Source organism: Lithobates pipiens, unplaced genomic scaffold (genome assembly GCF_037356315.1).
Source record: "Lithobates pipiens isolate NorthernLeopardFrog02 unplaced genomic scaffold, aLitPip1_a1.2 Scaffold_13, whole genome shotgun sequence".
Taxonomy (NCBI): domain Eukaryota; kingdom Metazoa; phylum Chordata; class Amphibia; order Anura; family Ranidae; genus Lithobates; species Lithobates pipiens.
Genome location: NW_027507718.1, coordinates 272,883,349 through 273,381,773, shown reverse-complemented (window position 1 = coordinate 273,381,773; position 498,425 = coordinate 272,883,349). Strand labels below are relative to the sequence as shown.

The 498,425-nt window shown below is 42.2% G+C and overlaps 1 protein-coding gene across 1 annotated transcript; it reads right to left on the bottom strand.

Moving 5' to 3' along the window:
* Positions 1-22,679: 22,679 nt before the first annotated feature.
* BANK1 (B cell scaffold protein with ankyrin repeats 1) lies at positions 22,680-484,653 on the bottom strand. Its single transcript, XM_077476629.1, has 20 exons — positions 484,471-484,653; positions 391,033-391,431; positions 361,410-361,543; positions 344,864-345,005; positions 338,415-338,557; positions 316,277-316,388; positions 261,330-261,526; positions 169,400-169,490; positions 163,323-163,574; positions 100,565-100,816; positions 93,974-94,195; positions 86,986-87,240; positions 83,362-83,607; positions 53,688-53,741; positions 43,001-43,182; positions 42,678-42,729; positions 42,063-42,092; positions 34,319-34,392; positions 31,836-31,903; positions 22,680-29,838 (listed from the first exon to the last, which is right to left on the bottom strand). Exons 1-19 carry the CDS (start codon positions 484,475-484,477, stop codon positions 31,838-31,840), a joined length of 2,910 nt encoding a protein of 969 aa, XP_077332755.1. The 5' UTR covers positions 484,478-484,653; the 3' UTR covers positions 22,680-29,838; positions 31,836-31,837.
* Positions 484,654-498,425: the final 13,772 nt, after the last annotated feature.

Genomic DNA, 498,425 nt, shown 5'->3' with positions numbered 1-498,425 from the left:
TAACATTCAGTTGGGTCGAGACTCCAAGCAAAGTGGTGGGGATTGTATTAAAAAGAAAAAGAATAAAATCAGTCTGGGCCCATCACCAATATTGACATCAAACCCCTCAGCTCTTTTATGGATTTTAAGGGGGATCCCATGCAAAAAAATAAATAAATCACATAAGTGAAAAAAGAAATCATAAATCACATAAGTTCATTTAATCAACCCACACATGTGACCAGGATGACACTCATAATGTTCTGTGTATATCCCCTTGTGTGTTCCTGCACCAAAGAGTATATCTGCAGCTTACCAAAAGAATAGACCCCCACACTGTATGAGGTCTCATGAACTCAGTAGAAGCCTAGCCACCTTTATAATGATTATGAAAGCAGCCATGAACCCCCAGAGTAACCAGTAGGATCCAGGTATTACCAGCTTCTACACAGACCACCATCACATATAAAATAGATACAGAAGCTCCATCATGTAAAGCCACCAGCACATTTTATTTCATAAAATACTCACATTTAAACAGTAAAATTGAGACACATCAGAAAAACCCCATAGCAGGTGTAATGACATCAGCATGAGGCTCCACCCTGATGTGTTTTATCATAGAAAATGTTCTCAAGAGTCGGTTGATAGTGCTGACTGCTGTATTAGCTTATATACAACCCATGGATGACACCAATAATAATAATGAAACCATAAACTATTGCTATATTTGTATTTCAAAATGCTCACATAAATCAATAATCAGTAAACAGAACATGTTCACTAAAAAAAATTATAAATGTTAAATAATACTCAATCCAATTTATCTTTAATTATTAATAAAAGGTAACTCACAAGTATCTTTAGTGGACAGAAAAACAAATCATGTCTCAACATCCAAAAATATTATCACAGGAGTAGCATTGCAATAAACATTAAAATCTGTTAGACTTCATTGAATATATAAAAAAATTGTGTATTAAACCGAAATTCACATTTTAGCTATAATTAATAAAACAATTAAAGTCCCTCTCGACATTTAATCTGAAAAGAACATAAGACTTAAGTTCAAACATCCATTAGGTTTTCAGGCGAGAGATTTCTCTTATCATATTACATCCACAACAATGTGATACCAACCTATTTATACTGATCATTTTTAAACTTGAGGGATCCTTAGCATGGTGAATAGCATAATGCCTTGAAAGGCTATGTCCTCAAAAGCCTACTTAATACTGACCACATGCTCGTTAACCCCTACCTGCAGTGCTCACGTGGTTCTACTGACAAGGAACTGCAGGAAATAAACCCCATGAGTGGTTGAGGAAGTAATACATTGTGAAATATTAGATACTCTTTTTGTTGTTTCAGAAGAAAGGGTCTTAGTCCTAACAATGTTGCGTGCCCCGCACTTACACACAACATTTTCTGCAAGGAAAAAAACTATTTAAGCCTCTGAACTTACTAACCCATTGAGGTTGCTCAACTGCATTTGGGGCAATTCTATTTTTGAGGCTAGGAACCTTCCTAAAGATAATAGATTGACTCTAGGTAATTTGGAAGCCAGAACATGTCACTTTGTAAAATATTGGCATATAAAAAAAGAGGATTTTTGCTCTCAGCTCAAAAAAAGGAAAGAGCTAATATGAACTGGACTCTCAAATACAAAAAAAGTGCACTGTCCTTTTAAATTTATAAATAAACAAATACGTATAATGAAACAAATGAATGCTAAAAATAACTTATTAATGAAATCATAAAATAATTGCAAAATAAGCAATATGTAAATAAAGTTCAAAATGTGCAAATAAATGCAATAGTGCAAAATAAGCGATAAGTGAATAAAGTCCAAAATATGCAAATACTGTAAATACAATACAGTAACTGTAGTCTTTAAATAATAAAAGAACCACCATAAAAAGATGCTTGTTACAATGCAGAGTCCTTGTGCAGTTGATGGTGATTAAAGGGCTCAGTGCTATGAAGATTCCTTTTAACGGTGCTTGTGTACTCAAAAGTGCTCCTTCAAAAGAAAAAGGATGGCCGCCTACCAAACAGTATTGATCCCAGATTACAGGGATCAAGATTGCATAAACTCTATCTCCATGCAAGTAGCTCCCGTAGACAACCTAACCACGATAATATGTTTTCTCAGTAGACTGAAATGGACTATGAAAACTGGCCCTTATGGTATCAGTAAATCAATCTCTGCAAAAGCCTTCATGCTGCCTCAGTCCAGCCGTCCATTGAGGAGAAGCGTTATTTTTATTCCACGCTGTATGTGGATATCAGAACTGTCTCATACTCTAACCTGTTCAATATCCTTAAGTACCATGTTTTGGAAGACTGCCAAAGAAGAGGATAGACTCCCCAGGGGTTGAAGAGAGAAGCATTGTATAAATTCACATGTATCATCATTTGCTTTTCTTTAACCACACTCCATTTCCATTGACATGATTACCCAAATAATGTTTTTTAATTTGCAACTTTTGAACAGATTTCTTTACATCCATAAATGTTCCGAACTTACTAAGTTTCCATGAGGGAGCGTATTTAAGACCTTTATTCAAAAAGACATTTCAGACAGATGCCACCTAAAGTGGTTGTAAAGTTAGAATAATCAATAACTGCCATCCCCTATGTTTTATCAAGATATAAAGTACTGTGTGTCTGTTTTTTTTTTAATTCTAATCCTAAATACAGTGGTGTGAAAAAGTGTTTGCCCCCTTCCTCATTTCCTGTTCCTTTGCATGTTTGTCACACTTAAGTGTTTCGGAACATCAAACCAATTTAAACAATAGTCAAGGACAACACAAGTAAACACAAAATGCAATTTGTAAATGAAGGTGTTTATTATTAAAGGTGAAAAAAAATCCAAACCATCATGGCCCTGTGTGAAAAAGTGATTGCCCCCTAAACCTAATAACTGGTTGGGCCACCCTTAGCAGCAACAACTGCAACCAAGCGTTTGCGATAACGTGCAATGAGGCTTTTACAGCGTCCTGGAGGAATTTTGGCCCACTCATCTTTGCAGAATTGTCCTAATTCAGTTACATTAGAGGGTTTTCGAGCATGAACGGCCTTTTTAAGGTCATACCACAACATCTCAATAGGATTCAGGTCAGGACTTTGGCTAGGCCACTCCAAAGTCTTCATTTTGTTTTTCTTCAGCCATTCGGTGGTGGACTTGCTGGTGTGTTTAGGATCATTGTCCTGCTGCAGAACCCAAGTTCGTTTCAGCTTGAGTACACGAACAGATGGTCGGACATTCTCCTTCAGGATCTCTTGGTAGACAGCAGAATTCATAGTTCCTTTTATCACGGCAAGTCTTCCAGGTCCTGAAGCAGCAAAACAGCCCCAGACCATCACACTACCACCACCATATTTTACTGTTGGTATAATGTTCTTTTTATGAAATGCAGTGTTCCTTCTACGCCAGATATACTTGGACACACACCTTCCAAAGAGTTCCACTTTTGTCTCATCGGTCCACAGAATGTTGTCCCAAAAGTCTTGGGGATCATCAAGATGTGTTGTGGAGAAATTGAGACGAGCTTTGATGTTCTTTTTGCTCAGCAGTGGTTTTCTCCTTGGAACTCTGCCATGCAGGCCATTTTTGCCCAGTCTTTTCCTGATGGTGGAGGCATGAACGCTGACCTTAACTGAGGCAAGTGAGGCCTGCAGTTCCTTGGACGTTGTTGTGGGGTCTTTTGTGACCTCTTGGATGAGTCGTCGCTGCGCTCTTGGGGTAATTTTGGGCGGCCGGCCACTCCTGGGAAGGTTCACCACTGTTCCATGTCTTCGCCATTTGTGGATAATGGCTCTCACTGTGGTTCGCTGGATTCCCAAAGCTTTGGAAATGGCTTTATAACCCTTTCCAGACTGATAGATCTCAATTACTTTCTTTCTCAATTGTTCCTGAATTTCTTTGGGTCTCGGCATGATGTGTAGCTTTTAAGGATCTTCTGGTGGACCTTACTGTGTCAAGCAGCTCCTATTTAAGTGATGCCTTGATTGTGAACAGGTGTGGCAATAATCAGGCCTGGGTGTGGCTAGAGAAATTGAACTCAGGTGTGGACAACCACAGTTATAGTATGTTTTAACAAGGGGGGCAATCACTTTTTCACACAGGGCCATGATGGTTTGGATTTTTTTTTCACCTTTAATAATAAACACCTTCATTTACAAATTGCATTTTGTGTTTACTTGTGTTGTCCTTGACTATTGTTTAAATTGGTTTGATGTTCCGAAACACTTAAGTGTGACAAACATGCAAAGGAACAGAAAATGAGGAAGGGGGCAAACACTTTTTCACACCACTGTACCTTCTCTCACAGCAGCTCTGTGCTGTCATTTGTCCTCCTCCACTCTCAGGATAAGAGTTGGGTGTGTCTTTTTAGGGGAATCCACATGCCATTTTTTTTTGCCCATCTGTGTCCCATTTACCTTCACCTAATATCCTCTTCTCTACTTTGTCCAAAACAAAAAAAAAAAACAAAAAAAAAAGTTATGCCTAAGGTTACACGTCAAAGCTTGGTTAAAATCGCTGCTACTCACCAAACTGAAATATTAAGAAATAATTTTTGCTTGGGTAGATGCTCCCCAGTGCAATGACCAACTCCCATACCATTTGTTGGACACTCCCTTGCCTATTGGCCTAAAAAAATGACCATTAGTATTTTTTTTAACATTCAGCTCCCATTGACTTCAATGAAGCCGAACCCAAGTATGTTTGGCTCATTTATACTTTTTACGTAGAAGATGTATTAATTTTGTTTCTGGGTTAGTGCAATTTATTTAATTTAGGGGCACATTTATAAAACAATGAATGTGACTTTCACCAAACATTCAGTGGTAATGAATCGATCACTGTCATTTAAAACATATGCACTGGGAAGATTCACCTTCAGTAAATATTTGGTGAATGAGCAGTTTCACTGCTTTATAAATACACCTCTAGTGTTATTTGCATTAGTGTTTTTTTTCTTTTTTGTATTATTTGATCATTGCGAGTGTACTGTTGCTTTATTTTTTCCTTTTACCTTTGTCACTATCCATTTCTTTCTTTCTGTAAAAACTCCAAAAAACGATTAATCCTAATACTACAAGAATATGTCTAGGATTCTAGTTTTTGTTGGGCGGATGTTTTTTTCATCATATGCAACTGAGAACTTATTAATATTTATCTATAGACTGTTATATATGTTGGCCACTGGTGGCAGTAGTGGCACGTTAATATATTTATGACACTGGAGACTTGTTTTGACATGATCCCCATGGTGTTTTTTAATTTTTAGATATATTTTTCTGTTCTGTTTTACCTAGTATTAAATTGGGTGGGGTTAAGATATAAGGTTAATTCCTAGTCATTTAGGCCTTACTTGGTCTTTCACTTAAGCCGTAGTTTTCCCTTTTCCAATATGGAGATTTTAGGTTTACCCACCTGAGGTTCAAACTGAGGCATGGTTCTAATTGTATTTATTATTTAAACGGTGAGTCAGCCCCAGGACGACGTCATATTGTGATGAAACGTATCGGGAGGAGGGATGTGCTGATGTCCCCGCGTTGCCGCAAACGGAATGGGCGTTTGCTATAGCTGGCTGGCTTGTTTTCTTCATGCTGTTTTTTTAAGCTCCTTGAGTAAGTGCATTATTTTGTTACAATAAATTGTTCCATTGGTTTTATGCTATGGTGAGTCTGTTTTCTCTTTGGGTCACTCTGATTACCATCCTTCACTGAGATTGATCCACTTGGGATTCGCCTTCAAATTCAACACCGTCTTTCCAGCTCCATCATAGGTGGTCCCCTGGTTGAGAGTTGCTGTTCAATTCTACTAGAAAATAAAGGCCCAGGCTGGGTTATTAGCTGCAAGAGATACACAGCTTACTGTCTGGTAAACTTGAATTTTAGATGGTGTAGGGATTGTTGTGTTGTGAGTCACTGTCACATTGAGAAGATTGTATAAAGCGATATATTTACTTTGAAGAGCGATTTACACAACTGTGTTATTGACACTTTGCAATGACTCTGAAAAGTTATTCACACACTTTGAAGAGCGATTCACACAAATATTTTCATTTGTATTTAATTGTGATGTTTTCATTGGAAAAGACTCAGAGGAGTGGTTCAAACACTTAGTATAGTGATTCACATATTTGTTTTTTTCTTTATCATTTTTATTCATTTTCATTCATTCACATTATCCTTGAATAGTGGTTTACTTAACTGCACATATTTATTCACCATGCATTCATTGTCCAATTGAGGATACTGAAAAGTGATCCACACACTTAGAAGAGTGATTCACAGATTTTCATTTTTGCAAATTTGGTGTTTTACTATTAGAGCAGCTTATATACACTCCTATAGGTCTAGGATAGTTGGAACGGACCTCTGTAATACTCAGAACCAGTATAAAGCTAATTATAAACCTAAAAGCCACTTTAATTTTGGCTTTCCTATTCACTTTAATGCATTTCACCAAAATAAAGTAAATTTACTCATCCTTAATTTAAAAAAATAAAAGGGTCACTGCTAAAGAAAAGGAATAGGCAGCTTGCAGCAGGTATATATACAGTACTGAAATTATATAACAAAAAAATCCAAATCCAAATATTACAAACATGTGCCCACTAATACAATAATCATGTATTGATAAACATGCGCTCACATTCAATACAATAATCACAGTGTGCAAAAAACATTTGCAACAGCAAAAATAATATTACAAAAATATATAAATAACGAAAATGTCAGTGTAAATAAAAGTCCACTAGAAAGAAAGTCCAAATGTGTGATAAATATGACCACAGAAGAGTGTCTTGCACCAGCTACTGGAAATCCTTTCCACTAGGGATGAGCCGAACACCCCCCGGTTCGGTTCGCACCAGAACTTTTGAACGGACCGAAAATGAATGCGAACTTTAGAACCCCATTGAAGTCTATGGGACTCGAACGTTCTAAATAAAAAGTGCTAATATGCAAGATATTGTCCTAAAAAGGTTTTGGGGACCTGGCTCCTGCCCCAGGGGAAATGGGTCAATGCCAAAATAGTTTTTAAAAATGGCCGTTTTTTCGGGAGCATTGATTTTAATGATGATTAAAGTGAAAAAAAGTGAAATATTCCTTTAAATATCATGCCTGGGGGGTGTCTATAGTATGCATGTGAAGTGGCACATGTTTCCCGTGTTTAGAACAGTCCATGCACAAATTGACATTTAACGGAAAAAAAGTCATTTAAAACTGCTTGCGGTTTTAATGTAATATCTGGTTTCAGCAATATGGATGAAAATCATTGAGAAAAATGTCATGGGTAGCCCCCCCTGCCCATTACCAGCCCCTTTGGATCTTGTACGGATATTAAGGGGAACCCCTTACCCAAATAAAAAAAAGGAAAGGCATGGGGCTCCCAGGCCCTATATACTCAGAACAGCAGTATACAAGCGGTGCAAACAAGACAGGGACTGTGCAGGTTTGTTGTGTTAAGTAGAATCTGTTTGAAATTTTGAACTGGTACATTTTTAAAGTGTAGCTCCAGTCAAAAAATCTATTTTTAAGATTTTTGGAAAACATAGGGAAGGGTTATCACCCCTGTATAACTTTTTTTGCCATCCGTCTTTCTTCATCTCACTTCCTGTTGTCTCCTTCCATTTGCAAGTAGGAGACGTTTGTAAGTTGGATGTTTGAAAGTAGGGGCCTGCCCTATATGCTCTGCAGAAATGGGGGCCTAAAGTGTTGGTGTTGCCACAACACTGTAAGCCCTCAAAGTGACTCTTGGTGGGCGCTGGAGCACTCTGATGTGAACAATTATATCAAGAATTGTAATTACATGCCATTATTGAACAGTGGTATAAAAATTGGGCCTTTGGTGGTTGTGGCGGTGGTGCTGGTGCCACAACACTATAAGTCCTCCCAGTTACTCTAGGTGGGCACAGGAACGGGCACTGCTGTGAAATATTATATCAAGAATTGTAATTACATGCCCCTGTTAAACAAGGGCTGAAAAATTGGGCCTTAGGCACTGATGCTGGTGCCACGACACTGCAAACTCTCCCATATACTCTATTTGGAGTGCAGGAATTAGCCCTGATGCAAAGCATTGCATCAAAAATTGGAATTACACGCCCCTGTTAAACAGGGGCTGGAAAAGTGGGCTGGAGGCACTGATGCTGGTGCCACAACACTGCAACCTCTTCCATATACTCTATTTGGAGTGCAGGGATGAGCCCTGCTGCAAAGCATTGCATAAAAAATTGTAATTACATGCCCCTGTTAAACAGGGGCTGAAAAATTGGGCTGGTGGCAGTGGTGCTGGTGGCACTGGTGCTGGTGCCACGACACTGCAACCTCTCCAATATACTCTATTTGGAGTGAAGGAATGACCCCTGCTGCAAAGCATTGCATCAAAAAGTGTAATTACATGCCCCTGTTAAACAGGGGCTGAAAAATTGGGCTTGTGGCATCATCCAGAACCAAAAATGTTCTTCCAAGATATCAGCGGGATCATTGAGGAGGAAGAGGATAGTCAGTCAACATAACAGGACAGTCACTCAGCATCAGCATAGGCAGTCTTGAAGGTATATGACATTTCAAAAAAAATTATTCGGTTACATCAGCTTCAGGTGCTTGGTAGCTGGTGGTGATCCAAGACTAATTCATCTTTATGAAGGTGGAAAGGTGCACCCTGTGATCGGTTACAAAGCCACCAGCAGCACTGAAGGTGCATTCTGAAAGAACGCTGGATGCAGGACAGGCCAGTAGCTCAATTGCATACTGTGCAAGCTCTGGCCAGTGATTCATCCTCAAGACCCAGTAAGCCAGACGATTTTCGGTGGGAAAGGTGTCCATGTCTGACCTTGCCCCTAGGTATTCCTGCACCATGTAAATCAGACGCTGGCGATGGTTGCTGGAACCGATCATACCTTGGGGCTGCGGACTAAAAAATTGTCTGAACGCAACGGTCAGATGGGCACCTTCTCCACCGCTCCTTTTGTGACTGACCAAAGCCTCAGAAACACGTTGTCCAGGACCAGGAGTTTTTAACATCCCAGTCTCTGGGAACGCGTTGCACAGACCTTTCTGCAAGGCCTCCCGGAGATGTCTCATCCTCTGCTCCCTCTGCGACTGCAAGATAAGGTCCGCAACCTTACCCTTGTACCATGGATCAAGGAGAGTGGCCAGCCAGTAATGGTTCCTCTCCTTGAGCCGAAGAATACGAGGATCCTTCCGCAGGCTTTGCAGGATCAGGGAGGCCATGCAGAGTAGGTTAGCTGAGGCATTCGGTCCGGAGTCCTCTGGGTCACTAAGGACAACATGATCCACAGCCACCTCTTCCCAGCCACGTAGAAGTCCACGGGTTTCTTGGGACTGTAAATCATCCCTAGAAGACTGCTGCTGATGCTGAGTGCCAGGCTCCACCTCTATGCTGACACAATCCTCCTCCTCCTCCTCGTCCTCTTCCTGTGTGATGGGTGGGACAGCAGGAACACTATCTAGATAAAAGGGGCCTTGAGAGGCATGGAAGTCCTCCTCTTCCTGCCTCTGTTCTGCCTCAAGTGCCCTGTCCATTATTCCACGCAGCGTATGCTCCAAGAGGTGGACAAGAGGTACAGTGTCACTGATACATGCACTGTCACTGCTCACCATCCTTGAGGGCTCCTCAAATGGTGACAGGACAGTGCATGCATCCCTGATCATGCCCCACTGGTGTGGTGAGAAAAAACCGAGTTCCCCTGACCCTGTCCTGGTGCCGTATTCGCACAGGTACTCATTGATGGCCCTCTGCTGCATGTGCAGCCGCTGCAGCATGGCCAACGTTGAGTTCCACCTGGTGGGCATGTCACATATAAGGCGGTTCTTGGGCAGGTTCAACGCCTTTTGGAGCTCAGCCAGCCAAGCACTGGCATTAAATGATCGTCGGAAATGCACACAGACTTTCCTGGCCTGCTTCAGGACATCCTGTAAGCCCGGGTACCTGCCCAAGAACTGCTGCACCACCAGGTTAAGGACGTGAGCCACACAGGGCACATGGGTCAGTTGTCCCTGTCGGAGGGCGGAGAGGAGGTTGGTGCCATTGTCGCAAAATACCATTCCTGGCTTAAGCTGGTGTGGCATCAACCACCTCTCGGCCTGCCCCTGCAGAGCTGACAGAATATCTGCCCCAGTGTGGCTCCTGTCCCCCAAACAAACTGGCGCAAGCATGGCATCATTTTGCCTGCGTACTTGCGTAGCCCCTTGAACGCCTACGGAGCACCGCTGGTTCCGAGGAGGAGGTGGAGGAGAGAGCTGTGTCACAACCAGTAGTAGCATTTTGGAGGCATGGTGGTGGAACCTTCAACACTACAGCACCTTGTCCTGCATCCTTCTCAGCTGCCAGAAGAGTGACTAAATGGGCCGTGAAAGATCGGTAACGTCCCTGTCCATGCCTGCTGGACCATGAGTCAGCGGTAATATGCACCTTACCGCTGACCGCCCTGTCCAGTGAGGCAAGGACATTGCCTTCCACATGCCGGTAGAGAGCCGGAATCGCCTTCCATGAGAAAAAGTGGCATTTGGGGACCTGCCACTGAGGAACCACACATTGCACAAACTCACGGAAGGGGGCCGAGTCTACCAACTAAAAAAGGCAGCAGTTGAAGTGTTAGCAATTTAGCCAAGCTAGCATTCAACCGCTGGGCATGTGGATGGCTGGGAGTGAACTCTGCTGCCCGTAAGCTGGCCCCCGGATGGCATCCTGCCTCGTTGGAGATGTGCCTCCTCCTCCTTCTCCTCTATCCTATCAGGCACCCACGTGGAGTCAGTGACCTCATCATCCCCTCCCTCTTATCACCGGAGCAAACCTGGCAGTATGCTGCAGCTGGTGGAACATGACTGCCAGATTGCTGTCCTTCTTGAGCATCCCCTCTCTCTGCGCTCACGCTACTGCCTTTCTCTAGCTGAGCATCATCATCAGAGCTTTCAAAACACTGGGCATTCTCATGGAGCATGTACCCAACACTGTGCTCAAACAATTCGGGGGACTCCTCAGGAGGACATGGTGGGTCTAGGGAAGGAGTGACTGATGATGACATTGAGACGAGGGAAGAGGATGCGTTGGCAGCTGCTTTGCTAGTACCCTGAGCCTGGGGTGAGAGAGGATGAGGAGGATGAAGAGGGCTTGGTCATCCACTCTACCAAGTCTACGGCATGATATGGCTCAACACGTCCAGCTACCAAAAATAAGGACAAGCGTGTCCCATGGCCACATGCTGATGACGATGCACCGTGTCCACGACCAGCACTTTTGTCTCTAGACACAGAGCCTGTTTGCCCTCTTGTATTGGCTTGTGACTGTCTGCCTCTCCTTGTTGGCCTTCCAGACATAGTAATGGCCTGCAGGGAGATGGGAAAACCAGCAATTGGGTAGTGTATACTGTGCTGCAGGCACACAACACCCACTAACTACTGCAGATGCCTGTATGAGAGAACACCAGCAATAAAGGGTAGATACAGGTGTATACTGTGCTGTGCTGGAGGCACACAACACCCACTAATAGTGATGGACGAACTTCCGACGGGACGTTTCGCGAACACGATCCGCGAACGTGCCCAAATGCGGTTTGCGGCAGACCCCATTCCCTTTAATGGCAGGCAAACCTTAAAAACCTCCAGGTCATATTTTCAGCCACAAAATACTTACTATCTGTGCACACATAGTCCCACAACATGGACACTGACATAACAGAAGTATTAAGTGAATCTGGGATCGACAACGACAAGCATTCTTTTTTTATCTGTGAAATTTTGACAATTCAGGAGCACATGGAGGCCATGGAGGAGAGGCAAGGTCAGGCCAGGCTATGAAGGGGGTGCAGGAGATGATCAGTGCCACAGTCAGTGCAGCACAGTCCTGTGCCAGTGTCCCAGTGTGCCAACCTGTGCTTGAGCCCCTGACCCCTCCCTCTGCCCAGCCCTTACCCCCACCTATGCAGGGCTCCACTGCGGTGGTCCGGAGGTGCCAGTCCAGTGCTGATCCTCAGCCATGGTGCTGGCACTGCCTGCTGATTGGCTTCTCCTGCACCTTAATAGAGAGCACTGACACCAGCACCAAGATAGAGAGCACTGACACCACACCGGCACCACGATAGAGAGCACTGACACCATACCAGCACCGTGATAGATAGCACTGACACCAGCACCGTGATAGAGAGCACTGACACCAGTACCGAGATAGAGAGCACTGACACCATACCAGGTCCGTGTGCTAGATTATATAAATCGTTTATAGAGTTATGCATATACATGGTCTACTGGTCACATGTGTTGAACTCCTCCGAGATCCATGCCTCATTAATTTATAAATGTGAGGTGTGAGCTAGGCGAGTATGCTCATCAGTCACAATCCCCCCTGCTGCGCTGAACGTCCTTTCAGACAGGACACTGGACGAGGGGCAAGCCAACAGTTCCATTGCAAATTGGGCAAGCTCTGGCCAGAGGTCAAGCCAACCCACCCAGTAGTTCAGGGGTTCATCATTTCTCAGAGCGTCCACATCGGCCGTTAACTCGATGTAGTCAGACACCTGTCGGTCTGGTTGTTCCCTGATGCTGGATCCGGATGAGACCTGTCGATGGGTTGGCTGAAAGAATGATCTCATATCAGAAGTGACCAGCACATCTTCAAACCGCCCTCTTCTTGCAGGCGCTGTTGGATTGGTACCCGTAACTCTTTTTCTGTGAGTGGGAATTTCTCTGCCAGCGCATGCAAAAGCAGAATACAGCATTTCTCTAAACAAGGCCTGTAAGTGCTCCATTCTGACAGCCCTCTGCGATGGTGGTAACATTTCTGGCATTTTGTGTTTGTACTGGGGGTCTAAGTACGTTGCCACCCAGTACTGGTCCTTGACCTTTATGCTTTTTATACCGTTGTCCCTGTTAAAACACTGGAGCATGAAGGCCCCCATTTGCACTAAAGTGGAAGCGGTGTGGTGGCCTGGCTCCTGCTCATCATCCAGGATAATGTCGTCCTCCTCGTTCTCCTCTCCCCATCCATGGACAACAACAGGGATCCCAGAAAGGTTTAAAGCATGCTCTTCTTGCTCCTCCTCATCCGCCCCGGCACCATCCTCCTCTGACTCCTCTTCGGACTCCTGTTGTTGACTTGTCTCAGATAGAGTAGCCCCCCTGGGAATTCATCCAGCATTGCGACTTCCTCATCTTCCTGCTCCTCCATGGCTTAATCAATGACACGACGCAATGCACGCTCCATAAAGAATGGCTGCCACCAGTTTGAGGATCTCATCAAATGGCCGCAGAAGTCTGTATGCGTCGCGCATGAGTAGCCACTGGCGCGGTGAAAAAAAAACAAGCTCCCAGAACCTGTTCTGCTGCAGAGTTCGTACAGGTAGTCGTTAACTGCACATTTCTGCTGGAGCAGCCTATCAAACATATAGAAGGTTGAGTTCCATCACGTCGAGCAATCGCAAATAAGATGTCTGACCGGCAGATTGTGTCGCTGCTGAATGTCAGCATGGCGAGCCATGGCCGTGTAAGATCTTCTGAAATGGGCCAAGATTTTCCTTACCTGCCGCAAGATGTCCTGGACCCCAGGGTATTTGACAACGAATCGCTGCACGACCAAGTTTAAAACGTGTGTCATGCATGGCACGTGTGTAATTTTGCCCTGTTTCAATGCGCTAAGCAGATTGGTACCGTTGTCACACACCACTTTACCAACTGTCAAATTGAGTGGTGTTAGCCACTGATCTGCCTGTGAACGCAAAGCTGAAAGGAGTGTGGCTCTTGGCTTCCAGGCACAACAGACGCAGCACAGCATGGCAACGTCTCACCTGGCATGTCGAGTAGGTTCTGGGGATCTTGGGTGGCACAGCGGAAGAGACGGTAACAGCAGAAAATGAGGAGTCAGCCTAGGAGGAGGAGAAGAGCCAGGCCTGCATGCAATCTGTGGCGGTAAAACCAGATCTACACGGGTGCCACGGGTTACATGTTTGATGGCCGTCAGAAGGTTCACCCAGTGGGCAGTAAAAGTTATATACCTTCCCTGCCTGTGTTTGCTAGACCACATGTCTGTGGTCAGCTGTATCTTGGCACCGACACTGTGTGCCAGAGATACATTCACTTGCCGTTGAACATGGCCATATAGCTCTGGGATGCCCTTCTGTGAGAAATACTTCCTTCCTGGGACCTTCCATTGTGGTGTTTCAATGGCCACAAATTTTCAAAAGGCCTCCGAGTCCACCAGTTTATATGGCAGTAGTTGGCGAGCTATCAGTTCTGACAAGCCAGCGGTCAACCGTTGGGCAAGAGGGTTATCCGGTGTCATGATTTTTTTACGCTCGAACATTTGGCCCACGGAATCCTGCCTTTTTTCAGACAAATGTGAGGACGGCATAATGGAAGGTGGAGTGGAGGACAATTGTGAGGAGAGAGAAGAAGGAGAAGTTGGACCGTGAGAGCGTGGAGTGTGGCTTTGTGGGTTCCATTGCTCCCACTGGGCTCGGTGATGGCAGCTCATGTGCCTTTTTAAGGCGGTCGTCCCTAGGTAAGTGTTGGGCTTACCGCGACTTATGCATTGACTGCAAAGATTGCAGATGGCAACACTATTGTCAGTAGCGGACACGTTAAAAAAAGCCCACATTGCAGAGCCAGGTGTCGGCATCCTGGGAGCGCCAGATGTGACCGTACATGGTTGATGCCTCGCTCCTGATACATTAGCAGTCAGCTTTGTCCCTCCTATGCAATCTAAGTTCTGCCTGCTTCTCCTCCCTATCTGCTGGTCCATATCTCCCTCTGAACTCCCCTCCTCTTTCTCTCTTGTGGGCACCCACGTGACATCACTAGACATGTCATCATCGACGTCACCTTCCCCACCGCTATAATTAGAGATCTCGGAGTAGGCAGCAACACCGGGGACCAACCTCCTTTGGCTGATCTGGGTACTCGTTTGACTGCGTAGTGGCGGTTGTTGCTACCTCCTCTACCTGATCCAATGCCAAGAATGGCTGTGCATCGGAAATGTCTTGTGATGGATCGGAAAATAATTCCTGTGACTCAAGCGGAAGGTATATGGTGGTGGTGGTTTTGGTGGTAGTGTCTTTGGGGGTACACACAGCAGAGAGTGAAGAGGGTGCAGATCGAGAGGATGAGGAGGGTGCAGAAGAGTAAGGCTGAATGAGCCACTCAACCAAGTCTGGTGCGTCCTTTGGCGTAATCGCACGCACCTTCTGCAATTTGCTACTTTGGCTCAAGTCTGTTGCTCTTGCCCTACCCCTACCACCCCTGCGGAAGGGCCTGCCTCTTTCTCTGCCTGTCATTTTTTAAATGACACTGTGACAAAAGTCGCTAGAGAAGTGCAGTATGTATGTGGAAGAAGGTATATAACACCCCGCTTCACTCTGTCGTTTTTGGGGGTCACTGGTCTATCACACCAGTTATAATACTTTTTTTTAAATTGCGTTTGTCACTCTTTGTAGTATCCCTGCAGAACCGCTCAGCAGTCACAATGCTGCACAGTGAAAATGCACTATACTATGCTTTCTATATGTGCAAGTATTTTATACGTGTATTACACCCCTATATACTGCACACCAAATAGTACACCTATACCAGTCCTTAAAAGGACCTTTGGGGACCTAGTAGCTAGTGATTTGCAGACTGTCCCTCAGTCCCTACACTGATAAAAGACAGCTGCAGAATCGGTCAGCAGTCAAGTATAATAGGCTTTCTATATTTGAAAGAAAGTATATTATACGTGTTCAATCCTATATACTGTACACCTATACCAGTCCTTAAAAGGACCTTTGTGGACCTAATAGTAATAGCTAGTGATTAAACTGACTGTCCCTGCTCCACACAGTGTCCTGTCCCTACACTGACAAAAGACAGCTGTAAAATCGGTCAGCAGTGCACTCAGCAATCAGCAGCACAGCAGTCAGCAGCAGTGCACCAGAACCCTATATACTGTACACCTATACCAGTCCTTAAAAGGACTTTTGTGGACCTAATAGCTAGTGATATGTGTCACTACAGTCTGTCCCTTCTCCACAGAGCAACCTCTCCCTACACTGACAAAAGACTGTAAAATGGCCGCCAGATCAGGTCTATTTATAAGGTAGGGGGAATGTCCAATTGTTCATGTGCTGAAATGTTTCAATTGGCTGTCCTGTACCCCATGATGGATGTGTCATCATGGGTCAAAGTTCTTTCACAATGTAAATGCATATGTCTGCCGCGCGAACAGCGCCAGAAGTCCACCGGTTTGGCGAATCGCGAACACGCAAAATTTGCTGCGAACTGACCTCTGGGCGAACCGCAAGGCCATCCCTATTTAATGCATTGATTTCATCTCTAAAAATACTTTGATGCATTAATAAATCTAGACCTCCACTGATGTGTGTCTTAAGCCTCATACACACGGTCGGACTTTTGTACAAAGGGCCTGGTCCACAAGTTTGTATTGCATACACACGGTCGGACTTTTTGACAACAAACACGAACGTGGTGACGTCACAACGTACGGACGCCACTTCAAAAGAGGACGTTCAATGACTCCAGCACCACCTTTGGTCAACTTCTGTATTGTAGTCTGATCGTTTGCATAGGTTCTGAGCATGCGTGTTTGTACCTTGTACAAAAGTCCGATGCTTTTTCGTACACACGGTCGGACTTTGCTCCATCGGACTTTTGTTGCCAGAAAGTTTGTCTGTTCGCACAGCCAACAAAAGTCCGATGAAAACAGAAAAAGTTTGTCCGATGGAGCGTACACACAGTCGGATGTTGCTCCAAAACAGCTAATTTGCATGTTTGTTGTCAAAAAGTCCAACCGTGTGTACAGGCCTTTATATACCGATCTATCCACATTTTAGCTTTTCAAAATATTTAGTTTTTTTTATTATATTTAAATATTTTTAAGCTGCAGACAGCCAATCTAAGCAGAGATATAACCAAGAAAAGAGATCTAGTGATAGTTTCTATATACTAAGGCTTTCTGCTGATATGCTATTTTTCAGTTGCTGGTACATAATTAATTAGGTTGATTTATGCTCTAGCACCATTACTCTATGCTCCCTTTTATTGAATCATGCATAATTTATTTTTAAAGCATCTTTGTCAGCCATTTTAAGACCTTATTTTATAGCTTTAGCCACACATTAGTGATTAGTGGTGGTCTATCAAGCATGTCTGTATAGTTGTTTACAACAATTGCTTATTAGGGAAACAGTAATTTTATCACTGGGTTTAGATTAATATACTATATTATAGGGAGTACTGTTTCGTACTATCATTTGTTTTTAAATTACTTAAACTTGAACTTTTTTGACTAATTAAAATACCCTTAAAGCTGAACTCCTTTTTTGTGACTGGTCCCTCAAAGTTGCAAGTCACAACTCCCTGATATCATACCAAACATTTTAGCATTCTTACATTTTATATAAGGGTGCAGAGGTTAACCCATAATGTGGGATTGTCAGACAGCAGGGGAAAGCACAGACTGCAGAGGGAGTAAGTTATGATGTCACTTTATTTATCATCACCAAGGCAAAATGAACAGTTAACCATTGCAGAGCAGGGGTAAAGATTTTTTTTCTTTATTTAAGATTTTCAGAGTATACAATAGGGGAGAAAACAAAGCATTATAAAAAAAATCAACACATAGGGGGTTATTTACTAATGCAAAATCCATCCAATGCACTTGGAAGTAAAGTCACTGTAGATCCGAGGGGGGCATGCAAGGAAAATAAAAAATAACATTTTAGCTTGCACATGATTGGATGATAAAATCAGCAGAGCTTCCACTTATTTCAGATCTACCCCATAGATTGAGAGCAACTGCACTTTCAAGTGCACTTGCAGTGCAAAGTGGATTTGCCTTTCATAAATAACCCCCATAGTGTGTGCCACATATGTAAACAGGAGCAAATATGCAAAGAGAACAAAAAAAACACCTCAAAAGTGACACATTAGGAAGAATAGTGTCTAGTCAACTCTAATGGCTCAACTAGGCCACTAGCTAAAGGGGTGTAGCCAAAATACAAATCGAATAAAACATGTGTTGCAGCTGTCACCACACGCGTTTGGACAAAGAGCACAGGGCAGCCTGTCATGTCCATGGGATGGCAGAGCTGGTAAAAAAAAAAAGATAAGGGGGGGGGGGGGCACAGAGAAGTGAAAAAAATCAGGGGATTAAGGTTCACGGTGTGATAGTCTGCCAGGGGTGTTCCCAGGATTGGGAACAAGAAAATGCTCATCGAGCCAGATCAGCTGAGTAGCTCACAGAAAAGGTATAGTTGAACCAATAATACCATATTTGCATAATTTGTTTTCCCTGTGGTTGGTAGACACAAAGAGCTCTTCCATTGTACAAATATCACAAATTTTGTACAACCAGGTCCCCATAGGGGGTGGGATTGTCTGTTGCCAGAACAGTGAAATACATGCCTTAGCTAAATTTATTCAGAGAGCATTTATATTGCTTGGATGACATGAGCACCAGATGTAGCAGGTAAGACACTGGATTGTCTCCCAGTTGTAGTCTGTAGATTATATCTCTAACTTGTGACCAGAATTGTGACAGAACTGAGCAGGTTCACAAGATATGGAGGTCCTGGTTAAGGCATCTCCAACATTGGGGAGAAATTTGAGGAGACATTTTGTGCAGAGTCGAAGTTTTGTACCAACAAGTCAATAATTTAAAAACTGTTTCCTGTATTACATTGAAGACACAGACCATGTGTGTGTGTGAAGCAGATGATACATTTTTCTTGTTTTTCCAAAAAGTCAACTCCCAGGTCCGATTCCCATCTGGAGATGTAAGATGGATCCTGAGAAGTGGAGGAAGTGGCCAGAATCTTGTGGGGCAATTTTTCAAAGTTTGTTAAAGGAGGTTGGGGGAAGTGGCAAAACTGTTTTTCACATGCTTGAGAGAAAGTGTCATAATTGCACTGCACTCCAGAAGGGAAGGGGAGTATCAGTCACATACTGCTGCAAGGGTTTATAACTCGTTGTGGATTTTGCATGTTGCAATTGAGAGATGGCAGGGCTCATCAGTTAGGCCGGTGGTGAAATTAGGATAGCCTACCATTGATGTTAGATGGGAGGGATAAACATTGTTAATCATCCCTCTCCACTAGGAGAATCTTGACCGTATATACCACCAGATTGTAATAAAGGTTATTCTTCCAAGAGTTATGATTGAATTCGCTCTTTTCACTGTCATTATCTAATTATTACAGGCTATTCAGTAGCCAGTGCCAGTAGTTTGAATAATTTAAATGGTGCTGACAAAATATATAAATTATAATTCAGTCTACTCTAAATCTATAATTTGTAATACATGGGGCCTGTAGTGGTTGCGTATATATTAGGGACATAAAGTTGTATCATAGTCTAATTAGCACATCATTTAACTATTTTCAATGACCATGAGACCTTAAGTTAACACATCCCATTATTATATTTAACATTATTATTATTCACTCCAGTACCATCAGTTGTCAACCCCTTGTGTACCAGGTCACTATTTACAATTCAGTAGTTATTGTCTAAATTGGCCTTACTATGTGTATGAATGTGATTTAGGGACCTTAGATTGTAAGCTGCTTGAGGGCAGGGACTGATGTGAATGTACAATATATATGTAAAGCACTGCATAAAATTCACAGTGTTACATAATTACATTTTTTATGTGTTTGTTACTTTCCAGAAGAATACTACAAAAGAAAAATAAAAAATAAAAATCCTTATGTATGAAAGAGAAAAAGAAAATTCCAGCTTCTTCTTTCCTGTTTTTGTTTATGTATCCATCAATAGTATCATAAGGAAAACATCTGTGTGCACAAGTTTATTAAAAGTGGCTGATAAGGTGTTCCATTGCATATGTAATTTTAGCTATGATACACAAAAACTAGCTATCCTTCTTCCAAAACTTAAAAAAACAGCTCCTATAATCGACCTTCTGGACATACTGAAACCCAGCAGCATAGTTAAAGCATATGTGAAGTCAAATTATTTTTCTTAAAGTGGACCTGAACTAAAAAAGTGAAAATTTGCTAAATTTAAGCAGTATCTTAAAGAGCTTTCTGTCTGGAATTCATCCTGAGAATTGCAGTGCTCCTCCTGGTATGTTAGAGTGCTTAGGTACTTCTGTACCTTTAGCTTCATATCTGTATGTCAGTCATGTAAGAGCTGAAGCATTGCTGCATATGACTGGTAATCCCAGGAGATGTTATGTGAGATTCTGTAATGTCTCTACTGTGTTGCTCGCTATTCCCCATAGAGTTTCTGAGCTGAGTGAGTAAAGCACTAGTTCTTCCAAGATGGGCATCTCCACAAGTAGGGATGAGCGAACAGTTCGACCCGAGCATAAGTTAGGGCCGAACTTTGGTTTTTTGGGTGTTCTGCAGAACACCGGACAATATGCGGTGTTCGGGGCAAATTCGAACGGAATACCGTTAAAGTCAATGGGACATTAACATGAAAAATCAAAACTGTTCATTTTAAAGGCTTATATGCAAGTTATTGTCATAAAAAGTGTTTGGGAACCTGGGTCCTGCCCCAGGGGACATGTATAAATGCAAAAAAAGTTTTAAAAACGGACCTTTGTTCGGGAGCAGTGATTTTAATAATGCTTAAAGTGAAACAATAAAAGTGAAATATTCCTTTAAATTTCGTACCTGGGGGATAACTATAGTATGCCTGTAAAGTGGCGCATTTTTCCAGTGTTTAGAACAGTCCCTGCACAAAATGACTAAAGGAAAAAAAGTTATTTAAAAGTACTCTATAATGAATTGTTGGTCCCGGCAATACAGATAAAAGTCATTGAAAAAAATGGCATGGGATTCCCCAGTCCATTACCAGGCCCTTTGGGTCTAGTATGAATATTAAGGGGAGCACCAAACCAAAATGTAAAAAAAAAATGGTGTGGGGATCTCCCTCAAAATTCATACCAGATCCTTCAGGTCTGGTATGGATTTTACAGGGAACCCCGTGCCAAAATAAAAAAAAGGCATGGCCCTGCTCCCCCTTGATGCCCCAGGAAAGCCCTGGGGAAGTCCCCGTGCATCAGAGGGGGACAGGAACCTTGCCGCATAGCCCTGTCCTCAGTTATAAAAGAACTGTTACTTGAGAGCGTGCGTCATATGGTGGGTGCCTCCCATGTAGGCAGGTCAGTCGCCGCTTTTTTTTTCTTTTTTTTTCCATTGGCGGAGCGAGAGAAGATGAATGGACTTCGTTGGACATTTTTATTTTTTTTATTTTTTAATAAAGGACTTGTCCCAAGTTGTGTCTTGTCTTTTGTACCATTTTGACACTTTTTTTTGTGAAATGGTTGGGGTACATTTGTACCTCATTACCATTTAACACAGGGGGGGAGGCTGGGATCTGGGGGTCTCCTTGTGAAAGGGGGCTTCCAGATTCCGATATGCCCCCGCCCACAGACCTCCACAACCACCAGGCAAGGGTTGTGGGGTGAGGCTTGTGTCCCCATCAACATGGGGACAAGGTGCTTTGGCGGGCTACCCCAAAGCACCCTCCCCATGTTGAGGGCATGTGGCCTGGTATGGTTCAGGAGGGGGGGGGGGCGCTCTCTCACCCCCCTCTTTTCCTGTGGCCTGCCAGGTTGCGTGCTCAGATAAGGGTCTGGTATGGATTTTTGGGGGGGCCCCACCATTTTTTTCTTAATTTTGGCGTGGGGTTCCCCTTAATATCCATACCAGACCTAAAGGGCCTGGTAATGGACTGGGGGAATCCCATGCCGTGTTTTTCAATGACTTTTATCTGTATTGCCAGGACTGACAATTCATTAGAGCCGTGAGTACTTTTAAATGACTTTTTTTCCTTTAGAATTGTCATTTTGTGCAGGGACTGTTCTAAACACGGGAATGCGCCACTCTACAGGTATACTATAGACACCCCCAGGTACGAAATTTAAAGGAATATTGTACTTTTACTTTAAGCATTATTAAAATCACTGCTCCCGATTAAAACTTTTTTGCATTGATACATGTCCTCTGGGGCATGTCCCAGGTCCCCAAATGACAAAAGCATGCATAAAAGCCTTTAAAATTAGCACTTTTTCATTATTCATGTTCGTGTCCCATAGACCTCAACGGTGTTTGTGTGTTCTACCGAATTTCTTGCCTGTTCGGTAAGTTCTGGTGCAAACCGAACTGGGTGGTGTTCAGCCCATCCCTATCTACAAGCAACAAAGTGCAGGACAAGTTATGGTAGGTCAGTAGTAAGTAAGAACATATCACTTATGTTCCTGATTTGGTGAAAACTCAGATTTTTTAATTGTTCTTTTACTTTCATTTCCAATGATAGTGGTCAACAGAACAAATAGAGAGAGTGCATTTAGCTATGGGAGACACAGATGACAATTACAATCTGACAGAGGTTCTAATATCTTATCATTCTATCCAAAGCTTTAAAATGCTTTGTCTTTGCACACATCAAAACCACTGTATTTTCCACCTTTTGTAATGATATGGCTATCTCACATAATATTTGCAGGCCATTTTGGACATGGTTATATAGACATCAGAATGATAGGATCAATTCTCAAAGAATGTTTGGGTATGTCAGAGAATATGACATATTACTCTGTCATTTTTATGTCTTTCCTAACAGCTGATGTTTACCTGTCAAAAAATAAAATGAATAATGAAATTTATAAACCTATTTTTATTTTACACATACACTGTAGCTTTACAACAGATAAGCATCTCATGTATACAGTGGAAATATGTTAATATAAAATAAACAGAATATTCATATATTTATTCAGATTTTATTTTTAAATATACATATTTTTCATATTTTTTTAATTCCTAATTACATAATATTGCAATTTTTAGAACTTTTTTAGGAAAAATTGTATCAGAAAGGAAAAAATCAGGCCAATAAACAACATCAAGTTACATCAACAGTTCTCGTAATGTTTATTAAGAACAACATAAACCTATAAATATTGCTTACTATATGTTACAGACAATCTAAAAAAATCTAATGAGGAAAATGAGCAAACATAGTCAATTATATATATATTGATTTATATTATATTATACACTTTCCATGGCACTTTTTGCACCCTGAAATATATTTCATTGGAAGAATTTGCTAAAACTGAAAAAATGAGCAAAATCTGGGGCAGTTACTATATACAGCTGCACCAGATTCTGAATGCTCCAGTATTATTGAATCTCCCCTCTTGTGTAGCCATATATGTGTGAGCATATCATATAGTTTGCTTCTCATGTCCATGAATCTACAGCTCAATTCAGCAAAATTTGTGAAAACACAATGAACAGATGTTGTGAAGAGATGTTGTGAAGAGATGTTGTGAAGAGATGTTGTGAAGAGATTCTCATTGTAGGTACCTAGGAGCATTTAACTGATTCAAACCCCAAAACGAATTTAGTTTGCCAGAGAGGGGAAATGGTAAGTAGACAAACATTCCCAGTAAGTATTCACACTACCTATTGCAATCAGTTATTAGTTCTGGAGCATTATCAACACTAGATAGGGATAAATAATACTTTTATATTTTCTCTTTGTATATAGAGCACAGAAAACTAGGCTGCATAAGATTTTTGTTCATAAATCTGTAAAATAAATGCTTTTAATTTTGCTGCGCTTTCAGTTTGTTTGATCTATTTAGCTAAATTCTTCTCCAATTTATACATTTTGTAAATGATAAGTAATGATGCTAAAGTGAAATGGGAATAGATAGTGAGAAAGAAGCAGACTGTTATAAAAACTAGAGGGATAATTGTTCTCAGCTATTTTCTCTCTATTACTACTAATGGATTATGCCTGGTGTAAGGTCGCAAAAATTATTGGCAGCATTTTGAATAAATTGGTGAGTTCTTTATAACCTGCCGATTAACCTGTCTGCAAGAAGAAATCATTGCATTATTTCTTGTGAAAAAATGGGAAACTGAAATTTGCTTTGAGAGTTTAGAAAGTTCAAGGGTATTTCCTAACTAGTAATATATTAGACATTTTAGGAAAATTTTGTAATGTATTAGCAATTTGGAAATTATTTCCTAATTTTAAATTGAGGTTTTCCAGAATAAAATAATAAAAATCACACAACTTTAAAAACCTAAAAATTAGGATCAGTACAAGCTAAAGTAAAAAAAGTTATACAATTTCCTTAGTTTAAGTATTACAGAGACATGTACAGAGGACGTTGAGTTACCTTTGAGAAAGAGTTAAACTGATTATGGGTGACAAGGGTAAATTGGAACTATATTTTAAACTGTATGACAGGACATCTGGTCTAAGAACGCTGTTTAAACTGGGCCTTGCAGATATTTTATCTAATTCTTGTAAATACATTTTAGCATTTGATCTGGAATTTTTGCTTACAAAATTTACAATCATGTCATAAATACATAGAACATCACATACAAAAAAAAAAAAGTGGTCCATCAAGCCTGTCACTTTAAAAAAAATTGTCCAGTATAGATTTACAGGTTTCTATTGGCTTTTTTCACCAATAGGACACATTGCTCGCTCACATTGCAATTCTGTGAAATAAGCACTTCAAATATTTTTACTTTGTAGTTATGGCCAAAACTGTACCCCCAATATAATACTCTATCAGATGATTTTTTTCCTAAGTGCTTTCTTTTGTTTAAAAAGATTGACGTACAGTGCTTTCACCAGTCTTTCAGCAATACTAAATAATGTCCCATGCTGCATTTACTTCCAGGAATATTAACCCTATTGCACACCTTTGTGTCATCAGCAAAAAGACCTACCTAACAAACCTTTACTTGCATCAGTTACAAACAGATTACATAGAACAGGACCTAGTACAGAGCTTTTTGGTACACCACTTATGACTGGTCTCTGTTCTGAATGACCCCATTTTCAGCCATACTCTGATATCTATAATTTAGTTAGCTTTATATCCACTGAACCACCCAAGGGATAAGTCCTAACTTATGCAACTTTTTATGAGCTCATTATGTGAAGCCATACCAAATGCTTTGCTGAAATTGAGGTTGGCTATGTCCACTGTATTGTCCTCTTAAAAACATTAAAATACCCAGTTTTAATTTGTGTGATCCCATCTTTCTGTCTGTCGCTGATTTACCTAAAAAAGATTTTGGATTTTGTCTCCTTCACAGATTTAGCCTTTTGCTCCACTGGCTCTGCTATTTTGTGGTCCACACATTTTGCTTGGTTTAACACTGTAATGAACCCTTTACGCTCCAGAAGAAGCGTTATTTATCAATCATTATACTGCGGCAGGTCGTCAAGATCCTGCAAGCTGGCGTAGCTGTACGTCGGCTCCTGTAAGCAGGATAGCAGGTGCTGGAGGCACACACGCCCACTGCACTCTGGGGGGGGGGCGATGCTCATGGTCTCAATGACCGCCGGCCATGCACGATCGTGAGGACAAGAAGCAGGACAGGGATGTGTGTGTGTGTAAACACACAAATCCCAATTCTGTGAGGAGAGGAGAGGCAGATTGTGAGTTCCTAATAGCTAGAAACTACAATCTGTCATCTCCTATAGTCAGTTCCCTCCCCCTACAGTTAGAAAACGCACTAGGAAACACAGTTAACCCCTTAATCACTCCTAGTGTTAACCCCTTCCCTGCCAGTGACATTTACACAGTAATCAGTGCATTTTTATTGCACTGATCGCTGTATAATTGCCAATGGTTTCAAAAATGTGTCAGAAGTATCCAATGTGTCCGCCATAATGTTGCAGTCCCATCAAAAATTGCAGATCGCCACCATTACTAGTAAAAAAAAAAAAGTCAAAATTCAATACCCTATTTTGTAGACGCTATAACTTTTGCGCAAACCAATAATATATGCTTATTGTGATTTTTATTACCAAAAATATGTAGAAGAGTACATATTGGCCCAAACAGAGGAAATGGGCTAAAAAAAAAAAAAAAAAAGGGATATTTATTATAGCAAAAAGTACAAAATATTGTGTTTTTTTTTCAAAATGATATTTTTTTGTTTATAGCACAAAAAATAAAAACCACAGAGATGATCAAATACCACTAAAAGAAAGCTCTACTTGTGGGGAAACAAAAGCACATCAATTTTGTTAGGGTACAGTGTCAAACGGCCACACAATTGTCAGTTAAAGCGACGCAGTGCCGAATCGCAAAAAATGGCCTGGTCATTGAGCAGCCAAATCTTCCGGTGCTGAAGGAGTTAATTTGTTTTTTATCAATTTCCTAATAAAAGACAATATTTACATATACATAGGATTTTGTGTGTTCGATACGGTGCCTAAAAAGTAAAATTTTCTGTGGTCTCTATTTTGTTCTGTATTATTTAGGGATGAGGCATAGTGTATCACTTTTTACTGTATGTCCATGATAGCCATGTCATGGTGACATAATTTATTAGTTGTACATGCACAATTTTCCTTTACTAATCAATTTACCTATGTAACACCCTTAATTGCCCACTGATTACTGACTTCCATGTCCCTTTAAAATGTATAACTTTTGCTTTTATGCATGCTTTCTTAATTTTTGTTCTAATATCAAACCAAAGAAATTGGTGATCACTAGAACCCAATTCAACATCAGGTGCTCAAATCCCTATTGGTCAGTGCCAGTTCTAAAACTGGATACCCTCTGGTTTGGCTTTTTATTAACTGTTTTAGAGAAAGCCTTTCAATGCCTCCAACTAATCTTTGCTCCTGCTTATGAGCACTCTTTGAAAACTCCAGTTAATGTCCTTCATATGGAAGTGACAAATAATTATAAATTTTTTCTTTATTGTTTGGGTTATCTTGTCAGTCATCAGGATATTATAATCCCCAGACTGTCCTGTGGACATTTATCTTTAAAAACACAAAAAAAAAACAATTAAAATAACCATACTCACACACATACACATTCACATAGTCTGACAAATGATGAATGTGCAAGTTTCACCATTTAACTTGCCACCTAATCTCAAGCTCAGCAACCAACCAAATTATAACTTTATACACAAGTACCATTTAAGCAGAACTTTTTGTATATATATATATTTTTTTTACATATCTTTATTATCAGACATGGTCCTGACTTTTTAACCATGCATTTGAGCTAATTCTATTTCCATGACTGCCCTGAGAGCCTATATACAGTACTACACCAGTTCAATGGAAATACTTCTTTGCTTTATAGGCAGACCCAGAGGGTTTCAAGTAGGTCATTTGTTTTCTGACTTAATCTTGGTTTTTTTAAAATGGGGAAGAAACTGCACTACAGTATAAATTAAAACAATCTGCAGAGGGATTGGTAATGAATAAAAGCTGCAGTTCTATCTTGTACCAAAAAATACAGCATGTATATGAATTTATAAAAATTAGAGAACCGCGCTAATTCACAATAAAGTGATATATTACCCACCAATTGGGGCCACCCTCCCCTTAACCAGCCATGCAAACCCCAGTGCTAATTGGTCGGGCCAATAAGAGATGAAAATTACTCACCAGTATATTGACTAAAAAATTAGTGGCTTAAACACAATAATAAAACTCAATATAAAATGTGTATAGATACTCCAAATGAAAAAAACTAAATATGTGACTGATAATAATCAAATCAACATCAAAAGTAAACAACACTAGTGACATAAACATGACTAATAAACTTATGAATTATAGAAATGATTAAATACAAAAAAAGTCCATCCAGAAATCTTCTGCTGTGAACCGTGTAGAATCCACCACCACCTATGTATAAAATGGCTTCTTACCAGAACCCTCAGACCCCAAAGGGTCAACAGTCGCTCATCAAAAATGTGTCGGCTTCTCCAACCTTCACCATCCACAGCTGTCTAGAATGATCTCCACTGTGTACACCAGCTGCAATCGGGTCCCAAAATAGCTCTCCCGTGAACACTGGCTCATAGGTAGGCATCCATACATGGAAACAAAAATGGCTCCAAATAGTGTAAAACCCAATTTTATTGTGACAAAAAATATATAAATGCACACTTACAAGCTGGAAAGAGACAGTAGGCCTTAAATGGGGTGCGCCAGCTGGACGCACACCAACACAAACCCGTCCTCCTAGATCGCACAACACAAACCACGAGGTGACGTCAGCGCGTTGAGTCAATATACTGGTGAGTAATTTTCATCTCTTATTGGCCCGACCAATTAGCACTGGGGTTTGCATGGCTGGTTAAGGGGAGGGTGGCCCCGATTGGTGGGTAATATATCACTTTATTGTGAGTTAGCGCGGTTCTCTAATTTTATAAAATCTTGGTTTTATGCTATTCTGTTAGCTTTACGCTATTATGTTTTTCATTTTATGCAGATATAATTAATAGTTGAATGTGCTTTCTTTAGTTCCAACTGATAAATGGATATTTGAAATCATAAATGAGAGAAAATGTTTTAAATATTAGATGGAATGTTGTGAAATAAGAAATCTAATAGTATTTTAGTTAATCAATCAAAATTTGTTCATCTTAAAATAAAAAATACATTTGCAAATTGTTTTAAGGGATTGCTTATATTTACTGTATATATCGAAATAGATGTGTACATGGAATAGCCATCTTTGATCCCCATATATGTGCTTTCTGTTCAATATCATGGTACAATTCTTGCCTTTTACTTTCTCAATGTCATTGACAGTCTAGATACAACTCGAATTAAAAATTTATTGGCACTGCCCCTGGGCAAAACCTTTCTGTGTCAGGTTACATGGTTTGGAATAGCACATATGCACTAAGTGGCTTATCTTGCAATATTTGATTTACAGCAATTGTTCAACAAGAATTCCATTGCTATCTGTTTAATATACTGTATATTCACACAAAAACCACAAAACATCAACTATTTTCAATTAGCACAAAATTAATATTAATAATATTCACATTTATCCTTAAAACATTAAAAAAACAATTTAAATAATCTTACTCGCACACATAGATATTCACATCAGTCTGCCAAATGATGAATGTGTAAGTTTTTCCATTTAACTTGCCACTTAATGTTATGATCAGCAACAAACCCAATGATAATTTTATACACAAAACCATTTAGGCAAAACTCCAGTTTATTTTACTTATCTTGACTTTTTAACCCATGCATTATAGCTCATTCTTCTGTATGTAGGGCAACTTTGTTTCTATGGCTTCATACGAGCAACATCTAGCTGCACAATATCTAGGTTCCTGTGACTGGATGTCATGTTGTTCTCAGTACTACCAGGGTGGTGTAATGATGATGGATTTACTTGTATCCACAACAACACTCAAACATCTAAGCCTAAACCGATTTTGAGTGTTGCTGCTCCCTTATAACTGCCAGACCACAAGGAGGAGTGGGAATAGAGCAATAGCAAGACTGGAACTTTATATTGGTTAAAAAAGTAACTATAGAGAAATTTAAGATAAACAAAATTAACATCTGTTGAACAAGGACGGGGTGGGGTGGTGGGGGAAATGGGGTGCTTGAGCCAGGGGTAATAAATTATTTGTAAACTGGAGTTATGCTTTAATATGAATTCCTTATATGTTATTGTACACACATGCAAATATCTACAATTTATGAAGCTTTCAAGTTCTTTTTGCACTCTTTAATGTATTCTCGACTCCAATGCATATTCATATTTAAATAGTACATTTCTTGGGCTTTTATAACTGAAATACTTCTATTAAGAATATAATAAATTAAGGTCATACAAAGTGCTGAGAAGACCAAGCAAGCTCTGCGACCCATGGTCCAGATCGCTTTCTGTTGTCTCTCTTTTCTGCCAAATACAAGCATAGTGCAATTAGGCTGAAGAAGGTAGCCCATGTCAAAGCTGTAAGTAAGTAATGGTTGGTCCACTTTTGTATATCAGCTTCTCCCCTAAGTCTGTCTTTCTGACAAAGCCTGTAAAGCAAAAAAAAAAGCAAAAAAAATTACTTTTACACAGTACTAGAAAAAAAACTTGATATGGTATGTGGCTTATAAATCAGATTAAAAAAAAAAATACACTGTTGCATGTCAAAGGGATAACCAAGAAAATAAAAAAAACCTTATTTGTAATGTGTTTGTAATAACATGAACACACTTCTCACAGCACTCTAGTAAAACCCTGTCTGGTCATTTTCAATATGACCTATAAAAATATGGGCATTACCTAATTCAGGGTTACTGAATTAAAAATCAGTAAACTTCTCCTCCAGCCGAGGACTGAATTACATATTTGAGCAATACTTCACACCACAGCCCCACAGCGCTGTCCTCTGGCCCCTTCACATCACTCCCCCCACAGTGGTGTCCTCTGGCCCTCTTTCACATCACACCAGCCCAGAGTGCTGAAACCTAACCCTGTTGAAGTTAGCTGGAGCCCAATCTTAGATATTAGTAATGGCGATTTTCTAGGCTAAATGATCAAGGGATTGTCAAACAAATGGCATGGGGGCAGGCACTTCTCTGGGGAACATATACCAAAGAAATGATAAGCTGATTGTTCAGTCTGAATTTCAGACTGATTCACTGTTTGGAGGTTCCTCTGAATGCTAGGGGTGTTCCGTGTGGATAAGCATGACAGCTTCTTCCTGTCAATGTGTCTGCACCTGCTGCATCCTTACCAACCACTGATTTTACCTGGGCCCTTTACACAGCCAGGAATAGCATAGAGTTAAGGTTGTCAGCTTTTTTCTTTCTGCATGCCCCAGGCATAATGTGGATGAACATCATGAAATGTATTTCTTGTTAATAAAAGACTGTTAATAAAAGACAGGTCAAAAACTGTATTTGTGCAATGATTTTCTTTTCACTTTTTTTGTGAATGATTAAGGGTACTATGTCTCCCTTATTCATTAACATGGGGGCTGGTATAAGCTAATGGTCTTTTGTGTTCCCGCTGCTTTTCCCCGCACCAGTGTGCTACATTTCAATCCCTCCAGACTTCTCTCAATTCCTTGGCCCCTGTGAGTGTCCACTGGAATTCTACACTGATGCCCATCTTACACTTTCCCTCCTCCCTTGTCTCTGTCTGCATTTAGTCTTTTTCTGTGTCCACTGTGTGCCCACTGCTCTCTCACCCCATTGTGTCTTCCAATTCCCCAGGCTCTCTGTGTTCTCTGATTTGCCCCCCCCCCCCCCCACTATTGTAGCACTGCACCCACCCACCTGCTACGTTCCTTGCTGGTCACTCCAAAATACTGATTGTGGAGGAAGAAAGCTATCAAATATAGTAGTTGTAGAAAAAAAACACTAATACGATATGACTATTAGCACCAAACTGTGAGCTCACCCCCTGGTAATAAACATAAGAAATATCTACTATACAATCTAATTATTTAGCCAATATTTTTATGTTTAAGCTGCAGTACCAAATAACACCAGCAGATGGTTATATTAGGGAAAACATCTGCAAAATTACAAAATCATGAAAACTTTGAAATTGTGTGAGGGACAGACATGTAACACAGGGTTGATTTACTAAACCTTGGGAGTGCAAATTCTGGTGCAGATCTGGCTTCCAGTTTTTAATTCTTTTTGTCAAAGCTTTATCGAACAAGCTGAAGTTAAAGGCAGATTGGCTACCATGCGCAGCTGCACCAGATTTTGCACTCTCCAGTTTTAGTAAATTAAACTCTATGTGTTACTGTAGGACTTATTTCAAGTTTTAATTCCCCAAAAATTAGATGTGTATGAATGTGAGGCGTTTACTATGACCCATATACAAAAATTGTTTGGAGGTATTAGCAGAAGTAAAAAGGAATGGACAAGGTAATTTAAGATTTCCCTGGACTCAGAATCCATTGCTGAACAATGACAGAGACACAGTAATGTGAGTATTTGGGCTGGCATAAACTGTTACATTTTTCAATTTCTAAAGTGAAAAACCTGCATTTCTAAAAATACAGCACACTCACCTTCACTTGTTATATGGCAATTTCCCATATGTTCCATATTCTTTTTTGGGATTATTGGGAGGTGGTTGCTTTAAAAAGAGAAAAAAAAAATATGTAATCAAAAATGAATCTCTGTAAATTAAAACAAGTGAATCGAACCTCCAAACGGATTGGACTAACTGAAGATTTAAATAATGGTCATTCACTTACTATGGAAAGACTAGGCTAATCATCTGCTGGAGAATGTAAAAAAAAACTAAAATATTTTGCCATTGCACATAAAGCCACATGAACAATTATTTTTACTAAGTGCACAATCTGGACTAATTTAGTCAATCAAGCCCAGAGAATGATGTGTGTTAATAGCAGTGTGAAAAATACAGTAAACCCAAACCTTTCAATCAGATATCAATAATCTGACTTCCATAGTCTTTATGTCATTGGTTGCTCTGGGTTACTGTACTGTTCATAGCATCACTGTTCTAAAAATTGTTTCATTCAATAATCCTAAATGTTTATTCATTTTTGCAAAAAACGTGTTTAGGGCTTGATATGTTTAGTATTTCAAGAAAACAAAACCAGTTGTTGAAAGACTGCAAGGCTTCCTGTGTTCTAAGTTAATAAACAGCATTTTTGTTGCTTGCGTTAATACAGTATTTAATTGTCTAAAATACTTAATATTATTACTGTAATAAAAATATAAATATATTCAAATATTATTAAAGTGGTAGTAAACTCTACCCCACTACTTTATCACATTTAACATTGGATTGAAAAGATGCTTGACTAAGACACGACTGCACATGTGTAAGAGTTTAAAAAAAAAGAGTAAGTAATATGTGATTGGGGCTGAATTGCAATGGCTACAGTCTGATAATAACTTAATATAATGGACTAGATGAAAAGAAGCATCAAAGTGGGAGAGTTTACTACCACTTTATTTAAAATGTTAATAGTATCTTTAAAAAAAACACACAAACACATTGATACTTTTTTTACTGTCATTATACAAGGTCTTTGCTAGGGTCCTGAAAGAACCCGAGACATTCTGACTAGAGTTACAGAGCAATGTTACAATATATGTAGTAGAATTTTCTGCCTCTCAGCAGTACTGAATAATGTTCCTATGCTAGTTCTATGGGTCCCATTATCTCTTGATTGACAGCAGGTAATATTCAAATAGAAATTGAAGACAGTACTATTGTACATGTTCCAACATAAGAACAGTATATAATATTGGAATTTTGCTGTGAAAATATTAATATTATTTTAATGATAGACCTAGACGAATTCAGGAATAATAAATTAGAGGAGATTCACCAGAGTATTTTTTTTTGGGGGGGGGGGGAGTTGAGTGTTTTCCAATAAATTAATAAATGCATGTCTTGTAATGGGCTAGGGTTCTTGAGGGATTTTTGAATATACCATTTATCTTTCATCAGTCTTCTTTAATTTCTTTTCTTCATTTCTAGCTGATTTTTCATCTTTCATGTCCAATATGTCATAAACTCCGAGATCTGTTATATTGAACATGTCTTGTTTATTTGTATGATGGTGTATTGCATAACATGGGTGCTTAAGATGATACCACCCAGGAGTAGTGGATCACCAGAGAAGTTTTGTATAGGTGCTTGGAGCTGCACTTTAAGAGGTGAAGAAGGGATCACAATAATAAACATATGTTACATTGCTTGGGCAAATACCAAATGTATGTTCGTTTAAGATCCTTTACTTTAATTAAAAGTATATCCTCCACAAGAAGCCACTTTTCGAACACCATATGGGGACACTGATAAGTTCAAGATAGAGAGGGAAATATGGCAAGATTGCAATGTTTCCCACTTCTTTTTACACCTGTATGAGGAAATGATCACGTGAAAGATAAATATTGAAGAATCAAATATTGATAATAGTAAAGGCTGGAGGAAGGAACATCAATAATTTTTGATACACTGATGACATAACCCTCCTCCCAGAAAATGAATATGGCTTGAAGCATGTGATCAACAGGATCAAAGAAGAAAGTGAAAAGTTTGGCCTCCTCTTGAACACGGAAAAAGGTCAAAATCATAAACACTGCAAGAAATGGTTATTTCAAAATTCGACGGTGAGGAGATTGAATGCAGGATTTCACTTTCTTGAGATCGTAGATTAATCAAAGATTGTAGTTAAGAATTAAAGCATCGTATTGCACTGGGTAACACAGCCATGATGAGCTTGAACCAAATATGGCAAGGAAGGATTTTAGCCAGGCAACCAATTGCAGATTAGACTGCTCAATTTTGTCTCCCATAGCTAGGTATGGCTGTGAAAGTTGGACCACAAAAAAAAATGTAATTTAAAGAGTTGATTAAAGATTAAGATTATATTAAAGAAAGATTTTAAATTAGACATATTTTCATTACATTATACTGTTTAAGAAATACAGTTTACTAACATGTATTAGCTATGATGTGAAAACAGAACTTAGATATAAAATAATAATATAAGAAGGGTACACTTACTATTGCTGGACGTGCCTTCTGATAAATGCTGTTATCGAACATTCCATAAGTTGCTATCTGCTTTGCAGAGATTGCTGAAGTAAATATAAATACATATAAATAAAATATATTATATTACTTAATTACAGGCATAATTAATATGTTGATTTAATTCTGTAGAAGACAGTCACAGTGCCACATTGGCTTCTAAATATATATTAACATTTATAACTAACTCTAAACAGTTCTCCTACCATAATATTAGGTCAACCACATTACTGAGTAGCATGTTTAGCTACAGAAAAAAAACATTGATCAACATATTGTATATGAGCACAGATAGAACATTTCAAATATTTTTTTAGAAGAAGTCAGTTTTAGCCTATTTTATTATGGGAAGGGGCTGACGAGACAGTGACAGCAATGTCCTTCAGTAAAAATTGCTGGACAGGAAAAGAGCTGAATGCTGAAAAGTATTCTCCATACATTATTAGATGAGAATTATATAAGAGATCTCAATTTCTAACTCATGTACACATTTTTTTTCTATACTCTCAATAATTAATTAAAAATAATTCCATGTTTTAGTAAACTTAGACATTTAAGGGGACTGTAAAGTGATTGACATATTATTTGGAAGAATAAAAAATGCTGCATTTTAATATTTATTATTTTCAGGCAATATGTGAGGCAATGTGCACCCTTCATTTGCTTGACTAGTCATACCTGCATTGTGAGCAAAAGCCTGCTGATTGCAGAGCTCAATAACTCAAGCTCCAATTCACAAACACAATTGAATCACATTGACATGACATTTTGCCCCTTCCTCTTGCTGTATATAGAAGGTTTAATCAGGGGAAGAAATTCTGAAAGCAAACAGTCTATAGTCTGCTTTTGTTTACAATATTTATTTAAAAAAAAAGATTTTAAATAAATCAAAAATATATAAAACAGCCATTGCTATACTTATAAACTTAAACCATAACCAAAAGCCTATGTAGTTTTCCTTTACGTTATAAGGGAACATTTATAAATTCTGGCTATTTCAGTGGTGTCACTGTCATTAACATTTTCACAGACCTTTCAGGCTCACAAGAAATGCTGCATGTAAAAAACCTTTGTGTTTTTTAACACCATGATTGAATATGGAGATGCAAGTAAATTGATCTTTTGCCATATGTGATTCAGTGACAGCAATCTCCAAAGAATAAAATTCTTCAATCCTCATGATTTATTAGGTTTTATATTGAAATGCATAGAATATATATATATTGTAAGCCTTCTTAATCTTTCTGGAGGCCTAAGACCCCCCCCCCCCCCCCCCCAGAGATAACATAGAGGCTTCTGATCAATCAAAGTAAATAGAGATATGAAAACAAACTGGTCTGCTGTTGATATTATTTATTAAACCACATACCTAACACTGTAATTAACTAATACATCTTTCGAAGTTGTGTCAGAAAATCCATAACACAATATTTCCAAATAGTAATACAGAATACACAGATACACAGATACACAGAATACAAATGACTTTATTAATCCCAAACGGAAATTGGTAAATTTTTGTGACACAGCCACACTCAACAAAGATATCACAAAATCACAACAATGAACAAAACAATGAATAAAACAAGATACAAAAACACAACAAAATTGCCATTAGCTTCAAATAAAACAAATTAAAACTACACTACAAATAAAGTTCAACATAGAATACATAACACAGATTAAAATAAGAGAAATCAAACTATCCAATGCAAATAATACACCACTTTCTCTAACATTACTCCAAATAATAATTTACATAATACCAACATACTATAAAAACAACACAAAATCCTGATCAAAAACCAGAATTAAATCTTCACCTCCAGCCCTCACAGAGAACTCTGTGGTGCATTGTGTTTGTAACAATCTGTCACCAATGGTATTCCGCAGACTGACCAGCATATTGTGGAGTGGGTGGGAGGAGTTGTCCAAGATTGACTGTACCTTGAACAACATTTTCCTCTCCAACACTGTTCCTAAACACTCCAATTCCAATCCAACAACATCACCGGCCTTGCGAATCCGTTTGCTGAGTCTGTTTGCGTTGGATACCCTAAGCCTGCCACTGCATATAGAAGAGCACTGGCCAGCACAGACTCAAAAAACATCTTCAGCATCGTCCGGTAGATGTTAAAACCTTGCCAACCAGCACACGACGATGTATGTCGACACAATGGCACAGCTGGGCAAATGGGCGTACCTGTACGTCCCCTTTTAGATGCGGCTCACCCCGACAGGATATCGTAAGCAGAAGTAATTAGCCTCCGAGAACAAGTCAGGGAACACTCCCTATTCCAATCTAAGAACTGGCTATTGAGGGCGCGTAGATCCTTTTACGAATATGGTGACAAGTGCAGCAGAACGTTATCTAACGCCATACGAACCCAACACAACTTATCTTATATTCCAGCCTTGTCCACACCCGCAGGGACCATAATCTATGATTCCGCAGACATGGCAGAGTCCTTCAGTGGCCCCAAGATGGACTGGACGCAATAGAGACCTACCTCATGGTGGCACACCTGCCTTCTCTTAACCTAGAGGAAGTAGACTTATTCTCGCAACCTATAACTGCAGATGAATTCACGAATGCCCTAGCGGGGTCTCCGAAATGGAAAGCGCCCGGCCCCAATGGCTTCACAATTTCTTATTACAAAACATTCCAAGCCAAGCTAGCAACCCATTTTGTCTCCACTTTTAACACATTACTAGACTAAGGATGAGCCGAACACCCCCAGTTCGGTTCGCACCAGAACCTGTGAACAGAACTAAATTTCGTGTGAACTTTAGAACCCTATTAAAGTCTATGGGACTCGAACGTTCAAAATCAAAAGTGCTAATTTTAAAGGCTAATATGCAAGTTATTGTCCTAAAAAGTGTCTGGGGACCTGGGTCCTGCCCCAGGGGACATGTATCAATGCAAAAAAAAGTTTTAAAAATTGCATTTTTTTCAGGAGCAGTGATTTTAATAGCTTAAAGTGAAACAACAAAAGTGTAATATTCCTTTAAAATTCGTTCCTGGGGTGTGTGTATAGTATGTTTCCCGTGCTTAGAACTATCCCTGCATAAAGTGTCATTTCTGCAGAAAAAGTCATTTAAAAGCACTCGCGGCTATAATGAATTGTCGGCTCCCCGTAATACAGAGAACAGTCATTGAAAATCATTGATAAAAAAAAAAAGCGTGGGGTTCCCCCAAATTCAATTACCAGGCACTTCAGGTCTGGTATGGATATTAAGGGGAACCCCGCGTTACATTTAAAAAATATCTGGATTTTAAGGGGAACTCCACTGCAATTTTTTTTTTAAATGCCGTGGAGTTCCCCCAAAAAATCCATACCAGACCCTTTATCCAAGCACGCAACCTGGCAGGTCGCAGGAAAAGGAGGGGCGAGAGAGGGAAACCTGTGTTACATTAGAGGGGGCTGGGTCACCCGTACGTCCCTGGGAAGCCCAGCTTCCCCCTTGCGTCAGAGGGTCAGGTGACGGGTGGCCCCATCCTCCTCAGCTAAGAAGTGTCAGGCTGCCGGGATTCCCGCAGTGTCTCTGGTGGAGACAGGATGGATGCGCTGTGCTGGACCTTCGGGAGAGATCACCCATTGCTGGACCCCAGAGAAATGATCATCCAGTGCTGGATTACTGCCGCTGGAATCTTTATTTTATTTTTTTTATTTTTAATAAAGGACTTTTCCCAACGGTGTGTGTGTGTGTTTTTTTACTTTTTTACACTTTCTTTGTGAATTGGTAGGGGTACTTTTGTACTCCCTTACCATTTCAAACCGGGGGGGGGCTGGATCTGGGGGTCCCCTTGTTAAAGGGGCTTCCAGATTCTGATAAGCCCCCTGCCCGCAGACCCCCACAACCACCAGCCAGGGTTGTGGGGATGAGGCCCTTGTCCCCATCAACATGGGGACATGGTGCTTTGAGGGGTCACAGACCCCCAAAGCATCCTCCCAATGTTGAGGGAATGTGGCCTTGTACAGTTCAGGAGGGGGGGGCGCTCGCTCGTCCCTCCCTTTTTTCCTGCGGCCTACCAGGCACCCTCGGATAAAGGGTCTGTTGTGGATTTTTGGGGGGAACTTCACGCCATTTTTTTTTTCAATTTGCCGTGGCGTTCCCCTTAAAATCCATACCAGACCTGAAGGGCCTGGTATGGATATTTAGGGGGAACCCCACGTAATTTCTAAAAAAATATTGATGCGGGGTTCCCCTTAATATCCATACCAGACCTGAAGGGCCTGGTAATTGAATTTGGGGGAACCCCACAGTTTTTTTTTCCTCAATGACTTTCAATGACTGTTATCTGTATTACGGGGAGCCGACAATTCATTTTCGGCTATTTTTGGCTGCACCCAGTCGTTCTCGGCGGATTCTGGCTATTTTCGGCTGCACTCAGCTGTTCTCAGTGACTCTGAGAGTGGCCGAAAGCTGCCAAGAACACCCGGGTCTGGCCCGAAAATAGCTGAAAATAGGTGAAAACTGTGGAGAACAGCAGAAAAGCTGAGAAACGGCGAGGGATTGGCGTATAACACTCACCCACATTTTCCCCCTGATTTTAAGGGGAAAAAAGTGCGTGTTATATGCCGATAAATATGGTATATATATATATATATATATATATATATATATATATATATATTGTAATAAGGATTTTTTAGTTTTGTTCACCATCATATTGTTTTTAGGATTTTATTGATTGCTTTTTTTTCTCACCATATGGATGCTTCTTTATCATATCCTGCACGAAAGCACTTTATTTGGAATATTGTTTGTAACTTAGCACGTTATCACTTTATTGCTGTTGACATATAGCACATCTTTACATTTTTTCATTTCACTATTTGGATTTTATGTTTGAAAGCGCAGCGTAATTTAATATATTGGATGTGCAACGCTAGCCGCTGATTAAAAATAAGAGTGAAATTTGAGAGACCCGATTTAGGCTTTTAGTATAGAGGTGGCTCTCAGGACATTACATTGTTGATTTATTAAATGTGTTGTGGATAAACACTGTGGAAAGTTATTTTCACTTTGCAAAAGAATACTCAGTTACAATCAAGGAAAAAAAATAACAGGTTTTTTTTCTTGCACGTTATTGGATGGTGAAAGTCAACAGAGCTTTGCCTCATTCACTAAGCTATATGTAAATTTCCTTGCAAAGTGAACATCCCAAGTGATTCTATTAAGCTAACCCCTATATCTAATGTTCTGCCTAGCAGCTTATACAGACTAGCTAACAGTTACAGCTCTTAACTACGTACCTATTCTATGGATAGGATGCCAGGAACGAATCATATAATCACAGTAGGAAGAAGCTCCCACTTCAAATTAGTTCAACAAGTGTACTGAAATAGTATTTCTCAACTTTCAAAAAACTGAATTAGATAATGATCTGCAATATCATCCTTATAATCCTTGCAATTTTTTTTAAACTACACTTCATGAGAAATGTATATAATATTATGGTAAAATCCCTTTCTATGCAGACACGTAGTGGACTGTTTTAAGACATTTAGGCCTCATGCACACTAGACGTTAAAATAATGTTATAAAAATGTCAGTAGCATGTAGTGAGTTTTTCAACTTTTTCAAAATAGTGTTTTTTAGCATTTTTCCATGTTAACGTTTTAGTGTTTTGTTTTATTGTGAAGAAAAAAAATTATTATTATTTTTTTTTCAATGGATCAAAAATATAAAAAAACGCTGGTGAGTGATGTTTTTGAGCATTAGAGCATTTTTACAGCTGAAAAAGGTCTCTCAGAACCCACTAGTTTTTTTTTTTTTTTTTACTGCTCAAAAACGCCACTGCCCAAAACTGCTGATAACAGCCTATGTGTGCATGGATAACACGATGGAGTGTTTAAATGACTGTAGAAAAAAATGTCTACAGCCAAAAACAGCTGCTGTAAAAACATCAAAAGTTGTCCAGTGTGCATGGGGTCTTAGTATGCTTATTTGGGTAAATATATTTGATTTTATAAGAATGGGGGTATAAGAAGGTGTTTTAACCCCTTGCCGACCGGCTCATGCTGATATACATCAGCAGAAGGGCACGTACAGGCATGTTAACGTACCTGTACGTTGCCCTTTTGCTCCATGAGTGTGATCGAGGGTCCTGTGGACTCGATGTCCACGGGGATACCCACGATCGTCTCATGGAGAGGAAAAATGGGAAATGCTGATGTAAACAAGCATCTCCCCATCCTGCCTAATGACAGGACACTGATCACAGCTCCCTGTGATCGGGAGCGGTGATCAGTGTCGTGTCACACGCAGCCCATCCCCCCACAGTTAGAATCACTCCCTAGGACACATTTAACCCCTGCAGAGCCCCCTACTGGTTAACCCCTTCAGTGGCAGTCACATTTACACAGTAATCAGTGCATTTTTATAGCACAGATCTCTGTATAAATGTGAATGGTCCCAAAATAGTGCCAAAAGTGTCTGATCTGTCTGCGATAATGTCGCAGTCACAATAAAAATTGCAGATAGCCGCCATTACTAATAAAAAAAAATGATTCATAAAAATGCCATAAAACTAGCCCCTATTTTGTAGACGCTATAACTTTTGAGCAAATCAATAAATAAATAACCAATCAATAAATGCTTATTGGGATTTTTTTAAACCAAAAATATTTAGAAGAATACTTATTGGCTTAAAACTGAGGAAAAAATATATTTTTTTATATATTTTTTTGGGATATTTATTATAGCAAAAAGTAAAAAATATTGTTTTTTTCAAAATTGTCGCTTTTTTGTTTATAGCGCAAAAAGTAAAAATCGCAGAGGTGATCAAATACCACCAAAAGAAAAAAAGAAAGCTCTATTTATGGTGAAAAAGGACATCAATTTTGTTTGGGAGCCACGTCGCACGACCGCACAATTGTCAGTTAAAGCGATGCAGTGCCGAATTGCAAAAAACGCTTCAGTCTTTGACCAGCCAAATGGTCCGGACTGAAGTGGTTAATTTACAGCATGATTAAACTCACTGGCTGCAGTAGACAAAGCATGATGGACAAACTCACTGGGAGAGATTTACTAAAACTGGTGCACATAGAATCAGGTGCAGCTGTGCACAGCAACCAATCAGCTTCTAACTTAAACTTTTTGTAATTAGGCTTTGGCAATAAGGCATCATGCACACTCGTTTTTGGACGTTTTTACAGCAGCTGTTTTTGGCTGTTATCAGCAGTTTTGGGCAGTGGCGCTTTTGAGCAGAAAAAAACAAAACAAAAAAACTTGTGGGTTCTGAGAGAGGTTTTTCAGCTGTAAAAACGCTCTAATGCTGATAAATGCTGATAAACACTCAAAAAGGTCACTCACTCACTGATCCATTGTAAAAAAAACGCTAAAAAACACTAAGGCAGAAAAATACTAAAAAACACTACTAAAACAAAAGCTATTGAAAAAACATTGAAAAAAGCTGAAAAAGTTGAAAAAAGTTGAAAAACTCACTGCAAAGCTACTGGCGTTTTTATAACGTTATTTTAATGCTCAGTGTGCATGAGGCCTAAAACCTAAACCCTGCATACTGTCAGTTCAGCATTTACTGAATAGTTCTACTGCATGTATGCAACTGGAACTGGTATGCCTTTCAAAATGTATATATTAAAGCAAGATCCTTACAAATATATTTCAAGTTATATTTTTAGTAGCAAACTGTAATATTATCAGTTATTGAATGGATTGTTTTTTTATTATTGTTTCAGAGACTTACGACTTGGCTGATGAACAATGGTCAGTTTATCTGTTAAAAGGGGAAAATAAGAAACAAAAATAACCATGGGGGGAAAAAATACAAAAAACATTCATTTATTCATGTAGAATATATTTAAAAGCTGAATTACAGTCAAACAGCTAACTACATAACTAAAATACGGTACAAATATAGAAGCTGTTCTACCTGAAAGTTGGTGGCCTGACTGTTATGTACTGCAGTAAAGCAATACAGTTGGGTCACCTTCTTGCCCCAGCCTGTCATTGGACAGTGAAGGAGTAGCATCATATTGATTTTCTATCAGCACACATCAATGCAGCACAAGAGATTGGCACCCGGGGCTGCCCCTCAATTTCTCATTTTGAGATCTTCTTATCAGATTTTAAGAAAAGGTTTATACTAAATCAAATTCAGGAATTTACATTTAAATAGTTACGTTTAAAATAGATGAAAATGATTCTCATTGAATACATAACTTCCCTTTTTTTAGCTGTTTGAAGTTCAAATGTAATACATACAGTATGATAATAATAATAATAATATTATATATATATATATATATATATATATATATATATATTTTTTTTTTTTTTTTTTTTTTTTTTTCAGGCTTACCATCATCTGGTTTATCTCCAATAATATTGTCACGGAGTTGCTGCAACTTTTTCTAATAAGACAGAAATAGAACACGGATGATATATGTGTACAATGGTCTCATTATATTTTATACTGATGCCTAAGAAAGTATTTCTATTTGTAAACTAGTTCTTAAAATGGTGCATAATTGTGGCATTATACATTTATTAATGGAGAAAAAGATTTGTAAAAGCAATATGTAGTATATGCAATTCTGCATTTTATTTTGAATAAATATTCTCTCTGTGTTGTACCACTTACTTCCCCTTCTCACATCACGCAATAAATCCCATCTTTTTTACCTGTTGAAGGAGATCCAGACCACTCTTTTCAGTCTGCCACTGCTGGAATTTTTGAATTGCTTCGTCCATGGTGATAATTCCCATCTTCACTTTTTCTTGTAACAATATCAGCTCATCTTGCCCGCTAGGCAGGTAAGGTTGCTGTGTAACATGAACATCGTTCTTTGTTATTTGTACTCTGCCTGCAGTAAATATAATGAATACAATAAGGATAAGGATTAAGAAGCAATAGACATGTCACGCACTATACAAATTTTACTTTTCCAAGAAAACTCATTAGGTTAAATATTTGCGCTGCACTACCCTAATATTTGTTAGTTACTTTTTTACATCTTTCATCACTGTGGAGAAATAAAATGTTACCCAAGCTCTACTGCCAATATGAAAGTCCACGAGCTGTGCTCTAGCCAGGACGTTCAGGCCCCAAATATAATACTTGAATCAAAAAGCGCTGGCAACTCGGATGCTCTAGAATAAAAGTCCTTTATTGGTTACATGAGTACAGGCTATACGCTGACATGTTTAGGCTAAGAAGCCTTTATCAAAGCATTGCTTTGATGAAGGCTTCTTAGCCAAAACTTGTCAGAGCATGCGAGTTGCCAGCCCTTTTTGATTCAAAAACTTTCATCACTGTGTGTCACAGTCTGGAGTCAGGCTCAGAGGCCAGTATCTATAGCAGCAGAGCAGGTATCCACACAGGTCACCCTTGCTGATGACATGGGTTCACCTGAGGTGTGGGGTCTAAGCACTAACCGGTATTCACCAGAGCTCCTGATGGTGGAGATGGGCTTTGCTGCGTGTTAGTGCCAGGTCGCGACCAGGAGGTGAGCAAGCCGGTGTCCGATATTAGATATAGCAGGTAGGGATAAAGCAGAAGCGTAGTTGAGAAACAAGCCAAAAGTTGGTAACAAATAGTTGCAGGTTGGGATTCAGCAGAAGCGTAGTCGAGGAACAAGCCAAATGTCGGTAACGAATGGTAGTGAAGATACGGTCGGCAGCAGGAGAGACAGGAGCAAGATATTGGCTGGTGAAGGCACAATATTCTGGCAACCAGGAAGTGCAGAGACATGGATTAAATCAGGAAGTTCATGGGAGGAGCAAAGGGTTCAAGGTTCAAGGCAAACAAAATTCAAGACAAGATCATTCAAGGAATTGTCCAAGGAGCTGTCCAGCATTCCAGGTGGCTTAGTAAGCGGAGTCACTTCCAGACACACCAGAGGTCCCAGGTTCAAGCCCAGGTCCTAACACTGTGGTTTTTAAAAAAAGGAGGACAAGTAATGGACAATGCTTTTATTTTGGAAGCTTTGGAGTTCATTTTGTATGACAGCATTAGTTTGGGTGGTCCCATTACCTCTATGTGTAGGAAGTGGCAATGTAAATGTGTTGTAACCTGTCCTATGCTAACCTGTACCGGGGGGGGGGGGGGGGGGGGAGCACCATAGCTTTTCAGTGGATGTTTTGTCAGTGTATCTATAATTGTGGCACAGATACATTGATTATCAAGTAAGTATCAAAGAAAAAAACTACAACTAAATAACTGCTGCAAAGAACTGCATACCATAACCACAAGGCAAATTAAGAATGAATCATAGTGCTGCGCTTTTGGAGTGATAATATACTATGAATAATATGTGGTAAATTGCCTAATATATCCACATGTACAATAGGTAGTGACTTCTAATAAATCAATATGTGCCACACATATACCATATATAGATGAATGAATATTTAGTATTTTTAAGCAATTAGTAAACAATGAAAAAATAAAATAAAAATAATGACAAAGTCCTCTCAAAAGCGATTCACAGTCCTATTTAATAAAAATGGTAGATACAGGTACTCACATTCACAAAGTAAATTATAGTCATCAAACCAAGAGCATCGAGCTTGCCTGCATCACTTCCAGTGCCTCAGTGACACAAACAAGCTTGGCGTTCGTGGTTTGATGACTGTAATTTACTTTGTGAATGTGAGTACCTGTATCCACCATTTTTATTAAATAAATCAAGTTGTTTCAAAACATACTACACTATCCTGGGATCCGTCTCTTCTTCCATTTGCCATCTTCCATTTACCTGTATTGCGGGAGTTACACATTTATGTGTAAAATGATAAGTGGCACTAGATTGAAAAGGAGCACACTGCCGTTCTAATATTGGAAATATACAAGCCGAGGAGTTTTGACCACTACCAAGAACCATCTGTGATTAAAACACACATGCTCTTGTCCCATAGCCTTAAGGTAAGAGGCCATCCATCATCAAAGTGCACAGCACGGAAGGGTGTCACCGGTACATTGCACTTTATATGGTGTTTGCATAGAAGAAAGGAATTCACTTTATCCTTTATTTTTTGTTTACCTTATGGAGCACTTTATTATCTAGTACTTTTTTTGGAAGATTGTGAATCACTCTTCAGAGGACCGTGAATCCTTTTACAGAGGACTTTCTCATTATTTTTATCGTTTTTTTGACGACAGCCATGCAGACCAATTTGATGCAGTGTGCGGTGTATGGTCTGAGCACTGACAGGCTGACCCTCTACCCCTTCAACCTCTGCAGCAATTCTGGCAGCACGCACATGTCTATTTCCTAAAGACAACCTCTGGATATGATGCTGAGCATGGGCACTCCACTTCTTTGGTCGATTATGGCAAGGCATGTTCTGAGTGGAACCTGTCCTGTTAAACCGCTGTATGGGCTTGGCCACCATGCTGCAGCTCAGTTTCAGGTCTTGGCAATCTTTTTATAACCTAGGCCATCTTTATGTAGAGCAACACTTCTTTTTTCAGATCCTCAGAGAGTTCTTTGCCATGAGGTGCCATGTTGAACTTCAAGTGATCAGTATGAGAGAATGAGAGCGATAACACCAAATTTAACACACCTGGGACCTTGTAACACTAACGAGTCACATTACACTGGGGAGGGAAAATGGCTAATTGGGCCCAATCTGGACATCTTTACTTAGGTCTCCACCAGCTCCGTGATGTCGTCATGGAGGAGTGGAAAAGTACTCCAGTGGCAACCTGTGAAGCTCTGATGAACTCCGTGCCCGTGAGGGTTAAGGCAGTGCTGGAAATGAATGCCGGCCACACAAAATATTGACACTTTAGGCCCAATTTGGACATTTTCACTTAAGGGTGTACTCACTTTTGTTGCCAGCGGTTTAGACATTAATGGCTGTGTGTTGAGTTATTTTGAGGGGACAGCAATTTACACTGTTGTACAAGCTGTACACTCACTACTTTACATTGTAGCAAAGTGTCATTTCTTCAGTGTTGTCACATGAAAAGATATACCCTGTTTCCCCTAAAATAAGACCTAGCGTGATTGTCGGTGTTGGCTGCAATATAAGCCCTACCACCCAAATAAGCCCTACTCTGTTTCCTCAAAAATAAGCCATACCCTGAAAAGAAGACCTACAAGGACTTTAACTAGGGCTTATTTGGGTTGTAGGGCTTTTATTGCAGCTATCACCGACAATCACACTAGGTCTTATTTTAGGGGAAACAGGGTAATAAAATATTTACAAAGGTTTTCAATTTTGTGGGATACTGTATATAGTACCTGGACACTAATTTATATGATAAAAAAGTGTAACTCTCCACTTTCTATGGTGATAAAATAAAAATGGGAATATATATGCACCAGCAAAAATGAAAAATGAAAAGATATAATAAAATATTTACAAAAATGTGAGGGGTGTACTCATTTTTGTGAGATACTGTATATATGGTATATGTGCAGCACATACTGATTTATTATTAGTCATTGCTCATTGTACATGTGGATATATTAAGTAATTTACCACATATTATTCACAGTATATTATCACTCCAAAAGCGCAACACTATGTTTCACATTTTTTATCTAGTAATTTTTTGGAAGATTGCAATCACTCTTCAGAGCACTGTGAACTGCTTTTCAGAGGACTTTGTCATTATTATTTTTTTCATTTTTTCATTGTTTACTAATTGTTTACAAGCACAGAATATTAACTAATTATTAATTCATCTGTATATGGTATATGTGTGGCACATATTGATTTATTAGTAGTCATTGTCCATTGTACATGTGGATATTTTAGGTAATTTACCACATATTATTCACAGTATATTATCACTCCAACAGTGCAGCACTATGTTTCATTGTTAACAGATACATTGATGATGTTTTCATTGTTTGGGATAGCACCAGACCCTAAAATGAGGACTTTTTAAATGTTGGAACTTGAAAGCCACTTAAGCTTTACTATGACCTGCAACCAGCAAAGGATCGTATTTTTGAATTTGTAAATAAATGTAAAATCAAAGGACATGCTGGCTAATGGCTGCTACCAAAAAAGTACCATGGGGAAAGCTATGTATATTGCACGCCACTTAACCAGCATTTTCCTCACCATTAGCTTATTTCTTTTCTTACAATCAATATTTAAGACTGAGGCAAAACTGCACTGAGGATCAAGGTTTTCTATTATAAGCTGAAAAATAAACTTTTGGCTAGGGGCTACACCAAGATCAATTTGAAAAGAGTCAATAATAGAGCTCTATCCAAACCATGGAAATCAATGTTGTTTAATAATTAAAACAAAAAAAAACAGTATTGACCTTAAGATTATCATGTGGTATTTAAGACAACATCATCAATTGAAACAATACTTCTTAAATAATGGTATCTGCTATTAATGGATCCCAAAGTGGATTAATTTGTAATTTGTATCCATTCATGTATAAGAGAGCATTTTTTCATAAAGATAAGCTTGTACAGAGTCACTATAGAGGGAACAAACAGGATGATTCATGCAAAATGAAGGAGACATTCCCTTGCTGGGTCTGCCCCTATTGTCCTAAGTGTATACACCGAATGCATACATATATATACTGCCCTAAATGTAAATACTGATTTTTTATTTGAAATATATTTTATTAAGATCAAAGCTAAAACAACTAAAAAAAAAAAAAAAAATGCATTTTGAAAACAATAATTTGAAGTTAGGTAAATATTAAATGTTGCACATAATTACTTTGTATTATTATTTTATTATTTGTCTACAGTTGAAACTCTAGGCTCCTTTTCAAAAGTTTAACTGTATTTTCTTAGTTGCTGTAATGAGCGTGTTTGTTAAATTCAATAGTTGAAGATTAATACCAAACATGGTCGGATTTTCAGACGGAAAACGTGCAATGGGAGCTTTTTGTCGGAAATTCTGACCATGTGTAGGCTCCATCGGACATTTTCCATTGGAATTTACGACACACCAAATTTTAGATCTGAATCTCAAATTTTCCGACAACAAAATCCGTTGTCGGAAATTCCGATCGCGTTTACACAATTCTGATGCACAAAGTTCTACGCATGCTCAGAATCAAGCTGGCTATTGAACTTCAATTGTCGTACGTCACCGTGTTCTTGACGTTTGGAATTTCCAACAACATTGTGTGACCGTGTGTATTCAAGACAAGTTTGAGCCAACATCCGTCGGAAAAAATCCCATGGATTCTGTTGTTGGAATGTCCAATCGTGTGTACGTGGTATAAGAGTTACACTCTCAACTGCAACCCCCACCCCCATTGGCTTACTGCTAAGATACAATGCTATTACTGTATTTATCAGCATATAACATGCACAGGTGTATAACACGCACCTTCATTTTAGGAGTGAAGTTTCAGAAAAAAAAAAACAATTTTAAATAAAGAACTTTGAAGCAAAATAAGGGTCAGTGCCCATCAATGCAGCCTCACCATTGCCCATCTGCAGCCTGATCAATGCCCATCTACAGCTTCACAATTGCCCATCAATGTAGCTTTATCAATGCCCATCTGCAGCCTCACAATTGCCCATAAATTTAGCTTTATCAATGCCCATCTGCAGCCTCACAATTGCCCATCATTGCAGCTTGATCAATGTCCATCTGCAGCCTAATCAATGCCCATCTGAAGCCCCACCATTACCATCAATGCAGCCTGATCAATGCCCATATGCAGCCTCACCATTGCGATGAATGCAGCCTGATCAGTGCCCATCTGCAGCCTCACCTCAGATTACTGCTGCCTCCGAGGTCACAGGGAGGGGGGTGGGACAAGCGGCATCAGATTACATACAGTGAGAATCTCCTGTTTACTCAGCGACCTCTTTAATACAAAGTCCCGCCTCCTGGACCGGCTTCTATGATAGACAGAACAGTGGTCCAATGCCGACCCAGGAGATGAGACTTCCTATTACAGAGGCTGCTGAGTAAACAGAAGCTTCTTGCTGTATGTAATCTGATGACTCTCTAGTCCCGTCCCCCTCCCCGTCTCCTCCTAGACAGCCCAAATTTCAGTATCGGCATATGTCACACACACACACTATTTCCCCCCGATTTTTCAGGGTAAAAAAGGTGCGTGTTATACGCCAATAAATAGAGTATATCTGGATATTTAGGTAATCATACCAGCTTATACCTTTTAGTGTCCCTCTATATGAAACTCAAAATAAATGTTTGTTCTAGTGAAGGTAATATGCTGGGGGAAGGGTGGCAGCTAACAATATTTCAAAGAAAGCAGGAAATGCAGGAAAATCATTATCAAAATAACCCATTGACATAAATTATGTATTATCAGTTCTAAAACGGAAATGCTAATTGTCTGTTCTTAAAAGCACCTGGTTGTGTTCTCTGTTTTATTCATTTAGTTTGATGCTAGTAGCAAAGAAGGTAATGAAACTACAAGATGACTAAGGGTAGAAATTATTTGCATAGTTAGAAATGATTATTTTACTTGTAAGCCTTCATACAGTACATGCTATATAACTTCCAACATATGTGTTTGTCTAAAAGGTTATTCTTTATGAACTAAGTCTACCAGTATAAAAGTGGCACCATGCATATCTTTTAGTTAAAAAATGAGTTAAATTGTTAAATCCTCAATTATTTAATCTAACATGACAAAATCTGGAAGCAGCATATAAACTGCCAGCCCAGTGTAGACACTCACTGACAACGAGTTTGATGTTACCAACCATTTGAATATTTTTCAAGTTTAGCATTTGCTGTCTTTTTGAAACCTTGTGAAATTGCTCATTTCAGATTTCAAGTGACATCTTTTATCGCTGAAAATCTATTATATTGGAGGCAGTCAAACAATTGTGGTCAGGATTTAAACATATTTGACAAAGAAAGGATCTTAGTAACTATGCAGATGTCACAGTGCCCAAGCTCAAGGAGCACTATTCTGACTATCATGAAAATGTATTTTCAAAAAACTGGCTACTCATGGGCCCTAATTTACAAAAGAAAATGAACAAGTGCATGGATAAATTGTATGGTACACTTAAAACACAGGCTTGTATGAACACACAAGTTTAGGGGAGAATGATATGTGAAATGCATACAGTGCAGTCCTAGTTTGCAAAAAAAGGATCTGATCTAGCATTGGAAACTTCTCAGATGCAGCAGTGTATTAAATTGTATATCTGCATTTAGCATGATCACACTGGGCATATCTTTTCATGCATACTGTCATTTACCCAAAAGGAATTGTACAACTAGTAAAAGTCAATTAGAGCAGGTGCCAAATTGAAGTTCTGACCTGCCCCTGTCATAGGCATTGCGACCACCTCAAAAGCCGCCTTAAAGCGGAGGACCACCCTAAAGTGGACCTTCCGCTCATCGGAACCCTCCCCCCCTCCGGCGCCACAATTGGCACCTTTCAGGGGGGAGGGGGGTGCAGGTACCTGTACAGTACAGGTATCTGCACCCACTTCCGAGATAGCTCTCTGCGGAAAGAGGAGTAGATTACGCCCCTTTCCGAAAGTCCCCCGCTGCCTGCTGGGAAACACACAGATCCCAGAGGCAGTGGGGACCGTCCTTATTGCACAGTGCGACTCGCGCATGCGCAGTAGGGAACCGGGAAATGAAGCCGAAAGGCTCCACTTCCTGATTCCCATACCCAAGATGGCGGCGGCAGCACCCGAGAGATGATCGAGAAATCGGCTTCGGGTGCCGACATCGCGGGCGTGCTGGACAGGTAAGTGTCACTATTTTAAAAGTCAGCAGCTGCAGTATTTGTAGCTGCTGGCTTTTAAAGAAAAAGAAAAACGCGGAGTCCCGGCGGACTCCCGCTTTAACAGTCAAGAGCTGCTTTGTTCTGATAGAAGCAGAGGATTCTAGAATTCTGACCTAGAGCTGTATTAAGGGCAGTAGGCAGAGTATACCAAGGTTACGGGCTCCCTAGCTACACAGAAGAAGCATTTCTAAGACTGGTAGATATGTACAGTCATATTGTTGTGCATATACTTATGAGCTTGTGCACTTTTGATTAGATGACAGCGTCACTTCGGGTAAAAATAGTACTTTGCTAGTTTGTAGCACCAGATCTAACACACACTTAAAGCACTATTTCTTCACTTAATCACAGACAACTGATAAATGACAGTTCTGTGCCAAAAAATAGCATTAGCATCCTGGCACAAAGATGCTTGTAATGCCGCGTACACACATAGCCGACTATCCGGCGGACTTCCCGCCATTCTGTCCGCCGGACTTTCCGAACGGGCTACTTGCCCACACACGGCACTTTTTCAGCAGACTAATACAGCGTACTAAGTCCGCCGGACTATCCGCCGTACTTTTGAAATGAACGGACTCGCCCACACACGCGGAGGAAAGTCCGCTCATTTTGAGCGCGTCTCCAGGTAGACAGGGCCAGCGAAGGAGGCATCGCTGGCCCCGTCACCTGGTATGGACCCAGCATCCTCTGGGTCTGGGACTGTGACATCATAATAGGCGGGGACATCATCCGGTGATGTCCCTATATAAGTCGCCGTGTGTCGCGTCCGTGCCATTGTGAGCGGAGGATGCGACGAGGCAACATCTGAAGAGAAGAACAGAAGACGGCGAAAGCGGCGACAGCGGTGACAGAAGACCTGTAAAAGAGGTAGAAGAAGGCGCGGTGGCCCGGCAAGAAGAACTGAAGAGGGGGACAAGACCCCCGAAGTCGGAAGAAGAGGGCGGCGGCGAAGAAGAAAGCCGGGCTCCTCCACTAGCAAAAGAGCTAGCAGAAGATAGCGGAGGAGTCCGGCGAGAAGACCCCCGAAGACGGAAGACCCCTGGAGCTGTGCAATAAACTATTTTAACCCTTGTGTGTTGTGTTTTTTTTACTTTTACTTTTTTTTACAGGTGAATGGGTAGGGGTACATTGTACCCCATACTCATTCACATAGGGTGGGGGGCTGGTATCCGGGGCCCCCTTATTAAAGGGGGCCCCCGGATTCCGATAAGCCCCCTGCCCGCAGACCCAGACAACCAACGGCCAGGGTTGTCGGGAAGAGGCCCTTGTCCTCATCAACATGGGGACAAGGCACCCCCCCGTGTTGAGGGCACGCGGCCTGGTACAGCTCTGGAGGAGGGGGGCGCTCGCTCGTCAGCCGGGTAGCGTGCTCGGACAAGGGTCGACCCCCACGCCGATTTTTTGGGCGTTGGGGTTCCCCTTTAAGTCCATACTAGGTGACGGGGCCAGCGGCGCCTCCTTCGCTGGCCCCGGCTACCTGGAGACGCGCTCAAAATGAGCGGAATTTTCTCCGGGTGGGAAAAGTCCGTTCATTTCAAAAGTATGGCCAGACTGGCACTCACACGGCCGGATTGTCCACCGAAATGCGAGTCCGGCGGGAAGATTGGAGTGAAAAAATACTTTCTAAGTCTGCCGTACTTTTGGGTAAAAAAAGTCAGCCGGAGGCAAAACACGGGCGGATTGTACGGCGGACTTGAGTTTGCCGGACTTTTCCACCGGATTGTTTGATCGTGTGTACGCAGCATAACGTAGACAAGATACAGCACTGCTCCTCTTCTTCCGTGATGCAGAAAGCTCTCACTCCCTTGTCGTTCTGGCACCTCTGAACCCACTATCTTAAAGGGAAAGGACCCTCTGACCTTCCCTTCTGGGTTGGGGTTTGCAGGGGCACCAGAGCGACACACAAGTTTGATTTTGCTGCATCATCAGTAGATTAGCAGCCCTATACAACTGATCTAAAGGCACAGAAAAAAGGACATACATGTATCTAAATATGTTGATGCAGAGTGTATTTAATTTCTCATGGTGACATACAGCATTGAGTTAGCAAGTTTGTAAATAAATCCCCCTAAACACTAATTGCACCCTTGATTTGTTATTTTTATATAGAGTCAGGGTGCTAAAAAAAAGTATGTTTTCAAAAGAAAAATGTTGCTAGTGCTTCAAGCTAATTCCTAATCTCCCTTGCAGCACATTGAAGATCAGGACCACTACTACTATGTTAGTCTGACCCCAGCAGCCTGCAGGTCTATACATAATCACAGCTACTGGGCTACAATAAACAAGACTCATGCTCTCAGGTCTTTAGAAAAAGTGGGAAAGGGCTGGCGCCCTTTTTTATTGCTATGCCATTGTAGGGGAGAATTCCTTTATTTAGATCTGGATCTAAATGTCTGTCATCTTTATTTGATCTCTGGGATCCCAATGGAGAGATGTCCACTAATTTCCTCTCCAGTTGACAGGTGTCAGATTAGAAATAAAGAGTCATACAAGTCATTCTTTTCTGCAGACTACACCACGTCTGCACTTTCTCTTTCTTTTATTATTTCTTATTGTTTAATAATAATAGTATTATTGTTATTACTATTATTATTTCTATTATGTGCTGGTAGGTCTATAAAAAGAAACAAAAAAACTTACTTTGATAGAGGCCAGTGCTGTATATTTTTTTCTCTTCTTCCTTCTGGCGAAACACTGTAGAAAGAAATACTGATGTTGAAAATAATCTTGATATTACATATTTATTTGATAACAAATAAAGGCAGAAAAAGGACTAGAAAATTTAAATTCTGTTTTGTGGCAGGCTACTTATATAAGCAGACCATTGTGAAAGTGATGTCTAGGGATCACCCATGATATAACAGTTCTTTGTTTGATTAGCATATAAGAAACCCTTATGAGTCCCAAGGATTGTTGAGCAGTATGTAGATTAATGTTTCTTTCAGCAATAACTTCCATGGTTATTCCTTTTTCAAAGTATTCGGTGAAGGGCAATGGTGTAAAAAGCATCCAAAGTTGAGATCTGCCGGCAAACAGAGAAAAATCTGTACCGAAAGCGTATTAATATAAAAGGCAAGCTATGATGATGACTTTAACAGTTGAAACGTGTTAGCATCTTAGTCGTGTATGGATTCACTTGCCTTTTAAAATAATAGGCTTTTGATATAGATCTTTAGCTGTGTGCTGGCAGTTCTCAACTATGTATTATTTCCTGCATGGCTTGAAGGAGCCTTTCCGCTGCATCTGCATTTTGCAAAAAAAGGGTGAGGAGGGTGAGCACTTTTATTGCTTGATTACATGGTCTAAAAAAAAAAAATCAAATATATATATATTTAAAATGTTTTTCTCAGCTATTCAAACCCTCATTAGAGTGACTTGCTCACTTAAAAAAAATAAAATAAAAAAAATGCCCACAATGAAAGCAGCCTCTGAATACTTACATTTCGGGTAGTGAGCTCACACTCTCCCAAGTTCAAGAACTACAGCCTTTAGCAGAATTTTCAGTATTTAATAGGTTCAGAAAGGTCAGATATCTATGTCCCCTGCCTTGTATTGCAGGTCCATTTGCTTTCCCTACATCACTACATAGCACAGTAGTATTTCAGGGGCCAGATTGAATAAGGATTGATCACAGATGTGTGTCAAATGTGAAGGTTCTGTTGGAGAGTTTATCTCTGATGGATAAAAGAGTTCAGATTCTACACCCACCAGAGAGGAAAGTATTCTGAGTCATCTACTGCAGAAGACTTTTTTTGGATTTTGTTTTTGGAAACAAGTCGCTTTAAGAATAAGGTATGAAAACAGTAATTGTACATTTATGTTTCTTAAACCTTTAGCATAGCCCTTTCAGTCAGCTGCAGCCAACAGCAATGATCTGACATAAGAGCTATAGACAGTTAGGTTGACATAAAACCATTACTTTAGTCAGAAAATGAAGTCCTGCTAGATCACTTCAGGCTGGCTTCTTTTGCAGGTATAGTTATGTAAAATATTACCATTCTCTGCACATGCTCAGTTGCTCTCCAGCCTCCAGCAAGAAGAAACAGGAACAATGCTGGAGGCAATTTACAGCACACACTTATTTAGGTAGCATAATATGTTGGAATGTATGTTCCTTGCTAAAGAATATTATTTTTTATCAAGTTGTTATGGGTAAAGTTAACTTAAAGCCACTTCAATGCCTTGTACACAGGGAGGTTGATTTGCTAAAGGCAAATACAGTGTGCACTTCAAGTACACTGCAAGAACTGCACACTAGATCTGAGGGGAAGCTCTGAAATGAGGGAAAGCTCTGCTGATTTCTATCATTATTTTTATTATTATACAGGATTTATATACCGCCAACAGTTTGCGCAGCATTTTACAACATGAGGGCAGACAGTACCGCTACAATACAATTCAATCCAGAGCAATCAGAGGGCCCTTCTCTTCCAATCACGGGTAGCACCCTCTAGTTAGTGTGCTAGTGAAAATAGGTTAGTTGTTAGTGTAGGCAAAGTGGCTTGGCTGAGAGCCAGCCTTGGGTTGAATCTGGGTCAGGGTTTAGTGACTCAGGGAGGCTGGATGTCTCATTCAGACATTTCTTCTGGTGCCTCCCCCTACTTTCTGGAACCTTGGAGAAGGTTCTAGATGTAGTGGGTGGAAGCTAGAAGGGGCTATTTGGCATATTTATAGGTCCTCGACCAACCCCCAGCAAAAAAGGTCTGGAAGGGGGCCGCCACCTCATAAATAGACATGAGTCATTCCAGCAGGGGCAGTCGGGTGGAGATGACGTGCTGAGGAGGTTGTCGGTGGCCCTTCAGGGTGCCCCCTAGTCTGGGAAGTGGGGGTGACCTTGGGCCTGGGACTCAGGTGCTGGGAGAATTCCCCTACAACACATGGAGGAAACCCTTCCTGGAGGCATGGGAGCAAGTGAGAAAACAGCAGGAGCAGGTCAGCACATCTGGGAGATCTCCTGAGAGTCAGCTGGGTGAGCTGGTGAGTATCAGTCTGGAGGACTGTAGAGAGATTGTAAGTCTGGAGGACTGACAATCTCTCCACAGAGAGACCTTAGCCTGGAGGGCTAGTAAAAGGGGAAACTGCTGCAGCCAGGTGGGCTGGCAGTGCTTGAAGAGGTGGTGCTGGGATCAGTAGCCACAGGAGGAATGTAAGTTGGACACTGAACTTTCCTACACAACTAAGGGGCCTCGGGTTGCTGCCTATAACAGGCTGTTGCTCTAATCTGACTGAATGAATTGTCAGATTTTTCACAAGTGTCTCAGCTGGGTTACTGCAAGCAAGTGGGTGCTGGATGAAGAAGTGGAGTGTACATAGAGACTGTATAGAGCGCTGTATATAGGAAAGTTGTTTCTGAAGTCAAGTGGGCATCCCATAATCTTCAATCCCCATCCAAGTTATATCCCTCAATAAAACAAACAAAAAAAAAACAAAGCCGCATACTGTTCTGTGTGCCTGGCTTGACAGACTGGCGGATCCCTATTCATCAGCGGCTCCTATGGGGTGCGCTACACACGTGCAAACAAAAATGCAATTTTTTTATTTTCCTTGCACATTCCCCTCAGATCTAAAACAACTGCACTTTTAGTGCACTTGTGGGTGCAATTGGGAGTGCACCTGCAGTGCACAGACTAATTGCCTTTAGTAAACCAACCCCATATGATTCAGCTTTTATAAGAGCAATGTGTACAGCAACTTTTAGAAAGCATTTGCAACCTTTAAAGTGGCTCTTTCCTAACAAAAATATGGAGACTGCCGTTGCGTGACCTCTTTTGAAAATGCTAATTTTTTTGGTTGTGTCTGGTTTTGATGATTTGAATCACACACCCAGAACAACCATCTTTAATTGAGTGCCAGAAAAGTGTCAGAGTTCTCAATTCCTATACTTGTTGCAAGTCAGAGACCAGCATTAGCATGACAGACAAGGAACAAACATTCTCAAAAGTGTTGTCAACAGCAATGGCAGACCCTTTCGTTTTCCTTGGAACAGAGTTCCTTTAAGCAAGTTTTGGATAGCTTTGTTCTTCATGCTTGTAACTTAGTGCTCATCGCTAAAGTTGGCAAAATAATTGAGACATCTCAGGCAACAGGAGTTCCAAAAGGTCATCTGGCTTAAAGGACACTTAAACTATTCAGGTGGTCATAATTAAAGCAGACCCACTTAGGCCTCATTTAGACTTGCGGTGGGGGGGGGGGGGGGGCAGTTGTTTAAGCGCTGCAACTACGATGCTAAGATGACCTGAAATGTAGCGAATAGTGGGCGAAGTGCTGCAAATGCCCCACAACCACGTGCCATGCATGCAGTTGCGATGCGGTTGTTGGCAACAACGGGGTTGAAACAGGTGGTGAGGAGGCATTGCATCACTTCCTCATTGCCTGTCAGTAGCCTCTGGAGTGCTATCCAGAAGAGGATCAGGCTTCAGAGGCAAGGGAGATTTAGAAATCTTCCCATAGTAGTGAGTTTAAGAAAGTGCACATCAATATCTTCAGAACACAAAAAGGCAAAAATACAGAAATACTCGACTACAAATTATACAGTATATCTGGATCCCCTGCACTACATTTTTCTGATTGATGGAGGTACAGAGAAAATAAGGCTCCCATTGCTTGGGGGAAGTTGACATTTTTGGCATTGTTAAGTATTTCTGCACATGTATATTGAAGTGAGACCAAAATGTGCAGCAAGTAAGAATTTATTTTGGCAGGAATATCTTATGTTTTCTAAAATATAATATAAATGGAGTTATGTGGCAGTTTTAGATGCAAATAGTATTTAACTAAGCAATGCACATGACACTCACACAAAGTAATTCCTTAAAGTATATCTAAACCCAAGAAAATAATTTAAAGGATCGCTGCTTACCAATCTTTAGATGTGGTGGCTGCATTCATTTTCGTTTCCTTTGTGATTTTATTTCCCTTTTTTCCAATTGGTGATCCTGCCAGCAACATACTTCCTGTCACAGGGTGATTTAGCCAACAGAACACTTTCCTTATCACTATAGCATGGTGAAAAGTGTTCTGTAGTTCACAAAAGTGAACTAGTTAAAGCTGAGAACTCTACTTAAGCTTTCAGTGCAGCAGAGGCAACCTGTACAGAAAGTTACAAGCCCACAGGATTTCCTGCACGTTCAATCGGTATTTATTTAGCATTTATCAAACAGATATCAAGAATATTTTATTGTATATTTAACAGACTTAAAGGGAGCATATAAAATATGTTTATTGATAGGATTTACATACCCTTTAACGCAAGCCAAAAGGGTACTGCGTTCTGTGTTCCCAATGTGAAGATTATTATTTTGTCCTGTTGTCTCAGGAAATGTTAGGAATTTGGTCCAGTGGGGACAAAGACTGCAAAAAGAATTTCACTAAAAAGGGCCATGAACCTCTGCCTGGTTATTAATATGGTCTGTTTCTTTCTGCCTGGGTTACAGTGGCTCCCCTGATTTCTTGTCCTGCTTGTTCTGGATGACATACCCTTTGGTTTTGCAGGTAGAATAGATCTCATGAAAAACCACTGTTACCAAACAGCATATTAAAATGTAACCCCTTTTTTCATCGCTAGAGGCCAACCGAAATATCTCTGAAATATATATTTGTTCCCTTTGTAAATATTTTATATGCTTCCCTCACCTCCTAGGTATTTTTGACGAAAATTCCATATTTCAATGACAATGAAAATCTTTCGAAAATAAGTCATAAAAAATGTATTTGTGAGTTAGAAAATAACTCATAAAATTATTTATTTGTGAGCTGCATCCTACCTAAAGTCTATTGGCGTGCATATTATTTCTTGTGAATATGTATATGCTGAATTTTTGACACTGTAGCTACAAGTGTGTCAACTGTGGAAATTAGAAACATAAAGCAAAGAATTGTTGTGTTAGCGTAGATACAATTTACCTCCTAGGTCAAGAAAACCTGAAGGTTGTAGCTGAACTGGCAATATGAATACAAATCGCTCTCTGGCCACATACTTGCTAAAGATCTGTTTTAGTGGCTTTACGTCTCCCTGAGAGGAATACTAAATAATACATTTTTTTCAACATGAAGTGAAGTGATTTTACCTATAAATTATACATTGTTTTTTAACATTTAAGGTAATGCATATATTTTCTCCTAGTAAAAAAATATTTTTTACTCTGCACCATAAATTGTCAATATATGGTTTTAATGGTGGTGACATAAAACTGGTATGCTGTTTTAAAGGTGTATGTTATGTTATAATCAGGTGTAGAAAAGATATGTGCATTTTTATTTGAACTGAAATACTGGTATTCCTAAAAGCTGTCTCATATGTTTATTTTTAATTTGCAGTAATGTTAAATTTTAAGTAAAAATTGGCTAATTTACTTATAGGTGCCATGTATGCTAAACCCTTCATGAACTTCTGTGCTATACAAGGTTGCATTAAGTATATTGGTTCTTTTGGGCCTGGCACCAAAATAAATGGGGCAGCTTGGGCTGTGATGTTTATAGGTCTCGACCAGTGGTCTACAAACTGTGGCCCAGGGGCCGGATGTGGCCCATTTCTTGCTTTTATCTGGCCCTCTGGGTACTATTTCTTCAATTGACACCAATGATGGGGCTTCATTCCCCCTATTCACATCATCAATAGGGCACTATTCTTCCATTGACACCAGCAATGGGGCACTAGTTCTCCCATTAAAACTAATGATTGGGAACTGATGTTGGGGCATTTTCTACTCCCACTGGCCTCCTTAAATCCTGAAGGACAGTAAACTGGCCCTTTGCTTAGAAACATCAGAGACCCCTGCTCTAGACTGTCGATTTTTCAGCTGTTACATGTATGCTTTCGATACTTTGACAAGTTATTTCCTGTTTCAGTTATAATATCTATGGATTCCTAATTTAAATGATCAAAACACTTTAACTTTTTTACATAACAAACCACAGGGTACTACATGATTGGTGACAAGAATGCCTGTGAGTTTGGTGCTCTAACAGATTTAATGCTAACTGACCAACTAGTAGGAAAAACAAACTCAGTCCACATTAGAGAATGATTTACTCTACAAAAGCTATTACAGTTACAATCCAAAGTGAAACTACTGTTGCCTAGGCAAAACCCCCAGTCAGGGAACTACTGGCAACATAGAGGCCGTGAATTCAGAATCTACCTCTTTTAAGCGGTATATAAAGGCCACAATTTCAAGGTAAAACAAGAGATTTGTCTAAACTATAATGTGGAGCTACACATACTAGGCAAAGCACTCCAAACAAAGTGCTAGTGCCAAACCAAAAATTAAGCAAAATGTGATCTCCACCATAACCACACCACTGGTTGACCACCTAGGCCTACACATAGGATAGTCAAAAAGCGCTTGTAACCACTGGTCTATTTTGCAAATTCCACCATTCACAAGTACTCTAGGCCCAAGCATTATGCTTTAATAAAATTACTCAAATCCACATACAAGTATTACACACACAAGCTCTGGTGCCCCCCTGCCAGTTGAGTGACCCGCTGACTTTATTTCCTAGGAGTGCTGCTGCTCTAATCAGAACTGGAACCAGCATTCGTTCCAACTGGTGAAAGTTGTGTCAAGGAACGGCCCGCCCCTATGCATTTGTCACTTCCTCGATGTCATCAGGAGTAGCCTGATTGCATTTTTAATTCACCTATGCATACTTTAGGGGTGCTGTGACTAAAAGTGGTGGCAAAGGCTTTTTTTAATCTATACCCACAAATAAGCCTATAATAAGGTTTACCTGTAGGTACAGTAAATATCTCCTAAACATGCACTGGCGCATGCGCACTGCGCCCTCAGTGGATGGCGTGCTGTCCAAAGAGAGAACTGTGCCAGGGCACATGTGCTTCAGTGATATCATCTCAGCTTGGCTGCCTGGGAAACATAAGGATAACCGGGCGAAGATGAAAGCCCTGTTAGCGGTGACAACATGCCCCTGGAGGGCTTTATTTTCAGGTAAAAGTTTCAAAATGTGCTAGTATGCGATTACATTAATTTGCAGGGAGAAGATTTTTTTTTTTGCAGGTTTATTACCACTTGAAGAAGACTTGGGAAATGCTCTCTAAGGCAAATGTACTACTCACTGCTCCTACTCTGAAATTGGTAGGTTATCTTAGAGACTGTGCTATTCCTGTGCTTAGTTGCCTTCCAGTTACATCTTTAGGTCAGAGGCAATATTTATTTTTCCAGAACCCATAGGGACATGATGGATGGTGCTATTAACTTCACACATTAACCACTAAAGGACCGCCTCCTTCACATTTACGTCGGCAGAATGGCACAGCTGGGCACAAGCATGTACAGGTACATAGCTCTTTAAGTGCCCAGCCGTGGGTCACGTGCGCGCCACCGCCAGCACGCTTGCGACCCGGTCCTGAGCTCCATGACCGTGGCCGCATGACCTGATTGGGTCACAGAGCTGAAGAACGAGGAGAGGTCTGTGTAAACAAACCTCTCCCCGTGCTTCCTAGTGTGGCTGTCACCGATCGTTTGTTCCCTGTGTGGCAGCACGCAGGTAAAATCACCTGGTTGTATCCAGGATGGGAAATATGTGTGCCCTAGATTCAGGCTTTATGCAGACTTGTACAACTAGAAGGGAAGAGTTAATGAGCCCAGCTGAAGTAAGTGGGCTCATTAAGACCTCTACAAAAAACCCCAGCATGCTTAGGGAGATGCTCCATCCTGGAACCAGTTTTGTGTTGTATAGACTGGGGAGTGTGAAATCTGTTCTGTGCGGTGAGTTAATGCCTGTGTGGCAAACCTCTACAACAGGGACTGGTGCAGCACAAGGCCGCACTCAGTTGTTAGACAGGGAATCTAAGTGTGTAGTTAGAGGTCAAGCTGACCAGGATTTATTTTCATGTTTTATTTTTGTTTGGCTGTTATATGTATCACTGCATGTAGCATAAATAAACCGCATCTTTTGTTTTTTTGCACCTACAACGCTGTCTGCTGTGCCTGATTTTGTGTTGTGAACCCATCCAGGGGGTCACACACACCCGCTGCCGAGCTAACCCCTCACACCTGTTATAGGGAAAGACAATCAGTAACGTCACATGCCAAGCCACGCCCCCCTACAGTGAAAAAAACACACAAAGTTACACATAAACCTTCCTCGCCCTGTAGTGGTTAACTCCTTCACTGCCAGCGTCATTTACACAGGAATCAGTGCATTTAAATAGCACTGATTGCTGTATAAATGACAATGGTCCCAAAGATGTGTCAAAAATGTCCAATGTGTCCGCCATAATGTCGCAGTCACAATAAAAATCACTGATCGCTGCCATTACTAGTAAAAAAAAAATATATTAATAAAAATGCTATAAAACTATCCCCTATTTTGTAAATGCTATAACTTTTGCGCAAACCAATCAATAATCGATAATTGCGACTTTTTACCAAAAATATGTAGAAGAATACGTATCGGCCTAAACTGAAGACAAAAAAATGTTTTTTTATATATTTTTGGGGGATATTTATTATAGCACAAAGTAAAAAATATTGTTTTTTTTTTCAAAATTGTCGCTCTATTTTTGTTTATAACGCAAAAAATAAAAACCGCAGAGGTGATCAAATACCACCAAAAGAAAGCTCTATTTGTGGTCAAAAAAGGAAACCAATTTTGTTTGGGAGCCACGTCGCATGACCGCGCAATTGTCAGTAAAATCGACACAGTGCTGAATCGCAAAAGGGGCCTGGTCCTTTGGCTGCAAATTGGTCCAGGGCTTAAGTGGTTAAACCTGTTTTAAAATAACTGCCAAGTACAGTGTGTGTATGTCCAACAATTTTTATGAGTAATAGAGTGGGGGAAGGGTTAAAACTCTTATTGGCTTTCCTGCTATCCTTGACTCCATTAAAGAAAGTGTCCCTGTTTCAGAATTTCCCTCATTTCCTATCTAAAAATGTCAGCAAAAAGTTGTTAGCAGAACAGGAAGTGAGAGAAGAAAAAAACTCTCTAATGGAATCCAGAAAGCAGTAAAACCCAACAGGAGTTTTACCCCTTCCCTTAACTATCAAAATCAAAAGAATAAAGTTTTGGCTGGGCATATATAGTAACCCCTTCATTCCCAGCGTATAGTCAAATGATGTCCGCAGACGGGATCTCATTTTTGAGGGAACACATTTAACCCCTTAATTCCCCCCTAGTGTTAACCCCTTCCCTGCCAGTGACGTTTATACAGTAACAGTGGCTATTTATAGCACTAATCGCTGTATAAACGTCAATGATTTAAAAAATGTGTCAAAAGTGTCCGATCTGTCTGCTGCAATGTCGCAGTCCTGATAAAAAGATCACCACCATTACCTGTTAAAGAAAAAAAATAATAAAAATGCCATAAATCAATAACATATTTTGTAGGCATTATAACTTTTGTGCAAACCAATCAATATATGCTTATTGCGATTATTTTACCAAAAATATGTAGAAGAATACATATCAGCCTCATTTTTTTTTTTTTTTTTTAATGTGGGATATTTATTATAGCAAAAAGTTAAAAATATTGTGTTTGTTTGAAAATTGTCGCCCTGTTTTTGTTTATAGCACAAAAAATAAAAACCGCAGAGCAAATATCACCACGTGTAATTGTCAGTTAAAGCGACACAGTGCCATATTGCAAAAAATGGCCCGGTCAGGAAGGGTGTAAATGTGCCGGGGGCTAAAGTGGTTAAGTACAAATATAAGCGAAGAGAACAATACTAACACAGCTAGAATCAGCGCTGCCCTACTGGAGGGCCAGTGCTACGAGAGGAGCAACATTTTGTGGTGTACAACACTACCATAGAAAACACTTAACAAAGTTGCCATGCAACTTTACAGTACACAGTGTTACTGATATATCATATGATATAGGTGCTGTAAGGACATATATTGTGCTATTGATACCAGGTGGAATATATACATTTGTCACCTGGTATTAATATCACATAATATACTTTGTACCATGTTATTACACCACACCCCATACAATTTAATTCTTATGAGAATTACAGAAATTCCTTGTTCATGCTTATAAGCCTTTGTATATGTACAAAGTTGATAAAGGGAGATTTGCCTTGGTTATAGTGGAAATCTGTACAATTGAAGAATTTATTAACTGTTTCCTGAGGCTTTGATCTCGCTGCTCCAGCTTATAATGTTGTCATCCTTCTCTTTATTTAAGTCACAAGGATTAAAAAGGCCAGATATCAGGAAATTGGTCATGAAATGTATTTGTGTGGAATCTGAACCCTAGGGGTTTGAGAATCAACAACCATACCAACCTCAAAGAAGATATAAACTCTTTGGACTGGTTTTAGTCAGGAAAAATTCTTTACAGTTCACAGACTGATGCTACAGAAATCACCCTCTTTTCATAGGAAAAACTTCTTCTCACAGCCCTGTGACTACTCATCATCATTAGACTTCCCAAACCAGCAATAAAACTGGAAACAAAAATAACAATAAAAATATAACTAAAAATAATATTCCCACATCATCCAATTAGCTATGTAAGACTTCTCTAGACATTGGTAGAAAAAATACTGCCCACAGTGAATACAATAGTCACTATCCTTGCAGGGCCGTCTTTAATATTGGTTGGACCCTGGGGAAAAATTTTCTTGGGCTCATCCCCATGTAATTTCACTCTCCACCTGCTCTGAGACATACAATAAATAGCAGCTATACTTAAAATCTGTTTACTGTATCAAATCAGGCAGAAATTGTGATTGATTGCCAGAGGTTACAGAATATCAGTACTGCTTACTGACTGGTTGCTAGAGGTTACTGCACACATTACGGCTCACTGAATAGTTGCTAGAGGTTACAGCACATCATCTCCTCACTGCAGGGGAGCATGATATACATATGAATGCAGGCCTTTATTTACATATCTATGCTGCCAGCCACAATTATTTACATATGATTTCTGGTTATTTACATGTAAACACAGGGTACAATAGGGCAAAGCTGGGCAGCATTAGTAGCAGCAATTCACACTGAGATATTGGAACACAGCACAGGACTAAAACTTCAAGGGACAAGGGAATTTAAACTGGGATAGTTGGCAAGTATGAGGCAGCTGCTATGGGCCTCACAACAATGACAGGGCCCAGGGCAACGACTCCTTTTCCCCTGCCTTAAAGACGGTCCTGTATCCTCCTATACCCTATATGTAGCACCCTCTAGCTAGTGTGCTAGATGTAAATAGGTTTGTTAGTGTAGGAAAATTTGGTTTGGCTGAGAGCCAGGCCTAGGCTTAATCTGGGTCAGGGTTCAGTGGCTCAGGGAGGCTGGAAGATTCAGAAAGCAGCCCCTATGGTGCCTCCTCCTGTTTTTTGGAACCTTCGAGAAGCTTCCAGATGTGGGCGGAAGCTAGAAGGAGCTGCTTGGCATATTTATGAGTGCCGTCCCCAGCCAATCCCTAGCAAAGGGTCTGGAAGGGGGTAGGCACCTCCTAAAAAGGCATGAGTCATGCCAGCAGAGGCAGTCGGATGGAGATGGAGTACCAAGGAGGTTGTCGGTGGCCCTTGGGAGGAGACCTTGGGCCTGGGGCTCGGGTGCTGGAAGGATCTCCCACAACATATGGAGGAACCCCTTCCTGGAGACACAGGAGCAAGGAGAGGACAGGGGAAGCAGGTCAGCATGTCTAGGAGATCAGTCTGGGAGGACTGTGGAGAGAGGGACAGTCTGGAAAGACTATGGAGAAAGTTAGCCAGGAAAGCTAGAGCCAGGCGGGCTGACAGTGCCTGAAGAGGTGGTGCTTGGGTCAGTGACCATGGGAGGAAGTGCTGGAAATGTTTTAGCTCTGTCACTCCAACGTTCTTCAAGTATAGGGGCTGTGAGAATCTGCCTGTAATGGGCCATTGCTACAAATCCTTTCTAGAGTGACACAGCTGTGAACCAAGCAAGGGTGTGCTGGAGGAAGAAGTTGGAACTGTATATAGACTGTATATATAGAAGAAGTGTCAAATGGGCATCCCATAATTCCCAAACCCCACCCAGGTTCTAATCCTTCCAATAAATAACAAAAAAACAAAGTCACAGACTTGGAGTGATTGTGAAGATTCGCTGCACCTGGCTATGCAGGGTGGGGGATCTCAGTTCACCTTAAGGGGGTGCGCTACATATACAGTAGATCTTTCAAATTATCATAAACTACCTCATGTACATAGAGCTACAGATAAAAACATCTTACAGATAATAATTCAGAACTTGGCTTCTAAGAATATCATTCATACTGCATAATTAGGGGTAACTCCAAATACAAATGTACCACCCAGGAGGGCCCTCAGATATTAGAAAACTTGACTACTATCCAGTACCCAGAGGTGAGAGAGGGAGGATTTCCCTATCTAAACAGATAATGACCCGTGTAACAATTTTTTGAGTGCTTTAACTTCCCAGTATCAAATTCTTTTTACCTGTGCAGGTACCAGTAGCTGTCAAGCCTAAAACTTGTCAGGCAGGTTATAAAGGGGGGGTCACAAGATATTAAACTATTCAAGAAAATACATATTTAACCTGCATCTCTCATGAGTTGGGTACAATATTTTCTACATTTCATTTTTTTCTTTCCTTTTTTAGATCTTGATTCTACAAAATCAACCTTTCTTTTGGAGTGCAAAACAACAATTACTGGCACTCAGAATCTCCCCCGGTATTTCTTTATTGAAGGTAATTCCTGAGCACACCGTACAACAGATTATGCATTTCTGCCTACACTGCCTTAGTCATAGCTAGTTGCGGAAAATTGCAACATTTTTAAAATAGCTTTCCACAGAGACAGGCCAGTAATCAGGGCTAATATACATTCATGATACAGGTACAAACAGTGAAGGAAGCAACAAAGAGGGAATATCAAAGAAAAAAATAAAATAAAAATCAATACAATAATTAAAAAAATAAAAATCAATTAAAATTAAAAATCAATTAAATTTAATTTATTATTTAAGGTAAAAGCTGACATCCCATCTATGATTCGGGCCCTGTGAAATCCCAGAGTGAAGCCTAAAGATTTTATATTATAATGTAATCTGGAATTGGTGGGATTCCTTGGAAGGACAAAATGCAGACAGGTTCCTGTTCTCAAAAAAGTGTTCCTCGATTTAAGTTCTAAGGTGCCCTGTGGTGAATCCCACATATTGTGGCTTGCACTCAGATCAAACAACAGTGTAAACTGTGTTCTTAGTGCCATAACTTACTGTATATACTGTTTAATAGGATATATATTCACAGACACACTCATTTTATATGCACTCCACTATGCCTGCATAGGGATACACCACACCTATAAGACCCCTGCATGGTAAGCCAGATTTTGTTTTGTGAATGTACAGCTCACAAACCTACAAACCTGTTTTAAGGCTTCATATTGCATTTTATATGGGCATCAGTGTAAAGCACAGGAAGACTCTATTTTATAATACCCACAATTCTATTGCATTCACTGAAATACGTGGTGTCAAAGGTTATGAAATTAATATAACTTTGTTAATATTTTTTATCTTGCAAACATTCAACTCTAGATCTCATAAATGCCTGCTGTTTCCCCCTATCTATAAGCCATATAGGATAGCCTTTAGCACACAAACAAGCCAAATCATTATCAACTTCATTCTCAAATAGCTCTTTAGTGGATTAGTTGTGAAAAGCTCTCACAAACTCCCATGTGAGCAAAGCCTTAGTTGTTAGATTTGGTTGGAAATTAGTTTTACCTAAGTGGTACTGCCCACTACGGGTTTCTGGAAAGTAGTGGTCACAGCTGAACCAGTTAACAGATCCCCCTTAGAATTCAGATATTAAAAAAATAATGGAAACCAAGTCCCAATTAACAGAGAAAGGAAGATTTAAATAATGGTCATTTACATAAGCCAAAAAGGTTTTAAAATAATCCGAATATGCTTTCTAGATAACCAAAAGATCATCAATATAGTGACTAAACCATATTGTGTTCTGCAGAAAAAGTTTACTACTTGCAAAGATGTAGAGCTTCCCCCACCAATCCATATAGAGGTTGGTAAGTGGGGTGACCGTGCCCCCGCAGGTAGTAGGTGCCATCAAATAATTGTGCGTAAGCAAGAATCCTGCTGCTACCAATAGGAAAGGTTGTAATTCCTTCTTGTAGTGGCTGTACATTTCTAAATGATATTGCACAGCCCCCATAGTTAGATGGTGGGGTATAAATAATTAAAGACCCCTTATGTCCAAAGTTACCCAAAGGTAATCCTTGTTCCAGCAAGATTCAGCTAAGGCACCTAAGACAGACTTAGAATATTTAATGTAACCTGGTGATCAATGTACTAATGACAGGAGGTATGGATCCATCCACTGTTCAAAATGATCCAAGAAGGACCCAATGCCCACTATAAAAGGATGACTCTCAGGGAACACATCAGGTTTATTTACTTTGCGGAAATAATAGAAAACCAGGATGAGGGGAAGATGGCAAATACTTTTCTGCCCTTTTTAGTAGCTACTGTGTTCTCTCCATGAGACACAAGATCTTGTAGCAATTTCTTTAAAGTTACAATGAAATCACAATCCAAAATGCAGTATGTGCCATATTTGTCACAATGCTTCAGCTTTAAAATTAGCGGTGTTCATAAACACCACTAAACCCGCCCGCGTTTGCATTTCGGTCACTTTCTAGTAAGGAGATGTAGCTCGTCCATTAGGGGTGCAGGGGCGTCACCTCCCTAATCCATGCACCTGGCTCCTAATCTGCATGCAGGGCGCCAGATGCATGGATTCATATAGGGTTTTTTTTTTTAGAAGCATGTGATTTGAGCCAGAGGCTCTAATTTGATTAAAAAAAGGGTGCACCCTGAGTCCACCCAGTTGTGTGACAATAGCAAATTAATATTCACTGTTGTCTTCCTAATTCTCCTCCTGGCCAATCAGGAAGCAGGTCCTGAGACCCAATTGGCTGAGAGGAGAAGCGATCATATTGGCCGTCGCGCCGAGGGAAGGAGGAGGGAAGCCATTGAGGAGGAAGCAGCCGTGAGGCCCGAGGTGCAGAGGAGGAGTTGCAGACAGGAGCCAAAGCTGGATAGGTAAGTATGGAGCCGATTGACCAACTGAGGGGTATGGCGGCGGGATGTCTTGTTTTCCACCCCCTCACAAAAATATACAGCACCAGCCAACACTGCTAGTAAGTCCCATTAGGACGCACCGCGTCAAGATGATATGGTCCATGACATGAACATGTTATTGGGAGAAATTTTGGTAAAGCCGTCGGATGAACCTAATGACTGCAGCAATTTCTATAAGACCAGGTGGTGGAGTGAATCCACAGGTGCCAATAAATAAGGTATTGCAAGTTCTGTTTATGTACCATTTAGAGGTCAATAAACTTTATTTTATATGGAGCTCATTAAATGGTCCTCTTAGGACTTTTAGAGGAATTGCTGTGTGTGGTGAAAGCTGCATTATCAAACAAGGAGGTTTCCCTAACAGGAGGATTTTGTGCATCTGCTGACATTCCACGTGGAGAGTGCAAAAGAGGGCTTGGCTATAATATCTATACATAGCAAGCATTTATTGACTTTTTACATATATAGGGGTCAAATCCTGGTGGCGTGTGCATGCTTTGCACATGTGTGATGATCAAAGGGTCATACTGAATGAAGAGTACTTTGGATAAACATTTATAAATGCTTAGATTTTTGTGGACACTGTAATTAACTTTTAAGACTTTATAATAATCACATATTATTGGAGAGCATACATTTTTAACACTTTTGGGTGGAGAGACATTTAAAGTGGTTTTTTTTTTTTAACCAAGTTAGGATCATGAATGCTATCGTAATTAATTTAATGTGATTGATTTTAGTTGAAAGATTTATTAGCATTTTTGCTGGTGCATATATATTCCCATTTTTATATCATCATCATAGAAAGTGGAGAGTTACACTTTTTTATCATATAAATTAGTGTATCTCACAAAAGTGAGTACACCCTTCACACCTTTGTAAATATTTTATTATATCTTTTCATGTGACAACACTGAAGAAATTACACTTTGCTACAATGTAAAGTAGGGAGTGCACAGCTTGTAAAACAGTGTAAATTTGCTGTCTCTTCAAAATGATTCAACCCAAAGCCATTAATGTCTTAACTGCTGGAAACAAAAGCGAGTATACCCTTAAGTGAAAATGTCCAAATTGGGCCAAAAGTGTCAATATTTTATGTGGCCACCATTATTTTCCAGCATTGCCTTAACCCTCTTGGGCATTAAGTTCACCAGAGATTTACAGGTTGCCACTGGAGTCCTCTTCCACTCCTCCATGATGACATCATGGAGCTGGTGGATGTTAGAGACCTTGCGCTCCTCCACCATTTGTTTGAAGTTGCCCCACAGATGCTCAATAGGGGCACTGAGACATTCTTTAAAGGGATCCCATTCTAAACAATATTTTTTTGAGTGTAATTGCACCCATTATGTTAAAAACAACCGTTTTTCCATCATCATCTTTTTTTTCATCATTTTCAAATATCTATTGAACCTTCAAATGTGGAAAGCCTACTTGTGGCACATGTAATTATATTGTATACGGAAACATTGGTTCACCAATACTAAATGTAGAGTTCAATTCCTCATTTATTCTTCCCCTTATGTTATCTATTGCCTGACATACTCTTGCAGACTTTTTTATAGGCTGCACATTTTGCACAATTGGGACCAGAATTGCCGATTATAAAAGAAAGAATATCAATAGAAAAGAAGACCATATTATCCCACACCATTGGAACACCACAATGAAGATTGCAGCCAGATATCTGTTGAGATAGAAACCATAAGTACACATTTACCAGAGGGTGAACATGTTAGGCTTTTGTGTGCATGTAAAACATTTTGGATTTCGCATATAATAGTTTGTCTCCCCGTAATCTCCATGCAGACCCTGAATCCTACAGTCCTCCCTTTTCTTTTTTCTGTATTTTTTTTTTTTTTGCACACGTTTTATGATGCATCTCATAGTTTCACTATGTACCATTTATTTATGTTTATTTACAGTTATTTTGTTTCTTTTGTAGTCAATATGAAGCTTATTATTGATATCTGTTAACGCCTAGGGGTCTAAAATGGCAGTTTAAATTCTTTGAGTCAGTTTTGCTTATTGTATTTTATTATCTTTTTTCATGCAATTCGTCTTTGTTATTTATGTGATTTTATTGCTGTAGGTACATTTTGTATGCACGAAAATTCTTTTATTGATTCAAAGGCCTTCACATCATATTTTGTTCCATATACATTTGTACAGTTTTGTAGATGCTTTTATCTATTTTTATTTCCCCCTCAAAAGTATTTAATTATCTTTTTATGTTTCCCATCTTGCAATTTGTTTTGTTCTTGCTGAATAGGTGCTTGTGTTAATAGAGAGTCCTTTCTCTCTCTCCTTCACACAGTGCCCCTGCCACAGCTTGTAGCGATATAAATAGTGGGACCCTGCTTTCAATCCCCAATGACCTCAGCTTGTTTATCTGCCTGATGCACACAAGCTCAGGTATTCTAAATCCAAAGAGCTCATTGAAACCCCTGTATCAACCCTCCACAGCCCATTGAAATGTCTTACAATACCTCACCCTCCACCCTGGTGAAGGGGCATGGACCCATAGCATGTCAGTGGAGGTCTCCATCTATGCTGACATCTCTTCTGCCAGATGCCTAGCGATGGTGCTTCCAGTAACTGTCGAATTGTCAGTGTGACTTGTTGTTCCACTGGAGGTGTTATTTTTCTGATGATATGTCCAGATAAAAATCACTATTGTAAGTGCAATTTTAGCATTATTATCATTGAAAGGTTTCTCTTAAATTTTGGTAGTAGTCAAATGTATGTATGACTTAAATGCTGGATTTGCATTTTAGTGATTTAAAATGCTGAATTTTAATGTGTTTATTAATAAATATTTTTACTATGTTTTGGTGTGTTAAAAACACACAAAAAAACAACAAATAATATGCAAAAACACAGTAAAATACTGCAAACACCCATTAAAAGGCAGCATATTTAAAGTATTTTAGTATTAACCCAGCCAGAAGGAATGTGGTATACAGAAACCAACTAAATGCAGCTAGAGTTCCAGCCAGTACTTTTTCAGCCAGGCTGGAAATTCCATGCTAATTTGACAAGCTAGTACATAAAAATGTCAGTATTTTAATTTTACGTGTTCTTTCAGTCAATCAGATATCAGTCTTTCTGTTCTCTGATTAGCTATCCCAACTGCTTATCTAACAGCACAAACCAATCTTGATGCATATAAGTGCCACTTGCGTTAAGGTCAGCCTCCTCCTCTTCCCTGTTAGACTCATGCCGCGTACACACGATCGGACTATCCGGCAGATTTAATCCGGCGGACAAACCGCCAGACTTTGCGAACGAGCAGACCTGCCCACACACAACCAAACTTTTCCAGCAGGCTAGGTCTGGCAGACAACGGACTTGCCCTCCCATGGAGAAAAGTCGGTTCATTTTGAACGTGGCACAAGGTAGCCGGGACTAGCAAAGGAAGTGAACGTCGCTGCCTCCATCGGCGAGATTGACACCTCGATAGCCCCGTCGCCTGGTATAGATTTAAAGGGGAAACCCTATGCTGAAAAAAAGCACCTTGTCCCCATGTTGATGAGGACAAGGCCCTCTTCCCGACAACCCTGGCTGTTGGTTATCCGGGACCTTATCCTCATTAACATGGGGACAAGGTGCTTTGGGGTGGTGGGGCCGCAGGGCCCCCGTTTCTCCAAAGCACCCCCACATGTTGAGGGCACGTGGCCTGGTACGGCTCAGGAGGGGGGGTGCTCGCTTGTCCTCACCCCCTTTCCTGGCTGGCCAGGCTGTTTGCTTGGATAAGGGTCTGCTATGGACTTTGGGTGACCCCCACATCGTTTTTTCGGCATAGAGCTTCCCCTTTAAATCCATACCAGGTGATGGGGCTAGCGAGGTGTCAATCTCACCGATGGAGGCGGCGACATTCACTTCCTTTGCTAGTCCCATCTACCTGGAGCCATGTTCAAAATGAACAGACCTTTCTCCGTGTGGGCAAGTCCCTTCATTTCAAAAGTCTGGTGGACTAGCACACAGACGGGCAGATTGTCCGCCGGAGTGCCGAGTCCGGCAGACAATTTTGAGTCAAAACTTCTTTCTAAGTCCACCGGACTTTTGGAAAGAAAAAGTCAGCCGGGGCCCACACAAGGGCGGATTGTTGGACCAAGTCCGCTGAATAGTCTGATCGTGTGTACATGGCATCAGAATGTGGCAGCATGGCCTGACCTGGGAAAGACGACCAGTGCCAACCACAAGCAGCAGCTTGCAAAAGTGAGTAGCAGTGTGCATACATGATGTTGGCAGGTCTTGTACGTATTATGCCCCCTGAGACTTTGTTGTTCCTGGAAAATTTCTGAGTTTATTATTTCCAAGCAGCTTGCAAATCTTTGGATCCCTTTCTGAGTTACCTAAGCTATCATAAACAAATTGCCATATTTCATTATGCAAAGGACAATACCCTGTTTTAAGTTCCACTTGCCTCGCCTTTTAATATTGCCCATTATTTCAAACAACCTCTTCTCTTTTACACACCTGAATTTCAGAAAAAAAATGTCCAAACCTTAGTAATGCAAAGTTTTAGAAGAACATTTTATAATGAAGTGACCTATGAACAGATACTGCATATTTTCTACCAAGGTCCCTAGAAGAATATTGTTCAGTGTTACGGCTCCGTCCTTTTTAGCTCCATGTGCATGTACAGATATATCCAGGCTAAAAATACTGAGCTTGCGGTACAAGTGCATTGAAAAAACTATTGATATTCATTACTTGTGTATGAATTATCAAGTCAATATTCTAATAATAGTAATTTACATGCCTCAGGATGACAGCTGGCATATCAATGTCCTCCTCATCTAGGAATACAGTCCCAGAACTCAGGGAATTACCTGCAAGTTTATACTGACCAATCTAGATTTGGATTTTGAGTTTAGTAAATAATATTTTTCTCCAGTCTTCTACTTCTAGAATACTAGGCCTTGGGTGATGCTTGTAACCTTAGGTAATGTTTGTAAACTGTGCAATGTCACACTGACCTGATGTTAAAGCAGAGGTTCACCCGAAATGGGAAGTCCTGTTTGTTTGCCCCCCCCGTGCTGGCACGTACCTTTCGCGGGGGGGGGGGTTGTTTTTGCACCTGATTTTGACAGGTAACCGCTCACACTTTTGCCTCATCTCACAGCTCCAAAGTCACTCAGAAGTTTGCCCCCCCTCCTCCTTCCCCCATCACCAGGCCATTTAAAAAGCACAGCGTGCTTCACGCAAGCGCAGTAGGGAACCAGCTGTAAAACCACAAGGCTTCACTGGAGGTTTGCTTTAGAAGAAGTTGCGGCAGCAGCGCTCAAGAGCTGATCGAAAAATTGGCTGGGGTGAAGACACAGCTGGATTCATGGACAGGTAAGTGTTCTAACATTAAAATATAAATAGTATTTGTAGCTGTTTACTTTAATTTTTTTCCTAAGGACCCTGGAGCTCATTTTAAATCACTTTGAGCTTTAGTATGTTCCATGTAACCCCCAAATGTGTTGCTGTATGATGGTTAGGCTGAGCCCTAGACATGTCCCAACCAGATGATGTTAATTAATAATTCTAGTTTCATCCACCAGGAAACACAGTGCTAGGAAGAGTAATCATTTTTTTGATATTTAAAAAGACTGGAAAAACATCTTCTGCACTATGCAACAGCTTAAACATAGGGACATAACAATGTAATCAATTATTTAATAAATATGTTAAAGGAGAAGTGCAGTCAAAGCTTGTTTGGCTGTACTTCTCCTATGGATCACAGGAGTGCAGCTCATTCTGCACTCCTGTGACCTGTCACAGTGTCGGCCCAGGCTCTACGTAATCACGACCATGGAGTTGGGATCTGCCTAGATCCCTGGACCGACACCCAGTTCAGCCTCTCAGCAAACCGCTGAGAGCCTCAGACGGCTGTTCCCGCCCCCTTCACAGCCCAGCACTGCAGTGAGTGAGGAGGAGTCATACAGAGAGCTGTGACTGACAGTCACAAGCTCTCTGCTCAGTGTAGGGTTGCCACCTCATCCCTTTAATCCATGACACATATTAATTACCCAGGTCCTGAGGCTGATTTAATGCAGATAAGGCACCAAGTGAGTTTAATTACCACCTTAATTGGCCCCAGGACCTGTGTAATTAATGTGTGTCCTGGATAAAAGGGATGATATGGCAAGCCCAGCTCGGGGACCTGTGAGAACTGAGCGATTGGCGGTGTTTGATAGCTCGGTTTTCAGTGCGCTACAGTACGATACAATGTAATACTGAACATATAATCACACATAGATTGGACATGATGGACTTCTGTCTTTTTTCAACCTCTCCTACTATGTAACTATGTAACTTATCAGCACCATGGTAGTTCATTGAGAACTACAAGCTGACAGCCACAACAGATGTCAGTACTTGTAGTTTATTAATTCACAGAATGTGAATGAATGGCGCGGCTGTGCAGGGCTCCTCCCATACAGCCATGTTCCATTTAAAATGTGATAGCTGGTATGGGGAACTTCTCCCCTACTGTTGTCACACACAGGGCTCGGATTGCCAAGCCACTGCAAGAGTGGGAACATGTTACTTGCTGCACCCTAAAAAGTCATGAATGAAAGTTAAAAGAGAAGTAAAGGAAAACATTTTTTTTTCCTGATTAATAATTAATACTTACCTAGGTGGATGCAGCATTGGTCCAATGCTGCATCTATCTCCTGGTGCCTCTACACTGAGAACCGAGCAATCGAACATCATCGCTCGGTTTTCACAGATCTATGAGCAGAGAGCTGCAGACTGTCAGTCACAGCTCTCTGCTCTTCTCCCTTTTCGCTCATTGGGGCACAGAGCTGTGAAGGGGCAGAGCGGCCGTCTCAGGCTCTCAGCGGCTCGCTGAGAGGCTGAGCCGTGTGTCAGTCCAGGCACCTGGCAGATCCAGACTCCCATTGTCGGGATGACACGGTGCCTGGGCTGACATTGGTGATGTCAGCAGAGAATGGACTTCAGTCCGCTCTATGCTGAAAACGGGTCACAGGAGTGCAAAACAAATTGCACTCCTGCAATCCACATGTGAAGTACAGCCAAACAAGCTTTGGCTATAATTTTCCTTTAAAATATTTATACAAGATATTCAAAATGTAATCATGTGAAGTAGTTTCTTTTTTAACCACTTCAATACCAGCCACTTTCGCCCACTTTACGTCAAGGCCAATTTTTAGATTTCAGCACGTTCACACGGTGAATGACAATTGTGCGGTCATGCAGCACTGTACCCAAATTACATTTTTATCATTTTTTGGAGAAAGATAGAGCTTGCTTTTGATGGTATTTAGTCACCAGTGTTTTTTTTTTTTTTTTGCTAAACAAATGAAAAAAGACTGGACAGTTTGAAAAGAAAACCTTCTTTCTTAGTTCTGTTATGAAATGTTGCAAATAATAAGTAAGAAGTGTCTTCTTCACTGATGTGCGCTGATGAGGCTGCACTGATGGGCATTGATGAGGCTGCACTGATTGTATACACAATTTAATCCCTACATAATATACAGAATATACTGTAAAACAGCATTTATTCACAAACCTGTGACATAAATCCACACACTACAAAAATACATAAACCACAAAAAATATAAGTCCTATAAAATGTGGCTTTTCATGTGTATACAGTAGGTCCAATAAAGTTGTAGCTGTCTATGTATATATTGTGCTGTTTTCCTTGCATACACCCAATTCAGAAAACAAACATTAACACCCGGATAGTGGGAACAACTTACCAGAGTTAATTGGCCTTTCAATTACAGATGGTCAGAAAAGTGCAGAATCTTAATATTTATATTTGACAATTTTTCTACCTTTAGGCCCCTTTCACACCGAGGCGGTTTTCAGGCTCCACAGCGCTAAAAATAGCGCCTGTGTACCGCCTGAAAAAACCGGCCCCTTTCACACTGGAGCGGTGCGCTGGCAGGGCAGTGAAAAAAGTTCTGCTAGCCGCACCTTTGGAGCGGTGAAGGAGCGGCGTATACCGCCAGCAAAGCGCCGCCCCAGTGTGAAAGGGGCCTTAGACTCTCCAGGATCACATCATATACTGTAGTCCCTCTATTTTTTTGAACTAACAAATATAGATGTACCCACTGCAATGAAAACAAGCAAACCCAATAATTTACAAGAAGGTCGCCACTGGTGTAGGCATGTGACAAAATTGGTAGGGAGGAACTACACAGTAGACATCTCTTTTCATACTGCTTATCCCCACACTTGATCTGGTCTGGTTGATCTGGTCGACTAGTAAGAGGTTGGATTGAGTGCACTGCTAACAGCCAGTCCAAGGGCTGGTCTCTGTAGATATTGCTAGGGATATAGCAACATATGCGATACATGGTGCAGTTGCCATAAGTGAGTGGATCTGCTTGTTTTTTTATTCATTTGAATAAATAGAGTTAGGCTATGTTTTTTTCCTGCCTGCTTATGTTTATTATGACTAGTTAAAGTATGTGATCTTGGAGACAAAGTTTGAAGGTAAAAAAAAAATGCCACGATGCATCTGGATCTCAAATATAATGGTTTTGTGCTTTTTTGACCTTCTGTGCCCAAAAGGTCAATTAACAATTATGAGTTTAAACAAAGTTGCATCTTTGTTTTCTGCACTTGGTCTATGAACAAAAAACTACTCTATGAACACATGAAACAATTTGTTGCAGATTATGCTTTTAAGATCACATTGAACACTTGAAAAGCCACTATTTTATTGGACTTATTGGATATATGTTACAGGTTTGTGAATAAGTGCATTTTTATATTTTGAAAGTTAATTCAAAAATGAATGTTCGTTCAGTATAAGATCTAATCTTTTTACTGTCTGGTACATTTTTTGACATGTTAATAGAAAACCTAAATTCCGTGTTCATTTTGAATCTATTGTTTCAAGATACTGTAGTATTGTGTAACACAGTAGAGCTTTCTTAGAACAGAATCTATTCATGCATCTTCTTTCTTCATATATAGATAATAATATAAGAAGATTATAACTCATTTTGGGACAGTGAGCAAAGCCATGCACATCCAGAAATGCCAGTATATAGTGCAAATATAGCCTAATATTGGTGTGGAATTGTGATTGCCATCAATATTAGTTCAGTTGGTCACTTTGAAACTTTACTAGCAAGATTTCACTGATATCATTTCTGGTTTTTCCTATCATCCTTTTGTGAAGTGTTGCCAACGTCATGCAGCATTTTTTTTATTGACAAAACATGTGCAATTTACTGACACATTTTTTACTGATAACCTGAAAAATGACAAAACACCTATTAAAAACGAAGACAATTGTTATTTAACCACTTGCCGATCAGCCGCCAGCATTATACTGCGGCAGGTCGGCTTGTTCCCTCAAATCGCCGTAGGTGTACGTTGGCTCCATTAAGAGCCATAGCAGGCACGTGCACAGTAGGGGGACCTGATGCATGTAGCCGGCGGCCGTGATGTCCGCTGGCCAGCCACGCTCATGGGAACGAGAGCCAGATTGGGGATCATCTGCCAATGTAATTAAACAGATCCCCATTCTGGCAGGGGAGGAGAGAGAGATCTGCTGTTCCTAGTCATTAGGAAAAGCAATCTCTCTCCTCTTCCAGTAAATCCCCTCCCCCCACAGTTAGAAACACCTCCCAGGGAACACATTTAACCCCTTGATCGCCCCCTGGTGTTAACCCCTTTCCTGCCAGTGACATTTACACAGTAATCAGTGCATTTTTATCACTGTATAAATGTCAATGGACCCAAAAAGGTGTCAAAAGTGTCCGATCTGTCCGCCCCAACATCGCAGTCCCAATAAACAAAATCGCAGATCTCCATCATTACTAGTAAAGAAAAAAAAATGGCCATAAATCTATCCCCTATTTTGTAGACACTATAACTTTTGCGCAAACCAATCAATTTACGCTTATTGCAATTTTTTTTCCAAAAATATGTACAAGTATACATATTGGCCTAAACTGATGAAGGGGATGTTTATTATACGAAAAAATCTAAAATGTTGTTTTTCTTTTAAATTGACACTCTTTTTATGTTTATAGAGCAAAAATAAAATAAAATACCACCAAAAGAAAGCTCAAATACCACCAAAAGAAAGCTCAAATACCACCAAAAGAAAGCTCTATTTGTGGGAAAAAAAGGACATCATTTTTGTTTGGGTACAGCATCGCACGACCGTGCAATTGTCAGTTAAAACAGTGCCGTATCACAAAAAATGGCCTGGTCATTAAGGGGGGAAATCTTCTGTTCTCTAAGTATTTAAATAATATAAACAAAACATGGAAACACTGACAATACCCATAACAACTAATTTGCCTGGTTTACATTTAAAAAGTCAACACAGCCTGACAAATTATCAGCCCCTGGATATTTACAAACAGTTGCAAAAATCATTGATTTTTACAAACTGTCCATAAATTTACTGACGGTTAGCAACCCTGCATTTGTGTTTCAGCTCTTCCTATTATATTCTCCATATTATTAATTAAAAAGAAAACAAAAATAGGCAGAGTAGGACAACCTAGCATGTTCACAGCTGAAGTACAGACTCAGGAACTTAAGAGCAGATACCACATTAATGAAGCCTCCAAAAGATATAAGTGGCTCAACTCTCTAGTACCTATGAAAAATGTAAACTATGTTAAAATAAATAAAGTTGTTTAACTTTTTCAAACTCTGCATTCCCTATTCCCCTGAAAGCACAGTATCAGTAAATGTTGATATATCCACATGGGTAGGGGCTCCTACGTCCAGACAGATGGAAAAGGTAAGATCCCTCATGAAGGAAAATAGACCCTCGCTGACGAAGTCCTGTTGGGACGTAATGCTGCGTACGGGGGGAGGAGCTTGTTGTACGGACGTCACCTGCTGCCATCTCTAGGTGCTATGCACTTGATCCACGGATCGTGCTGTTGAACATTGTTAATATTGTTTGTGCTTTTGAGCACCAACTTTTTATGCTTTTTCTTTCCCAATAAACTTTACGGGGTACACTTAGAGCGTGTCCTTCTATCTTTTTATACTCATCTGGGATGGCTGTATTACCACACCAGTTATCATTGCCAGTCTTGAGGTATATTTGCTGAACCTCACTGTTGTATTGGAGTCCTATAATGCCGGATCAAGGATTTTTCAAGTCACGCTGGATTTTACCATCATCCCTGGGGGGATAAATGTGTTTATGACCTTCTGTAAAAGGGAGGCCCACCTTATCTGGTAAGTGGATTTTGGCTCATGTGGTGGAGGATATTGTCACTCATTTATTAGTGGAAGAATACACTTTATTTTCCTTTACAATGGATCTTACCTTTTCCATCTGTCTGGACTTAGAAGCCCCTACCCATGTGGATTGGACCTTTTTCCTTTTTTATTATTGCGCTGCACTAACCATTGTTTTATAGATTTATTATAGGCTTGTGTGATTACCTATAGTGTTCATCTTGCATTTTTCTGTCCTCTTATATCTGTTTGTTCCCCGTTTTTATATAATGTTGATATATCATTTTGCCCAAATTTGGCCTGTTAACTTAACATGCTGAATTTGACAATGCTGGATTTTCGCAAAAAACATTTCAGATTTCAGAAATGAAAAAAAAAAAAAGCAAATGCATTTTATCCCAGTATCTGTATAAAAAGATAATACAATCTTTAAAAATGTTTTGAAAATGTCAAATCACTGGTCTTCCAAATCAAAGTACATGAGATTTGTCTTCCTTTCTAAATACAAAGGGAATATCTTGGTTTTCATTTCTGCTTATTTAGTACAACCAGGACAAAAATCCTTGCCCATGTGCACTAAATATACTTACTGGTCTTTCAGCTGCAGACTCTCTCATTTCAAACTTGATTTGACAACTGTTTGATTCATATTTTGTATCTGAAAAGAATATTTTTACATCTCAGGAAATTTTGAATCTGTGACATACTTTTTGTTCTTTTTTTTTGTAAGCTCCCTGGAGTGTGAGGAGACAGATGCTGGTGAGACAGCTTAGTGTTCTGCTCCTGAACTGTACTCCTTAATTAGCTGCTGAGATTTTATGTATCAACCTATATGTCCACAAGAGAATGCTTGAAAGGTTTTATCTTGTATCATGAGGGAAAATAGTACATTGCTATGAAAATCCTCATGAGTGAACCTCCTAAACCTGCTCCCTCTTCTCCATCGATCTGCCATTGATACTCTGGTCACCTTTGAATCAACAGTACTAAAAACTAAATAAAGCTGTACTATGATAGATGTAATAAAGAATACATTTTACGGTGCTTGTTTCTTTAGCACAGCAAAGATTAAAAAACAACTTTCCTTTTAGTTTTCCTTGAAATATTCACCTCACCCCACACAGTGTAGCCTACTTACATTTATCCCCACTTCCCAGTTCTTTATTGTGCAGCATTGCTTAGTGCATGGATGTGGGCTACATTGGGTGGAATCAGGACCAGGAATGAAAAGGGGCACAGTATATGTGCATACTGCATGGTGCTAGGCAGGGCCACACAGTAAAGAACTTTAGATTGTGGAAAGGTAATTTTTTTTGCATATGGGGTGGGTGTATAATATATAACTTCACCGAAACTGAAATTGTACTTTGAACAAACAGTACCTGAAACTTTCATGATGATATACTGCCAAACACAGGCAAATGTTTGTTGTAGATCAGGCCATTTTAAAACAAAAAAATGTATATAGGCAAAAAGGGCTTCAGAAGGATATTGTTGGGATGGAAGATTGTATTTTGACCACATATGTCTATGTGGGTGCTATTTTCTCATTGGCATCTATTTTTTAGGTTCTGTTTCACAAATATCACATATAGATATCAGTGGGTATTGTGAAACCTACAAAAGTTAATCTAAGGTCAGGTTGAAGTCCCTTCTTTGCTGTTACCAATTTTGTGTTCAACTTTATGCCAATCCGAAACACTTTTGTTTGCTGCAATCATTCAGTTAAAGTGGCAGTGAACTACCATGCTTATCTTGTACCTACAGGTAAGCCTATAATAAAGCTCCTCTCCTAAACGTACAGAATTTAGGTAATATTTACATGTGTAGCAGCCTGTGATGGCCCTGGCATAGTATGCTCTCAATGGATTGCCATGACTCCCATGAGCATGAGTGATGCCATCGCAATGCGGCCATTCAAACAGCTGAAGCCAGCGAACATGGCAGAAGATTGGGTGAAGATGTATTCCCTGTCAGCCGTGACAGCATGCTGCTGGAGGGACACACTTTTTAAGTGATTTGAGATGCATACTAGCACATTATAAAATGAGCCTGTGGGGTGATCAGTTTTTCTTTTTTAATGCGGTTTACTACTGTCTTAAAGGTGAGTAAGAAGTGTCTTATTTTAAACCCAGCAAACAGGTCTACTGATCAATGCACCATCACATCATTCTATTTTGGAATGTTGATAATAATAATTAAAAAAAAATATTGTCTTAGCTTCAACAACAGTAATATATAAAAATATTGTTTTGCAAAACAAAATATGAACCAAGCAATCAAGCTTAAAATGCGACAAGTATGATTAAAATAGTGTTGTGACAATAATATTAAAATAGCAGAAAAACTGCAATACTAATAGACTAGTTTACTTTTCATGCCCTTCCATATGAATGCCAAACCTGTTTACAATGCCTATGCTATCAAGCCAAAGAACTATGAGGTCATAAATTACTTCTTTTAAGGACTATTGGTATCAGCAACCTTGTGTCTCATCCACACCATCATAGCAGCAGCCATGCTGATTTCTTGATGGTATATGTGAAATAACCTCATAGTCCATAAGGTATTTCTGCTTCTAAACTCTCAACACAAAAGCAACTTTGCTTTTCTTTAGCTGCTCATCCACTAACATGGAGGACATAGGACACTCCCCTTTAATATGTCCAGCTATGTTAGCCCTTGTACACACGGTCGGACATTCCGACGGAAAATGTCCGATCGGACTGTGTTGTCGGATAATCCGACTGTGTGTGGGCTCCATCAGACTGTTTCCATCGGAATATCCGACGGACAAAGTTTTAGAGCTGGGCTATAAAACTTTCCGACAACATGATCCGATTGGACTTTGTCCGATTGTGTGTAGAGAATTCCGATCGGACAAAGTGCCACGCATGCTCGGATCAAATTCCTAGACCAAAGCTATTGGCTACTAGCCTGAACGTAGTCCCGTCGTAACAAAATAACGAAATAACGTCATCACGTTCAGAACGATCCGAATGTCCGACCCTGTGTACAAGGGCTTAGAGCCGTATACAGTGGTGATCCATTCTTACCTTTAGAAATGTAGGAGTCTTCTGGTTCGGGAATGGCAGCTGCCTGTGGCCTGGGTGCTGGAAGGGGAGCTCTGTGCACAATAAAAGACTTTTTTGTTCTTTGGTTCACTTCGTCAGCAGGTTCAAAAGGTAGCTCCATATATTCATTTTCATGGGAGGTAAGACTGTATGGATCTTCTTCGATGCTTTCATCCATAGTTTCATCCCAAATATAATGCTCACTAAAGCTGTCAGGATTCCTCATTTCTGCAACAAATAGATACAGTTATATTAGAAAAGGATGTATTAAGGATATACTTGCATAGGGGGGTCGATGAAACCTAAGGTGGAAAATGGAAGATCTGCACTTAAAATGACTGCATATGTAAAGAAAGTCAATGAGCTATCAATAATATTTTGGAGAAGCACCAACCAGTCATGCAGACCAATTTGATGCAGTGTGCCATGTATGGTCTGGGCACTGACAGGCTGACTCCCCACCCCTTCAACCTCTGCAGCAATGTTGGCAGCACTCATACATCAGGGTAAAGTTTAGCACAGGTGCTTGGAACTGCTGACTTCAATAAAAGTCTCTCTCTGTACATAATCCAGGGAATAGCCACTCACAACTGGATTCTTTAACTGTTGGATAAATGCTTGAGTTTAGGTTTAGCAGCCAACAGGTAATTATAGCTTTGCAAAGTCTCTCACACAGACTTGGTTGAAAAATGTAGTTGTAACCGGAAGGATAGAAGTAGGAACTTTTCTTACTGTACCAGAATCTTTCAGCCGGTCTGGCAATACCGTAAGAATTGTGGATTCAATCAATGTCTATGGCAGCTCAGCTTCCAGGCTCTTACTGGGAAGCCAGCCTTGTGCGTGGCTCTCTTACTGAAGAGTCCTCCCCTGGTCGCGTGTAGAGTTGCTGGGCCTCTCCAAACCCGAGACGGCACCGGAACACCTTAGAATCCTCCTTCCAGTTACTGCGCCTTGGACTAGCCAGTTCCGAGGCTCAGAAACGGATGGATCCTCACCCCAGGCCATGAGGGCCCCTGGGGGCTGGTCAGGAGGACCAGGACCACGGAGTCAGCAACAACTTCTGGACCGGAACCCCAAACTACGTGACTTCAGCACCTTAAGTACCCTCTCCCAGAATACACAGCGAGACAAACTCCCACTGATTGGCTCCAAGAAAGAGATTGGTACATAATGCGTCCAACCAGACTGCATTCTAAGGCCTCTCACAGGTGCGAACCCCACCTATGATCAGGCAGAACCTTGATACAGCCCAGCCAAACTGATGCCAAAGCACAATTTAGCACAATTAACCCCAAAACGTAACGATAGTTTTGGGCAAAAACTAAATTTACGAACATAGCACGTACTCATTAGGAGTACCGGCGCTACATACACATTGCACATTTCAATTGTAAGCTCTAACAAACAGGGCCCTCTGATTCCTCTTGTACCAAATTGTAATGTAACTGTAATGTCTACCCTCATGTTGTAAAGTGCTGCACAAACTGTTGGCACTATATAAAATCTGTATAATAATTGCAGCACTTGGGACTGGCCATTGGTCTGTTAGGTACCTAACACTGGACAGTGGGGAGGCAGAGGGAGTGTCACATGCTCTCCTATATTTAAAAACTACCAGTTATCTATTCAGGTTGTTGTGGCTGCAAAAATGATGGGGGTGCACTTGGCCTGTAAAGTGGACTTATTATTGTGCCCAGTATGGGTACCAGGTCATCTGAGTGGTGGACACCTGTGTTTCCCTGCCACATGCTTGTAATACATAAAGGATGATCTTCCAGGTCTGCCTCATGTTCATATTGAATTTTGCTTGTTTGGAGGTTTGTCAAATGGCCAAACTAAATGGGTTTTGACTAAACCAAACCTCTGTGTCTGATCTGGGATCAGGTAGCTGCCAGCATCCTAGAAACCAGCAATTTATCTCTGCACAGCTTGTGAGTCCCCCAAAAACAAAGCAAAACAAAAAAAAGGCAAGGGAGATCCTCAAATTCTTAACCAGACCCTTATCTGAGCATGCATTCTAGTAGGTCAGGAAAGGGGGCATGATTGTTCCACCCCCCTCCTGAATCATACAAGGCTACATGCCCTCAAAATGGGGAGGGTAACTTGAGAGAGGCACCCACCAAGTAAACTACCGTATTAATGAGGAAAGGTCTTTTTGACACTACCCCTGCCCAGGGGTTGTAGAAGTCTGTAGATGGGCTTGTTGGAATCTGGAAGCCCCCATTAAAAAATATCAGGCCCCCCTAGTACCACCCTCTCTATGTGAATAAGCAAGGGGTAAATAGTACTCATTCTCAAAAAAAAAAACATTGTAAATAAAGACTCAGACCTTTTGACAAGTCCATTAATAAAAAATACAAATTCTCCAAAGCAGATCCTTATCAATCACAGAGAATGATGACTGTTTACCTGCAGAAATAAAAAAATATCCAATCCAATTTAAAACTTCTCATATAGAGTACTCACACATCCAAGTTGCTTGTATTGCACCACATTATATCCAGCAGATCTGTATATAATCCAGTTTCAACCGTATGTCTGTTTGTTTGCCCGTGGTAGCTTGTCCAGGGAAGCTGGCACTGCCTACACCATCCAGTCCCCTCCCCAATGAGTGTCGACACAGGGATCACATGTCTTCCTCAGAGGGATTATATACAGATCTACTGGATATAGTGTGGTGCGCTACAAGCACCTTGGATGTGTGAGTACCCTGTATGAGAAGTTTTAAATAAACATGTTTTTAACGTTAAAGCACTATGAAGATTGTCTCTTTATATATGTACTAAGGATATACCAGCAGAACGACTCAGGAATCTGCAGTCTTTATATCACAGAATCCAGGGGTGGTTCAACAACGTTACTGACTAAACTTAATTGTGTGGACACATGTCCGGAGGTGAGGATAACCATTCTGTGGGGGAGGGGGGGTTGAGCACAGTGAGCAGTGACACCCTATGGCGTTTGGAGCACTTTTTCACAAAGATCCACTTCAATTGAATGATATAAGGACATTGTTGGCACAAACGTAATTGTGCGGTCACATGCACGGATGTGAGAGTAACCACTCTGGGGGGAACGGGGGAGCACGGGAGTGGTGGACACCTTTTGGAGCTTGGAGCACTTTTTCACAAAGATCTACTTCAGTTGCATAATATAAGGATGTTGTTGTCACACTTTTGGTCACCTTAGTGCATTTTATGAACTGCACGTATTTATTTAATATTATTAATATAAATTGTATTTCAAATTTTAGTATACAATTATACTGTTTATAAGGCATAGATATTTGTACACTTGATGAGTAATAATGCACATTTTTAGTTGTTTTTTTTTTGATGATACACAATACTGTTTGATTAAATGGAATAAGAATTCTCAGAATTGAATGTGAATAACTAATTGCTGACACAGGCTCTCAAATGATGAACCATTAATTACAATTTTACTGGATTTGGTTTCTCTAAACATAATGCAGCATATTAAAGACACAGATTTTGTCAGTGAAAACTGCTTTTCCTCATCTGTTGTCCTGAAAAGGGAGATGGATAAAATCAATCTTAACAAAGATGGGTTTGAATAGGGTTGGTCATGACAAATCAGGATTACCTTGGATATTATATGATGCAACACTTTGTATTGTGCGGTTAGATGTGATCGCTGAAGCTGCTGGATTGTGTGAAACAGAAGAGTTTTGTCTTTGTTGTGTCTCAGTAGTGCCCGTTTCAAATACAATGTACACATCGTCCTCCATAGAAGCGACTAGCAGTGGCTCTTCATTATATTCATTATCATCTGCTTCTTCAGTATGTTCATCTGCTACAGCAGATGTGACATCACCATTGTCGCTGCCCTTTATTTCCTCTGTCATAGCAGAAATGTAAGTTATGTTATTATTGTAAATTGCATTCATTATAAACTAGTATAGAGGCATGGAATTTGTTTCTGTCAATACAGAAAAGCAGTTATGATTTTAAAACAAATGTTGAATACTAAATTCATATAGTGGTTTTAAAGTGTCACAATTAAACTTAATAGTATGATAAGTATGAAAATAATCTGTCCACGGGGAGGGTAAAAAGAGAAGCAAAAAATATCTAGATAGTCTTGGATTTTCTTAATTCATGCCCAGCCACAGACTGATGACTGGGTCTAAATACCTTATTTGCAATGTGTTTATGTGGCACTTCTGGTCCAGCTGCCTAGGCAATGTCATCATAAGGCGATTACCCTGGACTCCTGGGATAGTTGCGTTATCTATCCAAGGAGTTCATGGGAATCTCCAAATACTGAAATCTGAATCAGAAATGACATGGTCGGGAGCAGTTAGGTGCCATTTTTGAAGAAGAGAATCTGCCTCTCTGCTTGGGACTGCGCCAGTACAGATTGACATGTTGCTATAATAATGGGGCAGCCTGGCAACCTGTCATAAAGAAACATTGCTGTGCAGTGGCTTTACTGCGCAGGCGCAAGATTGGGAGGTGCAAGCTGGGTAGCCAACACCGAATCCCAGAAATAAAAACAAGCGTGCTTTAGATGCCCACAACCACGATGGACCTTGCCTGCTTCCGAGATCAGGTTTGATTTTAATGAAAACAAAGAAACAAGAAGGAACACATTAGTGACATTATTAAAATGTTACAGTAGAAATGTTAACAATGACAGGGGAGCATTTAGCCACCTCACGCCCGCCTTATTGTAAATTGTTGGGCAGGTGGTGGCTCTCGCTTTCTGGGACGATGGCATATGATGCTTGTGCACCCACAGGGGTGTGCAGCACAGTGATTGGTGGTGAGCTCTGCCCCTGGGACACGGCACATCACCAATCTCAGTAAAGAACCACTGTCAAGACTCTTTACCCATGTGATCAGCTGTATCCAATCACAGCTGATCACATGTAAACAAGGAATTGCTGGCTCCTTATTATCAGTATCCTGATTATCAGTACAGCCATAACAGTGCCCAGTGGTGATGCCAAACAGTGCCCAGTAATGATGCCAGTCAGTGCTGCCTTTCAGTGCCCATCAGCGGCTGCTCATCAGTGCCTATCCGTGCCACCTATCGGTGCCCATCAGTACCACCTATTAGTGTCCATCAGTGCCACCTATCAGTGCTCACCAGTGCTGCATATCAATGCCCACCAGTGCAGCATATTAGTGCCTTTTCATTAGTGCCACCTCATCAGTACCATTTAGTGCAGCCTATCAGTGTCCATCTGTGCAGCCTCATCAGCGCACATCAGTAAAGGAGAAAAATTGCTTAATTTTATAACAGAAACCTTTCAAAATTGTCAGCCTTTTTTTGTTTTTTTAGCAAGAAAAAAACCCAGTGATGATTAAATACCATCCAAAGAAATCGCAATTGTCATTCAAAGTGCAACAGCGCTAAAAGCTGAAAATTGGCCTGGGCAGGAAGGGGGTAAACGTGACCAGTAGGCAAGCTATTAGAAAAAAATGTAATTTGGGGAGTGGAACTCCGCTTTAAGGTTAATTGAGTATTTAGCCCCCCCTTTCAATCTTGTTGTAAACCAGTCTGCAACTTTGAAGCTCTGTTCAGCCGAGAGAAAAAAAGAGATGAGATTAAAACACGTTTAACTGCTTTACTATAATTTATTTAATATGCTGGTTTTTGGACATTCTGTTGAGGCCATGATGATACAATTCTGAGAAGATGGCTCTTGGTTCTTTCTAGAAGTGATACGTACTGTATATATAATATTGAATACAGTAGATGAGTAATATTGCTGAGAAACAGAGAGCTAAATAAGGAATGTTCCTTCTGTTTGTTGAGTTCAAGAAAAAATTTAAGCACCACCTCCTGTACATTAATAAGGTGCAACAACCTGTCATGTCTGAGTTTTAAGCGATGGTCTCTTTGGCTACAGAGAGGAGAATAGGGGAGAAGAGGAATGATGTATTAGATGCTAGGGTTGCAGTTTGTGTGTGGCATTGTGTAGATGGCAGAATAAATTGTACCTATTTCTCTTCCTTACTATTCAAGTGTTCCTTATTTACGTTTTTAAATGAAACTGAAAATGTACATAGAAGTGTGTGTAGCAGATAAACAATATTTAATCTGTTGAATTTTGGAGAGGTTCCCACATTCATTCAACTTCATCTTGACAGCTAATCTAAATAATACTCTTTTGACAACTGGCAGTAGTTTTAGAGAACTGCAAAAAACTGAGTGTATTTGTATGTATACAAGCTTAGATTCCTTCAGGATGGGTATTGAATCAAATCTGATGCTAAAGTGTTATTGTCATTTTTGAATTACAGACCTAGAAAGAGTTTATTTATTGCCAATATGCAAGGAGAATCCAAGTTAATTCTTTTACCTGTAAATGTGAATAATGACAAATGCGATATCATACAATAAGACTTAAGACGTTCAATCACTATTTTTATTTAATTAACTTTATTTGGAGAATGGTTTTAATGCAGCACAGAAAAAAGTATAAGGATGGGGTGTTGTTTAAGATGAGAAGCTGTGACAAAAATCCCCCTGAAAACGTCCTTTAGGACAAAACACATAAGGGCAGGCTGTTTGGTGCTGACATCTCACCGCTGAGCGATTCCGGATCGCCATGGGCTTTTTATGTAAGTCACTATTTTGTGTTTCTATTGTCTGTTATACCTTTGGAACAATAAACCTACTGCACTATGAAATTTCCATATGGGCTCCTGGCGAGCTTTATTTATTCTCAGTGGGATCTCACGCTGAGTCGCTAGAGGAAGCTTATCGCTGTCATCTAGCCAGGGATTTTTTCCATTTATGCTGAAAGGTGTGCATTCCGCTATGATGGAAGCTATTGGTTCTGATGAGTTTGCAATTCCCTTGACGGTGGTGGTCAGCTATTTGGACATTGTCTGAGTGACAGCTTTATATTCACTGGAGTGGCTGTATCTGATCTATTTCTTTTATGTTTTTTATACAGACTTTTTGGACTATAATTTTCACCGATTACTGTCACATTATTCCTTGACTCATTATTCATTGGAACTCATTTTCATGCTGCACTTTCTTATACATAAGATGAGAAGCTGATACAGCTGTCAAGGAGACTGTATTCTTTTCAGGAGAGTTATTTTTTACATTCAGTCAAAGACTTAACTTTTTGAATATGTACGGGTTAGTGTGTGTGGAAGTGTTTTCTGGGATGGATAACAGCTCCCCCCCTCAACATCACACTTTATGAAAATACATTGGCTAACATTTTGCAAGCTACATAATTGAAATGGGCCGATTCACTGACTTTTGCACTTAATTTCATTAGCCACACACCTACAAAGCCCTTGAATAATTCACCTTTTTAATTACTGTTTGGTTAAGCACAAAGACTGATCTCTGGTTTCTTCATGACTTAAATTTTTCTCTTCTTGTGGAGCATTTGACTGAACTTGTAATGTGTTTACATCATACACTCTGTTCTGTGCTCCCAAAGGTTTTATCCATTGCCAGACCCTGAGCTAAGGTCACTACCTCAGTACCAGAGACTGGAGAGTGATTACGCATTATTTTGTCAAGTCTCTGCAGGCCTTTTCATGTATTACTAACAACTTTGACAACCATAAAGCTTAAGGGTAAACCCACCTGAATCAATGCCTTCCATTGGAAAAAGGTTTTTAATGCCTCCCCTCTGTAATGTCAGCACTCTAGATGGTTTCTGTAATTGGGGTACCAGCCACGGAGGAGTCACTGTTTAAAAAGCTACCACTCCCTAAGCTGCATGAAGTATTTTAATACAAAGGTGTTTGGCGTTTCCTGCTGTTTATATGCTGCATTTTAGTGGTGTTGCTTAAGCTTAGCAGTCTTTAATGGGCTTAAAAAAGCAGCCGTGACTTTTGAAAGTTTTTTACATGCAATTTTGTGTTCTGTTGGACCATGGACCAGGTGTGTTTTGGTTTGTGGCCTCCTTTTTAAACACACCTTTACAAAGCTTTATTCCTTAGGACTACAGCTTCACCTATATCATATATAACAGGGCACATGGCAGACATCCTGCACATGTAGTGATGAACCATGCTACCCTGGATTAGGTTCAGCAACGGTTCACAAGATGTCAAAGATGTTAAAATGCTGAACCCGAACCCCAATGTCAAATTTCTGTGCTAGTAGGCAAGAGCGTGTAAAAAAAAAAAAAGAAGAAAGTGCATAAAAATAAATAGCGAGCTGGCTGCACACCCCTCAATATTCTAGAGAGAATGAAAAGATAAGTTCCCCTTGGGGTTTTCAGGCAGCAACAAGAAGCAGAAATAAATTTGTAAAAATATATTTATTTTATTGGTTCAAGGGCATAATCGCCATCATAAATTTAAAATACGGACTCTGGTATATGTTATTACAGCATATCAATGGATAAAAGATATATGCAACACTTGGTACAGAGATAAATTATGTAGCCGGGAGCAGTGATTGATATCAAATTTTTCAAAGGAAATAAATCTCCCTCTCAATCAACCTTAATTGATATGTTATGTACTGTGAGGGAACATTGGAGGGGGTTGTGTGCTGTGTATTTTTAAAGAACGTAACAGTTAAAAATGGTGGAAAGTCTTCTTTGTTGGCAATTTAAACTGTAATATTTTGTTTTGCTGTAGCAAAAGAATAAACAACAAGACTGATCCTTTGAGTCTGGTATGGATTTTAAGAGGGGTACCTAACACACAAAAAAAATTAAAAGTGTGAGGTCCCCCTGAAAATTCATACAAGATCCTTAATCTGAACATGCAGCCTGGCTTGCCAGGAAAGGGGGGAGGGCTCTCCCCCCCTTGATCCACACCAAGCCACATGCTCTCAACTTGTAGGTTCCTCAACCCCATAACCATTGTCTGGTGGTTGTGGGAGTCTGCGGGCAGATGGGGCAAATGGGGCTTATCAGAAAATGGAAGTCCCCTTTAATAATAAGGGGTCTCTCAGGTACCACACCACCCCCTCACGTGAATGGGTATGGAGTACTCCTACTCATTCACAAAAAAAAAAATGTAACCTAATGTAGCACACCCCCTTAGAGGCTGCAGATGAACTGGGATCCCCTACCATGCACAGCCAGGCACACCACATTTTCACAGGCACTCCAGAGTCAGAGAACAGTTCTTGACTTTGTTTTTGTTATTTATTGAAGGATAATAACTTGGGTAGGGATAGGAGATTATAGGATGTCAACATGACTCCAGAACAAACTTCATTGACAACTCTTCCCATATACAGTCTCTATATACCGATACCTCCTTCCTCCAACACTCACTTGCTTGCAGAACCCAGCTGGTACACTGTGTATGTCTGGCAATCACTCAGTCAAGATTAAAGCAATAGCCCATTACAGGCAGGAACACGAAGCCCCTTGATTGTGTATCGAAGTTCAGTATCCAGCTTACATTCCTCCTGTGGCTACTAATCCCAGCACTACCTCTTCAGGCACTACCAACCCACCTGGCTGCAGCTGCCCCTTTCACTAGCCCTCCAGGCTAACTTCTCCCCACAGTCCTTCAGACTGACACTCACCAGCCTACCTGGCTGACTCTCACGGTATCCACCAAATGCTCTGATCTGCTCCCGCTGTCTTCTCTCCTGGCCCCCATGCCTCCAGGAAGGGTTTCCTCTGGGTGTTTTAAGACGAATCTTCCAGCACCCGAACTACATGCCCGAAGTCACCACGCAAGACTAGGGGACACCCTCAAGGGCTACCGACAGCCTCCTCAGCACTCCATCTTCCACCCGACTGCCCTGCTGGCATGGCTCATGTCTATTTATGAGGTAAGCTCTGCCCCTGCCAAAGCTGGGGATTGGTCTCAAAAATATGCATTGCAGCCTCTCCTTACTCCCACCCTCCAGCTCTGGAAGTTTCTACCAGCTTCCAGACCAGGGGAAAGTGCCACAGAGACCTGCCAGGTGAGTCATCCAGCCCCTGAGTCACTAAACCCTGACCCAAATTCACAGCTCAGGCTTAGCCCTGAGCCAAAAATAAATGTCCATACTCTAACAACTAACCGATTTACACCTAGCACACTAGTGGGTACTACACTAACAATAAAGACACCTAACTGTTTCACAAGGACTTTATTTAAAAATAAAAATACCCAAAAATGTTCCTCATTGTCTATCACAATGCCCTCGCAGCTGAATTGGCAATAAAAAGAAACTTGATGATCCTGAATGGTAACACTAGCCAAATGACAGCTCCCTGAGTGTTAGTAGTGACATGGTTGTCCAAATCAGGCCATATGGCCATATTTAGGCAATGATGTAAGACATCATTCCCTGCCCATGTTTTACATGATCAGGAATACCCAGCCATGTAAGTGAATGGGCTGGTGACATCAGTGCATGATAAGGTTCCTTAGCAACCATTGACAGCCAGAAGCTGTCACATTCGTTCATGTCGAACACCATAAATGTTCAATGTTCAAACACCCAAACAGACAGAGTTTGGTCCATGTTCGAACCGAACACTAAACTCATCCCTATTCCTGTGTACAGTCCCTAATGCTTGTGGTCCAATGGTCTAATAAGCTGATGTATTTCAAAATATATTATATATGCACAGAACAACAAGGGCAAATACTGTTATTAAATATAATAAGACATTTTGACTTACCATGAATGCTGTAAGTGGTTTTCTTTGGAACAGTTGCATTATGCATATTGAAGGACTGTTGTCCTCTTTGTATATCTTTAGTGTTGGTTTCAAATACAATGTACACATCATCCTCAGTGCAGGTAATTACCAATGGTTCCTCATTACACTCATTGCCTTGTTCTTCATCCACATGTTCAGTCAGTCCTTGGTATGCCATACTTTCATTATCAGCCTCTTCCTCTGTCATACAAAAATGTCAAAAAATTTTACTACTGATTATCCTTTTTGTAACCGACATAAATTACAAATGTTGCAGGTATAAATTGTGTTTCATGTCTACATTTTTTCCAGCATGAAAATATATCATTTCTAAAAAATATGTGTACGTCATACAATTTTTGTATATATTGCAATTTATTAAAATTAGATGAAATCCATTAAGTTGTGAAATCCAATGTAGCAATGACCCCAAAAGGAGCTGCTGGATTTTTAACAAGTTCTCTTCCTATCCCTACTGGTGACCTGGCCTGCACCCAAACACTCACAACCCACTAAAAGTGACAGGCAGACAGACAGACCAAAAGACATCAGATCCTTTCATCTTTTTTTTGCTATTTATTTGTTTAAACATTTTAACAAAAACTGCCATGAAGGAAACTGCAGTATCACAAAGATGGACATCCCCTGGACTATACAGTCTAGGTTTGGGAGTGTAGATTCAGAAATATTTCTTAAGGGGGGAAAACACTTTAGCCTGGGGTGTATTTAGGATAGAGCCCAGATACTCCAATTGATGTGTCAGTTTCAGCGTTGCTTTCTGAAGGTCTGAGATTCAACTGAACATATGTGAGGACTGTCTGTGTCACATTGTTGGTCAGTATTTTAGCTCGCTGTTTCCTGAAAATAAGGCTGTTTAGGCAATCCACAGTAGATTACCCTGGAGTATTGTAAATATAGCACTGGTGCCAATATCTTGGTGAACACTTAGGCCGCGTACACACAGGCGGACTGTTCGCCCAACTTAGTCCGCTGAACAGTGTTTCAGCGGACAATCCGCTCGTGTGTGGGCTTCAGCGGACTGTTTCAGCGGACAGTCTGACGAACAAAGTCTTACGGAATTTCCGTAAGACAGTCCGTCCAAACTTGGTTTCAGCGGACAGTCCGCTCGTGTGTAGGCTAGTTCGACAGACTAAGTTTGGCGCATGCTCAGAAAGGATTTACACGGCGAAGGTTGCATTGCAGTGTATTGGACGTCGAATTTCTCGTCCCGTCGTACGTGCCGTTCACGTCATCGCGCACGCTTTTAGCGGACTGTCTGCTCATCGTGTGTGGTCAAGTCCGTTCATGCAAATTTTGAACGGACTGTTTGTCGGATTGTCTGACGAACTTAGTTGGGCGAACAGTCCACCCGTGTGTACGCGGCCTTGGTATGCAGAAGACAAAATGGCATTCAACTGATAATGATGAGTGCCCAGAACAAAATGTAGATAGCATTGATATGATAGAAACACTGGGACATGCAAGTATGCATCCTTCATGTCCATAGGGGCTAGAAGCTTTTTCTGGTGGATAGAGGCTATGACAGATTTGGTGGATTCCATGCAGAATTTTTGGGGTCAAATTAAATAATTTAAGGCCTTCAGATACAAGATGGAGAAAATGTCCTTCTTTTTTTTTTTTGTATTTGGAACAGTGAAACATTTTCAGTAAAAACGCTGAAGCATTTCCACTGCTAGCACAATGGCAATAACTCTTTAGTTTAAAAGATCTACAAGAATGGCCTGGGGGGTTTGCTAACCTGAGCTGGGTTGGTAACATTGGGTAACATGAAGCAGGGCTGAGGTAGAGATTGAAACACTAGCTTGGAGCCTCTGGAAACCACATCTCTTACCCAGGCATCCATGATGCCTTCTGACCATGTATACAAATTGGTCAACAGTGGGGGTATCACTTCATGCTAAAGAGGACTTGTCTGCCGTCTTGAGGAATTTAAGGGCCCAGGGTTTTCTATTGTACCGGTCCCCTGGATTTGGTTTGGTTTTGAAGTGTGAATCTGAGAGAATAAAAAATTACTCTTTTGGCTTCAGAGTTGGGAGAATATTTGCCAGTTTGAAGTTTTGACCTTTTCTGCTGGGGTAAATGAGTATTCCTTTCACTCTTATGAAATTGTCTAGTAAAGCACCAAAGAGATGTTCACCATCAAAAAGCATGTGCCACAAGCATTGTTAACATTGTTGTTCTACAGAGTAACATTTCATCCAAGGAGACCTCCTATTATTGACAGACAGGAGACTCATTTGGAAACGATAATATAGTATCAACTAAGACATCAATGCAATATTGTAGGATTGATGTAAAACCTCTACAGTGCCTTGAAAAAGTATTCATACCCCTTGACATTTTCCACATTTTGTCATGTTACAACCAAAAATGTAAATGTATTTTATTGGGATTTTATGTGATAGACCAACACAAAAATGGCACATAATTGTGAAATGGAAGGGAAATGATAAATGGTTTTCAAAACTCTTTACAAATAATAATATCTGAACAGTGTGGTGTGCATTTGTATACTCTGATAACCCTAACCATAATTTAGTGGAACCAATTGCCTTTAGAAGTCACCTAATAAGTAAATACAGTTTACTTGTGGGTAATTTAATCTCAGTATAAATACAGCTGTTCTATGAAGCCCTCAAAGGTTTGTTAGAGAACCTTAGTGAACCAACAGCATCATAAAGGCCAAGGAACACGCCAACACATATAATTGTGTAGTGAAAGGAAAATGATAAATGGTTCTCAAAACTTTTTACAAATAAATATCTGAACAGTGTGGTGTGCATTTGTATTCAGCCCCCTTTACTCTGATAACCCTAACCAAAATTTACTGGAACCAATTGCCTTCAGAAGTCTCCTAATTAGTAAATACAGTTTACTTGTGGGTAATTTAATCTCAGTATAAATACAGCTGTTCTGTGAATCCCTCGGAGGATTGTTAGAGAACCTTAGTGAACAAACAGCATCATGAAGGCCAAGGGACACACCAGACAGGTCAGGGATAAAGTTGTGGAGAATTTTAAAGCAAGGTTAGGTTATAAAAAAATATCCCAAGCTTTGAACATCTCACAGAGCATTGTTCAATCCATCATCTGAAAATGGAAAGAGTATGGCACAACTGCAAACCTACCAAGACATGGCCGTCCACCAAAACTGACAGACCGGGCAAAGAGAGCATTAATCAGAGAAGCAGGCAAAAGGCCCATGGTAACTCTGGAGGAGCTGCAGAGATCCACAGCTCAGGTGGGAGAATCTGTCCATTAGTCGTGCATGTTACAAATCTGCCTTTATGGAGGAGTGGCAAGAAGAAGCCATTGTTGAAAGGAAGCCAGGAGAAGTCCTGTTTGCAGTTTGCAACAAGCCATGTGAGGGATGCAGCAAACTCATGGAAGATGGTGTGTTCAGGGTGGTGTGCAGTGTAAAGCCCCATACACACTATTAGATTTTCTGCATATTTTTGTCTTCAGATTCACCAAAACCATGCAGTGCAAGGGCCTGCTTGATTGCATACAAATTGAAACTCTTAGCCCTTGTACACACGGTCGGACATTCTGACAACCAAATCCATCGGATTTTGGCTGACGTATTTTGTCCGAAACTGTTGCATACACACACTCGGACAAAGTTGTCAGAAAATCCGATCGTACTTAACGTGATGACATTATTTCGTTAGGATGGGACTACGTTCAGGCTAGTAGCCAATAGCTTTGGTCTAGGAATTTGATCTGAGCATGCGTGGCACTTTGTCCGATCGGAATTCTCTACACATGAATGGACAAAGTCCGATCGGATCATGTTGTCGGAAAATTTTATAGCCCAGCTGGAAAACTTGGTCCGTCGGATACTCCGACGGAAACAGTCCAATAGAGCCCACACACTGTCGGATTATCCGACAACATTGTCCTATCGGACATTGTCCATCGGAATGTCCGACCGTGTCTACAAGGGCTTAAGATTTGACCTCATATTTCATGGTTTTGGTACATCAGAAGACAAAAATATGCAGAAAATCCAATAGTGTGTATGAGGCTTAACACTGCACATCACCCTGACCACACCATCACCATCGTAAATATCAGTGGTAGCAGCATCATGTTGCGGGGACATTTTCTTCAGCAGGGACAGGAAAGCTGGCCAGAGTTGATGGGAAGATTGATGGAGCCGAATACAGGGCAATCTTAGAAGAAAATCTGTTAGAGTCTGCAAAAGACTTGAGACTGGGGCAGAGGTTCACCTTCCAGCAGGAAAATGACCCTAAACATACAGCCAGAGCTACCTTGGAATGGTTTGGATCAAAGCATTACATGTGTTAGAATGGCCCAGTCAAAGTCCATACCTAAATCCAATTGAGAATCTGTGGCAAGACTTGAAAACTGCTGTTCACAGACGCTCTCCATCCAGTCAGAGCTTAAGCTATTTTGCAAAGAAGAATGGGCAAAAATGTCACTCTCTAGATGTGCCAAGCTGGGAGAAACATACCCAAAAAGACTTGCAGCTGTAATTGCAGCAAAAGGTGGTTCTACAAAGTATTGACTGGGGGCTGAATACAAATGCACGCCACAATTTTCAGATATTATTAAAATATTAAAATATTTTGAAAACCATTTATCATGTATCATTTCCATTCTACTTCAAAATTATGTGCCACTTTTGTGTTGGTATATCACATAAAATCCCAATAAAATGCATTTATGGTTTTATTTGTAACATGACAAAATGTGGAAAATGTTAAGGGGTATGAATACTTTTTCTGGGCACTGTAAGTACTCTACGACTACCAAGCAGAGGCTGGGCCACGCCAAAGGCTGTACCATTGTTCTGGACCTTTACAGCCCTCTGTGGCTAACTAACACATTAGGTCTGGGATGCCCCACAGGCAGACCCTGCAGGAAACATTCCACTCCGTACTCATATCTTCAGATCAGTGTGGTCCAGAAATGTCTTACACATGTTATAAGACTAACTGTGCTGTGTGTCATACTGAACAATAAAGAAAATGTGAATTCCCAAGTTAGACAGTTGTTGCCAAGACATTTGTTCCTGTTGGGTCATTTTCTCCCACTTTCTGCTCTCATGAGAACTCCAAATTGTAATGATTTACCCTTTATGTCACTTTGTCAATGGTCACCAGGACACATAGAGGAGCAAATCTTCCCAGTGGGGCAAAGACAATTTTTTCATTACTATATAAATCCCAGGATATTTGCAAAGCAACAAAAACGCTGTTTTTAAAGCAAATTGTTGAAACAGTTTAGACTTTCTTTTCTACTGACCAACTGGTTATGCTGGGTTTTTTGTTTTTGTTTCTCCAGCTTATTCACTGGAGTGTGTTCTGAATGCTAGGTAAATGCTTTGAAGGCTTCACAGCAAATAAGTAAATAATTGGAGAACTGACTTCATTGTGCCACATTGGCTAGACATAGCAATTATTAAATATCGATATGCAAAATCTAATTTTAACCTGAGTAAAAATAAATTCAAATGAATGTTTGTGGACTGATTCACCGCAGCCCATACCTTATAATGTATGGGTACTGGTGTGTGCTATGTAGGGGCAGTGAGAGCCATTGCCAATGTTTTTTATATGTCCTTGCATTGAGCCTGTGTTGACCAACGCAGCTCAAAGGACAAAATATCACAGCAAAAATTATAATTACACACCCCTGTTGAACAGGAGCAGAACAATTGAATTGCTGTAGGCACTGCACAGATACTTTAGTTGAGCGCGGAGTATATGAACCCTAAATGTATTCTGAAACATACTAAACAAAATAAGTAAAACAACACTATTCCACAAATTCAGAAAGAGTGTTGTAAATGCATATTACAAATCTGGCACTTGTCTGTGCAACAAATGTCTGTGGCACAGTTCACGACAGATACAAATAACTGCCAGCATGGTCTGTATATGTAGCGCCACCCCCACAGGATTGACTGACATTTAAGTGTTTTTCTATGGAAATAGTGCAGAGGCAGCTAGGAACACAGCAACAATCCACATGTTCAATAAATAATTTAGGGATTTCTTTTTGTATTTATTGCTGAATAAATATGGAGAGGGTGTAGGGTGGTATGGGATACTCTGGAAACACTATGTAGGAACAGGAAGACACACTACACTGTGCTAAGCTTCTCTGAACAGTCTTTACACCAGGAGCAAAGTAGGATTGCCAGAGTTGGGACCTTGCTATGTCTGTCGCAGCCATAATCACCACTGGCACTCTCACCCAAAGGACACACGCACCCAGTCACTAGGGCTTGGCGCTCAGGTCCATACTCATTATGTCACAGGATAGCCAGATACCTCCTTCCAGTAACCACTGGATACTCTTCAGTGAGGGAGAAGTTAATGCCCACAATGCCACAGGACAGCTAGTCCCTTTTCAACCTCCACCATGCATTCTTGAGCTTTTAGAGAGCTATAATTTTTCAGGTATTCTACTTGATATAATTTTTCAGGTATTCTATTTGATATAATTTTCCTGGTCAATGCCCCTTTAAAAAAAACACACATGTATAGTTCAAAAGAATGAACAAATGATCAAACAGTACCTTGTGAAGAGTGAAATTGCTGGGGTGGACTGTCTCCTGGAAGAAGAGAAGTAGTGGGAGATCTACAGTCTACCTGAACAGGCACATTCTCAAAGGCAGAACGAGCCGGCAGAGGAACATATACATTTCCACATCTGGATCCTAAACTCTGCTCATAATCTGTCTTTTCCAGACTTTGTTCATCTTCATTGTCGTATTTGCTCACATCTTCACAGAGCCATTTCTGATCGATACCTTTCTTGTACACATCATCTGGAATATTATAAAGCGATAATTTTTCAATGTACCAGATGCAAAAATAAACTGATTATAGGTTACTTAAAAAAGGGCAGTGCTAAATGTACTTTCTTATAATGCTTATTCCTATACAGACATCAAAGTGTCAGGGAAAACAGTGGGTTGATTAACTAAAGGCAAATAAGCTGTTCACTTTGCAAGGGAAGTTGCATAATGCACAGGGATTTTCCCCAGAGCTTCATGAATGTGGTAAAATTTTACTTTGCAAAGAATGAAAAAATGGAGAGGGAGATTGCGCTATGGATAAGGCAAATATACTATTGGTATGAGCTGCTCTACCTGATATTACCACCCAACGGGTGAAAATAAACTAGTGAAAGAAAGAAAAGTAGACCTGGCGCTATACCTTTAACACCTAAACAGTGGTAAAAGTAAGTGGTGTTGTGCTCCTTACAATTTAACTTATATAATATTTTTATATAAAAAAATATATAATAGAAAGAAAATAAAGAATAATAAATTAAAATAAAGAAAAAGGTGAGAGGTGAAAATGCACAATACAAATAGAAAATCTCAATAGTCACAAATCCCCTAAATTGGGGTTAATTTGAATGTGATATTACCACATGTGAGAAAAAAATAAAATTTGTATATCTATAATATTATCAGTGTACGTGTATGTAAATAAATACCCTTTGAAATCACACTGCAAAAATATTATACATAAGTGCTTATAACAGAAATACATATAATGGAAGAGGATAAAGAGAACAAATGCGTGTGACAAATATTGATATTGCCCTCACCAGATACCCTGCCCCTGCAGGGGTAGGATAGCCTCCACAGTGTAAGTCCCTGTGTCGCTATTTGAAGCATCTCTGGGGAGTTTGTTTGTCATCCGCTGGGGAAATGTCACTTGAGCTCTCAATGGAAAAAAGAGGAATATCCATAGTGTGAACCGTTTCCAAAAGGATTTTATTAGATTAAAAATATTGTACTACACATGGCGTGGCCATAGGACGCACACTCTCCACAACTAGCTGTAGCGGCCGGCGGATGGTTTTATGTATTGGCAGTTTTACTTGTATGCAAATGTGAGTACAATATTTTTAATCTAATAAAATCCTTTTGGAAACGGTTCACACTATGGATATTCCTCTTTTCCATTGAGAGCTCAAGTGACATTTCCCCAGCGGCGAATACCCATATGGTGCAAAACGGATTATATAATCTGAGCTAGTGCTCAGGTTCAGTGCTGCTTTGTCTCAAGCCTTCCATGTAATCTAAGACCCTGTTTTCTTGTAGCCTGATTTCAGTTATAGACCCAGCTAGTCTTGACTACTCCCTGAACTCTGCATGTACTGACCTTGGCTTGTCTTCTGACCACCGTTTCTGCCTGCTTCATTTGCTACTGCTCCACTGACCAAGCTCTTGCCTGTGCCTCAGTACCTGATCTGTCCTGCCAGTGCATGACCCGGCCTGCCTGACTCGACTATTCCTCCTGCTGACACCGGTCCCTGCCTACCATTCAGCTGTGTCTGCTTGTCTACTGTCTGCTGCCAGTATATGGTTCTTTTGCCCGCTGTCGCCAGTACTAGCCCACTTCAGTCTGCTTGCTCCTAGCTTCAATCCAGTTTGTTTGCTTCACTGAAGACCACTGAAGACCCCTACCTGGCATGGACACCTGTTCTGATGTTAGCAGGTCCTACAGGCTCTTGCGGCACTCTGCAGTCCTGCACCTCTTGTTTACACTATCAGGGGCCTCAAGTCAGAAGTGTAAAACATGCCTTCCTCATCGTATCAGGCTCTGTTTCCAGGTACATGATACAATGGCTCTTGCTGCTATCAATCTGTCCTGTGAGAAGATGGAGAGGGACCAGTGCTAATTGGCTCAGTGCTGGACCAGGGAAGGACGCAGGTAAGTAATCTAAGTAATTTGGGAGAGAGGGTGGAGTAGCAAGATAATTTTTACTCTAAACTGGGGAATGCATTAAGGTAAAAACTTCTTGACTGTAGAACCACTTTAACCACTTCCTGCCCAGTGTGAGCTTACTTACCGCCAGGACATACATGGGCATTCTCTGTAATTGCGTTGTCTGCGCTGACTCAGCTGGTCACAGAACAAAGTAAAGGGCCAATCACAGTGGCCCTTTACCACATGATCAGCTGTGTTCAATGACAGCTGATCACGGATGTAAACACAAGCAGCTTATCAGCTTTTCTTTCCTTACACTGACAGCATGAGGAGAGAAGAAGAGAGCCAATAACTGGCTTGTGTTAAAGGGACATTGACACTGATAATCAGGGCACTGATTATTAGTGTCCTGATTATCAGTGCAGTCTCAACAGTGCCCATCAGAGCTGCCAATCGGAACCCATCAGTGTCTCCTCATCAGTGTCTATCATTGCTGCCTATCAATGCCCATTAGTGTCTCCTACCAGTGCCTATCAGTGCCGCCTATCAGTGCCCTTCAGTGCTGCCTATCAGAGCACATCAGTGCCAACTATCAGTGCCCATTGGTGCCACCTATCAGTGTCTATCAGTTCTCATCAGTGCCCATCAATGCAGCCCCATCAGCGCAAATCGATGAAGGAGAAAAATTACCTATTTGCTAAATTTTATAACAAACTATAAAAAAAAAATTATTTTTTTCAAAATTTTCAGACTTTTTTAATTTGTTTAGCAAAAAATAAAAAACCCAGTGGTGATTAAATACCACTAAAAGAGGGGGCGTGGCTTGGCTGAGCTCGATGGCGGACGTCTAACTGATTAGCTCCGCTACCTCAGGACGAATACCTTCGCTCACAGAGGTATCTATCACCCGCTATATATCCACGAACGATGGGAACAGCTTCTAGACACTCTTCCGCATCTCGGTCCCGTTCTCCGCGCAGAAACTCGAGCGGATTGAGTCAACAAATACCGGAGATGTTCCGAACGCAGAGGGGAAACATGGCGCCGTCCCGCCACAACGCCTCACACTCAGGGCCTACACATTCTCCTCAGCGCGAGGCTATAGTCTTGACGGACGCTGGACTCCGAGATCCTCATATTGTCGGTCCTGATAACCAACAACCGCCTGAGGTAAATCCATCCTCACACATTAGTATGCAAGACCTAAAACTGATTGCTTCCGACATAAAAGACACCCTTTCAGCAGCCATTGCTGAACTTCGGGTCGATATTAGAGCTCTATCTGATCGTGTACTTCAGGTGGAAAACCGCTCGGACCAACATGAACTGAAATCCACTAGAAAAATTGATGGGCATACCATACAAATGAGAGACATGCAGAGGCATTTGGAAGATTTGGACAATAGGGGGAGGAGACATAACCTTCGTATTAGAGGTCTCCCTGAAGCTATTGAGGGAGATCAAATCCCCATTGCAGTCACCTCCATCTTTAACAATGTACTAGACCGCCCTCCACAATCAACTGTTGAAATGGAAAGAATCCACAGAGCTTTGCGACCTAAAGGCAGGGACAATGATCCCCCTCGAGACATTATATGCTGCCTAGTAAATTACCAACTGAAAGAGGATATATTGAGGGGTGCTCGAGCAAAACAACGCATACTTCATGACACTACACCCATACAAATCTTCCAAGATCTTTCAGGCATTACCCTGCAACACCGTAGGGACCTTAAACCGCTCCTAGAGGTGCTGAGAGAACGGAACATAGTTTACAAATGGAAATTTCCTTTTTGCCTGACTGCCTCAAATCTTGGACGTACGGCCCATCTTAGAGTCCCTGAAGACTTACCCACATTCTGCATGACCTTAGGGATCCCACTGATAGAAGTCCCTAACTGGTATTCAAATTTTCGTCCTTTACTAAGCAGATTGGATAAATCCCCACCTGAAATGATGGAAGCCCAGGAAGCGGGCTATCGGAGGCGCAGATCTCCATCGCATACCAGGATGAGCAGACACTCCGAGAATCCTCAAAGAGCATACAGCCCTTCTGCTTCCCCCAGAGCGCATAGAGCGAGGAGAGATTATTGAGGAGCTGTCATCTGCTGCCTAATTGTGAGCTGCTGCACTGCTCTTTAATACAGAGCTACTGCTTATTTTCTGTTTCGTTACCTTCTTTGTCCCATGACTATGGGAGTTATGTTCAGTACACTTGACACTGTTCAGAAGATATTCTGTCACTGTTGGATGCTCCACGTTTACTTTACTCGTTTTCTACATTTTTTTCTTTTTTTGGCATCGGACCCAATTGTTCCTGTACCGGTGTCCATTCTTCACTGTCAGATTTGACTACAAGTGCTGAAACTACATTACCCAGCACACACCTGGGGCATAGCACGCTAGGATGTCACGTGTTTCGTTCTGCGCAACGTCCCAGATGTCTCAACATTGCTCAGATGTCTCCAATCACATCCAGCGACTGACTCCGGCAATCTACAGGATTTATGTGCAGAATGGATTAGTTCGATCTGCGCGCTGATGACGGATTTTAACTCCAAAGGATGAAGCACACGGACAGAACTTGCTCTGGAGCAGTGAGTACCCGTATGCTGTGCATTGCTCTCACTGCTAATGTCTGTCTCCACTTTTCTCCAGGCTCAAATACAGACAGCTCTGGGTCCATAATGACGCATAGAACTGCCTTACCTCAGTCATATTGTCTTACAAGATACCTATGACAGCTATGGCCAGCCTTTTGATCTTAGACATATGGGGAATTTGCCCCTGGTTCTTTCACGCTACAACAATTTACTGTTACTGTTGATCTCTACCGATCTCTAAAGCTATAAGCTATAGATGTTATGTTATTATACTTACGACTGTTTTACCTTTTTGATCTCTCTGTTCCCCAGAGGTGTGTGGTCTATGGTGCTGCGCGCTACACGGAAGGTTACACTTAATGGATTTGTTTGCTGCACAGGGTCCGTATCTTATCTTATCTTATCTTATCTTATATTATTTGCTTTACTGACTAATGAGCTATTTTTAAGGTTCAAAATTTTACAGTTACTCTGTTTTCAACCAATTCTTCATACACATGCATAGTATGTACATGTCGAATTTGTATTTTGTAATGGCATAATATACTCTCAGCCTTTGACTCCCATCTCTATAACTCATTATTACTTATGTTTTACCTACACTTATGGCAATTTGCTGCACGGAGCTGCACAATTTCCCATAAACGTACTTGATTTATCCTCGACAGATTACAATGTCTTCCTAGTCCTGAGTGGCGGAGTCCCATAATTTGACTCCCTTCAAACCTAGTCTTTCATTGGACTTGGCAACAGCCAACCCCCAAGTAGTGGTAGCTGTGAGTGAGTATACATTATTCAAGTGTGTGCTCTCTCCGGCCGCCCGACACCTTATCTGGATATTTTTTTTTTGTCACTCAACCAGTGACTCGCACGTCCTTCCCCCCCTAATTTAATCTGATTGTATAATCTGGTTGCCCCCCCTCCTGCTGCTTACCTGACCCCTTCCCCCCCACCCGGTCACTAGGCTTCTCTTTTCTCTCCCCCTAACATGGCCTCTCCACCACCCCCCTTTAATGGGTCGGATTCCTCCCCCATTACTGGAGATTCCCCTCTACAAAACCTCACATCACCTTCCATTAACTTTTACTCTTTAAATATTAGAGGCTTGAACATACCCGAAAAAAGGTCCAAGCTTCTATATACCTTACATAGAGCAAAAGCTCACATAGCCCTTCTACAAGAAACCCACTTTCGTTCAGATGCTATCCCCAAACTCTATAACAAACATTTTCCTACGGTTTACCATGCGACAAACGACCAAACCAAATCTAAAGGAGTCTCTATATTAATTTTGCCCCATTACTATTACCGATGTTCTAAAAGATCCTCAGGGAAGATAGTTATTTATTAAAGGACGGACACACAACCTTCCAATTACGATAGCCAACATATATGCCCCCAATTCTAAACAGGTGACCTTTTTCAGGGAAACTATGGCCCTTCTTACCACATTTCAATCAGGCATACTCTTGTTAGGAGGAGATTTCAATGTTCCCTTGACGCCATCCCTTGATACTTCAAATGGTACGTCTTGTCTAAAATATCAGGCACTAAGGGATATCAAAACACAACTACAAATTTTGACCCTTCATGACACCTGGCGCACTCTTCACCCAAACACAAAAGACTTCACATTCTTCTCTCCCCCACATTCAAAATACTCCAGAATTGACCACTTCTTCCTTTCACAAGCGGACATACACTATGTAACTAAGGCCACGATTGAGCCCTTATTGCTCTCTGACCACAATCCCATCACGGTTACTCTTACGTTCGCACAAGGTAGTCCCAGATCTGTCATATGGCGCCTTGACGACTCTCTACTTCTTGACACAGAAAATCAGAAAGTAATCGGAGACTGTCTCTCACATTACTTTCAGGAGAACTCCAACCCCGAGACGCCACATGCTTCGGTATGGGCAGCGCACAAATGCGTCGTACGTGGAGTACTTATCTCCCTCGCGGCCAAAAGAAACAAATGCAAAAAAGCAGCTCTGGATTCGTTGTATATGCGCATCCAATCTCTTGAACGCTTACATAAACGTACTCTAGCTGAATCTCACCTGAATGAACTTATTGCGACCCGGGAACTTCTCTTAGAAGAGCTCCAAAAAACTCTTCGTCGTAAATTCGCCTTATCCAATAAAATCTTCTATGAGTTTGGTAACAAGGCAGGTAAGTTCCTGGCGAGAGCATTACAGACTAAAAAGGCAAGACATACCATACATAAAATCGTGACGCCTAAAGGAGACTCTATAATAGAGACGGAGACCATTGCAGCACAATTTGCAAAATACTTCCACTCATTATATAATCTTCCACCGCCCCCTCAGACTGTGACGATGGAAAATAGATCAGAACGTATACGGACGTTTTTGTCTAAATTCTCCCCACCCCCTATTGAATCTTTAGATCAACAGGTATTAGATTCCCCCTTGTCCAAGGAAGAAGTGCTTCTCGCCATCAAACAACTAAAACCTGGGAAAATCCCAGGCCCAGACGGCTTATCTGCAGCTTACTATAAAACTTTTTCAGAGCGGTTAATTCCTCACTTTTTAACTGCTTTCAATAACCTCACTTCCCACACTCAGTCCACTACTGACCTTCTACAAGCACACATCACATTGATCCCTAAACCTGGCAAGGATGATACGCTAATCCCGAATTACCGACCTATCTCTTTACTCAATGTAGACATTAAGATATATGCTAAAATTCTTGCAAACCGACTTTCACCCTTACTTCCCCACATGATTTCAACTGATCAGGTCGGGTTTGTCCCCGGCAGAGAAGCTCGGGACAACACCACCAAGACCCTGAATATACATCACTGGTTGACCACGTCCCAGAGCAAAGGATTCTTTCTATCATTGGATGCGGAGAAGGCGTTCGACAGGGTGGCATGGGACTACATGTTATCTGTCCTCCAACATATCGGGTTACCACCGAGACTGATTCAGATGATATCAATCTTATACTCCACCCCTACCGCGTGCATAAGAGTCAATGGTCGCCTGTCGAACGCCTTCTCCATCACTAATGGTACACGTCAGGGATGCCCACTTTCACCGATCATTTTTATCTTAACCTTAGAACCATTACTTCGCATGCTCCGGGATAATCCAACCGTCCAAGGAATTAGCATAAAAAACAATCAATATAAAATCGCCGCTTATGCCGACGATATCATGTTGTACCTTTCGGATCCTATTACTACTCTTCCAAACCTGTTGAAAGACCTCGAGGCATTCTCCAAGATCTCGAACTTGAAAATAAACTTTGAAAAATCGAAAGCTTTGAATGTCTCTTTGCCCGAAAGTACAGTTAAACAATGCCGTCTCAATTTCCCATTTAGCTGGGAAAGTGAGGCATTAACATATCTAGGCATTAAAATCCCTACTGATTTATCCAGGCTTTATGAACTTAATTTTGCACATACACTTCTTCGGTTACAACACGATTTACAAAAATGGCATGGAGGTCCTTTCTCCTGGTTTGGCAGAGTAGCCATTCTGAAAATGAATGTCCTCCCCAAACTACTGTATTTGCTACAGGCAATACCTATAGCTTTACCCAAGTCTTTTTTCCATTCGTATAAAGCCATGTGTAGAAAATTTTTATGGTCTTACCGCCCTCCCAGATTGAGTTGGGCTAAACTCATTCTCCCAAAACCCAGTGGCGGCCTGGGACTGCCTGATCTTCATACCTATTACAATGCGACCCTCTTGGCCAGAATAATTGATTGGCATATACACCAAAAAGATAAAGCTTGGATACCTTTAGAAAACGTTTATGCCCCATTCCCTATATCTCATCTACCTTGGATCTCCACACAAGCCATACCTTTAACCTGCACACAACACCCTTTAATAGGTCCCACCATTCGCGCTCTACATCGAACATATAAATCTCTTCACATTACTATACCTCATGGCCCACTAACTCCGCTTTCATCGAACCCAGACTTTCCCCCGGATCTTACTGTTCCTGGATCAGGGGACATCCTCCACAGAACTGTCTATAAAGCCTACCAATTTTTTGATAAAGGGAAAATGTTGTCATACCCCGCTATGGCCGCAAAATTCCCTGAGTTACATCTTCCTTTTTTCAAATTTCTTCAGATCCGCCATTTCCTTACCTCGTCACAACCAAGCTCACAGTGGTACTCGGCCCTTACTCCATTTGAATCCTTATGTTCCAGCCCTGAACCACAAAAACATGTGATCTCAACGGTTGTGAAATTGTTAAACTCTGACCTCACCCCACAAAAACCCATTTTACAACACTGGGAGTCAGATTTAAAATGTACCTTGACCATGCAACAATGGTCATTGATTTTTGAACACATACACAAACGTTCTATCAACACTTCGGCCCAAGAAAATCGATATAAAATTTACTCAAGGTGGTATCGCACCCCTGACAAAGTCCACAAATTCTTCCCAAACGTCCCCACTTCCTGCTGGCGTTGTAATGCTCCAGTGGGCGATTTCCTGCACATATGGTGGGACTGCCCCACGCTGCAGCCCTTCTGGAAAGAGATTCATGACACAATAATTAACATTACTACATACCATCCTGATTTCTCCCCGGCACAATATCTGTTACACCACACATCAATTTCACATAAAATATATAAATCTTCAATAATCTCACACATGATTACTGCAGCTACCCAATGCATTCCACGACATTGGAGATCTCCGAATCCCCCTTCTATTGGGGAATGGCTACAACAAATGGATAAAATTGAGGAAATGGAAAGATTGATTCACCAAGCCTCTGACAGGCATGAACACTTTTCACATAAATGGGCATGCTGGATTCACTTCCGAGCCTCCTCCCCCCGTACCACCTCGATCACCCCTACATGACATGGTTGATCACTGGTTTAAACACCGTATACACTATCTTTCTTGGGACATTAGTGGCGCCCCTACTCAACCTTCTCCCCGGAGATATCATGACCGACTACATTTTTTCCTACACTAGTCTCCTTACATTACCTTCAATTTACAATCCCCCTTTTACCCTCTTTTTACTTTTATGAGGCCTAACCACCCGCCCCCCCCCCCACCACACCTACGGGAATTCTATTCCCGACCCCCCCTTCCCCTTACTTTACCTGTACCTGAGTATCACTATTTTACCTACACCATGGGTATTGTGATTTCATTATTAACCCCCTGACGGATCTCCTCCCATATTGCACTTAGCAGTTCTCCCTTCTCTCTCATCCACAGTGTGATCCCATTTGGGGTGGATGGCAGCATAGGTGATCCGCCAGGACCTAAAACTATCATATGATCCTAGTTCAAAGTTTGTTCTGTACCTCATTTGTATCACATACTGGAGTACTTTTATTTGACTGTTCCTCTTCAATAAGTACACAATTCCTGTTATTAATTTTTTTTGATTCCTTAATTGTTGTACCTTGAGCTTTTTGCTCTATTTTCATTTTTCTTAAGCTGTTTCGCTTTGTCAATGTTATCTTGTACTATACATACATGCCTTGATTGTATTGTATTATTCTCAATAAACTTTCTTGGAAAAAAATAAATAAATAAATAAATAAATACCACTAAAAGAAAGCTCTCGTTGTGTGAAAAAAAAAAATTAAAGTGGGACAGCACTGAAAGCTGAAAATTGGCATGGGCAGGAAAGGGGTAAAAGTGGTTAAGTAACAGCTCTAACGTTTGCTCCAATTACATTTTTTCTAAATGTTAATAATAATCCCCAGTGTCTGTACGTGTAAGTAACTTTAGTTATTTAAGGATTCCTGCACTGAGAGGTGAATATAATAAAACTGTGGACCTTGCCCTGGCACTGCCCCATAAACCTGAATTTTTTAATTGTCAGCTGCATAATTTAATAACATGTCTATGGCCATGTGAAGGAAGGCATCCAAGCAACATTTGCATTCAGTTATTCTTTTGGCAAATTCTGAAGCTTTTATGTACTGCTTTCCTTTAAGGCTGCATAGTTGTATTTCTGTGTAATATGCATGTTGATTTGTCCAGTGCACAGAGAATAATGCAATTCATGAATCATGGGTTTATGGATTCTGTAATTCTCTGCAGATCAGACTACTCTGCATACCAATATAAAGTTGAATTTAAACAAAGGATCACTAAAATGATCAGATTCACAGAAAAGCAGGGAAATCTGTATTGAATATATGTCCATCCAATCCAGCTCACTGAGCTCTGTCTGTACATTTATATGATATAACTTTACCTAATACAAATGGCAAACATAGGTAACTGTTTAAAAAAAAAAAAACATTAAAAAAGAAATATGGCTGTGTCTCACATACATAAACCCAACATTATTTATATGGATTATTATAAGGTAGCCAACTGTCAAGAACAATTTAGAGACATATCTTATTACTGCACGTCATATACAATGCATAAGCCCTTTTCATCTGAAAGTCCAAATAGAATAAAACATTTTTTCATACAGAGAGATTCTATTCAAGGAAAGATAAGTTAGAATCACAATCTCAAAAATGTTTATTTAACTCAAAGAGTGTGTACTGTGATACAGCATTACAGTACTTTATCACTGTTTATATATTTTTAAAATGGTTTTCCATTGCATTCAAACTTCACTGAAATTCAACCAACCATATCTCTTGCCATCAGGCATTTCCAGGTTATTTATTCATACACAGTCACCACTTTTGACATCTGCATTTTTAAATGTGTAGGGAGTGAAATGGCAATTGATTGAAATCTCCTATTAAGAGGAACCAGTATTCTAGGTCTCTGATCAAACTGATGCACATGGCTGTTTGGCTGTAGGCAAAGACTGCCTATTGTGAAAAAAACATTTGATTTATTATGCATTGTCAGACTTCCATCTAGCTATTAAACTATGAATAAAAAACACCAGACAAATGCTATCTTTAGTTTGATTCCTATGGTTTTATGAGATTCTGTGTTATATACAAACTGTTTTAAGTTGGTAAAAACCACAAACTCTTTCACATCTTCCATGTGTTAATACCTGGGCAAGGCTATAGGTCTCCCAAGTTACAAGCGTTATAATCTAAGATGTGGTTGGAGATGTGTATTTACTCTGACTTTCCATAGATATACATTTTGTGGGGCTCTGGGGAGGCTCTGAGGTCTAAGCCCTTGTACACATGGTCGGACATTCCGACAACAAAATCCGTCGGATTTTGTCCAATGGATTTTGTCCGAAACTTGTGTTGCATACACACGGTTGGACAAAGTTGTCAGAAGATCGTTCAGAACGTGATGACGTTATTTCGTTACGACGGGACTACGGTCAGGCTAGTAGCCAATAGCTTTGGTCTAGGAATTTGATCTGAGCATGCGTGGCACTTTGTCCGATCGGAATTCTCTACACACAATTGGACAAAGTCCGATCGGATCATGTTGTCGGAAAGTTTTATAGCCCAGCTCTAAAAACAGTCCGATGGAGCCCACACACAGTCGGATTATCCGACAACATGGTCCGATCGGACATTTTCTGTCGGAATGTCCGACCGTGTGTACAATGGCTAACAGTTAAACTACAGGTATGTTCTGTCGCTCAGGGGTCTGTTGGTTTATAGGTTTTATGTGGTTTTAAATTTGACTTAAGCTTACTGTTTTGCTTAAAGTAGTACTTTTTTTTTTTTGAACAAGGGAGGGTTATAACCCCTGTCAGATTTTTGTTCACCATTTGTGTCCCATTCTGAAGATTTCCCTTCGCATCATGTCCTATTGCCAAACAGGAAGTGAGGGGAAATCCCTGCAAATATAAGAAATTCCTTGGAGACCCCCAGGTCACCACAACTAGCGTCTTCATTGGAAGATTTCCCCTCTTTTACTTGTCTGGGAACAACCCAAAAAATGATAAATAGGACAAATAGAGAGCGTGAATCTCCTTAACGGGGGCATAGACAGCAATAAAAACAGACAGGTGTTTTAATCCCTCTTCACTCTATTCAAAACAAAAAAAAAAAAAAAAGTTTTGCCTTTAGTTATAATTTAAAGTGTTGTTTCAGCTGAAACAATTTTTTTTGTTCAGCTCATCCTTATTGGTACGGTCAAACACTGCTAAAATGAACAGAAGTGTCAAATAAAGGAAGAGAATTGTTATAATTTTTTGTGATCTTCTAGGTATTCTCTATTGAACAGACCATGTCTGCAAAGTTTACTGCATAATAGTATTGTTGTTTCTGAAACATCTTTACCAATTTCTACCTGGATTGTTATCCCTTTTGAATGGCAAAGATAATAAGCCTGTTAAAGAGGAAGTAAACCCTCGCTTTAAAAAAAATTAAAAAAACACCCTGCAGGACAAAGGCATAATGAGCTAGTATGCATACTAGCTCATTATGAATTACTTAACTGAGATCGAAGCCCCTGAAGTGACCCTCGTTCACCTCCTCCATCGCCGACATCTTGATTTGCTTGTCTTTAGGGCATCGCTGTGACTGGCTGCAGCAGCGATGACGTCATGCGTGCTGGTGCCGCCACTAATGGCATGATCACCATTAGAAACTGCACGCACAGTGCGCCTGCGTCCGATGTCTACGGCGCATGCACTGTAGACATCGGTGCTGATATTTCTGCAAATATCTCCTAAACCTTTCAGGCTTGGGAGATATGTCTTGCACCTACAGGTAAGCCTTAATCTAGGCTTATCTGTAGGTTAAATTGGTTGTAATCGGTTTACAACCACTTTAACAACCTTATAACTCTGTGTCATTGCAAGTCTCTTCTATCACGTGTTATTTTCACATGTAGCCCCATTACACAGTCATGTAAAATATATACTTTTTTATTCCTTTCTTAATTAATGGTACTCTGAGTTTTCATATTTTGTTCCATTATGCTGAAGTGAAAATTCAGTAACATGGATACAGGTGAAAATAACATGTATTTGTGCATGTGGGTTTTTTAAATCCACTTTAATTTTATCTAAATGACACTGAGTCCATTTAACCTAACATAAGGATTGTATTTTCTTTGGGGCCCTGTTAAAATTCATCGTTCCAGAAAAGTGAAATGATATCCACTGACAACTCAAAAATCAATGAAACAATATCACCCTAATCCTCATTGTATGTCAATGTCTTAATATTTCTTAGGCTGCAGGGTTATATCGATGAGATGACATCCTTGTTGGAAAGCAGCTAATTCATCAGCATGATACATCTCTTGGACCATCTCCATCCAGCCAGTTTGGAATATAAGATAGAGAGAGAAGCCTATTCCCTTGGGCTGGATTTAAGTGAGACTGAAGGATGAACAAAGGGCCCCTGAATTGTGACTATCTGCATATTATATCATTCAGCACCCGTAAGTCTTTTTTTTTTCATGCATATGATTTATCTGCCTTATTTTCTTCAACAGATTGACAGTCTCCAGGGATTATGCTACATGGTACATATATTAGACTTTCCCTATTTAATGACAAGAATGAAAGAATGCAATTTGCTGTTGAGTGCTATTTGATGAACTCTGTCATCAGCAGTTCAGTGACCAATATTCTGAAACAGACAACCATTCAGATATAAAAATATTGATGATATCTCAATATTAATTTGTATCACCTCTTGCACAATAAATAAAAGTACTGGAAATTGTATGTGGCATTTTATAGATTATCAGATATATTCTGTTCTGGGCCAGCTAAAAAAAAAAAAAACATATACACATTTCAAGAGCATAATAAAATGTCACCTGCTATTTATTTATTTTTGTCTTCTGAGGGGACTGGTTCTGAATGCATTTATGTAAAAGTAAAACAGTTAATAAAACAAATTACTTTCTGTAAAAAAAAAAAAAAAAAAAAAAAGCCAGGAATACATGGGCAAATGTAAAACTTTGATTCTGTGTGTGACCACTGCTCTCCTACAGGATTAGAAGAGAGGTAAGGGAATTGTTTTTATTTTAGAATCATACTTATACTCTTCCGATGCTGCATCTGTCCCCCGCTGGCTCTAAGGCTGAGAACCAAGTGATCAAACACTGCAGAGCTTTGGTTCTCACAGCTCCCTGAGCAGAGAGCTGGTGACTGTCAGTCGCCACTGTCTTCTCTGGCCCACCAGCACTCACTGGAGTGGAGGGGGCGGGAGCGGGCGACTCAGGTTTTCAGCGACTTCCTGAGAGGCTGAACCAGAGCCTGGAGTGACATCAGCCACCAGCTGGCTTTAGCCCGCTGTCTGCTGAAAATGGGTGACAAGAGTGCAGAATGAACTGCACTCCTGTGATCCACAGGACAAGTACAGCCAAACAAGCTTTGGTTGTACTTCTCCTTTAAATAAAAATAATACCCCTATAGTATCTTTGTAGCCTTGTATGTCCTGTTGTTACACTCACTTGTACTAGTAGTAATCATGATGTGGTGGACAGGCAGGCTTTGGAACTGGATACAGGCTGATCTCTCATTGCACAGAAAGTAGGTTACTGATTATTATTTGGGATTTTTACAGTTTATTATTTTATACAATATCTTGCTTTCTAAACATCGTTCAAGTTTTATAAAAACAGAAGTATTATAAATATCTATAATACCCTGTATAATATATTGTTATATTTTCTAAAATGATTGCTACTATTTGGAGAGTTTAGATTTTAGTAGGAGAACAACATTCTAGGGGTTTAGCAAATGTATGTTTGGTTTTGCCCAAATATAGCAGGATATGCCTGGAATCTTTATATACATACAATCCAATCTTCTAGAACTGTATCTTTTCTTTGCTCCAAGAGTGCACACTCAACAGATCATTCTCTAACTGCCGGGTGTCTTGGCATGTGCCTTGGGTTTCCTGAATGGTGAACTGTTCAAGAGTACCTACATAGCCAAGGGTTGTCTCACTCAAAGCTCTACAGGAGTATCTGTTTTATATTCTGCTTTAAGCGGTATCATAACAGCTGCTCCCAGCTGAATTGTATTTTTTTATATTTGTTTTTTGCATTGGTACCAAGTTTGGCCGGTCTATTAGGGGTACAGGGGCTCTGTCCTCCCTAGTTTGCATGCGGGGATGCATGTGGAGCACCAGAGTTTTTTTTTTCAAGCACATGATTAGAGCCCAAGGCTCTAGTTGGCTTGAAAAAGGTTGGGCCCAGGGTGCAGTGCCCACCCACTTGTGACAATAGTGAATAGATATTCGCTAATGTCTTCCAGCTTCTCCTCCTGGCCAATCAGGACAAGAGGTGGATCAGGTTGACTAGGGGGAGAAGCAGAGAGTGCTACGGGGGGCTGTGGAGGGACGAGTGCGGGGGTCTGTGCCGTGAAGCAGTGATTGCGGTGCACCGTGCCGTGGAGAGGTGATTGCGGGCCACCGTGCCGTGGAGTGGTGAGTGATGGAGGGACCGTGCCGTGGAGTGGTGAATACGGGGGGACCATGGAGCGGTGAGCATGGGCCTGGGGGGGGGGGGTTTGTTTGCCACTCTCCAAAAAGTTTAGCACCAGCCGTCACTGATTGGTATATGTCTCCTTTAGGACAGTGCCAGCTAACCATGCCCTTTTTAACAATTCATTGCCTATTAGCCTTAAAACTGTTGTAGGTTGATTTTAAATATTTGACACCTTTTGATCTCAAAAAGGTTTTGAGTCAGCATCTGTACAGCTATGTTCCTGGAACCTCTCCTGAATCTTAAACCTTGGTCATTAGGTTCATCACTTCTCCAGTCCCCTGCATTCTGTGGAATAAGTGCTCATGACCCCTGTATTCTGTGTGTTACATATTTATGACCCCTTAATGTGTAACTTACTTATGAGGTCTACACTCATGCTTTATTTACTCCCGCCCTCCGCACTCTATGCTTTGTGCACTTTTGGACCCTTTTCATCCATGCATAATGCACTCCTAACACCTGCACTTTGCATTATACAAATGTTGACCCCTGTGCTCTGTGTGCTAAACATTCCTGACCCCTATATTCTGTGCAATTAGTACTGCTCACCCCTGTGCTCTGTGTGTTATGCATTGCTGACCTCTGCACTCTGTGTGTCGCATACGCCTAACCCCTGTACTCTGTGCATTACTTACTACTACCCTCTGAATTCTGTCACTTACTCCTGCACTCTGTCTATTACATACTTCTGACCCCTGCATTCTACATGTTATGCACTCCTGATCCCTGCAGCCTGTGTGTTACATATCCTTGACTCCTGCACTCAGTTTGGTAGTACTCACTCACTGGTTCTAAAGGCTAAAGCTTTTTTTTAACCTTAATTAATTCTCTGCATTATGGTAAAAATCTAATTCTGTGACGAGAGAGAAGGGGACGGGGCTGTCTGTGTATATGGATGCAAGTAGCGCATCTCGGGATCAAGCCCACACAAGTGCCCCATAGAAAGCAGCTTTCCATGGGGGCACTCACCAAAGAGAAGGAGCTAGGAGTGTCAGAGGAGGATCGGGGCTGCTCTGTACAAAACTATTGCATAGAGCAGGTAAGTATGACATGTTTATTATTATAAAAACAAAAACAAAAAAGGATTATGTAAATGTGTGACATTCTTCTGATTTCTGCAATCTGTGCTTTACCACAGTTGGGAATTCAGCTTGCTTTCTCTTCTGCGTATCACCCGTAGTCTAATGAGGCCGCAGAGCGAGCCAATCAGTACTTGGAGCAATTCCTACGTTGCTATATTTCTAACCACCATAACAACTGGTCAGACCTATTACCAGAGTTTGCTCACAACAGTGCCTTGAATTCTGCCTCCCGATTGTCTCCATTTATGGTGAATTATGGTTTCCAACCTTCCATGTTGCCTGGCTCATTTGTTCCGCAGAGTATTCCTGCATTAGAGGAGCATCTTCGTGTGGTCTTCGTTCCACTTGGGTTCAAGTCCAGGAGGCTATGTGTCATGCTAATGATAGGTACTCCATGCTGACCGCAGACGCCTGCCTGCGGATCCTCCAAGGTTGGGGACAGGGTCTGGCTTCATGTTCCCTCAATGAAGTTTGCACCTCAGTTTATTGGGCCTTTCCGTATCCTTCGCGGGATTAACCCAGTGGCTTACGAGTTGGACCTTCCTCCTAGTATGCGCATCTCCAATGTGTTTCATGTCTCCTTATTGAAACCGTTGGTCCGCAAATGATTTACCACCTCTGTGCCACATCCTCACCCTATACAGGTTGAGAACCATGAGGAGTATGAGGTACAATCCATTGTTGACTCCCATAGGTTCCGTGGGTGCAAACAATACCTGGTGCATTTGAAAGCGTACGGTCCAGATGAATGCTCCTGGGTTTCATCCTCAGACGTACATGCCCCTGCCCTCCTCCATGCTTTCCATAGATGTTTTCTCCTCAAGCCGGGGCCCTCCGAGGGAGAGGGGTCATTGAGGAGGGGGTACTGCCAGGGTTGTCTTAGCCCTTCCTTCTCTGGGCTGGCTGCTCAGCTGTCAGCTAATTGCCAGCTCTCATCTTTCTCCTCAGTTACCCAGCTGTTCCGGATCCTGCTCATTTGACCTGCCTACTTAAAGCTGTCCAGCTCATTTCATCTCTGCCTTTGTCTTGGTCACATCACAAGAAACCATCACCTGTGTTCCTGTTTAAAGACTGGCTTGTTGATATCCCTTTTGGCTCCTTATCCTGCTTGCTTTTCCTCTACTTGGATGCCTGACTTCTGGCCTGGCTGATTACCCAATTTGGTCACTGAACGCTGGCCTGGCTGACTACTCGATTTGGTTACTGGTCTCTGGCTATGCTTTGACTACACTTACTGTATTTACCTTTTTTATTAACCCCCCTGGCGGTATTCCCGAGTCTGGCTCAGGGTGAAAATTTAGTACCATTAGCGGTAACCCCAAGCCAGACTCTGGACCGCATTGCAAGATCCAGGGAGAGCTTACTTACCTTGTCCCCGGGATCCAGCGATGTCCCCCCGCTGTACGAGCGAGCCGTCCTCTGCTCGATCTATCACATCGCCGGGCTCCATTCCCTGTGAGCGCTGCGAAAATGGCGCAAAATTCAAAAAGTAAAACACACACATTACATACAGTATAATATAATCTTACAGATTACATTGCTATATGTAATTATTTCACATCCCCTTTGTCCCTAGTGTTCTGCCCAGTGCTCTGCATGTAGTTTTATATTATAAAACCTGTTCTTTATGCCTGGAAGCTGTAGATTGTCCATAGCAACCAAAACTGTCCCTTTACATCAAAAATGGTTTTAGACTAGCTAGAAAACAGCGATAATAAATTGGAATCACTCGCAGAATTGAGCGATAGCGATTTGTGGGGAGATCCGTCAGCAAATGCTGAAAAGTAATGACAGTGACAATTCTGCAACTGAGAAAATTTCAGTGTTTTTGATTTGATTACATTATTGAATATTTTTTATTATTGTTATATTATTATTTAGTAGAATTATTCATAGTTATTTATTATATTATAATTTATGATTTCATTTTTCAAACTTTATCATACCCGGGATGTCTACTAGACTCTTGTTTGGACAGATTTAAGTGAGTTCTTCCTAAGAATTACAGGCCTACAATATAAAATGCCAAATTTTCATGCAAAATAATTGTACCGCTTTCAGCACCTAAAATCTGAAATAATCATACCGCCAGGGAGGCTAATAAACAAGTGTGATTTAATTGTACTTCTGTCTCGGTCTGGTTCATGGTTTCTGACACCCGTACACACGATCGGACTTTCTGGCAAGAAAAACGTGGAGTTTTGTTTGAAGGGTGTTGACTCCAACTTGTCTTGCATATACACGGTCACACAAATGTTGGCCAACAATTACGAACGAAGTTCAATAGCCAGTGCGCCACCATTTGGGCTCCTTCTGCTAATTCCATATTTATCTTGTGTTAGTAGAAGTTTGGTGAGAGACAATTTGCGCTTTTCAGCCTCATGCTTTTCAGTTAGTTTCTGCTTTTCAGTTTGTGCTTGTCGGTTCATATCTTTTCTTCGGTGTGTGTGCTTGTCAGTTCATTTCTGTCTTTCAGTGTGTTCTATTTTCAGTTCGCTTCTGATTTTCAGTGCATTATTGTCTGGTTGTTTCTGATTTTCAGCTTGTTCTTCTCAGGTTCTTTCTGATCTTCAGTGCGTTCTGTCAGTTAGTTCTGAGCAGCCGTTCATTTATTAGCCATGTTGCGGTTACGTACTTGTCTTAGAGTTCGTGCTGTTGTTGGGCTTGGTTTTAGAGTTATTGCTTTGACCTAATCAAAAAGAGGGGGAAAACACTGCGCTCCCTATATAAGTGACAAAAAATTGTGATATAACACAAAACAGCATACAAACAAACTAAGTCAAAATAACGAATGATAACAAACAATGTAGCGCTATAATGTCAAAGAATGTAAAAAACCTAGACATAAATCACCAAATGATCTGGTAGTGAAATCAAACTTAAAAGGTCAGCACACATATCACATGTTGTGCAGTCCAGTAAGGAATACAGAAAATGTGCTACAGTGAACTAACAATATGAGCATAAAAAAGTCCAGCTATGACAAAATAATGTGAAACGTGAGTCCAGATATTCCGTTGGTATGAACCTTCCGTTCACAGCCAGAAATTATTATAGAAAACGGTGGATACCCTTAACGAAAATGGTGGACACAAACTACTATATAGTAAATGTGTCATGCAGGCTTATGTGCGTCACACACCATTCGTATACATCAGGTCATGGATCACCATCCGAATAGTCGCTGCCCACTTCAGGATCGATACACCTCAGATCTCCAGGGTTTTCAACTCTTTCTCGAAGGTTCCGGTCAGCTAGGTGCTCGGAGTGGGTTCACCATTAAAGGTTTTATTTGAAAAAAAATTCCAAGATGAGAGGCATTGTGTCCTTACCTTTTGTTTATGGTGAACACACTCCGAGCTCCATGATATAATCATTTCTGACCTTTTAAGTTTGAGTTCACTACCAGATCATTTGGTGATTTATGTCTAGGTTTTTTACATTCTTTGACATTGTAGCGCTGCATTGTTTGTTATCATTGCTTTGACCTAAGTCCAGTCCATGAACAGGGGGAAGAGGAGTTCTTGGACAAAGAATTGGTTGCTTAATTGTGTACAATTCTGTCATATGCCTTTGCTGCGGGAGCTGTAGGAGAATAATCCTGATGCTCCTAAAACTAATATACCTAAAATAGAATTATCTCTGGATGATGGACCCCGTCTTTCACCATCTCTTGGCTTTGCTGACCCTTATATTACAAAGCAGGACACCTACATGTGGCAAGCCATCACTCCTGAGCAAAGGCACATCGCCACCTTGCGGTACGTGGCGACGGCAAGTCTCCAGGACCTGAAGTTCATGACTGGGATCTCCCCCCAGGCTCTGGGAATCATTATTCCAGAGACCCGTTCTGCCATCATTCAGGTCCTGCAGAAGGACTATATTAGGGTAAGTTTTATCCTTTAACATCACATTCAATGCATTTAATATTTGCTAATCTATTGTATTTATTTCATCATTCCATAATTACCATGATTGTAATATGCTGTGAATGGCATCTTTGTCCTCATGCATGCTGTAAGTATTTAATGCTCCTTTTTTGTCCTGCATGCATATTTGCCTTCACTAACCTCCCTAGCATGCTATCCTGGGCCCATACACACCTAGCCTAGTCACTTAACAATGTATTTTGTCAGCTCCATTGCAGTGCTTACCCTAAACACCCCCTAAAATGTGTCCAAATGTTATTATTGTGATGTTGGCGATGGTGACGGTGAATTATGAGTTCCTATATCTGGACGTAGGTAAAAATGGCCATATGTCTGATGAAGAAGTGATCGCCCAGACAGAATTTTACCAGCGTCTCCAAAATGGCACCTTGGGGATGCCACCTCCAGAGGATAATGTTGTGAGCCTCAAGTTTGTTTTTGTGGCGGATGAGGCCTTTGTGCTGGAGGAGCATTTGATGAGGCCGTTCCCCATGAGGACCCTGACCCCAAAGTAGAGGGTTATTAATGAACATCAATTATTTGAAGGCCAAAATTGGTAACCTGAGGAGCACATATGATAGGGAGCGCAAGAAGGTCCAGGATGCCCTTAGATCCCAGAAGCACTAGATGACGTATATGTCCCCAGGTTGTGGTAATACGATAGCCTGTGTTTTTTTTTTTTTACCAGACGGAACCCAGGCCATCGCTATCAACACTTCCTTCCACATCAGCTGAGGCTCCTCAGATCCAACCTGGACCGTCCACCCAGGAAGAAGATGTGGAGGAGCCCAGCTTGACCCAGGTATAGCATTGTTGAAGATATTTCTTGTCAAAAATGTAATGATGTTAACTAGATGTTATTGATCACAAATTTCTGATTTAACAAAGTGGTTTACATATCAATAGATAGTAGTAGCCAAAATTGATTGGGACAAGAATGAAAAATGCTGAATGATAGTCTTCTATTTATTAAGATTCAATTTGCAACAGTCATGAGCTCAAAATTGTGTGTGATTGATGACCAAAAACAGAAAACTATGTGCCATTTTCATACACAGGAAAGTCTCAGCCAGGAGGAGGCCGTGGCAAGCAGCCTGATCGAATCCCAGGTTCCTCCCCTCCGCCCTCTAACCAAAAGGACGAGGAAGGCAAGAAACCTGGAGGAGTCCGGCTGCTTTCCTAAAACAGGCTACTGCGGCAATTACCATGACCTCTGGTGTACACGAGGTATTTGGATGCATCACTGCCAGCAAATTAGAAAAGACGGAGGAGGCCCAATGCACTATATGCAAAGAGATTATTCCCAAGGCCCTAAACAAGGGGACGAGGGGTAAACTCACACCTCTGTAAGTTGGACCATGCTCCACCACCTCCACCAACACCACAGCCACCTCACCCACCACAGCAGCATGGAAGGAAGCATGGAAGGAAGTGGTGAGAGTGATGGCCTGGGTTTGGTGTAGTCCGGCAAAAAACACAGGCTGTTGTAAGACCACAGCCTCGGGACATATATGCCATCTGCTGCTGCTCCTGATCTCTCGGTGTCCTGGACCGTATTGTGCTCCCTATTAAATGGACTCCTCAGGTTAACAATTTTGACAGGCGAATAATTGATGTCTGCCCTGGGGTACAAAGTCTTCACCAATTCCAAATTAAAAATTAAATGTTTTTGTTTTGACAAATACTTGGCTATGTGTTTTACTTCAAAAGGGACAGTTTGTTTGTGAATAGGCAGGTACATTTCAAAAATACAATGTCAAATTAACAAGGGACACCAATATAGTTCTATCTTTGAGGGCAAAAAATACAAGATAATAATGGTGTTGTGGTAACTTGACACACAAAATGAAAAAACAAATTATTATGGAGATTGCTAGCAAAAAAATAGATTATTCTGGAGATCATGAGAAAATAAATAAATAAATAAATACAAATAATATAGAGATCACTAGAAAAAAAATTGATTATTCTGGAGATCACGAGAAAAAAAAAAAAACAAACAAAAAAATAATATGGACATCACTAGAAAAAAAATAGTTTTACAAGACCAAGCACTTCTGGATCGTACTTGATTCCGAGCATGTGTGAACTTTAGTGCGATAGACATTTTGTACACACGGACTTGTTGGCAGAAAATTTGAGAACCTGCTAGCCAACATTTGTTTTTGGGAAAGTCCAACAACAAATGTTCGATGGAGCATGCACACGGTCGGACTTTCAGCCAACAAGCTCACATCCAACATTTCCCGTCTGAAAGTCCAATCGTGTGTATACGGCATAAGAGTTACTTACACCTGATGTCTGTACTCTGTGCATTACTCACTCCTGTCCTCTGCACTCTGTCCTCTACACACTCCTGAGCTCTGTACTCTTTGCATTGTGCATTCCTGACCACTGCAAAGCATGTAAGCCTCACTCAAGATGGCACAGCCATTTGAGTGAGGCTTACATGCTTTCCAATAAAGTTTGTTTGTGAGTGTATTTTAAATTAATAGTGGATTTCATGAAAAATATTACACTATGGAGATGGTATAACATTTTGCATGGGGGGGCTTGTTCCAAACAAAAAGAGGAAGGGTTGAACCTTTGTTTTTGGAATAAGTGGAGAGTAAAGGACTGATATTTATATGAGTTTGGTAAGATGCATGGAGTGCTTTTTAGTGAATATCGGGATCTGGTGTTCACATAACAGATTTTAAAGGACATCTACGGTGTTGTATGATTTAATGTAAGGCCGCGTACACACGGGCGGACTGTCCGCCCAACTAGGTTCGTCAAACAGTTTGACAAACAGTCCATTCAAAATTTGCATGAGCGGACTTGACCACACACGACGAACGAACAGTCAGCTGAAAACTTGCGCGATGATGTGAACGGCACGTACGACGGGACGAGAGATTCGAAGTCCTATACACTGCAATGCAACCTTCGGCGTGTAAATCCTTTCTGAGCATGCGCGGAACTTAGTTTGACGAACAAGCCTACACCTGAGCGGACTGTCCGCTCAAACCAAGTTTCAGCGGACAGTCTTACGGAAATTCCGAAAAACTTTGTTCGTCAGACTGTCCGCTGAAACTGTCCGCTGAAGCCCACACACGAGCGGACTGTCCGCTGAAACACTGTTCAGCGGACAAAGTTGGACGAACAGTCCGCCCGTGTGTACGCGGCCTTAGTGTATATGTCACTTAAGGGAGTATAAAGCAGTTTTACACTATATTATTATTATTTTTTTTGGGGGGGGGGGGGATTTATCCAATTCAATGGAACTATTTGGCTATTCGGATGGAATAATCCATAGGAATGATTGATACATAAAGCTCAAGGAATTTTTGAATTAGGTAAGGTGCATGCATGGAGTAATCTCCTCACTGAACTCAATCAAACCCAGTGACACGGGAGTGGGGTTGGGTCATGCTGTCTGCGTCAATGAACTCGGGAGAGAGCCCGCACGAGTGGCCCCAGGGAAAACATCTTTTTGTATGGGCACCCAATGAAGAGGAGGGACCTGGAGTGCCAGCAGGGTACCCCAGAAGTAGAGGATTAGGGCTGTTCTGTGCAAAATCATTGCACAGAGCAGGCAAGTATAGGCATGTTTGTTATTTTTATTTTTGAAAACAATGAGGGTTCACAATCCTCTTGCATGTGGTTGTGTATTTTTTTTTACAAAGTGAAATTTCACCACAATCACTTAGCTCTCACATGCAAAGTAAACAGTTTATTTGACTTTAGTAAATCAATCTTTTTGTGTATTACTTACCCCTGACCCCTGGCTCTGAGAATTAGATATTTCTGACCTCTAGAATCTATGCATTATGCGCTCCTGATCTCTGCATTCAGTGTGTTATTTATTCTTGACCCTTGCACTCTGTGCATTGCTTACTTTTCACCCAGAGAAGAGTAAAGCCTGGTACACAGGATGAATCTTGGAAGACATTTGCCGGCTAAAAATAAAAAAGGCCAACATTCGGCCCATGTGTATGTCAGTGTGGAAAAAAAGCAGCCGTCCGACTCTCGATCAGCCCTCTTAGCCAATGCCAAAGAGCACTGATCACAGTGTTCTAGCAGGGAGGCCACCCTCTGTCAGAACACAACAGCTCAGCAGGGGGGATTGCTATACTATCTTCGCAATGTTAGTATAGCGCTCTGACCGAAGCTGACAGTTTTTTTTTGTTCAACACACTGAGTTGAATGGGAAAAAACTAGTAGTGTGTACCAGGCTTTAGGTCAGATTTTAATTAGCATACCGCTTTAAGCCCCACACATTGTTATCAAAATTGGATAACATCCAACATTTGTTGCTCTCCTCAGGGCGACCAAAGTTGTTATAGGAATTTCACAATTTTAGCAATGCCACCAGTAAAATATTCTGAATATCTACAGGAAAACCTTACATTTTAATGAACATCTATTTTTTGAGGTCTTACAGATCTGTATATGTTTGCATTTCAAGTAAAAAAAAAACCTGATGGTGAATGTTGCATAAGTGTCTGTCATTGGAGGAGCCATTAATCTTTCTTTTTATATCTTTGCATGTTCTGGATACCAATAACCAAAAGAGTAAATTATTGATATCAGTTGGTTTATGATCAGAATAAAAGAGACCTTCCTGAGGGGACAGTTCTATATCCGAGAAATTCAAATTTGAAGAGTTGTAACCCATATGTCAATTCCATGTGTCATACAAATTGTTTGTTTATGCAGGGACATGGCCTTGAAATATACTGTGTGGACAGGTCACTGTCAAAGAGAACATCCTCAACATGTGTCAAAAATATGTTACTGTATGAATAATCTTGAGATACAAGGAATTTTAATAAAACCAAAAATAGTTTTTTTGTAAGAATAAACCCAAAGGGAAATGGAATAATAGATTACCAGGATTTAGCGTGTATGCTAGTGCAAAAGAAAAGAAAAAAAATATATATCGTACACCCATGCAATAAATACACATTTCCACATTTTATACCTTATAAAGTGCTGCAAGTACAGAAAAATACCAGTTGATCTGCCAGAAATCTAATGTATTCCCAGATTCTTATTTGGGCACTGGACAGATAACGTAACAAGATTTTGGTCCAGCTCCTCCTAAAACTAATACATCTAAAACAGACAGTCTCTGTGGTATGAAGTATGAATTATTAGATTATTATTCGATTATTAGATGAGTACTAAAAATATTCGCTGGAAGCTTCTTGGATGCAGAGAATACTTTACTTTCATAGAGGATATTAGATTATGTCTTACAGCATGAGAAACATGAAACAGGAACTGAATAACAAACAAGTACACACAAAGGAAAAATAGTACTTCCTCCCATTACATCAGATCATAGATACACACTATAACACTGCAGAGCCACCTGCTGGTATAGACAGTTATAATGCATATGTATAGTTTGCAGTATATAAAGCTACTATGCTGTTGTTATTCCAACACCCCTTCTCAACAGCATGTTCTTTGTCAAATTATATTCAGCTTCTTCTGTATATAACTATGATGTTCCTTCAACAAAGGTTTGGTGAGTCCATTGGCAGTCATCTCCCCTTACAGGCAGTATTGAATGTCAATAACACCTTGTTATTGATTATCCCTTAGTGGGTGATACTTGACATTGATGTGTTTGGGCCTAGGATGGACCCTTTCTGATTGCGTATGTTTTATACAAACCCTGGTTGTCTTCAAAATGGGAATTGGTTTTGGACATGTCTATCCCAATGTTCACAAAAAGTTGACAAATCCACATAGGTTTTTGACATAAATGTGCTGCTGCAATGTACTCTGATTCAGTTGAAGATAGAGCCACAGTTGCTTGCTTTTGACTAGACCAACTTATGGTTCCTTCCACATACTGTAAAATGAATCCACTTGTGGATTCACGGTCTGTGCAGTTCCGGGCCTAATCAGCATCCACATATCCAACCACTGTTGGATTTGATGTTGCTATTAACCATAACTTTATCTGAATGGTTTCTTTGAGGTATTGTATCACTCTTTTTACAGCGTTCCAGTCACGCTGTCAGTGAGCTGAGACTTGGATAGTATGCACATTGCTGCAGCTATGTCTGGTCTTGTCACAGTGGCAACATATAGCAGTTTACCGATTGCTCTGCGATACATGTCATTGTTGGATAGCAAGTTTTCTGCTGCATTGCTCTTTTGGTTCCATAGGAGTTTTCACTTCCTTTGCATCTTGCATATGGAATTGTTCCAAGATTTCAGAGATTTTCTGAGATTGGTTGAGAAGATAACTTCCATCGTCTTCTCTCTCTATTTGGATTCCCAGATAGTAGCTAATGTTCCCTAGCTCTTTGAGCTTGTAAACTATCTGATTATAATCCCCTTATTGTTCAAAACAGGTTATAACGTCATCAACATAGATAGGGATGTATATCCATCTGTCTTCTTGATTCTTGGAGTAGAGACAGGGATCTGCTTTACTTCTTGAGAATCCCTCTCTGGTAAGCACTTTGTTCACTTTCTCATTCTACATCCTTGCAGATTGCTTAAGACCGTAGAAGCTCTCCTAAAACTTACACACTAGGTTGTCTCCTTGCTCAAACCCTGGTGGTTTCTCCATGTAGAGATCTCCCTTAATGTCTCCATATAGGAAAGCAGTTTTAAAGTCTAGGTGCTTGACTTGCATGACCTTCCCAGCTGTAACACTAAGAAGTGATCTGATGGGGGAGTGTTTTACGATGGGAGCAAATGTTTCATTGTAATTTTCACTGAATTTCTGGGAGTGACTCTTGGCAACTAGTCTGGCTTTGTATTTGTGGATATTCCCTTCTGCATCTGACTTTACTTTGAAAGTTCACTTACCTCCTATAGTTTTGCGGTTAGGAGGGAGCTCTGTGAGTGCCCAGGTTTTATTTTCTTGAAATGACTTTAATTCTTCTTCTGCCTTTCTCTATTTACTGGCTTCAAGTTTTGGCAGTTTTTCTATGTTTTCCCAGGATGCTGGTTCAAGTATTGTGTAAAGTTTGATAGTGTATGACAGCTTGGTGTGGTATCCCCTTTGTACTCTGAGTGGATCTTCTGACTTCAGACAGTTCAATAGGATCTGGTGGGGAACTTGATTTAGATACTGTGAGTTCCACCTCTTGTTCTGACTCCTGCACAGGTTCCCTTTGGTCAAACTTTTCTTCTGGTTTGCTGGGTACAGTATATTCACTTCACAGCTTTCAGGGATTGTTTTTTCTGATGATGGGCTTTCATCAAAATAAACACCATTGCTTAACCACTTAAGGACCGCCGCATGGCAATGTACGTCATCAGAATGGCATGTACAGGCACAAGCACGTACATGTACGTGCTTGACTTCCAGCGGGTGGGGGGTCCGATCAGGAGCGATCCGGGATGAGGGGATGGCCGTTGGTTTCTGGCCAACCCCTCTCGATCGCTCCTGGCGAATGAGAAGCTTCCTCCCGCTGTGTATAGTAAACACAGGCAGGGAGGAAGTGATGTCATTCTCCTCGGGGTGGTCTTTTTGACCGGACTACGAGGAGAACACTGAAAGTAAGTGCACCAAACACTACACTAACATGTAGGCACACATAGGCACACAAACCCCCCCGATCACCCCCCGATCGCCTCCCGATCCCCCCCGCCCCCCCTCCCCCTCCCAGTCACAGTGTCACTGATTGCAGTGAACATTTATTTTCTGATCACTGCATTCAATGTCAGTTGTGACAGTAAAAAGTGTCAGGGCAGTTAGTGTTAGGTCCAGGGTAGCCCCCTACCCCCTCAATAATTAAAGATTTCTTTAGGTTCACCGCCAGGTTTTTATAGCACTAGGTACCCCGATATACTACCCAATAATGGTTTTAACCCCCTGATTGCCCCTAGTTAACCCTTTCACCCCCTTTTGCCAGTGTCACTAAGCGATCATTTTTCTGATCGCTGAATTAGTGTCACTAGTGTCGCTAGGTAGCTAGTTATTTTTTTAGGTTCACCGCCAGGTTTTTATAGTGCTAGGTGCCCCGATATACTACCCAATAAGGGTGTTAACCCCCTGATTGCCCCTAGTTAACCCTTTCACCCCCTTTTGCCAGTGTCACTAAGCGATCGTTTTTCTGATCGCTGCATTAGTGTCACTGGTGCCGCTAAGTAGCTAGTTATTTTTTTAGGTTCACCACCAGGTTCTTCCTCCCTGTCTGTGTTTACACTACACAGGCGGGGGAAGCTTCTCATTCGCCAGGAGCGATCGAGAGGGGATGGCCAGAAACCAACGGCCATCCCCTCATCCCGGATCGCTCCTGAAGCGAAACGGACCGCCGCAGCCAGCGGGAGGGGGTCCGATCAGACCCCCCACCCACTGGAAGGCAAGCACGTACATGTACGTGCTTGTGCCTGTCGGTGCCATTCTGCCGACGTACATTGCCATGCGGCGGTTCTTAAGTGGTTAAAGGAACCTATTTAGAAAATAAAAAACAAACCTTTACAACCCCTTTAATGTCACTCTGTCAGTCTTTGGGTGTATGATTATGTAACCCTTAGTTTGCTTGCTGTAAGCTACCAGAATACCCTCTATGGCTCTGTTCTCCAGCTTGGATCGCTTTTCACTTGGAATTTAGGCATATGCTTTACATCCAAATACTCTGCTGTGTCCTATGCTAGGCTTTGGTCCATGCCACATTTCAAATGGAGTACTTTTAATGGCTCTTGAGGGTAGTCTGTTTTGTAGGTAGGTTGCAGTCATGACTGTTTCTCCCCAGTACTTGTGAGGCAGGTTGACATCCAACAACTTGCACGTGGCCATTTTTGCAATTTTTCCTTTCTGCTACACTGTTTTGCTCAGGAGTGTATGGTGTGGTTGTCTGTTGTATTATTCCTTGTCTCTTCAGATATGAGGCCACTTTTTGCTTTTTTATTCTCCCCCATTGTCGGTGCATATTATTCCTGGTTTCCATTGGAATTTGTTGCTAGACATGGAAACGAACTCTTGAAGTTTCTCTGATGTTTTATTCTTGTGTTTCATCAGATAAGTAGCTGTGTACCTGGAATAATCATCAATAAAAGTCAGTAGATATCTGTCCCTGCCTGACCTAGGAGTTTTCAATGGGCCGCATAACTCACTGTGTATGAGCTGCAGGGGGTGGGTAGTTTTTCTTTAAGAAGCCTGCGGAAGGGGAGCACTTGTAGCTTTTGCTTCAAAACAGCACTTGCATTTCATGAGCACTACTCATGCAAGGCGCTGCTGTTAAATCTTCTAATAAGCCCCTCTTTATAATGTCCTGTATAGCTTCTGGACTTCTGTGCCCCAGTTGCCTGTGCCATAAGTGAATACATTTGCAGCGTAGGTCATTAGAGACTATATTGGCTTGCTGGTCTGTGGTGATGAGCCTGTATAGGTGATCATGCAGTTCCAGAGGAATCGCTTATTATTGGGAATTGTGCATTCATCACCCTGGAACTTAACTGTGAGACCGTTGTTTGTAAGACTTTTCACTGATAGAAAGCTGCCTTCTAATTATGGAACATACATCACTTTCTTTACAAGGATAATTTGCTCCCCCTGTGGTGTAATGCAGTTCAGGAAGCCCTGGCCTTTACCTTCTGCAGTGACACATTTGCCGTTTGCTAGGAAAACTTTATCATTTGCACTGTAATCAATGTTTGTGAAGAAGGTCTCATCACTAGTCACACCTGAGTCTATGCACCAGCCGCATGGCTTGCCGTTCTGTGTCTTCAGTTTCTTTTGTGGCTGCTTTGACTCTTTCTTTTGTGAATAGCTTTAGCTTTTGCTGCTTGGCTTTCCAGATAGAACAGTTCTTTTTTAAGTGACTGGTCCTTTTACAGCAAAAACAGGCTTTGCTTTCTTAGTTGTGCTTTGTGCCTTTTTACATCTTAACTAGATGCTGACCGCCGGCTGTCAAATGACGGGCCAGGTGGCGCACCTATTGTGGCGGGAGGCCGTCATATGACGGCCTCCCGTTTAAACAGGGAATGCGCGCGATCGTGTGCGCGCATCCCTGTTTCTTCGGTGGCTGCGTGTCACGGAGACACTGCTCGCCACCGAAGGGGGTGAACAGCCATTGGTTATGGCTGTTTACCACGTGATCGGCCGTGATGAAGTCACGACCGATCACAGATGGTCACACCCCGACTTTGCGCGGCACATGCGCGCGATCGTGAGCGCGCTGCGCGTGCACGTCGGTGGCGCTGCGCGTGCACGTCGGGAACACTGCTCGTCACCGACGCTGGTTAACAGCCATTGGCCGGCTGTTTACCCACGTGATCGGCTGTGATCCTTTCACAGCCGATCACTAAAATGTAAACAAACCGCGGTAACGAGATGGTACCGGGTTCTCCTCCTCACACACGATCGGTGCCGCCTACAGCCGCCTACAGTGTACACCAATCATATTGGTTGCCCCCCCAATAAAGAGGACCTGTCACCACCCCTCATAGTACCTGTCAATCACAGTCCATCAGAGTATCTGTCACAGTCCATCAGAGTATTTGAGTACCTGTCACAGCCCATCAGAGTACCCGAGTACCTGTCACAGCCCATCAGAGTACCCGAGTACCTGTCCCAGCCCATCTGAGTACCCGAGTACCTGTCACAGTTCATCTGAGTACCCGAGTACCTGTCCCGGCTCATCAGAGTACCCGAGTACCTGTCCCGGCCCATCAGAGTACCCGAGTACCTGTCCCGGCACATCAGAGTACCCGAGTACCTGTCACGGCCCATCAGGGTACCCGAGTACCTGTCACGGCCCATCAGGGTACCCGAGTACCTGTCCCGGCACATCAGAGTACCCGAGTACCTGTCACGGCCCATCAGAGTACCCGAGTACCTGTCACGGTCCATCAGGGTACCCGAGTACCTGTCACGGTCCATCAGGGTACCCGAGTACCTGTCACGGTCCATCAGGGTACCCGAGTACCTGTCACGGTCCATCAGGGTACCCGAGTACCTGTCACCGTCCATCAGGGTACCCGAGTACCTGTCACAGTCCATTAGAGTACCGAGTACCTGTCACAGTCCATTAGAGTACCGAGTACCTGTCACAGTCCATCAGGGTACCCGAGTATCTGTCACGGTCCATCAGAGTACCCGAGTATCTGTCACAGTCCATCAGAATACCCGAGTACCTGTCACAGCCCATCAAAGTACCCGAGTACCTGTCACAGCCCATCAAAGTACCCGAGTAGCTGTCACAGCCCATCAAAGTACCCGAGTACCTGTCACGGTTCATCAGAGTACCCGAGTACCTGTCACAGCCCATCTGAGTACCTGAGTACCTGTCACGGTTCATCAGAGTACCCGAGTACCTGTCACAGCCCATCTGAGTACCTGAGTACCTGTCACAGTCCATCTGAGTACCCGAGTACCTGTCACAGTCCATCTGATTACCCGAGTACCTGTCCCAGTCCATCTGAGTACCCGAGTACCTGTCACAGCCCATCTGAGTACCCGAGTACCTGTCACAGCCCATCTGAGTACCCGAGTACCTGTCACCAGGCCATCAGAGTACCAGAGTACCCATCTCCAGCCCATCAGAGTACCCGAGTACCTATTTGCAGCCCATGTCTCATAGAATATATGTTGGGGTGTTTGCTTTCCAAAATGGGGTAATTTTGTGGGTAATTTCACTGTCCTGGTGGTCCAGGACCTTCAAAAGTGTGATAGGTAGGAATGAAATGAGACGTGTCATTTATGCTCCTAGAACGCCTGAACGTACTACTTCAATGTTCGGCCTCTCTATGTGGCCAGGCTGTGTAAAAGTCCTACACATGTGGTATCGCCATACTCGGGAGGAGTAGCAGAATGTATTTTGGGGTGCAATTTTTGCTATATACATGCTATGTGTTAGAAATATCTTATAAATTGACAATTTTGTGTAAAAAAAAATGCGTTTTAATTTTTTTCCACATATTCCAAAAACTTCTGGAAAAAAATTAACCATTCAAAAGACTCATTATGCCTCACAGATTATACGTTGGGGTGTTTTCTTTCCAAAATGGGGTCATTTTATGGGAAATTCCATTGTCCTGGTACTCCAGGGCCTTCAAAAGTGTAATAGGTGGTTGAGAAATGAGATGCGTCATTTTTGCTCGTAGAACGTCTGAAGGTACTACATCAATGTTGGTGTTCCGTATGTGGCCATGCTGTGTAAAAGTCTCACACATGTGGTATCGCCGTACTCGGGAAGAGTAGCAGAATGTATTTTGGGTTGTAATTTGTTGTATGCATATGCTGTGTGTGAGAAATAACCTGATAATATGACAATTTTGTAAAAATAAAAATAAAAATAAAAAAATCTTCATTTTGCAAAGAATTGTGGGAAAAAATGACAACTTAAAAAAACTCACCATGCTACTTACTTAATACCTTGGAATGTCTACTTTGTAAAAAGGGGTCATTTGGGGGGTTTTTGTACTTTCCTGACTTGTTAGTGTCTCAAGAATTGAGGTACACCTGATGTACTGAAGGCCTGATCAGATGTGATCAATTTTCAGTGATTGGCACCATAGTTTGTAGACTCTATAACTTTCACAAAGACCAAATAATATGTACTAATGTGTGTTATTTTTACCAAAGATAAGTAGCAGTATACATTTTGGCCAAAATTTATGAAGAAAAATTACTAATTAGCAAAAATTTATGACAGAAACAAAGAAAAAGTTTTATTTTATTTATAGCACAAAAAATTAAAAAAACACTAGTGATTAAATACCACTAAAACAAAGCTCTATTTGTGTGGAAAAAAGGACGCAAGTTTCATATGGATACAGTGTTGGATGACTGAGTAATTGTCATTCAAACTGTGAGAGCGCTGAAAGCTGAAAATTGGTCTGGTCAGGAAGGGGGTGTAACTGCACTGTATTGAGGTGGTTAAGTACCGTGTCATCATGGTGCGTATTTTCTTTTATTCTGTCATATTCATCAATTAATTTGTCTTTGACATATTCCAGTGTAAGCTCCTGCTTGGGTCTGGTTTCTAAAATGTTAATAAGAGCAGTATATGTATGTCTCTGGAAGGCTGCAGAGGAGCAGGGCAACAGTATGGCCATCTTTGATGCCCTCTCCTATGGCACACAGCTGCTATATGATCTCTAGTATAGCTTACATCTGGTCACACATATGCTGGCCTTATTCTAGTCTCATCTTATACAACTTTCATAGCAAAAACAGCTCACTGTTGTGGCTTGAATGCTCATGCAGTTTTTGTAATGAAGTCCACATACCTTCGGACATTTTCTTTGTTCTTATGTGTATAAGCTGGACACCTTCCACTAGCAAGCTTATAGTCATTTTGCCTGTCTATCCTGGTAATTGGCATTGTTCAGCTTTGCTATTGCAAACTTCACAGCTGAACAGCTTTCCATCTTTCAGTAGCTTGTATACAGTACTCACTGACTCACTGTAGAATTATTTCCAGTGCCTGGATGCCTGGGTGCCTGCTGGGTATGTTGGGCGCACTGGGGTTTCCTCTCCAATGCCTGGGCCCATAACCTAATAGCTGAGTAAAGAAATTATACCCTGGAAGCTTCTTGGATGCAGAGAATACTTTACTCTCATGGAGGATATTAGATTATACCTTACAGCATGAGAAGCATGAAACAGGAACTGAATAACAAACATGTACACATAGAGGAAAAACAGTACTTCCTAATATTACATCATATCATAGATACACACTGTAATACTGCTGGTATAGACAGGTATAATGCATATTTATAGTTCACAGTATATAAAGCTACTATGCTGTTGTTCTTCCAACATGGATGACCTCTGAAATGCTTGGATCCTAGTCTGTACCCACCTGAACAATGGTTTTAGACCCAAACCATTGAAGTTGTTACTGTTTTGGGTCAATCATAAGTAGCCATGGCATTCCCTGCCCCTCTACTGCACATATATGCGTCACTTGTATAAATGTGGCTGCGGGTTGGTTAAAGATTATGACTAGCCCAGTGCAGTGATCTCTTCATGATGGGCTCGCTCAGGGGGATCAGAACTAGGTTTCAAACACACACTAGGAGTTCCGTTTCTATGCTTTCTCCTAACTACTTCATTGTCCAAGAGCCCTTTCCCTACAAAAAAGTGTGTAGGCAGGCTCTTGGTAGTCAATGCAGCAGCATTGTTTTGCTAGAACAAAATCAATTTATGTGCGCTGAGTGGTACAAAGAGGGGTGGGGGTGAGTGAAGTTGTGTTGTCCAGCAGGTAGTGCTTACAACTCTGGTATAGATATTAGGGCAGAAAAGGTACTGTGAAAAATTGGTTCTGGTGGTGCCAAAACACTCTAATGCCGCGTACATACGATCAGACTATCCGGCGGACTTTCCAAACAAGCAGACCTGGCCACACACGACCAGACTTTTCCGGTCGATAAGGTCCACTGGACTATGGCGGGAGCTGTGAAATGAATGGACTTGCCCACACACGGAGGAAAGTCCGTTCATTTTGAAGGCAGCTCCAGGTAGCTGGGACTAGTGAAGGAAGTCAATATCGCCGCCTTAGGTGGCGAGATTGACACGCCGCTGGCCCCATCACCTGGCATGGACTTAAAGGGGAAGCCTTACGCCGAAAAAAACGGCGTGGGGGTCCCCCCAAAGTCCATATAAGACCCTTAGCTGAGCATGCAGCCCGGCCGGTCAGGAAAGGGGGTGGGGATGAGCGAGCAGCCCCCCTCCCAAGTCGTACCAGGCCGTGTGGCACCTTGTCCCCATGTTGATGAGGACAAGGGCCTCTTCCCGACAACCCTGACCGGCCCCCCACCCTATGTGACTAAGTATGGAGTACAATGTACCCCTACCCATTCACCTGGTGAAAAAAAATGTTAAAAAAAACACAACACAAGAGTTTAAAATAATTTATTGCACAGCTCCGGTGGTCTTCTTCCGTCTTGGGGGTCTTCTCACCAGACTCCTCCGCTATCTTCTGCTTTTTTACTAGCTCTTTCACTAGCAGAGGAGCCCGGCTTTCTTCTTCATCGCCGCCGCCGTCCAGGTTCTTCTTCCGACTTCGGGGGTCTTCTCCCCCTCTTTGGGGGTCTTGTCCCCCTCTTTGGTTCTTATCAGGTGACCGGGCCAGCGACATATCAATCTCGCCGCCGAAGGCGGTGACATTGACTTCCTTCGCTAGTCCCGGCTACCTGGAGCCGCGTTCAAAATGAACAGACTTTCCTCCGTGTGTGGGAAAGTCCATTCATTTCAAAAGTCCGGCGGACTAGCACACACACGGCCAGATTGTCCGCTGGACTCACAGTCCAGCGGACAATTTTTGAGTCAAAACTACTTTCTAAGTCCGCAGGACTTTCGGGGGAAAAAAGTCAGCCGAAGCCCACACACGGGCGGATTGTCTGGCGGACTCTGGTCCACCGGACCAAGTCCGCCGGATAATTTGATCGTGTGTACGTGGCATAAGCCCTCACAGTTACTCTTGTTGGGAACAGGAACAGGCCCTGCATTGAAATATTATAGCAAAAAATTTAATTAAATGCCCCTGTTAAACAGGGTTACAATGACCACAGACTTTTCTGGCCTGCCTCAGGAGATCTTGTAAGCCTGGGTACCTGGTTAAGAACCACTGCACCACCAAATTCAGGATGTGTGCCAAACATGGAACATGGGTCAAGTGTCCCTGTCGGAAGGCGGAGAGAAGGTTGGTGTCATTGTTGCATACAACCATTCCTGGCTGAAGCTGGCATGGCATCAACCACCTCTGAACTGGCCCCTGCAGAGCTGACAGAATCTCTGCCCCAGTGTGGCTCCTGTCCCCTAGGCAGACCAACTCAAGCACCGCATGGCATCTTTTAGCCTGACTGCTTGCGTAGCCCCCTTGAACGCTTACGGAGCACTCCTGGTTCAGAGGACAAATCTGCAGAAGAGGTCATAGAAGAAGAAGAAGAGGAGGGGGTGGAATCTGTGTGGAGCTGTGGCAGAATAAACATTGGCATTTTGGAGGTGTGGTGGTGGAACAAGCTCCAACAACACCAAACCCTGTCCTTCATCCCAGCTGACAGCAGAGTTACCCAGTGTGCTGTGAAGGAAAGGTAAGATCCCTGCCCATGCCTGCTGGACCATGAGTCAATGGTAATATGAACCTTACCTCCCTGTCGAACACGGCCAATACATAGCCTTCCACATGCTGGTAGAGAGCCAGAATGGCCTTCTGTGAAAAGAAATGGCATTTTGGAATCTGCCACTGAGATACAGCACATTTCACAAATTAACCAAAGGGGGCAGAGTCTACCAGCTGAAAAGGCAGCAAGTTGTAGTGCTAGCAGTTTGGCCAAGCTAGTATTTAGATGTTGAACATGTGGATGGCTGGGACTGAATTTATTTTTACGGTTCATCAACTGGTGTAGGGAAATTTGCCTGCTAAAATCAATTGGTTCATACCAAATCAAACCTTAATTTCTCTCAGTGCAGGTTTTTGAGAGGACTGGAGGTATAGTAATAGGTGTCCCAAGTACTTGCAGCCAATCTGCTAGCAGTACACCACCAATTGGTTGGAGATCCCAGATGAGGAGCAAGGAGATTTCCGCCTTTTTCTATGATGTCGGTCTTTCAAGTGCTGTTGCAAATGGACTGCATAGCAGGTCGTCATATGTCATGGCCAAGCATGTGGTGACCAAGCGGCTGCTGTTCTGGCCATGCTTTATCCGCTTCAGACATAGGTTGCAAACAGCAACTGTGCGATTTTCTGGACATGTGTCGAAAAAGGCCCACACCAAGGAACATTTAAAAGTCAGCAGGGAGTCAGCAGCTCCCTGCACCTGTGGAGCTCTGTGGTGTGATGCAATAGGGTGGCTGCCCTTAAGCTGCCCCCTAGAGGACATCCTGCCTCATTGGAGTTGTGCCTCCTCCTCTTCCTCCTCCTCCTCTCAGGCACCCAAGTACAGTCAGTGACCTCATCATCCTCCTTGTCACTGGAGAAAACTTGCCAGTATGCTGCAGCTAGGGGAACATGACTGCCAGTTTCTTGTCCTTTTGTGGCACCCCCTCTCTCTAGGCTCACATTACTCCCTTCCTCAACCTGTAAACCAACATCAGAGCCTTCAAATTGCTCCAGCAGCATATAACCGACACTGTGGTTGAAATATTCCGGGGACTCCTCCATGCATGATGGTAGGCCTACAGAAGGAGTGACTGTGGACAAGGAGCCGGTGGAATAGGCTGCCTTGGCAGCTGCATTGGAAGGCAAATTACTCTGAGCTTGGGTGACAGAGGATGAGGAGGATGAGGATGGCTTCGTTTTCCAGTCCACCAACTCTTCTGCATGTTGTGGCTCAATAACCAGCAGCAGAAAAAAAGGACAAGTGTGCCAATTCAGCTTTAACTGACATTATATACAGATCAGAGCTCCCTTGTTTGATCCACACATGAATGAAATCGTGTAAATACTAAGTAACAATAATGTTGTGTCTCTGAATCCCCCTTGTATGAAGAGTGTTGAAAAAAACACTGTGTCAGAAGGTTCATTTTTTTGAAGCAGTGGCTGTAAAAGCTGCTGTACATCAAAATGAAAGCCTGATATTGTGAGAAAGTGTAGTGAGAGAGAGTGGCAACTAGGGAGGACAGCCAATGCTACACAAGCCATGTGTACTTCTATTAAGTGTTTTGGGGTGCGTGTAGAACACCTAATGGGGGTTATTTACTAAAGGAAAATCCACTTTACACTGAAAGTGCACTTGGAAGTAAAGTCGTTGTAGATCCGAGGGGGACATGCAAGGAAAATTAAAAACAGCATTTTAGCTGGCACATGAATGGATGAAAAAATCAGCAGAGCTTCCCCTCATTTCAGATCTACTCCTTAGATTTAGAGCGACTGCACTTCCAGTGCAGAGTGGATTTGCCTTTCGTAAATAACCCCCTATGCCTGAAAATGTTTCAGTATATTCAAAAACATCACAACCTCAGAAAAGAGAACGATAAGAGCAAGGTAATGCAATAATTATATGAAATAATAACAATACCGTTCTACAACCATAGGTCTAATGTCATTTCATAGGTAACTAGGTAAAAAAAAGAGGTGCTTTTGTTAGTTGTATGCAAAAATAGATTTAATCATATCAGAATTCAAAGCAGGTTTAGTAGTATTTCTATTTTTCATTGCCAGAGCCAATTGCCACCATTATAATAAGACTCATTTGATTTTTTTTCTCATCTAAAAAAAAAAAAAAAAAACACTTTAAAGCATAGGATATTATTTTTTTTTAATTGGCTTATCCGATTAAACTATAATCTCTAGACTTCTTTTAATCTTCTGACTAATTTCATAACAGTGTTTGTGCATTTATCTGCAAAAATCCACTCTTAAAGATAATAATATCCACTCTTAAAGATAATAATATCCACTCTTAAAGATAATTGCTAACTGTTTCTTCCTTCCCATCTTTAACCAATATTCATTTTCTAAACAGTATTACATTTTAAATGAAGATAAACATGGAAATGGAAATTTTATTTTGTAGAAAAAAATTGCAGTAATACCTAATGACATTTTTTTTGGTAGGTACTAGTCTCACAGACACCATCAAACTAAGGTCATGTGTGAGTCCTATAATAAAAATCATAGCAATTTAAAAAAAATTAATCAAAGTAATAAAGTAATTTCACCAAGTTTACCCTTGATTTAATCAGAATCATAGCCTACAACCATAGCCTACAACCATGTCTGGTCTTTGTCCAGGCTGACTTTTGAACTGTTGAACTACTATTTAACTTATACAGTTTAGTTACGCAAATGATTGCATTAATATAGGAGGTCTAAGTGAGGGAATATGAGCTAAATGTAGGATTTTTTGTTTGTTTCATATTTCCCGACACCTCTTTCAGATAATATTGCCTGGTGTCTTCATTTTCTGCCAATTATGGCTCAGGGGGCTAAGTCCACGCCCCACACTATATAAGGCTGCTACTTACACAGCGGCCATATAGTGTAGTGAATGAAGAGAGATTAGGCAGCTTAGATAGTGGCCTGCAGGCATGTATATATATATATACAGTCTAGTATATACAGTTGTTCTTAAAAGTTTGCCCCCCCTGGCAGAAATTGTGACATTTTGCCATTAATATTGAAAATATGACTGATCATGCCAAAAAACTTTTTTTTTCTTTTATTTAAGGATAGCAATCACATAAAGCCATTTATTATCACATAGTTTTTTTGGATCTTTTTTAAATCATAATGATAACATAAATCACCCAAATGGCCCTGATAAAAAGTTTACATACCCTGGAATGTTTGGCCTTGGTACAGACAAAGAAGGCGCTACACACAGGTAAAATGGCAATTAAAGACTAATTTTGCACATTTGTGGCTTTTTAAATCACAATTAGTGCCTATGTATAAATCGTCAATGAGTTTGTTAGCTCTCACATGGATACACTTAGCAGGCTAGACACTAAGGCCGCGTACACACGCGGGGACTGTTCGCTCAACTTTGTCCGTCAAACAGTTTCAGCAAACAGTCCGCTCAAAATTAGCATGGACGGACTTGCCCACACATGACGAACGAACAGTTTGCTGAAACCGTGCGCGATGACGTGAACGGCACGTACGACGGGACGGAAAATACAACGTCCTATACACTGCATTACAACTTTCGGCGTGTAAATCCTTTCTGAGCATGCGCGGAACTTAGTTTGACGAACAAGCCTACACACGAGGGGACTGTTCGCTGAAACCAAGTTTCAGCGGACAGTTTTTCGGAAATTCCGAAAAACCTTGTTCAGCAAACTGTTCGCTGAAACTGTCCGCTGAAAGCCCACACACGGGCGGACTGTCCGCCGAAACACTGTTCAGCGGACAAAGTTGGGCGAACAGTCCCCGCGTGTGTACGCGGCCTAAGTCATGAGGAGGTAGAAAAGAACAGTCAAAAGACCTGCATAACAAAGTAATGAAACTTTACAAAGATGGAAAATGATGTAAAAAGATATCCTAACAGCTTCAAAAAGTAGGAAGCTGCAACAATATATATAATTCTTGCAATGCACATAGATCAAACAGAGGGGAATGTTTTTTTCTCAACATAAGTGGAGTTGCGCTTTAAGTACTCTCTACCTAAAGATGCAGTGATTGCAGAGACTGGTAACATTCAATCTTACATTATCTATCTAGATCATTGTTATGTAATTGTACATATCAACAAAATCATAAATCATGTGCATATGATTGCTACCGCTAAAAATTCTCTATTTTGTCTTAACGCTACACAACTTCTCAAACAGAATTGTATCTCATATTACCAATAAAAAAATATCAGTTTCAGTCCTTTCAAATGTGACTGCAAATGTTTGAACTAGAAAAGATTTTCCAAACCAAGCGTTATCAAGTCCAGAGACACTATTCTCTCTTCTGAAGTGAAATTTAAAATGGTTCCACCCAATGTTGATATACTTTCTGTATACACAGAAACAGTAAGGGCCGGTTCACACAGCGAGGCGCGGCGAGGCGTCTCCGACTTGCCTCGCCGCGACCTGCGGGGACCTCAGCGGCGACTTGCAGAGGACTTCTGTATAGAAGTCAATGCAAGTCGCCCCCGAAGTCGCCCAGAAGTAGTACAGGAACCTTTTTTCTGAGTCGGAGCGACTCGAGTCGCTCCTCTCAGAACGGTTCCATTGTACAGAACGGGGGCGACTTGCGGGAGCGAGGCGAGGCGAGCCGTGTCGCCTCGCATCGCCTCGCTGTGTGAACCGGCCCTTATTGAATCCATTATTAAAGGGATTTTAAACCCAAAACCTTTTTTCTCTGTTTTCACCTGGTGATTTGGTCAGTAATACACCTGCTGTATTAGAGTGCTCCACTGTGGATGAATGGGTACAGGGGGCACTTTGAGACAGCAGCGTTGTCAGTCTGGGGAGGGGAGTGTTAGATATAATAGCAAATTTGGATATACTAACAAATTGAAGCCAAACTGCAGCTTAGACTGCAGTTACCACAAGCAGTTACAGCGACAGTTTTTGTTTTCTTGTGGGATAAAGGTTTTACATGAATAAATAAAAGCTGATCATTAAAGAAACCTCTGTCAGTGGTAAATAGTTTGTCTCTCTTAACACTCTTAACTGATATATTTGTAGGAGAGCCTGTTCTGTTGAAAAAAAAACAGACTTACTGGCTGAATCACCAGATGAAAATAAAGGAAAGGAAGTCTAAAAAAGAAAATGAATGCAGCCATCACATCTAATAATTGATAAGCTACTATATAATAAATGGTTTAACATCACTTTAAACATAAAGGGCACATACGGAATGATAACCCCAGACAATGATAGACACACATAATAATTAGCCTTAATTGCATTAAATAATAATATCTTCTTGTTTATGATACATGGCAGTTGTCCCTCATTTTCATGTGGAACTTGATACAAATGTTCAAGATCCGCCATAATAGAAGAGGAAACCATTTAAATATGCTCAAGACAGCTTAAATGAAATCCCCTTATGGATATAGATAAATGCAGAACTCATTTTCCAGTTTCACCATGCTGTATGTAACACCCAAAATTAATTCAGTATATCAACACAGTGCTGATCTATAGCACCATTCAAAGATTCACATAATCCAAAGATTACAAAAGCATCAGTCTCTACACATAACATCATCTTAATAATGTGTGCAACACTATAATGTCACATGAGATTCAGAGGGTTTTTATCTAATCTATGACAATGGTGCATGATTCACCAGCATAACGCTACTGGTTTCACCCCTCTTGGTGGCTGAATCCGGAGACCAGGAGTTATAAACTGATTATATGCTCTCCATCCATGATGGCATCCATACTGGCCCTCATATTCATTGTGTGCACAACTTATATATGTACAGTACACTAATAAAGAGCTGTCAAAGCAATACATGTACTGTAACATTTTTAGAGCCACCAGTCATAGTCATGATTGGAATCCATTTACTACCAAATTAACAGAAGGAGGATTGAAACGTGAAAGATAGTGAGACAGATAGACCGATGGACAGACAGACAGAGATAAATAAAACTAGATTCAAAAGAGATTCCCCAACTTAAACATTCTTTTAAAATCTCTGCACATGTAAAGCAACTGTAAACTGCCACTCTGCTGCAAGGATAATTCCTGGGTGATTCTATAATTACTGTGTAGCTTGAGGGAATGACTATTACCTACAAGCCTTTTATACAGAGCCAGTATACTGTTGATATCAATTTTTTTTTTTATTAGGTGGTGGGCTGGGAAGAGTGGGGATCTTGATTCTCCAAGACATAATGCATGTTGTATATTATCTGTTTATTTTTATGATTATAAGACAAAATACATTTTTGATTTACCTGCAAATTTCTTATCTTGGCATACAGTACAGGACACATGACTGGTATTTATAGACCTTGGGTTACATGCTGCTACCTTCAGGTGTCTGGACAGAGGCAAAAACTTTTGCTAGGGCTGCTGCTAGGGCATACTAATATAAACACATTCACTCTGGGAACTCCAATTTTTTACCAAGCAAAGGAAAGTCATCAAAACACATAGAGGAGGGACCTCTGTCTTGTCCTGTAGTCAGATAAGGTGTTTACAGGTAAGTCAAACTTCCTATTATCTTAACCGTACAGTACAGGACTGGTATTCATACCATAGGATGTACCCAAGCAATAAAACTGAAGGATGGGAAACAACATAGCAGCATGGAACTGCCAGGCACACAAGAAACACAAGGATTTAAATAAACCTAACAAAAACAGCTTGAAGCTCCTTGCACCCAAAGCTCACATCAGCTGAACCCTGAACACCCATCTGGTAGAACTTGTGAATAGAGGACTAGGTGGAGTCCTTCCAATTCTAGGTTAGAGTAGCTTGATGCTGAAAACCCCAGGAATTATCAACAGCCATGGTGGAATGGGCTCTGTTTGGAAAGGGAGGAATCTTATTTTTGGAGTGTAAGTCCTGTAAATGAGTTGGCTGGTTCATCTGACAATGGTGGAGTGAGAATAAGGGTGTCTTTTACCAGGACATCCCAATAGAACAAAAAGTGACTCCTGCTATGGCTGACAAGCAGATTCTGATAGCCCTGACCAAATAATGTAAGGCAATTTCCTGGTCATGTTTTGGGACAGCACTGAGGACAAGGAGAGAAATTTCCTCACTGAGGTGGAAAGAGGACAACACATTTGGTAAAAAGGAAGGTCTCAAAACCACCTTGTCCTTGTGCAAAAAAAAAAAAAAAGTTTTGTACAAGAGAGCTCATATCTCAGAAATATCAGATGTAATTGCCACCAGGAAAGCAACTTCAAAGGTAAGGCCGCGTACACACGCGGGGACTGTTCGCTCAACTTTGTCCGCTGAATAGTGTTTCAGCGGACAGTCCGCTCGTGTGTGGGCTTTCAGCGGACAGTTTCAGCGAACAGTCTGCTGAACAAAGTTTTTCGGAACTTTGTTTCAGCGAACAGTCCCCTCGTGTGTAGGCTTGTTCGTCAAACTAAGTTCCGCGCATGCTCAGAAAGGATTTACACGCCGAAGGTTGCATTGCAGTGTATAGGACGTTGTTTTCTAGTCCCGCCGTACGTGCCGTTCACGTCATCGCGCACGGTTTCAGCGGACTGTTCGTTCATCGTGTGTGGGCAAGTCCGTCCATGCTAAGTTTGAGCGGACTGTCCGCTGAAACTGTTTGACAAACAAAGTTGAGCGAACAGTCCCCGCGTGTGTACGCGGCCTGAGGTCTTCCAAAGGAATGTCTTTAATTAGTTCAAAGTGGATGTCTCTGAAGGACAGAAAGCACCAGATTAAGATCCCAAGTTGACACAGTAGGTTGAACTGGGGGAATTATATGAGCCACTCCCTCTAGAAAAGTCTTGATAGGGACTGAGAGGCTAGAGGTTTCTAGAAGAGGGTGGATAAAGCAGACACTTGTCCCTAAAGGGTACACAGTGTCAGATGCTGGTTAAGACCCCTCTGGAAAAATAGTATTTCCTAGAGGTTAGCCTTTTGTTCTTACACCATGCAAAGAAAACCTCCAATGTGCAATGGCAAATCTAGCAGGAGTTAGATTTCCTTGTTCTGGGTAAGACGGCAATAATCAAATCAGATTCTATCCTTTGGGACTTGGATTTCAACAGCCATGCTGTTAACTTAAAGCCAGTCACTGAGAAACAGGATGGAACTAGGGTCTAGGGTCAGTTAGTCAGGTCTGTTTGTAAGAGGCCAAGGCTTGCCAGTCAGAAGCCTAAGCCCCTGTACACATGGTCGGAGATTTCGACAACCAAATCCGTCGGATTTTGTCCGTCGGATCTTGTCCAAAACTGTTGCATACACACGGTCGGACTAAGTTGTCGAAAAATCTGATCATTCAGAACGTGATGACGTAATTTCGTTACGATGGAACTACGTTCAGGCTAGTAGCCAATAGCGTTGATGTAGGAATTTGATCTGAGCATGCGTGGCACTTGGTCCGATCAAAATTCTCTACACATGATCGGAGTATGTCCGATCGAACCAGTTGGTCGGGATATATTTCCAACATGTTGGAAAATTGGATCCGACGGATATTCCAACGAAATCAGTCCGATGCATACCACACACAGTCAGATTATCCGACAACACGGTCCGATAGGACACATTCCGACGGATTCACCAACCGTGTGTACAAGGGCTAAGTGTATCTGTGAACACAAAGAAATCTGTTTAGTGATTTCAATTTCAGAATTGGACAAATGTCCTCATTCAGTTTTGAGACTGTAAATTGGTTTGAATAGAAACTTCATAACTGTTTTTCTGAAGGAACTCATACAACCACTCCTTGTTCTTGAAGTTGGTGCAAAGTAGTCATCAAATCTGCCCTTTTTGTTCTGAAGCTGGTAGATTGAAAGGTAAAAAGTGAAGAAGTGACAGGGATAGAAATCCTCCTTAGTACACTCTGAAAAGACAGATTGGACCCAGATGTATTAGATATTTGGGATCCAGATGGACGCAAATGTATTTTTTTAAGTTAAGCCCCATACACGCATCAGATTTTCTGCTGATTTTTTTCCTTCAGATTTACCAAAACCATATAATATGAGGTCAGACCTTAGGAGTTTCAATTTGTATGCAATCAGGCAGGCCCTTGCACTACATGGTTTAGGTAAATCCGAAGACAAAAATCAGCAGAAAATCTGATAGTGTGTATGGGGCTTAAAGGTAGAAGCTGAAAGAATGGGAGACTTACATTTTTTCTTTTGGGGTAAGAGTACCGTACCCCCAATTACTTCTTGATGGATTTGTCAAGGGATTCCTAAAAGAGGAGTTCACTATCAAATGGCATGCAAAGATGACGTTTCATACAAGCATATTCAGCATGCTGTTTGGCCCTTTTGTCCCAGCGCCCATGAGGGGGTCCACCGTTGGAATCTCAGTGGAACAAGCAGGTGGAAACGTCATCTTGGAGGTGTATTGCAGTTATTTCATACTTGTGAGATTAAGTTAAGATAGGATAGAAAATACTATTTTAAAAGAGCTTGTTAAGAAGGGCGAGAGACAAAAGTGGAGGGGTTACCACAATAATGTGAAAAACACCCCAAACCACTGCCCAGTAAAACACAATGTGCAATGCCCTGCAGATATGGTTGTTTAAAGACAAGTAACTGACGTCCATATAGAGCAGGGATGTGCAATTAGCAGACCACCAGCTGTTGCAGAATTACAATTCCCATGAGGCATAGCAAGATTCTGACAGCCACAAGCATGACACCCAGATGCAGAGGCATGATGGGACTTGTAGTTTTGCAACAGCTGGAGGTCCACTAATTGCATAACCCTGATCTTGAGGGAAACCTTACCTTATCCACAACACTGGGCCTGATAAGGTCCAGGCTTTGACTGTTATGGTGGGCATACCTTCAAAGAGGTTTTCAGGGTCTGAGAACCATAAAAATTTACCGCAGCCCTGGACCTGCATAGCACCCTACAGCTAACATCACAAATTGCACTTAATGCCAAAGTGAGCACCTAATGCGTGAATCAAAAATTACAGGCCTGCCCCACACAGTAGGTTTTGGGTATTTTCCCTGAGGTACACACTAAGGGTAACTGATCCGGAAATTGCTGGATAGTACAAGACAATAAGCAGTCAGATGTTGAGAGAAGATTTTTCAGATGAAAAATTCAAGGATTTATAAAAAAAAAACAAGATATACTGTACTTATCTAGAGGGGAACAGATCTATTAGCAAAAAACTAGAGCCTCATGGAATGGGTGGGGTTATATTGGTATGCTCAAGGGCAGTCCTAGCAAAAAAATTCCAGTATCTAATCACCTCAAGGTAGCAGCATATACTGTAACCCTCGATCCGTGAATACTAGTTCTGTGTCCTGTATTGTGCGATTAAGATCAATGTATTTTGAATTAGCTGCAATAACATCACATAGGGTCATATTTAAAAAGCAGTGAATGTGATATGCACCAAAGATTCACAGGTGGTTAATAATTCACTATAATATATAAATGCATGTGCCAATAAGATCCACCTGCAATAAATAGTTGGTAAATTACAACATTTTTAAAACGTAAAGCTATCAGGGGGTTAAAAAATTACAGGTACAGTGTGATAAAAGCAACTATATATTTACCTGTCCAGTGTCCTATTTCCTGACACTTCACTCAGCAGCAGAGCTTCCAGGGTGGCTCCTATCCCACACTTCTGGCTTTGTGGGAAAGAGCGTTGGCTGCTGGCCGCTGTGGTTCTACCACTGAATCATCATGATTGTGTCCCATAGTGATTAGAGATCAGCAGCACAGACGACAGCGACTAGTGATGTAACCCGTTATCTAAGATGCCAGAAAAGTAGAATGCAACCAGCGTTGGAAGCTCTGCTACAAGGTAGAGTTTCAGCAAATGACCCATCAGACAGTTAAAATAGAACTATGGGCAAAACTTTTTTTGACATTCTAGATAGAGTAAGGGAGGGTTATAACCCCTATCAGATTTTTTTTTTTGCCATCTTTGTCCCATTGCGGAGATTTCCCCTCACTCCCTGTCCCATAACAAAACTGGAAGTGAGAGGAAATCCCTGAAAATTAAGGGAATTCCTTGGGGACCCCCGGGTCACCAGAACTAGTGTCCCCATTGGAAGATTCCCCCTCTATTACTCTTCGAGGGCAACCTAAAATGTGGGCTTTTCTTTTACTTTCACTTTCAATGATAATGGTAAACAGGACAAATAGAGAGGGTGAATCTCCCTAACGGGGCACAGACGGCAATAAAATTAAAAGGTGTTCTATTCCCTCTGCACTCTATCCAATAATAAAAAAAAAAAATTGTCGTTACTTATACTTCAATTTAAAAGCTGTTTTCTTCACATGGAACTACAATTGGAATTTTAACCTCCTTATGGCATCATCTTAAAGTGAAGCTAAACTTTGGATCTAAAATATGGCTGTCTAAAAGAAATTACAGCAATTAGGACTAAATTATAACTTATAATATATTATTCTTGATGGGAGGCAGCTGAGCATTTCCTCACTTGTGACAGTGCCTAGGCGCCTTCTGCTCTTTTAGTCTCCAGGAAATTGACATCATAAGATAGATATCCAGCCCACTCCTGCCTCTGAATACAGAATTACATTGATGATAGGGGTTTAGGAACAGGCATTGCTACCCAGCGGTACCTTTAACCTCTACTATTACAATGTCCATCTCACAGCCACACAACACTTTGAAATGGATTACAAAGTTTGCCTAGGAAAAAAGGAAGCTGCAGTGTGCCTTTTCTAACTGTCATGTTATTCATAGATGATTTGTCTCATACTAGTGGAAAGTTGGTCTGTCTAGGTCAAGTTACAATCTGCAGCTGTAAAATTATAAAAAACATGCTATTTGTGCAAAAAATCTAGAAATACAGCAGCAGACACAAAAATAAGATATACATTCTTAAAAAAAATGTTGTTGCCCTTATTAAATAACCAAGTGCAATACATAATAAATAAAAAAATAGAGCCACAATATATGAACCTGAGGTTACAAACCAAATAGAAAAGTGAAAAGAAGAAAAGTCCCATCAAAAGTGCAGAGCAGATAAGTTTGCTCCTCTTTAAACAGGATTGAGTCAGTGATGCCACCAACAAACACCTTCACCCAGAGTGATAGTAGAATGCACGTTTACCAACTTTCTATGACCCCCATGATAAGAGTGGTCATGTAGCGCTTCAGTCGTTTTCCATATATATCAGTAGCACCTTCCATACATCTTCTTTAGACACCAAGAAAGCCATACAGCAAACAGCAATGTCTGGACTTCCAACAATGTACTCATGCTAAGCAAAGAAAAAAACGCCTCTCCATATTGTAAAAAACCTCTAAAATATTTATCAAAATAAGGAATTACTCACATGTAATTAAAAAAATGTATGTAAAAATTGTTACCGAGCCAGCATAAAACATCAACTTCCGGAACGCGATGATGTCAGTAGTAGGCTTTGCCCAAAGCTGCAGCTGTGCATGATAGCCAATCAGTAGGGATGAGCCGAACACCCCCCGGTTCGGTTTGCACCAGAACTTTCGAACGGACCCCAAATTCGAACGAACTTTAGAACCCCATTGAAGTCTATGGGACTCGAACGTTCGAAATTAAAAGTGCTAATTTTAACGGCTAATATGCAAGATACTGTCCTAAAAAGGGTTTGGGGACCTGGCTCCTGCCCCAGGGGACATGGGTCAATGCCTAAAATGTTTTTAAAAATGGCCGTTTTGGCGGGAGCACTGATTTTAATGATGATTAAAGTGAAAAAAAAAGTGAAATATTCCTTTAAATATGGTGCCTGGGGGGTGTCTGTAGTATGCCTGTGAAGTGCCACGTGTTTCCCGTGTTTAGAACAGTCCTTGCACAAAATGACATTAAACAGAAATAGCATCATTGAAAACTGCTTGCGGTTTTAATGTTATATCTGGTTCCTGCAATATAGTTGAAAACCATTGAGAAAAATGGCATGGGTAGCCCTCCCTGCCCATTACCAGCCCCTTTGGGTCTTGTACGCATATCAAGGGGAACCCTGTTCCCATATTAAAAAAAGGAAATGCGTGTGGCCCCCAGGCCCTATATACTCAGAACACCAGTATACAGGCGGTGCAAACAAGACAGGGACTGTGTAGGTTTGTTGTGTTAAGTTGAATCTGTTTGTAATTTTCAACTGGTACATTTTTAAAGTGTAGCTCCAGTCAAAAAAACTATTTTTAAGCTTTTTGGAAAACATAGGGAAGGGTTATCACCCCTGTATAATTTGTTTTGTCGTCCATCTTTTTTCATCTCACTTGCTGTTGTCTCCTTCCATTTGCAAGTAGGAGATGTTTGTAAGTTGGATGTTTGAAAGTAGGGGCCTGCACTATATGCTCTGCAGAAATGGCGGAACAAGGTGTTGGTTTTGCCACAACATTGTAAGCCCTCAAAGTGACTCTTGCTGGGCGCTGGAGCTCCCTGCTGTGAACGATTATATCAAGAATTGTAATTACATGCCATTGTTGAACAGTGGTAGAAAAATTGACCTTTGGTGGTTGTGGTGCTGGTGCCACAACACTATAAGTCCTCACAGTTACTCTGGGTGGGCACAGGAACGGGCCCTCCTGTGAAATATTATATCAAGAATTGTAATTACATGTCCCTGTTAAACAGGGGCAGAAAAATTGGGCCTTAGGCACTGGTGCTGGTGCCACGACACTGCAACCTCTCCCATATACTCTTGTTTTATTGCAGGAATTAGCCCTGCTGCAAAGCATTGCATCAAAAATTGTAATTAAACGCCCCTGTTAAACAGGGGCAGAAAAAGTGGGCTTTAGGCACTGGTGCTGCTGCCACCACACTGCAACCTCTCCCATATACTCTAGTTTTATTGCAGGAATTAGCCCTGCTGCAAAGCATTGCATCAAAAATTGTACTTAAACGCTCCTGTTAAACAGGGGCAGAAAAATTGGGCCTTAGGGAAACAGGTGCTGGTGCCACCACACTGCAACCTCTCCCATATACTCTAGTTTTATTGCAGGAATTAGCCCTGCTGCAAAGCATTGCATCAAAAATTGTACTTAAACGCCCCTGTTAAACAGGGGCAGAAAAATTGGGCCTTAGGCACTGGTGCTGGTGCCACCACACTGCAACCTCTCCCATATACTCTAGTTTTATTGCAGGAATTAGCCCTGCTGCAAAGCATTGCATCAAAAATTGTACTTAAACGCCCCTGTTAAACAGGGGCAGAAAAATTGGGCCTTAGGCACTGGTGCTGGTGCCACCACACTGCAACCTCTGCCATATACTCTAGTTTTATTGCAGGAATTAGCCCTGCTGCAAAGCATTGCATCAAAAATTGTACTTAAACGCCCCTGTTAAACAGGGGCAGAAAAATTGGGCTGATGGCATCACCCAGAACCAGAAATGTTCTTCCAACATATCAGCGGAGGAGGAAGAGGATAGACAATCAACATAACAGGACAGTCACTCAGCATCAGCATAGGCAGTCTTGAAGGGATGTGATATTTCAAAAAAAAATATTCGGTTACATCAGCTTCAGGTGCTTGGTAGCTGTGGGTGATCCAAGACTGATTCATCTTGATGAAGGTCAGTCGATCAACTGATTCGGTGGACAGGCGCACCCTGTGATCGGTAACAAAGCCACCAGCAGCACTGAAGGTGCGTTCCGAAAGAACGCTGGATGCAGGACAGGCCAGTAGCTCAATTGCATACTGTGCAAGCTCTGGCCAGTGATCCATCCTCAAGACCCAGTAAGCCAGAGGATTTTCGGTGGGAAAGGTGTCCAAGTCTGACCTTGCCCCTAGGTATTCCTGCACCATGTAAATCAGACGCTGGCGATGGTTGCTGGAACCGATCATACCTTGGGGCTGCGGACTAAAAAATTGTCTGAAAGCATCAGTCAGACGGCCACCTTCTCCACCGCTCCTTCTGACCGATGCCTCAGCAACACGTTGTCCAGGACCAGGAGTTTGTAACCTCCCAGTCTCTGGGAACGCGTTGCACAGACCTTTCTGCAAGGCCTCCCAGAGATGTCTCATCCTCTGCTCCCTCTGCGATGGCAAGATAAGGTCGGCAACCTTACCCTTGTACCGTGGATTAAGGAGAGTGGCCAGCCAGTAATGGTCCCTCTCCTTGATCCGAAGAATACAAGGATCCTTCCGCAGGCTTTGCAGGATCAGGGAGGCCATGCAGCGTAGGTTAGCTGAGGCATTCGGTCCGGAGTCCTCTGGGTCACTAAGGGCAACATGATCCGCAGCTACCTCCTCCCAGCCACGTACAAGTCCACGTGTTTCTTGGGACTGTAAATCATCCCTACAAGACTGCTGCTGCTGATGCTGAGTGCCAGCCTCCACCTCCATGCTGACACAATCATCCTCCTCCTCCTCTTCCTCCTCCTCATCCTCTTCCTGTGTGATGGGTGGCACAGCAGGAACACTGTCTGGATAAAGGGGGCCTTGAGAGGCAAGGAAGTCCTCCTCTTCCTGCCTCTGTTCTGCCTCAAGTGCCCTGTCCATTATTCCACGCAGCGTATGCTCCAAGAGGTGGACAAGAGGTACAGTGTCACTGATGCATGCACTGTCACTGCTCACCATCCTTGTGGCCTCCTCAAACGGTGACAGGACAGTTCATGCATCCCTGATCATGCCCCACTGGCGTGGTGAGAAAAAACCGAGCTCCCCTGACCCTGTCCTGGTGCCGTAGTCGCACAGGTACTCATTGATGGCCCTCTGCTGCGTGTGCAGCCGCTGTAGCATGGCCAACGTTGAGTTCCACCTGGTGGGCATGTCACATATAAGGCGGTTCTTGGGCAGGTTCAACTCCCTTTGGAGCTCAGCCAGCCGAGCACAGGCATTAAATGATCGGCGGAAATGCACACAGACTTTCCTGGCCTGCTTCAGGACATCCTGTAAGCCGGGGTACCTGCCCAAGAACCGCTGCACCACCAGGTTAAGGACGTGAGCTACACAGGGCACATGGGTCAGTTGTCCTTGTCGGAGGGCGGAGAGGAGGTTGGTGCCATTGTCACAAACCACCACTCCTGGCTTAAGCCGGCGTGGCGTCAACCACCTCACGGCCTGCCCCTGCAGAGCTGACAAAACATCCACCCCAGTGTGGCTCCTGTCCCCCAAACAAACCAGCGCAAGCACGGCATGGCATCGTTTTGCCTGCGTACTTGCGTAGCCCCTGGAACGCCTACGGAGCACCGCTGGTTCTGAGGACAGAGCACTGGAAGAGGCCATGGATGAAGAAGAAGAGGAGGGGGTGGAGGAGAGAGGTGTGTCACAACCAATAGTAGCATTTTGGAGGCGTGGTGGCGGAACAACCTCCAACACTACTGCACCTTGTCCTGCATCCTTCCCAGCTGCCAGAAGAGTGACCCAATGGGCCGTGAAAGACAGGTAACGTCCCTGTCCATGCCTGCTGGACCATGAGTCAGCGGTAATATGCACCTTACCGCTGACCGCCCTGTCCAGCGAGGCAAGGACATTGCCTTCCACATGCCGGTAGAGAGCCGGAATCGCCTTCCGTGAGAAAAAGTGGCGTTTGGGGACCTGCCACTGAGGAACCGCACATTGTACAAACTCACGGAAGGGGGCCGAGTCTACCAACTGAAAAGGCAGCAGTTGAAGTGCTAGCAATTTAGCCAAGCTAGCATTCAACCGCTGGGCATGTGGATGGCTGGGAGTGAACTTCTTTCGCCGGTCCAGCAGCTGGGGCAGGGACATTTGCCTGCTATAATCGGACGTGGGTGTACTGCTAGCAGAGTGCCCGGAAGCACTTGGCTGTGACACACCTAATTCTACACCTTCATTCCTCTCAGAGCAGGTTTCAGAGAGGACTGAAGGTCTAGTGGGGTTGGAGATGCCAGCTGATGAGGTCCGCTTTGTTCTTTGGTGTGGGTCTTTGAGGTACGCTTGCCAACGAGCTGCATGGCAGGTCAACATATGTCTGGTCAAGCATGTGGTGCCCAAGCGGCTGATGTTTTGGCCACGCGAGATACGCTTGAGACATATGTTGCAAATAGCAGCGGTGCGATCTGATGCACTCGTCTCAAAAAAGGCCCACTCCAAAGAACTTTTAGAATAACGCGCAGAGGCAGCGCCCTGCACAGGCAGAGCTCTGCGGTGTGATTCAGTCGGTGTGCTGCCCCTAAGATGGCCCCCGGAGGGCATCCTGCCTCGTTGGACATGTGCCTCCTCCTCCTCCTCCTCCTCTCTCCTACCAGGCACCCACGTGGAGTCAGTGCCCTCATCATCCCCTCCCTCTTCATCGCTGTAGCAAACCTGGCAGTATGCTGCAGCTTGTGGAAAATGACTGTCAGTTTGCTGTCCTTCTTGAGCATCCCCTCTCTCTGAGCTCACGCTACTGCCTTCCTCTAGCTGAGTGTCATCATCAGAGCCTACAAAACACTGGGCATCCTCCTGGAGCATGTACCCAACACTGTGCTCAAAGAGTTCAGGAGACTCCTCAGGAGGACGTGGTGGGTCTAGGGAAGGAGTCACTGATGATGACATTGAGAGGAGAAAAGACGATGCGTTGGCAGCTGCTTTGCTAGTACCCTGAGACTGGGTGAGAGAGGATGAGGAGGATGAAGAGGGCTTGGTCATCCACTCTACCAAGTCCTTGGCATGTTGCGGTTCAACATGTCCAGCTGCCGAAAAGAAGGACAAGCGTGTCCCATGGCCACGTGCTGATGACAATGCACCGCATCCACGACCAGCACTGTTGTCTCTAGACACAGAGCCTGCTTGCCCTCTTTTATCGGCTCGCGCCTGTCTGTCTCTCCTTGCTGGCCTTCCAGACATGGTAATGGCCTGAAGGGAGTTGGGTAAAACAGCAGTGTAATGGAGTCACACAACACCCACTAAGCCCTGCAGATGGCTCTATTAGAGAACAGCAATAAACGGTAGATACAGGTGTATATTGTGCTGGAGTCACACAACACCCACTAACTCCTGCAGATGCCTTTATTATAGAACACCAGAGATAAAGGGGTATACTGTAATTGAGTCACACAGCACCCACTAAGCCCTGCAGATGCCTCTATTAGAGAACAGCAATAAAGGGTAGATACAGGTGTATATTGTGCTGGAGGCACAAAAAACCCACTAACTCCTGCAGATGCCTTTTTTATAGAACACCAGAGATAAAGGGGTATATACAGATGTATACTGTGCTGTGCTGGAGGCACACACAACTTCCAATAACTCCTGCAGATGGCAAGTGGGCTCAAATAGAGAAGAGCAATGTAGGTGGATATAGCGGTGTGTACTGGGTACAGAGCACGCAGACAGCACGGACAAGCTCCTAACACTACTGACTGCAAGCTCTATTATAAAATATAGATCACTAGCTATATAGGTGAGGTGAATATAGCGGTGTATACTGCGGTCAGGGCAAGCAGACAACAACCACTACAGAAGAGCAAGATCGAAAATCGTCCGATAACGATCGGTGTGTACTGTGTTGAAGGTACACAGAACACCCACTAACTGTTTCAGACGCCAACACACTACACTAGGCCGCCGCGCTGGCGGCCTTATATAGTGTGGGGCGTGTACTACACAGCCTGAGCTATGATTGGCCACAGGCATCCTGCCTGTGGCCAATCATGGCTCTCCTCGCTGCTGGCGCTGTGATTGGCCAAGCATGCGGGGTCACAGTGCATGCTTGGCCAATCATGAGCCAGCAATGCACTGGGATGACGCAGTGCATTGTGGGCCGTGAGCGCCACACGAATTTGGCGCGAACGGCCCATAACGTTCGGAATTCGCCGAACGGGCAAACAGCCGATGTTCGAGTCGAACGTATGTTCGACTCGAACACGAAGCTCATCCCTACCAATCAGCTTTTAACTTCAGCTTGCTCAATTAAGCTTTGACAAAAAAACCTGGAAGATAATTGGTATCTATGCAGAGCTGCACCAGATGTTGCACTCTCTAGTTTTAGTAAATTAACCCCTTTGTCCAAGTACTGCACAGGAAATGCAAAATAGAATTTTAGATCTTTCATATTGCTTCTATAATTTATGAAGCATGTTTAATATTTTTAAAGCTGGCTGCACAGAGTCAGATCTGCTGGATAAACAACATTTACTAAAATTTTTAAAAGAAAAATGTGCAATTTTCCTCTGCCTCCAGTGCTATGTTTGTGTAATAATTTCTAGATGTGATAATACTGCTTAATACAGAATTGATCTTTTAAATATATTTTGTCACCTAGATTTTCTAAGTTCATTCTACAAAGAGCAAACTATTAACTATCACATAGTAAAAATAAATAAGCATTACTAACAGTTCTTTGAATAAATGTATGCTGGATCTGCTTGAGCTGTAGATAACTCATCTCAAAATTTTGCAGGTGGTAAATTAGAAGGAATGATTGCCGACAGCTCTGAGATGACTTGTAACACTAAAGCTATGATGAACCATATTGATGCTGTATTATCTTGTCTACAGAAAACATTGAAACTAATTGGATTTTCAACTTAGTTAATTAAGTTGTAAGCTTTTGTCGAAAACAAATCAGAAGTAACGATGGAAGTCAATGGATCTTTCTGGTTTTAAAATAGTGTCACACATGAATGTAACAGAAGTGATGTATTGGCTTTTTTAATCATTAAAAGTCATCTGAGCTTCAGAATAAAATGATCTGGTAAAAATATCTTTACAAACAACTAGTGAAGTCCTGGATTCAGTTGTCAAGTCTTCTTAGTTTTTACTTTAGTCCTGTCAGTGTTTCAGTGAGATTAGCATGCTCAAGTCAGCCACAGGGAAGAATGTACACAACTGATAGCATCCAGCATGATAAATATTGTAGATTAGATGTCCTCTCGCTCTATAAAAAATGCTTCCTCAAATGTAGATTGACAGTTATGCTGTAGATAATAGAAATTCTAGCTTGCTTACTAACGCTTTAAAAATAGGTCTAAAATGCAAGAAAATGGCTGTTAGAAAGAAGTTATCAAAGCTCATAACTGCTTGTCTTCTTTTGGCTGATATCTTGTGATGAAATCATTTTCAGTAACTTCCTAAAGGCCCGTACACACGGTCGGACTTTTTGACAACAAACATGAAAATTAGCTGTTTTGGAGCAACATCCGACTGTGTGTACGCTCCATCGGACAAACTTTTTCTGTTTTCATCGGACTTTTGTTGGCTGTGCGAACTGACAAACTTTCTGGCAACAAAAGTCCGATGGAGCAAAGTCCGACCGTGTGTACGCAAAAGCATCGGACTTTTGTACAAGGTACAAACACGCATGCTCAGAACCAATGCAAAAGATCAGACTACAATACAGAAGTTGACCAAAGGTGGCGCTGGAGTCATTGAACGTCCTCTTTTGAAGTGGCGTCAGTACGTTGTGATGTCACTACGTTCGTGTTTGTTGTCAAAAAGTCAGACCGTGTGTATGCAATACAAACTTGTGGACCACGCCCTTTGTACAAAAGTCCACTGAAAAGTTTGTACAAAGTCCGACCGTGTGTATGAGGCTTTAGGGGTATTTTATGATACAATGTACTGTGTTCATTTAAGCATAGTCTTTTTATTACCTTGTATAATCCGAATCATGATGATGATGATGAAGATGATGATAGTAATTAAAGCGGAGGTCCACCCTAAAATGGATTCCTCCCCCCCTCCGGCGCCACAATTGGCACCTTTCAGGGGGGAGGGGGTGCAGTTACATGGATAATCCAGGTAACTGCACCCACTTCCGGGCTAGCTCTCTGCGGAAAGGGGCGTACATTACGCCCCTTTCCGCAAGTGCCCGCCCCCTTCCGCAAGTGCCCTGCTGCCTGCTGGGAAACACACAGATCCCAGAGGCAGCGGGGACTGTCCTCATTGCGCAGCGCGGCTCGCGCATGCGCAGTAGGGAACCGGGAAATGAAGCCGAAAGGCTCCATTTCCTGATTCCCATACCCAAGATGGCGGCGGCAGCACTCGAGTGTCGATCTAGAGATCGGCTTCGGGTGCCGACATCGCTGGCGCACTGGACAGGTAAGTGTCACTATTTTAAAAGTCAGCAGCTGCAGTATTTGTAGCTGCTGGCTTTTAAAAAAAAAAAAACGCGGAGTCCCGGTGGACTCCCGCTTTAACAGTAAACTGAAAAGTTTGTCAGCATACATCCTAAAACTTGATGTGCACAGGGATAAAAGCCAAGCAGCTTGACACTTGTATACTGTATATCTTGTTTTAAAAGCTATCAGTGGTACTGAAGGTCCACATTAACTTCTTAAGATGAAGGCTGTTGTAATGGGGACCCCTTTACGACTTTGACGGATACAGGTTTGTATCTTTGAGTGGGTTATGTTCACTGTGACCAACCACCTGGCACCCACCATGGGTGCCTCTGCCAAGATACAGATTCCTCCACTCTGGAACCAGAAACCAGGTATTTTAGCTGAGCATTGCACCCAAGAACTAGATGACACTAGCTTAGATGAAAGCTGGAATTGACTTTTATGTAAACTCACACAGTATATATACACCACACAAAATCAGGTAAGAGTTTGATCACATTATCCTAAACAATGCAAACTGTAAACAGTAATAATACCAGCACACCTAAGGAACAGCCAACAGCTAACAGTTATCTAATTAACAGCAAGCTAATTAAGAACTAGTTACCTAGACAAGCCTAGATGACTCAGGTCAGTGCCCACCCAGACAATTCGGCACCAGTTCCCCAGAAAGAAGATCCAGGGATGTCCAAATCTCATTAACCAGCATTCACTTATGTAATCTATCCACTAGACAATCATAAAACACATATCATGCAATGTTCCATCAGTGTTATCCACTTAGATCAGGGGTATATGGGCCACAGTGCTAGCAGCCTCCAGGGTGTAGGGACACCATAATAGAAGCATAAACGCAGGATCTTTGTAGTTTTTAACCTACACTCTCTGAAATGCTTTGTAGCTCTGACAATACTATAACAACCATTGATCTCTGATGAAGTCAACAGAGGTTCTGTTGCACGATTCGTGGTCTTCAAAGCTGAGTGGATGTGTCAACCTAGAAGAGATTCATGCCTATGTGTATTAAGACTAAATCCTTCACATGAAACATGTGATGTGAAACGTTTACACCTTGCTTCGTGAATGGTATTTTCTCCTCAATATTGTATATGTATCTATTCGTAGAAACCAAGAGCAACTCACCCAATGCAATTGCTAGTGTGCCATACTCACTAACAGTGTTCAATTGTTTGTATACTTCAACTATATCTTCTAATGCAAAGGCACCCTTATGTTCAGTTGCCAAAATACCAAATGCTGCTATGTATTTACATCAACATTTTTTACTTTCAGTGTTAAAGTTAAACTCCAGGCAGATAAAATGCACAATTTAACCTAGTTAAATGTTAAAAAAAATCAATTAATTTTAAATAAGTACCATGAATATACAAATCTGTTCTTTATCTACTATTAAGTTCTGCCAATCACAACAGCACTCAAACTGGGCGAAGGAATGTCAGAAATCTGAGACATTCAGAGTACGGTATTAAGGCTTTGTTCACATGAGTGTACTACATTGTTGACCCATGTGAGGGCCACACAAGGTTGCAAAGGTTTTCTGTGCATCCTCCTGCAGAATTTCCCATTTATATCAAATGGGATGTGGCGACTGCACAGACAACACAGCTACTGCTCCCAGTTTAACAGCCTTGCTTATGCACGGCCTCGAACACAGACAGTGTGCGTTCGGGGGTGTGCATCCAAACACCTGTCAAACACAGAACTTGCGCTGGTAGACGCTGTAGTACTCTTTAAACAATAGCTGACCACATCAATGTGTTGTTTCACCTACTGTGTCCAGTTACAGGCTAGCGGCAGCTTGGTAACTAAACTGTGTTTCTTAATTGCAGTGGAAAAAAAGGAAGAACTGAAACCACTACAATGTGTGGTAAGCAAAACAACTTATGTATATGTATTTCAACTATGAATTTAGCTATTTAACAAAAATACTGTGCCTCATTCTTCTGGGAATTTAAGACATGAAAGATAAAAGACTATTACTTCTTGACATGACGCTGTCATCTTTTCATAGATGTTATTACATCAATTTTTGTTACTGTCAATAGTTCAGTTTCTGCAGTATGATAGAATTTAAACAATCAAACGTGAAAGGTAACATTTGAAATTTTTGAATTTTAACATTTAAAATTGTTATCCTTATATAGCATAGGTGCAAAAACTATAATTTAGACCACATCATTTCTCTCATCATGCTTGTTCTGAGTGGTTACATTGTAAGTCTATAGTTAGCCATAGCTAAGCTGGTTTTCTCAAAGAACGAGTTAGATGTGAGCATCAGTTGCGATAATATAGCAGCATAAGGAAGTCTTTTCAAAACATATGCAAATCTGAGCTTCAAAAGTGTTCACACTTGGACAAATACATTTTCTTCAGATCAGTGATAATACACCTTCCTCAAGTAAAAATGTTACATTGCTAAAAGTGGTATTACAGCAGTATTACAGCAGTTCATGAAATGGAATTGCAGATCTCTTTCTGTCCATTTTTCTTGAGTAGAAATGTGGCTGTCTATCGGTACCTTATGCCAGTAAAATCAGTTAGTAAGCCTGAACATGTATGCAAGTTGGTTATTTAATCTTTGGGTATAGCTACAAAAGACTTAATGAGTGTACAGCTGCCTTTGTAATTAGGATCTCGATTAAGTGTGATGTATTTGGTTATACTTTACTATAGTCCAGTGGTTCTGGATGTATTGGTGGCCATATACTCATGCCTTGAATGTAACTTTTGGGAAACAGTTAAGTGTGTGGATTTAATGGACAATTCCTTAGTTTAACCACTTGCCTACTGGGGACTTTCACCCCCTTCCAGACCAAGCCAATTTTCAGCTTTCAGTGTTATCACACTTTGAATGACAATTCTGTCTTGCACCACTGCACCCATATGAATTTTTTTTATATTTTTTTCACACAAATAGAGCTTTCTTTTGGTGGTATTTAATCACCACTGGGTTTTATATTTTTTGGTAAACAAACTAAAAAAGACAGGAAAAAAAAAACCTCATGCACACTGATGGGCACTGATAGGCTGCACTGATGTACACTGAAGGGCTCTGATGAGGCTGCGCTGATGGTCACTGATGAGGCTGCACTGGTGAGCACTAATGAGGCAGCACTGATAAGGCAACACTGATAAGGCGGCACTTATTGGCGCAGATATGCTGCACTAATGGAGACTTATTGGTACTGATGGGACTGCATTGATAATTAGGGCACTGATGATCAGTGCCCTGATTATCAGTGTAAATGTCCCCTGACACAGGATAGCTGGTTAACAGCTTTCCTTTCCTCAGAGAGTGACATCACTGAGGAAAGGAAATGTTGATAACTGCCATTTGTTTCCATGTGATGAGCTGTGATTGTACACAGCTGATCACGTGGTAAGGAGCCACAGTGATTGGCCCTTTACCTCGATTTGTGATCAGCTGTGTCCGAAGGGAGTGCGGGGGGGGCGGGGTTCTGGGCTGACATAAATAGACGCCCTCCCAGAACTGGACGACTGCGCTGTTTTGGCTATAGTACGGTCAGCAAATGGTTAAAGAATCCTAGATATATTAATGAATTCTGCTTTATAACTGTCTTTTTGCTTCTTTCCATCTAATTTCTGCTTTGAAAAATACGTACCAATAATGGTGCCCTGTGGGGATGAGAACATATAACAAACAGCTGCCCCTTTAAAAAGTGAACAAATCACTAAACTGTGTAAAATATTGAAATAAAGGATTTGGCGCTATACACGTTCATAAAAGAACTTTGCACAAAGAATGAATATACAATGCATCAAACCTAAATGTGCACACTAATGAAATAAATTGTCATATTAGCCAGCAAAAAGTCCATAAGTGATAAATCCCAACACCATATTGAAATGTTCTGAGATAAAACTTCTAGTTCTTCCACCACCAGTGCTCAGTATGAAGAAGACCACTCACCATAATTTCTGTTTTGCTGGTACTATAATTTCTGCTTTGCTGGCACTTCTTATTGAAATGGAAATAAGACAACATGTATTCAGCTATTAAAAATGTACATAAATATACACTGCAATAAAATTTGACACAAAGCCTTGACTTGCTCCTAGAGTACACAGCCTACCTGCTTAGGTGTTCAGCATACAGTAAGCATAGGGCACCAGTCCATACTACTTCCTTTTTTCAGTAATCCCAGAATCTTTTAGCTTACCCATTTGGAATACTGGAGAGCTATTTACAAAGGTGCCCACGGAAGACTCCTTGCCTTTTCTCACATAATGAAAGACCTATGCATTAAAGTATCAATGCTAAAATGTTTCTCACAGCTGGCAGACAGATTCAGACTTGCCAGGGATTTGAAACTGAATATTGATGAGTCAAAAAAGAAAAGTCCAAGATGCAGACCCTTGCACAGGAAATGTTAGGAATTTTGTGAATTATGGCAAGAGTGGCTTACACAGCACTAAGATAAAGGTAAAATGTGTTGTAAAGCCGCGTTTGCTGGATACTAGTACCTGTTTAGCAATGTGTTTCATTTGTTTTAAAATATCAGTGATGCTTCAAGCACCGATGCAAAAAGCATGAGGGTCTCTATGTATTTTTTACAGTACACATTAGTAGAAAAATGTCTAAACGTCTAAAATTTTAGATACAATACTTTGCTCCTTACCTTGCAATACATTAGGAAGTTCATCATTTATAAAAGACCCTGAAGAATAGTCAGCTTGCACTGAGCAGCAATATTCATCAATTATTTCTGATGTCCAATCAGAAACAAGGTGTTCTGGATGCTCCTCATCATTCTCCTCCTTGCTGTTAACTGCAGGATACTCCAGTACATCCTGTTCACGTTCATAGGCCTTGTTGACACACTCTTCATATCCATTTCCATATTCATCATTGGGAGAATGCTGATCTGCATCTTTAATGGTTATAGAATAGAACATGAACTATGTGGAAAGAAAACTGTAATAAAACTATATAGGGAATCTACATATTAATATTGGAAAAACAGCTGCCTAGCAATGTTGCTTGTCAAATTTTGAATGATTAAATGTGTGAGACTATCCTAGGAAATTGTTCCAACTGGATATTACGTGTTAATATTAAGTTGGTTGTATAACATTGTCATCATAACGTGAAACCTGCATTGTACTTAAAGTGGTTCTAAGGCCCAAACATTTTTATCCTTAATGCATTGTCTGAATTAAGGTAAAAATGTTTAGGTATTAGTATTGCCCTCTAACCCCCATACTTACCTGAGCCCTCACTCAATCCAGTACACAACTGTAGAGGCTCTCCCTGCTCTCACAGGCTTTGCCAGTCAGTCCAATCCTGTGATGAGGAAGCAAGGGCAGGGCAGAGCTATGCTGTCTATGTCTATGGATGCAGGCAGCGCAGTTCGGGATTGAGCCCACAACTGTGCCACAATAGAAAGTGGCCTCCTATGGTGCCACACCAAGAAGAGAAGGAGCTAGGAGTGCCAGCATGGGAGGAAGAAAATAATCAGATCTGCTTTGTTTTAAATATACTTTACAACCATTTTAAGGCAAAATAGGGTTCTTCCCTATTGCTTAAAGCAAGTTATTAGCTCTTTTACTTTAACATTGACTCCAGATTTATATTTCTACAGTATGTATTTTATTATACCAGTGGCATACCAGTGGCACAGAGATGGACCATGACCCTGTGGGACCTATAACTTATCCTGATTTAAAGCAGTACTAAACCCAAAAGCAAAAATGGAATTAATTGCAGCTTACAAGTCATTATATGTGGTGGCTGAATTTGTTTTTTTTTTTGGCATTTTCCCCTCTGTTTTCACCTGTTGATCTGGCCAGTAACATGCCCTGGGGTTGATTTACTAAAACTGAAGTGTGCAATATCTGATGCACCTCTGCATAGAAAACAATTGGCTTCCAGATTGTTTTGTCAAGGTTTAATTGAGCAAGCTGAAGTTAGAAGCTGACTGGCTACCATGCACAGCTGCATGCGATTTTGCACTCTCCAGTTTTAGTAAATAAACTCCCTCCTGTATTGGAATACCTGCACTGAGGTGTGCGTTTATGGAGCAGTGAAGTCTATTCTCTGCTTCATTCTCCGGCATTCTCAGAGGAGATCTTTCTCCTCTGTGTGCCTGTTTATGAAGCAGAGTAGATCACTTCACCTTTGGAGTAGTGAAGCGATCTACAAATGCTTCCAACACTGGAGAACGGCCTTTCATACTGGAATCTCGTGAGACTTTACGAGATTACAGCACCAGAAATTCAGAGAAACACAGAGATGTCAGTTTATTAACCACTTACAGACCGGACCATTTTGCTGGTCAAAGACCTGACCACTTTTTGCGATTCGGCACTGCGTCGCTTTAACTGACAATTGTGCGGTCGTGCGACGTGGCTCCCAAACAAAATTGACGTCCCTTTTTTCCCACAAATAGAGCTTTCTTTTGGTGGTATTTGATCACCTCTGCGGTTTTTATTTTTTGCGCTATAAACAAAAATAGAGCGACAATTTTGAAAAAAACGCATTATTTTTTACTTTTTGTTATAATAAATATCCCCCAAAAATATATAAAAAAACATTTGTTTCCCTCAGTTTAGGCCGATACGTATTCTTCTACATATTTTTGGTAAAAAAAATCGCAATAAGCGATTATTGATTGCTTTGCGCAAAAGTTATAGCGTTTACAAAATAGGGATAGTTTTATGGCATTTTTATTAATAATTTTTTATTATTATTTGTTTTACTAGTAATGGCAGCGATCAGCGATTTTTATTGTGACTGCGACATTGTGGCGGACACATCGGACATTTTTGACACATTTTTGGGACCATTGTCATTTATACAATAATAACTGCTATATAAATGCAGTGATTCCTGTGTAAATGACACTGGCAGTGAAGGGGTTAACCAGTGGGTGGCAGTGTAGGGGTTAAGTGTTCCTAGGGGTGTGTTACTAACTGTGGGGGAGTTGGGCTTTAATTTAGTGAACACTGATCTCTGCTCCAATCACATGGAGCAGAGATCAGCGTCACTAGTTGCTAGGCAGAATGGAGAAATGCCGTTTACAACGGCATTTCTTCATTCGGCCGCTCCGTGAGACGATTGCGGGTATGCGTGGGTATGATCAAGACCGCGGGTCCCGCGACCGGGCTCACGGGGGTCCCAACCAGCGCGGGAGCGCGCCACAGGCCGCGCGCTCCCGATGGCAGGGCGGCAAGTTTAAAGGGACGTACAGGTACGCCCATTTGCCTGCCCGTGCCATTCTGCCGACGTACATTGGCGTGCGCTGGTCGGCAAGTGGTTAAGCAGTAATAAATTATCACTGCTCAGTACATGGACAGACGGCGTGGTTAATGTTAAAAAAATAACGAGTCCCCCTACATTATATGTATATATATATATATATGTATATATATATATATATATATATATATATATCCATGTGGCGCCGGTTCCTGAAGTGCAGACGCTATGTGTTTTTCTAGAACCGCAGTTTGGTTTTGGGTTTAATAATGCCATATTATGGTTTCAGTACCAGTCTAGCTGGATTGCACTGTGTTCTGCTTGGCCACAGGTGGTGCTGTCATCACTGGCAAGTGTGAGAACGCAGTTTAGCTGGGCGCATTGAGTGCCAATTTCTCTCGGAGTCAGCCCAGTGGGAGTGTCATCCTGCTGTGCATTATGGGAGAGGGTACTTAAGGTACTGGCATCACGTGCTTTTGAGTTCCGGTCCAGAAGATCTTTATGTCTGTTTGGTCCTGGTCCTCCTGACCAGCCCCCAGTGCTTTCATGGCATGGGATGCGGATCCATCCAATTCCAAGTCTCGGGGCTGGCCAGCCCGAGGCAAAGTAACTGGAGGGAGGATTCGGAGGTGGTCCGGTGCCGTCTCACCTGTGGAGAGGCCAAGCAACTGGAGAAGCAACCAGGAGAGGACACTTCGAGAGACAGCCAGGCTGAAGGTTGGCTTCTCAGAAAGAGCCTGGAGGCTCAGTTGAAAGACCCCAAATGAATCTACCCTCATACGGTATCACCGGACCAGCTGCAAGATACTGGTACCGTATGAGGGCTCTCTAAGTTTGTCTACATCCTTCAGTTTACTACAAGTGTTCTACAACAAGTCTGTGGCAGAGACTTTATTCAAACATTCCATATGCAAGTCTATGGCAGAGGCTTCGCTTATCTGAACACTCTATTGTCTGCTAGGCCTAGTGAGAGAAGGTCTATCCGGTAGCTGTGACAATCCAGTTGTTTCTATAGTAAGATACTTTCTATTTTGAGTAGTTCTAAGAGTACCTGGACTTTCTACCTAAATCATCTAACCCTCTTTGAGAGACTGTGTTTTGTCTACTCTTTTTTTTTTGCAAATAAAAATCCCAAAAGCGGATCCAGTGTCAGTTTCTACAATTCTTTGGGCCATCTACCTTGGGGAACCCCTAGGCGAACACGAGGTCAAGAAGGTAACGGTAAGCCCAGCAAATCAGCAGCTCCTATGGGGGTTAGAGCTGCATATATATATATGTATATGTATGTATACACATAAATATGATAGGGAGACATGGTTACAGTGTTGGGGGGTCTGAACGAGGTAAAGGGAAGTTAAGAATCTTCCTCTTTCCTTCTCAGATCCCCCAGGATTCTCTCTTTACTCCCCGATTCTCCACCTCTCAGCTGGTAAATCACAGACGTTGAATTCTGACTCAGATCGCCAGTGAAGCACTGAGATCGCATCTTCATAAACTGGCTGTTTCTGTGTCAGTCAATGAGGATTCTCTGTGTGTGGAGATCATCAGCGGGAAACCATGTTCAAACACTTCTCCCCCCAAAACTGTTTATGGACTGGATCCTCGAGATCACTGCTGATCACTGATTTATATACGGACACCTTAATGAAGGAGCACATGGGCACATTTGGACAGCAATTTTGCCAGTCTGGGGAAAGTGGAGTGTTAGATGCAGTAGCAGATTTAAATACATTAACAAATGTAATCCAAACTCCAGCTCACACTTTATAGGCAATTACAGAAAACTGTTTTGTTTTCTCTTGGAATAAAGGTTTTACATAAATAAATAAATAAAGAGCTGATTATTGCAAGCACCCCTGTCAGTGGTAAATAGTTTATCTTATCCCTGTAACTGCTACATCTGTAAGAGAGATTGTTCTTTTGAAAAACAACAGACTTACTGGCCAGACTACTAGGTGAAAGCAAGGGAAAGGAAGCCTTAAAAAGAAAATCAAAGCAAACACATCTATGAATTGGTAGGCTGCAATAAAATACATATTTGCTTTTGGATTTAATACTGCCTTAAACACGCTTAGGGTCCTTTCACACGGGGCGGATCAGTTCTGACCCGCCCCGTGGATATCCGTTTGCTCAGCGGGGATCACTCCGCCGATCCCCGCTGAGCAGGGAAATGACAGCTCCGTCTCTGCACACTGCGCAGGGATGGACCTGTCACATCGCCGCTCTCCCCTATGGGAGATCGGATGACGACGGACCGCAGTGCCCGTCGTCACCCGATCCGATCCGCAGACGGATGGAAAAATAGCTTTTTCCTCCGTTACACTTTTTCGGATCGGAGCGGGTCGGATGTCAGCGGACATGTCACCGCTGACATCCGACGCTCCATAGAGCTCTATGGAGCACCCGTTCAGGTCCGCCTGAAAAACTGACAGGCGGGCCTGAACGGGACGTCAGTGTGAAAGAGGTACTCTTTTCCCAAGCACAGGGTGTGTTTAGCTAGCATTTTGTATGCCTAAAAGAAAATTATATCATCGCACTAATATGTGAGCATGGCGGGTGTTATAACTTAAGAAAAAACTATGATTCATATTTTGCAAATTTTAAACAAATTAAACAAACCCCTCTGAATACTTATATTATAAAATTACCACAAATGTGTTACTTTACTTTTACTGTGAAGAAAAATAAGCGTGTCTACAATCATATTTGTAAACATATCAAAATACTACATAAAGCATATATATATATATATATATATATATATATATATATATATATATATATATATATATATATATATATATATATATATATATATATATATATATATATATAAAAGCTGTCAGTGCTTTACACTATTGTAGCAAACATTTTCTTAGCACCTTTTAAGATTGTTGACATTTTCCTAACACAGTGAAGCTATCAATAACCTTAAGGCCGCGTACACACGGGCGGACTGTTTGCCCAACTTTGTCCGCTGAACAGTGTTTGGGCGGACAGTCCGCTCGTGTGTGGGCTTTCAGCGGACAGTTTCAGCGGACAGTTGGACGGACAAGGTTTTTCGGAAATTCCGAAAAACTGTCCGCTGAAACCTTGTTTCAGCGAACAGCCCGCTCGTGTGTAGGCTTGTTCGTCAAACAAAGTTGCGCGCATGCTCAGAAAGGATTTTCACGCCGAAAGCTATAATGCAGTGTATAGGACGTCGTATTTTTCGTCCCTTCGTACGTGCTGTTCACGTCATCGCGCACGGTTTCAGCAAACTGTTCGTTCGTCGTGTGTGGGCATGTCCGTCCATGCTAATTTTGAGCGGACTGTTTGCTGAAACTGTTGGACGGACAAAGTTGGGCGAACAGTCCGCGCGTGTGTACGCGGCCTTAGAGGTGCTGCCAGAATTTAAGAACTATGATGGAAAGGCATGAAAATAAAAGCATCTTTTTTATTTCAAGGTAAAGTACAAATAATCAGACAAATAATAGATAGAAAAGAAATGCTATTTACCTGCACCCTTGACCATGTCTACATAAACATCTTCGAACTCTGACTTCTCTTCTTCTCTGGCTGTATCTCTGTGATTAGCTTTCACTTTAGTCTAGAAAATAACAGGGAGCATAATTGTCACCAGCAGAAATAAAGCATTTTAAAACTAGACTCCTTGTAAATACAAGCAAAAAGGCAGGAGGTCATTATTTACTAATAAGAATGTCCATAAAGCATTTCAAATTACATTTTAAAAATAACAAAACACAATTATAATAAATGTATTAAAATATCATTTGAAGTGGTCCTTTGTTTACTTTTTATCAGTCATATACTCAGACTGCTAATCCTCATATTTTACTCATGGTAACTTTAGATCAACCAATTGCCGCAGTGAAAAAGTACCATGTCATGGCCCATCATGGTAACATGCCCAATGTTTTTGCTAATTTCTCTGGTAGTTTGAAAACATTGGTCAGTAATATCTTTGTAAGCGGGTTGAGTTGAAAATTCAAGTGCAGGTAGACACTAAACATGTGCGGTTCATTTCTTAAGAATCAAAAATTCGTACATTCAGAAGCATCTGAAATATTAATTTTTATGCTTCCGAATACGAAATACGAAATTTGGTTGACAAATTTCTTTTAATTTTTTTACATTTTAGTTTAGGGTTCCCCTTAATATTCATACCAGACCCAAAGGGCCTGGTAATGCACTTTGGAATATGGACCTGCAGCAAGCCGGTCACAAATGCATGTAATGCAAATTGGATGCTGAAAAAACCACATCCAATTCGCACATAGGTGAACCCGGCCTAGGCGTACATTTATTCCAATGGTCAGAATAAATGAATATTCTGGCCAGTAGAATGTAGTTATGCTCAACGCCATACATGTGTAAATGTGCATACATACGTAACATTATAGCCATTTTTTTCTGCATGGTTCTGGCAGAAAAAAATCCAGCAAAATTGGAGCATAAATTCATACACCTGTGTGCATGAGGCCTTTGTAAATCAGACCAATTGCAGGCTTTGTAATATGCTTTAAGGAATGTTGGTGGCCCGTTTCACACTGGGGTGCTGAACACAAAGAGCTTTTTTTTTTTTTTTTTTGTTCAAATAAATTTTATTGAAAAATAATACACATGACAAAGAAAAATTCTGAAAGATGAATAAAGGCATTTCGTAAAGGAGCTGTATGAATCTCGAGTAAGTCATCACATCAACAGTTAATTGCATTGAAAACATAAACATAAACAAAGTATTCCTTGCAGGAAAATGGAGGCCAAACCATTCTCCCCCATCAGAAGGAGAAGGGGGTGACCTCAACTGGATGGATCTGCGGATGCCATGACATGACATCATGGAATCCTACAAGGGACCCCAGGTCCTACATGGAATATGCAGAGGGAAATAACAAAATGCTGGGGGGGGGGGGGGGGAGAGAAGAAAAACAAACAGGGGGGGGGGGAAGCTTGCCAAGCCTGGTGTAGAAAAGCAGTCCGCACCAGAGAAGGGTGAGATCCTGACCAGTGGTGGGGGGGGTGCGGTGTTGAAAAATGGAAGATACACTGGTTTATATACTGGGTAATAGAGATTCACACTGTGGCAGAGTTCGCTGGTAGCAGGGAGTCAATGCGAGTGAAAGAATGGTCTTTGAGGAAGGTCCGTTCCTGTGGAGTGAGTTTGGAGGCGATGTATAGGTCCCATCTACCATGGAAACGTTGTGTGGTTTTAGGTTGGTGGAGGTTTGTGTTAAGTTTGTCCCGGAGAAGAAGGTGCCTGAGGTCTCTGTTGACTTGAGAAACGGAAGGGGTGGTAGTGGCAGTCCAGTGTGCCAAAATGGCTCTCCTGGCAAGCAATAGGCAAATCAGGGCCCATTCCTTGCCTGGGGGTGAGGAGGCGGCCGACCATGGGAGAAGTTGAGGATCCCAGTATCCAAAGTTGAGGAGTAGCGGATCTTTGGGAAGCTTCAGTAGTGTGACTTCAAAGATGAAAGCCAATATGCGATCCCAGAACGAGGAGATGGCCAAACAAGACCAGTAGCGGTGGGCAAGAGTAGGTTTTGATTGTTGGCAGAGAGGGCACTGGGAGGCTTGTGAAGTATGAGGTGTTCCCGATGAGAGGAATGGTATATGCGCTCTGTGCGCGATTTTAAGTTGAGTTTCCCTCCAAGATTCGTTCGGGATGAGACGGTATACTGAGTTGAGGCCGAACAGAATCTTATCGACTATGTCATCATCCGGAAAGTCCTTCGCCCAATTGGATACCGAGGATGAATGCAAAGAGGGTGTCGTTTTGAGAAGTAGAGGTTTGTAGATTTCAGAGATTTTGTATGAGTCTTGTCGTAGAAGCGTGTCTATGAGGGAAGGTTTGAACCTCAAGTGCTCTGCCCTGCATGATTTCTGAAGAAAGCTGAAGCACTGTCCATAGTGAAAAGCAGAGGAATCCGGCAGGGAGTATTTTTGGGCTAAGGTCCGGAAAGGTAATGCCCGACCAGAGTCCAAGTCACACATAGATGAGAAATTGATAAGGCCTTTCTGTCGCCATGTTACGTAAGGATGGTGTTCCAGACCCGGGGTAAAGTTTGGATGACCTTGAATCGGGAGGTGTCTTGACATGAAAGGAGATAGCTTGAGACCTTTGCTGACTTCTCTCCAGGCGATAGCTGTATCTCTCAGGAGAAGATTGTGTTGATAGGATGTGTCGAGAGTCTTCCATTGACAGTGGAGAAGAGCGGACAGGGAATAGGGACGCGTCATTTCAGATTCCAGTTGGTAATTGGAGTACCGAGAGTTCTGGGTCATCCAATCAATGCCTACCCTTAACAAACAAGCTAAGTTGTATATTCTAATGTTGGGGAGACTAATGCCCCCCTCGGTTCTGGGAAGGTGGAGTTTGGTAAACGCTATGCGCGGTCTTTTGCCCCGCCATAAGAAATTGGAGATTGCGGTGTTTAGGAGTTTGACATCCTTGTGCCGGAGAAGCAGTGGTATCGTCTGAAGGGGATACAATAAGCGTGCGAAACTGATCATTTTGAATAGGTGACACCTTCCCAGAAGCGATAGCGGCAGATCCATCCAGTTTTCACATTCACGTTTAATTTTGTCAAAAAGGGGAGGGTAGTTCAGGTGGTACAGAGAAGAAGGTAGTCTCCCTATCTTGATTCCCAGGTATGTGATATGCGCGTTTGCTATTGTAAAAATGGAGTGACGAGCCCATAGTGGATGTGGGTGGGGGCCCAAGGGGAGTATTTCGCTTTTAGTATAATTTATGCGTAAGCCCGAGCACAGTCGGAATTGATCAAAAACCTCTTTGATCGTGAGCATGTCAACGGACGGGTCGGCAGAGAAAATAAGAACATCGTCAGCAAAGAGAGATGTTCTTAGTTCATGTGACCCTATTTTGATCCCGTGTAAGGGGGCTACGGTTGATAAGTACCTAGAAAGTGGCTCGATAGCAATGTTAAAAAGGAGAGGAGATAGGGGGCAACCCTGTCTGGTACCTTTATGCAAGCGGAATTCATCAGATAGGAGGCCTGCTGCAACAAGCCTAGCTGTGGGGGATGCGTACATAGAGCTAATTAAGTGAAGAAAAGGGCCAGAGAAGCCCATCTCGCCCAAGACCATGGATAGCCATCCAAAATTGACATTATCAAAAGCCTTTTCGGCATCTAGGGTAATAATGGCTAAATCACTATTAGGATTGCATCTGGCGTGTTCCAATGCGATCATCACCTTCCTGATATTCATGGTCGCTGTCCTACCCTTGACAAAGCCTGATTGGGCGGAATGTATCAGGAAGGGGATGATGTTGGCCAGGCGGTTTGCTACTATTTTAGAAAGGATCTTGACGTCCAAATTCAGGAGCGAAATGGGTCTGTATGAACCTGGTTCTTGCGGGTCTTTCCCTTTTTTCTCTAGTAGTTTAATAATTGCTTGGTTGCCGGAGGGTAAATAGGCGCCGCCTGCCCATATGTCCTGGTAAACCATGGCAAGGGTCGGGGTTAGCAAGGATTCAAGAGATTTATAAAATTCGCCTGTTAGGCCATCAGGGCCGGGAGCTTTGGAGGAGGCTAGCGACCGAATCGTGGAGGAAATTTCAGATGGGGAGATGGGGGCATTTAGCTCATTGAGTTGGTCAGGGGATATGCTAGTCAGGGTAACCTTATCCAGGAAATGTCGCGCTGTGCGTTGGTCAATAGGGTCGGCTGCATAGAGGGTGGAGTAGTAGCGCAGCATTGCCGCGTTAATGTCTTTCTGGGAGGTGGCAACACGACCGTCTGAGTCGCGGATGGACGGAATAACCGTCGGGCGATAAGGGCCTTTGCAAAGTCTGGCAAGAAGCTTGCCAGCTTTGTTGCCAAATTTATGAAGGGTAGCGTCGAGGTAGGTTTTTTTGGTGATTTCCAGGGTGTCAGCCCATGTCTCAAAGGATTGTTTGGCTGAGTGCCAAGCCGTCCGGTTTTCAACCTTATCCAGGAAATGTCGCGCTGTGCGTTGGTCAATAGGGTCGGCTGCATAGAGGGTGGAGTAGTAGCGCAGCATTGCCGCGTTAATGTCTTTCTGGGAGGTGGCAACACGACCGTCTGAGAATAACCGTCGGGCGATAAGGGCCTTTGCAAAGTCTGGCAAGAAGCTTGCCAGCTTTGTTGCCAAATTTATGAAGGGTAGCGTCGAGGTAGGTTTTTTTGGTGATTTCCAGGGTGTCAGCCCATGTCTCAAAGGATTGTTTGGCTGAGTGCCAAGCCGTCCGGTTTTCAGGAGAGTCAGTGGCGTAGAGTGCCAGTTGAGCCTGGTGCAGTCTGGAGCTAGAGGTCTTATAGTTGTGAAGGGCATGTTTTTTGAACGAAGATGCATAAGAGATAATGCGTCCTCGGAGAAAAGCTTTACCAGCGTCCCAAAACAAGTTGGGGCTATTGGTGTGTGACGCATTTGTATGTGTATAAATTGCCCACTCCTTCTCCATATATGTTTTAAAGTCTGAATTGTGTTGAAGGTAGGATGGAAAGCGCCATAGTTTGGGGTTGGGGTGTACATCTGGGGTCTCTAGGGTAGCTGAAATGGGTGCGTGATCCGAAATAGCTATGTCGTGTATGTCCGCTCCTGGGAGCAGGGGTATCAGGTCGTCAGTGCAGAAGATGTAGTCTATTCTAGTAAAGACATTATGCGGGTAGGAATAGAAGGAATATTCACGGTCGGTTGGGTGGTGGAGTCGCCATATGTCATGTAGGTGGAGGGAACTCATCGTCGCTGCGAGGCTCGAGGGGGTATCGGAAGCTGGAGGTGAGGTTGAATGCGGATAGGAGGACCTATCGTCAACCGGGTGAAAAACAGAGTTGAAATCACCTCCCACTATTTGTGGAAGGTGGGGGGAACGCAGGAGCCAGTTAGTTAACGTGCTAAAAAATTCTTTAGTAGGGTTGTTCGGGGCGTAAACATTAGATATGATGAGTTCTTTTGATCCTATGCGGACCCGAAGGGAGAGGAGTCTGCCCTGTTGATCTGTATCCGTAGATAAGATCTTGCAGGGGAGACTCTTGTTGATAAGGATAAGTACTCCCGCCTTACGGCCAACGGCTTCAGAGCCAGCTACATCACCCACCCATAGCTTCTTCATCCGTACATAATCGGCTGAGGAGAGATGGGTTTCCTGAAGTAGTGCTATATCAGTTTTGAGCCTTTTAAGGTGCCTCAGTACCTTCAACCTTTTGGAGGGGGAACGGAGCCCTTTCACATTCCAAGATACTATCTGAAGCATAATGGAGCGTCAAAGGGGATATAACAAGCTTGTAATAAAATCTTTAGTTTGACCCGCCTGAGTAGCTGCAAAAAAGAGTAGGGTAAGGTGTGGAGGGCTGATATGCCCTGCCGGGTAACCACAGCGGGTGGAGACTGCGCATAAGTAAGTGCTTCGAGGAGGCAGAGGGGGTGAAAAACCAAGGGGGGGGAAGGGTGTAGATACCAGGTTTGGGCACAGAGGGAGGGGGCATAAACAATCATCAACTTCACTTTTTTCCGCATGGGGGTCACTGTGTGAATCAGCTCCCATAACCAGGCCCCATGATATATGCTAGCATTTCTGCCCTACCGAAGGGGAATACGAGGGAGCCATCAGTCCAGGACATGCCATGGATGCGTATGATGATCTGCACAGATGAGACCCCAGGGGAAAAAGAGTAACAAATCCGAAGTGAACAAATCAAGCAATAACAACTGAGAGCGGTTATATAAATGTAAAAAAAAAGAACATACAGATAAAAACAATGGAACCAGGAGAGCATGGAAAAAAGAGAAAGAAAAAAGACAAATAGTCATTTAGACCTAGGAGCAGTATAGCTCGTGTAGAGGATCCAAAAAACAGAATAAAAGGGAGGGGCCCAATTGTACCCCAATACTACCTGAGAAGTGTGAACGGCCCAGGAGGGGAATCGTTCAAAACTGGCCACTTCTGCCAGGCTTGAAAAGGGTCGGCGTGGAATCCGAGGGCCGGGAGAGATGTTAGAGAGACCTGTAGGGTAGGAGATCCCTCACCTTGAGGTTTGGGAAAGTTGAGCCGGGGTCGCAGCCCTGAAGCGTTTGGGAGAGTCTTTCCGTGGGCTTCTCTGATCCAGAGCACGGTTTACTCGAGCTGCCTTGGGTGTGGGGCTGAGATGTGGGCCCGAGCGTAGCGATTTCAAGAAGCGTGTCGCCTCATCAGGATCATGGAACGAGAGTTGCTCGCCATTAGGAGTTTTGATCCCCAAAATTGCCGGGAAGGCCAGTGTGAATTTCATTTGTCGTTGGTGGAGTTCCGAGCAGACATGTTGGAAAGATTTTCTTTTCTTGGAGACATCCACCGAGTAATCGGCAAAGATCAAGATTTTGGTCCCGTCGAGCTGAAGAGATCTGGATTGACGATATTGCTGTAAAATGGAGGTCTTATCAGAGTAGTTAAGGTACTTAGCTATGATCGGGCGTGGGGATTTGCGTTCGGCATTGTAAGCTCCCACACGGTGTGCCCGTTCCACTGTGAAGGGCCCACCGAGGCCCAGGGCTTCAGGTATGCGGCGGGAACAGATGTCCGATAAAGTAGATTGGGGCAGCGATTCTGGAATGCCGACAAAACGCAGGTTGCTCCTCCTGGACCTATTTTCGAGGTCATCGAGCTTTTCCAGTATGTATTTGTTGGTTCTATCCTGAGCTTGTTCCAGGGATTGTGTCTGATAAAGTTCTTCCTCCAGGTTGGAGATGCGATGTTCAGCCTCGTTTAATCTGGAAGTGTGTTCCCCCAGTTGGGCTTGAAATTTCTGCATGCCTGTACTGATGGCTTTTTCCACTGAGGCAGCTATCATAGGGGAGAGGAGAGCAGCCACAGCCTGAGCAAGAAGTTCAGTGTTACAGTCCTGTAATGGAGGAGGGTGCATGTGGTGCTGCATGGGGAGAGGAGCATTTTGGCCAGCAGGGTATGGATCGGCAGGAGACTGTGTGGATGAAGTGTCTTTGGAGGCTGTCTGGCCTGCTGTGGGATCGCTCACCTCCATCCGCTGCGCTGTCTCCTCCGGTGGGGCCGTGCAGGCCGGAGCTGTGTAGGCCGAAGCCGGGGCCTCGATTTGCGGCGAGGCCTGCCGCGCGGTGGCGGCCGCATACGAACGCAGCCCCGATTTTTCAACGAATCGGTCCATCACGGAGCCGGTGTGACTGGGGAGGCTGCCTGATGATTTTCGGGCAGAAACGCCGCTTTTAAAGCCGATTTTGGAGGCTGGTGTGCGGGAGCTGTGACAAGGGACAGCTACTCCATGCGGCGCCGGAACCGGAAGTTCCACAAAGAGCTTTAAAGGCACTTTTAAACTGGTGCCCATTCTATTTAATGGGCAGGGGAGGTAACAAGATTTTCATTTTCTTTCCAAGTTTTCTGAAGACTTGTGTAAAAAAATTAACTGTTCAAAAGACTCATAATGCTTCGTAGAATATACTTTGGAGTATTTTTTTTCCAAAATGGGGTAATTTTGTGGGTATTTCCATTGTCCTGGTGCTCCAGGGTCTTCGCAAATGTAATAGGTTGTTAAGAAATTAGAGGTGTCATTTATGCTCCTAGAACGCCTGACGGTGCTCCCTGCATGTTGGGTCTTTGAATGTGGCCAGGCTAGGTAAAAGTCACACACATGTGGTATCGCCATACTCAGGATGAGTAGCAGAATGTATTTTGGTGTGTAATTTTTGCTATGTACATGCTTTGAGTTAGAAATATCTTATAAACTGACCACTTTGTGTAAAAAAAAATATGTTTTCATTTTCTTTCCACGTTTTCCGAAGACTTGTGATAAAAAATGAACTGTTTAAATGACTCATTGTGCCTCATAGAACAGACGTTGAGTTGTGTGCTTTCCAAAATGGGGTAATTTTGTAGGTAATTTCATTCTCCGGGTGCTCCAGGGCCTTCCCAAATGTAATAGGTCATTAGGAAATTAGAGGTGTTATTTATGCTCCTAGAACCCCTGATGGTGCTCCCTGCATGTTGGACCTCTCTGTGTGGCCAGCCTGTGTAAAAGTCCCACACATGTGGTATCGCCATACTCGGGAAAAGTTGCAGAATGTATTTTGGAGTGTAATTGGAAGTATGCATATGCTGTGTGTGAGAAATAACTTTTTATTATGACAATTTTGTAAAAAAAAAAAAAACATTCTTCTTTTTCCCAAGAATTGTGGGAAAAATTACAACTTCAAAAAACTCACCATGCCTCTTACTAAATACCTTGGACTGTCTACTTTTCAAAAAGGCATCATTTGGGGGGTATTTGTACTTTCCTGACATTTCAGACCCTCAAGAAATGAGATAGGCCGTCAGTGCATCAGGTGTGATCAGATGTGATACATTTTCAATGATTTGCACCATAGCTTGTAGACTCTATAACTTTCAAAGAGACTAAATAATATCCACTAATTTGGGTTATTTTTACCAAAGAGATGTAGCGGTATAAATTGTGGCCCAGATTTATGAACAAAAATTACTTATTTGCAAAATGTTATCATAGAAACTAAAAAAAATGTTTTTTTTTCAAACTTTTTGCTTTTTTTTCACTTGTGTCACACACAATAAAAAACCCAGTGGTGATTAAATACCACCAAAAGAAACTTCTATTTGTATTAAAAAAAATTATAAAAATGTTGTTCGGTTACAGTGTTGCATGACTGAGTAATTGGCATTCGAAGTGTGAGAGTGCTGAAAGTTAAAATTTGGTATGGGAAGGAAGGTGTATAAATGCCCTGTATTGAAGTGGTTAAATTAATAAGCTGAAGTTAGAAGCTGATTGGCTACAATGTACAGCTGCCACAGATTTTACGCTCTCCAGTTTTAGTAAATCAACCTCCATATCTTCTGCTCAAAGCATATATAAAACAGAAATAAAATGTATGCATTCCTTTTTTCAAAACAGAATCATATTGGGTCTGTTTAATTGATAAAACAATATTGTGAAACGGCTTGCCTTACATTTTTCATATAAAGGAGCACTACAACAGTATAGCTAAAGATCCACATAGTACACAGATAATAATGCTGTAGGTATGTACAATTAAATTGCACACATTTCCTTAGCTGAGTGAAGACAGCTGCTGTACTGTAGCCAGAGGCAAAGGTAGTGCTTATCAAGTGTCCTCAAATGGCTCTATCCCTTCTTCATTTTAACACAGCACATACCCATCTACCAACTGATTAAATTAGTGTGCTCATGAAAGCTTTTGCGAGCTTGATTTATAGATGGCTTGAAGTGAAACAGTAAACTGCTGCAGCCTCGAACACTGCATTATTCTGCAGTAACTGTGTGGCTTGATCATTGAAAATAGAATTTAAAGGGATTCTCCAGTTTTTCTGTAGCATTTTATCTGCAATAATGAAGAAGATAAGCATTCTTTTGGCATATTAGAGAATGTGGAAGTCATGCATAAACCTTTGTCTCTTAGGTTTTTATTTTTTAGATACCTAATGCAGAGGAAATTGTATTGCAGAACCTTACCAAACAATTATTGACAAATGTTGCTGCACAAAAATTCATTGTAAATTTAAATTAGGTTGTAAATGTGAAGTCTGTAGAATCTAGGCTACATAGTTAGCCAACTCCTTCAGTTACCTACATTACAATAAATGGTTAAATGATGGGATGGATACAAAAGACTACATAGAAGACAAGGAGGCTAATTTACTAAGGGAGTTGGGAATCTTCACACAATTTATCAGTTTTCATAATCATGTAAAAAGTAGATTCATGTTTAACCACTTCCCACCCGGCCAATGCATATATACGGCCGGGTGGGAGCCGTCTACTCCTGATAGGACGTTCAGGAACGTCCTTCAGGAGTAGCGGGATCGCGCGCGCGCATGCCCGCGCAGCGGCGCGATCCCGATGTGCTCGTGTCACCCGGACACGGCACATCTCAGATCGGCAGGAGGGCTCTGTGATTGGCCCTCCTGATCACATGACGGCCGTGTCCAATCACGGCCGTCATGTGATGTAAACAAACAGCCGGTTGCTAGGCAATCGGCTCTCCTCTCCTCACACGGAAGTCACCGCTGAGGAGAGGAGAGCAGAACGCTGCAGCCGGCTGATGATCAGTGAGTATGGGCTGCTTTTTACAGCTTTTTACTCACTGATCATCAGTGTAGTGTAAACACACAACACACAACACACCACACAGTACAAACACAGTCCCCACATATGTCCCCAAAACACACATGTCCCCAAAACATACATGTCCCCAAATAATAAAAACACATGTCCCTAATAATAAAAACATGTCCCCCACATTTGTCCCACTAAAATCACATGTCCCAATGATTATCTGCACACATATGTACGTGATCACCTGCACACATATGTACATGATCATTTGCGTACATATGTCCGTGATCACACAAACCAATTATTATACACTTAACGGAATTTTTTTTACCAAAAACATGTAGCAGAATACATTTTGGCTTAAATTTATGACAAAATTTGATTTTATTGGATTTCTTTTCAAATAGAAAAAAGAAAATATTGTTTTTTTCCCAAATTTCCGCTTTTTTTGCGCTTATATCGCAAAAAAAAAAAAACGGAGTCGTGAATAAATAACACCAAAATAAAGCTCTATTTGTGCGAACAAAATGATAACAATTTCATTTGGGTACAGTGTAGCATGACCGCGCAATTGTCACTGAAAGTGCGAGAGCGCTGAAAGCTGAAAATTGGGCTGGGAAGGAAGGGGGTGAAAGTGCCCTGTATTGTAGTGGTTAAATACTCCATCTGCACATGATTGGGTATTCAGAGTAAACAGGAATTTGCTTATTGGGCCTAGTTCACATGGGCGTAAGTGAACATGCACCTGTGTGTTGGCTGCGCTTTGCCTACAAGGGATGCACTGGTGTTCCGTGCATCCACAGGCAGCCAGTCCCATTTATGTCTTTATGTCAATTGGGATGGAGCGGCTGCACAGACACAGCTGACAATTGACCATTTGACATCCATGTGGGTGCATGTCCCTGAACTTACACTGTCTGTAAAGGAAGTAGATATAATGAGCACACACATTGATGGAGATCATATACACAGAACAACGAAGAGTACCCAGATGGAGCATTGGGGCAGTTGTTAAATGAGATTGCAGCCAGTGGTAGTAGATCATACAATTCTGGCTGATCATCAGATAGCTGACAGCAAAAAAATGTTTCTATTGTATTATAAGTCCTTTCTATCTGCCAGTTAATCTATGGATGGTAGGCTGAGGATCAGGATAGTTAAATGTCTATTTAATTACAGAGAGCTCTCCAAAATCGGACCACAAACTGCATGCCAAGGTGTCAGGAAGATCGAGTACATAGCCGTGCCTGAAGATCTGAGCATCACTTTTTTGTGGGTCTCCAGATTAAGATTTATAATTATACCAGACCTCATCTAGAATAAGGGTCTGGTTAAGAAAGAGAAAATTCCAGGCCACTTTTATTAAAAACAGAAGGAAGAAGCTGGAAACTGTCATTTACCAGCAATTTTTTGTAAATTATAGTTTTTCTGTAATAGGTTGTATTAATTATACCTGAGCCATTTAAAAAGCAAGTTACAAGCACCTCTGAGATCAAGTTTGATGAAAATTTTACCACTCTAAAATTAAGAGAACAGTCTAGTAACGAGTGATAGTAAATACTGATTGGGAACAGTAATTAATATCTAAGGCTTTTTTATTTATTTTGCAAAAAAAAAAACAACCCAGACCCTGCTGGTGAAGTGTTAAGGATATATGAAACCCTATTCTTGGGCTTCTTGGGCTTCCTGAATACATTATTGTATAATGAATTTGTGAATGATGCGCTCGTTCTGAACCCTTCTATACTAATTAACAGTGAAATATTATACCATGAAATAAAATTTAAAATAAATAATAGAAAAAAACAAAATGTATCCTACTACAAAACATTCTTTTGAATGGAGGATGTTAATACTTAAAAATAAATCCAAAAGAAGTTATGTTCAAAAAGTTTGTTTCAAAAACCATATCAAATATATAATGTGATAGCCCAAAAAACATGCAGGGGCTTCTGTCACAATTGTTTGGCCCCTGTTATCAGACGTGCTCAAATGTTATATAAAAAAGGGAATGAGTGACCTCCACCAGCCACCTTCTAGTGAATTGGCAACCAACCTTAGGAAAAGATCATACAGTCAGATAACACTTTTTATTATAAAAAACTGGTCTCCAGATTCTGGGCACTAGGGAGCTGGATCCCTAAGCATGTTGTTGTTCTGTCCGATGAGTGGGAATATGCTGATCGTAGGGGTAGAAATGTTACCTGTTCGGCTGTAATACCTGACCATATGGGCACAAAATAAACTGCAAGTAAACGAGAAGCATGAGGAAAGCCACATAGCCCCAGTAGGGGGACTGCTGGAGAAAAGTGTGGATAGTTACATGAGAGGGAGCGCTGGTGAGACTAATTACATCTGGTGGAAGTGTCCATAATCTGGATTATCTGACTGTATGGTCTTTTTCTAAGGTGAACGGCCAAATCACTAGAACTTGGCTGGTGGAGGTCACTTATTCACTTTTTTATAACATCTGAGCATGTCTGGTAACAAGGGCTCATACTGCCCTGCGGTCCAGTCTCCAAAAGGAAGGGATCATGCTCTTCTTCAGTATGTCACAGTACATGTTGGCATTCATGGTTCCCTCAATGAACTGTAGCTCCCCAATGGCGGCAAGTCTCATGCAGCCCCAGACCATGACACTCCCACCACCATGCTTTACTATAGGCAAGACATACTTGTCTTTGTACTCCTCACCTGGTTGCCACCACACAAGTTTGAAACTATGTGAATCAAATAAGTTTGTCTTGATCTCATCAGACCACAGGACATGGTTCCAGTAATCCATATCCCTAGTCTGCTTGTCTTCAGCAAATTTTTTGCGGGCTTTCTTCTGTATCATCTTTAGAAGAGGCTTCCTTCTGGGATGGCAGCCACATGGACAAATTAAATTCAGTGTGTGGCTTAAGTTCTGAGCACTGACAGGCTGCCTCCCCCCCACCCCTTAAACCTCTGCAGAAATGCTGGCAGCACTCATACGTTTATTTCCCAAAGAGAACCTCTGGATATGACGCTGAGCATGTGCACTCAACTTCTTTGGTGGACCATGGCGAGGCCTGTTCTTAGTGGAACCTGTCCTGTTAAACTTCTGTATGGTCTTAGCCACAGTGCTGCAGCTCATTTTCAGGGTCTTGGCAATCTTCTTATAGCCTAGGCCATCTTTATGTAGAGCAACAATTCTTTTTTTTAGATCCTCAGAGAGTTCTTTGCCATGAGATACCGTGTTGAACTTCCAGTGACCAGTATGAGAGAGTAAGCCCTTGTAGACACGGTCGGACATTCCGACCACAAAATCTGGTGTTGCTTACACATGGTCAGACAAAGTTGTCGGAAAATCCAATAGTTCAGAACATGATGACATTCGTTCGTTACGATGGGACTACGTTCAGGCTAGTAGCCAATAGCTTTGGTCTCGTAATTTGATCTGAGCATGCGTGGCACTTTGTCCGATCGGAATTCTCTACAAATGATTGGACAAAGTCCGATTGGATCATGTTGTCAGACAATGTTCTATCCAGCTCACAAACTTTGTTAGTCGGACATTCCGACGGAAAAAGTCCGATGGAGCCCACACACTGTAAGATTATCCGACAACGCGGTCCGATCGGACATTTTCCATCGGAATGTCCGACCACGTGTACAGGGGCAAAGAGTGATAACACCAAATTTAACACACCTGCTCCCCATTCACACCTGAGACCTTGTAACACTAACGTGACACCAGGGAGGGAAAATGGCTAATTGGGCCCAATTTGGACATTTTCACAGAGGGGTGTACTCACTTTTGTTGCCAGCGGTTTAGACATTAATGGCTATGTATTAAGTTATTTTGAGGGGACAGCAAATTTACACGGTTATACAAGCTGTACACTCACTACTTTACATTGTAGCAAAGTGTAATTTCTTCAGTGTTGTCACATGAAAAAATAAAATATTTACAAAAATGTGAGGGGCTTACTCACTTTTGTGAGATACTGAATCTATTGATTTTTCATTTTATTTTATTTTAGACATAACGCATAAGTGCTCTGACACACATACTTGTATGACTTTTTGCTCAGGTTCAGAAAGCTAAAACACTCTGACCAGAATCGGGCAGAAGTTCAATAGCGCAAATGTAAACACAGGTGGTAGAAAATGCAGGTTCTCAAATTCACAAGCCACAAGATGTGGGGCATGTTGGATGCAGCTGCTGTTGCAATAGGCTAATGATGATGATATTTCCCCAAATTGCCAGCCAATGGATGTCTTTTGGTTCCTTAGCCAAGAATTTCTAAGCTAAGTGGAGAGGTAGGTGACAGAATAACATAACATGAGAGCTCTTTGAGTTGGAGGTCCCTGATCTGGAGTTTGAAATGTTGAGTAATGTAGTGGATTTATTCTTGTTTATGAGGCTGGTTATCAATGGACAGGAGATGTGCAGGAGGTTGAAGCTCAAGATTAGGAATAGCCGGCTGGTTAGCTAGTTCTTCATAAACAAAGTTCCCTGAGGAAAGACTGCACTGAGTAGCTAGCTATTCCAGTGCAGTCCTGCCACCCAACAAGGCAGAATGTATTTTGGTGGTGTGCAGGCAGTGTGCACTGAAAAAAGTCCTGCATGTGGTATTTTTTTCCATCACAGCATAGTGTTAAGCCCCATACACACTATCAGATTATCTGCTGAGTTTTTTCTTCAGATTTACCAAAACCATGTAGTAGAAGGGCCTGCCTGATTGCATACACATTGAAACTGCTAAGGTTTGTCCTCATATTATATGGTTTTGGTAAATCTGAAGGAAAAAGTCAGCAGATAATCTGATAGTGTGTATGGGGCTTAAGGCAATCCACCACTTTGCAAAGCGTGGCAATTTACCCTAATTAAATGCCTCAGTGACATTTCAATACAGTTAATAAAAATAAAAAAAAACAATAAATAAGTGCATTGGGGCGAGATTGGCACATTGGCTCTGTGCTGATCCTGCCGTATCGCATGGCACACCAACCACTGCATTCTAATGCAGCGGCTGGTGTGAATTTGTTCTTAATGAGGGCTGATCTGTAAAATGGCTCTGAAGGGGAGTCAATGGTAGCAGGAACCAGAAGGCAATAGTCAGAGACAGGAGTGGCCTCTTTCCAACCACCTAAGTCCTACAGTTCCCTGGACATTTGGGGGAAAAACACAGGAGGTGGCTCTGTGTTCTGCAATACAGTCTTTCTTCAAAAAAGAGGTCTGTGGACCCAATCTGCATGGGTGTCTTGGTACCTGGTAAGCCCTAGGTAGAGGTAAGTGAAGCTGATGGCAGAATTATTGCTAGGTCAGAAAGAGTTTTTCATAATACCTTTAGCTCAGCCAGTGATCAACGTGAATGGCAAGTCGGATAGCATGTAGGGAAATGGGAAATTTACTAGAGAGTCCATTCTAGCCTTGGATAGTCAGATCTGAAAATGGCTGTGGAGAACAGGGTCATTCCAACCAGACTGAGGGACGTATGCAGTAAGATTCTGCTGTTTCGTTCCCTTGGTGAAGGTTGCAGTAAGCGGTCTAGGCAGTGGATACCCAATCAGGGTTCTAAGACAGAAATCCCAGTGTCTTTAAAAAAGTGTCCACTAAAGGTAAGGCTGGATGCAAAGGTTCAAGGCAGAAGGCACATGCCTGTAGGCTCCCTTGTAGCAGTGATATTACAATTTGAACCTTTTGCCGCTCTGAACTTGAAAAGAAGGGACTGATGTTACAATAAAATTTGCAACTGTTCTGTAAGTTAGAGGAATTCTACAGTCCTTGAAGAACCTGTCGGAGGGGCTAATTTTGGCCTTAGGTGGAGTCATACAGGCTCGGTCATACAGAGGTAATAATCTGAGTTTTAATCAACAAAATATATTTATCTCAGTGGTGCTGAATTCCGTATGCTTTTTTTAGCCACTTCCTTTCTAAGTGAACTTTTATCAGGGTTAGCTGCACATTATTGCTATTTACCATCTTCCTGATAGTGACAACGGCAGGTCAATGTGTGTTGAAACAGCTGCTTGTTGTTCCCACCAAGGGAGTATGTGACAGGGTGACAAGTGACAACACAGCAGCAAAAATAGGAAACAGTTGACATTGTGTTTACAGGAAGTGCTTGCACAAAAATCTTGGATATTGTATTAATGAAAGTTACAGCTTGAGAAAGATTGATCACACTTTTTGAAATGATATTAATATGCTAAAGCTTTTAAGAGGTTTACATATACTTTAAGTTGCAGGTCTCTCCAAAAACATGTAAAAAAAAGATATAATACCTTAATACAGATATATGCTGGTTGCAGCATAAGATGGAGCTACAGAGCTTACGGTAGTTAAATATCCACTGTTTTTGAGGGAGTTAGATTCAGACATACCGAATGCCATCAGCATAATTGGAGTGAGGTCAATACTGCAGACTTTTGTATCGTCTCTTACTGCGCTACATTGTGTGTATTTCCTGGGCTCTGCTGTAAATCATAAGATGTTAACTACCACCTGAGTAAAGATTTTATGCTTTATAGAAAATGATTAGGAAAAAGTGTACAGCACAGCTTCCTTCATAGCCACAAATAAAGCATTTTTCAGAGAACAGAAACAGTAAATGAATTTACAGATGTTTGTTCTCTCAGCAAGTGTGAGGCATATAAAAAAGGCAGTGGACTATGTGTGGATGGCAATAATTTTCATCAGCATGTGGACATAGGCAACAAGCAGCTAAATCATTCCCTGTCTGGATTATGGAAGCAGTACTAAGCAAAAGGGTGCACTTTTACTTTAAATACAGTCATATTTAGGACAGAAGTGGCACAGGCCTATTTGGCAGTCGCAAGAAGTATAGATGATGAGAGAGATTATAAATATATACACACAGGACTGTGCAAAGGTTTTAGGTAGGTGTGAAAAAAGGCTGTAAATTAAGCATGCTTTCAGAAATACTGTTAATACTTCATTTTTGTCAACTCACAAAATGGAAAGTAAATGAACAGAACAGGAATCCAAATCAAACCAATATTTGGTGTGAACACCCTTTGCTTTCAAAACAGCATAAATTCTTAAATGTTTCTAGGTATACTTGCACAGTTTTTGGCAGGTAGGTTGTTTCACATGCCTTCTTGATGGTATGACATGATGGATAAGTATCTACCTGTAATTTTTACTATGAGAACAACATTGATCCTGACCAAATCTCTAACTCCATTTGCAGAAAAGCAGCCCCAAACTTTGCTAGGAACTTCCACTGTGCTTCACCGTTGCCTGTAGACACACATTATCGTACTGCTCTCCAGCTCTTCATGAACAAACTGCCCCCTGCTACAGCAAAATATTTCAAATTCTGACTTATCAGTCCAGATCATGTGCTGCCATTTTTCTGCACCCCAGTTCCTATGTTTTCGTGCATAGTTGTGTTGGTCAACCATATTTCCACATCCTATGCATGAAAACATAGGAGTGCAGAAAAAAACACATCATCACGGCAACCATTATGAGTGCCTCCTCCTGCCTGCCTGTCCCTATGTTGCAGTCTTTCAACTACAGAGCATAGCGCCCTCTGGACCAGGCCCATGCTGGCCTCATTGGAGGTGTTTACCCAACCAGATACTATAGTGGCCATGGAGGAATTATCGAGACATGCTTTACTTTTTTGGAACTTTGTGAGTGCATTTGGTTGTTTTTTAGTCACTTACAATAAACTGTATTACACTAGGTCGGGTTGCGCTCTCTTTTCCTTGTGTTGTTACAGATCCTCCGCCATTTCCCAGTAGGTGTAATGGAGAGCAGCAGCGCCACTATTTTTATTTTACCCGATTGTGAGTGATTTTTTTTTTATTTACAAGCCATGGGGGTTTATGAAGATCAGCACAATAGATAGTTATTTTTCTATGTGAACTTTGCTTTGAAATCTTTGCCTGGGAGAGACTCTGCTGATGCAGTATAACTACTTTTTTTATAACTTTTTGTCGCTGTGCTCAGTCATGCCATGGTGTATGACCGGTATCATGAAACTGTCTTCCACAACCTCAACTTAGTAACAGGGTTTGGCTGCTCTTAACCCTGTTTCAATTAATGATTCTGTTTCCATGTACATATGAATTTGATGATCATTAGCACCTGCTTGGTATAATTGGTTATTCATACATTCTACAAAATCCCTGACTTTGTGCAAGTATACAAAGTGTGCAAGTGTAAGATTTGATGCTGGTTTGAAGCCAAAGGGTAGTTACACCACATATTGATTCAATTTATTTACTTCTATTTGCTCACTCTGCATTCTGTAAACTTACAATAATAAACAACAAAAATATATATTTTTGAATGCATTCTTACTTTTCAGCATTGCTTCACACCTGCCTAAATCGTTGGCAAAGTACTGTATGTTATATATATATATATATATATATATATATATATATATATATATATATATATATATTAAGGTAAGGTGCAGTCATTTTGATTATATAGTATATCAGTGATAATCAGGGCTAGATTCTGGTCATATTGGGCCCTAGGCAAATGAACTCTGGATCATTTTATCTCTCATCAGTGCATAATCTTTTATACCCTCACTTAACATCACTTCAACTCCACTTATCATTTTCACATTTTCCATGAAAAAAAACGTTGTCAGCCAGGCCAATATTTTTGTGTCATCCTGAGAATTACAGCTCCAATTGATGGGCAGGGGGGAGGAGGACAGGACTTGTGCACAGATGTAGATATATCAACAGTGTTTAACTAATGAACCCCTGCATTTATTCCCCTGGGATGCATATACTGTATCTGGGGCCCCCTTATTATAAAGTTCTCCCTACAAATCCCATATACCCTTGAGAATTTGAGTGTGAGGAAGAGGCCTTTGTGCCTCAACATTAGGACAATATGCCTTGCAAGGGGGAGGCTCTGCCACCTCTTCCACACAGGGTACTCCATCAATTTTGAAAGCGATGTTGACTGGTATGGTACAGGATGTAGGGTTGCATGCTCACTGCCTTTTCTTTTTCTGGCCACCCAGGCTTATTCAATGATAAGAGACTTAAACACACTGTATTTTTATTTATTTATTTATATGTACTTAGGGTTCTGCTTGAAATTCAAACAGACCATTATCAAGTCATACAGGCTGGGTGATTAGAAAAGAAAGGACAGAAAGCATTCTCATCCTGTATCCAACTAGACCACATGCATTTCAACATGGGTCAAGAAAAACAGCCTTTCTAAAAAAAAAAATCACTGCAGAGAAACCCTTGAAATAATTTTCAGACCTCTGGTAATCCCTGATAAAATTATAATATCCATAGTCCATAATACATTAGCATGATCAGTTCTTTCTACATAAAAGTAGTATTCATGGCCAGATAGAAAATGCAGGCAGTCAAAATGTGTAAGGTCCCTTAACATTTGTTATCAGTGGAGAAATCTCTTCTTACAGTAGTGGTCAATGTAATGTCCACCTTCCTTGGTGGTCAGTGTAAAGCCCACTTTACATTGGTGGCCAATGAGAAAAGAACCTTACTTGGTGGTCCGTGTCATGGCCCCTTTACATTTTTGGTCAGTAAGAGAAAATCTTTGCTATACAGGTAGTCAGGGGGATGCTGCAGCGTAAATTGGTGCTAAGTGAAAAGAGAGCTAAGATGGGAGACTCTACTGGTACTTTAGCTCTGGAGAATTGGTTGCAAAACGAGGCATATACAACATCTGGAGGAACCCTGGCTGAGAAGTTGAACTAGAAGACTAAAATAAAGTACTTGAAACTTTCTTCCAAATATAGACATACTATTAGCTGACTGCCATAACTCTTTCATCATTTTATGCAACTTTTTTGTTGCTGTTGTTGTTATTTTCTATGTTTTAATTATATTTTCTCAAAGCATATGTAGCAGGCACATTGTAATGCAAATTCCCTTTTTGGCCACAAGATGGAGCTGAGATGATTGAAAGAGATAGAGCAACGGGTTTTCCACACAGCACTACAGAGAGAGAGCTGACAGAAGATCTGAGGATGGCTGTCTGAGAAGAGTGAGGAGAACAGTCTGGGGGGTACTACCATCTGATTGAGGGGAGAGACAAGCGCTGACACCAGGGACTGTGTGACCCAACAGAAGGAGAGAAGGCCACGTTTCTCTTGAGACTACTAAGAAGAGTTAGGAGAGTGAGGGGAGGGGATAGAGGAGAGGACTGGTGAGGTGACGGGACTGTGTGGTGGAACTCCACCTAAAAGAGAGAGAGCATCATTGTCTACCAGCATCTGAGAGAGAGAGAGAGCCACGCTTTCCCGAGACTGCTGCCAAGAGACTGAGGATAAAGGAGCCAGGAACAGTGTCGCCCACATGGTCCTCCACTATTCAGCCCAGGGACCCTGCTCAGCAACTCAGCTCCATCTAGCCCAGCGAAGACAACCCACACACCGCTTTGGGGATCACAGGACCCATCCAGGTGTCCTGTTGGCCATCACCCTTCCAGTTCAGCTACCAGTCATCCTGATCGGCCGACAGGAGTTGATCCAGTGCCTTACAACATTGCCAGAAACCTGAACCACCATTCGGGACTTCTGTTGTGTCATCACCCAGAGGATTGATGAGCGGGTGTAAACCCAACATCTTTCTTAGCACAGTACAGACACTGCATGCAGACACCTATTTTCCTTTCTACTGTCAGAGGATGCTTATTCGGAGTTGCCACTTTTAGCCATTCTGATCTTACAAACCACTATCTAATAGGATTTCCCAGAGGATTACTGTCTCACTTTTGATTGATCAAACCTACTCTCTTTACAAAGGGTCCCAACGTTTGCTAGCAGAAGATACTAGTACCCTTCAACTCAGGATCTGTAACATTACAGAACTGTGCTTACTCTACCTGTTAACCCATTTCTTCTTTTTGAATTGTTACTTTCAATGGGGTTTGTGGCCCAAAAGAAGCAGAGAAGTTGTTAGATCTTCTCTCCTCCCTCTCAGCGTCTGTGTTATGGGCATATAGATTACTGCCCTTTTCTAGATTTACAGTTTCTAAGTATTGGAGGTTGTCTTTTCTAATGTATTAATTCTTTGCAGAAAGGTTTAACAGTGTTGCAAGCTTCCATATGCTTTAAACTGTGATAATATATTAAATATGTTTATCACTATCAAATGCATGTCTGTTTTTGGTGATAATCCACAGCCAGGATAACAGTATTTTCCACATGTGTCTTTAAAAGTGTTTGCAGAATTTTATATCTAACCGGGTGTGCCAGAGGGGCTGAGGCCATTCTTGGAGTTGAGGCATAGAACAGAGAATCCAAAATCACCAAGCGGCTCCTTCAGGGGTGGTGCTACACATATTATCCATGTACTGAATTATTTTATAATGGATTTATTATCTAAATTACTTTATGGGGTACTTGATGTAAAAATGGCATGCCTAGTTAGTATCGGAAAATAGTGCTGGGCAGACCGTAGTTATTTATGTCAGATATCAGATGATATTTGTACCTAGCAGAACTGTAAGTGCACAATGGGTAGCTAAAGCAATCGCCAGGTCAGTTTGTGGAACATAAAAAAGCACTATGCTTCATATTGTTTTCCCAATTATTATGTTGAGCACTAGTGCCGTGCTTACCACCCAATTTTACCCTGCTGCGTGTAAAAACCGGAATGCTAATTGCAGCACATTTGAAAATGTCCTCATATATGTAAATTATTTCTTTGGCTATGTTAAAACAAATGTCCAAAAAGTATTTGCAAATTATATTTTGTTTCTCAGCAAAATGAATCAGAAAGGGCAGCATTTCAAGTGCTAATGGTTATTGAACCAGTCTGAGACTGATTCATTACTCCCCCTTAACTTGGATGCTGATGCAATAGATTTCATTCCTGCGGATGACTAAGCTGATTCTAGTGATTTTTTTGTTTTCCACACTGCGTTGTCTCTGATGACAGGATTTATAAAAAAAAAGGATTGTTTAAAAGATGTAAAGTATACACATTTTCTTCATAATGAATGCTTTATGAAAGATGACATAACAGTTTTTTTTTTAAACATCTGCTGCCTAAGTGGCTTTTGGATACAAATATATATGTATATATATATATATATATATAAAATATGTTAGCTCATGCAGAACCTAGGAACTGATTGGTTACTTAGAAGAAAGACAGGATCTGTATGATCTCTCCTATCAAAACCGAGATCTGCCTTGTTTACACAGGCAGATCCCCATTCTGTCACTGCAGGGAACGACTACGGATGGCTGGAGGACATCTAGTCTGCTGGACCCGATGATTGGCTCCCCCTCTGGCCAATGCGTGCCCACAAAAATGAGTTCCCTAACCGTCATACAGCTACGGCGTTTTGCGGGGTCATGCCGCCTTGTCGCAGTATAATGACAGCGGCTGGTTGGCAAGTGGTTCATTTTTTTTACTTATCTAGTCATGTGGGTAAGACAACAGCATGCAGCAAAGGGGCAGTCATTCAACACTCCCTGATTTGTGTTGGATGCTAAAGATTTTTTAGCCAGAGTAACTCTTTGAGAGAGCAAAGATCTGAGATAGGAGCAGCAAGGCAAATTAATATTTAACAATTCTGTCAGATTTGTATCTCTGTATTTCACCCTATTGTGGAGATGTTTCTTTGTTTCTTGAATCTGTGAATATGTGTTTTTGTTTTGGGAGCCATCACTTCATGTCCTAACGGAAGTTCTAACCCTTCCCTGCTCTAACCAAAATAAATAAAATTAAAAGTGTTGACCGGAGCTGAGCTTTAAGACTATAGATCAGTTGACCATCACAAGAAATAAGTCTAAATGCCCGCACAACCCCAAATTGACAACAGTGGTTTAGTAGGGTTTTCTTTTTAGTATCCACGCAAAAGCTTGTTGACAAAAATAACAATGATGATACACTTCCTAATAATAATATTCCTGAAAACAATGTAAGTAAAATTGTCATCTACCAATGGAATGTGTGGCATGCGATCGAAGAACTGGGAGAGGGAGGAATGCTAACCTATTGATGTTATAGCTATCATCTAACTGGCTACTGTTAACCATAATGAACCATAATGCATCTTTGTGTCTTTTAACATTATTAAATAATGTACGGCATTCATGTAACAATAAATCATGGTTTCATTGAATAGTTCCTGGTTGAAAATGGAAGTACTGAGCAGATCGGCTTTGCTGCTGGAATGCATCTCAAGGTTTAATTTTCAATTATTAATGGAGTGTACCTTTTACGGTATGTAAACAATCTTATCTTTGTGTGTTAATGTTTTACAATACTCTGTGCCTGGACACTGTGTATAATTATTCACCATGCTGTTCAATCTAATTGCTACATTTTTAGATATATTTCTTCTATGCAATTTTAAAATACAATTCTATAGATAATTTTGCCTATCAAATAAAATGTATTGTGCAAGAGCAATACAGTTATAATATTTTAATATAATGATTTTTGTATATTGCAAGATAAAAAAAACAAAAAAACAAATATAACCAGCAGTTAAATTATCATCAATTGTTTCCTCAAACCTCATAAAATTAATTAATTTTAGAGATCTGAAAGTTTTTTTCCTTTATAAATAACAGACTGCCAAACAGATGATGCTATTAAAATTCCCTAAAGGAATAAAACAAGAAATTGTGCCATAAAATGAGGTAAGGATGTAACGTGATTGAGATGTATGTGCATGTTTGTGTGTGTTTGTATATCGTTTTTTCGTATCTCTTGACATTGGAGGTTGTCATGGAAACTACCAATACTGTGGGAGTTTTGTTTCTAACATAGCCAGTAGTTTGTGCTAGGCACACTTCTGTGTGCACATAAAGCATAAATGCCAAGATATTCTGGTAACATTCTACGTAAGGCATTGAATAAAATGGCAACGTAGACTGTGTCATAGATTTGCTGAAGAGATAGGCAAGTAGGGTATGCCTTACTAAATAGCATTAGAAAATCCTATTGCACATTGCCACACTTCACAATTAATTACAGCTTGACTGTCTATATTTATTAAATGTATGTTACTTTACAATTGTTGCTAAATAGTATTTGTGGTGCAGTTATGGTAATAATCCTAGCCTTGCTAAGAATTAAAGGCTGAAAGGGCATGGCTATACCCACAGAGAGGTTATTCTACCATGCACATATTCCTTGGATACGTGCATAGTAGAGACTGATGTTAGGAGAAACTAATTTGGTTAAGACATCTTGTGCTGTAAGCACAATTCCAACTGGGGCAGAGGTGGTGAATGCTTTTCAGATGAGCCCAAGGAAGGAGACAAAGGGGTTGATTTACTAAAACTGGAGAGTGCAAAATCTAGTGAAGCTCTGCAAAGAAACCAATCAGTTTCCAATGTTTCTTGTCAAAGCCTAATTGAACAAGTTGAAATTAGATTCTGATTGGCTACTATGCACAGCTACACCAGATTTTGCATTTGTCAGTTTTAGTCAACTCCAAAGCCTCCCATTGGTTTGTGCAAGGCAAGAGGCCGTCCTTCTCATGACAGGCACAGGGCAGGAGGTGTGAAAATCAGTAGCAGGCAAGTGACACGGCAGATAAAAGTAGGCAGATGTCAGATGGTGGGGTAGCTTCTGGGGAACTTTTCAAAGAATTAGCAGCTAAGTTTTTTCTTAAATCTAGGAATGCATGTTTTTTAACCTAGCTTCCAGTGTTTTTTGTTAAAGCCTAATTGAACAAGCTGAAATTAGATTCCAATTGTCTACCACGCACAGCTACACAGCTACAGGTTTTGCACTCTCCAGTTTTAGTAAACCAACCCCAAAGCCTTCCATTGGTTTGCGTAAGGCAAGAGGCTTTTCATCTCATGCTGGGCACAGGGCAGGAGGTGTCAGTAGTCAGTAGCAGGCAAAAGATAAGTGACATGGCAGCTAAAAGTAGGCAGATGTCAGATGGTGGGGTAGATTCTGGGGAACTTTTCAAAGAATTAGCAGTTAATTTAGGAATGTGTGTTAAAGCAGAGTTCCAGCCAAAAATTGAACTTCTGCTTTAAGGGAGATGACCCAATGAACATGCCACATTTGGGGGGGGCAGATACCTTCTTTTCAGAGGGTTCCAGGTCCCACTTCCTCCCGGTGTGCCGCGGCACTGGAAGGGAGATTACCTCTCCCCCCTCCCTCTCGACAATCATCTGGGACACGTCACAGGTCCCAGATGATTGCCCGGCCAGTCACTTTGCGTGGTGCGGCTCGTGCATGCGCAGTGGGTGCCTGGCTGTGAAGGCACCCTCCCCATGTTGAGGGCATGTGGCCTAGTATGGTTCAGGAGGGGGGGCACTTTCTCATCCCTCCTTTTCCTGTGGCCTGCCAGGTTGCGTGCTCGGATAAGGGTCTGATATGGAATTTGGCCATTTTTTATTTTGGCTCGGGGTTCCCCTTAAAATGTATACCAGACCTGAAGGACCTGGTATGGATTTTGGGGGGACCCCTACACAATTGTTTTTTTACATTTTGGTGCGGGGTTCCCCTTAATATTCATACCAGACCCAAATGGCCTGGTAATCGATGGGGGGGGGGCTATGCCCTTTTTTTCAATGATTGTTATCTATATTGCTGGGATTCGGTAACACATTATAGCCGCAAGCAGTTTTAAAAGACATTTTTTCCTTTACAAATGTAATTTTGCTGCTCTCATTCATAAAACTATGTACAGCAGCTGTGTAAACAGCCTTACATGGTGTGGGGCGTGGACTCTGAACCATGATTGGCCAAAGGCACCCTTCCTTTGGCCAATCATAGCTCTCACAGCAGAGCACGCTGTGATTGGCCAAAGCATGCAGGTCAGGTCACGCCTCATAATGTTCGGTATTCGGCGAACTGTGAACAGGCGAATGGGGGCGAACACCGGGCTCATCCCTACTTTTAACATCCGCCATCACAAGAGTGAGCTCTTTCTCTGATTCAAATCCTCTCACATATTCTTCTGTCCCCTGATGCAGTAGTTCTGAGCTGAGCATTTGAAAGCTTGGTCCTGTGGTGGTGGAGGTGAGCAGTAAAGACTGGGCCTCTCTAACAATGTTCTAACAATGTCCTGGGAGTATTCCAGTCAGGCCTCATGAAGTTCGTAAATGGCCTACACTTATAGCAAGGCCATTATTCAACTTTAGTCAAAATTGCACAATGTGTTTTTATCTACAGACACCCCTTATCTGTATAGGTAGTTTTTTGGTAAAGGTAAACAAATCCTTATAAAGCAGAAACAAACCAACTGATTGAACTGTTTCCCAGAAGAAGGTTTAAGTTAGGCTCGAAATATGTTAATAAATCCTTAATTAAACATGCCAATGCTTTTCTCTGCAGTGTTTACCTTCTGCCTACTTGTGCTTGAGCAATATACCATATGTTTCTGGTGATAACTTTCATTATTGTAAGTGTGCACATGTCTGTGCTTAACTAATCTTTGAAGTACTCAATTGACTGGTCTCATGACTGGTAACGTGTGCAGCACCATGGTAACTGGAGAATTAAATAATGTACAGGGCAGGATGGCATTTCCACAGCAGATAGGAGGATAGGAGGTTTTAATTTTACATTAGGATAGTCTTCCTGACCCATATAAAAAAAAAATGACAGTTTGTTTTTAGCCAAAGGACCTGTTACCACTGCTATGGTCTCCCCCTGTTCTCTCTCACATGTAAAAACTAACAATATTTGAGAGAGATAGTTGGTCTATCCCCCACCGGGACACAGTTTGCTCCCAACAGGGGTGTCCAGAAGACTGGGGGCTTGACCAGCATTATCAGTATGCTACAGTGTTCCTAATACACGTTGTTCTTATTCTGTTTTTTTTTCTCTGTATTGTTTGGTTTTACTATGTTAAGTCACGCACCAATGTACCCTTCCTCATATTGACAGAAAATGGATAATGACCTGATGTTTGTATCTTTTTATGAAAATCTTCAATAAACACAGTAAAGAGAGTTTTAAGCCAAAATGCCAATGAAATTTGATGGCTATGATAAATATCCTTAAAGCAGTTGTATACCCGCACAAATATATATATTTTTTAAACCTGTAAGGCAAAAGGCATTATGAGCTAGTATGTACCGCATACTAGTTCATTATCAAATACTTATCTTAGAACGAGGGGTCATCAGCTGATCACGGTCACCGCAGAGCTGACATTTCCTCGTGGCGTGCCTTCCGGGTTCGCGTGAGTGGACCTGTGAGTGGTCGCGGCCATGATGTTGTCGCTCCCGTGCATGTGTGCAGGAGACTTCTTTCTGGCAAGGTCTGGCAGCATCTGCCGAACATTCACTTTGCATGTGCCGCTGACATCAGCAGCTTCATGCAAAGTGAATATCTGTAGGTAAAAATATAAAAAAAGGTATACAACCACTCCAATTCTTGTGTTAAAGTGACCTTGGCACTACAGAGTTGAAACAGCAAACAGACATACCTGTATAAAGAAGAGGCACTATACTTGTCTTTCTGGTGGTCTGTGTCTTGAAACTGTGATGCTGCTCCCTGGCATCTGCTTCCCAGCCTTTGCAAGCAATCAACTACTCTTTTTTCCCCTACTGCATGCAGTGGTTCTTCACACCCACCTCTATGTCCTGTAGTGATGTACGAGCTAGCGAAAGGGACCACTGCGTGCAATGGGGTAGCAAATGTTCACACATCCAGAGGTGTTGAATACCTGCATTGTCTGGGAAGCAGCATCACAGTGGCATTTCAAGACATGGGTCTCCATAACCCAGCATAGTTCTGCTTCTTTTTACAGGTATGCCTTTTTGCTAAACTGACCCCTCAAAGTTTTATGAATTGAGTCCAGCTTCTGACAAATTAAATTCTCTCAGTGAACTGTTGCAAAAGTAGATTTAACTGTTGGGTGATTTAACTGTGAAACATAAAGAAAAGCCCAGAAGCAGAATATTCTGTACATTAGGGTCCAGGTCTTTTTTAATGGCCACAGAAGAAAGTGACAAAGGAAAAACTCAGGCTTCAAGATATTCTGCCAAGGTTCATGAGCGAGATGGATCGTTTCAATAAAAAAAAAAATGGTTATACATTTAGTATTACTGGTTCAAATAAGTGTTCTTTAACATTGTTTTTAAACAACAATGAAATAATTTCTGTCCAATATAACCAGTTGGCTTTTTAAATAACTTCTAGGTTGAGCTGCAGCCTCTTACTATATGATTTCCTGCTGTGCATATGGTGAAAACTGAAGTAAGCTTACTTCAAGGGGGTGGCACTGGAATGACTATTAGACATGTGCTCACTGAAATATTTTGTTTCGGAATTTCGTTTTTGTCCGAAAAATACATGTTCTTAGTTACTCCCGAAATTCGTTTTTATTTATTTTGTTTTGTTAAAAAATGCATTCGTCCGAAAATCCGAAATAATTAAGGTCGAATCTGTCACTGAAAGCTTATGGTGTCTGTCGTATGTTCTAAGAAGATTCAACAGAATAGCTTGTAGGCGGAAGATTCTACGGAGCAGCTAAACTGTACGACGCTGCAATCGTACATTTCCGGTTGAATGTTCTGCCTACAAGCTATAGTAGAATTCTAATGTTGTATGACACTAGTAATGATTATATTTATTAATCAGTCAACCAACATTAGAATTCTTCTATAGCCTATGGGCAGAACATTTGACCATAAATGTCCACTCACAGCGACTACTTGGTCGAATCTTCGTGTCGAATCTTTTCTCTCTATGTTGAATAATCTTGGACTAATAGAGTTAGGTTAGGCACATTCAACCTTTTTTGCTATTGTCTCTATAATGTCCAATCTTTTCTCTCTGTCAAATCTTTTCTCTCTATGTAGAATAATCTTGGACTAATAGAGTTAAGGTTAGGCACATTCGACCACAGGTTCGATGGACACAGATTGCTATTGTCAATCTCCTATCTATATCGAACTGTTGTCACAACGAAAATGAAAATAAAGCATTTGTTTATGTCGGATCTTTCGGTTTTCGGAATCTGCGCGTTCATTATCGTTTGTTAAAACGATAACGGAAATACCCGAAATTCAGACAAAAATGCACATGTCTAATGACTATGCCTTTATTTGCGCTTGTTCCAATTCAGGGCCATTCACAACACAAGAAGAGTAGTAGCAATAAAGATTTCACTACTTTAAGAGCCAGCCACATACTAGGGAAGACTTTAAATACAACAGCAGCTTTTGATGTAAGCCTTGACCAGGTTTGTTTTATCCTGTGCATTAGTTATAATGGAAGATTGGTTGTTTATTATGTTTGATGCATTCTTTTAATTAAATACTGCAATTTTGCCAAATGTTATGTGCTCTAGTGTGAGCTTGTTATTACAGCTTCTCTTTGCCATCCACTACTTGTGACAGGACATGATTGGGAACCTCAAGTGGATTGCCTTTATGATGAGCTTGACTGAGAGAAACATGCAGTGTTTGCTAGATTATTCGTAGCTTTCATTCTGGTGAGTGTCCATCACATTGGGTGGTGGTATACGTTCACATAATGTAAGATTCGGCACCAAATCGGATTTTGTAGGTGGTGGATTTTATTTATGTGATGCACGTGGATGGACTTTATTTTGAAGAGCTATTTGTTTCTTTATAAATATGCATGTATACCTGTGCGTGTATATATATATATATATATATATATATATATATATATATATAGATAGATAGATAGATAGATAGATAGATAGATAGATAGATAGATAGATAGATAGATAGCGAGATTAGAGAGATTCTGTTTCTGCACAAATGGAATGTTTATTTTTAAAAAATGAAAAAAGTTACATACTTTCCATGTTATATGCAATCTAACAGTTTTGGGCTAAGACGATAGTGCCCTTCTTCAGACCAAAAGCATAGATATATATCTATGATTCATATTGAATATTATACTTTTTTTTATTTTTTAGTTAATGGTCTGATGTTACAGAATATGTGGAGTGGTTACACTGAAAGTTTTTTTTGTGTGATACACATTTGGTGCTGCTAATATTTACTTTACATTAATTCTAATTAGGGTTTCTCTAGATCTTTTAACAGCTGAAAGGAAACTTTAGCGGCTCTTGGTTGTTGCTGCAAAATATTGAAACAGAAATCTCATTAAGTGTAAATCTCAGTGTAAAGAAAGATTTTGATGAAAATTCCTGCTCACTTCTCCAGTGGTGCAGGCTGCTGGCTGGGCCATAGGTTGAATCGGAGCGGAAATAAAAATGTAATTAAAAACAGGAAGGTTACTGGAGATGCTACACAGTTTTTGTATTGTAACATGATAGTCTTTAACCCTTTTATATTTCACATTTTCTTCTGCCTTGGATTTATATAACGTGAAAACTCTGTGTATTTTTTATACATTATGCATGCACTAGAAAACTGAATCTGCAATCCTGAGTTAGAAAAAAACATGTACAGTCAATTTAACTAATGACCCTGCCTTGAACATGGTGAATAATGCTATTCATAAAAGTAGCTGCCTACCAGTATGCTCATGCCAGTTTCTCAATTGACTTTATTTGAAGTAACTCTCCAGTCAAAACTACCACAACATTTCAAATTCCTAATATGTGCCTGCTGTACCATGTACGTTATATTGCTTCCTTTGTGTCAAATACCTGGTGTCCCTGTCAGTCCCTCTGTTTTCCTATTAAAAACTGACCAGACTAGGCATGAAAGCACATCTTTCCAAGATGGTCAGTTTTCTGACTGCGCTGGGAACCCAGCCTGCTCTCCTCCAATGTTGAGACTTGTGCTGTACGGTTACAGTAATCTACACATAAACTGTTGCCTTATGAGTTTATGTGAAATCCCCATTAATAGCTGTAAAATATTGTAATTATGAATATATTTCATTTAGAGTGGTATGTATTCGGGTGTGTAACATAGCTTGCCTGTTATACAGATGATTTGTTATCTAAACAGATGTTTAGATAAACAAGTCTATGCTTGTTTATGTAAACAATGAGACCTAAACCTTATTGTTCTACTAATATTCACTTCAAAGGATCCCTCGTCAGATATGTAATGAAGTTGGCCAAACTGTCATCAATACTTAACTTCCCTGAAAAGGTCATGTACCTACAAGTTAGATCTCCCATAAAAAATGTCAGTGCCAAGGATTTTCATTAAAGGGGGCTGACTTATGCAAAGTATAGGGATTGGAGATTTAGCCAATCCTTAACCAGGAATACGGAGGCCCGCCAATCAGAGCCAGGCCATGCCAACCAATGAGGCATCAGCCTGTAATGATATACATAGACTGGATGGGAGGGAGAGTGCACACTCTCTGGTAGAACAGTGTCAGAAACCATGAATCAGACCATGAATCAGACCGAGACAGAAGTGCAGTTAAAACACTTGTTTATTATTAATAATAATAATAATAATAATAATAATAATAGTAAAGGTAACCGGAATGGATAGTCACACAAGCCAGGACATCAGGGAGCCAGAGATCAACGGACTTCAGGACAGGCCATGAAATCAGGAAACTGGAGAGTCAGGTTAGTCGAACAGCAAGCAGGATCAAGTACCAGAACGGATATCAGCCAAGCGAGTCTTCAACAGAAAAGATCTCCAAAGCCAAAATGAAAGCCAGTTCCTTAAATGTGGACAACTTCTTAAGTGGAATACAATGAGACATCTTCAAGAACCGAACAACCACCATAAGGATAACTGTGTTGCCCTGAGAGTTGGGTAACTCCACAATGACATCCATGGACAGGTGGGTCCAAGGCCTCTCTCCACTGAGTATGGCTTGTAGGAGGCCCACTGGAAGGTGTTGTTGTGTCTCTGAGCACACACGGAACAAGCAGCCACGAAGGTGGCTACATTAGCACGCAGACTAGGCCACCAGAATTGTTGGGAAAGGGCCCAAAATAGGGTGGCCAGCAGCTTTGGGAGAATGGTAAGTCTGGAGCACAGAGCAACACAGGTGCAGACACAAAGGCAGCCTTGAGACTCTCAAAGGACTTAATGGACTCAGGAGACTCACTCTGTGGGTTACTATCCTTTTCTGGTCATATCAGTCAGGGGCTTGACCAGACACGAGAAGTTATGAATATATTTTCAATAATAATTAATTTGCAAAGCCAAGAAAACATTGTGGAGGACGTATACCCCCGGGTCAGGGCCACTGTAGGAATGCTGAAAGTTTCTCTGGGTCCTTCGAAAAACCGGCAGTGGAAATTACATGACCCAGGAATTTAACCTGTTCACTTCTCCAATTTACAATAGAGATTGTTCTCTCTCAACTTCTGAAGCACACGACAGACATCTGTGTGGTGGCTCTCTAGAAACTTTGAAAAAATTAGGATATTTTCAAGATAAACCACCACACATAGCTGCAACAAATCTTGAAGGACATCATTGATAAATTCCTTGAAAACTTCCGGAGCATTGCAAAGGCCAAATGGCATTACGGGTACTCATAATGGCATGTTCTGGTATTAAACGCAGTTTTCCATTTGTCGCACTCATTGATCCTCAGGAGATTGTATGCTGCTCTCAAATCAAGCTTTGTGAAAACCGTGACTCCTTTGAGGCGGTCAAATAACGCCATAATCAATGGAATTGAATAAGCATTCTTAATAGTGAAACAATTGAGACCCCTATAATCAATACAAGGTCTCAGTTCACCACTCTTCTTCTTCACAAAGAAGAAACCAACACCAGCAGGGGATGAGGACTTGCAGATGAATCCTTGAGAAATTGCATCTGCAACATACTCCTCCGTGGCCTTATCCTCCGAGACCGACAAAGGGTAAACCGGGCCACAAGGGGGTATGGCACCAGGTAGAAGGTCAATTGAAATCAGGCAAGGAAATCAGGAGACCAGAGAATCAGCGTAGTGGAGCAGCAAGCAGGATCAGGAACTAGAAGGGTCATCAGCCAAGCGAGTCTTCAACAGGTATACAGGAGAGAGTCTCTGGATGTGTTGACCAAGGCAAAATCAGAGATGATATGAACTGAACAGCTTAAGTAACCAGCAGGACTGACAAATAGGATATCTTCAACAGGTGAGTCACTATGGAAATATTTAGAGCTGCCAATTAACTGACAGCTGAGCGGCCTGCTCTGAGAAAGAAGGGCTGGGCCCAGCCCTGACAATCATTCACCAGAATGCAGCTTTTGTAGGCAGTAGCATGGTAACTATAGAATATCTCCAATGTACTTGTATCTAAATGTTTGTCTTTTGTCTTTTCTGTCCTGTTGTTTTGTAGATTAATGTTATGAGTATTATACAGAAAAGACATAGGACAAACATTTAGATACAAGTACACTCTCCCCTCCCATCTAGTCTAGGTATATCATTACAAGCTGATGCCTCATTGGTTGACATAGCATGGCTCTGATTGGTGGGCCTTCCTATTCCTGGTTAAGGATTGCCTAAATCTCCAATCCCTATACTTTGCATAAGTCAGCACCCTTTAAAGCAAATCCTTGGCACTGACTATTTTTTATGGGAGATTTAACATGACCTTTTCAGGGAAGTTAAGTATTGATGACAGGCTGGTCACCTTCATTGCATATCAAAACAAGGGATCCTTTGAAGTGAATATTTGTAGAACAATGAGGTTTGGGTCCAATTGTTTAGATAAACAAGCATAGGCACTGAATAGTCTGTATAACAGGGACATCTGGGAAGCTATGTTGCACACCCACATAGATACCACTCTAAATTAAATATATTGATGATTACAATATTTTACAGCTATTAATGGAGATTTCACAACTCATAACTCTCTTTTTTTGTACAGGGGACCTTTCTACCAGCTTCTGCCAGCAAAATCCTGATTGTAAACATCAGTAAATTATTACATCTGTATTCAGGAGACCGAAAAGGAGAATCTTGATTTAAGGGCTCATTCACACCTAAATTGCACAGGAATACGGTCTGTGTTCCTGTGTGATTCCTATGCGACTTTCTTGCACCACGTTCCGATGTGAACTAGCCCTAAAAACAGAACAACGTTTTGGTACACTATAGATGATATTTCATGCTTCAAGGAAAAACAAATGTATGTATTTTATTTACATTCTTGATAATTCATACCTCTTCTCTTACATCTTATGGGATTCTACACAGAACAGCCACCCTGTAGCAATAAATCTGCTATAGAGTGGTCGGCAAGTGGTTAAATTAAGCCTAATAAGTAATTATTACATTATGTATTTCATACAGTATACATGTCCCTGTCCCATGTAGATGTGATTCATCCTTCTGTCCCTATCTTTATATACAGTATGTAATTGCTGTGTTTCTTAGACCACTCAGACCGCAGTACAGCACTTTCTCTTCCTCTCCATTATGCCTTATTGCTGCACTGTGTGTTTCAGAAACTATTCTTATTTCGAACAGGTGATTGCTTTAACACCCTCTTGTGACATTTCAATTTAATGATTTTGCTGAACCAGAGTATTAGAAATAAAACTTGTGTGGCACATTGTCACAAGACACTTCCCTATTTAAGGAGACAGTTCTGTCAACTTGGTTATAAAAGCTTGTTTTATTCCCCCTAAAATAAAAGAAATATGTTATACTTACCTGCTCTGTGCAATGCTATTACACAGAGCAGTCCCTTACCTCTTCTTTTGGGCTCCCAGCCAGCTCCTCTGCAAGTGCCCCATAGCTATGGGGGCACTCATGTGGGAATACTCACAAGCCAGGCTGTAAGTATCCATAGACACACAGTGCAGCTCAGCCCTGCCCCCTGCTCCCTCCTATCAGGCTTTGATTGACAATAGCATGAGCCAATGGCTGCCTCTGTGTCCTGTGAGAAGAGGAAGAGGGGAGAGTGTCGCTGCAGATGGGAACAGTGCTTGATCAATAGAGTGTTTAGGGAAGCGGGGGAAGGAGGTCAATAAAATTACTTTTTTTTACCCTAATGCATTAAGGTAAATGCATTAAGATGTACCATCCTCCTGGGTAGGTGCTAGAGAGTCTATATAGTTTTTGGCTTTCCTGCTTAACAGAGAAACAGATAGTCAAATTTAGGGCCTGTCTGCTTAACAGAGACTAGTAATTGATAAGTGAGGTCTGCTCAGTGTGCTCTGGTCCTGCTCATGCTGACTTGATATTTCACACTGATTTAATAGCTATTGGATGGTGAGATGAAACCCAGGAGGTGAGAACATGGATGTAGATACAGCCCTGGCCAATTAGAAGCACATGTTCCCCCAAGTAATGCTGCGTGCCTGTATTTAAGTCTGGGGAGCACATGGGCTTGGGGCTCCAGTCCAGCCCACCTCTGGGGAGAGAGGTTCAGGTTGGGAGGAGGCGACTGCCTCTCCCCAGCATAGGCTGCCATGTGGCCTCAGATGCCTGACCGGTTCCTGTGCAAGCTGACTGAGGGAGGAAGTCTATGGATAGGGTCTGATGTCACTGGTATAGAGTGTCGCTTGGAAGTTGGAAGGAGGCTACTAGCTGTCCCAGGACATTTTGTAAGTACAGGCCCCCTGAACGGATCAGTTAGACTGAAGCCCCATACACACGATCGGATTTTCCGATGGGAAATGTTGGATGTTAGGCTGTTGGCGGTAAATCCGACCGTGTGTATGCTTCATCGGGCATTTGTTGTCAGACTTTCCGGCAACAAATATTAGCTAACATGTCTTCAAATTTTCCGGCAACAAATGAGTGTTGTCGGATAGTCCGATGGTGTGCACACAAGTCCATCGGACAAAAGTCCAAAGTACAAACACGCACGCTCGGAAGCAGAAGCGGTCAGTCTTGTAAACTAGCGTTTGTAATGGAGAATTAACATTCGTGACGTGGCAATTTATGAAATCTCCAAATGCAGTGCACAATTCTCTTCTTCTTTAATGGGATAATAATGAAGCTGCTTTGCTGGTGATACTGATGGAGTTATTGCAAACCCATTTTTAAAGGCTTTTTTTTTTCTACTGATATCAAGAATAATATTATTATGTTTTTTTTTTATTTATTTGTGCAAGTTACCACAGCACAACTATCCCCTAGTTTATAAGATCAAAGATACAACTACATTGGTGTTCCTTGTCAATTTTATATTGTATTTTTAAAAATGTAACTGCCTACCAGGGATGAGCTTTATGTTCGACTCGAACATTCGCTCTTCTCCATCTTCTTCTTCTCCATCTTCTTCATCTTCTGAAGAAGAAGATGAAGAAGAAGATGGAGAAGAAGAACAACACCGAAGGAAGACCAGAAGAAAGAAGATGAAAGAAGAAGCGCAAAGAAGAAGAATTTAATAAAGGACTTGTCAAAAACTGTCTTTTGTCTTTTCTAACTTTTTTGTTACTTTTTTGTGAAATGGTAGGGGTGCATTTGTACCCCATTACCAATTCACACAGGGAGGGGCTGGGATCTGGAGGTCCCCTTGTTAAAAGGGGATTCCAGATTCTGATAAGCCCCGCCCGCAGACCCCCACAATCACCGGGTAAGGGTTGTGGGGATGAGGCCCTTCTCCCCATCAACATGGGGACAAGGTGCTTTGAGGAGCTACCTCAAAGCACCCTTCCAATGTTGAGGGCATGTGGCCGGGTACGGTTCAAGAGAGGGGGGGTTCTCTCACCCCCCCCCTCTTTTCCTGCGGCCTGCCAGGTTGCGTACTCGGATAAGGGTCTGGTATGGATTTGTGGGGGGGGACCCCACACCATTTTTTTAAAAAATTTGGTGTGGGGTTCCCCTTAAAATCATACCAGACCTGAAGGGTCTGGTGTGGATTTTCAGGGGGACCCCCATGCCATTTTTTTATTTTGGTGCGGGGTTCCCCTTAATATCCATACCAGACTTGAATGGCCTGGTATGGAATTTAGAGGGACCCCACATTTTTATTTTTTTTTTGGTTCAGGGTTCCCCTGTGGGGAAATCCCCATGTTGTTTTTATTAATGAACTTTTATGTGTATTGCAGACCGACAATTCATTATAGCCGCAAGTAGTTTTAAATTACTTTTTTTTTCCCTTTAGAAATGTACAGACTGTTCTAAACACAGGAAACATGCGCCCCTTTACAGGCATACTATAGACACCCCCCAGGTATGAAATTTAAAGGAATATTACACTTTTATTGTTTCACTTTAAGCATTATTAAAATCACTGCTCCCAAAAAAACTGCCTTTTTTTTAAAACTTTTTTTTGCATTGATACATGTCCCCTGGGGCAGGATCCAGGCCCACAAACACTCTTTATGACAATACCATACATATAAGCCTTTAAAATTAGCACTTTTGATTATTCATGTCCCATAGACTTTAACGGTGTTCGCGTGAACTGGGGGGGTTGTTAAAGCACGAAAACAAAAGTGCGAATCAACACTCACCAAACTTCTACTAACACAAAATTAGCAGAAGGAGTCCAAAGGGTGGCGCTAAAGTGCTGAAAAACAACGTAGTACGTCTAGTACATCAACTACATTCGTAATTATTGCCCAACATTTGTGTGACCGTCTGTGCAAGACAAGTTTGAGCCAAAACCCTTCGGACAAAATTCCACGGTACTGTTGGCGGAAAGTCAGAGGCATGAGTGTGTTGCTGAAATCCCCCTCTGGTCTTAGAAGTCAGCATATTGAGTGTGTGAGCTAAAGGGGACACTGGATAGTGTGTAAAGATTTAAAGTCCACCGAGTTCCTTCTGCTACATAAGAACATGTTCTTCCATAAAGATGCTGTATGGTTCAGCAGATAATCTTCTACACAGTTCTACAAAAAGAGTTGTCGTCACTTGTGCATAGTTAATTTGGGGTATCCTACTTATTCTCTTCTCCTATCCAAGTTCTCCAAATAAAAAGAAGTGCCCTAGACTAGTCATTGGAGAGTGAGTGCACCTGGCTGTGTGAAAATACAGTGTAACTGGATGCAGGATAATTAGTGGGAGGCCAAGGAAAGTCTATACTCAGCAACCCCCATTGGGGCAGTGCTACAAAAGTAAAAAATATATTGACTTAAAGAAAATCTTCACTGCATCTGAGCACCAGAAACCAAAATCATTGTTTAATTAATTTTTAAAATTCAAAGAAAACGCCCCCATCCCTCCATGTCTCACTGCTTTATTTTGAGTAATGGTAAATGATTCATGTAGCATTTACTTCCTGGAATCCACCTGCCTTTTACTCAAGCATGCATGTAGGAGAGTTTGCATAGCTGAGAAAACCCATCTTGAAGACCCCTGGGTTACTTAAAAAGTAACCCAGATGTTAACCCTCCTGAAGACTTCTGGAATGTATGACATCATTTGTCTTTGGCAAGAAACCAGGAAGTAGCTGAAGAAATGTAGAAAAAAAAGTTTAAAACAAGTAAATATGGTATAATTTCCTATCTATTTACTAAAGCTAGCAGCATGGGGATTAAAATTACTCAATATTGATTGGGAGAGTAACGTTCCACTTTAAGAAGTTCTGCTTGTGTCACATTGCAGTAAAATTGTGTGTCAATGTTTTTACTAGGGACCGTCTGTAAAAAAGGAAGAGCCTGAATCCAGTGGCGGCCGGTGGTAATTTTTTTTGGGGGGGGGGGGGTGGGTCGTGGCGGCAGCATACAATGCCACCACCATACCCCCACCTCCCCGGTCGGTCGGGTCCGGAGCACTTACCCTATCTATTTGCAGGCAGCGCTTCTCCTGGGCTTCACCGGCGGCTTCCCATGCTCTCTGCGGGCATCATGGCGTCGGCAGCTTTCCCTTCCCCTGCTCTCCGCTGGCATCATGGCGGTGAGGGCTACCCCTTCCCCTGCTCTCTGAAGGCATCACAGTGGCGGCTTTCCCTGCTATCCTCTGATTCAGTTTTCTCCCTCCTCCTTGGCAGCCAATCGGGTGCTTCTCTTTTCAGCCAATCGGGAAACGGGTCTCATACCCACTTCCCGATTGGCTGGGAGGAGGATCAGTTTTTCAATAGTGAATATTCATTCGCTATTGTAACACACCTGGGTGGGCTTGTAGAGAAATGCTCTGTGCCCCAAGCTCACCCTATTTTGAAGACTGTTAGAGCCTCTGGCTCTAATCAGGTGCTTCAAAACCCCCCTCACCTATTGGAATTCATGCATCTGGCATCCTGAAAAGGGCCGGATGCCTGGATAGACGTGGCAGCCATGGATAAGGGAGGTGGCGCCCGGGTGCCCCTGATGGACAGGTGGCTGTGATATCATGGGCCATGACAGGTCCTCTTTATGGAGAGATTTTTGGTCTATTAGGTTTCTGATCGGCTACTTTCCTGGCCTTTTGCTGGCCAGGTAAGCAAAGGGACGGAACTGGAAGTGGCGAACTGCTCATGGCTCCCACTTTCCAAGGTTACCAGGAGAGGAAAATGATGTCAGTTCCTCTCTCTCTGTACAGGGCAGCCATCGCCTCCTCCGTGATGGGACTGGAGAGCCCAGGAGAGGCACCAGCAGTAGAAGTGATCAAGGGGCTAATTAGCCACACAGATCACTTCTGCCTTGAAGAGAATTGCCAGCTGAAAAGACCATTATTGGGATGATGCCTGTAGGTGCATGCATCATCCCGGCATTACCACTGAAATGGGAGGACGCCCATGTACTCCCTCCTGGCGGGAAGTAGTTAAACAAGCGTTAGAAGCTGATTGGCTACCATGCAGAGCTGCACCAGATTTTGCACTATTCAGTTGTAGTAAATCACCCCATAGTGTTGGCCGTAATACCACCAATTTAAATCAGCCCCATTGCTGAATACCCTACTAACAGTATTTTACTGCTTATTTTTCATTTATCCTTTTTGCCATATTGCCACTGACTTGCTCTGTAGATAATATTCACAGCTTTATGCTCTGGGTGTTTTTCTTCATAAATCAGAAATTAAGTAGGCAAGACTAAAAACCACGCGCATTGGAATTCAGAACCAAAAATACACTGGGGCTGATTTACTAAAACTGGAGCGTGCAAAATCGGGTGCAACTGTGCATGATAGCCAATCAGCTTCTAACTTAAGCTCGCTCAGATAAGTTTTGACAAAAACACCTGGAAGCTGATTGGTTTCTATGCAGAGCTGCAGCAGATTTTGCTCTCTCCAGTTTTAGTAAATCAACCCCACTGCAGTGTCTTGTCAAAGTAAAGGTAGAAGCACATTACATTTCTGGTACATCGACCATCATTTTTTTGTACTGGGGTATTTAAAAGGATAAAACATTGGGGAATGCGCATATACTGTATTGTGGGGATGTACTGTATGAAATAGACTTTAAAATAATATTTTTACAAACCTATTATTTTCTTGCTAGCAATTAGTTGTTCAGGAGACTCATTATAGATGTATGATTTAATTTCTAGTTTGTGTCAGAAAATCAATGTATGTAATTTTGAAAACTGGAATAGGCTACTTTAGTGCCAAATTGCATTGTGCCAAGTTATGTAATTACTGCATTTCTTGACTTGAAATCATTTTAATCATTGGACAACAAAGAGAGGAATTTTCTCACCAAATGATTTGCTGATTATAAAAATGTTGTTTTCTGGTAGAAGTAAAAATGTTTACCACTAAATTCAATTTTGCTCAATAATGGATTAAATTAAAATGTTTTCCTGCTTTACTATGTAATGTCTGTAGCTTAAGCATCTGCCCTTACTAGACTGCCAAGTTGAAACAGACATTAGGCATATGCACTTACAGATCTTCAGAATATGTAGGATGAAAAATTAAAAAATAAAACACTTTTAGATAGTGCAGTCATGGAAATTATTACAATGTGCAAAAAAATAGTGTTTGATTAAGGTGGATGTATCCATGGCAGGATGTAAAACAAAAGATCAGACAATTAATTGTATGCTCACTTACTAACGAAACACAGTGTTAATATGTTGGCCTTGATTTGGATGATGTAGCTTGTGAACCGGATCAGCCAAGTGATCAGTCTAAAAATGTGGCAGGTGATGCAAGTTTAATACATCCAAGAGTTTAGCCAAGAATATAATGTATAAACTCAATTTATTATATGGCAGACAAATTGCACATTTCAAAAAAACTGCAAACTGTAGCATGTACAAGTAGAAGAGGAAGCACAACAGGATGAGAAATGAAGATGGTACAGATCAAATGACTTTTGTATGTATTTTGTTATTAATATGTTGTATGTGAATTTGCTGGCTGCAGTGGTGTCACTAGGGTTGGTGTCACCTGGTGCCGTAATGCATGGCATCACCCCCCCAATCAGGCTCTCTGGTGTCACCCCTTTTGGGCTCTCTCCTGCCTAGCCTGCCATGGTGCCCTGCAGGACGCTGGGCAGGCTAGTTTCACTGTCACAGGTGGGGGTGACACCATTGCGATCGGATACGAGATTCTAATTGATGCTATCATCCCCTCTGGGGGGTGTCACCCGGGTGCGGTCAACACCCCCATAGCAAGGCCACTGGCTGGTTGCTGAAAAGGCACTTTAACCGCTAGCCGACCAGCCGCCGCAGTTGTACTCTACGTCGGTAGCATAAACAGCCACTAGGGGGGGGGGGCGCTTGCCCGTCGCCTGAGGCACATGCGCCCCTCGCTCACTCCCTGAGCCGATGCGAGTGCCCGGCGGTCTCGATCGCCGTCTGGCTCCCATGATCGCTCGGGGCACACGGAGAACCGGCAGCTGTGTCTGTAAACACACAGTTTCCGGTTTTCTGAGCAGTGAACTGACAGATCGTCTGTTCATACAGAGTATAGACAGCGATTTGTTAGTTTCTCTGCACAGTCCCATCCCCCCTTCAGTTATAACACAAACTAGGATACATATTAACTCCTCCCCTGCCCCCTAGTGTTAACCCCTTCACTGCCAGTGACATTTTTACAGTAATCAATGCAATTTTAATTGCACTGATCGCTGTATAAATGCCAATGGTCCCAAAAATGTATCAAAATTGTCTGACGTGTCCGCCATAATGTCGCAGTTATGATAAAAATCGCTGATCGCTGTCATTACTAGTAAAAAAAATAATAAAAATGCCATAAATCTATCTCCTATTTTTAGACGCTATAACTTTTGCGCAAACCAATCAATATAAGCTTATTGTGTTTTTTTTAACTAAAAATATGTAGAAGAATACATATCGACCTAAACTGAGGAAAAAAATACAATTATAATAATAATAATAATAATAATAAATATTTAATAATGTAATCAAATCAAAAACACAGACATTTGCTCAGTTGCATAATTGTTGCTGTCATTACTGTCAGTGTTTGATGAAGGATCTCCCCACAAATCGATATCGCTCAATTCTGCAAGTGATTCTAACTTATTATCGCTGTTTTCTAACTGGTCTAAAACTGCTTTTGATGTAAAGGGACGGTTTTGGTTGCTATGGACAATCTCCAGTTTCCAGGCAGAAAGAACAGTATTTATCATATAAAACTACATGCAGGACACTGGGCAGACCACTAGGGACAAAAGGGAGGTGAAATGATTTGATACAGTACTGTAATCTGTAAGATTACAGTGTACTGTATGTGTATTGTGTGTATTTAACTTTTTGAATTTGGCACTGTGCTCTGTCACTGTGCATCGCAGCGCTCGCAGGGAACAGAGCTTGGCACTGTGATAGATCTAGTGGAGGACACGGCTCACACACACAGTGGGGAGACATCGCAGGATCCTGGGGAAAACTTAAGTAACTTTGCCTGGATCCTGTGATCCGATCCCGAGTGTGGCTCGGGTTAGCGCGTTTGGTACTGAATATCCACCCCGAGCCACAATCGGAAATACCGTTAAGGAGGTTAAAGCGGTTGTATACCCCGCTTGGCCATTTTTACCAACAGCTAAACATATACTAAGGCTTACCTGTATGTAAAATGAATACATTCTAAACCTGTACAGTTTAAGAGATATTCACCCTGCATGCAGCTGCTAACATCAGCAGCACATGCGCTCTAAAGATCCGGTGGATCGCGCCAGAGCTTGCCAGAATGGCTCCGGCCCCTCACAGCAGAAAGAAATGCAGAGGGAACATGTTGGCGCCCTCAGCGGTGACCGGGCGTGCTGCATGAGCTTTGTTCTAAGGTAAGTATTTCATAATGTGCTAGTATGCGATGTATACTAGCACAGTATGCTATTGTCTTGCAGGGGTTTTTTTTCAGCAGTTTACTACCACTTTAAATGATTAAAATGACCATTCAAATTGTTGCAACTCAAGTCGTAATGACTTTAAAAAAAGGTTCCTGCACTACTTTTCTGCAAGTTCCTTGAGACTTGCATTGACTTTTGTTAAATGAAGTTGAATGAAATCGGAGATCCAAATCGCAGTGATCTGTGGCTTTGAAATCACACTGGAGTAGTGCAATTTCAAAGCTGCACTGGTGTGATCCAGGGCAGATGGAAGAAGGAAAGAGTGCTGGTAAACTGATAGGTAAGGCTCGTGAACCAGCTCAACAAAAACCTTGGCTGCACTGTATATATCTTTTACAATAACCTGGTAATTTTTTTGTCTTAGTTCCTGAATATAGAATGGCTGCGAATAAGTGAATCATGTCATCTAACAAAGCAGATAAGTGGAATAATTTTAGTGTGTACCAGCACTATTTTAAAATCATTGGTGGGTGGGGAGGGTTAGAGTCATTTATTCTTGCTCCAACCCGATCCTGGTTATTATAATATGCTGAGGGGTGTGGCTCCTAATGTCCTGAATTCTTCCACATGTGTGTGACTGTTACAGACATGGAAAGCTGATAAACATAGCTTTTCTTTCAATCCTTCAACCTTGGAAAAGTGTTAAGGGCTGATGGACATACAATATTTAAATTTCTCTTTGCTAATAAATATAAAATGAAAATTTAGAATTTGTATGTCCATTTATGTTCAAGGGTTAGTGCATACTGAATTTTGTTCTTGCATACCACTGTGCTTTTTCATCTTGGGAAAATCAATAAACCTGGAATGTTTAGCACAACACTTTGGTATGATTGATACAATGCAACACGGACATGTAACCAATGCCATCCAGTTCTAAGTCAATAAAGAAAGTACATTGATTCAGTCAATTGGATTTAAGACTGTGATCTACGAGTCTAATATTGGCTGCTATCCTGTCTTAAACGTCGATTTATAGCATCCTGTATTGTGCATGCAGTGATTGTTTGAATTCAATCACATTCTTCTTTAAATTTAATCAAGTTGCTGTCGGTCCATGCAGAAGACTTCAGCAGATAACATCAAAAGCTATCCAGGAATAAAACACCTTTGAAATGTAGTTCAGTAAGGGGGCAATGGGGTCAATTTTACCCTTACATCTGCATAGTAAACTTTAAAACAAGTCTGGGGGGGATATCTGCACACTATATATTTCCATACACATACAGATGGGGAAAACAATCTCTGATTTAGGATTTCAGTCTGTGCCACACTATATTGTAAAATGGTATTATGATTGTCAGTGTGAAATTAAAATAACACCAGTTCATGATTTTAAGCCAAAGGTGTGGTTGAGGCTATTGTATGATCTATAAGGAACTTAGTGCAGTTCCAACAGATCAATAGGCATTATCACCATGTTTCACTGCCATTAAGCTCTTCAAAATTGCCACAATGACCCTATGTTGCCTAAACTTCACTATGCAATGTTACATGTGCCATTATTAGCCCCTTCCTCAGGGTCTTTCCCTTACTACCTTGAGGCTGGGTTCACACTTAATACCGATACCCAGCAGGAATCCTGTGCGTCCCCGTTCACCGTTTCAGGCCCAATTTCAGCCTGAAATTTTGGCCAAATTTTAACCTGAAATGGACCAAAAGATGCACAGAATTCCTGTGCAAATTAGCACTGGAACTGCAGCAGAGATACGTGGTTCGGCTCCATAGAGAGCCAGTCAAAATCTCCTGCTATTGCAAACTGGATGCATGGAAACTGGTGTGAACCCAGTCCACAGGTATCCCATTCAACATATCATCAGAAATAATATAAATGTAAAGTCCCAGTTAAAACACTGAAAATATTCAACAGATCATCAGAAATAATATAAATGTAAAGTCCCAGCTAAAACACTGAAAACTTTCAAGAAACCTGCTTAGTTTCAGTGAGAATTCATCATGTCACCGGTATTCAACTCAAAACCAAAAATGTAATATATTGTGGTTTACATGCATAAATAAAACTTGTAAGCACCCCTGTGAGTGGTAAATGGTTGGTATTACCCCATCAAACTGCTACATTTGGAGGAGAGCTTGTCCTGTTATTAAAAATAACAGACTCCCTGGCTGGATAATTAGGTGAAATTAAAGCAAAGAAAGTCTAAAAAAGAAAAGTAATGCAGCCACTGCATCTAAGAATTGGTAAGCTGCAATATAATAAATGTTTGCTTTTGGTTTCAATACCCCTTTAAATTAGCCAGTGAATTCACCAACAAATGCAAGCTTACCAGAGATGCATGATAAACAGCATGTACGTCATCACAAACAGATGATTAGAAGCATCAAGTACTCCTCCTCCTTGTAAGCAAGTCTCTCACAAAGGCACAGAAAATGTGCAGGAGACAGAATAAAATAAAATACTCTAATGGTGTAGATTAGAAAGTAAACAATTTATTTAAAATGACTAAAAACATACAGTGATAAAAAAAAAAAACATAGCGCTATGCATACAGACAGACCAGATTGGCCGCTCCGATTGTTTGTAGTGATATCAGTGCATCTGGCTCCACCCAATGCATTTTATCAGACAGTGACATTGTCAGGGGTTCAACTCATGGGTGATTTAACTCACAGATGGCATTATAAATTCTCACTGGCACTAAGTGGGATTCTTAAGATAATATGTTGAATGCTTTTCATGATGACACATTTCATGTTTATATAGTGGATTTATGGGGATATTATTTATTAATTCAGCATAGCACATATTGTTTTATATTTTTGACCACGTTGCAGATCATATTTTGCGCTTGCTGCCTATATGGTAATTATTTTCCAATAATCTTTTTATTATTTTCCAATGAAAAAAAAATATAAAAAAATATATATAGTGGGATTGACACATAAGAACATTTGTCTCTAATACATAGAAAGAGAAAAAAAAAAAAAAACAATACATCAAAGGGGAGAAAAAGCAAATGCAAGTCAATTTCACAACGTAGGTTGTAGGCAGTGACATACAAATCAGCATATGTGACTTCATTGGATGTGTAGGCAGATATCTTATTTCAACAGTTAACATGGGTGGCAGTGATTGCAATTTGCATGTTTGCTCGCCTCTCTTTTCTCGAGTGGCTAAGTTACAAATCTCTATATTTAATACTATTACAAAAATATGGAGACACATGCATGTAGGATGTAAAACTCACTTCAAAATTATAAATGCTTATACAATTGCCCTTTAACCGCCAATGGATGTGTACTTATTACAGAAATATTACCTTTTTTCTATTCTCCAATCCGTCTAGTCTTTTGCTGAATATTATAGTACAACATTAACTAATTTTGATTGTAATTGTTCATTTACAATCCTGATCACTTTTTCCAAGAAGAGAAGAAATTGAGAAATCTAGATTACATTCTGCATGCAATTATTATCATATGACTTAGTTAAAATTCAGTCACATCATTGTCTGTGTGCAGTGGACTTTAATTACTCTTTTAAAACTATTACATTATTTAAGTTAATTGAAAAACTGCTTTCAATATAAATTAAATACATTTAGTATAAACAGACTATGTGGTGTTGGTAATGACTTTTGCATTTTTAACACCTTTTTGATAAAACAAAGAGCATAGAGTATGTGCAGTTTTGATATATGGTCCGTAAATACAGAGAATCATTTATTTTTCCTATTATCCAACCTTTATTGCAATCTTCCCACTTTGTCCGTTCAGGGCAAAGACACCCCCCTTCCCACTAATACATGTGATATGCTCCCTAGCTGCACAGTTTACTTGCTTAAGCCTACTGGATTGGGGGAGCATGTGACCTTCTCCCCCTCCTTCCATGGTAACTTATCTGTACTTGGCAGAGCACCATCGTGTAGTAGGGTAAAGTGCTTATACCTATCAAAAAACCTGGTTTGTTCCTGTCAAGACTGGCAGGAACCAGAAGACCAAATGAGTGTCACAACATGCAATGTGAAGATAAATAGTAGACAATTTATTGTAGTAAGAATAATACACACTACTCCAAAATGGGAGGTAAAAATATTGACACCTGCAACTAAATAATCTCCGACATAAAGGACAAAATTACATAAAACACTGTACATGCAACATAAGACAGAGCGTCCGGACTCTATAGCGGAATCTATATGCGGGTGTCCCTGCCATGTCAAATTGACGTACTAATTCTGTGGCATAAATATGCTAAATAGGCAGGGGCATCCGCATAGAGGTGCTTAGCCTTCTTTGATTTCTGATATTGACCAGCACAGGGAATTCCACTCAATGTTCCAACAAATGATCTGAGTGGCATGGGAAATGTAAGTATTAGGAGGGTTGGGGAGTGGGGGAAGTTGTACGAAGAGAATTTGTCACTTTTTTAGATATCAAGTGCTGATCTATTACATATAACAAATACAAAGCAAGCAACTTTTTTTCACAAATAAATTGGGTAAGATACAAGTTAGAGTGGTTCTAAGGATGAAGAGGTGTTTTATATGTTAAGAACATTAGCAAAAGCACATTACATTAGCAAAAGAACATTCCTTAAAAGCACACATCCCCTCCCTCCCAAAAAAAAAAAGGTATTTGCAAAGCTCAATTCACTAAGCTATAGCACTTGTCATGTAGGCCAAAGGAATGTGTGGAAGGCAGGATAAGGTGGATAAACTATGATTGGGTGCTATGATTTGGTGTTGAAATCTGCTTACTATAGTCCCATAGGTACCAGAATGTCAAAGGAAAAGGTCCATAATCTGCACATCATGAAGCAGACCCATGTGCATGAAGTGAGATGAATGGCAGCCTCAGCCTGGACGCCAACCAGTCCACGCCCCCAACACATTTTGCCCTACCCCTTGGAGCTTAATCATATTTATTTTTAATAATAATAAATAATAATGCCCTTTTCATCAAAAGATCTCAAAGTGCTACAGGTTAAAAAAAACTGTTCATACAATGGAGCAAACATCTAAAACGTTGCTAAAAAGAATTGTCTTAAGACCTTTATTAAAACAATCAGTAGATTGAGGGGCCCTCAAACTGTCAGGTAGGGCATTCCACAAGCGTGGGGCAGCTGCACAAAAAGCCCTATCTCCCATTCTCTTCAGTCTAGTTCTAGGTATTTGAAGAAGGCTTGAATGAGTAGAGCAAAGAAAACGTGATGTATTTTGTAATTTGAGAAGTTCTTTAAGATAAGGGGGGGCATGTCCATGTATGCATTGGTGTGCGAGGAGAGAAACCTTATACTTAATCCTGGCAGAGACAGGAAGCCAATGGAATGAGTGGAGAATGGGGGTAATGTGTTCATGTTTCCGCACTCTCATCAGGATCCTTGCTGCAGAGTTTTGGATTTACTGAAGCCTCTGCAGACTCCTTTTAGGAATCCCAATGAGAAGTGCTTTACAGTAATCCAGTCTGGAGGAGACAAAAGCATGAACCAACTTTTCAGCATCTGAAAGAGAAGGAATTGGCTGGAGTTTAGAATATTACGAAGGTGATAGAAAGAGGTCTTGCATAGGTGATTTATATGGGCTTCAAAAGGGAATTGGGAGTCCACTTTTACACCAAGATTTGTGACTGTTGACGAGAGAGGGATATTAGAACCAGAAAAAGTGATACTGGTTATGGATGATGATTTGGTCTGATAAGAAGTGCCAATCATGATAACTTCAGTTTTAGAACTGTTTAGTTGCAGAAAGTAGTGCTCCATCCATACCTTTATCTCATACAGACAGGTGGTGAGTACTGATAGGGATGACTGTGAAGATAGGGTTTCAGCTGTTGCATTTAGATATAGCTGAGTGTCATCAGCATAGCAATGAAATTTAATTTTATGGCGGCTAATAATTTGGCCAAAGGGAGTGCGATAGAGAATGAAAAGAATGGAGCCAAGAACTGACCCCTGCGGGACACCACAAGTAACTATATGCGGATTTGATTTGAAATGACCCATGGAAATGTATTCTTTCCTGTTTGTGAGATATGATTTGAACCAACTGAGGGCTGTGTCATTGAGTCCAGCGGTGTAATGGAGCAGATTTAAAAGAATGCCATGGTCGACAGTGTCAAATGCAGCCAAAAGGTCCAGGAGGATAAGGAGGGAGGGAGAGCCAGCATCGGATGATATGAAGAGGTAATTTGTAACTCTAACGAGAGCAGTCTCTGCGCTGTGAGCAAAGCGGAAACCTCACTGGAATTTTTAAAAGAGGTTATTATGTTTAAGGTGATCCTGAAGATGAAAGGCAACTGCTTTCTCAAGTACTTTTGATATAAAGGGAAGATTAGAAATGGGCCTATAATTGGATAGGACCTTTGGATCAAGAGTGGGTTTTTTAAGCAAAGGTCTTATAATGGCATTTTTTAAGACAGAGGGAATGTGGCCAGTTTGGAGGGAATGATATATAGCAGCGGTAATCAGGGTACTTAGGACAGTGATATGAGTTTTCTCCATGGAGGTTTTATAACTAAACTTCAGCTCTAAAATAGAATGTTTTTTCTTTTAAAATGTATCTTCCATCAATCTAACAAACAGGAGCTTAGAGTATATTACAAGTTATTTTTTAAACTCAATAGATGTTATTAGAAATATACCATATATAAAAGAAGGGGATGTATTTCAGATATTTTATGGCTAAAAATGTTAGGAAAAGGTCTTCCCCAAGAGGGGATTTCATGTTCAAGCAAAAGAGAAGTGTTCATCCATGCCCCTGTAATGTACCTCGATGGGGAGCCTGAGATAAGGAGGGTGGCCTCTTCAGTCCAAGCAGCTCTAGGTAGTGGGACAGTGAATACAAGGACAAAGGATTATTTGAGTCCTGATGGGTGGCGGAGAACAGGCACAAGCACAAATCAGCAACGATTGGGAGAGATAGTATCAAAACAGCAGGCAGAGATTGAGTCAGGGACAAGTCAGGTCAGTAGCTCACAGGCAACAAACAAGCTAGGATCAATACAGGAGCAGACAAGCATAAAGAAGAAAACCACAGAAGACTCAAGGAACATGCTGGGTTGATAAAGGAGATCAGGATCAGTTACAGAATCACCAGTCACAGAGGTACAGCTGCATTGCAAATCTCAGTCTTAAACAGTCTGCTTGGTGACACTATTTGCAATGAGCATGCATGCACACTCGTCCACACACACATTGCACATGCTGATCTCCCGTGGCTCATGCAGGAAACCAGCTATACGAGCTGGCTTGATCTTTCTGATTGTTCCCTTGGTTAGTAACAATGGCTAGGATTTATGATTTTAGGCTATCCTTCAGAATCACAACTGGATTAAAAAAAAGTTATAGCAGTCCTTTCATACGTATATACTGATGCTTTTGTGAATAATACTCCACACCAAAAGAACAGCATACACACCACAAAAAACCCAAACTTACAAAGCCATTGTCAGTTGTTTTAAATAGCAATGTTTAGGAAGCTAAAGAAAGCCGTTTAAACTTGTATTTCCATTATTCACAGAAGCACTATAGAGTTGGAAGGATGGTCAGCTGAAGAGGCATGAAAGACAAACATATTTGCTCAAGTTTATGTCAATATAGAGTAGTGCAGGGGGAAGCAAGGAAGAGGCTGGATTTTAATAAGGAAGTAGCAATCATGCTATGTATGCTAATCTAGTTAAATGGTGTTACCTTGATCTCTATTGAAGACTATGCCTCACAGGCATGAGATCACCACCAGATTTTGACTCAAGGAACATACTGGGTTGATAAAGGAGATCAGGATCAGATACAGAATCACCAGTCACAGAGGTACAGCTGTGTTGCAAGTCTCAGTCTTAAACATTCTGGTTGGTGACACTATTTGCAATGAGCATGCATGCACACTCGTCCACACACACATTGCACTTGCTGATCTCCAGTGGCTCATTCAGGAAACCAGCTATATGAGCTGGCTTGATCTTTCTGATAATTCCCTTGGTTAGTAACAATGGCTAGGATTAATGGTTTTAGGTTATCTTTCCGCAATAAATTTGGAATAAAAAAATGTTATAGAAGTCCTTTAGTACTTATATACTGATGCTTTTGTGAATAATACTCCACACCAAAAGAACAGCATACACAGAACCCCCCCCCCCCCCCCCCCAAACTTACAAAGCCAATGTCAGTTGTTTCAAATAGCAATGTTTAGGCAGCTAAAGAAAGCAGTTTAAATGTGTATTTCCATTATTCTCAGAAAGGCTATAGAGTTGGAAGGATGGTCAGCTGAAGAGGCATGGACGACAAACAAATTTGCTCACGTTTATGTCAATATAGAGTAGTGCAGAAGGAAGCAAGGAAGAGGCAGCAATTATGCTATGTATTCTAATCTTGTTAAATGGTGTTACCTTGATCTCTATTGAGGACCATGCCTCACAAGCATGAGATCACAGCCAGATCTTGACATAGGCAGCCCAGACTGCTTATGCAGGCCATACACGGTCGAATTTCGAACGAATTTTCTTTTCAAAATCAGAAAATTCGTTTTTTTTGTGATCCGATGATGCCACCATTGATTTTCGAAATTCGGCCGACCAAGCCTTCAATTTCACCTCATGTTGCTACAGAAAAGAATTTTCTTGGCTGGGAATCTTCTTTTCTCTCCGTACATTTTCTTTTATCTCCGTACATTTTCTTTTATCTCCGTACATTTTCTTACGTTTCTCGCACGATTCTCCCATCATTGATTAGAAAATCGTTCGTTTTTCTAAAAATTTCCAACATGTCCGATTCCTCAAATTTTATTTCTGCACGAAAATCGGCTGTTGCTGCAGCCCACTAATGGTGCGAAATTCATACGAAAATTCTTAGATACGATTTTCGAAAGAAAATTCTTTCGAAATTCGAACCGTGTATGGCCGGCATTAGTGTCCAGTTTAAATAAAAAAACATGATATTGTTTTAAATTGAACAGTTTTGAAAGTGACTAAAAATGTATATAATTCAGTATTTGAAACACTTAAAACTTTTTGACCTTAATAGCTAACTTATGTTGGTTGATAGCTTGACTCATACAGGAGAAAACATGGATATATTTCCACTGCCTTATGGTTTTGTTGGGGTGCTTACAGTGTGGTAATGTGTTAAAGGTAACAGGCAACACAACTTCTCTTTTAGACAATTTTTATATATGGGTAGTCAGAAGGTACAGTAGGACAACAAGTTTAAAATGGCATGTTCAACAAAAAGGCGCTTGTAGTAACAGTCAACTGTATAATGTAGGAATGCAGGGCTTACATACAGGAAGTTACATAAGACTTCCTTAGGCAGGCGTGCATCCATTGGAGTTGTTCCAATAGAACATTGCTAAGATAAAGTAATCCCAGCAGAGGTACTATCCTAACTTGAATTTCAGTGCCCCAGGGCACTGACTATGAATTTCTTCCTACCACCATCCAGAGCATGTGCTATCCTCCTCAACAGGAACCAGCCCCCATAACTTTTAACTTTGCCCTAATAAGTGAGGTCCTGTTCCTACTTCTACTTCCCTCCTTGTGGGAAAGTGGAGGATATACAGTATCTCGCAAAAGTGAGTCCACCCCTCACATTTTTGTAAATATTTTATTCTATACTTTCATGTGACAACACTGAAGAAATGACTCTTTGCTACAAAGTAAAGTAGTGATTGTACAGCTTGTATAACATTGTAAATTTGCAGTCACCTCAAAATAACTCAACACACAGCCAATAATGTCTAAACCGCTGGCAACAAAAGTGAGTACACCCCTAAGTTAAATATGTCCACTAAGAGTCCAATATAAAGTCATAATAAAGATTTTGGAAAATTATAATAGTTATAAAAAAATAACTATAATAACATGTATTCTGGTTGTTTAAGGTAAATATAATGATTAAAGGGAAATACTTTATTTAGCGTTTCTAATTTTACTGTTTTCCTACATTTGTTTATATATTTCTGATAATATAGGGATTTAGACAATTGAGGCCAAAAATCTAAACCATGACTTGGTAATTGAAATTAATACTCTTTGCTTAGCAAAGTTATATTGATGGCCCTAAGCCATACTTTAAAGTCAGTTCCAAAAATGCTGATATGACATCTTTAAAAAAAATGATTTTGGTGTCCTCAATAATTTGCAGTATTTTTCATCTTTTTTATAGATGCTGCAAGGAGATGGAACATAATTCACTGCAAGCAAGGGCATAACAGATAAAATGTTTAAACTTGCTCTAGATGAAGTTAAATGTCTACAACATTTAGCAATGTTATTCCTCTGTTCATTTTTTTTTTTTAATTCATTAGCTTCTCATTTGTACATTTATTATACTTTTTTCATAGTCGATAACTCAGATGTGCAAAACAAAATGTTAAATGTAAATCACAAACTGCAACAATGCTCAGTAGATAGTAAATAGCAGTACATCTTTACATATTGGAGATGGTTTCCTAAAAGTAAATAGGTTGTTAACTTTACAAGGGAATTTTCTCTTAGCCTATTGATGTAATGAATGCCCAATCACCTGCAAGACAAAATAAAAAGTATTTTCTTGCACACGATTGGATGATGGAAGTCAGCTGAGTTTGACATCACTCACTAATGTAAGGGGGAAATTACCTTGCAAAATTAAAGTTTCTATTGAAACATGAACTGCCTATTTGCAAAACTGGAATTTTGCTTTAAATATTTTCGCTCATACCTATCAGCCATATCATATATATTTACTATATATCTAAGCATATTTCTATTTCAGACTGTGGCCAAACAGCCCCTTAAAATCATTCTACAGTTAGCTATGTTTACATATATATATATATATATATATATATATATATATATATATATATATATTTGACTTTAATCCCAACTTAATTTCAAGCATGCTTATATCCAATACATCCATTAAATTTTACATAATTTCAGACAACATTAAATGTACCTATATATAGTATCTCACAAATGTGAGTACACCCCTCACATTTTTGTAAATATTTTATTATATCTTTTCATGTGACAACACTGAAGAAATTACACTTTGCTACAATGTAAAGTAGTGAGTGCACAGCTTGTATAACAGTGTCAATTTTCCGTCCCCTCAAAATAACTCAACACACAGCCATTACTGTCCTAACTGCTGACAACAAAAGTGAGTACACCCCTAAGTGAAAATGTCTAAATTGTTCCAAAAGTTTCAATATTTTGTGTGGCCACCATTATTTTCCAGCACTGCCTTAACCGTCTTGGGCATAGAGTTCACCAGAGCTTCAGAGGTTGCTACCTCTCCCACTACTCTATGATGACATCACAGAGCTGGTGGATGTTAAAGACCTTTGCTCCTCCACCTTCCGTTTGAGGATGCCCCACAAATTCTCAAAAGTGTTTAAATCTGGAGACATGCTTGGCCAGTCCATCACCTTTACCTCAGCTTTTTTAGCAAGGCAGTGGTCATCATGGAAGACTGGGGAAGTGGTGAAATAATGCACAATGTGGAGGTGATCTATTCATGTGGCTTTGGGGGCAACAATGAAAATTCACAAATCCTGTAAATACCATGCTTGGGGGGGGGGGGGGGGGGTGTTTTAAAGCAACAACGTACAGTGGCACTGCATACTTGGCTCATAATTTTTTCACAACACAATTAGCTTGGTTTACAGACAAGACCAGCCCAACCTGATTCATTTTAGTTTAAAAATAAGGCCCCTTCCACACATGCAGTCCGTTTGTCTGTTTTTCATCCACCCAGATGAAAAATGGACATCAATGTATCTCTGTGGAAAAAACGGATGTAAATGGGTGATCATCTATTTACATCAGTTTACATCCACATCTATCAACATCTGTTTTTTTAAACAGATCAACGTTCTATTTTCTGTCTGCTAAACTGATGAAAAACTGATGAGCAGCTGATGAAAAAACTGATGAAACCCCGATGAAAAACCTGATGAAAACTTCATCCGTTTTTTTCTTTGAAAAGACGTGACTGAACTGATGAAATGAACAGTCTGCATGTGTGAAAGGGGCCCAATGCTTTTTTTTGGCAGCAACAAATGTTTAATTTATCAAACAGTAATAAACCCTCTTTTATCGGCAGATAAAAATTTGTCACTGGCCAATTTCAATTAAGCGCTCATAAAAAATAAAAAAAAATGTTGGCATTCAGTAAAGAACGCTACTAAAATAACACATCTCGACCCCTTGTTATGACACCAACCAGGGCATGTTTGGTCAGTGACTTCACAAGTCACTTTGGGTCTGGTGTGGATTGGAGGGGACCCAACGCTGATTTTTTTTCCTAATTTTTCAATGCCGGCAATTCTTTTTTTTACATTCAGCTGTCAGCGGGGTACCTCACTGACATCTGATGAGTCATCACCAGTTGTCAAGGATGCAGCAACTGCCCGCTCCTTAACAACCAGTAAACATTCCTTAAATACTGCATGCATCAACCACTACTTAATTACCGCATACATTTAATTATTTATTTCCTTCTGTCATATGTGTTTAACACTTCTCATGTGGTATTTACTGAGCATTTTCAGCATTTTGAGGTAAACACAGCAGAACTGTATAGTGAATTGACAGTTTTAGGATCATATGTGGTATATAGAGAAAATATGTCTGGACACCTAAATACTACATGCAATCTGCTTTTGTGAATAGAGTCCATTGCCATCTAATGGCCAGCTTTCCTTTAACTTGTTTATTAACTGCTAATGTAGAATACAAACATTTTAACTTAAGTACACAGAAGCTGCCATGTGCTGTGTGGCATTAGTGCTTATCTTCTCTATTATTGGTAAAGAACACCATGTTAGTTTTCTTATCTTTCCATTCTGCCTGTACTTATATTGCACTTGAAATAATTAAGGGTGGCAATGCCTTTATTAATTCTGCATTTAAAGTGAATGCTTGACAAGGTCTTTGATGGCAGGATTATTGTAAGAATTGGAGTAAAACACAGATCTAATAGAATAAACAATTGCAAATACTTTATCTATTGTCTCAAGAATACAAAGGATGGCAATGAAAATTAAAATTCACCCAATTTGACCCTCCAAAAATATTGTGTGACTAGTCAGCAGAGATGTCATGTGTATCCATGTTCCATCTGAGCTAATCAGAAGGAAAAGAGAAGCTTTATCTGACAGTTAAATGCTAACGCCCTTGCCTAAAACATTAGTAATTCTTCAAATGTTTCAGAAGTTCAAATTATATTTGACATTTATGTCAAAGTTTCCAGGTCTTCTCTTTGCTTCTGATTGGTTGTGTAATGTAATGCCTGGTGATATGAAATCTGCATTATTTTAGTTTATAAATGGTTTTAATGCATTTTAATTCTTGCTTCCCCATACATACAGTATGTTTGAATTCTGTTTTGTGAGTGTCTCAGATATAATATATTTTAATATACCGAAACCGTGTGCTTCATTAAAAAATTTCAGATTGCTGCAATTTACTAATCCTAAATACTGGATTTAAACAATACTCGTAATTAAAAAAATGTGCTGTCCATTTAAATATCAAACAAACGAATAAATATATATCAGCATTTTTTTTAATCCATACAAATAATTCATAAAGGTGGATGATCAATAAAAAAATTCAATATGATATACTTAATATAAAATGTGCAAATTAATACCCATAATCAATGTATATGTAAAACCATGATATTCAATAAATAATGTGAATAATCAAAATATTTCCTTAAACAACAAAATATATGAATAAAAAAAAAATCATATTAAATGTGAATAAAGTCCATATTCAAATATTCAAAGTGCCTTTGAAGTGCCCAGTGCTCAAATATATCATAAAAGTGTGCCAGTGCTGATAGTGCTTTTTGGATATTAAGGCCTCTTACCAGACAGAAAGGATCTTGAATTATAGAGATGATAAGTGCTTTATGTCCACACAGAAGGCCGACACTCTCACCATCAGACCTTCCAATAGCTCTGTGACACTGTCAGTAAAATACAGCAGTTGTGTCCCCACACCTGGAATGCACACCTATGCCTCTACTCAAGTCAGCTCTCTCCAGCATAGATTTATATTTAACCACTTGAGCCCCGGCTATACAAATGCAGTGATTCCTGTGTAAATGACACTGGCAGTGAAAGGGGTTAACCAGTGGGTGGCAGTGTAGGGGTTAAGTGTTCCTAGGGGTGTGTTACTAACTGTTGGGGGCTGGGCTTTCATTTAGTGAACATTGATCTCTGCTCCAATCACATGGAGCAGAGATCAGCGTCACTTGTTGCTAGGCATAATGGGGAGATGCTGTTTACAAACGGCATCTCTCCGTTCAGCCGCCCCGTGAGACGATCGCGGTTGTGCCCGCAGTGATCGAGTCCGCAGGACCCGCCACCGGACTCACAGGGGGTCACGACCAGCACGCGAGCGCGCCGCCGCCGGCGCGCTCGCAATGGCAGGGCGGGATTAAAGATTGGATGTACCTGTACACCAATATGCCTGCCCGTGCCATTCTGCCGACGTACATCAGCGTGCGCTGGTCGGGAACTGGTTAAACATGACAAGGGAAAAACCTGATGGTGCAGTACTTTAAAAAGTCTCTTTAATTGATAGATAAATGACTCAATAAAAAACTTGATAATTTATTCTCTATATAGCTGCTGAGAGCCTGAGATGGCTGCTCCCAGCCCCTTCACAGTTCAGTGCTCCAATGAGTGTGGAGGGGCAGAGTGGAGAGCTACTGATTGACAGTCATCAGCTCTCTGCTCTGGCAGCTGTGAGAACCGAACCATCGGTGATGTTCGATCGATCGGTTCTCAGGTTAGAGGATGCAGCATCGGTCCCCCGACGCCTCTATGCTCCAAAGTGTGAAACCCTGTCTAGGTGAATTGCTTCCATTTTAGCATTGCCTAATTTATTTTGTATTTCGTTTTTTGACAGCACCAAACCTGCACCAAAAATGCAGTAAGCTGGGTGTTTAAAAAATGCAGCAGACCTGCAACAGATCAGTGTTAAGAGTACCATAGGAATACATGGACACAAGTCTTTCTTCCACTTAAACGCAAAAGTGGACGTAAAATAGATCAGTGTGAAAGCAGCCTTAACCACTTCAGCTCCGGACCAATAAACACCTTAAGGACCAGAGGTCTTTTTGCAATTTCGCACTGCGCTGCTTTAACTGGTAATTGCGCGGTCATGCAATATTGCACCCAAACGAAATTTGCGTCCTTTTCTTCCCACAAATAGAGCTTTCTTTTGATGGTATTTGATTGCCTCTGCGATTTTTTTTTTTTGCGATATAAATGGAAAAAGAGCGAAAATTTTGAAAAAAAAAGATATTTTCTTATTTTTGTTATAAGAAAAATCGAATAAACTAAATTTTAGTCATACATTGAGGGCAAAATTTATTCAGCCACATGTCTTTAGTAAAAAAAATGTCAATAAGCGTATATTTTTTGGTTTGCGCAAAAGTTATAGCGTCTACAAACTAGAGTACATTTTCTGGAATTTACACAGCTTTTAATTTATGACTGCCGATCTCATTTCTTGAGGTGCTAAAATGGCAGGGCAGTACAAATCCCCCCCAAATGACCCCATTTTGGAAAGTAGACACCCCAAGGAAATTGCTGATGGGTATGTTGAGCCCATTGAATATTTATTTTTTTTGTCCTAAGGGATTGAATAATGACAAAAAAAAAAAAAAAAAATTTTTTTTACAAAAAGTTGTCACTAAATGATATATTGCTCACACATGCCATGGTTATATGTGAAATGACACCCCAAAATACATTCTGCTGCTTCTCCCGAGTACGGGGATACCACATGTGTGGGACTTTTTGGGAGTCTAGTCGCGCACGGCACCCCGAAAACCAATCACCACCTTCAGGATTTCTAAGGGTGCAAATTTTTGATTTAACTCCTCACTACCTATCACAGTTTCGAAGGCCATAAAATGCCAAAATAGCACAAAACCCCCCCAAATGACCCCATTTTGGAAAGTAGACACCCCAAGCTATTTACTGAGAGGCATGTTGAGTCCATGGAATATTTTATATTTTGCCAAAAGTTGCGGGAATATTACAAACTTTTTTTTTTTTGCACAAAGTTGTCACTAAATGATATATTGCTCACACATGCTATGGGCAGAAGTCAAATTACACCCCAAAATAAATTCTGCTGCTTCTCCCGAGTACGGGGATACCACATGTGGGGGACTTTTTGGGAGCCTAGTTAACTAGCTACCTAGCGACACTAGCGACACTGATGCAGCGTTCAGAAAAATTATCGCTTAGTGACACTGGCAAAAGGGGGTGAAAGGGTTAACTAGCGGAAATCAGGGGGTTAAAACCATTATTGGGTAGTATATCGGGGTACCTAGCGCTATAAAAACCTGGCGGTGAACCTAAAAAAATAACTAGCTACCTAGCGACTGTAGCGACACTAATGCAGCGATCAGAAAAACGATCGCTTAGTGACACTGGCAAAAGGGGGTGAAAGGGTTAACTAGCGGCAATCAGGGGGTTAAAAACATTATTGGGTAGTATATCGGGGTACCTAGCGATATAAAAACCTGGCGGTGAACCTAAAAAAATAACTAGCTACCTAGCGACACATGCAGCGATCAGAAAAATGATCGCTTAGTGACACTGGCAAAAGGGGGTGAAAGGGTTAACTAGCGGCAATCAGGGGGTTAAAAACATTATTGGGTAGTATATCGGGGTACCTAGCGCTATAAAAACCTGGCGGTGAACCTAAAAAAATAACTAGCTACCTAGCGACTGTAGCGACACTAATGCAGCGATCAGAAAAACGATCGCTTAGTGACACTGGCAAAAGGGGGTGAAAGGGTTAACTAGCGGCAATCAGGGGGTTAAAAACATTATTGGGTAGTATATCGGGGTACCTAGCGATATAAAAACCTGGCGGTGAACCTAAAAAAATAACTAGCTACCTAGTGACACTAGCGACACATGCAGCGATCAGAAAAATGATCGCTTAGTGACACTGGCAAAAGGGGGTGAAAGGGTTAACTCTAGGGGCAATCAGGGGGTTAAATCTTTATTGGGGGGTGATAGGGGGCTACCCTGGACCTAACACTAACTGTCCTGACAGTTTTTACTGTCACAACTGACACTGAATGCATTGATCAGTAAAGAAATGATCAATGCAATCAGTGACACTGTGACTGGGGGGGGAGGGGGGGCGGGGGGGGATCGGGGGGCGATCGGGGGGGGGATCGGGGGGGGTTTGTGTGCCTGTGTGTACCTACATGTCAGTGTAGTGTTCGTGCAGACTTACTTTTACTCTTCTCCTCGTAGTCCGGTCAAAAAGACCGCCCCGAGGAGAATGACATCACTTCCTCCTTCCTGTGTAAACAATACACAGGGGAGGAAGCTTCTCATTGGCCAGGAGCGATCCAGAGGGGGTGGCCAAAAACGAACGGCCATCCCCTCATCACGGAGCGCTCCTGGACCGAATCGGACCGCCGTAACCAGCGGGAGGGGGTCCGATGGGACCCCCCACCCGCTGGAAGGCAATCACGTAGATGTACGTGATTATGCCTGCCTGTGCCATTGTGCTGACGTACAATGGCAATACGGCGGTCCTCAAGTGGTTAAGGTAACTAGGACACGTAGCAAAATAAAATGTATGTTTTCTGCACTGTAATGCTACTTGAGTTCAAAATATTGCTGATAAAACATTTTCCTCTTAGGATCATATATATATATATATATATAAAAAAAAAAGTTATACGAACAATTCATCAATATATACGAGAATATCAGTATAAAAACAGCGCTTATTTCTATAACAAAAAGTCCTTTGTAGAAGTCGTAATAAACAAAAAAATCAAAAAAATCACTAGACAGTTCCAAAATGTGCAGATAAGGTGCCTATAGTGATCTAATCAACGTTGTAAGGTGATCAAAGGTGCTGCCAAACTTTCTTCCACCATAAACCGGGAGTGCTTCACCACATGCGATGCGTACCCCCCTCGGGGGTTAAACTCACCAGACACAGCTGATAAGATAAGCCTTAAGGAGTAATCACTTCAATGGATATAGTAATATTCATATATATCCCCCTTTAGCGTTGCAGTCACAAGTAGTCCTCCAAGTATATCATAGAAATGAAACAGAATATATACATAGCATAATACTGTTTTATTTTTTAAAAGGTTTGACACATATCAGCAAAGTCACCCACTTCAATATATGCGTACATTAACAAAGAGTAACATCAGCGTTAAAATCGTGTACTTCACCGAATTAGCAATTCCAGAACCATTCACCAGTGTTCCCCTGTATACACTGGGTATCACTTCCTGGTCCGTGGTTAGCGGTGGAGCGCACACCTCACTTCCGGTAGCGTCGTGTAGGCCACGCCCTGACGCGTTTCGTCACTTCCGACTTCAACCGAGGGCGTGGCTACACGACGCAACCGGCCAATATATATACAGCCCGCCCTCTCTCCGCAAGCCAATCAGACAACCACACAATGTCCAGCCCACACGACGCTGCACATCGTCATGGAGACCGGACGTAAGCAGCCTGACAATACAATGCGGGGAGGAACTATAGCCAAAAGCAAAAACGATCGTCGCATACGTCGCGATCTGTTAATTGCAAAGGCAAGTCAGACATTATGAACATTATAACCTGAGCTGCACATAACTCAAATATCCCTAAAAAAATATATGAAATTACAGTTAAAAAAATATCCTCAATTTATAAATAACTATAAAACTCGCAGTAAACAAGGATAGCATAGGAGGAGGATAAAAAAGGACATTAAAACATCAATTAATCCCTATATGTGTATATAGTTTAAAGACAGAAACTTTCTATACACATAAAGGTTTCTAGATTATCTCTCTAAAAAACGTCTCTCTCAGAGCCAGAATATATATTTTATGTATCATCAAAAATATATGTATATGTATATACACCAATTACTGCATATATAACAAAACTGTATCACATCTTATCCTGAGACCAACGCCCCAGTCAAAAATGGAATCTTAATTGTATTAAAAGGAGCCGTCATCCCCAGGGTGTTTATTATCACTATGGGGTGCCATATTGAGGGGCTTCATACTAATTAGAACTCCTTTCAACACCAAAGAAAAAAAATCACAGAAAAAAAATCGTAAGCGGAAAAGGAAACATAAAAACTAGAAATATTTAAAATCATCAACGTATTAAAACTGTTAAGAGTATTCCAAATATATTAAAAACTATTATGAATATTGCACATTTCCTTCTAACAGAGGTAATCATTCTATGCCACTCCCAATCCCCATAATCACCAGCCCTAATCCAAAAATGTAATGTTGCATAATGTGCCAGTCATGGGGTAAATACAGTGGCAAGACACCAATCGATGTCAGAAAACCTCTCTATGTATATCATAATAGTCTATAAGAGTGGGTGTGGGTAAATCAAGATACTTTATGGAGGTAATGTCGCAGCACATGCAATACCCTTCATATCATGGATGTCTTTATTATTCAATTCGTTGTATCGAATACCCTCCCAGCCCACTAAATAATATTAAAATAATTACATTAAAATATTATAACATTAAAAAAAAAAAAAAAAAGCAGGCTCAGTCAAAGATTTAATAGTCACTGATAAAACAATTAATATCTAGGTCGACATTTAACCCCTTTGGTGTTAGAGTGTCAACCAAATATATCCATTCCGTTTCGTGTTTGGATAACTCTCGTACAAGGTTAGACCCTCTCCAGGAGGGTTTCATATGCTCTACTCCCCAAAATTTGAGCCCCGATGGGTCTTGATTATGGTAAATCTTAAAATGTAGGGACACATTATGGTCCTTAAAACCCAATTTAATATTAGCCACATGTTCCGCTATTCTTATCCTTAAGAGTCTTTTAGTGCGGCCTATATATATCAAACCGCATGGGCATTGTAAAGCGTACACAACATACGATGTATTGCAGGTAATAAACCCTTTGATTGTGAATTCTTTATTGTTACCAGTTGTTGTGAACCGTTCCAATGCTCTTATTGGTGCATTAACTTCTTTACACGCCCTACAACGTCTACAGGCATAAAACCCTTCTTTCTCCCAAAAAGAGGGTGGGAGGGTCTATCACTTTTTTAACTATCTTATCAGCATAGTTGGGAGCCCTCCTATAAATAAACCCAGGTTTTATAGGTAACACTGGTTGTAGTGTTTTATCCATCTACTATGTCTGTATATATATATATATGTCTCTATATATATATTATATCTTTTTGAACTTTTTGATATAATGGGCAGGTGACAGGTTCTCTTAATGGAGACATAAGGATCTATTAGACCCCCAATGTCTCCCCTGCCTTTCACAGTAGCTAATCAAGCATCAGAACCCAGACGTAATCTAGTTCAAGGTTTTTACTTGAAAGCCAGTCGCCATCTGAAAAAGTTTAACCCCTGGAATACCAGGACACTTACAAAGGTATACTGGTAGACACGTGGTTAAACATGATACAAACCAGTTTCGGGTGCAAAATGTAGAGGACAAGAATGCACTCAAGTGTTCTATTTAAATACACTATTGACTAAAAAGCATATATAAATATTAAGTCAATTGTTTTTCAAAATTGTGGTGGTGGTTATTGGAGTACTTGTGTTCTATGTAGCATTGCTGTTCCTATTTACATCTGTATTAGCCATTATCCCCTCCAGTACTGGAAATTCACCTAATTTATCTGTTGCCTAGAAACAGCAGCCACTTTTATACACTTAAATCGAATACCCCTTTTTTTTAACTTCTCAGCTTTGATCATCAATTTTCACAACAAAAACAAAAATGTAACTTTAAATAAATGAATATTATGATTCTAAATTCCTATTCTCTAAAGAATACATTTAATTAACATATGGAAACAAAAGGCAATAGAAAAATTTACTTGAATTCTTGAATTTATGAATAAAATGACAGAAAGGAAACTAGACATGTGGGTTGATGGAGAATAGAATTAATGATATGTTAGTACAGTTTGGTTGAAGAAAATATGAAATATGAAAAGTGATTGGTTTGCTGCAATAGAGAGTATTGGTGTGCTAAAGTTAAAAGTATTGCTAATGATAATGGGGAAGTATGTTGCTTAAAGTATAACTAAAGGCTTTTTGGTTTTGGACAGAGTGCAGATGGATTAGAACACTTGTTAGGTTTGTATTGCTATCTCTGCCCCCATTATGGAGATTCACCCCCTTTACTTGTCCTGTTTACCATTATCATCAAAAATGAAAGGGTTGTCCCTAGAACAGTAACAGTGGTAAAGTCTTCCAATGGGTGACAGGAAGTGAAGGGAAATATTTCTAATGGCACACAGATGGAAAACAAAACCGAGAGGGGTTAAAACCCACCTTTACTCTATTCAAAATGAAGAAAAAAAATACATTTTTCCTATAGTTCTATTTAAACAAATATGTGATGTCACTGTCCTCAGAATCAGTTGTATGAATTTGTATGCACTAGTTAGCAAAATACCAAGAAAATTAGGTAACAAAAGCCATACCTATGAATGGCAGTAGGCAGGAGGAAATCTTTTCTCCATTTCATCACCCCCAGGGATCAGACTGCAACATTGCATGTTTGTAGCATATCACAAGCTGAAAAGTTCCATCAGGGCTGATCTACATCAGAAATTTTTACACACCACCAGAGACTGCACACGATTTACATGATTGAGTCATAGCTGAGCAGGGATCTCAGTTTAAGAAGTAGATGCTGATGCTGGATGATTTCTGAACAAAGATAGTCCCATTGATTAGATAATTAAATTAAATAAAAGCATTGTCAGAGAAATACTGTGATCTTTGAAAGAAGCAATAGATATTACCACAAGATTACAGATCCCTGGTTGGCTGTTTTTTGCAAAAAAAAAAACAACTAGGAATCATAATTGAGGTCATTGACCAAATTTGGTCATCTGGTCAATGACATTATTTAGGATTCCCAACCAGTTTATTTATACAGCAGCAGGCCGGGTTGGCACCTGAGCATTGTCGGTGGATCATTGTATTGGTGGGTCAACATCATTGGGCGATGAGTCATCGTAATGTATCCTTGTCCCCTCAACATGTTGACAAGGTGCCTTGCAAGGGTACACAACAACACTTGGACACCTCTCTTGCAAGGAATACTCCCAATGCTGAGGCACAAGCTTGCTGCCCCCCTCTCCCTTCCAAAAGACTCAGGCTACATGCCATAATAAGGGTCTGGTATAAATAAGGGGAACCTGTGCTTTTTTTTCTTTCTTTCTTTCTTTCTTACTTTTTTTTTTTAACTAAAGCATACATTAAGCATATGGCTTCCCCTAAAATCCATACCCTTGTGAAGGCATGCAGGCTAGGTGGGCAGGAAAGGTAGGGCGATGAGCATGCTTCCCCTCTAAAACATACCAGGCCATATGCCTTCAGCAGTGGGAGTAAACCTTGTGGGAAGGGGAGGGGGGTACAGCCTTTTTCTCTTGCAAGGCACCTTGACCCCATGTTGAGGAAAAGGGCCTCATCCTCACATACAGTCCCCAAGAGAGATACATTTTGCCCCTTGTTGCTCATTGCCCCCCAAAATGTAAAAAGTAAATAAAGAAACCCCCACAATCAAGAAGTTATTTATAAAAAAAAGATAAACAATGCCTCCTGATGTACATCCTAGGTCAATCATATCACCCAGTGACACAGATCCTCATTAATCATGATGACCAGCCCTTGCCGATGTTTCCATGTAGCCACAATGACCTGCCACCTCTTTATGTTGGCTTGCTACTACAATTGACAGATCCCTGGCTAGCTGGTGTTTGTAAAGAACCCAGCTGGGGATTCTGGGTAATTTATTTGACCAAATATGGCCATGAAAGAAGCCACCCAGAAATCTATCATTTAGCAGAACTTATGCTACCACCACTAAATGACAGGTCCCCAATTGCTGTTTGTAAACAGGCCAGTCATAAAGTCATTAAAGGGTTAAATCACACTGCTCCTTAACCACTTCTGGACCGCCACGCACCGTTATATGTCCTAAATTGGAAGAGGGATATCTTTGTTATGGCAGCAGCCAGCTGCCATGACCCTGGTATCCTCTTCCTTGGCTGGCGGATCGGTTTCCGATAATAGTGGTCTCTGCGGTGCATTCGCCACAAGATTACTTTTAAGTTTTAAAATGTTTGGGAGTTCTAAGTAATTTTCTAGCAAAAAACAGTTTTTAATTTGTAAACAACAAATCTCAGAAAGAGGCTCGGTTCTTAAGTGGTTAACTTCACTTGCAGCTTTAAGGCATCCCCATACATGTATAAAGGATTGATGTATTTTTGATGTTGCCCTATAAGCTGCATTAAAATACCCTCTTTCCACTGAATGATATTTTTTAAAATATACATATATACATGTCAACCCATGGGAGTACCTGGCTATCCAAAAAAAAAACCTTACAAATTAACCTTAAAGGGTTAGTTCACCTTCACTAAAAAACTGCTAATACAGATAAGGGGTGTCTGTGAAAAAGAATAAACTATGCAGCTCCGACTAAAGTTGAATAATGCCCTTTCTATAGTTACATAGTTAGTCAGGTTGAAAAAGACCATCTAGTTCAACCATAAAAATAAATAAATAAATAAAATAAAAAATATCAAAAAATCCCATATACCCAATCCTATACCCACAGTTGATCCAGAGGTGTAAGCCATTTATATATCTTCTGAAGCCTGATCGGAATAGTCCCAGGCCTTGCTAGGACATTGCTACAGAAAGTAAGGTCAAGTCACTCATATTATGAACAGGCCAGAAAAAGACAAAAAATTAAAATAAACTGTTGATTTTCCAGCTAATCACAACAGAAGCTCATTGTATATAGTGTGTTTTTTGTAATCTTTATATTTCCTATTTAACATTGATAAGTTTTGATTGTGTTGTGCATTCTCTATGAATTCTGCTCCTAGCTCAGCTAAGTGCTGAGCAGTTGCTAGGGTTACACTAGAACAATAGACAATTAACCTTGCCAATCGGTATACCATGGTTTCTCAAAAACAAGGCACTAAACAATATATTTTACAAAACATACTTGCATTGTTAGAGCGTTTCTGAAGTGCTATGTGTTATGTAGGTTACAATAACCAATTTCAAAGTATTGTAATGCTAGAATGCAGTTCCTTCTTCTAGGAATGGTCAAGGCCTATGTAAACTGCAAAGAAGCCTAGCCTATTAAACTCCAACTAAAGACTCTGACTTTTTGGTCATTGGTAGGAAAGGGGCCATTATAATTTGTCAAATGTAAATTTTGTGTCTTTCTTGCTGCATGGCTTCCTGGTTCACGGCATGCCTACAGACAGCACTGTTCAACCTCTGTTTGGGGCCTACATGTTCCATAATGCATTGCACATTTATGCCCAGGCCCCCTTCCGAAAACCACTGTCAGAGCAGATAGTAGACTATCTAAAGGTGGGAAAAACACTGGCAGTGTAGTATAGTATGTCAGCACGTCCTGTGCTGAAACATCCTATCTGTAGTTTTATTTCAGGGGCAAGCAGATTGGTGGTTACATTCCAAGAGATGGCATGGAGCTTGAACATAGCCACCAATAACCAGGAAGTGCTAATACCCTGTATTAAAAAAAGTAACCCCTGCTTCCACTGTCAAAATATCACTGGTAACACATTTTTGCAAAAATATTTTTTTGAGGATTTAAAGGCCACAGTGAATACAAAATATAAACTATGACATAGACCTTGCCTTGTAAAAGTGTAGCAGCAGTCACCATGTAACACTAGGCTTGAGTTTAAAGCTTAAACTGGATTAACACAAGCACTGGATGTAGAAGAGTATCCAGTACCCAAGTTGTCTGGATAGCAATCAACCGGCAAGCAATTAGATCTTCTGGTGAGGGAGGGGAAATCTATTACATAGACCATATGGCAACTGTGCTTTTATCATAAAAATTAATTTAGACAGCTAAGCTACACCACACTCCACACTACACACATGCTTGCAAGTCTAAAGTGAGCCTTTTGGCTCAGTCCACTTCTCGCAAATGTTATTAATGAGCTACTGGGCAACTGCATGTCTAGCACTTGCTTTTACTGTCAGTTTGACTCCAGCTGTAAAGCATATTCATGGGTGGGTGACAAATATTGTAAAATTACCCTTTCTCCGAGTGCCATCATATCAATGTAAATCTTCTGTAAAACACCTGAGCATCCCAACAACCCAATGAAATGGAATGATTACCAGTTTAAATGGTATCTGTCTATGGGCCATTCCCTTTTACTAGTTAAAAACTGCAGTAAACAACATATTATTTACACAATTAACAGCATGAACCTAAACAAGAAATACTTTTGTACTAAACTATGAATGGATGAGACAGACCTTTAATCCATCCACTGATCCTTCATTCATAGGTTACTTTAGCAATCATAAAAACTATAGTACATCTACTATGAATGCAGAAAGGGTGCAGGCATAATCGGCACTGGCTGGTCCCTTGGCTCATGTTAATCCCTGCTGCACTGGATGATTACAGCTTCCGGGGTATGGGTAGATCAGAAGATTTCAACCATAAATGCAGCCAGCATCACAAGGGATACTTTGCATTGATTGTAAGTGAAGCCCCTGATTTTTTTTACGATCTTACTTTTTTTTATTATGCAGTAACCACATAAAGCAGCACTGGCCCTGCTCTGTTTTGCTGCACCGGATAATTTTTACTCATAAACTGGCACCATAGCACTTTAAAGGAAGAATGGCACCTGCACCCTGCCCCCCGCCCCATCCCATGCCAAAGCTGCTCCATAGTTATGATCAAAACCTGCTCTATATTTATGTGCTGGGTCTGTGTCTTCAGAGTTTTTCCATTAGTTAATAATTAGCTCTGCAACCTTCACTGGCAGGGCAGACAAGGCAGAGGGAACTGTTCAAAATTCATTTACCATACTTTCTGAGCTACACTTCCCATATTTTTAAAGCAGAGTTCCACCCAAAAGTGGAACTTCCACTAATTTGTCTCCTCTCCCCCTCCACAATTGGCACCTTTCCGGGGGGTCTCCTGCTCCCACTTCCGTTAGTCCACGCCACGGCCCATGACATCTCCCTCCTTCTCCTCCTGTCACCAGGCCAGTAAGGGAGAGGAGTGGGACCTTGCACATGCGCAGTAGGGTTCTTGGAGTGAAACCGTAAGGCTAACTGAATTTTGTTAGTGTATTTAAATTGGCTAATACAATTAACACCCCCACCCTTGGACTGATAATGCTGCTGTGCCTCTTGTTCTCATTCATCCAGAGTGGGAGCATTCCAATACAGGATGTGTGTTACTGTACAGATCGCCAGGTGAAAACAGAGGGAGAAAAGCCCCCCAAAAAAACCTAATGCAGCCATCACATCTAATAAGTGCTAGGATGCAATATATAAAAATTCTGGTTCGGGGCTAAATGCAACTTTATTAACAGTTCTTGCCAGACTCCATCCTATTGAACCTGCTTTGCAAGTAGAAGGTAGTTGAGAATACAATATATACAATATATATAGGTTAATAAATATTTTTGGCTACATTTTGATATTCTTCCTCAATAAAGCCACACGGATAAGTTCATACTGGCAGACATAGCCCCCAAATATTTCCCCTCTCTGAATGTTCTACATGAGGTGGTCTATCAATTTTAACACATTCTTTTTTTTTTATTAATATGTATCTTAACCTTTATTGTAGTACACTCATATATTTCCGTTAAGGCATTGCTTTCCTTTTTTTTTCTTTGTGAATGTAATGACATATAATGCCATTAGAGAAAAGAAAGTTGTTAAATAGTAAATTGTGATTCATTGAACTCCATCATGGAGCAAAGTATTGGCATTCGGCCACCAAAGCCTGATCATAATTGCTTGCTTTAAGTGCTTGGTATTATAATTCTCACTAATACATGAAACAAGAAGTGGGCACCAGTCTGCATATTTATTGAAGTCTGTTGATAAAACCAATATTAAGTAAAGTACCATTGCATAAGTACTGTTGATAAGTCTGTTGATAAACCAATATTAAGTAAAGTACCATTGCATAAGTACTGTTGATAAGTCTGTTGATAAACCAATATTAAGTAAAGTACCATTGCATAAAAGTGCTCCAACAAACATTTAATTTCATAGGGTGTCCACTTTGGTCTCACAGCTATTTCGTTTTTATGTGCTTTGACAAAGGCTCCGTGAGACCACTTTTGATCGCATACACTTTGACTTTGGAAGCACAACACTGTGTAGGCAGCTGCATGGTAGCAACTGCCAGATGACCTCCTGCAACAAGCAGAAGTACCAGGCTCAAAGTAAATCATGATAAATAAGGGTCCACATCTTCAAATAAGGCTTTATTCTTATAAAGAAAAAAGATACGGTACATTAAATATTCAGATTCTTTCATTAGCCTACATGTGACTGGTTCTGTTTAAAGTCAGGAATTGTGATTTGAAGCTTCAGTGAAGATTACTTTATTTGTAGCATGAACTTTTCAGTGAATTAAATGCTATAACATCTGACTGAACAAGAAAACGTATTAATGGCTAAAAAAAAAAAGAAAAAAAAAAGAATGGAAGCCTAGTTCAGCTTTAAAGAAGGACGATTCAAAGAGAATGGTTTAAATAGACAAATGCCACTATGGTAATATTTTAGTGCACTAATGTCCATCATTTTTATGTCTGTTTAAATAATAAGGTAGTTTTTAGAAGCATTGTGAATGGGCCAAGAGGTGAAGCTAACTGAACTGCTTCTTTCTTTGTAATTGGTAAAATTCTCTTAAATTGAGTAGCTTACTGAGTCTCTGTAATTACTACAAAGGTTACTATAGTAACTACAAAGGACAGCCAGCATTGTATTAAAAGCAGACATTAACATAAAATAAACTTTCTCTTGTGCCTTCTATTATTAAAAGTGCTAAAGGTGTTACAGCTTGGATTTTTTAAAGTGCCATATTATACAATTGTTGGCCTTTATTCGTTGATCTTCTTTGTGTTCTCTATAGCCATAGCAACATTTTTATAAGTATCTATGAGCTTTCCATAAACGCAAATTCTGGTCAACAAAATTCTTTATCAACCTAATTAATCATTCTACATTTGTGTCATATTCACTATACAAAGAAGGGGCATAATGGAAAATGTTCTGCTTGTTTCTTCTTTTTGTTAATTCTGTACTGCTATGCCTGCAGGAGCCACTTGGTTTCAATAGGTTCTCTCCCTCCAACCGTGCAGAGACAGCCAGGCACACAGCAATAGTCTATCAACTCTGGCACAATAAACAGTCTAGGGGTTTATATTTTTCTAGATTGTATTGTTTGTAAGAACTGGGAATGGGATGTGGGGTGATGTGAGACACTCCAAAACGCTTGAGAGCAATTCTGCAGAGGACAACTCTCTCTAAATGATAGTGGCAGTCTTTTCACTCATCCAGCTGGGAACTATGAGATAAATTGTAGAACAAGTATAGCTAGACTGGAACAGTCTATAGGTTCACATCTAGGGACAATGAAGTAGCTTTCAGAACAAATATAGCTAGACTGGAACAATCTATAGGTTTATGGCTGGGGACAATGAAGTAGATGGCAGAACACGCATAACTAGATTGGTAAAGTCTATAGCTTCACTGCTGGGGACCATGAAGTTGATTGCAGAACAGGTATAGCTAAACTGAAACAGGTATAGCTAATCTAGGATAGTATATAGGTTCACCCTTGTGGACCATGAAGTACCTCGCAGAACAGGTATAGCTAGACTGGGATAGCGTATAGGTTAATAGGTGGGGACCATGAAGTTGCTTGCAGAATAGACATGTGCAGAGTAAAATATTTCGTTTCGGAATTTCGTTTTCGTCCGAAAAATTAATTAATTTAGTTACTCCCAAAATTTGTTTTTATTTACTTTGTTTTTCGTTCAAAAATTGCATTCGTCTGAAAATCCACATGAATTACATTCGAATCTGTCTTTGAAGGCTTATGGTGTCTGTCGAATGTATAAAGAAGATTCGACTGAGTTAGTATATAGCATACTTCGTGTGAACTTTAGAACCCTATTAAAGTCTATGGGACTCCAACGTTCAAAATCTAAAGTGCTCATTTTAAAGGCTAATATGCAAGTTACTGTCCTAAAAAGTGTTTGGGGACCCAGGTCCTGCCCCAGGGGACATGTATTAATGCAAAAAAAAGTTTTAAAAACTTCAGTTTTTTCGGGAGCAGTGATTTTAATAATGATTAAAGTGAAACAATAAAAGTGTAATATTCCTTTAAATTTCATACGGGGGGGGGGGTGTCTATAGTATGTCTGTGAAGGGGCGCATGTTTCTGGTGCTTAGAACTGCACAAAGTGTCATTTATGCAGGAAAAAAAGTCCTTTAAAATCACTCGCAGCTATTATGAATTGTCGGCTCAGTAATACAGAGAACACTCATTGAAAGTCATTGATAAAATAAATAAATAAATAAAAAAGCGTGGGGGTCCCCCAAATTCAATTACCAGGCCCTTCAGGTCTGGTATGGATATTAAGGTGAAACCTGCGTCAAATTAAAAAAAAAAATTGACATGGGATCCCCCCTTCAGGTCTGGTATGGATATTAAGGGGAACCCCGTGTCAAATGTAAAAAGAAATTGACGTGGGGGTCCCCCTAAAAATCCATACCAGACCCTTTATCTGAGCACGCAACCTGGCAGGCCGCAGGAAAAGAGGGGGGGGATGAGAGAGTGGCTCCCCTCCCTCCTGAACATGCCCTCAAAATTGGGAGGATGCTTTGGGGGTCTGTGACCCCTCAAAGCACCTTGTCCCCATGTTGATGTGGAGAAGGGCCTCATCCCCACAACCCTAGCGGGTGGTTGTGGGGGTCTGCTGGCGGGGGGCTTATCAGGAACTGGAAGCCCCCTTTAACAAGGGGACCCCCAGATCCCACCCCCTATTTGAAATGGTAAGGGGGTACAAAAGTACCCCTACCATTTAACAAAGAAAAATAGTTAAATAAGACAAACACGCTTTTGAAAAATTCCTTTATTAAAAATAAAAAAAAATTAAAAAAAGATTCCAGTGGTGGTAATCCACTCTTGTTATCCAGCGACGGACCATCATCTCTCTGGGGTCCAGCGATGGCTGATCTGAATCAGCACAGCGAATCCATCCATCTTTTGTCTCCACAGAGGAGACAATGCGGGGATTCGAGCGGCCTGACGTTTGTTATATGCGCCCCTCTGATGTAACGGAAACCTGCCTGTGTTACATCAGAGGGGTGCGGTGTCACCCAAACGTCACAGGGAAGCCCGGGTTTCCCCTTGCATCGGAGGGGGCGGGGTCACTTCCCTTCCTACTTCCCTTCCTACTTCTTAAACATCCATTGCTTGTTTTGGCTCTGAAGAAAGGGGTTCTCCCCCGAAACGCGTCAACCGTTTACAGCCGTTTACGTTGCGGTATTCATCAATCAATCTACCTGACATCAGATCTGGATGTGCCGATGTTTGGTGCGATGGATCCATTTGTATTGATCATGCCTTTTATCAATACTTGTTTGTGAGTAGCCATTTTGCTATTTGTTCTGTTCTGAATAAAGCTTTTTTTATGGTAATGCACTAGGTCAGTGCGCCTTCCTTTTTTGTTTTGTTTTTCCAGTATTTGAATACCCAATATTCTAAGGAGGGCTGCAAGACCTTTTTGACACTACCATCTTAAACTGTTGGTATCACACTTTGAAGACCGGGACACCAGAGCACAGGAGAAGTTGTCTTTTTCTTGGACTAATAAGGCTGTCTGTTGTAGTGACCAGTTGGCTAATAGGAATGTGTGGAAGTTCAGATACTATCCAGAAGTTTGAAAACATTGCTCATCAGCAGTGCCTGGACTTTGGAATCTAAGAATATATATTTTAGAGAGCAAACTAATAAGGAACTGTATTGCAGATAAAAATATGTGCAGCTAGAAATATGTGATAGAAAGATAGAAGTATGGTAGCTGAACTCTAGCCAAAGTTTTTCTTTAGTTTTGACCTAATAGGAAAGAATTTTAATGTCCATCAGGTTTTTATTGTTGATGATGTCCCTGTTGAATAGGCTTTCCTTAACTACCTGTCCTAGTGTCAAGGTGTCACAGAGACAGGACATAATTCATAATATTTCAAATGTAGAGTTGTGAAGTATCAGAACCTCTGTTAGATTACCGTCTGTGTCTTTCTACCCGGGTGCCTTTGGTTTCCCCTATTTCTTGTCTTGGTGGAAAAAAGTAAGGGGGGCATCTTCCCATAGGTGACACAAGCAGATATGAAAACTTGACAGAAGTTCTGTCTTTTCCTCCATCCAAAAAAATATTTTTGGCTGGAGCTGGGCTCAGACCTGAAACAAACACAGGACTGTCAGTCCATGGATGGACACTCCATTGTACATAGACTGCAGTGTGGCAAACAGCTACAGAATTACAAATAGTGTGGTACATTTTTGAAAATCTTTTGGTGGTTACAAGTCACTGTATTAATGTTAATTTAGATCACAAATTAAAAAAAGTAAAAGTGAACTGATGCTAAGCTTCATATGAGTTGTCTATTAAATTAGATTTTAATTTTAGGGTTTTGTGTCTGCAGAAAAAGTTCTCATTAGAAATATACTTAACTTTGTTTAATATGTTTAGGAAAAAAAATAATTTGCTAATCAGCTGTTTGCTACATTCACTCCAGCAGCTAACAGTATATAAACAATTCATTATAGAGAATGTTTTGGCAAAACAGGGTGGTAAGATAAGTAAAAGGGAGTTTTTTTAATTAATTTCTAACTATAGCAAGGTTCTTTAATTAATCATGTTCAATCAGTTCTAAAAAAAAATACTTGACATCAGCACTATTCCACCATTAACAGAAGAATTTCAAAAACTAAAAACTTCTCTCTTATACTTTGCTATTTGAAGAAAAGTTAAAGCAGACTAGCATGAGATATATTTTAATACTAAGTGCATACATGCTAAACTATATGTAAATGTAGCACTTGGTTTATACTCCTTTCTACCCAAAATGTTGGCGCCATCTTTATCCAGGCATCATCCAGTGTCATTGATTGGCCCAAAATGCACTTTTCATACAGGGCTGGATAAGCTTAGTGTCGGCTAGATGACACGGAAACATGTGAGTGCAATTTGTTTTTAAGTTTTTTTACAATAAAAGTTGGAACGTATTACACTATGTTGGTTTCATATATTTTTTTATGAGTGCGCATAAACCAGTGGATTGCTGACTGGAGAACAAGCGAGTATAAGGAGCGGTTATCCATTGAATGAACCAAAGGCAAATTTCCATTTAAATTTGGTGAGTGCCCATTTTGTAAGGTGGTGGTGGTACGAAGGGTGTTCTGTAGTGAAGAGCTGCACACGTGAATACTGGAGGATTATTAATTGAATAAGGAACTTATATTAATATTGGGACTGGGGAAAAGCATCCCACTCCCATACACACATATTTTTGATATTGAGAGTGTATATGGATTTGAAATAGGGAGGTGTTTCTGGTATTTTTGGATATCTGCATTTGCGATTTTTTGTGTTTGTATATGCATGCATTTTTATGTGCATCAGTTTTTTGCACTTGTTGAAGCACTGACCAATATAACCATAAGTAGGTGGTATTGCTGAGGTTTGATTGTACTATATGCACAGTAGTAAAGTTCGGATATCTATATATATATATCTATATATATATATCTATATATATATATATATATATATATATATATATATATATATATATTCATATATTTTTTTGTTATTTTACTAAAAGGTAGATGGGGGGGCAATCCACAATTTGACACATAGTACCACAAATCACCAGTATTTTGCATCAATAATTACTCATTTGCATTTTTTAAGTCATAAATTCCTCCAAAAAGGCACACAGTCAGTCTTCAGCTACTATACCATATAGTGATCATGGTGGCTTTTAGTGTAAGGCACTCACATCCCAGTGTCTAGAGCAACATAGTTAGAGGGGACAGCACCAAGCTGGCAAATTTAACTTTTTCCTTCTTTTGTTTCTCTTTTTCTTCTTCATTGCAGATAAATTCAGCAAGAGAACTGTAAGTAAATAAGTGTACTGGAGACATAGAGATAAGTCGTTTGGCCCACCGTTGTTCAGAAAACACAGAAACTGTTGTGAGATACATACTGCATATTACTGTTTATTCTGCCTCCTTTCATAAAAACTTTATTGGAATAGAAAAAAAAACAGGAAACACAGAACCTTCTTTGGGCATTTGTACAGTTAAAAAAGTAATTTTGTAAATAAAGCAAATTTTAGGCTGCTTTCTACAGCACATTCTAGTCTTTAACCACTTCCCACCCGGCCAATGCACATATACGGCCGGGTGGGAGCCGTCTACTCCTGATAGGACGTTCAGGAACGTCCATCAGGAGGAGCGGGATCGCGCGCGCGCGTGCCCGCGCAGCGGCGCGATCCCGATGCGCCCGTGTCACCGGGACACGGCGCATCTCAGATCGGCAGGAGGGCTCTGTGATTGGCCCTCCTGATCACATGACGGCCGTGTCCAATCACGGCCGTCATGTGATGTAAACAAACAGTCGGTTGCTAGGCAATCGGCTCCTCCTCTCCTCACACAGAAGTCATCGCTGAGGAGAGGAGAGCAGATTGCATCAGCCGGCTGATGATCAGTGAGTATGAGCTGTTTTTTACAGCTTTTTACTCACTGATCTTCAGTCTAGTGTAAACACACAACACACCACACAGTGTAAACACAGTCCCCACATATGTCCCCATAACACACATGTCCCCAAAACATACATGTCCCCAAAAAATAAAAACACATGTCCCTAATAATAAAAACATGTCCCCCAGATATGTCCCACTAAAATCACATGTCCCAATGATTATCTGCACACATATGTACGTGATCACCTGCACACATATGTACATGATCATTTGCGTACATATGTCCGTGATCACACAAACCAATTATTATACACTTAACGGAATTTTTTTTACCAAAAACATGTAGCAGAATACATTTTGGCTTAAATTTATGACAAAATTTGATTTTATTGGATTTCTTTTAAAATAGAAAAAAGAAAATATTGTTTTTTTTCCAAATTTCCGCTTTTTTGCGCTTATATCGCAAAAAATAAAAAACGGAGTCGTGAATAAATACCACCAAAATAAATCTCTATTTGTGCGAACAAAATGATAAAAATTTCATTTGGGTACAGTGTAGCATGACCGCGCAATTGTCACTGAAAGCGCTAGAGCGATGAAAGCTGAAAATTGGGCTGGGAAGGAAGGGGGCGAAAGTGCCCTGTATTGTAGTGGTTAAGCACTTCCGGACTGCCCTATAGCAGATTTACTGCTACAGGGTGGCCCTCCTGTGCAGGATCCTGTATATATACGTGAGTCTGCGCGTGCACTTAGGGGGCCTACTCGCACGACGCCACTGTAATTAATCACAGCAGAAGCCGATCTGCAGGTGCTGAGCACTGGATGTCCGCTGGCACCAGCCGATCATCGGTAAAACACACAGAATGGAGGTCTGCCTATGTAAACAAGGCAGATCTTCATTCTGACAGGGGGAAGGGATGCATTTTGTGTCCCTGCAAAGCAGGGAATAAAATCAATCCCTTCCCCTAGTAAAAGCAGCACATACAGTACACAAACACTGGCTAGGCACACAGTTAATCCTTTGATCTCCCTGGATGTTAACCCCTTCCCAGCCAGTGTCATTTGTACAGTGATAGTGTAGCATTGATCACTGTTATAATGTCACTGGTTCCCGCAAAGTGTCAGTTAATACCTGATTGTCCACCGCAATATCACAGTCCTGCTATAAGTCACTGATTGCCGCCATTATGCCGCCATTATTAGTATTAAAAAAATAGTAAAGAAAGATTTAAGGATTTTTTAACCAACAATATGTAGCAGAATACATATTGACCTAAATTTATGAAGCAATTCGATTTATTTAAATTTTTTTATTGGATATGTTTTTTAATAGAACCTAAAAAATATATATATATTTTTTCTAAATTCTACATTTTTTTTTTGTTTTTAGCGCAAAATGTAAAAAACACAGTGGTGATCAAATACCACCAAAAGAAAGCTCTATTTGTGGGGAAAAAAATGACATTGCATGACGGTGCAATTGTCAGTTAAAATAATGCAGTGCCATATCGCAAAAAATGGCCTGGTCATGAACGGGGGTAAATCCTCCTGAGGTCAAGTAGTTAACACATGAAGCTAAGCTGGTGCAAAAGAGTGCCAATAAAAGCATGATGTCTGAATATAGACCCAAGCATAATGTTTCTGAATTCTACATAAACAACATCTATGTAATTTAAAATTTTATGCCATTTTCAGGAAAGTAGTTAAGTTTTTTTGTGGCCATGCCCACTGTTGTTTATGGATTTGTATCCCCTATCTGCTGGGCTAACTGGAACAATCTGAGAGTTCTCTATGGCTTTTCAGAGTTCATAACTATAATTCAGTTATACCCTGGGAAGAACTTGGTAAATGTCAAAGACTGTAAATTACTACTTGCGCTATTCTGTAACAACGCAGAGTATGATATTAAATGCTAAATACAGTTTTTCTTTTTTAATAAAACTGTAGTGGAATAAATGAGATATTCACCTTTCAATGTGATTAATCATTTCCAAAAAAATGGATCCTCTAAATGGGTCCACTTTCCATTTCGACTGCTATTCAGCACTTTACCAGGTAAGAGTATTTACTGTACATTAGTTAATTCATTTAAGAAAATGAAAGTTTACAATTTGCTTTAATGTAAATGGCTAGCTGACAGTTAACGGCAGAGTCTATGAGTCATGGTTACAGAATATGAGCTCTTTGATATGAGTTGTTGGAAACTTTAGTACCTACCGTTTGCAGGCTCTTTACAGTAATTAGAACTAGATACCTTTTGATTGTAGTTTTACCTGTAGTGATTATACTACTTCTAACATGAGAATGATACGTCAGGTTTAAAGTTAACCTTTTTAATATATTGCGTGGCACATATGAATAATGATTGTTTGTCATAGCTGTATAGATTATTTTGTATTTATGTAATGACATGCTTGCATTTGCAGTCTATAGAGGCATTAGATAATTATCTAGATCCTTTGGTGGAGGCTGCAGTTAGAGGTCCAAGTCCCAGATGTAAATGCATCTTCTGGAAAAGCAACAATGGCAATCACCCAGAATTAAAAAATAAATAAACTAAAAGCTTTTTGTGCTGAATAGCTTGAAATCAGGGCTCCGGCTTTCACAAAATGGCTGTTAAAAGCCAGTGATTGTGGGCATCACCTAGAACAGGGATATGCAATTAGTAGACCTCCAGCTGTTGGAAAACTACAGGTCCCATCATGCCTCTGCCTCTGGGTGTCATGCTTGTGGCTGTCAGAGTCTTGCAATGCCTCATGGGATTTGTAGTTCTGCAACAGCTGGAGGTCCACGAATTGCATATCCCTGACCTAGAAGTAGATGCTGTACCATCAGAAGATGAATAAACCTAGTCAGGAGAAAATTTTATATTAAATTGTGCTTTTATCTCATTAGATGAGTTACAGGTGGGGATGTTTGTGTATGGGTACTTAAGGAGGATTTATAGAAACTGTCAAAAATGACTCATTTGAAATCAACACAGTGGGGGTTATTTACTAAAGGAAAATCAACTTTACATTGCAAGTGCACTTGGAAGTAAAGTCGCTGTAGGGGAACATGCAAGGAAAATAAAAAACAGCATTTTAGCTTGCATATGATTGGATGATAAAATCAGCAGAGCTTCCCCTCATTTCAGATCTATCCCTTAGATTTAGAGCAACTACAAGTTCAGTGCACTTTCAAGTATACTTTCAAGTGTACTTGCAGTGCAAAGAGGATTTGCCATTCGTAAATAACCCCCTATGATTATAGCAATGGGGGTTATTTACTAAAGGCAAATCCACTTTGCACTACAAGTGCAAACTACAAGTGCAAAGTGCACTTGAAATTGCACTTGGAAGTTCAGTCACTGTAAATCTGAGGGGAAGATCTGAAATGAGGGGAAGCTCTGCTGATGCTATCAACCAATCATGTGAAAGCTAAAATGCTGTTTTTTATTTTCCTTGCATGTCCCCCTCGGATCTACAATGACTGCACTTCCAAGTGCACTTTCAGTGTAATTTCAAGGGCACTTTGCACTTGTAGTGCAAAGTGGATTTGCCTTTTGGAAATAACCCCCATTGTGTGCTATTTGAATTAAAAAAACAAAGCACCATCATTTCAAATTGTATCTATGGTCAAAATGTAATATTATATATTCATGTTCCGCATTGTATTTCAACTATTTTTAGCCCACTCCTATTACTCTGAATGTTCTTGAAGCTTATAAACTTGTCTTTGTGAAGATCCCCACACATTTACTTCCTTGAATTCTGTGACGCATATTCACTATGCACTGTTAATAGGCACTGCTGAGAGGAGGGGTTTCAGGAGGCGGAGTCAGTACAGGAATCAGTGCTTGCAGGCAGAAATGTACCATGGGATATGTCGTCCTTACAAATTGAATCTAAACAGAGAAGGAGAAGTGGCAAAGCATGCAGGGAATCCAGGACATTGTGGAAAAAGATGACCAACAGAGAGGCAGCATGCACAACATGCAAGGAGATTTTGGTAATTAAGCATATACAGTGGAACCTTGAATTATGAGCATAATTCGTTCCAGAAGAATGCTTGTAATCCAAAGCACTAGTATATCAAAGAGGGTTTTCCCATAGAAGTCAATGGAAACTCAGATAATTAGTTCCACAGTGACTTCTTTGGTATGCAGTACCACATGTGGCCAGAGGTGGGGGGGCACTGGATACACTCGGAAACCGCTTAGAGCCACTCGGATGCACTCAGAAACACTTGGAGAGGCTTGTAAACACTTGGGAACGGAGTGTTTCCAAGTGTTTCCACGTGGCTCCAAGTGCATCCGAGTGCATCCAAGCGGCTCCGAATGTCCCTGGCGCCCCTGCATCTCTGGCCAAATGCTGTACTGCACACCGCACCGCAAATGCTGTACTGTACACAACGCTCGCAAACTGGGTCAGGATTTAAAAAAAAATAATAGCTTGTATTTCGAAATGCTCCTTAACCGCATTACTCGCTATCCAAGGTATTACTGTATTGGATTGTCAAATGCAATGTACAGCATAACTTTTTTTTGTATTGTTATTACAATGCTGATGTTATAGAAATTAAAGGGTTTGCTGTGACCATAGATTTCCTTTAAGAACTACTTAAGGTCTCAGAAAAGTTTAAATAATGCAAGTGGGACGCAGACAGGTTGTCTGCAACAGGGCCTGTAGGATAGGACAGGGTGAGATTTAAACAGATCAGGTTTGATTTGTTTAGAAATTTCAACCATAACAAGGTTCTGTGTACGATAAAAACTGACCATTAAATCTTTATGTCAATCACGTATCCTCCATGTAGAATTCAATATTCTAACACAATGAAGGCATCAACAGAAGAAAGATAAGGTTCCAATGAAGGGCAAAAAGGCAAAGGGCAAGGTTATGTCACCAAGATGATAAAATATGAAGTAGAAGGTAGAGCTCTCTAATTCAAAGGTTTGCTCTAAATCAAATACTGTGGTAAAACCCATCAATCCAACAATTCAGCATTTATTCCTAGTAAGGAAAAAAACTTGACCCTTAACCCATAACATCCAGACATACTACATATTTAAGCACCACTCTCCGAGTCCAGTCTATGTTGTTTAAATATGTGAGATGGCCTCAACCTTACACCACCCCACAAGCCACGGCATCTGACATGTTTTGCCCACCTCTCTGGGGCTTAATCTGTGACTAAGCTCCAGTGGGTGGGATGAAACATGTTAGAGGGCAAGGCTTGAGGAGTGGTGTAAGGTTGAGGCCATCTCACACATGTTAACAACATAGACTGGACTGGGAGAGTGGTGATTTTTCTAAGCATACTACATGCTACTGGATGATGCTGATATTTCCCATTCCCACCCCATTCCTGAGCACCAGTGGGACAAAATATATCTTCTTTTTTTGCTTATAGCGGCACTACAAGTATAAGCAGCTCACAAACCCGCTGTCGCGGATCCCGCGGCCTCGATCGCCGCGGGGATACCCACAATCGCCTCACGGGGAGGCTGAATGGGGAGATGCGGAAGTAAACAGCATCTCCCCGTTCTGCCTAGCAACAAGTGACACTGATCTCTGCTCCCTTTGATTGGAGCAGAGATCAGTGTTAACTAACACACAGCCATGCCCCCCACAGTTAGTAACACGCCCCTAGGACACACTTACACCCCCTACACTGCCTCCCCCTGGTTAACCCCTTCACTGCCAGTGTCATTTACACAGGAATCAGTGCATTTGTATAGCACTGATTGCTGTATAAATGATAATGGTCCCAAAAATGTGTCAAAAATGTCTGATGTGTCCGCCATAATGTCGCAGTCACAATGAAAAAATCGCTGATCGTCGCCATTACTAGTAAAAAAAAAAAATGTTAATAAAAATGCCATAAAACTATCCCCTATTTTGTAAATGCTATACATTTTGCGCAAACCAATCAATAATCACTTATTGCCATTTTTTTACCAAAAATATGTAGAAGAATATGTATCGGCCCAAACTGATGGAAAAATAATTTTTTATGTATTTTTGAGGGATATTTATTTTAGCAAAAAGAAAAAAATAATGCATTTTTTTCAAAATTGTTGCTCTTTTTATGTTTATAAACGCAAAAAATAAAAACCGCAGGGGTGATCAAATACCACCAAAAGAAAGCTCTATATGTGGGAAAAAAAAGAACGTCAATTTTGTTTGGGAGCCCCGTCGCACGACTGCGCAATTGTCATTTAAAGCGACGCAGTGCCGAATCACAAAAAGTGGTCTGGTCTTAAGCCAGCAAAATGGTCCAGTCTGAAAGTGGTTAATAAATGCTATTACTAGTTTTTTTGCAAAGGTAACTTATACTGTACTTCTGGTGATCTGATCCTTTCACTTCCACTAGATTTTTTATTGCAAAAATCTAAATATAGCTAAAGCCGCGAGTCAAAGGTATAATACTTCTATTTTTTCTGCCGTCTTATGAGTCATAAGTCATAAGAAGTTTTGCATTTCATTTTGCACCAGTGTCACTTATCAAGTTTTTGGATATTCACTATTAGTCACTATATTTTTTCACTGGTTATTCCTTTTTATGTATTAGTTGAATTGGATTTATTATTATTTATTTATTTATTATGTGTTATTTGATACACATGTCATGATATGTATTTTTAGAGTGCGACACTATATGTTTTTTTTTAAGTCATAACACTTGGACTTTTAGTAACTGTATTTACTGTATCGGTAGTATACAGTGTATATTTTTCTTATTTTCCATTTTACCCTTTGTTTAATAAGAAAAATGGAAACCATTGGCAGATAGAATTTAATTTGTAAAAAACGAAAGAATATAAATACACACAGCACAGAAGTGGTTAGTCTGCTGTAGGAAATCTAAAATGGAATTATACAATTTGTGCTAGCTTTTAGGTTATCTAGTCTAACAGGTAATTCCTCCAGGCAGGTTAGATTGAACAATTTTTTTTTCATTATAATTTGAACTTCTATTATTAGGGATTGCTTGCTGTTTTCACTGTGCTTTATAGTTAAAGTGGCATACACTATACAACATATATTCTTTGTTTTCTGTCCATTTCATAGCCCAAATCCTTGTCTATGATGCCTTAAAACGAATAGCTTATTATTTAATAACACACAGAGCCAGCAGAGGTTTTTTCGGCCAGAAGAACTCAGGCGTAAAACACCCACATAGAGAAACCACCTACACATGGGTCAGAACCTGGAATAGTGTCACTTTACAGACGAATATATGTTCAATGCACTTATTTTAGATACCTGCGAATCATTTCAGTGGAGCTGGAACATGACCTTTCAATTATAATTATGCCGCAGAAGTGGACATAGAGGATGTAAGGAGATTATTAGAAGAAAACATATATTTAGTTCAGAATTTCTAATACTGATTCTTGGACCATTTTCATCCACGTCAAAGATATTTTTCCTCACTCTTTTCCCTTGGTGCCTGTACTTTCATTCTTTATTAACACACTTCACATACTCTGCTTTGTACAGTACTTCATCCAAGTGGTATTTTGTTCCTTTATTTTCTTCTTTTGCACGCTTTTCCTGTAAACCTATATATTTATTAAGTGATGACTCAGGCAGCTCTGCATCTGCAATTCTTGGAGGCTTTAGAGTTTTATTACTGATTATGTTCTGTGTACATAAAGAATCTATAGAATCTAAGAATTTATATGATTTTGATTAACCACTTGATTAAACACTTGCTGACTGCTGCACGCCGATATACGTCAACACAATGGCATTGGTGGGCAAATGGGTATACCTGTACGTCCCCTCTAATTGGCCGGGTTAGTGGGTGCGCACACCCAACGCGTACAGCATGACCGTGCCCACAGGACCTGTAGACTTTATGTGACTGTGTGTCACAGAGCCGCAGAATGGGGAGATGCCTATGTAAACAAGGCATTTCCCTGTTCTGCCTTATGACATGACAGAGATCAATGCTCCCTGTCATCGAGAGCAGGGATCTCTGTCATGTAAGTGGAAGCCTATCCCCCCCACAGTTAGAATCACTTCCTAGGACACACTAACCCCTTAATTGCCCCCTAGTCTTTATCCCCATCCGTGCCAGTGTCATTTACACAGTAATCAGTACATTTTTATAGCACTGATCGTTGTATAAATGAAAATGGTCCCAAAATAGTGTCAAATGTGTCCGATGTGTCCGCCATAATGTTGCAGTCACAATAAAAATCACAGATCGCCGCCAATACTAATAAAAAAAATTATAATAAAAATGCCATAAAACTATCCCCTATTTTGTGGACACTATAACTTTTGCACAAATGAATTAATATATGCTTATTGCGATTTTTTTCCCAAAATATGTAGAAGAATACATATCGGCCTATACTGAGGAAAACTTGTTTTTTTATATATATATTTTTTGGGGGTATTTATTATAGCAAAAAGTAAAAAATATAGCCTTTTTTCAAAATTGTCTCTATTTTTTTGTTTATAGCGCAAAAAATAAAAACCACAGAGGTGATGTAATACCACCAAAAGAAAGCTCTATTTGTGGGAAAAAAAGGACGTCAATTTTGTTTGGGTGCAACGTCGCATGACTGCGCAATTGTCAGTTAAAGAAACGCAGTGCCGAATCGCAAAAAGTGTTCTGGTGAGGAAGGGGGTAAAATCTTTTGGGGCTGAAGCGGTTAAGGAATTAAGATATTTAGGAAATCTGCACTTTGTAGATGTTGTTTCACCGCTGAAAAGGAAGACAATATAATACTTCTTGATGAGTATTCTGCTTGGTACAGTTGATCTTAAATACCAAATAGTTTTTTTTTTTAGCAATCACCATTCGTCTCCAGGGAGGTGTTAAGTAAGTCCTTATCTACTCATGGAAGCTGACAAGAATGATTGTTCAAAGACCATGTTTTATAATTGTTTTAGGTTATAATTATTGTATAGTCTCTGTGTACTTTTCCTATACTGTTGAAGCTCTCATTAAATCAAAGAACTCATGCCACTCACCCACTTCCCAGGAGAATACACCAACTGTACTTTATTTTTTTGCTTTATGTACCAATTTACATTTAAAGTCATCACTTTGCAAAAAAGAATTAAGAAATATATTGATTTCTGAGAGATTTGCTGCATACAAATTTGTGACAGCGGTCATCGAGTTTGTGTCCTGAATAATACTTGATATATAAACACATCTTTGCTTACACGTGATCAGCATCTTACAGTTTTTTTTCATTTATTTGAAAGTGTCTGAAGATTACTTGTCCTATTAGTAACCTTAATGGTTCTTAGTTAAAAACAGCACAAATAATTTAAGTAAATATGCTGAAGAGCACATTTTTAGAATTGTTATGTCAGTGATGATACATCAGGTAAATCCTCAGAGAGGTAGGAATGGAGGAAAGTAAATTGATTTTTATGCACTGTGTCAAGGGATGTAGGAAGAAAGTGAATTGGTTTTTTAAAGTATCTTTAAAGTGGATCTGAAAAATAGAGCAAAGTTATACATATTTTTAATTGCCTGGAGTAGTAGCTTGAAGTAAGCAAATACATAATTACATATATAATACATAAAGATTACAGACATCTGGATACTACTTATGTTATGCATCATTAGTAATACTCTTGGCCTTTAGCCCACTATCAACTGAAACAGGATTGCAGAACAACCTGTACTGCTGTGATCCATAGGAGAAGTAAGGCCATAAATGCATTGGCTTTCAGTAAGGTGGGCTTCCCATACATGTAACCAAGACAAGGAATGGTACACCAAGATACCTCCTGTGGGTTTAGAAGGTTTTAAAAAAAATGGGATTTATTGAAAGAGCATTTCAAGATGGAATTATTGATAAAAAGACAGTGGAATTCCTGAATGTGGAATGTCTCACCATTCAATTTTTTTATGCTTTACCTAAATTGTACAATCACCGGAAAAACGCATAGACCGCTCACACCATTTGAGGATCTCTGCAACCTGACTCAAACCCCAAGACATACCCTGTCGTACATCTATAAAGACATCCAAACCCGACTGTATGCTACTCTCCCTGCATTCACGGACCACTGGTCTAGGGACCTGCACTTAGAGATCTCCCCCGCACAATGGTCCACCTCCTTTACTCATACGCATCAATCCTCCAGGTCAGGGTTTACACAGGAGAAAAATTATAAACTACTCTCGAGGTGGTACAGGGCCCCGGTCTCGGTACACAAGATGTTTCCGTCCACCTCTGATGTGTGTTGGCGCTGTCACGGAGCACAGGGATCATATGTTCATATCTGGTGGGAATGTGATGGAATACGCCCTTTTTGGGGTAAGATTTTTACGATTTACAATGACATGTATCAGACCTCTTTGCCTCCATCGCCTTTGTCTGCACTTTTATCCATTCTCCCTGGGTCGATACGGTCGCAGAAATGCAATCTCCTGAACTTTTTTCTCTCCGCGGCTCGTCACGCCATCTCTCTCTACTGGAAAAAAGATTCCACCCCCCCTGTTTTGGCGTGGGTGGCTATCCTTAATGACACAATGCTCATGGAGGAATTGCAGGCGAAGGCGGATGACGCTTATGAAAGGTTTACCATGTTATGGTCCATTTGGCGACACCACTCGCAGATGGAATCATTCCTTAACAACCTTACGATTTCATGAGCAGGTTGTCTGCCGGGTTTGGTTGGTGGAAGGTGTCGTTCTTATGACCATCTGTGGCCTAGCGGCCAAACCTTCACAACTTGATTACTGCCATCTTTTGTACTGAACATTTTTGTTGTAAAGTGAGTGCATAACAATAAGGTGTATTTTGCACAGGTTTGCTTCTATTAATACGAATGCTGTGCTTCTCCTTGTTCTTCCCCATCCTACTCTTCTCTCTTTCAGCTCTTACTGTCTATCTCTACCTCCCCCCCCTGCCCCTTCTCTCCTTCTCCCTGGTATACCCGCTTCCTCTGCTTTCCCCCCCCCCCTTTTTTTTTTCTTTTCTCTCTTCATTCTGTTTATATTGCAATGCCTTATTCGGTGCCCAGGCTACGTATATGATGCAATTGCCTGTTTGTAACTGTGTTATTTTTCTCTGTTTGGCACGCAATAAAAATATATTCAACCATAAATTGTACAATCAGTCCCAACCAGGAGACCTATTATATCAAGGAGGCGTTCCCTGACTGAGCAGGTCGTGAATATATTGATAAGAGTTTGCAAACATTTGTAGTTACAGTCCCCATCTTTCGACATTGTTGGATAGTGTCATGGTGCATGGAACTTACTGGGCATGTCCTACTTTTTAAGGCATAGTATTTAATGTGGCTGTACAACCCTAAAAAATAGTGTGGAAAAGTATGTATTGCCCACTTTGTATAGGTCAGTCATTGTCATTATGGAATGATTATGGTCTGTCATTATGGAATTCTACAATGATAGTCCAACGCATGCATAAAAATCCCTGAAGGGGAGATTCCATGTAATTCTGAATGAAGTCATACAATATGCAATATTGTTCAGTTCCATGTTTGATAGCTGGGACAATCTATTTGTTTGATATATGGAGGAGAACTTTACATTATCCAGTACCAACAATATCTACTGAGAGTGGGTATCACCCATGTAACTTTAATATACTAAGGACATTCTTTAGGTACTATTTTGTTTAGGGCCCTGTGCTCATTATTTTTTGGTGGATTGAGCAATGTGTGAGCATGTAGGGATATGTACACATTGCCTTTTAATCTATTTTGGTAATCTTTAACTTTTCTATTGTTCTAAGAAATTGACTATTAAAGTATATGTTAGAGGAATAGAAATTGGAGTAGAAGCATAGCCCTATTGTGGTAAAATAAAACAAAAAAAACTCTTTTCCCCACAATTCCAGGTTTGCCGAAATTATAAAAAAATATATAAAAATGTCTCACGTGTACATAAGGACTAACAATAAAGTAATATAATATTGTAATTAATTATTTATGAATGAATTTGCAATGTTAACAGGCTTCATTCATATATGCTGAGAAATAAAATGCATTGTAATAGTCAGGAAAAAATGTGACATATAAAACATAGCGGATCTAGAGGTCAGCTGACATTTTTTTCTAGTACTGTTGTGAAAATTGAAGCAGATATCAGCTTGGGCATTATTTACATTCCCCAGTTTTCACAAATAAGTCACACTATATTGAAAGTATAGACAGCTTTGTAATAATGTCCCTTGATCATTTGCTAGCACATTTCCATTTTGATGTATTTAGGAAGCCAGTCACACATAATATAAAATTAGGATAACATAGTTCTACGTCTGCATGTTCATTCATTCGTTAATTGCTATTTGAAAATGTGCTTTATGACCTTAGTATAATTAAAGCAATGGACTGAATGCATAAGCATCAATACACAATATGTTAATTGTCAATATACACAAATTGTCCTTTGCAATCCATTAACATGAACCTTTATATTCGGACATTGTTTAAAATCAAAAGAAAATAACACCTATTGAAAAGTATTTCTTGAAATCTTACTGTTTATTCTCTGCTGAACTTTCATTAAAAAAACTACATTTTCAAAAATCATTATATGTAACATCCAATATTTATATTTCAGATAACCCAGTGGGATCACCACCTCCTGTAGCACCACTGTAACCTCCATCCTACTGTCACTTACAGTACTGGATAAAGTCACTTACAGTACTGGATTACTGGATAAAGTAACAACGTTTTTCCTTTTCAAGAAGAGCTTTCTGAATCAAAACTGTGAACAGAACTAGGCTTGAATTTTTTTCTCTGCTAATGTTTGAATTACTGGGTAGACTAAAGTTTAATTATTTAGACATACTGTTTCGCATAGCAGATTTTTATGGCACAACAGGAGGCATACAAGTTAAAACGTCACAACTCACAAGGTTTTATTAGGAACCCTAAAATATAGTTTATATATAAAAATATAAACCACCAAAAAGGGTCATTCATATTGCACAGCAGTACCCAACTCTGGAGTGGATTAGGCCTGTTCTAACAGTTAAATATTAATACTGATGATACACATAGTATATGGCTGGAAAATTTGTGCCCAGTTTTTACTCCAAATCCAGATTGCCAACACGTTTTGCTATGGATATAGTTTGCTTTAGGACATGTTACAAGCCTACAAATATTAGTCTTGGGAGTGGACATAGGATAAGATAAGATAAGAAGGTGACAGGTCTGAGATAAGCCCATTCAACCAGAAATTACTAAAGTTGCACCAGTCTAAAGCTATGTGGGCCTGCAAGGGGTGGGCATTTAAATAACCCTGTGGGGTGAATGTTCATAGTAGTAATACTAATAAGAGGATTAGTACACAGTATATCCACAAGCCACCATTCCAGTAGAAAAATGTGCCTTAAATGTATGTATGTACAAAGGGTGACACAGAGGTTATCAATGCTTTATATAAATGATTCATGCCATAATTTTGTGCACAAAAATATTGTCCTCAGTGATCAGATAACCCTGCAAATGCTGCACTTTCCTGCTATGCACCAGACTGCATTCATTACCCAGTTTTTCCTAGTTACATTTTAAACCAATGAATAGCCTCTTGAGCGAAATAAAGTAAGCTTTAAAAATATTTCCCTAACATTCTTCTAGTTTTAAATGTTGTGCAATTTGCCAACAAATCTTGTTGATTTTGTCAGAAAAATTGCTAAATACAATAAGAGACAGCTTTTCAAAAATTACTTTCAAAAGAAGTAACTTTATTCAAGCAAGACAGAGCACATTGGAATCCTCCCCTATGAGACCCAATCCTTTTGCTTGAATAAAGAAAAGACTTTTGAAGGAATTGACATCACCAGTGTGCCACCTTTGTCTTTTGAATAGTGTCTGCGCACAGCTCCAGTGACCGGCATCACGCTGGAGAACAGAGTTCTCGAGGCTATAAGTGGTGATGCTCATCATGGTCTTCTAACAACGAGAGATGGGCTATGCTTATGTATCACACATTAAAACGTATATATCAATTAAACCTAATCTATTTAAGACACATTCTTATAGGATGTAAGCAATGACATTTTAGTACAAAATACTGTACATGGTTAAGTTGAACTGTTAAAGTGAACTTGGTATAGGATGATCCACTCTACTTTTAATAAAATTAAAAAATGTTTCACCATAGCAAGACAGAACACTCACAGTAATGCCCCGTACACACGAGCGGACTTTTCGACATCCAAACTCCGACGGACTGAGTCCGGCGGACTATCCGATCGTGTGTGGGCTGCAACGGACTTTAGCGAAGCTAAAGTCTGACGGACTTTAGAAATGAAGCATGCTTTAAATTTTCCCGACGGAACTCCGCCGGACCCGGTCCCCTTTGAAAAATCCGCTCGTGTGTGTGCTACTCTGACGGACTAAAACCGACGCTAGGGCAGCTATTGGCTACTGTCTATGAACTTCCTACGTCGAATCCAGTCGTATGTCATCACGTTCGACTCCGTCGGAGTTTGGTGTGATGGTGTGTGGTCAAGTCCGTTCGGTCGAAAAGTCCGCCAGAACTCCGTCGGAACTCCAGCGGAACTCCGGCGGAACTCCTTTGGAGGTCTGTCAGACTTAATTCCTCTCGTGTGTACGGGGCATTAGTCTAATTTATCAAATGACAAATGTGGCTAGAATTTTTCAATAGAACGTATATCACCCAGTTAGTATTACTTTTGCATTTTTGTTGGATAGAAAGGTAAAACCGATGACTGCTATAAGCTATGAACACTGCTGATTGTAACAGATATCTATAGCAATATGAAACCCTAAGTACATAGCTCATAATCAATACTACTTTTTGCCTGCCATGTCAGAAACAAAATAATACTATTTAGACTTACTGCTCGGTGAAGGATGATTTCTTGAATGTCTTTATGTCCATGTTTCTCAGCAATTGTAGCTGGATCATGTCCGTTCTTATTGGTGATTTGACAAATATCATCTGCCTCTGGGCTTTGCAACAACAGATGTGTGACCTCTTTAAGACCAAGTTTAGCTGCACAATGCAGTATGGTAGGTATTTCAACAGAGCTGGCATCTGAAATATAATTAAGAAAATATAACTATTGTACTGTATGTATCTTTAATATAAACTATTCAGTACAGATGGGTTATTTATTTTTTGATAAAAAAATAAAAAAACACAGTCAAACAAAAGTACACCTATATCTTTGGCTTTGCATGGGTGACTCTATTTTTTGCAACTGAAATACTATCTCTGACAAAAGCTGTATTTTACAGAAATGTTACCTCCAACCCCATTTGTGTTGTTTAGCAAACATGTCTAAGCCCTTGTACACACGGTCGGACATTCCGACAACAAAATCCGTCGGATTTTGTCTGAAACTTGTGTTGCATACACACGGTCAGACAAAGTTGTCGGAAAATCCGATCGTACGTAACGTGATGACGTTATTTCGTTACGACGGGACTACATTCAGGCTAGTAGCCAATAGCTTTGGTCTAGGAATTTGATCTGAGCATGCGTGGCACTTTATCTGATCGGAATTCTCTACACACAATCGGACAAAGTCCGATCGGATCATGTTGTCGGAAAGTTTTATAGCCCAGCTCTAAAACTTTGTCGGATATTCCAACCATGTGTACAAGGGCTAAGATGTTTAAACTATCAACTACAAATCTATCTGTTGGTCACCAAATGCCAATAAACTAGCATGTTCATTATAGTCCAATTAAACTTTCAGTTTAAATAAGCAATGCATCATCCAGGTGCATCCAAATTAAAGTCACACTACAGAAAATAACCATTTCTCCGCATATGGAAGCAATAGCCTCTCGGCATAGGTCAGATACACCCCCTGCTGAGTAAGAATCTGAGTAATCCGAGTAATGCTGAGTAAAACTCTGGAATCAGTAAAGTTCATGTTTCAATGCTCATTAGAGGACCATCTCTGAGTTAGCAGGAGGTTCCTTAGACCTTTGCAAAGAGACCACAGTTTCCACATAGCTTGCAAGGGTCCTTCTCTATAGCATGCTTGCAGGGAGGATGCTTTTCTACTCAGGCGGTGGTTGCTTTGCAGAAAAAACAAACTCTATAACATGACACGCCTATTCTTATGATGCACTAGAAATACATTTAGCCAATTTAAACTGAAAGTTACATTTGAGTGTTAAGAAACTTTACTTGCAGCTTTGATAAGAGTGCAATTTTACCAAATAAAAAATATAAAAATAGAAAATTGGATTAACAGTTAACAATGCAATTCTCTTTTACTGAGATAAAGAAACATATCCCATTACTTAGTTTGATAAGGAACCTTCTGGTTTTGAAAATCCTCATTTAAGTCATTTACACAGCTATTTTATCCTTCACAGTTGAAAAAATACTATGCAAATGTCATTTCATTAGCCAGCAAGCATCTCATAAACAGTGATTATCTCTAAATCTGAGCACATATAGCATGCTGTGGATGTGCTTAATTCTCTAGGGTTGGCCAACCTGTCAACAAATGGAATAAACAGGACATTCAATATTCTGACATTTCAAGCTGTAAAATATTTATACCGAGGTTACATAAATTCATTCACCAAGAAGGCAATGCCCTTATGGATTGTCATAATCAAACAACAAGTGAACAAAGCTGGCAAAAATATGAATGAATTCTTGCTGGAAACAGATTTTAAAATGTCAAGTTTACATATGTTAACATATATTTAGCTTGTACACTAAACATTCTTATAATGCATTCTTACATATACATTTCTATTCATGGTACAATAATGCTAAATATGTATATGTACTGTTTCTGCATTTGTTTCACTCATCTTCATAATTTGTTGTTCAAATTTGTTTGTTGTCCCTATTAGTACTTGGTTTGGTCCAACATCAATAAATCAAAAGAGGTTTGACTACTTTTTTGTTGTTGTTGTAAAGTTTACTAAAAGTACACCAAGCAGACTTATACAATCATGTAGCAAGGTAAAGCTCAAATATACTGTAGGATTCAGTTGATTTTGTATTTTGTATTGTTTAAAAAATTATTGTATTTAGTGGCATATAACACGCACTTTTTTACCCTGAAAATCAGGTGCAAATAGCATGTGCGTGTTATACACCAATACTTGAATTGGGACAGGGAGAGGGGCGGGACGAGTGTCATTAGATTACATACAGTGAGAATATCCTGTTTATATAGCGGCCCCTGTAATAGGAAGTCCTTCCTCCTGGTCTGCCATTGGACAACTGTTCCGTCTATCATAAGAGACTCTCACTGTATGTAATCTGTCGGCACTCATCCTGGCCCCTCCCTGTCCCCTCTAGGCTTCAGAAGGGCATCGATCAGGCTGCACTGATGGCAATGGTGAGGCTTCTGCATTAAAGGCAATGGTGAGGCTGCTACCTTGTGGCAATGGTGAGGCTGCTGCATTTATGGCAATGGTGAGGCTGCTGCATTGATGGCAATGTTAAGGGAGCTGAATTGATGTGGACTGATGAGGCTGCATTGATGCCACTTGTGAGGCTGCAGATTGGCATTGATCAGACTGCAGTGATGGCAATGGTTAGGCTGCAGATGGCCACTGACCCTTATTTTGCTTCAAAGTTCCTTATTTAAAATGTAAGTTTTTTCCTGAAACTTCACACTTAACCTCCCTGAAAAGTTATCCCGAGTGTGGCTCGGGGTTAAATTTCAGTACCATTAGCGGTAACCCCGAGCCACATTCGAGATTGCACTGCAGGATCCTGGTGCAGGTTACTTACCTTGTCCCCACAATCCTGCAATGTCCCCCCACTGTGTCTGCGGGCTGTGTCCTCTGCCCGATGCCTCTGTGTGCTGGGCTCCATTCCCTCTGAGCATTGCAACGCACAGGGGTGAGCCCAGCAGCAAATTAAAAAAATAGAAAATTCATAACACATACAGTACACTGTAATCTTACAGATTACATTACTGTATGAAATCATTTCACCTCCCTTTTGTCCCTAGTTTTTTGTCCAATGCCTTGCATGCAGTTTAATATTATATATAATGTTCTTTCTGCCTGGAAACTTGAGATTGTTCATAGGAACTAAAAAGTGTCCTTTTATGTCGAAAGTGGTTTTAGACCAGCTAGAAAACAGACATAGTAAATTAGAACACTTGCAGAATTGAGCAACAGTGAATCATGGGGAAATTCATTTTATTATTATTATATTATTTTTTTATAATTATTTATAGTTATTTATTATATTATCATTTAGGATTTTGTGGTTCAAACTTTATCATACCCAGGATATCTACTAGACTCTAGTTTGGACAGATTCAAGTGTGTTATTGCTATAAATTACAGGCCTACAATATAAAACGTCAAATTTCTATGCAAAACAATTGTACCTCTTTGAAACACAAAAATGTCACATAATCATAGGGGTGATAACAGGGTAGTTAAAGTGAATGTGGTTGTTATACGCCTGTTATACTCCGATAATTATGGTAATACAGAAAAACCGAAAATAAAAATGAAAAAAAAGTAGTTCTGTTCAGTTGCCAAAATGATTTTTTTTAAAATGTTTTACATTATTTTCCAGACACATTATTTTCTTCGTGCAGAAGCTTTATAATATACCACTTATTATTAGTGGTCCTTCTATTTCTATGGGTTCCTTATTGTCAGCAGCAATGCTTTAGCAGTCGATCCCCTATCTGTCCAGTTGCCAGGGTCAGTATGCAAACTCCAGAGGTTTCCTGAGAGGAAACATTTCATGTCCTCCTTTCTCCTCTGGATTGGGAAGAGGGAGATATCAGTGCTCCAGGAAGAAAAACAGATGGTAAACCTCTCTCTCGGTTCGGAAGCCGTAGGTGCTGGCAATTGCTAATAGCAATAAAGAAGAACTGATTCTGGACAGCCACACTCCTGAAAAATTGCCTTCTTTTATTTAGAAAAGTTCACATCAAAATCAAAGATGGAAATCACAGCAGATAAAAGAACTGAGGTCATTTGTTTGTGTTTTTGTCTTAAATGTATTAATGGTGAGTCAAGCAGCTAAATATGACAAACCCACAACTGAACCAAAAATTATAGTTTGTAATATGAATATCAAAATGCTATTTAGGGAAGAACAGATATAAAGGAAATGAGTGAGTCTCAATGCATCATCAATATGAGTAATAAACATCAGAAATGCAGTAATATAACATCAGAAATACAATGCACCATATCACTTTATAGTCACATTTTATTCAATGCTATTTCCTTGCAGGTAATATCTCAATGAGTGATCAATAACTCAGATAATGTTAATTAAACAGAATCAATCAGACCAAAAGCACTTATAAGTCTTAAGCTGATCACAGCTTGACACATTTAGAATTGCTGCATTTTGGGTTTGTTTTCTTAGAATAATCAATATCAGCTCTAATTGTTGCAATTTGGTGAAGGTAAGCACATGGTTAGTTTTATTTTTTTAAGTGTTCTGAAATGAATTGAAATATGTAATGATCAACATCATTAAGTTACGAGGCTCAGCATCTAAAATTTCTAGGCTAAAAATACTAAACATTACAGTATTTCTGGGTTGGAAGCTATTGAATATTTATGAATGGAAATAAGTATTTAATGGGTGCAAAAATGCATCTTTTGGTTACTCTGTAACAATATTTAATGTAATATCTCTCGAGTGAGTTTGCCCTTATTCATGGCTGTTAATAAAAGGAAAAGAGTAAAGTGGAAGAGATGATTTAACAAAAATGATATTGTTTGCTTGTAAAAACATAGCTCAGAAATGTGATGCTGCATTACTGCTAGTGATGGACGAACTTCCGACGGGACGTTTCGCAAACGGGGACCGCGGACGCGGCCGATAGTTCGTGAACCGTAACGTTCCTGGCGGGCCCCATTGACTTCAATGGGAGGCAAACTTTGCAAACCTACAGGTCAAATTTGCAGCCACAAAATAATTATTAGCTGTGCAAACATAGTCCCACCACATGGCCAATGACATAACACATGTATGAGGTGAATCTGGGATCGACAACTACAAGCATTCTTTTTTTATATGTGAAATTGTTGTGACAATTCAGGACTGTGGAGCGCATGAAGGCAATGGAGGAGAGGGAAGGTCAGGGTAGGCAAAGAAGAGGGTGCAGGAGAGGATCACCAGCAGCGTGACATACAGCAATGACACCTGCACCGTGATAGAGTGATCTGACACCAGCACCGTGATAGAGAGCACTGACATCAGCAGCGTGACATACAGCAATGACACCTACACCGTGATAGAATGATCTGACACCAGCACAGTGATACAGAGCACTGACATCAGCAGCGTGACATACAGCAATGACACCAGCACCGTGATATACAGCACTGACACCAGCACCGTGATAGAGAGCACTGACATCAGAAGCGTGACATAAAGCACTCACACCAGCACCGTGATATACAGCACTGACACCAGCACCATGATATACAGCACTGACACCTGCACCGTAAGCAGCCCCAGGAGGAAGTCAGCATAGCACAGGGATGGTGGGAGCCCCTCATAATGAGCATAGCACAGGGATGGTGGGATCCCCTCATAATATGTACAGCAGAGGTACAGCCCCAGGAGGAAGTCAGCACAGCACAGGGATGGTGGGGGCCCCTCATAATAAGCAGCCCCAGGAGGATGTCAGCATAGCACAGGGATGGTGGGAGCCCCTCATAATAAGCAGCCCCAGAAGGAAGTCAGCACAGCACAGGGATGGTGGGAGCCCCCCATAATAAGCAGCCCCAGGAGGAAGTCAGCATAGCACAGGGATGGTGGGAGCCCCTCATAATAAGCAGCCCCAGGAGGAAGTCGGCACAGCACAGGGATGGTGGGAGCCCCTCATAATAAGCAGCCCCAGTAGAAATATGACACCGCTCAACCTCTTCAAACAGGAGGGTACAGGCATATAGCACGGTGTGCTTTTTTTGGACAAGGAAGTGAGCCAAATGAAGAAAGAAGGTCTGTGTGCTCGATTAAAAAAATTGTTTATAGACATATACATGGTCTACTGGTCACATGTGTTGAATTCCTCCAAGATCCATGCCTCATTCATTTTTAGAAATGTGGTAGTTAACACTGTCGTGAGCTAGGCGAGTACGCTTATCTGTCACAATCCCCCCTGCTGCGCTGAACGTCCTTTCGGACAGGACACTGGACGAGGGGCAAGCCAACAGTTCAATTGCAAATTGGGCAAGCCACTCAACCAAGTCTGGTGCGTCCTTTAAAGTAATTGAATGCACCTTCTGCAACTTCCCACTTTGGCTCAAGCCTGTTGCTCCAGCCCTACCCCTACCACCCCTGCGGAAGGGCCTGCCTCTTCCTCTGCCTGTAATTTTTTAAATGACCCTGTGACAAAACTCTCAGTCCCTATACTGATAAAGGACTGCTGCAGAATAAGGCACCTCAACCCTATATATTGTGGACCTATACCAGTCCTTAAGGAATAGCAGACTGTACCTCACTCAACCCTATGTACTGTAGTACCCTATACCTTACCAGTCCTTATAAGGACCTTTATGGAACTAGTAGGTTGTGAATGATTAGCAGACTGGACCTCAGTCCCTATACTGATAAAGGACTACTGCAGCAGAAGGGCAGCAGTCAGCAGTAGTGCACATCAACACTATATATTGTGGACCTATACCAGTCCTTAAGGAATAGCAGACTGTACCTCACTTAACCCTATGTACTGTAGTACCCTATACCTTACCAGTCCTTACAAGGAACTTTGTGGAACTAGTAGGTTGTGAATGATTAGCAGACTGTACCTCAGTCCCTATACTGATAAAGGACTGCTGCAGTATAGGGCAACAGTCAGCAGTAGTGCACCTCAACCCTATATATTGTGGACATATACCAGTCCTTAAGGAATAGCAGACTGTACCTCACTCAACCCTATGTACTGTGGTACCCTATACCTTACCAGTCCTTATAAGGACCTTTGTGGAACTACTAGGTTGTGAATGATTAGCAGACTGTACCTCAGTCCCTATACTGATAAAGGACTGCTGCAGTATAGGGCAGCAGTCAGCAGTAGTGCACCTCAACCCTATATATTGTGTACCTATACCAGTCCTTAAGGAATAGCAGACTGTACCTCACTCAACCCTATGTACTGTAGTACCCTATACCTTACCAGTCCTTATAAGGACCTTTGTGGAACTACTAGGTTGTGAATGATTAGCAGACTGTACCTCAGTCCCTATACTGATAAAGGACTACTGCAGCAGAAGGGCAGCAGTCAGCAGTAGTGCACCTCAACCCTATATATTATGGACCTATACCAGTCCTTAAGGAAAAGCAGACTGTACCTCACTCAACCCTATGTACTGTAGTACCCTATACCTTACCAGTCCTTATAAGGACCTTTGTGGAACTAGTAGGTTGTGAATGATTAGCAGACTGTACATCAGTCCCTACACTGATAAAGGACTGCTGCAGTATAGGGCAGCAGTCAGCAGTAGTGCACCTCAACCCTATATATTATGGACCTATACCAGTCCTTAAGGAATAGCAGACTGTACCTCACTCAACCCTATGTACTGTAGTACCCTATACCTTACCAGTCCTTATAAGGACCTTTGTGGAACTAGTAGGTTGTGAATGATTAGCAGACTGTACCTCAGTCCCTATACTGATAAAGGACTACTGCAGCAGAAGGGCAGCAGTCAAGTATAATATTCTTTCTATATTTGGAAGAAAGAATATTATACGTGTACAAGCCTATTACCATACCAGTCCTGAAAAGAACCTTTGGGGACCTAATAGTAACAGCTACTGATTAAACTGACTGTCCCTCACTGCCACACACAGCTTCCTGCCTGGCCCTATTTAAACTGACAAAACACAGGCTGCTGGAACAATAACTTGAATAGCACTCAAAACTATATCCTGTACTACTTTACCATACCAGTCCTGAAAAGGACTTTTGTGGACCTAATAGTAACAGCTAATGATTAAACTGACTGTCCCTGCTGCACACAGCGTCCTGTCCCTCTCTCTACACTGACAAAAGACAGGCTGCTGCAACAATCACTAGCACAGCAGTGCCTCAAACCTATATCCTGAACTACACCTAACACCTATACCATGATACCAGTCCTTAAAAGAACTTTTGTGGACCTAATAGCTAGCGATTTGGGTCACTGAAGTCTCTCCCTGCTCCACACAGCAACCTCTCCCTATAGTGACATACGAAAGAATGTAAAATGGCTGCCGGATCGGGTCTATTTATAAGTTAGGGGGAATGTCCAAGTGTCCATGTGCTGTAATGTCTCAATTGGCTGTCCTGTACCCCATGATGGATGTGTCATCATAGGTCAAAGTTCTTTTACACAGTAAACACGGAAGTCCGCCGGGCGAACGGCGGCAATAGTCCGCCGATCGGGCGGACGGCGAACAGCCGAAATTCGCCGCAAAACGACCGCCGGGCGAACCGTTCGGCCATCCCTAATTACTGCATTGTTCAAAGTTTCCTTATTGATTCATCTTTCTTCTTTTAAATTTGAGCAGATTGAATCTATAATTTATTAACCCAATACTAAGAAAAGGAGCTGCCTGTGAGGCCGCGTACACACGGGCGGACTGTTCGCCCAACCTTGTTCGGCAAACAGTTTCATCAAACAGTCCGCTCAAAATTTGCATGAGCGGACTTGCCCACACACGAGCGGACTGTTTGACGAACAAGGTTGGGCAAACAGTTCGCTCAACTTTTGAAATGAACAGACTCGCCCACGTAAGGCGGAGGCAAATCCGCCCATTTCGAGCGCGTGTACAGGTAGGCGGGGCCCGCGAAGGAGACGTCGCGGGCTCCGCCGCCTGGAATGGGCTTAAAGGGGAACCCCAACGCCGAAAAAAATCGGCGTGGGGGTTCCCCCCAAGTCCACACCAGACCCTTGTCCGAGCACGCTACCCGGCCGGCCAGGAAAGGGGGGCGAGCGAGCGCGCCCCCCCTCCTGAGCCGTACCAGGCCGCGTGCCCTCAACATGGGGGGTGCCTTGGGGAAGGGGGGGCCGCGCGGCCCCCCCCACCCCAAAGCACCTTGTCCCCATGTTGATGAGGACAAGGGCCTCTTCCCGACAACCCTGGCCGTTGGTTGTCGGGGTCTGCGGGCGGGGGGCTTATCGGAATCCGGGAGCCCCCTTTAAGAAGGGGGCCCCGGATACCGGCCTCCCACCCTATGTGAATGAGTATGGGGTACAATGTACCCCTACCCATTCACCTGTGAACTAAAGTACAATAAAAAACACAACACAGAGAAAAAATATTTTATTGCACAGCTCCGGGGGTCTTCCGTCTTCGGGGGTCTTCTCGCCGGACTCCTCCGCTATGTGTGTGTAGCTCTTTTGCTAGCGGAGGAGTCCGGCTTTCTTCCTCCCCGCCGCCGGCCTCTTCTCCCGACTTCGGGGGTCTTGTCCCCCTCTTCGGTTCTTCTGCCGGGCCACCGCGCCTTCTTATAGCTCTTTTACAGGCGGTGGCCCGGTCTTCTGTCGCCGTCTTCCGTTCTTCTGTCGCCGCCTTCGGTTCTTCTGCCGGGCCACCGCGCCTTCTTGTAGCTCTTTTACAGGCGGTGGCCCGGTCTTCTGTCGCCGCTGTCGTCGCCGCCGCCGCCGCCGCCTTCCGTTCTTGTTCTTCTTCTTGTTCTTCTTCTTCTCCTGGAGATGTTGACTCGACGAGCTCTCCGGCCGGAATGCCAGAGCCGCGCTGTGCGGTCACTTATATAGTGACAATGGGGTGGTGTCACATGGTATATGTCACATGGGTTGGTCACATGGGTTGATGTCACATGGGGACTATGACATCGTAAGGGGGCGGGGTCACCATGTGACCAACCCATGTGACATATACCATGTGACACCGCCCCATTGTCACTATATAAGTGACCGCACAGCGCGGCTCTGGCATTCCGGCCGGAGAGCTCGTCGAGTCAACATCTCCAGGAGAAGAAGAAGAACAAGAAGAAGAACAAGAACGGAAGGCGGCGGCGGCGACGACGACAGCGGCGACAGAAGACCGGGCCACCGCCTGTAAAAGAGCTACAAGAAGGCGCGGTGGCCCGGCAGAAGAACCGAAGGCGGCGACAGAAGAACGGAAGACGGCGACAGAAGACCGGGCCACCGCCTGTAAAAGAGCTATAAGAAGGCGCGGTGGCCCGGCAGAAGAACCGAAGAGGGGGACAAGACCCCCGAAGTCGGGAGAAGAGGCCGGCGGCGGGGAGGAAGAAAGCCGGACTCCTCCGCTAGCAAAAGAGCTACACACACATAGCGGAGGAGTCCGGCGAGAAGACCCCCGAAGACGGAAGACCCCCGGAGCTGTGCAATAAAATATTTTTTCTCTGTGTTGTGTTTTTTATTGTACTTTAGTTCACAGGTGAATGGGTAGGGGTACATTGTACCCCATACTCATTCACATAGGGTGGGAGGCCGGTATCCGGGGCCCCCTTCTTAAAGGGGGCTCCCGGATTCCGATAAGCCCCCCGCCCGCAGACCCCGACAACCAACGGCCAGGGTTGTCGGGAAGAGGCCCTTGTCCTCATCAACATGGGGACAAGGTGCTTTGGGGTGGGGGGGCCGCGCGGCCCCCCCTTCCCCAAGGCACCCCCCATGTTGAGGGCACGCGGCCTGGTACGGCTCAGGAGGGGGGGCGCGCTCGCTCGCCCCCCTTTCCTGGCCGGCCGGGTAGCGTGCTCGGACAAGGGTCTGGTGTGGACTTGGGGGGAACCCCCACGCCGATTTTTTTCGGCGTTGGGGTTCCCCTTTAAGCCCATTCCAGGCGGCGGAGCCCGCGACGTCTCCTTCGCGGGCCCCGCCTACCTGTACACGCGCTCGAAATGGGCGGACTTTCCGAGCGGGAACAGTCCGCTCATTTCGAAAGTACAGCGGACAGGCCCACACACGGGCGGACTGTTCGCTCAAACACAGTTTCAGCGGACAGTTTTTCGGAATTTCCGAAAGACTTTGTCCGTCCAACTGTCCGCTGAAACTGTCCGCTGAAAGCCCACACACGAGCGGACTGTCCGCCCAAACACTGTTCAGCGGACAAGGTTGGGCGAACAGTCCGCCCGTGTGTACGCGGCCTCATTTATATTAGTGAGCAAAAACATAAGGCAACTGAAAATGACATTTAATTTAATTGATAAATATATTGTAAATATATTGTAAAATAAACAGTGATTTATTATTGCATTTCATCAGGTCGTAGCATTCATTTTGTAGTGGAGATTGGAAAATGAAAGATAAATTCTGACTGGTTGTATCAACTACTACTGTATCAACTACTGTAATGTTGGAAAACTGTTTTCGAAAATAAATGAATATCGTAAATATTGCTTTTTAAGTAAATTTATAGGGACAAATGGAAGTTTGGGGTTACTAAAATTGGTGTGGATTTTTTTTTTGTTTACAAAAGCTTTATTTGTCAGTTAGAAAATACAAATAAAATGCATAAAAAGATAATTTTTTGGTAAAAATATAGCATAAAGCGTAGATGATAATACAAGCTAGGGTTTACATAATGTGAGGGTGGTACAGAAATTAGAGGGGATGGGAAAAGTGATACAGATAATAGAAATACAATTTTATGTACGGGACCTAAGGAGAGAAGAGAGATTTTGAGTGGGGGTACCAGAATATGATCAAGGTAGGGACCAGTATAACCATTTGTTGTTAAAGATGTGCATACTGTCATATAAGGTATGGTGAATTCTTTCTGATAGTTTGAGCATTTCCATACGGTTCAAAACTTGCGACCAGAGAAGGGTATTAGTTCTCCAATTTAAAGCAATCATCCATTGTATCGAGCTAATGAGGGAGTGAAACAGTCTCGTGCAAGGAGTAGGAGTGTTAGGGAGATTGGCATACAATATGCATACTTGTGGTGTAAGGGAGACTTTGTGCTTTGAGGATAGCTCAAATCTGGTGATAGCTGCTTGCCATATGGGTTGAAGTTGAGGGCAACTCCAGAAAATATGAGCATATGTGCCTGGTTCTGTGCAGCCCCTGAAGCAATTAGGGGAAGTTTCGGGATAAAAGGAGTGAATTTTGGACGGGGTCATGTACCATCTTGAGAATAGTTTGAGAGGGGTTTCTCTAAAGGCAATTGCTTTATTACTTTTCCGGAGATTGTCAGTCATCTCGCTCCAAAGTTCTGGGGTGAAAGAACAGTCAAGCTCCTCCTCCCAGTGTAACATTGGGGTAGATTTTTCCGGGGTGGAGGAGGAGTTTAACAGGTTATAGAGTAGTGAGATGATACCCCTGTCTCTGGAGGAGTGCAAACAAATGTGTTCAAAGAGTGTTTCTGAAGAGAGGGGTTGTAAGGTGTAGTGAAGATCAAAGAATTGTTTTATTCGGTCATAACGTGCGAGTTCCGTAGGGGGGAGGTCGTGCTTGATTTGAAGTGAGTTAAATGTAGGGAAAGAAGATTTATAGATAAAGGAGCCCAGTGTAGAAAGTTTGTATTTAGACCATAAAGCATATTGATTATAGACATCTAAAGAAAGAGAAAATCTCCTATCCCCGAGGAATGTGGTTAGTGGGGAAATGGTAGATGCAAGGTTAAATGTATCCTTGATCTTTGTCCAAATTTGGAAAAGTTGTGCAACTATCATGTTAGCCTTGTTTAAAGTACGAAAATTGCTGTGATTCGACCATAAGAGGCCTTGTAAGTATAGAGGAAGGATAGAAGAAGATTCAAATGTTTTCCATGGGATGTTATAAATAGGGGCATGCCATTGAGAAATTTGGGAGAGCTTGGATGCGAGGAAATAGTGCCAGATGTTTGGGAGACCGAGACCTCCTAAATTTTGCGGCCTGTGCATGAGGGAGTTACTACATCTGGGTTTTTTATTAGCCCAAATAAATTTGTTTATTTCTCTTTGAAGCTTTAGAATTCTAGTTTTGGGGACGTTTATGGGGAGGGCCCTAAAATAGTATAAAAGTTTAGGAACTATGGACATCTTAATGGCACAGATTCTACCCAAAAAGGAGATATGATAAGAGGACCATTTATCTAGTAGGGCACTTATGTGGGAAAATAAAGGGGGGTAGTTGACCTTATAAAGGGATTTGAAAGAGGGGGATATGTGAATGCCAAGGTATCTAAATGAGCTTGTGGTCCAGGTGAATGGGAAGTTTGAGTGTAGGATATTTAGAATGTTTTGAGGGATATTAATGGGAAGGGCTGAGCATTTGCTGATGTTAATACTTAAACCCGAGAGCCTTTGGAAGACTTTAAGTTCATTAAGAAGATTAGGTATAGAAATAAGTGGGTCGGATAGAAATATTAGAGCATCGTCAGCATATAAACTCAACTTAAAGTCATGGGGACCCTTGGTATACCCTTTAATATTGATGTTGTTCCTTAGTGCTTGGGCTAGGGGTTCTATGGCTAAGGCGAATAAGAGGGGGGATAGAGGGCAGCCTTGTCTAGTGCCTCTGCTAAGAGGGAAAAATTTTGAATTTATGCCAGGTATTTTGATCCTGGTGTGTGGGGAATGATAAAGGGCATTAAAGCCATGAAGGAATTTGTCAGGGATGCCGAATTTGGGAAGAAGAAGATTAAGGTATGACCAATCAACACTGTCGAAAGCCTTATGAATATCGAGACTAAGAAGACAGACTGGTTTGGCATGCAGATTAGCGTCTTGTATAATATTGGTGACAAGTCTAATATTATCAACTATTTGACGATTAGGAATGAATCCAGTCTGGTCTATGTGAATTAGATTGTGAATTACTGCTGCAAGTCTATCTGCCAACAGTCTGCCAAATATTTTTAGATCATTATTTAAAACAGATATTGGACGGAAATTTTGTGGAAGGGAGTGGTCTTTATGTGGCTTGGGGATTAAGGACATATTGGCCAGGAGCATTTCTTCGGGGAACTGGTTACCTTGAAGAATATGATTGAAAAGATTAGTTAATTTGGGAGCCAGGAGGGGAGTGAATTTTTTATAGTAGGAGGATGTGTAGCCGTCCGGGCCTGGGGCGGTGGAGGTTTTAAGAGATTTAATGACTTTTATGGTTTCAGGAATTGTGAATGGGATTTTCAAAGAATTAATTTGGTCATTCGAGAGGGAAGGGAGGTGTAGGTTGTCTATCCAATCAAGCGGTGGGGTTTGAGGATGGGGGTTAGGGTCAGAGAGAAGATTTTTATAGAAGGCTGTGAAGATTTCCATAACCTCCTGGGGGTGAGTAACAATGTTGCCATTGTTGTTTCGCAACTTATATAAATGTGGCGGGTTAATTTCTTGTTTGAGTTTTCGTGCGAACATCGTTGATGCGGAGTTGCCATGTAGTAGGAATTTAGCTTTGGAATATCTAAGTGCCTTTTCCGTGTTTGCTGATAATATAGTGTCAAGTTGTTGGTGTTTTTCCTGAATCTGAGAGTTAATTTCTTGAGATGGAGAAAAGTGTATTTTTTGGTATAGCAGATCCAGATCCCTAGTAAGGTCTTTAATTGTAGCAAGTCTCTCTTTATTCTTGGTAGCCGCTATATGAATGAGGTGGCCTCTTAAGACTGCCTTATGCGCAGACCAAAGGGTTGTGGGAGATACGTCATCTGTAGAGTTATCTAGAAAGTAATTATCGATATGGGTAGAAACCTTTTGGATAATAGAGGGGTCTGTTAGTAGAGAGTCATTTAAACGCCAGTTAAAAGGGGTTGGAGGTAGTCCTATGTGGGTGAGATCGATCGAGACTATGTTATGATCTGACCATGGGCAGGAGTGAATAAGTGCTTCGGATGAATTAGCGAGTAGGATGGGTGTGCAGTATAGGTAATCTAGTCGGGCATAACAATTGTGAGGGTAGGAATAATGAGTGTATTCCCTAATACCGATGTTGTGTGCCCTCCAAGAGTCTATCAATTGTAGGCTGTTGAGAGTTCTGTTCATAAATTTAGAGAAGGTTTTAGAGGATGGTGTTGCATTACTTCTATCTAAAGCTGGATGAGCCGTTAGATTGAAGTCTCCTGCTATAATCAAGTGTGGGGAGTTAAATTTTTCCAGGGTATCAAAAAATTTGGAGTAAAAGGCGTGGTGGGATTCATTGGGTGCGTAAAGTAAAGAAATTGTGATATGGCGGTTGTTGATGGTGCCCTTAATGATGATGAAGCGGCTGTCTTCGTCTTTGTAGATGTTTTGGATATCAAAAATAATAGAGTTGCGGACAAAAACGGCAACCCCTCTAGTTTTGTTGTGGAATGTGGTAAAATAAATTTGGCTGTAAGATTTATCAAAAAATTTTGGGTGGTTTGTGGCTGAAAAATGTGTTTCCTGCATGAGGATAATGTCTGCCTTCAGTCTTTTATAATGTTGGAAGGCTTTTTTGCGTTTGTGAGGGGAATTGAAGCCTTGAACGTTGTGAGAGAGTACTCTAAGGCCCATTAGGAGAGATTTGAGTGCGATATGTTAGAGGAAGGTTATCGATAGTGGTGACAAAATGGGAGATGAATCTCCGTTGAGAGAAGGTGTGTGGGAGTATAGAGGGGGAGAATGAAACGTAATGAAAGCCCACATCTAGGGGAGAGGTGGAAATAATAAATCTGGTGAGTATGATATAGATAATGGGATATGAGATGCAGACATGAGGTATCACATAAGTAAAGTAAAAATTGTACCATAATACCAAAATAGAGTAAACAATCATAATAATTATGCATTTTTTAAACTGGGCCAAACTGGCCAAATAGCAAAATAGAACAAAAACTGGAATATTCAAAATCAAAAAGGGGGTCATGTGGCAAAAGGCCAGATGATCCAACAGTAGAATTTGAAGGACAAATATGTCCAAAACCCGTCCCACAGTGTCCACGAGGCACACCCTACGAAAAAGAGGGGGCGTCATGCACCGGGTCGGATGTGGGGACAAACCAGCGACGGCGGATAAGCCAAGCACATAGAAAAAAAAAGAAAAGTGTAATGCCATTACAAAACATGTCTCCCAAACCCCTCCCTCTCATCCCGCATCGCTATCAATTCTGCTATTACCACATGTCACGAAGACATATATGGGAGGAGCAGAGGAGAGGGGGAGAGGGGCAAAAAAAAAAAAAAAAACGAAGAGGGGCTCGACCTTCCCCACCACCAGACCCTCGGTCCATCCCACCAAAAAAGAAAATCAAACAGTCCAAAAAGAAAAAAGGAAAAGAAAAGATAGCAAAAAAAAAGCAAAAAAAAAAGAAGTCTATACAGCAAGATCAAACCAGGATCAATATGTATAACCATTATAAAGGGACACAATAATGCTGAATCAGATCAACAGTATTTGACTTAAAAAAAAAAAAAAAAAAAAAAAAAAAGGGGGGGGGGGGATCAGAGTCCATATCAGAGTCCATATCCTTTAGATACGATGGTGTAAGTAACGGACAGTGGGGAGTCTCAGAGAACTTGATTGGAGATCTAGAGGTGACCATGGGGGAGGCGATGAGGCAGGCGGCACTTAGATGAGGAAAGATGTTAGTTCTGAGGAGATTGTCGCCATCTTACTTGACTCCTTTGGGGACGTCTTGAAGCTGGTGTTGACCAGATTGGCGAAGAGCGCGGGGTAGAGATAGGTCTGGCAGGAGGCTCGGGGTCAAGAAGGCCCAGCTTAACCAGGAGTTCTTTGCCTTCAATTATGTTGTAGACCGTGTAGGTTGAGCCATTATGTATTATTGACAATTTAAAGGGGAAACCCCAGCGATATCTGATTCTAGCTGTTTGTAGAATGGAAGTGACCTCTTTCATCCTGCGTCTCCTATCTAGAGTGGCTGGGGATATATCTGGGTAGATCTGGATCCTGTGGCCCTCAAACACAATGTTTGGGGTATTTCGTGAGGCACGCATAATTTCTTCTTTTAGTAAAAAGTCCTTCATACACATGATAATGTCACGTGGAGGTTTGTCAGGTGTTGGTTTGGGACGAAGGGCTCTGTGAATTCTGTCATAGGTAAAAATCGAGATTTGCTTATCTGGCAGTAAATTTTGGAAGAGATGTTTGGTGCGAGGTCGGTAACCGACTCTGGAATACCGCGGACTCTGATGTTATTGCGTCTGTTTCTATTGTCCAAATCTTCCATTTGAGCTTGCATAAACGCAAAGCTGTCGGCCAGGGATTCATAGTCTTTTCTGAGGTCATTGTGGGAGAGAGAAAGTTCGTCATGTTTGGTTTCCAGTATGTCGGTGCGGCTGCCTATGTTAGCAATCTCATGTGTGAGAGCGCTGGTTGTTTTATGCAGTTCCTGCTGTATTTTGTCAGCGAGTTTCTCATATATGGCTGTGAGGCTATTGTCTAGGTCAGCCTTAGAGAGAGGAGAGGAGTACTCACTGTGGGTGGTGTGCTGAGACAGCGCGGGGAGGCCTGTAGTCACGGAGGCACCGGCGCCATCTTGAGACTTTCTAGCCTGGGATTTCTCCATGGTGTGAAGAGGGCTTGCGGAGTGTGTAGAGCGCTTAATCTTCCGTTTTTTGTGGTTGGGCATGTGCAGGTATATTCCGCAGGGGTGCTGGGTGATTTTCAGCCAGAAACGAGGCGAAAGGCCCTGGGAAATCCGGCTTGGCAGACCGGGTCAGACGGAGCTGTGCTCAGACACGTCTGTCCCGCATCGCGCCGCGCATGCGCCCCCTGGTGTGGATTTTTAAAGGACTAAAGGGATTGTACTGATCAGGAATAGGAAGAGCAGCTGGTTGTATCATGGCACAATGTTCAGTGAAGGTTAAATATTATTTTACAACTAAAAACTGAAATTAATCAACGCAAACAAACCTACTACTAAATTGCAGCTGAACACTCACAAAATGCATTTATATAAGTTGGAAGGCTGGCTGTAGGCCAGCCTGTATTTGTGGGAGGAGTCGGAGACTATATAACCCTCCTCCTCTGTCAGGGCCAGGGTTGGGGTTTTCTAGGTGGAGGCAGCTCATGGGGAAGGGCTGTCCATCTATCCCCCACCACTCGCTTCTCTACATTCATGCTGGTGGAGAGGGGGTGCGTTCCCCTGTCCTGTTCCAGTGTGGGGAGGGGGGGGGGTGAGCGGCGTTCGGCCGCCCCAGCTCCTCTCTCTCCCCACGTTTGCCATGTCAAGCCGCCTGTTTCTTCCAGTTTGGGGAGAGGGGGGGTGTTATCGGTCGGCCCGGCTCCTCTCTCTCCCCACATTTGCCATGTCCAGCCGCCTGTTTCTTCCAGTGTGGGGCGAGGGGGGGGGGGGGTGATCGACGATCGGCCGCCCCAGCTCCTCTCTCCCCACATGTTGCTCTGTCCACCCGCCCGCCCCGTCGGGGGCGTCGGTCCTGTCGTCTCCCCCCCCCCCCTGCATGCAGTGTGCCCGGCCGGTTCTCCTGGCGGGGGGAGGGGGAGGTGGTCGGCCGTGCTGGCTCCCCGCCGTGCGGTGCATCTGCCGGTTCTCCTGGCGGGGGGGGTGGTCGGCCGCGCCGCCCCCCCCCCCGCCCACGTGGGCTGCGCGCCCGCCGATTCGGCCGTTCTTCGCCTGCGCTCTCCCTTCCCTCGGCTCTCCGGCGGGCTGTCCGCTTGGTGTTCCTGCCGGGGGGAGGGGGGTTGATCGGCCGTCCTTCGGCCGCATTCTCTCCTCCCTCTGCTCTCCTGAGTGCAGTCCGCCCCTCCCCCCGATTTCCCTCCGGGGGAGGGGGGGTGGCGGTCGTCCTCCGCCTTGTGATCTCCCCTCGGTTCCGGGTGGTCAGTATGCAGCCGCCCGGTGCTCATGGGAGGAATGTTTCGTCCGCCTCCTCACACCTGCTTTCCTGGGCTCGGTCCTCTCCCCTTCTCCCCTCGCGGGTACGGAGCACACGCCGTTTCTGCTCGTGGGGGGGAGGGGGTGGTGATCGGCCGCGCCGGCTCTCTCCCCCCTCACGTAAAAAATGAAAATGATGATGATGATGATCGGCCGATTCTCGGGGGGGGGGGGGGATTCGGCCCCTCACATATGCCGGGGGAGGGGGGTTGATTGGCCGTCCTTCGCCCACATTCTCCCCTGCCTCAGCTCTCCTGCGTGCAGTCCGCCCTTCCCACCGGTTTTTCCCGTGGGGGGGGGGGGGGGTAATTGGCCGTGCAACCTGTGGTAGCTTCCATCAGCAATTTTCTGTCGTAGCATTCTGTTATAGTGTTTTGCCAGCGTTTTCTGTTATAGCGTTTTTTCCAGCGTTTTCTGTCATATCGTTCTGCCAGCGTTTTCTGTCATAGCGTTCTGCCAGCGTTTTCTGTCATAGCGTTCTGCCAGCGTTTTCTGTCATAGCGTTCTGCCAGCGTTTTCTGTCATAGCGTTCTGCCAGCGTTTCTGTCATAGCGTTCTGCCAGCGTTTTCTGTCATAGCGTTCTGCCAGCGTTCTGCCAGCGTTTTTCTGTCACAGCGTTCTGCCAGCGTTTTTCTGTCACAGCGTTCTGCCAGCGTTTTTCTGTCACAGCGTTCTGCCTGCGATTTTCTGTCACAGCGTTCTGCCTGCGATTTTCTGTCACAGCGTTCTGCCTGCGATTTTCTGTCACAGCGGGCTATCCAGCATTTCTGTCACAACGTTCTGTCCAGCATTTCTGTCACAGCGTTCTGCCCTGCATTTTCTGCCCAGCATTTTCTGTCACAGCGTTCTGCCCAGCATTTTTCTGTCACAGCGTTCTGCCCAGCATTTTTCTGTCACAGCGTTCTGCCCAGCATTTTTCGGTCACAGCGTTCTGCCCAGCATTTTTCTGTCACAGCGTTCTGCCCAGCATTTTTCTGTCACAGCGTTCTGCCCAGCATTTTTCTGTCACAGCGTTCTGCCCAGCATTTTCTGTCACAGCGTTCTGCCCAGCATTTTCTGTCAGTGTTCTGCCCAGCATTTTTCTGTCACAGCGTTCTGCCCAGCATTTTTCTGTCACAGCGTTCTGCCCAGCATTTTCTGTCACAGCGTTCTGCCTAGCATTTTCTGTCACAGCGTTCTGCCCAGCATTTTCTGTCATAACATTCGGCCCAGCATTTTCTGTCATAACGTTCGGCCCAGCATTCCTGTCATAGCGTTCTATCTAGCTTTCCTGTCATAGCGTTCTGTCAAGCATTTCGGTCACAGCGTTCTGTCCAGGTTTCGGTCATAGCATTCAGTCCAGTTTTGTCACAGCATTCTGTTCAGCATTTTCTGTCATAGCGTTCGGCCCAGCATTTCTGTCATAGCGTTCCGTCTAGCTTTCCTGTCATAGCGTTCTGTCCAGCATTTCTGTCACAGCGTTCTGTCCAGGTTTCGGTCATAGCATTCAGTCCAGTTTTTTGTCACAGCGTTCTGTTCAGCATTTTCTGTCATAGCGTTCGGCCCAGCATTTCTGTCATAAGCGTTCCATCTAGCTTTCCTGTCACAGCGTTCTGTCCAGGTTTCGGTCAGCATTCAGTCCAGTTTTTCTGTCACAGCGTTCTGTTCAGCATTTTCTGTCATAGTGTTCTGCCCAGCATTTCTGTCACAGCGTTCGGTCCAGCATTTCTGTCACAGCGTTCGGTCCAGCATTTCTGTCACAGCGTTCGGTCCAGCATTTCTGTCACAGCATTCGATCTAGCTTTCCTGTCATAGCGTTCTGTCCAGGTTTTGGTTATAGCATTAGTCCAGTTTTCTGTCACAGCGTTCTGTTCAGCATTTTCTGTCATTACGTTCGGCTCAGCATTTTATGTCATTACGTTCGGCCCAGCATTTTCTGTCTTTACGTTCGGCCCAGCATTTTCTGTCATTACGTTCGGCCCAGCATTTTCTGTCATACGTTCGGCCCAGCATTTTCTGTCATACGTTCGGCCCAGCATTTTCTGTCATACGTTCGGCCCAGCATTTTCTGTCATACGTTCGGCCCAGCATTTTCTGTCATACGTTCGGCCCAGCATTTTCTGTCATACGTTCGGCCCAGCATTTTCTGTCATACGTTCGGCCCAGCATTTTCTGTCATTCGTTCGGCCCAGCATTTTCTGTCATAATGTTCGGCCCAGCAATTCTGTCATAGCGATTGGTCCAGCATTCTCGGTCATAGCATTCTTTCTAGCTTTCCTGTCATAGCGTTCTGTCCAGGTTCGGTCACAGCATTTAGTCCAGTATTTCCGTCATAGCGTTCGGTCCAGTATTTCCGTCATAGCGCTTTGTCCAGCATGGCGGTCATAGTGGTTTGCCCCTGGGTTCCTGTCATATCATTCTGCCCGGCATGTCTGTCATAGCGTTCCGCCCCAGGTTATCTGTCAGTGTTCTGCCCCTGGAGTTCTGTCATAGCGTCCTGCCAGCATGTCTGTCATAGCGTTCTGCCCCGGGATTTCAGTCATCGTTCTACCTAAGTTAACTTTTAGCATTTCTGTCATGGCATTGTCGTGACATTTTTTCTGTCAGTATTTCTGTCATAGTGTTTCTGTTCAGTGGTTCTGTCATGGTGTTTTAACCTCTGTGTTTGGCTTCAGAGTTCGCAGAAGGGCGTTCACTTATGACATATTCTGGTTAGGTTTGTCTGCATTCATTGTCATGTCTTATCGTATCTGTGTTCATGTTTGTACCGGGGTCAGTTAGCTAGGGCTCGCACATCGGGATCTGTCACGTCTACAGATCCATACGGGCTGAGGTTTCGTTATTAATGATTGTTGACCACAATCTTCTCGCCTGTATACCATACGTCATACGATGCATGTTCATTCACCACACCTGTACGTCTACCCACCACGGTCTGTGGGTACTCTAGGCCTGAGTTTCTGTTAATTACCTGTCTCTGCGCTGCAGGTTACTCGGGTTAACTCACTATTTCTCAACTCACACACGGGGGGGGGGGGGGGGGGGGGTTCATCATTAGGTTCATTCATGCGCTGTGGTCTTGACTTTTCTGCCATGTTCTCATTCTTAGGTAGGCAGAGGGGCGTTGTTGTTGTTCTCATGTCTGGTTGTCTGTCTTTCCTTCTAATTGCGTTTTCAGGTTGGGCCGTCTTGGCATCCATACCAATATCAACCATGCCTGCACTCACGTACAGATGTCTTTTCGCCACTGGGCACACCCTCAGGTTGGAAGCAGACAACAATTTTCTTTAGTGGACATCCTGTTGCATAGAGGCCCTGGTTACCGCCCTGGGATTCATACTCTCAGGGTGTGTCCAAGCCACGGTCCTTAGGTGGTAGGTTGGGCGACGTCGTCACCATTCTGGATTCCACTCTCAGCTCCGATCTCTTGTCTAGGAGGTTGCCTGGAGTACTACTCAGGGACGTCGGTCCAGTCATCTTTGCTCCTCCCCGGTTTGTTCCAGGTGGGGAGGGGGGTGCTTTAGTCACTTTGGGCATGGCTGGTTCATGCTATGGGACTTATTCCCCTGGGTTGGAGTCTGTTTCTCCTTCCTCGGTTCAGGATTCGGTCTCGGTTGGGAGGTCTCGGGCAGTAGCATGACCTGCTCGCATCCGGTGGGACCAGTTTGTCTTGGTGTCGCCATGTTGATGATGCTTGCCATGGCATCTATTCCATCACATCCATCAGGCAGCCAGGTTTCCTCTCCTATCACTGGTATTTTTGCCACTCACCCTCTCACATCCTCTTACCAGGTATGGGAAGGGGTGTTTTCACGGTGCTTCTTCTGGTGTCTGTTGTAGGGGTTCTTCGGGTCAGCCCTTGCTCTTTTTTCCCCACGTATCCTCTCATTCATAGCAGTTCATTCTCATGTCCGGGTCACCTTGGGCATCAGGCTCATCCTATCCTTCACGGGACGTTCAATTGGGTTTGCGTAGCTTGCAGGCTCTAAGGAGGTTCCTTCTCATCTCCAGGTCTGGAGTCGGTGGGTTCTACTCTCACAGCGGATACTTACCGGTTACTTACGGTTGGCGTTTGGGCATACGTCATTTTAGGGATGGGATCTCTACCTTCCCTCTCCCACCTAAACTTGTGTCTTTTTGCCCTCTTTTCAGGCATACTGACCATCCAGGCCATGGCACACCTCAGGCCTTGTTTCTTAAGTAATATTGCATTTCCCACTTGAAGACTCCGATTACAAGTTGGAAGGCTGGCTGTAGGCCAGCCTGTATTTGTGGGAGGAGTCGGAGACTATATAACCCTCCTCCTCTGTCAGGGCCAGGGTTGGGGTTTTCTAGGTGCCCACCCACCCGTTTCCCCCAGGTTATTCACTCATACTCATAGTATTTTTCTTATTCTTACATTCAGGGTATGCCCTCTTTTCAGGCATACTGACCATCCAGGCCATGGCACACCTCAGGCCTTGTTTCTTAAGTAATATTGCATTTCCCACTTGAAGACTCCGATTACAAATATAGATAAATGAATAAAGTTCATAAAGGTTCTTAGATAAAAGAAACAAAGATCCCAGATGATGTGAAACTGTGCATCAAGGCAAATAAACAGGTGTCTGAATCCATGCAACACTTCCATCATAGATGTGTGTGGCTGCTCATGTGAAATATATGACCCCTAAACCAACAGGACGGTCATACAAGCATGCCCGTATCAGGGTCTAAAATCTCCTTAAGGCCAATATAAATCTGAGGCAAGATGATCCCTCCATGCTGGTGGTGGAACAGTTATAAAACAAATTAAGAGAATATAGTGCTCTCTGCTAGACAACAGTTTATTAAAATGATAAAATTTAACTTACAAATCTGGCACTTATCCCAACTGCAAGTAGCAAGTGCTCGATCAAGCAAAATACATAGCAAACCAAAAAGATGGCCGCGGGTGACGTCATGTGTGGCTGCTCACCCGTACATGTTATGTCCTGGGCGGGACTTCGATGGCTGACCATGATACGGGTATGCTTGTATGACCATCTTGTTGGTTTGGGGTCATATATGTCAGGAGAGTGGCCACACACATCTATGGTTGAAGTGTTGCACGGATTCAGACACCTGTTTATTTATGTTGATGCACAACTTCACATCATCTGGGATCATTGCATCTTTTATCTAAGAACTTTAATAAACGTTATTCATTCATCTATATTTATATAAATGCATTTTGTGGATAAGACATGAATCTTATTGTGTTGGGTATATTTGCACTGCACTATTCCATTGTATACAGTATAGATATTATTTTTGGTTTAGGTTTAGGATCAAGGATGTTTAGGGAAACCTATAATAGCAGCAACATAAAGGGTGCCAGTGACAAAAATATACATTCATAAAAGAATTTATGAAGACAAAACCAGCATGTTTGATTAACAGAGTAATAACTCTAAGAGCCTCTGAGTGGACACAGTAATATACACAAATGGCCTGCTTAGCCAAGTAATAAAAAGGCAGTCTAGTAGTGGGCGGCACAGTGGTGTAGTGGTTAGCACTCTCACCTAGCAGTAAAAAGGTTGCTGGTTCGCATCCCAACCACGACACTACCTGCCTGGAGTTTGCATGTTCTCCCTGTGCCTGCGTGGGTTTCCTCCAGGTACTCCGGTTTCCTCCCATACTCCAAAGACATGCAGGTAGGTTAATTGGCTTCTGTCCAATATTGTCCCTAGTATATGGATGGGGACCTTGGATTGTGGCTCCTTGAGGGTAGGGACCAATGAGAGTGTGCAATGTACAGGGATAGGGACACTCACTCAGGTTGAACTGGATGAACTGGTGTCTTTATTCAACCTTACTAACTATGTAACTATGCAGTGTAAAGTATGTAAAAATATGTACAAAGCCTATAACAGTAGCATGATTATGTTTCACTGAGTTCTGTCACTCCACCCACGAATATGATAAGTATAGCTTCCCCATTTAGTTTGATCCAATGCTGTACATCTTGGAGGCCAATAGAAGTTTCACCCTGGGATTTGAACTGGCACCCCTTGAATAAAGCTAAACACACAATAGCATGATAAAGATACTCCATTCCTCACACGTGTGTTACTAAAAGCCAACAAGGAGGTCAAAGCTGCATCTCAAATGCTCTGCAGCACACATCAGCTTAGCACTGATATGCTCCTTTTTCACTCTGGGCAACTGGCCAGTTAAGAGGACACTATTCCCTGCCAGCTTGAGGTAAGATGAGGGGAGCAGAGGTTACTGCAAGGAATGTAGACTTTGGCTTATTTTTTAAGCATGCTACCTAAAATCTTATACATTTATTTGATGACCAGCAACAAAAAAAACAGAAAGACAGTTTAATAACAAGCCTCCTCCATATTGCTATAATAACATTTCTGTTGAACAATATTCACATCTAGCACATGTATTTTACTTATTATATAAAGTGCACGTATGGCTGTAAATCCCCCTCAAATTTTTCTTCATGAATGGACAGTATTTACATTTGTTCGTCAGATTCTAACACTATGATTACACTTAATTACTACTGCTGACCCTGAAAACCTATATATTTTGTGTAAGCACAGGAAAGTGAACCATATGTTGAGTTACTATTTTCAGCACACTATTCAAAGGAAAGCTTTCCCAGCCATTTAGTTCCCAGCCAATTCATTACACAACACATTTTGATAGAAACACTCTGTGCCCCAAGCTACAATTTTACAGTCTTTCACTGAGCCATTACTTAGAGTTTATCATCAAATAGCAATTTGACCTCATTTAGAGTTCTTTAACTTTCTTGTGTTTTTTTAGCTGTTTTAAGGCACGCATGAGCGGTTTGCAAAATTTATTTTGTGTATCTTTGCAATCAGCCAAACATAATTTTTCTTCTCCTTGCTCTTGTGTTGTGGTGGAAAGTTAGAAGGATTAAACAAATGAAACAGAAGTTGCATTTACATGACACTTATGATTAGACATGTGCAAAAGGAAAAAATTTGTTTAGTTTCGTTTCGTTTTAATTCGTTAATTCATTAATTTCGTTTAGTTATATTCGTTAACTTCCTTAAATTCGTTTTCGGATTTCGTTTAGTTTTCTACCGAATTCGAAAAATCGGCCACATTCGAAAATATTTCAACGAAATTCGAAAATATTTCTACCGGATTCGAAATGATTTCAACATGATTCGACATTATTTCAACTGCATTCAAAAATATTTTGTTCAAATTTAGATATTTTGTAGAGCTAGTATTATTGTGTTTGCATACCAAATTTGGGGTTTCTAGCTATAAGTGACCCCGAGATATGTGGCCCCAAAATCGGGTCGCAAAATGTCATTCTCTGCTCTATTAACTAATAACATTTTGCGACCCGATTTTGGGGCCACATATCTCGGGGTCACTTATAGCTAGAAACCCCAAATTTGGTATGCAAACACAATAGTACTAGCACTACAACATATCCAAGTGTCTAGCACCAAGTGACCCCGAGATACATGGACCTAAAGTCGGGTCACAAAATATGTTCGAATGCGGTTGAAATAATGTCGAATCATGTTGAAATAATTTTGAATGCGGTTGAAATAACTTCAAATCATGTCGAATTCATTCGAATTCATTTGTTATATTTCTTTCGTATTCGTTGTAATTTTTTTTTTTTTTTATTCGGACATTCGGATGCATCCGAATGTCCGAAAGATGCAAAATTCGGCCGAATTTCGATTCGTTACGAAACGAATTGCACAAGCCTACTTATGATTAGACATGTGCATTCGTTTTCGTCCGAATGCATTTTCGTCCGAATTTCAGGTATTTTCGTTTTCATTTTGACAAACGATAACGAAAGTGCAGATTCCGAAAAACGAAAGATCCGACATAAATAAATGCTTTTTTTCGTTTTCGTTGTTACAACAGTTCGATATAGAATAGGAGATTCGAAGTGACCGTTCGATATAGAATAGGAGATTCGACGTGACTCCATATGTCTATTGAACCTGTGGTCGAATGTGCCTAAGTTTCGTTTACCTCTATTAGTCCTATTATATAGAAAAGCTTCGACAGAGAGTAAATATTCGACATAGAGAGAACAGAATCGACAGAGAGAAACGATACTGGAATTGGGTGGGGGAAGTAAATTAAAAAAAAATAATGATAATATTCGACGGGATCGTTGCACGTTTATAATAATATTCGACGGGATCGTTGCACGTTTATAATAATATTCGACGGGATCGTTGCACGTCTATAATAATATTCGACGGGATCGTCGCAACTATACGACACTGCAATCGTACATTTCGGCAATCGAATGCTCCGCCTATAGGCTATATAGTTTAGCAGCTCCATCGAATCTTCTTTATCCATTCGACAGATACCATAAGCCTTCCAAGACAGATTCGACCGTAATTCATGTGGATTTTCGGACGAATGCAATTTTTGCACGAAAAACGAAATAAATAAAAACGAATTTCGGGAGTAACTAAATAAATAAAATTTACGGACGAAAACGAAAAAACAAAACGAAATATTCTAGTCTGCACATGTCTACTTATGATCACTGTGCAAAAAAGCACAGAGGTTCTCTAGGTTAATAGGTATTTTCTAATTGCCTTCACTTTAACTAGAACTAAAAAAGCTAGCGGATTTGATTCCAAAATATTAGAAACTTGTATTAAAGTGGAAGTAAACCAAAATATTTAAACAATTAAAAAAAAGGCATGCCGGGAATGCTAACTGCACATTGGCTGTGCTCTCAGCCAAACTATCAAACCATCCAATGGCTGGTGTCATAACGAATCACATGTGCAGCACCATAGCAGTTGAAGATTAAACAGAGGCAAAGATGGCAGCTTCCTTGGCTGAAAACGATAGGGGAGTTCACTTCCACTTTAAAGAGTCAGATCTCGCTATCATGATATTTCAGTGCCTTGAGATTATATGCTTTTGATTGCAAGTTTAATATCTGGTCAGAAATATGGAGTTTGATATTTAGGGATCTTCACCCGCTTCAAACATGTTGCTGTACCTTCAAAGTGACCCTGTCAGCACATGGGACACTTACTGTGGTTCCCACTGGATTCTACATCCGGTAGTGACATATGAGCTGGAAGGAGAAACCATAGCAAGAGGTGGTGGAGGCAGGTATTTACAAACCCTGGAAGTTTGTAAACTTTAAAAAAAAGAAACAGTTTGCACATAGGTAAATATATGCAGTCTACTGTTAGCATGTATGCATTACATCTCTCTGTCAAAATCGATGGCACAACTATAAGCCCATCCCCACATGCCAAGGTTCTAGGTGTAGTCCTGGACTCTGAACTCTCCTTTAAACCCCCTCCAAGATGTACAGCATTGGTCCAAATCTTGCCGCCTCAACCTCTGCAACCTCTCCAAAATATGCCCCTTTATAACCAATGACACAACAATGCTCTTAATTCACTCCCTGGTCATCTCTCGCCTCGACTACTGCAACTCCCTTCTCACTGGCTTACTCTACATAGTCTATCACCCCTTCAATCCATCATGAATGCTGCTGCCAGACTCATTCATTGCTAGTAGTAGACACATAGCAATTGCTATGTGTCTACTACTCCTCTCTGTCAATCTCTCCACTGGCTTCTGCTCACCCAACAAATTAAATTCAAAATACTAACAACTACTTAAAAGGCCATCCACAATTTAGCCCCAAGCTACATCACTAGCCTAGTCTCTAAATACCAACCTACCCATTCTTTTAATTCCTCTCAAAACCTCCTGCTCTCTAGCTCCCTCATCACTTCCTCCCATGCTCGCCTCCAGGACTTTTCCAGAGCCTCTCCAATCCTATTGAATGCTTTACCCCAATATAATTATCTCCTACTCTATTAACTTTTAGATGACGCCTGAAAACCCTTCTCTTCAGAGAAGCCTACCCTACCCACACAACAACTGTATTTTCATTTTCTCCATCAGCTCACCCCCCACAGTTATTATTTTTTGTTCCACTTGACCCTCTCTTCTAGATTGTAAGCTCTAATGAGCAGGGCTCTCTGATCCCTCTGTATTGATTTGTATTGTAAGTGTACTGTCTGCCCCATGTTGTAAAGCGCTGCGCAAACTGTTGGCGCTATATAAATCCTGTATAATAATAATAATATTACAAGTACTGTATATACAACCCCCATTTGCTGATCTTCTCAAGGTAGTATGAACCCAGCCCTGTAAAGGCTTTGAACTTTAGGTACTGTACTTTTATGCCATTTTCTGGGCACACACAATTTTGAGGCTTGACATATTTGGTATTAACCCACTTGCCGCCCACGGTACGTCATATGATCTTCTGGGCTTTGAGTGGGGATATCTGAATGATGCCTGCAGCTGCAGGCATCATTCGGAAATCATTTTTGTTTATTCTGTGATTCCCTGCGCAGTAAGAACAATAGCGGATGTTCATAGGGGCTTATCCCATCCCACCACCCTCTGGTACTCCTACTGGCTTGCCCGTGTGATTCGTGAGCTGGAGAAGGAATGAGCCGGTGGCGGAAGTTCACAATAGAGAATTCCCGGAGACTAGATGGTCCCCGGCAGTCTCTAAGACTCTCGGAGGGCCGGGCGTAATGTTATGACATTACGTCCAGCCTGTCAGTTGTAAATACTGCTGTGTACTACGACTAGGGATGAGCCGAACACCCCCCGGTTCGGTTTGCACCAGAACTTTCGAACGGACCCCAAATTCGAACAAACTTTAGAACCCCATTGACGTCTATGGGACTCGAACGTTCGAAATTAAAAGTGCTAATTTTAACGGCTAATATGCAAGATACTGTCCTAAAAAGAGTCAGATCTCGCTATCATGATATTTCAGGGGACCTGGCTCTTGCCTCAGGGGACATGGGTCAATGCCTCAAATGTTTTTAAAAATGGCCGTTTTGGCGGGAGCATTGATTTTAATGATGATTAAAGTGAAAAAAAAAAGTGAAATATTCCTTTAAATATGGTGCCTGGGGGTGTCTGTAGTATGCCTGTGAAGTGCCACGTGTTTCCCGTGTTTAGAACAGTCCCTGCACAAAATGACATTAAACAGAAATAACATCATTGAAAACTGCTTGCGGTTTTAATGTTATATCTGGTTCCTGCAATATGGTTGAAAACCATTGAGAAAAATGGCATGGGTAGCCCTCCCTGCCCATTACCAGCCCCTTTGGGTCTTGTACGCATATCAAGGGGAACCCTGTACCCATATTAAAAAAAGGAAATGCGTGTGGCCCCCAGGCCCTATATACTCAGAACAGCAGTATACAGGCGGTGCAAACAAGACAGGGACTGTGTAGGTTTGTTGTGTTAAGTTGAATCTGTTTGTAATTTTCAACTGGTACATTTTTAAAGTGTAGCTCCAGTCAAAAAAACTATTTTTAAGCTTTTTGGAAAACATAAGGAAGGGTTATCACCCCTGTATAATTTGTTTTGTCGTCCATCTTTTTTCATCTCACTTGCTGTTGTCTCCTTCCGATTGCAAGTAGGAGATGTTTGTAAGTTGGATGTTTGAAAGTAGGGGCCTGCCCTATATGCTCTGCAGAAATGGCGGAACAAGGTGTTGGTTTTGCCACAACATTGTAAGCCCTCAAAGAGCGCCCTGCTGTGAACGATTATATCAAGAATTGTAATTACATGCCATTGTTGAACAGTGGTAGACAAATTGACCTTTGGTGGTTGTGGTGCTGGTGCCACAACACTATAAGTCCTCACAGTTACTCTGGGTGAGCACAGGAACAGGCCCTCCTGTGAAATATTATATCAAGAATTGTAATTACATGTCCCTGTTAAACAGGGGCAGAAAAATTGGGCCTTAGGCACTGGTGCTGGTGCCACGACACTGCAACCTCTCCCATATACTCTAGTTTTATTGCAGGAATTAGCCCTGCTGCAAAGCATTGCATCAAAAATTGTACTTAAACGCCCCTGTTAAACAGGGGCAGAAAAATTGGGCCTTAGGCACTGGTGCTGGTGCCACGACACTGCAACCTCTCCCATATACTCTAGTTTTATTGCAGGAATTAGCCCTGCTGCAAAGCATTGCATCAAAAATTGTACTTAAACGCCCCTGTTAAACAGGGGCAGAAAAATTGGGCTAATGGCATCACCCAGAACCAGAAATGTTCTTCCAACATATCAGCAGAGGAGGAAGAGGATAGACAATCAACATAACAGGACAGTCACTCAGCATCAGCATAGGCAGTCTTGAAGGGATGTGATATTTCCAAAAAAATTATTCGGTTACATCAGCTTCAGGTTCTTGGTAGCTGTGGGTGATCCAAGACTCATTCATCTTGATGAAGGTCAGTCGATCAACTGATTCGGTGGACAGGCGCACCCTGTGATCGGTAACAAAGCCACCAGCAGCACTGAAGGTGCGTTTCCGAAAGAACGCTGGATGCAGGACAGGCCAGTAGCTCAATTGCATACTGTGCAAGCTCTGGCCAGTGATCCATCCTCAAGACCCAGTAAGCCAGAGGATTTTCGGTGGGAAAGGTGTCCAAGTCTGACCTTGCCCCTAGGTATTCCTGCACCATGTAAATCAGACGCTGGCGATGGTTGCTGGAACCGATCATACCTTGGGGCTGCGGACTAAAAAATTGTCTGAAAGCATCAGTCAGACGGCCACCTTCTCCACCGCTCCTTCTGACCGATGCCTCAGCAACACGTTGTCCAGGACCAGGAGTTTGTAACCTCCCAGTCTCTGGGAACGCGTTGCACAGACCTTTCTGCAAGGCCTCCCGGAGATGTCTCATCCTCTGCTCCCTCTGCGATGGCAAGATAAGGTCGGCAACCTTACCCTTGTACCGTGGATCAAGGAGAGTGGCCAGTCAGTAATGGTCCCTCTTCTTGATCCGAAGAATACGAGGATCCTTCCGCAGGCTTTGCAGGATCAGGGAGGCCATGCAGCGTAGGTTAGCTGAGGCATTCGGTCCGGAGTCCTCTGGGTCACTAAGGGCAACATGATCCACAGCTACCTCCTCCCAGCCACGTAGAAAGTCCACGTGTTTCTTGGGACTGTAAATCATCCCTACAAGACTGCTGCTGCTGATGCTGAGTGCCAACCTCCACCTCCATGCTGACATAATCATCCTCCTCCTCCTCTTCCTCTTCCTCATCCTCTTCCTGTGTGATGGGTGGCACAGCAGGAACACTGTCTGGATAAAGGGGGCCTTGAGAGGCAAGGAAGTCCTCCTCTTCCTGCCTCTGTTCTGCCTCAAGTGCCCTGTCCATTATTCCACGCAGCGTATGCTCCAAGAGGTGGACAAGAGGTACAGTGTCACTGATGCATGCACTGTCACTGCTCACCATCCTTGTGGCCTCCTCAAACGGTGACAGGACAGTGCATGCATCCCTGATCATGCCCCACTGGCGTGGTGAGAAAAAACCGAGCTCCCCTGACCCTGTCCTGGTGCCGTAGTCGCACAGGTACTCATTGATGGCCCTCTGCTGCGTGTGCAGCCACTGCAGCATGGCCAACGTTGAGTTCCACCTGGTGGGCATGTCACATATAAGGCGGTTCTTGGGCAGGTTCAACTCCTTTTGGAGCTCAGCCAGCCGAGCACAGGCATTAAATGATCGGCGGAAATGCACACAGACTTTCCTGGCCTGCTTCAGTACATCCTGTAAGCCGGGGTACCTGCCCAAGAACCGCTGCACCACCAGGTTAAGGACGTGAGCTACACAGGGCACATGGGTCAGTTGTCCCTGTCGGAGGGCGGAGAGGAGGTTGGTGCCATTGTCACAAACCACCATTCCTGGCTTAAGCTGGCGTGGCGTCAACCACCTCTCGGCCTGTCCCTGCAGAGCTGACAAAACATCCGCCCCAGTGTGGCTCCAACACTACTGCACCTTGTCCTGCATCCTTCCCAGCTGCCAGAAGAGTGACCCAATGGGCCGTGAAAGACAGGTAACGTCCCTGTCCATGCCTGCTGGACCATGAGTCAGCGGTAATATGCACCTTACCGCTGACCGCCCTGTCCAGCGAGGCAAGGACATCGCCTTCCACATGCCGGTAGAGAGCCGGAATCGCCTTCCGTGAGAAAAAGTGGCGTTTGGGGACCTGCCACTGAGGAACCGCACATTGTACAAACTCACGGAAGGGGGCCGAGTCTACCAACTGAAAAGGCAGCAGTTGAAGTGCTAGCAATTTAGCCAAGCTAGCATTCAACCGCTGGGCATGTGGATGGCTGGGAGTGAATTTCTTTCGCCAGTCCAGCAGCTGGGGCAGAGATATTTGCCTGCTATAATCGGACGTGGGTGTACCGCTAGCAGAGTTCCCGGAAGCACTTGGCTGTGACACACCTAATTCTACACCTTCATTCCTCTCAGAGCAGGTTTCAGAGAGGACTGAAGGTCTAGTGGGGTTGGAGATGCCAGCTGATGAGGAGCAAGGAGAGGTCCGCTTTGTTCTTTGGTGTGGGTCTTTGAGGTACGCTTGCCAACGAGCTGCATGGCAGGTCAACATATGTCTGGTCAAGCATGTGGTGCCCAAGCGGCTGATGTTTTGGCCACGCGAGATACGCTTGAGACATATGTTGCAAATAGCAGCGGTGCGATCTGATGCTCTCGTCTCAAAAAAGGCCCACACCAAAGAACTTTTAGAATAACGCGCAGAGGCAGCGCCCTGCACAGGCGGAGCTCTGCGGCGTGATTCAGTCGGTGTGTTGCCCCTAAGCTGGCCCCCGGAGGGCATCCTGCCTCGTTGGACATGTGCCTCCTCCTCCTCCTCCTCCTCTCTCCTACCAGGCACCCACGTGGAGTCAGTGCCCTCATCATCCCCTCCCTCTTCATCGCTGTAGCAAACCTGGCAGTATGTTGCAGCTTGTGGAACATGACTGCCAGATTGCTGTCCTTCTTGAGCATCCCCTCTCTCTGCGCTCACGCTACTGCCTTCCTCTAGCTGAGTGTCATCATCAGAGCCCACAAAACACTGGGCATTCTCCTGGAGCATGTACCCAACACTGTGCTCAAAGAGTTCAGGAGACTCCTCAGGAGGACGTGGTGGGTCTGGGGAAGGAGTCACTGATGATGACATTGAGAGGAGGGAAGACGATGCTTTGGCAGCTGCTTTGCTAGTACCCTGAGACTGGGTGAGAGAGGATGATGAGGATGAAGAGGGCTTGGTCATCCACTCTACCAAGTCATTGGCATGTTGCGGTTCAACATGTCCAGCTGCCGAAAAGAAGGACAAGCGTGTCCCATGGCCACGTGCTGATGACAATACACCGCGTCCACAACCAGCACTGTTGTCTCTAGACACAGAGCCTGCTTGCCCTCTTTTATCGGCTCGTGCCTGTCTGCCTCTCCTTCCTGGCCTTCCAGACATGGTAATGGCCTGAAGGGAGTTGGGTAAAACAGCAGTGTAATGGAGTCACACAACACCCACTAAGCCCTGCAGATGCCTTTATTATAGAACACCAGAGATAAAGGGGTATACTGTAATTGAGTCACACAACACCCACTAAGCCCTGCAGATGGCTCTATTAGAGAACAGCAATAAAGGGTAGATACAGGTGTATATTGTGCTGGAGGCACAAAAAACCCACTAACTCCTGCAGATGCCTTTTTTTATAGAACACCAGAGATAAAGGGGTATATACAGATGTATACTGTGCTGTGCTGGAGGCACACACAACTTCCAATAACTCCTGCAGATGGCAAGTGGGCTCAAATAGAGAAGAGTTATGTAGGTGGATATAGCGGTGTGTACTGGGTACAGAGCACGCAGACAGCACGCACAAGCTCCTAACACTACTGACTGCAAGCTCTAGTATAAAAGATAGATCACTAGCTATATAGGTGAGGTGAATATAGCGGTGTATACTGCGGTCAGGGCACACAGACAACAACCACTACACAACAGCAAGATCGAAAATCGGCCGAAAACGATCGGTGTGTACTGTGTTGAAGGTACACAGAACACCCACTAACTGCTTCAGACGCCAACACACTACACTAGGCCGCCGCGCTGGCGGCCTTATATAGTGTGGGGCGTGTACTACACAGCCTGAGCTATGATTGGCCACAGGCATCCTGCCTGTGGCCAATCATGGCTCTCCTCGCTGCTGGCGCTGTGATTGGCCAAGCATGCGGGGTCACAGTGCATGCTTGGCCAATCATGAGCCAGCAATGCACTGCGATGACGCAGTGCATTGTGGGCCGTGAGCGCCACACGAATTTGGCGCGAACGGCCCATAACGTTCGGGAATTCGCCGAACGGGCGAACAGCCGATGTTCGAGTCGAACGTATGTTCGACTCGAACACGAAGCTCATCCCTAACTATGACTAAGGCTATTGCCGAAACGCGTCAGTTTATTGTTTTACTGTCACGTTGATGTACCAATAAACGACACTTACAGTGTTTCCGGCTCTTCTTACTACAAATACTGCTGTGTACTCGCCTGGAAAGCATGGAGGAGAGATGTGGGGTTTTATTGACCCCACATCTCTCCAAAAAGAGTACCTGTCATGCCTTATTACTAGGGATGTTTACATTCCTTGCAATAGGAATAAAAGTGATCACAAAATAAAAAAATTAAAGGGAAAGTGTAAAAAAATAAATAAAATAAAATAAACAATAATACAATTTTTTTTAAAGTGCCCCTTTTGCCGCGTACATGCACACAGAAGCGAACGCATACATACATTCTGCCTACATATGTAAACGGCTTTCAATCCACACATGTGAGGTATCAACATGGATAAGGATATGATCAACATGTACAAATATATAAGGAGTCCATATAGTGAACATGGTGTTGAGTTATTCACTTTACAGTCAACAAAGAGGACAAGGGCACTCTTTACGTCTAGAGGAAAAAAGATTTTATCTCCAAATACGGAAAGGTTTCTTCACAGTAAGAGCTGTGAAAATGTGCAATAGACTCCCTGCAGAGGTGGTTCTGGCCAGCTCAGTAGATTACTTTAAGAAAGGCCTGGATTATTTCCTAAGTGTACATAATATAACTGGGTACTAACGTTTATAGGTAAAGTTGATTTGGGGAAAATCCAGTTGCCTCTCGGGGTATCAGGAAGGAATTTTTTCCCCTGCTTTAGCAAATTGGATCATGCTCTCCTGGGGTTTTTTGCCTTCCTCTCGATCAACTGTGGGTATAGAATTGGGTATATGGGATTGTATGATATATATATATTTTTTTTGTGGTTGAACTGGATGGGCTTGTGTCTTTTTTCAACCTAACTATGTAACTATGTATCGCCATGAACGTTAGAGCAAGAGCAACAATTCTATCCCAAGACCTCCTCTGTAACTCCAAGTAACCTGTAAAAAAACTTAAAGCATAGACTATGGATATTTTTAAGTACCGAAGTTTGGCACCATTCCACGAGTGAGCTCAATTTTAAAACGTGACATGTTAGGTACCTATTTACTTAGTGTGACATCATCTTTCACATTATAAAAAAAAAATCGTGTGCACTTTACTGTTTTTTTTTTTTGTTTAATTCATGAAACTGTTTTTTTTATCAAAATAATATCCACTTTTGAATAAAAAAACAGTAAATTGAAGAATTACATTTTAATTGTAAACATGAAAAAGAACTCACAGATTAGACTGAACAAACACAAACTTCACAATACAAAGTTACCATGTATAGTGCTGCTTAAGGCGCTCTGTTGGTAAACAATCAGGTGTCTCACAGCAATGTAAGGGTACAGACTGTCTTATACTTGATCCAGAAAGCAATGAAGCATGAGGGAATGCGAAACATCACACACCACTACCTCAACTGGTGGAGAGGAATGTGAACGGCCTCAGCCTTGAACTGCTCATAAGCCACGCCCCTCTAATGCACTTCACCCTGTCCACATGGGCTTTGTCATTGAGGACCTCTATGATTAATTCCCAAGTAGGCAGGGCAAAATGTATCAGAGTTTGCGAGGCTTAGGAGGAGTTCAAGGTTGAGGCCATTCCTATTCCTAACCATCTGTTGAGCAAATTTATGCTTCATTGTAAAAGAAGGCAAATCAAAAGCTCACTGGACAACTATGGAAGCTTTGTCTCATGGGGGATGGAGGAACTCTTTCCCAATAAGGCTAATATTAGAGCAACTTACTGAATCAAAATGCTACTTTCCATGTAATTATACATTTGAATAACACTAGTCATCCTTGTGATTAGAAAATCATCCAAACATTTTTAATTTCTGATACTAATTGTGCATTAATATCTGCAGAGGCAGTGCATTCTAAAGAGTAATGGTTCTTACTGTGAGGAATTCCCTAGTATATTCTTGGCAACATTAGCTTTCTTAGATCAATAGTAGATATCCCCATGTCCTGTTTACAGTCTTCTGCATAAAACATGAACCTGGCAGATCTTTATGCTGAGCCAGGATACAGTTAGACATGTTAATTAGGTCCCCTCCAAGATTTGTTTTCCAAATCAAAAAAGGACAGTTAAAGTGGTTATAAAGGCAATTTTTTTTATCTTAATGCATTCTCTGCATTAGTGTAAAAAAACCTTCAAAAGCTGCTCCCCCAATAACACTTTTGTAAGCTTGATCTCAACTCATTCATGTACTATATAGAAGAAAAGGATTCCTTTATAGTGTAGTAATGTTTGTATCATATAAATGTACTCACCGAGGCCAAGATGCCAAGAGCGGTCGCTGTTGTGACTCGGCGCAGACCACCCCTAAAGGTGGCACAGAGGGTGGTTGCACCAAGAGGCACAAGCTACCAGTAGGACAGTCACTTGCTAGTAGATAAGCAGGTAGCTTGAGCAGAGCTGAAAGGTGATGGTGGGAATGTGCAGAAGCAATGGTAGTAAGTCCGTAAGGCAAAGGCAGAATCCAGGAGGCAGGCAAGGGGTCAAACACAGTCCAGATCAGAAGGCAATAAGTATCAGGAACGCTGAGACAGAAGGGTAATCCAACAGGAGAACACAGGAGATAGCAGGTAAGTCCAGATGGAGGCTGAGGGTCAAACACAGGCCTTCTCACGTCATGCCGTGCACGTGAGAGGGGAGGAGCCTGACTGCGGCTTCCACGCGAGCGGATGGAGGAAGACCCGCCGTACCGATCGGAGCTGGGCGCGGTGAGAGAGTGCAGCGCTCCGTAATGCAGCCAGCATCAACCCCTTCGCCTGCAATTGAACGCCTGCACGCACGAGTCTGAGTACTCCTCCAGCGGGATTCGGAGGCGTACCGCCGGCTGACGGAGCTGAGGACCTCGCTGGAGCGAACGGAGCCCCCGGTTCTCCCCCCCCCCCCCCCCGTTCACCTGAAGCTGAGATTTCCCTGTGAGCTGAAGAACCTGAATACAAAGAAGACTACAAACAGGTCAGATCTAAGCATTGCATATACCCTGAATGTTATTTCAAGGCCTGTTAAATACACAGCAGCAGCATAACAGGAGTAATACAGGTGAGCAGTGTTAATAGGAACCTGCAGAACTATGTTCCATGGAGTTGAAACGTGCATTTAAAATACATGTATTCAGGAGAAATTAGCTGGATAAAGCGGATGGACTGGAAAACTAAGTTGAGCTCTTAATAAACATTTCCCTGAGAAGATATGTTAATATGTATAGGCTAAATAAGCCTTGAAAAGCTCTACCGGGAATCTTGAAACATTTTGAACTGTGTGTCTTGCCTGTTTTTCTGTTCCTACTGAGTATCTCCTGTGTTTAAGGCCGGTATAGTCCAGATTCTATGCTTAGCGCTAGAATGAGATGAGAAGCAGAGGATGATATTGACTATGTGTCGCACCTGTGTCTCCTTATTGAAGGTGAAACCGAAGGTATCAAAAATAGTGCTGAGGAATTTCCTGTAAGAGAAGATAGCACCTCTGGTCCTTTTTTTTCATTTTCTCTATATCTCACTATTAGGGGAATACATCAGTGTGACAAAGGTAAAGGCTTTTTGTTTTGTTTTTTTTCTCTCTCTTTTTTTTTTTTGGACATATTCCTGGCCACTATAGCCAAGGCATGAACACATAAGGGTTATATTCAAGGACACGGAGAAGTGCAGGTGGTCTCCCCTATTGTGGTTAGAGTGCACTAACGGCAGACCATCAGTGAAGAGGCCCCTGAAAAAAAGAAAAAGGTCTCAGACATTTCCCGATACTTATACAGTGACCACTAAGTGAAAGGGGAATCCTGGGGAGGAGAAAGATAAAGAGGGACAATATGAGGGGAAGAAACCCAAAAGCTAATGATCCCAAAACCCCAAGAGAGAGTTTAAATACAAGTACGATCCAGAAGTACCTTAAAGAAACCAGCCAAAAAAGTCCTGGCATAGAAAAAAAACAGCTGGGCACACGAGAGAAGAGGAAGGAGGCAGAAAAATTAGCTGGGTCACAGGGAGACACTTCCGGAGAGGAGTTGGATTTAGATTTGGATGGCAAAAGAAAGGAGCAGAGGGATATTTCCCAAATACCAACAAAAGGCGAAATACAGGAAATGTTCACGAGATTGGAACATACAATCAAGGCGGAGATTTCAACCGTAAGGGCGGATATGGGACACCTGTTAAGGAGGATAGAAGAAACAGGCTCAGGAAATATTTGACTTACAATTGCAATCTAGAAGGATGCAAGAGGCTCACAGGGATATCTTATATAGAATGGAGGAACAGGAGAACCAGAGCCGACGTCAAAATCTTAGGATCAGAGCCCTGCCAGAACAACAGGGAGAAGATCTAGGAGCAAAAATGGCAAAGATATTTAACCCTTTACTAGGAAGAGCGGAAGGAGAAGAATTAAAGATTGATCGAGCACACAGAGTGAGGAAACCTCCAGGACTAAGGGAAGAGGTACCAAGAGATGTGATTATAAAATTTCACCTCTATGAGGATAAAGCCAAGATATGGAGCAGATAAGAGGACCGTCTCCAATACAATATGAGGGTACAATACTGCAAGTTTTTACAGATCTCTCTGCAGGGACCCTGGCACGGAGAAGACAACTAAAACCCCTATTGGAACAGTTGAGAAGCGCAAACATAAGGTACAAATGGGGGTTTCCGACAGCCCTGTTAGTCCAGAGAGAGGGAAGGACTATCAAGCTAAAGTTCCTAGATGAACTAGAGGATTTTTGTAATAAACTGGGAATTTCACCTCCCAAGATCCCTCGAGATCCACGTGAAACTTAATGTGAAGGGACTCTATTCAATAAGGGGGGGGGGGGGGTGGAGGGTGATAGTTGTTTTTTTTTTTTTTGCTTTGGTTCTGGTCTGAATTTTTCTTCCTTTTTTTTTTTTTTCAGGTTGGGGAGGGGGGGGGAGGGAGATCCCGGGGAGAGAGGGGCGGGGGGGGGGGGGATTGACAGGAGGAAGGATTGGATGGGCCACCACTCCTTGTTTGTATAGGGGGAATCCTTCTCCCAAGGGGTGGGGGGAGAAGGGATACAGAAGTGGAGGGTCGCAGTTGGAGTTACACCCTAGTAGGTATTGCTTGCAGAGGGGAGCTGTGCCCCCCAATGACAAGTAAAGGCCAGGATTGGGCCAGAGGGAGGGGAGGGGGGGGGAGGAGTGGGTGGGGAGGGGGGATAGGTGGGAAAAGAAAAGCCTTGCAGAAGGGGGGAAAGAAAGGAAAGGGAAAACTATGGGTAGGGTAAAAAGATACAGAATAAATATGCCATCAGACAATCTAGGATGACTGAGGTAAAATTTTTGTCATACAATGTAAAAGGATTAAATTCTCCTAACAAAAGGTACAAAGTCTTAAAGGAACTGCAGCAATACAGTGCAGAAGTGGTATTCTTGCAGGAGACCCATCTAACCCAGGATACGAATATCAATCTATATTCAGATAGGTTTCCGATCTGGTTCTATGGGGACTCCCCAATAAGGAGGGCGAAGGGAGTGGCGATTGGATTTGAGAAACATACAAGATTCACATTGCTCGATAGGCTGACTGATCCTGAGGGCCGATATTTGTTCCTTAAGGGAGAACTAGGAAACAGGGTGTTTACGCTTGCAAATGTATATTGTTCAAATAAAAATCCAGTAGGATACTTGAAACAAATATTACGGAGACTAGCAGACTTTAAATCAGGAGATGTAATTTTGGCAGGGGATTTAAATTTTTGTATGGATCCGGCCATGGATAGCACGTCCCGTGCAAGGGGGACGAATGAGAGGACTCTGAAAATAATTAAGCATCGCCTGAAACAACACCAAATGATGGATGCTTGGAGGATCCAACATGAAAAAATAAAAGATTATACTTTTTTCTCCCCCGTGCACGGGACACACTCCAGGCTGGACTACATATTGGTGGATCACAGGCTGTTAGAAGAAGTCTCTGAAACAAGGATAGGAATAGTGTCTCTGTCAGATCACTCCCCAGTGATAATGAAGATGAGGATACCCGGAATTCATAGAAAACCTTTTACATGGAGATTAAATGAAAATTTTTTACAGGATAAAGAAACTGTAGAGATAATTCGGAAAGAAATAGAATTCTACTTCTCGATGAATGATATAGGGGAAATTTCGGGTGCCTCCCTATGGGAAGGACATACAGCATACATCAGGGGTATCCTCATCTCCATAGGAGCAAAAAAGAAAAAAGATAGAATAGAGAAAAGGGAGAATCTGATAAAAGAAGTTTATAGATTAGAGCAAGAGCATAAAAAACATAAGGGTCAAAAGCAGGAACCCTATCATCTACTGATCAACATGAGAGAGGAACTTAAGGACTTGATGGATCAGGAAGCAAGGAGGGCATATGAGGGAAGAGCCAGAGAGAGATACTATGGGAAAAATAAAACAGGTAAATATTTAGCGAGACAGCTAAAAGGGAAGAGGGAGACTAACTTTATTGATAAAATTCAGGACAAGAATGGGAAGATGGTCCACACTACCAAGGAAATTGCGGAGGTATTCAGGCAATATTACGAAGCACTGTATAATGTAGGCCAAAAAGGGGGGCGAGGTAAAGGGGATGAGGAAATTATTAAAGAATTTTTGTACGATTCTAAACTACCGCATTTACAAGAAAGTGACAGATATAATATAGATAGACCTATTACAGAAGAGGAAATCCATAAAGCGTTAAAGGAGACGGCATCGGGTAAAAGTCCGGGACCTGACGGGTATACGATTTTCTACTATAAAAAATTTAAGGAGATATTAGTCCCCAGATTAAGTAAATACATGAACGGATTAGGTACAAAATACGAAATGAAGGCAGAGGCTTTACAGGCCTCCATCACGGTATTACCAAAGGAGGGTAAGGATCACTTGCTCTGCTCCAGTTATAGGCCGATAGCATTATTGAATGCTGATACAAAGCTATTCGCCAAAATATTGGCGTCTAGATTGAAGGAAAAGATGAATGAACTAGTGCACCCAGATCAGGTCGGGTTTATACCCGAAAGAGAAGGGAGGGATAATGGAGTAAGGGCATTGCTCCTCCTCCAGGCCGTAAAAAATAGTGGGACCCCAGGTCTATTCCTGTCTATAGATGCGGAGAAAGCATTTGACAGGGTAAACTGGGGACTCATGATAGAAACGTTAGAAGTAATGGGTATGGGACCGAGAATGATCCAATGGATCCAGGTACTTTATAATCATCCGCAGGCCTCGGTAAAGATTAATGGAGAATCCTCCGCTCAATTTCAAATGAGAAACGGCACCAGACAGGGGTGCCCGTTGTCCCCGCTCCTTTTTGCTTTATCTTTGGAGCCATTACTGACCGTTATCCGAAACAACCAGGATATAAAGGGGATTGAGATGGGAAGGGACGAACACAAACTCGCAGCTTATGCGGACGATGTGCTCTTTTTCATTACCAATCCTAGGATTACGATTCCGAACTTGCTGATGACATTGTAAAAATTCGGCAAAATATCGAATTTGAAAATAAACCTCAGCAAGTCCGAGGTCTTGAATGTTAATATCAGCATCCAGGAAGAGGAGAAACTCCAGGCAGAATTCCGCTTCCCCTGGCGTAAGGAAATTAAATATTTGGGAGTTTACCTTACGGATACGATCAGGAAAATATACATGAATAATTATATCCCATTACTTGATGAAATTAAAAGAGAAATAAAAAAAATCTCAACATGTCCCCTCTCCTGGTTAGGACGGATTAACGCAGTCAAAATGTTTCTGGTCCCAAAGATTATATATAAGTTTCAAATGTTGCCCATCCCGCTCTCTCAGGCCTACTTTAGAACACTGAAAAATATAATCTCTAAATATATATGGCAATTTAAAAAGCCGATAATTACTTTGGCGGTGTTAAGCAGGGGGAAAAGACAAGGGGGACTGGCAGTCCCGGATCTAAAAAGATACTACAATGCAGTAGTTTTGTCACGAGTAGTGGAATGGGCGAAAGAGGTAAATGAAAAGAGATGGGTGAGTTTAGAAAAGGTAATGAGTCAAGCACTTTTAGGATGCATAATATGGAATCCTCCACAGTATAGGACAATAGGACCCAATGCACACGAGATAACACGTTTAGCATTTAAGATATGGGACCGCACACACTCACAAAATAACTGGGGGTATAATTCACCTTTGATTTTTCTCAAGGAAAACGATTATTTTACACCGGGAAAACAGGAAGTAGGGGGTAACTGGATAATAAAAGGAAACGCACAATTAAAAGACATATTAGTTAATGGTAGAATAATTTCATTTCAAGCACTGAGCGTAGACACTGAACTTATGAAGATCGATGTATGGCGGTTCCTCCAGTTAAGTCACTTTATCTCAAATTTACCTCAGCCAATTCGAAGTGAAGAGGATTTGAGACCTCTAGAGCGGTTATGCCTGAGAGAAAAATCGAAAAAAAATATAACTCGAATATATAAGATTCTCTCAGATGGAGACGAGCGGGAGGACCCGCCATAAATTGAAAAGTGGGAAAAGGACTTGGGGTCACAATGTAGCACTCAAATTCGCAAGAAGATATTCAAATTAATTCACACCGGGGTGGTAGATAATAAGCTGATAGAGACAAACTACAAATGTTTATCAAGGTGGTACGCTACTCCTGACAAAACGGCCAAATTTGTGGTAGCGCAATCTGCGGATTGCTGGCGCGGGTGTAAAAAAAATTGGGACTATGGCCCATATTTGGTGGGACTGCCCCATTATCAAAAAATATTGGAGGAAGATCATAGAGATAATAAAGATTGTAACTAAAAAGGAAATAAGAGAAGATCCTTGGACGATTCTATTTCATGGGACAGATGAACCCATAAAGCAATACAAAACCTCGTTAATTCCCATTCTTCTAGATACCGCCAAAAATGTAATCCCAAAAAAATGGAGAGAGACCGAAAGTCCTAAAATATCGGAATGGATTTTTCATGTAAATGAAATACAAAAAATAGAATACTACAAGGATGGGGACGAAGATCTAACAGTAGAAGAGGGAGGCTTAGATAAATGGACTCCGTGGGAAGAATTTAAAAACTCTTGGAGATATGTAGAGGAAATTACACAATAAATATAAGGGAAAAAAAAAGAGAAACTAATACCCGGTCAGAAATAATGGATACAACTACGGCACCCATGAGCAATCTGCAAGGAAAGGGGGGGGGGTGGGCGAAGGCAGAGGGGTATTTAACGTTTGGATGGTATAGGTATAATTTATAATGAAATTAAGAAATGTTTGTATTTATGTGCAATAAGGTTTTTCTTTTTCTCTTTTTTGTAAAATGGTTTATATACTCTTTGTTGGGAAAAAAATAAATAAAAAATTTGAGATAAATAAAGAATAAAAAAAAAAAAAAGAAAGCGGGAGTCCAAGGTTAAGCCAGAGGTCAGGTCAGGAGAAGATCAGTGAAGTTGATGAGGCAATCCGGGTCACAACAGGTAAGAAGCTGAAGCTGAAGACGAACCAGGAGTGTGTTTGGATGACCTCACTTCCTTTATAGGTCCGCGAGGGGTCACAACCTGTGTGTGTGTGCTCGTGCGCTTTAGCCCATTCCTATTGCGCACAACTGTGCGCCAGTGTGCCTTACCCCTGTGCATCTTATGACAGTTTGGTGGATATATTAGATGACAAGGTAATAAACAGCTTAAAATCCACGAGCAGTGAGCTCGTATACCCACGTCACTTCCAGTGTGCCTGTCGATCAATCATGACATGTATCGTCACATCCACGGGACTTCCTAAGGGGATCTGATCTCTTAAACATAACTAAACTATATGGGAATCCTTTTATTTTATATACTACACAGGTGAGTCTGGGAGGACTAGTGATGGACGAACTTCCGACGGGACGTTTCGCGAACGCGAAACGCGAACGGACACAAACGTTCGCGAAAACGACCGTTCGCCGCGGGCTCCATTGACTTCAATGGGAGGCGAATTTCGCAAACCTTTAGGTCGAATTTGCGGCCACGGGGTAATTATTAGGGGGTAGCACGTAGTCCCACCACCTGGACAATAGCATAATACATGTATGAGGTGAATTTGGGATCGATAACTACAAGCATTTTTTTTTTATTTGGGAAATTGTTCTGACAATTCAGGACTATGGAGCTAATGAAGGCAATGGAGGAGAGGGAAGGTCAGGGACCAGGGTAGGCAAACAAGAGGGTGCAGGAGATACAGAGCACTGACAGCAGCACCGTAATACAGAGCACTGACATCAGCACCGTGACATACAGCGCTGACAGCAGCTCCGTGACATACAGCGCTGACAGCAGCTCCGTGACATACAGCGCTGACAGCAGCTCCGTGACATACAGCGCTGACAGCAGCTCCGTGACATACAGCGCTGACAGCAGCTCCGTGACATACAGCGCTGACAGCAGCACCGTGACATACAGCGCTGACAGCAGCTCCGTGACATACAGCGCTGACAGCAGCTCCGTGACATACAGCGCTGACAGCAGCTCCGTGACATACAGCACTGACAGCAGCTCCGTGACATACAGCGCTGACAGCAGCTCCGTGACATACAGCGCTGACAGCAGCACCGTGACATACAGCGCTGACAGCAGCTCCGTGACATACAGCGCTGACAGCAGCTCCGTGACATACAGCGCTGACAGCAGCTCCGTGACATACAGCGCTGACAGCAGCTCCGTGACATACAGCGCTGACAGCAGCTCCGTGACATACAGCGCTGACAGCAGCTCCGTGACATACAGCGCTGACAGCAGCACCGTGACATACAGCGCTGACAGCAGCTCCGTGACATACAGCGCTGACAGCAGCTCCGTGACATACAGCGCTGACAGCAGCTCCGTGACATACAGCGCTGACAGCAGCTCCGTGACATACAGCGCTGACAGCAGCTCCGTGACATACAGCGCTGACAGCAGCTCCGTGACATACAGCGCTGACAGCAGCTCCGTGACATACAGCGCTGACAGCAGCTCCGTGACATACAGCGCTGACAGCAGCTCCGTGACATACAGCGCTGACAGCAGCACCGTAAGCAGCCCCAGGAGGAAGTCAGCACAGCACAGGGATGGTGTGATCCCCTCATAATAAGAACCCCCAGGAGGAAGTCAGCACAGCACAGGGATGGTGGGAGCCCCTCATAATAAGAACACCCAGGAGGAAGTCAGCACAGCACAGGGATGGTGGGAACCCCTCATAATAAGCAGCCCCAGTAGAAATATGACACCGCTCAACCTCTTCAAAGAGGAGGGTAGGGGCATATAGTACGGTGTGCTTTTTTGGGTCAGGGAAGTGAGCCAAATGAATTAAGAAGGTCTGTGTGCTTGATTCCAAAAATTGTTTATAGACATATACATGGTCTACTGATCACATGTGTTGAATTCCTCCGAGATCCATGCCTCATTCATTTTTAGAAATGTGAGGTAGTTAACACTGTCGTGAGCTAGGCGAGTACGCTTATCGGTCACAATCCCCCCTGCTGCGCTGAACGTCCTTTCGGACAGGACACTGGATGAGGGGCAAGCCAACAGTTCGATTGCAAATTGGGCAAGCTCTGGCCAGAGGTCAAGCCTGCCCACCCAGTAGTCTAGGGGTTCATCACTCCTCAGAGCGTCCACATCGGCCGTTAACCCAATGTAGTCGGACACCTGACGGTCTAGGCGTTCCCTGATGCTGGATCCGGATGACACCTGTCGATGGGTCGGCTGAAAGAATGACCTCATATCCGAAGTCACCAACACATCTTCAAACCGGCCTCTTCTTGCAGGCGCTGTTGGATTGGTACCCGCAAATCCTTCTCTGGGAGTGGGAATTGCTCCTCTGCCAGCGCACGCAAAAGCAGAATGCAGCATTTCTCGAAGCAAGGCCTGGAAGTGCTGCATTCTGACAGCCCTCTGCGACGGCGGTAACATTTCCGCCATTTTGTGTTTGTACCGGGGATCTAAGTACGTTGCCACCCAGTACTGGTCCTTGACCCTCATGCTTTTTATACGGGGGTCCCTATTAAAACACTGGAGCATGAAGGCCCCCATTTGCACTCAAGCGGAAGGTATGTGGTGGTGGTGGTGTTGTTGGTGGTAGTGTCTTTGGGGGTGCACATAGCAGAGAGTGAAGAAGAGGGTGCAGATCGAGAGGATGAGGAGGGTGCAGAAGAATAAGGCTGAGTGAGCCACTCAACCAAGTCTGGTGCGTCCTTTAAAGTAATTGAACGCACCTTCTGCAACTTCCCACTTTGGCTCAAGGCTGTTGCTCCTGCCCTACCCCTACCACCCCTGCGGAAGGGCCTGCCTCTTCCTCTGCCTGTCATTTTTTAAATCACCCTGTGACAAAACTCTTAGTCCCTATACCGCTGAAGGACTGCTGCAGTATAGGGCAGCGGTCAGCAGTAGTGCACGTCAACCCTATGTATTGTGGACCGATAGCGGTCCTTACAGAACAGCAGACTGTACTGCACTCAGGCCTATGTACCGTAGCACCCTATACCAAGTTACCAGTCCTTATAAAAACTTTTGTGGACCAAGCAGGTTGTGTGTTAGTGTTTAGCAGACTGTGCGTCAGTCCCTATACCGCTGAAGGACTGCTGCAGTATAGGGCAGCGGTCAGCAGTAGTGCACGGCAACCCTATGTATTGTGGACCGATAGCGGTCCTTACAGAACAGCAGACTGTAACGCACTCAGGCCTATGTACCGTAGCACCCTATACCAAGTTACCAGTCCTTATAAGAACTTTTGTGGACCAAGCAGGTTGTGTGTTAGTGATTAGCAGACTGTACGTCAGTCCCTATACCAATGAAGGACTGCTGCAGTATAGGGCAGCGGTCAGCAGTAGTGCACGGCAACCCTATGTATTGTGGACCGATAGCGGTCCTTACAGAACAGCAGACTGTACTGCACTCAGGCCTATGTACCGTAGCACCCTATACCAAGTTACCAGTCCTTATAAAAACTTTTGTGGACCAAGCAGGTTGTGTGTTAGTGTTTAGCAGACTGTGCGTCAGTCCCTATACCGCTGAAGGACTGCTGCAGTATAGGGCAGCGGTCAGCAGTAGTGCACGGCAACCCTATGTATTGTGGACCGATAGCGGTCCTTACAGAACAGCAGACTGTAACGCACTCAGGCCTATGTACCGTAGCACCCTATACCAAGTTACCAGTCCTTATAAGAACTTTTGTGGACCAAGCAGGTTGTGTGTTAGTGATTAGCAGACTGTACGTCAGTCCCTATACCAATGAAGGACTGCTGCAGTATAGGGCAGCGGTCAGCAGTAGTGCACGGCAACCCTATGTATTGTGGACCGATAGCGGTCCTTACAGAACAGCAGACTGTACTGCACTCAGGCCTATGTACCGTAGCACCCTATACCAAGTTACCAGTCCTTATAAAAACTTTTGTGGACCAAGCAGGTTGTGTGTTAGTGTTTAGCAGACTGTGCGTCAGTCCCTATACCGCTGAAGGACTGCTGCAGTATAGGGCAGCGGTCAGCAGTAGTGCACGGCAACCCTATGTATTGTGGACCGATAGCGGTCCTTACAGAACAGCAGACTGTAACGCACTCAGGCCTATGTACCGTAGCACCCTATACCAAGTTACCAGTCCTTATAAGAACTTTTGTGGACCAAGCAGGTTGTGTGTTAGTGATTAGCAGACTGTACGTCAGTCCCTATACCAATGAAGGACTGCTGCAGTATAGGGCAGCGGTCAGCAGTAGTGCACGGCAACCCTATGTATTGTGGACCGATAGCGGTCCTTACAGAACAGCAGACTGTACTGCACTCAGGCCTATGTACCGTAGCACCCTATACCAAGTTACCAGTCCTTATAAAAACTTTTGTGGACCAAGCAGGTTGTGTGTTAGTGTTTAGCAGACTGTGCGTCAGTCCCTATACCGCTGAAGGACTGCTGCAGTATAGGGCAGCGGTCAGCAGTAGTGCACGGCAACCCTATGTATTGTGGACCGATAGCGGTCCTTACAGAACAGCAGACTGTAACGCACTCAGGCCTATGTACCGTAGCACCCTATACCAAGTTACCAGTCCTTATAAGAACTTTTGTGGACCAAGCAGGTTGTGTGTTAGTGATTAGCAGACTGTACGTCAGTCCCTATACCAATGAAGGACTGCTGCAGTATAGGGCAGCGGTCAGCAGTAGTGCACGGCAACCCTATGTATTGTGGACCGATAGCGGTCCTTACAGAACAGCAGACTGTACTGCACTCAGGCCTATGTACCGTAGCACCCTATACCAAGTTACCAGTCCTTATAAGAACTTTTGTGGACCAAGCAGGTTGTGTATTAGTGTTTAGCAGACTGTGCGTCAGTCCCTATACCGCTGAAGGACTGCTGCAGTATAGGGCAGCGGTCAGCAGTAGTGCACGGCAACCCTATGTATTGTGGACCGATAGCAGTCCTTACAGAACAGCAGACTGTACTGCACTCAGGCCTATGTACCGTAGCACCCTATACCAAGTTACCAGTCCTTATAAAAACTTTTGTGGACCAAGCAGGTTGTGTGTTAGTGTTTAGCAGACTGTGCGTCAGTCCCTATACCGCTGAAGGACTGCTGCAGTATAGGGCAGCGGTCAGCAGTAGTGCACGTCAACCCTATGTATTGTGGACCGATAGCGGTCCTTACAGAACAGCAGACTGTAACGCACTCAGGCCTATGTACCGTAGCACCCTATACCAAGTTACCAGTCCTTATAAGAACTTTTGTGGACCAAGCAGGTTGTGTATTAGTGTTTAGCAGACTGTGCGTCAGTCCCTATACCGCTGAAGGACTGCTGCAGTATAGGGCAGCGGTCAGCAGTAGTGCACGGCAACCCTATGTATTGTGGACCGATAGCGGTCCTTACAGAACAGCAGACTGTACCGCACCCAAGCCTATGTACCGTAGCACCCTAGACAGACCAAGTTACCAGTCCTGATAAAGAGCTTTGTGGAACAAGTGAGTTGTGAATGATTAGCAGACTGCAGCAGAAGGGCAGCAGTCAAGTATAATATTCTTTCTATATTTGGAAGAAAGAATATTATACGTGTACAAGCCTATTACCGTACCACTGATACCAGTCCTGAAAAGAACCTTTGTGGAACTAATAGTAACAGCAAGTCTTTAAAATTATCCTCACTGCCTGACACACTGCTTCCTGCCTGTCCCTATACAAATTGGCAAAAAAGAGTAGGCTGGAACGATTAGCTGGAATAGCTCTTTTGTGGACCTGATAGTAACAGCTAATGATGATGATGATGATGATGATGAAGAAAGACTAATCTGGCTGAGCTGTCCCTAAAATAGCAGCATACAGCGCTCTGTCCCTTTATCTAAACTGACAAAAGAAACTCAGGCTGCTGACCTAACACCTATACCAGTCCTGAAAAGAACTTTTGTGTACCAAATAGCTAGCGTTTTCTCTGTCCCTACTCCACACAGGATCCTTTCCCTACAGTGACAGAAGAAAGAATGTAAAATGGCCACCGGATCGGGTGTATTTATAGGTTAGGGGGAATGTCCAAGTGTCCATGAGCTGTCATGTCTCAATTGGTTGTCCTGTAACACATGATAAACGTGTCACGAAAGGTTAAAGTTCTTGTATACATTAAACACGTAAGTCCGCCGGGGCGAACGACGGAAAAAGGCGTTCGAACCCGCGGACGGCGAAAGTCGGAAATTCGCCGCGAAACGACCGCCGGGCGAAACGTTCGTCCATCACTAGGGAGGACCACCCGACCTCAAGACCTAAGAGAGGATGACCCCTATAGGTAGCTGTAATTATCTGTCTGAGAGAGCCACTAGCCAGGCAAACCATAGGAGGGTAATTTGAAGCCATTGGAGCCTACCAGATCATTCACATATGCTGTTACCTTACAGCAGGAGGGTGAGAGGCCAATCTGCACAGAGGTGTCACTGCACTTAAAGAAGAGACTCTTGTCACTTTTATTTTTAACTTATCTTTTGTTTTAACTTTTGTTTTAATTTATTTTCGCACAGTGGGAGAATTTATCACTTCTGATATTGGATTATTTCTAGGACTTCCCAATTTATGGACTTTATTATGTTTTATTCATTTAGTCACATTATTTATATCTTAAAGCAAACAATATCACTTATCCAGTGCTTAGGTAAAAAATCTAACAAATATATATATATGTCATAAGTCTTAAAAGTTCATCTCTAGTAATCCGTAAGACTAAAGCAGTGCTCTTCAGTGTATTATACACAGAAAATGAACACAGTTTAAGGGTAATGCACCCTGTGACAAGTAAGTCCAGCTAGAACATACGCAGTTGAATGTTCGAAAGGGGGCTTGACAGATATGTAGTAATAATCACCTTCACCGCACCACGTGATTTCACTCCCCTCAAAATTCACACTCACCAAATCAGTGAGGGGTAAATGCTTAGTGGGTATGTGTTTACAATTAACAGGCAACTCCAGAGAGGCAACTTCCTCAATATCCAAGTCAAGGGTTGATGCGTGTCCCTCAATTGTCTGATCATTCAAGCTCTAATACCACTGCCAGTCTAATTAGCTTGTAACATAGGGAAAAAATCAGTCCCCATAGCATGAACCAGTGTCAACAGGCAGCAAGGAGATGATTTGGCTCATGCTTACTATATTCAAGCCAGGCAGGTAAGCAGCAATGATTGAACTAAGTGGTTCTCGTCTTTTGGCTTCCTCAATATCCCTTTGTAGGTTAAGGCCGCGTACACACGGGCGGACTGTTCGCCCAACTTTGTCCGCTGAACAGTGTTTCAGCGGACAGTCCGCTCGTGTGTGGGCGTTCAGCGGACAGTTTCAGCGGACAGTTTGACGAACAAAGTTTTTCGGAAATTCCGAAAAACTGTCCGCTGAAACTTTGTTTGAGCGAACAGTCCGCCCGTGTGTAGGCTTGTTCGACAAACTAAGTTCCGCGCATGCTCAGAAAGGCTTAACACGCCGAAAGTTATAATGCAGTGTATAGGACGTCGTATTTTTCGTCCCGTCGTACGTGCCGTTCACGTCATCGCGCACGGTTTCAGCAAACTGTTCGTTCGTCGTGTGTGGCCATGTCCGTCCATGCTAATTTTGAGCGGACTGTTTGCCGAAACTGTTTGACGGACAAAGTTGGGCGAACAGTCCGCGCGTGTGTACGCGGCCTTAGGCACCAGTAGTCACAAAATCCACACAAAAACTATTTCAACAGTCAGACCCAAAATATACAACAGTTGAAAGGGCCACACAAAGTTTTCTTGACCGACATGATCACGTTATTATTTACATTATTAGCACCTATTGACTATTTTTAGTTCTCTTCGTGGTTTAGGATTGCTGTACCTTTGTTTTTTTGTGTATTCAACATTTGATTATATACCACCTATTTACAGATTGTAGGAATTTTTGCACTGACTACGACAGTTTTTTTATGCTTTATTGATTCTCTTCATATTTATCATTTACGTCTAATAGCGCAGCACCACCCGTTACTATTTATCTTACATTCCACTGGCCATGGATTTTGCCTATCGGTGTTTGCGGCAGTTCGTTTTTACCCTACTATAGTGATAGTGCAGGAGCACTACTTTAGATTTTCATAACATGTTTATTGTTTTCAGAAAAAAAGAAGGTTTACAACCACTGTATTCTCTTTTTGGGGATAGAAGTTTGAAGTGAGGTTCCCAGTCCACTTTTTTTAGTTGCACATCTGTGTGCCCTCTGTAAATCTGCCCTGTTATTTTTACAAAACAGTGCACAAAACTAGATTTCCTATTCAAGTTGTGGAATTACAACAAATTTATTTCAAGTCAACACAGTACTTGTATCAAGTGTTGTTGATTCCTTTTATATGCTTTTGCAGCTGCTGCTGCTGTTTGGCATTGAGTGTTGCTGTTTAGCTTACTGTTAATCAGTAAAGGATAGATGAAGCAGTAGAAGAAGAGTATATTCTAATTTATTATGATTTATAATAATAATACAATGCATAATCTAAAGAATATTGGGAGAAGTCATGGCATTTATAGCTATCATACAGTAAAGAATAACAGTAAACTAAGAAAGCCTAAGATACTGATGTAAACTAGCTAAGGTTTTTACCTCCAAAGAAGAAGAGAGCAGCAGTGAACAAAGGAAACAATACACTATTAGCCAAATTTAAAACAAACATGAAAACTAGAATCAGGAGGCTCTAATATTCAGAAAGGAGACGCAAATCTTTCTGAATACTGACTTTTCTTTACTAACATGTTTCCTGTGAAGAGACATGTTTGCTGAATGCTTAATAAATTAAGATATAATGTTTTGTTAATGGATAAAGAGGGTGGTGTTGCGCTGTTCTATAGGGTAACATGAAATATATAAAAAAAAAATATTAAATATGAGAGGTGCATTGCTGTAATTCTGTAAAGGAAGACATTTATGAGACTCCAGGACTGGCAATTTTCACCACATACTGAACTAACCTAATTTAACCTAGAGACAAAGACGCAAAAGAGAAATAAGGACCCATTGTGACCAGTACCCAGGGACATGGGGAGAAGAATCTAAAACATCCAGTGTTTTTGAGTATATGCGGTTACCTACTTGCTGCAAGGTAAGGGGCCACTACTTATCAGTGTGTGTTTGCACAAAGGGGAGAAACACCTGTATGTCTTCACCTTTGTCTGGAAATATTGCACATTTTTTTTGCACAGTGAAGCACTTGCACTTAAGAAGATTTTGCACTATATGCATGGATTGAACACTAATATATCTATATGCTGATCTACATATAGAAAGAATATTCCTTTTTGACAAATATATTATCACTTATTTTATAAATTTTGATCTATTCATTTTGTAAGGTATTTATTTATTAATTTGCTGCTATACCGCTGCTTATGCTAATTTGCATAGGTTAGGTGCACAGAACGTTGTAATCTGTGCCCTTTGTACGATACCAATTTATACACTTCCTGAGTATATTACATATACTATTGCATTTAATTGTTTGACACCTGTTCACTTTGCACTTTATTATGGATGTTTGCACAGATTTTCTATTGTTTACATTAGCAATATTTGCATGTTTGCAATTTTTTCACTATTTGCACAATATTATATGTTGTTTCCTTTGTTTTCACATAGCACTTTAATCGTAAGGTGAAAAATACTAACGTTGGCTTTGTGTATAGGATCACAGTACACCGGAACTTATACCTCTTTTTTCTGTGCCTCTTTATATTTATTGCATTTGCAATTACTGGTACCCTACGAGAATTACAGCAACGCACCTCTCATATTTAATATTATTTTTTTATATATTTCTTGTTACCCTATAGAACAGCACAACACCACCCTTTTTATCCAATAACATTTATAGTGGATACGGTTTGAGCCACATTCTGTGTATGCAGCAGTTCTTTCCATTACTATTTTTTTTTTTTTTTTTACATGGTAGCGCAGGAATATTTATCCATTACTTAATGTTTTGTTAACGTTAGCAAGCATCAGCACTGGAGAAACCCTCTTATCATGCAGCTGAATAATGGCAGTTTGTAATGTGCTAGTGGTCTTTTAAAGCAAAATTACAGTAAATAAAAAATTAAAAAAATCAGCACAAGAGATGTGTCCCCTGCACTGCTGTCTTTCCACCATGGCACTAGTAGTATTCCGGTGTAGCGGGAATACTCAAATATCTCAGAAAAGTATATTGTACTCCATAAGATATCTTCCCAATATCATAACATTTTCCAAATATTGAGAGTATATATTTAGCAAGCACATTATCAATGTAGTACATGAGCAATTAGAATTGTTACAGACAAAGGACTTACTTAATGCTTGTTGGTTAATCTCATGCAGGCTAAATTCATGAGCTGAAATCTTGTTCCGCAATGATTTTGCCAGCACCTTATCAAGGTCCTCCAATGTGTAAACATCAAATGCCTAAAATGTAAGTTGCCTGAGATGTAAATTTAAGATAAGTACCATCATTTTATAATTTTTTACAACCCAAATAATACAAACAGGTCAAGAAAAACAAAGAAAAATACAGCTCAGATATATTACACACATGCATAGTAATTAGGTATGGGCAAACGGTTCGGCGCGAGCATAAGTTCCGGCCGAACTTTAATTGTTCGGACCTTCGGCAAACATCCAAACAAACGGGTCATTTGACAGTTTGTTTTGCCCCCCGAACCGACCACAATGCATTGTGGCACTGAACAGTGCATCACAAGCCCTGATTGGCTGAAGCAGTGAAAGCTTCAGCCAATCAGGGCACAAAGCACTGTCAGAGTCATGATTGGACACTGTCATCATGACTTTATCAAATCATGGCTCATTCTCGCCCCACAGTATAAAGTATTCTTGCAATGGCAGACATTTTTAGAGTGATTTTGGCGTGGAGAGAGATAGAACAGGGTTCTGTTCAGTGCTATTAGTTAGTTAGTGTTCAATACTGTGCTATTTTGCTTCAATTGTCAATGTAGAATATTAGTTAGGGATAATGTGAGTGTAGTGAGCAGGACCATCATTCAGCTTAGCATAGTGTGCAGCTAGAGTAGGGACAGCTCAGATAGTTTCACTGTAGTGTAGTGAGACCGTGTCATTCATACATACATTAGTGTAGAGTAAGGACAGCTTAGATCATTTCAGTGTAGTGACCGTGTCAGTAATCTTGACATTAGTGTATAGCTAGAATAGGGACAGTTCAGATAGCGTCAGTGTAGTGAAAGTTGAATACCGTCTATTTTATTGCGTTACTGCCAGTTTAACGCCATTTACTTCTGTGTGCGTTACTGCCAGTTTAACGCCATATCGTTTTTTTGCACGTTACTGCCAGTTTAATGCCATATAGTTCTGTGTGCAATAATGACAGTTTAACACCATTTACTTCTGTGTGTGCTACTGCCAGTTTAACGCCATATCGTTTTGTGTGTTTTGCTGCTAGTTTAACACCATATACAGTAGTTCTGTGTGCGTTACTGCCAGTTTAACGTCATATCGTTTTTGAGTGTGTGTGCAGCACCCACTAAAACAAAAGTGTATAAAAGAGACAATAATTAAACTGAGAGGTCCCAGTGGGACACCCATTCAGAAAATAAAGCATTACGTAGAGATAAAAAACATTTTCAACTCCTGGTTTTCCACAGAAAGGCTTAGGAGGGGAGATCAGAGGGGCATAAATCCAGAAGTCAAGTAGCCTAGCCAAAAAGGCCAAAGTAGTGAGTGTTTACAGGCTGAATCCCTGGAGTAATACGTAATTTTTCCAAATGCAATAATTCTATCTACTCCAAAGTTGCAGGCCAGTTAGATACCCATTTAAGTATTACCATTCAATGTTTTACAAAAAGTGCACTAGATACAGCAGGTGACGTATGGCTATTCAGTAGAGAGGAACCCAGTAGAGTGGAATCATTGGTTAATGAATTATTGGTCAATGTAGACCCCAAAACAAAATTAAGAGTAGATCTAACTCCATTTCTGTACCGTACTAATGCCTAGTACACACTACAAGTATTCTTTGTTCAACCCAGGGGGTTGAACGAAGAAAAAAAAACTCTTCTCTGGACAGCTCTACTAACTATGTGAAGTTAGTATAGCGCTCTCCCGGCTGCTTTTTTTTTCAACCGGCCGATGTCTTCCGATATTTGGCCCGTGTGTATGGGGCTTAAAGAGATTTTAAACCCCCATGGTTTTTCACCTTAATGCATTATGTATTAAACTTAATACATTATTTTATTATCAACTTCACTCTTTCACTAAGATAAGGTTCTGGTTCTCTTGACAACCTATGAGTTTAGCGCACTATCCAGTTTGGGGAGGGTCATTTCTCAAAACCTTCCCCCACCAAAAGAGTTTGTTTAAGGAAAAGTTCATGGCCCTGCTAGGTGTAAGGGGTCATATGCTAAAACCTTAAAAATCAAGTTTCCCAGCACATTATATGCATCACTGGCAAATTCTCATAAGCCAGTAGCAAAGGGATATTCTCCATCAAATCCACTAATCCATCAGAAGTTGCTTTATTTATAATAGTTTACAATTTAACAAGGCCCTAAAAAAAAATCCTGTATTTATTGTTAATTTGTTTGAAAGCAGTGGTTTGGTCATCACAGTAATGTAATGCATTATGCCTTTTCTGCAGCCATTAGCGGTCAGTAGGATAACTAGTTACATTCATTGTCACTGAAATGTCCAGATTGATGAACAAGTGCAGCCATTTATCAGAGGTCTGCTTTCTAGTTTACACAAGCCTTTGTGGTAGTCATTATACATTAACACCTAAAGTTAGCATTACATTCTCCATACATCTAATGCCGCGTACACACGGGCGGACTGTATGGCCTACTTAGTCCGTCGAAACACATTTCAGCGGACAGTCCGCTCGTGTGTGGGCTTCAGCGGACTTTTTCAGCGTGCAGTCTGGCGTACTAAGTATTTTGGATTTTTCGAAATTCTGTCCGTCATACTTTGGTTTCAGCGCACAATCCGCTCGTGAGTAGCCTAGTTCGACGGACTAAGAATGGCGCATGCTCAGAAAGGATTTACACGGTGGAAGGGTGCATTGCTGTGTATTGGACTTCCTACTTCTAGTCCCGTCGTACGTGCTGTACACGTCATCGCGCAAGCTTTCGACGGACTGTTTGTGCATCCATGTGTGGTCAAGTCCGTTCATTCGAAAGTATGACGGACTGTCCGTCGGATTGTATGACGGACTAAGTAGGCCATATAGTCCGCCCATGTGTACGCGGCTTAAGAATAACACTAAACAAAACCAAATGAGTAACCATCTCAATACAGGGCACTTTCACCCCCTTCCTGCCCAGGCCATGTTTTAGCTTTCAGCGCTGTCGCACTTTGAATGACAATTGCGTGGTCATGCAACACTGTACTCAAATTATTTTTTATATATTTTTCTTCACACAAATAGAGCTTTATTATGGTGGTATTTAATTACTACTAGGATTTTTATTTTTTACTAAAGAAAATAAAAAAGTCCAAAAATTGTGAAAAAAAAAGGTTTTCTTATTTTCTGTCAGTAAATTTTGTAAATAAGTAATTTTTCTTCTTCACTGATGTGTGCTGATGAGTCTGCACTGATGGGTATGGATAGGCTGCACTGATGTGCACTGATGAGGTGGCACTGATATGTAGCACTGGTGAGCACTGATAGGTGGCACTGGTGGACACTGATAGGCGGCAGTGGTGGGCAATGATGGGCAGCACTGATGAGCAGGCACTGATGTGAGCCACTGACCGACATCACTTATGTGGTGTATTGGGGGTACTTATGGCCACTGATTGGTGGCACTGATTGGGCACTGATTGGTGGCACTGATAGGCACTGCTGGAGCTTTCCTGTAATTAGGGCACTGATGATCAGTGCCCTGATTATCTACCCAGGTGTTCTCTGTGAGGAGATGCCATGGATCAGCATTCCTCGCCGCACACTCTGTCAGCGTGAGGCGAGGACAGCCGATTCACGGCACTTCCGTATTTACATGTGACCGGCTGTGATTGGACACAGCCAATCACATGGTTAAAGAGCTGGGGCCACAGTTCTTTACAGAGATGGTGGTCACGTCGTATCATAGCAACACGGCGCGGCCACGTTTGCCGCGCTGTGTATCCCCACAGGAATGGTCATCCTGGGGCACCATCATATGACGTCCTCCCTGAACGAGAGCTGCACCATCCCGCCATCATTTGGCGGGGGGGCGGGCAGCAAGCAGTTAAACTAAATTTTATAATATTATTTTTACCATATTCTTTATCCTATATTTTAAGTCTGTTGAGGTCAAGAACATTTGTGACTGGCCACCCATTGCAGACCATATACTTAAAGGCTAAGTTCACCTTTGTTCACCTTTTTTTTCTAAATTCCAGCTCCCCTATGTACACAATATAGCATTAATGTACTTCTTTTGCAAAAATAAAACAGCTTTCCATTTATTATACCCATGTTTACCTCACTCTCTTCATGGATGTTTAAATACCCTTCTCCATTACTTCTGCCTTACTTCCTGAAAATGCTTTAAGTCATGACACAGGAAGGAGTTGACCAAAAGATCTCATTAGCACACACTCTGCATCATCTAACCTCATAGACCCACGCTAAAGGCCCCTACTCTTTGGCAAGTGACCCCTTTCCATAGGGCACCCGTGCATGCTTGCTCCCGAGTCTTGCTGCTGCGTCCATTGACACAGACAGCGGGACTCGGCTCCATCCCCCGGGCCTGTGTCACAGCTTTTGATTGACAGCAGCGGGAACCAAATGTCCAATGAGGAGGGAGACAGTAGCCGGAGCTGTCGTGCTTGTGCATGCCGCTGGATCGGTTCAGGCTCAGGTAAGAAAAAAGGGGGTCTGGGGGGGACCTGCATCACTGAAGGTTTTTCACCTTAATGCATACAATGCATTAAGGTGAAAAAACTTAACTCTTTACAACCCCTTTAAAGAGCATTCACCAAATATCACCTACCACTGTGGTTCTGTATTTTTCAATAAGCTTGTAAGATTTAAAAACATTAATGTTTATTTATTGTGTTTTCCCTAGATTGAGCTCAGTTTGTTATTATGTATCTGTATTTGGCAAGGTCAATAACTAAATATATTACATAAAATTACACATCTTTGTTTTGCCATGTAATGATTAAACACAATAAAAGAGGGGAATGAGTTTTCCTTTTCAGCTCAAGAAATCAATGTCATGTGCAGTCATTTGAATGACGTCTGAAACAACTGGAAAAACAAGAGCTGTATTTTCTTCTCAACTTATATTCCTGTGACACCTTTTCAGTTTGCAAAGACATATGCATTATTTGATTATACTGCCATGAGCAAGCACAGCTCTTGCATAATTGACAGTGTACTCAGTGACCTTTACTTTAGCATTGGACCTTTTGGTAGAATTGCAATAGCGTTTTTATTTTTCATCTGACAATCACACTCAAAAGTTTATCGTTTTGCTCAATAAATGCATTTTTCTACATTTTACTATCACAATACTGGAAAATTAAATGACAGATACTTTCCATAATTTTCCTTTACTGACGAGCTGCAATTTGGTTGAAACCTCAACCTGGGATTGTTGTTCCCAAAGTAGGATTTCCTATTGGTGTTTGACCTTTTTGCATCAGATGCCTTCAATTAAAGTGGCCCCCTGTGGTATCTCTCATGGAAAACTGCTTTCCTGGTGGCAATTACATAAGCCAGAAGAGTGTCTGTATCAGCAGCCTTGGGGTTTAAAGAACCCTTTCTCATATTCTTCCCAGACAGGGTGGTATTCATGCTCGAATTTGTGCCTAAAAATGACCTTCAGAGTCCATATCACACACGAAGTTGTCCTTCCTATAGCCCTCTTTGGTAGTACCCAAGAAGTTATTCCATTGGATGTTACATCAAGGCGACTTCTGGGTGTCAATACGCCCACGGCTCATTACTGTATAGAAGCAGCCTTAATGAAACCTGAGTTTGGCAGAGGCATCCAGGCTTCAGCTTTTAGCCAGAATTATGGCATGTGTAGCATTATCCTTCCCCTGTGTGGCTAGTTAGTTCCTAGCTGTGCTGCCATCAGGGAAAACGGAAAATTGAATACTGAGGCCGCGTACACACGGGCGGATTGTCTGCCCAACTTAGTCCGCTGAACCGTGTTTCAGCGGACAATCCGCTCATGTGTGGGCTTCAGCGGACTTTTTCAGCGGACAGTCTGACGGACTAAGTCTTTTGGAATTTCCGTAATTTTGTCCGTCCAAACTTGGTTTCAGCGGACAGTCCGCTCGTGTGTAGGCAAGTTGGACGGACTAAGTATGGCGCATGCTCAGAAAGGATTTACACGCCGAAGGTTGCATTGCAGTGTATTGGACGTCGTATTTCTAGTCCCGTCGGACTGTCTGTTCATCGTGTGTGGTCAAGTCCGTTCATTCAAAAGTTGAACGGACTGTCTGTCGGATTGTCTGACGAACTTAGTTGGGCAGACAATCCGCCCGTGTGTACTCGGCCTTAGTCATTTTCCTTTCCTGACAAGCTCCATGTCAACACAATTCCCACCAGCTTGGTAGAACTAGTTACAGAATGCAGAGGGTGCAGGTGGGCTCAGATTTATGAGTTAGGTCCTGGAAGCATAGGGTACGGTGCCCATACCCAGCTTTGCTGACATGGAGCCATCAAAGAAATAACATTTAAAAAAATATTATTATATTACTGTTAGTATTTTGTCTCCTCATTCACCCACTTGGCTTAAACCATGTGCCTCCCTATTTATTTATGCAAACACTGCATAAGCTTACGGCTTGATTCAAACTTTTAACATGATGATAAACACGACATCTTTTGCAGCCTCTAAACACCCATCATAGTAATGTGAACATCTTTTCAGCAATATTCCTCCTGGAATAATAATGCATACAGTTTTGTCCAGTCACAAAATTCATGAATCATGTTTGGCTAGATTCCTGAATTGTGTAAGGCCGCGTACACACGCGCGGACTGTTCGCCCAACTTTGTCCGTCCAACAGTTTTGGCAAACAGTCCGCTCAAACTTAGCATGGACGGACATGGCCACACACGACGGACGAACAGTTTGCTGAAACCGTGCGCGATGACGTGAACGGCACGTACGACGGGACGAAAAATACGACGTCCTATACACTGCATTATAGCTTTCGGCGTGAAAATCCTTTCTGAGCATGCGCGCAACTTTGTTTGACGAACAAGCCTACACACGGGCGGACTGTTCGCTCAAACAAGGTTTCAGCGGACAGTTTTTCGGAAATTCCGAAAAACCTTGTCCGTCCAACTGTCCGCTGAAACTGTCCGCTGAAAGCCCACACACGAGCGGACTGTCCGCCCAAACACTGTTCAGCGGACAAAGTTGGGCGAACAGTCCGCCCGTGTGTACGCGGCCTAATACTTTGCAGAGATTTTCAAGCAAATATCATCCGCCTGTCTGAGCTTTCTTCCTGTTAAGATTTCCTTTTCAGAATATTTGCATGTAACACACCTGGTTGGCTCCTATATATTCTCCACCCTATCTCCATGTTCAAATTCAGGTATTCACAGCAGTTGAATTTAATTGAAAAATACATTTCATTTTGTTTTATCGTTTAATACCTTGCTCCTGTAAAGTGTCCTTTATATCTACCTGGAGTTCACATTTACTATTAGGGTGGCCACACTGATCACAATGTTTTTATCTTGATTTCTCTTAGATACTGCTGGCCAGAAAAGCCGGCCATAGGTGGGCTGGTTCAGCAGAGCCTGGCCAAGATTTGATCCATCTATGAACAGGCTGGTTGTACCCAAGCTGATCTATCAATCAACTTGGGTACAACCTGTGATTACTGCCAGTGGCAATAGCCACTAGCAGTAGTCACTGTGTTCTGCCAGCTGGGATTGTTCCTCACCGACAGAACACAATAGCACTTCGGAAGATAATCCCCATCAACACTGAATGCGTTGTCAGGGAATCAAGTGATTTTATTTTGCTTTCACCCATGGTGGAAGGAAAGAAGATCAAATCATCCAGCCTGAGGCTCTAATTGGCTTCAAAAAGGGTAGGCTCGGGGCACATAGCACTGCGTCCCAAGCTCACCCAGTTGTGGGACATTAACATATTAAAATTCACTAATGTCTTCCTGTTTCTCCTCCCGGCCAATCAGGAAGCGGGTCCTAAGACCCGATTGCCTGCGAGTCCTAAGTCCTAAGTCTAGCCAGGAGGAGAATTGACTGCCGGGACTCGGGAGGAGAAGCAAGGGGGAAGCCACAACCTGGATGGGGTAAGTGCGGGGCTGGCGGGGGGCCTGGTGGGCAATGGGTGAGCGAAGTGGCTAATGATCGAGCAACGGTGGAAGCAGTGATCAATCAATCAAATGCTGGGGTTAGGGGGTGAGTGGGTGGCTGGCTGAATGGGGGCCGTGGACAGCCCCCCAAGAAAAATTGAGTCCCAGCCACCACTGGAATCATCTATAGCTTGCCTAACTCTCCTGATCCTACAATTAGCTTCCCAACACAGGGAAGCTCTATTTTGAGTCCATTCAAGGCTCCTATTTTAACTGAAGCCCTAATGAAAGAGAGGTTTTTCTGACTCCTTTAAACTAATAAATGCATTTTGGATTGTTTTATCCTTTGGCCTAGCACTCCTTCCACTGCTGCATGTTTTTTCTTTTTCCGGTAACCGGCTGGGTACCCTCAGTAGAGTAGCCGTGTCTGTTGTGAGCAGCCTAACCTGAGTGAATAAGCTGTGTGAATGTTTTTGTTCTCCCACTACTTTGCATGAATTCAGTTCAAAGTCCCAGCATCTCTTAGATGTTATTTTTCTCATTAGAGTCTACACCCAGAGGCGGCTCTCAAATTAGACAAATTAAGCGGATGCCTAAGGCCTCGCACCCACAGGGGCCTTGCGGCCGCCTATTTTGCCTAATTTGTCAAATACCAATTACAGTGCTGGCGGCTCACCCTACCTCTGCTGGGACTCTGTGGCCCAGGGGCTGACTGACGAAAATTGGGTATTAGCCAATAGTGGCCTCGTCATGGAGTGTCCAGTCCGGTGGCAACATGTGTGGGCAAGCAAAGGCCTCTAGGTGGCAGCAGTGTCCGGATGACGACACCTGGCTCCAGGTGCCATCTCCAGAAGATGTGCGGACAGCATGTCCATGTTGGCCCTAAGGCCGCTGGGACTGCTCCTTCAGCCCACGCGGCTCACCTGGCAACATCTGCCTGGCCGCCTATTCCAGTCAGCAGTCCCCATGACTGTGAAGAGGAAGGACAGAGTTCCAATCTCTTGATGCTGCCTGGCTGACCCCCGCGACTGATGAGAAAGTAAGTGCCCATGCACTGTGCAGCCCCCCCCCATGTGCCTGGATAGGAGGAGCGGCAGGGCAGCTCCTTAATGCTTGCAGGAGGGAAAGGAGGATAATCAAACATTCAGCAGCTGCATGGAGGAATATGGAAAGCTCAATTCCTCCATATGCAGCTTCCCTGCTTCTCTTCTGCTCCTATCCAACTGCTTTTGCTGTCTCCCCTGTGCTCTCCAGCCCCTCCTTGTGCTCTCTGGCTCCTCCCCCAGTGCTTTTGCGCCCCATGTCCTCCCCCTACAGTGCTCTTTAGCCCCCAGTGCTCTCTTAGCTTCCCGGTGCTCTCTACCCCTGTTCTCTCTTCACCCCAGTGCTCTCCAGCTCTCCCCATCACTCTCTAGCCCCTACCCCTGTGCTCTCTACACCCCAGTGCTCTCCTCGCCCTGCTCTTTGTCCCCCAGTGCTCTCCATCCCCCTTCTCTCCACCCCTTTTCTTTCTGCCCCACCCCGTGCTCTCCAGCTCTCCCCATCACTCCCCAGCCTCCCTCTTGTGCTCTCCAGCTTCCATCCCTGTGCTCTAAATATTATGTATTTAGTGAGAAGGGTGATCACTGATTGATTGCATTTAATTTCAAAACATGCAGCTGAGAATGGGTGGGTAGGTGAGAGGGTGGATGATGCAGGGTGTTTGCTAATGAGGTCAGCTGGTCAACTCCTTCCTGTGTCCTAAAATATAGTCTGACCAGGAGGTAAGACATAACAAATGGATATGTCTAGAAACATTGATGAGGACAAGTAAGTGTATGTAGAATTAATGGAAAGCATTGATAATTTTGCAAACAAAGTACATTAATGTTATATTGGTACAGCTGGGAGCTGGAATTTCGGGGGGTGGGGGGGGAGTGAAAAAAGGTGAATTTATCCCTTAAAGTCTGACTGAAGCTCCCTCTGTAAACATGTAAAGAGACAGTCTTATATTAATAGATTTGTGCAGCTCTTGATTGTTAAAGCAAGCCATACTTGAATAATTGATTTGCTGCAAGTGGAAGTATTAATTCCTCTGAATGAAATAAGATGCTATATTTTTCAAGCTGTTGCTTACAAAAACAGAAGTGGCATTTTAGTTTGTATTGCTTATTGATGTCCTGTTTACAGTCACAGTGAGATTGCTTTACTGTAATACCCTACAATGCTTCCCTTGCTATTATGTAAAACAAACACAACTGTGTTTGCATAAAATAGCCATTTCTATATTTGTCCTTTTAGCCAAAAAAAGGGAACTTTCTTAAAGAGGAAGTAAACTCTCCCACTCTGATGCTTCTTTTCATTTAGTCCATTATAATAAGTAATTATCAAACTATAGCAACTGTAATCCAGCCCAAATCACATATTACTTACAGCCCCAGACCAATTGTCAGCCTAAGGACCAGAGAGGTCTTTTTACAATTTCACACTGCACTGCTTTAACTGGTAATTGCGCGGTCATGCAATGTTGTACCCAAACGAAATTTAATAATCTGCTATATTTATTTTTTACGATATAAAAGGAAAAAGACTGAAAATTAAAAAAAAAAAGATATTTTCTACTTTTTGTTTAAGAAAAATTGAATGAACTAAATTTTAGTCATACATTTAGGCCAAAATGTATTCAGCCACATGTCTTTAGTAAAAAAAATGTCAATAAGCGTATATTTATTGGTTTGCGCAAAAGTTATAGCGTCTACAAACTAGAGTACATTTTCTGGAATTTACACAGCTTTTAATTTATGACTGCCTATCTAATTTCTTGAGGTGCTAAAATGGCAGGGCAGTACAACCCCCCCCCCCCCATGACCCCATTTTGGAAAGTAGACACCTCAAGGAAATTGCTGAGGGGCATGTTGAGCCCATTGAATTTTTTTTTGTCCCAAGTGATTGAATAATGACACAAAAAATAAAAATAAAAAAAAGTTTACAAAAAGTTGTCACTAAATGATATAGTGCTCACACATGCCATAGTTATATATGGAATTGCACCCCAAAATATATTCTGCTGCTTCTCCTGAGTACGGGGATACCACATATGTGGGACTTTTTGGGAGTCTAGCCGCGTACGGCACCCCGAAAACCAATCACTGCCTTCAGGATTTCTAAGGGTGCAAATTTTTGATTTCACTCCTCACTACCTATCACAATTTCAAAGGCCATAAAATGCCAAAATAACACAAACCCTCCCCCCCAAATGACCCCATTTTGGAAAGTAGATACCCCAAGGAAATTGCTGAGGGGCATGTTGAGCCCATTGAATATTTATTTTTTGTCCCAAGTGATTGAATAATGACACAAAAAAAGTTTACAAAAAGTTGTCACTAAATGATATATTGCTCACACATGCCATAGTTATATGTGGAATTGCACCCCAAAATATATTCTGCTGCTTCTCCTGAGTACAGAGATACTACATATGTGGGACTTTTTGGGAGTCTAGCCGCGTACGGGACCCCGAAAACCAATCACTGCCTTCAGGATTTCTAAGGGTGCAAATTTTAGATTTCACTCCTCACTACCTATCACAGTTTCGAAGGCCATGAAATGCCAAAATAGCACAAAACCTCCCCAAATGACCCCACTTTGGAAAGTAGACACCCCAAGCTATTTACTGAGAGGCATGTTGAGTCCATAAAATATTTTATATTTTGCCACAAGTTGCAGGAATATTACTTTTTTTTTTTTTTTTGCACAAAGTTGTCACTAAATGATATATTGCTCACACATGCTATGGGCATAAGGGAAATTACACCGCAAAATAAATTCTGCTGCTTCTCCCGAGTATGGGGATACCACATGTGGGGGACTTTTTGGGAGCCTGGCCACGTACGGGACCCCGAAAACCAAGCACCGCCTTCATGATTTAAATATAAAACGCTACCAAAAAAACTGTTAGCAATCGCAGGGATCAGGCCTGACTTTGCGAACGCTGCAGTTATGTGTTTAGTGTTTTGTAAGTGACAGTGATCGATCGATACTGCACTTAGGTGGGCTGAGCGGAGGGGCAAAACGCAGGTGCTAGCAGGTATCTGGGCTGATCCCGCTAACAATGCGTTTTTTTGGAACCATAAACTGCTGGGGAAGCTAGTATAGATCTGATAAGATCAGATATTGATCTGTTCAGATACTATACCACTACGGGAGGTGTATGCTTTGCGCGTGGGTGTTAGCGGTACTGGCACTAACCTAGCGCTGCCTGGGGCGATGCAGACCCTGACCCTAAAACCTAATTGATATCACCCGCCGGGTGATCAGGGGGTTAAACCTTTATTGGATAATAAATGGTGGGTGCCCTGATGCTATAAAAAGCAAACTAACTAACCAGAGTCACCCGTAACACTTATACGGTCACACTTATCACTGGTGAAAGGGTTAACTAGGGGCAATCAGGGGGTTAAAAACTTTATTAATTAATATATGGGGGTCCCTGACGCTATTTAAAAACCTGACGGTGAACCTAAATAACTAACTGGCTAACCAGCATCACCAGTGGCACTTATACGGTGATCGCTGGTGAAAGGGTTAACTCTAGGGGCAATCAGGGGGTTAAAATCTTTATTAGGTAGTACATGGGGGTACCTAACGCTATAAAAACCTGGCGGTGAACCTAAAAAAATAACTAGCTACCTAGCGGCACCAGTGACACTAATGCAGCGATCAGAAAAACGATCGCTTAGTGACACTGGCAAAAGGGGGTGAAAGGGTTAACTCTAGGGGCAATCAGGGGGTTAAACTTTTATTGGGGGGTTGGGGGCTACCCTGAACCTAACACTAACTGCCCTGACAGTTTTTACTGTCACAACTGACACTAAATGCAGTGATCAGTAAAATAAATGATCACTGCAATCAGTGACACTGTGACTGGGAGGGCAGGGGCGATCGGGGGGGTGATCGGGGGGTGATTTGTGTGCCTATGTGTACCTACGTGTCAGTGTAGTGTTGGTGCACTTACTTTCTCTGTTCTCCTCGCGGTCCGGTCAAAAAGACCGCCCCGAGGAGAATGACATCACTTCCTCCCTGCCTGTGTTTGCACTACACAGGCGGGGGAAGCTTCTCATTCGCCAGGAGCGATCGAGAGGGGGTGGCCAGAAACCAACGGCCATCCCCTCATCCCGGATCGCTCCTGAAGCAAAATGGACTGCCGCAGCCAGCGGGAGGGGGTCCGATCGGACCACCCACCCGCTGGAAGGCAAGCACGTACATGTACGTGCTTGTGCCTTTCGGTGCCATTGTGCTGACGTACATTGCCATCCGGCGGTCCTTAAGTGGTTAAAGAAACTTTAAAAAACTTGTTTCCAGGGGTTAGGCAGGGCCATCTTAACCACTTCCCACCCGGCCAATGCATATATACGGCCGGGTGGGAGCCGTCTACTCCTGATAGGACGTTCAGGAACGTCATTCAGGAGTAGCGGGATCGCGCGCGCGCGTGCCCGCGCAGCGGCGCGATCCCGATGTGCTCGTGTCACCCGGACACGGCACATCTCAGATCGGCAGGAGGGCTCTGTGATTGGCCCTCCTGATCACATGACGGCCGTGTCCAATCACGGCCGTCATGTGATGTAAACAAACAGCCGGTTGCTAGGCAATCGGCTCTCCTCTCCTCACACGGAAGTCACCGCTGAGGAGAGGAGAGCAGAACGCTGCAGCCGGCTGATGATCAGTGAGTATGGGCTGCTTTTTACAGCTTTTTACTCACTGATCATCAGTGTAGTGTAAACACACAACACACCACACAGTACAAACACAGTCCCCACATATGTCCCCAAAACACACATGTCCCCAAAACATACATGTCCCCAAATAATAAAAACACATGTCCCTAATAATAAAAACATGTCCCCCACATATGTCCCACTAAAATCACATGTCCCAATGATTATCTGCACACATATGTACGTGATCACCTGCACACATATGTACATGATCATTTGCGTACATATGTCCGTGATCACACAAACCAATTATTATACACTTAACGGAATTTTTTTTACCAAAAACATGTAGCAGAATACATTTTGGCTTAAATTTATGACAAAATTTGATTTTATTGGATTTCTTTTCAAATAGAAAAAAGAAAATATTGTTTTTTTTCCGAATTTCTGCTTTTTTTGCGCTTATATCGCAAAAAAAGAAAAACAGAGTCGTGAATAAATAACACCAAAATAAAGCTCTATTTGTGCGAACAAAATGATAACAATTTCATTTGGGTACAGTGTAGCATGACCGCGCAATTGTCACTGAAAGCGTTAGAGCGCTGAAAGCTGAAAATTGGGCTGGGAAGGAAGGGGGTGAAAGTGCCCTGTATTGTAGTGGTTAAGTAATGTTTTCTGAGTCCACAATGGAGTGTATTTCCGCCCTTATATTGAGCACTTCCTGTACTGTTAACCTAACCTTCTTCTCAATCCAACGTTTCTATGGCAACCCTGCTTCCCTGTTCATAGCTGACTTGTTTTATTTCATAGTATTTACTTGTGCCGATGTCTAATGTTTGCCTTTGTCAGACTTATCAGCTTCAGCTGATAAGACTGCAGTAAAGGCCAAGTTTAGACATTTTGTATGTGAGGTCACATGGTCACATGGTGTGTAGGAGGAAGCTCTGAGTGATTAGCAGAGTTCAGTGTTGTGCCATAGGAAGTCCTAATAACAGATAGATAAGCACATAGAGAGTGTGCCGTAAATCAGGGGAGTTCTGGGCATGCTCAGTGACTTCATTCTACAGAACAACAAGGATTACAACAATACTAAGCAAGTAAGGAGATATCTACAAGCAGTGTTCATTAGGGTTTTTTATGCTGATTTACATGGGACAAAGTTGTGGGGGAGGGTTTACCACCACTTTAAGAAGAGATGTAGACATTGTACATACTATAGAAGCTTATGAGGACATTTATTTACTGTATATGCAGTTGAGATGCAGTCAATGTACATACTGTAGAAGCTTATGAGGACATTTATTTATATGCAGTAACATGTTATATAATCCTGAGTGAAGGCATCACAAATATAAGGATTGTAGACCAATTGTACATATATATTTTTCTTCATTTGGTTAAAAGATGATTTTCCCTAATGAGATGGAAAATCCTCACTTTGTTAGGTATATATAGGTATATATATTATTTGATCCATGTGTTAGTGAACTGATAAAACTTCCCCACTTCCCAATTAATTACTGAAAAACTGCGTAATGGCCCCTATAGAGGAATCTCACAGTCAAATAGCTGTTCTCCTGTCCATGCAATGTCATGATTGACCAAGGTAGTGAATATTACTCGTTAGGGAAATTATGTCATAGAAAGAGCATCCTGTTGGAGTGCAGGCTTCTTGTTGAAAAAAGAGGGAGCTGCCACTATACTATTGCCAGAGTGAACTGGTAAGTGGTTCCTTGCAAGGAAAAAAAATCATCAGACCATGTAGGGCCCTAAGGCCGCTGGTACTGCTCCTTCAGCCAGCGCCGCTCACCCGGCTGCTCCACACCTGCCCGGCCACCTATTTGAATCAGCAGTCCCCATGACTGTGAAGAGGAAGGACAGAGTTCCAATCTCTTGATGCTGTCTGGCTGACCCCCCGCGACTGATGAGTAAGGAAGTGCCTGTGCACTGTGAAGCCCCCCGTGTGCCTGGACAGAAAGGTGACTGCTGAATGCTAGCAGGAGGGAGAGGAGGAGAATCAAACATTCAGCAGCTGCATGGAGGAATATGAAAAGCTCAATTCCTCTATATGCAGCGGCCCTCCTATCCAACTTCTTTTGCTGTCCCCCTGTGCTCTCCAGCCCCTCCCTGTGCTCCCTGGCTCCTCACCCAGTACTCTGCACCCCATCCCCTCCCCCCACAGTGCTCTCCAGCCCCCCCCCCCCCAGCGCTCCCGGGTGCTTTCTACCCCTGTTCTTTCTTCCCCCAGTGCTCTCCAGCTCTCCCTATCACTTTGCAGCCCTCAGCCCTGTGCTCTCCACCCCCAGTGCTCTCCACTCCCCCACAGTGCTCTTTAGCCCACAATGCTCTCCAGCCCTGTTCTTTCTGCACCCCAGTGCTCTCAAGCTCCACCCATTGCTCTCTGCCTCCCCAGTGCTCTCCAGCTCCCCCAGAGTTCTCTATAGCCCCCTGCTCTCCACCCCTGTTCTTTAGGCCCCCCAGTGCTCTCAAGCTCCCCCCACACCAGTGCTCTTCACCTCCCCACACTCTTAGCCCTCCCCAGTGCCCTCTATCCCCCCTGCATCTCCATCCCTGTTCTTTTTGGCTCCTCCCCAGTGCTCTCAAGCTCCCCCGGTGCTCTCCACTCCCCCAGTTCTTTTCAGCACCCCTGTGCTCTTTACTGGTCCCCGCACTCCCTGCAGCCCGGTTAGGTCCCCCCTTTCTCTGGGGATCTGTCAGCATGGAGAGCAGGGAAGGGACCAGTATCATGGGCTGCTCAGTCTAAAATGCTGGGCCTATTTTCTTGTCCCAGGGCGGGTCTGGCAAGGAAGATGAGCAGCTAGGACAGCAAGCACTGATAGCCTTGGAGGGAGAAGAGCTCTGAAGACCTCCCAGAACAGGCTGACTAGGGCCGGAAAATGCGGATGGGAAGAAGGTGCAGGTTGCCAGAGCCCACTCCATCTCACACCAAACAGATCCTTTGGAAGGAGCAGAACACTGTCCCCGTCCAGAATGAGAACAGACCTTGCTGCTGGCACTGACATGAAAGGTACCATACCGAGCATCAAACACACACACACCTTCCCACAGACAGGGACTGCAGACTGGGACATGGGACACAGGAAGGGCTGCAGACAGGGACAGACCTAGGGATCTCTTTCTCCCTCACCCCCTCTCTCTCTCCTCCCTCTATCTCCCCCCTCTCGTCCCCCTCCCACCCCTCTCTCTCTCTCTCCCCCCTATCTCTCTCTCTCCCTCTCTCCCCCTCACTCCATCCTCTCTCTCTCCCCCATCTCTCCCTCCTCTCTCCCTGCGTTGTGCTGTGATCCCCCACTCGCCTTCCTCTGTAGATGTAGAATGACTCAGTGACACTCCTCCGAATTCTCCCAAGACACAGGGGAAACTCGTAGAGGGGTTGTCACCTTGCTGAGTCCCAAATGTTTTATTGGCTGCATATGTCTGGTGGGTGAAGAGGGTGCCCCGAAAGTGGTGCTGATGAACTGTGAGCTAGATCCGTGCATCTTTCTGTAGCCATTTTTATTTCTTGAGGTTTTTGTTCCCCATTATAGGTGTGAGTGAGGCCTAAGGCCTCACAAAGCCTAGCGATGCCTCTGTCTACATCTTTCAAAATTGAGTTTATTTACTAAAGCTGGAGAATGCAAAATCAGGCTCACTTATGCATAGAAACCACTCAACTTCTAATCTCAGCTTGTTCAATTAAGCTTTGGCAATAAAACCTGGAAGCTGATTGGTTTCTATGCAGAAGTGAGACTGATTTTGCACTCTATAGCTTTATTAAATAAACCCCATTGTGACCAAATTATTTCTTTAACCACTTGCTTACTGGGCACTTAAACCCCCCTCAGTCCCAGACCAATTTTCAGCTTTCAGCGCTGATGCACTTTGAATGACAATTGCGCGGGCATACAACACTGTACCCAAATGAAATTTTTATCATTTTTTTCCCACAAATAGAGCTTTCTTTTGGTGGTATTTAATCACAGCTGGGAGTTTTATTTTTTGCTAAACAAACAAAAAAAGATGCAAATAAAATAAAATCATGTTTAATAGTTTGTTATAAAATTTTGCAAACAGGTCATTTTTCTCCTTCATTAAAGTGTGCTGATGAGGCGGCACTGATAGGCTGCACTGGTGGGCACTGATAGGCTGCACTGGTGGGCACTGATAGGCTGCATTGGTAGGCACTGATAGGCTGCACTGGTGGGCACTGATAGGCATAGTTAAGGCGGCACTAATAGGCACAGATAAGGTGGCACCGATGGGCACAGATAAGGCGGCACTGATGGGCAAAGACGGGCACAGATAAGATGGCACGGATGGGTGGCACAGATGGGTGGCACGGATGGGTGGCACTAAGGGGCACTGATAGGTACCACTGATAGATGGGACTGCTGGGCACTGATAGGTGGCACTGATAGGTGGCTCTGATAGGTGGCACTGCTGGGCACTGATGGGCGGCACTGATGGGCGGCACTGCTGGGCACGGATATGTGGCACTGGGGTGCAGCACCTTTGTTTAGGCAGACTGTGGGCACTGCTGGGTGGCACTGTGGGCACTGCTGGGTGACACTGCTGGGTGGCACTGTGGGCACTGCTGGGTGGCACTATGGGCACTGCTGGGTGGCACTATGGGCACTGCTGGGTGGCACTGACAGGGGGGGACACATTTTTTATTTAGGCAGGCAAAGCAGAGGGCAGGTGGGCACTGGCAGGGATCAGGTGGGCACTGGCAGGGCTGGCCGTGATCGGGACTGATGTCCCGATCACGGCCGCCGGTGATCGGCTTTTTTTTTTCTCCTCGCGCTGTCAGCGCGAGGAGGAATAATAGCCGATTACCGGCTCCGTTATATCACATGATCAGCTGTCATTGGCTGACAGCTGATCACGTGATAAGGGGTCGGGCTCGACCCCTTGCACGGATCGGTGATCAGGCGAGTCTCGTAGACTCGCCGATCACAGAGTGCGCCGCGCGCGCCCCTCAGGGGCCGCTCTATTGACGTAGTCCCGGAAAAGGAGATCCGCGCTGTAGCCGTCATTCGGCTATAGCGCGGGTCTCAAGTGGTTAAATATACCAGCAACTATGCAGTGAGTATTATTTTAATGTTTTTTGTTTCTGGTAAGGACCTTACACTACATAGTTGCTGAAAAATCTACAGTGATTGTATAGAATTTTATTAAAATTCAAATCAGAAATATGTGGCCAGCTTTAGATTTTACATTTAGATTTCAAGATCAAAATCCAATGGGAAATTCAAAGTATAATATTGTGTTCTGCTAGGCAAGACTCTTGCAGACACACACTTAAAGTTACCAACACATGTAGATGTCCAAAAGGTATCAGCTACAGTGTTATTTTAAACCAAGGCTTAAAATAATCCAGCCAAGGCCTGTATCATGCCAAGTAAAAGCTTTGGTGGGGTTGGTCAGTAGGAACTGAGGAAGGGGTGTTTTTTGTGGTGACTGTGAATGTATATGTTTACAAAATGTTAGGTTTGAAACATTTTTGTCACCAGTGCCTTTTATTGTTTTAACCGTGGACCGTGGACCGTCAGGCCGCAATGTACTGCAGACAGGGATCCTATAAAAGCACAGCGACATACCTGCCAGCCTCTTCCGTGTACAGGGCAACATGACCCTGCCTGCCGACTCCTGCTGTGATTGTTCAATAACAGCCCAGAACCCTGTCTTGACAATCAACCAAGAGCTCTGTACAGGGGGAACAATCTCTCTGTGTCTTCCCCTGCAAAGCAGGGAGAAAAAACAAAGAGATATTTAATAAAAAGCAGTACACATTAACAATATTTGTTAGGCTCACATTTAACCCCTTGATTTACCTGAGATGTTACCCCCTTCCCAGCCAGTGTCATTAGTAAAGTGACAGTGTATAGTATTATTGTATAATGTATTATGAATGTCAGTTAGTCAGTTAGTATCAAATTGCTCACCGCACTCACAGTCCCACTATAAGTCGCTGATCACCACCATTACTAGTATAAAAAAAATTCCAGTATATATACCACAGTTTGTAGATGCTATGACTTTTAGGCAAAACCAATCAATATATACTAATTGGTATTTTTTTTTCTACCAAAGACATGTAGCAGAATAAATTTTGGCCTAAATTTATGAAGAAATTGGATTCTTTTTTTTATTGGTTATGTTTTGTAGCAGAAAGTAAAAAATATAGCGTTTTGTTTTTTGTTTTTTTTAATTTTCGTTTTTTTTCTATATAATAAAAAACCCAGTGGTAATCAAATACCACCTAAAGAAAGCTCTATTTATGTGATAAGAATGATATAAATTGTATTTGGGTACAACATTGCATAACCACACAATTACAAGTTGAAGTATTGCTAAATAGCAATAAATGGTCTGGTCTGAAGCTGACAAGATTAATGCGATATAAAATGACAGGTAAAATAAAAAAAATAAAAGGTATGTGCTATTAATGCAAATCATCTATTGGCCCGATAGCTTTTTTTTTTCTTTGTTTACTTGAAACAGTAATAAACGGCCATAATTCCTTACTGTTTTTACAAGTGAGTATTGCGACTGTACCGGAGTGACCTGAGACTAAACATAGAGGAGGTAGAACTAGTCTCTTGAAGAAATCCTTCATTAATCACTTAAGGGCCGGAAGATTTTCTCCCTTAATGATCAGGCCCTTTTTGCGCTACAGCACAACATTGTTTTAACTGACAATTGTGCAGTTGTGCAGCAAAATTGAGGTCCTTTTTTCCCCACAAATAGAGCTTTCTTTCGGTGGTATTTGATAACCTCTGCGTTTTTTTTTTTTGCGCTATAAACAAAAAAAGAGCGACAATTTTGAAAGAAAACAATATTTTTTTACTTTTTGCTATAATAAATATTGTTTATTTAGTGAGGAGGGTGATCACTTATTGATTGTATTTCATTTAAAAATGTGCAGCTGTGAATGGGTGGGTAGGTGGGAGGGTGGATGATGCAGGGTGTGTGCTAATGAGGTCAGCTGGTCAACTCCTTCCTGTGTCATAAGCTATAGTCTGACCAGGAGGTAAGACATTACAAATGGATATGTCTGGAAACATGGATGAGGACAAATAAAGTAAGTGTATGCAGAATTAATGGAAAGCATTGATAATTTTGCAAAAAAAGTACATTAATGCTATATTGGTACAGCTGGGGAGCTGGAATTTCGGGGGAAAAAAAGTGAAAAAAGGTGAATTTATCCTTTAAAGTCTGACTAGAACCTCCCTCTGTAAACATGTGAAGAGACACTTATGTTAATAGATTTGTGTAGCTCTGTTTTTTTTTTAAAGCAAGCCATACTTGAATAACTGATTTGCTGCAAGTGGAAGTATTAATTCCTCTGAATGAGATAAGATGCTATATTTTTCAGGCTGTTGCTTAGAAAATCAGAAGTGGCATTTTAGTTTATATTGCTTATTGATGTCCTGTTTATAGTCACAATGATATTGCTTTACTGTAATACCCTACACGGCTTCCCTTGCTATTACATAAAACAAACACAACTGTGTTTGCATAAATTAGCCATTTCTATATTTGTCCTTTTAGCAAAAAAAAAAGGAACTTTCTTAAGAAGAGATGTAGACATTGCACATACTATAGAAGCTTATGAGGACATTTACTTACTGTATATGTAGTAACAGAAGAGATGTAGTCAATGTATATAATGTATTATATACTAGAAGCTTATGAGGACATTTATTTATATGCAGTAACATGTTATATAATCCTGAGTGAAGGCATCACAAATATAACAAGTGTAGACCAATTGTACATATATGTTTTTCTTCATATGGTTAAAAGATGATTTCCCCTAACGAGATGAAAAAAATCGGCTGTACTTATGTTTTGGTGGAGGAGCTGTGTCCTTTCCTCCCTTTGTTAGTTATATATGGGTATATATATTATTTGATCCATGTGTTCGTGAACTGATAAAACTCCCCGATGAATTACTGAAAAATTTTGTAATGGCCCCTATAAAGGAATCCCACAGTCAAATAGCTGTTCTCCTGCCCATGCAATGTCATGACCAAGGTAGTGAATATATCTTGTTAGGGCAATTATGTCAAAGAAAGAGCATCCCTTTGGAGTGCAGGCTTCTTGTTGAAAAAAGGGGGAGCTACCACTATACTATTGCCAAGGTGAACTGGTAAGTGGTCCTTTGGAAGGAAAAAAAATCATCAGATCAATCACTGTCCTTATGGAGTCCCTGAACTCAGGCTCTACACAGGGCCGTGACTTCTGCTCAAGCCAAAACTAAACTGTTTCCTCATTCCCACTCCATGCAAACCTAAAAACAAAAATGCTTTAAAAAATGTAACTGGACTTTCAATTTAAATGACTTGCCTAAAGGTAAAAAAAATGAGCTTTTAGCCAGATCACATGCGCGTACATATTTAATATTGAATATTACATAAGAAATATATAATATTGACTTTGATAGCATTCCACAATGAATTTGCGACCTATAGGTTGTAATATGCATATTTACCTGACAAATAAAGGTTATTGGATCTACCACTTTGCAAAGCAGATATTTCAGGTCTTGAATTGCAGAGTAATACTCAATCTGTCCGCTTGCTGTGATGTTTTCTCCATTGTAAATGTTCACAATGACTGGGCCAGGAGGAAGGTCTTAAAATCAAATAACATGAAATCAAGAAATGTATTACTAAAAATACAAAATATGCATACATACTCAAACTTAGATGCATAAAAATATGGGCTTAGTAAATAAAATAAAAAAAGTTATGTCTACTTCAACCAACAATCGTGCGCAAGCAAACATACTACTTTTTTTTATTTCACTTGCACACTGTTGAGTACAATTTACCATATTTACTATATTGTATGTACTGTACATTTACTATGAACCTTTTAACTTCATTGTAACAGACTAAAATATCTGCACTTAAGAAATCCAGCTTAAACTGATCTGAGTAGGTGTATATAAAACTAAAGTAACTGTGTAGAAATCCAACAGATTTAGGTAATTAATGTTCCCTTCATATAGGTAATCTGATCCAACAAAGTGTAAGCTTGATAAACTGGCTTTGAGGTTGGAGTATGCAAATAAATCAAGATATTTATAGACTGTATTCATGTTTTACTACTCTTTGTCTTTACTGTATTCTTCCAATAGCTTTTCACCCCTTCCCTCCACTGGCTACTCAGTGCACAGAAAGTACCCTTTGAGTATCTAAAAAGCCCTCTTTAGCCATTCCCGTCCATAAATCTTTTCACGTTTACTCTCTTTCACCCAAATGCATGTGCATAAAACCAACCTCCTTCTAAATGATTAATAAAAGCAGTGGGGCTCTACCAAATTTCGCATTTTGCTCTGCAAATGACCATTTCCACTCCAACATTCATCAAAGCTAACCAACCCCTCTTAAATAAAAGACAAGTCTTCACACTCTGTGTTTTAGCTAAACGTATGATCTGGACTAGGATAATCACATCGGTAACTGGGCTTGACTTAGTAGAGATGCAGAGATTTTCACTTCTCGCCTATTCCCGATAAACCTGACTACTTCCTCAGAGTGAAGACTGGGTGAAGAGGGACGTGGGTTCCTCTTCCTGGAGGTATAGGACCCCTTTCATGTATGTATACAGCTACTGCCAGGTGCATCTCTAATCCACTAAGGTTTATGAGCTGACCCTAAGCTTGGAAAAGCAATATGTAGCTGCTCTGTCCTTTAATGTTCAATGAGTCTGAGATGTGCCTTGTTAATGTAACATTTAGAGTTTTGAACAAGTTCTGGGGTTACCCCACACTGATAGTACAACCTATACTGACCGTGAAGATTTTTATTTAGAAGAACACCCTTTCATATGTTCCTTCATGTTTAGAAATGTTTGGTCTTTTACCCCCTCAGTATGTATTTTACATTGCGGGAGATACGCGCTCTTTGTCATAACTTTTGTATTATTTCTTGTGAAATGCTTCAATAAAACCACAGAAACTGAAAAAGTAGCTGCCTTCACTTTCATCATTCAACCATGTGCAAGAAAGCTTAATAAACATTCAGATTGCTAAGTGAACATTCTTTTCTCCTTTAGTAAATAAATCACCCTCTCATTATATGTATAACTTACTTGTTTGACCTGTTCTATTTACAAGTTCTGTAGACCAGCCTTTCTCAATCTCCTTACATTTGAGGAACCCGTGAATTTTTTTTTAGGGAACCCGTGAAATAACTATAAATAATAAATTTCTAATCTACAGCTCACAGACCACTAGTATTATACCTGAGTTTTAGATATAATAATAAATAATAATAAATAAAAGGATAAACAATAAACCTGACCCAGCAGAAACAACACAATGCATTTATACTCAGCAACATATTCACACATAACACACATAACACACATATAACACATTTTAATAACAGTGTCACAGAATACCAGGTTGGAAGTCCTACTCGGCATATAGTTTGAATGTTCATCATTGTTTTATTGTTTTTTCTCACATTTGAGCCCCCACAGATTTACACTTATTTACACTATTATATATATATATATATATATGTACCTTAACACCCCAAGTGCTCTTCTTCTAATTTGTTTTCCTCTCTCATTCATTGAATCCACCCACATCATCTATTTGTTCTATCATACCAAATACTTTATTTCTATCCTCATCATTGCCAACCCTGCTTTGTTGACAGTCTAAAATTGTTCCCAGCAGAGAGCTGTCATTACAATTACCCTCTTTCTGTCCTGCACCATCTTCCTCATTGCTGCTTTTTCCTTCCATTCTACTGTGCAGACAGATTGCTCCTATGTGCAAAATGAACCCCTAAAGAACAACCTCTACACCCCATCCTTTTCTCTTTTCTTCACAGTTCCAAATTCACACCCTACTCCTCTTCCCTCGCCCTGGGCCTCCCTCCACTCTTAACAATTTCCTTCTCTGAGACACTGCAGAAAGGATAATAAAACCGCCAAGCTCAGAAAGAACAATCTGCTGTAACAGTGGAGTTGGCAGAATGCCTGGGGACCTTCTGTGGAACACTAAGGTACAGAAACTCTGCTCTAGACATTAATTAGTAATGGGCAGGATGACCTGTATTTTATCAAATAATCATTTTCAAAAACCTTTGCTGTGCATTTGCATTTGCTTTTTATTGTTATGTTAGTCTGATGTTTTTCTGCTTTCTGTCCAGTTTAAACTAATGGTTCTGTGATGATGAGTTTTCTAAAGCCGGATCAAGACGTAAAATTTTTTTCAGAATATCTCTAAGCAAAAGTCTGCACGAAGCCTTCTGAATAGGCGGCACAGTGGTGTAGTGGTTAGCACTCTCACCTAGCAGTAAGAAGGATCACTGGTTCAAATCCCAACCACGACACTACCTGCCTGGAGTTTGCACGTTCTCCCTGTGCCTGTGTGGGTTTCCTCCGGGTACTCCAGCTTCCTCCCACACTCCAAAGACATGCAGGTAGGTTAATTGGCTTCTGTCCTAAATTGGCCCTAGTATATGAATGGGGACCTTGGATTGTGGGCTCCTTGAGGGTAGGGACCAATGTGAGTGTGCAATGTACAGGGATAGGGACAATTGTAGACACTCACTCAGGTTGAACTGGATGGACTGGTTTCTTTATTCAACCTTACTAACTATGAAACTATGAAACTATGAAATACAGAAAACACAATGAGAGTCGATGTGTCGCTCAAATCATTTAGCTGTGTGTATATTTGAGATTGAGCTTTTGTGCTCTGTCAACTATAATAAATCATAACCATATAAATGTGACCTATTCACGTGCAATATTTAATGTATACCCAAACTAACAAAATATGTACAAAATTTAAATTTTTTGCTGTAAATATTTGTTAAAACACAATCAATCCCTTTTAAGGATCTATACATAAACAGATGGTTAAAATATTTACAGCAGATTCTGAGGTTTGATACCAATCAAATCGTTCCCTTCGTTCCTCCCAAGACTTCCTGCTCTCTAGTTCCCTTGTCACCTCCTCCCATGCTCATCTCCAGGACTTCTCCAGAGACTTGTCCATCCTTTGGAATTCCCTACCCCCATCTGCCTGACTATCTTCAACACTATCGACTTTTAGGCAATCTCTGAAAACGTTTATCTGCAGAGAAGCTCCACCTAACAACTATATTTTTATTTTCTCCATCAGCCCATCCCCCACAGTTATTACCTTTTGTATCACTTGACCCTCCCTTTTATATTGTAAGCTCTAACGAGCAGGACCCTCTGATTCCTCATGTATTGAATTGTATTGTAACCGTACTGTCTGCCCTCATGTTGTAAAGTGCTGCGCAAACTGTTGGCACTATATAAATCCTGTATAATAATAATATTTTGATAATATATTTTCCTTTAACTGAAATCCAATTGGTCAAAACCTGGTCTTTTTAAAATGTACATAAAAACTGAGATATAACTTTCTCTGCCATCAGACATATGAAAAATATCTTTCATATTGCCACTATACTGATTACTAATATCATTTTTATTCATTTCACAATACCTGAGCTAGCTGCTAAACAAAGTATATAATTATATTGTCAATAAACTTCTCTGCAACAAACTATCCAAAGTGCAGCATAAGCAAATTTGTTCTACCTAAAAGTATAAATATGGAAAAAAAATCTAAAAATGATGAACTGTGAGCAATAAATTCAGATTAATTGACATGTTTTCTGAATTATTTACACATTGTTTTCTTAGAGATGAAAAAAACCTTCAGCTGCACTGAAAAATATAGCATATCTAAGCAGATTTTAGCAGGAGTAAGTCATTTCAAGCTCTACAATATCTGCTATAGCAGATTATTGTAAGTGATACTTATAACTTAAACTACATTGTAGTTTTTTAAGTTACTATTTTAAACAACTTTATTTTGTTTAATATTTATATCAAATGTTTTTATTTGCAAATCAATTTTTTCATACAGTGTACACCAATGACTCTGGTCTTGCAAAATATTATGGTTTTTAGATTAAAAAAAAAGCTGCAGCAATAATCCTTTCTATCTAGAGTACATTTCTCTGATGGAAACTCTATATAGAGCCATACAGAGTAAGGAGGTAGTGAGGAAAAGTAACTTCCATGACTTGACTGCGTGTGTAAGCTGAGCTTCAGCTACTGGGCTTTGTAAACTGTGTAAAGCATATTTAAGCAAAGCAGTGAAGATTAAATCACACGGTAAAAATGTGAAATTATTTTTGAGCTTTATCTGTTGGCTCAAAATCATAACCATGAAAAGTTTATGCTGTAGGGGTTGATTTACTACAACCGCAAAATATAGTGCAGCTGTGCATGCCAGCCAATCAGCTTCTAACTTCAGCTTGTTCAATTAAGCCTTGACAAATAACCTGGAAACCGGTTTCTATGCAGAGCTGCACCAGATTTTTCACTCTTCAGTTTTGGTAAATCAAGTCCATAGTTACATAATCACATATTTAATTTGATTGATAAAAACACAAGTCATCCCAGTTCAACCAACAAAGAAAAAAAAAATCATGTTTATCCCAGCAATTGGTAACAATTGGGAGTGGGGCTACCCAAAGTAGCTTTGGAGAAACTGTGTGCTATTAGGCTTTGGCCTTGCTGCCCACACACCAGTTTTGACAATGGAGGACTTCTTACCTGGTTGTAGGTCACTGGCCCAGCTACCTCTGCCTCATCAGGTGTGGCCTCTCTGAGCTGCTGATAGAGGAAAGCTGAGTAACTTATCCTCTGTGGGCATATCTAGGAACTCAGGGAAATCTGCATGTTGAGCAAAAAGATACTCCACTCCATTGAGGTGTCAGCCCAAAAGGGAGTTAGGAACTTGTTTTTGGCAGATCAGGTATTTTTATGCACTTGCAGTTTTTTGTTGCTTTGACAAACTTTAACAATACAAAAATTATTTCAGGGCAAATGGTTGAGCCCCAAAGATAAAAGTTTTTGGTAAAAGGTTTGCTATTATACACCCAAAAATTCTAGTTTTTGACAGATATTTATTTCTTATTTACATATATAAAAAATTTTAAATTTGCACGTTTAATGTTCATTTAAATGTATGCCCCTCTGTGCAGACTAATGTAGCGTACACATGACCAGACTTTCCATCAGAATAAACTCTGACGGTCTTTCCGACAGAGTTCCGACTGAACGGACTTGCCTACACACGATCACACCAAAGTCCATTCATTTTGAATGCGATGACATACAACGGGACTAGAAAAGGAAGTTCAATAGCCAGTAGCCAATAGCTGCCCTTGCGTCATATTTGGTCCGTCGGACTAGCATACAGACGAATGGTTTTCCATCGGAAAGATATAAAACATGTTCTCTTTCTAGGTCCGTCAGACTTTTTGAAAAAAAAATCCCTGAAGCCCACACACGATCGGAATATCCGATGAAATTATTCCGTCTGACCCTTTCTGCTGGAAAGTCCGGTCATTTGTACATGGCATCAGACATATATATTATGTTTCCCTAGAGATACCTTCTTTTTTACAAATCTGTGCCTAACTATACCCACTAATAATACGTGATTATAAATTAAAATCAAATGATATTGTTTGTGGCAGTGCATCTCATTATTTACAATCCCCTACTGAAACTAAATCCATCAGTTCTGAGCTTATACAGATGCAGTTGATGAGTGCGTTTTGAATGAGCTAGATCATCTTGCGACTAAAGCTACCTTCCAGTTCTGCTGCTTGATTTATCCAAATATATATCTATTTACATGAAAGCTCACACTATTACATTATTATTTTAGCCTAGCTATTACATCTAGATAAGAATGAGTTAAGCTGAATCTTTCAAAATGTAAAATGAAATGGGGTTATAACTGTAAATTGATGTCAGCACTGTAATGCATTTGGTTCTTTATATTTAATGTATGTACAGTATATTCCAGGAAAATATTTTGTCATGCAGTAAAGATTAAATGAAGTTGCCTTTTCTTACCCAGAGCCTTTAAACACAGTATCTTTTCATTCCACTGCAGTGGTTTTCTCTTAATAAACTGGTTTTCTGTACAGAATTCAACTTCAATATTTGAATTTTTGGGAATTTCATCTTGCAAAATAATAAATAATTCACCTGGATTCTAAAAGGAAATATAAGAATAAATTAAGATAATACACATCAAAGGAAAACACCAAAAGCACATTGTCAGTTGGCCTATTAAAACACGCTGTAAATAAAATACACCTTTTGTGGTATTAGGGCTCTTGCAGTTGCACACAGGTGACATAATACAGCATTTTTAGGCATTCAGCATTTTTTTAACACACGTGTATTGTTTTCTATGGACCATTGCACACTACTGTTTAAAAATATGTAAGGCTTGGTCCACATATATCCAAATTGGATGCGCTTAACATATGAATCGTACTGGCATTCAATGGAGCTGGTTCACAGATGTTCGGGGCAGTCACGGCCCATTTGTGAAAAGGGTTCTGTGCGATTTTGGGTCCGGTTTAGGTGCAAATTCAAGCAAAAACTTGCATCAAAATTGCACCTGAATCGGTGAACAAAACTGCACCTGCCTCCGGACTGCAAACCGCAGCTAGACATGTGTAAACTCAACCTAAATCAGCACTGTGTACAGATCTAAACGACAAGGTTTCTAACAACAACGATGAAGTGTAAGTATCTACAGGTATCTGCAATTATTCTTTAAAGTAGAACTATAGGCAAAACTGTTTTTTTCATTTTGGATAGAGCAAGGAGGGTTATAACCCCGGACAGATTATTTTTCTCCATCTGTGTTCCATTCCATTCCCAAATAGGAAGAGAGGGGAAATCCCAGAAAATTAAGTTAATTCCTTGGGGACCCCCAGCCCACCAGAACTAGTGTCCCCATTGGAAAATGCCCGCCCTATCACAGACCGCAATAAGAACTGACAGGTGTTCTAATTCTTTTGCAATCTATCCAAAATTAAAAAAAATATCCCTTTACTTACACTTTAAGTCAGTCCCCGTGTATATGTTGTATTCATTTGTTTTTAGACCCAGGGTGTACATGAGACCATAACTACTTGCCACATGGATGTTTTATTGAAAGTATATTCACCCCCAGAATTTTTTCCTTTATTTTCTCTTGATAATTCTGCACATTTTCCTGTCCCTTTGTGTCTACGCTAATTTCTCTATTGTATCTAAGCTGGAAGCCATGATTGTCATACAGGTTGGACTGCAAACAAGGTGCAATATGTAATATTTTTTGTCTTTTAGGTTTATAAGCTTTTTATAAGAAAAAAAAAACCCTAAGTAATACTCACTCTAACCATTAACCTGACTCTAAAGCTTAAAGTGATTGTAAAGGCAGAAGGATTTTATTGTAATTTATTTTATGTATTAAGATAAAAAAAAACCTTCTTTGTGCAGCAACTTCTCTCAGCCCCCCAATACTTACCTGAGCCCACTATCTATTCAGCGATGTCCACTAGTGCCTCGGCCATCTCCCTCCTGATTGGTCAAGACACAGAAGTGGTGCCATTGGCTCCTGCTGCTGTTAATCAAACTCAGTCAATCAGGAGAGCTCCGTCTCTGAATGGATACACGGAAATGCAGCTCGGCTCGGGTGCCCCCATAGCAAGCTGCTAGCTGTGGGAGCACTCAACAGGAAGGATGGACCAGGACCTCCAGCCAGGAACACGAGAAGAGGAGGATCCAGGCTGCCCTGTGCAAAATCATTACACAGAGCAGGTAAGTATAACATGTTTGTTATTTTAATAAAAAACAAAAAACCAAGACTTTACAATCACTTTAATCCTACAGCCACTTGAGTCCAAAAACAAAACCCAACTTCTAAAGATACCATGTAACACATAAATTACACTTGTCAGTTCCATCGAAACTAATTCTATTACCAAAAAGTAGGCACTTAATGGTGCCTAGCACATGCTGTGTAGGTCTTTTCAATTTGCCTAATGCTGTTATAAGTACATTTGACTATTTTTTTCAGCATTGAGGGATGTTCCTCCTACCCACACCCTGAACCTTTCAATTGGACCATCAGTTAGATGAACTGACTTACTGGCCACTAGGAAGTACAGAATGGGGTGAGCCAAAACTCTCAAACCATCTAGGAAGTAATGAAAGTTGTATTTTACAGAGATCCAATAGTCAGGGCTTCCAGTGGACTTAGGAAAGTGCCAAAGATAGGTACAGAGATTGCTAGATGTCTACTTTTGTAATGTCAGTTTAGATTTGTATTCAAAACTGACCATTTTACTTTACCCCCCAATCTCAACTCTTAACTCTAACATTAGTCCTTAACATGACACTTACAATTAACCCTTACCGTTATCACTTACCATCTTAACACCAAACATAATCTTAAAGTGGATGTAAACTTCAGACATGAAATATGAACAAAGCATATCCCTCTATAGTGTGTACTTGCCTGAATTACGAGCACTTAGTGTAATTTCTGTCTGCTGCTTCATTCCTCTGCTATCAGCATTAGATAACTTCTGGCAGGTTTTTGTGACACTAATAGAAAATGGTGTCAGGGGAGGAACCTCCAGCTGATTGACAAACTCAGCTATGCTTCTATGTGCTGTGAAGTGGGGAGGGGGGTGTCCCTTCACTCCAATAAGCTCCCCTCACTGAGCTCTGCAGAGTGTAACTGCAGCTCTCCACCCCATTTTTTTTAGCACTCTCAGACAAACTTATAAAGTCAGTGCTTTGAACAGATGAAGAGAAGACCATAGATAAACAGGTACAACTTCTGTAGGAAGATTTGTTTCAGCTCTGTGTATCACCTGATGCCTGTCACTTCACTGGGTATATGTAAGGGTTTACAACCACTTTAAGTCAACCCTTAAACTAATTCTCACTGCTAACTGAAACCCATATTTAACTTGTCATTTACTATTTAAAGGTTAACTCTTCTGCACCAAAATGTCCCCATGCCAAAATGTTGGCGCCAAAAACACTGGTTGACATTTTGTGTGCCAATGTGTGCTACTGTTTACCTCATCATCATCCCTGAACCTGGAGAGTTCCATATGCAAAATCTGACTCTCAGCGTGATAGATCAAATATGGAACTGGTAGAAGCCATATCAGGTTTTGCTGCTATCTGAGGTTCTGTTGAGAGATTTCCCCCTCCCTTTCTGTTCTGGGGCAATTTTTTTTCTGGACAGGGAGAGAGGAAAAATGTGCACCCAGGAAACAAACAACAATGAAAAGCTGACAGAATTTCTGCAATTCCTCTATTTAATTAAATTGTTTTCAAAGGACATTTTACTTCTGCCTGTATATCTGTTGGAGAGATTTCCCCTCACTTCATCTTTTTGGGGACAACCAGACAGGAAGTGAAGGAATCTCCAATGGATTTCAAATTTCAAAATGAACTCTTAATTGATTTTGATAACATTTAATAAGTAAACAAGACTTAAAATGTTGAGAAGATAGAACAATATGTTTGAGTATTAGGTCAGTAAACAGGTACTCAAAGTGTTACTAAACTCACAACAGTAAAATCAGTCTGCACCTAAGGGGTTGATCTTCTGCATTGTGTAAAAAGGCTGTTTGATCCTGTCTCCTCTGATCCTCACCTTCCTCAAGTGTCCCCAACTCATCTCTGGATAGTATAGAGGGTATGGGGACAAGCTGCACATGCTCAGTTTGGTGTGTATTGCTAGAGAGGTTTTTTTATATTGGGAGAGGGCATGTGATCAGCACAGTGCCAATCAACAATGTCCAACAGAGGGTCAGGGGTTCTGCATCCTCATAGGACAGCTAGAGCAGTATGAAAATCCCTCCTACAAGCTTTAACCAGAGACCGATAGAAGTCACAAGACTGCTATATACTGCTGATGAGAAAAGGTATTTAGCTGTTTATATTTACTAAAACTATTGCATTTCCATATTCTGTGTACTATGGCACACCAGATATAGTGATAGCAGGGTCTTGGGCTTAGTAACACTTTAAGCATTATTTTTTTTGCATAGTAGAGAGTCAGGGCCGTCTTTAATAGTGATTGGACCCTGGGCAAAAACATTCTTGCCCCCCCCCCCCCCATGCAATTTCACTCTCCACCTGCTCTGAGACATACAATTGGTTGCTAGAGATTACTGTACAGTAATACTACTCACTGATTGGTTGCTAGAGGTTACAGCACATCATCTCCTCACTGCGGGGGGGCATACATATACATATGAATGTCGCATTTTTTTACATATTAATGCCGCTGGCCGCAACTATTTACTTATGAATGTAGCCGCTATTTACATATGAATGCCAGTGTTTACATGTAAACACAGGGTCTGCAGGTGAGTCATCTGTACACAACAATAGGGTAGAGCTGGCCAGCATTAGTACCATCACTTCACACTGAGATATCGGGACACAGCACAGGACTAAAACTTCAAAAGACAAGGGAATTTAAACTGGGATAGTTGGCAAGTATGAGGCAGCTGCTTTGGGCCCCACATCAATGACAGGGCCCAGGGCAGCTGCCCCTTTTGCGCTGCCTTAAAGACGGCCCTGTAGAGAGTATTCAGCAAGGTGAATGTGCACTAAGCTTTGTAAATGCTGTGCAGCTGTAATTCCCTTGAATACAGAATTATTTGCAAGGGAAATACAAATATATATATATTTTTATATATATTGTTACCTGCACATGATTTGTATGATTGAATTGAACATGGCATTACTTTAAATACTAAACGTATTGTTTTCACATAGAACAATAGAATAGCTATTCACTGCAGCAACATCTAAAGTAAATCTGATATACTGAGCTGTCATTGCTGACCTCTTTCTGAAAAGCTAGATACTGGTTGTTTTGTTGATCTTCTAGTTTCAGAACTTTCTAAATCACTGACCTGGAAAAAAAAACTGCAGATCATGAAAGTCCCAGAACTGTGACTCAATATATTAAAGTAAGGGGGGCAGAATGATAGCTGGCAACTAGCATTTTCAGAAGAAAATCAGCAAAGGCAGCCTCTGCTTTTCTCTCAGGAGAGGTTTGCTTTAAAGTGCCCACACACAGCATAAAAAATAGCAGTTCTTTAAAGTTATATAATTGGGCTGTAGCTGACACAAGCATAGTGTAGTCCAGGGGTATCCAACCTGAGGTTTAAGGGCCGCATGTAGCCTCAAATGGCTATGAATGCGACCCAACACAAAAACTTACTTAGCCACTTAAGGACCGAGCCTCCTTTTAAGAATTGTTATTTTGCTAGAAAATTACTTAGAAGCCCCAAACATTATACATTTTTTTTCTAACACCCTATAGAATAAAATGGTAGTCGTTGCAATACTTTCTGTCACACCGTATTTGTGCAGCGGTCTTACAAGCGCATCTTTTTTGGAAAAAATACACTTTTTTGAATTAAAAATTTAGACAACGCTCTACCGATCACGGTGATACCTCACATGTGTGGTTTGAACACCGTTTTCATATGCGGGCGTTACTCACGTATACATTCGCTTCTTCATGCGAGCTTGGCGGGATGGGCGTGTTTAAAAAAAATTATTATTATTTATTTTACCTTTTATTTTTTATTTTTAAACTGTTCTTTTTTTAAAAAAATGCAACTTTTATTCCTATTACAAGGAATGTAAACATCCCTTGTAATAGAAAAAAAATAGAATAGAAAAAAGCATGACAGAACCTCTTAAATATGAGATCTGAAGTCAAAAAGACCTCAGATCTCATATTTACACTTCTGCCTTGCAATGCTATGGAGATGAGTGGGGGCCATCTTCCCCTCACTCCATACCCAGCATGTGAAAGGATCCGATTGCCTCCTCCGCTGCCAACGGCTCCAGTAAGCGTCTGTGGGCACGGGAGCACGGAGGGAGGGGGCCCATCTCCCACCGCCCATAAAAGTGATCTTGCGGTGAATCAGTCGCAGAGAGCACTTTTATCTGAAAGCGGACCTCCGGCCGAAGAAGAAGGTTCCCGAGGTTATGGCTGCTAACGGCTGCCATAACAACGATATTCCTATTCAAAGTTGGGACGTATTTTGGTGTGCGCTGGTCCGTAACTGGTTAAAAATTTAGATTTTGGGGGGAATTTTTATGTTTGTGAGTGTATACTTTGCTGTTTTATTACAATAAAATTAATTAATGTTTGATGGAATTACACTATATATGGTTCAATTTTTTTCCCGTATAACAATCATTGGGAAGTATTGAAGCTGTTGTAACAACACAATTAAACGGGAGAAGATATAGAGTCAGAAACTGGTGCCGATGAGTGCAATGTATGTGTGATATGCTGAGTTCACCGGTATATTTCGGTAAGAATATTACCAAAAGGGGGCCTGCACTTATCACAAGCCTCCTATGTGTGGAATCCACGTGTGAAGGGGGTGTGGAGAATACGGTGGTGGTAAAGAATTTCCAACACAAAGAACCTACTTTGTAGAATTCTCTCTTGGACTATTTGCATATACAGTTATAGCGATGTGTTGTTATTGATATATTTTGTGAATTGGTCCATACAGTATATTTGCACATCATTTGGATTTTATAATGAACGACAGCGAGTATCTTCTCACGAATGAGAGTAATGTTTGTTTAATTAGCGCTGCTGTTCAGTATAACGGTAGTTGTTTCAGGAGGCCGTGAGGTTTTTGTGACTTCTTGTCCGTTTGCTGGATATTTGTACTTTTTTCTTTTGTACTTTTTATCCTTATTGTTAGTGTACTTTAAATGTGGCCTGAGACAATTCCTCTTCTTCCAATGTGGCTCGGGAAGGTTTAAAAGGTTGAACACCCCTGGTCTAGTCCAAACTTTTCACTGGATAGTTATCCAGTGGAATACTGCCCACAAGGTCTGGAAAATCCCATTGCGTGAAAACTGTATTGCAACTTGTATACAGTTATCAACCTGCAAGTTTGAAGCAGGTAGGCTTACAATTAACCTCTATAACGGCATACAGATACAGGCTTGTATATATATATATATATATATATATATATATATATATATATATATAGGCTGACAAGGTGTGTTTTGCAATTCAGACCACTGACCTTGGCAAACCTTTCCATGGGAAAGTCTGGTGCACAGGTCTGGTGATATGCACATGTACCTTCAGAATCCAAAGCAGTAAGATGAGTGCTCAAAAGCTCTTACTTCATCACTAGTTGATTATGACCCCCCCAAATCCGTCAAAGCCTGTTCTTCTCCCTTTTTCCGATGAGCTACTGTTCTGGGAAGTTATGGAAATCTTACACTGTTCTTCCACCAGCTGTATGATACCCTTTGGGACTATTCTTCTCACAAGTAGAAGAAAACTGCCTCCTGGTTTGCTTTTGCAGTGCCGCTGCTGAGGATTAAGCTTAGGTTTCTGGTATAGTTCCTCAGCCTCAGATTGCCTCATAACACCCCTGTGTTTTCATAAAATACCTGTACTTTCACAGATTTCTCAGCTCTCTTAGATTTTTGCTAAACTGGCCCACTTTCTGGCCTTTCAACAGGGAACACCCTGACTCCTGCATGAAGCAGTCCTGTCTCCTGAGTGGAGTACACCTGTCTCCTAGCTGGAGCCTTGAGCTATGCCCAGGTCTATGATTACAAGGGCTGTGCACTCCTGCACCCACACCCTGTATGTCTCTGGCAAGACCTGAATACTGTGTTGGAGGCTTCATCCCTCCCAATACTCTAAACTTCAGACCATAATCTGGGAATGACAAAATCCAGAGAAAACAATTATCTTTATTCAGCATCAATATTCCGGAGCCCCACACTCTGCATTCTTGTGAATCCTGTGTCACTTTTGCCTATTCTTACACAATGGCAAGGTCTGCCACTGTCACCTTGGCTATATGTTATGTGTGTGGACATTTTATTTATGTCTTAATGCAAAGGAATGCATTTCAAAGCAAAAACTGCAGAAATGGTATAAAACAAAGTACATGAAGGTATTTATTCATGCCTGTAAAAGTGCTGATCTCATAATAATTTCATAATCTATCACTTTTATGATCTCTGCGTTTAATGACCAGAATCCAACATGGTGATATTATTGTAATAAATGTTGGAGCGTTGCATATCCTTGGATCAGTTCCATCAGAATACTGATGTTTTACTCTGTTAATACATAGCTCAGCTGTCTTAATGGCTGGAGAGGCAATGGTTACGGGAACTTACAATCTGCATAAGTCTGGAATAAAAAGTGTTTCTCTGCTAAGTCACTGAGAAAGTACATGTTGTATGCAGATATTTGTGCATATATGTTTGTGAAATTTGCAATCTATCTAAAGAGTTTAAAAAAATAATTGCTTACTGTCAGTGCTGGGCTCAGCCCTTCCTTCTCTGAGCTGGCTGCTCAGCTGTCGGCTAATTGCCAGCTCCTATCTCTCCACAGTGACTCACCTGTTGATGATATCCTGCCTACTTAAGCCGTCCAGCCCAGATGATCTCTACCTTTGCCTTGGCCAACATCACAGAGACTATCTCCTGCATTCCTGTTAAAAGGCTTGGCTGACATTCCTTTTGGCTCTAGATCCTGCTTGCTGTTCCACTATGCTGTTCCCTGGCTTCCTGACTTCCTGGCTTGTCTGACTATCCATTCCGGTTAGCAAACTTCGTCTACGTTTTGACTACGTTTGTGCTATTTACTTTTATTATTAAACAAATGTGATTTAACTGTACTTCTGTCTCAGTCTGATTCATGATTTCTGACACTTACTTAACCACTTCCCGACCAGCGCACGACGATGTACGTCGACAGAATGGCACGGGCAGGCATATTGGCGTACAGGTACGTCCAATATTCAATGCCGCCCTGTCATCAGGAGCGCGCCGGCGGCGGCGCGCTCCCGCGCTGGTCGGGACCCCCGTGAGTCCAGTCACGGGACCCGCGGACTCGATCGCCGTGGGCATCCCCGCGATCGTCTCACGGAGCGGCCGAATGGAGGAAATGCTGTGTAAACAACATTTCTCCATTCTGCCTAGCAACTAGTGACGCTGATCTCTGCTCCATGTGATTGGAGCAGAGATCAGTGTTCACTAAATGAAAGCCCAACCCCCCCACAGTTAGTAACACACCCCTAGGAACACTTAACCCCTACACTGCCACCCACTGGTTAACCCTTTCACTGCCAGTGTCATTTACACAGGAATCACTGCATTTATATAGCAGTGATTACTGTATAAATGACAATGGTCCCAAAAATGTGTCAAAAATGTCCGATGGGTCCCCCACAATGTCGCAGTCACAATAAAAATCGCTGATCGCCGCCATTACTAGTAAAAAAAATAATAATAAAAAATTATTAATAAAAATGCTATAAAACTATCCCTATTTTGTAAACGCTATAACTTTTGCGCAAACCAATCAATAAACGCTTATTGCGATTTTTTTACCAAAAATATGTAGAAGAATACGTATCGGCCTAAACTGAGGGAAAAAATGTTTTTTTTATATATTTTTGGGGGATATTTATTATAACAAAAAGTAAAAAATAATGCGTTTTTTTCAAAATTGTCGCTCTATTTTTGTTTATAGCGCAAAAAATAAAAACCGCAGGGGTGATCAAATACCACCAAAAGAAAGCTCTATTTGTGGGAAAAAAAGGACGTCAATTTTATTTGGGAGCCACGTCGCACGACCGCGCAATTGTCAGTTAAAGCGACGCAGTGCCGAATCGCAAAAAGTGGTCTGGTCTTTGACCAGCAAAATGGTCCGGTCTGCAAGTGGTTAAAGTGACTTTTCCTAGCCTTCAGTTAGCAAGTGAATCAGTAAATACATGTTTGCCTATTATATACCAATGGCGCAATAAATGGCCTTATGGGTGCATCAGATAATTTGTATCTCCTCTCCCTTAATTGTAAATTAAGGGGTGGATTTACTCAAGGCAAATAGACTGTGCCTTTTCCAATTTGCACTCACTTTCCCCAGAGCTTAGTAAATGTTGTAAAGTTCCACTGATGTAAAACCAAAGTCCCTCAAAAATGGGACTTTGGAGGACCATGAACACTCAGAAGAGTATATAGACGTTTTATATAAAATTATACAAATGTATTACAAAGAGTAAATATCATGATGCAACACAAATAAGACTAAAACACAAGAGATACAAAAACAGTCCAGAGACTGACAAATGGAAGAGGCCCAAGCCAACTGTCGAGGAGACAGATGAATCTAACGCATTTCAACCAGTAAGGTAAGGGTCTTCTGTAGGGAAAGAGAATGGGCTGAGAACTTCCAGATGAATACAAACAATCTACAATATTATTATAAACATAATTACACAAAGAATTCAGAATATAACATATTTTGTAGACTAATCATCTTAATCATTATCTATAAAAGTAGAGCAAAAAACATAGATGTTGGTATTAGTACTGACCTCATATGTTATGTGTTAAAAACAATGGAGATCATATGCTCAACATAGAAGAAGAAAACAGAGACGCCCAAAAGACATCAAGCAGGCCAAAGCAAGATGGATATAAATCATGCCCATGTGGAACCCTCCTGCATCTGAGAACTGCCTCCCAAAAAGGGGTGCTGTAGCAATCACAGAGGACAGACCAACACGGATCTGAATATAAGATAGAAAAATAAAAATGAAAACAAAGGAATAATGTCATGAACCAATGTACAAACTTAATGGGCGCTCACTAGCGTCCACCATATATATGCAAATGTACATGCCTATTGCTTCAGTGTTTGTGAATTAAATCTTGCAATGCAAAAGGTTCTTACATAGACCCGCATCACCTAACAATGGCCACTAGTGTTGAGATAAGGCTCTGCTGCAGAAGGAATCATATAGACATCCCATTTTGAAGGTTGGTGCCCCAAATATATGGGAGTCAGCTGGATAACCAGCAATCAACCTAAGAGCAAAAAGTCAAATATAGTTTGCTTTTATGTAATACAGGGAAATGTATCCCAGGATAACTATTACACAGAGGAAATTACTCCATCAATGCAAAGAGGTATCAGAAAGCGCTGGCTTTGAAACTTACCTAAAGGGTGTCACAGGTGTAGAAATGCCCTATGTCTTCAGAATGAAGCAGGGCTGATACTGAGCTGCCAACTCAGTGGCCGCAATGAGGGGGGGGGGGGGGGCAGGGTGAATGCACTTCACCTGTGATATTTCATCTGTGATGCTCCAAGGGTGGCCCACATGCTGCTGACACAGGTGTGTGTAGTCGTGGTGACGCTGAGCTACAGTGCCACCCAAATCCGATGCCATCCCGCATGAACAGCGTGAGTGACATCATCGAAGGCAGACACCTCAGCTGATTATGTGAGGGCTTGGTGTGTGGCATCGTCTATAGTATATAGACGTCTGGTCAACTCAATTCCCTTTAGACAGTATCTCCGCATCAGATGAAATTGTTCAAATTATATTACATTCAAGGAAGAGGCAGATAAACTTAAAGTGAGACTGCAAGCCAGGGGGTATTCTAATAACAAATATTGCCACATTCTAACACTGGACCCTATAGCTGGATCTTGTGTACCTGAATGTCCAGCTTTCACATTTTGGAGAGCCTTATTTCTGAGAGATAAATTGGTCTTGAGTGAGTTTAGACAGGGTGGGAGGGATCCCTGTAAAAGGCTGGATACCTTCAGTTGTGGGGGTTGTGGGTACTGTCAATATATGAACACTTCCATGTACCCAGATCTCCCAAATAGAACCCGATTTATTCCTAAACACTTTGCACAAGTGTTTATTCATAAACACAAGGCGTTGTGTATTTCCTCCAATGTGACTGCTCCTGCTTTTAAGTGGGAAAGAACTAAATGGAATTTTTGGAGAGCATACCGGCATATCCCGAGTATGCAATCATGCAATCCAGATCTGCCATTGGGATGGCATGTTACCCTTTTCCATGGCGGTCATTTCCCACGGATAAAATTCCTAATATTGGATCGAGTTCACCCAAGCCTTAGAGGCGGGGACTGGAACAAGACACTTTTGCAGCGTAATGCCACTACTTTTCCTGGCCTCAACAAAACGATCTACAAACCTTTCTTGGAGGGATTCGGCTCAGGGGTCCTGAGAATGAATAAATATAGATGGAGTTATGTTCTTTTCCCCCAACCAATCCATCAATGTGTTGTTTTTTGTACCAATATTGCCATTGTCATATTTGCCTTATTCGTTATGGGTGATTTAATCTAACTAATTGAATACATTGCATTGCATATTGAATAATGGTATTGTTTTGTATTGAATAATCTTATTGAAAATGGCACATATTGTAAATACTGTATAGGGTTATATACTGATCTCATGTGTTAAAAGATCCAAAAAACTTCTGGTTTGCAGATAGGATCTTTATTCTTTTCTCCTTTCATTCTTTTCTCTTTTTTTCTCTTTGTAACCTCTATTTTAGGCAACAAATATTTGTATCTATGGCTGTTTTGCTATAGCCCACTAATATTGATGCTTTAAGTCCAGTCTATTCCTGAGTGCAGTCATATTATGTTCCATGCGTTCCAGCGCTCACCAATCATGTCTCTTTCTTCCCCCTGTACTGCTTTACTTGCTCTCCCATCTGATGCACCCAGGCCGTACGGTCTGCCCCCTTTTTCGGGGGCCGTGATGGCAGCTTGTTTTGGGCTATGACGCCTGGTTTACCTTGAGTCTCTGACCCTTTGGTGCGTCAATGGGCAAACAATGCAGCACGCCACACCATCACATGATCAGCTGCGGCGTCTGCCTTTGATAATGTCACTCACGCTGTTCATTTGCGATGGCATCATTTGCAAGCGGCGCTACAGCTCAGCGTCACCACAACCATGCACACCTGTGTCGGCAGCATGGCGTGGTGCACCACCGGCTCATGGGGGCCACCCTTGGAGCGTCACAGATGAAATATCACAGGTGAAGTGCATTCACCACACCCCCCCTATCATTACTGCCACTATATAAACTTGGCAGCTCAGTATCACCGCTGCTTCATTCTGGAGACATAGGGCATCCTTGCACCTGTGATACCCTTTAGGTAAGTTTCAGAGCCAGCACTTCCTGATACCTCTTTGCAATGATGGGGTAATTTCCTCTGTGTAATAGTTATGCTGGGATAAATGTCCCTGCATTACATGAATGCATATTATATTTGACTTTTTGCTCTTAGGTTGATTGTTGGTTATCCAGCTGACTCTGGCAAATTTGGGGCACCAACCTTCAAAATGGGATGTCTATATGATTCCTTCTGCAGCAGAGCCTTATCTCAACGCTAGTGACCATTTTTAGGTAATGCGAGTCTATGTAAGGACCTTTTGCATTGCAAGATTTAATCTACAAAAAGTAAAGCAATAGGTATATACATTTGCATATATATGGTGGACACTAGTGAGCATCCATTCAGTTTGTACATTAGTTCATGACATTTTTCCTTTGTTTTCATTTTTATTTTTCTATCTATATTTCTTATATTCAGATCCATGTTGGTCTGTCCTCTTTGACTCGGCCCCCCTTGTGTGGCAGTTCTCAGATGCAGGAGGGTTCCACATGGGCATGATTTATCTCCATCTTGCTTTGGCCTGCTTTGACATCTTTTGGGTGCCTCTGTATTCTTCTTCTATGTTGAACATATGATCTCCATTGTTTGTAACACGTAACGCATGAGGTCAGTACTGATACCAACATCTATGTTTTTTTGCTCTACTTTTATAGATAATGATTAAGATGATTAGTCCACAAAATATGTTATATTTTGAATTCTATGTATAATTATGTTTATATTAATATTGTAGATTGTTTGTTTTCCAACCATTTCTGAGTCTTGGTACTGGCTAGTCCAAGGCACAGCAACTGGAAGGACGATTTCAAGGTAGTCCGGTGCTGTCTCGGTTTTGGAGAGGCCCAGCAAATCAAAATACAACCAGGGGAGGACTCTTCAGAAGAGGGCCACGCACGATGCTGGCTGCTCGGTAAGAGCTTGGAAGCTAAGCTGAAAAGACACCAAGTAAATCCACATTCTTACGGTATCGCAAGATACTGGTACTGTAAGAAAGTTCCTAATTTCATCCTTCAGTTACATCTACAAGTTCTTTGCTCATTTAAAGTTCTACAATTAAGTCTGTGGCAGAGACTTTGCTCATTTAAATTTCTACAACCAAGTCTGTGGTAGAGACTTTGTTAAGCTTAAATCACCTGTCGGCTGCTAAATCCACAAACAGTGATTTATCCAGTAGTTGAAATATCCAATTGCGAATTAATATTCCCTGGATCATCTAGAGAGAGACATTTCAAGTGTCAGCAGTTCCAAAAGTACCTGAGCTTTATTACCCATACTATCTATTCCCAACTGTAGAGACTGTGTTCTGTTCAAAGTTTTATGCATATAAAAATTCCTCAAAAGGGATTCAAGTGTCGGTCTCTGCAGTTTATTGGGCCATCAACCTCAGGAACCCCTAGACAAGAACAAGGTGCAGAAGGTAAACTGTAAGCCCAGCAAAACCAGCCGCTCCTTCGGGGGTCAGTGCTACAGAAGGAACATATTCATTAACCTCCCTGGCAGTATGATTAGTTCTGGTTTTAGGTGCTGAAAGCGGTACAATTATTTTGCATGGAAATTTGGTGTTTTATATTGTAGTCCTGTAATTCTTAGGAATAACTCTCTTAAATCTGTTCAAACCAGAGTCTAGGAGACATCCCGGGTATGATAAAGTTTATAATATAATAAATAATAATAAAATTATTCAATAATGTAATCAAATCCAAAAACACTGAAAAAGGGACACGTTTTTTTTGCTTTGGACAATCTCCAAATTCCAGGCAGAAAAAACAGTATTTATAATATAAAAGTGCATGCAGGGCACTGCACAGACCACTAGGGACAAAGGGGGTGTGTAATTTTTGTATACAGTACTGTAATCTGTAATATTGCAGTACTGTGTGTGTTTTGTGTGTTTTTACTTTTTTGAATTTGGCGCCGATCTCTGCTCCCGTGCGCCGTAACATCGCAGGGAACGAAGCTCGGCGGCATTCGGGCACTGTGTGAATCGAGCGGAGGACAGCTCGATCACACAGTGAGGAGGACATCGCTGAATCCAGGGGACAAGGTAAGTAACTTCTCCCTGTGTCCTCCCTGTATCCAGTGATGCGTTCCCGAGTCTGGCTCGGGGTTACCGCTTATGATACTAAAATCCCAACCTGAGCCAGACTCGGGATTACCACTAGGGAGGTTAATAGATAGGTAGCTCTCTTAAAAGCAGATGATTATTACAATCATTGAAATTAAAATGTGTCTTCAGCCAGCTGTCAGTCTAAATACTTCCATCAAAATAATTTATCTGTTCTCCAACAGACAACTTTTTTGGGGGGAAGAGCTGATGATACTATATTAATCAATGACAAATTTTATTTTTTCCAAGTAAATTTGTTTTGTGATGGATTTTTTCAAGATATGTAAATTAAGAGAAGACCTCTGAGTAAACGTAAAAGCAAATTTTTATTTTAAAAAATTTGAAATGCAACCAATTAACACATGAGCTCATCATACATGCAATAGTAGAACAGCTAAAATTCCCAACTCTTTTACATGCTGTTGTATACATGCACTCTCTTTACCATATTATACTAACATGCAGCACATTTTGCACAAAGTAGGCTGCTGAAAGCTTTTATTGCACCATGGGAACTTAGTTTTTTCCTGTTTCAGACATCTTTAACCATTGCATACTGAAGTAGAGATGCATACAGACAGAATAATAATTCAGAATACTCCACCTGGCATATAGCTACATATAGATGTTTTACAAAGGATAATTTAATTTAATTTGGCAATTTTTAATAAAAAAAATTTTTAACAGAGCAGCAGGAAATAGTAGTTTAGCAGTAGCTGGAAAGTTGTGGGATACAAAGTAATTCTCACAGCTACGGAATCTACTCTCTCGTACGCTCTTACAGTGACTACAGATGGTCACCCTGCTTGATTATATGTGATTGCTGGTTGTTTACTTTGATTATATAAGTACAGATAACTGATCTGCACAGAAATATTAATATATTTTTGTAAGATCTAAAAACACAAAGCCTGAAACCTGAAAACACAAAATGGAAAGTACAGTCAGCCGGTAAGGTAGTTAAAAAAAAACTTTAAATAACCTTTAAAAGGGTACAATAAAAATGTACAAAGGTACAAGTACAATGTTTGCGCTACTAAACATCTCCATCAAGCACCTTGTTTAGCTCTTCTAATAATCAGCCACAATTATACTGTATGCAGCATCACACATTTAAAAGGCCAAAATGATATCCTGAATAAGTACTGACTCGGCAAAGAAGAAGGTACTGCAAATACCTGTCCCGATTCCCACGTCACCAAATACTGCTTTAATAAAGAAAAAGTGTTGGTTGTAGTCTCTTCAGGAACTGTGTCATGTACAGTACTCAGCTGTGTTGCTTGTGGTGATCACAAATTTGCTTGTCCTGGGTCCAAGCTATATCCATAGTTCTAACTCTGAGCTTACAAAATACACGATGGTGTACCAACTGATATTTTTAGGCAACACTGAAAAACTAAATTCATGCTGTTTGAAGTCAGTATAGAAATTCATCCTTACCTCACATGATATCCGTTTTGGTAATATTATTATAGATGATTTTGTTATATACTGTATATCTTCATGCTCTGGACTGTTACAAATAATGTCTTCAGTAGTATTTTGTAAAGGTGTTTCTGTTTTATCTTCACAATCTAAAAATACATTTCATAAATTGAAATATTTATTGTCAAATCAAAGAGGAAACAACCTTGCAAAGACCCATCTATTACAAGACTAAAGTAAACAATGGTCACAAAGAAGCCTCAAAATTGCGTCCTTTTGTTAAGTGGGTTTAAGAAAAAAACAAACATCTTTAGAGGTATTCATCATTTACTCTCATATTTACACATTTACACTTTACATGAAAATATGGATCCAATTAAAGGGTAACTGGCATGTTTGGTAAGGAAAAAAACACTGCACCAAAGCAGACAGCAGCAGATAAGATATGAAAACACTTTTCTTCCTTTTTGGGGGGCAGCACAGGAGCAGAGGCTAGAATAGAACATAACATCAGGAATAGATATAATATAAATATATCTATATATTGGACCCTATTCTTGAATGGGTGATTCAGAATATATGTAATATAAGCAGTAACATTATAGCATTATACCCTGCTTGGGAAATTGTTGCAATTTATTAGCATACCGGAAATATCAACAAACATGTGTCATTCTGAAATTGGTGTCATTTAACTGCTTTGCTACTTTTCGAAAGACCACAAATATATGAAAGAGGACCAAGCAAAACAGAAGACAACACCACAGGTGAGATTCATTTCTAGTGCCACAAAAATATGATGCCAGAGCTGTGGCCAGTTTTGTAGACCACTAGGAGTTTAGTGAGTACTTTCTCCGTAATACAATGCATGGGCATGTGCCAGATTTTTTACATCCATAAAGTGACCGCTTACTCAACCACAATGTTTGAACATGCCCAGTAATGCTCCATCTGCACACATTAAGGCAAAGTATATGCAAATATTGGCTTGCAAGGAACACAGAGAAAAAGAGGGGACAATATTCAATATAAATATATTATCAATACTTTAAACAGAAGAGGGAGGGAAGGACTGTAAATCTTTGGATTTGAATTTAGATTTGGAATTCATGGTCTGAGCAACTGCTCTAAAGGAAAAAATACACAAGCATAACAGATGTCAATGAATGGTCACACAGCAGGCTAACCTCAGGTAGCAACACTGAAAAGAATGGATATACCGTATTTATCGGTGTATAACACGCACCCTTTTCCCCTTAAAATCAGGGGAAAATCTTGGGTGTGTGTTATGCGCCGATTCCCCGCCAATTGTGAGCCTGTGGGCGACTTTCAGCCGCCTTTGGCCATTCTCGGTGGCTTTTGCCCACCTTCGGCCATTCTTGGAGGCTTTTGGCCGCCTTCAGCTGTTCTCGGTGGCATTCGACTGTGCTTGTCGTCTTTCGGCCGCTCTCGGCCAAAAGCCGCTGAGAACAGCCGAAGGAGTCCAAAAGCAGGACATCTGGCTCTGTATCTCGGTGGCGCCATTTTTAAATGGCAAAGCTGAAAATGACACTGACAAGGCTGTATAACAAGGCTGCATGACAAGGCTGCAAATGTCACTGACAAGGCTGCATGACAAAGCTGCAAATGACACTGACAAGGCTGCATGACAAGGCTGCAAATGACATTGACAAGGCTGCATGACAAGGCTGCAAATGACACTGACAAGGCTGCAGATGGACACTGATAAGGCTGCATTGATGGCCATTTACATGTAAGTTTTTTTCCTTAAACTTCCATCCTAAAAGTTTTTTTCCTTAAAATTCCCTCCTAAACTTGGGGTGCGTGTTATATGCCGGCACGTGTCATACGCCGATAAATACAGTAATTGATCTGTTTCAGCATAAGAGAAAAAAGTTATATGGGTATGAACAAAGACATTTGCAGCCAACATGCACTGTAACACAATACTGTCCATATGGCTGCACAAACATTCTAACCAGGAAGAAAGAAAACAGCCATCTTCAGCAAATTACAGAAATATTTAACATTGCACCAGTGAGTGCTGGCTGACTTCATTAGTCTATTAGTCATGTACAAAAAAATGTCATTAGGTAGAAATAGTCCAACCTGCTAGAGAATAAGGATGGGCAGACCCCTGTTCGGTTTGCACCAAAACTTTTGAACACCACAAAGGTTCAGACCCGAATAATAAACCCCATTAAATACAATGGGACCCAAACGTCAAAAATCAAAAGTGCCAATTTTGAAGGCATATAGGCAAGTAAATGAGCATACATTGGTTATAGGGGTCCGGGCCCTGCCCTGGGGGACATGTATCAATAAAAAAAAAGTTTTGTGAAAAATGTCATTTTTAAATGAGCAGTGATTTTTTAAATTTTTAAAGTGAAAGCATAAAAATGAAAAATTCCTTCCAATATAGTGCCTGGGGGGTCCCTTTAGTCTACATGTAAAGTGGCAGATCTGTACCATGTCTAGAATCTGCTGTAGCAATAATTGCATTTATAAAGCCCAAAAAAATGAAATTTTCCATGCAAGCTGGGTTTATTTTGCTCAGCTGGGGAGCCAGTCTGTACGATGAGACCACAATGTAGTGCACTGGGAAAAAGATTTGAGATTTTTTGTATACATTCTGGTGTCACTTTGACTTTGGATAGAAGTAACGGGTGTGTAAAAATTGGTCTTTGGGTGTCGGTGGCGCCTTCCCACCGTAACTCTATAGAGGTACTCTTGATGAAAGCAAGAATTGGCCTTAATGTAAAAAATTGCAATGATATGCACCTGTCAAACAGGTACAGAAAAAATACTCTTTGGGTGTCGGGGGTGCCATCCCAAAAAGACGTAATCAGTGACATCGGCATCAGGGGCTTCATAGCTGGTAATCCAGGACTGATTCATTTTTATAAAATTAAAACTGTCCACAGAGTCTGTGGACAGACGCATTCTATGATCAGTAACAAAACCTCCTGCAGCACTGAATGCCCGTTCTGAAAGCATGCTGGATGCAGGGCAGCCCAACAACTCAATAGCATACTGGGCAAGTTCTGGCCAGTGGTCTATTCTCATGACCCAGTAAGTCAGTGGATCATCAGCTGGAAAGCTCTCCATCTCTGTTTTGGCTCCAAGGTAATCGTCCACCATGTAATACAGACGCTGCTTATGGGATGTGGAAGCTGAAAGCAATGGGTGGCGAGGACCAAAAAATTCCAAAAATGCCTCACTTAGGTGGATGTCTTCTCCAATGCTCCTCTCTTGACCAACAGAAGACTCAAAACTACGTGTCCATGACACTGTAACCTACTGGAGCCAGGAAAGACTTTAAATAAAATCATCTTTAATGTGTACTCAAGAGATTTCATCTTCTGCACTCTCTGTGGGGAAGGGATGAGTTCTCAGACCTTCCCCTTATAACGGTGGTCAAATAGGGTTGCCAACCAATAATTATCCTTTTCCTTTATGCCACGTATTCTTGGGTCCTTTTGCAGGCTTTGAGGCATGAGGCTGCCCATGCACCTCAAATTTACTGAGGCTTGAGAAGCAGACTCCTTGGAGTCACTCAGGATGACAGCATCTGGAACTTCCTCCTCCCAACTACGTACTACTCTCAAGGATCCTGGGGTTGGAAAGCCATCACTTACAGATTGACACATGTCTTCCTCTTCTTCTAAGCCTATGAAAGTGCCAGAATCCTCCTCATTCTCCTCCCCTCTCTCCTCCTGTGTGTTCTGTGACATAAGAATGATGGTGTCTGGATAAAGTGGGCCTTGAGAGGAAAGGATGTCCTCCTTTTCCTCCTGCTGCTCTGCCTTCAGTGCCCTGTCCATAATGCCACGCAGAGTCTGCTCCAGCAGGAACACAACAGGGATTGTGTCACTGATGCATGCACTGTCACTGCTCACCATACTTTTGGCCTCCTCAAATGGTGACAATACAGTGCATGCATCTTTAAAGCGGTAGTAAACCCGCAATTTTTTATTTTTATTTTACCACCTGCAAAGCAAAAGGCATAATAAGCTAGTATGCACCGCATACTAGCTCATTATGAAATACTTACCTTAGAACGAGGCCCCGACATCTGGCCCGATCCATGCCGAGGGAGCTGACATGCTCCCTCAGCGTTTCTTCCGGGTATCACGGCTCCGGCACTGTGAGTGGCCGGAGCCGCGATATCGTCACTCCCGCGCATGCGCACGGGAGATTTAATCCCGGCCGGGTCCGGCCACTGCCGGACTTTCAGCCGAGAATCCCTTTGTGCGCATGCGCCGCTGCAGTCAGCGGCGCATACCGAGGGGAATATCTCCTAAACCATACAGGTTTAGGAGATATTTTTTTGTACCCACAGGTAAGTCTTCCTATAGGCTTTCCTGTAGGTAAAAGTAAACAAAATGAGTATACAACCGCTTTAATGATCAGCCATTGGCGTAGGGAAAAAAATCTGAGGCGGCCTGAGCCTGTCATTGTACCGTACTGATGCAGGCACTAGTTGATGGCCTTCTGCTGCATGTATTGCCGCTGCAGCATTCCCAAAGTTGCGTTCCACCTGGTGGGCATGTCACAAATCAGGCAGTTTATGAGCAGGTGGAATTTCCGCTGAATTTCAGTCAACCGAGCATCGGCTGTGTATGACCACCTGAAATGGCTACAGACTCTTCTGGCCTGATTTATTATATCTTGCAACCCTGGGTATGTACTTAGGCAACGCTGCACCACCAAATTGTGGACATGTGCCAGGCATGGCACATGTGTCAACTTTCCCTGTCTAAGAGCGGACAGGAGGTTTAAGCCATTATCGGACACCACCATTCCTGGCTCTAGCTGCCGTGGTCTGAAACACCTCTGGGTCTGTCCTTGCAGAGCTGCAAGAATCTCTGCTCCAGTGTGGTTTGTGGCCCCTAAACACACCAGCTGAAGCATTGCATGGCACCTTTTAGCCTGACTCTGGGACTAGCCTTGGGGAGTACCTGATGTTCATAGGACAATTCTGCAGAGGAGGGCATGGAGGTGGCAGAGGAGGAGGGGGAGGGGTAGAGCTCACAGGTCTGGTATCATCACTACCAGCTGTATGGAGACGTGGGGGCACAACAAGCTGCAGGACCGAGCCCTGTCCTGTATCCTTTTCAGTTTTAAGCAGCATTACCCAGTGTGCTGTGAATGAACTATAACATCCCTGCCTATGCTTGCTGGACCACGTGTCAGCAGTAAGGTGGGTTTAACGGCTGACTGCCTTTTCCAATGATGCCAAAACATTCCCTTCCAGGTGATGGTAGAGAGATATAATGGCCTTACCTGTAAAGTATTAGCGACTGGGAACCATTGTGAGCACATTGTGCAAATGCACGGAAGGGGGCAGAATCCACCAGGCTGAAAGGCAGAAGTTGGAGAGACAACAGCTTTGACAAGCTTGCACTGGGCACGTGGGTGGCAGGGACTATATTTTTTTTCCGCTGCAGCAGCTGGGGCAGAGAAATTAGCCAGCTATAGTCTACAACTGGTGGTGTGCTGTTGGTAGATGTACTGCTATCACCAGGGACACCCTGTGCTATACCATCATCCTTGTCAGCGGAGGCCGCTGAGAGGTAATAACTCAGTATCGCAGGGGCAAACTGAAGCGGGTAAGGAGGAGGGACAGATTTGTGCCCCTTTTGTGTGGCTTTTAGGTGCTCTTGCCAATGGACTAAGTGGTTGGACATTAAATGCCTTGTTAGGCATGTTGTACCCAAATGGTAGGTATTTTTGCCACGTTTGATGTGCCTGAGACACAATTTGCAGATAGTAATCGTGCTATCTGCTGCAGATGCGCTGAAAAAGGCCCAGACAGCTGAGCTTTGGGGAGTGGGCCGGGAGATAACAGCAGAATTTGATGGAATAGGGTGGCTGCTCTCTACTCTTTCTTGATGTTGGCCTCTCTTTGGGTTTGTGCTGCCTCACCTTCAGTTTCCTCCTCTGCTCTATCTGGCACCTAAGTCGCATCACTGGCCTTATCATCATCATCTCCATCTCCTCCATCTTCATCATTACCCCTGGAGACAACTTGGCAATACACTGCGGCTTGGGGAACATGAATGCCAATTTGTCTACCAGTGTTCCTCCCTCTCTCTAGGCTCATGTTCATCGCTGTCATCCTCAACCTCACAACTAACATCTGAATCCAGTAATGGCTGGGCATCATCAAGGCGCAAGTGGCTGATGCTGTGTTCAAATAACTCAGCTGACTCCTCCATGGTTGATGTTGGGGCTATGGCAGGAATAGATGTAGACAAGGAGGCAGGTTTATGCACTCTGGCAACTGCAGGGGACTGCACACTTGTCTCTGCTTGCATGACAGAGGATGAGGAAGGTTTAGTAAGCCAGTCCAGCATCTCCTCCTAAACAGATAAAAATCAGAATTGTGCGAGGTATAAATTAAGATCCGCTTAACAGTAGCCAACATCCCAACATGAAATACTATAGAAGTTTTCCCCTTAAAAAAGGCGGGACTTTTTAGGCATAGACTGTGACACCAATTAATTTGGTAAAAATATATAAAAAAATAATTTTATTTCAACATAGAAAGAAGAAACAAAGAATAATATATTAACATACATTTCCGAACAGGAGAAAGGGACACATTACTTCCTCCATGTGCATATATTTATAGAACCAGAAAACATTTGCTTCCTACATCTTATTCCAAAGGAACAGACTTCTATGACATTGTATATAGGCATATTCAAAGCATTCTACAAACAAGGTCAAATTGCGTTAATACTGTGCATCCAATGTAACCTACGCGTTACGGAGTTATCCTACTCCTTCTTCAGGGATGATCCATTTTAGCACACTTAAATTTACAAAATAGTAGAATCTATAAAAAACATAAGAAATAATTATATATACGTACAATTTAAAAAAAAAAAAAAAAAAAAACACAACGCACCACTAAAACGCACCACCTATATATACGATCTTCACTCCAAGATGCAGGTCTAGGCTCATAATGAGGGGGAGATGTTTGACCACCTTCTTGGATGGGAACCGGGACCGCAGTGATAGGCGGACTGTAAGGGAGGAGGTGTACAAGTAAAGTAAATGCATGTAAAATTTTCACATGCCTAGATTTTAAATAAGTATTGCATGTATTTTACTGCAGCGCCAATAATGGCAGATAAAGGTTCTATATGTTAACCCTCTTGTATGACTTCCGTCATTACATTTGTACTAAAAGGGAAACACCCCTAGAGAAAGGGGGGAACTTTATCTAAAAAAAGCTATCTCATAGTGATCATTCCTAAAGATAATAATTTTGCAAAATCTTTTAAAAATCTTACCCAAAAGCATTTCATAGAGTAGTTTGCTGTGTCCCGAAGAGAAAACACCTGAGATTCCTATGTGTGTATGCATGTATGCATTTACTTTACTTGTACACCTCCTCCCTTACAGTCCGCCTATCACTGCGATCCCGGTTCCCATCCAAGAAGGTGGTCAAACATCTCCCCCTCATTATGAGCCTAGACCTGCATCTTGGAGTGAAGATCGTAAATATATAGGTGGTGCGTTGTTTTTTTTCTTTTTTTTTTTTTAAATTGTACGTATATATAATTATTTCTTATGTTTTTTATAGATTCTACTATTTTGTAAATTTAAGTGTGCTAAAATGGATCATCCCTGAAGAAGGAGTAAGATAACTCCGTAACGCGTAGGTTACATTGGATGCACAGTATTAACGCAATTTGACCTTGTTTGTAGAATGCTTTGAATACGCCTATATACAATGTCATAGAAGTCTGTTCCTTTGGAATAAGATGTAGGAAGCAAATGTTTTCTGGTTCTATAAATATATGCACATGGAGGAAGTAATGTGTCCCTTTCTCCTGTTCGGAAATGTATGTTAATATATTATTCTTTGTTTCTTCTTTCTATGTTGAAATAAAATTATTTTTTTATATATTTTTACCAAATTAATTGGTGTCACAGTCTATGCCTAAAAAGTCCCGCCTTTTTTAAGGGGAAAACTTCTATAGTACTCCTCCTAAACAGAGGAAATTATGCCCTGCCTGAGGAATGACCACCACTAGGGATGAGCCGAACACCCCCCTGTTCGGTTCGCACCAGAACCTGCGAACAGACCTAAACTTCGTGTGAACTTTAGAACCCTATTAAAGTCTATGGGACTCGAATGTTCACAATCTAAAGTGCTAATTTTAAAGGGTAATATGCAGGTTGCTGTCCTAAAAAGTGTTTGGGGACCCGGGTCCTGCCCCAGGGGACATGGATCAATGCAAAAAAAAGTTTTAAAAACGGACGTTTTTTCAGGAGCAGTGATTTTAATAATGATTAAAGTGAAACAATAAAAGTGTAATATTCCTTTAAATGTCGTAGCTGGGGGGTATCTATAGTATGCCTGTGAAGGGGTGCATGTTTCTGGTGCTTAGAACTGTCCCTGCACAAAGTGTCATTTGTGCAGGAAAAAAAGTCTTTTAAAATCACTTGCGGCTATTGTCGGGTCCCGTAATACAGAGAACACTCAATGAGTGTTCTCTGCATTAGCCGACAATTCATTCATTCATTGATGAAAAAAAAAAAAAAAGCGTGGGGGTTCCCCTAAATTCAATTACCAGGCCCTTCAGGTCTGACATGGATATTAAGGGGAACCCCGTGTCAAATTAAAAAAAAAATCGACGTGGGGGTCCCCCTAAATATCCATAACCAAACCCTTCAGGTCTGATATGGATATTAAGGGGAACCCCGCATCAAATTTAAAAAAAATTGACGTGGGGGTCCCCCTAAAAATCCATATCAGACCTTTTATCCGAGCACGCAACCTGGCAGGCCGCAGGAAAAGAGGGGGGACGAGAGAGCGCCCCCCCCTCCCTCCTGAACCGTACCAGGCCACATACCCTCAACATTGGGAGGATGCTTTGGGGGTCTGTGACCCCTCAAAGCACCTTGTCCCCATGTTGATGAGGACAAGGGCCTCATCCTCACAACCCTGGCCGTTGGTTGTGAGGGTCTGCGGGCGGGGGGCTTATCAGAATCTGGAAGCCCCCTTTAACAAGGGGACCCCCAGATCCCGCCCCCCCCCTGTTTGAAATGGTAAGGGGGTACAAAAGTACCCCTACCATTTCACAAAGAAAGTGTCAAAATGGTTAAATAAGACAAACACACTTTTGAAAAATTCCTTTATTAAAAATAAAAAAAATAGAAAAAAGATTCCAGCGATGCTAATCCACTCTTGCTATCCAGCGACGGGTCTCCGGGGTCCAGCGATGGATGATCATATCCAGCGACGGGGGATCTCTCAGTCCAGCGCTGTCCATACATCCTTCTTCTGTCTCCACTACGGAGACACTGCAGAGAGCACAGCGCTGACGTTTCTTATATTAGGAGGGCGGGGCCACCCGTCACCTGACCCCGCCCCTCTGACGCTGGAGAGGGAAGCCAGGGGTTCCCCAGTGACGTGTGGGTGACCCCGCCCCCTCTGATGTAACGCAGGTTTCCGTTACGTCAGAGGGGGCGGGGTCACCCACACGTCACTGGGGAACCCCTGGCTTCCCTCTCCAGCGTCAGAGGGGCGGGGTCAGGTGACAGGTGGCCCCGCCCTCCTAATATAAGAAACGTCAGCGCTGTGCTCTCTGCAGTGTCTCCGGAGTGGAGACAGAAGAAGGATGTATGGACAGCGCTGGACTGAGAGATCCCCCGTCGCTGGATATGATCATCCATCGCTGGACCCCGGAGACCCGTCGCTGGATAGCAAGAGTGGATTAGCACCGCTGGAATCTTTTTTTAAATTTTTTTTTTTTAATAAAGGAATTTTTCAAAAGTGTGTTTGTCTTATTTAACCATTTTGACACTTTCTTTGTGAAATGGTAGGGGTACAAAGTACCCCCTTACCATTTCAAACAGGGGGGGCCGGGATCTGGGGGTCCACTTGTTAAAGGGGGCTTCCAGATTCTGATAAGCCCCCCGCCCGCAGATCCTCACAACCAACGGCCAGGGTTGTGAGGATGAGGCCCTTGTCCTCATCAACATGGGGACAAGGTGCTTTGAGGGGTCACAGACCCCCAAAGCATCCTCCCAATGTTGAGGGTATGTGGCCTGGTACGGTTCAGGAGGGAGGGGGGGCAGCTCTCTCATCCCCCCCTCTTTTCCTGCGGCCTGCCAGGTTGCGTGCTCGGATAAAGGGTCTGATATGGATTTTTAGGGGGACCCTTCACGTCAATTTTTTTTAAAATTTGATGCGGGGTTCCCCTTAATATCCATGTCAGACCTGAAGGGCCTGGTAATTGAATTTAGGGGAACCCCCACGCTTTTTTTTTTTTTTTATCAATGAATGAATGAATTGTCGGCTAATGCAGAGAACACTCATTGAGTGTTCTCTGTATTACGGGACCCGACAATAGCCGCAAGTGATTTTAAAAGACTTTTTTTCCTGCACAAATGACACTTTGTGCAGGGACAGTTCTAAGCACCAGAAACATGCGCCCCTTCACAGGCATACTATAGATACCCCCCAGCTACGAAATTTAAAGGAATATTACACTTTTATTGTTTTACTTTAATCATTATTAAAATCACTGCTCCTGAAAAAACGGCCGTTTTTAAAACTTTTTTTTGCATTGATCCATGTCCCCTGGGGCAGGACCCGGGTCCCCAAACACTTTTTAGGACAGTAACCTGCATATTACCCTTTAAAATTAGCACTTTAGATTTCTCCCATAGACTTGTATAGGGTGTTCCGGCTTTTCGAATTTGCTGCGAACAGCCCAAATTGTTCACTGTTCGCTGAACAGGCGAACAGGCAATGTTCGAGTAGAACATGAGTTCGACTCGAACTCGAAGCTCATCCCTAACCACCACGTCCACCTTTGCCTGTGGACACATTTGTTGCTGGCCCCCTTACAGTGCCAAGGGAATGTCTGCCTCTCCTTTTGGTGCTCCCAGACATTATTGGAAGGGAGGGGGCAGTGCTTATAAGCAAATGTAAAGAAGAAGTTGAAATCTGTACGTAGATGCACTTTAATCATTGTAAAGAGGTGTATGGGGTACTTTAATTTGAGTACTTACACTACATAGACACACTCCATGAATACACTATGATATACTGCAATATAATGCGGCAAACGTACAGTGACGCACACAGAACTATATGACTTTAAACTGGTAGTAACGCACACAAAACTATATGACGTTAAACTGGCAGTAACACACACAGAACTATATGGCGTTAAACTGTCAGTAATGCACACAAAACGATATGGTGTTAAACTGGCAGTAACGCACCCAGAAGTAAATGACGTTAAACTGGCAGTAACGCACACAGAACTATAAGGTGTTAAATTGCCAGTAACGCAAACAAAACTATATGGTGTTAAACTGGCAGTAACGTACACAGAAGTAAATGGTGTTAAACTGGCAATAACGCACGCAAAACTATATGGCGGTGAACTGGCAGTAACACACAGAAGTAAATGGCATTAAACTGGCAACGTACAAACTATATGGCGTTAAACTGGCAGTAACACACACAGAACTATATGGCATTAAGCTGGCAGTAACTCACATAGAACTATATGGCATTAAATTGGCAGTAATGCAGGCAAAAGGATATGGCGTTAAACTGGCAGTAATGCACACAAAATTATTTGGCATTAAATGGGAAGTAACGCACACAAAAAGATATGGTATTAAACTGCCAGTAACACACACAGAAGTAAATGGTGTTAAACTGGCAGTAACGCAATCAAATAGACGGTGTTCAACCATCACTACACTGACGCTATCTGAACTGTCCCTACTCTAGCTATATACCAATGTAAAGATTACTGACACGGTCTCACTACACTACACTGAAACTATATGTGCTGCCCCTACTCTACACTAACGTATGTATGAATGGTCTCACTACACTACAGTGAAACTATCTGAGCTGTTCCTACTCTAGCTGCACACTATGCAAAGCTGAATGATGGTCCTCCTCCCTACACTCACACTATCCCTAGACTGACACTAAACTAATATTCTATGCTGACAATTGAAGCAAAATAGCACAGTATAGCACACTAACTAATAGCCCTGAACAGAGCCTTATTATATCTCTCTCCACGCTGAAATCCCACTGAAAGAATACTTTTATACTGTGGGACAAGAATGAGCAATGATTGGATAAAGTCATGATGACAGTGTCCAATTATGACTCTGACAGTGCTCTGTGCCCTGATTGGCTGAAGCTTTCACTGCTTCAGCTAATCAAGGCTTGCAATGCACTGTTCAGTGCCGCAATGCATTGGGGTCAGTTTGGGGGGCCAAACCAACGGTTGAATGGTCCGCTTGTTTGGCTGTTCGCCGAACGACCGAACAACGAACCGTTTGCCCATCCCTACTAGAGACATAGTAATGGAAGGTGTTGAAACTATCTATGAAAGATAAATGTTTACTTAGTTCAATAATTAGCATAATGCTGTGCTCACATCGTGGTATTACTGAACGTGTGATGTGGACATTTGGCAGGAGAGTTAGGTAGAAAGGAGCTATGGGGCCCTTCGCTTTCACCATGCCACCACAGACAGAGGATGTTGAATGCCCTCCCCCAGTCTGGATTCCTTCTGGGAGGCATTATCCCTACAATGTGTAATTTCAGGATTTAATTGGCAGGATTCGGGATATCTTTTTTTCGGATACCTTATCGCCCGAGTGCTATATTTACTTCTTTAGTGGTTTGACCACCTGACTGTGGTCTTGCGTGTTTTAACCAAGGATGTAGGTTTAACACTGATGCAACCATAGCTATGCTAGGAGGTGTGTATAATATAGAAAAAAGCTTTGGGAGAATTGTCAGGAAACTTTGCACAATAAAGTCATAATACCCTTTAACTGTACATCTGGCACTTTCGGCCCTGCTCTTTCCACACCATAACATTCCTTATGTATTCTTTTCATGTTACCGTACTTAAAATAAACCTAGGGATAAGGTGTGGAAGATAACAAAAGGGAATGTCAGTGTACAGAAGTAGATCTGCACAGAGAGCAGGAAGTCGTGTGCCTGTGCTTAGGTCCTAAATGGCTTTTTTATATACAACAAATAGTTACATAGTTACATATAGTTGGTAAGGTTGAAAAAAGACACAAGTCCTTCAAGTCCAACCTATGTGTGTGCACTTTTATATCAATATTACATTGTATATCCCTGTATGTTTTGGTCATTTAGGTGCCTAAATATTTTTTTTTATTAACTATGCTCCCTGTTGAAACCACTGCATGTGGAAGAGAGTTCCACATTTTTACCGCTCTTACCGTAAAGATCCCTTTATGCAGGTTCCCGATAAATTGCTTTTCCTCTAATTTTAGTGAAAGGCCACAAGTCTTTTTTTCTAAATCCCCTTTCATGGAAAAGTTTTATCCCTATTGTGGGGTCACCAGTATGGGATTTGTACATTGAAATCATATCCCCTCTCAAGCGTCTATTCTTCAGAGAGAATAAGTTCAGTGCTTGTAATCTTTCCTCATAACTAAGGTCCTCCTGTCCCTTTATTAGCTTTGTTGCCCTTCTCTGTACTTGCTCCATTTCCAGCACATTCTTCCTGAGGACTGGAGCCCAGAACTGGATGGCATACTCCAGGTGCAGCTGAACCAGAGTCTTGTAGATTGGGAGCATTATTGTTTTATCTCTGGAGTTAATTCCCTTTTCTATGCATGCCAATATTCTATTGGCTTTGCTTGCAGCAGCTTGGCACTGCATTCCGTTGCTGAGTCTACTAGGACCCCTAGGTCTTTTGCCATCCTGAATTCATGTTTTTGCCACCTAAATGCATTATTTTACATCTTTCTACATGAAACCTCATTTGCCATGTAATTGTCCACCTCATTAATTTGTTTGGATCTTCTTGCAACGTTTCCACATCCTGTGTTATGAATAAATTAAATAGTATTGGTCCTAGGATGGAACCCTGAGGGACCCCACTTTCCACATTGGACCATTCAGAGTACTCCCCATTCATCACTACCCTCTGAACTCGCCCTTGTAGCCAGTGTTTAACCCAGGTACTCACCCTTTGTTCCCTGCTAGGTTTCACCAATCTCATGCAACGGGGCATACTTATTGGGATGTTCCAGCTCAGGATCAACCTCCCTGACTCTTTCCCCTCTACCCTTCCTGACTGTCACCCATCTACTCTTCTCTGGTGCCTGTCCCTCTTTCTCTCCACCCGACTCTGTGCTGGCCCCTGCCGACACCTACACATTCCCAGGTCTCCTTTGGGATGGAGATTCTTTTCAGTGTTGACAGCTGCTTCCCTAGATTCAGAACCTGGGCTTCAACGGAAACATGATACTAAAGACGTTTAACCACATGTTAAACTTTACATATTCAAAGCATACTTTTGTCTTAAAACTGTTTTGACAAATATTAGACTAACATCAGGTATAAACAATGGTATGTGATAATTGTGTAGAACCACGATTATTTGGCTTACTGGAACAATTTAAAACAAAAAAAGTCAGTTTGCAGCAAATGTTTGGTAAAGTCACACAATACAAAACAATATCATTTTCCCAAGTGTAAAAAATTAAGATTTACTTGTAAACCAAAATGATTACACTTCCAAACTCACTTTAAAAATAAAAAGTAAAATTTTGTACAACAGTTCAATCATAATATTGTTTGCATGAAGATGTAGAGTGCAAACTTGATAGATTAAACTTAAAACTGCAGCAGTACATTTATGAAAGTGTAGTACACTCCTAGTTCAGGGTATGCTGCTAGATAAATTTAGTTAGCTCATCTGTAAACAGTGGGGCAGGGATTGATTACTTAGGACTGTTCCATGTCTGACAGGCTGCTGTTCTGCTACTTCCCCCTGTCTTCTAGAGACTTCTGAAAAGGATAGTGGGAGGAAGACCAGGACAAGCAGCCTGAATATTTATGGGATTCCAGAAATCCCTGGGGAGGTGTGCCTAGAAAGTGGAGGGAAAGTCCAAAATATTTGGTGGCCTGGAATCTAGGGTGCAGCCTTCTGGTGGAGACCCCTGTTCAGGGGCTCTGCCTCTGGGGCAGAGAGAGAGAGAGACAGAAAAAATACATTGAGGATTCATTTAGGCTTAGCTGGGGGGCCTACAAAAGAGAGTCTGGGCTAGAGATTGAGCAGAACTAGAGGAGAGTTGGTGTAGGAAGCCTGTGGGATGATTTATCTCACAAGCAAGTGTGGTGCAGCCAGGAGTTGTGCAAGACAACCAGGAGCCTGCAATACTGTTAAAGTTTGTTCAGTACAGCCAATAGTTTTTACAGAGCCAGAAGTCAAAAACCAAAGAGTTCTACAGTTTTGGGGTATCCCATGCTTCCCATCCCTATCTAAGTTCCTGTTCCCAAAAAGAAAACACCTAAAAGAAACCCCTAGACTGATTCTTGAGCTTAGAGAAGAATGCTAAAAATGCTGTGTGCCTTGCTGTGCATGCCGTGAGTGAGGGTAGCACTAAAAAAGGAACGAATATTGCTGCTAACATGTTACTGAAATCATGCAAGTTATATTCTGTAATTTAATAAGTTGGTTTGTCACAAAATTCCCTTCCATTTATTGAAGCAGATCTTTATATATTGTGTGGGTGTATGGTGTCTGCTGGATGTAAGCAGCTACAAGCAAAAAGCCTGCAGAGATTGCTACATTGAGCCATATCTACACATTAGGAATAATTTCCAATACCTAATGATGCTCAGCCAAAGTAATCAGCTGGAGGCTGAATAAAATGAATGCCTCTGATTTTTCCTCCCTCAGGTACACAGGAATCTCCTGAAGTGAACAACAAACATTCAAGAGTGATAATTCAGCTGTCTACATTGTGTTTCAATGTCTTTTGGTGAAGCAGATAAAGGCTAATTAACCTCCTTGTGTTTTAGTTTTCTTAAAAAAAAAATAGAAATGTGGAGTATACCATTGCTTACTTCTCTACAGATGATAGCTTAACCCCTTGCTGCCCAACGCACGACGATATATGTCAGCACAATGGCATGACAGGTACGTCCCCTTTAAATCATGGCATAATGGGCACGCGCACACACCGCATACTCCGTGAGTGTGCCCACGGGTCCCACAGACTCTATATCAGCCGGATGCCCGCAATTGTGTCACAGAGCGGCAGAACGGGGAGATGCCTATGTAAACAAGGCATTTCCCTGTTCTGCCTAGCAACATGACAGAGATCTACTGCTCCCTATCATTGGAATGATCTCTGTCATGTTTTAGTGAGACAATCCCCCCTACAGTTATAATAACTCCCTAGGACACACTTAAGCCCCCTAGTGTTTAAGCCCTTCCCTGCCAGTGTCATTTACACAGTAATCAGTGCATTTTATAGCACTCATCGCTGAATAAATGACACTGGTCCCAAAATAGTGTCAAAGTGTCCATTGTGTCCACCATAATGTCACAGTCATGATAATAATTGCAGAATCCCTGCCATTACTAATAAAAAATAATATTAATAAAAATGCCATAAATCTTTCCCCTATTTTGTAGACGCTATAACTTTTGCGCAAACCAATCAATATACACATAATGCGATTTTTTTTTACCAAAAATATGTAGAAGAATGCATATCGGCCTAAACTGAGAAAGAAATTAGTTTTTTAAATATATTTTTTGAGAATATATATTATAGCAAAAAGAAATGTTGCTTTTTTTTTCAAAATTGACGCTATTTTTTTGTTTATAGCGCAAAAAAATTAAAACTGCAGAGGTGATCAAATACCACCAAAAGAATGGTGGAATGCTTGTAAGAGCCTGAGCCGGCTGCTTCTGCCCCCTTCACAGCCCAGAGCTCTAGTGAGTGCTGGAGGGGTGGAGTAGAGAGCTGGGGACTGACAGTAATCCCTCACTGCTCAGTAAAGTCCGAGAACTTAGAGCCAGCGGGGGAGAACTGCAGCTTTGGATTGATCCTGCAGTCATCTAGGTGAGTATGCATGTTTATTTTTTTCAATCACACATTTCTCACTTGACCTCAAGAAGGTTTTACTCCCTTCATGGCCGGGCCACGTTTTGCTATTTAGCACTGGGCTACTTGCAACACTATACACAATTTAAATTTTTCCTTTTTTTTTTTTTTTACCGAAATAGAACTTTCGTTTGGGGAATCTCATGAATGAATGACTTGTATAGCGCTACCTATACAAACTGAATCGCCTCAGGGCGCTTTTCTTGCCACTGGTGTCCATATGCAGCTATTTATGCGGTCCTTTAACCTGTAGAGTCCCGACAAAACTTACAACATTGACATACACATATTATGGCCAGTTTTTTTGGACAGGGTCTAATTAACCTACCAGCATGTCTTTGGAGTGTGGGAGGAAACCGGAGTACCCGGAGGAAACCCACACAGGCACAGGAAGAACATGCAAACTCCAGGCAGATAGTGTCGTGGTCGGGATTTGAACCAGCAACCCTATTGCTGCTAGGTGAAATTGCTAACCACTACACCACTGTGCTGCCCATGTAAAGTGATGCTCCTGATGTAAATGAGGGTTTTGATATGAAAGGGTACATTCTGATGGAGCTCCTAATTTTAAGGGGGAACCTGATGTGAAAGTGAGGAACGTTATGTGAAATTTTTCTAACTTACACAAACTGCAAGAACAGGGGGGGGGGGGAGACTCTCGGGAAGCTTAGAGCAACTGAGAATAAGTATTGCAAAATCAACTACTTGGAGCTTTAACCACTTGCCGCCCGCCCTATAGGCAATTGACGGCGGCAAAGTGGTTTCATAATCCTGACCGGACGTCATATGACGTGATCAGGATTATGAGCCGCTGCGCGCCCCCGGGGCCGCGCATCGCGGCGATCGTTGTTGCGGGGTGTCAGTCTGACACCCGGCAACTACGATCTCGGTAAAGAGTCTCCGACGGAGACTCTCTACCATGTGATCAGCCGTGTCCAATCACGGCTGATCACAGTGTAAATGGGAAGAGCCGGTGATCGGCTTTCCCTCACTCGCGTCTGTCAGACGCGAGTAGAGGAGAGCCGATCGGCTGCTCCTCTGACAGGGGGGGTCTGTGCTGATCGATTATCAGCACAGCCCCCCCCGAGGATGCCCACACTGGACCACCAGGGACGCCACCAGACCACCAGGGAAAAGGTAATAAAGGTCATAATCCTCCCTAGACCACCAGGGATGCCAGTCAGCGCAATGGGTGCCAATCAGTGCCCATAATGGATGCCAATCAGTGCCCACAATGGGCATCACTGATTGGCATGCATTATTGTTTGGCACTGATTGGCATCCATTACTATAGTATAACACCGATGCCGCCTATGAGTGCCCACCTGTGCCGCCTATGAGTACCCACCTGTGCCACCTGAGTGCCCACCTGTGCCGCCTATGAGTGCCCACCTGTGCCGCCTATGAGTGCCCACCTGTGCCGCCTATCCATGCCCACCTGTGCCGCCTATCCGTGCCCATCCGTGCCGCCCATCCGTGCCGCCCTTTCGTGCCGCCCATCTGTGCCAGCTATCAGTGCCAATTTGTGCCACCTATCAGTGTCCGTCCGTGTCGCCCATCCGTGTCGCCCATCCGTGTCGCCCATCAGTGCCGCCTATCAGTGCCACTTCATTGGTGCCACATTGGTGCCCATCAGTGCCGCCTTATCAGTGCCCATCAGTGTAGCCCCATCAGTGCCCATCAGTGAAGGAGAAAACGTACTTATTTACAAAGTTTTGAAACTGAAACAAAAAAAAACAATTTTTTTTTTCAAAATTTTCGGTATTTTTTTATTTGTAGCGCAAAAAATAAAAACCGTAGAGGTGATCAAATACCACCAAAAGAAAGCTCTATTTGTGGGAAAAAAATGATAAAAATTTCATTTGGGTACAGTGTAGCATGACCGCGCAATTGTCATTCAAAGTGCGACAGCGCTGAAAGCTCAAAATTGGTCTGGGCAGGAAGGTGTTTAAGTGCCCTGTATTGAAGTGGTTAAGGGATGGCAATCTCACATGGTACAGAGGTGGATTAAATTGCAATTACAGTGCACTGGGTTAGTGAATTAACCACCTCCTGTTATGGATAGTGATGGCCGAACGGTTCGCCCGGCGGTCGTTTCGCGGCGAATTTCCGACTTTCGCCGTCCGCGGGTTCGAACGCCTTTTTCCGTCGTTCGCCCCGGCGGACTTACGTGTTTAATGTATACAAGAACTTTAACCTTTCGTGACACGTTTATCATGTGTTACAGGACAACCAATTGAGACATGACAGCTCATGGACACTTGGACATTCCCCCTAACCTATAAATACACCCGATCCGGTGGCCATTTTACATTCTTTCTTCTGTCACTGTAGGGAAAGGATCCTGTGTGGAGTAGGGACAGAGAAAACGCTAGCTATTTGGTACACAAAAGTTCTTTTCAGGACTGGTATAGGTGTTAGGTCAGCAGCCTGAGTTTCTTTTGTCAGTTTAGATAAAGGGACAGAGCGCTGTATGCTGCTATTTTAGGGACAGCTCAGCCAGATTAGTCTTTCTTCATCATCATCATCATCATCATCATTAGCTGTTACTATCAGGTCCACAAAAGAGCTGTTCCAGCTAATCGTTCCAGCCTACTCTTTTTTGCCAATTTGTATAGGGACAGGCAGGAAGCAGTGTGTCAGGCAGTGAGGATAATTTTAAAGACTTGCTGTTACTATTAGTTCCACAAAGGTTCTTTTCAGGACTGGTATCAGTGGTACGGTAATAGGCTTGTACACGTATAATATTCTTTCTTCCAAATATAGAAAGAATATTATACTTGACTGCTGCCCTTCTGCTGCAGTCTGCTAATCATTCACAACTCACTTGTTCCACAAAAGTTCTTATAAGGACTGGTAACTTGGTCTGTCTAGGGTGCTACGGTACATAGGCTTGGGTGCGGTACAGTCTGCTGTTCTGTAAGGACCGCTATCGGTCCACAATAGATAGGGTTGCCGTGCACTACTGCTGACCGCTGCCCTATACTGCAGCAGTCCTTCAGCGGTATAGGGACTGACGCACAGTCTGCTAAACACTAATACACAACCTGCTTGGTCCACAAAAGTTCTTATAAGGACTGGTAACTTGGTATAGGGTGCTACGGTACATAGGCCTGAGTGCGTTACAGTCTGCTGTTCTGTAAGGACCGCTATCGGTCCACAATACATAGGGTTGACGTGCACTACTGCTGACCGCTGCCCTATACTGCAGCAGTCCTTCAGCGGTATAGGGACTGACGCACAGTCTGCTAAACACTAACACACAACCTGCTTGGTCCACAAAAGTTCTTATAAGGACTGGTAACTTGGTATAGGGTGCTACGGTACATAGGCCTGAGTGCGTTACAGTCTGCTGTTCTGTAAGGACCGCTATCGGTCCACAATACATAGGGTTGCCGTGCACTACTGCTGACCGCTGCCCTATACTGCAGCAGTCCTTCATTGGTATAGGGACTGACGTACAGTCTGCTAATCACTAACACACAACCTGCTTGGTCCACAAAAGTTCTTATAAGGACTGGTAACTTGGTATAGGGTGCTACGGTACATAGGCCTGAGTGCGTTACAGTCTGCTGTTCTGTAAGGACCGCTATCGGTCCACAATACATAGGGTTGCCGTGCACTACTGCTGACCGCTGCCCTATACTGCAGCAGTCCTTCATTGGTATAGGGACTGACGTACAGTCTGCTAATCACTAACACACAACCTGCTTGGTCCACAAAAGTTCTTATAAGGACTGGTAACTTGGTATAGGGTGCTACGGTACATAGGCCTGAGTGCGTTACAGTCTGCTGTTCTGTAAGGACCGCTATCGGTCCACAATACATAGGGTTGCCGTGCACTACTGCTGACCGCTGCCCTATACTGCAGCAGTCCTTCAGCGGTATAGGGACTGACGCACAGTCTGCTAAACACTAACACACAACCTGCTTGGTCCACAAAAGTTCTTATAAGGACTGGTAACTTGGTATAGGGTGCTACGGTACATAGGCCTGAGTGCAGTACAGTCTGCTGTTCTGTAAGGACCGCTATCGGTCCACAATACATAGGGTTGCCGTGCACTACTGCTGACCGCTGCCCTATACTGCAGCAGTCCTTCATTGGTATAGGGACTGACGTACAGTCTGCTAATCACTAACACACAACCTGCTTGGTCCACAAAAGTTCTTATAAGGACTGGTAACTTGGTATAGGGTGCTACGGTACATAGGCCTGAGTGCGTTACAGTCTGCTGTTCTGTAAGGACCGCTATCGGTCCACAATACATAGGGTTGCCGTGCACTACTGCTGACCGCTGCCCTATACTGCAGCAGTCCTTCATTGGTATAGGGACTGACGTACAGTCTGCTAATCACTAACACACAACCTGCTTGGTCCACAAAAGTTTTTATAAGGACTGGTAACTTGGTATAGGGTGCTACGGTACATAGGCCTGAGTGCAGTACAGTCTGCTGTTCTGTAAGGACCGCTATCGGTCCACAATACATAGGGTTGACGTGCACTACTGCTGACCGCTGCCCTATACTGCAGCAGTCCTTCATTGGTATAGGGACTGACGTACAGTCTGCTAATCACTAACACACAACCTGCTTGGTCCACAAAAGTTCTTATAAGGACTGGTAACTTGGTATAGGGTGCTACGGTACATAGGCCTGAGTGCAGTACAGTCTGCTGTTCTGTAAGGACCGCTATCGGTCCACAATACATAGGGTTGCCGTGCACTACTGCTGACCGCTGCCCTATACTGCAGCAGTCCTTCATTGGTATAGGGACTGACGTACAGTCTGCTAATCACTAACACACAACCTGCTTGGTCCACAAAAGTTTTTATAAGGACTGGTAACTTGGTATAGGGTGCTACGGTACATAGGCCTGAGTGCAGTACAGTCTGCTGTTCTGTAAGGACCGCTATCGGTCCACAATACATAGGGTTGACGTGCACTACTGCTGACCGCTGCCCTATACTGCAGCAGTCCTTCAGCGGTATAGGGACTGACGCACAGTCTGCTAATCACTAACACACAACCTGCTTGGTCCACAAAAGTTCTTATAAGGACTGGTAACTTGGTATAGGGTGCTACGGTACATAGGCCTGAGTGCGTTACAGTCTGCTGTTCTGTAAGGACCGCTATCGGTCCACAATACATAGGGTTGCCGTGCACTACTGCTGACCGCTGCCCTATACTGCAGCAGTCCTTCAGCGGTATAGGGACTGACGCACAGTCTGCTAAACACTAACACACAACCTGCTTGGTCCACAAAAGTTTTTATAAGGACTGGTAACTTGGTATAGGGTGCTACGGTACATAGGCCTGAGTGCAGTACAGTCTGCTGTTCTGTAAGGACCGCTATCGGTCCACAATACATAGGGTTGCCGTGCACTACTGCTGACCGCTGCCCTATACTGCAGCAGTCCTTCATTGGTATAGGGACTGACGTACAGTCTGCTAATCACTAACACACAACCTGCTTGGTCCACAAAAGTTCTTATAAGGACTGGTAACTTGGTATAGGGTGCTACGGTACATAGGCCTGAGTGCGTTACAGTCTGCTGTTCTGTAAGGACCGCTATCGGTCCACAATACATAGGGTTGCCGTGCACTACTGCTGACCGCTGCCCTATACTGCAGCAGTCCTTCATTGGTATAGGGACTGACGTACAGTCTGCTAATCACTAACACACAACCTGCTTGGTCCACAAAAGTTCTTATAAGGACTGGTAACTTGGTATAGGGTGCTACGGTACATAGGCCTGAGTGCGTTACAGTCTGCTGTTCTGTAAGGACCGCTATCGGTCCACAATACATAGGGTTGCCGTGCACTACTGCTGACCGCTGCCCTATACTGCAGCAGTCCTTCATTGGTATAGGGACTGACGTACAGTCTGCTAATCACTAACACACAACCTGCTTGGTCCACAAAAGTTCTTATAAGGACTGGTAACTTGGTATAGGGTGCTACGGTACATAGGCCTGAGTGCGTTACAGTCTGCTGTTCTGTAAGGACCGCTATCGGTCCACAATACATAGGGTTGCCGTGCACTACTGCTGACCGCTGCCCTATACTGCAGCAGTCCTTCATTGGTATAGGGACTGACGTACAGTCTGCTAATCACTAACACACAACCTGCTTGGTCCACAAAAGTTCTTATAAGGACTGGTAACTTGGTATAGGGTGCTACGGTACATAGGCCTGAGTGCGTTACAGTCTGCTGTTCTGTAAGGACCGCTATCGGTCCACAATACATAGGGTTGCCGTGCACTACTGCTGACCGCTGCCCTATACTGCAGCAGTCCTTCATTGGTATAGGGACTGACGTACAGTCTGCTAATCACTAACACACAACCTGCTTGGTCCACAAAAGTTCTTATAAGGACTGGTAACTTGGTATAGGGTGCTACGGTACATAGGCCTGAGTGCGTTACAGTCTGCTGTTCTGTAAGGACCGCTATCGGTCCACAATACATAGGGTTGCCGTGCACTACTGCTGACCGCTGCCCTATACTGCAGCAGTCCTTCATTGGTATAGGGACTGACGTACAGTCTGCTAATCACTAACACACAACCTGCTTGTTCCACAAAAGTTCTTATAAGGACTGGTAACTTGGTATAGGGTGCTACGGTACATAGGCTTGAGTGCGGTACAGTCTGCTGTTCTGTAAGGACCGCTATCGGTCCACAATAGATAGGGTTGACGTGCACCACTGCTGACCGCTGCCCTATACTGCAGCAGTCCTTCAGCGGTATAGGGACTGACGTACAGTCTGCTAAACACTAATACACAACCTGCTTGGTCCACAAAAGTTCTTATAAGGACTGGTAACTTGGTATAGGGTGCTACGGTACATAGGCTTGAGTGCGGTACAGTCTGCTGTTCTGTAAGGACCGCTATAGGTCCACAATAGATAGGGTTGACGTGCACCACTGCTGACCGCTGCCCTATACTGCAGCAGTCCTTCAGCGGTATAGGGACTGACGTACAGTCTGCTAAACACTAATACACAACCTGCTTGGTCCACAAAAGTTCTTATAAGGACTGGTAACTTGGTATAGGGTGCTACGGTACATAGGCTTGAGTGCGGTACAGTCTGCTGTTCTGTAAGGACCGCTATAGGTCCACAATAGATAGGGTTGACGTGCACCACTGCTGACCGCTCACCTATACTGCAGCAGTCCTTCAGCGGTATAGGGACTAAGAGTTTTGTCACAGGGTCATTTAAAAAATGACATGCAGAGGAAGAGGCAGGCCCTTCCGCAGGGGTGGTAGGGGTAGGGCAGGAGCAACAGGCTTGAGCCAAAGTGGGAAGTTGCAGAAGGTGCGTTCAATTACTTTAAAGGATGCACCAGACTTGGTTGAGTGGCTCGCTCAGCCTTACTCTTCTGCACCCTCCTCATCCTCTCGATCTGCACCCTCTTCTTCACTCTCTGCTATGTGCACCCCCAAAGACACTACCACCAACAACACGACCACCACCACCACCACCACATACCTTCCGCTTGAGTCACTGGAATTATTTTCCGATCCATATCAAGAGGACATTTCTGATGCGCAGCCACTCTTGGTATTGGATCAGGAAGAGGAGGTAGCAACAAGCGCTACTCAGCAGTCTGACGCCAGTACCCAGATCAGCCCAAGGAGGAGGTTGGTCCCCGGTGTTGCTGCCTACTCTACTTATAGCGGTGGGGAAGGTGACGTTGATGATGACGTGTCTAGTGATGTCACGTGGGTGCCCACAAGAGAGGAAGAGGAGGGGAGTTCAGAGGGAGATATGGACCAGCAGATAGGGAGGAGAAGCAGCAATGACTTACATTGCACAGCAGGGACAAAGCAGACTGCAAATGTATCAGGAGCGAGTCATCGACCATGTACGGTCACATCTGGCGCTCCCAGGACACCGGCACATGGCTCCGCAGTGTGGGCTTTTTTTAACGTGTCCGCTGCTGACAATAGCGTTGCCATCTGCAATCTTTGCAGTCAACGCGTTAGTCGCGGTAAGCCCAATACTCACCTAGGGACGACCGCCTTAAGAAGGCACATGAGCAGCCATCACCGAGCCCAGTGGGAGCAACGGAACACACAAAGCCACACTGCAGGCTCTCACCGTCCAGCCTCGTCTTCTACTTCTCCTTCTCCTCTCTCCTCACAATTGTCCTCCACTCCACCTTCCATCACGCCAAGCTCACATTTTTCTGCAAAAAGGCAGGCTTCCGTGGGCCTAATGTTTGAGCGTAAAAAAATGATGACGCCGGATAACCCTCTTGCCCAACGGTTGGCGGCTGGCTTGTCAGAACTCATAGCCCGCCAACTACTGCCATATAAACTGGTGGACTCGGAGGCCTTTCGCAAATTTGTGGCCATTGGAACACCACAATGGAAGGTCCCAGGAAGGAAGTATTTCTCAGAGAAGGGCATCCCAGAGCTATATGGCCATGTTCAGCGGCAAGTGAATGTATCTCTGGCACACAGTGTCGGTGCCAAGATACATCTGACCACAGACACGTGGTCTAGCAAACACGGGCAGGGAAGGTATATCAGTTTTACTGCCCACTGGGTGAACCTTCTGACGGCCGTCAAGCATGTAACCCGTGGCACCCGTGTAGATTTGGTTTTACCGCCACGGATTGCATGCAGGCCTGACTCTTCTTCTCCTCCTCCTACTCCATCCTCCTCCCTCTCCTCCTCAGCTGCCTCCTCCTTTTCCGCTGCTAGCGTCTCTTCCACTGCACCGCCCAAGCTCCCCAGAACCTATTCCACATGCCAGGTGAGACGTTGCCATGCCGTGCTGCGTCTGTTGTGCCTGGAAGCAAAGAGCCACACTGGCCCGGCACTCCTTTCAGCTTTGCGTTCACAGGCAGATGAGTGGCTAACACCGCTCAATTTGACAGTTGGTAAAGTGGTGTGTGACAACGGTGCCAATCTGCTTAGCGCATTGAAACAGGGCAAAATCACGCACGTGCCGTGCATGGCACACGTCTTAAACTTGGTCGTGCAGCGATTCCTTGTCAAATACCCTGGGGTCCAGGACATCTTGCGGCAGGCAAGGAAAATCTCGGCCCATTTCAGAAGATCTTACACGGCCATGGCTCGCCTTGCTGACATTCAGCGGCGACACCATCTGCCGGTCAGACGTCTTATTTGCGATTGCCCGACGCGATGGAACTCAACCTTCTATATGCTTGATAGGCTGCTCCAGCAGAAACGTGCAGTTAACGTCTACCTGTATGAACTCTGCGAAAGAAACGGTTCTGGGGAGCTGGGTTTTTTTTCACCGCGCCAGTGGCTGCTCATGCGCGACACATGCAGACTTCTGCGGCCATTTGAGGAGATCACCAAACTGGTCAGTCGCAGCCATGGCGCCATCAGTGACATGGTACCTTATGCCTTCTTTCTGGAGCGTGCATTGCGTCGTGTCATTGATCAGGCTGTGGAGGAGCAGGAGCGGGAAGATGAGGAAGTCGCAATGCTGGATGAATTCCCAGGGGGGGCTACTCTATCTGAGACAAGTCAACAACAGGAGTCTGATGAGGAGTCAGAGGAGGATGGTGCCGGGGCGGATGAGCAGGAGCAAGAAGAGCATGCTTTAAACCTTTCTGGGATCCCTGTTGTGCGAGGATGGGGAGAGGAGAATGAAGAGGACGACATTATCCTGGATGATGAGCAGGAGCCAGGCCACCACACCGCTTCCACTTTAGTGCAAATGGGGGCCTTCATGCTCCAGTGTTTTAATAGGGACCCCCGTATAAAAAGCATGAGGGTCAAGGACCAGTACTGGGTGGCAACGTACTTAGACCCCCGGTACAAACACAAAATGGCGGAAATGTTACCGCCGTCGCAGAGGGCTGTCAGAATGCAGCACTTCCAGGCCTTGCTTCGAGAAATGCTGCATTCTGCTTTTGCGTGCGCTGGCAGAGGAGCAATTCCCACTCCCAGAGAAGGATTTGCGGGTACCAATCCAACAGCGCCTGCAAGAAGAGGCCGGTTTGAAGATGTGTTGGTGACTTCGGATATGAGGTCATTCTTTCAGCCGACCCATCGACAGGTGTCATCCGGATCCAGCATCAGGGAACGCCTAGACCGTCAGGTGTCCGACTACATTGGGTTAACGGCCGATGTGGACGCTCTGAGGAGTGATGAACCCCTAGACTACTGGGTGGGCAGGCTTGACCTCTGGCCAGAGCTTGCCCAATTTGCAATCGAACTGTTGGCTTGCCCCTCATCCAGTGTCCTGTCCGAAAGGACGTTCAGCGCAGCAGGGGGGATTGTGACCGATAAGCGTACTCGCCTAGCTCACCACAGTGTTAGCTACCTCACATTTCTAAAAATGAATGAGGCATGGATCTCGGAGGAATTCAACACATGTGATCAGTAGACCATGTATATGTCTATAAACAATTTTTGGAATCAAGCACACAGACCTTCTTAATTCATTTGGCTCACTTCCCTGACCCAAAAAAGCACACCGTACTATATGCCCCTACCCTCCTCTTTGAAGAGGTTGAGCGGTGTCATATTTCTACTGGGGCTGCTTATTATGAGGGGTTCCCACCATCCCTGTGCTGTGCTGACTTCCTCCTGGGTGTTCTTATTATGAGGGGCTCCCACCATCCCTGTGCTGTGCTGACTTCCTCCTGGGGGTTCTTATTATGAGGGGATCACACCATCCCTGTGCTGTGCTGACTTCCTCCTGGGGCTGCTTACGGTGCTGCTGTCAGCGCTGTATGTCACGGAGCTGCTGTCAGCGCTGTATGTCACGGAGCTGCTGTCAGCGCTGTATGTCACGGAGCTGCTGTCAGCGCTGTATGTCACGGAGCTGCTGTCAGCGCTGTATGTCACGGAGCTGCTGTCAGCGCTGTATGTCACGGAGCTGCTGTCAGCGCTGTATGTCACGGAGCTGCTGTCAGCGCTGTATGTCACGGTGCTGCTGTCAGCGCTGTATGTCACGGAGCTGCTGTCAGCGCTGTATGTCACGGAGCTGCTGTCAGTGCTGTATGTCACGGAGCTGCTGTCAGCGCTGTATGTCACGGAGCTGCTGTCAGCGCTGTATGTCACGGAGCTGCTGTCAGCGCTGTATGTCACGGTGCTGCTGTCAGCGCTGTATGTCACGGAGCTGCTGTCAGCGCTGTATGTCACGGAGCTGCTGTCAGTGCTGTATGTCACGGAGCTGCTGTCAGCGCTGTATGTCACGGAGCTGCTGTCAGCGCTGTATGTCACGGAGCTGCTGTCAGCGCTGTATGTCACGGTGCTGCTGTCAGCGCTGTATGTCACGGAGCTGCTGTCAGCGCTGTATGTCACGGAGCTGCTGTCAGCGCTGTATGTCACGGAGCTGCTGTCAGCGCTGTATGTCACGGAGCTGCTGTCATCGCTGTATGTCACGGAGCTGCTGTCAGCGCTGTATGTCACGGTGCTGATGTCAGTGCTCTGTATTACGGTGCTGCTGTCAGTGCTCTGTATCTCCTGCACCCTCTTGTTTGCCTACCCTGGTCCCTGACCTTCCCTCTCCTCCATTGCCTTCATTAGCTCCATAGTCCTGAATTGTCAGAACAATTTCCCAAATAAAAAAAAAATGCTTGTAGTTATCGATCCCAAATTCACCTCATACATGTATTATGCTATTGTCCAGGTGGTGGGACTACGTGCTACCCCCTAATAATTACCCCGTGGCCGCAAATTCGACCTAAAGGTTTGCGAAATTCGCCTCCCATTGAAGTCAATGGAGCCCGCGGCGAACGGTCGTTTTCGCGAACGTTTGTGCCCGTTCGCGTTTCGCGTTCGCGAAACGTCCCGTCGGAAGTTCGTCCATCACTAGTTATGGATATATTGTGAATTAATTAACAAGTTTGAATTGCATTTCAGGGTGGATATTATATAAAAGTTATCTAAAATATGGGTGGCAGATGTTTGAAGTGTGAAACTTCAGTACTTGTCCTCTAGATAAACCCCTGGGGGAATGGAGCAAGTGCTGCAAACATTAAGAAATTATTTACACTGATGTGGTCATATTGCAGTAACCATACATAAATAAAACTTATGAATCACATCAAACGTAATACTTTTATTAATGATGCCCATTTATACCATAGGACTTAGGTTGAGTTATTAGACATTCACTAAAATGTACAACATACCCACCTTTTGTTGCATGGCATGTCTCTTCCATACACTGTTAAGGGAGCCACAGGATTCCCCAAATGTTTGAGAGCTCAGCGGTATCCCTAATTAAATATGAACATTCACTACATCTTAAACATATTCTGCATTTGACCCAACATAAATTTGAAGTGTATGTCCAGGATACTTTTTTGTTTCATTTTAGATAGAGTGGGAAAGTATAAAATGAAGGTTATATTGCTATCCAGGTCTCCATTGGAGAGGTTTCCATAATTTCTTGACCTGGTGACAACAATTACACCAGAAATAAAGAAAGATTTCCAATAACAACACATACAAAAATAAATAAAAAAGTAGGGTGAGGTGAGAACTCCTACATGCTTCTGCATTCCTGTGAAAAGATTGTCACCAGAACAGGAAAAAATTGTATATCTCTCTACCGATCCAGATAGCAGTAAAAATATTATTGGGTTCCTTACGCTATCCAAAACGAAGTGACAACGAGCTTGGCTGGACTTACACTTACCAGGCTTATTTTATGTTCTCTGCTACATTGTTAATCAAATTACCTGTATTCATGACTGTGGATACAACAGAAATGTATTCATTTGGGTCTTCATCACTTAGAATCACGTGACAGTCTTTTTCCAATGGAAATATTTCATAAAACCCTTCTGGGGATTCCACACCACAAAGCAGGAGAATCACTCTGTGCGATGGTTGTAGAAGATGAAAGAAATAAGCACATTGGTTTCTACAGAAGGTTTCTAGAAGATAACTTGTCAGTATTAACAGTTTACACTGATAATTGGACTGGCTGAGAAGTTCCAGCATTTCCTCTGATTCACAGTCCAAATTACAAAGAAATACTGCATCTGTGTTTAAATGTGTTTTCAGTAGTTTCTTTAGATATGTGGCCCATTCTTCTCCATTCTTCTCAAAAATCACTAAAAGCTCTTTAGTTGTCTCTGTAAAATAAAATATGAAATTAAAACCAATGATATATTATTTCCTGCTTGCTATATATGGTCGTGCAATTAGAATTTTCTATTCTCTACCACTAAAAAGGTAGGTTTGTGCATATTCATTCTTCTGCAATACCTCATGAATACATCTTAAAATTTACATAATTTGAAGGACTATAGAGAAGAATTTCAGTTATTGTAAAAGAGACAGAATAGACAAGGATTGAGAGCTACATGATGCCCAGAATTAACACTTTTTCACAAAGGTAGATACCATGGTTAATTAGAGAGCTCTGTGGTAAACCATACCTGGTGCACTGCTGGATATTAAACGCAAACACAAGAAGAGAGGCATTGTAGCCTTTATAGAGTACCCCTTTGAAATATATATATATATATATATATATATATATATATATATATATATATATATATATGTCAGAAAAACAAAAGTAGAGAATGGCCTGACTTCAAATTAAAACCTTAATAAGGTTTTTAATTAAAGAAAAAAAGCTTTGAGTGTTCTCAGACAAATCACTGAATAAATAAACTAATGTACAAAAATAGAAAACATTTTATTAATTAGAAGTTTACACTAATTATGAACTAGAGCTCACCTGGTGAAAAAAAGTTAAAAACAATTAAGAGAAAGAAAACATTTTCATGGTCTTGCCAGTCACAGTCCATGTTGGCTGTGACATAGCTTATACGATCTTTCTTCACTATATACTGTACATGTGTTATACATGCAACATGCTGAATGTGTGCTTCTCAGGAATGCTTACTGTAAGTCTCTTGTGATATGGTACTAACATATACAGTAAATATATGGCATATCCGACCTGGGCTACTTGAATAAATTAGTTAAAAAACTTGTTTTACTATGAGGCATAGTTTGAATTATTCGTGTTTGGGACTGACAAGAAAATGAGAAATTGTCTTCCTCTTAATTGTTTTTAACTGTTTCCACAATGATAACATACAGATAATGTAAACTCTGATTATTATAACTATAAAGATATCATACCGTATATACTCGAGTATAGGTCGATCCCAATATAAGCCGAGGCCCCTAATTTACCACAAAAAAATGGGAAAACTTATTGACTCGTGTATAAGCCGAGGGTGAGACATGCAGCAGCTACTGTTACAGCTTAAAAGAGTGGAAAAGAGGGTCAACAATGCCCATCTGCAGCTGTATACCTCCCTGTGTCCATCCCTGTGTCCATCCCTGTGTCCATCCCTGTGTCCATCACTGTGTCCATCCCTGTGTCCATCCCTGTGTCCATTGCAGCCTACCTGTGTCCTGTGCATGCCTCTTTGTCCTTCTGCAGCCTCTGTGTCCTTCTGCAGCGATCTGCATGTTTAAAAAACATACGGCGGCCATGCCAGGATCGCCGCACCTCTCCTACTCGTCTGTGACAGACGGCGGCCATTCCACTGTTCAAAAGCCGCGCCTCCGTCTGTGATAGGCGGAACACTCAATTTCCCAGCAGTCAGTGTTCCGCCTATCACGGACATCCTCTCATCCTCGTCCGTAGTATGAGGATGAGCGGATGTCCGTGATAGGCGGACCACTGACTGCTGGGAAATTGAGTGTTCCGCCTATCACAGACAGGGAGGCGTGGCTTTTGAATACTGGAATGGCCGACGTCTGTCTGCACGACACGCTGATCGGGTAGGCAGACGGCGGTGACTCGAGTATAAGCCGAGGGGGGCACTTTCAGCCTAAAAAAGGGGGCTGAAAATCTCGGCTTATACTCGAGTATATACGGTAATTTGCCAGGTTAATTTTCAACTTTGTTTTTTCAAGTTAAGCATTGGGCACAGATTGCCTGATTTTTTAAAATTCTTTAATAGGAACAGAGGTGAACTGAATCCTCATCTCCTCTGGGCACTTGGAACCTTTACGATTGCTCGTTTTTATTTAATTCGGCTACAAACTGGACTGTAATTTTTTACTTTTCAATCATATGCAGTAGCCTGGCTGGCTGGAAGAGATCGGAAAGGTGGAAATTCCTTAACCACTTGCCGACCGCCGCGCGATGATATACGTCGGCAGAATGGCACGGGCAGGCATATGGGCGTATATATAAGTCCCTGCCTGCCCGCGGGTGGGGGGCCCGATCGGGCCCCCCCCCGGTGCCTGCGGCGGTCGGCATTCCTCCGAGAGCGATCCGGGATGAGGGGGCGGCCATTCATTCATGGCCACCCCCTCGCGATCGCTCTCGACGAATGGAAATCCTCCGTGACATCACTTCCTCTCCTGTAATGTAAACACAGGAGAGGAAGTGATGTATTCTCTCCTCCGTGTCGGTATTTTTCGTTCCGGCACCGAGGAGAGAGCATCGGTGAGTTGCACCAACACACCACACATACAGTAGAACATGCTAGGCACACTCACACCCCCCTTTACCCCCCGATCACCCCCCCAATTACCCCTGCCCCCCCCAGTCACAGTGACACCAATTGCTTTTTTTTTTTTTTTTGCATTGGTGTCATTTGTGACTGTAATAACTGTTAGGTCAGTTAGGGTTAGCCCCCTTTAGTTCTAAGGTACCCCCCTAACCCCCCAATAAAGGTTTAACCCCGTGATCACCCCCCGTCGCCAGTGTCACTAAGGCTGGGTTCACATTGCAGCGGTTTGAGAACGGATGTGATTCGCACCGCACTGCAGTGCAAATCACATCCGATCTCTGTGCGATTCGAGTTCAGCCATACAGATAGTATGGCTGAATTCGTGTCGCACCCGCCGCAGCCGCCGCAAACTCGCACGGGACCCTTTTTTTGGTCCGCAGCAGAATCGGATCGCATGGGTGTTCACACCATGCGATCCGAGTTTGCAGATCGCACTGCGATATGCGAACTGATCTGGGGGTGTCAGTAACATTTCACTGACACTCCCAGCAGTTCGCATAGGGCAGTGTGAACTGCCGCCGGGAGGCATGCGATGCGGGAACCCGCCGCGCATTCGTGGCGTTCCCGCATCGCTCCAGTGTGAACCCAGCCTAATAAGCGATCATTTTTCTGATCGCTGTATTAGTGTCACAGGTGACGCTAGTTAGGCAGGTAGGTATTTAGGTTCGCCGCAACTTTTTATAGCGCCAGGGACCCCCATATACTACCGCATAAAGCCCCCTGATTGCCCCCTAGTTAACCCTTTCACCAGTGATCACCATATAACTGTTACAGGTGACGCTGGTTGGTTAGTTATTTTTTTATAGTTTCAGGGCACCCGCCATTTATTACCTAATAAAGGTTTAACCCCCTGATCACCCGGCGGGTGTCATTTGTGACTGTAATAACTGTTAGGGCAGTTAGGGTTAGCCCCCTTTAGTTCTAAGGTACCCCCCTAATCCCCCCAATAAAGGTTTAACCCCGTGATCACCCCCCGTCGCCAGTGTCACTAAGGCTGGGTTCACATTGCAGCGGTTTATGAGAACGGATGTGATTCGCACCGCACTGCAGTGCAAATCACATCCGATCTCTGTGCGATTCGAGTTCAGCCATACAGATAGTATGGCTGAATTCGTGTCGCACCCACCGCACCCGCCGCAAACTCGCACGGGACCCTTTTTTTGGTCCGCAGCAGAATCGGATCGCATGGGTGTTCACACCATGCGATCCGAGTTTGCAGATCGCACTGCGATATGCAAACTGATCTGGGGGTGTCATTAACATTTCACTGACACTCCCAGCAGTTTGCATAGGGCAGTGTGAACTGCCGCCGGGAGGCATGTGATGCGGGAACCCGCCGCGCATTCGTGGCGTTCCCACATCGCTCCAGTGTGAACCCAGCCTAATAAGCGATCGTTTTTCTGATCGCTGTATTAGTGTCACAGGTGACGCTAGTTAGGCAGGTAGGTATTTAGGTTCGCCGCAGCTTTTTATAGCGCCAGGGACCCCCATATACTACCGCATAAAGCCCCCTGATTGCCCCCTAGTTAACCCTTTCACCAGTGATCACCATATAACTGTTACAGGTGACGCTGGTTGGTTAGTTATTTTTTTTATAGTTTCAGGGCACCCGCCATTTATTACCTAGTCTCACTAGTGTACCCCTAAATTTAGGGGTGTCTACTTTCCAAAATGGGGTCATTTGGGGGGGGTTTGTGCCATCTTGGCATTTTATGGCCTTCAAAACTGTAACGCCCTTAGAAAGCCTGAAGGCGGTGCTTGGTTTTCGGGGCCCCGTACGCGGCTAGGCTCCCAAAAAGTCCCACATATGTGGTATCCCCGTACTCAGGAGAAGCAGCAGAATTTATTTTGGGGTGTCATTTCGCATATGCCCATGGCATGCGTGAGCAATATATCATTTAGTGACAACTTTGTGAAAAAAAAAAAAAAAAAAAAAAGTTTGTAATTTCCCCGCAACTTGTGGCAAAATATAAAATATTCCATGGACTCAACATGCCTCTCAGCAAATAGCTTGGGGTGTCTACTTTCTAAAATGGGGTCATTTGTGGGGGTTTTGTGCCATCTTGGCATTTTATGGCCTTCAAAACTGTAATAGGTAGTGAGAAGTGAACTCAAAAATGTACGCCCTTAGAAAGCCTGAAGGCGGTGCTTGGTTTTCGGGGCCCCGTACGCGGCTAGGCTCCCAAAAAGTCCCACATATGTGGTATCCCCGTACTCAGGAGAAGCAGCAGAATTTATTTTGGGGTGTCATTTCATATATGCCCATGGCATGCATGAGCAATATATCATTTAGTGACAACTTTGTGAAAAAAAAAAAAAAAAAAAAAGTTTGTAATTTTCCCGCAACTTGTGGCAAAATATAAAATATTCCATGAACTCAACATGCCTCTCAGCAAATAGCTTGGGGTGTCTACTTTCTAAAATGGGGTCATTTGTGGGGGTTTTGTGCCATCTTGGCATTTTATGGCCTTCAAAACTGTAATAGGTAGCGAGAAGTGAACTCAAAAATTTACGCCCTTAGAAAGCCTGAAGGCGGTGCTTGGTTTTCGGGGCCCCGTACGCGGCTAGGCTCCCAAAAAGTCCCACATATGTGGTATCCCCGTACTCAGGAGAAGCAGCAAAATTTATTTTGGGGTGTCATTTCACATATGCCCATAGCATGTGTGAGCAATATATCATTTAGTGACAACTTTGTGTAAAAAAAAAAAAAAATTTTTTTTTTGTCATTATTCAATCGCTTGAGGCAAAAAAATAAAATATTCAATGGGCTCAACATGCCTCTTATCAATTTCCTTAGGGGGTCTACTTTCCAAAATGGGGTCATTTGGGGGGGTTTTGTACTGCCCTGCCATTTTAGCACCTCAAGAAATGAGATAGGCAGTCGTAAACTAAAAGCTGCGTAAATTCCAGAAAACGTACCTTAGTTTGTAGATGTGACAACTTTTGCGCAAACCAATAAATATACAATTATTGACTTTTTTTTTACCAAAGACATGTGGCTGAATACATTTTGGCCTAAATGTATGACTAAAATTGAGTTTATTGGATTTTTCTAATAACAAAAAGTAGAAAATATCATTTTTTTTCAAAATTTGCGGTCTTTTTACGTTTATATCGCAAAAAATAAAAATCGCAGAGGCAATCAAATACCATCAAAAGAAAGCTCTATTTGTGGGAAGAAAAGGACGCAAATTTTGTTTGGGTACAACATTGCATGACCGCGCAATTACCAGTTAAAGCAGCGCAGTGCCAAAGTGTAAAAAGACCTCTGGTCATTTACCAGCAAAATGGTCCGGTCTGAAAGTGGTTAAACTTCCACTAATGTCACACCAATAAAGCTGATATGGCTTACTGATCCTGAATATTTTCCACCCGGGTGTGTGCGCAAAGCTTCACGCAGGCACCCCCTGGATGAGTACACCCTTAAAAGGACATCTGCTTTTCTACCACGACAGGTGCCTTCGATTTTTACTTTCAATAGTTTTTATTAAATTTTCAAGAAAGTTTGCATGGAACATACAAATAAGTAAAAATGCTTTCAATCAAATATTAGTACATCCAATTGATAAACAGTAAGTGTGGTATATGCAACATGAGGTTTACACGCAAGATCTTACAGGTATCATTAAAAGAGGAGAAACAACAAGACAATTTTAGGCTGAGCACACGGTGCCCGTGTACACCCCGCGTCATGCTCCTGTTAGTCCAGGGCTTTAAGGGTCCTCCGCCACCGACCGCCCCAAGGGGGTCACACTGCAGTCGGAGGCCGAGGACTGGTGCCTTTGATTTTTAAGGCTTCAAATAATGAGGAGGATTGGGTACTTCTCCAGTTCCTTTAGTAATCTTTTCCTGGTCCGTAGGATTTTGTCTCCTTGTATCTACCTGGGAATTGCTGCCTGTATGCTGGACCTTTCTGATTTTTCTTTTTTTTTTTAGATGATATCCACCCTGACCTGGGAGTGGTCATCTTTGAGATGCCTGTATCCTGTGTACTCCCAAATAGATTGTATCCATTGTCTGTTATCTTGCACCAGTTTTATTTTTAAGGCAAGATCCACCAACAATGGCTTCAGCCATATTGCCCCCTTCGCCGTGACTGCGGGCAACATCGCTCTTGAAAAACATCTATTGACATCTACTGACACCTCTGCCACAGAGTCTCTAGCCAATTTCAGCTCTTACAAAGCTGTTACCACCTTGTCTCCCTTCACTTCCTCAAGAAGGGCTTCTTTAAAGGGTAACTCCACTTTCCTTTTCAATCTGCAGGGCTGTAATTTTCTGTAAAATGCAATACAATATGGCTATCTGGAGTTGTTCTGTACACGGAATGTAGCATAGGGCTCTGGTTGGAAGTGCTAAGCAATTCAAATGCTGACTGAGGAGTACAGGCTTCATGTATCGACTCCCCTTATTGTCAGTTGTCTCTTTCTCGAAGCAGACTTGACATACTAGCTTGTCAGGCAATTACTTTCCACCACAAACACAGCAACCATTAGGGCTGGTGACCTGTGGTGTTTGTAAATGGGGAGCAATAATAATGAGAGGCAAGATTACAACCTTGATCAATGTTGCCTGAATGTACGCGCCTAAATGGTGACTGTTCTCTCCTTTAGATGGATCCCTCCATCTTGAGGTCATTGCAGGGCTTTATGCTGCTTGCAGACAGACTTGACATACTAACTTGTTAGGCAATGACTTCCAACCACAAATGCAGCAACTATTAGGGCTGGTAAGCTGGGATGTTTGCAGATGGGGAGCAATGCTAATGAGATGAAGACCTTGATTAACCTTGCCTGAATGTCTGCTCTTAGATGGTGACTTGTCAGGAGCTTTAGAGAGCTCCCTCAATCTTGAGGTTCTTACAGAGCTGTAGATATTGGCTCTCTTTTTCTCAATATCTTAACTACTTACCTAATCCCTTTACCTTAAAAACAATAGGTGGTCTGACTGGGCAGCGTTCCCGATAGAAACAGAGCAATGCAGCATGACACAGTGATCCCAGAACAAGCATTGAGAAGGAGATAGGAAAAGCTAAGGGGAATGCCATAAAGAGCACAGTGATCCAGAGCAACACTGAAAAGGAGATAGGAATAGCCCAAGTGAATGCCCTAAAAAAGTAAAATGTATCTGTAAATAATGACCACACAAGCATCCAGTATGCATGAGTAGAGAACTCCACCATGTGTTGCCCAAAAATTCCATAAAACCATTGAAAACTGGCACATTTGGTCATTACTGATGATATCAGTGCCTGAGCATGCTGTGATCGCCATTTTGGAAAAAGGATAGACCAGGAAACCAGGAAACCCCACCTTTCATGTTCAGAGTGCATTTGCTCTGCTGCAGCCATCTTGGAAATGGAAATGACCCACAACGCATGCAGAGAAAATAAGTTAAAAGCATATGGAAAGCAAAGAAAAAAGCTGCCACTTATGCCAAAGCGTGTTTAAAGATTTCTTTGACAGGCCTGCACCACCAGAATGGGTCTCCAACCATATAGCTCATGTAGAGGCTGTACAAGAAGGACTTCAACCCAGGAGAGGCTGAACTATGCCCCCAAGACCACCAGAATGCGGCTCCAACCATAAAGCTCATTTGGTGGATGTACAAGAAGGACTTTCACCCAGGAGAGGCTGAACCTGGCTGGGGCGTTAATCAGTAAGGGATAGCTTGTGACTTCAGTCCTGATCAGGAAAAGATAAAAAGGAGAATGCTGCGAGACAGGTTTGTCTTTGATTTATAGTTAACCAGTCCTATCAGGTTGTGGGGGCGGAACCACAACCCATTCTATGCTGTCATAATGCACCAGGAAAACATATTTGCTAGGTGAACATAAGAAAAGAGTTTGGATTGAACAAATATTTCTAACAAAATTGCAGCCAAAAGTTTTTTTTTCACATTTAACTTTTCTCAATAAAGGTAGGAGTTACAAGGCTTCAGACTGAAATTGCTATTTCTCATTTCTTCCTGTGTGGTACTGCTGTAAAAATACATCCGAGAAATGATGCATTCAGACATAAAAGAATAATATGCCCTTTTGTCAGCTGCAAAATGCTGTCAGGAGATCGCCAAACATCATCCAAACCGCTGCTCTTTGTTAAAAAGAAAAACAAATGTCGCCTTATTGTCAGTCCATTTCTGGAAGAAAAAAAATTCCAAACTTTTTTTGTGCTTCAAACTGAATTTGCATTCTCAACATTAAATCAAGATATCCATAGAGGAGGATGTGTATAAACTTAATTGATGGTATTGCATTTAGCAACCAGTCATATGTTTTCTTTTAGTATTATTAACAGCTCTAATACATAAATTAAAATTGTACTATACTAAGAAGAAAGATTTTTTTTAAGAACATTTCACTGTATTACTATTTGCCACTGTTAATGGATAAATTTACTTAAAAAAAAAAAAAAATGGTGTCAGCCTTTCATCATCATCTTCTGCCTTCCTGTTATACCACGCCTACCGTTGATCTCAAATCAACAGCCTCCTTAAACCAATGCAGCCTACGCAAACTCCAGCAAGTCTATAGTCATCTTATTAGATCAGTGGAGAGATTACAACACTGAGTGCCTGCCTAGGCTTTCACACATGTATGGGAGCCTATAGCAGCATTTTTTTTCAAGGGAAGAAAGAATGTTATTTTAGCTTTATTTTTATATGCAACTGTCAATTTACCTGTGCGATCATAGCTCATAAAGGGGACCCCTAACACAGTCCTTAAAAAGTTGTACGCCAAAAAATGTAAATAAAATTTGGTCCAAAACCATTACCTTTTCCCTTTTTTTTATCACATATGTCAGATCTTGACATTGCCTAAAAATGCAGCCAACTGCAAGTCATACAGAGTGAAAACTAGACTTGAACTTTTATAATTAACATTTACAGAATTTTAGCGGCATGTTAGGACTTTAGCTTTACACTTTAGTTTATACAGTATACCAGGTAAAAAAAAGTTTATGTACTATGTATAGTAACTAGAAAATTCATAGACGGACGCATTTAAACAATGGGTTATCGCGGCAGTCCTTTAAAATAAATAAAGTCTGCAATAAACCAACACAACGATGACACATCTGACACATCTGACACATCTGACACCAGTGTTTCCCTTTGATGAAAGCAAACTATAAATTAGAGTAAAAAAACAAAGCAGCAGTGATGCTGAAGACTAAATTGTAATTGTAATTGCTCCTACGCATTCCATGTAACGGAGCGAAACATTTCAATACTTGTGCAACATCACATTCATAATTAATGTTGTAACTTTAATTACTTCATTAAAATACAGATTTGTAATTTAGCTTTAATGCTGAAAATAATTCAGATCTGCTAGCTATGCAAATGAAATATTAAATTCATCTATGTATTACGCATGTTCTTGCTACCATGTAATGTTTAATATTAACCTCTGGGGGAAAGGAAATATTAAAGTTTTTTTTTTTGGGCTAAAATAAAAAAAGATGTTCAACTTACCTGTTCTGTGCAATCATATTGCACAGAGCGACCCCTTGCCTGCTCTTCTGGAGCCCCCCGCCTGTGCTGTCTGCTACTCCTTTCCTGCAAGTACCCACTCAGAAAGCTGTGCGCTGAGTGGGTAGCCATGCGGGTGCACTCTCATGCAGGGCTGTGTGCATCTGTAGACACACAGTGTGGCTCGACCATGCCCCCGCTCTCTCCTCACAGGCAGGGCCGCTAATAAGGCAACACAATAGGTCCTCCAGTACCTGGCACCATCAGCTCAACAGGAAGGCCCAGGCTGCTTTACTGTTCATCTATATGGTGCAGCTATTTTAAATAGATCACTAGGTTGATCCAGGCTCCTAGGCTTGCAAGGAATTAAATTACATTTCCCTGAACCCCAACAGCCGTGCAAAGGGGCCCAGGAATCAGGAGTAGAGAGAGAACTATTTTTTTCATTTTGGATGCAGGTAGATAAAGCCGATGCTTCAATTAGTCCTTGCCAGCCTCTCACAGTACACAGGCAGGTGGCACAACTAAACTGCCCAGCAGTTATTGAAGGTGCAGAGACATAAACAGAAAATGTACACATTAGTACTGCATGTGGCAATTAAGTTCAAACAGCCATATACAGACAGCCACCAGCACCTCCTGTGCTATGATCATCATCATGATAATGATGTTGATTATAAGCACAGTGAAATGCTTTCTTTTAGGTCTCATTTACACTTGTTTTTGGTGGGCATTACAAATGCATGAATGGGTCATGTTTTTACTGCCCACCACCCCAGTTACCCCCCCCCCCCCCCCATAGTACAAATGCATTATGTACAACAGTGGTGGCAGGAGGCTTTACAGACTTTCCCAGCAGCTGCAGTCGCTGGGAGTGTAAATACCACCCACTACTGGACTACGTTCAACAGTGCCTTTGCAGCATAAGGGGGAGTGGTTGAAAGATGTGGCTCAGCAATGCATTTTTAATGCCTACTAAACACAAGTGTAAACAGGATCTAAAAGAAAAATATCTCACTGAGTATGTGCACATGGAAGGCAGGAAGGAAAAACCACTATGGCACATGAAATGTACAAAGGATCACTATGCTACATGGAAGGCAGGAAGAAAGGCTCACTATGGCACATAGAAGGCAGGAAGACTATGGCACATGAAAAGCAGGAAGACTATGACACATGGAAGGAGAAAGGTGAGAGGAGAGTCCACTCACCAGGGGCTACATTGTCTTCAGAGGCTCAAGGAGACATCAGGGCAGGAGCATTGGCTGCTTTCAAATCTCCAGCCCACACCCCCTTCCCAGACACAGATTGGCTGCACGCAGGGATTGTGGGTGAGCACAAGGGGGACATATGGAGGAGGTGGAGCAGAACTAGCCTACCTCCTTTTCTCTCCTCTAATGGGATACACAGTGGACAGGGGAGGTACAGCGGGTGGGGGATGTGCAGCAGGTGGAGGATATGCTGTGGGCCAGCTGGCAGGCAAGCAAGAGGGTGGTAGAGGTGGGGTGACTGTGTTGCTTGGCCCAGCCTCAGCATGGCACGCACCGGACGGGGGAGTAGTAACAATTTCCAGCACTGGGCTCCACTGTGGGACTTAGCCCAGATTCGCGGGACACTGGGATTTACTCAAAATTCCAGGACAAATCTGGGATGGTTGGTAGATATGCAGAAAGGAGAACTAGGGGGATGTGTGTAGAGAGGAGAACTGGAGGGATGTGTGCAGAGAGGAGAACTGGATTTTGCAGAGAGGAGGACTGGGGGGATTTGTGCAGAGAGTAGAGCTGGGAAAGCGTATGTGTGGGGGAGGGGGGTTTGTGCAGAGAGTAGAGCTGGGGGGGGATCTTAGCAGAGAGGAGAATATGGAATTGGGAGCTTCGTGCAGAAGTGAGAGCTTCAAAGGGCAGAAGGCAGGTTGTACAAATTGAGAGATGTAGAGAGTGGGGGTGGCACATGTGTGATCTGTGGATTGGGATGAGCTTTAGATTGGGGGTGCAGAAGAGGGACAGAAATAATGAGGAAGGGGGGTGCAGAGGTGAGTTGTGGACCGGGGTGTATGCTGTGGTTGGAGGGGTGCAAAGATGTGTGTGAGATGTAAATAGGGGGCAAAGGTGAATTGTGGATGGGGGGGTGCTAAGGTCAATTGTGGATAGGGGTGCAGAGTGGAGATGTGGCCAGGGGAAAGAAAAGCTGAGCTGTGGATGAGGGATGCAGAGGTAAGGAAAGAAGTGTTCAGAGGTGAGGATTTGATGTTTACTTTTGAGAGGGGGGGATACTTGAGGGATGGTGAATTTTTGCTTGGGGAAGACCAGGGAAACTTGCTGAGGGACAGTATACAGAGTTCAGTCCAGAGTACAGCATGCAGGGTCCAGTGGTGAGAACTTTGTAACACATTTTACATGCTCAGAACCACTATACTCTATATGCTGTGCTGTGTGTTACATATTAACCGCTTCAGTTCCAGAAGATTTTACCCACTTCCTGACCAGAGCACTTTTTGCGATTCGGCACTGAGTCACTTTAACTGACAATTGCACGGTCGTGTGACATTGTACCAACTTACTGTATATAAAAGGAATTGTATTGCACCATTTGATCACATGCATCTTTTAAGCTCCTACATCAGGGGTCACTTGGCCTTTGATGTACAGTATATACAGGGCCTTTTTTAAGGCAGGGCAAAAGGGGCAGCTTCCCTGGGCCCTGTCATTGTTGTGGGTCCCAAAGCAGCTGCTTCATACTTGCCAACTATCATGGTTTACATTCCCTCGCCCTTGAGGTTTTAGTCCTGTGCTATGTCCCAATATCTCAGTGTGAAGTGCTGCTACTAATGCTGCCCAGCTCTGCCCTATTGTTGTGTACAGATGACTCACCTGCAGACCCTGTGTTTACATGTAAATTACCGGCATTCATAAGTAAATAGCAGCGGTTGGAGGCATTGATATGCATATCATGCTCCCCTGAGGTCATATCCATAGTAATCTCTAGCAACCAATCAACAAGCAGAAATCATGTGCTGTAACCTCTATCAACTAACCAGTGAGCTGTAATGTGTTCTGTAACCTCTAGCAACCAGTCAGTGAGCGATAATGATACACTGTAACCTCTGGCAACCAATCGCAATAGTATATATGTACGAGGCAATAGAGTATAAATATACATTGTAGACTGCCCCAAACCACAAACAATTTCTAAAGGCAGGAACAGCTTAATCAATGTACACATCATCAATGTACAGCAGAGAGATGTTCCATTTGTGTGTGTCAAATCCTAACATATTATACTGAAAATGCCATTGATTTTTAACTCACTAGCGAACAGTGTTTCTCATTAAGCTAGCAGACTACAAAATTGTACAGCATTACTATTGAGAGATTTAGAAAAATAAAAAGCTATTTTATGTCTAAGTATATATTGGAATGTATATGTTCCCAAAAAATGGGGCTATATTGTAAAGCCAGTTAAAAGAGGATACAATTGCCTTGTTTGCTGACGACGTCCTGTTCTTTATTGGAGATGTTAATTCCTCACTTAATACTGTGATACGTATGGTGGGCAAGTTTGGTCAACACTCTGGCCTAGTTACTAATTGGAACAAATCAGCTCTGCTGCCATTGACCTCGCCTGATGATCAACCATTGCCTAGAACCCCCTCCCTCGATATAGTAACTAAGTTAAAATATTTGTTTGTTTGGATTGCTAGCGATGTAAATAACTATATCAATGATAATCTAGTACCATTATTGTTTAAATTGAAACAAAAGGTGGATATTTGGTGTTTCCTCCCTCTCTCCGTGGCAGGGCTCTGCAATTTAATCAAGATGATATGGCTCCCGCAGATACTGTATATTCTCCATATCTCTCCAATTTAGATTAGCCAGAAATGGTTTAAGAAGACTGAATCCCTATTTAGAGATTTTATCTGGAAGAAGGGCCAAGCCCAGATCAGTCTGCAGACATTGCAGCTCCCTGTTAGGGAGGGAGGGATGGTGATACCACATCCGAGACTATATTTTCTGTCAGCTCAGCTCCAGCACTTGGTGGGTGGTGGAACTCTAGGGGGGAGAGTGCTGCAGAAATAGAATGTTGTCAATGGGAGCCCCCCATAACTTATTGGTAGAGGTGTTGGAAGCAGACTCATTTATTTATAGGTGTACGGACGGTTGACTTAGTGAGTAGAGTGTGGCAGGCAACAAAGGCGCTAATGTGATATAACGGGGTTACTGAATATACCCCTTTATGGTATAACAAAAACCTAGCTGAAATAACAGGTATAGAGAGACCTTGAGAATGGGAAAGGCAGGGTATTGGTCGACTAATTCAGCTATATGAGTGTAACCTTATGAAGCCATTTGAAGATTTAAATGAGAATTTTATATCTCAAGTAAGGCGTTTCTATAAATATCTACAAATTAGACATGGAATTCAAGCCCAATTTAGGTCTTTGACCATTGAATGGGTAAAGACTCCTATACTCCAAAAAATAATTAAACTTGGCTCAAGGAAAGGTTCAATATCCAAGCTACTGTATATGCTAATCTTGGGGATAGAATAATGAGTGGAATGGGACCTTATAAGAGTAGAGTGGGGTGGGTGAGAGATATAGGGCCAATAACCTCAGAACAATGGGACAAGATTCTAGAACAAGGAAGCCTGGTTTCAATATCCCCCTCGCAAAGGGTCTCCCACTTGTTTCTCATTTATAGAGCTTATTACACCCCTAACGATGAATGCCCTAGATGTAAGGCGACAGGAGATCTTATCCATATGGTATGGAAATGGCCAAAGTTATTTAGATACTGGATAAAAATAATAGAGAGGATAAATAGAATCTTTAAGACCACATTGAAACCTGAGGCTAAGACTTGCCATTTAGGAAGTCTGGAGGCATGGGTGTCCACAGGTAGGGGCAAGGGGGGGTCAAGTGCCCCCCTCTGGAATTAGATATTAGATTCAGCACAGTTGCGCCGCTATCGGGGTGCGGGCACCCCGCACCCGGGTGCCACCCACCAATGGGGTGTCCCCATTGAGGTGCTGTCAAGCCTCTCCATCAGTGTAGTGTGACTTTGGGCTCTTTTCCCTGCTCAGTCTAGCAGAGAACTCAGCGGCACTGTGACAGGAGAAAGGCGAGCTCTGGGCTATCAGAGGTTTCCCCCATTCACCCCCCCCCCCCTTCTCCTGTCAGGGAAAAGAGATGGCGGCTCTTACCAGGTTCCCTGCCGAGCTTCCTGCCTGCTCCATTCCTTTCCTATTGGCCATAACTGAGGGCCAATCAAAGGAGACTAGGAGAGGAGAGCAACATGGAACATGTAGTCCCAAAGATTGGTGGCCCCATTTTCCACAGGGAGGAGGCTACAGCTCGATCAAGAGAGAGATTGAGAGACTGCAGCCTGGAAAAAATCTGAGGGAGAGAGCACTACAGGGCAAAGAATAAGGAGTGTGGTGGGCAGAGTAGGTACAGACATGCTACACTACTGACTAGAGTCGCCCCCGGGGAACCCAGAGTGAGTGATTGTCCAGCTGGAGGGATCACTGCTGTAGTTTCTCTGGGTCTGGTAAGAGGGCCTGTTGGCCATTATACATTACTTATCCTAGGGACGGTACTACGTCTGCAGTCTGACCATGATAATGTGATAATTATATTGTCAAAAAGGGGTGGTGCATGGGTAACCCTAAAATGATGCCCCCCCCTGAAAAAAGTTCTGCAGACGCCCATGTCTGGAGGTAGACAGAATGTCGCACCACACTAAGGTATCAGTGCTGAGATGCTTGTACCAGGTGAGGAGACTAATAGCGCAGAATTTGCAGGCTAAGACTCCCCCCTCCCTGATGTCATGGACCGAGTCTATCAACTCTATGGTCTGGAGTGAGAGAGCGATGTATAGGCAAAACAACTTAAAGAAGTTCGCAAGCTTATGGAGTCCCTGGTTGAGCGAGATAGACTGGCCCTTGCGGGGGGATGGCGAAGGAGTGGACAGAGTCTCCCCCTCATTGTCATCCCATCCTCAAACCTTTGTGGTATAGCTCCTTTCTCGCTCATGTTCTTTGTCAGGGATTTCTTCTTTCTCTGCATCTGCTCTTCTTTTTTTTCTCTTCTTTTTTTTTTTACTTATTTTCTTCTTATTTCTCAGTTTCTTCCTTTTCATCTTTTTTTTAGATACTTACCAATGAGTAATTCGAATTGTATAATTCAGGTCTGGGAGGTGTGTAGTAAAGGGATGGGTATGGGAGGGTTGAGTGGGTAGAAAGGGAGGGTTGAAAATTAAAATAATAATAGTTTTTTTTTCTAATTTGTACTAACTATTGTAGAATACTTTGATAATGTATGTTGTTAAACTTGTTAACTTGAAACCCAATAAAAAGTAAAAAAGGAAAAAAAAAATGTATGGAAGAAAGTTTCATTCTTTCGGGAGTGAGGCTTTGTGAAAACCGTTGCTCCCTTGAGGCTGTCAAATAACTCTGTAATCAACGGGATTGGGTTGGTCATTCTTAATCGTGAAACGATTGAGGCCCCTATAATCAATACAAGGTCCCAGTTTCACAAAGAAGAAACCAGCACCAGCAGGAGACGAGGATTTTCTGATGAAACCTCGAGAAAGTGTGTCTGCAACATACTCCTCCATGGCCTTATCCTCCAAGACCGAAAAAGGGTAAACCCGGCCATGAGGGGGTATGGCACCAGGTTGAAGGTCAATTGCACAATCATAAGGCCGTGTGGAGGCAAACTTCATCAATGAACAGGCCTGCAGCCCCAGAGTCGCTTAGAGCCTGTATCTCGATGGACAACTCAGCCCAAGAAAGGGTGACCAAAACCAGGAGCTTATCCTTCTGGATAACTGGGGATGAAACAACACCACCTAAGGTCTGTCCATGACAGGACAGGATTTCAATTCCATGGTGGACAAGCGTTTTACTTTTTATTGAACGTTCATGCATTCATGTACTTTGGATGTTTTTGTTTATAGCACTGTTTTTCATCACTTCACAGAAGCAAGTTTAAAGACCAATAGACAAAAGCCTATTGCGACCTTCTTTTTAGTTAAAGAGGTCATGGTCTTCTGGTGAGTAGGAAATTTAATCCCACACATTGGGTGCAACTGCCAAGTGTCTGCAAATGGTGATGGTGTTGAGCGTTGACAATATCATAGAAGAACATATGGACTGTGAATTAATGTATTAATTTATGATTTATACATTGTTGTATATGTTATTACTTTTTATAGAGCACTTTATTAAGTCTATAAGGTTGCATATGGTTTAAAAGTACCACTTGTTGTTTGACAGTTGTTTAACTCACTAACGCCCCCTACCACTATCACTAATCACAAAGCTAGCATTGTCTACACTTTGAGGGGAGCAGCTTTTTTAAAATAAATAAATAAATACATTTTTCACACAGTTAGATGTAGCACTATTAAATTCACATAATCCATACCGTGAGGTCCATACAAAATTAAAACTTTCTCCGGTTTGACCCAATAGCTGAGTATTGTTGATGGCCCTCCCCATGATGCCCACTGCAGCTCAGTATCACAGGTACTTTGCTTTCCCCTGTCCATATCACAGGCAAGACCTAAAGCTTCCAAACATAAAAAGAAACATTTTGTAACCTCTAGCAAGTCTGATTCAATGCCTGCAGTTCATGCACAAATTGGTAAAAGCAGTTTCCAGCAGTTAGATTAGTGTAAATGTTTTTCTGATTGGTTGTTTCAGGTTATTGCCATGTACATTTTACTTTTTTGACAAGTAAAAAAGGAATAAGAAATTCTGGAAAGAGAGATTGGGCCTTTTTCTTTGCCGTAACATCTTTTACAGTATTTCAGGTATATAAAAATAAATCTAAGTGGAAACCTATGACTCACCTGTATTAAGTAAAAACCTTTCAAATACAAATTCTGTCAGGGAGTTTCCATGTAACTGTATTTTCTGGTAAAGCTAAGTAAGTAACTTATTTATAAAATGCCTTTCACTTCTGTTTGATGGCTAATGCTTTTTCCTCCTAAGAAAATATTATTTCTTTGTTTTTACTTTTTTTCTCAGTTTGGTTTGCTTAGTTTTATTTTTTACACTCATGCATAAGGAAAAATAAATATTCTAAAGGGCTTATATACTAACAGATACTTTATCTATCCATCCTACAGTATCTATTTGCATCATACTCCTGATAAATGTGGCTCTAATGTCACAAAACGCGTAGTATTTCCAACAGGGGTGCCAAGACAAGTCTGGCTTAACAATACACATTATATTGTGTTTGTCTGTACATTTGACAATCGATGTATGAGTAACCTATGAATTATATTTTGCCAATTATGTCTATTGATGATCATTATTACCCATCTTGCATTATTTGTATTAATCATGTTTTTGAATATTTGTAATCTATTATTATATTTGATATGTTAGTCTTTTGATTACATTATACAATTATTTATTTATTTAATATGTTTTTTAAGAGTGCGGAATGCTAAATATGATGGTACTAATAAACTATATACATATTTACAATTTGGTAGGTAGCCCAGCTCATGGGCGGTTGGTTTTGGAGTTTTTTTTTTACTTCCGAGGTTGCGATGTGCAGCAGTTCTTTCCCCCCCCTTATCCCTGCAATTGCGGTGGGGGTGACGATTTACCTCTGTGTATCGGCATCATGTTTAGGCACTTCTCGCTCGTGGCGTCTCTTGACGCAGTGATGCAGGGACTTTCTTTTTCCATCTCGTGCCGCAGATGGGGTGGGCTTGGATCCACTGTGGGCATATGTACCACAGGTGGGATATTTGTTCCTCGCCTCTCTTCTCCTGCAATGGCGTTCAGGCATGACGTTGGCAGGAACCTGCCCTGGACCGGGGGTATATTAGCCTGGGCTAACCAGCCGACTACTTCACATGTTCCTATCACAGGAAAGGATGCCACATATGCTGTTCCTTATGCAATCATACATTTCAGGTAAATGGGGGTCATTTAATTGCTCCATCCAAACATTTGGTTTTGTTTGTTTGCCCTTTGAGCACTCCTACTGGAGTGTATCACAACGCTCCCAACAATTGGCTTATCTCCATTCTGACATTACGGTTTTACCCAAACACCCATCACTCCTACACTAATGGTAGCCCCTTTGTGGGAACACATAGGTGTTTTAATCAGTAGACACAGCACTCTTCTTATTTGCCTAGATTTATTAATTTATACATCCCCCTTTCACATTTTTTGCAGAATGCAAGTGCACTCATCTTACAGTTAGGGTCTGTGTCGTGGAGACCTGGCGTGCCGCATGGCTGCTCCACTTTGTCGTGTTGGGGGGGGGGGGGGTTCCCGTCTCAACCCCGTGTTGGACTTTTTATCTGAGGGCCCCGTCATTTCCCGTATAGGAGCTGAGCACAACTTCAGTTAAGTTGTCTTTTCTTGAAATGTTCTTCCCCTATAGTGCTTATATAATAACAGATACTTTATCTATCCATGCTACAATATAAATTTGCATCATACTCCTGATGAGTGGTGCAACAAGGGTGCCAAGACAAGTCTGGTTTAACAATACACATTATATTATGTTTGTCTGTACATTTGACAATCAATGTATGAGTAATCTATGAACTATATTTGCCAATTATGTCTATTGCTGATTGTTATTACCCATCTTGCCTTCATTGTATTAATCATGTTTTTTGAATATTTGTGATGTAGTATTATTATATTGGATATGTTAGTCTTTTGATTACATTATACAATTATTTATTTATTCAACATGTTTTTTTTAAGATTACTGAATGCCTAATATGATGGAACTATATTATTTTTTATATTTATTCTATGTATCATCAATTATAATGGCATGCCTCATCCAAAGTCCCAATACTCTTTTTCTTTGTTTTGGAAAAAGAAATATCACTGAAAACAAATGCATGATTTACCACTCTCAGATCTTTATTAACCACTTGCCGACCGCCTAACGCCGATGTACGTCGGCAGAATGGCACGGGCAGGCATAAGCACGTACATGTACGTGATTTGCCTCCCGCGGGTCGGGGGCCCGATCGGGCCCCCGCCCGGTGCCTGCGGCGGTCGGTTTTCGTTCGGGAGCGATCCCGGACGAGGGGACGGCCATTCATTCATGGCCACCCCCTCGCGATCGCTCCCGACGAATAGAAATCCCCGGTGACATCACTTCCTCTCCTGTAATGTAAACACAGGAGAGGAAGTGATGTATTCTCTCCTCCGTGTCGGTATTTTTCGTTCCGACACGGAGGAGAGCGGATCAGTGAGTTGCACCAACACATCCCACACACAGTAGAACATGCCAGGCACACTCACACCCCCCCTTTACCCCCCGATCACCCCCCCAATTACCCCTGCCCCCCAGTCACAGTGACACCAATGTCATTTTTTTTTTTTTTTTTTTGCATTGGTGTCATTTGTGACTGTAATAACTGTTAGGGCAGTTAGAGTTAGCCCCCTTTAGTTCTAATGTACCCCCCTAACCCCCCCAATAAAGGTTTAACCCCGTGATCACCCCCCGTCGCCAGTGTCACTAAGGCTGGGTTCACATTGCAGCGGTTTATGAGAACGAATGTGATTCGCACCGCACTGCAGTGCAAATCACATCCGATCTCTGTGCGATTCGAGTTCAGCCATTCGCCGCACCCGCCGCACCCGCCACACCCGCCGCACCCGCCGCAAATTCGCACGGGACCCTTTTTTTGGCCCGCAGCAGAATCGGATCGCATGGGTGTTCACACCATGCGATCCGAGTTTGCAGATCGCACTGCGATATGCGAACTGATCTGGGGGTGTCAGTAACATTTCACTGACACTCCCAGCAGTTCGCATAGGGCAGTGTGAACTGCCGCCGGGAGGCATGCGATGCGGGAACCCGCCGCGGATTCGCGGCGTTTCCGCATCGCTCCAGTGTGAACCCAGCCTAATAAGCGATCATTTTTCTGATCGCCGTATTAGTGTCCCAGGTGACGCTAGTTAGGCAGGTAGGTATTTAGGTTCGCCGCAGCTTTTTATAGCGCCAGGGACCCCCATATACTACCGCATAAAGCCCCCTGATTGCCCCCTAGTTAACCCTTTCACCAGTGATCACCATATAACTGTTACAGGTGACGCTGGTTGGTTAGTTATTTTTTTATAGTTTCAGGGCACCCGCCATTTATTACCTAATAAAGGTTTAACCCCCTGATCACCCGGCGGGTGTCATTTGTGACTAATAACTGTTAGGGCAGTTAGGGTTAGCCCCCTTTAGTTCTAAGGTACCCCCCTAACCCCCCCAATAAAGGTTTAACCCCGTGATCACCCCCCGTCGCCAGTGTCACTAAGGCTGGGTTCAGATTGCAGCGGTTTGAGAACGGATGTGATTCGCACTGCAGTGCAAATCACATCCGATCTCTGTGCGATTCGAGTTCAGCCATTCGCCGCACCCGCCACACCCGCCGCACCCGCCGCAAATTCGCACGGGACCCTTTTTTTGGCCCGCAGCAGAATCGGATCGCATGGGTGTTCACACCATGCGATCCGAGTTTGCAGATCGCACTGCGATATGCGAACTGATCTGGGGGTGTCAGTAACATTTCACTGACACTCCCAGCAGTTCGCATAGGGCAGTGTGAACTGCCGCCGGGAGGCATGCGATGCGGGAACCCGCCGCGCATTCGTGGCGTTCCCGCATCGCTCCAGTGTGAACCCAGCCTAATAAGCGATCGTTTTTCTGATCGCTGTATTAGTGTCACAGGTGACGCTAGTTAGGCAAGTAGGTATTTAGGTTCGCCGCAGCTTTTTATAGCGCCAGGGACCCCCATATACTACCGCATAAAGCCCCCTGATTGCCCCCTAGTTAACCCTTTCACCAGTGATCACCATATAACTGTTACAGGTGACGCTGGTTGGTTAGTTATTTTTTTATAGTTTCAGGGCACCCGCCATTTATTACCTAGTCTCACTAGTGTACCCCTAAATTTAGGGGTGTCTACTTTCCAAAATGGGGTCATTTGGGGGGGGTTTGTGCCATCTTGGCATTTTATGGCCTTCAAAACTGTAACGCCCTTAGAAAGCCTGAAGGCGGTGCTTGGTTTTCGGGGCCCCGTACGCGGCTAGGCTCCCAAAAAGTCCCACATATGTGGTATCCCCGTACTCAGGAGAAGCAGCAGAATTTATTTTGGGGTGTCATTTCACATATGCCCATGGCATGCGTGAGCAATATATCATTTAGTGACAACTTTGTTAAAAAAAAAAAAAAAAAAAAAAAGTTTGTAATTTTCCCGCAACTTGTGGCAAAATATAAAATATTCCATGGACTCAACATGCCTCTCAGCAAATAGCTTGGGGTGTCTACTTTCTAAAATGGGGTCATTTGTGGGGGTTTTGTGCCATCTTGGCATTTTATGGCCTTCAAAACTGTAATAGGTAGTGAGGAGTGAAGTCAAATATTTACGCCCTTAGAAAGCCTGAAGGCGGTGCTTGGTTTTCGGGGCCCCGTACGCGGCTAGGCTCCCAAAAAGTCCCACATATGTGGTATCCCCGTACTCAGGAGAAGCAGCAGAATTTATTTTGGGGTGTCATTTCACATATGCCCATGGCATGTGTGAGCAATATATCATTTAGTGACAACTTTGTGAAAAAAAAAAAAAAAAAAAAAAAGTTTGTAATTTTCCCGCAACTTGTGGCAAAATATAAAATATTCCATGAACTCAACATGCCTCTCAGCAAATAGCTTGGGGTGTCTACTTTCTAAAATGGGGTCATTTGTGGGGGTTTTGTGCCATCTTGGCATTTTATGGCCTTCAAAACTGTAATAGGTAGTGAGAAGTGAACTCAAAAATTTACGCCCTTAGAAAGCCTGAAGGCGGTGCTTGGTTTTCGGGGCCCCGTACGCGGCTAGGCTCCCAAAAAGTCCCACATATGTGGTATCCCCGTACTCAGGAGAAGCAGCAGAATTTATTTTGGGGTGTCATTTCACATACGCCCATAGCATGTGTGAGCAATATATCATTTAGTGACAACTTTGTGTAAAAAAAAAAAAAAAAATTTTTTTTTGTCATTATTCAATCGCTTGAGGCAAAAAAATAAAATATTCAATGGGCTCAACATGCCTCTTATCAATTTCCTTAGGGGGTCTACTTTCCAAAATGGGGTCATTTGGGGGGGTTTTGTACTGCCCTGCCATTTTAGCACCTCAAGAAATGAGATAGGCAGTCGTAAACTAAAAGCTGCGTAAATTCCAGAAAACGTACCTTAGTTTGTAGATGTGACAACTTTTGCGCAAACCAATAAATATACAATTATTGACTTTTTTTTTACCAAAGACATGTGGCTGAATACATTTTGGCCTAAATGTATGACTAAAATTGAGTTTATTGGATTTTTCTAATAACAAAAAGTAGAAAATATCATTTTTTTTCAAAATTTGCGGTCTTTTTACGTTTATATCGCAAAAAATAAAAATCGCAGAGGCAATCAAATACCATCAAAAGAAAGCTCTATTTGTGGGAAGAAAAGGACGCAAATTTTGTTTGGGTACAACATTGCATGACCGCGCAATTACCAGTTAAAGCAGCGCAGTGCCAAAGTGTAAAAAGACCTCTGGTCATTTACCAGCAAAATGGTCCGGTCTGAAAGTGGTTAAAACAAAAACAAAAAAAAAAGAGAGCGAGAGAGAGAACATTGCTGTTTGACTAGTGCCAGAAGGAAGTATGGGGGCTCTTGTGGGCTAATACTACATTTATGTGTCAAAAATGGATATTATTAGAAAAGTAAAATTGTAGGGGGTGCCTTTCATGTGGCTAACTGAATATATTTTGAGAGACATACCGCATTTATGAAACAGTAAATGTAGCTCTTACCAAACATTCAAAGGTGTTAAATAAATCATTGTCATTTACAAAACATGCACCTGGAATATTCATTTATAGTTAATGATCGGTGAATGTCAGATACTCTGCTTTATAAATATACCCTTTCGTTTCTGCCTTCAGGCATGGTTTATTACAAATAACTGAAAAGCGTATGCTGGCTGTAGGTGACTCATTATTTTTTTGATCAGCCAGATAGTAAACACAAATTTTGGGGAAAATACCATTAAAGTCTATATGAAGTGAATCCTGCTGTTAAATTCTGGTCAGTTATGGGCTACTAGGCAAACTATTATAAGAAAGGGGCACAAGGTTCTGGGAACTGCCATAGGGGACATGTAACAAATCAAAACATTTTTTTAAATACTGTATAGCGGGATAAGGGGCTTTTTAAAGCGGGTTCAAGAATTACAAGGAAAAAATATCAGTCCTTTAAATGACATGTTTAGAAGCCGCCTTGTTGGTGAATGTGGTGGTGTTCCAGAACGGTACAATTTTCACATAAATCATAGATGACACCATGGTCTGACCGCACATATTTTGGATGTGTAATTGATTTTTTTACTTTTACATTTAGCTTGACTTAAATAAATTAGAAATATCCCAATCTTTTTTTTTTGTTTTTTTATTAACCACTTGCCGCCCGCCCTATAGGCAATTGATGGCTGCAAAGTGGTTTCATAATCCTGATCGGACGTCATATGACATGATCAGGATTTTGAGCCGCTGCGCACCCCCGGGGGTGCGCATCGCGGCGATCGTTGTTGCGGGGTGTCAGTCTGACACCCTGCAACTACAATCTCGGTAAAGAGTCTCCGATGGAGACTCTTTACCACGTGATCAGCCGTGTCCAATCACGGCTGATCACAGTGTAAATAGGAAAAGCCGGTGATCGGCTTTTCCTCACTCGCGTCTGTCAGACGCGAGTAGAGGAGAGCCGATTGGCTGCTCCTCTGACAGGGGGGGTCTGTGCTGATCGATTATCAGCGCAGCCCCCCCAAGGATGCCCACACTGGACCACCAGGGATGCCACCAGACCACCAGGGATGCCCAGGACAAGGTAATCCTCCCTAGACCACCAGGGATGCCAGTCAGTGCCCACAATGGATGCCAATCAGTGCCCATAATGGATGCCAATCAGTGCCCACAATGGGCATCACTGATTGGCATGCATTATTGTTTGGCACTGATTGGCATCCATTAGTACAGTACATCAGCCTATCAGTGCCCACCTGTGCCGCCTATTAGTGCCCATCCATGCCACCTATCAGTGCCCATCCATGCCCATCTGTGCTGCCTATCCATGCCCATCTGTGCCGCCCATCCATGCCCATCTGTGCCGCCCATCCATGCCAATCCGTGGCAGCTATCAGTGCCAATTTGTGCCACCTATCAGTGCCCATCCATGTCACCCATCAGTGCCACCCATCAGTGCCGCCTATCAGTGCCCATCAGTGCCGCCTATCAGTGCCACATATCAGTGTCCATCAATACCACCTCATCAGTGCCACTTCATGGGTGCCACATCATTGGTGCCCATCAGTGCCGCCTTATCAGTGCTCATCAGTGAAGGAGAAAACGTACTTATTTACAAAGTTTTGAAACTGAAACAAAAAAAAAACTGTATTTTTCAGTATTTTTTTATTTGTTTAGCAAAAAATAAAAACCGTAGAGGTGATCAAATACCACCAAAAGAAAGCTCTATTTGTGGGAAAAAATGATAAAAATTTAATTTGGGTACAGTGTAGCATGACTGCGCAATTGTCATTCAAAGTGCGGCAGCGCTGAAAGCTCAAAATTGGTCTGGGCAGGAAGGTGTTTAAGTGCCCGGTATTGAAGTGGTTAAGCAGTAATATGCTTGAACTGAATAGTGGAAATAGCAGCTGCAACATTATCCTTGTTTGACAGCTAGGCCATCCTGCTAGGTCACTGCTTTTCTCTACCTTTCCCATTCCGGACCTGATAGACTTTAGTATCTTGAAGTTGAAAAAGGGCATCTAATTCATTCTCCCGGGCACTGAGGATAACTACAGTCTTCTCTTTATCTGCATTATTGATTACCTAGTCTTTTCTTTCTTGTAGATTTTTTTATTGAAGCTTATTCAGCCACAGTAATATTATTCTAACTCTCTCTCTACTCTTCTTATCTTTCAGGTTCATTAGTTCCTGTTTCATCGTTTTATGAAAGATCTCTACAGCTAGACTCCTTGCCTGTATGGGATTAAAAAAAAATCCTCCCTTGTTAATTTTTTTTAATTATCTTCATTACTGCAGGAACCCCTTCTTTATTTCATTCTCCAATTGTTTTAATATTAAAAAACCTTCTGCCTTTAAAACTCCTTTATCTTAATGCATTTTATGCATTAAGATAAAAGTTCTTCTGTGTGTAGCAGCTTCCCCAGCCCCCTAATACTTACCTGAGTCCCATCTCTGTCCATGAGTGCCTCGGTCGTCCGGGAGTGTCCCTCCTGATTGGTTGAGACACATAAGTGGTGCCATTGGCTCCCACGGCTGTCAGTCAAAGTCAGTTAGCCAATCAGGAGAGAGAGAGGGGGCAGGCCCGAATGGCAGCTCCGTGTCTGAATGGACACACCACACTGAGCTGAAGCTCGGCTTGGGTGCCCCCATAGAAAGCTGCATGCTGTGGGGGCACTTGACAGGAGGGAGGGGCCAGGAGCAGCGAAGAGGGACCCGAGAAGAGAAGGATCTGTGCTGCTCTGTGCAAAACCCAAAAAAAAACGAAGACTTTACAATCACTTGAAAGTGAATCTATAGGCAAAACTTTTTTTTTTTCATTTTGGATAGAGCTAGGGAAGGTTATAAACCATGTCAGATTTCTTTTTCCGCCTTCTGTATCCCATTGCGGACCATAGCTAAAAAGAAACAAAGAGGAAATCCTGGCAAAGTAAGGGAATCATTTGGGGACCCGCAGGTGATCAAAACTAGGGTCCCCATTGGAAGATTTCCCCTCTATTACTTTTCTGGGGACAACCCAAAATTTGTGATTTTCTTTTACTTTCACTTTAAATCATAATGGTAAACAGGACTAATAGAGAGGGTGAATCTCCCTTATAGGGGCTTTTCACTCTATCCAAAACTGAAAGAAAGTTTTGCCTTTAGTTATACTTTAATCTATCAAACATAGTCAAATTAATGTTCTCTACCTCAGGACATACATTAACCAATTCTTCATTTTCATCTATGTTCAAAAATGTTTACAAAATATTAAATTTCTAACAAATCTATTAACATCAAATAGGATATTATTAATATCAAAACGGTAAACAGCAGGCCAACAACCTCATCTCTCTCCCTCTCCTGGGCCTGATCGAGACCACCCCGAATATACAGTACCAGACACTGGCCTGGGATCAAAATATATTACGGCCTACCGCTTCACCTACACCAGTGAAGATCGAGGCTCATAGCTATATACAGCGGCCATCTTGCTCCACCCGGTAACAGCCTATTGGATCCTTCTTAACTCCTCCTGGTTTGGATTGCCCCATGCAAGGTCTCTGGAACTAAGGGGACTCAGGTGCATTATGTAGGAGGGAGGTCATGTAGACCTTCGGTCCCCATCTCTCTATTTACAGCTCCTGTACAGCGTCCACAGCTTCTTTAGATCCAGGAGCGACACTGCAGCCGGTCAGCTAATTCCAAGCATCTTATGGGAAAGATTGGTTTCCAGAAAGAAATATATATACATGGATTTATCCCCCCACCACCTAATCGAACCATGGAGCGCTTCCTGTATAAGTCACAATCCCCGACCCCGAATGCTGTGTCTTGTTCACCAGTCCCCACCGACTCCCACCTAACAGCCGAAAAAACACCTCAGATGGACCATGGGTCCCACCCAACACAAATCTCCGATACTACAACTATGGTAACAGTAGCTGTGTTGGATCTTAAACTTCAATCGCTGCTCCAGGACCTGACCCATAACATAGCTAGAGAGGTGGCTAAAACAGCACACGAACTCCGTGGGGAAATAGATCAACTTGGAGAACATACAGACACCCTGGAGAACAAATTCGATGAGTTGACCCAATATGTACACGCTCTGGAGAAAGGTAATGCCGCTATGAAGCACACCATCTCCCAACTCCAGTTACAACAAGAAGAGTTGGAGAACAGAGAAAGGCATCAGAATCTAAGAATCCGAGGAGTACCTGAGGCTGTCAGTGATAAAGAGCTCCATCCATACCTCCTAAGCCTATTTGTCACTTTGGCCCCCCACATCGCAGATATTGACTGGCGCCTTGACCGAGCTCACAGATCTCTGGCTCCCAAACCTCCACCTAGCTCTAATCCCAGAGACATCATTGTCCGTTTTCATTATTATGAGATTAACCACTTCAATACCGGGCACCTCAACACCTTCCTGCCCAGACCAATTTTAAGCTTTCAGCGCTGTCGCACTTTGAATGACAATTGCGCGGTCATGCTATACTGTACCCAAATGAAATTTTTATCATTTTTTTCCCACAAATAGAGCTTTCTTTTGGTGGTATTTGATCACCTCTGCGGTTTTTATTTTTTGTTAAACAAATAAAAAAATACCGAAAATTTTGAAAAAAAAAAATTTTTTTTTTGTTCCAGTTTCAAAACTTTGTAAATAAGTAAATTTTCTCCTTCACTGATGGGCACTGATGGGGATACACTGATGGGCAATGATAAGGCGGCACTGATGGGCACCGATGAGGTGGCACCAATGAAGTGGCACTGATGAGGTGGCATTGATGGACACTGATATGTGGCACTGATAGGTGGCACTGATGGGCACTGATAGGCGGCACTGATTGGTGGCACTGATGGGCGACACGGATGGGCACTGATATGTGGCACAAATTGGCACTGATAGCTGGCATGGATGGGCATGGATGGGCATGGGTGGGCATGGATAGGCGGCACAGGTGGGCATGGGTAATCGGCACAGGTGGGCATGGGTAGGCGGCACAGGTGGGCATGGATGGGCACTGATAGGTGGCATGGATGGGCACTGATAGGCGGCACGGATGGGCACTGATAGGCAGCATTGTATTATAATATACTGTACTAATGGATGCCAATCAGTGTCAAACAATAATGCATGCCAATCAGTGATGCCCATTGTGGGCACTGATTGGCATCCATTATGGGCACCGATTGGCATCCATTGTGGCACTGACTGGAATCCCTGGTGGTCTAGGGTGGCATACCTTATCCTGGGCATCCCTGGTGGCGTCCCTGGTGGGCATCCTCGGGGGGGGGCTGTGCTGATAATCGATCAGCACAGGCCCCCCGTGTCAGAGGAGCAGCCGATCGGCTCTCCTCTACTCGCGTCTGACAGACGCGAGTGAGGAAAAGCCGATCACCGGCTCTTCCTATTTACACTGTGATCAGCCGTGATTGGACACGGCTGATCACGTGGTAAAGAGTCTCCGTCGGAGACTCTTTACCGAGATCGTAGTTGCAGGGTGTCAGACTGACACCCCGCAACAACGATCGCCGCGATGCGTGCCCCCGGGGGCGCGCAGCGGCTCATAATCCTGAGGACGTCATATGATGGCCGATCAGGATTATGAAACCACTTTGCCGCCGTCAATTTGTAATAGGGCGGGTGGCAAGTGGTTAAGGAAGCCCTCTCCATCACAACTCGCAAAAAGTCTCGCATTGACTTTAAACAAGCCAAGATTCAAATTTTCAGAGATCTCTCCCCTATCACCCTGGCGAAAAGACATAGCTTTTGCTCGGTTACCACCCACTTACAAAACCATCAAGTGCCTTACCGCTGGGGGTTCCCCTTTCATTTGTCTGTATCTAAAGATGGCGCCCAACTCTCGTTACGTGACCTTCATGAAAGTGAAGCCTTTATTCGTAACCTAGGTCTTCCACCCATTCCTGAAGAGGACCTCTAGCTTCTTGTCCAGAACCCCAAGCCTCTTACGACACCAGCCAAGATATGGACCCCCATACGATGGAGAATGCAGAAGTCCTTCTCCTCAACCCTACAAGATTTCCTACCTGAAATGGCTCCCTCCTCAAGGTTCTCTTGAGGTTCTTTTTTTTTCTTTTCTCCTCACGGCCGGGCGATCTATCACCTAGTCATGCAAATGACCCTATGGAACTGGGTTGTTCCATTCCCAATAAGAACTCCTTTCTAAATCCTTTTTTGCAGCAATTACCAATCTTAATAATCTTACAATAGCTTATAATCCTTTTGTTTAACTGCTAACCCTCCACCGAATGGGGCTGACTATTTTCTTTGAAGAGATGGGAATCTACCATCAGATCACATAGTCTGCCATGTCCTTCACTAATACCACAGGCTGCTGCCTGGGTTCCCTGAAGTATTTTTTATCTTCAGGGTTTTCAAAAATATTTTCAAATAATTTTTTCCATTTATTTTCTTCTTTTTTCTCTTTTTTTTTGTTGCTTCTCAGTCTCACATTACAGAAGCCCCCTTTTTGACCTTTTTTTGGTCACCAATGTTTTTTTTATGACACCATTTCAATGTAACTATTTACTTGTTTCTGTATATGTTGCACCATGGTTGTATTGCTGTTGGTTTAAAGACTATGGTACATTAGCTAAACACATCTGATTTAGTATGGCTCTTAAAATATACTCCTGTAATGTAAAGGGCCTGAATTCCATCAGCAAGAGATGGCAAGCTCTGAAGGAGTTCAGGTCCTCCAATGCAGAGGTGATCATGGTTCAGGAGACCCACTTCAGACCGGGTGGATCCTTTAAATTCGCTTCTAAGCATTTTCCCTCAGCTTATATAGCCTCTGATACCTCTGGGAAGGCCGGTGTGGCAATTCTCATTAAACGTTCTTGCCCGCTACCTGTCCTCTCTTCCTATCAGGATCCCCATGGTCGTTTTGTGCTCCTGAGCTGTAGTCATCTGAACACTCAACTCATTTTGGCTAATATATATGCCCCAAACGTGGGACAGATTGGTTTTATTACAAAAGTTTTAGAGAGACTACATTCATTTTCTCAACCTTTTATAATTATAGGAGGAGATTTCAATGTGTGCATGTCCCCGAACAAGGATAGACAAGCCCTATTTCAAGACAAACAGGAAATCGTGGTCCAGAAACTTTCCTCCTCATTCCGTAAACTAACTAGATCACATAACCTCTTTGACACATGGAGAGTGAAACATCCTACTCAGAAAAGTTATACATTTTACTCTCCCGCTCACAAGTTGTATTCCAGCTTGGACCACTTCTTTGTAACTGCCCCTCTCCTTCCATACATTGTCTCTTCTGAGATCAATCCCATTACTTGGTCGGATCATGCACCCATTGAACTTGACATTGTCTTGACAGCTTCCACCCCCAAGACCTGCCACTGGCGTCTTAACAAATCTCTGATAAAAGACCCAGCAATCTAAACCCAATTGCAACAAAGGCTATCTGAATTTTTCAACCTAAATGATGGATCGGTTGCGTAAGTTTCCACCTTGTGGGAGACCCATAAAGCTTTTTTCAGGGGTGAATGAATCTCTGCGGGATCTCGCCTTAAGCGGAACTCCACAAAAGTTAAAGCTGATCTCCTTGCTCAATTGAAAGTCGCAGAGATGCACCTACTTGACTCCCCCATGGTGAAACAGCTGAGAGTAGTTACCTTTATCCGGAACCGCATCAAATATTTTGACATGAACAGGATATCCAAATCTATGCTATGGGCCAGGCAAAAGTTCTATGAATTTGCTAACAAACCACATAGAATGCTTGTTAATAGATTGAAATCACGTCCCTTCCTTTCGAAACCTTACCATCTGATGCAACCAGACGGTACTCCTACTCACTGCCCTAAAGATATGTCACAGGTATTTGGTGAATTTTACAAAAAACTTTATAACTGCTTAAGTTCGGATGATACATCCCAATTCTCCCAGAAAAAAATTGATGATTTCATGTCCTCCATAGACCTACCCAAACTGCCCATTGCACAAAATTCCACGCTCAACACCCCTGTTACCATAGAAGAGATAGCGGAGGTGATTAAAGCCTTACCGGCTCACAAATCCCCAGGCCCAGCTGGGCTCCCTTATATTTACTACAAAATCTTCTCTCCAATTCTAAATCCCCACTTGCAGACTTTATTTTCCTCTTTGCTCAAGGGTTCCATTCCACATTAGCAGTTCCTACATGCACATATAACCGTCATCCCTTAACCCGGGCAAAGATCCGTCACTACCAGATAACTATCGCCCTATTGGGTTATTAAATTCGGATTATAAGATCTTTACTAAAATACTGGCCAAAAGACTTTCCCCATTACTACCGACGTTAATTCACAAAGACCAAGTAGGTTTTGTCCCAACGCGACATGCAGGTGATAATACGAGACGGACTATAGACCTGATAGATCTTCTGACTAAAACCAAACAATCCGCCATCGTTCTAAGCCTAGACGCACAAAAAGCTTATGACCGCTTAAGTTGGCCATTCATGTTTGTGGTCCTTTCCAGATACGGATTCTCAGGCCCCTTTATACAAGCCTTGCAAGATCTATACTCTACACCTTCCTGTCCGGTTCAACTGTCCTCATACCTGTCGCAGCAGTTCCCCCTCAGTAATGGCACTAGGCAGGGGTGTCCTTTGTCACCCCTGTTGTTCATTCTAAGCTTAGAACCTCTAGATTCGGCCATCAGGTCCCACCCAGACATCCGGAGGGTATCGTTGCGACAACAAGAATACAAATTATCACTTTTTGCTGACGACATTTTATTGACACTCACCCATCCACTCATCTCCTTACCTTCCTTACAGATAATTCTCTCCACCTTTGGATCTCTTTCAGGGTTTAAAATTAACCAGACAAAAACAGAAGGCCTACCCATTAACATTTCACCGGCAATGTTTGACACCCTCCAATGCACCTTTAGCTACCGTTGGTGCCCTTCTTCATTGAAATACTTAGGCGTTCATCTCACTTCCTCGTACGACTCCCTCTATCAAGCTAACTTTCCTCCCATGTTTGCAGAAATAACCCGTCTCTTAAATCTTTGATCTCCCCTCCCTATTTCTCTCCTCTGTAGAATTAATGTCCTTAAGGGGTCGATACTTCCTAAATTACTGTATCTATTTGAAACACTTCCAATCCCAGTCCCAATGTTGCAATTGAAACTTCTCCAAAGAAAATGCCTCAAGTTCATATGGAATAATGCATCCCATAGGACGCTCCGTTGTTTACTCTTTGAAGTCTAGAGGTGGACTGGCGGCGCCAGATATCATTAAATATTATTAATACCTCTGGGTATTATCTTCCTGGATCTCTAGAAAGGCTCCAAGCAAGTGGGCTGAGATTGAGATGGAGGTTACTGTTCCAGTACATCTGTGCTACATGCTATGGCCTTCCTCAGCTAAATGTATGCCTCAATTGAGATCCCTATGCCTGTAACCAATGCTTTTCACCCTTGCCATTTGGAAAAGATGTGCGGAACAGTTTCCCCTATCCTCTAAATGTCCTCCATTATCTAAATGTACTCTTTAATCCGGACATACCAGATGGCCTGTCCTATACAAAGATGCTTCCCTGGACTCAGGCGGGAATCTTTCAGTTGAGACATCTCGTACATCCGATTACACGTAAACGTATGCCTTTCTCAGACCTGCAAACGAAATATGACCTGCCTACCTCCCTTCTATACTCGTACATACAGTTTAGACATTTCTTCCACTCCAACGCCCCCTCTCTTTCATTGGAGAAACCGACTGATTTTGAGGCCTTGTGTGCCAATGGCCCCTATGAAACCAAACAGATTTCATTTATATACAAAATCTTACAGGAAACCCCACCTTTAACGGAACTCACTCATAATTACATGAAAAAATGGACTCGCATACTGCAACGACCAATCTCTCTATTAGACTGGGGTAAAATATGGGAGTCTACATCCAAAATTTCACGTTGTGTAGTGCAGAGGGAAACCACCATTAAGATCTTGAAGTTTTGGTACAGGACCCCAGACTTGCTGCATGCTCGCTCGCAACCCAGCCATCTCCAATATTTGCTGGAGATGCAGCGAGTCCATAGGTTCTCATTTCCATATATTTGGGGATTGCCCTCTTATTAGGCCTTATTTGACTAAAATTCAGGATCTTTTACAAACGATACTAATGACACCAATTCCTCTGAATCCCATGCATTTCCTTCTGGACCTCCCTTTTCCGGGAGTATCTAAAGCTTTGTGGAATCTTATGTCCTTTATCCTTCTGTCCGCTAAAAGAGCAATTCCTAGACATTGGCTCTCCACCACCCCCCCCACATTCCATCTCTTTCTTTCCATAATGGCAGATATACGCAGGATGGAACACTTGACTGCTAAAATAGAAGACACACTACCCTCCTTTTATAAAATATGGAAGATATGGGATGACTCCGAGTTCCCCCTTGAGTCTGATAACCCTCAAACCTCCTGATTCTCATGATGCCAACTTCTGATTAAGTTGTATCTTGCTTTCTTTCTTTTTCTTTCATTTTTTTTACCAAAGCTTAATTGAACAAGTTGGGGTTAGAAGCTCATTGGTTTCTATGCAGAAGGGAGCCTGATTTTTTACTTTTCAGCTTTAGTAAATAAACTCCATTGTGTACTTAAAAGTGGGGTATGCCTGTATGATGGTTTGTCTCACTCATCTTTTTTCCTACACAGGCTTCACATAGGAGTGATCATACTCAGCAAGGAAAACAATCTAAAGATGATGGGTGTTTCACAAGGGTGGATACAAGTATCAAAGTGTCCCACATCGAATCACAATCAGTTTGTGGCTAATCATAGCACAACTGGTACTGCAAATTCTAGTACGTCACAAGATGGTGGGGATCACAAAGTTACACATACTCATATCTAGTTTGATAGGAAAAAATAACACATGAAGCATTGTGGCACCAAACCTTTTTGGGAATTATACCTAAACTCCCCTCTTTTTAGGGACATCACAGATAGAATAGGAAGAAACCATTCATAATCACAATATTGGCAGACACAACAATCAAGAAATCATAATTTTATCATAATGTTAACTTCATTCCTGTGCCAAAGCATTGACAAGATTGAAGTTATCTAAGATCTCTATCTCTCTATCTTATCTTAAAAGTCATGCATCATCATTAGGAAAACAAAGATGTTATGGTGGAAACCAATCACAATGGGAGCTAATTTAAAAAGCATGATTATATAACCTTCAAAAAATAAATTTAACTATGAGGGAAGAATAAAAAAGATGAGGAAGTTAGGAATGATAATTACAAAGCTAAAATAACATCTATCTTACTGAATAAATATTAGAGAAAGTCTAAAAAGTTTCTACCTGAAGATAACTACAACACTCCCTTTATCTGCATTATTGATTACCTAGTTTTTTCTTTCTTTCTTTCAGATTTTTTATTGAAGCTTATTCAGCCACTGTAATATTATTCTAACTCTCTCTACACTTCTTATCTTTTAGGTTCATTAGTTCCCATTTCATTCTTTTCTGAAAGATCTCTACAGCTACACTCCTTGCTAGAATCCTGTATGGGATTTATATCTTCATTACTACAGGACCCTCTCCTTTATTTAATTCTCCAATTGTTTCAGTATTAATCTATCATACATATCTTGAATATCAAACACGGTCAAATTACTGTTCTTTACCTCAGGACATTCACTCAAAAATGACTCTTCCAAATCTGTGACTCTCACAATGAAGGGGATAAATGGATCAAGCCTACAGTAGACAACAATAAATTAATAATTCAGCCAAACGTGTACCTGTAGATGCCGTTTCTAATATGGTTGTTGTACCTAAGTACAGGGCTTTTTTTTAGCAGGAACGTGGGGGAACGCAGTGCCGGAACCTCCAGCACTGATTGTATGTCATAGCAAGGGGTGTGCTGGAGAGTCTATTGATGCTGGCTGCTGGGGAATTTATTGTCATTGGTGGGGATTTGTTTTTGTGTGAAGATCTATTTTTGCTGGTGGATGAACTATTTTTGCTGGGGGGGGGGGGGGGGGTCTTATGTTGCTGTTAGGGATCTACTGGTGAGGGAAAGGTCTATTGTTACTGGCTGCTGGGGGGGGTCTATTGATGATGGCTGCTGGGAGATCTGCTGTTACTGCTGAGTGGGATCTAATGTTGCTGGGGTGGATCTTTTATTGCTGGGTGTGGTATTTTGTTGTGGGTGGTCCTTTGTTGATGTGTGGGGTCTATTGTTGCTGGAGGGATATCTGTTGTTACTAGGGGATCTATTTTACTGCATTTCCTGTTATCATTAATAAATTCCATACACTATATTATTTAGCACCACAAAATGATACTTGGTTCTGTATTCTCTAAAAGGGGTGGTATTGTGAGGTGGGAATTGGGGGTGGAACCAACAGACGCTGCTCAGAGATGGGTAGGGGGCAGAGACAATGGGTGACTCAGAAGGTGTTGGAGTTCCTGCACCTATTCTCTGAGAAAAAAGCCCTGCCTATGTACAGTATCTCACAAAAGAGTACACCCCTCACATTTTTGTAAATATCTGCGGCCGGCACTAGGGAGCTACAGTTCATTTAGGAAACCCTTAATACCAACATGTACTGTGACATACTGATCCAGAGCATGATCCCCTCCCTTCAGAGGCAGTATTCCAACATGTTAATGACCCCAAACACACCTCCAAGAAGACCACTGCCTTGCTAAAGAAGTTGAGGGTAAAGGTGATGGACTGGCCAAGCATGTCTCCAGACTTAAACCCTACTGAGCATCTGTGGGGCATCCTCAAATGGAATGTGGAGAAGCGCAAGGTCTCTAATATCCACCAACTCCATGGTGTCCTCATGGAGGAGTGGTAGAGGACTCCAGTGGCAACCTGTGAAGTTCTGGAGAACTCTATGCCCAAGAGGGTTAAGGCAGTGCTGGTAAAATAATGGTGGCCACACAAAATATTGACACTTTGGGACCACTTTGGACATTTTCACTTAGGGGTGTACTCACTTTTGTTGCCAGTAGTTTAGACAATAATGGCTGTGTGTTGAGTGATTTTGAGGGGACAGCAAATTTACACTGTTAGACAATCTGTACACTCACCTCGTTACATTATAGCAAAGTGTCATTTCTTCAGTATTGTCACATGAAAAGATATAATAAAATATTTACAAAAATATGTGAGATACTGTATTTGGTCTTATAGCAATGTATCTTCTATTTCTATATCATGCAATCCCTGCCTTCCCAAATGGAGATTACTGTGATATCTATATAGGTAGAAATAAGTGTGATCCCTAAGGCATCCAATCTCATGTACTGAAATAATGTGAATTACATATGTTTTACCACCAGTGAAGTGGCAGCAACCAAACGCACACCGTACCTTACTTCTCCCATTAGTGGTACTAATGTCAGCTTAATAATCCTAAAAAATAAGAAAATACAATAACTCTTACATTAATGTTCCAGCCTTGAACCCCCAAAAAAACAACACCAACTGGTATTTAGAAAAGGTCTCTTTTGTACACATGAGTTCTCGCTTTGTGTCTACTGCCACATGATCACCAGCACTGCTTTTGCCCCCCTCCTATACTCCACCACATGCACAAATACATGCCAACACTGGAGCTCTGCTGCTTACATGACATCAGCGCATGGCACAGGCAGTACACGTACCGGGCTGACATCACCACGTCCCACCCGTGGTGCTTCATGAACTTGTCTGCACATAACCTCATCTCCTCTGCACCTATCCAGGCAGGCTGAGAGGGACAGTTTTCCCCCCATGGTTGGGAGATAAATGTGGGGAGTAGCAAGGACCAGACCATTACCCAGCCATGAGACTAAACCCATAGTCCCCATGGAAACTCCACAGGGACTGCACATGCTGGAGCAGCTCTCCTTAGTGTCAAACTGACCAAACCACAGGCCACATGGGAAAATCTATTAGTGCAAATAATGACAATATGTGCACTCATCATCATCATAAGCATTATCCAAGTAATATGATCTCAGATCAATGAGCATAAGTTAATTTCAAAGTCAACATATCACATTAATCATACATTTAACCAGAATATATGTAGTGTATATTATTTTCTTTTGTAATAATGGCAAAAGCCATGTGTTGTCCTATAGGTGATCCTAAAATACCAATTTATTTTACAGTTTATTTTTAAGTGGTGGTAGTTATAGGGGAGTGTCAGGAGCATCTAGTGCTCCTGCTCCTCATTCCAGCATCTGGGGTTTGGGCTATGGCACTCTCCTTATCTGTCTGCCCACCTGCAAGGGGATTAATGTGATCAGTCTCTGGATGCAAATCAAACCTGTTATAAGACAGCCAAACTCTCACTTGCATGCTTGTGATAAAGAGTGATATGTGTATTATTCCTGACCAAGCCCCTGTCTGTCTGTCCTGCTTTGCTAGATTGGATTTCCCTGTGTTTGACCTTGGATAGGATTTTAGACTATTCCCTGAACTCAGCCTCCCTTTTACTTGGACTGTCATAGAACCATGCTACCTGTCTGTCCAATCGCAAGAACCCGTTTGCTTTGCTCGGTTTGTGTCTTCCCTGGCGTGGCGGCCAGGCACTATAGCATTGTATATAAGACCCGGGGCAACCGAGTACTGATAGACCTGCTTGCCTTATGGGAAAGGGGGCTGCTATAGGTGAAGAACACAGTAGCCAGCGATAGTGTCTGACCACCTGCATTGGGGTAGACATGACAGGGAGAGAATAAGGAGGCAAAACGTTAGGATTGAGTTGAAAATATATCCCATCTCTAATTTAGCAGCTAAAGTTGTCAGTAACCATAATAATCCATGTATGGAGATCTTCTTATGACACAAATCTCTTTTGTATCTTCCCACAGCTTGTTTATACTACTGCTTTTTATTTTTATTATTATTATACAGGATTTATATAGCACCAACAGTTTGTGCAACACTTTGCAACATGAGGGCAGACAGTACAGTTACAATACAATTCAATACAGGAGGAATTAGAGAACCCTGTTCGTTAGAGCATACAATCTAGAAGGGAGGGTCAAGTGATACAAAAAGTGATAACTGTGGGGGATGAGCTGATGGAAAAAATACAATACAATACCTCCTCCCTTGGAGGACCACCAGGCTGGAGGGGAAAACATCTATGAAAATCACGGAGGGCATCTACGTCTGAGGATGAGACCCAAGAGCGCTCCTCCGGACCATACTACTTCCAATGCACCAGGTACTGTATGCGCCCACGGAACCTACGGGAGTCAACAATGAACTGTACTTCATACCCCTCATGGTTTTCAACCTGTACAGGGTGGGGACGTGGCACTGAGGTGGTAAAGCAGTTGCAGACCAAAGGTTTTAATGAGGAGACATGAAATACATTGCCCCAAGGACTGATTGGCTCATTCTATGGCCTGATTGCACTGTGGGTGATATTCGGAGGAGAAAGCAAGCTGAACTTCCAACTGTGCAGAAAAGGCTCGCCAGAACCGAGACACAAACTGACTACCCCTGTCCAAGACAATCACCTTGGGTAGCCCATGTAAGCGAAAAATCTCCCGAGCAAAAATGGAAACGAGTTCCTTCTTTAGTAGAATATAATGACACATCTTTGAGAAACGGTCAACCACCATAAGGATAACTGTGTTTCCCTGGGAGTTAGGTAACTCCACAATGAAATCCATAGATAGGTGGGTCCACGGCCTCTCTCCATTGGGTATAGGTTGTAGGAGGCCTACTGGAAGGTGTTGCGGGGTCTTACTCTCAAGCACACATGGAACAGGCAGCTATGAAGGCAGTTACATCAGCACAGATTAGTCCACCAGAATTGTTGGGAAATGGCCCAAAAGAGTTGATTCTTCCCAGGGTGGCCAACAGCCTTCAGAGAATGATAAGTCTTGAGCATGGCAGAATGGAGACTCTCTGGGACAAAGCAACGGTCACAAGGTTTCTCAGGAGGAGCATGGACCTGAGCAGCACGAATTTTGTCACCCAAAGGAGAAGTAAGACTGGTGCGAACCGTAGCCAGAAGGCATTCAGGAGGAATCACAGAAACTGGAACCGACTCCAACTAAAAGTGGAGGAAAATTGTTGTGACAAGGCGTCAGCCCTTACATTCTTAGTACTGGGTAAGAACGAGACAACGTAATTGAAACTTGACAAGAAAAGAGCCCATCGTGCCCTTCTGGGAGAGAGGCGTTTAGCCTCAGAAAAGGATATGAGATTCTTATGGTCAGTAAGAATGAGAACCGGAACAGTGGAACCTTTGAGGAGATGTCTCCATTCTTTCAGGGCTAAAATGATTGCAAACAGCTCTCTGTCACCAATTTTGTAATTGCACTCCTCAGGTGACAATTTCTTGGAAAAGTAGCCACAAGGATGCAAAAGCGCTCTCAGAGGTAGGATGTTGAGACAAAAGGGCGCCAACACCAGTCTCAGAAGTATCAACCTCAAGGATAAAAGGTAACGTAGGTTCAGGATATGCCAACACAGGAGCAGAAACAAAGGCAGCCTTGAGACTTTCAAAGGCCTTAACGGACTCCAGAGACCAACTCTGTGAGTTACCGTCTGTCAGAAACCATGAAATCAGACTCTGACAGAAGTACAGTTAAATCACACTTGTTTAATAATAAAAGTAAAAAGAACAAACATAGTCAAAACGTAGCCAAAGTTCAGTAACCAGAATGGATAGTCAGCCAAGCCAGAAGTCAGGGATCAATGTAGTGGAACAGCAAACAGGATCTGGAGCCAGAAAGGATGTCAGCAAAGCCAGTCTTAAAACTGGAAGGCAGGAGATTCTTGTGATGTGACCAAGGCGAAGGCAGAGATCCTCTGGGCTGGACGGCTTAAGTAGGCAGGACTGAGGAGCAGGATCATCAACAGCTGACTAACTGTGGAGAGATAGGAGCTGACAATTAGCCAACAGCTGAGGTACCTGCTCAGAGAAGGAAGGGCTGAGCCCAGCCCTGACACCATCCTTTCTGGTCATATTAGTCAGGGACTTGACGAGAGATGAGAAGTTACGAATAAACTTCTGATAATAGTTGGAAAACCCAAGGAAATGCTGCAGAAGATGTAAACCCACGGGCCGGGGGCCACTGGGCCTGGATAGGTGCAGAGGAGACTGCTGAAAGTTTCTCTGGGTCCATCGAAAAACCAGCAGTGGAAATGACATAACCCAGGAATTTAACCCGATGGAACTTGCACTTCTCCAATTTACAATAGAGATTGTTCTCTCTTAGTATCTGAAGCACAAAACAGACATCTGTGTGGTGGCTCTCCAGGGAGTTGGAAAATATGAGGATATCATCGACATAAACCACCACACAACTGCAACAAATCTCAGAGGACATCATTAATGAATTCCTGGAAAACTGCCATGGCGTTAAAAGTCCAAAAGGCATTACGAGGTACTCATAATGGCCTGTTCTGGTATTAAATCCAGCTTCATGAAAAACGTTGCTCCCTTGAGGCGGTCAAATAACACCATAATCAACGGAATCGCAAGGTCTCAGTTCACCACTTTTCTTCTTCACGAAGAAGAAACCAGCACCAGTAGGGGACAAGGATTTGCGGATGAAATCTTGAGAGTGCATCAGCAACATCTCAGTAACCTCAGCACGGAGCCACGGAGTGAGGAAATAACTTGGAATTGGATTATCTTCTGGTGAAGATCCCCTACGGCCATGGACAACGGAATCGTCTCATAAGTCACATGGGCAGGCTGTAGATGTCTTCCGTCAAGATCCTCAATGGCAGGTAGAGTGTCACGCAGCTGCAGCGGAATCGAGTGCTTTGATACAAAGGCAGCATCAATGAACAGGCCTGCAGCCCCAGATTCGATTATAGCCTGTACCTCGACGGACGACTCAGCCCAAGAAAGGGTGACCGAAACCAGGAGCTTATCCTTCTGGATAACTGGGGACGAAACAATGCCATCTCAGGTCTGTCCGTGACTGGACCTCAAGGTTCAGGGATTCCCTGTACTGGTAGGACAAGACTTCAAAAAGTGACCTGCCTGGCCACAATAAAGGCACAATCTCTCCATCCTCCTAAAGGCTCTCTCATCCGCAGGGAGACGCATGAAGCCCAAATGCATGGATTGATCTTCACTGACCGACTCGTTACCAGGAGGCATAGGAGGTGAGGGAGGCACGGGTGGGACTACAAAGCTCGGAGGCAAACGGGTGGCTTCTGCAAGTGCTCCTTAAAAGAGAGTCTTTCTCAGAGTTTGGAGTCAGTGAGGATGGCAAGCTTGATCAACTTCTCCAGCTCAGTGGGTATATCTCGGGCTGCTATCTCATCTTTGATGGAATCTGAGAGACCATGAGAAAAATCAGCCACGAGGGCCTCATTGTTCCAAGCAACCTCTGCTGCCAGAGTACGGAATTCAATTGGAGTAGTCGAGAACAGTTCTCGTACTCTGTTTGATGGACATGAGGCCCTTGGTAGCAGAAGCAGGGCATGCGGGAACGTCAAATACCCTTTTAAAGGAGGCCACAAACTCAGAGTAACTCAAGACAACAGGTTTTTGCATCTCCCCTAGAGGTTTTGCCCAGGCCAAGGCTCCCTCAGAAAGCAAAGATATTACAAATCCTACTTTGCTTCTGTCCATGGGAAACGCCTGGGGCAGCATCTGAAAGTATATCTCAACCTGGTTGAGAAACCCTCTGCATTGGACTGGATCACCCCCAAATTGCTGGGGAAGCGGAGCGAAACCAGACATACCTCTTATAGAGGTAATACTCGAGGTGGGTGCCTGCACAGAGACTGGAGCAGCAGCAGGGTCAGCCTGCAACACAGGTTGTACCAGAGCAGCCACGTTTATAACGCCATGGCAAACTGCTCCATGCAGTGATCTTGCTCATCCAATCTGGAAAAAATATTACCAGCAAGTGGATTGAATTCTTCTGAATTCATAGCCTTCGCCTACTGTCAGAAACCATGAAATCAGACCGAGACAGAAGTACAGTTAAATCACACTTGTTTAATAATAAAAGTAAAAAGCACAAACGTAGTCAAAACATAGTCAAAGTTCAGTAACCGGAATGGATAGTCAGCAAAGCTAGAAGTCAGGGATCAATGTAGTGGAACAGCAAGCAGGATCTGGAACCAGAAGGGATGTGTCAGCAAAGCAAGTCTTTAAACAGGAACGCAGGAGATGTCTCTGTGATGTTGACCAAGGCGAACGCAGAGATCCACTGGGTTGAACGGCTTAAGTAGTCAGGACTGAAGAGCAGGGTATTATCAACAGGTGAGTAACTGTGGAGAGATAGGAGCTGGCAATTATCCAACAGCTGAGCGGCCAGCTCTGAGCAAGAAGGGCTGAGCCCAGCCCTGACAGGGAGTGCGCTGAGGGGTGGAGATAAATTTGTGTGTCATCAGCATAGAGATGGTATTGGAAGTCATGGGGCTTTTTGTTCTCTCTTTGCCCTTTCCCTGTCCAGATTTTACACCAAACAATGTTGTAAGCCTCTCGTACCAGACTGCCACATTGGAAAATGTTTTTCTAGTTGTGGACCAAGCACAGTATAACGCACATGTAAGTTATAAGAAATCTGAGTTTGCCAATACTAATATAACCATATTATGTGGAACTTATATATTATTATATAATAGAAAACATGTTACCATTGGGTGATGGGGGTGATTTTCACTTGTTTCATCTGGCACCATTGAAACAGGCAATAAGCAAGAAAAATCGCTCAAACAGAGACAACAATAAAAAGTTGACAGAAGAGAAGATTTAAAGGATAAGTTCCCCTTTTTAAACATGTTACACCGATATTCAAGGTGTAACATGTTACAAATGCACCACCCCCTGCACCTCTCCCGAGTCCCCTTTTCGACAGTGAGCAGTGGAATCTTCTCCTTCCACTAGCTGTCAAAATCTAAATGAAACTGTGCCCGCTTAGCTGCTTCATCCATTCACAGTGTTCTGTTAATGAGAATACTACAAGTTCCACCAGCCTTTGTGGCTGTCAACTTGTAGCTCTCAATTAATTACAAGGGTGCTGTTGATCACTCTTGGTAGGTTATTGTCAGTGTGTAACTGCCTGCCCATATCGGAGGTACGGGCTGACAGCTACACAGACAGTCTGCAGGACTGTGGCATTAAACCCACAATCTGCTGATAGTGGGTACAATGCTTTAAAGGATCTTAACAAAAAAAAGAAACATTTTTTACCTGCAAAAAAATGTGTGTTTATTTTTTTGTAAAAGTGAACTTATCCTTTAAACTTTCCCTATTAAAAAAAAACAAACCCAAAAGTAATGTTTTAGCTAATGTTACACTTCAGCCCAAGCTAGGTAAACCATGTTCAAGACCTTCACTCTTGGTTCCTTGGCTCCTGATGGAATGAACAAAGACCTAAAGGTCCATGGGGTTGTTTAATGGTTAGAGAAGTCTTCCCCTATTACTAAATGGTTGCTGTTGAGAGAATCAGTGATCTTCACAAAGTCAAACAACTGCAGGCTTAAGCTAACTTTCCACATACACCCTCACCCCTGGGGCATTGGTGATCCCCATCTCTGTGACCTGGGATCTCAACATCCAAGCAGGAATATTCCAGAAATGGCAATTCTGGTCTTATATCTTCAGAGACGACTGGACTGCTAAGTATAACATGCATGCATGCACCCTATGGAACAGTCCATGATATTCTGGTCTTTGTGACACAAATGGACATTTAAGACATTAAGTATTCATGTCCAAGTTAGTGTTGGAACATACCCACTTTTTGTTACCAGGAACGTAATTGCTGTGCGAGAAAGGCGATATCCATATTTACACATATTTCTTGGCTGATGTATCACTGTTGTGGCTATATGCCTATATACCTATGAATCTGATACAACTGTACACAACCAGTGAACACTCTTCCTCCTCTAGACCATATCATACCTTGATTCACTAACTAACTGAGGTTTTGCTCATTATCTCACCAAAAATATTGGATTAATCCTGGGACTTGAATTATGTTGCTTGACAGAAATGCTATCTTTGAATGGGTGCAATGAACTGTTACTTAAATGCACAAGAACCCATTTGTGACCAGAATTGAACTCCATCCATTATTATGATCACCAGCTCTATCCCATAAACACATATTATAAATTATATGTATGTATATAGATTATAGATAATTTGCATACATGGGAATGTGTGTTTTTTTTGCCATGAGAGAGGTATGTATGTGTGATTTTAGGTATGTTTGTTGTGTGTGGTACCAATTTTAAGATATGGATTTGTATATTCTATTCATTTTTTATAAATAATAAAGAAGCAATTTAATATAGCCCAGTGATTTGCCATTATACGTTGTCTTTCACTCTGGTTGTTGAGTTAAATCAGGTTTTTAAACTCAGTTTTTGCTTAACTTTCACCTTTGACAAACATACAGACAAGCAGATACTGAACAATCCTTTACTGTAAATATACACTTAGATTTGTATTAGAATGTCATCACAATCTCTGCTAGTATTCAATGTATCTTTGTAATGAAGGACACAGCAGTTAAAAATAAATCACTGCCAAGTGTGTAATCAGAGCTGGGCGTAAGCGGGAATAAAAGAGGCATCTGCCTTGGGCACCATGCTATGGAGGCATATCTGAGACAGGAGCCTCCCCTGCATCTGTATCATCTGGCCATGTCCTGCACTGTGAAGGACTGAGCTGTAAAGCTGACAGCTCCCTAAAATTTCGCTGGGAGACTGCAACTCTCCCTGTGTACCCAGAGGTGCTCAACTATGCTGTCAGAGTGACAGCTGCCCACTCTATGTCTGGAGCTGTGTTCTCTCAATAAATAGATCATTCACAACGCCTGGCAGTCATGGAGCTCTGATGATCACATAGGAAAGGTGGCATTCTCCCTGTGTAATCTGCAGGACTGAGTTTTGACGACTCAAATCCCGCTCTGCATTATTTATTAATTAAAGCTACATTTGTAGCTTTACTTTTTTTCAGCTTTCATTCATGTATTACTGTGTGAAAAAAAATTAAACAATATGTGAGCTCTTTATCGTCCTTTAGAACACCATAATTACTTTTTATAAACTACATTTTCTGCTTTTTTTTATCTTTTGTATGCAGTCATTTTGAATTTGCATTTATTTATGCTTGTAGCACCACATTTAAAAAAATGTTTTGTACCAGAATAGTTTTTAACCCTAAAATTTGTATAAAAGAATTTAGTAAACCCTTATTATTTTGATTAACTCCTTGATTCCAATTTTTACCTTTTTTATTTTCTTTTACAGTTTAAATGTGTATTAGTTTTTAGCACTGAATTAAATAGTTTGGGGACATAGGGGAAGGCCCATTTTAGTATCTTTGCCTTGAGTGCCAGAGCACCTTGTCCTGGCACTGCACATAATATTTTAATATAGTGTCAACAAAGAAATACTTATGGACTTATCATTCTGAATATCGGTTTATGCAAAGGTTATTTAGAATAACATTGCAGCTAAGTCTTCAATAAAAGTTCATTTTAAAACCTTGCAGAGGATTCTACACTCAACTCTCTTAATACATTGGCCTTTTCAAGTAATAAAAAAAGAAGAATCAAACAGCAAAATGTATTTAAGGAAGCTCATAGACATTATGTGGCACATAAGAAAACTCATAGACATTATATGGCACATAAGATGTTTACGTGGCTATTCTGTAGTTGTGTGATCCAATTACCGTCAGTAAAAAATGTCATTAGTGAACTTCAGGGTATTCTTTGAATGTGTAAGCTTGGGTCAATTAAACTTGGAGAAACTGGGAAGAAGCAGTACAGTGAGAATGACTACAGCTTATTAAGGAAAAATAATAACTGGGTCAAGTTTGCTAACCTGCCCCTTTAACTGGTTTACAAATAACGTATTTTTGCTGGGCTAAAAAAAAAATGTCAAGAAAATGCATAAAAACAACTATACAGTATTTTCCCTTTTAGGATGTCTTTTTGCACTGTGTACTTGGTTGGCATATTATTAAACCAGAAATCAGTTTGTGTCTATATAAGAAGAAATCCTTATATAGGTTATATGACACTTTAATAAATTACTACTACAAACTATACACACCTCAAATACCGCCACCTATGTGTGTCAACACTGCGCCAGCGCCCACCCTCCCCCAGCTGCCACTTGTATATATATATCACTCAATCAATCAGAAGGACAATATAACCTCACACCTTCACTGTGTCAAATTACTATCACCTTGTGGCGCTAAATAGGTAAGATCAGTCCCCCTGTAAACACTTCCACAAGTATCTGATGACAGTGTACAGAAGGGACTATCCAACCCTTGTTCGATTTATCTCAAACAAAATATATATATATATATATACGAAAACACCAAGCATATAAATCAAATATCAAATGACCTTAATTCACTCAATAAGTATATGTGCAAGAGTAAAAACTATTAAATAGCAAATTGAAATATGTGCATATCCCTTAAGGAACACAGTATATTCAAAAAAGAAAAAAATATGCAAATGTGTATACCACAACTTCATATGTGTTTTTAACATAAAAAAAGAAAGAGCAATTTTTTATATAAAAAAACAAATTTTTCTATAAAAAAGCAAGAGAACAAGTCCTCAATAGAAGTGTCCCAAGAAGAGCGACAAGTCATGATAAATAGAAAATCAGCACACCCTTCTCCTGTGTGCTTTCTTATCAGTGTCCCCAAACGATGAAAATCCTTCACCACACCAACAGTGACCCCCTATAGATGGAGCACTCACCAGATGGATTGCCTAGCACTCTTGCACCAGGCTCAACAAGCATATTCAATTACTTAATTGAGGATCACAGATGTCCGGCACACAGTATTCAGAGAGTATTAGTTCCTCTTTGCAGATTCCAATAGGTTTATCTCCCCAAGTTCCTCAAAGAGAAAAACAGAGGCTTCCCATGGTGTAATACTATAAAATATCTTTAATAGCACACTTAAAAGCCACTCGGTAATGCACTCACATGTAAAAAACTTGTAACAAGCACTTCAAAGTCACTGCAATACTTCACATCAGCAAAACTTCACTCTAAGGCATTGGTGGTTACAGTGGATACTGGTCACAGTTAGCAGTGTCAGTGATATCTCTCACCCCTCCTCCTGCTGTATGGTACCCTACAGCCAGACTCTCAGTGACACTCTCTCTCCAGTCCTATTCCTCGTGTTAGAGGCACACACACTTCCGCCTTGTTTGCAGAGTTGGTTCAGTCAATAGTTGCCAGATAGCCACGCCCCCGACATGTTTCGTCATAGGACTTATTCATGGGGTTGGCTATCTGGATCTCAGTACCTCCTTTTATTCTAATGGCAACCATCCCATTGACGGAAATGATTATGGGATGGTTGCCATTAGAATAAAAGGAGGTACTGAGATCCAGATAGCCAACCCCATGAATAAGTCCTATGACGAAACATGTCGGGGGCGTGGCTATCTGGCAACTATTGACTGAACCAACTCTGCAAACAAGGCGGAAGTGTGTGTGCCTCTAACACGAGGAACAGGACTGGAGAGAGAGTGTCACTGAGAGTCTGGCTGTAGGGTACCATACAGCAGGAGGAGGGGTGAGAGATATCACTGACACTGCTAACTGTGACCAGTATCCACTGTAACCACCAATGCCTTAGAGTGAAGTTTTGCTGATGTGAAGTATTGCAGTGACTTTGAAGTGCTTGTTACAAGTTTTTTACATGTGAGTGCATTACCGAGTGGCTTTTAAGTGTGCTATTAAAGATATTTTATAGTATTACACCATGGGAAGCCTCTGTTTTTCTCTTTGAGGAACTTGGGGAGATAAACCTATTGGAATCTGCAAAGAGGAACTAATACTCTCTGAATACTGTGTGCCGGACATCTGTGATCCTCAATTAAGTAATTGAATACGCTTGTTGAGCCTGGTGCGAGAGTGCTAGGCAATCCATCTGGTGAGTGCTCCATCTATAGGGGGTCACTGTTGCTGTGGTGAAGGATTTTCATCGTTTGGGGACACTGATAAGAAAGCACACAGGAGAAGGGTGTGCTGATTTTCTATTTATCATGACTTGTCGCTCTTCTTGGGACACTTCTATTGAGGACTTGTTCTCTTGCTTTTTTATAGAAAAATTTGTTTTTTTATATAAAAAATTGCTCTTTCTTTTTTTATGTTAAAAACACATATGAAGTTGTGGTATACACATTTGCATATTTTTTTCTTTTTTGAATATACTGTGTTCCTTAAGGGATATGCACATATTTCAATTTGCTATTTAATAGTTTTTACTCTTGCACATATACTTATTGAGTGAATTAAGGTCATTTGATATTTGATTTATATGCTTGGTGTTTTCGTATATATATATATATATATATATATATATATATATATATATATATATATATATATTTTGTTTGAGATAAATCGAACAAGGGTTGGATAGTCCCCTCTGTACACTGTCATCAGATACTTGTGGAAGTGTTTACAGGGGGACTGATCTTACCTATTTAGCGCCACAAGGTGATAGTAATTTGACACAGTGAAGGTGTGAGGTTATATTGTCCTTCTGATTGATTGAATAAATTACTACTACCTGTCAAACTGTTAAACCACAACCAACATAGGTGAACTCATTTTCTTACAGGAGAATTACTGAGCTCCGTTAAGGTAGCCAGACCAAACATTGATCGAAATTCAGATGGTTCAGCAGGGACCGGACAAATTTTGATCCATGTATGGGTACCCTGGTTGTACAGAAGTTGATCCATAGATCAACTTCTGTACAACTAGGCTGTTTGGTTTTCCTGAATGATCAGTGCCACTGGCTGTAATCAGCAGCACTTATCAGTGTGTTCTGATGGCAACGGATGGTCCCTGCCATCAGAACATAATAGCACAGTGAGAGTGATACCCCCTTGCACTCATTTGAGGTCATTTTTTTCCATGCAACATGCTGGTTTAAAGAAAAATAATGATTAATGCGGCCTTTCTCAATGTTTTAACCCTAGAAGAACTACAAAAATAATTTTTAGGTCTCGAGCAACCCTTGCTAAAACCAGTTTATCAGGGATCAATAGGAACAATGCCCCTTATACTGGTGGCCAATAGGAAGAATGTCCCACTTAAAGTGGTACTCAGATTGACATCTTTAAAGACAGCTAAAAAGATATGTGGTGTCATGCTGCAGGCTTTGCTAAGTGATGCACTCTATAGGCACCATCAAAAAAGTGGTTCATCAGCCACAGCTCAAGGAACCCCTAGCAACCTCTGGAGAAACCCCAGGGTCCCTCGGAACCCTGGTTGAGAATGGCTGGATTAATGTATGGTCAGCTTTAGGCTTCCAATAGAGAAGAGATAAACATGCCTGATGTCTGTGTTGTAAAAAGTTTTGTATTCTCTATTGTTGTTAAAATACTAATGAATGACAAGAAAATTGTACATTAAACACAAATGAGACAATACCAACTATAACTGTAATGAGGACTCCAGGTACATGAAAGGCACTTATTTACAGTATTGTGTACAATTATTATTATTATTATTATTATTATTATAGAATGGTAATTAAGAAACATGAAAATATAATTTGTATGGTTTCTTGTGGAGACTGCTTTTCTAGTTACTTTTGCAAAACTGTTTTTTTTAATATGATACTATAGAAGCTGCTTCCAGCCATAAAGGAGATTTATTATGGCAGAATCTGCAGGTAACTGCAGCAGGCCACGGTGCATGTTTGTACATAAACTGATCTCTGTAAGCAACAGCCAGGATCCACAGTTCAGTGAAGGAGCTAGATCATCTCTTTGATCTCTAATCTAGCTACAAAATGCCCTGTAGTAATCACAAAGTTTCCACATTGTGGTCACATGGGAAATCCCGGTGACGTCATCTCCAGTTATATCTTAAGGATTTCCTTAATTCTGGAGTCATCTTGATAACTTGCAACGCTGACACAGCTCATATGTACTTTTCTCCTTTTCAATAGATAACTGCAAATCTAACATATTGCTTAATGATAATAGTAAGCAATTGAACATTATTATAAGTGACTTGAGAAATCAAAATGCATAGGTGAGAACTGGAAATGGTCAGTCCTACTTAATCTAGTCTTTCCAAGACCTCTCCCAGTGAAGAAAGGGCAGCACAGTTGCTTAGTGGTTAGACCTTCTGACTTGGCAATGGGGTCCCAGGATTGAATTCTGGTGAGGACACTATCTGCATGAGGTTTGCATGTTCTACTGTGTTTATGTGGGTGTACTCCTGTTTCCTCTCATACCTCAAAGACATGCTGGCCAGTTTAATTGAAGTAGTATGTGTATGTATGCATGTGAGATAGGGACTTTGATTTGTAAGCTCCTTCAGAGCAGGGACTGATGTGAATGTACAGTATGTAAAGTACTGGGTAAGTTGTTGATGCAATATAAATGCCCATAATTAATAAGATAAAAAAAAATAGCTTATTGCATGACCGTCATGATTGTTGTAAGCTTACTTGCTAACGTTTAGCATTTTAAGAGGAATTTAATTCTGGAAACTGTGCCAAAAAAAGGCAGATGTAAGAGGACTAGTCACCAGTTCTGCTTGTGTTTCCCATGTAACTGATCTTTACCATGCCTTGTTCTGCACTGTGTCTCCCTATGGAGGTAACTACTGTATCTTAGCAGAATCATACTGTTTCCTCATCTCAGAACTTTCAGCAAGAGAACAACGAACAGCACAATAGAAACATCTCACTCCAAATCCCATGACACTAGCAGTGAAAGACAGCAGTGTCTTAGTTCCAACACTGCAGATATACAGCTATGAGTCTCTATGCACAGGAATTTCTAAGAAAACTGTCATACCAGGTAGTGCACCACATTTTTCAGAGGATTTTAAAACAAAAGGTTAGTTTTCCAAGGTACTTTGTAGGCACAATTAAGGCTTATAGATGATCCCTATCAGGGCTGGTGCAAGGATTTTTGACACCCTAGGCGAAACCTCATTTTGCCGCCCCCCCCTGCTCCACCCCTGACTCCACCCCTTTGCCCTGCCCATGTACACCCCACCTTTTTTAATGGCTGCTACTATTTTCAATGCAACACTTTGTAAACCAGCTAATTGTGGAAAGTCTCACCTGTGGCCATTAATGCCACTTCACCTGTGCCCATCAAATACAGCCTCACCTGTGCCCATCAAGTGCAGGCAGCCCCACCAGTGCCCATTAAACACAGTCTCACCTGTGCCCATTAATGCCGCTTCACTTGTGCCCATCAAATGCAGTCTGACTTGTGCCCTCACTATGCCGCTTAACCTGTGCCCATCAAACACAGTCTCATCTGTGCCCATTAATGCCACTTTATCTCTGCCCAAACAGTTTCACCTGTGCCCATCAAATACAGCCTAACCTGTGCCCATCAAATGCAGGCAGCCCCACCAGTGCCCATCAAACACAGTCTCACCAGTGCCTATCAAACACAGTCTCACCTGTGCCCATTAATGCCGCTTCATCTGTGCCCATCAAATGCAGTCTGACTTGTGCCCTCACTATGCCGCTTCCCCTGTGCCCATCAAATGCAGTCTCATCTGTGACCATTAATGCCGCTTCACCTGTGCCCATCAAACAGTTTCACCTGTGCCCATCAAATACAGTCTCAGCTGTGCCCATCAATGCCACTTCACCACTGCTAGTCAATGCAGCCTCACAGGGGGGGGGGGGGGGGCTTGGTACATACTTGGCATTTTGGCAGATCAATCATCAGTGAATATAAATACATACAATACACACATAACATTTGAAAATTGAATGTCATTGTCAATGTATACACAAGCTCATTATTAAGACAGTTTCTCGCTCCTACAATCTACAATTCTGCTGTGTATGCCTGTACCTGCCTCTGTCCGTGCCTCTTCCAGGCTCTACCTGGCCCCAGGCCAGAGAGCCGCTGCCAGGCGCCACGCTACGAGACTATCCCATAATTAACTCCGCTCCACTCCAGTGTAACATGGCCCGCCCAGGAGAGCATCCTCGAGCGGGGGGGGGGGGCGGCTTGTGCTGGACACACACGTCAGAGCGGATAGTGAAGAGTAGAGAGCATCCGGGGGGGGGGGGGGGGGTGCTGGACACAGGACACATGTCGCTGTCAGAACTCAGAACGATCTCCTGAAGCTGGCTGAGGGGTGAGAATCCACTGGAAAACATGTCAGAGGTGGGAGAGCGGCAGGGGAGTTGTTCTGCACAATGTGGACACACGTGATGGCACTGATGTTACAGCAGGGACCGGGTGGGGGGCACATGTCAGAGGCTCAGAGCGGCTACCTGGAGTATAGTATAGTTGCAACTGCAAGCTCTGTGGACAGTGGCCGGGAGCCCTAGGCGGCAGTGTGCCCTAGGCATAGCTAATCTTCACTTTGTTAGTTTCACTTTATGCAATTGCAAACCTACAAGAAAGATTTCTCACACTGCACAAACCGGAATCTTATTTAAGTACTACACTAGGAATTTGTGTCAATAGGCGTCATGTTAGAATTGTTTCTTTCCCCATACAAATCTGTAGGACTTCAAACGCAGCTTGAAGCAGGTCAAACATAGATCAGAAGTAAGTCAACTGTAGGTCAGATGCCCCTAGTAATACATTCTGAATTTCTGAATGAACTCAGAAGTGTCTCATATTGATGTCAAAAGCACTTATAGTTTGCTTTCCCCATGTGCGTTGTGATATTTTTGTAGTACCCTCTAGTAGTGCTAAGTTATGTGTAGCTGTCAGTGCAGGAAAATTTAAGTTTAGCTCAGGGCTAAGCCTGAGCTATGAATATGGGTCAGAGTTTACTGACTCAGAGCTGAGTGACTCATCCTAGCAGCTTCTCTGATTCTTCCCCCTGTTTACTAGGACATTGGAGAATGTTCTAGACATAGTGGGTTGAGGTTAGGAGAAGCTGCTTGGAATATTTATGAGGGCCTCAGCCAATCCCCAGTAAAGGGCTAGCAGGGGGCAGGCCACCTAATAAATAGGCATGAGTTCTGCCAGGAGGGGGAGTCGAGCGGAAGATAGAGATAGAGTGCTGAGGAGGCTGTCGTGGCCCTTGAGGGTGCCCCCTAGTCTGGGGGGGGTGACCTTGGGCCGATGCTCGGATGCTGGAAGGATTCTTCCAAAACACATGGAGTAAGCCCTTCCTGGAGGCATGGGAGCAAGGAGAGATGACAGCAGGAGCAGGTCAGCACGTTTAGGAGATCTCCTAAGAGTCTGTGGGATGGACTTGTGAGTGTCAGTCTGGAGGACTATGTGGAGAAGTTAGCCTGGAGGGCTAGTGAAAGGGGCAGCTGCAGCCAGTTGGATTGGCAGTGCCTGAAGAGGAGGTGCTGGGATCAGTAGCCACAGGAGTGAGGCAAGCTGGACACTGAAATGCTGCTATACAACCAAGGGGCCTCAGGCTCTTGCCTGTAATTATTATTATTATTATTCACAATTTATATAACGCCAACAGTTTACGCAGAGCTTTACAATGTATAGGGGGGGGGGGGGGAGAACAACACAATTACAGTACAATACAAAAGGTACAGGAGGGCCCTGCTCATAGAGCTTACATTCTAATGGGAGGGATGGGCAATGGGTAATGGGTCATTGCTTTAATCTGACTTCTTTAAAGTGACTGCCAGATACTCACAATTAGGGATGGCCAAATGGTTCGCCCGGCGGTCGGTTCGCGGCGAATTTCGGCTGTTCGGGGTCCGCCCGATCGGCGGACTATTGCCGCTGTTCGCCCAGCGGACTTACGTGTTTACTGTGTAAAAGAACTTTGACCTATGATGACACATCCATCATGTGGTACAGGACAGCCAATTGAGACATTACAGCACATGGACACTTGGACATTCCCTCTAACTACTAAATAGACCCGATCCGGCGGCCATTTTACATTCTTTCGTATGTCACTATAGGGAGAGGTTGCTGTGTGGAGCAGGGAGAGACTGCAGTGACCCAAATCGCTAGCTATTAGGTCCACAAAAGTTCTTTTAAGGACTGGTATGGTATAGGTTTAGTTCAGGATATAGGTTTGAGGCACTGCTATTCAAGTCATTGTTGCAGTAGCCTGTCTTTTGTCAGTGCTGAGAGAGGGACAGGACGCTGTGTGCAGCAGGGACAGTCAGTTTAATCATTAGCTGTTACTATTAGGTCCACAAAAGTCCTTTTCAGGACTGGTATGGTAAAGTAGTACAGGATATAGTTTTGAGTGCTATTCAAGCTATTGTTGCAGAAGCCTGTGTTTTGTCAGTTTAAATAGGGACAGACAGGAAGCTGTGTGTGGCAGTGGGGGACAGTCAGTTTAATCAGTAGCTGTTACTATTAGGTCCACAAAGGTTCTTTTCAGGACTGGTATGGTAATAGGGTTGTACACGTATAATATTCTTTCTTCCAAATATAGAAAGAATATTATACTTGACTGCTGCCCTTCTGCTGCAGTAGTTCTTTATGAGTATAAAGACTGAGGTACAGTCTGCTAATCACAACCTACTAGTTGCACAAAGGTCCTTCTAAGGACTGGTAAGGTATAGCGTACTAGCGTAAATAGGGTTGAGTGAGGTACAGTCTGCTAATCCTTAAGGACTGGTATAGGTCCACAATATATAGGGTTGAGGTGCACTACTGCTGACTGCTGCCCTATTCTGCAGCAGTCCTTTATGAGTATAGGGACTGAGGTACAGTCTGCTAATCACAACCTACTAGTTGCACAAAGGTCCTTCTAAGGACTGGTAAGGTATAGCGTACTAGAGTATATAGGGTTGAGTGAGGTACAGTCTGCTAATCTTTAAGGACTGGTATAGGTCCACAATATATAGGGTTGAGGTGCACTACTGCTGACTGCTGCCCTATTCTGCAGCAGTCCTTTATCAGTATAGGGACTGAGAGTTTTGTCACAGGGTCATTTAAAAAATGACAGGCAGAGGAGGAGGCAGGCCCTTCACAGGGGTGGTAGGGGTAGGGCAGGAGCAACAGGCTTCAGCCAAAGTGGGAAGTTGCAGAAGGTGCGTTCAATTACTTTAAAGGATGCACCAGACTTGGTTGAGTGGCTCACTCAGCCTTACTCTTCTGCACCCTCCTCATCCTCTCGATCTGCACCCTCTTCTTCACTCTCTGCTATGTGCAACCCCAAAGACACTACCACCAACACCACCACCACCACCACATACCTTCCGCTTGAGTCACAGGAATTATTTTCCGACCCATATCAAGACATTTCTGATGCGCAGCCACTCTTGGCATTGGATCAGGAAGAGGAGGAAGCAACAATCGCCACTCAGCAGTCTGACGACAGTACCCAGATCAGCCCAAGGAGGAGGTTGGTCACCGGTGTTGCTGCCTACTCCGAGATCTCTACTTATAGCGGTGGGGAAGGTGACGTCGATGATGACGTGTCTAGTGATGTCACGTGGGTGCCCACAAGAGAGGAAGTGGAGGGGAGTTCCGAGGGAGATATGGACCAGCAGATAGGGAGGAGAAGCAGGAATAACTTGCACAGGAGGGACAAAGCAGACTGCTAATGTATCAAGAGCGAGTCATCGACCATGTACGGTCACATCTGGCGCTCCCAGGACGCCGGAACATGGCTCTGCAGTGTGGGCTTTTTTTAACGTGTCCGCTGCTGACAATAGTGTTGCCATCTGCAATCTTTGCAGTCAACGCATTAGTCGCGGTAAGCCCAACACTCACCTAGGGACGACCGCCTTAAGAAGGCACATGAGGTGCCATCACCAAGCCCAGTGGGAGCAACGGAACACACAAAGCCACACTCCAGGCTCTCACCGTCCAGCCTCGTCTTCTACTTCTCCTTCTCCTCTCTCCTCACAATTGTCCTCCACTCCACCTTCCATCACGCCAAGCTCACGTTTTTCTGCAAAAAGGCAGGCTTCCGTGGGCCTAATGTTCGAGCGTAAAAAAATGATGACGCCGGATAACCCTCTTGCCCAACGGTTGACGGCTGGCTTGTCAGAACTGATAGCCCCCCAACTACTGCCATATAAACTGGTGGACTTGGAGGCCTTTCGAAAATTTTTGTCCATTGGAACACCACAATGGAAGGTCCCAGGAAGGAAGTATTTCTCACAGAAGGGCATCCCAGAGCTATATGGCCATGTTCAGCGGCAAGTGAATGTATCTCTGGCACACAGTGTCGGTGCCAAGATACATCTGACCACAGACACGTGGTCTAGCAAACACGGGCAGGGAAGGTATATCACTTTTACTGCCCACTGGGTGAACCTCCTGACGGCCTTCAAGCATGTAACCCATGGCACCCGTGTAGATTTGGTTTTACCGCCTTGGATTGCATGCAGGCCTGGCTCTTCTTCTCTTCCTCCTCCTCCTCCTACTCCATCCTCCTCCCTCTCCTCCTCGGCTGACTGCTCCTTTTCCGCTGCTAGCGTCTCTTCCGCTGCGCCGCCCAAGCTCCCCAGAACCTATTCGACATGCCAGGTGAGACGTTGCCATGCCGTGCTGCGTCTGTTGTGCCTGGAAGCCAAGAGCCACACTGGCCGGGCACTCCTTTCAGCTTTGCGTTCGCAGGCAGATCAGTGGCTAACACCGCTCAATTTGACAGTTGGTAAAGTGGTGTGTGACAACGGTGCCAATCTGCTTAGCGCATTGAAACAGGGCAAAATTACGCACGTGCCATGCATGGCACACGTCTTAAACTTGGTCGTGCAGCGATTCGTTGTCAAATACCCTGGGGTCCAGGACATCTTGCGTCAGGCAAGGAAAGTCTTCGGCCCATTTCAGAAGATCTTACACGGCCATGGCTCGCCTTGCTGACATTCAGCGGCGACACAATCTGCCGGTCAGACGTCTTATTTGCAATTGCCCGACGTGATGGAACTCAGCCTTCTATATGCTTGATAGGCTGCTCCAGCAGAAACGTGCAGTTAACGTCTACCTGTATGAACTCTGCGGCAGAACAGGTTCTGGGGAGCTGGGTTTTTTTTCACCGCGCCAGTGGCTGCTCATGCGCGATGCATGCAGACTTCTGCGGCCATTTGAGGAGATCACCAAACTGGTCAGTTGCAGCCATGGCGCCATCAGTGACATGGTACCTTATGCCTTCTTTATGGAGCGTGCATTGCGTTGTGTCATTGATCAAGCTGTGGAGGAGCAGGAGCGGGAAGAAGGGGAAGTTGCAATGCTGGATGAATTCCCGGGGGGGCTACTCTATCTGAGACAAGTGAACAACAGGAATCTGAAGAGGAGTCAGAGGAGGATGGTGACGGGGAGGATGAGGAGGAGCAAGAAGAGCATGCTTTAAACCTTTCTGGGATCTCTGTTGTTGTGCGTGGATGGGGAGAGGAGAATGAAGAGGACGACATTATCCTGGATGATGAGCAGGAGCCAGGCCACCACACCGCTTCCAGTTTAGTGCAAATGGGGGCCTTCATGCTCCAGTGTTTTAATAGGGACCCCCGTATAAAAAGCATAAGGGTCAAGGACCAGTACTGGGTGGCAACGTACTTAGAACTCCGGTACAAACACAAAATGGCAGAAATGTTACCGCCGTAACAGAGGGCTGTCAGAATGGAGCACTTCCAGGCCTTGCTTCGAGAAATGCTGCATTCTGCTTTTGCGTGTGCTGGCAGAGGAGCAATTCCCACTCCCAGAGAAGGAGTTGCGGGTACCAATCCAACAGCACCTGCAAGAAGAGGCCGGTTTGAAGATGTGTTGGTGACTTCTGATATGAGGTAATTCTTTCAGCCGACCCATCGACAGGTGTGATCCGGATCCAGCATCAGGGAACGCCTAGATGTCCGACTACATCGGGTTAACGGCCGTTGTGGACGCTCTGAGGAGTGATGAACCCCTGGACTACTGGGTGGGCAGGCTTGACCTCTGGCCAAAGCTTGCCCAATTTGCAATCGAACTGTTGGCTTGCCCCTCATCCAGTGTCCTGTCCGAAAGTACGTTTAGCGCAGCAGGGGGGATCGTGACCGATAAGCGTACTCGCCTAGCTCACGACAGTGTTAACTACCTCACATTTCTAAAAATGAATGAGGCATGGATCTCAGAGGAATTCAACACATGTGACCAGTAGACCATGTATATGTCTATAAATGATTTTTTTAATCAAGCACACAGACCTTCTTTCTTCATTTGGCTAACTTCCTGGTCCAAAAAAAGCACACCGTACTATATGCCCGTACCCTCCTGTTTGAAGAGGTTGAGCGGTGTCATATTTTTGGGGCCCAGCAGCAAGTTGCTGGTATCAGTGCTGCTGTTAGTGCTCTCTATCTCGGTGCTGGTGTCAGTGCACTCTATCACGGTGCAGGTGTCAGATCACTCTATCACGGTGCAGGTGTCAGTGCTCTATATCACGGTGCTGGTGATGATCATCATCTCCTGCACCCTCTTCTTTGCCTACCCTGACCTTTCCTCGCCTCCATTGTCTCAAGAGTCCTGAATTTTCTGAATTTCACATATAAAAAAAGAATGCTTGTAGTTGTCGATCCCAAATTCACCTCATGCATGTGTTATGTCATTGGCCATGTGGTGGGACTATGTGTGCACAGCTAGTAATTATTTTATGGCTGCAAATATGACCTGTAGGTTTGTAAAGTTCACCATCCCTGTGCTGTGCCGACTTCCTCCTGGGGCTGCTTATTATGAGGGGCTCCCACCATCCCTGTACTATGCTGACTTCCTCCTGGCGCTGCTTATTATGAGGGGCTCCCACCATCCCTGTGCTGTGCTGACTTCCTCCTGGGGCTGCTTACGGTGCAGGTGTCAGGGCTGTAAATCACGGTGCTGGTGTCAGTGCTTTATGTCACGCTGCTGATGTCAGTGCTCTCTATCATGGTGCTGGTGTCAGATCACTCTATCACGGTGCAGGTGTCATTGCTGTATGTCACGCTGCTGATGTCAGTGCTCTCTATCACGGTGCTGGTGTCAGATCACTCTATCACGGTGCAGGTGCCATTGCTGTATGTCACGCTGCTGATGTCAGTGCTCTCTATCACGGTGCTGGTGTCAGATCTCTCTATCACGGTGCAGGTGCCATTGCTGTATGTCACGCTGCTGATGTCAGTGCTCTCTATCACGGTGCTGGTGTCAGATCACTCTATCACGTTGCAGGTGTCATTGCTGTATGTCACGCTGCTGATGTCAGTGCTCTCTATCACGGTGCTGGTGTCAGATCACTCTATCACGGTGCAGGTGTCATTGCTGTATGTCACGCTGCTGATGTCAGTGCTCTCTATCACAGTGCTGGTGTCAGATCACTCTATCACGGTGCAGGTTTCAGTGCTCTATATCACGATGCTGGTGATCATCTCCTGCACCCTCTTCTTTGCCTACCCTGACCTTCCCTCTCCTCCATTGCCTTCATGCACTCCACAGTCCTGAATTGTCACAATTTCACATATAAAAAAAGAATGCTTGTAGTTGTCGATCCCAGATTCACCTCATACATGTGTTATGTCATTGGCCATGTGGTGGGACTATGTGTGCACAGCTAGTAATTATTTTGTGGCTGCAAATTTGACCTGTAGGTTTGCAAAGTTCGCCTCCTATTGAAGTCAATGGGGCCCGCGCGCGAACGTTACGGTTCGCGAACTATCGGCCGCGCTCGCGGTCCACTTTGGCGAAACGTCCCGTCTGAAGTTCGTCCATCACTATTCATAATGTTCCTTCTGGGTTCTGCAAACAATTGAATGCAGGAGGAAGAAGTGGAGCTGTATATAAAGACTGTATATAGGAAGTTGTTGATGTCAAGCAGGCATCCCATAACTTCCCATCCCGGCGAGTTATTATCCCTCAATAAATAACAAAAAAAAAAAACATAGACTTTTCTCTGACTCTGGAGTGCCTGTGAAAATTTTGTGAACCTGGCTATACAGGGTGGGGGATCATAGTCTACTGGCGGCTCCTTAGAGTGTGCGCTACATAATATTGAGAGGGAAAAGGTTCTACTAAACTGAAAAAATACAAACTTTGACTTAGGGCTTTACCATTGCATGTGAAAAAAAAAACTGTATTTATGTTGTATCCTTGCAATCAGGAGACTTTATCAGGTTATCCATATCTGGGCTTTAGTTACTTATTGTATTTAAAAGCAGCTTTACTAGAAAGTGTACTTTTCCCTTTCTTTCCTATTATTTCCTATTAAATAAAAATATATGTGTCCAGCTCTTTTACTAAATTAAATTCCTATATGTCCCCAAGCCATAGATTCAAAATTATTATGGAACATGTTATTTGCCACAAAATAAATTGACACATTTGTGAAAAAAGAAAACATTCTGGTCTTTACGGGGGAAAAGCTGTGGTTCTCAATGCATGCTTTCTCTTAGACAAACAAGTAGGTATCTGCAAATCGCCTGCTTATCAAACCACTGACAGCCTACATTGACCGCAAGCCACACTTCCTTTTTAATAAAAGTATTAGGAAGGCGTAGAATATTTTAAATTTCTGTGTGAAAATGTTGCTAACTTGGGTCCATAGTTGTACTTTACACTGCTTCTAATGGAAGCAAAACATACATCATTAAAAAAAAAAAAAAATATATATATATATATATATATATATATATATATATATATATATATATATATATATATATATATATATATATAATCTGGTTACAGTATGTTCCAATCATTGTACATTATATTGTTTTGTACATGCATGTGCAGCACCCTCTCTATTTGTACTGGTGACCATTGTACTTTCTCTACTGAAAAATTGTTTTGTCTTTACATTTAGTTTAATAACTGTTATACCAAACAATACATTTATTTACAGAAAAGAAGATCCAGGAACAAATCATTTTTCACTTTACAAATGCCCATATAAATATATGGGCATACCTGCAAAATAATCACATTTTGCGTGATAAATATGGGTTTAGGTAATGCTAAATATCGCAAAAAATATAGTATCAAAACTACTGATTTGCTTTATTAAATGGTGCATTGCATTATTGTAGAACATAATGATGATACTGTAACAATTATGTTGTTTGCTTTAAGGGGTTTTATTAGAGATCATGAATATGATCGTTGGTTTTCCTGTCAAAGCTGATATTCTAAGACAGGAGACTGAAACACTGAATTCTTTAAATAATTTTCATTATCTGTTTGGCCATATTATATTTGTACATAATCATTAAAGGATAAGTTCACCTTTAAAAAAATAAATAAATGCACATCTTATAGCAGGTAAAAAAAAAAGGTGCATTTATTATTATTTTTTATTGGGAGCCTGGAAAGCATTAAACCCACGAATAGCAGATCATGGGTGCAATGCAGGGTTCTCGCAAACTCTATGTCCCAGTTGCCTGGATGTACATTGTACGGCCAAGCAGTTACACACTAACAGGAAGTATCAATAAACTACTACAGTTTTCAAAAAAACTACAAGCCGACATCCGCAAAGAACTTTGTGAATGAATGACATGGATGGTCGGAGCCCCACGCAGCCCCATTCTTTGCAGATTGTGACAGAGAGCAGGTGGATTTGTAACCCTGAATATCTAAAAAAAATCAAAAGTCAGGAGCTAGAAATGCTGTAGCTGCTGACTTTTAAAATTAGGACACTCACCTGTCCACAAATCCAGTGATGTCTTCACCCGATCTGATTTTTCTCGGGTGCTGCCGCAGCCTTGTGGCTTCACAGCCGGTTCCCCGCTGCACATGCATGAAGCTCACTGCTCTTTGTGAATGGCCCAGTGGCGGGGAAGAAGGGTGGAAGCGATCTTCCGGTTAAGTTCACCATGGCAAACTCAGTTGGCAGTGGGAGCGGGTACCTGTTAAAACCAGGTGCCCGCTCCCCCCTTCCCTCCGAAAATTGGCAAATGTGGCAGCAGAGAGTGGGAGGAGGCAGGGAAGTGGAGCTGTCATGTTGGGTGGAGCTACATGGGAGGAGTTTACATGGTACCAACTGAAAATGTTCATGTTCCTTCTTGTCATATAGATACTGCCAAAAAATCGGCTATTTGCAGCTTACTGACTTTTAGGCTACTTTCACACTGGCACCGGCGCTAAAGCAGCCCTATTATTAGTGCCGCTTTACTGTCATTTTAGCGGCGCTATTCAGCTGCTAGAAGGGCAGTTTTTGAAAAAGGGTTAAAACCACCCGCAAAGCGTTGCTGCTTTGCCGGCAGTTTGGCGGCACTGCCCCATTGTTTTCAATGGGCAGGGTCGCTTTAAAAGCGGTGTATACACCACTCCTACAATGCTCCAAAGATGCGGCTTGCAGGAATTGTTTGACTGTCCTGCAAGTGCACGGCTCCAATGTGAAATCTCTCGGGCTTTCACACTGGAGAGACAGGTGAGGCACTTTACAGGTGCTACGCAGGTACTACTTTTAGCACTGTAGCGTCTGTAAAGCGCCTCAGTGTAAAAGTAGCCTTAGATGTAGTGGCTTTATTTGTTTTCTGTTTTTATCTTTCTTCATTTGTTTTCACGTGATGCTCTTGCCATTAACTCACTTCCTGTCTTAGGGTGCCTTATCTATGGAGGAGCAATAGAGACACACTTGGACAGCAGCACTGTCTGGAAAGGGTAGTGTCAGATAAACTAAGCCCTTGTACACATGGTCGGACATTCTGACAACCAAATCCATTCGATTTTGTCCGAAACTGTTGCATACACACGGTCGGACAAAGTTGTCGGAAAATGTGATTGTACATAACGTGATGACGTTATTTCGTTACGACGGGACTACGTTCAGGCTAGTAGCCAATAGTTTTGGTCTAGGAATTTGATCTGAGTATGCGTGGCACTTTGTCCGTCAGAGTAGGCTACACATGATCGGAGTATGTCCGATCAGAGCATTTTGTCGGAAAATTTTACCGGCAAGTTGGAAAAGTTGGTCCGTCGGATATATTCCGACGGAAACAGTCCGATGGAGACCACACACAGTCGGAATATCCGACAAAACGGTCCGATAGGACACATTCCGTCGGAATCTCCGACTGTGTGTACAAGGGCTTATAGCTTTACCAGGACTTTACATAAGTGACTAAAGCTGGTCACAAGCACATGTGAGGGTGGAGGAATCTTCCCCGCTGGGGCATTGTATTCTCACAGCGGGATTCTCTGCTGTCAAAATACTCTGATCAGGGGTTGCAGCCAGCTAATCTAGAAATCTTTTCTAACAAGCCTGTTTGACAGAAGTCAGTCCCTGGCCAAATTTTAATCTATGTATGGCCACTTTACCAAATTGCAGTCTTTTTTAACTTGACCTCTGGAAGATTTACCCCCTTCCTGGTCAGGCCATTTTTTTGCAGTATGGCACAGTGTTACTTTAACTGACAATTGCGTGGTCGTGGGACGCTGTACCCAAATAAAACTGCGGCCTTCATTTTTCCCACAAATAGAGCTTTCTTTTGGTGTGCTTTTTTTTGCGCTATAAACAAAAAAAGACTGATAACAAGAAAAAAAAAATATATATATATATATATATATATAGATATATATATATATATATATCTATATATATATATATAGATATATATATAGATATATATATATATTTTTTTTTTGACTTTCTGCTATAAAACATATCCAATAAAAAAATGCAAAAAATCAAATTTCTTCATCAATTTAGGCCAATATGTATTCTGCTACATATTTTTGATTTTAAATAAAATCCCAATAAGCGTATATTGATTGCTTTGCGTGAAAGTTATAGCATCTACAAACCGGATATATTTATTTTATTATTTTTACTAGTAATAGCGGCGATCAGGGACTTATAGTGGGACTGCGATATTGCAGCAGACAAATCAGACACCAACTGACAGGCTTGACACTTTTTGGAGACCAGTGACACTAATACAATGATTAGTGCTAAAAAATATGCACTGTCACTCTACTGACACTGGCAGGGAAAGGGTTAATATCAGGGGCAATCACATGGTTAACTGTGTGCCTAGCCTGTGCTTTCTCACTGTGTGGGAGGTGCTTTTACTATGGGAAGGCATTGATTCATGTTCCTGCTTTGCAGCAACACAAGATCAATACCTTTCCTAATGACAGAACAGCAATCTGCCTTGTATACATTGGCAGGTCTGCATTCTGCCTGTGTACTCTACAATTGGCTTGTGCCGGCAGACATAGAGTGCGCAGTACCCGTCGCTGGTCACCGGGGGCGCGTGTGCACGCCCCAGACCTGGAAGTGTCAGATAACATACTAGGAATGTCAGGGCCATCTTTAATATTGATTGGACCATGGGCAAAAATTTTATTGGGCCCCCCCCCCCCCCCCATGCAATTTTGCTCTCCACCTGCTCTGAGACATTCAATAAATAGCAGCTAGACTTAAAATCAGTTTAGTGTATCAGATTAGGCAGCAATTGCGATTGGTTGCCAGTGGTTACAGTATATCATTACAGCTTAATGACTGGTTGCTAGAGGTTACAGCACACATTACGGCTCACTGATTAGTTGTTAGAGGTTACAGCAAATGATTTCTGCTTGTTAATTGGTTGCTAGAGATTACTGTTAAGTAATACTGCTCACTAGTTTCTAGAGGTTACAGCACATCATCTCCTCACTGCAGGGGAACATGATACACATATGAATGCCACCTTTATTTACATATCAATGCTGCCAGCCGCATCTATTTACTTAGTAATGCGGCCAATATTTACATATGAATGCCGGTTATTTACATGTAAACACAGGGTCTGCAGGTGAGTCATCTGTAGACAACAATAAGACAGAGCTGGGCAGCATTAGTACCATCACTTCACACTGAGATATCAGAACACAGTACAGGACTAAAACTTCAAGGGACAAGGGAATTTACACTGGGATAGTTGGCAAGTATGAGGCAGCTGCTTTGGGCCCCACAACAATGACAGGGCCCAGGGCAGCTGCCCCTTTTGCCCTGCCTTAAAGACAGCCCTGAGGAATGTGATCTGGCACAGTATATCTGTGGTGGGCGGTCTGGAAGTGCTTAATTAAACAAATAAAATCTGATCATTGTAAGCACCCCTGTCAGTGTTAAATGTTTTTTCTCACCCCTCTAACTTCCACATTGATTTGGTCAACAACATGACAACAGGTGATAAAACAAACTGAAGGAAATCAGAAAAACAAACTGCTTTGTTAATGCTAGTGACAGACTTCATCATAGATGTCATTTTAGATTTTGCCTTACCCTACTTTAACGTTTTTGCTTCCACTAACATATGACATACATTGGCAGCAGCAGGGGGTTTTACAAACACTCCCAGGTGCTACAGCAGTCGGGAATGTGTGTAAACCTGACAAGCTTACTGTCGGCTGTCAGATGTTAAGTGATTTGGCAGCTATACACACACATTAAAGAGAATCTGTCACCAAATAAAAATCAATGTCCCCTATTTGATAAAAAATTAAGTTTAAAAAATAGGTGCCAATAATTAAAGTTACACCAAAGCCCTTATACCCACTCCCCCCGCCCCAAAAAAAAAAAAATATATATAATATATATATATATATATATATATATATATATATATATATATATATATATATATATTGTTAATTCTAAACTGATGTCTGGTAGGGGCTTTTAAAGTATCACCTATGAAAAATTTAGGGTACTGAAGTTTGTCACCGTTTCAAGGACGCACATTGTTTTAAGGTTTGACATATTGACATATCCCGTACCTTTTGTATTGAACTGTACTGTAATTGTGTTGTTACATTGTAAAGCACTGCGTAAACTGTTGGCGCTATACGGATTGTGTATAATAATAATAATATTAAGCATCTTATATCTATTTACTCAGCGCACAACCTCATCTTTTCTATTTTACCAAATAATGTATTGTTATATTGTGTTTGCGTTCTCTAAAATTATCCTTCTTTTTTTGTTTTTTATTCACTGAAATCACTGTGTTAATATTGCATAAAAAATCTGGAACTACCACTATTTTATTCTTTAGGTCCTCTGATTTCAGAAAACAATATCATATTTGGGGGCTTTTAAATAATCTCCAGGAATGAAATGTATTTTTAACCATGTGTGCAAACAATACAGACAAGGTTCTGGCTGCAAAAGAGTTAAAGGCAGGGGCACATGAGTGAATTTATGCTCCAAATATACTAGATTATTTTTCTTACAGAACTTGACAGAAAAATGCCTATGATGTTGTGTATGTATTTATCGGCGTATAACGTGCGCCGGCGTATAACGCGCGCCGGCGTATAACACGCTCCCCAAGTTTAGGAGGAAATTTTAAAGAAAAAAACTTTTAGGAGGGAATTTTAACCACCTTCAGACCGGACCATTTTGCTGGTAAATGACCAGAGGTCTTTTTACAATTTGGCACTGCGCTGCTTTAACTGGTAATTGCGCGGTCATGCAATGTTGTACCCAAACAAAATTTGCGTCCTTTTCTTCCCACAAATAGAGCTTTCTTTTGATGGTATTTGATTGCCTCTGCGATTTTTATTTTTTGCGATATAAACGTAAAAAGACCGCAAATTTTGAAAAAAAATGATATTTTCTACTTTTTGTTATTAGAAAAATCCAATAAACTCAATTTTAGTCATACATTTAGGCCAAAATGTATTCAGCCACATGTCTTTGGTAAAAAAAAAGTCAATAATTGTATATTTATTGGTTTGCGCAAAAGTTGTCACATCTACAAACTAAGGTACGTTTTCTGGAATTTACGCAGCTTTTAGTTTACGACTGCCTATCTCATTTCTTGAGGTGCTAAAATGGCAGGGCAGTACAAAACCCCCCCAAATGACCCCATTTTGGAAAGTAGACCCCCTAAGGAAATTGATAAGAGGCATGTTGAGCCCATTGAATATTTTATTTTTTTGCCTCAAGCGATTGAATAATGACAAAAAAAAAATGTTTTTTTTTTTTTTTACACAAAGTTGTCACTAAATGATATATTGCTCACACATGCTATGGGCATATGTGAAATGACACCCCAAAATAAATTCTGCTGCTTCTCCTGAGTACGGGGATACCACATATGTGGGACATTTTGGGAGCCTAGCCGCGTACGGGGCCCCGAAAACCAAGCACCGCCTTCAGGCTTTCTAAGGGCGTAAATTTTTGATTTCACTTCTCACTACCTATTACAGTTTTGAAGGCCATAAAATGCCAAGATGGCACAAAACCCCCACAAATGACCCCATTTTAGAAAGTAGTCACCCCAAGCTATTTGCTGAGAGGCATTTTGAGTCCATGGAATATTTTATATTTTGCCACAAGTTGCGGGAAAATTACAAACTTTAATTTTTTTTTATTTTTTTTTCACAAAGTTGTCACTAAATGATATATTGCTCACACATGCTATGGGCATATGTGAAATGACACCCCAAAATAAATTCTGCTGCTTCTCCTGAGTACGGGGATACCACATATGTGGGACTTTTTGGGAGCCTAGCCGCGTACGGGGCCCCGAAAACCAAGAACCGCCTTCAGGTTTTCTAAGGGCGTAAATATTTGACTTCACTCCTCACTACCTATTACAGTTTTGAAGGCCATAAAATGCCAAGATGGCACAAAACCCCCACAAATGACCCCATTTTAGAAAGTAGACACCCCAAGCTATTTGCTGAGAGGCATGTTGAGTCCATGGAATATTTTATATTTTGCCACAAGTTGCGGGAAAATTACAAACTTTTTTTTTTTTTTTTTTTTTCACAAAGTTGTCACTAAATGATATATTGCTCACGCATGCCATGGGCATATGTGAAATGACACCCCAAAATAAATTCTGCTGCTTCTCCTGAGTACGGGGATACCACATATGTGGGACTTTTTGGGAGCCTAGCCGCGTACGGGGCCCCGAAAACCAAGCACCGCCTTCAGGCTTTCTAAGGGCGTTACAGTTTTGAAGGCCATAAAATGCCAAGATGGCACAAACCCCCCCCAAATGACCCCATTTTGGAAAGTAGACACCCCTAAATTTAGGGGTACACTAGTGAGACTAGGTAATAAATGGCGGGTGCCCTGAAACTATAAAAAAAATAACTAACCAACCAGCGTCACCTGTAACAGTTATATGGTGATCACTGGTGAAAGGGTTAACTAGGGGGCAATCAGGGGGCATTATGCGGTAGTATATGGGGGTCCCTGGCGCCATAAAAAGCTGCGGCGAACCTAAATACCTACCTGCCTAACTAGCGTCACCTGTGACACTAATACAGTGATCAGAAAAACGATCGCTTATTAGGCTGGGTTCACACTGGAGCGATGCGGGAACGCCACGAGTCCGCGGCGGGTTCCCGCATCACATGCCTCCCGGCGGCAGTTCACACTGCCCTATGCGAACTGCTGGGAGTGTCAGTGAAATGTTAATGACACCCCCAGATCAGTTCGCATATCGCAGTGCGATCTGCAAACTCGGATCGCATGGTGTGAACACCCATGCGATCCGATTCTGCTGCGGACCAAAAAAAGGGTCCCGTGCGAGTTTGCGGCGGGTGCGGCGGGTGCGACACGAATTCAGCCATACTATCTGTATGGCTGAACTCGAATCGCACAGAGATCGGATGTGATTTGCACTGCAGTGCAGTGCGAATCACATCCGTTCTCATAAACCGCTGCAATGTGAACCCAGCCTTAGTGACACTGGCGACGGGGGGTGATCACGGGGTTAAACCTTTATTGGGGGGGTTAGGGGGGTACCTTAGAACTAAAGGGGGCTAACCCTAACTGCCCTAACAGTTATTACAGTCACAAATGACACCCGCCGGGTGATCAGGGGGTTAAACCTTTATTAGGTAATAAATGGCGGGTGCCCTGAAACTATAAAAAAATAACTAACCAACCAGCGTCACCTGTAACAGTTATATGGTGATCACTGGTGAAAGGGTTAACTAGGGGGCAATCAGGGGGCTTTATGCGGTAGTATATGGGGGTCCCTGGCGCTATAAAAAGCTGCGGCGAACCTAAATACCTACCTGCCTAACTAGCGTCACCTGTGACACTAATACAGCGATCAGAAAAACTATCGCTTATTAGGCTGGGTTCACACTGGAGCGATGCGGGAACGCCATGAATCCGCGGCGGGTTCCCGCATCGCATGCCTCCCGGCGGCAGTTCACACTGCCCTATGCGAACTGCTGGGAGTGTCAGTGAAATGTTAATGACACCCCCAGATCAGTTCGCATATCGCAGTGCGATCTGCAAACTCGGATCGCATGGTGTGAACACCCATGCGATCCGATTCTGCTGCGGGCCAAAAAAAGGGTCCCGTGCGAATTTGCGGCGGGTGCGACACGAATTCAGCCATACTATCTGTATGGCTGAACTCGAATCGCACAGAGATCGGATGTGATTTGCACTGTAGTGCGGTGCGAATCACATTCGTTCTCATAAACCGCTGCAATGTGAACCCAGCCTTAGTGACACTGGCGACGGGGGGTGATCACGGGGTTAAACCTTTATTGGGGGGGTTAGGGGGGCACATTAGAACTAAAGGGGGCTAACCCTAACTGCCCTAACAGTTATTACAGTTACAAATGACACCAATGCAAAAAAAAAAAAGTAATTGGTGTCACTGTGACTGGGGGGGCAGGGGTAATTGGGGGGTGATCGGGGGGTAAAGGGGGGGTGTGAGTGTGCCTGGCATGTTCTACTGTATGTGTGGTGTGTTGGTGCAACTCACCGAACCTCTCTCCTCGGTGCCGGAACGAAAAATACCGACACGGAGGAGAGAATACATCACTTCCTCTCCTGTGTTTACATTACAGGAGAGGAAATGATGTCACGGGACCTTTTCATTCGCCGGGAGCGATCACGAGGGGGTGGCCATGAATGAATGGCCGTCCCCTCGTCCGGGATCGCTCCCGAACGAATACCGACCACCGCAGGCACCGGGCGTAGGCCCGATCGGGCACCCGACCGGCGGGCAGGCAAGGACGTACATGTAAGCCCTTATGCCTGCCCGTGCCATTCTGTCGACGTACATTTATATGCCCATCAATGCAGCCTTGCATTGCAGCCTTGTCAGTCATTTGCAGCCTTCCATTTAGCCTTGTCAAGCCTTGTTTAGCCTTTATCCTTGTCAATCATTTGCAGCCTTCCATTTAGTCTTGTCAGTCATTTGCAGTCTTGTCAGTGTCTTTGCCAGCTTAAAAATGGCTTGTTTTTTGCTCAAAAAGCAGCTCTCCAACCCTAATTTCCTCTCCCTCTCCTCCCACTAGTGCTTTCTATTTCGAAATAAAAATGGCTGAAGCTGTAAAACGCTTGTAATACACTTAAAAACGATTGTAATACGCTTAAAAACACTTGCAAAAAGCTGCAAAAACGCCAGTTAATCGCTACACTCAGGGGTGAATGGAGTCTTAATAAATTCTAATTACCAGAATATTAATTTATTCTGGCCAAAGGAATACAGTTTATGTCCATTTACATATGTTTATACGCGCAAATTATTATATTTATAAACTCCTCTATGAATGCAGTTTTGATAAATTTTTATGCCTTTATATGCTGCTCTTCAGAACTGTTTTTAGAATCTTGAAAAATATGCTGTATGCCTGGGTGCGTGAGGCCTTATTGTGATCATAATGTGATTAATCGCCACTACAAGCTGCTTGTATAACCAGCACCATGGGGAGCAATTTGACGCATCTATGCAGCAATCAGATGCTGTTCTGCAATTTAAAAGCATGATTGAACTACTAAAAATCACCCATGTGTTTCTGCCTTAACCGCTTTTACACTCTTTATTCATACAAGACCAAATATGAACATTTCTACAACACAGACCATGACCTCCGTCGCCACATTGATAGGTAGGTCTCAGGGGTTGCATCTACATCTGGGGGAGCACAAGATATACAAGGTAAGCCCTTGTCACTTGCATGAGGTTTAAGTGATTAATGAAGATCTCTGCTAAAACAAAACTAGTCCAATGTAATATCAGAAAACAACATCCTTTTTGGTAAAAAAAAAAAATATATATACCATATACATATGGGGGAGTAGAAAAAGAATGACAAATCTGGTCATGCATTCTTCCTATGGTAAACCTGAACTCAAAAAGCGAAGATGTGCTATGCTAAAGATCAGGGCTTTTTTTCCCCTCAGCAAATAGATACAGGAACTCTAAAATGGCCAACTTAAAAGACCCCCCTCCCCACACACACATTCTCCAAACCGGTGGGTGTGGTCAAATTTCACCAACAGTGGGAGGGTCTTAAAGGAGTGCATTGCAAACAGAGTGCAGTGTTCGGGGGTGTGCTGCATACAGAGTGCAGAGTTTAGCCTTCTTGCACCATTGCTCACCTCTGCATCCCCCATCCACACCTAACTTTCACCTCTTTTCAGCTCTGACCTCTGAATGCAATACCCCCCACTTCTCTGCCCCCCATCTTCTCCCTGCCTCCCTAAAAGCTCCACCATCTTCCACGTCTTACTTTTGTTTCTGTATTAGACGGAATCACCCAGTCGGCTTTAGTACCTCCCCACACACTGTAGTTGGCGCCACCTCTCTCCCTTGCAGAGAAATCATTAAGTGGGGGTGTCGGCATCTGCACTGCACCCCGGGCACCTGAACCTCCCTTGACCCCATCCTGCATTCTGTGGGGGCCACTCAGGAGATCAGATCTGTGGGAGCCATTGGGAGGAAAGCTGTCACTTGTAAACACAGAAGCCAGACTTCTGTGTTTACAAGTGATAGTGGTGAGCATGGAGGAGAGGGCCTGAGCCAGAGATGGTAGGGCTGAGTTCCACCAAGTTCCAGCTGAAAAATAGCCCTGCTAAAGATAATATTTAGAAATGTTAATTGTTCCTAAGCAGTGACCCAAAAATCTTCCAGTGCATAGACACTACTGCATCTTTAGCCTTCAGGTGTATACAGTGCCTTGAAATTTTTTTTTTATACACCTTGAAATTTTCCACATTTTGACGTTACAACCAAAAACTTAAATGTATTTTATTAGGATTTTATGTGATAGACCAACACAAAGTGGCACATAATTGTGAAGTGGAAGGAAAATGATAAATGGTTTTCAACATTCTTTACAAATAAATATGTGAAAAGTGTGGCATGTATTTGTATTCAGCCCCCCTGAGTCAATACTTTGTAGAAACAACTTTCAATGCTATTACAACTGCAAGTCTTTTTGGGGATGTCTCTATCAGCTTTGCAAATCTAGCGAGTGAAATTTTTGCCCATTCTTCTTTTCAAAATAGCTCAAGCTCAGATTGGATGGAGAGCATCTGTGAATAGCAACTTTCAAGTCTTAACACAGATTCTCAATTGGATTTAAGTCTGGGCCATTATAACACATGAATATGCTTTGATCTAAACCATTCCATTGTATGGCTGTATGTTTAGGCTCATTGTCCTGCTGGAAGGTAAACCATGGCCCCAGTCTAAAATCTTTTGCAGACTTTAACAGGGTTTCTTCTAATATTGCTCAGCATTCCATCCATCTTCCTATCAACTCTGACCAGCGTCCTTGCCCCTGAAGAAAAACATCCCCACAACATGATGTTGCCACCACCATGTTTCATAGTGGGGATGGTGTCAGGTACTCCGTTACTCTGACGGGCTGGTGACAGTTACTCCAACCACAGGGCAACCAATATCGGATGTCACGTTAAAAGAAATGTTGATGTCCTTAAGAACATCACTGCAAACAGACATGCTAACATGTTTCCAACAATGCAGAGCTGAACTAAATGAACTTGGAGACAGAGTTCACAAAGTGGAAACGAGGATGTGCGACGTCACAACATCCTTTAACGCGTTGGTGGATTCTCCTGCGTCACAACAGGAGACCATCTCCAGAATGCAATCCAAATTAGCCGATCTCGAAGATCGTTCCCGCAGGAACAACTTAAATACGCAGGATACGCGGGATACCTGAAACTATCACAGCACAACAACTGTTTACACCTGAGGTCCAACACTGAAGTAGTACCTTCAGGCGTTCTAGGAGCATAAATTACACAGCTCATTTCGTTCCTACCTATCACACTTTTGAAGGTCCTGGAGCACCAGGATAATGGAATTACCCCTAAAATGACCACATTTTGGAAAGCAAACACCTCAACGTGTATTCTATGAGGCATGGTCTGCAAATAGGTACTCGGGTACTCTGGTGGGCTGGTGACAGGTACTCCGTTACTCTGACAGGCTGGTGACAGGTACTCAGGTACTGGGATACTCAGATGGACTGTGACAGGTACTCAGATGGGCTGGGGCTGGGACAAGTACTCGGGTACTCAGATGGGCTGGGACGGGTACTCAGATGGGCCGTGATGGGTGATGACAGGTACTTTGATGGGTGATGACAGGTACTTATTGGGTGAGAACAGGTCCTCTTTATTGGGGGGGTAATCAGTGTGTGTTGGTGTACACTAGGCGGTAACGAGATGTTACTGCAATCTCCTCCTCACACACGATCAGTGTGTGAGGAGGAGAACCCGGTAAAGTGTGTGAGGAGGAGAACTCAGGTACTCAGATGGGCTGGGGCTGGGACAAGTACTCCGTTACTCCGGCGGGCTGGTGACAGGTACTCAGATGGACTGTGATGGGTACCCAGGTACTCAGATGGGCTGTGACGGGTACTCGGGTACTCAGATGGGTTGTGACAGGTACTCGGGTACTCAGATGGGCTGTGACAGGTGCTCAGATACTCAGCTGGGCTGTGACAGGTGCTCAGGTACTCAGATGGGCTGGGACAGGTACTCGGGTACTCAGATGGGCTGGGACAGGTACTCGGGTACTCTGATGGGCTGGGACAGGTACGCGGGTACTCAGATGGGCTGACAGGTACTCAGGTACTCGGATACTCAGATGGACTGTGACAGGTACTCAGGTACTCAGTTGGGCTGTGACAGGTACTCAGATGGGCTGACAGGTACTCAGGTACTCAGATGGGCTGACAGGTACTCAGGTACTGGGATACTCAGATGGACTGTGACAGGTACTCAGGTACTCAGATGGGCTGGGGCTGGGACAAGTACTCGGGTACTCAGATGGGCTGGGACGGGTACTCAGATGGGCCGTGATGGGTGATGACAGGTACTTTGATGGGTGATGACAGGTACTTATTGGGTGAGAACAGGTCCTCTTTATTGGGGGGGGGGGGGTAATCAGTGTGTGTTGGTGTACACTAGGCGGTAACGAGATGTTACCGCAATCTCCTCCTCACACAAGAACCCGGTAAAGTGTGTGAGGAGGAGAACCCGGTAACATCTCGTTACCGCGGTTTGTTTACATTCTGTGACCGGCTGTGATTGGACACAGCCGGTCATGTGGTAAAGAGACAATTTCATTGGCTCTTTACTGCGATTGGGGTTGGGCTGTGTCAGGTGACAAGCCGCATCCCCGATCGCCGTTCTGCATGCACCCTAGGCGCGTGCATGAGCGCCGTGAATGCGCACAGTACATGGGACTGGCTGTGATTGGACACGGCTGGTCACGTGTATCCAGGGGTGGATGGGGATGGCAATCACACAGAACGAGGATGGGCTGTGTCTGAGGGACACACCTCATCCACGATCGCCGTGCTGCGGGCCCCCAGGGGCCCGCAGGAGCGGCAAAATACCGAGGACGTCATATAACGCCCACCCAGGATGGGAGATCCCATCTGTGGGCGTCATTTGACTATGGCCCGGTATTGAAGTGGTTAATAAGGGGAGTACCCAAAGCATGTTTGACCTTCCTGTCAAGTGTGTCCTGTCCTTCTGGTAAGAGCATATCTTATCTTTTTGGTGATGGTCAACTTCTGCCGTGGAGGGAGTGTGATTCATTTCATCGCTGATGCTTGGTTTTAAGATCTACTATACTACTTTTCACCACCATTTAATGGGACTGATTGCATTTTTGGACTTGATTCATGTTTGAGCACTTTTCATATATGTTACATATTGTCTTCACCTATAAAAACGCAACACTTTATTTACCCAGCAATAAAAACAGACAGGTGATTTAATCCATCTCCCTTTGATCTGAAACTAAAACAAAGTTATGCCTTTAGTTATATTTTAAGTTCCTAGTGGAGCAAAAAATGTTAGTGGGCAGAAGAGCAGATGGAAAAGCCTTTTTTGTCTTTACGATGGTTAGCAGCCTAGTTTTATTTTCCTTTGTTGAGATGATCTTATCAGATTTAGAATTAGATTTGTGGATGTCACTACTGTGCTGCTCACAGTTCTTATCGCTGTAAATTCTAAGATGAGGATACAAAGTCTTCTACAAAGATGGTTGCATCAAGGCAGACACAGTACAGAAGAAGATGTGGTGAGTAAGTAATGGGGAAAAGATTAGCTGCAGGGAGAACACAGGCAACACTGGTCTTTTTTTTGGGCACAGTTTCTAAAGCATAGTTCCTCTTTAACCACTTCAGCCCCGGAAGAATTTACCCCCTTCCTGACCAGAGCACTTTTTACGATACAGCACTGCGTCCCTTTAACTGACAATTGCACAGACGTGCAACGGTGTACCAAAACAAAATTTACATCCTTTTTTTCCCCATAAATAGACCTTTCTCTTGATGGTATTTTATCACTTCTGTGGTTATTTTTTGCGCTATAAACAACAAAAGAACGGCAATTTTGAAAAAAAGCAATATTTTTTACTTTTTGCTGTAATAAATATCTCCAAAATATATATAAAAAACACATTTCTTTCTCAGTTTAGGCCGATATGTATTCTACTACATATTTTTGGTAAAAAAATAAATCACAATAAGCGTATATTGATTGGTTTGCGCAAAAGTTCTATTATCTACAAAATAGGGGATAGATTTATGGCATTTTTATTGTTACATTTTTTTTATTTATTAGTAATGGCAACGATCGCCGATTTTTATCGTGACTGCAATATTATGGCAGACACATTAGACACTTTTGACACTATTTTGGGACCATTGTCATTTATATATAAAAATGCACTTATTGCTGTATAAATGAGACAGCCACGGGACCAGCGGTCACGGAGATCGCAGCTGGCGGCACGCGTGCCCACAATGCCGCGTCTTAAAGGGGATGTACAGGTTAGCCCATTTGCGCAGCCGTGCCATTGTGCCGATGTATATTGTTGTGTACTGGTCGGCATCTTGTTAACATGACAACATTTTGCAGGTAAGAATTGCAAACAAAGAAAAAAGATGTGTTCATATGTCAAGCAAGATGATGTAATTTTGGTGATAAGCATGGTTCCTCTTACTCCCAGTTTGTTCTGGTTTTCTGTTTAAAATACTATTTAACTTACCATAGTTATCGGTGTATAACACGCACTTTTTCCCCCTTAAGATCAGGGGAAAATCGTGGGTGCGTGTTATACGCCGATCCCACGCTGGGAATGACTGTGAGCGCAGCCAAAAGGAGCCGAGCCTAGCCAAGTACACTCCATGTGTATTTCAGCGGTGCTCGGCTCCTCTCACAGTCACGCATAGTCACTGGGGACTGCGAGAGGAGCCGAGTTACACAGGACCGGCTCTGTGTATCTCGGCATCGCCATATTTAAACTGTAGTGACACTGACAATACTGCAAATGACACTGGACAAGGCTGCAATAGACACTGGACAAGGCTGCAATAGACACTGGACAAGGCTGCAATAGACACTCGACAAGGCTGCAAATGACATTAGACAAGGCTGCAAATGACATTGGACAAGGCTGCAAATGACATTGGACAAGGCTGCAAATGACATTGGACAAGGCTGCAAATGACATTGGACAAGGCTGCAAATGACATTGGACAAGGCTGCAAATAACATTGACAAGGCTGCAAATGACATTGGACAAGGCTGCAAATGACATTGAGAAGGCTGCAAATGACACTGGACAAGGCTGCAAATGACACTGGACAAGGCTGCAAATGACACTGGACAAGGCTGCAATGACAATGCCAAGGCTGCAATGACACTGACAAGGCTGCAAATGACACTGGACAAGGCTGCAATGACACTGGACAAGGCTGAAATGACACTGGGCAAGGCTGCAAATTGCAATGACACTGACAAGGCTGCAATGACACTGGACAAGGCTGAAATGACACTGGACAAGGCTGCAAATTGCAATGACACTGACAAGGCTGCAAATGACACTGGACATGGCTGAAATGACACTGACAAGGCTGCAATGACACTGACAAGGCTGCAAATGACACTGACAAGGCTGCAATGACACTAACAAGGCTGCAAATGACACTGACAAGGCTGCAAATGACACTGGACATGGCTGAAATGACACTGGACATGGCTGAAATGGCACTGACAAGCCTGCAATGACACTGACAAGGCTGCAAATGACACTGTATAAGGCTGCAATGACACTGACAAGGCTGCAAATGACACTGGACAAGGCTGCAATGACACTGGACAAGGCTGAAATGACACTGGGCAAGGCTGCAAATTGCAATGACACTGACAAGGCTGCAATGACACTGGACAAGGCTGAAATGACACTGGACAAGGCTGCAAATTGCAATGACACTGACAAGGCTGCAAATGACACTGGACATGGCTGAAATGACACTGACAAGGCTGCAATGACACTGACAAGGCTGCAAATGACACTGACAAGGCTGCAATGACACTGACAAGGCTGCAAATGACACTGACAAGGCTGCAAATGACACTGGACATGGCTGAAATGACACTGGACATGGCTGAAATGGCACTGACAAGCCTGCAATGACACTGACAAGGCTGCAAATGACACTGGATAAGGCTGCAATGACACTGACAAGGCTGCAAATGACACTGGACATGGCTGAAATGACATTGACAAGGCTGCAAATGACACTGGATAAGGCTGCAATGACACTGACAAGGCTGCAAATGACACTGGACATGGCTGAAATGACATTGACAAGGCTGCAAATGACACTGGATAAGGCTGCAATGACACTGACAAGGCTGAAATGATACCGACAAAGCTGAAAATGACACTGACAAGGCTGCAAATTACACCGACAAAGCTGTAAATGACACTGACAAGGCTGCAAATGACACTGACAAGGCTGCAAATGACATTGACCAGGATACAAATGACACTGACAAGGCTGCAAATGACACTGACAAGGCTGTAAATGACACTTAAAACGTTTTTTTTCTTAAAAGTCCCTCTTAAACTTGGGTTCTGTGTTATATGCCGGCGCATGTTATACGCCAATAAATACGGTACTTAATAACAGGAATCTTACCTTCAGAAAATAAGACAATACAATGTCATTAGGAACTATAAAACATCCTAATTTCAACAACAAAACATTTTACTGTAACTCAAAAATTTTACAAAGCAAATTCTTCGAAAATTGTAATTATGAATTACCTTATAGGGAGCCTTATATTTGGAAATCAGACAGGCTGACTCCTAAGCAACCATAAGTATCAGAATAGCAGATTATTAGATATGAAAAATGACAAACAATTCTCATTTTAAGGCCTCATGCACACTGGACTTTTTTGACGTTTTTACAGCAGCTGTTTTTGGCTGTAGACCTCTTTTTTCTACAGTCATTAAACTCTCCACCATGTTATCCTATGTATCCATGCACACATAGGCTGTTATCATCAGTTTTGGGCAGTGGCGTTTTTGAGCAGTATAAAAAAAAAAAAAAAAAAAAGTAGTGGGTTCTGAGAGACGTTTTTCAGCTGTAAAAACGTTCTAACGCTGATAAACTATGGTAAACGGCGATAAAATGTCGCTCACCAGCGTTTTTTAATGTTTTTGATCCATTGAAAAAAAATATTTTTTTTCTTTAAAAAAAATAAAAATAAATAAACGCTAAAAAAACGTTAATAAACGCCATTGCAAAAACATTGAAAAAAGTAGAAAAACTCACTGCAAAGCTACTGACATTTTTATATTATTATTTTAACATCCAGTGTGCATGAGGAGGGTTAATACTCATTCTCTCTTTTTGCATAGAATTGTCCGCATCACAGAACATGTGCCAAGATACTGGCCTTAGCAAAAGCTTCTCCTTGACTGTTCTTCTATTTTATACAAGTGTAGTGTATTCTCGTTTATCAGGAAGTGGTAGACCAACTGTGATGCTACATGATATGGAACACTAATCTCAGGAAATAGACCAGTCACATGTCCTTCGCACAGTTTTAGTAAGCCTGTATAGTATATAAATGTACTTGGTTGAAAGTACATTAAAAACAGGCATTTCCTGAACTAAATGTTTTTAAAGCTTATTCTGCTTTTAATTTGCCTCCTCAGGGTTCTTTCCATTCACCCTCATCAGCTTGCTAATGGGTGTTTTAGATAAAAAAAAAAAAAATCTTTCTTAATTTATTACGTACACTATTTTGGACCGCTCGCCCCCCCAATGACATTATTACTAGCTCTCTGTGCTTCTCTATGAAATAAACATCGCCACACCCAGCCTCGCTGTCAGGTTGAAGGAGTGGGTGTTTCTAGGCAGGCTGCAACTCTGTGCAGACTACACTAGGTAAAGCCTACATGTGATGCTGAGCCTCCCTGATTAAAAATCTGAAATCTAATAAATAAAAGAGGTAGGTGAAGGACAGTAATGCCCTGTACACATGGTCAGACATTCCAATGACAAAATCCGTCTGATTTTTTCCAACGGATTTTGGCCCAAACTTGTCTCGCATACACACGGCCTCACAAAGTTGTCGGAAAATCCAATCGTTTAGAACGCGGAGATGTACAACACGTATGATGGGACTATAAAAAGGCCAGTAGCCAATAGCTTTTGTCTCGTAATTTATTCTGAGCATGCGTGGCACTTTGTCCGTCGGAATTGTCTACACGCGATCGGATTTTGTTGTCGAAAAATTTTAGATCCAGCTCTCAAAATTTGTGTGTTGGAAATTCCGACGGAAAAAGTCAGATGGAGCCCACACACGATCGGATTTTCCGACAACAAGATCCGATCGCACATTTTCCGTTTAGAAAGTCTGACCGCATGTACAGGGCATCAGACTGGGGAGGAAAGGGCTAGATGATTCTTGATGCCCTCGGGCCAGGAGATGAGGTTGGTTCCCTGTGACTTGCTGCAGCTTCTAACGCACACTGCGAGACATGCACAGCGTGCAGCGAAGTAAATATTGTGCAAAAGTGGTAGTACATGTTGGTAAAGGCAAAGTCTAACATACAGCTGCTTGCTTACCACCACAATTCAATACCATCATTTTTGTTTTTTTCTGATAAACTTTGAATGAGCCCAATCATTACGTCATAACGTTGGTTTAAAAAGTATTTCTATAAATTCCAAAGCTGTTTATATCTTTAAATATTGCATAATAAAGGAAATGTCGTAAAATAGCTGTCTCTTGCCTCAACCAAGGTTCCTATCTGGCACTGGAAGCAACCACTGCCCATCTGCCGGAGGAAACACTGGCTCCTGAGCAGGCATATCACTATGATGTTGAATGTGCCTGCTTCGATCCAGATTATATATATATATATATATATATATATATATATATAGATATCTACCTACATATATATATATATATATATATATATATATATATATATATATATATATATCTATATATATATATAGATATATATATATATAGATATATATATATATATAGATATATATAGATATATAGATATATATATATATATAGATATATATAGATATATAGATATAGGTAGGTAGATATATATATATATATATATATATATATAGATATATATATATATATATAAAGCATAACGAAGGGACACGTTCTCCAATGCAAATAAAACTTTACTGAATCTTCAGGTCATCAAAGTTGTCAGATCACATACATCAATAGCAGCTACTGTATACAATTGCGAGCATCCCTGCTCTTTCTCAGGCTTTGTGTGAGCATTCTACAAACACCTCCCTCTTTTATACAAAATTTAAACACAGGTGGATGTTATACCACAAGTGTGCTTCCAAAATCGAAAGCACATGGAGAAAATTAACCCCATGTTCAGGTTATCATTGTTTTGTGCAAACTCATTTTAAAAGGTGACTGTTATGTCCATCCTCAAAATGGGGATAAGGTTGCAATAAAAGGATATTTTACATTCCAATCCTCCTATGTGATCTATATTCTGACCTGTCCGTGCAAATTATTGTATGTCGGTGAGACTACTCAGAAGATAAAAGACCGAATCGCACATCATTGCAGCACCATAAGATTGAAAAACCCAGGGTTGCCAGTTTCTAGACATTTTTAGAGAAAGGACACAGACCTAAGGTTTATAGTGCTTGAGGAGGTTCCCCCCGTGACAGGAGAGGGGGTGATAGAATTTTGAGACTCAGACAGCGAGAGGTTTGGTGGATTAATAGGTTACAATCCCTCCACCCAGATGGAATCAATAGGGACTACGATTTGTACTTATTTTTATGATGACATGATTAGCGATTTTATTGCATTTTCTATTTGCAGATAAAATCGCATCTTGACAGATATGGGAACGGTGTGGTTTTACAATCGAACAAGGATGAAAATATCATTAAATCACGATTGGAAGTTGTGGATTATATGTTTATTGCATTTTTATGCATGTATTAATGAAAAATGTGTTATATTTATTACTGATGTGTAATTAGGACATCATGAGGTGAAATGTTGCATCCATCTCTTTCTCATCTATCTGGCTTATTTAGGCATTTATTGCCTGTATATATATATATATTTTTTTTTTTTCTGACACAGTGTTGCAGTTTAAGCAATTGTCACAACCATTTTGGTGGTAATAGGTAGGAAACCAGTATAAACTGAACATGGGCTTAATTCTCTCCATGTACTTTGGATATTGGAAGCACGGGACACACCTGTGGGATAACATCCACCTGTGTTTAAATTTTGTATAAAAGAGGGAGGTGTTTGTAGAATGCTCACACAAAGCCACACAGCCCTAGGAAGAGCAGGGATGCTCGCAACTGTATACAGTAGCTGCTATTGATGTATATGATCTGACAACTTTGATGACCTGAAGATTCAGTAAAGTTTTATTTGCATTAGAGAACGTGTCCCTTCCTTATGCTTTAATGGATATTGGTGGAGGACAGGGAGTCCACCTTGACACTGCTCCAACCTAAACAACCAGGATAAAGAAAAGGCAGTAACCCACCCAGAGTTTGAAAAAAAAAAAAAAAAAATATATATATATATATATATATATATACAGTGGTCATCAACCCTGTCCTCAGGGCCCACTAACAGGCCAGGATTTATGTATTACATCGGGGAGATGCAGACTAGAATACTGCAATCACTGAGCAGCAAATGATATCACCTGTGATGTATTTCAGTTATCTACCAAACCAAGCCTGTTAGTGGGCCCTGAGGACAGGGTTGATGACCATTGTGTATATATATATATTGAGAGAGAGAGAGAGAGAGAGAGAGAGAGATCTACCTATCTATCATCTCTATCTCTATCATCTCTATTTCTATCATCTCTATATCTATCATCTCTATCTCTATCATCTCTATCTCTATCATCTCTATATCTATCATCTCTCTCTATCATCTCTATCTCTATCATTATCATCTCTATCTCTATACTACATTACCAAAAGTGTTGACTGACACATGATCTCCCTGCCTGCAGATTCAGAATGAGAGAGAAATGCCTCTACACATCTCCTTTAAGCAGATTTGCTCAGTGGGAGATCTTTCCTATATCCCTACTGGAACACAGAGCAACAATGATAATGCAAACAGGGTGATAAAGGTGTGCCCAGGCACATCTGGCACACCCTGTGCGCACACCTATATGTTTCACTAAACAAATAAAATAAAAGGAAAATATCCTTTGCAAAATGCAACTTCTCTTGCAAAAATTTATATTTTTGTAAATATAAACTAAATACCCTTTCTCATCAGCAGTATATAGCAGTATATAGCAGCCTTATGACTTCTGTCAGTGTCTAGTTAAAGAGGAGGTCCACCTAAAAAAATATATATATATATTAAAAGCCAGCAGCTACAAATACTGCAGCTGCTGACTTTTAATATATTGACACTTACCTGTCCCAGGGTCCAGCGATGTCGGCAGCCAAAGCCGAGCAATCGCTTGTCTCTCAGCAGTTGCCACCGCCATCCTCGATGAGGGTGGCAGGAAGTGAAGCATTGCGGCTTCACTTCCCGGTTCCCTACTGCGCATACGCGAGTCGCGCTGCACATCCCAACTGGTCCCCGCTATCTCCTGGGACCCGTGTGTGTCCCAGCAGACAGAGCAGGGGACGGGAAGAGGAGTAGACTTCCGTGGGAGCCTATGCCCGGAAGTGGGTGCAGATACCTGTCTTAGACATGCATCTGCACTCCCCTCCCCCCTGAAAGGTGCTAAATGTGACACTGAAAGGGGGGGAGGGTTCCGAAAAGCAGAGGTTAAATTTGTGTGTGAACCTCCGCTTTAAAGCTTGTAGGAGGAGTTTTCATTCTGCTCTGATTGTCCTATCAGGATGCAGGACCCCTGACCCTCTTTCTGGACAGTGCTGATTGGTCTTTTGCTGATCACATGCACTCTCCCAAAAAATAAAAACTCTCTAGCAATACACACCAAACTGAGCATGTGCAGCTTGTCCCCAAGGCTCTGTTCTATCAGCAGATGGATTGCAGACAGTGAAAGAAGCGGAGGATCAGAGAAGACAGGATCAAACAGCCTTTTTACACAATGCACAGGAATAACCCCTTAGGTTCCACAGTGACAAGCATGCTTTACTGCATATATACAGTACAAACTGATTTTACCATTGTGGGTTTAGCAACACTTTAAGGGCACTTTCACACTAAGGCGGTGGGGGCGGTAGCAGTAAAGCGCTGCTAGTTTTAGCTGCACTCTACCGCTGTTTAGGCAGCGTTTTGTCGCCGCTAGGGGTGCACTTTTAACCACCCCAAAGGGGAGACACTTATGCACATCGCTCGACCCAGATGAGGAACAGGTAGGTATTAAGGGTGCTGGGGAGGCTGCTGAACACAGAAGTTTTTTTTATCTTAATGCATAGAATGCATTAAGCTAAACAACCTCCTGCCTTTAGCATCATTTTAAAGCTGATATGTTAGTTTTGGCCAGAGCTCCCTTCTAACAGGGATACTAAATTGGCAATTTGCCTTATTTGAAATTAGGTCTGTTCCCATCACTGTAGTGCTGCGCACAAAAAAAGAGCACCTCATGCAGTACTTTTTTCACTACAGCATGTTGCAACATAGTACATCGTATTGCAATGCCGCTGTGGTGAAAAGAACTTAACCACTTCCTGACTGGTTCTGGCTCTGTTTTCCTGACTGGGCGTCATATGACGTCCAGCAGGATAACATGCCGGCGGTCGCTCACGTGGTGCTGTTTGTAAGTCTGACACACTGCATCTCCGATCGTGGAAAGGAGCCTCTGACGGAGGCTCCTTACCATGCGATCAGCCATGCCAATCACAGCTGATCATCGCGTGAACCAAGAAGTGCCGATAAATGGCATTCCTCAGTTCGTGCTGACAGGGAGAGCCGCTAGACAGCTCTCCCTGTCAGAGGGGGGGGGGGGTCTGTGCTGATAATCAGCAAATTCATTATTAGCACAGCCCCATCAGATGTGCCATCACAACTGCCAATAAGTGCTCATCACCTGCCAGTCAGAAACGGATGTCGGTACCAATCAGTGCCCATATCAGTGCCAATTAGTGCTCCCACAGTGCCCCTCAGTGTCCAGCAGTAAGACCTGTCAGTACCTCATCAGTACATCATCATCAGTGCTGCCTATCAGTGTAAATCAGTGCCGCCGGTCAGTGCCCATCACAGCCGCCTATTAGTGCCCATCAGTTCCATCTATCAGTGCTCATTAGTGCTGCATATCAGTGCCACTTATTGATGCCCATCAGTGCTGCATATCAGTGCTGCCTTTCAGTGCTGATCAATTCTACACATCAGTGCCTCCTCATCAGTGCCCATTTGTGCCACCTTATCAGTGTCAACTTATCAGTTCTCATCAGTACCGCCTCATTAGTGCCCCCGTCAGTGAAGGAGAATTTTTTTTTCTTATAACAGAAAGGAAGAAAACCTTTTTTTGTTTTCAAAAATGTCATTCTTTTTAAGATTGTTTAGCAAAAAATAAAAACTCCAGTGGTGATCAAATACCCCCAAAAGAAAGCTCTACTTGTGGGAAGAAAAATATAAAAATTGAGTTTGGGCGCAGTATTGCATGACTGCGCAATTGTCAATCAGAGTGCGACAACACTAAAAGCTGAAAATTGTCCTGGGCAGGAAGGGGCGACAGTGCCCGGTATTGAAGTGGTGTTAAAGGAATGTCACCTTGTGACAGTTCAATAAAGTATAAAGAAAAAAAGTTGCAGTGCATCAATGAAAACAGCACATTATTATTATTATTATTATCATACAGGATTTATATAGCGCCAACAGTTTGCCCAGCGCTTTACAATGTAGAGGGGGACAATACAATTACAATACAGTTTAATACAGAAGGTACAGGAGGGCCCTGCGCATAGAGCTTACATTCTAAAGTGGAGGTGGTACAAAATGTAATAGCCAGGGGGAATGATCTGATGGAGGTGCCTCAGGTACAGTTCTTAGGTGGATGTGGGATAGGCTTTCCAGAATAAATGAGTTTTCAGGGATCGCCTAAAGGTAGTCAGGGTAGGGACTGACTGGACATACTAGGGCAGGGAGTTCCAGAAGTTGGGAGAAGCTCTGGAGAAGTCTTGGAGGCAAGCACAGGAGGTGGTAACAGCACTGTTCCTGACACAGTAGCTGCTGGTATGAATGAGCCCGTATGCTTACCACCTATAGGACCATTAATGAGAAAAATAAAAACACTGCACTCAAATAACTGTATTCTATAATAATAGTGTTCACTGTTCAGTATTTTGATTTGAACAAACAATATCAATGCCAGGGATACTGAGCAGTTACAAGGCCATTTTTTTTCACGTTTTTTTTTTTTAAATCATATGAATACAAGACAATTTTTATAGTTTGTCCCATCTATTGTCATCTTCTCAGACATTTTGGTCCCCATAATAATGTGGAGAAAATGTAAACGAAAGGTGTAAAATATAAAGGAATGTTGAATACTATGCTTACTTGCCATAACTACAAGAGCATAACTACTACAGCCACAGAAGTCCAGGCAGCTACTATAGGACATAGATTCAGCACAATAGCCTGCCTTTTTGCACTGTGGGGAGATTCATTCAGCTGGCTACAATTTGTGAATGATTAGTTACAGTGTTAACCACTTGAGATCCGCGCTATAGTCAAATGACGGCTACAGTGCGGATCTCCTTTTCCGGGACTACGTCTATTGACGCGGCGCGCTCTGTGATCGGCGAGTCTATGAGACTCGCCTGATCACCGATCCGTGCAAGGGGTCGATCCCGACCCCTTATCACGTGATCAGCTGTCAGCCAATGACAGCTGATCATGTGATATAACGGAGCCGGTAATTGGCTATTATTCCTCCTCGCGCTGTCAGCGCGAGGAAAAAAAAAAAAGCCGATCACCGGCGGCCATGATCGGGACATCAGTCCCGATTATGGCCAGCCCTGCTAGTGCCCACCTGCCCCCTGCCAGTGCCACATTAAAAAAAAGTAAGTGCCCCCTGTCAGTGCCACCCAGCAGTGCCCATTGTGCCACCCAGCAGTGCCCACAGTGCCACCCAGCAGTGCCCACAGTGCCTCCCAACAGTGCCACCCAGCAGTGCCCACAGTGCCACCCAGCAGTGCCCACAATCTGCCTCAACAAAGGTGCTGCACCCCAGTGCCACATATCCGTGCCCATCAGTGTCATCTACCAGTGCCCAGCAGTGCCGCCCATCAGTGCCCAGCAGTGCCACCTATCAGAGCCACCTATCAGTGCCACCTATCAGTGCCCATCAGTCCCATCTATCAGTGGTACCTATCAGTGCCCATCCGTGCCACCCATCCGTGCCACCCATCTGTGCCACCCATCCATGCCACCTTATCTGTGCCCATCTTTGCCCATCAGTGCCACCTTATCTGTGCCCATCGGTGCCGCCTTATCTGTGCCTATTAGTGCCGCCTTAACTATGCCTATCAGTGCCCACCAATGCAGCCTATCAGTGCCCACCAATGCAGCCCATCAGTGCCCACCAGTGCAGCCTATCAGTGCCGCCTCATCAGCGCACTTCAATGAAGGAGAAAAATGACCCGTTTGCAAAATTTTATAACAAACTATTAAACATGATTTTTATTTTTTTTTGCATCTTTTTTTGTTTGTTTAGCAAAAAATAAAACTCCGAGCTGTAATTAAATACCACCAAAAGCAAGCTCTATTTGTGGGAAAAAAATGATAAAAATGTCATTTGGGTACAGTGTTGTATGCCCGCGCAATTGTCATTCAAAGTGCATCAGCGCTGAAAGCTGAAAATTGGTCTGGGACTGAGGGGGGTTTAAGTGCCCAGTAAGCAAGTGGTTAAAGAGCACCTATGTGTAGTCATTGTATTGAGGAGTACATTAAAGTCTCCTGCAAATAATATGGACTCTGTATACTAACTCCATATGTCATCAAAATGCATTTTTTTTTCACGGTACCAATCCATTAACCACTTAAGGACTGGAAGGATTTGTCCCCTTAATGACCAGGCCATTTTTTGCGATACGGCACTGTGTTGCTTTAACTGACAATCATGCAGTCGTGCGACGTTGTACCCAAACAAAATTGACGTCCTTTTTTCCCCACAAATAGAGATTTCTTTTGATGGTATTTGATCACCTCTGCATTTTTTTTTTTTTGCGCTATAAACAAAAAAAGGCAATTTTCAAAAAAATAAAAAATGTTTTACTTTTTGCTATTATATCTATCCCCCCAATATATTGATGGGTTTGCAATAAGCGTATATTGATTGGTTTGTACAAAAGTTATAGCATTTGGAAAATATGATGTATAGCATTTTTATTGTTATTTTTTTTTTTTTACTAGTAATAGCAGTGATTTGCGATTTTTAGCGGGACTGCAACATTGCGGCAGACAGATCAGACACCTTTGACACTTTTTTTGGGACCATTGACACTTATACAGCGGTCAGTGTTAAAAAAAAAGCCACTGATTACGGTGTAAATGTCACTGGCAGGGAAGAAGTTAACACTAGGGGCAATCAAGGGGTTAAGTGTTCCCTAGGGAGGTGTTTCTAACTGTGGGGGCAGTGTAGTGACTGGAGGAGGAGACAGAGTGCTGTTCCTAATCAGTAGGAACAGCAGATCTGTCTATCCTCCCCTAACAGTATGGAGATCTGTCTGTTTACATTGACAGATCCCCGTTTTGTCTCTTTCAGGAGTGATCGAGGGTGGCTGGAGGACCCCCTAATGGTCTTAAAGTGGTTGACGTACAATGACAGTTATTCGCCCAGGAGAGCCAACCTGCTGCAGTACAACTGCGGCGGCTGGTCCTTAACTGGTTAAAGAAATGAATCACGAGGTCAATGACATGACCATAACATACAGACAACCCCCTTATTCCACTGAACATTTATCCTCTGCAACCAATGAATAAAGTTTTAGAGGTAGAAATTAGGCCCATGGCCCTGAAGCAGGCAAGTTGTAATGCTAACTGAGAAATGTACAGTACAGTATACTTCTGTTCATCCAAACCAATGAAAGCAGTTAAATACACATGTTCACCAGCACACCGTGGATCTTGAATTGCAGTCCAAAACTTTTATTGCAGAGAGATCACATCACAACAGAATAAATGCAACATTTCTGAGCCATGTAGGACCCTTCATCAGACTTGTGATAGAGTGCATACAGTGGAAACAGAATATAAATGAACTACCACCAATCAAAATCAAGGAAAGAAGTTACACCCCCTCCTCTGATGTCACATGATGTCATATTCCCTTCAAAATGCCATAATATATTGTAAAACAAACATATATTTATGCACATCAAGGCAGTGTCCCTGTGTACTATTTCATTAATAAAGTCCCCAGCAAGCCCCTCAATGTGCAGTTGCCCCACAGAGATCGGGCACATCAATGAGATGTGTGCCGATCGCGACACACAATCAAGGGGACCAGGCATCCCGTTGCCTAGCAGCACAGGTCAGAGCCAATCGCAGCACGCCACGTAGGAGTACTGGGAGGATGCTCATCTTCATCCCAAACCAAAGAAAGTAATGTGTCTCGTATGTAACAGAAATTAAATGGCAACGCTCGTGAATAAAAAAATAAAATAAAATATATATATATATATATATATATATATATATATATATAAAAATATATACACAGTATATATATATATATATATATATATATATATATATATATATATATATATATATTTTTTTTTTTTTTTTTTTATTGTATTCTAATCATGAGCATTGCCATTTAATTTCTGAAAACAAACTGTTCACTCCAAGTCAGTGCAACTTCTTGTGTGAATACGATAAATAAAGTTCACCCCACATCTGTGGGACCAGCTTCAAAATACAAGTGTGAGAATCTTTCCACCAAAAAGAGAAATTGAACACTCACCACAAGGCTTTGTTGCTGAAGGATAGAGCAGCTACATACGTTTATTCCAATATCACCCTAGGGTGCCCAAACGCCACCAACAGCCATGTTTCATCCAATGAGGAGGCAGAGGCCCAGGAGAGCAGCTGCTCTCCTGGACATCGCTGGATCAGGATCAAGTTTCGTAAGTATTAAGGGGGCTGAGGGGGAGCTGCATACTGAAGGTTTTGCCTTCATGCATAGAATGCATGAAGATAAAAAACCTTAAACAGCTACAATCACGCTAAAGCAAGACTCCAGGCAAACAACTAAGTACACAAATGAAATACATACTGTATGAGGGAGCTGTTTTTACAAAAGATTTGGACTGCCTGTATGCCTGCCACTAAGCCCATTTTCGTGCCCCACTACCCCAGCCCCTGCTTAAACTAAATCTGTGCAAAATATTTCATGATGTCTTCATTGTCACCTCTACAATATATCAGCTCATCCACTTTCCCAATAGATCACTATACAGCTTATGTCCCACTTCTATTTCTGATCTCTCAGGTCCGCCTGTCAGTTTTTTAGGCAGACCTGAAAGGTCTATGGAGGGACGGATGTCAGCGGTGACATGTACGCTGACATCCGACCCGCTCCGAACCGAAAAAATTTTGATGGAGGAAAAAACTATTTTTCCATCCATCTGTGGATCGGATCAGGTGACAACGGACTCTATAGTCTGTCTTCATCCGATCCCCCATAGGGGAGAGCAGTGCCCTGACAGGTCGGTCCCTGCACAGTGTGCAGAAACAGATCTGTCATCTTCCTGAGCAGAGCGGGCTCCGTACACGGACACGTCCGTGTGAAGGAGCCCTTACATAAATAAACCCAAAGCCATTATCTCTCTCTTTCGTTGCTTTCCTGCTCAATACATTATTAACTTAAGCCTGTGTACAACTCCAAGACTTCTCTTAGGCAGTTTTTATGGTCTGAATTTTTTTCTTTATCCTATTAGATTTGCTTCAGCTTTAACATCCATCTCTTTAACCACTTGACCAATGGCTCCCACTGCTACCAAAAGCCAATCCGAAGTGCGTGCCCCTTGAGAGCCAAGGCTCTGGAAGACATCGCTGGATCGGAAGGGGGCTTAGGTAAGTATTAGGTGGGGCTGGGGAGACTATAAAACCTTGTGCCCTTACAACCACTTAACAAAGCATGTGCTGTACTTAGAATGCAGTAGTAAGGGGTAAAAAAAATACAAAACACAGTGAGAGGAATTTATCAAAACTGGTGCAGGCAGAATCTGGAACAGCTGCACATGACAACCAATCAGCTTCTAACTTCAGCTTGTTCAGCTTTGAAAATGAAAGCTATGGTTGTGATGTACAGCTACTCCAGATTCTGTCTGCTCTAGTTTTGATAAATTCCCCTAATGGCTCACTCAGACAGGTAAGACAGGTCCTGTATGCAGAGCCATGTTTTGGTGCATCTGCATTCACCAGAGAGCACCTATAGTAGTGGGTGCACTGATCTGAATGCAGACACTGTGTGTTTGGATACATGCATCCCTTCCTGTTAAAACAATAGAAACATCCATCAACACTTCAGTGTTGTTACATCTGTTGCTTATTCAGTAAAGAATTCTATTTCCTAAGGGGCCATCCCTGAGTGGGCAACCCAGAGCAATTAAATAAGATAAGCACATGACAGGTTCTTGTTGGTTTCTATTGGTTACTGAACTCACAAAAAGAATTTTGGTCTACACTTTTTCATGTTTATTTTGAATACATTTTCATGTGTGTTATTAACAATCATGTAACTTGATGTGCTGTTGTTTATATCAATATGCTCTTTAAATACACAATGACAACATAGAGATCTACAGTACAGTACATGTATGCATGGTACATGTGTAAACTACGGTATGTACAGATGTTGACATACATTAAAACACATAGGTGTGAATGGACTCCACGTTTTAAAATTTTGCATATCAACATTTTAATTTTAAATTTATATATATATATATATATATATACATATCCATATACATATATCCTTGTGTGTGTCTGTGTGTGTGTGTGTGTGTGTGTATATATATATATATATATATATATATATATATATATATACACACAAACACACACGGTAGAAACTAGAATAAGTGTATCTTGTAGTATTTGTGTCAACAAAAGAAGCATTTACATTACTGATATCAGATATGCGATACATGACTTCTATATAACACGAGTCATGCTTTTCTGGTAAGCCTTCATTTACTGGACTGCTGAAGAAAGCCCAACAAAAAGCATTTGTTCCAATTTAAGCTATACCCTACCATAATGATGATCCCAATAAATTCTATTTTGGCACTTTTACTTCAAAAGTCGTGCAATAGCCTCCTTTTTTACGTAAATGTACAGTATAAATCAGCTTTTCTCAACCAGGGTTCCGTGGAACTCTAGAGTCTCACCAGAAGATGCTAGGTTAGGTTCAGCAAAGCCACAATTTCTACCCCAAAGATAAGTAACCACTGTCACTAATGATCTTATCTATCTGTACGGGGGAATTTTTCCCTATTACCATAACGTAAGGTTCATTCTTCCCAGTTACCATTACACCAATATATGCTGAACTGTAGATATAGTAATTATAAGCAGGTAACTCTTGAGACCAGAATTATTTTTTCAAGGGTTCCTCCATGTTAAAAGGATGAGAAAGGCAGATGTAGAGAGACAGAAAGAGGGTAAATGAAATATAATGATTGATAGAAAATAGAAAAAAAAATGGCAGAATTAACATTTTGGTATCATTACAAAGATATGAGCAAACGAGTAAGAAAATGCCTAAACCTCATCAACATCTACCGTTCATTACAAGATACACTGGTATTCCAATACAGCTTCATATTGATATAGAGAAGTGACTTTTACGTAGTCTGCATTTATGCTGCTGTAAACCAACACTTCTCTAATAAGGAAACCTTAGTTTGTTCATTGTATGAGAATATAACTTTACAAGCACACTAGATTTGTTTCAACAAAAGCATACCTGTCATTTTCGGTTCAGCCAATATCGAAAAAATACAGTCTTCAGCCTGATCAGTAAATTATTGTTCAGTGGACTTGTCTTGCAGGAAATCTATAGCTCCCTTTCCTGGCGTTATTAACTAACAGAGCATACTTCCTGAAAGTGTACAGCACAACAAAGAAGAAGTTGCTGTAAATTTGTATACATGGGTTAAAAAAGTGACACAACATGAAGTATTGCCTGAAATATATACGTTCATTCATCTGTGTCTTTTGTCAGGTGCTGAGAGATAGGCAAATCATATTTTTCTGTGTGGTAAATACGTGTATAGAAAGATAAGACGCATGTAGCAAACTCTCTTTACCAATTAGTATTTTGAATGTTCTTTATTAAAGCGTACATGTAGTAATAAAATATATACTAATATTATCAGAGTGGAAAAGGTATCACTTATATTTCACTACTGAACGATTCTAAGCACTCCAGAAAGGGAACCCCACAAACGTGCCTATACACATTTTCTGAAAGTGAAGCACAGGAACTCATACCCCCCATTACGATTAGTCATGCCGAAGCCGAATAGGTCCACTTGACACCAATCAGCCTGTGGGTGTGTCCATAGCTCCCAACTGTCCCTGATTTCAAGGGAAGGGACTTTCCCTGATTTTGAGGGACTGTCCCTGATTTGTCCCTCTGTCCCTCCTTCCCCCTCATGTGTCCCTCATTTTGGTCTGATCTATATAGTTGTATCTAAAATGCACGTTTTATCATTCAAAAAGTGTTTCCCAGTGCTAAACCTTTCATCCAAATTCTAAATTGCTGCATTTGTCAATTTTAAAAGCCAATATAAAGGAATAGTAGTGGTAAAAAAAAGCCCTTGTGGATTTAATTAACCTTTTTGGGGGGGGGGGGGGTTAATTCTCCTTTAAGGGTGTGTGGCAGGGGACATGTCCTATGCCTACACACGTTTGCTAGTGTCCCTCATTACCATCTCAAAATGTTGGGAGGTATGGTATGTCTATGCTCTCACTAACAGAATGCTGGTATTTACATTTTGGGGGCAGGACCAGGGTCTCCATGGAAGGATCAATGAGGAAATAAAAGATGGAATACCCTTTGGCACCTTATGCTGGCTTGTTTTCTAAAAATGTTTTAGTTTAGTTTACTCTCTTAGTACATTTTAAAGTGGACCTTCACTCAAATATAATTTTTTTGAGAGGTACAGTACCTTCTTCCACTTCCTTAATTCTCACCTAGGTGAGATTGATTTGGCTTGTCCTGCCCACGCCCCACCTGCAGCCTCCTGGGACACATCATATGTCCCAAGAGGCTACAGGGCCAGTCTTTCTGTACCATGCAATCTCGTGCATGAGCAATGGGGATTCGGCTATGATTCCTCAGGAAGTTACAGACAGGTCTCAATCCCAAGATGGCTGTGGGAAGACAGCACTGGGCTTCATGCACTGGTAAGTACCTGATTTTGAAAAGTCAGCAGCCACAGTATTTGTAGCTGCTGACTTTTATTTTTTTAAACCAAGTGAAATTCCTCTTTAACTATATGTATGAACAACATTTTAAAAAGTCGGTATAACTCAACAATGCATTCACACCCTAATGTTTTGTCTCTTGAAACATGCTGCAAGTGTCTGTTGTACCTGCCAGAAATCCAGTGAGCTTGTAATTTATTTTGACTAGAAATGTAAAAATAATGTGACGCCCCCATTGTGCAATTTCTGACAATGATTTACCTCTGCCTTCAATTTTAGGCTAATGCCCAAAAAAAACTATAAATATATACTCCATGTATTGAGCCAGCATGGCTATGTGTTGATGACGCCTTCTGGTGAAAAATATGGAGGTCTGAATAGTGGAGGAAGTTTCAAGGCCCAGGTGGAACGCACGCCGGTTCAGAGACACGCATAGTGTGTGCTGCTCCAGTGCATTGCTATTTTAATTTTATCAGCCTATTTTAATAAACATACTGCATGATTATGGAGTATTGTTTTCTCAGTCTTAAATAATCCTGGTGGAAACACTAAAGGATACAATTCAGTGAGCGGATGTCCAAGATATACCCAACATAAAGACCAAAGCCTCAAAAGCGGTGAGGGCCCTGGTGGCCCAAAGCGATCTGGTCAGTGGCCCCCCTTAACTTAGGTGGTGGTGGTGGTGCACATTATTTTTCTACCTGCAAAGGAAAAGGCATAATGAGCTAGTATGCGGTGCATACTAGCTCATTATGAAATACTTACCTTAGAACGAGGCCCCGACATCTGGTCCGATCCACGCCGAGGGAGCTGACATGCTCCCTCTGTGTTTCTTCCAGGTATCGCGGCTCCGGTGCTGTGAGTGGCCGGAGCCACGATATCGTCACTCCCGCGCATGCGTGCAAGAGATTTCATCCCGGCCGGGTCCGGCCACTGCCGGGCTTTCAGCCGAGAATCCCCTTGTGCGCATGCGCCGCTGCAGTCAGCGCCGCATACCGAGGGGAATATCTCCTAAACCGTACAGGTTTAGGAGATGTTTTTTTTACCTACAGGTAAGCCTTATTATAGGCTTTCCTGTAGGTAAAAGTAAAAAAAAATTGTATACAACCACTTTAAGAAGAGCACAATGTATTAAGAACAGCATGTATCACTAATATACACATGGTGAAATTAAAAGAAGTGGATTTGAAGAGACACATTACATAAAAGGCAGACATGCAAAACTAATATGGATAGCGTAGGACCCACTAATCATGGGGTACTTTGTCACAGTAAGTGGGCTTAAGCACCATGTAGCAATATGGTGTGACCAAATCCCCATATTTTTTGATAATTTTTTTTTTAAAATGTCTAGGTGTTTTTAAAAAGTCTTGCTGGAGGTAAATGTTAGTTTTGCATGTGTGCGCTGTAATATTTTTGTTCTGTTGTATGGTCTTATGGCAGCACCATCTTTATGCATTTTTTTAGGGCGTGCCCCCCAAATATCTTGTTTGTACATTACATACAAGGACTTATTATTATTGTTGTTCAAAAATTTTGTTTTTTATCACAAGAGTTTCTCTACATATTAGTTTTTTTGCATATGCCATTTTGGAATTAACTTGGTGATAGTCATTTATTGGGTTGTGATTCACTTGCATGAATTCACATACGCACTTATGACGTTTTAACACATAGCCAGCGCCTCAATACATGGAATGTATATTTGTAATTTCTTTTGTTCACTCTGCCTATGCTGCACTAAAATAGCAAGCAATCGTGCTCAGTTCCCTCATGACCAATTTTGTCCCTGCTGGGGGGGATTCACTCTATTTGTCCTGTTGTCCATTGTCACCAAAACAGGAAGTTCAAAATGTTACAGTTGCTAAAAAAATACGAACTGAAGGGGAAACTTTTAAAACTTCACAAAATAAAATCAACTTGCATAACATCATTTTGAAGAAGTAATTTACATAGCTCAAAATAAATTCCAAATACTTGTTATATTACCTCCCCAACCCTTTCACATACTTTATATATAACCGTCCCACCTGCCCCTCCCCATATAAAAAATAAAAACACCAACAAAATTGGCAAAATCTTTCCACAGTCACCCACACAATTCACTCCTTTTCTATCTCTCCACGCTTTTATTGGATCCACTCAGCCAAAAATATAAAATAAAAGTGTTAATATAAAGAACAGACCAAACTTAAACAATTCAAGAGCATCAAAGCTCCAAGAGGAACTGCAGGTAATAAAAGCATCTTTGCCATTCTGAAGCTTCCCTCCAACCACTTTGCATATTATTTTATATATACTGTGATTCTGTACTTGCCAAATATGCTGCAGAAATCTCCCCCCACTAAGTCTGGCTACAACCATTTTTACTGTGGGCAGCTAAAGCTGCTGCCTGTTCACTTCCTGGATTTACAAAGACACACGGCTAGCTCTGCAGCTCTCATTGGCCCTCTTATGACTCCCCGCATCCTCCCTTCCTAGCAAACTCTCACAAGAGTTAAGCTTCGTACACACGATTGGATTGTTGGCCAACAAAACCGTGGACTTTTGTCCTAAGGGCGTTGGCCCAAGCTTGTCTTGCATACACATGGCACATAATTGTTGGCCAACAATCATGAACGTAGTGAGGTACTACATTGTTTTTCAGCTCTTTAGCATCACCCTTTGGGCTCCTTCTGCTAATTTCGTGTTAGTAAAAGTTTAGTGAGTGTTGATTCGTGCTTTTCATTTTGCGCTTTTCAGTTCATTTCTGAATGGCCGTTCGTCAACCAGACATGTTGTGGAATCGGGGGAGATAACTTGCTATTTATTATTGGCCTCGGAGTAATTGCTTTGACATAATTTTTTTGGGTTGAATAATGATTTGATTTGGTATATTTTCTATATTTTTGGATGCATAAAATGCACTTTTTGATTAAGTATTATAGGCAGATAGTATGTCTAATTGTATTTGTTTTCTTTTTTTAATGCACAAAAATTGTGGAGAACAATACTTGGCTATGTGTTTTACTTCAAATGGCAGTTTGAGAGTAGGCAGTTACATTTAAAAAAGACATTTTTACAGCTGCTCCTAGGGGTGTCTGAGTTTTTTTTCTCATGCCTCTAAACACCCCTCCATGTTAGCCTATGGCCCCATACACACTATCAGATTTTTGTCTTCAGATTTACCAAAACCATAGAATATGAGGTTAAACTTTAATGCCCCATACACACTATCAGATTTTCTGCTGATTTTTTCCTTCAGGTTTACCAAAAACATTTAGTGCAGGGGCCTGCCTGATTGCATACAAATTAAAACTCCTAAGGTTTGACCTCATATTATATGGTTTTGGCAAATCTGAAGGAAAAACTCAGCAGAAAAACTGAATTGTTAGTATGCTGCTGTTGACAGCCGATTACAAATTTTTGACAGACAAAAACTGGATGTATAGATAAAGAAGGTAAAACACTGTGCTTACTTAAACAAACTTAGCTGCTAACATTCAAACAAACAAAGTTGAACTACATGTGAAAACAAAAAATGTAGCGTTATGAAGTGATTAAATTATGAAACCTAAAAGTGGTTTCCTAGTGGATGAAAACAACCTGTGTTTCAGGCGACAAAAAGAAATTATTCAAAACTCGTGAAAATAAAAAATAATAAGTGTAAACCACATCAAGAACAGAATGCAGTGATTAATACAGTGTGACAAGAACAATGCCTGAATGATAAAGCAGCAATGGGATCATATAACATAAATCCTCTATGAGCAAGCTATTATCAGTTCATCAGTATGTACAGTTCATCAATTTAAGCATGAATCTCCTTCCAAGACCAATCTTCCAGTATCAGCCAGGACAGCATGGACACCAACGGCAACAATCTATTTGTCTGCAGCACTCTCAGCAACACTTTATAAATGTAAGGTAGGTACTCTTACCAGAGCTGTTGGACCCACATGCCCTTCGACAGTGGGTCAAAAAGGCTTGTAATCCTGAAAGGATATATCCCGACCTCCGGTAGGCTGAACCGTGATGTTGAGTCCTCCTTTGGGTGTACTCTGTCCCGGATGTAGGTAAGTAGGCCAAAATATACCAGTCGGTATTATACTCACTTTCAGAAGTGATGATATCCCAAAGGCCAAATACGTTCAAGTATCAGAAAAAGGCTCATAAGGATGACATGAAAAAGAAAAAAGAGGGCTCTGGATGGTGTAGATCACAAAAAACAGTTGGGTTTATTAAAAATATACAACTTGTACAAAAATAAAAAGTGATCACGAAAACAATTAATATAATAAAAAAGCAATATGGGGTGCAAGTAATGCTGCCCGACGCGTTTCGACACAAGCGGTCATCAACAGGGGCTTACTCTTACCCCCATATTGCTACCTTTTAAATACACTGCTCTGAACCTGATCCACCCATACCTGGGCGGAACAGGAAATTGAAGTTAATTGATTACCCATTAAAATATTCAGCACATGCGTGGAATAAACCATTCATGAGATTATTATGATCCGGACACACACATGTCCACATCTACACACAAACACTAGGAAATATAATCAACCATCATATCGGTACATGGACACAAATCATGATACAAAACAATGCAAACATTGAGTACTGCACCTGGATACTGCAAATGTCTCAGCTCACACCGTCCAGCTGCTGTGTCCCAACTAAAGAATCCCACTTCCGGGTCACTAAATAATATATAAAAATTAGCCACATAGTGGCAGCTCACACAATCTTACAGGTGGGTCTAAGGCAGTAAGGAAACTAGATGAATGTATTGTAGTGTTTAGTTACAATGGATATTATAATAGTAAGAGAGCAAAAACGCGATCTCAGGACACTATTGTGCCTGTAACCACAAGGCTATCTCTCTCCAAGTGGGTCACATGACCGCCGGAATCGGGAGGTCATGTGTACCAGGAAGAGAGAGGAAAGTGAGAGTCCAATGTAACCATGGAAATAAAGCACCATGATGCATATATGAATGTTCCCTCATACACACAAAGCCCCAGTAACCAGCCAGGACAGGCACAGCTCTATAGAGAGCCACCGGTCCGCTCTACTGAATCAGCTGTGATCGCTATAAACTCCAAACACAGGCGATTCACGGGCAGGCAGTACCAGGTAGTCAGAAGGAGGAGGTCCGCCCCTAGCACACTGACCAATCGAGGTATGAACGGCCTCGTCTGCCCCACGTCAAAAATACGTCACGTGATACACACGTATCACGTGACACGCACGTTCCTCACCACAGAACACGGTGTATCTCATAAGGTCTGCGCATCAATACAATCCATTCCCCATACAGCACGACGCACGCCACAACCACCAAAAGGGGCGGGCCGGGTCCTAACCCACATTGCATCACTGAGCATAGGGAAAAGGGAAGTGTGCTGAGGGAGGAGGGGCGTGGCCTTAACTAAAACATGTCCCCGTTATAAGGATAGATCATAAATGGATGCCCAGTGACTACACAACATCCAGTCTAGCGGGCACAGATGAGAAAAGAAAATAAGAAAATTAAACGTAAACAAAGAGAATATAATAAATGAAATGTATAGATACTAGGAAAAAAAAACAATTAAAAATTTAAATTAAAATTATTCCTATTAAATCAAGCCTGGTTTATATAGCAATTTATATCCCAGTCAGTATTCAGGCCATGGGGCGCATAGCACCTGAGTTCATGTATCCAGAAAGTCTTGAGGCGCAATACGCCCCGTAGGCAAGAATCTCCCCTCCAACTAGGAACAAATCGATCAATGATCTGAAACTGAGTACCTGTCGGATCTCTTCCATGATGTTCTAAGTAATGTCTCGGGACAGTGTGTTTTTCACAGCCCTTTTTAATTTTGGCTATATGTTCATTGACCCGAATGGAAACATTTCTAATAGTACGGCCCACATACTGTCTTTTACAGGGGCACATGATTAAATAGACTATAAACTTAGTTACACAGGTAGTGAATAGTTTGATGGATAAAGTCTTATGAGTAACTGTAGAAGTGAAAGTTTCAATTTTTCTCCTTCTTCCCAGTGCGTTATGCACACAAACGTTGCATTTACCGCATGGGAAGAAGCCCTTACTTTCAGGGAAGAAAGAAATAGATTTGGGCGGGTCTATTGTATTGGGAGCAATATTCCCCTGAATGGATCGTGCTCCTCTAAAAGTAACCCCTACTCCTTTGGGAAAATACTTCCCCAGAATATTGTCACTGCGAAGCACTTTCCAGTGACGAATAAATATTCTTTTAATTTCTCTATGTAGGGTAGAGAAAGTAGTGAAAAATGACCCCCTGTATTTATGTGTGACTTTAGTTTTAGTCTCTAGTAAAGAAGCTCTATTCACCTTAGAGGCAGATAAAATATCAGCATCCAGGGCCGATGGTTATAGCCCTTCTCTATAAATCTGGATTTTAAAATCTCAGACTGCTGGAAAAAATCACTTATATTCGTACAGTTGCGACGCAACCGTAGGAATTGACCCCGTGGGACCGATTTCAGCCACTGTTGGTGGTGACAGCTATCTATTGGACTATAGCTGTTCCTATCAGTGGACTCGAAGAACGTCCTAAGTTCAAAACTGTTGTTGACTACATTGATCTCCAAGTCCAAAAAATGAATATTACTTGTACTGGCTTCAAAGTTAACAATAATTCCCCTGTCGTTCTGGTTGAGAATTGACATAAAGGAATCTAATGAAACCTGACTACCTCTCCATAGGAGGAGGGTGTCGTCTATGTACCTGGCCCACAGGACCAATTCAGGTCTATTAAGAGCATAGACGACATCCTCCTCCCACTGGGCCATAAAAAGATTGGCCAGGCTCGGGGCATATTTAGCCCCCTTCGCAACCCCCTTGATTTGGGAAAAGAAAGAGCCCTGAAACCAAAAATAATTATGCCCAGTGGCAAATCTTAACAGTTCCATGATATAATTTCTATGGCTAGGAGAGAGCGGAGAGTCTCCTAACAAGTAAAATTCAACAGCAGCTAGACCCAGATGGTGTGGGATACATGTGTACAAAGCGGAGACATCCACAGTGGCCATGATGATATCGTCATGATATTGTACCCCTGCCATCAATCTAATAACATCTCTAGAATCCTGTAAATGTGATGGAACCCGTTTGACCAAAGGTTGAAGATAATGATCTATGTACTTCCCGATTCGTGATGTCACTGAATCAATGCCACTTACTATTGGGCGGCCAGGTGGGTGTACAGGGTCCTTATGAATTTTCGGTAGTTGGCAGATGATGGGGATACATGGGGCCAATGGAACTAAAAATTCTTTCTCTTTTTGATTCAAGATGTTAAGAGAAAAGCCCTTGTTTACTTATTTAACTGTGGGGTCCCCTGGTAAAAGTTTATAAGTACTAGGGTCATCGAGGAGTCTATTCATTTCCTCAATATAGGCCTTTTTGTCTAAAATGACAATCCCCCCTCCCTTGTCGGCAGAGCGGATTATCAAATCCTTTTTTTCACAGAGAGACTTAAGGCCTGCTTGAATAGCCGGGTCTTGATGAACCTTTTTAGGGGCTAGTTTCTCTAGATCATTCAATACTAAATTGCGAAAAACATTGATGGATGGGGCAGTGCCCCCCGGGGGGTTGAATAAGGAGGGATTAGACAATCCGGAATGGGGGTCAACGATCGAATGGGTATTGTTAACATTGGTAGGGGATGTGGACAGAAAATGTCTTTGGATGTTCAGTTTACGGATGTATTTTTGTACATCAATAAACGTATTAAATGTGTTTAAATTTCTCTGTGGAACGAACTTTAGACCTTTGTCCAAAGTTCGTTTTTCATTGTCTGAGAGTATCGCTGTACTCAAATTGAAAATACCGGCTCCTATTGAGTTCTTTTTCCATTGGATGCACCACCCCCCTCTGGAACCTCGTTTGGTTTTAGGTTTCCTATATAGTTGGTGGCGGGTCTGTGAAAATCCTGGCTATGTGATTGCTCTGGATAATTATGATTGTAATTATAAGGAGTCCTAGATAATGATTCATCATCCCGAGACATATAAGCAGATGGGTCATGATGATTATCATAATAGCCTTCATCCCTAAATGGGGGATAACGAATGTGATTATTTTTAGGGGTGCTATATGTATACCCTCCTCTCCCACTACCTGGCCTATTGTCTTGCCAATGTCTAGGTGGTCCTCTAGGGTACTCTGAATGATGGGGGTATCCTGTATTACTCTGGGGGTAACCTCCCCTTCGGTAGGCATTACCTCTACCTCTATTTCGAGATTGTTGTCGGCCTCTGGCCGTATCAGTCCGATGGTACTGATCCTGAGTTTTATGTCTTGGAGTGTGGTCCCCATTACCAGAAATACCTGGAGGGGGCAGGGGAGGTGGAGGTTCATATATTAACCGCCTATTAACTTCTCTAGCAATAGGTTCAGCAGTATCCATAGGAAGAACATTCCCAACTGTACTTGAATCAGTGGCAATCTTTTTCTGCCAATTAAAGATACTGCTGGTCACGATTATATTTCTTTTGTTTTTTATTACGTTGGTCTCTTTCCTCTTTTTCAAGATGACTCTTTAGATTTTTGGATAGTGTAACATATTCAGGGGTGCCACTAGACAGAGATATTTTGTCCTTTAAATCCTTAATCTCTCTGTCTATGGCAATTCACCCTGTTGGGGGTGCACCTCCCAACGGAGACCTCGTGGTACCATATTCTCTTTAATATACTGTTCCAGGAATGCTACAACGAGGAGGATGTCGTCTATGCTCTTAATAGACCTGAATTGGTCCTGTGGGCCAGGTACATAGACAACATCCTCCTCCTATGGAGAGGTAGTCAGGTTTCATTAGATTCCTTTATGTCAATTCTCAACCAGAACGACAGGGGAATTATTGTTAACTTTGAAGCCAGTACAAGTAATATTCATTTTTTGGACTTGGAGATCAATGTAGTCAACAACAGTTTTGAACTTAGGACGTTCTTCAAGTCCACTGATAGGAACAGCTATATTCCAATAGATAGCTGTCACCACCAACAGTGGCTGAAATCGGTCCAATAATGGGCACTGATAGGTGGTACTGATAGGCACTGAGGAACACTGATAGGCAGAACTCAGGCAGTATTGATGGGCTTTGATGGGCAGAATTGAAGAGTACTGATAGGTGGCACTGATGGATGCGGTTAGGCAGCATTAATGAACACTGATAGGTGGTGCTAATGGAAAGAAATGATAGGCACTAATAGGTGGCATTCATGAGCACTGGTAGGTTACACTTGTAGGTGGAAGTGATGGGCACTGATAGGCGGCATTGATGAGCACTAATAGGTGGCATTGATGAGCACTAATAGGTGGCATTGATGAGCACTGATAGAGGGCTGATGATTGGGGAACTGGTTATCAGTGTAAACAATTTATGACATTCTTGACAGTTAACAGCAGTCCTTTCCTAACACAGACACAGCGTGGGAGGAAAGGGCTGCAGATAACCGACAAGTCTGTTTATATGTGATCAGCTAGATGGATACATGTCCCAAGGGTCATGCGGGAAGCACGGTTTTGGGAGGATGTTCATGGACATCCGCCTGAAATTGGAAGCCCGGGGCTCGGATAAAAGGGGGACCATCATGGTTTCTTGCATCGGGGCCCTGAAGGTTCTAGTTACACCTCTGATCTCCATGGTACCCCCACCCCCAGTCTGCAAGATCAGGACCTGTCCTCACTGCAGGGAGACCTATTTCTTAAACTCTCTACCTTATTGAAGAGGGGTCTGGCTAACACATCTGCCCAAATCACCAATGACATTAAATCTGACTTCGCCAACCTCGACCCCAGAAGGAAAGCCATAGAAGGCAAACTGGAAATTACCATCTCGCACACTAATCAGAATGCTGCCTACATTCAAGTCCTCCAGGACCAACTAGAAACTGCCTTTTTCAGGGTAGATGACCTTGAAAATAGGTCCAGGAGATATAACTTCCGAGTCCGAGGCCTCCCTGAAAACATCACGAATATCCCCCCAGCGATACAAGACCTCATCAAGGAGCTAATACCTAACATCCCCCCCCACCACCTGGAGTTAGATAGGGCCCACAGAGACCTCGGCCCCCCCAGGAAGGATGTCTCCCCGAGGGGACGTAATTGTCAAACCTCACTTCTACGCTGTAAAGGAGGAAGTCGTGAGACAATCTCGCCTCAATCAGCAAGTCACTTGCCGAGGACACCAAATACAAATCTTTGCCGATTTGGCCCCCTCGACCATCCAGAAGTGACCAACCCTCAAACAGCTCCTCCCAGTACTTTCCCAACAGGATATCAAATATCGCTGGGCCTTCCCTTTTGGAGTGAAATTCACTATAAAAGTTACAGCTTACTCCTTCTCCACCCTCCCAGAGGGGGAGAAACTCTTCCTCCACCTCAAGCTGATAACCCAGGAAGAACCCATGGATTTCACTTTTCACAGGAGGCTCCACCAAAAGACCCCCTCCAGTGAGCCCAGTTTCCTCACTCTGGAATAAAGGCAAGAACAAGAAGCCCAAAGATGGCAGACCCCCATAAGATTTTCTCACTAACCTATCTCTTCAATTCGCCCTCATTAGGGCACCCCACTTCAGGACAATAGTCCCCTCTGTTGTTGGAGCCCAGGGCTCCTAACCTAACCCATGTTGCCGATCATTAGACCCACTTACATTTTCAATCCAAGTTCCTTGCTCCCCACGAGTTACTTCTATAAGACTTCTGTAAGTCACGCCAGAGACACTCTTCCCTGAACACTTGGACATTTCAAGTTCAACCTGCAGGCCAGAGCACGACTTCCAGGAACTTACACATTGGCCAGCCAGGTTCCCATTCTACAGACTCTCTGTCATATATCGGGAAATTCACCAGAGGAACCAAAACTGAAAACTTTCCGAACTCAGGGATCTCCTGTTGGATCCATCTCAGGGTCCCGACCTGAGTAGCTGCAATGACACTGTACGGCTCCCATTTTCATAGGGAGTTACCCTACCCCCCCTTGAGCAGGGGGGGTAGGGTACAGGGGGAAGTCCTCTGCAGAGGAACCCCATACGAGCCGTACACGTTGATACCACTTTCTATATTTCCAATGTTTATTTGAAATGTTGATTTTTTGCTGTGTTCATTTTTAATTATTACGTTTAAAATAGAAGCAAGGGTCAGGGATGACACCCATGTGCCTCCATCCATCCCATAGATGTGGATCTTCCCCCTCCTCTGTGGTATGGGTCATCAAACCTCCGTTAGAGGCTGCCAATGCCATTTGGATGGTGACTATTTTGACTTTCCGACGCCAGGCGCCGATCGTCTTCCTAAAAGATGCTGTTCTCTATTTTGTTCTTTTTCTCCCACCCCCTCCCTTCCTAACCTCTTCTCTTTCTCAAGCTGTTCAGCAGGAGGTTTGATGCTCCAGACTCCAATCTCGGACGAAACAAAGCTTCTTCAACATCCAGGGCCCCTAAGGAGAAGACATCAAAGGGTAAGTGACGGTAACATCAGCAGCATTCCATCCCTCTGCCCAAATGTCTAATGTGGACCTGCCAAGGAAAGATCTCAGAATTGCCACACACAATGCACAAAGTTTGAACTTCCCCAGTAAACGTAGAATAGCGTTTGAAAATTACAGATCCCATAAAATAGACATAGTCTTGATCCAAGAGACACATTTTCCGATCTGATACAACCCCAAATTCCTACACTCCCACTACCCAACATCCTATCTAGCGAACACTGCCAACAAAACTAAAGGGGTAGCAATCTTGTTCTCGAAAAATAGCAAGTTTTCTCACATCTCTGACCACAGAGATCCCAAGGGTAGATTTATCTTAGTCAAAGGTACTATCGAAGGTAACATTTACTCCATAATCTCTTACTATGCCCCAATAAAGGCCAAACCAAATTCTTCCAAACACTCCTTAAAATCCTGTTACCTCTCACAGAATGCATAGTCATCTTTGGAGATTCAAACATAACTTCCGACCAGGGACTCAACAAATCAAGACCCCCCAAGGACCAACTGACACCCTACCAAGGCTAGCCTGAACATAGCGAAATCCCTTCACTCCCTCGGGCTGGTAGACATATGGAGGGAACTAAACCCCTCAAAAAGGGACTATACACACTACTAAGCCCCTTGCCAGTCATACGCCAGAATACTAGGGATGGACTTTATGTTTGGGTTGAACATTGGCTGTTCGCCCATTCACCAAATAGCGAACAATTTGGCGTGTTCGCGGTAAATTCGAAAGCTATGGAAGACCATTTAAAAGTCTATGGGAGAAATCAAAAGTGCTAATTTTAAAGTTTAATATTCACGTTATTGTCATAAAAAGTGTTTGGGGACCTGGGTCCTGCCCCAGGGGACATGTATCAATGCAAAAAAGTTTTAAAAACTGCAGTTTTTTTGGGAGCAGTGATTTTAATAATGCTTAAAGTGGATGTAAACCTGAATTTTTTGTTTTAATTTTTTTTTTATGTCATAATGTAG

Coding starts and splice junctions, on each gene's coding strand:
- BANK1 (XM_077476629.1), bottom strand. Junction 163,575..169,399: donor AGACATGGTCAAGGGTGCAG/GTAAATAGCATT, acceptor TAACCATTAAAG/ATGCAGATCAGCATTCTCCC. Junction 43,183..53,687: donor CAGCACTGGCCTCTATCAAA/GTAAGTTTTTTT, acceptor TATTTACTGCAG/GCAGAGTACAAATAACAAAG.